This window comes from Rhineura floridana, chromosome 13 (assembly GCF_030035675.1).
Source record: "Rhineura floridana isolate rRhiFlo1 chromosome 13, rRhiFlo1.hap2, whole genome shotgun sequence".
NCBI lineage: Eukaryota > Metazoa > Chordata > Lepidosauria > Squamata > Rhineuridae > Rhineura > Rhineura floridana.
This window is the reverse complement of record NC_084492.1, coordinates 3,293,498-3,829,643: the sequence shown is the minus strand read 5'-3', so window position 1 is coordinate 3,829,643 and position 536,146 is coordinate 3,293,498. Positions and strand designations below refer to the sequence as shown.

At 43.5% G+C, this 536,146-nt stretch overlaps 7 protein-coding genes and 1 non-coding gene across 28 annotated transcripts; 2 read left to right on the top strand and 6 right to left on the bottom strand.

The window, feature by feature from the left end:
- Positions 1-56,645: 56,645 nt before the first annotated feature.
- Positions 56,646-111,463, bottom strand: GPI (glucose-6-phosphate isomerase). Its single transcript, XM_061594588.1, has 18 exons — positions 111,263-111,463; positions 102,135-102,225; positions 100,490-100,558; positions 93,776-93,895; positions 91,946-92,029; positions 91,721-91,867; positions 89,035-89,106; positions 76,444-76,488; positions 74,223-74,276; positions 71,121-71,181; positions 70,589-70,632; positions 63,148-63,300; positions 62,375-62,504; positions 61,861-61,937; positions 60,258-60,386; positions 58,109-58,184; positions 57,937-58,003; positions 56,646-57,181 (listed from the first exon to the last, which is right to left on the bottom strand). The coding sequence occupies exons 1-18, from the start codon at positions 111,379-111,381 to the stop codon at positions 57,058-57,060; spliced, it is 1,662 nt and encodes a 553-aa protein (XP_061450572.1). The 5' UTR covers positions 111,382-111,463; the 3' UTR covers positions 56,646-57,057.
- Positions 111,464-122,975: 11,512 nt separating this feature from the next.
- KATNB1 (katanin regulatory subunit B1) lies at positions 122,976-169,847 on the bottom strand. Of its 7 annotated transcripts, XM_061594383.1 has the most exons (21): positions 169,646-169,844; positions 166,145-166,416; positions 165,678-165,780; positions 164,535-164,665; positions 161,763-161,880; positions 148,842-148,942; positions 146,569-146,610; positions 141,998-142,081; positions 141,733-141,848; positions 140,430-140,501; positions 139,984-140,134; positions 138,719-138,906; positions 134,475-134,605; positions 133,631-133,681; positions 131,010-131,086; positions 130,144-130,266; positions 128,717-128,866; positions 127,194-127,270; positions 126,529-126,603; positions 125,380-125,496; positions 122,976-124,527 (listed from the first exon to the last, which is right to left on the bottom strand). In XM_061594383.1, the coding sequence occupies exons 4-21, from the start codon at positions 164,535-164,537 to the stop codon at positions 124,395-124,397; spliced, it is 1,809 nt and encodes a 602-aa protein (XP_061450367.1). In that variant the 5' UTR covers positions 164,538-164,665; positions 165,678-165,780; positions 166,145-166,416; positions 169,646-169,844; the 3' UTR covers positions 122,976-124,394. The 7 variants fall into 7 exon arrangements, with proteins under 7 accessions (XP_061450367.1, XP_061450365.1, XP_061450361.1 ...); XM_061594381.1 differs by lacking the exon at positions 165,678-165,780 and having other exon boundaries at positions 130,144-130,263; positions 169,646-169,845; XM_061594377.1 differs by lacking the exon at positions 165,678-165,780.
- On the top strand, positions 169,783-180,639 carry SS18L2 (SS18 like 2). Its single transcript, XM_061594400.1, has 3 exons — positions 169,783-171,093; positions 175,888-175,964; positions 176,806-180,639. The coding sequence occupies exons 1-3, from the start codon at positions 171,025-171,027 to the stop codon at positions 176,897-176,899; spliced, it is 240 nt and encodes a 79-aa protein (XP_061450384.1). The 5' UTR covers positions 169,783-171,024; the 3' UTR covers positions 176,900-180,639.
- GARRE1 (granule associated Rac and RHOG effector 1) lies at positions 180,576-336,640 on the bottom strand. Of its 3 annotated transcripts, none has more exons than XM_061594364.1 (15): positions 336,454-336,640; positions 335,883-336,028; positions 239,912-241,191; positions 214,201-214,407; positions 207,165-207,305; positions 206,742-206,837; positions 206,471-206,632; positions 203,950-204,108; positions 195,202-195,299; positions 194,946-195,071; positions 189,731-190,722; positions 187,114-187,279; positions 186,241-186,375; positions 183,189-183,267; positions 180,576-182,216 (listed from the first exon to the last, which is right to left on the bottom strand). In XM_061594364.1, exons 3-15 carry the CDS (start codon positions 240,392-240,394, stop codon positions 181,905-181,907), a joined length of 3,156 nt encoding a protein of 1,051 aa, XP_061450348.1. In that variant the 5' UTR covers positions 240,395-241,191; positions 335,883-336,028; positions 336,454-336,640; the 3' UTR covers positions 180,576-181,904. The 3 variants fall into 3 exon arrangements, with proteins under 3 accessions (XP_061450348.1, XP_061450349.1, XP_061450347.1); XM_061594365.1 differs by lacking the exon at positions 335,883-336,028 and adding an exon at positions 331,118-331,236; XM_061594363.1 differs by lacking the exon at positions 335,883-336,028.
- Positions 303,530-303,603, bottom strand: TRNAN-GUU (transfer RNA asparagine (anticodon GUU)). The gene has a single exon. It is a non-coding gene; the product is annotated as a tRNA-Asn (tRNA).
- LOC133369271 (uncharacterized) lies at positions 336,018-399,750 on the top strand. Of its 4 annotated transcripts, none has more exons than XR_009758854.1 (4): positions 336,018-336,255; positions 352,794-353,086; positions 378,462-378,559; positions 398,199-399,750. XR_009758854.1 is itself a non-coding variant. In XM_061594398.1 (2 exons), the coding sequence occupies exons 1-2, from the start codon at positions 336,046-336,048 to the stop codon at positions 352,854-352,856; spliced, it is 636 nt and encodes a 211-aa protein (XP_061450382.1). In that variant the 5' UTR covers positions 336,018-336,045; the 3' UTR covers positions 352,857-354,520. The 4 variants fall into 4 exon arrangements, 1 of the variants encoding a protein (XP_061450382.1); XR_009758853.1 differs by having other exon boundaries at positions 336,018-336,653; XR_009758855.1 differs by lacking the exon at positions 336,018-336,255 and adding an exon at positions 336,713-336,762.
- KIFC3 (kinesin family member C3) lies at positions 383,226-463,711 on the bottom strand. 10 transcript variants are annotated; one of them, XM_061594371.1, is made up of 20 exons: positions 461,366-463,711; positions 456,897-457,106; positions 416,930-417,086; positions 409,472-409,668; positions 408,476-408,541; positions 399,280-399,420; positions 398,935-399,174; positions 398,546-398,719; positions 397,218-397,365; positions 396,891-397,021; positions 396,097-396,208; positions 395,486-395,667; positions 395,103-395,207; positions 392,204-392,334; positions 391,346-391,469; positions 390,708-390,837; positions 389,298-389,527; positions 388,627-388,761; positions 386,700-386,796; positions 383,226-384,091 (listed from the first exon to the last, which is right to left on the bottom strand). In XM_061594371.1, the coding sequence occupies exons 3-20, from the start codon at positions 416,940-416,942 to the stop codon at positions 384,066-384,068; spliced, it is 2,382 nt and encodes a 793-aa protein (XP_061450355.1). In that variant the 5' UTR covers positions 416,943-417,086; positions 456,897-457,106; positions 461,366-463,711; the 3' UTR covers positions 383,226-384,065. The 10 variants fall into 10 exon arrangements, with proteins under 10 accessions (XP_061450355.1, XP_061450357.1, XP_061450360.1 ...); XM_061594373.1 differs by lacking the exon at positions 456,897-457,106 and adding an exon at positions 419,749-419,857; XM_061594376.1 differs by lacking the exon at positions 456,897-457,106 and adding an exon at positions 385,085-385,117.
- Positions 463,712-477,336: 13,625 nt separating this feature from the next.
- CNGB1 (cyclic nucleotide gated channel subunit beta 1) lies at positions 477,337-509,519 on the bottom strand. Its single transcript, XM_061594652.1, has 18 exons — positions 509,288-509,519; positions 507,954-508,107; positions 507,164-507,269; positions 506,232-506,397; positions 504,376-504,495; positions 499,384-499,592; positions 499,080-499,130; positions 497,217-497,303; positions 496,556-496,620; positions 490,212-490,334; positions 489,969-490,110; positions 489,040-489,199; positions 488,291-488,388; positions 488,121-488,204; positions 483,875-483,993; positions 482,443-482,589; positions 480,299-480,485; positions 477,337-478,385 (listed from the first exon to the last, which is right to left on the bottom strand). Exons 1-18 carry the CDS (start codon positions 509,517-509,519, stop codon positions 478,164-478,166), a joined length of 2,472 nt encoding a protein of 823 aa, XP_061450636.1. The 3' UTR covers positions 477,337-478,163.
- Positions 509,520-536,146: the final 26,627 nt, after the last annotated feature.

Below are 536,146 nucleotides of genomic sequence, written 5' to 3'. Positions count from 1 at the left end.
AATAGTTTCGGTTCAACAACACGCCTGATCCTTGGCTGGGATATTACAGACCAGAAGGGTGGGCAGAGCAATACCAAAGCTGGGAACAGTATCAATGGTGGCAGCGGGGAAGGGATAGTGTAACAGCAGCAGGTGTCCAAAGCAACCCAGGGCTGTAATCTTTGAAAGCAGAAAGATACAGGAGGGTTGTGGCCTGTAAGTGCACCCAGATACTACGTAGCAATCTGAGGAGGAGACTAAGGCACAGTCTCAGGGCAGTATGGCGTTACAGAGTGTCAGGTGGTGGCGCCTAGTAGTGGGATCGTGAGAGACCTGTGCTGGGGCCAGTGGGAGAGATCCGTTATGAGACCAGATGGCAGGTGGGGGTCTGACACCCCTCAAACTAATGGCCTAGGATTCTAGGGAAAGAATAAATAAAAGGGGGTCAGGGGACCCAAAATAATGATAGTCTGTTATATTCACTCTTGCCATATAGTTTAGAAAGAACTAACTGTATCTTCTCCCTCACCCAGAACCGTTTCAAAAGAGTCATCAGCTAGGCAGTCAAAGGTCTTGAAAGTGTCAAAAGTAAATAGGGCCAGAGGCTTACAATTTAGCTTTGCATGCCAAATTATATTTGAAAGCTGCTGGATGCAGTCAGAGATTTGTCTACCTGCCCAAACCCTTCAAGGATCCCACTAAGTTGGACTCATACAGGCCCATCTTGTTCTCAGTTTAGATTACAAACTTCACAGCTATTTTGGTTAACTATGTTAAAGTATCTTAAAGTAATGATTAATAAATCTATACACATAGACCAAGCCAGCTTTGTTCCCCACCACCAAATCTTGGATCCAATATGAAGACTTCTTAATATAATAAATTTATATTACCAAAAACCTCTAAGACACCCCTTGCAGTTACATCACTTGATATTTTTAAAGCCTTTGACTGGAATGGAATGGCCTTACCTCCTTCAGGTGCTCCACGTTATGAAATTCAACCCCAGATTTATAGCAGTTCTAAGTAAAATATATTGCAAGTCACAAGGATACAGTTAGAGTTAATAATCTGGACTCCAAATTAATTGATTTGTGCTGAGGAACAAAACTGTGTTGTCCTCTTTCCCCTTTATTATTTGTATTGGCCTTGGAACCCTTGGCATGTAGATTGCAGGCCCATCCAGAAATTGGGGGGTGAGATAAAGGGGGTTGGTCATCTGTTGGGAATGTATGCAGACGATATGGTGATAACCATGTCATAACCAATGGCATCCACTACTCATCTTAAACTTGAACTGGCTGCGTTTGAGAAGGTGGCAGGTCTTAAAGCTAATTTTAGCAAATCAGACTTCTTATGCTTCAACATCCTACCCCCCATTCAGATGCAGCTTTCCAGGGCAATGAAAATTCCAGTAAGTCATAATGGGTTTTAATACCTAGAAGTTCAAGTTACTAAGAATTTTAATAAATTGTATAAAATTAATTATGGAAAAATCTGGAGTAACGTCAGTAGGGATGTAAATAGGTGGGGGAAAGGAACATTAGCAAAATGATGGCTGTCCCAAAACTTCTGTTTTTATTCCAAACCTTACCAGTATGGATCCCAAAAACCCAGCTGTCACTTTTGCACAAACAACTAACTTACTCCATTTTTGGCATCAGGGTTCTTAGAGTTTGCTACACTTTGCTGTATGCCTCTCCTTTGTAAGTGGGGTGGAGAATACCTAAATAGAAGTTTTATTATGTAGCTAACCAACTCTGACATATAATCCCCTTCATGATCCTTTAAAGAGCTGAGTACTAAAGCTTGAGGAACAATCATATAGAAATTGTAGGGGGGTAAATCGCCTACTTGGGGTCCCTGAGCAATAGGAAGGGGGGAATGCCACATTTTTGGTTACTTGCCTTTGTCTGCCATTAAGACTTAATCTGGAACCCACACTGTTGGTTACTGACATTGAAAGAGTGCATAGGGTCCCTGGGTCATGACCTTGAGGAGACGATATACTGCTTGATATAGTAATTCTGTTTGAGCAGTATCGGGTGAAAGACTGTATCTTTAAAGCCCTGTGCAACTTTGGAGAGTTGAAGCATGGCATCAAGGGGTCGAAGTACTCCAAGTTATCTGCCCTGAAAGACTGCAGAGGTGACGGGTGTTTCATCCTTGTACCACAGCCTTAAGGGAAGGAGGGATCTCATGCAAATGGGGATTCTCCTTTAAATTGGTGGTGCAACACGAAAGCAAGTTCTTAAATGCAAGAGATGAAAGGCAGGCTGAAATCCTTTTGCAAGATCAAATTCCTACCCCTGCCAGCATGGAATTGCCAGAAGCAGAGGACCATGACAACCGTAAGTGCTGGTGCCAGGTGGGAGCGTCGGGTCACCCCTCAGTCTCAGCCATGATGTTTTCCCTGCTTCCCAAATGACTTTAGCTATGGGTGATTATGGATTATTAATCACCCTATATTTCTGCCTTCCTTATTTGAAATCCCATGGAAGGAGAGGGCATGGAGGCATCATTTGAACCCCTGCTATATATATATATATATATACACGAGCGCGCGCACACACACACACACCCTGAGTAGACAGAGGTGGATCTCCACTGCACCAGATGGTGGCTGGCTCTACTTCAGGACTGTTTGTCACTTTTGTGTGTGTTACTGTTCTCCTTTATATTCCAGAAACCCATTTTCAGAACACATTGCCCTCCTCACCTTGCTTGGGCCTCGCTATGTTATCATATTTTTCTCTGAGCGCCCCTTTTGAATATGACTATGACTAAGAGCACCTCAGAAGTAAAAGTTGTATCTCTCAGTGTTCATGGTCTTGGGCATGTGATTAAATGGGTGAGAACTGAGGGATTACTTAAGAGAGAAAGCCCAGATATACTTCTACAAGAAACTAAGCAGCATAACAATCCTAAATTCAAACTCCTGAAGGGCTCCTGTATTGGAGAGCAAGTGTACGCTCCAGGCTCCTCTAAATCGGGGAGTGGCCATATTGATAGAGGGGAAAGCCCATTCTCATTAGGGGACCACACTGCAGACCTTGAGAGTAGGTTCTTATTTGTTAAAGGTAAAGTACTGGTGCTGGGCAGCTTTTATTGACCCAACAAGGGACAATATGGGTTTCTCAAATAATTGCTTGCCTCTTTGCAGACTTTTAAGACTTGATGCAAAATTGGATAGGACTGGAAAGGTCAAATCTAGTGGCTCCCAAGGCAAAGGTTTGGCAGAACATTTCTCTGAACATGACCTGCTGAACTCTTGGAGAGAACAAAATCCCGCATCTCGGGAGTATACTTTTCTATTGGCTCAACTACATGTTTAGTGACTCTGGATCCAGGATATGGCTAGTAGAGGTGGGCACAATGTTGGTAACCAACCATGCCCCAGTCAAGTTGATTTGGTCACTGGACTCAGTCCTTCAAAGTACATTCAAAAGATAAATGCAAAGTTCTACACTTAAGAAAAAGAAACCAAATGCATAGTTATAAGATGGGGGATACTTGGCTCAGTAATACAACATGTGAGGAGGATCTTGGAATTGTCGTTGAGCACAAGGTGAATATGAGCCAACAGTGCAATGTTGCTGCATAAAAGGCAAACGCTATATTAGGCTGCATTAACAGAAGTACAGTTTCCAAATCGCATGAAATATTAGTTTCCCTCTATTCAGCACTGGTTAGACCTCATCTTGAATACTGCGTCCAGTTCTGGTCTCCGCACTTCAAGAAGGATGCAGACAAACAGACAGGTTCAGAGGAGGGCAACAAGGATGATCAGGGGACTGGAAACAAAGCCCTGTGAGGAGAGACTGAAAGAACCGGGCATGTTTAGCCTGGAGAAAAGAAGACTGAGGGGAGATATGGTAATACTCTTCAAGTACATGAAAGATTGTCACACAGAGGAGGGCCGGGATCTCTTCTCAATCATCCCAGAGTGCAGGCCACGGAATAATGGGCTCAAGTTGCAGGAAGCCAGATTTCTACTGGACATCAGGAAAAACTTCCTAACAGAGCCATATGACAATGGAATCAATTACCTAGAGAGGTAGTGGGCTCTCCAACACTGGAGGCCTTCAAGAGGCACCTGGACAGCCATCTGTTTGGAATGCTTTCATTTGGATTCCTGCATTGAACAGGGGGTTGGACTCGATGGCCCTTCCAACTCTACTATTCTATGATTCTACATACAGATGGTCATTCAGTGCTAATCTTAAGCTGATGAGGTGTCACTTAACAGCAAATAACTTCTCCTTCAAGGACAATGCCATTCCAGATATCAGTATCCAAACTCTATGGGACTTGATGAATTCCATGCTACGAGGCCAATGTATCAGCAAGATGAGCAGGAAGAACAAAGAGCGGGAGTGAGAAGAAAGGCCACTGCTGGCAGAAATTCACAGCTTGGACAGACACTTCAAAGAGACAGATGCTCTCAAAGCCCTTCAAGCGAAAAAAGTGGCGCTTCAAATGCTCATAATTGGGAGGGTATATACCACTCTCACCCATTGGAGGCCTTCAAGAGGCAGCTGCGCAGCCTTAGCCACCTGTTGCGTATGTTTTAATTTGGATTCCTGCATTGAGGTTGGACTCAATGGCCTTATAGGTCTCTTCCAGCTCTGCGCTTCTATGGTTTGAAAAGCAAGTATTCTGAATTTGGTAACAAAGCATCGCGATTACTAGCACTAGGAATACTATTAGGGGCACTGTGAACAATGGAGGGGGAATTCTCTGATCAGGCAATGGAACTATCAGCGTGTCTGATTGTACTCATCAGATAATCCTTCAGATACCGCCATCAATGCCAGTTTGGAAAGACTGCAGCTCCTTGTCCAGTGGGCACAGATTTTTTGAACAGCCCTATAATGAGGAAGTGGGGGATGCAGTGAAATAGCTTAAGCTTGGGAAATGGATGGATACTTTCTATAAGGCTTAAGTGAGAAAGCTGAAGCCATGGCTAACCAAACTGTTTAATAGCATTCTGGAGGGAGATTATATTGTTGGGACTTGGAGATCATCTAGGATAATACTTCTGCCAAACCCTGATAGAGACTTTGCACAGTTGGACTCCTATCGACCTATTAGCATTGATAAATATAGACACCAAACTGCTATCAGCAATTATGGTACAGAGGCTGAATGTATTCATTGGGCAGCACATATCCCTGGACTAGACTGTTTTTATACCGGCACATAATATTTTGGATTCCATAAGGCAGTTTCTCAATGTTATGCATGAAGCCGGCCAAAGGTCTGCTCCAGCCATATTGCTCTCTCTGGACACTTTTAAAGCTTTCAGCAGAGTCGAATGGAGCTTCCTAAAAAAATATTATTTACAAATTGGGCTTCGGTATCAAATTCTTAGGCTTGATTAACCAATTGTACTCCCCATCTCTGGCAATGCTTACAGTTAATGGATTTGACTCTCTGGGTATATGTTTGGGTAGAGGCACAAACTGGGTGTCTGCAACCCCTCTACTTGTGATAATGATAGAGGCACTTGCCACAGCAATTCGTTCAAATATGGACATCCAAGGCATTAAAGTCCAGGGCACTGAACATAAGATAAACCTAGTTGCAGAAGGTATGTTGCTAATTATTGAAAACCCTCATCAACCTACTGCTCTCTTGAAAGCTTTGTTGGAAGAGTTTGAAAGAGTGGCAGACTTAGAAATCAATTGCACTAAATCAGTTCTGTTGCTTATTAATATGCCATCTGATGAATATAAATGTTTATATACAGTTTATGGGTATTCTCTGCTATGGTGGATTTAAATACTTAGGGATCATCATTCCAAAAGACTTAAAGCAACTGCGCTTCAGGAATTTGGGGCAGATGCATTAAGCAATGCTATCTGAATTGCAGCACTGGGGCAAGTAAAATTTGAGCTGGCTGGGTAGGGTTGCAGCCATAAAAATGTCCATATTGCCTAGTTTTTTGTACCTTTTTTAATCCACATCACTGCTGAATGGTTTAAAAGATGGCAGAGCCTGTTAAATAAGTTTATTCACAAGGGGAAATGTTGCAGAACCACTCTTAAGACTCTATACAGACTTTGAATTAAGGGCATATTGGGAATGCCAAAACTTAAACTATACTATGAGGTCTTCCAATTAAAATCTTTCATTTGCATAATCAAGGGCTCCGCTGAGGTTCCCTGGGGGCAGTTGAAACGCCTCCCCCTCCACTCTGTCTATTCAAGCTCTTCCATTCTTAAGGCTGTCCTGGGCAGACTTGTGTGAGTTGGACAGTCCCTTTCTTAAAATGACATTGACGGTATGGAGGAGGTGGAAAGATAGCTTGGCCCTGGGAATCTCTCCTTTCACCCCAATTTTAGATCATCCAGACTTTTGCCATCCTGATGTATACCCAATTCAGGAACTGGAAATCTAAAGGCCTGTTCCAGATATGTGACATTCTGGTGAGGGGGCTTCCTATCTGCAACTGTGCTGCCAGAGAAACTGTCCAAAGGTCCAGCAATTTTGGAATCTTGTCACTGAAGAGATCTCAGCTATGACAAGGCAGATGTTGGTATGTCATCTAGCATCAGCACTGCTGTCATTAGAAAATGATTCCAACCCTTGTATAACCTCCAAAGAGCTGATCTCTCTATTCCTGGCAGTTGCATGCATGGATGTTGCAGGGCATTGGAAGGGGGAGGCCGGACCTTCTTCTCCACAGCACAACTGCCAGGGGCCCAAAAGAGAATCACCCAATCTATTTTCTGGAAGTAGGATCGGAACCACTGGAAAACAGTGCCTCCAATACCCATCTCACCAAGTCAGCCCAGAAGGATACCATGGTCAATGGTATGAAAAGCTGCCAATTTAACCCATTTAAGCCTTTGATTTTGATCCACATGGTGAAAACTGAGATCCAAAGCCTCCAACACAGACATTTCCATGTCTTTAAAATTAAAGATTACCTCTTTGGACTCTAAAATCGAGTTTAATCGAGTTTAAAAGGCTTGTGTGCCATTCCTCTGAGAAGTCTATTCTGTTGCAAAAAAAGGATGCTGCCATTTCCTGTTGTACAATGGTTGCTATATAAGGTGGCTCCAGGGTTGCCCCGTGAGCCTTCCTGGCTTAGTAGACTTAGTGGATATAATGGTGTTATCCCTCTGAAGGTTGTCTCCTCCTCCAGCAGCCAATTTAGGCCAGAAATCGGCCTTTCCACACAGCACGTAGTTAAACAGTGGAATTCACTCCCACAAGATGTAACATCACTACCCATCTCACCAAGTTTGCCCAGAATCTGCCTATCCTGAATATTCTGTCATTCAGCATCATGGGATGGCCCCTAGCTTCTAGTACTGTGAGAGAAGGAGAAAAACTTCTCCCTATCTACTTTCTCCACATCATAATTTTATTTACCCCATCATGCCCTCCATTGCGTGCTTCCCCCACCCCTTCCAAACTTAAAAAGTCTCAAATGTTTTAACTTTTCTTCATAGGGGAGTTGCTCCAACCCTTTGTTAATTTTTGGTTGCCCTTTTCTGTACCTTTTCCTAGTCTGGAACTTTTTTGCCCCAAAGTGCATCACTTTACACTTGCTTAACACTGAACTGCACTTGCCATTTCAATACTCATTCACATTTCAATACTCATTCATCCAGTTTGGAGAGATTCTTGTAATCCCTTTTACCAGCCTGATCAATTTGATGTCATCAGCAAACCTGGCTACCACCTGACTGCTCACCCATAACTCCAGATCATTTATGAACAAGTTAAAAAACAAGTTAATTAACAAGTCCTCCTTGGGGGACCCCACGTTGCATCCCTCCATTGTGAGAACTATCCATTTATTCCTACTCTCTGCTTCCTCTTCTTTAACCAGTTTCCGATCCATAAGGGAACTTGACCTCTTGTCCCATAACAGTTAAGCTTACTGAGAAGTCTTTGGTGAAGAACTGAAAATCTAGGCGAACAATGTCTACTGGATCACCCCATCCAAATATTTATTGACACTTTCAAAGTACTCTAAAAGGTTTCTGAGACAGGACTTACCGTTGCAGAAGCCATGCTAGTTCTTATTCAGTAAGATTTGTTCTTCTATGTGCTTGGTAATTTTATGTGTAGTAATGCTGTACCACTTTTCCTGGAATAGACATTACCTTTACTGGCCTGTAATTTCCCTGAGCTCCCTGGAACTCTTTTAACAAATAGTGTTACATTGGTCACTTTCCAGTCCTCCTGTATGGAAGCTGATCTTAGGGAGACGTCGTATATTTCTGTTAGAAGATCAGCAAGTTCACATTTTAAGAACTATCTGGTGGATGCCACATGGTCCCAGTTATACATATATATTCCTTTTAAATTTGTCAATAAGAATTTTATCTCGTCACCACAATTTGTTTCAGTTTCTCATCCTTTCCTGGGATGACTGAATCACATTTTCACTGCTGTCAAACATTTTGTGAAGGTGCAGAGAAAATGAGCTCACCAAAGAGACAAAATTGCAATGAGGCCAGCTTTTAAATTGTGCACCTAAGAAAAGTCTAGCAGGACTTTTTTCTTAATTTTCACATCATTTTAAAACCAGAATTCATTATCTGAATGCATTCAGACCATAACCGTCTATGCTAGTTCTACTGCCTTGACTTTCCTGCATACATCAAAGTCTTGGGGGTTGGACTCGATGGCGCTTCCAACTCTACAATTCTTATATGGAAAGTTGGGTATTTTTTTAAAAACTGGTGAAATGGAAATGGACTGCCTTCAATTCAATTCCAACTTATGGCTACCCTATGAATAGGGGTTTTATGGTAAGCGGCATTCAGAGGGGGTTTACCATTGCCTCCCTCTGAGGCTAGTCTTCTCTAGCTGGCTAGGGCCTGCTCAGCTTGCCACAGCTGCACAAGGCAGCCCCTTCCTTGTCTGCAACTGCTAGCTGGGGGGCGACTGGGCTCCTTGGGACTATGCAGCTTGCCCACGGCTACACAGGTGGCAGGACATGTAACCCCTGAGCCACTCACTGTGGGGGTGATCTTTAGCTGGCTCTTGACACCCAGGAGACAGCAGGGAGTTGAACTCACAGACTCTGGACTCCCAGCCAGGCTGTCCTCCCCACTGTGCTATACTTTTTGTCTTAAAAAAAAAGTCTGGTAGGCATGGATTAAAATCTACTAAAAGCAGTAGCTTATCTTTAAATCCTTCCTTTTATCTTTATTATCAAAGTGACACATCTCTGTGTGTGGTATTGTTTTGACCCACCTCTGCAAACGTTGGTGGAAGAGAAACAAGATCATGACCGGTCATGTAGAGGCGGTGAAGGAACAGTTTTATTTTGCTTTAGAAAAGACACCCTAACTCATTTTAAAAACTAATTCCAGTCCATAAAGATAATAACTACCATTCAGCAAGCATAATCTCTCTCACTTAACCACCTCCTGTCATGCCACCAACTAAGGGACACTCACCCAAGCAAACATTTTCCCCTGAGATGCAAAAAAAGTTAAAATACTGCAAATGCAGCACAGTAGCCAGAGAGGGTGGTGGAGGCCACTTTGTGTGCCAAGTGCAAACGCAGTACACACACACACACATGTTGTCATCTTTCACCTCCACAGTTCTTTATCTCCATTCTGCTGCTGCCTCCTTCTCCTCCTTTATCCATGTTCTTGTCCTCCAGCTCCTTTTCCCCTCCACTCCATTCTTCACCACCACCATCCATTTTTTAAACAATTGTTTTCTCCTCTCCACCTCCTCCCTCATCACCTCCTACCTACCCACAGAGCATGAGGGAAGATGCCCAGTTTGAGGCACATGATTTTCATCCACAAATCAGAGGAGCAGAAGACTTCCCCTACTCCCACCCCCCAAGTAACGCCCAAAAGTAATGCTGGAAACATTACAATTACTCCACAAAAGTAATAAAATTACTCCTAGTTCTATTACAATCAAAATGTAAAGGAATTACCCACTTGTTCCTCAACAAAGTAATGATTTACAAGTAATTCGTTACTTGTAACAAATTACTTCCAAGCTGTGGTTGCAATCTGCCCTGGAACCTTATCAAATAAAACAAGAATAAATCCTATGGTACAGAAGCCATCTTTACAGGCAGTTGATTCCTCCTTCAACAATCTCCTCCACCATACCTGAGGGCGTCAAGCTAGCTTAGGAGGTGCAGGGAAGTTCTCTAGCACCTTGGCACTGCTCACAGCTGCATGCGCACTGCCCACTTGAAGAAATGCTGCAGTGCCGCCATGGCAGCACCACCATGTGTCATGTGATCAGAGCAATACATGCCCATGCTCAATGGCTGCTGAAGTGCATGGCTTGGGCAACTCCCTTTCTTGTTGCTCAGTCAGGGGCCTTTCCCAAGTGGTGCTGTCTGTGAATGGTGGACTATAGAAAACTCAACAGCATGATTCAAAAAGTTATTTACCCATTACCTCAAATGGAATAAACATTTGCTTTACTTGCAGGAGCAACGTGGTTTCCATATTGGACCTCAAAAATGGATATTATTACATACCAGTCGAGCCAAGTGATTGCCCCTAAATGGCCTTCACCATTTTGGAAATTGGCAATTCCAGAGGATGCCCGAAGGGTTCACAAATGCTCCAGCTACCTTCCAGAGGATGATGGAACATGTCATGCATAACATGCATCTCACTGAGACAGTGGCATTTTTGGATGATTTGATTATTTTCTCAGCCACTCATGAGGAACATGAAGAGCATCTCTTAAAAGTTCTGAAATGACTACAAGCATATGGATTGAAGTTGAACTGTTTCAGACTTCTGTAAAATATTTGAGACATGTTATCTCTCAGGATGGAATTCACCCAAATAAAGAAAAAACAGATGCTGTTACAAGATGTCCAGTACCAACTACTATTAAAGAACTGCACAGATTTTTAGGATTTCTGGATACAACCAACGGTTATTGCAAGACCATTGAAATCTCTGGACTTCCCACTGGAAAAGGGAAGAAATGAGATGGAAAACAAATACTCGCTGATAGATAGGATGAAAATTGTTAAAATTCTTTTGAGATTTTAAAACTGACGCTCACTACTGCACTAGTTCTTGGATTTGCTGACTGGACACTTCCATATATTATTTATACTGATACAAGTATGGATTGGACTAGGAGCTGCCCTGTACCAGAAAACCTCATCACTTATGCTACTAGAGGACTGAGTTCTAGTGATGCAGTGATCCAATTCATAAATTAGAATTTCTTGCCTTAAAGTGGGCTATTTGTGATAAATTTAATTTTTTTTAATATGGTGCAGAATTTAGAGTGATGACCAAAAACAATCCCCTGCTGTATGTGCTAAAGACTGCAAGAGTGGATGCAGCTGGACATAGGTGGGTGGCAGCTTTGTCACTTTACAATTTTGATATTGTTTGTAAATCAGGAACAGCAAGTGTGGATGCAAATGCATTGCCCAGAAGACCACACAAAGCTCCCCTAGATGATAACGAAAATTTAAAGCAACAGGAGCATGTTGTTAGAATGCTTTCTTGAGCTCAGCCTACCTCTGAAGAGAAGAATATCTGGAACAATGAGGTCTGTAAAGAAATTATGCAAATTCATGATGTACACATAGCAGATAATTCTGAAGGGATACTAGTACCCTATATAGAAGCATAGGGTTAGTAGAGATGCTGCCAACATCATTTGAGAATCCAGACTCTTGGCCTGAAAGACTAGATTCCTCTGATTCTCACCCTTTAAACTGGAAGAAGTTACAGAGATGTGATTAATTTCTTGGAAACTGGATGTAAACCTACTTTAGAGGAAGCATATGAGACTATACTGGCCAAAACTTTCCCTCTCTGAGGGAGTCCTATACAGGAAAGCACAGTGGAGAGGAGAGGCCATTGACCAACTGGTAATTCCTTACATTCATTGCACTAGAGCATTAGATTGAATTCATGGGCCACTTGAAACTTGAAAAAAAACTATAGAAATGGCTTGGGACTGATTTTATTGGCCTACAATGACTAGAGCCGTAGAGGAGAAATGTCAGATTTGTGAGCACTGAATTAAAAGGAAAGGCAAAGTAGAACAAAGGAGCTCAGCTTATTCAAGCTTTTGCTCCATTAGTTTGCATAGATGTCTTAACTTTAGAGACAGAATCTGCAGGAGTAAGGAATTTTATCAGACATGCACAGGCTACCAAGATGAAACTGTGTTGTGGGACAACTTTATCAGTCATTATGGGTTCCCTAGAAGGATACATAGTGATCAAGGTGCTACTTTTCAATCTGAGTTTATCAAAGAATTGAGTCATATTGCTGATAGGCCTTTAGTTCATGCCTGTAACTGTACTAATACGTGAAGAGCTGGACACGACTGGAGAGGGCAGTCTCCATCTTTGTCTCTTCTCCAGTCACGCCAGCCCTTGGCGGAGGCCGCCCGTCAGCTACAGACTATCCAGCTGGCCAGATGAGGTGATGTAACAATCACAGGGGCCCTAAGCATCTGGAGCTCCCTGGGCCTCCTTGCGAGGTAGAACATTTCCAGGGGAAGGGTTTATGGTTACCCCGGTAACACATGGAACCTTCAGAGGAGCCGTTTGTGCTCTTTGCCTCTCCAGTTACCGCAGAAACCTTGAAGAGCAGCGACTGGGACAGCCACAGGAGCATCAGCCACGTGGAAGGGCTGGACTGCGGAGAGGATGTTTCGTATGGTGGCCCATCCAGGGCCTTCTTACTGAGCCTTAACTTTAAACATCATATCAGGTATTGTTGTTGTTGTTATGTGCCTCCAAGTCGACTACGACTTATGGCAACCCTATGAATCAGTGACCTCCAAGAGCATCTGTCATGAACCACCCTGTTCAGATCTTGTAAGTTCAGGTCTGTGCCTTCCTTTATGGAATCAATCCATCTCTTGTTTGGCCTTCCTCTTTTTCTACTTCCTTCTGTTTTTCCCAGCATTATTGTCTTTTCTAACGAATCATGTCTTCTCATGATGTCTCCAAAGTATGATAACCTCAGTCTCATCATTTTAGCTTCTAGTGACAGTTCTGGTTTAATTTGTTCTAACACCCAATTATTGGTCTTTTTTGCAGTCCATGGTATACGCAAAGCTCTTCTCCAACACCACATTTCAAACGAGATTATTTTTCTCTTACCAGCTTTTTTCACTGTCCAACTTTCACATCCATACAAAGAGATCAGAAATACCATGGTCTGAATGATCCTGACTTTGGTGTTCAGTGATACATCTTTACATTTGAGGACCTTTTCTAGTTCTCTCACAGCTGCCCTAACCAGTCCTAGCCTTCTTCTGATTTCTTGACTATTGTCTCCATTTTGGTTAATGATTGTGCCAAGGTATTGATAATCCTTGACAAGTTCAATATCCTCATTGTCAACTGTAAAGTTACATAAATCTTCTGTTGTCATTCCTTTAGTCTTTTTGACATTCAGCTGTAGTCCTGCTTTTGTGCTTTCTTCTTTAACTTTCATCAGCATTCGTTTGAAATCATTACTGGTTTCTGCTAGTAGTATGGTATCGTCTGCATATCTTAAATTATTGATATTTCTCCCTCCAATTCTCACACCTCCTTCATCTTGGTCCAATCCTGCTTTCCGTATGATATGAACCGCAGAGGCAATGCATGAAAATGTAGGGCCATTTGGAATATATTGGGCCACCCACATTTCTATTCTGGCTCTTCTGGAATGATTCTTTGTCCTCCAGACCCCCGCCCCAGCAACAACATTTACAACCTTCTGTCTCACCTTCCCCCCCATCTGTTCCAGGCTCAGGCAACTGAGGCGACACAGGCAAAAAAGAAATTCAAAGAAGAGATGAAGTCTTCATTTGTTCACATGACTTTTGAAGCTGTGCTAGAATATAAAACAGAGCTTAGCAAGGAGGTAAATTGTTAGTCTTGGGTTCTGACTTGCATTTATATGGCTTGAAGCATTTTCTCCATTGCTAAAAATCTGTTCTCTCTTTTCTCTCCTTGGTGTATCTTCTCTTCTCCTGAATCATGGACCCACTGGGATAACAATGGTCTTCACCATCAGGACCTCAAAGAGCATTTAAGTCTGATACTTTGGGGCCTCCTTTGCGAGGCCCCAACTCCCAGGACCCTCTGCCTGCTCACGAATGTAAGTGCATTGATGGCATCAGGGTTTGTTTCATCCAAGGAGAGCCTTGCAGGGTGAAGTCACTGCCTGACCTTTGTTTTGTCAGCAGAATCACCCAACCTTCACCGCTGGAGCCCTCCCCTTCTTGGCAGGCACATTTGTGGTGGTGACAGACAGGGATTCTGCATTGCAAAGGCCCTCATGGCGGAACAGCTGGGGGAGAGCCTCCAATGCAGACGTTAGATCTTGGGTTGGATAACCTGGAGGAACACAGTCCTTTAAGAACATTTGAGGACAACAAGCAAGGGATCTATGATCGTGGGATCAACCTCATGCTGGGTGGCGGTGGCCATCTTCCTCTGTGGTCCAAAGCAGCCTCCTGATTCTGAGGTACTGTTTCCTCCCACAGGATCTGAAATCTTATTTGATCAGCAGTAGCCAGAAGGAAAGAAAGCAGGTGGCCAACGGCTGCTGGCCTATGCCTCCTTTGCGAGGCCCCAACTCCCGGGACCCTCTGCCTGCTCACGAATGTAAGTGCATTGATGGCATCAGGGTTTGTTTCATCCAAGGAGAGCCTTGCAAGGTGAAACCACCACCTGACATTTGTCAGCAGAATCACCCAACCTGTACCCCTCAGCCCCCGCCCCCTGCTTGACAGGCAAGCTGGACACACGAAATAGCATCATCCCACACTGGTGGTGACAGACAAGGAACCTGAACTGCAGACACACACACACACACACACACACACCCAGTGGAGCAGCCAGAGGAGATGCAGACCTTAGTTTTGGGCTGTCCTTCTAGAACAGTTGAGGGCAATAAGCAAGGGATCTATGTTAGTGGGATATACTCCATGGTTTATCAAGGGAATATAGAGCTATCATTGATAACAGCCTTGGATAGACGTCTTCTCTGAGATGCAAGGTGCATGTCGAAGCAAGGTCCTAACAACACGAAGGGAAAACGAAGACAAGGAAATGTGGTCTGAGGAGGAGGAGCAGCACTCACCTACCCAACCAACAAGTGACCACAGAGTCAGTGAGAGGAAGAAAAGGATTACATCTCTTAGCTCCCACTGCTTCAGGTAAGTAAATCTTCTTGTCTCCCATTCCAACTCTTCCAGGCCCACTGGCCTCCTTGAACCCCCACCCAATGGGGGCTGCATCTCTTAATTCAAGGCCCACTGGCCTCCTGCACCACCACCAAGGGGGTCTCTTCTCCTCCTTCCAGGCCCACTGGCCTCCTGCACCCCCACCAAGGGGGTTTCTTCTCTTCCTTCCAGGCCCACTGGCCTCCTGCACCCCCACCAAGGGGGTTTCTTCTCTTCCAGGCCCACTGGCCTCCTGCACCCCCACTAAGGGGGTTTCTTCTCCTCCTTCCAGGCCCACTGGCCTCCTGCACCCCCACCAAGGGGGTCTCTTCTCTTCTTTCCAGGCCCACTGGCCTCCTGCACCCCCACTAAGGGGGTTTCTTCTCCTCCTTCCAGGCCCACTGGCCTCCTGCACCCCCACCAAGGGGGTTTCTTCTCTTCCTTCCAGGCCCACTGGCCTCCTGCACCCCCACCAAGGGGGCTTTATCTCTTCCTTCCAGGCCCACTGGCCTCCTGCACTCCCACCAAGGGGGTCTCTTCTCTTCATTCCAGGCCCACTGGCCTCCTGCACCCCCACCAAGGGGGTTTCTTCTCTTCCTTCCAGGCCCACTGGCCTCCTGCACCCCCACCAAGGGGGTCTCTTCCCTTCATTCCAGGCCCACTGGCCTCCTGCACCCCCACCAAGGGGGTCTCTTCTCTTCCTTCCAGGCCCACTGGCCTCCTGCACCCCCACCAAGGGGGTCTCTTCTCTTCCTTCCAGGCCCACTGGCCTCCTGCACCCCCACCAAGGGGGTTTCTTCTCTTCCTTCCAGGCCCACTGGCCTCCTGCACCCCCACCAAGGGGGTTTCTTCTCTTCCTTCCAGGCCCACTGGCCTCCTGCACCCCCACCAAGGGGGTTTCTTCTCTTCCTTCCAGGCCCACTGGCCTCCTGCACCCCCACCAAGGGGGGTTCTTCTCCTCCTTCCAGGCCCACTGGCCTCCTGCACCCCCACCAAGGGGGTTTCTTCTCTTCCTTCCAGGCCCACTGGCCTCCTGCACCCCCACCAAGGGGGTTTCTTCTCTTCCTTCCAGGCCCACTGGCCTCCTGCACCCCCACCAAGGGGGTTTCTTCTCTTCCTTCCAGGCCCACTGGCCTCCTGCACCCCCACCAAGGGGGTTTCTTCTCCTCCTTCCAGGCCCACTGGCCTCCTGCACCCCCACCAAGGGGGTTTCTTCTCTTCCTTCCAGGCCCACTGGCCTCCTGCACCCCCACCAAGGGGGTTTCTTCTCTTCCTTCCAGGCCCACTGGCCTCCTGCACCCCCACCAAGGGGGTTTCTTCTCTTCCTTCCAGGCCCACTGGCCTCCTGCACCCCCACTAAGGGGGTTTCTTCTCCTCCTTCCAGGCCCACTGGCCTCCTGCACCCCCACCAAGGGGGTTTCTTCTCTTCTCTTCTTTCCAGGCCCACTGGCCTCCTGCACCCCCACTAAGGGGGTTTCTTCTCCTCCTTCCAGGCCCACTGGCCTCCTGCACCCCCACCAAGGGGGTCTCTTCTCTTCCTTCCAGGCCCACTAGCCTCCTGCACTCCCACCAAGGGGGTCTCTTCTCTTCATTCCAGGCCCACTGGCCTCCTGCACCCCCACCAAGGGGGTTTCTTCTCTTCCTTCCAGGCCCACTGGCCTCCTGCACCCCCACCAAGGGGGTCTCTTCTCTTCCTTCCAGGCCCACTGGCCTCCTGCACCCCCACCAAGGGGGTCTCTTCTCTTCCTTCCAGGCCCACTGGCCTCCTGCACCCCCACCAAGGGGGCTCTTCTCTTCATTCCAGGCCCACTGGCCTCCTGCACCCCCACCAAGGGGGTTTCTTCTCTTCCTTTCAGGCCCACTGGCCTCCTGCACCCCCACCAAGGGGGTTTCTTCTCTTCCTTCCAGGCCCACTGGCCTCCTGCACCCTCACCAAGGGGGTTTCTTCTCTTCCTTCCAGGCCTACTGGCCTCCTGCACCCCCACCAAGGGGGTTTCTTCTCTTCCTTCCAGGCCCACTGGCCTCCTGCACCCCCACCAAGGGGGTTTCTTCTCTTCCTTCCAGGCCCACTGGCCTCCTGCACCCCCACCAAGGGGGTTTCTTCTCCTCCTTCCAGGCCCACTGGCCTCCTGCACCCCCACCAAGGGGGTTTCTTCTCCTCCTTCCAGGCCCACTGGCCTCCTGCACCCCCACCAAGGGGGTTTCTTCTCTTCCTTCCAGGCCCACTGGCCTCCTGCACCCCCACCAAGAGGGTTTCTTCTCTTCCTTCCAGGCCCACTGGCCTCCTGCACCCCCACCAAGGGGGTTTCTTCTCTTCATTCCAGGCCCACTGGCCTCCTGCACCCCCACCAAGGGGGTTTCTTCTCCTCCTTCCAGGCCCACTGGCCTCCTGCACCCCCACCAAGGGGGTTTCTTCTCTTCCTTCCAGGCCCACTGGCCTCCTGCACCCCCATCAAGGGGGTCTCTTCTCTTCCTTCCAGGCCCACTGGCCTCCTGCACCCCCACCAAGGGGGTCTCTTCTCTTCCTTCCAGGCCCACTGGCCTCCTGCACCCCCACCAAGGGGGTCTCTTCTCTTCTTTCCAGGCCCACTGGCCTCCTGCACCCCCACCAAGGGGGTTTCTTCTCCTCCTTCCAGGCCCACTGGCCTCCTGCACCCCCACCAAGGGGGTCTCTTCTCTTCCTTCCAGGCCCACTGGCCTCCTGCACCCCCACCAAGGGGGTCTCTTTTCCTCCTTCCAGGCCCACTGGCCTCCTGCACCCCCACCAAGGGGGTGTCTTTTCCTCCTTCCAGGCCTACTGCACCCTCACCAAGGGGGTTTCTTTTCCTCCTTCCAGGCCCACTGGTCTCCTGCACCCCCATCACAGGGGGTTCTTCTCTTCTTTCCAGGCCCACTGGCCTCCTGCACCCGCACCAAGGGGGTCTCTTCTCTTCCTTCCAGGCCCACTGGCCTCCTGCACCCCCACCAAGTTGTTTTTTCCCCTCTACCTTCCAAGTCCTCTGGCCGCCTTTCAATCCCAATCAAAGGGATTTCTTGTGTTACTGCAAGGCCCACTGGCCTCCTGCACTTCCAACAGGGGTGTGTGTTCTTCTCCTACTTTGAGGCCCACTGGCCACTTTCACCCCCTTCCGCTGTGTTGTTTCCTTTAGGCCCTTGCCCACGCGCCCAGGGTAGCGCTGATCGCCACTTTTGGGGTCGGGAAGGAATTTTCCTCTGGGGCAAATTGCACACAATCCCTGGAGGTTTTTTGCCTTCCTCTGGGCATCCGGCAGGGGCCACCTCTTAGGTCTAGTAGGTCTAACCCTTTTAACCATAGAAATCTATATTAACTCATATTGAGGAACTCTTGTCCCCTTGATCCATAATTACTATCTGTTATGAATGTGGGCCATGTTCCTTCTAGGTAATTAGTTTGAGTATAAGTCAAAACAGGGGTAGCTTTAAGTAACAGCTACTCCTTGTTAGGTCCCGAGGAGAAATGAATCCCAGACGGGACTTATTAAAATTTACAGCCATGGACTCTTGACTAAGTGTGAGAGAATGCCTGCAATCCTTATTATCATGATTCTTGATTCAAATCCTCACTTCAGGCAGAAATATCTGTAACGTTATTAAGAAACTCACCCTTTGGCAACTCTACACCTGCCCATTGGAATGCCCCTTAAGGATATCACAGAATTTTACATTAATTCATACTGAGTAGCCTTTAGTCTTTAGTCTTTAGTGCCTTTAGTCTATAATTATTATCCACGGTAACAAGTGGGAAACAGAGGGTCGTGTCAGGCCAACACCAGTTAGTAAGAGTGCATGTTTATGGCCTTTTCCCCACGTGCCCAGGGTAGCGCTGATCGCCACTTTTGGGGTCGGGAAGGAATTTTCCTCCGGGGCAGATTGGCCAAAGCCCCTCGAGGTTGTTTGCCTTCCCCTGGGCATCCGGCAGAGGTCACTTGCTAGGTTAGGTGTTAAGTTTCTATAAATGTGTTCTAATCATGCTGTAATCAGCATTCAATTGGCATAAACAAGATTCAATTGGCATAAACAATTGGCATAAACAAAATTCAATTGGCATAATACTGAAATAAATACTTTTGACCTTTGAGCTCTACTTTTTGCCTCCTTTGTCTTTTTCATTGTGTTATGAATAAAAAGTATCGGTTTACGTTCACCATTGGTATAAATGGACTGAATAGCCAGTTCTGCCTCCATAGGCAACTTTAGGAAGTGAAGTTTTGTGAGGGGGACTGGGAATCTCTAAGAGATCCCTTGATGGCATTTTCTCCCCATTCCTTTCTGTGGAATATTTTATTTTATTTATTTATTTATATCCCGCCCCTCCTCCCAGCAGGAGCCCAGGGTGGCAAACAGAAGCACTAAAAACACATCCAAACATCATAAAAACAGACCCTAAAATACACCAAAACAAAACAACTTTAAAAACATTTTTTTAAAAAAAGCTTTTAAAACATCTTTTAAAAAGGGTTAAAAAACATTGTTTTTTTTAAAAAAAAAGCATATTAAAAAGCAATTCCAACACAGATGCAGACTGGGATAGGTCTCAACTTAAAAGGCTTGTTGAAAGAGGAAAGTCTTCAAAAGGTACCAAAGAGATAACAAAGATGATGCCTGCCTAATATTTAAGGGGAGGGAATTCCACAGGGTAGGTGCTGCCACACTAACGGTCCATTTCCTATGTTGTGCAGAACGGACCTCCTGATAAGGTGGTATCTGGAGGAGCCCCTCACCTGCAGAGCGCAGTGATTGACTGGGTACATAAGGGGTAAGACGGTCTTTCAGGTATCCTGGTCCGAAGCTGTATAGCGATTTGTACACCAAAACCAGAACCTTGAACTTGGCCTGGTAGCAAATGGGCAGCCAGTGCAATTCTTTCAGTAGCGGGGTGACATGTTGGTGATACCTTGTCCCAGTGAGCTGTCTTTGCCGCCGCATTTTGCACCAGCTGCAGTTTCTGGACCAACCTCAAGGACAGCCCCACATAGAACGCATTTCAGTAATCCAACCTGGAGGTTACCAGTGTGTGGACAACAGTGGTCAGGTTATCCCGGTCCAGAAACGGCCGCAGCTGTCTTACCTGCTGAAACTGGTAAAAGGCACTGCTAGCCACGAAGGTCACCTGGGCCTCTAGTGACAAAGATGGATCCAGGAGCACCCCCAGACTACGAACCTGCTCTTTCAGAGGGAGTATGACCCTATCCAAAGCAGGCAACTGACCAATTATCTGGACTCGGGAACCACCAATCCACAGTGCCTCCATCTTGCTAGGATTCAGGCTTCATTTATTGGCCCTCATCCAGCCCACCACCGAGTCCAGGCAGCGGTGAAAGGCTTGCACGGCCTCTCCCGATCCAAATGTTACAAAGAAATAGAGCTGGGTATCATCAGCATACTGCTGACACCTTGCCCCAAATCTCCTGATGACAGCTCCCAAGGGCTTCATATAGATGTTAAACCACATGGGGGACAAGATGGTGCCCTGCGGGACCCCACAGCACAACTGCCAGGGGGCCGAAAGATAGTCACCCAATGCTATTATCTGAGAGCAATCCTGGAGATAGGATCAGAACCACTGTAAAACAGTGCCTCCAATACCCATCTCACCAAGTCGGCCTAGAAGGATACCATGATGAATGGTATCAAAAGCCACTCAGAGCTTGGAAGTAACTCGTTAGAAATAACGAGTTACTTGTAATTTGTTACTATTTTGCATAACGAGTGGGTAACTTCGTTACATTTTGTATGTAACAGAACGAGTGGTAATTTCATTACTTTTGAGCTGCAAATGTAACTTTTTTGCGTTACATTTGGACGTTACTGGGGGGGAAGCAGGGGAAATCATCTGCTGCTGTGATTGGTGGAATGGTGGAGGAAAGATATGTGCCTCAAACTGGGCTTCTGCGCTGTTTAGCTCTTCCTCGTGCTCTAAGGAGGCACGAGGGAGGAAGTGGAGAGACAGACAGAGCTGGAGGGCAATGAGGAGTAGAAGGCAGAAGCAGCAGAATGGAAGTGAAGAGCTGTGGAGGTGAGTGTATGTGTTACCCTTTCCAGCCTACTCTCCCTGCCCCCCCGCTCGACCTGCCTCCCTCAGCCTGCTCGCCCACCCCCTCTGCTCTTTCTGGCACACCCTGCTTGTCCTTGCATCCCCTCAGCTTGTCCTTGCACCCACTTTGCATTCCCTCTGCTTGTCCTTGCACTCTCTTTGCATCTCCTCTGCTTGTCCTTGCACTCTCTTTGCATCCCCTCAGCTTGTCCTTGCACCCTCTTTGCATCCCCTCCGCTTGTCCTTGCACTCTCTTTGCATCCCCTCCGCTTGTCCTTGCACTCTCTTTGCATCCCCTCCGCTTGTCCTTGCACTCTCTTTGCATCCCCTCAGCTTGTCCTTGCACCCTCTTTGCATCCCCTCTGCTTGTCCTTGCACTCTCTTTGCATCCTCTCTGCTTGTTGTTGCACCCTCTTTGCATCCCCTCTGCTTGTCCTTGCACTCTCTTTGCATCCCCTCTGCTTGTCCTTGCACTCTCTTTGCATCCCCTCAGCTTGTCCTTACACCCTCTTTGCATCCCCCTGCTTGTCCTTGCACCCTCTTTGCATCCCCTCCGCTTGTCCTTGCACCCCTCCAGAGAGGGTGAAAATTGGGAACTGGCAAGAGACTAGGAGGTAGGTGCAGTCTCATACTTCTGTTTGTGTGTTTTGCTTCAGTTATGTGCCTCTCATAGAGCGACTCTCACTAGGCAACAAGAGATGACTACCCCAAGCAACTAATTTGGGGCACCATGCAACAAATTATTAGCTATTTTAATTTTTGGTTGTTGTATATTTACTGTCAGGAAGAGGTACTTGTGAGATTTTCTGCCTCAAATGCCAACATAACTTTTCAAGCTATGGTACTATGACCTTGACTTGGGGGCAGGGCACCATTTGCTCTTCTGCTTCAAGTAGCAAAATGTCTTGGGCTGCACCTGCTTGCAGTCATTTCACATACTGGACAACTAACATGGCTTTTTGGTGAAGGGCAAGAGAGAATAAGACTGTTATCTCAAAAACAGTTGTGCTTGAGGAAAAGATGGCAAACATGTAGAACTGAACTTTTCTGCAATAATATAGACATTTGCATAGGGTATTTTTTTCTACTTATGGAATATTAAATCTTTAAGTCCTAAATCCTTTGTCATCCCCTCCTCCTTGTGCACACCCTTTACACTGTGTTTCTCCCTATGCATGTAGGTCAAAATGACAACTGGTGTAGTTTGGGAATTAACAGAATGAGAGCTGAATTACAACTCAAAAAAGAACTTTCCTGCTGGTGTCTGCTACTGATGTGGGGGGCATTTTGTTAGGGAGAAGTGATGAGAGGGAGTAATTTGCTGCTGAAACTTTTTATCTGCAACCCCTTCCCTGGCCACTTTTCCCTAGCTGATGGAGGTCAATAAGGAAAAACATGGGGCATTGCACTGGTAAAGTGGCAGGCATGGAAAACAGCCCCTTCCATCTATCTCCTGCTTCACCTACCCAAATGCACCCCAGCAAATGCTTTGCACATTGACAGCACACATTTAGTTGGTTTTCTGGTATTTGCTGCTGAAAGTGTAGTTCCATGCTGAGTGCAGCTGGGACGTTCTGAGTTCATATCTTACCACAACTATGAACTCACTGGATGACCTTCTGGCCACACCCACGCCAGACATTTATGCCACTTTAAACAGTCATGACTTCCCCAAAGAATCCTGGCAAGTGTAGTTTGTGACGGGTGCTGAGTGTTATTAGGAGACTCCTATTCTCCGGACAGAGCTCCAATGTCCAGAGTGGTTTAACAGTCAGCCCCTTTTCTCAGACAATTCTGTGACTGGAGTTCTGTGGGGGGAATTGGCCTGTCAGGTGTGCTTTAACCTGGATTCCTGCATTGAGCAGGGGTGCGGACTCGATGACCTTAAAGGTTCCTTCCAACTCTACTATTCTATAATTTTCTGTTAGCTGAGACATCTCTCTCTCACACACACACACACACACTCACTCACTCACACAGCCACTGAGCATTTCATAACAGAGCATGCTCAGTACTCATTTGGGCTGTTTTGGGAGTCATCCCCTTTCTGTTTTCTCTCTCACTTTTTTGTATACTGCAACACTTGGGGTTCCCTCTTGCCCACTAATACTCCTTATTATGTGTGGTATGGATGGTGATACCATGGCTACATAAGCAACAACACTTCCAGCCTGAGCTTCAGAAATAGAGGGAATGACACTCTGACCTGTTTAAGTGGTTAGTATTTAAATCTGATTGGAAACTGTTCAGTTTGATACAAGGTGGCTATTAAGCATGACCTAAAGGCTGCAATTCCAGGAATACTTACTTGGAAGTAATTCCCATAGCAGTAAATAGGATTTACTTCTGGGAGTATAGAATCAATTCGCAAGTCTCCCAGTAGACACCATACATGTAAGCACACGGCTTTTCCCCAAGAATCTTGGGGACTGTAGTTTACTCCTCACAGAGCTACAATTCCCAGCACCCATAACAAACTACAGTTCCCAGGATTCTTTTTTGGGGTGGTGGTGGAAATGTGCTTTAAATCTGTCATGTGTATGCAACTTTGGTGAGATAATAGCTGAAGGTAATCAGCCCAAAATGATAACAAATAATCAGTAGGCATTCCCAAAAGACATTCAAACAGTGGGTAAAAAAAAGTGAGAATTACAGAGGCAAACACAGAATGCAGTTAAGCAATAAAGTAATCCAAGAGAGAGGAGACACCTTTGTCTCTGCTCTCTCCCTCCTGAGCCAGGAGGGCAACTCCCAAACCTGAGTGTTGCGCCTCCAAGTTAGTTAGAACTAGGTATGCCTTTCCTATCTACTATGTATTTCTATAAATAAAATAGCTTTTCTTATTTTACTAAGTCTTAAGTCTCAGTGATCTCAGTGCAGGGTAAAAGCCTGCCACTTAGGTAAACGCACACATTGGCACACACACATCTCAGACTGTTGACAATCTCTGCTAATATCTATACAAATTTACATAACATGCATCACCTGAACTCACATGATCTAGAGTTACCTTAGATCTTGCAACGTTTGCAAATGAGAAGCAATAGGGTTTTATATTAGTTCTGATTGTCTGTTGGGCTATCATAGGTTATATGTTTTTTCATTTTCTATGGCAAAAACTCCAACTTCAGTGGAATTTATGTGATGCGTTCTAACCATTTGAATGTGGCTAATGAATGCTTTATTCTTTCATCAGAACTTTAGCAGTAGTACTAAAATATTAATAAAAAAGGGAAAGAGAAAAAATACTTTACATACATCATTCAGCTGTATTGTTAATTATAGATATAGATATAAAGGATAAATGGCATTTTGTCAAAAGTATTTTTGCCTACATTTTATACCTCCTCCTTGGTTTTCCAAGCTTGGCATGGAATGCTTGTCATACAGAATTAATTTGAAATGCTGCATTATCATAATCATCTTCTTCAAAATAAAAAAATAAATGTACTGCCTTCAAGTTGATTCTGACTTATGGTGACCCTATGAATAGGGTTTTCATGAGAGGCAGTGACTGGCCCAAGGTCACCCAGTGAGCTTCATGGCTATGTGGGGATTCGAACCCTTCTACTACCCCCTGTTTGTGTGTGTTTAGTTTTAATATTGTTTTAGGCTACTTAGATGTGAAGCAGCCAAGGCCAGCACCTTGTAGGCATTTTTTCTAAAAAGTAACTGACATGTAATTGTAGTGATTACTTTTGAGAAAAAGTAAAGTAATCAGTTACTTTCAGAGCAATTGTAATTGTAACTGTAATTACTACTTTTTTGCCAAGTAATTGTAACTGTAATTTATTACTTTTTAAAAGTAATCTTCCAAGCTCTGACTAGACATGACATAATTGGAGAGTCCCCATATTATTTGATGTTTGGCAGACAGCCTTTATTGCCTATTGATTTGTGTTTTGAAATTAAAGAAAAAAGATGGGGTGGAGTAATATATCATGTTAAGGGTTTAAGACATACACTGCCATATACCTATGATCTTGCTGCTAAAGAAGATGAAAAACATAAACTGGGTAATAAACAAAGGTGAGATGCCAAAGTGGTCACATCCATTCTGGAGCCTGGTGAACCACTGGTACGTATAATATTGGATAATATTGGAACATATTATAAGGGAGATCCACCTATTTACAAAGTATGTGAAGACTGGAGAGGGTCCCATAAGAACAGTTAATGGGGTTATATTGAGGCCCTGTGGCTTTATTACCGCTCATAACCCTTCAGAAAGTACACCTGTGGAATCCGCTCCAGTTGGCAGCGTAAACAGACACAGAGGATCTGATGAAGTACTGATTCAAACAGAGGAATAATCACAGACTGAATCTAGGTTTCAACTTAACTCTTTAGCAGGGAAGTTTGAGCCCAGGAGATTTTCACCTTCTTTGGAAAGACAACTGGAGAACAGATCAGATGATCTATTAAAGTACCCCAATGAAAGTAAAGAAACTTCATATACAGAAATACCAGAAATGCCTTTAGAATCTCATAGGACAGGAAGAATGTGAACCAAATATATTAAATTTAAAGATTATGTTTTAGACTTTGTGATTGTCCTGCAAGATCCAGATCCTGTCAGTATTGTTCTAAACTATTGACGGGGAGCACATTTGTGTAATCAGTTAAAAGTGATCATTTTTATCAACTGTAGGGATGTCAGTAGTTTAGCAGGGGAGAATGTAACCCACTGGTGTATATAACTTTAACAAGGTTGCACCTGCTCAGTGGGTAAGCTGAGGCAGGAAACTGCCACCATTATGGACAACTAGCTTATATTACCTCAAAGCTGTTAGGATGATGCCTGTTGTCTTCTTTCTGTAGGCCCTAAAACCTTAGGTTGGCAATGAAGTTTATTTTAAATATGTATTTATATTTAAACTGATTTGTGAAGTTCCTCAAAACTATAACTTTCTATAAGGGCTTGTAATTATTTTAATTTTGAAATATAAATACGTATTTAAAATAAACCTTATTGCCAGCCTGTTTCCAAGGGTTCAGAAAGGAGACAACAGGCATCATAGTAACTGTGCTGAGGTAATGTAAGCTAGCTGCTCATAATTGGTGGCTACTTCCTGCCTCAACTCTCCCAGTGTGCATGTGCAGCTTGTTAAAGTTATTTACACCAGTGGGTTACAGGCCCTCACAGCCAGCTCCAAAGCAATGTGGTTTCCTGGTGACAGAGATGGAAGTTCTCCATTAGCAACTCCTCTCCCACCCCATCCATGCAGCTTGTGCCGATGCTGTACTGAGTATCCAGGTGGGCAAAGCTGGGTCAGATCAGCTCCTCACAGCTCTCCCACCCAGGTCTCGGTAATACAAGCAGATTTGCAATCTCATGCATGATCAAATCATGGATAGTTGTGGTCTTTTTGTGTACTAATCTGGCATTAAACAACAGCACACACAAGACAGTGGACACAGCAGATGAACAACCAGGAACACAACCTTGGGTGTACGTGTGTAAGAGAGAGTGAGGAACAAGGCATCAACAGCCTTGCCCTCATCTTCCATAGTAATTTATCACATCCCCATGGCTATATCTCTGAATCTGAGGTAGCATTATTGGATTTAAATTTAGGCTTCACCTTTTATTTGTTTATTTGCATGTATGTTTCACCTTTGTTATATCATGGAACCCAAGGCAGCATGTAGTGTGGTTCCATCCAGACACTGACCAGACCCAGAATAGCTTCAAGAAGGGGGTGACCTCTTGCAGCTTCAGACCATACAATGAGATTTTAAAAAAAAAAACACTTACCAAGATAACTGGGAAAGAGACTTAAATTCCTTCTGTGAAGGAACTGGAAATGGATTTGAAACACAGTTTCGCAATTAATGCCACCCTGGGATCCTTCTGGAAGGAACAGCAGGATATAAATTTAATAAATAAACAATAACATTAACATTTGTGGAATGGCAAGGGCTATATTATAAGGAACAGATGGTGGTGGCAGCGAAGGCCGTTAAGTGCAAATATAAAAGAAAGCTTTTATAAACTGTTATTTTGAAGGCATCTTATGCTGCTAAGGCTGTCCTCAGGGCTGCTGGTACTTTTTGGAGATACAATGCGATCCAAGCAGACATGTCCAAAGATTTTAAAATTCTGGATGTTGATCCTCAAGCGTATACAGGCAGGTTATATTTTGCTATTGGGCCCTCTTCTGTCATTTCAGTATGTGGAATCAATAGTACCATTAGGAGACCAGGACAGCTGTGCCTTTACCTGTCCCATGCCTGACACCACAGGTAGGCGCGGCTTGGGAAAATAACCTTGTGGGACACCTGGCAGGCCTCATTACGCCGGTGGGCCAGAGGTTCTCCGCCTGTGATTTGATGCATAGTATTTTTCTTATGGTTCACATCTAGAAGCAGTTTCTGGTTCTTTTTGTGCTCTCTTTTCTTCCTTTTCTTTCTCTCTCTTAAGCAGTCCTTTTTTGTGTAAGTGGTTGGTGTAAGGCGATGGGTGAGATCCAATTTTAGTCATATTCAGGACTAAACCCCTTGAAACCAATGGACTTGTCCACTGATTTCAGTGCATCTAAAGTACAACTTAGATGAATCTTATGCTATTTTTCTTTCCAATAGCAAAAATAGAAAGAATATTAATGTATATTTAATTTGCTTTTGCAAGGCTTCTCCCCTCGCAGCTTCTGATGCCCGCCCTTCTGTGTTCCCACGCTGCCCACCATAGAAAGAGGCTGCCTAGACTTGCCTTCTGAAAGTGTCTCTTTTTCTTTATAACATTGACAGATTGTGTGATGAGACATCTATAACCCAACCCACATTCATCTTGTATGATGTTATTGTTCATAATTGACGTAATTATATGGTAGCTGCCTTTTTGCTTTAAACCCTGCTGCGGCAATCTGAGATTTCTTGGGAGAACCAGCTCCTGTCTTAAATGTAGGATTTCTGTCACCTTGGCTGTAGAGAAAAACATGAGTTCTGATGAATCAGTAAATCACATGGTTCTTGAGAATATGGTCACCAATCTTTTTGGACCCGGAGCACAGGAACTGTTGTCCATGCATCCATTAAGGTGCTTCTACTTCAAAAATCTCTTCGTGTGTTTAATGGGGCTTACTCCCAGGTAAGAGGTAACAGATAGCAGCCTAGGTTTTGGTTTCGGATTGGCATTGGGAAAAGCTGGGTTCTTGTGCCTTTAACTGCTGTTTCTCCAGAGTCAGGATCAGTCAGGATCAGACTTCCCATGGGAAACATGAGGTTTTCAGGTGGGTGGGAGAGGAGAGATATGATAATACTCTCTCTAATTGTCTGTTGCACCACACCCCCATGGACACCATTTTGTGATTGGTGCCCTCAGCACTCTCTTGAGATTCAAAATGTGCTCCCTGGTCCAAAAAGGTAGGAGACCCTTGTTCCAGGATATCAGTCCTATGCCAACATTATGTACAATCTCATATTCATTCCTCTGCCCACCTCAATAACAGGGAAGTGGTTCAGGCCAATGTTTAAGCTTGAAATATAGGGTTGTGTCATGAATGTGTGCACCATATGTTTTCGCTAGATCTTAGCTGACATGCTGCATATCTCAGTTAAGCCATTTCTTTTTTCCACCCCATCCCCGAGAATCCAGAGTAATCTCTTCCATCTTCCATAACACATATAAATGTAAGAATGTTGTCACGCTGCAGTTCACTTGGTCACAGACAGGTGGCACTATGAAGTGCAGCATGACGAGAACTGGTGAATGGCCAGTCTACGCAAGCCGCAGAGGGATAGGCTACAGCAGCAACTCAGTTCTGCTGGCTCCTCAAGATCCATATCCCCAGGCTGGCTAGAGTCACTACTGGCCACCTTCCTCCTCCCTGGTTGGCTTGGGGATCTGCTGCTTCTGCTCCTGCTCAACCTATTAGGATGAAAAGACAGTCCGGCAGGAGGAGCAGTGCAGGAAGGAGAAAGGGGCCAGATGCAGGGCTTGGCCAGTCTGGTGATCCACCACTGCAACCACCATCGCTAATCCCCTTCCTCCTTCCTGCTGCTCCTCCTTCCCAACTGATTCTTCATACCACCTGGCCAGGCAGGGTCTAAGGTCTACATTTTTTGCAATCCTCCCTGCCCTTCTCCTTTGGGGGGGGAAGGGAAAAGAGAAGGAGGAGATGTCATGAGCCCTGTACAGAACTCCTGGCAAGACTGGTATCAGGAGGAGGAAGCCTGGGAACCTGAGGAGGGTCTAGCAGAGTTGTCCCTAATGTGTTGGTGGTGGTGCAGGCACAAACAGACAGAGCCCATTAGCCATGTAGGAGTGCCTGCTGAGAGAAAAGCCCCACAACAGTAGTGTGCCCACCCCATCATTTATTAAGAGGATTCAGGGGGCATATGAAGAGTTGTGACAATGAAGTCTTGTGACGCTTGAGTAGCCATGCCACTTTGTGCCTTGTAGCATTTTAGACCTTGCAGCTTGGACCTGACCTATGTTCATTAAAGCTCTTGGCAATAACTATGCCAAGAGTCCCGAGTCAATTCTGTTGGGGAAAGGTAGGGTGGGGGGGAGGATCATAAAGTGCTTTTGGTGAGCTCTAAAGGGAGGTTCTGGTGAGGGGGTTATGGGGTGGGCAAGCAAAGCAGAGCGGAGCAAGCAAGGGCAGCAGTTCCTAGAAGCTAATATAACTATTGTAATGTAACAATTTGTCTTATCTTTTTCTGAAAGTGGAACAGTTTTTGACTCTTTAGAATAAATGTGTGTTATACCTTCCCTGCTCTGCTCTCAAAAGTAGATAGGCTCATTTTCAAATGTGCTGAATGTGCATACTATGTTTACTTCTGATATCTTAATGTTTAGAGCTGGGCTGGGACTATCACTAGGGCTGCAGTATTTGAAGTACAATCCCATGCACTCAGAACTAAGTCTCACTGCGCTTAGGATTGCACCCTTAGTTTATTACAAAACTTTTTATTGTTTGAAAAGGTGCCCCTGCTTAATGGGGGAGCTGATTATCTAAGATTGCCAACCTGGCACCCACAAATGCCATGGTACCTGCAAATGCCTTAGTTAGCACCCATGGGCAAGGACTCCAAAAAAGTCTCTAGGCTGAGAGTTGGGGAGACCTTGAGCGCACATCAACTCAACAACCCCCACCTACATGAAGCGGCAGCCTCAAGCTCCAGCCGGAGTGAATTGGGGCTGATTACAGAAGAGAGAGGCAGAGCGATGGCAGAGCATTTTCAGGCGCCCATCCCTATATCTTGAGGACCAGCAGCCAAGGCCAGTGGCTCGGTGACACGCCGAGTTGAGTGTTGCACTTGGGGCCCGTTCATATGGCAACTTACTGTGAGATTGGTGGTACTTGCATCCCCATTTAATTCGCAGGGTTCACATGACATTGCAGGCAAAGGAAAGGTATGTCACTGCATTCCCCTTTAAATCCGTATTAAACCAAGCTGCTGAAAATGTGAAAAGTGAAGGAAAAAACATCTCTGCTTCCCTCCTCACATGTAGGCGCTTTGCTCCAATTTTTTTGCTGGGCACTAGATCGTCACTTTCAGATGAGACTTCCCTTTCTCCACCCAGCAAACTCTCCATAAATTCCATTTGCTTCTGTTGGCTTAACCAACCACTTCTGGTCGCTCTAGCCTTCCTTTCCCCCCTTCCCCCCGTTAAGTTCCTTCCCTTGCTCCTTGAAACCAGCGATGCGCTCTGTTTCCACGTTATTTAATGATGCACTCCATTTCCACGGTATTTGTGGATGAACAGTCCCCTGCATAATGGTCAATGGAACCCCCCAACATCATTGTATTGCCCAATTACTGATGTGACAGAAGGCACACATGCACACACACACACACACATGCACAAACACACACTTGCACTAAAGACTGCATTTCATACATAATAAAAAAAGGAGTTTTGCTATAAATATGTCAGGAGCAAATGAAACTAAAAGAAAAAAGTGTTTTGTGTCAATTGCACCCCCACCTCTCCTGGCTTCAGCATGCAATTGACAAGAAACAATGACACATAAAACCCCTCCTCTTCTCCATTAGCAATGCTCCAGAGGGAGTAAACATGTAAATTTGGGGGCAGGGCCACAAGGACACAGCAATACTAAACCTTTCCATAGGAACACCAACTATGTGAATGGAAAACAGCGGGGTGGAAGGTAGTGTGAACTTGCAAATCTATCATGATGGCAAAAGCTGTGTCTTTAATCCAAAGTTCACCTCCCATGTGAATCAGCCCTTATCATCGCACTTGGCACCATGCAGGGGACCACCCAAAACAGGAGAATGCCAGCTGAGATACAAAAGCATTTCCCCCCTTTCTTTGGTTTCTGCCCCTTTCCTTGTTTGCCTCCTTAATAGACATAAGCTTCACCCAACGCTAACATGTTGCTTGTCAGTATATAGCAGATTTGCAATCTTCATCACCTTTTTGCTTTATATAAACTGATGTTTAAAAGGTTATACTGATGAACTTCGTTTAACAATTTGATTACCACCCCTGAATGAAAGGAACTTTACCTTGTCATAATGTTTATGTATCTGAAAATACAGTAGGGCCCCGCTTTTTGGCGTTCTGCGAATAAGACGACAGTTTTCAATTAGAGTAAGGCCCCACTCATACTGCGCTTGTTCCGCTTTTATGGCATTTTTTGGGCATCGGGCACCATTTTATTGATGGAGTTCCGCTTTTCGGTGGGTTTCGCTTTTAGGTGAGAGTCTGGAACGTAACCCACCATATGAGTGGGGCCCTAATTCTGACTGATTTACCCCCCCTTTAAGAGAAAACTAAGATTTTAAAAAAATAATTAACTTTAACTGTCATTGGATTGTCTCATTGAATTGACTCAAAAGTAACTAATTATATCTCTTTTCCTAGTTAAATTATTATTTGATTAAGTGAATTGAAGGAACTCATTTGATAATGAACTGATTGGAAATTAACCTTCTGATTTTTTATGAACATTAGGAGTTAACTGATATGTATAGATAGTATTTTTGTATTATCAAGGTATTTATTTTTGAGGTATAGTATTTACTTGTTTAGTCTTTTATGTTTTTGAAGGAATATGTTTAGTTAATGGAATTAAGATCTAAAGAAAAAATTACATTCTTCTTTAATATGGGGAGGAAAGATAAATTAAAGGACAAGGAGGAAAAAGAATCTTCTCCCTCAAGTCCCATAGCAGAAGAGTTTAAACTTTTTTTTAACTAAAGAATTTAAATCTTTTGAAGTAACAGTGTTAGAGAAGACAAGAGTAACAGAACAAAATATCTTAAAAGTGATTGAAGAAAAATTTAATTCTATGGAGGACAGGGATAAGTAAGTCTTGGAAAAAGTATCTGAACTGTCAGACTCTCTTAAGAAAATGGAAATGAGATTTATAGATTTTGATAAGAAATGTGAAACTCAGTTTAATGAAATTAAAAGTTTAAAAAAAGAACTGAAATGACAATAAGCTCAACTGCAAGAAATAACTACAGAGCAGAACGAACATAAATCTGATTTAGCAAAACTGACAACCAAAATTGAACAGTTTGACTATGAAGGACATAAATTTAATCTAAAACTAAGAGGAGTTCAAGAAGGCCTTGAAGTTCAGGACCTAACTGGGTTTTTAGAAAACCTTCTCAAAGAATATTTAGAGTTGGATTCAGAGTGTCAAGTGGGAACAGAGACCACCTATTGCATTAGATCAAAGTATGCCATTCGTAAAAAAACACTTGGAGATATATTTGTAAAATTTGTTAGCTTGAGGATTAGAGATGCCATATTGAGGAAAATATGGACAGGAACCCGTTTTAAGATTGAACATTTTGAAATTCAAGTGCATCCAGATATACCACCTGAGATCTTGAGGAAAAGGAGAGACATGCAATTTCTTACAAATCATCTACCGGAGAAGAAAATGTGTTATAGATGGGGAATGCCTTTTCAATTAAACATTGGACAGGAACATTGGTCACTGTTAAAACAGTAGAGGACTTTAGTAATCTAATGGAAATCATTAAGGTCACTTACAGAGGGGGTAAGTAACAACTCATCAAATGATGAAATATACCTTTACATTTGTGTAAGAAGGAAACACAGAAAGGGAATAAAAGTGCCTAAAAATGTCAAACAAGTCTAAAATTGTGTCAATTTCATATCAGTGGCTTTAAAGGATTAAATTCCCCCCTCTAAAGAAATAAATTTGAGAGACTTCTGAAAACACAAAAAGCATCATTAATTTTATTACAAGAAACTCAGTTTTAAAAGGTGATGAACATTTGTTGGAAAAATTAAAATTAGGAGAGACAGTTCAAGCATGTGCCAGGGGGAAAAAAGAGGGTTTGCCATAAAAATCAGCAGACTTTTTCCTATACATTTTTCAACATGGATCAAAGATTTCATGGATCAAAGTAGGTTTCTTTTTGGCATTGGTCAATTCAATGAAAAGAAATTGTACAGGATGTACGCAAAAAAACAAAAAGAATTTTATTAAAAAATAATCATTTCTCATCTAGACAATGATATTTTGATAGGTGGAGACTTCAACAGTCTTGAACCTGAAAATAGACAGATCATTTCTGACTGGAAGAAAAGTTTTTCCTCAAATATTTTTTTAAGAAATAATTTTAAGAAAAAAATCTTGGTAGATACATGGAGACATTTCTATTCAAGTAAAAGGGTTTACACTTTCTTTTCTATACCATAACTCCTATTCAAGGATAACCTCTAACCTCACCATCATTAATTAATGTTATATCCAATGAGATAGAGTCTCAAACATTTGCTGACTATGCTCCAATAACTATGGTATGGAGCTTTAAGGGATCCCTTGTAGGCCCCAAATTATGGCACCTTGGTAATATTTTATTACAAAATAGAAAAATAACCCAAGAACTGACCATTAAACTACTTCCTGTTTAATAACTCCTTCGACCTGTCTGGAATAACTGTTTGGGAGGAATCCAAGGCAGTTCTTAGGGGCAAATTGATTTCAAAGTTTTCATATTTAAAGAAAGAAAGCAGCAAGCTCACAGATGATTTGACAATTCAAATAAAGACCTTGGAGCAACAACATAAAAAAACTTCTCAAAAGTTATATATATATAAATTGGAATTATTCAGGAAAGAGATCTTTAACTGCGGAGTAGAGAAGAAGTTACTCATCCATGTGGGAACAAATAACACTGCCAAGTGCAGCTACAAAGAAATCACATCAAAGTTTAAAGCTCTGGAAAGGAAACTCAAGAACTTTGGGGTCCAGATAGTTTTCTCGTCCATCCTTCCAGTACTTAGAAAAGAAAGAAAAATACTCCGGGTGAATGGCTACAAAGGAAAGGGAAAGAAAAATACTCTGGGTGAATGGCTACAAAGGAAAGGGAAAGAAAAATACTCCGGGTGAATGGCTACAAAGGAAAGGGAAAGAAAAATACTCCGGGTGAATGGCTACAAAGGAAAGGGAAAGAAAAATACTCTGGGTGAATGGCTACAAAGGAAAGGGAAAGAAAAATACTCTGGGTGAATGGCTACAAAGGAAAGGGAAAGAAAAATACTCTGGGTGAATGGCTACAAAGGTGTCGCCAATGCAAGAGATTTGGATTCTGGGACCACAGGCTAGGCTTCCTGGAAGATGGACTGCTGGCAAATGATGGGTTGCACCTCACAAGGACTGGGCAGAATGTATTTGGCCACAGCATGGAGAAATTCATCATAAGAGCTTTAAACTGAATCCTAAGGGGCAGGGAGATGTAAACTTGGCAGTAACGAGGAACCAAGGGCACAGTAATAGTCTTCATAAAAATGTAGGAAAGAAGCCAGGCTGTAAATCATATGGTCTTTGATATTTGTATACTTAGGGCTCATTCACATGGGAGCTCAACTTCACAGTAAAAACACAGCTTTTGCCATTGCAATAGATTTGCAAGGTTCACACTTCCTACCTACAAATCCGCTGTTTTCCTTTCACACAAGTAGGAGTTCCTCTGGAAAAGTATTGCTGTTTCCTTGTGTCCCTGTCCCTGATTTTACATGTTTACTCCCTCTGGAGTATTGATATTGCTAATGGAGAAGGGGACAGTTTTTTTTGTCAGTTTCATTATTTCTTGTCAATTGCATGCCTCTCCTAGCTGAAACAGAGTGGGAGTGCAATTGACACAAAACTGTATGAAACTGAATAGAGGGGGGAGTGAGTGAAAGGCAAAGTAGGCAGCAGCTGCTGCAGCTTTTGCAAGCAGCAGAGAGAGAGGGAGCTGGTGATGGGGCATAGGAGAGCCCGTCTACTAAAAAAAATTGAGGCAAAGCACCTACACAGAGGAGCGCAGGGAAACTGAGACAGTTTTTTCTTTCCTTTTCACATTAGAATTGGATTGGGTTGATAAGGGAAAACTGTGATAGCTGCTGATTGCCTGCAACGTCATGTGAACCATGCAAATTAAAAAGGGATGCAAGTACCACCAATCTCACAGTAAGTCGTTGTGTGAATGAGCTCTAATTCCCAGAGTATGGGAAACAAACAGGACAAACTTGAACTCTTAATACAGGAAAGTAAATACGACTTGATAGATATAACCAAAACTTGGTGGGATGACTCACATGACTGGAATACAGCAATAAGGATATAACTTGTTCAAAAAGAACAGAAGGAATAGAAAGGGAGGCAGAGTAGCGCTAAATGTTAAAAATATATATCCCTGCACAGAAATAGAGGATGAGCTTGGTAGCTCCACCGAGAGTATCTGGATTAAAATTAATGGGGCAAGGGGGGAAAAACGAACATGGTAGTTGGACCACCTACCGACCACCTAATCAAGGAGATGAGGATAAACCTTTTGAAAAGCAAATTACTAATGTTTCAAGGAGGCATGATGTAGTAATAATGGGGGACTTCAATTACCCCGATATCTGTTGGGAGACAAATTGTGCCAAACACGGCCCCTCCAAGAAATTCCTGACTTCTGTTGGAGATAACTTTCTCCTATAGAAAGTGGAGGAAGCAACTAGAGGATCAGCTATCCTTGACTTGATGCTAACCAACAGAGATGACTTAAGTGGATGAAGTGGCAGTTACAGGAACTGGGGGAAAGTGACCACACTATACTAGATTCTTGATTTTAAAGGAAGCAAAAGAGTAGCCATAAGTGTACCCTGGACTTCAGTAATGTTGATTTTAATAAACTGAAAACAATGATAAGTAAGGTTCCATGGCAAGTGACCCTAATGAGAAAAGGAGAAAAGAGGAAATTCTAAAGGCACAATGGCAAACAATTCTGTTGAGGAAAAAAGGGGGAAGACAGCAGAAGAAGTCAATGTGGCTTCATAGAAAGCTTAGAGATGACCTGAAATCAAAAAAAGGACATACAGGAAGTGGCAGGAAGGCCAGACCACAAAGGAAAAGTATAGATAGGTAGCACGGAATTGCAGGGCTGGCATCAGGAAAGCTAAAGCTGAGAATGAGCTGAGGTTAGTGAGAGATGTCAAACGCAACAAAAAAAACTTTCTTCAAGTACATCCATCGTAAAAGACAGAAAAGAAATGGTGGTACAGCTACTCAGTGAGGATGGCAAAATAATAACAGATGACAATGAAAAGAAGTGCTCAATTCCTACTGTGGCTCACTCTTCTCCCAAAAGAGGGTCTATGACCCTCCTGAGAAATGTGAAGTTAAAGGGGCAGGATTGCAGCTTGAGACTGACAGATTGGTCAAGGAACACCTAATCACTTTGAATGAGCTCAAATCTGCAGGGCCCGGTGAACTGCAGCCTAGAGTATTGAAGGAACTGACTGAAGAACTCTTGGAACCACTCTCTATTATCTTTGCAAAATCATGGAGAACAGGTGAAGTGCCGGATAACTGTTGTTATGTGCCTTCAAGTCGATTATGAACACCCAATTAAATTTGTTCTAACACCCAATTATTTGTCTTTTTTGCAGTCCATGGTATGCGTAAAGCTCTCCTCCAACACATTTCAAATGAGTTGATTTTTCTCTTATCTGCTTTTTTCACTGTCCAACTTTCACACCCATACATAGAGATCAGGAATATCATGGTCTGAATGATCCTGACTTTACATGTTTGCATTTGAGGACCTTTTCTAGTTCTCTCACAGCTGCCCTCCCCAGTCCTAGCCTTCTTCTGATTTCTTGACTATTGTCTCCATTTTGGTTAATCACTGTGCCAAGGTATTGATAATCCTTGACAAGTTCAATGTCCTCATTGCCAACTTTAAAGTTACATAAATCTTCTGTTGTCATTACTTTAGTCTTTTTGACGTTCAGCTGTAGTCCTGCTTTTGTGCTTTAACTTTCATCAGCATTTGTTTCAAATCATTACTGGTTTCTGCTAGTAGCATGGTATCATCTGCAAATCTTAAATTATTGATATTTCTTCCTCTTATTTTCACACCTCCTTCATCTTGGTCCAATCCCACTTTCCGTATGATATGTTCTGCATATAGATTAAACAAATAGGGTGATAAAATACACACGTCTCATACACTTTCCGATTGGGACCCAGTCAGTTTCTCCATATTCTGTCCTTACAGTAGCCTCTTGTGCAGAGTATGGGTTGTGCATCAGGACAATTAGATGCTGTGGCACCCCCATTTCTTTTAAAGCATTCCACAGTTTTTCATGATCTAAACAAGCAAAGTCTTTGCTGTAATCTATAAAGCACAGGGTGATTTCCTTCTGAAATTCCTTAGTCCGATCCATTATCCAACGTATGTTTGCGATATGATCTCTGGTGCCTCTTCCCTTTCTAAATCCAGCTTGGACATCTGGCATTTCTCGCTCCATATATGGCAAGAGCCTTTGTTGTAGAATCTTGAGCATTACTTTACTTGCATGGGATATTAAGGCAATTGGTCCAAGGCTATGGTCTGAAGGCACATAAGGCCAGCTCCCTACTGAAGCTAAGCAGGATTAGGTCTGGTAGGTACCTGGATGGGAGACCGCCGGGGAACCATATGTAAGCTTCCTTGGGTTTCATGAAAAAAGAAAGGCGGAATATAAATGTAATAAATAAATACTAGTTTGATAATTATTGCATTCCCTGGGATCCCTTTTCTTTGGAATTATAATGATTCCAAAACCCCTCCTGCTATTCAAAATCAGGGACAGGCAAGCCAGAGGGTTTTTTTTAATATTATTCCTTATTTATCAGTATTACATTTATATCCACTCCACCTTTCCTCCAAGGAGCTCGAGGTGGCATTCATGGTTCATAGTTTCTCCATGCTATCTTCACAACATTCTTGTGTCCCACGGACCTACTGCCTACGACCATGACAGAATTATGTTCTGTGACAAGATCTGGAATACAAATATGTTGCACAAAATAGCCTTTACTATTTGGAACCAACATGGTATCTAAAGTAATTGACAGAGACATTGCCTATCTGATAATATGACAGCTTCAGCTGTCACCTGTTTTTTTAAAGCCTTTATCATAGAGTTTTGAGCAAGTGATTAATCTATTAAATCTTCATAAAATTGTATATGTATAAATTATCATTTAGAAGAAAAAACATTTAGAATCATAGAATAGTAGAGTTGGAAGGGGCCTATAAGGCCATCAAGTCCAACCCCCTGCTCAATGCAGGAATGCAAATCAAAGCATTCCCAACAGATGGCTGTCCAGCTGCCTCTTGAAGGCGTCCAGTGTTGGAGAGCCCACTACCTCTCTAAGTAATTGGTTCTATTGTCATATGGCTCTAACCGTTAGGAAGCTTTTCCTGATGTCCAGTTGAAATCTGGCTTCCTGCAACTTGAGCCCATTATTCCATGTTCTGCATTCTGGGATGATTGAGAAGAGATCCTTGCCCTCCTCTATGTGACAACCTTTCATGTACTTGAAGTGTGTTACCATATCTCCCCTCAGTCTTCTCTTCTCCAGGCTAAACATGCCCAGTTCTTTCCGTCTCTCCTCACAGGACATAAGAACATAAGAAGAGCCTGCTGGATCAGGCCAGTGGCCCATCTAGTCCAGCATCCTGTTCTCACAGTGGCCTACCAGGTGCCTGGGGGAAGCCCGCAAGCAGGACCCGAGTGCAAGAACACTCTCCCCTCCTGAGGCTTCCGGCAACTGGTTTTCAGAAGCATGCTGCCTCTGACTAGGGTGGCAGAGCACAGCCATCATGGCTAGTAGCCATTGATAGCCCTGTCCTCCATGAATTTGTCTAATCTTCTTTTAAAGCCGTCCAAGCTGGTGGCCATTACTGCATCTTGTGGGAGCAAATTCCATAGTTTAACTATGCGCTGAGTAAAGAAGTACTTCCTTTTGTCTGTCCTGAATCTTCCAACATTCAGCTTCTTTGAATGTCCACTAGTTCTAGTATTATGAGAGAGGGAGAAGAACTTTTCTCTATCCACTTTCTCAATGCCATGCATAATTTTATACACTTCTATCGTGTCTCCTCTGACCCGCCTTTTCTCTAAACTAAAAAGCCCCAAATGCTGCAACCTTTCCTCGTAAGGGAGTCGCTCCATCCCCTTGATCATTCTGGTTGCCCTCTTCTGAACCTTTTCCAACTCTATAATATCCTTTCTGAGATGAGGCGACCAGAACTGTACACAGTATTCCAAATGCGGCCGCACCATAGATTTATACAATGGCATTATGATATCGGCTGTTTTATTTTCAATACCTTTCCTAATTATTGCTAGCATGGAATTTGCCTTTTTCACAGCTGCCGCACACTGGGTCGACATTTTCATCGTGCTGTCCACCACAACCCCGAGGTCTCTCTCCTGGTCGGTCACCGCCAGTTCAGACCCCATGAGCGTATATGTGAAATTCAGATTTTTTGCTCCAATATGCATAATTTTACACTTGTTTATATTGAATTGCATTTGCCATTTTTCCGCCCATTCACTCAGTTTGGAGAGATCTTTTTGGAGCTCTTCGCAATCCCTTTTTGTTTTAACAACCCTGAACAATTTAGTGTCGTCAGCAAACTTGGCCACTTCACTGCTCACTCCTAATTCTAGGTCATTAATGAACAAGTTGAAAAGTTCAGGTCCCAATACCGATCCTTGAGGGACTCCACTTTCTACAGCCCTCCATTGGGAGAACTGTCCGTTTATTCCTACACTCTGCTTTCTGCTTCTTAACCAATTCCTTATCCACAAGAGGACCTCTCCTCTTATTCCATGACTGCTAAGCTTCCTCAGAAGCCTTTGGTGAGGTACCTTGTCAAACGCTTTTTGAAAGTCTAAGTACACTATGTCCACTGGATCACCTCTATCTATATGCTTGTTGACACTCTCAAAGAATTCTAATAGGTTACTGAGACAGGACTTTCCCTTGCAGAAGCCATGCTGGCTCTGCTTCAGCAAGGCTTGTTCTTCTATGTGCTTAGTTAATCTAGCTTTAATAATACTTTCTACCAGTTTTCCAGGGACAGAAGTTAAGCTAACTGGCCTGTAATTTCCGGGATCCCCTCTGGATCCCTTTTTGAAGATTGGCGTTACATTTGCCACTTTCCAGTCCTCAGGCACGGAGGAGGACCCGAGGGACAAGTTACATATTTTAGTTAGCAGATCAGCAATTTCACCTTTGAGTTCTTTGAGAACTCTCGGGTGGATGCCATCCGGGCCCGGTGATTTGTCAGTTTTTATATTCTCCATTAAGCTTAGAACTTCCTCTCTCGTTACCACTATTTGTCTTAGTTCCTCAGAATCCCTTCCTGCAAATGTTAGTTCAGGTTCAGGGATCTGCCCTATATCTTCCACTGTGAAGACAGATGCAAAGAATTCATTTAGCTTCTCTGCAATCTCCTTATCGTTCTTTAGTACACCTTTGACTCCCTTATCATCCAAGGGTCCAATTGTCTCCCTAGATGGTCTCCTGCTTTGAATGTATTTATATAATTTTTTGTTGTTGGTTTTTATGTTCTTAGCAATGTGCTCCTCAAATTCTTTTTTAGCATCCCTTATTGTCTTCTTGCATTTCTTTTGCCAGAGTTTGTGTTCTTTTGTTTCCAGTCCCCTGATCATCCTTGTTGCCCTCCTCTGAACCTGTCCCAGTTTGTCTGCATCCGTCTTGAAATGCGGAGACCAGAACTGGACACAGTACTCAAGATGAGGCCTGACCAGTGCTGAATAGAAGGGAACTAATATTTCATGTGATTTGGAAACTATACTTCTGTTAATGCAGCCTAATATAGCATTTGCCTTTTTTGCAGCCACATCGCACTGTTGACTCATATTCAGCTTGTGCTCAACAACAATTCCAAGATCCTTCTCACATGTCATATTACTGAGCCAAGTATCCCCCATCTTATAACTGGGCATTTGGTTTCTTTTTCCTAAGTGTTGAACTTTGCATTTATCCCTGTTGAATTGCATTCTGTTGTTTTCAGCCCAATGCTCCAGCCTATCAAGGTCCCTTTGAATTTTGTTTCTGTCTTTCACAGTATTAGCTGTACCCCCCAATTTTGTATCATCTGCAAATTTGATAACCATGCTCTGTACCTCCTCCTCCAAGTCGTTAATAAAAATGTTGAACAGCACTGGGCCCAGGACCGAGCCCTGTGATACCCCACTCGTTACTTCTGCCCAGTTTGAGAAGGAACCATTGATAAGCACTCTTTGAGTACGATTCTGGAGCCAACTGTGGATCCACCTGACAGTTGTTCCATCCAGCCCACATTTAGCTAGCTTGCTAATCAGAATATCATGGGGCACTTTGTCAAAAGCTTTGCTGAAGTCGAGGTATATTATGTCCACAGCATACCCACAGTCTACAAGGGTGGTTACCCGATCAAAATCAATTATTTCTTTGATTTTAAGAAAAAGCAGCCACAAGTCCTAGAAGGCAGATGAACCTAGGCCCTCCTGTATGAGTGAGATGGAAGAATTAGTGTTCTAAGCATGTATGAAGAGTATATGATACTCATCACTTTTTTTGGACCAGTGGGTATATTGGAGAGAGTGCTGTGGGCGCCAGTCACAAAATGCCTGCTATGGGACATGGCATAATACAAAATTAGAGAGAGCACTGCCAGGGTGAAGCTTTTCCCATAATTATGTTTCCATACTAAAAAAGGCTTAACATGTTGAATTTCTCCCTCCCATAAGACTGTTACAAGGCACAAGAACCCTGTTTTTTCCCTCAGTGTCACCCCTACACCAAAGTCTAGGCTGCCATTCTGCATTCACTAGTAGTAACCCTCATTAAATACAAAAAGCAGACATGCATACCACTGTAAGTGAATTCTTCATGAGTGCCTGGACATCTGTTCCTGCACAGTAGAAGACATTATTAAGCCTCTTTGGAAAATTTTCACTGTTAACTTTTAGGGGAAGGGGGGGATTTTTAACATCCACCCATACTTATTGTATAGTAGTGTTTGCAGAAAATAGCTACTAGGGAGTACCTGATATTTGCAGAAAGATGCATTCTGGTTGCTAGGGGGAAAGGAAGGGCAAACTACAGAGATCCAAAGGACTAGAAGATAAGACAGAGGCAGGAAAAGTGCAGGAAGAGGCAGGAAGGGATTCCCATTGCCTGGTGTACAAACAAGTCATTAATCAATCACAGCCTACTGACTTCACTCTTTGACTAAAAACATTGACAGGCGGGAGCAGGCTGTGACGCCCTTCCCTGGCTCTCCCTGTCAGGTTCCTACCTGCTCATGGTTACTGCCTATCACTAGGCACCACCAGGAACTCCAACAGTCCGGACTGTCCTTTTTTATGGTTCCTCTCCCTGCTCTAGCACAGATCTCAACAGATCCCCCTGCTAGGCAGCACCACCAGTCATGTCCTATAACCAGTATTCCCAGAGACTCTGCCTGAGTCTCTCTATCAGGTTACCTCTGTGACTGAGTGCTTAAGCTGTCCCACTCCCTTTGTATCAATGCAGATAATTCTGGTTTGTTCTGAATACTTGTGGTGTTATATTCTCCCCTTCACCGCTGCCACCATTTGTTTCCCTTCAGCCTTGGTATTTACCTTACCCTCCCTTCTGGTCTGTGAAACCCCAGCCAAGGATCAGGCCTTTGGTAAACCAAATATATTTATTAAATAACAGAGATAACAAGATTTCTTTATAAAGGCACTTAAGCATATGGTTTCATCTATTCCTGAGGTACTGGTCTTAGTATTAATCTGAACTCCACACTCTCCTCACATCCACCAACTCTCCACCCAATCTCCTCTCAAAAACCCACCAAAACAACCCACTCACGATCACCGTCCACCCAGATTCAACTGTCATCCTTCCATTTATACTCTCAGCCATTCTAAACACTCAGCCAATCATCCAGCATTCTACTGCCCATTCACTCCCCCCTCCTCTTTCATTCCACTTACCATGTATCTCCTATACAAACAGCACTTACCATATTTACACTAATACAGGATCATCACATTTCTCCCCCCCCTTAAAATAACAGCAGAGTATTATTCCTGTTCCAGGATTCATACGCCACGTTAACAAATAAAACAAGTCTCTCTGGGGAAAATGTCTTTCTTTGTTCCTCCATCTGGTCACGTCACTGCAGTCCCAGCCACCTGCCTTGACAGTCCATCGGCCAATACATTGTCCTTGCCTTTGATGAACTGGAAGTCCACTTGATAGTCTTGTAGGGCCCAGGACCACCTCTGCAGCATAGTATTATGGTTTTTCATAGTCTGTAACCATAACAAGGCCCGATGATCCATTGTTACCATGAATCTTCGTCCCCACACGTATGGGCGCAACTTATTCAGTCCCCACACGACCGCTAGGCACTCCTTTTGGACCGACAAATAGTTTTTCTCCCTCGGCGTCAGCTTGCGACTCAGATACGCCACTGGATGTCTGGTGCCTTCTCTCTCTTGCAGCAAGACGACTCCCAGCGCGAGGTCCGACGCATCTGTAGCCACAATGAATGGTTGCTCATAGTCTGGTGCTGTTAATATGGGTACTTGGCACAAGGCTTGCTTCAGTAGATCAAAAGTCTTCTGACATTCATCCGTCCATACCACACACTCAGAACACTTTTTCTTTGTCAATTCATGCAAGGGGGTTGCGATTTCCCCAAAATTTTTCACAAACTTCCTATAAAAACCAGCCACACCTAGAAATGCCCTAACTTGCTTTTTGGTTAAGGGGATAGGCCACGCTTGTATTGCCTCCACCTTGCTCCATAATGGGGTGATTTTCCCACTCCCCACCTTATGTCCTAAATAGACCACCTCCTTCAACCCAAACTGGCATTTCTTCGCTTTTATTGTGAGGCCTGCCTTTCTTAATGCCTCTAATACTGCTGTGATTACATACGTCACTGTGTCAAGCCTTTCTCTTATGGTATATGGTCCTTCCCAGTTATCCTGTAATTTGTCATGTTTCCTGGGTATGAATGCCATAACCATATCTCCCACATCATACACACGTTCCCTGGCTGTTCTGTCATACCAGTAACTTTGCTTCTGCTGAGCTTGACTCAAATTCTCTTTCACAACTTCCATCATTTGTTTCACTGGTTCACATTCATCCTTTCTCTCAGCAGGCATCCACAGTCTATATAAAATCCCATTCTCACACACAACTTGATGCCTCAGTTTGTCAGTGAAAGGAATCTGTTGTGTCAGGGCTTGTTCCTTTATTTGGTTCAAACTTATATCTTTATGCAGCTCTTCCCTGAACTGCTCTGTCTCTTTATTATTATTATTTTTTATCATTAATTTTTATTCAAATTTTCAAAGATGAAAAAACAAAACAAAACAAAAACAATTAAACAGTAAAATAAAATGTCGACTTCCGATTTGTTGCAGATCAGTTATAGGTCTAGAATATATAACAATCCTATCTCTAAAATTATATTATAAAATCACTTTCCTCCAGTAATTATCTTAATTAATCATCAAATCTCATAAACATTATTTTATTCTTTCCACAAAAAGTCAAAGAGAGGTTTCAATTTCTTGAAAGATATATCTTTCAATTTTTCTCCGAATAAACATATTGCTTAATCCATCTAATTCAAATCTGTTAGGCCCAATAATTTCAATAGCCATTCTTCCATTATCTATATTAACTCCGTCTTCCATCTTCAATAATCCTGTTAAGTCCAGTAATTTCAGTAGCCATTCTTCCGTTATCAATATCCCATAATATTCTTGTTGTCATAGCCATAGTCCAAGTAAACATATCAATTAATCCATCTCGTCAAATCTGTTAAGTCCAATAATTTCCATAACCATTCTTCCATTATCAATATTAATTCCATCTTCCATCTTCAATAATAGTCCTGTTAAATCCAGTGGTTTCAGTATCCATTCATCCATTATCAGTATCCCATGATGATCTTGCTGTCATAGCCATAGTCATATAACAAGAGTCTGATGGGAATTTCCCCCATCACAAATACGTCTTTGCCATCAATTCTGAATATGTTGTTGAAATATTGTTGTAAAGTCACATCTCTGTTCTGGGTGCATCTCTGCTCTGTCACATATTTGTAGTTAATTCCATAATTTTTTTCCATGTCAGGCCCCATCACATCATTCCAGTCAAGAATTCTGAATATGTTACTGAAGTATTGCTGCAAAGTCATATCTCTGTTCTTCTTTTTTACAAAATGCACTGGCTCATCTCTTAAGAGTTTCTCCACTGTCACATATCTGTAGCCAACTCCATAGATTTTTTCTATGTCAAACTCCATCACATCATTCCAGTCCAGAAAATTATCCAAGACATTGATAACTTTACCACCAATATCTTCATTAATTTCTTCAGAGACAACGTTGAATTCCAAACAGTCAACTTTATTTCTAACATCCATAAAATCCAAATCTTTTTCCAATTTCACATTTGTTCCAATCTCCAGGGCTTGTAGCTTCCCTATCCCATCAAACTCCTCTCTCACAGAATCCACTATTTCTTTAAGCTCCTGCGTCATTTTGTTAAGTTCAATTTTCATCTCCGGTCTACCCTGTCTCAGGGTTTGTTTCGTTATCTCAATCTCACCCATTATTTTCTGAAATATAATTTCTTCCATGGTCTTATTCACTTTCCTGGTTGTCATTCTTAAAACCACAGAGACAAAAATTATTTCAGCCACAATTGGGTTAATATTTCAGGCTTGCTTGTATCAGTGTAGACAATACAGCCTGCCTTATCTCTATGTGTTCAGGAATACAAAACAAACTTAGTTCCCAACATCAAAACAATTAGTGGTGTTGTGAACAAGCAGATTCGTCAAAATGAAATAGACCAAAAAGATTTTTTTTTCCCCCCTCCTCGAAATAGAAATCCCTCTTCCGTTGATATCTTTAGAATGCACCTCCAGGACAGCTTTTTGCGATAAAAACAAAGATAAGCTTTTTCAATTTCTTTCCTCCTTAATTTCGTTAGTGAAAGAGAAAAGCCAAAACTCACCTAAGAGTTCTTCACAGCTGATTCATTGACAAATCTCTTTTTTGCTGCACCAATTTAAGCCAAGTAAAAAAAGAAGATAGAAAGGATGCTTATCTGCCTGTTAGAGTCCATTTTCTTTAAAGAAAAGATAAACGTGTCGCTATAATCAGCTAGAGCTTGATGAAAGTCCGTCCAGCATTGCAGTTTGAACTTTCTCTCATAAATAAATGAAATCCAGTCCTCCCCACAAAAACAGGCTTTGGGGTTGATCTCTACGTTTCTCCCTGCCCGGGAGAAAATCTTTATCAGTCAAAAAGAACGTTGTGACTGATTTTAGAGCTGAAAAAGCTTCTTCTGAGATGAGAGCTCGCTCAGAGGCAACACAGGCAAAGCAACCCTTCCCGGAAGTCACCTGTCTCTTTATTATTAGAGACAACTTGATACAGTTTGTCTCCTTCAGCAGGCCTGCTAGTGGTTGCTATGGTGACCTTAGGCTCGATAACAGATTCCACCCTGTTTTTTTCAGCCTGTGTTAACATGGCTTCTGCTTCTTTGCCAAGTTGCTGTCTGGTCACCACATATATTTTCCCTTGTGCCCCCATAACGTCTCTTCCCAGTATCACTGGTTCTTGTTGTTAGGCATTAATACCGACTTTATATTTTCCCTCTTTATTTCTCCATTTCATTTTCACTAGGGCTATGGGTAAGCTTTCTGGTTCTCCCCTCACTCCTTGGATAGTCACTGTTTCCTGAGGTAATATTTCCTCAGATTTTATTAAATCTGGCCTCAGTAATGTCTGAGCGACACCAATATCAAGCAATGCCCAATAATTTGCCCCTTGTACACTCACTTCTTCTCTTAGACTCGAATCCAAGTCTTTTACTTCTGTCCAGTTTATCTGGCAGAACTGAACCTTTTTCGTTGTTAGATCTTTTGGTTCTGTTTTTACTGCCCTTGCCTGAGCAGGATTACTAATGGGGTTGGCAACCTCACATTGAAAACGTAGGTGCCCCGGTCTACCACATTTATAGCATAATTTCTCCTCTGTTTTAGGGTACACAGATCCACTCTGGGGTGTCCTGTGCCCTTCAGATTTTACTGGAGGACTCACTCGCTGTGGCACCACATCCTTTCTGCCGCCATTATATGGTCTGGGTTTAAAATCTCTTGATGTTTTCCCCACCCAGCCAGTTCTATTGGAGGCAAAGTGATCCGCCATCTCTGCGGCCTCCTGCACCGATGTAGGGGAACGGTCTTTGACAAGGAGCCTTATTTCTGGTGGTAACTGATGGAATAATTGATCCAGTATCATGAGGCTTTTCACCTCTTCCACTGACTGAGCTTTGGCACTACTCATCCACTTTCCAAATATATCCATCAGCTTTGCTCCCAGTTCAACAAAAGACCTCCCTGCTTGGATCTGACAGTTTCGGAATAACTTTCTAAAACGGTCAGGTCCCAGTCTGAATCTTTTGTAGACTGCCTCTTTAAACTCAGCATAGGTGACAGGCCTGTCTGAGGGGAAATATTGGTATACCTATGCCAATTCCCCTTTGATCAGGTTTGATAAATACTGCATGTATTTATCTTCAGGTAGCCCCCACAACTGAGCTGCCTTTTCAAAGGTTGTGAGATAAATTTGAGGATCTTGACCAGGCTCATAGACAGCAAAGTCCTTTGGAGTAATTTTTATTTTTGTTTCATTTCTGTCCTTTCTTGTTTCATCAGAATGAAACTTCTCTCTTTCAAATTTTAACTTTTCTACCTGTAATTCAGCATCCACTCTCATTCTCTCAAATTCCAACTCCCTCTGCTTTTCTTTCTCATCCGCCTCAATCCTCAATCTCTCAGTTTCCATCCTCAACTTCTCAGTTTCTAACTCTCGCTGCTTTTCTTTCTCATCAATTTCAAAGACCCTCTGCTTGTCTTTTTCCTCAGCCTCCCTCCTCAATCTCTCAGTTTCTAACTCTCGCTGTTTATCTTTTTCCTCAGCCTCCCATCTTAACTTCTCTCTCAAATACTCTATATAAGCGGGATTGGTTAAGTATCCTTCTGGGGTCTCTTCCCTGACAGGTTGTTTTTGCTGGACAGTAGCAAATCCTATAAGTGCTACCCTCAATTCATCTACCCCTTTACCCTCGTGAGGTAAATTGAATGTTATGCACTTCTCCACCAGCTCCTCTCTTTTCATTTTTATATATTCAGCCATGGTGTTTGAGTTCACTCACTCTTTGCCACACACTCTTTGCCAGTCACTCTCACAAGTAATCTTGTTTTGTTATTTCTGTTTGTCACACCACTGTTAGGGATTCTCTAGTATCCGTACCACCGCTACAGCCAACACCTGTGACGTAGTCTCCTTTGTTCGTATCCCACCGCTACTGCCACCACATGTGACGCCCTTCCCTGGCTCTCCCTGTCAGGTTCCTACCTGCTCATGGTTACTGCCTGTCACTAGGCACCACCAGGAACTCCAACAGTCCGGACTGTCCTTTTTTATGGTTTCTCTCCCTGCTCTAGCACAGATCTCAACAGATCCCCCTGCTAGGCAGCACCACCAGTCACATCCTATAACCAGTATTCCCAGAGACTCTGCCTGAGTCTCTCTATCAGGTTACCTCTGTGACTGAGTGCTTAAGCTGTCCCACTCCCTTTGTATCAATGCAGATAATTCTGGTTTGCTCTGAATACTTGTGGTGTTATATTATCCCCTTCACCGCTGCCACCATTTGTTACAGTTTCCCTTCAGCCTTGGTATTTACCTTACCCTCCCTTCTGGTCTGTGAAACCCCAGCCAAGGATCAGGCCTTTGGTAAACCAAATATATTTATTAAATAACAGAGATAACAAGATTTCTTTATAAAGGCACTTAAGCATATGGTTTCATCTATTCCTGAGGTACTGGTCTTAGTATTAATCTGAACTCCACACTCTCCTCACATCCACCAACTCTCCACCCAATCTCCTCTCAAAAACCCACCAAAACAACCCACTCACGATCACCGTCCACCCAGATTCAACTGTCATCCTTCCATTTATACTCTCAGCCATTCTAAACATTCAGCCAATCATCCAGCATTCTACTGCCCATTCACTCCCCCCTCCTCTTTCATTCCACTTACCATGTATCTCCTATACAAACAGCACTTACCATATTTACACTAATACAGGATCATCACACAGGCCCCCCACATTCTCTCTTTCAAACCTCCCGCGTAGAATAAGCCGGCAAGCGCTGCCTGTAAACACACTGCACAGCTGATGAGTGGGCGGCAGGCAGAACAAGGAAGCCACTCAGGCAGGGGATTCAAACCTCCCACCCAAAATTAGCTAGCTAAGCACCACATGCACACCTGCTTCACAGGTGATGAGCAGAGGGGAAAAACCACTTAGGCATGCAGCCAAAGTGCGGGAGATTCCCCAAGAGCGGGAAGTGGCTGGCGAGACTGCACAGCTGAAGAGAAAAAACTCTGCCGCAGCCCAGCTTCTCATCGCCAAGCAAGGGGCTCCACAAAGCGCGGGGGCCGGGGCAACTGCCCGCCTAGGGGCAGCTCTGGGGGGGAGCAGCCAGGCTGGTTCATTTCACAGAAATCACTTAGAAGGGTGTCTGCACATTGTGCTGCATGATTTTCTTTCCAGAGGCTAGAGATTAAAAAAAATTTTTTTTAATGTATTGAAAAAGAATAGCATTAGCAAGTGTGACATCACATAAAAAATAAAGCATTGCCTCAATCAAAATATCTGATTATAGAACTAAGAATATATAGTACTACACAGTTGATTATCAAGTTACTAACAGTCAAATTTAAAATTTAAAATTAAACTTATGTCTAATACGTAAATCAAAGATCTCCTAAGGTAGTATGAGGCAGATATCTTTTTTTGGAATTATATAAAATTTTGAGATCAATACTTGGTATTCCAAGCTGTGTCTCCAATCCTATCATGCGATTAGATGTAGGGCTAATTTCGATAGAGGCCCGGATATGGATGTGCAAAATAAAGTTCTGGCTAAAAATGATGTTCTCGCCGGTGGGTCTGGCTCCACTCACGTTAACCTTTGCTTTCCAGTCAAAATGGAAAAAAACCTTAAATATGAAATTACTAAGTTTAGGATTTTCTCCTACCACTATTCTAGCATTAGGTTACATTAAAGCAAAATGTGCATTTTCCAGGGAATTTGGGACATTGAACTCCAAAATCATTTAAGTTTGGCAGCATCCTACTCTGATTTTAGACATAACATAGGGGCATCTGTACCTGCTCATTATTTGGCTAATCTGACCATTGCCAAATTTAAAAAAGTGTTTACACTAGCTAAGTTTACCATCTTACCATCAGCACTTTTGGATGGCAGGTTGAAAAAAATCCCTTATAGCAAGCGACTATGCCCTTGTGATGCGGGGGAAGTAGAGACAGTGGGTTGCGTTCTACTTTATTGTGTCTTTTATTGTGACCTTCAATTCCCTCTCATTACCCCAATTTTACAAACAATTCCCGGTAGATATGCTGCATTTTATCTGGAGTATCTTCTGTCTGATCAGAATCCTCAGGTCACAGTTAAAGTGGCCAGTTTTTGTGCAGCAGCCATTATATGCTGAAGAGCCATGATAAATCAATAGCACACATAGGCTTTATAACTGGCTTTTTATCAGAATTTGTTTAGTTTTGTAGATGTTTGAATTTTTAATTATACCCTATTGTTTTAATGTTGTATATTATATGCTGGTCTTTGACCATAATAAATTTACTACTACTCATCAATCACAGCTCTGACTTCACCCATTTGTCTAAAACAGCCAAGGAACAACCAGGCTGGCTCCTCTCATAGTAACGACTTAAAACAGCAGTCACCAATTTTTTGTACCTAGGAGTACGTTTAGATATTTGAAAAAGTGCCACAGGCACTGTTCATGCAATGGCCACTGCAAGGTGTGGCCTAACACAAAATGGCTGCTGCAAAGTAAGTGTGTGTGCGTGCGTGCTCACGTCTCTCTCTGTCACTCATGAACTCATCCCCCCTCCTCTGCAAATTGACTGCACAGAAATGGGGCTTTACCATCACCAAACAGGATTTGAATGCAGCAGCCCTTAACCATGTCTACTCAGGAGACCTATTGTATCCAATGGGGCTTACTCCCAGGCAAGTGGGGTTAGGATTGCAATTTTATCTTTCAAAGTGCAACAGCATTTTCAATTGAGCAAGTCATCACCTTACAGTGCAATCCTAATCACGGCCCCTCAAAAGTATGCCCAGTGGTATTTCTTCCTATGTAAATGGAGTTAGGATTGCAGCCTTAGCAAGGGGAGCAACAAATGGGGGACTGCAGCAATGATCCACCACCATCTCTCAACTTTCTGAGAGCAATCTTGTGGACTTATCGAATGGAAAAGTGTGTGGGACATTAGGAGAGTGGCGGACTTAAGTGCATTAGAGGACTCCGCCCCCATTTTCCAAAAGCCTTTGGGAGCAACCCACTTGCAGGAGAGGAGAGCGGTGGAGGGTGGACATGTGGGGGGATTAGAAAACAACTCACCCACACCAGCTCCACCCCCATCCCAACAGTGCATCAAGGGTAGGGCCCAGATGACAGCCCACCGTTTCTCCTCCCAATTCTCCTGTAATATCCCTGTGATGTTCCTATATATTAGTGTATATATGGTAAGTGCTGGTTGTTTAGAGTATACATGGTAAGTAGTGAAAGAGGAGGGGGAGTGAATAGGCAATAGAATGCTTGATGATTGGCTGAATAAAATGGCTGACAGTATAAATGAAAGGATGACAGGTAAATCTGGGTGAATGTGAGGTGGTGAATTGTGGAATCTGGGGGGAGAAGAGAAAGAGTGGATTGCTTGGTGGGGTTTAGAGAGTTGTTTACCAGGAGGGAGGTGGAGTTTGGATTAGTATTGAGTAAAACCATATGCTTATGTGCCTTAAGAAGAAACCTTGTTAATCTTGTTCGCTTTGTTATCTGTAATAAATACTTAAATTTGGTTTACCAAAGGCCTGATCCTTGGCTGGGGTTTCACAGACCAGAAGGGAAGGTACGGTAATGACCAAGGCTGAAGGGGAACTGTAACAAATGGTGGCAGCGGTGCAGAGAATAATACCAGTATTCAGAGTCTCTGGGAATACTAGTATTGGGACGTTACTGGTGGTTGCCTAGCAGGGGGATCTGTTGAGATCTGTGCTAGAGCGGGGAGAGAAACCATAAGAGAGTGCGGTCCGGACTGGTGGAGTCCCTGGTGGTGCCTAGTGACAGGCAGTAACCACGAGCAAGTAGGAACCTGACAGGGAGAGCCAGGGAAGGACGCATCACAATCCCCCACACCATTCACAAAAATAAAGGCAAATAGTTTAAAAAGTAAAAAATAGATAAATATATAGAGACTCAGCCTGTCCACTGTTGGGCTCTCTCTAACAAGCATTAAAAACAAAACCCAAATGGCTGCTCAGCCATTCCCTTCTCCTGCCTGCCTACAAAGCGCCTGCTTCCAGCTGTTTAGAGGTGTGGCCTTGAAGGAAACAACTCTGAGCATGCAAAGAACAGCAAGAAAGGTAGACCGGTTAAATGTAGATATTGTGGCGAAAACAGAACAACCAGTTCATTTTTCTGCCTGGAGACAGATGGGTGGGATCTCCTGGCTGTAGTCTTGACTGAGATAGGCTGAGTGGTGCAGAGAGCTGATTGGCTAGAAAAGGGGAGATTGACAGAAAAGTATGCCAGACTCTGTGGAAGTGGATTATGGGAAAATGTGCTGGACAGAAGTGTGGCTTTGAGATTTTGGGGAAAACTTTTATAAAAAATTGCTGAGCATTTCACTTGGTCGAACTGAGCCGTGGTAGCTCCAAAAGGACCAATCTCCATTGGCTGTAGGTGTGTGATGGTAAGTACCTGTAGGCAGCTATCAGGAAAGGATTAGGCCCCTGTTACAAGCGTTTTGAAGGGGAAAGCTTTCATTTATTTTTATACATATCATGTACCCTTCACGTACAAACCCGTATTTGGAACATATAGTCAGAAGTGCTCTCAGTAACAGATGCAGTTTAGGAAATTAAATGTTTTATGTGCAGGTAAGCATGATTTTCATTAGAACTGAGAAGCTGTCTGATGATGAATGCTGTGTAACCTGAAAGCTTGCTTTCCCCAACACAAGGCAGCAGACACCTTGCCTCACGTTGGCTCTTGCAATGTTTGTGGTATCCAGACTCCCAGCTTTTGCCAAGGCCTCTGGGTGACACCTACTGGAACAATCTGTTAACCCACAGCCAATTCATTCTGCATTTGTAGCTATTTTCCTCTGCATTTACATTTCCTTTTTGGTATTTTCCACCTTGTGGCTGGTGGCTTTCTGTAGCCATCAAACCTCCAGTGCTCTTTCGGACTTGCCTCTACTCACTTTAATCCGGAAAACTTCCCTGGGTGTTTCCCCCAAATTCAGCCATCCGGCATGTATCCGTTTTGCCAATATCCCCCATCAATTGCAGGGGGGCAAACTACTTTCGTACATGTCCCCTGGACCACCACAGATCTCATGGTCCAATGGAACCAATTCCCTAGAGAGGTAGTCGGCTCTCTAACACTGGAGGCCTTCGAGAGGCAGCTGGACAGCCATCTGTCGGGAATGCTTTAATTTGCATTCCTGCATTGAGCAGGGGGTTGGACTTGATGGCCTTATAGGCCCCTTCCAACTCTACTATTCTATGATTCTATGATAGTTGCCTAGCATCCCTGGTGGCATCTGCCTGGAATGCTGCTGCTATGGCCATCTTGGCAAGACCGTTCTTCAGTGCTTTGGGAATGTTCTCTCTGCCAGCCATTTCCTGTGCCCACAGTATACTGGCCTGAGCCATGACAGAAGTTATGGTGGAAGCCCTGAACACAACTGCCTGCGCCTTCAAATCTCTGCACAGAGCTACCTCTACACGTTTGCCTCAGAGGTCCCTTGGACCCCCTTCCCCTTCTGATGGGATGGTGGCCGAAGATGACAAAGCTGCCATGGGAGAATCCACTGCTGGCGTTCTAAGCTGATCCATCACCCATTGGGGGGAAAGGTAGTGCTTATTGGCCAGTTTGTGTGCAGGGGGTGGCTCACTCCCCTTTCCATAACTCCCTGGAAGAGTCGGGGAAGGGAACAGCAGCCGCTTTTGGCTGGTCCTCTGGGAAGGCAGATTTAGCTCCTTAGAATGGGAGTCCTTGCCTTCCATGGCTGTACCTTGCTCTTCAGAGCTCCAATATTCTGGCCTTGGCCACCACGGCTGGAAAGAACTCAGACTGAAAAAGCCTTCGCTTACGGGGTGGAGCGTCCAGGTCTGAGATCTGTCCTTCCTCTCTCTCCTCCAGAGAATCTGGAAGCAGACCCAGAACTTCTGCCACCTTCCTGCAGTGCTGGCGCTTTCCCCAACAGGGGGTGTGCATCTAATAACCTTAGAAGAGCCATGGCCCTTGCTCCCGTGCTTATGTCCCCCACTCCTGCCCCTCCCATGAGTAGGAGATGACTGGGGGGAGGGGGAGGACGAAGTAGCAGAAGAGGCACATGGGAGGGGAGGTGGCTGACCCCAAGGGGGATGGAGACTTGGTGCACCGGCGTTTAGCCTGGCGTGGCCTGCTAATATGCTTCCGTTCCCCCCTCCTTTTCCTGGCAAGCCTCCTAGATTCCTGTTGGGAATTGCGTGTGCGAGAGTCCTTGGAAATGCCTGCCAAAGACTTGGCACCCTTCACCTCCTTTGCCACAATTTCCTAAATCCATGCCAGGAATTTCGGGAACTCCTCCTCCCCTGGGATACCAGTCGTGTGGGGACTACATGCACTCACCCCTTCCGTGCCTAGATCCTGCAGCTCTGCAGCTGATTTGACCCTGGAAGAACAGTTGAAGAGATCTTCCTGGTTGCTATGGGAGACACTCGCCTGGTCCTCTACAGGGCTAGTCGGCAGGGATCTATCAGCTCTGCTGCTCTCTACTGCGGTTTCCAAGTAAGCTCTCACCAATCCCAAGGTGGGGGTGGGAGAAGAGCCTCTCTGTGCTTCAGGGTGGAACAGTTGCCTACCTGCCCAAAATCACAGTTGCGCCTGCCTGGTGGACCCCGCTGGTGCTTTTGAGCCACTCCTGGCTGGCTCGTACTCCTGGAGTGTGGCTCTCTCTCCTCCTCCTCCATTGCCTAGGCTCCCTGGCCACTCCACAAATGTGGCCGCCTAATGCGCCCCTCCAACCCGCTCTAACTAAGGTAAGAGGGAAGGGTGGTGAAGGGAGGGGGAGAAGAGCAGGTTAGCAGAAAAGGTGAGGAAAAAATAAACTAAAGAACACTCAACAACAACAGAAGTGGCTGAGCTCTAAGAGGCCCTGCTAAACTCAGCCATTCCCAGTGAAAGGGAGGGCCGGTCTGGAGAGCAGGGATGGCCCCTCCCCTGGGTGAGGCGTTTAGAAGTGGGCCCTGCCTACACAGCCAGAGGGAGGATCCATCCCAAGAGTCAGGACTGCTCTCCAGGAACCTCCAGGGAATACTAGAACCTGGAGTGAAACTAACTGGCAATCAATTCAGGACAGAGAAAAGGCAGCCCTGTTGAACACAACATGCACCTCACTTAAATGGCTTAAAAAGGGAACTGGAGAAATTTACGGACAGGTTTACCAAAGGCAATTAACTATAGGAAGATGCAGTGCGTAGTATACGGGCAGCCCATTGGTCTATCTAGTCCAGTATTGTCAACACTGACTGGCAGCAGCTCTCTAAGACATCCCAGGCTGGCCTGGAGCTGCTTGGAATTGAAGCTGGGGTCTCCTGCAGATTTATTTATTTATTATTTGATTGATATCCCGCCCTTCCTCCCAGCAGGAGCCCACCTAAGGCAGACATGCCATTTCTGAACTTGGGAGCCTTTATGAGGAAAAGGCTGTTGTTCAGGGGTTGAGCATCAGTGTATACCAGGTGATAAAGAGCAACAGCAGAAGGCGGCTGTTTTCTTCACACCCCGCCTATGGACTCCTCCAAAGCAAAGCTTGATGTAGGACCCTCCGTCTGATGCAGCAGAATTGTTCTTAATTTTCTAATTTTTCATGGTGGGTCCAGAGCTCTCTTATTTCTCGTAACACTAGAAAACTGATTTCCCCATGATGTCCATCTCAGAAAATAAAGAGAAAGAAACACAAGCAGTTTGGTTAATTCTGGTATAATCTTGCACAAGTAAGGCTGGGGGTCTTACACTTGCACTGGCTTCACAAGACATAGTGTGGGAGAAAGGAGCTTTGCTGCCTCGTTATGCCATTTCCATCTAGGCATTACAATGTTTAGCTGGAGCCGAGAGGAAGAAGTGAGGGACACAGAACCCAACAGTTATAATTCAGCTGCCACAAACAGTCACTAAAACAACATTTCCAGGTCTCGCAAGATTAAAAAAAGGTTTCATTTGCAACAACACTTAAAATGCAAAACAAAGCTAACCATCAATAACTACCACGTGAAAAGAGGCCAGAACTGGTGAAAAGGTGCCATTTTGTTAACAAAGCAGAAACTACATCGATCTGGGTGTTGGCAGTTGGATTGTCAGGGTCTCCCCACTCTTGGATCAGGCTCGGTGTTTCTTGATGAAATTGATCAGACCGTTGGTGGAGGCATCATGCGATGTTACTGGCTCATCAGATTCCAGTTCTGGCTCAATTTTCTTTGCCAGTTGCTTTCCAAGCTCAACACTAGTTTTTAATAAAAGGAAAGGAAAAGAAAGAATTCAGGCTGGAGGCCAAACGCTGAGCCAAGTTGGGGAAGGCTGGCTTAGACAGGTGCTGCACTTATTCTGGCTTTGGTCGAAGGCGCTTAGGGCAGCTTGGATAAATCATCATGCATACAACCACCCAATGGAGGTAGACTAGGCTGAAAAACAACCTAAGGTCCACTAACAAGCTTTGTGGTTGAGCATGGTTTTGATCTCAGGCCTTCTCAGTCCAGATACATACTATCTATTGACCCACACTGGCAGGAGCTATTTAAACTGGCACAGAAGCGACCCAGTATCATTTACACAAATAATTTCCCAGAATGTGTGCATTCACTTAAATGGACATTAATAGAGATGGCCTGCAATTTCTTCCTTCGCTACAAGAGATGGGATCCAGTGTGTTATATGATGTTTCATGCCATGTATATAAAACAACAAAAAGTGTGAGCTTTTTCAGTGACTATAACAACAAGTGCCGCCAGGTTGTCTAAAGAAGAGTATGCCACACAATGGGTTCCACTGTTGACACACTTTGGTTGCAGTGAAGATCAGCCCAACCTTGTCAAGAGGTCAACCTTGTGAAGATACAAATAGCTTATTCTTCCATTTCAAAACAAGTTCACCCTACAGTTGTCTTGAGGAGCTCAGTGGGATTCTAACACCTAGGAGAGCATTTTACAAGGAACACCTAGCCTATATACACACAAACACCCACACACAAGACCAACTTACCCCCACTGGTCATAGCTGTTAATATCCCACACAACTCCTTGAACAAAGATCTTGTGTTCATACATGGCTGTGAACAGATTAAAGAGGGGAAATGAAGACAGGCAGCATTAATAGCAAGTCCATTAAGACAACGCATACTTTGAACACAAATACTCAAGAGGAAGAGATTTACCAATCAAGGCTCCAAGAATGAATGGGTTAAGTTTAGTAAACACAATGGAATTGGTTGGGCGGTTTCCTTCGAAGACCTTTAAAGAAAACACAGGAGAAATACATTTATTATTACACTCCAACCTTCAGACACCCATTAATAATTCACCTTACTGTTTCCAGAACAATACACCAATGCAAAACCAGAACACCTACATGGCGCACCACTTATTTAGATCCTTCCTTCATCAAGCTTGTGACTGAACACTTGCATCCCTTCCATTCGTAACACAAAGCTCAACCACACACACTCATCCCTTGTTTTGGGCCTGGCCCTCACTGAGAGCTTAGATTGGTAGTGTTCTTGAGGCAGGGACCTGGCTTCTCGTATGAGGCTCTACTGCGATACTACCTCAAAGCAGATGAAGTGTTCAGCTACTGAGTTTCATTTTTTAAAACAGTGAAAGCTTTCATTTATATGAATAACTATAGACCGGTGGCGATTGTCCCTTTTTGGGGCAAGGTTTTGGAGCGGGTGGTTGCCAGCCAACTCCAGGCGCTCTTGGATGAAACCGATTATCTAGATCCGTTTCAATCCGGTTTCAGGCCCGGTTTTGGCACCGAAACAGCCTTGGTCGCCCTGTATGATGACCTTTGTCGGGAGAGGGACAGGGGGAGTGTGACTCTGTTGATTCTCCTTGATCTCTCAGCGGCGTTTGATACCATCGACCATGGTATCCTTCTGGGGAGACTCGCGGAGTTGGGTGTCGGGGGCACTGCTTGGCAGTGGTTCCGCTCCTACTTCGCAGATCGTCACCAGAAGGTAGTGCTTGGGGAACATCACTCGACACCATGGACTCTCCATTGTGGAGTCCCCCAGGGATCGGTCTTGTCCCCCATGCTTTTCAACATCTACATGCAGCCGCTGGGTGCGGTCATCAGGAGTTTTGGAGTGCGTTGCCATCAGTACGCTGATGACACGCAGCTCTATTTCTCCTTTTCATCTTCCTCAGGTGAGTCTGTTGATGTGCTGAACCGTTGCCTGACCGCGATAATGGACTGGATGAGAGCTAATAAACTGAGACTCAATCCAGACAAGACCGAGACATTGTTGGTGAACGCCTTCCCTGCTCAGATGGTGGATGCTTACCCTGTTCTGGATGGGGTTACACTCCCCCTGAAAGAACAGGTACGTAGTTTGGGGGTTCTTCTCGACTCTTCCTTGTCTCTCGAGGCCCAAGTGGCCTCGGTGGCACGGAATGCGTTTTACCATCTTCGTCTGGTAGCCCAACTACGCCCCTATCTGGACAGGGACGACCTCGCCTCCGTTGTCCACGCTCTGGTAACTTCAAGATTGGATTACTGTAATGCGCTCTACATAGGGTTGCCCTTGAAGACAGTTCGGAAGCTTCAGCTGGTGCAGAACGCAGCTGCCAGATTGTTGACGAGGACCAGTCGGTCTTCGCATATAACACCTGTCCTGGCGCGTCTGCACTGGCTTCCTATTTGCTTCCGGGCGAGATTCAAGGTGCTGGTTTTGACCTATAAAGCCTTACACGGCGTGGGACCTCAATACCTTGTGGAACGCCTCTCTCGCTATGAACCTACCCGTTCACTTCGTTCAGAATCTAAGGCCCTCCTCCGGGTACCAACCCATCGGGAAGCCCGGAGGGTGGTTACGAGATCTAGGGCCTTTTCTGTGGTGGCCCCTGAGTTGTGGAACAGCCTCCCCGAAGAGGTACGCCTGGAGCCTACACTTCCATCTTTTTGACACCAGGTAAAGACCTTTTTATGCTCCCAGGCATTTTAATCTTCTTAACTTTTTTAATCTTTTAATCTGTATTTTAATTTTTGTAGTATTTATTTTGTTTTTGCTGTGCTTTTCGTTGTTTGTTTGTATATGTTTTTGTATTTTTATTATGATATATTGTATTTTATTTTGTTTGTTCACCGCCCTGAGAGCTATTTCGCTAAGGGCGGTATATAAATTGAAATAATAAATAAATAAATAAATAAAAAGGCAAAGTTAAGCTAGTCTTTGCCTGTCTGAGGCTCCAGGTTATTGGGTTACCCATCTTGCTCCAACCATAAGGATGTCCTGTGAGTACTTTGGGAACTGCATGTCCCAAATGACTCAAGGGACACTTAGAAGGATGCTGACACTAAGGTACCTTGTGTGGAAGAAGCTTCTCCAGAGCATCTCCAGTAAGCCCTGCAGCCTGCAGCTCCTTACGAGCTTCATCCGAGGTCTTCCCTTTCATCAAGGCTTCTGTCTGAGCAAGAAAATTGGCCAGAAGAATCTAATGGAAAGGAGAGGTATCTTGTTGAACTACACGAATGACTTGAGATTACCAAAAAACAATCGTATCCAAGTGTGGAGTGCTTTAATGTATGAAAGAAGTTTGGTCAGAAACTAGAAAAGAATTAGAAAATTATGGGAGTAAACGGCAGTTGCTAAACTAACAATAATGTTAAAGAAACAAGGAAATTACAAAGTAAGTTTGGAGAGTTGGAGGCTGGTCATGCAATATATGAAAAGAGAACTAAGTATGTAATCTACCCCAATTCCAGTAATGTAATACAAGTAATTTTCAGCACCATTTAATAATGTTGGTTTGCTTATGTCATATTTGAGCCAATTCCTAGTATTTCTAAGATTGTATATGAATAGAAGCTTAATCTTTCTAAACTTATAACATGTCTATATTATGCAATTATATATTTTTTTTTAAAAAAGGAGAGGGGTGTTAAGGATGGCATGTTCAATTGCTAGTCCACCTGCTTTAGTAATTGCCATCCAACTGCATAAGTACAGCAAACAAGTAAACAACCCCAAGAGTTTTGTGACACCTTAAAGACTAACAAATTTATCATGGTACAAACTTTTGTGGACTATAGTCCATTCCATCAGATGCATGAAGTGTTATCTGGAATTATAGGTACACATGTTATAGGGTATTTTGGGGGGGGGGGTTGTGAATACTGAGGTAAGAAGGAAATGAAATCCAGAAAGGTACAGATGGCTTATTAGCAGTGGCCATTTACAAAAAACTTGCTGATGACAGAGATCCTGGCTCTGGTAAGCCAGTTAACACATGTAGTGTGATAAAAGCACATGGTACCTCTTGTTGAAGGCCAAGGCCCTTAGCCACAACCACCTCCCTTTAAGAGAAATGTATCACCTATGACTCCACTGGGGCATAGACCAGCTCATGCTGAAATCTCAGAAGGCAAGAGCTGGGCTTCAGTCTTAAAATGTGCATCATGGAATAAGTCAAGCCAAGTTATGCAAAACACAGTAAAAAATGTTGAATTATGTCAAAGAAATAATGCAGTTTTGACCAATTTACTTATTTTATACAGGCTGCAGATTTTCCTGGTGAATTTTAAAGGTAGAATACACAGCTTTATTCAAAGCCTGAACCATCATGTTCAAAATAGGGAAACACAACTTCTCCATATTATTCCAAGTCAGCCTTCCTCAACCTGGTGCCCTCCAGATGCTTTGATCCCAGCCCACATTGCCAAAGGTTGTGTTGGCTGGAGCTGATGACAGTCATTGTCAAAAGCAGCTGGAGGGCACCAGACTGGGCTCTATGAACCTGTGATCTGACTTTGGTATAAAGGAACTTCTCTGTTTCATGTGAATTATATCCCCAAATAAAAATCTCTTGCTACACGGAAAGTGTAGGATTAGGCTTCTCCACAGTATGCAAGTCTCCCATGTGTAGGAAGCTGTTTTGAAAACATGCCATTGGTTACGAGTTATTTTACCTTGTGATGCAGGCCTTTTCTGATAGGGTGCTGCGTCTGGACCGGGATTAGGAAGTCACATGGGATCATACGTGTTCCTACAACAAAGATGGGAACCAAGTTTCACTTAAAGATTACTTTACAGAGATCACTGAGAAAACTTGATATTCTACAAGATTAACTATTTGAAACTATTTCCACTTTGTTGCTTTATTTTTAAGCAGGGAGGGGGAGAACTCTGTATGCCACCTTAAGCTTCTTGGAGGAAACATGGGATAAAAATCAATGAATAAGGTGGAATCTGCAGATTTCAGCAAAAAATTAGAAGAAACTGACAGTGGAACAGACTGCCTTGAGATGTGATGTGCTCTGTCCTTTATTTAAGCAGAGTCTAGACAGGCATCTGGCAGGGATGCTATAAGTACAGATCTTGTATTGAAGCTCCTGGGCTAGATGACCTCCAAAGTGCCTTCTAACTGTAGAGTAACTGGCTCTGCTAAAATTGCCAGAATATACAATTCACTTTTCACCATACCTTGATGAATCAGCTGATAGAAGGCATGCTGCCCATTGGTTCCAGGCTCACCCCACACAATTGGCCCAGTATTGTAGTCTACACGAGTGCCCTCCTTGGTGATGTATTTCCCATTAGATTCCATGTCTCCCTAAGCAACAGCAGAAAAATTACTATTCATTATTAGTGTGTATTCAATTTACCACTTTCCACAGAAGTCTCCAAGCAATTTACAAAAATTTAAGAGCACAAACTGTAACATAAAATGAGAAAAAGAATGTTACAATAAGAGCCATCCAATAACCTACAAAACAGACCCAATAAAACAGCAGCAAAAAAACAGATAGCCAAATCTTCATAATCCATCAAATCTCTGGGAGAAGATAAAGTTTTTACCTGGCGCCAAAAGGATGTAAATAATGGTGCCAGGCAGACCTTGCTGGGGAGAGCACAAGCAAAGTTGGTCTTTGCTCCAGGTTTTTTAAAAAACACCGCCTGGTCAGATACAGCTGGACTATATACTACTTAGAATCAACCATCATAAAGGAAAGATATCACTGATCTGTGCGCCACCAGGAGGGGTGCACATAGGACAGTCAATGAAGCAACCTGTGGCCCACTAAGCCACAACTGTCATTTGGTGGGATAACCCTCAGACTCAAACAGATACTTCCCTGAACCATGCTTATTTAAGAATTCTCATTCCACTCTGAGACTGTAAGCTTGGATCTAGGGTGCAGAAGCTGACCAACTAAGGAGGAATCAAGCTGACGATTCCAAGGATGGTACCTTACCTGCTGGAAGTAAGCTGCAAAACGGTGCATATACTGGTCATATGGCAGAAGTGCATGAGTTTCAGTCCCATAGCAGTTGACATACCAGATCCCCAGCATTGCCAGCAACACAGGCACATTTTTCTCCAGCGGAGTGGTGCGGAAGTGATTGTCCTTTTATGCAAAAGGTACAAAACACATGCATGTTATCAAACCAAAACCTACAGCATTTGGGCCCTCTTGGACCCAACATGAAACACTAATGGAACTCCAGGTTCTTTGGGGCAAATACAGAGTTGGCATAAGCACTAGAATAATGTGCTTTTTACTTAGTGAAAGCCAATGGAGCACTAGGTGGAGTAATGATTAGAATCCAGGCTCATCGGCTCACAGGGCGTCTCTTGCTATATGCTTTGGCAATCCCACCCAACAGATTGGGAGGGATAGTCTACTTCATTGGGTTGGTGGGAAATCCAGTATGCCGCTCATCTTTACCTAAATGAAATGTTATAACTGCTGTGCCCACCTGTTCAGTGCAGCTGTGGAGCTTCTGAACATACTGAAAAGCAAGAATCCATTCAACCAGCAACACTTCTACTAGCTTCTTAACTGTTGATGGGTGCTAGCTGTCATTGTGTAAAGCCAGTGCTTGCAATCTTCCACGCCAGAGAGATGCATAACTCCTAGCTAACAACCAGGTTCCAAAAGAGCATGCCTTGTAGCAAGGTAAGACTACTAGGGTACATCTAGCTTACTACTGCCTACACTGACTGGCAGTGGCTCTTGAGGATTTCCAGCCTGACCTGGAGATACTGGGGATTGAACCTGGGACCTTCTGCATGCAAGGCAGATGTTCTGCCACTGAGCTGCGGCCCTTCCCATGTGCTGCCGTCTTCAACTTTTGTTTCACAAGTTAATCTAAAAAGGCTTCCAGAGCCAAGTTCACACTAACATGCTTGCCACTCAATGAGAGTAGCATTAAACAATGGATTTCTGCATATGCCATGGCCGCCACAGAGTCCTTATGTCAGTTAGGGGTGGGCAGAAAATCAGGATCCACTGGGACACCTCCAAGTAATCTGCAGTAGATCTGCATGGCTTTCCGATTTCCAATTGTTATCAACTTAAAATTAGGTTTCTTTGGGGGAAACTGGAAGTAGATTTTTGCATAAAGAACTTGTGAGCTTGTTGCTAGAAGAACTGATCATTTATCTCTGGGCTAAGTATGTGCTTGGAAGCAGCCTGCTCTTTCATTTTTAGCTTATGTCCCCCTGCCTGAGCCACTAATTTGCATTATGGCTCCAGCTGGTAAACCTCTGGTTTCAAAAAGCCTGAAGGCTGCCCACTCCTGCTTAACATCACCTTAAAGCACAATACACACACACTCAGCTGAGAGACCGCAAATGGTCACTGGGGGATGAAGGGCTCAGAATGAGAAGTGTATCTGCCCCATAGCTGGACCTTCAAAACCAGGAACTGTCAAGCACACAACACTACCATATCCCAACTCCCACTGGGAAATCATCTGTGAAGGACGGACCATTGGTCTCACCTGAAGGGTTGTTTTCCCAGGTATCATACCATCAGGTGGGTAGTAGCACCGCCTAGTGTCCAAAGGCAGGAATGCACAAGAGTCAAGACATCAGCTGCTTCCTCCAGCTTGACCCTATTTCATTCCGGACGCACTGTACACCGAATCTGGATATCTCTCCTGAGACAGAAGACTCTCAGCCAAACATTAATATAAGGAGCCAGATAATAATATAGGGATCAGCAAATATAATAATACAGAGCTTGACTCCGAACAGTAAATATGCACAAACAGTAAACAACTAAGACCAATAAGACCAGCTTTAGCAGTACCTGCAATGTAATACAAACCACCTGTCTTAAATTGAAGAGTTATTAAACAATGGCAAAAATTATCTCTAGAGAAGCTAGGCAGCTCCTTCTCAACAAAGCCCTGATGGTATGAGACCTGGGGAAACCACCCAGGTGAGACCAATGGTCCATTTTCCCCAGGTAGCATACCATCAGGTGGGATGTACCAAAGCAGTTCCAATAGGGTGGGCCCAAAATGCCTAAGATTATGATAATACCTGTTGTAGAAGTTGCCTATCTGTCGAAGCGCAACAATCTACCTTCTAGTGTCTAATAAAGGAATTTATTAGCCACTATACAAATGTCTGCAACAGGTGCATCAGTTGTGAAGGCTGTAACGTTCTGAGGCACTGGTAGCTGCAGAGACTCATCGGCCATGGTGCAAGCCTGCAGCCAACGAGAGAGCGCTGAACTGGTGACCACCTTCCCCAGTGTCCTCAGATGAAACGAGAAAAAAAGAGCGTCAGATGCATTTCCCAGGTCCTGATCAGGGTGTCATGTACATCCCTGGAGCACCATGACTTCTCACCAGATGGATTGGCTGAGGGCAAAAGAAAGACAAGACTATAGCCTGACTACAGTGGACAGAAGAAGCGTTAGGTTGAAAGGCAGGACCTGAACACCACGTCACAGAGTCCTTATGGAAGATGCAGAGATGACGAGTAACGGAGAAAGCTGCTAGATCCAATACCCTCCTAAGAGGAGGACAGTACCTGCTGCAAACAGAAGCACAACCATTCACTTTATAATGCCCAATGAAAGAGCTCGGAGTAGACCAAGACCCAGCTCTATAGATATCTGTAATTGCAGCACTGGTTGCAAAGGCAGTCATAGAGGCTGCTGACCTAGCTGAATAAGCTGTGATGCTTAAGTGCACTGGAATATTAAGGAACTCATAAACTAGGGTGATGGGCCCAATGTCCTTGAAGGAAGGTTATGAGTAGAGATTCTGTCATGGAAACGTCTCTAGTCCTGGCTAGGCAGACCTTAAGGGCTCGACGAACATCTGAAGAATGCCAGGCTTTCTCAAGAATTTGGCTTGAATGAGGACAGAAGATGGGTAGGACCATGTTCTGACTATCATGGAAGGTGAAGGACACCTTAGGAGAAGAAGCCCGATCTGTACATAGTACAATGGAGTCCTGACAGGTGATCAAAAACTCTACGGACAGAGGAGACTGTCAGGAGGAAGAGCATCCTGAAGGAGAGCAAGTGCAACAGAACACACTGCAGTTTAGGTGGTTATCTATGCTAAGACTGGCCTTGTGGAAGAAACTTGATACAACGAGGCCCCGGTAACTGTTATGCCAGAGAGACAGATGGAGACTCAGACCAGTGAATGACCCGGGTATGGACGAGGTAACCTAGAGGGCCCCTCGAACAACTAACAAATGTTCAGCCATCTCCACAGGATGAGCCGGACAGGAATGAAATATATTGAGACCAAAGGCAGCCCCCTTAGTGAAAGTTGTCTTGGAGACAACACATAAGAGATACTGAAATCTCCCAATGCAGAGTGTAGGCTTCAGCCCCATATTCAAATCAGGAAGAATGTACCCCCTGAGAAGGACACCACTTGGAAGGCATGACCCATGAACTCTGGTGGATCTGGATCCTGGAGGACAGGATCATAGGGATGACTACCCTGAAAGAGAACCCCCAACTACTTGACTGCCAGACTCCGGGAGGTTGCCTGGGACAGAAGAGCTGGCCTTGTTGGCAACCCCCCTGACTCCATGATAGACATACTCAGGAGAACTGAACACCATGGTGAGGTCAGTACAAAATGGGAATTCAGTCAGAAGTAAAGGAGGCCAGGTGCAGAGCAGACCGCCAGAACAGCATTGACTGCATCTGCTTCCACCTTGGTACAACCAGCGAAAAAGCATGGAAAGCTGGACCTACAACTTCGTAAGGGAGTTGCACTCCCATGGCCCCACTTGTTACATGGTAACCTGGACTACTTCCACTCTGATGACGTTGGTGAGATGCTCTGCCCTGAAGGGGCGTAGGGACACCTAGGCCAGGGTTAGACTTGTTAACAGAGTCCTCCCCAAAGAGAGTCAATATCAATGTGTGGGGGTTGAATACTTAAGCAAGCAACATGTTTCAATTTTTTATGTGTCTTACAAACATTTCCAAACATAAAGCCAATGTCATCTTACAATTATTGGTTTTGCCTGACAAGCATGCAAGGAGGACCTTGAAAGCAGCACGGCCAGATGTCCTGGAGATGCCATGGTGGAGGAAACTCCAATGTATTGTTTCCAGCAAACATGGCCTACTGGCCATCTTAAAGACTACAGCCCTCCGAAATGAATCAGAATGCCTTATGCAGTTCCTGGCAGAAGAAGAAGACTGCAACTCCACGGAACCCACAGGGCCAAGGAGCTGCTGCATAACCTGTACCATTGTCTTGAGGTTACCATGTTATACACAGAGACAGCCAACAACGTGGGTATCCTTACTACTGTCATACAGATACAGTGCAGACATGCAGGGAAGGAGCTAGCAGTTTGGCTGGGTCCATGACGATAAAGCAAGCACATGGAAGGCAAAGCCAGCAGCAGTCGCCAAACATAATGGACATGCTCTGACTGCATAAACGGGAAGAAATGCTGCTGCACTCATGTCCCACTTCAGAGTGTCCTCTGGACATATGGGTCTGCTGGAGTGTCAGGCACAGGGAATAGATACTGGGGAATTAGGCACAGGAAGTAAATGCCCAGGAACATATTCTGACCAAGTACCTGTGCAGTAACCAGTGCAGAGGACCACCTTTTAAAACAAAAAGAGTAAAATCAAATTTGAAAGATTGGTAAATCCACGGTAAAGGTTAACTGCAGGTAGGAATATGCCAATGAGTGTATCCTTGAGCCAAGCTACACAAATTTGACTGTGAAGTAAGCCTTACCAAAGGCTAAATTGTGTTCAAAAAATTGAATACGGAATTTTAAACTATTGTAAGGTGTCCAGGAACCTGCTGGTGAAGGACAAGACTTAATCAAGCAACTAGCTTAATTACAATATCCTGCTAAATTACGCTTACACAGGAAGGTGAGTGTCAGACCCTTAGAACTGCCAAGGAAGTCCCTGGATAAAACCAAATATTTACTTAGAACTGTTCAGAGAAGCAAGCTGGAGCTTGCATTAACGCCCCAGAAGCAATAGGTCAGAGACTTTGAGTAAATGACAAAGCTGTAATCAGCTTAATAATTTACTTATCTTGCTTATTTACATTTTCCCATTGGGATGAGAGTAAAATCCTGCTCCAGAATTGTGTAAGTCACTGTATAAATCTCAAAATTTACATAGTTATGCACCTGTTCAGAGGAACAGATTGAAGCTTTGAGATGCAGCTTCTGAGGCAATACATATACCTTTACTACTGTTGGGTCCTTTAGAGGAGCCACTAAGTTATGAAGGGTTGCAAAATTTTGCAGACCACTATGAATGGCTGCACAAATGTACACAGACAGTTATAAAGGGCTGCCACTGTTCCGAGGAACAGACTGGAGCTTTGAGCTGAAGCTCATGAGACAATTCATATGCCTTCATCACAGTGAAGCCCCCTAGAGGAGCTACAACTTTATTGTACTATTGCCTCTGTAAACAGCCTGCTGCTGTTTGAAACTGGAACTCTGAGTTGAGGGTCAAGAGACAGTACCTAAGCCTTCACTACACTGAGGTCCCCTGGAAGAGCCATCAGGTTATTCTGCTGTTGCCTCTGCACATGGCCTGTTGCTGTTCAGGCCTTGGGAGAACTGCAGCTCTGAGTTAAGCTGATGAGGCAATCCTTATGCCTTCACTAGACTGAAGCCCCCTAAGCAGCCACCACGCTATAGACTGCCACTCCTGGAAACGTTCAGACCTAGGGACAAAGGAAATCAGGCCTCTTAGAAAGAAGGAATCCACTATTCTTAGGTTACTTATCTTAACTGATGGCTGCGAAGGAAGTAAAGTCTGTGGCTGTGATTCTGTTATTAATTCTCTAGGTGAAGGCAGTTCAGCCATAGTAAGCACGCACATGGTAGAGGGCAGCAGTACCTGGTAAGGTTGTCAGATGAAGGCGATCAATCACGTCACACACGCACAGACTGCAGGGTGCGGTGGGACAGCAATCAACACATGCACAGGTAAAGGGGTGCGGTGGATTGAGGGAGGCCAGTAGAACTTGCCCACAGTAGAGGGGAGTGGTATGACCTCAAAGCAGCCAACTTTTTCAAGCACAGGTAGAGGGGTGTGGTGGATTGAGGGAGGCCAGTAGGACACACCCACGGCAAAGGGAAGCAGTATGGCCTCGAAACAGCCAACTCCTTCCTTTTTCCATTTCCTTTCTCCTCTTATTTAGTTTATTGTTTTTCTACTGTGTTCATTTCCATGCTTGTCCCTTTACTTTCTCTGTTTGTCCCATGACTAAGGAGGGGAGTAAGCATGAGGTGGCCCAGAACAGATGGCCAGGGACAGATAGCAAGACCAGGCACAAACACGCACTGGGGACTGAGGAGAAGAAAAAAGGCATGAAACTGACCGCCAAAATGGCGACCAGAGAAAGAGCGGGAAAGACAGCACACAAAATGGCCGCCTATGAGGGTGAAGACAGGAGAAAAAATAATGGGAGCCACAAAAAGATGGTTCTATAGAGCCAGCAAAATCTGGCACGAGACAGTAGCCACGAGCTTCCAAAAGGTTCTTGGGGAAGAGAGAAGCTGCCGCTGGGCCTGCTGCCACTGGAGTGGAGCAGACTGCCGCAGTGACCTGCAGAAGGCAAGCAGGGCGCAGGAGAAGACAAGCAGGGCGCAGGAGAAGGCAAGGTGGCAGGCAGGCGCAGAAGCCGCCACTACAAGCTCCAACGCAGGTGGGAGCCACCGCCACTGTGCAAGGGCGGCAGGCAGGACAGGAGATGGGGCCGCAGCCACGGGCCCCAAGGGAGGCATGAGGCGGCGCTGCCACAAAAAGACAGCCGGCGGGAGGAAAAGGAGCTGCTGTTGCAGGCTCCAACACAGGAGATGGGGCTGCAGCCGTGAGCCCCAAGTGAAGTGGCAGCCGCCATCATGGAATGACAGCAGGCAGGAGATAGATCCCCTGTTGCCACCGCGGCAAAAGGGCCGCAGGAGGAGGCCAGCGACAGTTGGAGTCACAGAAAATGGGGGGGGGTTGGAGCTGTGATTGTGAGCTCCGGAAAGAGGGTGGATGAAGAGCAGTCGGGAGGAACGGGTGGGAATGGAAAGGCCAGGGTGGGAAGACATACTGGCTGTACAACAACCCAACCCAACCCAACCCAGGGAGAACCAACCCTCGAAAATGTCCTTAATCATTTTAATTTAATTTTTTTTAATGTAAAAGGTACAAACACAAAGGAAAAGGCAAACACTGATGAAAAGAATTAAGAACACCAAGGAACAAACTCACAGACAGAGCTACGGTTAAAGGATCCACCTTAGGACCAAGGCAAGAATGGGGTCACGCCGGAGGGAGCAGCCGATGTCCTGACTCTTGTGCAATCCTGCCTTTGGACACTAGGTGGCGCTACTACCCACCTGATGGTATGCTTACCTGGAGAAAACACCCAGATACTCACCATCCAGTGGGCTCCAGCAAGCAGTTTCTCAAAATTGTCAAAACCTAGACAGGATTTAAATCAAAAATGCATTTTATTAAGTGGAACCTCCTATCTCCCAAATACACATAGCCAAGACCAGACAACTGCAAATTGTATTCCCAGTTATGTTTTGTTTGAGCTTGATCTGTCCAACTCAAAAATAGTTTGTGGTTCAGATTTTGAGGATCCAACCCTTTGTATCCAACATGCCCGTACAATTTTACCTTCCTGAGTGTCAAGGGAGCATTCAACTTGGAAAGAAGGGCGGGGACAGTTTCAGAGATCTTGAAGGCTGCTCTCCCCTCGCCCTATTCCATTAGATTTCTATGCCAATTTCAAGAATCTGAAGCAACCCACAGCTGACAGCAAAGTTATGCGTTATTTAATTTTAAATAAACACATTTGCCTTTTCTAAGAAAGGTAGTGAAAATATTTTTTAAAAGGCTCCTAAAACCAAAGGCATCGACCCAACAAAGCCCCAGTAGAACATCTGGTGCTGTTAAGAACGTACCAATATGCAGTGCAATGGAGAGGCCAATGGCGGACCACAGTGAGTAACGGCCACCAACCCACTGCAAAGAGAAAACAGGGTAGGGGGAGAAGAAAGGCATTTGAGAGAACTGAGGACACCAAGATATTCGAGACATAAACCATCAGGAACTTCCCCTGTGTAAAGCGCTCAAACACAGAACCCCCACTTCATTTCATTCAGGGGCCTCTCCAGATGTTTTGGACTACAACTCCCTGTTATAGGCTCCCTTTGATTTTTCTTGTTTTTCTGGCCCCTTCAAGTGCTCCAAGGTTAAATGAGACTTGTATAAGTTGGGAGACAAGAGTTATTATACAGTGAAAAGTACAAGCTGCCTAGCTGCTGTAAAGGTAAAGTTTCTTTCAACTCTCCACTCCCCCCTCCCCTATCCAAAGAGTGGGCCTTGGGGAAGCCCCCACCATTTGTGAAGTCTTGAGCACTGCCTATAAAAAAGATGAAATGGAGCTGATTGTGGCCAGTCTTAGTGACTGTGCCAAAGCCTACAGAAGCAAGTCTGCTGAACAAAGCCTACAGAATGAAGACTACAGAAGCAAATCTGTTGAAGCGAAGGTTACTACAAATGGCTAGACATAAGCCTGACACTAACCAAAGGCTGTGTAGAAGCCCAGCAAATAGTGAAAGCATGCCTTTTCTGGAAGTGAAAAGTTTATATTCAATCTTCTTCTTGTTGTTGTTATGTGCCTTCAAGTCGATTACGACTTATGGCGACCCTATGAATCAGTGACCTCCAAGAGCATCTGTCATGAACCACCCTTTCCAGATCTGGTAAGTTCAGGTCTGTGGCTTCCTTTATGGAATCAATCCATCTCTTATTTGGCCTTCCTCTTTTTTTACTCCCTTCTGTTTTTCCCAGCATTATGGTCTTTTCTAGTGAATCATGTCTTCTCATTATGTGTCAAAATCTTAGCAGTTATTTAATACTGCAAAGAGTGCAAGAAATATGTATACCCCCGCAAGTGGTGGTTCAGTTTCAAACTCTTTAGTTTAGGCTAAAAAGAGAGTATTATAAAAATTTAAGATCCTTTAGCTGAGGCTAAAGACAGTATATTATGTCAAGTTTTAAGACCCTCTGGATGAGGCCAAAGAGAGTATTGTTTGTACAATCAATGTCTTAAGTTGTTATAAGGCTGTTATTAGATGCGATTTGCCAGCCACACTAAGACACTGTAATTGCCTCACTTTTTAAAGGAACTTGTTAAAGGCAGCTATGTGCCGCTTCACCCTGTATGTTACAAGATAAAGCCAGCTGTGTGCTTATCTACAAGCTAAGAGCCAGCGACATGCTTGTTTGGATTGTACATCCTGGCTACGTCTATTTAATTGTTAAGCTACTGGGCAAGGCCAGAAGCTTTCCATAATTACGTATGCACACTTTATGCACTGGCTAAGACCACATATACTCTATACTTTTGTATGCACAATTTCTGCAATGGCTGAGTCCAGCTACTTGTATTTCTAGTCTGAACTAGATCTTAATATAGAAATAAAGAAATGTATTTTGATTTTCTGCTGTGGAATCCTATTATTATATTTCCTGATATGTCCTCAACCTCAAGGGGAACCTGGGTAGGATTTCTTTTTTAGGGTTTACCTAGCCAGTTGTCCGCTGTCGATAACAGGACTCACTTAAGCAAGGACAATGTTTGGCATACAAGACTGTGGTCGAACATAAGTAGACACAGAACCTGCATCCCTGTGCATCCACTAGATAAGGGTCCTGGCAGTAACATTCCTTTAGTCCAGCCAGCACAGCTGATGGGACCACCCACTGGGCAAAGGCTGCTGTGGATTAAGCACCCAGCAGAAGCAGGCCTTGTAACTACATCACTATACAACCGAGGGGTGGGGAACTTTTTTCAGCCAAAAGGCTGCATTCTTTTATGGGCAACCTTCTGGGGGCCTTCAAGACCTGTGGGGAAGCACAATTAAAAATGGTGCTCCTGCCAAAAACATGGACAGCAACACAACCACAAATTGCTTCAAAATGGCGCTCCTGCCAAAAATTGTAATCGCATCTACCACATTAGAGCTGAGCACCTGCTGTTAAAATGGCGCTCGCATCCAAACAGGCTGTCGATCCAGGATCCTTAGCGGCAGAAAAGTAAAAGAATTAAACCAGACCTCCCCGCAACCTGGCATCCAGACGGCACCACCACCACCCCAAACTTGACCAAATTAAAGGGGTTAGGGTGAAGGAGGAAAAAAAGGCTTGGGAAAGCCAAGTGACTGGGAGGAGGCACACTCACTCACAATACAAACACAGGAGAGGAGGACTCAACAGGAAAACCAGCAGAGATGAGACAGACCAGAAAAAAGGCCACAGACCAAGCTAAAACCATGTTCTGTTAGCCCAACAGACAGGGTCAGTCTGGTGAGAGGGATGGCAGAAGACTGGACAGGACCCTGCCTGTCATTCCCAGGGGGAGGGTCATCATTCCTGTCAACAGTGTCTCCTCCTTTCCAGTCTGGCAAAAGACACATTGTTCATGAGCTTTGAATTCTTCACTGCAAGGCAGTTTCTGATAAGCTCAAAGACTGAAGTTCACTGGACTGAAGTTCAACTCCTGCGCTTTGCCTACATCACTGTCAAGATGTCAAGCAAGGCTGACATTTGACCTTTACTGCCCCAGAAAATATACAAGAGGCTCCCATTAGGCAAAATGTCACGGCTTATAATAACTTCTTGAGACCAAAGCTGGGAACAGTGAAGTATCTCCTATTACCCAGCAGCTGTCTAGACTGAAGGGCCCTACGACAAGCTCTTTAGCAGAAGAGCCAACAGGCAAAGGCTTTTTTGCAGGGCACTTATGGTGGCGACCCCCAAACCTGCCCTTAGCAAGGACTTCCTCAAAGCGAAAGCATTCGCAAGAGTGGCAGCATCTCTGTTTCTTCTGAGGAATGGAGCTACAGTGCCTTGCAAAGGTAATCAGACCCTTGACCAATGCTCATATTACTGAATTACAAACGGTTCATTGTAATTTTGTACTGTATGATATTTTATTTTGAAACACTGAAACTCAAAATCAGTTATTGTAAGGTGACATTACAGCATGTTGTACTTACATCCCAAAACTCGAACATGTTCTGAGTGTCAATTCCGAAGTCTTTAACTTTAGGCTAAAAGGGGGTGGGGCAGGGAGAAAGAGAGAGGGAAACAGAGACCACATTGGTACATGGTAGCAAAACATGACTAGGAAACACCACTGGACATCTCATTCATCACAACTGAAGCTTCTTCCTATCAAAGGTCAAGTTACAAGTAGCAGCATCAGCTTCTGAGGAGAGAAAACAGGCACTGGTGGAGCTCCGGCTTTGCAGGTTCAGCCTCTGGCCTTTCCACCTAGGGGGCCTCTGGGAACAAGGCTGGTGGGGCGGCAGAAGACCCTGCCCATGAACCTGCAGATCTGCTGCTATCCGTGGTCTGAATCAACATAAAACAGATTCATATGGAAGCCAAGTGTAGGCAGCCAAAGCGATTTCAAGTATTTTGAAAAGTTATATACAAAGGCTGAAAAACCAACAAGGATATCTATCAAAGTAGAGCTTTCTTGGGAAAGCCTGAAACAGCAATATTTAGATCCATAGGTATAGAGCAACCAAGGTATTCTTCAGTATGCATTTCCTACAGAGTGAAGGAAAAACAAGGCTCAGTTGGCTCCCTCTCTTATAGCAGTTTTGCCAAATGCCTTCCTCTTTAGGCAAGGTGTTTGGTCATGGTATAATGGTAGAGCATCTGCCTTGCGCACGGAAGGTCCCAAGTTCAATCCCCAGGTAAGGCAAGGCTGGGAACGTCCCCTGCCTGAAACCAGGAAAGCCTCTGCCAGTCAGTGTAGGCAATACTGAGCTTGATGGACCAAGAGCCTGACTCAGTATAAGGCAGCCTCTGATGCCTGTTTTAGCGACTGCAACTTGTCCAATTTTATCTTATTTTAATTTGTTTTAAAATTTTATTTTACAGTTGGTTTTGACTATTGTTAGCTGCACCTGAGTGAGACATAGGCACCAAAAGTACAGGATATAAATTCTTACCATCATCATCATCATGCAATTTATTTATGTACTGCATTTTTCACAAATACGTATGTGCTCAAAGCAGTCCACACAAGCAGTCCAAATGCTGTAGCACGTAATAAAAAGTATAATCGCTACAACACACACACCAAAGTATAAATGAGCATAAAGCTCAACAATAAAACAAAAGCAAAAATATTTAAAAACTAACCTCCAAGCTGATACAAAATTCTCTTCCATCCCCCTGACCCTTATAGCTCAACCCAAAGGGCCAGAAAGTCTGCTGAAAGAGGCTGCCTTTGAAGGCTTCCAGGGCTGGAGGGTGGGGCAAGGCAGGTGGAAGTAGCCCTCCCCTGATGACAGACAGAGTCTCTCTCTCTCCCTTCATCCCCTCTCTCCCCTTATTAAACTATTAAGGAATCTTGTTTATTCACTCTTATGATTAATGTGGCAAAAATTGAAGGACTTACTCTCCACGAAGCGTGCTTAAAATTACACCCAAGTTAATTCAATAACACACTAAACACCCACAGCACCACGGTTTTAGTTCACAGAGGACTCAAAACAGTACTACTGGCAATCTTGTTACACTTTCTCAGCTACTCAAGTGGGGTCTGCAACAAAGTCTGCAGCCTGAATTGCTCCCATTTGTTTTCCAGCCTGCCATGTCCTTTTTCAGACTACTCCATTGCATGCCACCACCACCACCACCCTGGTTTTCCTTCCCATCCCACAATTTTGGTGGCATTCTGTGGCCACCAAAAGCATGCTCAGTCCTCGTTGGGCTGTCTCCCACCTCCCACCCCCAACACCTTCTAGGTTTTCCTTTTTAAAAAACAACAAGAGATTTTTTGCAGATTTTGGTTTTCCACCTTGGAGCCTGTGGATACCTCCAACCACCACAAATGAGTGGATGGGGCCAATTAGGCAAGTAGAAGATCAGCACATGGAGAATGAATTCACTAGTAAATTATTCCTCTCTATTTCCATCCTATCTTTGTAGCTCTGATCTAAGACATGGCAGATTTAGGAATGGCAGGAGGAGGGTTAACCCTTTCCTTCCATCCATGCCATTTCCTCAAAGATGCTATTAGCTCTGCAGGAGAAAAGATAAAAATCATCAAACCCATCGATCTTCAAAGCGGCTACTACTTAGTAAAAAGCAAACAAACAGGAGATTTGGGATCAATGATCTCCTGCATCTCAATACTTTGATCCCAAAACTGTTATTAAACTATTCTAGGTGTGTAAAAAGCTACAGAAATAAACTCACCCCATTGGTAGACAAGGCAACAAAGTGCTTGGCCACAGCAGACGGCTTCAAAGAAAGGAAGAAAGGGAGTTGTTAGACAAAAACTATGCAAGGCATTCTGAACAGCAAGTTGACACTTATTTATGTGACAAGCTTCACATTATTCAGGTTCAATCAGTGTTGACACTCATAAGTTTCAACACTACAGTTAATACGTGGTCTTTGGCAGAATTCTGTCTTCTCCGCCCAAGCTCTTTGTGTTTGTTGTACCTCTACTGGGTACCCCTGTGAGTGCAATTTTAAATGTGCAAAATGTTTTAATCTGTATTGAATGTTTTAATTCTTCCCTTCATCAAGTTCATTTTTAAATCAGTAACAACAGCCATCCCCAACAGGGTGCCCTTCTAATGTTTTGGACTACAATTCCCATCAGCTGACCTGGTGCTGATGGGAGTTCTGTGTGTTATGAACAGCGGTCTATAAATATTTTTATAAACAATATTATTTGAAAGTGCCATCTACATGGAGGGTACTTAGATAGATCTTCCCCAATCTGGTGCCCTCCAAATGTTTCAGACCACAATTCCCAGACAGAGAGAAAGAGAGCGTAAAACTATGTAAAAATTTAAAATCAAAATCATGGACGAGCTATTGCAGAAAGGTATCTGGTCAGTTCAGGAAATGGAGTTTTAGATCCTTCGGAGGCCCACTGTGAATTGTTTGCAAGCCACTTTGAGGGTAAAGTTGCTCACCACCTTAGCAATCTTGATGCCCCATCCACATCAACTGTAATCCCCAGTGAGGTGTCCAGCGTTAATGTCTACTGAAACTTCTTGGGATCGGTTTCAGTTGATGTGGTCTGATGATGTGGACAAGGTGCTTGCGATGATGCGGCCCACAACGTGTCCTCTCAGCCCTTGCCCGTTTTGGCTTACGTTAAGGCTTGCTGAGGGGGTATGACCGAGTGGATCCAGGGTGTAGTCAATGTGTCTTTGTGGGAGGAAGTGGTCCCAGCTGCCCTGAAAGAGGCAATGATCTGACTTCTCCTAAAAAGCCCACCCTGGACCCACTGGTTTGTTGCAAATGCTCCCTTTTCACAGAAAGTGATCAAGAGGGTTGTGGCGCAGCAACTGCAAGTTCTCTTGGAAAAAACAGATTGTCTTGACCCATTCCAGTCTGGGTTCAGGCCTGGTTATGGGACTAAATTGGCCTTGGTTGACCTTTATCCGGAGGAGGACAGGAGAAATGTGACACTGTTGTTCTTACTTGATCTCTCGGCGACATTTGATGCCATTAACTATGGTATCCTTCTGAGTCGACTTTATGAGATGAGTATTGGAGGCACTGTTTTACTCCAGGGTTATTTTCAGAGAATAGCATTGGGCGATTGTCTTTTGGCTCCCAGGCAGTTGTGCTGTGGGGTACCACAGGGCACCATCTTGTCCCTAATGCTGTTTAACATCTATATGACGCTAACCAGTTCTATTTCTCTGTAACATCTGAATCAGGAGAGGCCATGCAAGCAGGGCTGTGGAGTCGGTACACCAAACCTTCAACTCCGACTCCGACTCCTCTATTTTTCTACTGTCTGACTCCGACTCCTCCCAAAATTGCATCTTGTCAATCAAAATTTATTTGGAAGTCGGAGTCGGTACATTGCTACCTACTCCGACTCCTCCCAAAATTGCTCCCGACTCCAACTCCACAGCCCTGCATGCAAGCCCTGGACTCGGTGGTGAGGCCCAATAAACTAAGTCTGAATCCTAGCAAGACGGAGGCACTGTGGGTTGGTGGTTCCCGAGTTTGGATAATTGGTCAATTGTCTGCATTGGATGGGATTGTACTCCCTCTGAAAGAGCATACACCAAGGGTACTCCTGGATCCATCTTTGTCACTAGAAGCCCAAGTGACTTCAGTGACTAGGAGTGCCTATTACCAGCTTTGGCTGGTAAGACAGCTGTGGCTATTTCTGGACCAGGATAGCCTGACCACTGTTGTTCACGCACTGGTAACCTTCCAAGCTGGATTACTGTAATGCACTCTATGTGGAGTTGCCCTTGAGATTGGTCCAGAAGGCACAGCTGGTGCAAAATGTGGTGGCGAGACTGCTCACTGGGACAGGGAATTGCCAACATGTTATCCCACTGCTGAAAGAATTGCACTAGTAGCCCATTAGCTACCGGGCGAAGTTCAAGGTTCTAGTTTTGGTGTACAAAGCCCTACGTGGCTTGGGACCAGGATAAGTGAAACATCATCTTACCCGTTATATATCCAGTCGATCGCTGCACTCTGCAGGTGAGGGGCTCCTGCAGATACCATCTTATCAAGGGGTCCATTCCGCACAACATAGGAAATGGACCTTTAGTGTGGTGGCACCTCCCCTTTGGAATTCCCTCCCCTTAAATATTAGAAAGGCGCCATATCTCTGTTATCTTTTTGGTGCCTATTGAAGACTTTTTTGTTTCAACAAGCCTTTTAAGTAGAGTCCTTCTCCCAGTTTGCGCCTGTGCTGGAATTGCTTTTAAAGATTATTTAAAAAAAATATGTTAAAGATGTTTTGTTTTAATATGTTTTAAAAGATTTTTGTTTCAATACATTTTAAATTCTTTTGTTTTAAAGTGCTGTTAGTGTTCTAGTTTACCACCCTGGGCTCCTTCTGGGAGGAAGGGCAGGATATAAATTAAACAAACAGCCTGTATAAGCCTGGCAGCATAGAAAAGTTTTCAGCAGACATTTAAAAATCAAAACAGGAGATGCCTGTTGAAAAGTGAGGGCTGAATGGCAAATATTTACAATTGCCACACCTGTTGGTGTCTGTCAATGGCCTGTCTGCTTTGGGCACTTCAGCATCCCCTACATTATTGAAAGGAACAATTGGATCTCCATAGAAAATCAAACCCATAAATAAATGTTTATAAATATTTACTGGAAGCATGTAAAGTTCAAGAACTTGGGAGGAATGGAGCAGGGAGTTAGAATATGCTATATATCCCAAACAATGGAAAATTGCCTTTATGCAAATTTGATTTTATGCAAAATGTTTGTATAGATTTAAAATTAAGATTGATTAGCAAAAATTGGTATTTCAAGTATACTGGATTCAACTTCTTTATAGGAAGACCCTGTCTAATTTAGATAGATGCTGAAGGTGCTGACAAAACTGACCTGGGGGAGGGACAGGGGGGAGGAGGAGGGCAGGAAGGGGAGGGGAGGAGATTGGGTGGGTGGGCACTGGGCAGAGGGGAAGCCCCTTTCCTTTCCAAAAGGAAAACATTGTGAACAGTATCATTGTTTTTCAGCATTTCCCCCACTTTTCTATTCTACAGCAGGCACATGTAGCCTCCCACTCAAATTTAAACCAAAGCTGTCCCTGGCCACATCCACAGCAGACCTTTATTTTACTTTAGACAGTCACAGCTTCTCTCAAAGAATCCTGGGAAGTGTAGTTAGTGAAGGGTGCTGAGAGTTGCTAGGAGATGTCCTGTTGCCCTCAGAGCTTCAATCAGAGCGGCTGACTGTTAAACCACTCTGGCCACTGGAGCTCTGTCAGGGGAATCCTCTCAGCACCCTTCACAAACTACACTTGCAAGGATTCTCTGGGGAAAGCCATGACTGTCTCACGTGAAATCAAAGTCTAGTGTGGCTGCGGCCCCTATTAGCCAAGCCCAGCAGGTGTGAGTCTGGCTTTTAGTACACTGGCAGTTGGTTCTTACTGAGCATGCCTGACATTATCACTTTCAAGCCAAAATTTCTTAGATTAATTAAAAATCATCCAGGCATTTTTTTAAACTTTTAAACTGCAGAAGACGAAGGTCAGAGTATGGGGCAAGGTTAGTATTAGGATTACAGGGACTCTGTGAACATGGCTGATTTTTAATTAATTTCAACAGATTATGAGACCTCTGACAGAAAAAAGTCCAAAAGGAGTTTGGTTTCTCTCTCTCTCTCTTTACACTTTGAACTCTTAATTCTCTCTGTTTTGTGTATCACCATGAAAATTTAGAGGGTAGTTAAGCAAGCATTTCTGAGTTCAAGACTATAAGTTTTGTAAGTTTTTGTTTTGAAATGAGCTTATGAGAAGGAATAGAATGGCATGGGGGTATTTTCAATTTAACATTGTAGAATGCAAAAAAATCCATGCTAACTATAGTATATGGCCACTCTCGTGGCTGTATAATTTTGGTACTGGAAGCATACCAGGACATATGTAATAACTTGAGACCCTTTTTAAAAACTGACACAAGTTTAAATGAATGAAGTACCTATGCTTTGATAAAGAGTGCAGAGTACTGAGAAGGAAACTGAGAAGACAGATATGAAGAATGCATGCCTCACCTGATCCTGAGGTACAGAACAGTAATTTGCAAATTATAAAAAATTAATCTCAGTCAAGAAATCAGTTTCAGAAATTTTTCTCTTGAACTGGCAGGAATGGGGTCAAATTCTGCCTACTTTTGGCACTTAAGTCTCTGGCAGACTCAGAGAAGTAAAATTTACATTTGATATTCCTATACCAGCCTCAACATGGGAAAATTTTAATTCAAATTTATTTAGAGAAGATGACGTAAGGACAGCCAGCAGATTGCTCTGGGCACTGGACATCAACTCCCTCCCTTTATGGTCACCTGTATCTGCACTTGAGATTAAATCCCTCACACAGGCACTGAAGAACAACAAGGCCCCAGGTAAGGATTTCCTGCCTCCTGAATGGTTTAAGATTGATGTTGACTGTTGGGCCTCATTATTGGCAGGTCTAGTCACCCATATAAATAATACAGGTGGCATCCCCAAAGGTTGGAATCTTAGCATAGTAGTTTCAATATTTAAGAAAGGTAATCTGCAGGAGTATAGAAATCGCAGACCAATTAGTCTGATTAACATCCCAGCCAAAATTTATGCCAAGTACATCACAAAAATTAGAGGAACGGGCAGAAGAAAATTCTATTCTAGCTGAAGAACAGGCTGGCTTTAGGAAAGGACAATCTACCATAGATAACTGCTATACGTTACTTCATCTGATAACTAAGTATTCCACAAAGGGTGGACAGTTTTATTGACTTCAGTGCAGTTTTTCATTCTATAAATAGACGGCTTTTTTGGGAAAAGTTGTCAAACACAAATACAGACCCGAGACTCTTACTTCTAATAAAAGTACTTCACTCAGAAACCTATCTGAAGGTTAGGTTCAAGTTTTGCCCTCACAGACATAATCCTAACATACAAAGGTGTATGCCAAGGTTGCATTTTAGCACCATTTCTTTTAATTTTTTTATTAATGATATATTTGCTTTTCTTCATAATCAGAAATATCATATGCCCAAAATCTTACCCGATCAAAAAACAAGATTAGTTTGGCAGGATTTGTTTTTCATAAATCCATGTTGGCTCCTAGAACATGGGAATCACCTACTCACAGAACTTCCACTTTCCCAGGATTCAAAGTCAGTTTATTGGCCCTCATCCAGGCTTGCATAGCCACTACTGACTCAGATGCTATGAGAAATAGAAGCTGCGTGTCATCAGGCTTCTGATGGCACTGTGCTCCAAAACTCCCTTGAAGATAGTCATATGCTTCTCATGTACCTGAAGATGGTCATAGGCACAATCCAAAATGGATTGTGATACTATTAAACAATGACATAGTAATATTATATATTAATCTAGAAAATAAGTTGAGATGTTGAAGTTACATGTACAAAAAGGTTTGGTGTGTTTTGCGTTCATATAAATTACTATATATATATATATATTAAGTGAGGCACTCCCAGTGTGGAAGCAAGTGGGTGCACACATGGGACTCTGGGGCTGCCTCCAGCCCTGGACTAGGGCTTCCAAGGACTGGCTTGCCTCCTGCAAGATATTCACCAGAGTGTTTCTGAATTGCTATTATGATGCTTCCAACCCAGATTAAAGCCATCAGGATTCCACCCTATTGCAGATACATTTGGGGAATCCAGTTTCTTCCTAGGGATGCTGTGACTTTTAGAACTAAAGAGTACTGGGGTGGGGAGAGAAGAGGCTGCATTTGGCAGGAGCAACACGTGTCAGCATGAAAATGCTATGTAACTGCCTCATACATGCAGCCATTAACAAACTCAACTCCAGCTTCTTCTGCAGCTTAACAACCGTGCTATGTCTTTAGACTCCCTTAACCAGGCAGTTTTGCACAGCAATCAGGGAGAGATAGGTCAGGATAAAGATAGAGCAGAATCAGAAGCAGCAGACATCCTTTAAGAGTTATTGGAGAATGCAGGGTTCCCTTGAAGGCAACCTATTCATAGTTCAGGCATCTGCCTTTGAAAAGGCCAACTTCTGTCTCAAGTACAACCTAGTTTGAGACTGCAAGAGAGTTGCCAAGTATCAAAGGGGCATTCACTAGCTTGCTTTTAATCTCTTATTTCCTTACAGCGTAACTGGCTCCAAAACATTGAGGCAGAAGTCTACCAAGACAGCTCGGCCTTGTGCAGATGTGACAGAGGCTCTCTCTGCAACCAAAGTTTGCAAGCTTGGAGCCTGCCTTAGGAACATGCACTTCCTTCCCATCACAAGCAAACTCGTCTGCCCTCTATTCCCTGCCCACATTCAATCATGTGCACCAACATTAACTAGGTGTACAACCTGTTCTGGGAGGGGATGCACTCCTAGGAGTGCTCCTGAGTTCCGCTTCTGTACCTAGGAGTGCTTATGCCCAGCTTAGGCTACAACAGTTTCCAGACGAGGACAGCCTATCCTCAGTTGTCCATGCTCTTGTGAACTCCCTTCTGGAGTACTGTAATGTGGGGCTGCCCTTGAGGATGGCCTAGAGGCTGCAGCCAGTGCTGCTAGGCTGTTCAGTGGGGCAGCCTGATGAGACTATGTGCCACAAGCTCTGAAAATGCTGCATTGGCTGCAGGTAATCTACTGGGCCCAATTCAAGGGCTTACTACTAGCATGTAAAGCCCTAAATGGCTTGGGACCCACGTACCTAAAAGAGCTCCTTTCACAATATTAACCATCTTGGACCCTATAACCAGCAGGTGAGGCCTTGTTGGTGATGCTGCCCACTGGAGGCTGCCTGGGTGGCGGTGACGCTTGTGATGTTACTGCTTATAGTGTAAATATGGTAAGTGCTGTTTATATAGAAGACATATGGTAAGTGGAGTGAAAGAGGAGGGGGGAGTACATGAGCAGTAGAATGCTGGATGATTGGCTGAGCGTTTGAATGGCTGGGAGTATAAATGGAAGAATGACAGTTGAATCTGGGTGGATGTTGGGAGTGTGGAGAAAGAGGTGTTTGAGGGTGGAGGTCAGGAGTGTGGAGAAAGAGGGAGTTGGAGTTCTGATTAATAATAAGTCAAGTACAAAACAGGAATAGATGAAACCATACTCTTGTGAAACATTCTAAAACTAATCTTGTTATTTCTGAAATTGAATAAATACTTATTTGGTTTACCAAAGGCCTGATCCTTGGCTGGGGGATATACATACCAGAAGGGAGGGCAAGGTAATTACCAAGGCTGAACAGAAACAGTATCTAATGGTGGCAGCGGTGAAGGGAGGAATAATAACAATTCAAGTATCCAGAGCAACCCAGAGTTGTATGCGTTATCTATAAAGATACAAGGGGGTTGGGAACAGCATAAGCACGCAGTCACAAAAGTAACCAGCTAGAGAGAGACTCAGGCAAAGTCTCTGGGAGTATTGGTTATAGGACGTGACTGGTGGTGCTGCCTAGCAGGGGGATCTAGTGAGATCTGTGCTAGAGCGGAGTGAGAAACCATATAAAGGACGGTCCGGACTGGTGGTATCCCTGGTGGTGCCTAGTGAAAGGCAGTAGCCACAAGCAGGTGGGAACCTGACAGGGAGAACCAGGGAAGGACGTCACATGTGGTGACTGTAGCGGTGGGATACGAACAATAGAGAGTCCCTAAAAGTGGTGTGGCTAAAAGAAATAACAAATAAAGATTACTTGTGAGAGTGACTGGCAAAGAGTGTGTGGCAAAGTGCGAGTGAACTCCTAAAAACATGGCTGAATATATAAAGATGAAAAGAGAGGAGCTGGTGGAGAAGTGCATAACATTCAATTTACCTCACGAGGGTAAAGGGGTAGATGAATTGCGAGCAGCATTGATAGCATTCGCATCTGTTCAACAAAAACAACCTGTCAGAGAAGAGAACCCAGAAGGGTACTCAAGCAATCCCGCTTATATAGAGTATTTGAGAGAGAAGTTAAAAGTTGGAAACTGAGAGATTGAGGATGGAAGGTGCAGAGAAGGAAAAACAGCGGAAGTTGGAAATTGAGAGAATGAGAATGGATACTGAAAGGATGAGAATGGGGTTTGAGGAGAGGGAGAAGCAACGAGCAACAGGTGGAAAAGTTAAAATTTGAAAGAGAGAAGTTTCATTCTGATGAAACAAGAAAGGACAGAAATGAAACCAAAATAAAGGTTACACCAAAAGATTTTACGGTGTTTGAACCTGGACAAGACCCACAGATTTACCTCAACACCTTCGAAAAGGCAGCTCAGATGTGGGGGCTACCGGAGGATAAATATATGCAATATTTATCAAATCTGATCAAAGAGGAATTGGCAGAAGTATACCAATATTTCCCCTCAGACAGGCCCGTCACATATGCCGAGTTTAAAGAGGCAGTGTACAAAAGATTCAGACTGGGACCTGACTACTTTAGGAAGTTATTTCGAAACTGTCAGATCCAAGCAGGGAGGTCTTTTGTTGAACGGGGAGCAAAATTGATGGACATATTTGGAAAGTGGATGGGAAGTGCCAAAGCTCAGTCAGTGGAAGAGGTGAAAAGCCTCATGATACTGGATCAATTATACCATCAGTTACCACCAGAAATAAGGCTCCTGGTCAAAGACCGTTCCCCTACATCAGTTCAAGAGGCCGCAGAGTTGGCAGATCACTTTGCCTCCAATAGAACTGGCTGGGTGGGGAAAACATCAAGAGAGTTTAAACCCAGACCATATAATGGTGGCAGAAAGGATGTGATACCACAGCGAGTGAGTCCTCCAATAAAGTCTGAAGGGCACAGGACACCCCAGAGTGGATCTGTGTACCCTAAAATGGAGGAGAAATTATGTTATAAATGTGGTAGACTGGGGCACCTACGTTTTCAATGTGAGGTTGCCAACCCCATTGGTAATCCTGCTCAGGGAAGGGCAGTGAAAACAGAACCAAGGGAGTTAGAAACGAAGAAGGTTCAGTTCTGCCAGATAAACTGGACAAATGTAAAAGACTTTGATTCGAGTCTGAGGGAAGAAGTGAGTGTGCAAGGGGCAAATTATTGGGCATTGCTTGATACTGGTGCCGCTCAGATGTTACTGAGGCCAGATTTGATAAAATCTGAGGAAATATTACCTCAGGAAACGGTGACAATCCAAGGAGTGAGGGGTGAACCAGAAAACATACCCATGGCCCTGATAAAATTAAAGTGGAGAGGAAAGGAGGAAATATGTAAAGTAGGTATTAATGCCCAACAACAAGAACCAGTGATACTGGGAAGAGATGTTATGGGGGCACAAGGAAAAATATATGTGGTGACCAGACAACAACTTGACAAAGCAACAGAAACCATTTTAACAGAGGCCGAAGAAAACAGGGTAGAACCTGTTATCGAGCCTAAGGTCGCCATAGCAACCCCTGGCAGGCCTGCTAAAAGAGACAAACTGTATCGAATGGTCTCTAGTGAAGAGGCAGAGCAGTTCAGGGAAGAGCTGGATAAGGATGCAAGTTTGAAGCAAATGAAGGACCAAGCCCTTACACAAAAGATTCCCTTTACTGACAATCTGAGGAATCAAATTGTGTGTGAGAATGGGATTTTATATAGACTGTGGATGCCTGCTGAGAGAGAGAATGAATGTGAACCAGTGAAACAATTGATGGAATTAGATGAGCAATCCAGAGCCAAAACTGCCTTCAGTACACCAGATGGGTTATATGAGTTTGTGACTTTACCCATGGGACTAAGGAACTCACCAAGTTCTTTTCAGAGACTAATTAATACTGTGTTGCGAGGCATGTCAGATTTTGCAGTGGCCTATATAGATGATGTGGCTATTTTCAGCAAGTCGGTGCCTGAGCATGTCCAACACCTGACAGCAGTATTAGAGGCATTTAAGAAAGCAGGGCTAACAATAAAAGCCAAGAAATGCCAGTTTGGGTTGAATGAAGTGATCTATTTAGGACATAAGGTGGGGAGTGGGAAAATAACCCCCTTATGGAGCAAAGTTGAGGCAATACAATCGTGGCCCATCCCCTTAACTAAGAAACTAATTAGGGCATTTTTAGGTGTGGCTGGTTTTTACTGTAAATTTGTAAAAGATTTTGGGGAAATCGCAACCCCCTTGCATGAGCTAATAAGGAAAAAGTGTGCTGAGCGTGTGGTGTGGACGGATGAATGTGAAAAGGCTTTTGACCTTCTGAAGCAAGCCTTGTGCCAAGGGCCTGTATTAATAGCACCAGATTACGAGCAACCATTCATCGTGGCTACGGATGCGTCGGACCTAGCGCTGGGAGTCGTCTTGCTACAAGAGAGAGGAGGCACCAGACATCCAGTGGCGAATCTTAGTCGCAAGCTGACATCGAGGGAGAAGAATTATTCGTCGGTCCAAAAGGATTGCCTAGCCGTCGTGTGGGGACTGAGCAAGTTGCGCCCATACGTGTGGGGGACGAAGATTTACAGTGACGACGGACCATCGAGCATTGTTATGGTTACAGACTATGAAAAATCATAACACTATGCTGCAGAGGTGGTCCTGGGCTCTACAAGATTACCAGGTGGACTTCAAGTTCATAAAAGGCAAGGACAATGTATTGGCCGATGGACTTTCAAGGCAGGTGGATGGGACTGCAGTGACGTGACCCAGACGTGGGTGCAAAAAAAGACATTTTCCCCAAAGAGACTTGTTTTTTTATTGTTAACGCGTCGTATGAATCCTAGAGCAGGAATAATACTTTGCTGTTATTTTAAGGGGGGGGGGGAATGTGATGTTCCTGCTTATAGTGTAAATATGGTAAGTGCTGTTTATATAGAAGACAAATGGTAAGTGGAGTGAAAGAGGAGGGGGAAGTACATGAGCAGTAGAATGCTGGATGATTGGCTGAGCGTTTGAATGGCTGGGAGTATAAATGGAAGAATGACAGTTGAATCTGGGTGGATGTTGGGAGTGTGGAGAAAGAGGTGTTTGAGGGTGGAGGTCAGGAGCGTGGAGAAAGAGGGAGTTGGAGTTCTGATTAATAATAAGTCAAGTACAAAACAGGAATAGATGAAACCATACATTTGTGAAACATTCTAAAATTAATCTTGTTATTTCTGATATTTAATAAAACTTATTTGGTTTACCAAAGGCCTGATCCTTGGCTGGGGGATATACATACCAGAAGGGAGGGCAAGGTAATTACCAAGGCTGAACAGAAACAGTATCTAATGGTGGCAGCGGTGAAGGGAGGAATAATAACAATTCAAGTATCCAGAGCAACCCAGAGTTGTATGCGTTATCTATAAAGATACAAGGGGGTTGGGAACAGCATAAGCACGCAGTCACAAAAGTAACCAGCTAGAGAGAGACTCAGGCAAAGTCTCTGGGAGTATTGGTTATAGGACGTGACTGGTGGTGCTGCCTAGCAGGGGGATCTAGTGAGATCTGTGCTAGAGCGGAGTGAGAAACCATATAAAGAACGGTCCGGACTGGTGGTATCCCTGGTGGTGCCTAGTGAAAGGCAGTAGCCACAAGAAGGTGGGAACCTGACAGGGAGAACCAGGGAAGGACGTCACAACGTTCAACAGGGCCTTTTTGTGGAATGCCCTCCTTAGTGGGGTGCATCTATCTTCATTATTGACTTTCAGAAGGAAGCTAAAAAGCATTCTTATTTAACCCAGGCATTTGATGGCTGAAAGACACTGTTCCTGGCAACCTGGAGATCACTGGTTGAATGTTTTAAAGTAAAGTACTTTTAAAGTGTTTTATTGTGATGTGTTTACTGCCCAGGGCTCCTTGGGGAGGAAGGGTGGGATATAACCTGAATAAATAAATGATAAGTAAGAATAACTTGGGTTCCCTCATAAACCAGATATTGAGGCAACGGTTCTAAGTGGGTTTGCAAGCCATGGCTATGGTACTGAGTAGCACAGTTAAATGCCAACATGGAAGAAAAGAAAAGAGGAGAGAATGCACATTCTGAAGACCGGCTCCCGGTTTGCAGGGAGCCAGCATTACCACCAAACCGAACCTTTTACAGAGAATTTCAGTTACAGAGCAAATGACCAATTCTGGGTGGAAACCAACGACAACAGAAACTGCTTGAACACACCTGGCACTCAAGAAAACCCAAGTGAAACATTTTTGAAGTTCTGGAGAACTTACAGCTGTGCTCCTACACAAAAAAAGGTTTCAGAGATGGAAGTTTGCCAGCATCCTCTCATCCGGTCACCTTTAGAGTAAAAATGGCTTCTGTGAGACTAGGCAGAAAGTGTTTACTGAAGTTAAATCCTGTCCCTTTCCCAGGTGTCTTTAAATCTACATTAGTCACTTGTAGATGATAGCTAGTTTTGCAGACTAATATATTTACAGTTGAGCACATACCAAATAACTTGAAAGCAAATTTACTTACATCTTTTGCAGCACTTAGAAACCATTCTTTAGCTGTTTCAGCATTAGTGATAGTTTCTTGGGTGGTAAAAGTCTGTGTGCCGAAAGAAAGAAAGAAAGAAAGAAAGAAAGAAAGAAAGAAAGAAAGAATGAAAGAAAGAGTTAAAAACCTAGTCAAGCCACCTATGCAATGTTTAAGGAACAGAAAACAAATGAGGGAACTATAGTGCTAAAGACCAAGCTGCTCCAACAAGCAGAGAAGGGAGGGGAACATACCAGTTTAAACTTGTTGAGTGAGTGAGTGAGTGAGTGAGTGAGTGAGTGAGTGAGTGAGTGAGTGAGTGAGTGAGTGAGTGAGTGAGTGAGTGAGTGAGTGAGTGAGTGAGTCAGACAGACAGACAGACAGACAGACAGACAGACAGACAGACAGACAGACAGACAGACAGACAGACAGACAGACAGACAGACCATTCATTGATTTGGAATATTCCATAAATTTCAAACTGTAATACAATATTTAAGAAAAAAACAATAAAAATATAATTAAAAATCATATAGCATTTAACGTGGTGCCTTATAGTTGCTATAACAGCCAGAAAAATAATAAAGTGATCCACCAGGAACCTCAACAATTTTCAAGTGTTCCATGGGGAAAAGGTTTGAGAACCACTGCTTTAAAGCATGCTCAACTCTACACTGAATTTCAGACACTGAATACTGAGTTCCACAGGCAGATTGCAGAAGTACACAATTTTGAAAGCCCTTGAAAGTCTACTAAATAATAAATGAAAGGATCAAATTATAGTTCAATAGCTAACCTGGATGGGTTGTTTCCACTTTGCACCCACACATTCTGCAGTAAGAAAAGGGAATTCTGAGCTCTGCATAAATTAGAACGCTTGAGGACATTCTGCATATTTTATCCTGCATTTTTGGTATTTTGCACAATTTATTTGGGTTGTGTCACCCATGGAAAAGGCAAGGACATCGGAACTCCAAATCACTAAAAATCTTTCAATCACATCTTTGGTGTTTATGATTTTAGTAGGCATTGCCCACAGACTTAAAGACTTCTCTTTGCAAGGTTCAAGTTCTTATGGACTTTAAAAAATATTTTTATTCTTTGTATTAATCTTTATTATCTTCTTTCTTCAATATTTTGAAAAATTGTTTTGTGTGTTCTCTGTGCATTCAGAACAAATCATGTATTGTAACCAAATCTGGCACAATAGTTCCTGAGATAGAGAAGCAGATTTCTGTCTAAGTTTGGATATAATTGGGTGCCATTTTGAATCCAGCTGGCAGACTAAACCTTTTTGGCTTCTCAGAATTCCTGAGCAATGTCTGTTATAGGCTGCTTGTACTGATATAAACCAACTTGTGGACTTTTGTTTTAATATTCTTCAGAAGCTGAATTCTGCTTCATCACACTCTACACTTTTTCTGTGAAATCGCAGCACACACAATTCTTGATTGCTACCTTTTCGAGAAAAGTAAAAATCAACGTCTCTCACACTATGGGTAAAAGCTGTCATGACTATGACCTGTACAAATCCCGTTCATTACAATGGGGGCATGCTCCAGTTAATATTCCAACTGACTGGGCCCTTCTTGCGATTGCTAGGTTTAAACTTCAGGAAGATTTGAGTTCATTCAAGCCAATGATTGCTCTGACTGATCTACTGCAGATCTAAACATGAGGCCCTTTGTTCCCCTGGATTTTCAGGCAGTCCCATTTGCTCATTAGCAAAAACAATCATAGCTTTCTTTATGAAATGCATCAAACATGATCAGTCATGCAATTCTGTCAAAATCACCCTGCTCTATTGAAGTTTATCCAACCATTAAAATGTAGCTTTAAGAACCAACATCATGTTCCCTCTCCTCTCCCACCCATCTCCAAAAATGGTTTCAACAAAGGTTAGTTTTAAAGCAAGCTTTAAAAAATGCCATTCACCTATTTCCCAACCTATCCAATTATCTGGAAGTCACCAGGCAAATGAGAGACATGTTAGCTTTCCCAATGGCTTTCAGGCAGGAAATGTGAATTCATTTATTTGTTTCTCAATAATTTTTATACCATACATTTATCCAAAAGTGAGTTTCAGGATGTGTACATAAAAATTTAAAATCCACAATACAAAATTAAAAGCACAAGTCATTAAACATAAATCATACAAATATACTTTTTGTTATTCACAAAAACAAAGCCAACCGTTTGAAGTTCCCTTCATACTTCAGCATCCTAACATTCCAGTCTATTGTCTCCTAGATGAAATCTTGAAGAACCTAACAAAGCACAGCTTGCATTTTACATCAACAGCAATCCAAGCTTTTTAAAAAAAAAATCAGTACATCTGTCACTGTCATACAAACAGAAGTCTTTTCCAACTAGTTCAGCTAAGTCCAAAGCCAGCAGGTTTTGCTAAAGCTGGTGGCTAATTAGGACCACTGCAATAAACTAAGAGGGGGGAAAAACCTGCTTAGTTACCAGTGCTGATATAAGCAAAGGCTCTTTACAGCAGCCTTCCCTAATCTGGTGCCTTTCAGATGTTTTGAACTACAATTCCCATCAGCCCCAGACAGCCTAGCCACACGATACTGATCTAAGACACAGGGCAGGCCCCAGAGGCTGGACAGGTTGGGCCCTAGCCGAGGCTACTGATGGATGGAAGAATTGTGACATTCCTTCCTAGACCAGGACTTACCTTGGATGCAACGATGAAGAGTGTTGTCTCAGGTTTTAGCTCAGCCAGAGTTTTGGCCATGTGGGTACCATCAATGTTAGATACAAACCAAACACGGGGACCACCTTTGGAATATGGCTTAAGAGCTTCAGTCACCATGAGGGGGCCCTAAAGAAAAAGGCTGTTAGTGCTGTTGAACGTTTAGACCATCTTTATGTGGAGAAGATACACAGCAGAACAGCTCACCAAGTCCGATCCACCAATGCCAACGTTGACCACATCAGTGATGGCTTTTCCTGTGTAGCCTTTCCAGTCACCACTACGAACTTTCTGCAAGGATGCAAACACAGTGCAGATTACCGTTATACAACGCTTCCAGTAATTTCCCCCTCATTTTCAAGAGAACATGTTTAGGAACTGGATGTTAGATTTCAATTGCTTGGGCAACTATTTTTTCAGTCTAGAGGGAACATTCACCCACAGGGCCATCTACCACCAGCTGCTCTGTGGGAAGGATCCAGAGGTCTTTTAAACATGTTAATATTGTTTAAAATGTAATTTAGTATCATTTGTTAGCTGCCTTAGAAAGATTTGTATCTTGGAAAGTAGGGTAGAAATAACTGAAATAAATAAAATTGCAGAGTATCCAATTCTATTTTAAAGGATTTCAAGAGACAGTTCTAGAACTTGAGTGACATGTAGCAGTTTATGAATTGCTAATAATGATTGTGTTTTTGTCCCTGAGTATGCAGTCCAATTACACAGAGTGTGACCTCAAACCACCTTCTTGGTTTAAGTCTATGAAGTTCTGTGTTTGTATGACCAAGGACTGCTACTTTACTACAAGAATCTCATAGAAATCTGTCTCTCAGTCCAAATGATGCTGGACAATCTACTACATTATTTATATTTAGCCTATAGAACTGGGCTCGTTAGGGCAGTTACCTTGGCATCCCTTTTGACTTAAGGGGGATACAGAACAATTGGCTCTGCCTTTTACATTCTTCCTGCTCTTGCATCTCCTTCTTGACTAGCCTCTCTGCCAAGACCACCAACAAAAATATCTAATTAGCCTCGGTTATGATCTTTAGAGTGCTGGGAAGTGATCTAATCCAATTTGTTTCACACTCCCAGGTGTCACTAGACAGTGACTCTCTTTGGTCCCCAACACTGCAGATCCTTTGCCCAAAAACTCTATGGGGAACCTGTGTCCCTGCCAATGTTGCTGGATTTCAACTCCCATCAACTCCAGCCAGTATGGCCAAAGGTCACAAATGATGCGAGTTGTAGTCCAACATCATCTGGAGGGACACAGGTTCCCCAAAGCTGCTCTAAGTGCATGGCCAGTCTACATAAGCTGCAAGCTCTTGCAGTAAAACTGTTCCTAATTTTTATCACTTCAGGCAGCAGGGAGTGGGGTGGATGTCTTCCTTCCCTATTTATAAAATTAACATGTCAAGAGAATGTTACCCTACAGCTCCTCTGTCTCACAAGGGATCACGGGTTCCAATCTATGCAAGTCCGAGTAACTGCTAGATTTTCAAAATATGGGGTAACAGCCATGGTTGTTCCTTGTTCCAGCAACCTTTGCACCCTGAAATAATTTTTCACCAAGTGGAGACCATTTTCCCCTAGTGGAGACAACCTAATTAATTACAACTGCTATCCATCAGCTTCAGACTGATACAAGTTAAAAGTCCCAAGCACCTGGAAGGCACTAGAATGGTGAAAACTGATGTATTGTACAGCATTGTTCTTCAGTCTTGGGTCCCTAAGATGTTGCCAGACTACAGCTCCCTTCACCCTCTGCCAGGTTATCCAATGGTCAGGGACCATGGCAGTTGTATTCCAACTGGGGACTCCAAAATTGAAGAATGCTGTTGTATAGTACAGTACGGCCTGAAAGCAGTATTTTTGCTATACAATAAAGATTAATTTGATTCATTAGAAATGTGTGCCCAGCAGAGGGGCTAGTGAGTTCAGCAAAGTTGCTACTCCACTTGTGAGCCTATATTAGATATGATGCCTCATACACTTTGGGGGGAGGAGGACACACACCCAGCAAATATGTTTTACCTGGCAGAAAGTCTTCATCTTCTCCAAAACTTTGTTCACTTCTGGGACTACATCTTTGCCTTCAACTAATATTGGAGTATTTGAGCGATTCCGCAAAGCAATATGGAGCACAGCTCGGTTCTGAAACAAGAAGAGTTACAGCAAGTGCCAATTATCCTCATGTATTTATATAGCACTATGGGACTGTACATTAAAAAAAATCAGGTCCCTGCCCCATAAGGCATACACTCTAAACAAAATAAAATGCAGACAAAAAAGGAAGAGGGGAACAAATAGAGGACTTCAAATGCACATACTCTAGATACCCAAATTTAAAAAATGAAAAACCTAAGCTGAAATTCCAAAAGCTTTGGGAAAAAGCCAAGTTTTTAAATAAGACTTAAAAATTAAAATGAGGGAGTTTGCAAGTACTCTGGGAGACAATTCCAGGAATAGAGCAACAAGAGAAAATGGACGAAGTTGAGCTAAAGAGTAAACAACCCTGAGAAGGGTTAGAAGCCCAGAGTTTGAGGAGAAGAGATTCCGAGCAGGGCTAGAATGAGAAACGAGAGATAAGGAGGAGCCAGATCCCGTAAAGCGTTAAAAATTAAAACAAGAAGCTTGTACCGACTCCTGAAATAAATAAGGAGCCAGTGCAGGGACTTCAAAAGTAAATGGTTAAAACGATGGGCCAGATAAATGACCTTGGCAGTGGAGTGTTGAATAGAAACCAAGGGTCTGATACGAGTTCGTGGAAGACCAGTCAAAAGAAGACCACAACAGTCAAGGTGAGAAATAACTAAAGCATGAACTAATGCCTTTGCAGAAGAGACAGACAAAAAAGGTCTGATTCTAGCAATGTTATAGAGGGAAAAACATCAGGGCTTTGGTACAGCCTTAATGTGGGCAACAAAAGAAAGAGAAAAGTCTGAAGTAAAACCAAGACTATGTGCTTCCTCCACGGGATACAGAGGGATGTTGTTAACAGTGATGGGAAATGTATACAGAAAAGAGAGCTTAGAAGGAAAGATGAGCAATTCTGTCTTCGCCATATTAAGTTTCAGGTGTCAATGAAGCATTGGCCAAGCAAATCACTCCTGCAAGAATTTCTTACTGTAAAGAATTCTCTCTGAGGGGTCAACTCCCAAGCCCAGGGCAATTGATTCTGGCCAGGCACAGCCCATGCCTCCCTTACCAGGGCTGAGTTAAACCAACACCAGCCCTGTAAGGGATTGCCACCACTCATTAAATCTGGTCACCCACTCTGGGCCAAGGGGAAACTCAAAGTGCCAGAAATAGACATGATGCCAAGGATTCCAAAAGACAGGAGCCAAAGATGCACTCCTCGTCTTGGAGCCTTAAGGCAAAATACCCAACTATACTGTAGCTAAATGGCCAAGGTGCCGGATTAAGGGCCAAATTCCCAATGAAATGAACACACACTGGTAAATGAGGTAGCTTTATTAAAATAAAATATAAGTGCAAAAAACGTAACTGCAAAATAATTCCTTAAACCAAACACCCCAAGGGTTAAGTAAAAATACAAAATGCAGAGAGTTCAAGTCACAAGTAAAACAACAAATCTGCCTAGCCTAATCTATACTCACACAATATAGGAAGACAAGCAGAGTAACTTCATGGTTCCACATCTTCCCAGGGATGTATAGCCTGGATAGCAGATGGAACCCCAACATCAGGTAGTACCAGGGAACATTGGGGAACAAAACCCAGAATGTACTTTATGGGAAAAAGCCAGCAACAGCCAAGAATTAATTAGCCAATCAGGGGGTTTGCTGATGATGGAACCTTTCCTAGCTTTTGCTCCTCACGGGCTTCTCCAACCTTCCCAGGCCTCTGGCCTTGAGGTACCAGTCTCAGGCTGATAAGCAGGTGTTCTTACTACCTAATTAACTGAGTTCAGCTGTGAGAACCGACAGTCTCACAGCCTTCTAGAGGCCCTAATTCAGGCAAGATGTTTCCCCCACAATTCCTTGCCACAGAACCACTTTAGTTAACAGCCTTAACAAACCAGGCGTTCTTGATACTTACAACAACAACAACAAAGAACTAAGCATAACTAGTTGTATTGCTCCTTCAAATCAATACCAAACTATTTTTTGTTATGGTTGCACTGGTTTTCCTTTATGATTTGGGAGACAATCCATCAGGAACCTCTTCCAGTACACCACAGTGGATGACAGCTCTGCAAGCAACACCCATTGTTCTAGGGCGTTGCAAAGGGCCGTTTCCACCCTAGCCAGTGCTCCAGGGATGTCACCACTACAGAAACCCTTTGGACTACATTCCAGTCCCACAGCGCCAATTCTCATTCCAAAGGGTCTCTTAGTAAGTACTGCTTGGTGCCATGCATGGACTGCATGCATCAGGGAGGGGATGCTCTGCATTGGGTTGGATTTTTAAAATTTAAATCAGATTTCAAATTTTTCTTACAACAACTAGTCAAGAAAGAGCTTAGGTCAAAGTATCATTATGAACATAATTGCACAACTTCTAATTATATTCTGTGAATATGTTAACAGCAATTTATGGAGATGGGAGATAATCTGATCAGTCCCATTCTGCAGATGGTGTACATGAAGTGTTCTCTCTCTCTCTCTGTTTCAGCCTTGCCTTTCTCTTAAGTGCAAAGATAGAGAAGGTCAATGAACAGAGAATTTGGGGAGACAGGAGATCTAAACAAGGAGGAGACAACTGAAGTGGTAATCCAGCTATTAACAGCAGTAGCCTCTTCTACAGGTATTTTTCTTCCTGTGGACAAATTCATTCTACACTGAGAAATAAGTTGGGAACTGAAAAAACAGGAAAGCTTGTATTCCTTTTCCAGAAAATGAACAAGGAAGACAAAGGTGAAGAAGAAGACTGAGTTAACGGTACCTCCCAATATTTTAAGTTTCTCATGTTGATTTGGTTGAAATTGCCTAAATTTTATTTTATCCAAAAACTGAAATAGTTGAAAAAGGAAGGAAGTGGATTGCCTTCAAGGCTCAGAGAGAGGCAATAGTAAACCACCTCTGAATACCGCTTACCATGAAAACCTTATTCACAGGGTCGCCATGTTTCCATGGTAAGTGGTATTCAGAGGGGGTTTACCATTGCCTTCCTCTGAGGCTGAGAGGCAGTGACTGGCCCAAGGTCACCCAGTGAGCTTCATGGCTGTGTGGGGATTCGAACTCTGGTCTCCCAGGTCGTAGTCCAACACCTTAACCACTACACCACACTGGCTCTCAAATCCATACGCATGTTTCGTTAATGTTGCTGTTTGTTAAAGAAGAAAACTAACCAGAAGAATAAGCAATCTTATTAGTACAATTTTAAAGCCTGTTTAGTGGTAGCGATTCTGGCACATCACGTCAAAGATATGATTAACTGAATAATTGGAGGTGGCTCATCTCCTAAATGACTTCACAAGCTCATTATTCTGCTTTAGTACTAGAATGACCAAATCATCCCCCCCCCTTTTTTTTTTACAGAAAATTAATCTGAAAACAATTCAGGATTGGTAAGTGTGTACCTACCTTCTAATGAAACCTACATCTTTGAATATGTATTAAGGTTATATTAAACAATGTATTTCTGCTAAAAAATGATTAAACAGAATCTTCCTCACTAGTGATTTAAATCACTAAAATTGAGTCCTCCAGAGAAGCTATTTAAATTATGATTTATATCAAATCAGCCTTTCAAAATGTACAAATACAATTAGGAATGGTGACAAATTCCACTTGAAGAATAAAATCAGGAAATGTGTGGAGGTAACATCAACAGGTAAACAACATATAAGACCATTACAGAATCATCACAGGCAACAAAATCAATCACATAATTTTTTGTTACTACAGTGGACTGCTACAGACCAGACCATCGTAACGGTCCAGCAAATCACATCCCTAAATACAACATATATAGACAATATAAATGATCAGCAAATAAAAATCAAAAAAGGTGTGAGGGGAATTAGATACTCAGGACTACAGTATACTAACAATCCTAAGCAGCCATAATCACTATTGGGTCAGATGCCCAAGACTTCTGTAAGGCTTTGCTAAGCAGAAGCTGTGGAACAGAAAGCTTTGAACAGTCAAGAACAAGGAGCAGGGCGTGGAAATAGAAAAGGTCAAAAAAGTAGATTTCCTAATTAGGATGGAGAAACTTGGATGTGTAATTTCTGCACTTCTTATGGCTTTTCAAAGTGTCTTGAGAGCCCTTTGGAAGGGGAAATGTGTGTTTCAGAGTATGAGAGCAACTTCCAGTAATGCATCTTTCAAACTAGATCTGTAGCTTGCCCAACACTTCAGCCAGGGGTTATTATTAGGTAACAATAATAACCTTAATTGTAATAATCCACACCCCAACTCGCTGCTGCGGTACTCCCAGAGTACTCACATGATAACCCTAGCCTCTCTTAAAGGCAACTGCAGCTGAAGAGAAATAAAGTTTATTTTTAAAAACCTCCTACTGTACTAAACATGCTTTTTTTTGGGGGGGGGGAGTACCGCCCAGCTTCCCCAACCAACCTCAGCCAGGAGAGGGATGAAATGACAGCAGCACCCTACCCAAAGGAGGGGACGTCCAAAGGGCCAAGGCTGGCCACTGCGAGACCAGGATGCGTGACTCGATGGGCCCCCTTGGCCTGGCCCAGCTGCCGCAGGGCCCTTCTTATGCTCAAGGGCCAGGGGAGGAAGAGTGCTGCTGAGGACACTCCTGGCCCAGTAGCAGAGGCACCCCAGCGACAGAGGTAGCCCCAATGTGTGGAGGGAACAGGGTTTATATTTGTAACCTGTACTCTCAGCCACAGAAGTCCTCATAACAGTTTATAAACATACAAAAAATAAATATATTTTTAAAAAACCAACCACATTACCACAATTCACCAAGGGAAAAAAAATCATTGCAGCAACAGCTTCAAAAAAACCTCCACAAAACCAGAAAGATCCAATAATATTGCAAAAAGCATGTCCAAACAGAACACCCTCCTGTTTCCGGCTGATGCCATTCCAAGGGAAGGGGGAAATAGCTGAACTCCTCTACTTAGCCTCTACTGGGCTAACCACTGACTAAGCGCCCACATCCCCTGTCTTTGCCTTCTGCCCAAGGGCTTTTGATGACTTTGGCACACAGCGAAGACCATTCTTCAGATGTCCCATGCGCTGGCACTTGCAGCCAATAACGGATGCCAGAGCCACAAAAGGGGAGCTTCAAGTGAGCTTCCGTTGCCATAAAGAGGAAGTAGCTTTTACACACTGACACAGCTCAAAGAAGTTCCTTAAAATTTACTTGAAGCAATGATAAATTCCAAGAACCTGGGTACATTTTTGCTTTGTAGAGGTAAAGAATTCTGTTGAGAATAATACCTAATACAAAAGGAACAATGCAAGTACTCAACCAGCTTCATGTTATGGGTCACTGTGTTATAATGAATGTAATACCGGGCTGATGCAAGCATTATTGAAACAATAATCCTTATACCAGCCCTTTATTATACTGTTTATTTCAGACCCTCCAGTAGGCAATGGTGGCTTGGTCAAGGGAAGATGGTCCTCCAAGGTCACCAGGGAAACTCCTGCTTCATATCACACATGGTTGACACAAAGACAGCTCTTCCTTGATTCTTAACAACTATAAGACTACCACAGAGGGGGAGGGAAGATCATAGTTTAAGATCATAGGGGAGACGTGCTCCCATATAGTTGCAATACACTTTTTGACAGAATGGGACCATATCCACATCTAGAGTAAAAAAGTAAACCTCCAAACAACAACAAAGTGTTTATTGAAAAAACGATGCAATTTCTTCCTGAATCTGGCAAATGAAAGCCAAGCCAATATTTAAATCCTGGGACCACACAGCAAAACATGGAGAGCACAGTGAGCAGATGCATCTCACCCCCTAACCCGCCCCCCTCCAAAATCTCTCAACATACACATGCAATATTCACCTTTATTTGAGATTAGCTATTTTTTTCTCTTATTAAGGCTGTCAAGGTTTTTTGTGTATAGTTTTATTAATTTTTTTTTTTATTCTAACACCAGTGTGGTATATTGAATTAAGACCAGGAAGACCCAGATTTGCCCATGAAGCTCATTAGGCGACCTGGGCTAATCACTCTCCCTCAGCCTAAAATACCTTGCAGGGTTGTTGCAAGGTTAAAAGCGTGGAGAAAAAACTTTGGATTTGCTAGCTGTTCTGAAGTATGGGGCAAATTTTTTTTGTTAAAGATAAATACCGCATGTATTTTAAGACAATTAGCTACAACTTCTACTCTTGACAAACAAGCTTGTTCAAACTACTTGATTATCAGGAGCAAAACAAGAAAGCAGAATCATGGCACATTATTAGCTTGAAGCCAGTAACATGGGGTGGAACATTTTTGAACAAAGTAAAATTTTTGGTGCTTAACTTTTTCATATAAAATTTCCCGTTTCATACCCTCATTAGTAACAATGAATGGATGTCAACTGCAAATACAATATTACGCAAGCTTGGCTGTTACAATTTTTAGCTTTAAAATAAACATGATAAATCAGATCATTCTAAGCTTCAGAAAATGTTCCACTACAAATGGAAAAATTTCCAGTTCAAAATTTTCCAGAAAACGCAGTTCCGTGCTCAAAGCACAAAGAAATACAAAGCCAGCCATACTGTGTGTTTGAACGCCCAACCCCATCCCCTGTTATTCAACAGGAACCGACAGATCAAACTAAAAGTAGGCATACCTCCGTGAAGTTGATCTTTTCTCCAGTGAACATTTGCTCCCTAGCTTTTTCAACGCCCCTCGATTTTGCCTGAAAGTGAAAGTTGACTGCTTAGTAAATAGAACAGCTTTCCACCCACACCAGTCACGTTAGAGATTACACTCCCTCTCTATCCCTTCCCTTCCAGTGTAGCTCAGTTTGGCCGAGTCTGCTATGCCAGTGGTCTCCCTTTGGGCAGATATCTTGGTGGGTGACAAGAGATACACAGGTTGTGCATCAGTCTTCTCTGCCCACCCTCGGAGCTCCTCTAAATCAGGGACGGGGAACCTCAGCCCCAGGGCTAAATGTGCCCCCCAGGCCTCTCTATAGGGCCCCCTGAACTCTGTCCAGGCTACACCACTTACTGGCCCTGCCTCCTTCCCAGAGTTCAAGGTTGGAATGTATCCTTGAATTCCAGTAATGCCTCCTGCTTACCTTGATGGAAGAGAGGGAGGTGTGTGAATGCTTGTAGAAACTAACCTACTGTAGAAACATGAAGTTCACACAAGTTGCTCTGCTCAGTTTTGCCTCTGGCCCTGCCCACCTCTGGCATGTGGCACCTAGAAAGTTGCTCAGAAGGAAATGCAGCCTTCAGGCTAAAAATGGTCCCCAATCTCTGCTCCAAATCACCTTTGCCAACCTGGTGCTCTCCAAATCTTTTTGAACTACTACTTCCATTGGTCCCAGCCACCATGGGGTAATAAGGAGTTGCAGTTCAAAACATCTGGAGGGCACCAGGTTGGCGAAGGCTGGGTTACATTTTGTCAAAAATCTTATCTAACTCCTTAACTCACTGGACGGCTGTATCTTGCATCTCTGATTAGGGCAGATTGGCTCCACGATTCTGTGTAGACAATCCTGGGTTTTATGAAACCAGAGCAGCTAAACTGTAACATGAACCTGGAAACTGCCCTCTGCAATCTGCTCCCAAACACTACACTGTACTGATTTACATTTTTGTGTAAGAGTTCATTTGTATTCTGTATTAAGATGGAGATTTGTTTTGCTTCATGTATTTGCTTCTGTAAAGCATCATATAAGAGCCTGCTGGATCAGCCCAATGGCCTTCTAGTCCAGCATCTGTCCTCAAAGTGGTCCACAAGATGCCCCAATGGGAAGCCCGCAAACACGACCCGGGTGCAACAGCAATTCTCCTTGTTTGTGATTCCTACCAACTGGGATTCAGAGGCACACTGCTCCCAACAGTGGAGGTGGAACGTAGCCAATCATGTTTAGTGGCCACTGACAGTCATCCAAGTTGGTGGCCATCACTGCCTCTCGTGGGAGTGAGTTCCACAGTTCCACTATGCGCCATCTGAAGAAGCACTTTCTTTGTCTGTCCAGAATCTTTCAACATACACTGAAAGTAGCATCCATATTCTTTAGCAAGCACCAACTGTAAGAAGCTTTTGCTGCTTATTGAAAACATATTTATTTGCCCAGATGTTGCCTGGCCATTTTTACCATTTCTAATTATCCCAGTTAGGGCAATTCTGATATTTTGTTTTTATCGTGTTTTATTATTATTGTTAGTTTTATTGCTGTAAACTGCTTTGGAATTTTTGTAATTAACAGCAGGATTAACGATGGTTCTCAATAAATATGATTCATATACATGATGAATTACCAATGCTATCAGCAACTTCATCACTTCTTCTGTCACAAGGTTCTTTGAATAGTCCACCAAGATGTCCCCATGTTCACTGTTCAAGGTCAAGCTGTCAAAAAAACCAGAGCCATTATATATAAACAACATTTTCAAAAACACTGCTCTGCATGGGTAGGCTTTTAAAAATGATTTATTGGAAATTATTACATAGATATTTTTTTCTATACACACACACCTGTTCTAAACATCAAGGCCAGCAGCAGCAAGCAGACTTTTTCTCGGCCTTTTGGAAAAGATCAAGTATAGTATTCAGCCTGCAAACTCCATCTTGGAACCAAGTCTGCAAATTGACCTTGTGTCTACAAGATCCAGCCTAACCTTTGCACTTTTTAATTTTTCCTCATCTCTACTTTCTGCTTTGGGTAACATTTTGTTTGAAGAGTCCTGGAGAACTCAAAAAAATGTTTACTATTTTGTGACCTTTCAGATGATCCTAATAAAGGCAGATTCTGGAGTTGAAAATGTGGTGTCTCCCAAAAAATCTAGAATATTTTAATAAATGCACTGGACTGCACAAGGTACAAGTAGTCAATGGAGAAAGAATTATTCACCTCTTCTGCCCATTTACATGCTAATCCTGTTTGGGAACTGTATAATCTAATCCTCAACTGTCCCAGTGAAACTCTCCAAAGTACATGGGCTTATTTGAACAGTTGACCCAAGCATGAGGGTAACACTGGAGACAAAGTTCAGTCAAATAATTTGACAGGCATCACTTCCCACAGTGTAAACTCATTTCCAGATTTACAGTATTCAAAGCCAGCAAGAGAAGTCAGGAAAACACCAACTGCAAAGTCTACAAGCCCACATTATAACATTAGCCTTGGATTGGTCCAATACATGGCAAGGAGATACTTAATTTTGCTAATTAAGACAACACAAAGGTAGACCTCAAGACAAAAGAGGCTGCAAATAATACACCAGCAGTTCTAAAACAGACATAGGGAGGTCAATGTTCCAGTTATATTTCCACAGCTGGTTTAGCAGAACCTCTAAGACGCTTTCCAAGTCCTCCCTTGACAAAGCACCTTCTCCTTGAGCACCCATCTTGCAATGCAGCATCCAAGAATATTGAGCTGCTGCTAAGGTGGAAAGAGACGTGTCAAGCAGGCCGCAGCCATGTTCGAGAGTGACCAAGTTCTCATGTCTGTTGTTTCCCCTGATTGGACCAGAATCCTTGTCTTCAGAATCTGAGGAAAAGCAAGAAATGTCTCCACAGTGCATGAGGCAGACTTCCCTATACAACCCCAGGACAGGTGAGAGATTCTGGTACCCCAGGTAAAGAATCCAAATGGCAGCTTTAACCCCCCTCCACACACAGAAACCACTCTGAGCAGTCTCCTGTTAATTCTCCTTCACAAGCCCCATTTCAGCTTCCCAATGGATGAGCCAAATCTGTCCTATCTCTCACGGCCACTGCCTTTGATATTTCCAAAATCATCTATCTAGCCAGCCCAATCTCAACTCTGCAAAACTTGCGCTGAAATGTGCGCAGCGGCAGAGGTTTCTAGAACCAGGCTGAATGGCAGGAACAGGAGTGGGCAGACGCCAGGCCTCTTGGATCTACTATAGAGTTCACTGGAGTCACAAGTTCTATCAAATATAATCAGAGGCAAAGACATACAGTCAGGATTAAATGAGTACATTCCGAGCCTAAGAATTTCTCTTCAGTACCAGAATGAAACTTGTGCAATCCTTTCACACAACAATCTTCTGGTTAGCTTTCTTCATTTCAGCAGTCTAATTTAGGCAAGAAATTTTTTTTGTGGCTGCTATTGTTAAACAACTGGGAGTGAGAAAGTCTTGCTGATATACTGAAAATCAGGCAGAGATCTACCAGTAGATCCTGATCTACCTCCTGCCTACCCCACCTAAGAAGGTACCATGCCATTCCAGGTGCTGCCACCCAGAGTCAACAGTACGAGGCTGGATGAACCATAAATCTGGCCCAGTATGCCCGAGTGGGTCTTTTCCCAGCTTTTACATGTTTCCACATGGCAGAGCATTAAAATGAGAATCCCAGATGCAGTCAAGAAGTGGTGCTGACCTTATATATGCAGACTGAGCAGTAAGATAAAACTCTCCAGAAGAGTCCCATATAAGAAGCCACAATCAACGGGAATCTAATCCAGAGGGTGGATTAGCTTCTGACATCTCTCAGCAGATACATTCATGGTAGCCGTCTGGAAAGGCCACATTAGACGGCAGGAAGAGTGAACCGCAATTGATTTTGCTTTGCTAGGGCTCCTCTGCTATACTGAGAAAGGGAAGCAGCACAGGACTAGAGTAGCACCGTCCTGGCCTAACTCCAACTAGCAAGTCCAAAACAGAAAGGAAAGAGACCCAACAAGAAACAAAGTTCAGTTTTTGAGCAAACGGGGTTTTAGGGGAGGGTGTTGGGGAGAATCATAATACACTCTGCACAGGTGTATCACGTACCTCTGGGAAACCCCTGCTCCAAAATCCTTCTTTATCTGAATTTAGACTAGCATAGCATCCACTAGGAGTAAGGCAGTTTCCCAAAGACAAGGATTTTAAGCAAGCAAAGCAAAGGAGGCCTTTGAGAGGGGAGACATTTACTGCTGCTTTTTAGATCTTTCGCTATTTGGATTTGATGGTGGTTGGCCTCTTTCTGCTTTTAATCCAATTAGGTCCCAATCATTTTGTTATAGTGATGTTACGAGGCGCCCTTGCATGCCTACACGGGAGAAAGAAGCGAACTATAGATAGAATCTAGACATGCTGTTTGTGCTCAGCAATCCATCAGCACCATTCTGAGAACAGTTCCAATTAATTGCTGAAAAAGCAACAGGCTGAAGGGACCAACACCTTGCAGGCACACAGGGTGTCCATCATATAAACCAGCCTTCCCCAACCTTGTGCCCTCCAGATGTTCTGGACTACAATCCCATCTGCCCCAGCGAGCAAGCTGGAATCCTAAACATCTGGGGTTCACCAGATTGGGGAAGGCTGACTTAAAACTACATTGGTGCTAATGAGGCACCAGACTGGACAGTACTTCAATTTGAGCTGAAAATTGCATCATCATTTTTATTTATTACAGATGACCATGGCATCCTTTCAAACATCTTCAGCTTCTTGGCAAGCTTATAGCCCAACTAGCCATCAATATCACTTTGGGAGCCCAACATCTTCGCCTTGCAGTCAGCAGCATTTTACTCATTCCCCAGCAGCAACACAGACCCTGGACGCAGCTGAGAAGAGTCCTAGGGATGGCCTGATCTCAGCCTTGCACAGTCTACTTTCACCATCATCTCCATGACGTCCTGATGCATTTTGACAATCACCAAGCAAGACTGCACACTCAAAACCTTTTTAACATAACAAACTTGTACTAAGTGATCCCAAGAATGCCCTCCTAGCTCAAGAACACAGATGCCTTTCTAGATAAGACCAACAAGCTTATTCTAAACTAGTTTTCTTTGCAATAATCCCACAACCAGTCAAGCACCACATGGTCTAAAGCAGTGATTCCCAAGCTTTATAAGCATGGAACCCCCTTTGTAAGCTCAAAATATTTCGTGACCCCTCCCATGCTAATTGTAATTTTAGTGTCTGTTAATTGAAAAAAAGGTACATGGCAAAATCACATCTCCAAATATCCCTTTCCAGATAGGGAGGTGTTACTTTCTTTTCTTAATGCAAAGGTCCAATCAAATTGGTATCTCCCTCCCACACACACACACACAAAGTCTGAAGATGTACAGTCCTGTCTCCCAACACCAGTGGGTCACAGTGTTGGACTAAGAACCAGGTTCAAATCCCCCCCAGCCATGAAGCCAACTGGGTGACCTTGGACCAGACACAGTCCCTCAGCCTGACCTATCTCACAGGGATGGTGTAAGGATAAAATGGAAAGGGGGAACCATGTACATCACTTTGAGCAACCTGGAGGAAAGATGGGATATAAATGCAACAAATAAATAAATACATATCTGCTGCAATACCAGGATCCCAGCCAACCAACCAGCTGAGCTTTTTTAAAAAATAACAACAATCAAGAACCAGCAATGTGGTAGTGATGGGGATACCAGATTGTGCACTGCAGACAACACGGTGGATAGATGGGGGAGTAGTGCTTTTATAGTCTTTGGGATGATACTCAGAACTGATGACTTGTGTAGCGTGCACTTGGGGAATGAGAGTGGAGCAGAAGACAGATCAGTGTATGCGCACACACAAGCACACCTGCCCCTCCTGCAAGCATGCATGCATTTGGGCACATGGGAGGGGGAAGCCCTCAACTGCCGCAGCATCTTGGAGAGGTTGGGGGGGGGCAGAATATAGGTGGAAGGACACTGTAGGCGGGGGGACACTGGCACACACACACAGCTTCAGAGACGGGGGGGGCGAGCAAGTCCTGAGCTTCCTCACTGCTCCTTGGCTCCATCTGGGTCAAAGGTGAGAACTGGGTGGCCTCGCAAATAAGAATTTTTAAAAGGAGGTGGCAGCAAAGCAGGGGTCAAGAAAGGCAGGCAGGCAGGCTGGCTGCCAGGAAGGAAGGGGGAAAGCAGCCTAGCCTTGCTTCTTTTTGCTTCACAAACAGCCCTCTCCTCTCATTCTGAGCAAGGGCATCAGCAGCAGTGGCAGCGTGAGGAGATGAGAGTGGGTGATAGTAATCCCCTCTTCCTGGCAACTCTGCCCTCAACCTCCTTCAGTATCTGCCACGTGTTTTATAGGCAGACTCCTGCCCTCGGTGTGCCTGAAAGATGCTCTACCGCTTCAGCAAACATCCTCCCCTCTCGTCTGAAGCAAAGGGGAGGTGTCCTCTGAGCAGCAGCAGTGGGAAGTAGACAGCATCCAGGTAGTGAAGACTTTTTAAATAATACTAATACTAATTCATTTCTTTACTGTTCGCGCCTCCCCCCGGTTGACTTTGTAGCCCCCAGGTTGGAACCACTGGTCTAAAGCAATAATGGACCGAAAGTATAACACAGACCACCCTACTGCTGAAGAACACCTGTTGGCACATGTAGAGGGGAAAACAAGGCCATATTACATATACTTTAAAATACAGGAAATGGCTGCTACTGAACCAGGCAAAACACTTCAGTAGTAACTAGCAGTGGGATCTTTCTGGGAAGAAGGGTGGGATATAAATTTAATTAATAATAATAATAATAGTTATTACCATTATTGCTACCTCTTTTTCCATGAAAAGGATGTCACATACAAGGCCTCATAATGTGCAAAAAAGAGGTGTCTCAATGTGAAGACTTTACACAACAGGACCACTACTCATCGACTCTTAAGTTTCAGACAAGTCTGAAGGTATCAAACAGTAATCTGATTCATCACTTGCAATTCACCACTCATCTGCCTGGGTGCAGTGAATAGCCATTGTCGCCTCACTCCCTGCAGAAAACAAGTGAAATGGAAACTTCCATCACCTACCCACTTGCAGCATTTCTGATAGCTGCACCCCTGGAACAACTGCTGGCTCTCTCAAGCAGCCTTCTCCAACAGGGCGCTGTGCCCTCCAGACGTTTTGGACTACAACTCCCTTCAGCACGGACGTAGGTCAAGGCTGATGAAATCCATAGTCCAAAATATGTGGCGGGCACCATGCTGTGGAAGGCTGGTCTAAAGCAAGTACTGGCAACCACTATAGTGCTATACTATGTCTCTCTAGCTAGTGATATGTAAAGTGATGCACGTTCACAGCACATAGGTTCTTAGTCTTAAAAAAATCTGTACCAGTATTAAAGCCAGCAGACATTGACTAAGACTGAGCTATGGAGGTGAGGGTGGATGGGAAAGGAAAAAAGAATTGTAAATTATATTATTTGAAATATGAAAGAATCTACAATGGAATTCTTTATGAAGTCTCCTTGTTTCATAAGCTTATCAGCTCATTCAAGGGCAGGGGTGGGGAACCTTTGGCCCATGAGCCAACCTTGGCTCAGCAGGTGGTCCAGTATGGCCGGCAAAGCTGTTTTCCCAAAACCACACCTGCCTGTCACTCAGTGATATCAACTGATGGGATGGGTACAGTTCTGCATTGACTGTGCAGGCCAGTTTCCCACAGGGGACTGGCACGCACAGGCAACACAGCCAAATTGACGCCCCATTCATCAAAGCCCCTCAATCAGAGAGGGGTGTGCAGCACTGAAATCCCTGATACAACTAAGATTTCCCCGCCTTTTGTTCTAGCAGGGCAAGGTACTGCTTTTGGGAAGGTGAGTTAACTGCGCAAGAGCGTCAAAACATTTTTAATTGCACAACTTGAATTTGGCAGTATGTGACTGAATCTCACCCAAAAAGAGCAAGTGCCCTAAGATAAGGGGGCAAGATTTCTAGATTAGAGAAAGATGTGACTCACACGTGCTCTCTGTCTGGGCAAAGACACAGGTGGCAGGAGTCTTGCTAATTGATTCCACTTTAAAGCACAACTCATCTAGACAGATCTTTTTCTTGGTACTTCAAATAACAGAATAATAGAAGGCAGAAATTCAACCTCAAGAAGAAGTAGAAATTCTATGAATTTAACTGTCCATAGTCATATGACTAAACTTTGGACAGATTCACAATGTGTGAAAAACCATCTAATGTTATATAACTGATACACAGGTAGATTTTACAATACCACAATCCTAAAAACATTTCCTGGCAAGCAAGTCCCAACAAATACAATAAGGCTTACTTCTGTGTAAGCATGCCTAGCATGTTAAAGCAGTACAGGATGAAACAAAATGGCCATGGACAGGAGTTTGCTGCCTGTTTTTAAAGGGCAAACACAGACAGAGAGTAGAAAGAACTCTAGATGCTTAGAAATTCTATTGGAATACCTGGGAATGGACTATGGTTTTCATAAGAACATAAGAAGAGCCTGCTGGATCAGGCCAGTGGCCCATCTAGTCCAGCATCCTGTTCTCACAGTGGCCAGCCAGGTGCCTGGGGGAAGCCCGCAAGCAGGACCCGAGTGCAAGAACACTCTCCCCTCCCGAGGCTTCCGGCAACTGGTTTTCAGAAGCATGCTGCCTCTGACTAGGGTGGCAGAGCACAGCCATCACAGCTAGTAGCCATTGATAGCCCTGTCCTCCATGAATTTGTCTAATCTTCTTTTAAAGCCATCCAAGCTGGTGGCCATTACTGCATCTTGTGGGAGCAAATTCCATAGTTTAACTATGCGCTGAGTAAAGAAGTACTTCCTTTTGTCTGTCCTGAATCTTCCAACATTCAGCTTCTTTGAATGTCCACGAGTTCTAGTATTATGAGAGAGGGAGAAGAACTTTTCTCTATCCACTTTCTCAATGCCATGCATAATTTTATACACTTCTATCATGTCTCCTCTGACCCGCCTCTTCTCCAAACTAAAAAGCCCCAAATGCTGCAACCTTTCCTCGTAAGGGAGTCGCTCCATCCCCTTGATCATTCTGGTTGCCCTCTTCTGAACCTTTTCCAACTCTAGAATATCCTTTTTGAGATGAGGCGATCAGAACTGTACACAGTATTCCAAATGCGGCCGCACCATAGATTTATACAACGGCATTATGATATTGGCTGTTTTATTTTCAATACCTTTCCTAATTATTGCTAGCATGGAATTTGCCTTTTTCACAGCTGCTGCACACTGGGTCGACATTTTCATCGTGCTGTCCACCACAACCCCGAGGTCTCTCTCCTGGTCGGTCACCGCCAGTTCAGACCCCATGGGCGTATATGTGAAATTCAGATTTTTTGCTCCAATATGCATAATTTCATCCCCCACCCCACCCCACCCCACCTGCCAGGTTTCCCTAGCAATATACTGATTTTGCACATCACAGAATTGGTCTCCTAAGTCAGGTTCCATTTGCGGAGAAAAGCGTGGCAACCTTGGTTGCGAGCCGGAACTGTTCTTTAGTTACACCAGCTACAGCTCAGTGCTGAAGCACACACTATGCACGCTGCAGGGCTTTAACTCCAGTCCCCAGCATTTCTGGTTAAATGCTCACTTCATAAGTAGGCCAGCCTTCCCCAACCAGGGCTCCCTCTCAGACGTTTGGACTACAACTCCCATCAGCCCCAATATCATATGGGGGGAGCCCCAGGTTCGGGAAGGCCCTTCTCTGCCAGAAACCCAGGAGAGCCACTTATAGGCAGAGTAGGCTAGGCAAACCAATACCTTGACTCCGTGTCGGGCAAAACTTCCTATATCCAGGAGTCAAACATTGCGAAGAATTCCAAATAACACCACGTGTAGTATCAATTAAGCCAATTAGTTTCTATTTTTTCAATGCCCACGTGGTAAGTCTGATATTGCAAGATCTTAAGCGATTACTGAACCGCCGCCAGGATTCTTCCAAGTCACTCCCAAATTTAAAAGATGATTGTGTTAAAGTCCCACAATTTGTCCCCGTTTGGAAGCAAAATTCTTAGTTGCATTTTATTACTGAGGACAGAACCAGGTAGGCGTTGCTCCAGACTTGATTTAAGGCAAAATTGCTTGCTTTGAAAGGCAATTCCCTTCCCCCAAGGAGGCACCCTGCACGCCAGGGCGAGGGACCCGCATCCGAGCTTCTGGCCCCTAGCCTCCGCCTCGGGGGCTGCAGCCGAGTTTTGACAGACCGCCTGGAACAGGTGAGCAAGACCACCAGCACCCGGGGCGGGGGGAGGAGAGGCGTTTGTTTTCCTCGGCGCGTCCAGTGTCGGCGCTGGCCGCGGGGGTGATGGGACCAGCCCCCCCCCCGCACTATAAGTGGGTTGCGGAGGAGCGGAGCGGAGGCGCCTCGCCGTGACTCAGCAAGGGGTGCGCCAAGCGGCGCGGCCCACAAGGCCGCTCTGTCCAGCAGCCGCGGCTGTGCCGGCCCGCACGTAGCGCGTTGCAAGGAGGAGTCAAGGGCAAGCAGGACCATTGCAGCAGCACCCCCACCTGCGCGGCCAGAGGAGCGAGCTGCAGCCGGGCCCGGGCGTGCGCCTCGCCCCTGCAAAGGCTGGCCACCAGCGGCTCCCTCCCTGGTTGCTGAGGCGCAGGGCAAACTCCGAAGCGCCGGCAACGGGGTCCCCGCGTAAGCGCCCAAGAGCGAGCGAGCGAGCGACCGAGCCCGCCCGCCTCCTGCCTTCGCTCGCCCGCGCGGACGGACCTGAACTTGTGGAAGCGCTCCTTGTCGGCCCCGAAGAGCTGCCGCAGGACCAGCGTGGCGCCGTGGGCCTTGTGCCACGCCAGCAGCTTCTGGAAAGCGGCGTCGCCGGAGAGAGCCATGCCGAGCCGAGCCGAGCCGGGGTGCACGCAGAGCACCTCGCCGCCTTCCGAGCCGGAGAAGAAAGGAAGAAGGCGAGGTGGGCGGAGCAGCCGCTTTTGAGGGGGAAGCACCGCCTCTCCGCCAGCCGAGGAAGGCGCCCGGCGAGTCTCTGCTTGAGTCCCCGCCCTCGCCTCTCGTGGGTGGGGCCGCGTCACCCGGCGACTTCTTTGCGTCTGCGGGGGAAATGGGGGTGCAGCGCAGGGCTCGCTGCAAACACACACCCTGCCCGCCCGCCTCCCCCCAACGGTCAATGGCTAGCAGTTGGGGGAGGCAGCAACAGGCAAACAGCTCCCCGGGGAGCATGCCAGGACTCAGCAGGGCTGACGCTGGCTGCCACAGCATCATTTCCGTCTGCTTGGAGAGTCTGGAGGGGGGCAGGCAAGAACATACGTGGTTAGGGATGCTCATTTTATTATTTTTACTTTGAATGTGTATTGTCCTTTTCTACAACAAAATCGTGCTTAGCCCCAAGTAAACGTGTTTAGCGTCAGGGCTGCAGAAGCAAGGCCCAATGTATCAGGAATGTAAAATCAGTTGTAAACTGGAATGGCGGGGGAGGGGGGGGAAGGCACACCTAACAATATGGGTGTTAAATCCAGGGTCTAAAACTACCTGGCTGCACCAGCCCCTTCCTCTCACAGCCCAGGTAGAGCAAGGCCCTAAGTACCTTCATCTAAGCATCTGATCACATGGCTGCTGCCTTGTCATGATCCCCCCCCCATCTGCTACCTGAAGCAGGATGGCTCCCCAGATTAACAGCAGGCACAGCCCTGCTCCCAAGCCAATGTGTACAAGATTGTTGACTGCACACCTGTCCAAAATAGGAACTTTTAGGAGGTAGGACAAGGGAGAGGAAATCTTCTGCACCTGTTGAAATTCCTTGTGGATGAACCTTCAGAATTTTTTTTATTATACAGCCACAGGAGTGGCTGTATACTATAGCCAGTATAGATTTTTCACATTCCCCAATGTTAAATTGAAAATACCCTTCATGCCATTCTGCTGCTTCCCATAAACTCATTTCAAAACAAACCCTTACAAAATTTGTAGTCCTGAACTGAGAAACGCTTGCTTAACAACCCTTTAAATTTTCATAGTGATACTCAAAACAGAGAGAATTGAGAGTTCAAAGTATAAAACGAGAAAAAAATTCCAGACCCATTGGACTTTTGTCTGTGTGTTCTCATAATTTGTTGAAATTAATTAAATCAGTCATGCTCATACTGACTATTACTGACCTTGCTTCATACTCTGACCTTCATCTTCTGCAGTTTAAAAAAAGCCTGGCTGATTAAAAAAATGCCTGGCTGATTTTAAATTAATTTAAGAAATTTAGGTTTCGAGTCAATGATAAACCTGAGGATGCTCAGTAAGAAACAAATATCAGTGTTCTAAAAACCAGACTCACAGCTGCTTGGCTAGGCTAATTCGGGCCACACCCAGGCCACGCCTTTATTTCCCTTGAGACAGTCATGGCTTCCCCCAAAGAATCCTGGGAAGTGTAGTTTGTGAAGGGTGCTGAGAGGTGTTAGGGGCCTCTTATTCCCGATAGAGCTCCAGTGGCCAGAGAGGTTGAACAGTCAGCCCCTGTTCTGGGGATTGTAGCTTTGTGAGGGGAATAGGGTGTCATCTTCTCCTAGTAACTCTGAAGAAATCCTACGTACATTTTTAACTTGAGGATGAAGCTTGTCCCTGGAAAGTTACACTCTCTCCAAGCAAGCCAACAAATTCCTGTCTACTCTACTTACTGAAATACCCATCTGAGCTAACCCAACCCCTAATCCTATCCTGCACCTAATCTTACATAACTACCTAAAACAAATATACAAAAATATAAATAAGACCTCAGAAATTTGAATAAAATAGAAAGAACAAAAAAAAATTCATCTCTCACACTGGACACCTCTGGTTGGTGACTTTTAAGACAGCAGCAAGAGAGGTCACAAAGGAGGGCAGGTCACTATTACCTTGACAACCCACCTACCTTGACCCTGGACATTGCTCAGCTGCTACAGAGAATGCCCTCTTGGATCACCACCTCCCAAACTTCTGAGGGCAGTGGAACTATCAAGAGAACCCCCTCTGCTGATCCTAAAACCCCAGAGTGCCTGGAAGGAAAGAAGCAGTCTGTCAGATATTTGGGATCCAAGTAATTTAATGCTTTAAACACTAGCCTGGAAACAAACTGCCTGGTTGATTTTAAATTAATTTAAGAAATTTAGCTTTCGAGTCAATGATGAACCTGAGCATGCTCACTTGTTGTTGTTGTTATGTGCCTCCAAGTCGACTACGACTTATGGCGACCCTATGAATCAGCGACCTCCAAGAGCATCTGTCATGAACCACCCTGTTCAGATCTCGTAAGTTCAGGTCTGTGGCTTCCTTGATGGAATCAATCCATCTCTTCTTTGGCCTTCCTCTTTTTCTATTTCCTTCTGTTTTTCCAAGCATCATTATCTTTTGTAATGAATCATGTCTTCTCATTATGTGTCCAAAGTATGATAACCTCAGTTTCATCATTTTAGCTTCTAGAGATAGTCCTGGTTTGATTTGTCCTAACACCTAATTATTTGTCTTTTTCGCAGTCCATGGTATGTGCAAAGCTCTCCTCCAACACCACATTTCAAATGAGTTGATTTTTCTCTTATCTGCTTTTTTCACTGTCCAACTTTCACATCCATACATAGAGATCGGGAATACCATGGTCTGCATGATCCTGACTTTAGTGTTCAGTAATACATCTTTACATTTGAGGACCTTTTCTAGTCCTCTCACAGCTGCCCTCCCCAGTCCTAGCCTTCTTCTGATTTAAGAACATAAGAACATAAGAACATAAGAAGAGCCTGCTGGATCAGGCCAGTGGCCCATCTAGTCCAGCATCCTGTTCTCACAGTGGCCAACCAGGTGCCTGGGGGAAGCCCGCAAGCAGGACCCGAGTGCAAGAACACTCTCCCCCTCCTGAGGCTTCCGGCAAAAGGTTTTCAGAAGCATGCTGCCTCTGACTAGGGTGGCAGAGCACAGCCATCATGGCTAGTAGCCATTGATAGCCCTGTCCTCCATGAACATGACTATTGTCTCCATTTTGGTTAATGATTGTGCCAAGATATTGATAATCCTTGACAAGTTCAATGTCCTCATTGTCAACTGTAAAGTTGCATAAATCTTCTGTTGTCATTACTTTAGCCTTCTTGATGTTCAGCTGTAGTCCTGCTTTTGTGCTTTCCTCTTTAACTTTCATCAGCATTCGTTTCAAATCATTACTGGTTTCTGCAAGTAGTATGGTATCTCTGCATATCTTCAATTATTGATATTTCTCCCTCCAATTTTCACACCTCCTTCTTCTTGGTCCAATCCTGCTTTCCATATGATATGTTCTGCGTATAGATTAAATAAATAGGGTGATAAAATACACCCCTGTCTTACACCCTTTCCGATGGGGAACCAGTCGGTTTCTCCATATTCTGTCCTTACAGTAGCCTCTTGTCCAGAGTATAGGTTGCGCATCAGGACAATCAGATGCTGTGGCACCCTCATTTCTTTTAAAGCATTCCATAGTTTTTCATGATCTACACAGTCAAAGGCTTTGCTATAAAACACAGGGTGATTTTCTTCTGAAATTCCTTGGTGCGTTCCATTATCCAACGTATGTTTGCGATATGATCTCTGGTACCTCTTCCCTTTCTAAATCCAGCTTGGACGTCTAGCATTTCTCGCTCCATATATGGTAAGAGCCTTTGTTGTAGAATCTTGAGCATTACTTTACTTGCATGGGATATTAAGGCAATAGTTCGATAATTACTGCATTCCCTGGGATCCCCTTTCTTTGGAATTGGGATGTATATGGAATGCTTCCAGTCTGTGGGCCATTGTTTAGTTTTCCATATTTCTTGACAGATTTTAGTCAAAATTTGGACTGATTCAGTTTCAGTAGCTTGTAGCAACTCTATTGGTATGCCGTCTATTCCTGGTGATTTGTTTCTTCCAAGTATTTTAAGAGCAGCTTTCACCTCACATTCTAAAATTTCTGGTTCTTCATCATATGGTTCCTTCGTGAATGAATCTGTCATCCTGGCATCTCTTTTATAGAGTTCTTCAGTGTATTGCTTCCATTCTTTTATTTCATCTCGGTCAGTCAGTGTGTTCCCCTGTTGATTATTCAACATCCCGAAATTTCCCTTTCATTTCTCTAATCTTTTGGAATAGGGCTCTTGTTCTACCCTTTTTGTTGTCCTCTTCTATTTCTATACAGTAACTATTGTAATAGTTCTCTTTGTCCCTACGTACTAGTCGCTGTATTGTTGCATTTAGTGTTTTTATCTCCTTTTGCTTTTGCTTTCCTTCTCTCTTTAACCATTTGAAGAGTTTCTTCAGTCATCCATTGGGGTCTTTCTCTCTTTTTAACTAGAGGTATTGACTTTTTGCATTCTTCTCTGATAATGTCTCTGACTTCATTCCATAGTTCTTCTGGTTCTCTGTCAACGAAGTTTAAAGCCTCAAACTGGTTCCTTACTTGATCTTTATATGCTTCTGGGATGTTATTTAAATTGTATTTTGGCGTTATGATTGCTTTGTTGGTCTTCTTTAGCTTTACTCTGATTTTCGATACGACCAGTTCATGATCTGTACCGCAGTCTGCTCCTGGTCTTGTTTTTGCAGAAAGTATGGAGCTTCTCCACCTTCTGCTACCAATTATATAATCAATTTGATTCCTATATTGACCATTTGGTGATGTCCACGTGTATGTCGTCTTTTCGGTTGTTCAAAAAATGTGTTCGCAAGAAACAAATTATTGGCTTCACAGAATTCAATAAGTCTTTCTCCTGCTTCATTTCTGTCTCCTAGGCCCCATTTCCCCACAATTCCTAATTCTTCCCTACTTTTGCATTCCAATCCCCCATGATTATCAGCACATCTTTTTTTGGTGTGTGATCAATTTCTTCCTGTACTTCTGCATAAAATCTCTCCAATTCCTCTTCTTCTGCATTTGCCGTTGGAGCATAGACTTGGATGATGGTTAGGTTGATAGGTTTCCCATTTAATCTCATAGATATCACCCGCTCAGACCTTGCATTGTAGCTCCTAATTGCTCTTGCTACATCACTTCTCACTTAAAGCAACCCCATTTCTTCTTAATTTCTCATTTCCTGAATAAAATATTTTGTAGTTGCCTGATTGGAAATGTCCCATTCCCGTCCATTTTAGTTCGCTCACACCAAGTATTGTAATGTTGATGCATTCCATTTCTTGCTTGACCATTTCTAACTTTCCCTGGTTCATGCTTCTTACATTCCATGTTCCTATTGTGTGCGTCGTACTACTCTGGACTCTCCTTTCGCGTCTGTGCGCATCAGCCTCTGGGCTTCCTTTCAGCTTTGACCCAGTTGCGTCATTAGTCACAGCGCTACTCGTCCTTTGTTCTCCCCCAGTAGCTCGGTGAGTGCCTTCTGACCTGGGAGTCTCATCTTCCAGCACTATCTCGTGTTGCATTTTGGATACTCATAGGGTTCATACTCATGATACTTGGATACTTTGGATACTCATGTTCATAGGGTTTTCGTGGTAAGAGATATTCAGAGGTGGTTTACCATTGAGTTTGGATGCATCTTAGTCTGGTGTTTCAGCTTTGACCATTCCGCCTTGGGTGCCCCTGCTAGGAGTCTAGCCTCTTGGTCTAGACTCCTGGCGGCATTGCTCTCAGCTTCTTCAACACACTCAAACCCCCTCACCACGTTAAGGTGTGCATCCAAAGAGGAGGAGCATGCTCAGTAAGAAACCAGTATCAGTGTTCTAAAAACCAGACTCACAGCTGCTTGGCTTGGCTAATCGGGGTCACACTCAGGCCAGACCTTTATTTCACCTGAGACAGTCATGGCTTCCCCCAAAGAATCCTGGGAATTGTAGTTTGTGAAGGGTGCTGAGAGGTGCCCACCAATGCAACTGCTTTAAGACAGGAGTTATCTGAGATCTGAAGGGAAGCTCTGACAGCAATCTGGCTGCTGCATTTTGGATCAGTTGATGTTTCAGAGTTGTCTAAAAGGGCAGCTCCAGAGTGCATTGCAGTAATTCCATCTGGAAATTAACAAGAGCATGGTGTGCCACATCCAGCTCATCTCTGCCCACCTTCTTGGAGTTTTTGTGTTCTATAATGCCTCCCTGAACTGATAATCCTTCTTGCTCGTCTGGATGGAGGATAGAGGAGTGTGTGTAGAAACTAGTCTACTATACAAAGGTAAAATTTACATTCATTGCTCTGCCCACTCTTGCATGTGGCATCCAAGAGGGCATGCGGTCCTGGGGCTGAAAAAGGTTTCCCACCTCTGAGTCAGAGGAACTGCCTTCTATGTACTTGAGTCACATGACTTGCCTACTTTTCCTGGCTATGGGGGCCTGGATCCAGTTGTACCATTTTCAGAAACAGTCAACCCTTTCCTATTTCTGCCCAGCAATGACCCCTTCCATTGTAGGGAAGGTAGCAAAACACGTAAGAGTCTGTCTTTTTCCCTGAATACACAAGGTTAAAGGAGAGGTAGCAGGGAAGCATAGTTTGGGGCCCTTGTCTAGCAATGAGTAGGAGCTTGGTAAGAGCACATGTACACACACTAACACTGGCAGACATCTGCTTCAAGGCTAGCAGATCAGGCCACGGCAGCAGCTACATGCAAGTAAAGGAATACAACTCCAGCTCAGCCTGCATCACAGGGAAATGGCATTCTGGACAGATGAATTTCCCTCCTTGTATAGCTTTGAATGCCTGCGTTGGGGGAAGGTGGACAAGAAGAGAGCAGAGGGCTTACATAGAATATAGAGGGTGCATTGTAGGAAGTTCTTTTACAAACAGGAGCTGGAGAAAGAAACACTTGGCATGTGTTTTCTGCATACATAGAGGAACTAAGTTTTGTGGTGGATTACTGTCTAAACCAAGGTGGGGGGGTGTGCGCTTCCCCCCCCCTTACTGGAAAGGTGCTTAGAAGGCCATGCCTTCTCAAGGAAGCCTGGCTGAGCAAATGTGTGAAACTAATCCAGGGGAACATTTAATTTTATGTCCAAGGCACTGAAAACATGAAGTTTCAACTCTGAGATTTTCTTGCAGCATATTGAACAAAGACATCCACGTCATTTCGAAGCACACACACCCCAGGCCTCAAACCCAACAGGTTCCATGTAGCACAGACACTGCTGCTCCCTTTAAGCATGGACATGTGACAACAGATTGCCATTTAGTTCTTTTGCTAGAGCAGGGGTAGAGGTTGTCTGCCATGGACTGGGGCCAGGCTACAAAGCCTTTTCTGGTGACCCACCACTCTCTTTGCCTTTGGAACCTTTTTACCTTTGAAAAGTGCCACTTCTCCCTCTGGAGCAGCACCATGGTCAGAGGATTTCAGGAGAGAGAGGAAACAGAAAGAATGACCTTTAAATCATTTTGTGTCTACCCTGACTCAGTGCTGGGTAGGAGGAAGTCTCTCACCCCAACACTACAACAGGGAGGAAAAACAATGCATTTTTTCTCCCCTTGTTAGTGCTAGGATAGGTGGCTTGTCTACCCCAGAACTGTAAAAAGGTAAAGGTGTCCCCACACTTGTAGTGCGAGTCGTTTCTGACTCTTAGGGTGACATCTTGCGGCGTTTACTAGGCAGACCGTATATATGGGGTGGGTTTGCCAGTTCCTTCCCCGGCCTTTCTTTACCCCCCAGCGTATGCCGGGTACTCATTTTACCGACCACGGATGGATGGAAGGCTGAGTGGACCTCGACCCCTTTTACTGGAGATTCAACTTCCTCCTTCCGTTGGAATCGAACTCCGGCCGTGAGCAGAGCTTCGGCTGCATTACCACCGCTTACCACTCTGCGCCATGGGAGCAAAAATGCTCACCACCCTACTCTGAGTCTGTGCTGCCTGCCTGTGTTTGATCACATATTCAAGAAGGCAGGCAAAAGCAGAGGGCAGAGGAGGGGAGACTCCAGTGTTTTTGTTCCCCGTCACAGTGCTGGGTTAGGAGGTTTTCCTGTGCTGTAACAAGTAGCAAAAACAAAACACTTCATGTTTCTCTTCCAAGACCGTCTAACAATGGCACCATGACAGAGGGAGAAGTATGCTTTTCAAAGGCAAAAAAGAGAGTGGGGGGCCACCAAAAATAGCTTTGTGGGTTAGGTCTGGCTGTTATCTTGTGACGTTTCATATGCATGATACTGGGAAAGCTTGGAACCCCATAATATGTTATTTGATGAGTCCTCTATATAAAAGGATATTAGATAAAATGCAAGTTTGGAGAAAGTTCATGAAAGAGCACTGAAACAGGATGATGAAATAGTTTAGCTGGCTAGAGCATAGCATAGGGACAGCTAGATCACAGAATCATAGAATAGTAGAGTTGGAAGGGGCCTATAAGGCCATTGAGTCCAACCCTCTGCTCTATGCAGGAATCAAACTGAAAGCATCCCTGACAGGTGCCTGTCCAGCTGCCTCTTGAATGCCTCCAGTATTGATGAGCCCACCACCTCCCTAGATCATTGGTTTCATTGTTGTGTCGCTCTAACAGTTAGGAAGTTCCCACTGATGTTCTGCTGAAATCTGGCTTCCTGTAATTTGAGCCCATTATTCCGTGCCCTGCACTCTGGGATGATCAAGAGGTCTCGGTCCTCGTCTGTATGACAGCCTTTAAGTACTTGAAGAGTACTATCATATCTCTCCCCTCAGTCATCTCTCAAGGCTAAACAAGCCCAGTACTTTCAGTGTCTCTTGGTCTTTGTTTCCAATCCCCTGATCATCCTTGTTGCCCTCCTCTGAACCTGTTCAAGTTTGTCTGCATCCTTCTTAAAGTGTGGTGTCCAGAACTAGACACAGTACTCAGGATGAAGCCTAACCAATGCCGGATAGAGGGGAAGTAGTACTTCACACCATTTGGAAAATGTAACTTCTGTTAACGCAGCCTAAAATAGCATTTGCCTTTTTTGCAGCCACATCGCACTGTTGGCTCATATTCAGCCTGTGATCAACAACAATCCCAAGATCCATCTTGCATGTAGCATTGCTGAGCCAACTATCCCCCACCTTATAACTGTGCATAACAGTTATAACAAACGAGGTGTGCCTGGCGCCAACACTGTTATCTTTTCAGTGCCAGGTCGACTTTCCTCTTCCCCAGGCATTTTAGCATGTGTGTTATACTGTTTAAATTGTGTTTTAAATTGTTTTTATAAGATCTGTTTTAAATTGTATTTGTTTTAATGTTTTTACTTACTGTAACCCGCCCAGAGAGCTTCGGCTATGGCTATGGGGCGGTATAAAAGTATAATAAAATAAAATAATAACAAGATCTCTTTGAAAAAATTTGTTTCTGTTTTCCAAGGTATGAGCTATCCCTCCCAATTTTGTATCATCTGCAAATTTGATAAGCATTTCCTGCACCTCCTTATCGGTCATTGATAAAAATGTTGAAGAGCACTGAGCCCAGGACTGAGCTCTGTGGTACCCCACTCGTTGCCTCTTTGAGAAGGAACCATTGATAAACACTCTTTGAGTATTATTCTGTAGCCAGCTGTGGATCCACCCGATAGTTGTTCCATCCAGCTAAGCTTGCTAATCAGAATATCATGGGGCACTTTGTCAAAAGCTTTGCTGAAGTCAAGATATGTCTGCAACATTCCCATGGTCTATCAGGGAGTTTACCTGATCAAAAAATGAGATGAGATTAGTCTGGCAGGATTTATTCTTGACAAATCCATGTTGGCTTCTAGTCAACAGTGTTGTTTTCAGGGTGCTTACACACTGCTTTCTAATCTGCCCCATTATTTTACTAAGGATTGATGTCAGACTGACTGGTCTGTAGTTCCCAGGTTCTTTTTTGCCCTTTTTGAAGACAGGGACAACAGTAGCCCTCCTTCAGACATCTGGCACTTCACCCATTCTCCATGATTTTGCAACAGTCATTCTGGGAGTTCTTCAGCCGATTCCTTCAACACTCTAGGATGCAGTTCATTGGACCCAAGAGATCTGAACTCATGCGAAGTGATTAGGTATTGTCTCAAGCTGCAAACCCGCCTCTTCCACTTCATGTTTCCCAGGAGGGTCATAGACCCTTTTGGGAGAAGACTGAGCCAAAGTAACAATTGAGCACTTCTGCCTTTTCTTTGTCATCTGTTATTTTGCCATCCTCATTGAGTAGCTGTACCTTTTTTTTTTTTTACTATGGACATACCTGAAGAAAGCTATTTTGTTGCTTTTAGCATCCCTCACTAACCTCAGCTCATTCTCAGCTTTAGCCTTCCTGACACAATCCCTGCACTTCTGTGCTACGCATCTGTCGTCTTTGCCTTCCTTCCACTTCCTATATGTATACTTTTATGTTTTCAGGTCTTTTCTAAGCTTTCTTGAAGCCACATTGGCTTCTTCTGCTGTCTTGCTCCTTTTTTCCTTGGTGAAATTGTTTGCAATTGTGCCTTTAGAATTTCATTTTTTTAAAAACTCCTACCCATCTTGGACTAGCACAGTGGGGAGGAGAGCCTGGCTGGGAGCCCAGAGTCCGTGAGTTCAAATCCCAGCTCATGTCTCCTGGGTGTCAAGGGCCAGCTAAAGATCACCCCCACAGTGAGTGGCTCAGGGGTTACGTGCATTGCCACCTGTGTAGCCGTGGGCAAGCTGCATAGTCCCAAGGAGCCCAGTTGCCCCCCAGCTGGCAGTTGCAGACAAGGAAGAGGCTGGCTTGTCCAGCTGTGGCAAGCTGAGCAGGCCCTAGCCAGCTGGGGAGGACTAGCCTCAGAGTGAGGCAATGGTAAACCCCCTCTGAATACCACTTCCCATGAAATCCCTACTCGTAGGGTAGCCATAAGTTGGGATCGACTTTGGTTCATTTCCTTTCACTTGCCATGGAACTTTACTTACCATTGTTCTGAGTTTATTAAAATCAGCTTTCCTGAAGTCCAGGGTACGCATATGGCTACTCTGAGCTTTTGCTTTTAATTTTAATCCATATGCTCTCGGTGGGGTTTTTGAGTTCATCTTCCTGTATTTCTGTGCAGGGATATGTATTTTTAACATATAATGCAACTCCACCTCCCTCTCTATTCCTTCTGTTCCTTTTGAACAAATTATATCCTTCAATTGCTGTATTCCAGTCATAGGATTAATCCCACCAAGTTTCAGTTATACCTGTCAAGTCATATTTACCCTCCTGTATTAAGAGTTCAAGTTTGTCCTGTTTGTTTCCCATACTTTGGGCATTAGTATATAGACATTGAAGACCATGTGATTTACAGCCTGGCTTCCTTCCTACATTTTTATGAAGACTATTACTGGGCCCCATTAGAGCCATTCCCTCTTACTGTGCACAAACCTCTGTTAGTCGTTACCACCAAGTTTATGTCTCCCTCCCCCTTAGGATTCAGTTTAAAGCCCTCCTGGTGAACTTCTGCACACTGTGGCCAAACACATTCTTCCCAGTCCTTGTGAGGTGCAACGCATCAGTTGCAAGCAGTCCATCTTCCAGGAAGTGTAGCCCATGGTCCCAGAATTCTAATCTCTTGCATTGGTACTACCTTTGTAGAAATACGATAAGGAATAAGGGGTAAACATGTTTATGAAGAAGTGTGGAATAACATGCAAAATTATCACAAGGTTACATATCAGACTAGGAAAAACAAATGAGGTCACTAGTTTTATAAGCCCTTACACGTTAGGTGGGAATAACCAAGGGGAATGCCTGGGGCAAAGTAGGTGGAACAAGCCATACAAGCAACCAGTGATAGTAATGGAAATGGAGAAAGACATGACCTCATACCCATCTGAAAGGAGCTGCATCGCGTCTAAATACAACAAGCCCCTTGGCTGGTAAGATTATTACCTGGCTAGCTGGACTGATCATCCTGTTGGAAGGTTAATGCTGTCTGCGTGGAATGGTAAACTGTTTGTTCAGGTATCAGGTCAATAGTTTTGTGTGTGGACTTACGTGCAAGCATGGAGTGTTGCTTATCAGAGTTGTAAAGTGTGAATAAAGCACTGAGACCTATCCTGTATCTATCTTCTATTGGGTGCACCAAAACAGAGTGCTACATGGAACGGGCAACTGTTAAAGATCCTTTTAGGCACACGTACTATATAAAACAATAAACTCATTGGCTGCAGGTCATTACTGCTGTTGTAAACATTTGGGTGAAAACACTTTCATTTTGATTGAGAGAAGGGAGGAACATATAAAGCAAACCATTTAAGACTTTCTTTATGGATAGGTTAAAATGAAAATATTAATCTTTAACCTCAACAAAATTATGAGCTGCAGAAGGGGAAAGACACAAAACTCTACAAAGTCTTCTAAAACAAAGTTTCAAATGTTTTAATGAAATTTGTTATAAGTTAGCCGTTTATGAACGGCAGGCTGCAGCGTGTTAACATGAGATGGAGGGGAAAGAGCAGCCCATGGTGCAGTACCGAGACATCCACCATGGAGAAAAGCAGGAGGGTCTGGGCAGACCCATCAAATGTCAGCAGAGGTTGGCTCAACTCCTCCAGCCCAAAAGACAAGTGCAAAGGACAGAGCAAAACTGCATTACAGGAATGAGGCGATCAGACAGATCCAGCCTCACCCACTCCTAGCTCAAGTCCCACAGCAGCGAGACTGGAAAGGAAGCAGTGCAGGGCTCACCATTAAATAAAGACTTGGTCCCAAGCACTGCTGGTTGCCCAGATGAAGGGATGCTGTCCATGGTTGGATTCTGCTACTGCATTCCCAGCCCCCTCCAAAAACGGGGGTGTATATGCCCAAAGGAGGTGGACTGTGCCAGAGCAGAATAGTCTGGTTTGCCAACTAGCCTGTAAGGCACTGAAGTTGGAGCAGCCAGTCCATCAGTGCCACACCCCCCCCCCACAAGAATGTGGAGAGATGGACACCAAACAAAACTACCCACAGCGGGCTGGAGTGAGAGGCCATGGAGGGAAGATGAGCCCCTGGTGGTATGTGTGTGGGCGGCAGACGCCATCACCGTCACTCAAGGACAGCCATCAGGAGATGCAGCTCACGGAAGGCACTGCCATGGCGGCCACTGAGTCCAGATTTGTTCTTGATTATGTTGCTGATGTTTTTAAGCTGCTTGTAACACAGACGGCATTTGTAGAGCCTACAGTGGGAAGACAGAGAGGGAGGGAGAGCCTCTGCAAATCACACCATCTGTGTAGTGTCACATTTGCTAATGGAGGAGACACACAGCTCAAAAAACTAGCCTGGCTGATCCCCAAAGGCCTCATACCCACCAATATTTTATTTTTCAAACAACTGTCTTGCTCTTCTCAAAAAGTGAAAAGGCATTTCACAATGAGAAAAACAAATACTGATCAATTAAATCCACAAGTAAAATATATGCTCCTGAAGCAGCAGTAGCTAAACAGTCAAAAAAGACAGAGCAGCAGGGCAGATAAACAAAAAGGTCCATGGAAAATAAAGAAGGCATGTGATCAGTTTGGCCCAATGGGAGTATGTTCCATAAGACCAGCACCACAACCCGACAGGCCCTGCTCCCAGTGGACACCTGCTGAATATTGGCTGGCCAAGGCACACAGAGCAAGGACTACATAAGGAGAAACACGAGGAGGAGCTTTGCCCTGGAGATACACAGTCCCCAAGTTTGGAAAAGGTAAGAACCACCAAGAGCTGAGGTGGGGTTGGGAGGAGAGCAAATTAAAGAGGAGGAATGATTCACACTGTGTGGGGTGGAATGGAGAGCAGTACCTCTGTCTGTCTGATGAAGCTCTCCGAATCAGCTTTATGGAGCTTTCCTTAAGTAACAGGCTGGGGTTGTCTGAGATTCTCTGATGCAAGTGTGATCGGGCAGGAGCCTGCCTGTGCCAGGCTAAATGGGGGCAGGGGAAAGAGTTCTGACTGGGGTTGCAACAGTGCAACTGCAGAGGCCCATCAGCTTCCCCAGAGCCCCGCAGGGACTGGGAAACAGTGGCCAGCACCCTGGATACATTACCTCTCCTCTCTGCTAATGTCTACCCCCACGGATGGCGGTGCAGCAAGGATGTCTGTGATGAGGGGCAGAAACCTCTGCAGGATCAACTTGAGAGACGTGCAGCCTGTTTGGACATAACTGTCAGAAGGACAAAGAGAATCAGAACAGGTCAAATATTTTCAAAGCCAAACCTTGCCTGATAAAATGCAAGAGGAGGAGCAGGTGAAGGAGGAAGGATAGAGCCACAGCAAAATCAGTTGTTCTCCCACTTTCTTCTGCCTGTGTCTATCCAGAAACTGGGAAGCAGGCACCTGTGAAAAGCCACCTGACTGATATTCTCATGAACTGCTTCTCACCCAAACTCCTTCTTCAAAATGTAGCCACACTGCTACAAGGTTTTCTGAAGCACTTCAGAATATTTACATATAGTTTTCCCACCTCACACCCAGGTCAGAATTTGCAAAAAAAACTGGATGGGGGTAGTAACAGGGTTACCCAAGTTGTAGATAAGCTTCATAACACAACATGATGCACACATAGATGCTGCAACTGCCCAGGTTTTGAAATGGGGCCAGAGGGGAAAGCTTCCCATAAACGACAGCTCAGTTTCACAGAAATTAAACAGGAAAATGAAATGTTAGACATTACTGGGAAACACTTTCCTGAAATGTGAACTTCTCTTACTAGATGGTGGGGCAGTCTGCTTTGGGACTGGCCCTTCTCAATGCTCAATTCTGCTGATGACATTTCCTCGTTTGCTCAGATCTACAGCTTTAAACATGCTTACCACAGGGGTGGGGAACCTTTCCCAATATAGAAGCAAAATGTCACCATAGCAACTGCTAAGTGGGTGACTCTTTCCTTCTGCTTAATATCTGCAGAGTGAAGACTCAGGCGGGAGAAGCCCAAAGCTTACATGTTCCCCTGCTGGTACCTCTAGGTCTGCCCTGGCTTAGGCAAGTTGAAACCCCCCACTTCCTCTGAAAAGAACAATCTACAGGAAGTTTGCTTGGCTTGAACAAACGCGCCTAGCAGCTGCTGCCATTTTGTCAGGACCATCATAAAATGCAAGTTGACAAGACTGTCAAAAGCAGGCAGCTCCAGCTGGCCAATATAGCACAGATTAGCCCCCCTTCTTTCTCAAGGACAGATGCTTGCCAGGTGACTCACCTTTCATATTTGCTTTGCAGAAGTTTCTCTATCTGAGGCAAGATGACTGTGCACAGATCCAGCTTCCAAAGAGACCTGGAAAGAGAGAACAGGCTTCAGAGAGATGCCCCAAACTTCACCTCCCAGAGCCCTGCAAGAACAAACTCCACAATAGGCCCCAGAGATCTTAGCTGGACCATGGGACACTGAAGAGCAGGTACTGGACTAAATAGACCTGACTCAGTCCAAGGCAACTTCATCTGCTCGTCCCAAGACAGAAAGTGGCCTAAGAATCAGACCGTGGGCAACTCTCCTCCAAGGAAACACTCATGAGAGATCTGAGCCTTACCATGGCTCCCAGCTCAGCACAGGGTCTAGCCAACACTCTGTGTCTGTGTGCGCACATGTGCCAAGTGGCACCGCCAAGTCCCACACAAGTTTCTGCCTCCTGGCAGCCAAGAAATAAGGCTTGGGATCCAGCAGGTAACTGTTGGTATAGAATGACTATTGTGCTCCACAGTGCACAATATGAACACCCTCGCCTACTGCAACATCCACTTCAAGCAAAAGGTCATGCTGAAGTGGACTTGTATGCCACCCAAGGAGGTAACAAGATCCTGATGCTCATGGCACAAAGGTGTGCATCCAACCCTTTGCTTCTAGCAGAAAAGCAGACTGGAACTCACGCCTTCTGGTTGACAACGTTCAGGAGGTCCACCACAACAGAAAGGTCATTGATGGCCACTGCCGAGTCCACAGATGTCTGAGAAAAGGCAACGAGCAGAGTAGAATTAGGGTGAGGCTCCTATATATGGACATTATGAATGCCTTTCACCAGAACACAAACAAAAGGCAATGAAGCAGAATGTTCCCCAAGGCTTTCAGTTATATCTACAGCCTTTGGCAGAGAGGATCAGACAAGCCAGTTTCAGCCCTTCCCTCAGACAAAAGTGGCTCAATTTTGTCAAGCAAAGAGGAACAGATTCGCTTACACATTGATGCTCTCTTAGACCTAGGGAAGATCTTGCCTCTGGGACTGGACAGCAGGGGGGCAAAGAGCCATTTCTCATGCCCAAGCTCTTCTCCACACTAAGGCAAGCATTGACTACAACCCTGTGAGAGCAACAGGCTGGAAAATGGATTAACTGCTGCTAAAATAAATATTTGTACTGCCAAAAGCAGCTGCCAGAACACTCCAAGGCCCAGGTGACAACCTGCAGCTCTCTTGAGATGGAGCACTCCTCAAAAGACTACTAAGGCACCTCAACAAGGCCACCAAAAATTTGCACGATTCTTTATGGGGCTTCAAGGCTAATGCATAATAATGCATAATTTAGCATTATTATCACTAAGCCATAGGGATAATGAGCCTGTGGAAATATTCCTTCTGAGTGAAGAGTAAGGAGACTGCCTCTTCTGGTAGGAATTTCACCCGCAAGAGGGAACATGAATTCCTATGAGGGGATTCTAGATCCAAGCCTTGGACTGCAGGATCATCTTGCAGGTCACAATCCCACCCACTCCCCACCTTGCTGCATAGCATGGCTCCAGGCTGCCTTCTTGCCCACGGTGGTGTCAGTTCACCAGGCAGATAAAGTCTGTGTGGAAGCCCTCTCCTTCCATGACGGGCAGGTGAGGTGCTGCCAATCACATCATAGTAACAAACCTGTAGAATATATTCTTATTGCACAAGTTGTATTTTCCCCAGAATTCCAAATACTTTGGCCAGAAGGAAGGGATGTGTGGGCTGCCCAAGGCCAGCAAGACGACAAAAGAACAGGAGTTTTCTTAAAAGGCACAAGGCCTGCGCCCAACATTTCTCCCAAAGCCCCTTTCTCCTGCTTTTGGAAAGTACTGTCCACGTGCTTTTATAGGTCTTCATAATGAGATCTAGATGGGTTACTGCTGTGCTGGAACAAATGATGCTCAGTCATTATATGTATCTCTGTTGGTCAACTGACAACAATGAATAATTTGCTGCCTTTTCTATGTCATGACAGAAGCAGGGTGTTTTTTTTAAATCATCATGGCATCAACCAGATGGGGAAAAGCACCAAAGACTTTCCCACAGATGGAATGCTAAAGCCTAAGGGGACCAGATGGAAACTTCAAGCTTTGTGTATCAAAGCTTACAGCAGTTGGAGGTTTGGAGTCAGGATCTGCACCGCCCCTTGCACTATGTTGTTCAACAAATGCACAGGCAGCTTGCCTTGATGTCTCCAGTGGTCCACACAGCCCTCACTGTATCCAAGTTCTTGTGGCGGCTTGTAAGCACCACACACATGGTCTCATGGCCCTTCCGGATTTGGGACATGGCCTCTTCATCCACAATCTCTGTCAGGTTTTGGTTCTTCACAGCCTGCAAGTACAGACAGAAAAGGGATATTAGCATAGTTTGTCTAATATACAATGTATACCACAATACATTATACATTTCTGTACCATTTATTCAAATCTTACTTGACAAAACCATGGAGGGGAAAACATCACTGTGAAATAATGGAACATACAATGTCCACTGCTACAATTGGAAAAATGGGAATGTTGGCCTATGAATTCTTTTCTACAGCCTCTTTGCTAGATTACCTTTGATTTGCCCAGAACGGCTGGCTGGTATTTAGCCCCAGGTGCTGCTCTGGTTGATTCGATCACACTATTTATCACCCAGCCAAACTATTAACCGTGCTTGACTAAATATTTCTACCCTTCTAAAGAAATTTTTAAAAGCTCACTAGATCAAAGTAACAGACTGACCTAGCTGAGAAATATCTAAAGTGTTTGGCCTTTCATGCTCTTGCTAAAGGCTGGTTTCCTATGTCCTTTTGTCCCCACAAGTGTGTGTGTGTATACATGTATACGTACGTATGTATGTGTGTGTAAGGCAACAAATCATTTTCATGCTGTATTTTGGCACCTGGATTCTGGATTCTGAAAAAAGGCTGTTTTCTCAACTGCACGCTGGTGGGACACATTTCAGATATTCACAGCAAGCGTTTTCCCTGAGGACCTCTGTGAATGAGCGTTTTACAACACAAGGTGCCAATTTCACCCCTTTCAATGCTCAAATTACTGTGGCAGGTGTCCCTTGTACTGTGGTCACAATTCTCTGATTCCAGGCAGTATTAAGCCTGCCTTCTGCAACTCTTCAGGAGGATGCAGTGCATTTAGCTTGGCAACACAAAGCAGTGAAGACTAAGTTTTCTTTTCCTGAAGCTATTGAACAGCTTGCCTTGGCAAAGATTAAATAAAAACACTAGGGAAAAGCATGGACCTTTAAATTTTTTGCTAGACCTATGTGCCAGGTACTCAGGCTGACCGTTAGCTCTTTACATATATCACTGCTCTTAGGAGCTTACCCAGAGGTATCTTGAAGGTATTATCTCCAACTTAATACTGCCCTCCTTCTCTTCAGAGACCTCCAATTCCCACCATTCTTGGTCTTCCCTTAGACTGGGTCTTTCTCCAATAACATTTTTTTCTTCAAAGGCTGTGTGGCTGGTGGTTTACTATTTAAAATCCAAAAGCAGAATCCACCTCAGCCAATGAACATGGCAGGCATTTGCTAGGCTTTCCTCCCTGCCCAGGTGGCAGCCAATTATCTTTTCCCAACATCTTTTCTGTAAAGAAGAAACATACCGGCAAGAAGTCAGAGGCCTTCAGCCCGATAGGCTCATTCCTGGCAGCAGGGATCACAGATGGCTCCACCTTGGTCTTGGGGGTTGAGGAAGCTATTGGTGGCCTCTGAATAGGGTCAAGCTGCTGTAGGGAGTGGAGATTGACTCAGGGCAGATACATCCTGGGCTATAAGCTGTGAGACCACATTTGCAACCTGAGCATAGCCACCCCGATCCCACATTGCCTGTTAACAAAGGACTTGAAGCAATTGCATTCATAGAATCATAGAATAGTAGAGAAGGAAGGGGCCTATAAGGCCATCAAGTCCAACCACCTGCTCAAGGCAGGAATACAAGTTCTTCCTTCCCTGTCCATCATGACCCACCAGGTATCAGTATTTTCTGAGTGGCCAGCTCCAAGGCACCCGGAGCACTTGAAACAAAGTTAATGATGGGTTAGCATCCTCTCAAGGCATCTCACTTTCCCCCTTTTCCCTTCTGCCACATTTGACAATAAGAAACAAGCCTAAGCGCTTGCACAGAATTCAACAATCAGAACCAAGATTTGCAGGGAAAGGCTATCAAACCACTTAGAGGTTTTGACAATTAAGTGGTATACAAATTTTATTAAATAAAATGAATAAATCCCCACCCCACCCGAGCCCAGCTTTTGCCAACCTGGAGCCAACTGATAGAAGTTGTAGTCCACAATATCTGAAGGGCACCAGATTGGTGACAGTTGGTCTAGACTGCTAGCCCTTGCTTAGAACACAGAGTGATGGGCTCTTGCCTCCATTTCATGATGCTAGAAGCACCATCACTACAGGGAAAGGGGGATGAGGAGGAAGAGGGAAGGAGAGAGGCTATTCATGGACGCAAGGCACTTACATTCTCTTGGCTTGGCGATGGAGTCTGAATATCCACCACTTGACTGGACTTTGAGGCTTCTTTGGCAAGCATGGGCTCTGGAGAGAAGGAAAACTAAGTTCTCTTAGTCTCAGGATTGCACCATGGGAGCCAGGTGAGAGCTCCTCCCTGGAAATCAAAGCCACCCTTCTATGAGAAAAAGGAAACCACAGACTTCCGGGAAGGGTGACTTAGCCTGTGCCTGCTTTTGAGACGGGCTCCTGCCTCAAAAGAAGCTTATTCAGATATATCAGTCAGATTTTTTTTTTTTTTTGACTGATTAAACTTCTCCCGGGTAGGGAGAAACGAAGAGATTAACCTCAAAGCCTATTTTTGTTGGGACGACCAGATCTCATTAATTTATGGGACGAGGTCCAGCCGACGAAGGTGGGACGGATTTTCAACAACAAGCTCTATCTGATAAAGCGAACGTTCATCTTATCTTCTAAGAGAGAACGCACTAACAGGCAAGCACCCTTCTTTCTATATTTTTCTTTTACTTGACTTAAATTGTTGCTGTTTAAAAGAGATTTGCCAGATTGATCGGTTTTTGACATCTCACTGGGGAGCCATAACTTCTCTCTGCTACTCACTAATTAATAGCTTATCTCTGTTTTTGTTGCAAAAAGCTGTCCTGGATTTGCATTCTAAAGATATACACAGAAGAGGGATTTCTATTCCAGATTTTTATTTTGAAGAATATTATATTGTCTGAGACTACTCTCTTTTTGGTCTATTTTATTTTGACGAATCTGTTTCCTGACGACCGCCATTAATTGTTTCGATCCTGGGAACTGCATTTTGTTTACTTAAGCATGGAGAGATAAGGCTGTCTGCTCTGTTTATACTGTGATGTCACCAAGTTTGGAGTATTAACCCAATTGTTGCTGAAATAAGAAGTGGTTTTCCTATATTTTTCTTTTAAAATGGCAATTAAGAAAGTGGCTGAGAATCTGGAAATAACTATGTTTCAGAAAATAATGGATGAGATTGAGATAACGAAACAAAACCTGCGACAGGGTTGTAAGGAGCTGAAAATTGAATTGAGTAAAATGAAGCAGGAGATTAAAGATATAGGGGTCCCTGTGAGAGAGGTGACCCTGGAAGGGGTCCCTGTGAGAGAGGAGACCCCGGAGATTGGAACAAACGTGGAACAGGAAAAAGATTTGGAGTCTATGGACTTTAGAAACAAAATCTATTGTTTGGAGACACAGGAGATTAAAGACATAGGGGTCCTTGTGAGAGAGGAGACCCTGGAGACTGGAACAGGGGTCCCTGTGAGAGAGGAGACCCTGGAGACTGGAACAGGGGTCCCTGTGAGAGAGGAGATCCCGGAGATTGGAACAAACGTGGAACAGGAACAAGATTTGGAGTCTATGGACTTTAGAAATAAAATTTATTGTTTGGAACTCAATGTTATCTCTGAAGAAATTAATGAAGATTCTAGAGATAAAGTTATCAATGGCATGGATAATCTTCTGGACTGGAATGATGTGATGGAGCCCAATATAGAGAAAATCTATGGAATTAACTGCAGCCATGTGACAATGGAAAAACTTTCAAGAGATGACCCAGTGTATTTTGAAAAAAAGAACAGAGATATGATTTTACAGCAGTATTTCAGTAACCTATTCAGAATGGATGGCAAGAAAATATTTGGGATAGAGGTAATTCCCATCAGACTCTTACTATATGACTATGGCTTTGACAGCAAGATTATTATGGAATACTGCTAATGGAAGATTGGATACTGAAATTACTGGACTTAACAAGACTACTGAAGATGGAAGATGGAAAATGGAACTAATAGGGATAATAGAACAATGGCTACTGAAATTACTGAACCTAACAGATTCTGATGTGATGGATTAATTGAAATGTTTATTTTGACTATGGTTATGACAATAAGATTATTATAATTAGTAATGAGATGGATTAATCGATATGCTTATCTGGAAAAAAAAATTGATAGATATATTTCTTAAAGAATTGAAACCTCTCTTTGACTTTTTGTGGAAAGAATAAAGTAATGTTTATGAGATTTGATGATTAAGTAAGATAACTACTGGAGGAAAGTGATTTTATAATATGACTTAAGAGACAGGATTGTTATATATTATAGACTTATAACTGATTTGATCTTTGACAAATGGGAAGTCAATATTTTACTCTTTATTTTTTATTTTTGTTTTTTTTTTTCTTTTTTTTTTTTTTTGTTTAACTATTTTTGATTTTGTTTTTTGTCTTTGAATGTTTTATGATTTCGTCTTGTATGTTTTATGAAAATCTGAATAAAAATTATTGAAAAAAAAAAAAAAAAGAAAAAGGAAACCACAGAAGACCCTTCTATGACCCAGGGCTGGCTGTTGGGTTGAAAGACTCGTGCCCCTTCCATCCAATGCAGTCCATTGCTCTTGGGTGGCAAGGAATCCAGGCCCCACATGCTAGTTTTAGGAGACAAAGCTAGAGGATCTGAAGTCAAGACAAAGACAGACTCCTAACTTCCTGCAGCAGTCTAGACATCGTAAGCATCCATGTGAAATCAGCAATACAAATGTATGAAGCTCTTTTCTGGCTCTCTTGCAATTTAAGACCCAACTCACCATCCTCTGGAGGAGCAGGAAAAGGCTCGCTCTTGTGGGGTGGAGTTCGAGCTGAAAAAGGCAAAAGAAAAACACCCAGCATTGGACTTCAGTTTTTTGCAAATGTTTTGCAGATCTAGCGATGCCACCTTTATGAATCTATAGCTTCTGCAACTAGGCAGTAACACGTCTGCATTACAGGTGGAAGGATGAACCAATATTTCTACTTCTGAGAAAGAAATGGGTGTACCCATGCCTCTTAACTCTTTCCCACATTCTTTTTCAAGATACAGGAGCAATCAATCTCTCACGCTAAAGATATATTCTGAGGATACTGAGTTGGGTTCAGACTAAGCTAGTTGAATTTGGGTCCCACTGAAATCAATGGACAAGTTAATAATGACTTCAATGGGAGTTATGGCTCAACTAATGAAGTCTGGCTCTAACTCGCTGTGTTTTGGTGGGGTTTTTTAAGTGTTTTAACAATTTATTCTATGGTAAATTCTCACTGTGGACCTCCTCCAGATGTATTTGTACAAAGGGTGGTATACAAACACCTTAATAAATAAATGTAATTAATGTTGTCAACTTATATGCTATTACTTGATCTCCAGATGACTGAACATGTCAGAATGTAAAATTCTGTAGTAACCTACAATACAAAGCTGCCTCTTGAAGTCTTTGGTGCCAACAGAAAAACAACAGGGGGAGGAGAGGAGAATTAAGTGTTAGTTCACAACTGCCACACAAAGACAATGTTAAAAATGGGGAAATCAGCACACATTGGTTTGCTTTGCCTTAAGTCAAGGCCTAGTCAGTCCAAGGATCCTTGAAGCACTACCCAGGTAACTTCTGCAGCACTCACTGATGGAATTCTTTGGCTGGAAAATCTCTTTGTAGTCTTCTGGGTTCTGGATCTCTGCAGTGGATTCCTTATCTTCCCTGTCATCCTCACTGCTTGGACTACGCCTCTCACTCTCTGAGTTGTGTTTCACCCTGTCATTAAACCACAGAAAGAATAATACCAGAAGAGTCCTGAAACTGGATCAGGCCAAAGGGGGCTCAGAAAGCCCAGCCAGATGCCCCAATGGGAACCCCACAAGAAGGATCTCCCCACTTATGATTCCCAGCAACTAGTATTCACAGGCGTACTGACTCTGATAGTGGAAGTGGGACATAGCCACCATGGCTAGGAGCAATTGATAGCCTTGTTTTCCATGGATTTGTCAAACCCTCTTTTAAAGCCACCCACAAAAACTAAACAAAAAACAAGCAGTTTTCCTTACTTTTAACAGTGCTTTGAGTGGTTACCTTATGTGGGTTCTGATTTACCTGGAGGTGAAGCAGGTGCATCCAGAACACTAGCCACACGTGGTGCCCTCCAGAACTCCTGGACTCTAGTTCCCATCAACTCTAAGCCAGCATAGCCAATGGTGAGGGGTGATAGGTGTCATGAAAGCCTGCATCTAAGATGGCTGTGGAGCAGGGAATTGTGGGGTTCCTTTTGACAGTGTGGGACCTTCACAGGTTAACATTTGTTTTTTGCTAACCGGCACGAGTTGGCAGTTTTATTGCCCAGCTGTGGGTAATCAAAGGCCCAGCCTAACACCTTCTTATCAGGAAAAGGCCTGGTTCCATCAAGACCGTACAGCCTGGGAAGTGTTAGGGAGGATGTGCCATTTGGCCAGTGATTAATGAACCCTTAGCTCATAAAGAAGTCCCTGATTGGATAATTGTCTCTGGCCTGTTGCTGGGGATTTTGCCATAAATAAGGGTAGAAAATTCTAAGTTTTGTTCCTCTTCTGGTCCCATCATGCCTACTTGATGTTGCCCTGTGAGGTTCCATTTTGCCATAGACTATCCTGACCGTTATCTCTCTGAGGAGAGGTGGCTAAACAACTGAAAGCCGTTTTGTAAGTATTAGGCTAGGCTAGTCAGTCTTTGTTGTTTTCGTTATTGTGATTGAACTCTATGTTTTACCTTGCCCCTCTTGGGTGTGGATATTAAGGAACCATTTTGCTGCTGTAACTGTGCACCTCTTTAATTCTTTAATAAACTTACTTCTATTTACCAGTGTATGTTCATTTCAGGAGAGGGTTGGTTCTAAATCTGGTACCTTGACCATTGACCATGACTACTGTGTAACTGGGTTTGCCTAAAGCTCCAGGACAAGGCTCTTGCCCTTTGGAATTTCTGGCAAGTTTTCTGGGCTATGAATTTCCCCTTGGCTCAGAGTGTTAACCAGTATAAGGGGTGGTGGCAGCTATCTACCCTGCAGGGCTGTCATGAGCGTGCACAGCCTTGGCAGAGAAGGATATCTTGCCAGGATCAATTGCCCTGGGCATGGAATTGGCTCCTGGGATGGTGAAGGGTGGGGGGAGGACCCCCATCGGTCATCACAGTAGGAACTGCAGTCCAACAACATGTGGTGGCACCATGTAGGCTGGTCAAGAAGCTACACAGCTCAAGACAGCCCGACTGAAGGAGACATTTGAGCCCAACCACAAGTTTGCCATGCTAAATTAACATAGCAGGCTGTGACCAGAGAGAAACATGTCACCGCTCCAGCACAGAAACTCCCCTGAAGAAACATGCGGATGATGCAATTGCCCTCATAGAGTGTGTGCACACTGAAAAGGAACTGAGAATCTGACCAGTTCATAGCAGAGCTAACCAATGAAAACCACTGGGGAAAAGAACATCACTGGGACTTTCATAGTAGATGCGTTTTAAAAAAAGTTTAAAAGGCCCTTTTAGACACCATGAGAAACAGTGGTAGCAGCGGCAGGATTTTCTGGGTCATCTTGCCCAGAATGTCTGAGAAGACCTATCCCCTGCCCCTTCCTTTTCTCAGAGCCCAGGGGAAGCAATAGACAGGGAGGTGGAAACAGGTGACCACCGCAAATGGGAACAGAGTTTGATTCCCAAATGGTGTTCACACATCTCCACCTGGGATCAGCAGTAATGCTTGCTGGGCCAGTGGGGGGCTCTTATGTGACCTGGGGCCCTTGGCCACTGCTTCACCCAGCCAATCATGGGCACCAGGCCTGAAAGCCAGCATCACTTCAGGAGGCCTCAAGACAACTGCTGTCACTGGGTGCAGCGCTCATTACGTTCTTAATGATGTAGCCAAGGAGATCTGCTGCAGTGGCAAATGGCCCCATCCCTGATGGAAATAAGAGTCATAGAGCAGAGGATCATCTCTTAGGGAGCGTGGCAATTGTCATTAATCCCAATGACAAGGAGGGGATTGGAAGCATCAGTATCAAGAGGTGTCTCTATGTTAAATTCCAACAAAGTTCAAGGTCGTAACAGTGGTAGTAATCTCTGAATGGCCAAAAACCTAGAGAGGATCTCCTGGATCCTAAGAGCATTGGAGGACTTAGCCTTTGGACCTGCAGCTGGAAGGGCTGCCTGCTCCCACAGAATGGCATGCAATCAAGGCAATCAATTATGGTGCACTGATCTGGTGAATCATAGACAATGTGGACAGGAAACAACAATTTCCTTTACCCAGACAGACAGACTCAAACTGTGTCCATCGGGGGGGGGGGAATGCAGCCAGGAATAGAAAAGTTGCAAAACAGTGCCTGCAGAGACTCAGGTTGCCTCCCTCACAAAGGAAATGAGAGTGTCCTGAGAAGAAAAAGGGCCAAAGGAAAACAAACTAAGAAATTAGAAAACAAGAGACAGTGAAAGTAAGAGTCGTAAGGGCTCTGAAGCAAAGGAGTGAAGCAAAAGTTCCTGGTGATGCCATTCCTGCAGTAGGCAAGAGGAAGTGAGTGGACAGGTGGGAGCCACAACTCCTTGAGCATGCACACGGGAAGTTGGGATGTGGAGAGGGGGCTTCTTGCCAAAATGTTTGCCTTGCTCTGGAAAGTTCCAGTCATAGCTCTGTGCAGGCACAGAACCCATATATGGGACCACGCAGACACCATGTGTCATGAACTTGTATATGTTCATGAATTATTAAAAATTACATGTAACATCTTGGTTCAGGCAAAGAACTCTGGGAGTGTCAACCCTTAGAAAAACAGGCCTCCGAAAGGGTAAAAATGTTAAGTTTTGGTTTCCAGCTGAATACGGTTAGAGCAGCCTAAACAAGGAGCACCTGCTATCTATGCTGATTAACAAGTGCCTGGCACTCAAGGCCATTCCTGGCCTGTGAAGTTTGAAACACCGTTGGGAGGGGGGCCTGGAAGGCGTGAAAAAGTGAGAAACATCTAGAAAGGGGTTACATCAGAAATCTCCTGATTGGCTAATGAATCTGGGACCGTCAGAACTTCTTTCCCTTAAGTATAGGGCTGGAGACCCATAGCCGTTGTTCCTTGCAGATCCCTCAGGAAGGTTCTGCATAGTTCCTTCGGAGTGTTGCCTATGGAGGGTAACCTATGGAAGGTTCCATTGCTTTGTGTTTAACATCCATCTCTCTTACGAGAGGTGCCACTGCAACCAACTACCTCATGTGTAAGTAGTTAGGTAAGCTAGGTTGTTATTTTCCTGTTGTGTGTATGAATACTCATGTATACCTAAACCCCTGTTTGGGTGTATGGTCTTAAAGGATTACTTGCTGCTACGTTTTGATGTGCACTTATATATTTTAATAAAGCTACTTCTATTTAACCTGGTGTGTTCATTGAGAGAAAGGGTGGTTCTGAATTCAGCACCTTGACCATCTCAGTCACACAACTACCAAAGAGGGAAAAAGAAGTTAAAAGCTTAATTCTACTTTGTGGGTTTTACCAGAGGTTTCCTGACAAGGAGTGTAAGATTTGGCTCTTGTCTTTTTGGACCTTGGTTTAACTAGTGTCTGGGCTCAGAGATCCCCTGACTCTGAGTGGTACCAGTAAAAGGGGTGGTGGCAGCCTACCTTTCTACCTTGCAGGGTTGGTGTTGGACACACAGCCTTGGCAAGGGTGAATTGGTATATTTTGGTTCCAGATCAATTGCCCTAAGGGTGGGAATTGGGTCTGACGCATGATCCTTGACGGCAGGGATTCATGACACCATGTACATCACTTAGTTTTCAGTTCAGTCTCTAACTTCCTTTGACCTAAAGAATCCGCCACTTCTCTCCCCCTGCCCCCACTTGAGAGGAGTCTTCCTTACCTTTGGGGTTTGCTGCATGTAGTTGATGGCCTATCATAGATGCGTCGAAGGGAAGAGCCCACAGGCATGGGCTGAGCAAGAGGCTTGTCATCCTTCATCAGTCCATGGAGGCCAGACCCATATTTTGTGACTCTGCTGAGGTCCACAACAAATGAAGAGACTGTACTTTGTGTGAAAGAAACACCAATCTATGAAGAACAGAAAAAGAACAGATTTTTTTTTAACTTTCACATCACCTTCAAGGATTCAACTTAAAAGAAACTACCAACTTACGTGCAAGCCAGCTTTACATCAGGTTTACAGCCAAAACACTTAGAATCAACAAGAATCCACTTTGGCAACAGTGTGTATTGTCAAATTATCTGGAGATATGTAGAATCCAGCAATTGGCCTTTAATGCCCTACTATAGCCTATTGTAGGGCCTGAAACTGCTTAATAATATGTTTTTATACAATGCAGGCATATATCACAGTAATAAGTAGAAGCTTACTGCTGTGTAAGAATGAATGATGAAAGGCAGTCTAATTAGAACAGACTCAGAGTGGCTAGATGCTCCAGGTCACAGAGAGGACAAGTAGAGCAATACAAAGGTGTGTCCACAGCAAGCCCAAATGGAGATGTGTGAGAATGAGCTGACTCATGCAGCAGCTGGTTGTCAGGATGGCATATTCATTGATCCTGATTGGCTGCACAGAGGGAGTAATCCCTGGGAAGTGGGGCTGCCCAATGATTACAACAGGAGCTGGTAGTCCATTATTTAAAGGTGAGCCTCCATGTACCAACACTGAGAGACTCCAAGAAGATTCCACATACCAGCGTTAAGGGACAGGGCAGGAAGAGTGTGTAACCCAGAAACAGCTACTGTTAAGATCTAGAGAAAGGAGTCTCCCTGTAACTGAGTGATGAAGTATGATTATTTGCTCGGTAGAATTAAGTCTATGTGGTGCTGCTGTTAGCGGAATAAAGCAACTTATTCAGTACAGCTAGTGTCAGTTTTCCATTGCTTACCTAGCTCTGATTAAAAGAACCTTTCCCCGCAACCCAGGCAAATGCAGAATACCATGAAAGGGAATAGGAAGCAAACTCTAGATGAAAACTACAAGAAAAGAAAAGACTCCAGGTACATTTGTAAGTGCCAGGGGTGCACAAGCAATGCTCCTGCCATATTGCTGCCAGCGCCAGGCAGACAACTTGTGACACATCCATTTGCTGTGCCCAGAGATAGAGCAGAAAACTTGTTACTTTCTGCACTCCAGTCACTCACCAATTGGTTGTTACAGATAGACAAATCAGCCACTTTGCCCCAGTTCACCAAGACCACATCAAAACAGCGCTCAGGCTCCCAGCCATACACTCTCAGGGAATCGTGGCAGCCAGCATACAAGCAGCAGCCATCAGGGTTAAACAGCACACACCTGAAGGGGAGAAGGAAAAAGTGAATGTGCAGTTCCTCCCAACAGTGATACAAAACAGGATGTGCCACTAAGTTCTAAGGGAGGCATTAAGTCAGGATGGTGATTATCACAATCTTTGCTAGCCCTTAACGCATGCATTCCTTGACTCAGCCACTTTGCTAAATCAGAGCGTGAACTGTGAACATTGCAAGAGCATTTCAGCTTTATGAGTCTGAGATTGCCACAGCAGTCACACAAAAAGCAAGAACATGCCTTTTTGCCTCCTTGCATAACCCACTGCCCAAGTCACATATACCTGACAGGAGTGGCATCTTCTTCAATGCAGCTCACTACCTGGAACTTCTCCAAGTCCCAGAACCTGACAGTTCTGCAAAAGAGAAAAACTGTGCATTTAAGAACATCTGTGGCCATCCTCACACAGTGAAGTTAGTCTGACATCATTATTCACTGATCTTTGTTTCTAGCAACAGGCTGTGATCCGAATTTGAATTAGGATGAAGCACAACAAAGAAAGCGATGAAGTTGTGTGTATGGAATTCTAGGCACAGAAGTGCAGAGAAACCAAGTGGGCTGCCAGAGGAAGCAAGCCCCCTTGTCTGCAGGCTGCTGGAAGAGGAACAGAACTCTCTGTCCCTCCACTACCAGACCCCAGCATGCTAGTAAAAAAATTGAAGGCTAATAACTGTCGTGAGCTTATTCACAAGGCTTCTGTAGCTGTTGCCGGCCAATGGATTTGTGACTATGATGGCAACCTCAGCAGAACCTCCTCAGATGTTCAAGGTGTTCAGAGGAAAACACAGGACTTTGAAGTGCCCAGAAACCAACCTGTAACTAGGACAGCTCTTTCAGGTCAGCCCTAGCTGCTGTATTCTAGACCAACTAGTTTCTGAGCCTCATAAAACACATTCCTGTAATGATGAAGGCCATATCTTTATCTTATACAGGAGGGTTCAGCAAACACATCAGGTGCAGCTGGAGAAAGGCACTCCTTGCTACAGATGCAGCAGCAGTGTCAGGTAAAAGAACACCCCTGAGGAGCGAACCAGCTTCCTTCAGAAGGGGGCAAGCCCATCCAGGCAGCTTTTACACCTACTCTCATCTCAAGAGGCCTACTAATCATCAACACCTTCATATGAACCTGCTGTAGTTTATCCAACCTATTTGGACACCATTTCAGAGAGACTACAGTCTCACCACAGTTCAAGAAAGAGGAGGAAACTAAGAGCCATTAGCATATACTAAATTCCAAAATGTGTCATGATGACATCTCCCAGAGGCTTTCTGTATATTTAAACAAAAAGGAAGACATCGTGAAATTCTGAGTGACACACAGGCTAATTCTCACAGGGAGAAGCAACCCCATGACTTTATTCTGCAAAGCTAGATTTCAGAAGTGGGTAAGGAAAGGCCCAGAAGAGGCTTCTGAGGCAGGGAGTTCCAAAGGTGAGCTGTTCCAATTATTACCAACCATTATTCAAATTCTGTAAAAGAAAAGTAGGAATATCTGCAGCATACCATAACCAACAACAGATGAGGCTTCTGTTGTTCACAAGTCTCATAACATGCCAGAGACCCCATATTTCCCAGAAAGAGTTTACCTGTCAGAGCTACCTGAGGCCAAAAGGTATTCATTGGGATGGAATTCTACAACGTTGACTGGCCCTGTGTGTCCCGTGAACTCGAACATGATCTTCCCAGCAGACAGGTCCCACAACTAGACCAAGAAGGAACCATAAAGCCTTGAGTGGGGACATATTGCCCAACCCCATTTCCAGCTATCCTGAAAGAGTGAGGTAAGCAGCCAAAACTGCCACACACAAAAAAAGGGGGGGGCAAAGGGACTTAGCAAAACCATATGAGTACCTTCACTGTGTGATCATCTGCAGATGATGCCAGCCATTTGCCATCAGGGCTGAATCGGAGACACCGAACTGCTTGTGTGTGACCCTGTAAAGGCAAAACAGGCTCCGTACATTCCTGGCAGCACTTGGCACTTTCAGACTGAAAGAATGAGAGCTGTGCAAGCGCAGATCAATGGGTCTCACACAGGAAATACAAAGACAGAATGTGCCTCACAATATCAGTCATACTGCATAAATAACTATGTAACATGACAAAAAAATCAATTTCCTTTACCAAACCTGGTGCCTCCAGATGTTCTGGACTCCAGCTGCCATCAGCCCCAACCAGCACACAGAGGGCACCGGGGGGGGGGGGGTGACCAGGTCAGTGAAGGCTTCACTTAGGCATAGCCCCTCAGCCCAAGACAGAGCTTTAAACCATTGTAAATCATCTCTTTCTAGCAAGGGCAGAATGTGAGATGGAAATAAGGATTTGCCTAGTACTTGGGCTCATTTAGGGGAGAGGGGACCGTACCACTACAAAAGCCAGTTGCCTTCAACAGAGAATTGTGAAGGGGAATGCTGGGAAAGCCTCTCTCTTGCTGCCAGCCTGACCAGAAATAAACATGGTTGACTCAGCACAGGACACGTTACAATTGTTTTCATCACATGAACTTTGCTTCATTGCTCTCCTCTCCAATTCACTGATTTGGTCTCAGAGAGTGAAAGAGAAGACCACTCTTCTTGCGCTGGTCTGCTAGATTGCTGCTCTTATCATATGCTGGACTGTGTCAATCCCCCACATTCCTCTCCATTCTTGGACCAGTCAAGGTGCTCAGTTGCAGCTGGAAACTACTAGTCTGCTTATGATTGCAGTCCTCAGAATCACTGGGACATACACTCCTGGGAGGGATACTGGCATCAACATTTTCTCCTTCCTTTCCATCAGGCCTCTCTGACACACTAGCGTAGTAACTATCAGACAAAATGGGAGTTGGACCACTATGACCTGGCCTTGTATGACCACCGCTGACAGGAATATTGGCCTCGATAATGACACTTTATTGTCTTCCTTGGGGATACACCATTGCCTCCAGTTCCTGGAGTCATCCATCCCACTTGACAGGTCTGTTTATCCTCAGCAGCACACGTCCATCTTCTCCTAGCTGTTTCAGCAACTTTCTGCACAGCTATAAATAAACCCCATCTTTGATCACCCAACCTCCTATATCACTATCTCCCTACCACCTGGCAGAACTGAGCCCTCTTGGCCGGTCACCATGACACCCTCCCTGCAATGGCATGGCAACTCAGAGATGTCCCTACCACAACCGCCTGGTGGGCCTTGGACCTCACCCTCAATACTAGTAGCAATTCCTGGCAGCCTCCTATCCTTGCTTTCAGCTTCCTCTTCCCTTCTGATGGGTCTTCATAAGTAGCAAACTTCCCTTGGAATACAGTCACTTTGAACCAAAGAACCTTTGGGATGCAGTGTGTTTATTAACTCTGTGGAAGAGTTACTAGATGAGCATAAAGACAGATATCAAGTTTAGTACCAAAGTTGCAGAAGTAGGGGAGAAAGAAGAGATTAAGTTGCAGGATTAATGACATCAGGGTAGAAGCAGAAGGCTCCTCGGACAGGGTTCTCATCCCCACAAAGTGGATCAAAGGTGGTTGAGCCTATACGGTAAACTTTGGGCAGTGAGCACAGGAATACACTTCCCCCCAAGCAAGAAAGACAGCAGTCACAATCCCTGTATCTCTGATAGTTTTTGAAGGAGGGTTGCTGCAGAAATGGGTCAGCAGACCAGAGACAACGAAAAACGCAGAATGTAGAGGCAGAAGCACTACAGAAAGAGAAAGAAAAAGGCCCTGGCCTGGCTTGCCAGGTTAGAACCAAGACAGCATTCCTCTTGAAAGTACTCCTGCTGTGGGTAAATGAGCCTGTGGGGTATTCTGCAACACTAAAAATTTATTCGCTAATAGGCAAAAAAAAAACCTTGTTATTTAAGAATGTACCTACAGCCAACAGATATTTCTATCAAACTTTAAAAAGCAAGGAAATTGGGCAGCTATAGTGAATGCACCAGGGGAGCAGGAGACCTGACCTCCTCTCTGAGATATTGGACTGCCCTACAAATCTGTAAAAATGCAAACACAATTTGGGTTGGTCTTTCATAGTCCAATCCACTTCCCGTGTAGCTTGGAAGAATGGTAACATGTACCTCTGGGGATCAGGTGGCAGGACTCAAAATTAACTATACTAAATTAAATATACTAAAACTGTTATGTTCTTTAATCTTTACCCCACACTCAACAGGATGACTGCAGGTCTCTGCAGCTGCGATTATGTAATAAAACATTTTAAATCTTGCTTTAATAATGTAATGGGCTGATATGAGCCCACCATATTCCCGTCCCTCTCTGGTTTAGGAAGTACAATAATGTAGGATGAGTACCATGTGTCTGGCATTTGACCTCCTGGCTATATTATATTAAATAATTGGGTTAATGTGGCACCAACTCCTTAATTTTTTTTATAAAAAGAGCTGTTAAATCCACCAGGCTCTGTTAGATCTCAGCCATTTTATAGCCTGCACAACATCCTCCAATATGGCCATATCCAAATGTCTCCACTAGTCCTCAGATAAAGGCTTCAGGCAAAAATGAGACAAGTAAGATTCAATATCAGGCGTCAGCAGGTGCTTGCATTATACAACTCCTTATAAAAGTCTACAAACAATGAATGAATATCTTCATATTATGTGTTAACATCAGCAGGTTTGGTCCACTGTTTCAAACTGCGGAGGTTGCCCCTGTGCCCACAGTTCTCCTGGTCATCTAGGTGATTTTGAAAAACCTTTTGACTTTTAACAATCAGTTTAATTGCATCCAAGTATTGAACTGTAATATCCAAGCCCCCCCCCGCTGTTTTGCCCACTTCATCAACCCTTCCATTAAAGGAGGTAAACTTTTCCTCAAATATTTTGAAGCCCTTGTGCCACTTTTTAATCAAGTCCACGTGTAAGGTAGTCAGCTGCAAAGCCAGAGCTTCCAATGTAAGTTCCTGGGATGCGGGCTGGTCTTTCTTGTTAGAGGCTTTAGATGCCATTTTAGGATTGTCTGTGTCTCCTGCCCTGTGAGGCATCGCATCACAAAGGGGCTCTAAAAATCAGTAATTACCTGTTCCTTTCCTCCTGAAACACCAAGGAGCAAAGCAAACAGTTAGGCAAAATGAAACTTGGTCTCAATTGGTTGCAAAAGCTGATTTTAACGGGTTTCAAAGACGGAGCTGCAGAGTTACCCTGCTCCCTTCTTGCTCGTGTACATTGCCCCTCTGAGCTTGGCTTTGATGATAAACAAGGAATCTCAGTTTTAGATTGCACCTGAAAAACAAACTTATCCATACTTCAAGTTTAGGGAAGGGCAAAAAGAAAATAAATACTTCAGGGTATGTTTTAACTCCTGGGTCCCTCCTTCTACTCTTTTCCCTGACCTTTAGATTTTCCTTCCTGTTGGATGATCAAGGGAAACCTTTTAACTGGTTGTTATATACAGGACTAACTAAGCGGCTGGAAATTAATTGTGGAAAGCAGTTGGAATTCTTTTGACTGGTTGGTTGGTTGGTTGATTTTTCTGCCCAGAAACCCTGAAAAGGCCTCATGTTGAACTGCATATATTGGGAAAAATCAGAAATTAGGCCTGAGCTATAGCCTAGGTGGCCACCAGCCAGCTAACTATAGTGTGCACAGCAGTGTTTCTGTTCCTCTAGGACTGTTTCCATCCATCCTTTGCCATCAAGTACTCAAGAAAAAAAGTCACTACAATTGTGAGTACTTTAAAATAGTAAAGGGTAACTTAGGGTAGATTTTTTTCAGATAAGTTTAAGTTATCTTTTTATTTCACCCTTTAGCAATAAGCACCCAATCCTGCTCTACTCATCACAATTACTGCAGAATAAATAAACTCTTACTTCTTGCTGTAGGCAAACATTATTCTTTATTGCTAGCTGGGTAGAGAACACAAATGAAACTGAAAAACAGAGCAAAGAGAAGTCCAAGCGTCTAACTATAGTTCATAATACAAAGTTCCAATATTTAACTCTTCAAGGGTCATACAGGCTGGGTTTATCCAGGATCACTTAAGTAATTATAGGGTGATTGTGATCATGAAAAATCCACCCTCAGTTGAGGAAACTCTTGAGTGGGCAGACTCTTGTGGGCTATTCCAATGAGGGCATTTTTGTGCAGGTCTCCCGTCTTCTACACTGGGTTTTTCAGAGGGTTCCATTCTCTAACCAGTCAAAAACTTAGGTCTTGGTCATATGAAAGAGACACTGGAAATTTTGTAAACTGCCCAGAACCTTTCCAGAAAAGGGAAATTGGCAGGCTCCCACTTTGCAGAATCTTTCGGTAATAACGCAGCTGAGAACTTTTGTGGCTGCATTGTTGGTACATTACAAGTACAGGCACCCTTGTCACAATGAGGCCTCCAAAATGAAGCACTGTACCAACTGTACATGCAAGAACAGCAAGTGGCAGAAGCAGATTTTAGGGGTGCCCTGTCGAGAGAGAAACATACTTTCTTTCTTACCTTGTACCTGAAGACGCAACCCTTTCTTCTCACATCCCAAAGCTGCATAAAGGAAACATACAAAGGTAATTAGCTTCATCTAATTTTGTGGGGTAAAAACCTACCCTCAGAGTAGTTTTCACATAAGTGGACCTACAGGGTAGTATTTCTAGCACAGTGTCACAAATTGTCACCCGTACAATGTCTCCAAATTTCAGACAGTTACAAATAACTATTTTCCTTCTGGAAACAAAAACAACAACAAAAAAATATCTGGGGCATAACATGTCCCAGAAATGCACTGAGTTTTGCCACAATGTTAGCAGATTGGGGTAGCAAAACACCCCATGGGTTTTTCATAGAAAAATGATCAGGGGCAGGTCAACAAAGGAGCATGGGAATAAATTTCCCCCCTCATCTTTGCAAGAGAAAACAAACTTGCAGTCACATGACAAAGCAGTAAAAAAAAAGGCAATTACCAAGGCCCCATTGTTGCAGAAGGACACATTTTTGGCTTTTGGGAGAAAAAACATTGCTTCTACAAAGAAAGCTTTATTTTACAAATAAGTAAGTGCCAGTAAAGTATTATGAACACCCCCTCCCACCCCATTTATGGCATTCAAAGGAGAGAAACCCCTTTCTTTGCCCAGACTATTCCCCCCCCCCATTTTCTGGGAGAAGCTGGGATGGGAAGGGAAGTTACTAATCTGCATCCATCCACAACTGATTCCAAGCATCCCTCATGAGTTGGGGGGATGTACTTGAAATGTGCAGGACATTCCCTCTGAAGGGAGACATTGACCATGGCAAATAGCCTGGAGGGCCATGGGAAGCCCAGCTTGGTTGCAATGTTGTTACCAAGCTGCTAGAGCTGTGACACAACAGTGGTAGGAATGTAGCTGGGGACAACCTATTCACCAGCACTGAGCTGGCTGAACATTTGCTTCAGAAATATCTTACTTATGTTGGCACCATTAGGAGGAATAAACCCTACATACCAATAGACCTGCTGCCAAATCTCCATAGGCAAGTTCACTCTTCAATCTTTTGCTTGATGGTGAAAACACACTTATATTGCACATCCCCCCAAAAAGGAAACTGGTGCTTCTACTGTCAACCATGCATTGTGACATGGTAGTGTGTGGTGAACAGCACAAACCAGATATCATCAGACATTACACGGCAACAAAAGGTGGGGTGGATACTCTGGACCACCTATGTAGATACTATACATGCAAGGGTAAAGTTAACAGGTGGCCAGTGGTACTTTCTTTCAATATGATCAATGTTGCTGCCACCAGTACCTATGTGCTATGGGCACACAACTATCCAGCACACAACTATCCAGACTGGAAGTCCAACAATGTCACAAGGGCCACAAGTTCCCTTCCCCACATGTGCTCTCATACAGAAAGCATTCCATCTCTGATCATCTGTAATTCTGTGAAATTCATCCTTTTCTGATCTCCTATGCATATGGCAGCATGACAAGCAAAAACAGCAGGGAATACCCGCCTCTCCAGCTTCTCTCCAGTTAGAACATCACCCATCATGTTCTTCAACAGCAGTCAGCACCAAATATAAGATAACCATGATGCCTCTCTCAGATCATCACTGTTTTGTGCCCAACCCACATCCTAATACAGAGACAAATCATATTATTCAAGAAGCTCCTTGCAACCTTCCTTCCACCTTGCATCAACAGTGTGTAGATCTGAGTGCTGTTGCCTGGATTCCAGAAAATGAGATACAGGGCATGTTGTTGGACTAATCCAGCCTTCACCAACCTGGCACCCTACGGATGTTTTTGACTACAACTCTCATTAGTCCCAGTCAGCACAGCTGTGATACCTGATGCTGAAGAATGTTGTAGTCTAAAACATCTGAACGGTGCAAGTTTGGTGAAGGCCAGACTAACCCAGATAAGAGTACCCTTTTCGTTTGTTCTCTATAACAATGAGCAAAAGATAGATGCAAAGGTGTTTCCTACATCCAGACCTCCAAGTAATGGAGGAAAGGACAGATCTCTGAGATAGTTCAGCTGCTCATATGAATTGTAATGGGACATGGGAAACTTGTGATAGATGGACACAATCAAGTTACCAACAGATCATCATGGGGTAAAAAGTAGCAAGGAATTTATTCCCAACTTTCTTCAAAAAAGTCAAGCAGAAGTATTCGGAGCCCCCATGAACCCTAACAAACATGCCAATGATGTCTTGGGAATATCCCTCAAAGGAGCTTGTTTTTCCAAAATACACATGTATAGAGTGAGAGAGGCACAGGAGTCTTACCTTAATGTTGGTGTCCATGGATCCTGAAGCTACAAAGCCTCCAAAAGGATGGAAATCTAGGCTGCAGATATTTGCTTTGTGGCCCATTAAGGTACGGAGAACTGGATGGGAAAGTGAGGGATGGAACAAATGGAGAAGCAAGCATGGTCTAAGAAGAGTTAGCAGTTCTGCCACTGACAGATGCACACTGGACAAGAGAGTTGACACAGGGTTTCAATTTAAATCGGACTTGTTACTTTAATGGTTCCGTTAAATCTGTCTTTAAAAAAAAACCCAGTGTAGAATGAAATCAGAATTTAATACAATTATGTTCAAGTCTACATTTATAATTTATTAAAACTGAACTTGCAACTCTCTATCAAACGTATCAAATTAAAATCTGTTTTTATGAAATAAAATCAGTCATGGCGGAAAGATATTTGACGAGGTTAAGCATTATAAACATGATAAAAGAGATGACATATTATTGGGCCAAATTATAAATATTTGAATGCCAACAAAACAACACTTATTGTTTAGTAGGTCTGGCACCTGATCAATAAAAAAACCCCACAAACCCAATGCCTTGGTCAATGAATTGGTGAAACATTGCCAAATTTAAAAATATTTTAAATATTAGAAGCCTTTTTTACAGCAGTAAAAAAGAACACAGAATTATACTAACTGCACAAACAACGGTCTTTTAGGAGAGACTAGCCTCAGCCTCTCTCTCCAGCAGCTTTACAGAATACTCTTGGGGCCTGATACAGAAATGCAGGACTCTGTGGTAGCCTGGACTGACTTCCTGTGTGCTTGTGACCCCTGACAACTTTCATTTATAAAATATGAAAATACTATGAGTATGTGCGAAGTTCTTCCACCACCCCAGGAGACAGTAGTTTTTTAAAAGAAGAACTTGAGGGTAACAGCTGCTTGCCCTCCTGAGCAGTAATTGTTGCTGGAACAATAGCATCATTAGACCAATCAGTGAAACCTGTAACATTTCAATATATAAATCAATAAATGGAGTTGTATCCCATTAAGACAGAAGTCCTGTGGGTGAGTAGCTCCAGTGCCTGAGAGAAGGATAAATGTCCATTCCAGATGGGGTCACACTTGGGGTGCTTTACTATAAACTGCAGCCACGGATTGGAATAGCCTGGCTGCTGTGCTTCAATGGCCTCAAAATTAAGATTACTGCAATGCACTCTCCGTGGGGCTTCCCTTGTGTTTGGTTCAGAAGCTGCATCTTATGCAGAATGCAGGAGCCTGACTGCTGAGGGGGGGCTTACCATCAACAGCATATAAAAACTCTGCTTAATGGTCTGCACCAGCTGCCTACATATCCTTCCTTAGACCCAGATGACCTGAACAACTATAGACCGGTGGCGAATGTCCCCTTTTGGGGCAAGGTTCTGGAGTGGGTGGTTGCCGGTCAGCTCCAGGTGCTCTTGGATGAGACCGATTATCTAGATCCGTTTCAATCTGGTTTTAGGCCTGGTTTTGGCACTGAAACAGCCTTGGTCGCCCTGTATGATGACCTCTGTCGGGAGAGGGACAGAGGGAGTGTGACTCTGTTGATTCTCCTTGATCTCTCAGCGGCGTTTGATACCATCAACCATGGTATCCTTCTGGGGAGACTCGCGGAGTTGGGAGTTGGAGGCACTGCTCGGCAGTGGTTCCGCTCCTACTTGGCGGATCGTCACCAGAAGGTAGTACTTGGGGAACTTTGCTCGACACCTTGGACTCTCCATTGTGGAGTCCCTCAGGGGTCGGTTTTGTCCCCCATGCTTTTTAACATCTACATGCAGCCTCTGGGTGCCATCATCAGGAGTTTTGGAGTGCGTTGCCACCAGTACGCTGATGACACGCAGCTCTATTTCTCCTTTTCATCCTCTACAGGTGAGTCTGTGGATGTGCTAAACCACTGCCTGACCACAATAATGGACTGGATGAGAGCTAATAAACTGAGACTCTATCCAGACAAGACCGAGACACTGTTGGTGAATGCCTTCCCTGTTCAGATGGTGGATGTTTACCCTGTTCTAGATGGGGTTACACTCCCCTTGAAGGAACAGGTTCGTAGTCTGGGGGTGCTTTTCGATCCTTCCTTGTCTCTTGAGGCACAAGTGGCCTCGGTGGCAAGGAATGCATTCTACCACCTTCTGCTGGTAGCCCAGCTACGCCCCTATCTTGACAGGGATGACCTCACCTCAGTTGTTCATGCTCTGGTAACTTCTAGGTTGGATTACTGTAATGCGCTCTACGTTGGGCTGCCCCTGAAGACAGTTCGGAAACTTCAGCTAGTGCAAAACGCAGCAGCCAGACTGCTGACAAGGACCAGCCGGTCAGCGCATATAACACCTGTTCTGGCCCATTTGCACTGGCTACCCATCTGTTTCCGAGCCAGATTCAAGGTGCTGGTCATGACCTATAAAGCCTTACACGGCGTGAGACCGCAATATCTTGTGGAACGCCTCTCCCGCTATGAACCTACCCGGTCACTTCGCTCAGCAGCTAAGGCCCTCCTCCGGGTACCAAACCATCGGGAAGCCCGGAGGACAGTTACACGATCTAGGGCCTTTTCTGTAGTGGCCCCTGAATTGTGGAATAGCCTCCCCGAAGAAATACGCCTGGCGCCGACGCTGCTATCTTTTTGGCGCTAGGTTAAGACCTGGCTATGCTCCCAGGCATTTTAATATGTTTATTTTTATATTTCTGTGGTTTCTGTTTGTGTTTATTATTGTTTGGCTGTTTTTATTATGATATTTTGTATTTTAATCCTTTTGTACACCGCCCAGAGAGCTATTCGCTATGGGCGGTTTAAAAATGAAACAAATAAATAAAATAAATAAATAAAATGACACCTGAGCAAATTCAAGGTCTGACCATTAGTATATGAACCCCTGAACAGAAAAGACAATACCTCTAGTTAAAAGGAGAGAAAGACCTCAACGGATGACTGAAGAAACTCTTAAAATGGTAGAAGAAAGAAGAAAGCAAAAGCAAAAGGACATAGAAACATGGTTACAACCCTAAATGCAATAATACAATGACTAGTATGTAGGGACAAAGAGAACTATTACAATAGTTATTGTATAGAAATAGAAGAGGACAACAAAAAGGGTAGAACAAGAGCCCTGTTCCAAAAGATCAGAGAAACGAAAGGGAAATTTAAACCAAGAGTAGGGATGCTGAATAATCAGCAGGGGAGCACACTGACTGACAGAGATAACATAAAAGGAAGATGGAAGCAATACACTGAAGAACTCTATAAAAGAGATGACAGGATGACAGATTCATTCACGGAGGAACTGTATGATGAAGAACCAGAAATTTTAGAATGTGAGGTGAAAGCTGCTCTTAAAATACTTGGTAGAAACAAATCACCAGGAGCAGATGGCACACAAACTGAGTTGCTACAAGTTACTGAGACTGAATCTGTCCAAATTTTGACAAAAACTTATCAACAAATATGGAAAACTAAACAATGGCAGACTGGAATTCCAAAGAAAGTGGATCCCAGGGAATGCAGTAATTATTGAACTATTGCCTTAATATCCCATGCAAGTAAAGTAATGATCAAGATTCTAAAACAAAGGCTCTTACCATATATGGAGCGAGAAATGCCAGATGTCCAAGTTGGATTTAGAAAAGGAAGAGGTACCAGAGATAATGTCACAAACACATGTTGGATAATGGAACAGAGCAAAGAATTTCAGAAGAAAATCACCCTGTGCTTTATAGATTACAGCAAAGCCTTTGACTGTGTAGATCATGAAAAACTATGGAATGCTTTAAAAGAAATGGGGGTGCCACAGCATCTGATTGTCCTGATGCGCAACCTATACTCTGGAAAAGAGGCTACTGTAAGGACAGAATATGGAGAAACCGATTGGTTCCCAATCAGAAAGGGTGTGAGACAAGGGTGTATTTTACCACTCTACTTGTTTAATCTGTACGCAGAACAGATCATACAGAAAGCCGGATTGGATCAAGATGAAGGAGGAGTGAAAATTGGGGGGAGAAATATCAATAATTTAAGATATGCAGACAATACCATACTACTAGCAGAAACCAGTAATGATTTGAAATGAATGCTGTTGAAAGTTAAAGAGGAAAGTACAAAAGCAGGACTACAGTTGAACATCAAGAAGACTAAAGTAATGACAATAGAAGATTTATGTAACTTTAAAGTTGACAATGAGGACATTGAACTTGTCAAGGATTATCAATACCTCGGCACAGTCATTAACCAAAATGGAGACAATAGTCAAGAAATTAGAAGAAGGCTAGGACTGGCGAGGGCAGCTATGAGAGAACTAGAAAAGATCCTCAAATGCAACTGAACACTAAAGTCAGGATCATTCAGACCATGGTATTCCCGATCTCTATGTATGGATGTGAAAGTTGGACAGTGAAAAAAGCAGATAAGAGAAAAATCAACTCATCTGAAATGTGGTGCTGGAAGAGAGCTTTGCAGATACCATGGACTGTGAAAAAGACAAATAATTGGGTGTTAGAACAAATTAAACCAGAACTATCATTAGAAATTAAAATAATGAAACTGAGGTTATCATACTTTGGACATATCATGAGAAGACATGATTCACTAGAAAAGACAATGCTGGGAAAAACCGAAGGGAGTAGAAAAAGAGGAAGGTTAAACAAGAGATGGATTGATTCCATACAGGAAGCCACAGACCATCTGAGCAGGGTGGTTCATAACAGATGCTCTTGGAGGTCACTGATTCATAGGGTCGCCATAAGTCATAATCAACTTGAAGGCACATAACAACAACATAGATGTTGCTTCTACAAGCCATTTAGTGTACCTGCACCTCAGTTGTGGAACTCAGCTGTCTATTACTATTAAGCAATACTTTCTTCCAAAAAGACTATCCTTTTTACACATGCCTTTCCTGATGTATAGCTCAAACATCAGTCATTGTGTATCACTGTGCAGATGCTGACTAAATATTTTAGCGCCATTTTATGGATGTGTTATATTCACCACAAAGACACTTTGTTTATAGTATAGTATTCAAGCCTATAACTAAGCAATCCTAATCATTATAGTAACAGTGAAACTTCAGAAACGCTATTCTTGGATCCTCTGCTCACAAAACAAACTGACTGTCCAACAATCTTGGCCTGCCAGGGAGCCCAATTCGGCCCTTGAGGCCATTTCCCCTAAACTACACCTACCTGTCAATCAGCTGACATCATTTGTGCCATCAGCTGATGGGCAGAGATCAATCCTGCGTTGGCTGTGTGCACCTGTTTCCTGCTGGGAACGGGCATGTGCAGCCAAAGCAAGGAGCTCTTTTTTCCCAAGCGACAGCTAGGAAAGGGAAAGTGGGGACTTCCCCCTCCCCAGCTGAGGGTCTGTTTGCTTTGCTGCACATGCCCGTTTCCAGGAGGAAACAGGTGCACACAGCCAACGCAGCAGGTTTTAACCCTGCCTGACAGTGGACGAGTTTGGCTGCAGATAAAATGCAGGCTTTTTTCTCCCCTCCCCCTCCCCAAGAGGGAGGGGAGAAAGAAACACTTTGCCAGCCCCTTGTGCTGCAGTTCCCAAGCACCCGACAGCCAGGGCGCTTGGAAAGCCGGCACAAGGGATTTTGATAGGTGGGCAAGACAACCCACCTGTCAATCATGACATTATAATAATGGCATGTGGTTAATAGATAGGTGGCCCCACCACCCTGTCAAATTTGGCCCACAAGGCCAATCCTGCTAAGACCCTGCTCATGGAACCAAAAAAGGTTCCCCATCCCTGATGTATGCCTTCAAACCCTTCTCATGTCATGCATATTCTACTGGGATTGAGGTAAAAATTGGGAAAAACTAGTTCCCTTGCAACCGGTTATAAACTAGCAGGAAACATCCGACTCCTCCTCTGACTCAAAAACAGAGACTGACTAGAGACCTAAACTGTGGGGGATGCTTAGCTCCTCCTTGACTGAAAAGGGGCCCAAGCCTCTGGGCAGTGTGATGGTGATCACGACCTTCTACATAGGTTTCCTTAAGCAGACTTAAAAGGGACCCAAGAGGTCTTCAGTGAAGCTCCATGACAGGAAGCGATGAAATGCAAAAGGACAGGACAGGAACACCAACCCTGCTTTGTGATTTTAGGCTGGTTTTTAATGCTCTATTTAAAGTTGTTGTAACACGCCCTGGGACCTTTGGATGGGCAGTTAATAAATGTTAATAATAATAATAATATGGAATGGGATTGGGAGGCACCGTCCTACAGTGGCTCCAGTCCTACCTGGCGGACAGGTCCCAGGAAGTAGTGCTGGAAGGCTACTGTTTGACCCCCTGGCCACTCTTTAACATCTATATGAAACCGCTGGGAGAGGCCATCCAGAGATCTGGAGAACAATGTCAGCAATATGCTGATGGCACACAATTCTCTCTTCCTTCCACCTGATTGCAGGGAGGGAGTGCTCATCCTAAACCGGTGCCTGGAAGCTGTGAAGGGCAGGATGTAGGCTAACAAACTGAAACTTAATCCAGACAAGACGGAAGTGCTGCTGGTCAAAGGAAAAGCTGTGCCAGGTATAGTGCTGCAGCCTGTTCTTGACGGGGTCACACTCCCCTTGAAGGAGCAGGTCCACAGTTTGGGAGTACTCCTGGATCCTGAAGCTTGAATATCAGGTGGCTGCAGTAGCCAGGAATGCTTTTGACCAACTAAGAGTAGTCTACCAGCTGCGCCCATTCCTGGAAGCTGTTGACTTGGCCACAGTGACACATGCATTGGTGATGTTGAGGCTTCATTACTGTAACACACTCTATGTTGGGCTGCCTTTGAAAATGGTTCAGAAATTGCAGTAGGTTCAAAATGCAGCAGCCAGAATGTTAACTGGATTGCTGCGTGGGGATTATATCACCCCTGTGCTTTATTGACTCCGCTGGCTCCCCCCAATTTGTTTCCAGGCCCAATTCAGAGTGCTGGTTTTGACCTTTAAAGCCCTAAAGGGCCTTGGACCAATGTACCTGAGGGACTGCTTATGGCCATATGTACCTGACTGTGATTTAAGATCAGCTGCCCCTAGTCTCCTCTGCATACCTGGAATGAAAGATGTCAGACTGGCAGGCACATGGGAGAGAGCCTTTTCATCTGTTGCTCCCAAGCTTTGCAATATTCTACTCCAAGAAGCCTGCTCTGCTCCCTCCCAGACTTTTGAAAATCATCCTGTTCCGGAGAGTCTTTGGGAGGGACTGAAGGCAGAGTCTGCAACTGATTTTATCCCCCCTCCCTTTTAGTTTTACCTCTTTAGTCCCCTTTTAATATCACTCCCTTAGATTTCTTAACTGTATTTTATGTATTTTTCTCTATTTTAATGTTTTTGTGTTTTTCACTGTGTATCATTTCACTGTGAGCCTCCCCAAGTGCCATATTTTAGGGTAGAAGGGCAGGACGGAGTTATTTTAAATAAATAAATAATAAGCACGGTTGCGAGTATCACAAAATAATGTTCTATTTCCACATGGTCATATAATCCTGTTTGCTGCTGTCTGGCAAGAGGAAAAAGTGATAAAAAGAACCGTCTCACAGCTTAGCCTTTAAATTCTAATTGGTGTTGCTCAACCTCCAGGTGATTAGCTGGATGCAAACCAGATCTAGATGGACACTGGGACCTAGAGGTTTCTGCACTGAAATGGAACAATGTCTTCCTTGAGAACTGAGCTTCATTCAATCAGTATGGAATGATCACATCTGTGTAGATGGACCTGAATTTCTCCCCACCATAAAACACTGGAGAAAATCTGACGTGGAGAGAATTCACAGAGAACACCAAGAGGCAGAATGTGCCTGTTACCTGCCACCTCTTCATTCTAGAACTGCAGAATATTCACTTCACCTTGATACTAATTATCAAGACAAAGAGATCACTTATTGGAGGGCTTCAAAACAAGATGCATGAGAATGCCTTCTTGCAAAGGTCTAGAATGGCACAACCAACAACTTGCACATCCAAGTTTGCTCACACATGTTTAACTAAGGCAGAAGTAGTAGAGCCACTGCTTGAAGGTCTTGCAACTTGGTGGTGCCACTGTGCATCTCCCCTCCCATGACTGACACACACACCTTGGTAGGAAAATTGGCTGTGACTGTGAGCATGTTTCCCTGAATCTACAGAAGAGTATTGGAAGGATCAGTTTTGCTGCCTTGTAGGTATACAACAGTCCTGGGCTACAAGCTCCAGACAATGAACACCCCAACCAGACATTACTTGTCATACTGTAATAACCTGGATCCTGCTTTGTTCCCTTGCTCTACTGCAGGGGTGGGGAACATGTGGCCCAAAAGCCAACATGGATTTGTCAAGAACAAATCCTGCCAGGCTAATGTTTATCTCATTTTTTGATCAGGTAACCTCCCTGGTAGACTGTGGGAATGCTGTGGACAGAATATATCTCGACTTCAGCAAAGCTTTTAACAAAGTGTCCCATGATATTCCAATTAGCAAGCTAGCTAAATGTGGGCTGGATGGAACAACGGTGGATCCAGTTGGCTACAGAATTGCACTCAAAGAGTGTTAATCCATGGTTCCTTATCAAAGTGCATATTGGGTGGGTATTGAGCGGGGTACTGCAGGGCTCAGTCCTGGGCCTAATGCACTTAATCTTTTTTTATTAATGGCTTTGATGAGGAGGTGCAGGAAATGCTTATCAAATCTGCAAATGATACAAAATTGGGATAGCTAATACCCTGGAAGTCAGAAACAAAATTCAAAGTGATCTTGATAGGCTGAAGAATTGGGCTGAAAACAGCAGAATGAAATTTAATAGGGATAAGCAGAATGAAATTTAATAGGGATGTGCTGGGACCATCAAGGGGCCAGCTTTTCCACCTGCCTTGCCCCCCACCCCTGCTCCTAGTGACATTCTTCTGGGGACTGCCCTTTACCAGGAAGATTAATGCTTTTGGTTTGCTGCTCCTGTTTGTTTAGAGATGTTAGGACTTTGTTAGTTTGATTTTTTTTTTTGTAAATTGTATTGTTTTTATTTGTATTTTGTATTTGTATTTTTATTTGTGTGTAAGTCGCCTTGGGGGCCTATTTGGCCAAGAGGCGGCCTAGAAATAAAATATTACATTACATTACATTACAAAGCTCTACACCTAGGAAAAAGAAACCAAATGCACAGTTATAAGATGGGGGATACTTGGCTCAGCAACACTACATGCGAGAAGAATCTTGGAATTGTTGGTTATGAGCTGAATATGAGCCAACAGTGCAATGCGACTGCAAAAAGGTAAATGCTGCATTAACAGAAGTGTAGTTTCCAAATGGCATGTAGTTCTCCTGTATTCAGCACTGCTTAGGCCTCATTCTCGACACTGCACTTCAAGAAGGATGTAGACAAACTGAAATGGGTTCAGAGGAGGGCAACAAGGATGATCAAGAGACTGGAAACAAAGTCCTATGAGGAGAGAATGAAAGAACTGGGCATGTTTAGCCTGGAGAAGAGAAGACTGAGGGGAGATATGATTGCACTCTTCAAGTACGTGAGAAGTTGTCACACAAAGGAGGGCCAGGATCTCTTCTCAATCATCCCAGAGTGCAGGACATGGAATAATGGGTTCAACTACAGAAAGCCAGATTTTGGCTGAACATCATGAAAAACTTCCTAACTGTTAGAGCGGTATGACGATGGAACCAATTACCTGGGGAGGTAATGGGCTCCCCAGCACTAGAGGCATTCAAGGGGCAGGTGGACAGCCATCTGTCGCATATGATTTAAGTTGGATTCCTGCACTGAGCAAGCAGTTGGACTCGACGACCTTGTAAAATGAATCTGTAAGGAGGGAGAAGCGGTTTCCATTCATATCTCTAAAGTGAATGGCGTAAGAGTTAACAATGATGAAATTTTGAGTACGCCTAATTGGACTAACAGCAGCTCTATACTAATCTACTACATAATGAATTTAGACACATAGCTGAAACCTTTTTGGGTAAGTCAGATTAGGTGTGTCAAGAACTTGTCAAAAGCTTGAATGTAACATAGCTCTCATGCAAAGAATTGTGGAATTTCATCTTGTTCAGAAATGAGGGCTCTCTCTCTCTGTGAGTGGAAAATTTTATTGTTTCATTCCTCAGCTGCAGCTAATTAGCAGGCCTGTTTCAAGACACCTGCTTATCTGTAAGGGCCTGGTACTCAAGGTCAGCTTGGCCTGGGAATGGAGGGGCGGACGTGCCTGTTAGGCGCAAAGACTTGAAGAAGAATTATCTCATGAGAAAGCCCCCAAATGGCTAATTAGTATAGTCTGTTACTAGGGACTTTTCCTTAAATATGGGGAGAAAATCTTTAGCCTTTGTTCCCCTGGGTTCCATCTTGCATAGGTGGTTACCTGTGTGGGTTCCACTGCCTTCACTACCCATGCTATGCCTCTCTGGGGAGAGGTGAGACTTTACAACAACTACCTCTTCAGTAAACATAGAATAGGTTAGTTAGTTTTGTTATTTTCTGTTTGTGATTGAACTCTCTCCCTGTTTGTACCCTTTTACCTGGCCCCTTTTTGGGTGTGGGTTTTAAGGAACCATTTTGCTGCTATAAATTGTGCACTTATATTTTATTGAATAAAGCTACTTCTTATTTACTTATGTGTGTTGATTGCTGGAGGAGAATTTTGGCTCTGAATCTAGTACCTTGGCCGCTGACCACAGACTACCGTGTTGTGGGTCTGCCTGGGCCTCCAGGATGAGGAGTGCCTGTTTGGCTCTTGTCTTGTGGAATCCCTGGCAGGATTGTTCCTGTGCTCTGGGTATCCCCTGACTCAGAGTGGGTAATCAGGCTAAGGGGTGGTGGCAGTCTACCTACCTTGCAGGGCTGGTGTCGGCAAGGGGAGATATTTTGCCAGGATCAATTGCCCTGGGTGGGAAATTGGGTCCTGGGTCTGCACTGAGCCCCTGGTTTGGAGCTAGCACATGACAAGGTGCACAGCAACTTCTTTTTTGATGCAACTGCTTGACATATTAAAGAAAAAATATTTCTGATTTCAAGTTGTAACTCTGCTCAAGTTATTTACATGTTGAAAAGTCCATATAGCTTACTTTGTTAGCAAGATCATTCAACTTGTAGCAAAATAAGGAATAAAAACAGAGAGGGCCTCTTTCAGTTTCTCATTTTCTGAACAGAGTCCATTACTTTTTTATTATTGACAAACTATGGAGCGTATACACCTAAGCTATAGTCAAAGTAAACCTATTGATATTAATAGATCTAAGATAGTCATGTCCATTAATTTCAATGGATCTGCTCTTGAGTATGACGGACATTGGATTCCACCCCATATATTCATCCGTATAATTGTTTAACGTGAACAAAAATGTTACTTTAGTGCAAGGCCATTTAGATTCATTCCCTAGCAATGTACATTACATCCTCCAGGAGTAATCATATAGTTCTTTCTAAATTTCTTATTTTTATTATACATTATTCTTGCTTAATTATTACTGGTCTCGTTAACAGTAAAATACTAAAACATGGTCATGCCTTAACAATAACTTATCTCAGGGGTTGCCAACCCATTGCCTGTGGGCACCACATGACACCTGCATGGGTCTTCAGTGGTACCCCAGGAAGTAGTACCAAATCTGAGCTTTCATTTTTCTAAAGAAGTCATGTCTCTAGCTCTCCTACACAGTTTATGGAGCAAAATGTTCCGGTACCCTCTAAGTAGTGATTTCTGTGACATAAATCAGCCGTTCCAGACTGCCAGGGTCAATAGCCAATGTGAATGATGTGAATTGTTTGGACACCAGGCAGTAAGAATCCCTGGGGTTCTAAGGAGCTGGTGCTTTGCCCTGCCTTGTAGTGCACTTTTCCTGCTTCTTCTCAGAGTCCTTGGAGTCCTTGTGGTTGCTTGGAGAAAAGGAAGGGCAAACTAATGCATCTTTGCTAGGTTTGTCTGAGATCACATAGTGCCTAGAAACTATTTTCTGCAAATTGTACTACATAATAAGTGTGGGTGAATGTTAAAGAATTCCCTCTCCCCTCCAAAAGGCACATGTTAGAACTTTGCCAAGAGGCTTATGCATGCCTCCTGCTTAGCAGGAGCTGAAGACCAGGCACTCATTAAGAATTTGCTGTATAGTTAACTTACAGTTCAATGGTAAGCATGTCTAATTAGAAGTAATTATCTTAGCATTTAATAGAATTTACTTCCAGGTAAGTGGGTAGAGGATGACAGCCTAGGCTATAGTTTAGGGTTGGTGTTGGGGAAAAACAGGGTTCTTGTGTCTTTAACAGCCGTCTGACAGGCAGAAATTCAACAGGTCAAGCCTTTTCTAGTATGGAAATATAATTATGGGAAAAGCTTCACCATGACTACTCGCCAATTTTGTGTTAAGCCACACCCCCATGACAGCCATTTTGTGACTGGTCCCCTCAGGATGCTCTCAAAATTTGAGATGTGCCCTCTGGTCCAAAAAGGTTGGCAACCCTTGACTTATCTGTTAACTGAAGAAAGTACTCATGCACCTGATATGTGGGATCTAATCCATGAAATCAGTACGCCCGGTTCTACATGGGTCTTCCATCCAAACGGCTGATCACATCTACACCCGCTTAGCTTAAATAATATTACAACACCTGGTGTTCCTGGGCCAGTATCTGGATCCCAGATGTTAGTCTTAAAGCACTTTGCTCTTTTCGTTCTCATATTTAAAAGATGGTGTCTAAAAAGCAGAATGGGCCCACTTTTCCCTTGTTAGAACATCTTAGGGCAAAATGTCAAGAAAACAAATGGCCCTAACACTGCAGTCCTCACAATTGCAGATCTACATTTGAAAACATGAACCAAGTGATGCCCTTGTAGCTTGCAAAGCTGAACATGTTGCCCTTCCTTGCTATCTCCGTTACTGACGAAACAGGGCAGCTGCAGGGCAACCTAAAAGGTGGAAGGTACAAAAACTGGTTTGAACCTACTTTTGGCAGCTTCCAGATCCCAGATCCGAATGGAGCCTGACTGGGACCCTGCAACAATCAGCTCCTCATTCGTATTAATCTTCACACTCTCCACCGGTGTTGTGTGACCCGTTAGACTCTGGACAAAATGAAAAAGCAGCAATGAGCCATCTGAAGAAGGCCCACTCCAAACGAGGGCCTGCAACAAGGACTACAAGGACTTTTAGACTGATTACACTACAGTTCCTATGACCACAAATAGTACAAGGACTAAGTGAACGTCAAGCACATAATGACAGGCAACACTGCTGTCCCAGAATGAGCAGAAACTCACTTCCTCCCTACATTCATCAGAGGTCCTCCTTCAAGTCCTTGGGGTGACTGGGGAAAGAGCTCTCTTTGTTGTGGCACCCTATTTATTTTATTTTTATTTATTTGTTTCATTTATAAACTGCCCATAGCGAGTAGCTCTCTGGGCGGTGTACAAAAAGTTAAAATACAAAATATCACAATAAAATCAGCCTACAAACAATGAACACAAGCAGCAATAAAAGAAAGTAGAAAATTTAAAATTATAACATTAAATGCTTAAAATGCCTGGGAGCATAGCCAGGTCTTAACCTGGCGCCGGAAAGATAGAAGCGTCGGCGCCAGGCGTACTTCTTCGGGGAGGCTGTTCCACAGTTCGGGGGCCACTACAGAAAAGGCCCTAGATCGTGTAACTGTCCTCCGGGCTTCCCGATGGATTGGTACCCGGAGGAGGGCCTTAGATGCTGAGCGAAGTGACCGGGTAGGTTCATAGCGGGAGAGGCGTTCCACAAGATATTGCGGTCTCACGCCGTGTAAGGCTTTATAGGTCAAAACCAGCACCTTGAATCTGGCTCGGAAACAGATGGGTAGCCAGTGCAAATGGGCCAGAACAGGTGTTATATGCGCTGACCGGCTGGTCCTCGTCAGCAGTCTGGCTGCTGCGTTTTGCACTAGCTGGAGCTTCCGAACTGTCTTCAAGGGCAGCCCTACATAGAGCGCATTACAGTAATCCAGCCTAGAAGTTACCAGAGCATGAACAACTGAGGCGAGGTCATCCCTGTCCAGATAGGGGCGTAGCTGGGCTACCAGCCGAAGGTGGTAGAACGCATTCCTTGCCACCGAGGCCACTTGCGCCTCAAGAGACAAGGAAGGATCGAAAAGAACCCCCAGACTACAAACCTGTTCCTTCAAGGGGAGTGTAACCCCATCTAGAACAGGGTAAACATCTACCATCTGGGCAGGGAAGGCATTCACCAACAGTGTCTCAGTCTTGTCTGGATTGAGTCTCAGTTTATTAGCTCTCATCCAGTCCATTATCGCGGTCAGGCAACGGTTCAGCACATCCACAGACTCACCTGCAGAAGATGAAAAGGAGAAATAGAGCTGCGTGTCATCAGCGTACTGGTGGCAACGCACTCCAAAACTCCTGATGACGGCACCCAGAGGCTGCATGTAGATGTTGAAAAGCATGGGGGACAAAACCGACCCCTGAGGGACTCCACAATGGAGAGTCCATAAGAACATAAGAAGAGCCTGCTGGATCAGGCCAGTGGCCCATCTAGTCCAGCATCCTGTTCTCACAGTGGCCTACCAGGTGCCTGGGGGAAGCCCGCAAGCAGGACCCGAGTGCAAGAACACTCTCCCCTCCTGAGGCTTCCGGCAACTGGTTTTCAGAAGCATGCTGCCTCTGACTAGGGTGGCAGAGCACAGCCATCATGGCTAGTAGCCATTGATAGCCCTGTCCTCCATGAATTTGTCTAATCTTCTTTTAAAGCCATCCAAGCTGGTGGCCATTACTGCATCTTGTGGGAGCAAATTCCATAGTTTAACTATGCGCTGAGTAAAGAAGTACTTCCTTTTGTCTGTCCTGAATCTTCCAACATTCCAAGGTGTCGAGCGATGTTCCCCAAGTACTACCTTCTGGCGACGATCCGCCAAGTAGGAGCGGAACCACTGCCAAGCAGTGCCTCCAACTCCCAACTCCGCGAGTCTCCCCAGAAGGATACCATGGTCGATGGTATCAAACGCCGCTGAGAGATCAAGGAGAATCAACAGAGTCACACTCCCTCTGTCCCTCTCCTGACAGAGGTCATCGTACAGGGCGACCAAGGCTGTTTCAGTGCCAAAACCAGGCCTAAAACCGGATTGAAACGGATCCAGATAATCGGTTTCATCCAAGAGCACCTGGAGCTGACCGGCAACCACCCACTCCAGAACCTTGCCCCAAAAGGGGACATTCGCCACCGGTCTATAATTGTTCAAGTTATCTGGGTCTAAGGAAGGTTTCTTTAAAAGAGGTCTCACTACTGCCTCCTTGAGGCTACTAGGGACTACTCCCTCACTCAAGGAGGCATTTATCACTTCCTTGGCCCAGCCGGTGGTACCAGTCCTGCTAGCCTTCACTAGCCAAGATGGACAAGGATCTAGAGCAGACGTGGTCGCCCGCACCATTCCAAGCACCTTGTCCACTTCCTCAAGCTGCACCAACTGAAACTCATCCAATAATGAAAGACAAGACCGTGTTCTGGACACTTCAATGGATTCATCTGTCATAACATCAGAGTCTAGGTCCCCTATAAGTCCAGCAGAATACACCCACTCAGAAGCACTTCTCACACAGAGCTTAGCTGCAACAGTGAGAAGCCCCGTGCCCCACTGCAGGAGGGTTGAAGCAAAGTATGAAGAAAGGAGGGTTGCTAAAGCAAATGCCAAAGATTGCTCTCCTACTCACTTTGCCCACAAAGAGCAATTACAAGTCCTTACCATAATGCAGTTTGGCTTGTTAAGGGACCAGATATTAACGCGGCAATCATCTCCACCAGTTGCCAACAGCCGGCCTGAACCTTTGCCCAGCACAAGGGAAGAAACATTGCTGCTGTGAGCAGTGATTTCCTCTGTGTGAAAAAGCAAATGCAGACATGAGCACATTCTATCAGAACCATGTCTCTCCTCCTATACACCCCCACAAAAATATATTTAAGCAGGCACTTACTGATAAGGCATACACGGGGCTATTTTAACTGCATATTTTACCTTTATTATAGCATTTTTAGATAATTAACCTATGCTCACTGACCTGAGAGTAAGCCCCACTGGCCATAGAAGGATTTCTGAATATATTTGCACAAGAAACCATGTCATCAGCTAAGCAGCCAGACTGGGTACCTGACTTCCAAGTCTGATGCTGGTAATCAGTGGACCACTGAATCTGAGGCTAGCAGGCAGGAGCCCACTGAACCAAAGCTTATAGAATTGGAGTCAGGATCCTTATGGGGACTTTTCCCCCTGGGCCCAAGGAAATGAGTGCCTCCTACAGTATCTTGCCACCCCAACGTTACAGGAAATGCAGAGTAGTGCTCATCTCCAGGTCAGACGATTGGCCCTTTTAAGAGATTCTAGATCTCCAAAAAAGAGATGGAGCCTTACAAGATGTAGAATTGGAAGAGGCTCAGTTCTCAGAGAAAGTTGCTCACTCAGAGCTCTCTGCAGTGCTGCAACAGATGCCCTGCCTTGCTCTGTGGGTTCTTCTACAGGGCACACTAGACATCCCCGAAGGTTAGAAGAGGGAGGTGCAGAGCCATATAGGCCACCAACTCAGCACTGAAGCACCTGCATATGCGGTATGGGCTCTGCCCTCTGAAAGGGCAAGAACCTATTTGTAAGATTGGCTTGGACTGCTACTAATTCATTCTTGGGAACTACAGCATCAAGCTAGAGTGGGAGATTTTGAGCAAACAATTCTTAACTTCCTTTCATATAATTGTTCTCCACCTTGATCACTATTTAGTGCACCATACTTTGGTATCACCCTTGGCCATTAGAAATCTAAAAGAAGGTAGAAATATCAATTAAATCCAGAGGCCAGACAATGTCAAGAGAAAGCAATCACACAATCATCGCACCCACCTAGCTCAGTATTGTCCACATTGTCCGGCAGTGCCTGTCCAGGACTGGGAAGGGTCCTTTTCCAGCCCTACCTGGAGATGCCAAGGATTGAATGTGGGACCCTCTGCAAACAAGTCAGGTGCATTACCACTTCACCACGTGCAACTGATTTGCCCTTGGCCCTTCCCTCTCCTCCTCATGTGCCAAACTGAGGGAGCCTGGGAAGCAAGGGGGGAATATAGCCAGCAACAGTAGGTTTAAAGCCCCACAAGCGAGCATCCCCACAAAAGCAGCACTGCATGAAGAATGGGAGGAAAGCGTAGGCTGATTTGTTGAATTATAGGAAGAAGAGAAAGTGGGGAGATGAAGCAGTAGCATAGGCCAGGACTGTTGGTGAAGATAAAAATGGAGATCAAGTGGACAGCAGCAGAACTGCAAACACTGAACAGATCTAGTCAATAATAAACACAGGAGTGGACTTCACTTACGCAGCTTCCAAGCTGTCTTGGTGGCAACTGCAGCTGCCATCGCAGGGCTTCTCACACAGCTACAGAGAAGCAGTCTTCTTTTCTCCCCCAAAGCTCTGTTTTCATCGGGGGGGCTCGACCCCCCAGATACCAGATTGTAAGCTTCTGTCCTGTCCCACAACTGTCAAGGTGATGAAATGTTTATTTTTTAAATATATAAATGTCTCCAACTATGCTCAGCAGCCTACTTCCAGAATGCAAGCAGAATCTGAGGAAGCAGCTCTTAGAGTAATCTAGGAGGAAAAGAAGCATTTAAATCAGTTCAGCTTAATAGCAGCATAACAATTAAACACCATTAAAGCAGATCTTAACAGATTTCCTCTTACACAGCTTTTTATTAGAATAGAGCAGCCAATTCCCAGAACTGTTGCTGTACAGAGAATGCGGTCAAGCACTCTGATTTCTCTGTATGTATACATCTTCCAACAATAAAAAGGGTACTTTTCTTAAACCATTGCATTTAGCCATTTTTCACTTCTGGCAGTACATGGCATAGAGCTTTCGAGGAAGAGGAAGCAGATGGGCCTTTGTCATTACACTTATGAGCAATGACCTACAGCAGCCTTCCCCAACCTGGTGCTATCCAGATGTTTTGGACTACAACTAGAGAACTGTAAGGGGCAGTGCAGTCAAGCAGTAGGGCACAGAACTGAACCTGAAAGCAGAACCCCAGAACTTACAGGAAGCCTTCAAGAAGACACCCTGTTCCCAACCCAGTTTGCTTAGGACATATGTTAAATCAATGAACCTGGTCATGAGGCCCAGAGAAAACTATGGTGTTTCTTTCACAGAAGTCTGGTATGGTTCCAGTGGGGCAGCCAACTGCCTGCCAATGCACAGTTCACTACCACTAAAGATTGCAGCAGTCATCGCTCAAGGGGTTTTGCAAGTCACAGGAGCAGAGTCAAGGAGCATTTCAATTTCTTTTATGCTGAAAGGAAAAGTGGACCTTACCAAGAAGTATCCTTCTGATCAGCAAAGTGGAACATACAGGCAAGAGTGAACTCTTTCCTGGAGGTGGGGCAAAACACTTTTTGAAAAATAAAATGTCAGTGGCCGGCCAGAAGGGGAGGCACCCTTCCTTTAACTTCCACTCCTTAACAAAATCCTACTGGTTGCCAGCCACAAAAGTCAACAAGAAAAACGCCACAGAAATATCACAATTTACAGAACAGGAGGTTGTCATGGGAAGCTCTCAAATGTAAAACATGTCAGAGGACCCCAACTGCCCTGTTTGACAGACAGGATGGGTATGCTTCACTCTCCACTGTCCTGGACACTTCATGGTACAGTCAACTTTTCATTCGTGGTCAGCAGAAGACTAGACAAGGGATGTACAGAAGCAGAAATCTCTCCATCCGAGTGTGGGAGGAGAACCTGGGTCAATACTTGTAGCATCCCTCTGCTGAAAGCAGCCTTGGCAGATTGGTACTTGCCCACCTTGTAGTGTTTGATGAAGGTGGATGGGCGTACCCAGGTGGCTGCCCTACAGATTTAACCCAGAGGAGTGCTTTTGTGCAATGTGCTATGGTAGCTGCCTCCTGGACCAAGTACACTGTGATGCCCAGTGGGAGCACCTAGACTTGCTCTGGTATGCCCTGGCAACATAATCTTTTACCCACCAGCTGACAGCGGGTCTGGAGGATTTTAGATTCAGAGTTCCTGTCTGAAAGCCATGAAGAGGCACTCAAACTTCCTGAAAGCCTTGGTGCCATCAAGGTACACCCTGATATTCTCCTCACATCTAGTTTGTGCCATTTCTGCTCCCTATGATGCAACAGGTTGGGACAGAAGCTTGGGAGAACAAGGTCTTAGTGTCTGTGGAGAAAGCTTGGATCCTGGGACCAATCCCAGCTACCTCCTTTGCTCTGTGGCTGAGGATGTTCCTCAGAGTTTGAAGAACTGGCTCCTTTCTTCAATGCTTAGTGTCTTCCTCCAGCTAAATGCTGATGGGAGGGAGCAGAGAGGAAGAAAAAAGTCCTCCAAAAATCATAAAAGAGAGGCCCTTATACTCCAGAGCAAAGACAGAGGAGCCAAGTTTTAACCCTGCTGCCTTGCTGGAGGTACAGTCAAGACTGGAAGTTAAAGGAAGGTGACCTCTGGAGTTTTTCAAGAAGTATTTTGACCATACTTCTAGGAGAGATTTAGCCCTAGCCTGTATGCTCCACTCTGTTGCTGACCAAGAAGGCTTTGAAACTGCAACCTAACCTATGGACAACAATCCTTTCCAGCACATATTAACGAGTACAGAAAACAAGTTTGAATGTAATCGATTCAAGCCACACGTACAATTTTTAGGCTAAGGTGGGCCTCAGCACTAGCTCAAAGGGGTGTAGTTGTCCAGGATCTCGGGGGTCTTAGACCCCTTACTTTCCCTATGTCTCCTGTGTCCTATGAGCCAATCAGCATGAAAGGGGAGTGTGTTGTCCACTGAAAAAAATATTCTAACATGCTTCTAATATGTCCTTGCCTGCTGATTGGAGCCAACCAGAGTGACAGGAGGTGGGTCAGCCACTGAGAAGACTCTTTTCAATAGCTAACACTCTCACGCTGATTGGGTTCCTAGGGAGATTGTGGGAGAAGGCATTAATGAGGATCTCATTCTCAACTCAGAAGCAAAAATGAGGGGCGTGGCTATCATGAAGGGACCCTGCATTTCTGAATTTGGCACTACAGTATGCTAGGCCATCATCACACAGGATGAGGCTGCTGCCAGACTTTCAGGGGTGGCATATCTGAGTGGATTTCAGCAGCTCCTCAGCTGTGGGCACATCAGAAGAGCCAGCTTCAGCCACAACTGGATCGGACCAAACGCGTAGGTAAGCCAGAAAGAATCCTGTTTCCTGCAGTGGCCAGACAGATACCCCAATTGGGGGGTCCCACGAGCAGGCCACGAGGGGAATGGCCCTCTCCCAGCCGCGGACCCCCAGCAGCTTGGCGTTCAGAGACACGCAGAGACTCCGATTCGAGGCAGCGTCACGCAGCCATCGTGACCACCGGCCACTGAGGCACGCGCGCCGCCGCCACTACCTCCCGTCTGTCCAAGCCCCTTATATTTACGGGTAGCCACAAATGCCACAATGCAGTCAAGACCGCCCCCTCCTCCTCTCTCTCCCCCTCCCCCCTGTGGAAATGCTCCCTCCAATACAGTGCGGGAGGCGCTCGCCTGAGACACACTCGGTGCCCCCCCGCCTGGAGGAAGGAGGAATGCAGACCGAGCGCAGCCACCGCGGGAATAAGCCCGGGCGAGAGTGGAAGTCTGAGGGCCGGCCGGGCCTCGCCGGGGAAGCCGCCCCAAAAATGCTCTGAGGGCTGGGGCGACCTGGGGCCCTGGGGCGACCTGGGGCTCCCAGCGGCCTACCCTCCGCCTCCGCACTGCCTGCTCCTGCCGAACGGCCCGCCTGGCCCCCACCCCCTACCCCGATTGGCAGCTGCTTGACAACCGAAGCCCTGGCAACTAACCTCGCGTCAGTCGTCGCCCACCTTTTCTGCCTCTGACCAATCACGCCCGCTCTTTGGGCCTCCCGGCTCGCTCGCCAATCAGGCCAAGGCCCAGCCTCCGTATTTCCGCTTCCGTCCCACTTCCTCCAGCCGGGGTAACCAATTGCTGCGTTTAGAGAGTGCGCGCGCGCGAGGCTCTGCTTTCGCCACGCGTAGACCTGGGAGGAAGTGGAGAGAGTCGCGAACACCGCATAACTCCCGGGTTGGCTTGTAAGGGTTTCTGCCGGGCGCTTCGCTTGGGGCAGGAGGCGGGGCTCCACTTTGATTGGGACCCAGGCCTCCTAAGCGGCTGCCCCGAGGCTCCGCCCCACCCGGTGACATGGGAGGAGCCTCGTGGGGGCAGCAAAAAGAGTCGCGAGAGCGGCCGAGCTGTTTCTTCGGCCCGCCCCCCTCCCCGACACAGGGCTGGCCAAAGCCACGAGGCCGCTGCCTGGGGCCGGCCTGCTAAGACGGGCTATCCCAAAGCCGCTGGGGAAGGAGGTGGGAGCGGAGGGGCTCCCTGTGGACCATTCTTCGGAAACCTTCCACTTCTGATCTGCTGTGGCCTCGAAAAGCCGCTCGTCGTCACCCGGCCGTGGGCAGCTCGAGTCATATCCGTGCCCCGCGGTCTCTCTGTCCCTGAAGACAAGCCGAGGGCGAGAGGCCGCCGGGGGACCAGCAGAGCCCTCTCTCTGGCGAGATGTTTGTGTGGACTCCGGGCGGGAGCCGGGGGTGCGGAGGGGGGAGATCTCTCGGGAGAAGGGGGGGAAATAATAACTCTTTGTATTTGTAAACGGAAGGCTTGCAGTGTTTTATTGTCTGCTTTTGCGATGTTGTCGGCGTTCAATTCATTTTGAGATACTGTTACTGTATATTTTAAGAGGGGCAGAAGTGGTACAAATGAGTAAATGGGAAAAGGAGGCGACCCGGGCGCAGAAAGCGAGCCTGAATCTGGCAGACCCCCCCCGCACCGATCCTCTGCCGTGCCTCCTTCGGTACTGTTGCCTGGCTGGAATGCGCCCCCGAAGTGCCGGAACGCCTCTTGCCGTGGATGGAACGATGGGGGGGGTGCATAGTAACCTGGTTTGGACGTGCGGAGGCTTAGGCCAGACAAGCAGTTCTCAACCACTTCTCTCAATGAAGCACGCGCATTCTCTCGCTATGATCTCACCCGTTGAATTTCCCGGATGCTAGCTCTGAAGTTTCCGAGCCAAGCAGCGGTAAGGGGTCGCTCTACTTTTTGTGATCTATGTTCCTGCGCGGGCGGCCTACGCTAAGTCCTTCCATTCCCAGAAACCTTTGCACTACAGCCCACTTTCCGCGGCTCTTTCGCGAAGTGATAGGAGTTAGTAGCTGCTACTATGTCGGTGGTTTTCGTGCCGGAGAAGCTTCGGGGCAAAGCGGAGGTGAACCAGGAGACGCTGCAGCGGGTGAGCGAAGGGGGCCGGGTCGCTGTTCCGAATCCCGTCAGGCCGCCGCCATATGAGGGGCTCTCTTCTGCATCTCTACGGTTGCCTGGCCTGGCCCTTTGTGTCGGCTGCTGAGCGGAACCGGAAGTGTCGCAGCAGTTTAGTCCTCACTGGACCGCTGTAGGGTGGGCGAGGCTTCTTGGGCGCTGGGGGGGGGGAGGTGAGAACGATGATGTCACCGGCCTTTGATCAAGGAGTGGAAGATCCGCCCTCCCGCTGCCTGGGGGCTGCCTGCTCTTGCTCATTAAGGAGGTGGCTGCACTCTGTGAATGCTCGTGGCTGTCCCAAATCACTCACCACAGAGTCGGCTCCTCCACGGTCTTCTGCGCAAAGATCGTACTTGACTAGCCCAGGACCATAATCGGCCATACAAACACGATAAAAAGTATTACGCTACTAGAAACAGGATTGAAACAAATTAATGGCATCATCTTCTGCAATATCCTGTATCTTTTACAGTAACAATAAGAACCCACTCTAATGCTGCAAAATACCCACACACACACACACACGGGGACTCTACCGATTTGCAACTCAGGTCATTCTAGCAGCAGTTGACATTCCTCTCCACCTTTCCCCCCACCCCCCAATAGTCTTCATCCCTCCCCTTGGTTATTCTAAATCGAGTTGTCAACATGGCGCCTGTGGGCGTAATGGTGCTCCTGAGGTCTTGAAGCCTCTGCACTTGCACACACACTCCTGGCTCTCTTTGTCGTGAGGTGGTGAGAATGGTCGTTTTTCTCTCTTGTAAAGTACATGGAGCTGAAGGAGGAAGTTGGAAGAGTGATGTTCTTTCCAACTTCCGGGCTCCACTTGGACTGGGGGAAGCGAAGCGACAGGAGGGAGGTGTGCTCATGGGTCTGTGTCCTGTCAAAGGCTTGCAATAAAAAAAAGAACCCTCTCCCCAATTACTATATTAAGGAGGGAAAGAAAGAGGGGCAGGAAGAATTTAAAGTTGGCAATGAGGACATTGAACTTGTCAAGGATTATCAATACCTTGGCACAGTCATTAATCAAAATGGAGACAACAGTCAAGAAATCAGAAGAGGCTAGGATTGGGGAGGGCAGCTGTGAGAGAACTAGAAAAGTTCCTCAAATGCAAAGATGTATCACTGAACACTAAAGTCAGGATCATTCAGACCATGGTATTCCCGATCTCTGTGTGTGGATGTGAAAGTTGGAAAGTGAAAAAGCGGATAAGAGAAAGATCAATTCATTTGAAATGTGGTGTTGGAGGAGAGCTTTGCGCATACCATGGACTGCAAAAAAGACAAATAATTGGGTGTTAGAACAAATTAAACCAGAACTATCACTAGAAGCTAAAATGATGAAACTGAGGTTATCCTATTTTGGACACGTAATGATAAGACATGGTTCACCAGAAAAGACAATCATGCTGGGAAAAACAGAAGAGAGATGGATTGATTCCATAAAGGAAGCCACAGACCTGAACTTACAAGATCAGAACAGGGTGGATCATGACAGATTCTTTTGGAGGTCACCGATTCATAGGGTCGCCATAAGTCGTAACCGACTTGAAGGCACATAACAACAACAAAGCTAGTGCAACACAAAATACACCTGGAGATCAATGGATTCTGTGCAGCTGACCTGGTGCGGGTGTATCTCCGTTCCACCCTTTATGCCTGCATTAACATTGCGATATGGGGGGGGGGGAGATACACCTTAAAAGGCTGGCTGAGGGGGCAGCACAGAGCTTAGGAGCTCCTCCTTCAGAGTCTTCTCATACTGGCCAACATCACATTCAACTGAATGCTTTGCACACTTAGAAGCAGGTCTCACGGAATTCAGTAAAACTTATTTCCAAGTAAGTGATGGGTTTTGATGTTTTTAATTGGTTGGAGGCTTTGTTTTGTACTACACTGGGTTTTTATCTTAATGTAAACTGCCTGGGGAACGCTATTGTTCTTATGATGCGGGATACAAACAAGCAAATGAGGGACTGCAGTCTTCAATGTAGCTCTGTGAAGTTTCCATTTGTGGGTATGTTTTAATTCCTCACAAGGTTTTGAGAGTTACTTTCTCATAGGGGTCACTCCTGTGTGCTGCTGATCTCAGTTCATTTTTCTGTGAGCTGCGAGCAGGGGGTTGGACTCGATGGCCTAGAAGGCCCCTTCCAACTCTATGATTCTATGATTCTCTGGCTGTGGTGAATGTATAGGACAAAAAGATGTTAGGCCAGATGAGAGTCTTTTTTTTTTTTTTCAATAATTTTTATTCAAATTTTCATAAAACATACAAGACAAAATCATAAAACATTCAAAGACAAAAAACAAAATCAAAAATAGTTAAACAAAAAGAAAAAAAGAAAAAAAAAAACAAAAATAAAAAATAAAGAGTAAAATATTGACTTCCCATTTGTCAAAGATCAAATCAGTTATAAGTCTATAATATATAGCAATCCTGTCTCTTAAGTCATATTATAAAATCACTTTCCTCCAGTAGTTATCTTACTTAATCATCAAATCTCATAAACATTACTTTATTCTTTCCACAAAAAGTCAAAGAGAGATTTCAATTCTTTAAGAAATATATCTATCAATTTTTTTTTTCCAGATAAGCATATCGATTAATCCATCTCATTACTAATTATGATAATCTTATTGTCATAACCATAGTCAAAATAAACATTTCAATTAATCCATCACATCAGAATCTGTTAGGTTCAGTAATTTCAGTAGCCATTGTTCTATTATCTCTATTAGTTCCATTTTCCATCTTCCATCTTCAGTAGTCTTGTTAAGTCCAGTAATTTCAATATCCAATCTTCCATTATCAGTATTCCATAATAATCTTGCTGTCAAAGCCATAGTCATATAGTAAGAGTCTGATGGGAATTACCTCTATCCCAAATATTTTCTTGCCATCCATTCTGAATAGGTTGCTGAAATACTGCTGTAAAATCATATCTCTGTTCTTTTTTTCAAAATACACTGGGTCATCTCTTAAAAGTTTTTCCATTGTCACATGGCTGCAGTTAATTCCATAGATTTTCTCTATATTGGGCTCCATCACATCATTCCAGTCCAGAAGATAATCCATGCCATTGATAACTTTATCTCTAGAATCTTCATTAATTTCTTCAGAGATAACATTGAGTTCCAAACAATAGATTTTATTTCTAAAGTCCATAGACTCCAAATCTTGTTCCTGTTCCACGTTTGTTCCAATCTCCGGGATCTCCTCTCTCACAGGGACCCCTATTCCAGTCTCCAGGGTCTCCTCTCTCACAGGGACCCCTGTTCCAATCTCCGGGGTCTCCTCTCTCACAGGGACCCCTTCCAGGGTCACCTCTCTCACAGGGACCCTTATATCTTTAATCTCCTGCTTCATTTTACTCAATTCAATTTTCGTTATCTCAATCTCATCCATTATTTTCTGAAACATAGTTATTTCCAGATTCTCAGCCACTTTCTTAATTGCCATTTTAAAAGAAAAATATAGGAAAACCACTTCTTATTTCAGCAACAATTGGGTTAATACTCCAAACTTGGTGACATCACAGTATAAACAGAGCAGACAGCCTTATCTCTCCAATAGTTAAGTAAACAAAATGCAGTTCCCAGGATCGAAACAATTAATGGCAATCGTCAAGAAACAGATTCGTCAAAATAAAATAGACCAAAAAGAGAGTAGTCTCAAAACAGTATAATATTTTTCAAAATAAAAATCTGGAATAGAAATCCCTCTTCTGTGTGTATCTTTAGAATGCAAATCCAGGACAGCTTTTTGCAACAAAAACAGAGATAAGCTATTAATTAGTGCGTAGCAGAGAGAAGTTACGGCTCCCCAGTGAGATGTCAAAAACCGATCAATCTGGCAAATCTCTTTTAAACAGCAACAATTTAAGTCAAGTAAAAGAAAAATATAGAAAGAAGGGTGCTTGCCTGTTAATGCGTTCTCTCTTAGAAGATAAGATGAACGTTCGCTTTAACAGATAGAGCTTGCTGTTGAAAATCCGTCCCACCTTCGTCGGCTGGACCTCGTCCCATAAATTAATGAGATCTGGTCGTCCCAACAAAAATAGGCTTTGAGGTTAATCTCTTCGTTTCTCCCTACCCGGGAGAAGTTTAATCAGTCAAAAAAAAAGAAAAAACTGACTGATATATCTGAATAAGCTTCTTTTGAGGCAGGAGCCCGTCTCAAAAGCAGGCACAGGCTAAGTCACCCTTCCCGGAAGTCAGGCCAGATGAGAGTCTTAAGCTCACCCTTCTAATGGGGGACCAGATTCAGAGGAAAGGGCCCCTGTACACTTGAGTTGTGTAGAAGGAATTTCAACAGTGACAGTTAATCTAACCACTTCATGACAATTTGTACCTCCTTAAGGAACTGTCTCCATTGCATCTGGCCACTCTTTAGAAATCCAAGGCTTCTGCCTCTTTTATTTGGTTTTCACATTTCTTACAACCTGGTGATTGTGCTAAATGCCTTTAATTGCATAGCGATGTTTCTGGCCCTAATCCCCCCAAGTTTTTGGTAGTCTTGCGAAATTAACTGGCAAAGAGAAGAACAGAAAGTGCTCAAGGGAGGCACATGTGCACTTGTGTCATCCAGTGCAGCCATATCACTAGAAAAAATTATTGTTGGTTAGATGTCCTGAGAGCTACAAGTAAAAACGTTGCAATGCTCAAGGTATAGTCTATAAACCATCCTCATAATTACTCCATGAAATTGTTATGTAGCTGTTCTTGAAGAGTTTCAGTAATATGTCGTTGATGCTCTCATGACTTTTAGCTGCTTGAAGAAAATGACCAGCTGATTCGGTGTATTGTGGAATATCAGAATAAAGGAAGAGCTGCAGAATGTGTGCAGTAAGTACATTTATTCTAAGAGTCACCTAATGCATTTTCAGTACCTCATTTTAGTATTTGCTTGATTAAAGCAACAATCATAATTGTTTTCAGACCATATGCGTTTCATTGCCAAACGTGGGTTTGAATAAATCTCATTGGCCCTGAGCAAGTCTACAGGGGAGGTGGAGCAGAACTGATGCATTGAAATCAGGCACACTATTAGCACCTCTGGCTAACACAACCAGCCTATGAGAGGAATGAAAATTGTGTTTGCTTCACTGAACTTAATGTAGGATGTAATAGTTCATTGAAAGGGGGGAGCAGGCTCTTATTTCACAAAGCATTTTTTTTTTAAAGAAGCTCAGAGAAAGCACATGCACACACCCCCCGGCAGGCCTAGACTTATGTAAAGGTATTATATCAATTTGAGTTTCTTTTCTAATCCTAATATAAAATTGCCCCTCTTGCTGCCACTGTACAAGCATGATGCGTTTCTGGAGCTGTGCACCACAACCCCAAGATGGAATGAAAACGGAGTGCCTTCAAGTCGATCATATGTAAAGTTAGAATGTTTTGCTCCAGTATGCATTATTGCCCATTCATCTATGCCCTTGTTACAATTAAGTGATCTTTAAATATTTATTTAGTATTTAAGTAAATTATATTTCCTAGAATTTAGAAATACAGTCGGTGGGGGAGGCAAAGAGGATTGACTTCCTTTCAAAAATATTATTGGTGTCATATTAACTCTTCCCTTTTCCCCTTTCTAAGTGTTGAGTGATAAAAAGGGAGACGTGGATTCTAAGGCTACTTATGTGCTGGCTGTAAGGAATCTTACTCTTTTGCTTCTCTCTTACAGGCATCAGCACACACTGCACAGAAACTTGATTTATTTGGCTACCATTGCGGATGCATCACCCTCTCCAAATGCAGGGAAGACTGTTGCAGACTGATGCTGTCTTCCTTGGCACATATGTGACTCTTTGAAGCAAGTGAGGGGTGAATCTGGAAGACCCAATAGTCCCCTGCTGTTTGAAGGAGAGCAAGAAGTCCAGTGGCTTTGATAGAAAACCAGCTAAACTGTGCTCCCTTCAGAGCATTTCTACCTTCCTTTTATCATCAGCTAGGACGTGCCATGTTCTTTACCCCTTCCTCTCATCCAGAAAGAAAGACGGCACAGCACATTACATGTTCCGTCAGCTACAGGGTCACTGCACTTTCTCTAAATTATGCCTAAAGGGTTACAGTTGAGGGGTGGTATTGTTAGCATTAGCCAGTTGCCTCATAACATCAGTTCTCTAGGTGACATTAAATTCTAGCCCAGAGATCCATAAAAAAGTTTGGAAGATGGGATACTCTACAGTGTTACATTAAAAACTTCCTCTGCATAGTGAAAGGAGCAAGAAATGGTGTATGAAATGACCTGTTAATGCTTGGACAAGACAGTTTTTATTGCAGCTAGTACAGGCCTGTAGGTATGGACAAAATACTTCCTTTCACTCATTATTCTCATTTTGTAGCATGGCATTATACACAATTATCTTATATGCACAGAGGGCACTTCTAAGCTTTGATTATGTTAAAGTATATTCCTTCCTCTAATAAGATCATGTTGATCCTAACACATCCATGCAGCTGAAACCTGGCAGTGCTCAAGTAACCCTGCTTCAATTGGCTGGTTTGCATTGCTTGGTTATTAGTATTTTCACATCAATTTGTGTCACCATAGTCCTCAGTGTACTTTTATGAATTAATATTTTTTTCAACTTCCCCACCCCAAATGAATATTCTCGCAGTGATTTTAAAAGTTACTTGCTAAGTACTTACTGAAAGGGCAGTGAACTTGTTTTTGTTAAAGGGCAGTGTTGGGTAGTTCCATAATAATGTGGGCCTTACAAAGTAAGCTTTGGTGCAGTTTTTGCCACCTGGGTGACACCCCCCCCGATGTTTTAGACAACTTCCATCAGTCCAGATGGTACAACTGCACTGAAACTGATGGGAGTTGAATTCTGAACTGTCTGAAGGGCACCAAGCAAAGGAAGATTGCCATAGTAATAACACTTTGTCATTTTCCAAACGAGTGATAGGAAACTACCACAGCTATTTGGAATGCAGAAGAGCTGGTGCATGGCTCCTTTTCACTCTTAAGAGGTGAAACACCCATACGTTTCTTGTTTAACTGCGGCATCTCCCCTGGCCAGTCAAACTAGCTGCTCCCAGAGCGTGTGCGTCTATAAAAATTTAAAACTCTGGAGGGGAGGATGTTCTTCCCTATTTTTTTTGTAGAAACAAACCCCAGCACAATAGAATATGAAAACAGCATTGTGAGTTGATGTGGGGTAGTAATAACAGCTTCTGTTAATGTAGTAACATTCTTCAGGGCCTCTCTCCTATTACAATTGCACTGCTGATGGAAGGGATCCTCCTCCCCCTGGGCCAGGAGTACTGTAAACTGAAGCTGTCCCCCAACCATACTTATTAAGCCAAAATTACTAAACTCTTGGTTGTGTCCAATGGTCATGACTAACTTAGGTTTGTTAATTTCAGTGGGTCTACCATGAGAACTTAAGTTGGCTAAAGCCCTACGTTTCCAATCTTAGATAACCAATTGAAACATATTTATGTAAAAGGGTTTCGAGTTAGAAATGGTATCTTCTTGTAACTTACGGTGAAGGCCACTACTAAACAGACTGGAGGCACAGGCAAAAGGGTAAAACATTAACTCAATCGGAGTTGAATGGCAGTAGTTTGCCACTGACTAGGAGACTGCACCCTGGCTGCTGTACTTTCTCTGCAGCACAGCCCTGGGATGCAAGCCATGATCCAGCTGCATCTGATGACTGACTACACCATCTTCAGTAATTCCCAGTATCCCACAGGTGCAGCAAACCCAGGTATTTGCAACAACACACACATTTTGAATGTTTTGAATGTTATTTCTGACTAGAAAAAAACTAGTACTACTGCTAGTACCAAAATTTGCCTCAAGATTGCATCTGATAATGTAGTGCGACACTACCTCAAGAAGTTTGCCTCAAGACTGCATCTGATAATTGACACTGCAAGATGCCAGTGATGATCAGGCCTGATCTAAACAGAATGTGTAGACAAGAGTGCATGTTTAGTTAAGGCAGTGGGATCAGAGAACATTCTACCATTTTATTTATTTATTAACATTTATACCCCGCCTTTCTTTTTTCATGAAACCCAAGGCGGCTTACATATGATTCCCAGGCAGTCTCCCACCCAGGCACTGACCAGACCTGACCCTGCTTAGCTTCAGCAGGGAGCTGGCCTTATGTGCCTTCAGACTATAGCCTGGGACCATTCATTGAACAATGAATAATAAAATTAAGACCATTTGTCTCAAGTTTGTTAAATTTGGATGTAAGACAAGGTACATGCAGACTAAGAGAGATTAGTTGACATCTACCATGTTTACTGCATACATGGCATGGAATTTAAGACTAAGTGGTACAGATGCCCACATAGTAAGCTAAACATCAGTACAAAGGATGCTACATGGGACAGGTTGGATAGGTATCAAGGCTATAGATTGTCCATACCAAGCCTTGAATGAGGCAGTGAGATTTTGGAATATCCACAGAAGGGGTTCTAAATACTCATGAATGCTGGCCAAAGTTTTCTATTCCTGAAGCAGAGACTAAATCTCCATCCCCACTCCAAGGCCAATACTTGAAAAAGTCTGCAGGTGAAGCAGACCCAGGTAATTCAGCTTAGAATACATGTTGTTTTCTATTCGAATGTTACTATTTTTGGGCCATCGAGATAAAGCTTCACTGAAATTAACCTGCAACTTGATAGCGCTCATTACTTCAACAGAAACCTTATTTTAACAAGATATAACCTACTATTAAAGGTATATCTTTAATAAAGCAAATAAGGTTATTTTTACTTACAGGCGCTTGAAAATTAAAATACAAAATGTACATTTCCAAAGCATTAGCTATTCACAGAGGTACTGCAATAAGGGTAAGTTAACTAAGCACCAAACCCCTTGCACTTGGCAGTGTGAAACATTGTATGGCAAGATTTGGTTGCCAAGTGCAAACAACTGGGGAAAATTACCAGTGTTCAGAATAATTGGAAGCAGAGGGTGATGTAGCACCTACTGGACAGAAACTAATGCATCTGCATTTCCACTATTTACTTGAATTTTAGAAACTGCCAATGCTTGCATTTACCACTCATTTGCAACAGCAGTTTAGATGCTCAGTAGGGAACACCAATGCAACAAATACCTGTGGCATACAATTGCAATAGATTTTAGGGTCCAATATAAGTTTTCAATAGTGTACTTGAGGAAAATCAAAAAAACACTTGTTAAATCCACCAAAGTTTTAGCAGAAGGTACAAAACATTAACAATTTACAGACAGAAGCCACACTGATTGTGTAGAGCACATGACTAAAGTTATGCACAGCAAACAACTCTGTAAACATGGTACAGCTGGGTTTTGAGGAAACATGGTGACAATATCATAAATACAGGCAACATTGGCATCTTCAACCAGCACAAATAGTAACATTCTGGGCCTGCCAAGACGACCCATTGCCACACAAGCAGAAGGCGGGTGGGCCTCAACTCTTTCCACCCCAACGTTTAGTGTTGTGTATTTATATATATATATATATATATATATATTTATATATAATTTGGTATCTTTAATATACACATGTACTTCGTTTGTAGAAAATGGGAACTTAAATGTGCTTTTATCTTCATCAAAAAACTATATGCATTTATAACTAATAACCCATTTTACTTGTCAATGTATTAGAATGATATGACTTAAGAAAATATAAAAATAATATTAATACTGTCAAAAACCTTTATACCAGAAAATATTGTGGTTTATAATTACTCTTTCAAAGATGAAATATGAAAATTTAAATAGGTTTTTATAAAGTCTTCTCTCACCTCAATTATACAATGGGGTAACTATACATATTTACCTCCTCTTCTTTTTTTCAATTTAAGCACCAGACATTTCCCCAGATCCACTTTGGTTGGAAGGTTATTTCCTAATTCCACAGGTTCATTATTTAATGGCACATATTGACTAAAAGTAGCTACTTTAATCCTTAGCACTACAAAAAAATAGTGTTTAAATTCTCTCTCTTCTGAGCCAGCTCATGTTTTTACACACTAAGTCTAGCATTGAAATAAGACTTTAAATATTTGCAAGTAGTCTTAGCTATTCTTTCACACATTTAAGGAGCACTGTATGGATAATGCCTTTGGCCAAATGTAAAACTATAAAACTGTGTATTCAAATGTAGTGTCAGTCACACATGAATACAACCCACCCAAAACTATTTTATGGATCTTAGCTCAAGTTACAGGTGGATTGTGTCCATTAAGTTAAGTCACAAGATATCTGGCTGGAATGGTTCCAGCTACTTAGCATGAATGAAATAACTGGAAATAACTGTTGCTGTTGTTTTTGCACCGCTGTTGCGACAGAGAGTTACACGGCACGTTAACAACTGATGTATTAAAAAAAGCTACAGCAGCCCATGTAATTGGAGTGAAGACCTATCTTGTCAATTAGAAATCTGAAGAAAATGACTGTTGAGCAAAACTGCTAGATTTGTTTAAAAATACTCAAATTTGTTTTAGCAAGAAATGGTTACTATAAATCTATATGAAAAAATAGCTATAAAATACAGTGTTTTTTGTGGTAATAATGTAGCAGTTTGTTAGCAGGGTAGTCCATATATACTTTGAAAGCATCACAGTTTAGGGCTGTCGTATGTACACCTAACACCTTGGCACCATTTGTTCAGCACTCTTGAGAGAGAGAATCACCACTAGAAGCTGTCACTCCACAGAACCACCAGAAGACAGCCACCACCGCACAACTGTAAAACAAAGCAAATGTTTGTCACATCAAAGACTTTGGTCCTTTGTGGCATCTCTCGCTAGAAAAGGCCATCAGTACTGATGCATGTAGGACGGTCTGCGTTCGTGCTTTACTGGAAAAGGTTTAAAGCCCTTGTTCATCGGTTTGTGCTGAGCTGGCGGTGGCGACTGCTGCTGCTGCTGCTGTTGCGCATAGGCAAAAGTGGATGAAATCACTGTTGATGGCGTGCAATCACTGGCTGTTGACCAAACGGGTGACTGCAGGATCTGCATGCTGTCATTCCACTGGCTGGCAGGGCTGTTCATCTGGTACAAAGACATGCTTTGACTTGGCAGCATGTGCTGCCAAGGAGCTTTGGGAGGCCAAGTTTTGGTTTTATTGTCCTATAAGAGACCAATGGTAACATATGAGCTTCCTTCATGCACATCTACTGCCAGGAACCATTTGCAGCCCTGCTGCAAATGTTCCCTAGCACACCACTTTCTCCCAAAGAGGTGAATTGCAGTCATGCAGACACATTATCAGGGCACATGATAAACCTGCCCCCCTGATGACCCCAGTGTCTGGGGTATCTCTAGCAATATTGCCCACTGCAGCAGTTTAACTCTGTCCCATGTAAATCAGCACACACAGCGGTCGATTCATAACATCCACATTGACTGCTTTCTCTTATTCATGATAGCCACAAATCCAGGAACTGTTGCTTATTATACATATAATACCCAGGCAACCATTTTTGAATTTTACTATTAGGATGGGGGACAGTGAAGAAGAATTGGACTCCATACATTAGATTGGTCCATCCTCTCCCACAGTTCCATTTCCTATCCTGCTAAACCTTGTACCATAATTGCAGATCGTTAGTACCACCCTCTTTGCCCTCTCTCAGCACTCCACAGGGTTGCCTGGGAAGGACAAAGAGCCACGTTGCCATGTTGCTTTGCTGTCTGTTGGGGTCAAGGTCCTCACCACACTCAGGAACATCCTCCACCCAGGACATTCTCCTGCCAGCCCATAAAACTAGCTTCCAGAGAAGAGGGGAAAATGTGTCTCCACTGGATCTAAGCCCCCCTAAGACTGAAGTAAAAGTGACGCCGGTTGGAGTCCCCAATCAATCTCATTCCTTTCACAACATGAAACAAAATATTCAAGGAATATTTTTTCCTTTTTTTTTTTTTATTAAAGGAGAGTGCAGCTTCATTGACCTTAAAAATGGCAGCATGATTAAATTTGCCTCTTAAGACTGGGCTGAAGTCAGGATTTTTTTCTGAGGGATCTTTTTTAACAATCCCATAAAAGAGACACTCTCCATACTTAGCCACCCAAAAAGATGCAATATTCAGCGTGATACTTGCCTGATTATGATCATCCACTGTAGAAAGGAGTGGTGGGGAAGAAAGTGTGCTTGGGTCTTGCTCCCCACTGCTATGTTTCCTATGGAAATATTTATCCAATAAGAGAAAATCACAGTGTCTTTGATGAGAAAATATTTAATTCTGGTAACACTTTATACTGTATTTCCACAGTTAAAATGGAGGAGAAAGGGTGTCATACTGAAGTCTGCTGGTTCTAAGAGCCGTTACATCTGAAGTGCTGACCTGCTACTTTCATGGCAACCAAAGGTTCATAGATTAAAGTGAGCTCTCAATCATAGCAAGAAGACAGGTATGCTGAAGTCTATAACACAGTGACAGCTAAACCGCATAGTAGCCAAAGAGAGCTGGGAATCAGTACTTCTGAGGTTGCATCAACAGCAAGGTTTTGTGCCTCTGCAATACCCGATATTTAATGTCTTATCCTGCTTAAAGAACTGTAGGATGGTCATAATTGCCATTCATTAGGAACCACAGGTTCCTCATTCCCTAAGAGCAGGTCACCTAATGCCTTGGGAAGCTTTCAAGCAGGGCACCAAGGCAACAGCCCTCCTGTTACTTATCAACAGCACCTGGCTTCAGAGGTATACTCCCTCTGAACATAGACTCATCAAGCATTCTAATTTCAAAAATGTAGGTGTGACATTGGCCTAGATGTGAAATTTTAGTCTGCTCCACTCAGCATCAGCTTTCTAACTGAACTAATTAACCTTGGAGGAGAGCTTTGCGCATACCATGGACTGCAAAAAAGGCAAATAATTGGGTCATAGAACAAATTAACCCAGAACTATCATTAAAAGCTAAAATGCTGAGGCTGAGGTTATCATACTTTGGACAGATATTGAGAAGACATGAATCACTAGAGAAGACAATAATGCTGGGGAAAACAGAAGGAAGTAGAAAACGAGGAAGACCAAACAAGAGATGGTTTGATTCCATAAAGGAAGCCACAGACCTGAACTTACTAGATCTGAACTGGGTAGTTTATAATAGATGCTACTGATTCATAGGGTCGCCACAAGTCGTAATCGACCTGAAGGCATTTAACAACAACAAAACTGGACTTTCAATTGTGGACCCTCTTTTCAGACACCAGTAATTTTATTAGCTTCATGGTGATTTCATAGCACTCGCCACTGGATTTGTGCAAGAGGGCGCCATAGCCAATCCGCACATGCATTTTCAAACACCTGTTTGTGGCACACTTGCTCTTCCTTCCTTTCCAATCACATCATGTTGCTTTCCTAACTTCCACTGGCACAGGCATATACTAACAACAGGAATAAATCCCACAAATACCACTTCAGAACAAACTAGTCAAAACATAGCCAGAAATGGAAGGTTAGAGTATATTCCTCTGGATTCTTTTCTTGCTTCTCTTAAAGTGCTGAAACAATCGCAAGCTCAGCACAAAGGAAAAAAAATGTTAGTAGCAAGACAGCTTAGATTTTTTTTAAAAAAAAAACTTTTTGATTTCTAAACCTAGCTCGCCTTCTGACTCACAATCAGCAAAGTTTTGAAACAGTCAGCATGACCCTTTCAAGTTATAGTGACAAAATCTTTACCCTCCAGTGAAACCAAAGATTCTACCCTCTGCTTTCCTAAGTATTTATTTATTTATTTTATTTTATTTATATACCGCCCTAAGCCCGAAGGCTCTCTGGGCGGTGTACATAAAAGATAAAACAAGCACAGTGTATAAGTACAATAAATACAATAAATCAAGAACCAAAAACAAACAAACAATAAAAGAACCAAACAACGTCCAAAATACAAGATAATAGTGAAATACTGTTAAAATACACTTTAAAATGCCTGGGAGTATAAAAAGGTTTTCACCTGGCGCCGAAAAGATAGTAGCGTTGGCGCCAGGCGGACCTCATCAGTGAAACTGTTCCACAGTTTGGGGGCCACCACTGAAAAGGCCCTAGTTCTAGTCACCACCCTCCGAGCTTCTCGATGGGATGGCACTCGGAGGAGGGCCTTAGATCTTGAGCGCAGTGTACGGGTAGGTTCATATTGGGAGAGGCGTTCCACCAGGTATTGCGGTCCCATGCCGTGTAGGGCTTTATAGGTCAAAACCAGCACTTTGAATCTAGCCCGGAAACAAATAGGAAGCCAGTGCAGACGGGCCAGAACAGGTGTTGTATGAGCGGACCTTCTGGTCCGCGTCAGCAATCTGGCCGCTGCATTCTGGACTAGCTGTAGTTTCCGAACAGTCTTCAAGGGCAGCCCAACGTAGAGCGCATTGCAGTAGTCCAATCTAGAAGTTACCAGAGCATGAACAACTGAGGCGAGGTCGTCACTGTCCAGATAGGGACATAGCTGAGCTACCAATCGAAGATGGTAAAAAGCATTCCGTGCCACCGAGGCCACCTGGGCCTCAAGAGACAAGGAAGGATCGAAAAGAACTCCCAAGCTACGAACCTGTTCCTTCAAGGGGAGTGTAACCCCATCAAGAACAGGATGAACATCCACCATCTGGGCAGAGAAGGCATTCACCAACAGCGTCTCAGTCTTGTCTGGATTGAGCTTCAGTCTGTTAGCTCCCATCCAGTCCATTATCGCGGCCAGGCAACAGTTTAGCACGTTAACAGCCTCACCTGAAAAGATGAAAAGGAGAAATAGAGCTGCGTGTCATCAGCGTACTGATGACAACGCACCCCAAAACTCCTGATGACCGCACCCAGCGGCTTCATGTAGATGTTAAAAAGCATGGGGGACAGTACCGATCCCTGCGGAACTCCACAATGGAGGGTCCAGGGTATCAAGCAATGTTCCCCAAGCACTACCTTCTGGTGGCGACCCACCAAGTAGAAGCGGAGCCACTGCCAAGCAGTACCCCCAACTCCGTGAGTCTTCCCAGAAGGATACCATGGTCGATGGTATCAAAAGCAGCTGAGAGATCAAGGAGAATCAACAGAGTCACACTCCCCCTGTCCCTCTCCCGACAAAGGTCATCATACAGGGCAACCAAGGCTGTTTCAGTGCCAAAACCGGGCCTAAAACCAGATTGAAATGTAATTCAACTCACCTTCTTTGCTTGACTGCAGCAACAATATCTGGCCCTGAAAACATGGAAAACAGGCTGTCTCCATTGGCTGAGGAGGTCTCATCACTGGAGCTGGCAGAGTCGCCCTGAGTAACTGACCAGCTGCTTGTCATCTCCCTGAGAACAGGAAAGCAATCAGAGAGAAACCCAATGGAGGTGAGAGTGGTGGGGGTGGGGTGGCCTCGCTTTTAAATGTTTCTGAACCTTCACAGGGCAACCAGAAAAATCTCCTTGAAGATTAAAAAAAGACTGAGAAATCCAGTGTTGTCTTATAGTATTTATCTCATGGCTTGTTCAGGCACTGCAGTTGGAATTCATATCCCCTCTAAGGACCATGAACACATTCACTTAGCAACCCTTTAAAACTGACATTGCAGCAAGCGTAGCCAAGGTGGTGCCCTCCAGATGTTGTAGACTCCAACTCCCATTAACCTAAGGAAGCATAGCTAACCGTCAGGGATTATGGGAGCTGTTATCCAACCACATCTGGAAAGCACTATGTTGCATTACAACCTCAGAACCAAAACAGAAAATATCCATAAGACGTCTGCACATGTGTTCTTTCTTACATTTATATCCCACCCTTTCCTTCAAACAGCTCAAGATAGCGTACATGGTTCTCCCCTACTCATTTAATCCTCACAACAACCCTGTGGGGTAGGTTAAGCTGCAAGACATGCCTGGCCCAAGGTCACCCAGTGAGATTCATGGCTATACTTGGAAGACATGCAGTATAAAGGTTTAAATAACATAATTATAATTAATCCACCCAAAATCCTGTTTTGGTTAACCCTAGTTTACTACATCTTATGATGGTTTGCAAAGCTGGATGTACTGTTACCAGTGACTCCTTACCCTTCAGTGAAATACTCTGGGAAAGGCCAAGTTCTGTGAGGATCATCAGGATGAGGCCAGTTGTTACGTGTGTTGCTGGGGCGACGGAAGTGCTGTGCTTGCCTTTTTTGTTGCATGACCTGGCTGACTCCAGCCACATAGCGAGCAAACTCTGGATCAGAGCCAACTGGATGTTAAAAAAAAAACCCAAGAAAGAAGCCTGATAGTCAATTGTTGACACATTTGGCTATTTCCATTGCAATGATCCCCTCATTTAATCCTTTCAGCTTAGCCATCTACTCTTCAGAGGGGGAGATCATGTGCGTACACGCACACATGTACGCACGCACCCACACCCACACATGATGGAAGCTAGTCAGCAGTTGGGAATGTTTGCTGAAGTGCGGAAAATTAAGTACTTCATCAGGGAAAGATTTACAGACAGGCAGGCAAAATATGCTGTGTAAAGGAATCCCCCTCACTGCAGCCACCAGCAGATTAGACAGGGGGTGATGGCATCATGCAAAATGGAAGCACAGAAATGTTTTCTCTGTGTGCCCAACTATATGTTTATTTAGAAGTTTATGTCTCATTTTTAAAACAAATCAAATAGAAAGGCAGATCAATACTGCTAAAATCCATTACATACACTAACACAAAGAGAAGGATAAAACAAAGGAAGCAGACAAGCAGGGGAAGCAACCCAAACCTAAAGCCAGGCAATGCCTCTGCTCCTCTGCCAGATCAGTCATGGGGTCCCTTCCTAAGCAGACTGCCTCAGGGTCTCTAACAGCCTGGAGCCAAGAAGCTGTTCCTATATATTCACAGGTATGTTGATAATCCCTCCATGAATCATACTGCTATAGAATTTGGCAGCCCAGCAGACCTGTGGGAAAACTAATTTCAAAAAGTCATTCCTATTGCCAAGAGAGATTACTCTGCATCATAACGATGGAACAGACTAAAGAATGTCTGAAGGAAGCAGGTCCAAGAAACCAAGAGGCACAAAAATCCTCCTGTTAAGATTACTTTGTCTAAAGGAATGCAGCCCCCCCCAGCTGCACTCAGGAATCTCAGCAGAGCAGATATGTTCAATCCTATTAAGTTAAGCAAAACTTCATCCTGGCAAGAACATACATACTGTACATGATTAGCAAGAATGTGCCTTGGGAACAGAGTGAAGAACCAAATTACAAAACAGCAAGCAGTAGTGAGGTGACTTGTGAGAGGCACACTTTCTCTTTCTGCCCATCCCCAAAACACACGTGTGTGTCAAGGAGCTGGTCCGGAGGGGAGGGTGGAAGCGTTAGCAGTGGGGGCAATGCCTGGTGACTCTTAACCATTTGAAGATTTGGACATGGGGCCCACCTATCCACCCACTGCTTAAGGTAAGAATATTTTTAAGAACTGCTACCCACTTGGGCTGGCTTCCTACAAAACAGGTATGCTTCAAACGTCCATTCCATGCTGGAGTTGTGGCAATACTTCCATTATTCAAACAATTTCTTTTAAAATTAGTATCAATTGTACAATCTTCACAACGTCAACAACAGCATTGAAAGCAAGCAGACTTCTACAAAAGACAAGCAAAGTAGCCCAAAATATCAACCATTAGCACTTTACTAACATATTCTTGACACTACATGTGAAATGAGAAAGGGGACGTTGAGGAGACATCTTTCTTCACCCAGGATTTGAAGTAATGCCAGCTGCTGTTTTTGTTCTTGTCAGCTTTGTTAGAAAATGCCTTTTATACATCTGTATTTATTCTGTGCAGATACAACGCAGGAATATACAGAAGATGCCATTACCATACCAGCTTTTTAAAGTGTATGGAATCACAAAGCCAGAAGGGAACAAGAAGCCAGAGAGTCCAGTCTGCTGCCACAAAGCAGGACCATTCACCCTACCCACACACCAGAATCCTTGTTGTCCAGATACTTGCTTTATATTTACCAAAACAAGTCAACATGTTCAAAATCTCTTCGGTTAATCTTGTTAAGTGACCCTGAGCATGCACTCTTGCTTTACAACACAAGAACTGGAAACAGGGCAGGGGCTAGCCAAAGCAATGCATGGGCAGATTGATCTGGATGAAGCAGCAGGTGGCAGCAGTGGCAGGTACTACAAGGGAAGAGGGAGATGCCTATGCTTCCGCAAGAATTCTAGACACCAGCTGACTCTAAGCGGCCCACAGCCTGCCTTGTGCCCATCCTCTCTTTAGAGGAAGCTCACCACAGTACAGAGAACAAACTAAGGACTAATTTCACCCTCACATGATTTGAGGATTTTTAATACATGCTTGTAAGGGGATGGCTCCATGGTGAAATCAGTGGGACTTCCGTTAAACAGACCTACTATAAACATGACTGATTCCAACCCAAAGAATAGTATTCATAAACAGAAGATCTATTAAAAACCCACACATGGGTTTTGCATTACATCTAGAGCCTTTTATTTCCTATTTCTTCTACCAGCAAGTCATTCTGGTTTGCATCCCACCCATCAACTGCAAAAGACACAAGTGATATACAGTATGTTTACCTTGCAGTCTACTGATGGACAGCATTCAACACATTCAAGCAAATCACCCAACAAACATGCAGTAGAACATTACATTTAGTATATATGCACACACCTGCAGGATCAAAAGGTAGAAACTCTCCCAACATCCCAAAGATTCCATCACTCTGGTCACCGTTTGGCCAAGTGTTATTTCTAGGTCCTTGCTGTTTCTGTCCCAGCATCTCTGACATCATGTTGTCCATGTAACTGTTCACAAGACCCAAGCTATACAAGTCAGAGCTCAGATCAGAAAAGGCATGACTGCTCCACTGAGGGATGTGAGCCAATCCTGGACCAACAGTTTGGGCTGATGGCTGGCTGGAATTGGTTGGCCACTTGCCAGGGGGACGCTGCTGCTGGGACCCAATGGGTTGAAGCAGATGCTGATAGTAATGCATTTGCTGCTGCGGCTTTTGAGGCTGCTGCAGTTGTGGCAACCCTTGCTGGAGATGGTGCAAAGGCGTGTGAGACGAAGACTGGGACTGTTGTTGCACAGCAGCAGGCTTCTGCTCTGCTGCAGCTGAAGACGATGCAACAGAGTTCCTTCTCCTCACCAGTGGAGAGCTCTGTTGGGACTTGCCCATACTGAAGCCAGAGAGGAAATCTATGACCTCCTGCATTTCTTGGTCAGTTGGTAAATTCATGCCTTTGGCATCCTTGATGTCATCTGCTTTGCCACCGTCGCGCCTGACAAGAAGGAACCCGTTGACAACCTGATTGCTTGAGCTCTGCGTTGTCTGGGGTGACTCAACAGCCCTGGGGAAGTTACCAATGTTCAGAATACTTTGAAGTCGGGCATCCATATTGTTGGGCATTTTTGCTTTATCCTCTGAGTTGTTAGCTATAAAAAGGGTTTTGGAAGGTGTATTAGGAATGGAATAACTTCCACTGTTGCTTGAACTTGAACAGGAAGTTTTCTTTGTAAACCGTGAAGTCAACTTTGAGAAGGTTCTTTGCAAGCCACCAGTTGATTTGCTTCCATTTCCAGATGGTAAGTCAATGTGACCCCCGAAGTCACAGATTTCACGCTGGAGCTGAATCTGAATGCAGGGCAAAGCTTGCTCTCTGTTTTAACAAAAAGAACCCCGTTTCAGGCAAAAAATTCATTCCCTTCAAAACAGACATCTTTACGAGAATCAGCACCAAGACATGCAATTTGGGTTTCTTAGGAACATATGATAATGAATAAAACAGGGATGGCTAACCATTTTTGGGCCAATCGACTCATCAATTCCCTCAGGTCCTCATGTCAAAGTGGGAGTGCTCAAAGTGGCAATTTTAAAAAAATCAGATTTGGGGGGCAACTTTGGGGGTCACAAAAACCTTTTAGTATCACAGAATCAAGTAGTGGACCTGCAGGAATGGTCAGTAATTTTTTAAACAAAAAATTTAAAAATCACAAATTTCAGCAAAGGCCTCCAAAAACCTTTTGGCATCACAGTGGGTTACCCATGGGAGCAGTCAATATAAAACAAGTATTTAAAAATATACTTGAAGTTTTTTTTAAAAAAACTGACAAATTGGGGGGGAGGGCTTTGAGGACCACAAAAAAATATTGGCACCATTGTATCAAAGCAGGGAGCCTATGGAAGCTGCCAGTATTTTTTAAGAAAACAAAGTTGTAAAAAGTATATTTAATTTTTAAAATAGGAAATTGGGTGGGCTTTGGGAGTACCCACAAAAAAACTTGGGGCATCATGTCATTACCATGTGGGACGCATAGCAGCAATCAATTTTTTAAAAAAGGCAAATATTTGAGGGAAGGGCACAATAAAACTCTAAGGGGGCCAGATATGGCCCGCAACCCACAGGTTAGCAAATATCATCTAGGGGAAAATGTAAGCACTTCAGAAAATCATGAGTTACACAGCCCAATATTTATTTATGTGCTATGTTATATATGTGTTATATATTTGTATACCCCATAACATAATTTTCTCATAACGAGTGTAAGATGTTGCCTCAAAAACAAACAACTATCATTCTGTCTAGGCAATGTTAAGCTTCTGAACACGAAGACACCATAGCACAGCTAAGAATACTGAAAAGAAAATGCATACCCAATACTCAACTTTCATCTATGCCAGAAGGATGCACTAGCTACCCAGCTTGGTCAACTTGCTGGATCTATGTTCATGTGAAGTAAAGTAAAGGAAGTAAGGCAGCTGCAGGGAATACAGATGGCTTCCCAGCTTGGGGGACTGTATAAAGTAGTGAGACTATGTTTTTGATTATTTCCCAAGCAAAGGTTGCTGCTTGGGGAGGGGAGGGTTCCTTCAGTTCTCTTATGTGGGGTGGTGTTGCTTGCTTTTGTTGAACAGTATGACAGGTGAAGGACAACAGAGTGTGGGGTGGAGATGTGGAGAAAATGTGTAGGCAAAGCTGGCTGTTGAGGATGTGGTGGTGGTTGAGGAAGTTTGACAGAAGCCTAAGAGAGGCTTCGCTCCACTGCCTCAGGCAATTTAAAAAGGTTGAACAAAATTTTCTCTGCTGCTGCTGAAGTTTATATTGGTAGTAAATAAAATGGCATTTGCTCCTTCTCATTTGACTTTCCTGTTTTACTGATACATGGCTGTTCTTGGGCCAGAGAGGTGGTAATCTCCAAAGGTGTGTTAGCTGAAATAAGTATCCCATGCCTAACATGTTCGGTGCCAAATGTTATTATACGGCGTTGAAGATCTGGGTACTCTGCTGGAATATCATGGAGAATGACCTGGCCATCAGGTTATCCTAAAAATTAGAAATGTCTCCCAGTTTCCCTAGATCTAAGGGGGGGGGGAAGCACTTCAGAAAACCGTGAGTTAAAACAGCCCAATATTTATTTACATGTTTTATTTATTATTTATTTATTTTATTTATTAAATTTATTAGCTGCCCATCTGGCTGGTTGTCCAGCCACTCTGGGCGACGTACAAGATAAAAAAACAATACATTAAAACGTTAAAATTTAAAACCATAACAGTAAAAACCTAACCCACCCCAAAAGCCTGCCTGAAGAGCCAGGTCTTCAAGGCCCGGCGGAAGCTCATCATAGAAGGGGCATGGTGGAGATCATTTGGGAGAGAGTTCCACAGGGTGGGGGCCACTATTGAAAAAGCCCTCTCTCTAGTCCTCACCAGTCTAGCTGTTTTAACCGGTGGGATCGAGAGAAGGTCTTCTGAGGCTGATCTTGTTGAGCGGCATCCCTGACGATGCTGGAGGCGCTCCTTCAGATAGACTGGGCTAAAACCGTGTAGGGTTTTAAAGGTCAAAACCAACACCTTGAATTGGGCCCGGTAAACAACCGGTAGCCAGTGCAACTCCTTCAGCACTGGAGTGATGTGATCTTGCTGGCGGCTGCCTTTAATCAGACGAGCCGCCGCATTCTGTACCAGTTGCAGCTTCCGGACCGTTTTCAAGGGTAACCCCACGTAGAGCGCATTACAGTAGTCTAGGTGAGAGGTGACCAGGGCATGTACCACCGGTGGGAGCACATGGTTGGGAAGGTAGGGGCGCAGCCTCCATATCAGATGGAGTTGATACAGCGCCGCCTGGCTCACAGCCGAGACTTGAGCCTCCATGGACAGCTGGGAGTCAAGAATGACCCCCAGGCTGCGGACCTGGTTTTTCAGGGGCACTCGTACCCCACTGAGCACCAGGTCCACATCCCCCAGCCTTCCCTTGTCTCCCACAAACAGTACCTCGGTTTTGTCAGGGTTCAGCTTCAGCTTATTCCTTCCCATCCAGCCACTCACCGACTCCAGGCACTTGGACAGGGTTTCTACAGCCAACCTCGGTGAAGATTTAAATGAGAGATAGAGCTGCGTGTCATCCGCATACTGATGACATTGCAGCCCAAATCTCTTGATGATTGCCCCCAGCAGCTTTATATAGATGTTGAACAGCATCGGGGAGAGGATGGAACCCTGTGGCACCCCACAAGTGAGAGGCCAAGGATCCGAGACCTCATCCTCCAATGCCACTCTTTGGTACCTACCAGAGAGGAAGGAATGGAACCACTGCAATACAGTGCCCCCCATGCCTAACCTCTTCAGGCGGTCCAGGAGGATAACATGGTCAACGGTATCGAAAGCCACTGAGAGATCAAGGAGGACAAGGAAGGTGCATTCGCCCCTATCCCACGCCCTCCTCATATCATCTACCAAGGCGACCAAGGCTGTTTCAGTCCCATGTCCAGGCCTGAAGCCCGACTGAAATGGATCCAGTTGTATGTGTTGGCTACCCTACTAACATAATATTCTCATAATGAGCGTAAGCTTCAGTATTTTATCTAAGTAACAATGATATTTAGCATTGCCTCTTTATAGTTCATTACTGCATGCTGCTTTTCCATCAAAGTTGTGTATCCAGCCTCACCAAATTCTTTTGTAGGCCATATTTCTGAATTACATACAGAGTTAGGACAAAATTTACTGAAGGCACTATGTGTTTATGGTCAAGGTACCCACAAATCAAACCAGCCACCTTAAGGTAGTTTAGCACAGATCTGATCTTAGACATATCTTGGTATGATCACCTTCATTTTCCTCCACAAAAATTATTATAAATTTGTTAATCTGACCCAACCTATTTCCAGGTACTGATCAGCCTAACTTTTTCAATTTCCTGATGTTCCTTCCTTTCTTTAAAGAAGGAGAGGTAATACATGAGGGAATTTTTTTAAAAATTATCCTTTAAAAAAGGATCCCCCCTCTCAGTCTGATAATAAAGCAAGTATCTCAGGTATTTGCAGGTTTTGGGTTCAGGCTGCAGACACTTTTTGTGTGTGCACGCTAACTAGGAAGAAGCATTTCACTATTACAAGCTTTTGAAGCAACTTAGCTCTGTATTCACAGGCAAGGTTGCTGTCCCTGGTGAAGTACCCCCATTCCCCCCTCCCCTCCCAGTCTGGCACAGCCTCCCCCCCCCCCCACACACACACACCTTGAAGGCTTACGACTGGTGGCAGGCAGCAGCCATGTAATTTGCTTCTATTTTTCTGTCCCCACAATCCCCAACATAGTGCTGCTCTGGGAAATTATGGTGATATCACAATGGCCGCTTCTTACGCACCCACCAGGTGAGTGGACTCCGCTTAGTCCCTCGGGCGCTTGGGCTTGAGCAGCCGCTCGGCCACACCAGGCACTGTCACCTGCACAGTCTCCCTGCGCAGCCCTCAGCGGAGCCTATCCTAGGTGAGACTTCTCATTGCCACCTTCTCCTGCCACATGTGACCAAGTGCTGCTGAATGACGCTTCATCGGTGCTTAACCCCTGCGTGTGGAAGGCTGCAGCACAAGCGGTACCTACCTTCCCTCCTTCCACCGATTCAGGTCAAACACGGCAGTATAAAGCACATCTACCAGTCCCAAAGTCTTCTCTGGATCCAGGCTTCTCTGCAGCAGAGACATGGTTGCAGGATCTTCTTTCAGGCACCTAAGGAAACAGTTTTTAATAACAAGTCCCCTGTAGATATCACTCACTCACTCACTTTCATACAAAAAAGTTAATACTCAATTTTCTTAAAAGCTTGCCTGGATATTCTGAAGGAGTAAGTCATAATTACCAAGTTGATGGAACTTGAACAACAACTCTGGAACCTTCTAAACTGATTTGTGGTGCATATGCTTCTTTGTTTTCAATCTGTGCTGTATCCACAACCACCTATTTACAAAGAAAAAGCAGTAAGCATCTTGCGCCTTGAAACAGGTATTTTTTTTTCTAATAGAGTAGAATGTAATTCCCTAAAACTAACAAAAGCACCATCCCACTGCTACAGGAGCTGAACATTAGTCTACTACAGGCATAAGGGACCTTTGGCCCTCCAGATGCTGCTGAACTACAGTTTCTATCATCCCTGGCCATTGGCCATGCTTGCTGGGGCTTATGGGAGTGGTAGTTCAGCAACATCTGGAGGGACAACAATTCTTATCTAGTTTACTGCATTCAGCCATTAGGCAAGCAAGGGGTGCATGTACAGGAATTTTAAATGGGGGGATGAGATGAAGAATTGCTTCTCATTTGCCAATCCTGTGGCATAACATCTGAAAAGGACACAGTCAACTCAAAAGAGGAAGGCTTTAAAAAAACAGCTGCAGATAATCTGGGCCTTTCCATTTGTCCTGCTTTGGAGAGGATGCATCTACTTGATCTCTAGTAAGCCATTTTAGTTGCCCTCACAATTTGCCACATAAAATGATAAAACAAGTTTTCACAATAAGATTATCCTGCATTCAATCTAGACAGTTAAGGTGCTGCAAAATTTGGAATGTTATAAAAAGGAAAACCTTTCTTGCTATGAGGACAGGATATGACAGGAAAGAGATGCTGAGGGTTCAAAGAACAAGAGACCAATGCTGAGTTCAGAAGCCCCGTTTTGTGATCCAGTGGAAACTGTCTGCACTGCCCACACATGTTTTAAGGCTTTCCTCTGTACTTATGAAGCCTTGAGAGCTTCAAGTTCAATTGTGGAAATGTGAACTTTAATGGTATTTAATTATTTCAGGTATTTTCATGCATTTATATACCAATTAATATTCAGAATTTTTAAGCGGTGTTGCGGTATATGCCAGTAGCATTTTGGTGGATGCAGAAGCAATTCCTCATGTTCCATTTATCTGAACAAGCTAATCTCAAAATACAGCCATTTCTCATAACCAGCCTGGGAAATGACTCCTGACTCGCATTGTTCTTGTTTTGCAGATGTTTCCTCCATCACCCCCACCCAGAGAACCATCTAAACAATGGAAGAGAATGTCTCATCAATTAGTACACCTAACTGGAAGAATTCAAACATGTAGACGTAACTGTTTCTATCGGCACATAAGAACTACCCATGGCAGTTTCTGCCCAAATAGTAAAAGTCCCTGTTCTACCCCCATTACAACACTACTTGGGCAATATCAACATCACATATCCAAAAAGTGAAGAAAACTGAGGGCAAGGGCACATTTCTTAGGAGTCTGCATAAGCATCTTGCTTTTAATGGACAATTCCGGTTTGGAAGAAGGCTTAATTGTTGAACAGTATAAGACCACAAAAAAGTAGCACCACCGCTGCTTTGGCGACCAATTCCTCAATCTCTGCAGCTGAAGAAGCACACTCCTTCTTGTGCCTCAGTGTTCCGAAAAGCAAATCACTAATTATCCCCTACTGAAACCTAACTCACACTTGCACTTATTCCCAACTTATCAGGTATCAGGCCACACCTGTTTTAGGGGATATTACTGATCCATTCCTTCTTATGCAATCAAGCCCTGCTTCTTAACCTTTTCTTCTACCAAGGGCAACAAAGGTGCTCATTTCAAATATAATTCACTAGCAGGCAAAAAACCTTGTGGTTTAAGAATGTACCTATAGCCAACAGATATTTCTATCAAACTTTCAAAAGCAGGGAAATTGGGCAGCTATAGTTAATGCACCTTGGGAGCAGGAGACCTAACCTCGCTGAGATATTGTACTGCCCTACAAATTTGTAAAAATGCAAAGACAATTTGGATTGGTCTTTCACAGTCCAATCCACTTCCTGTGTATCTTGGAAGAATTTGGCAACATGTCCCTATGAGGATATGGTGAGTGGTGGCAACACCTGCAGGTAGCCCGAATAACAGAAACAAAACGTGTTGTGCTGATCTTGTTTTAGCAGGGAAGAAGCAACAATATTAAAACAGTTGATATTGTTCAGATAGTCACTTTAAATGTTTGATTTACTTTGGCACAGATTTCTATGATGACGAACGAAAGAAATATAATTTGCTAGATAGGGCTGGAGGACATTCCTGGTTAGGGATGACTCCTCCTACTGCAGCATCTTGACAAATCTGTACAATATCTCAGCGATGAGGTCAGGTCTCCTGCTCCCCTGATGCATTCACTATAGCTGCCCAATTTCCCTGCTTTTTAAAGTTTGATAGAAAAATCTGTTGGCTATAGGGACATTCTTAAACTGCAAGGTTTTTTGCCTATTAGTGAATTTCCCTGCTTTTTAGTCTGGGAGGTAAGAAATGAGATCCTGTGCTGAGAATGGATTGATCATCTGCACGCTTATTGAGTTTAGTGGGATTTACTCCCCTGCAATCATGTTTAGGATAGGTGAAAGTGACCACAGAGGATGGGGAGGGGAGCAGGGGGGGAGGGGAGGTTTGATCATTTGCATGTTTATCGAGTTCAGTGGGATTTACTCCCATGCAATCATGCTTAGGATAGGTAAAACTGACCATAGGGAGGGAAGCCTGGAGTGGGCAGGTGAGGAGGAAGAAGGAGGAGGGGAGGGGAAGAAGAGGGGAAGGAAGGGAAAGGCAGGTCTGATCATTTGCATGCTTATTGAGTTCAGTGGGATATACTCCTGTGCAATCATGGCTAGGATAGGTAAAACTGACCATGGGGGAAGAGGAGGAGGAGAGTAGAGGGAAGGGGGGAGAGGGGAGCAGAAGGAGGGGGAGGGGAAGGAGTGGATTGGAAGGGGAGGGAAGAGGGGTGAAGGAAGGAGGAGGGAAGGGGCAAAAGGAAGGTGATGGGAGGGAGGAGGATGGGAGAGCAGGTTTGATCATTTGCATGCTTACTGAGTTCAATGGGATTTACTCCCATGCAATCATGCTTGAAAATGAAATGGACTGCCTTCAAGTTGATTCTGACTTATGGCAAACCTATGAATAGGGTTTTCATGGTAAGCGGTATTTAGTGGTGGTTTACCATTGCCTTCCTCTGAGGCTGAGAGGCAGAGACTGGCCCAAGATCACCCAGTGAGCTTCATAGCTGTGTGGGGATTTGAACCCTGGTTTCCTAGGTCATAGTCCTAGGATAGGCAAAACTGACCATGGGGGAGGGAGAGGGCAGAGGGGAAAGAGAGGAGGAGAAGGGGGAAGAAGGGGATTGGAAGATGATGGGGAGGGCAATGGAGGGAGAGGGAAGGGGCAAGAGGGAGGGGATAGGAGGGGAGGGCAGGTTTGATCACTTGCATGCTTTTTGAGTTCAGTGGGATTTACTCCTATAAAATCATGCTTACGATAGGTGACACTAACCTGGGGGAGGGGAGGAGATTGGGTGGGTGGGAGAGCACTGGGCAGAGGGGAAGGCCCTTTCCTTTCCACAAGGAAAACACTGGGAACAGTATCATTCTTTTTCAGGGTTTCCTCCACCATTTTCTTGTTCTACAGCAGGCACATGTAGCCTCCCACCCACATTTAAACCAAAGCTGTTCCTGGCCGCATCCACACCAGACCTTTATTTCACTTTAGGCACTCATGGCTTCTCTCAAAGAATCCTGGGAAGTGTAGTTAGTGAAGGGTGCTGAGATTTGCTAGGAGATGTCCTGTTCCCCTCACAGAGCTTCAGAGCAGCTGGCTGTGAAACCACTCTGGCCACTGGACCTCTGCCAAGGGAATAGGAGTCTCCCCTCAGCCCCCTTCACAAACTACACTTCCCAGGATATTTGGGGGAAGCCATGACTGTCTAAAGTGAAATAAAGGTCTGGCATGGGTGTGGCCCCCTGATTAGGCAAGCCCAGCAGCTGTGAGTCTGGCTTTTAGAACACTGACAGTTGGTTCTAACTGAGGATGCTCGACATTATCATTCAGTTCAAGCCAAAATTTCTTAAATTAATTAAAAATCAGCCAGGCATTTTTTTAACTTTTAAACTGCAGAAGATGAAGGTCAGAATATGGGGCAAGGTCAGTAATAGGATTACAGGTATTCTGTGAACACGGCTGATTTTTAATGAATTTCAACAGATTATGAGAACTCTGACACAAAATAGCCCAAAAAGGGTTTGGTTTTTCTCTCTCTCTTTTTACACTTTGAACTCTTGAGTCTCTGTTTTGTGTATCACCATGGAAATTTAGTGGGCTGTTAAGCAAGCGTTTCTAAGTTCAGGACTATAAGTTTTGTAAGGTTTTGTTTTGAAATGAGCTTATGGAAGGAATCAGAATGGCATGGGGGTATTTTTAGTTTAACATTGCGGAATGTGAAAACTCCACGCTGGCTGTATAATTATTTCAATTATAATTATTACTGATGTCATAACTTCCTCCAATGAGCTCAGACTGGCATTTTAGGCTAACAATTTTGTGAGAGGTGGATTAGGCCAAGAAATACTAAGCATCATAGAATTGTGACGTTGGAAGGGGCCTATAAGGCCATAAACCCCCTGCTCAATGCAAGTATACAAATTAAAGCATACCTGACAGGTGCCTGTCCAGCTGTGTGTTGAAGGCCTCCAATGTTGGAGAGCCCATCACCTCCCTAGCTCACTGGTTTCATTGTCATACCACTCTAACAGTTCAGAACTTTTTCTTGATATTCAGTCAAAATTTGTCTTCCTGTAACTTGAGTCCATTATTCCGTGTCCTGCACTCTGGGATGATTGAGAAGAGATCCCGGCCCTCCTCTGTGTGACAACCTTTCAAGTCCTTGAAGAGTGCTATCATATCTCCCCTCAGTCTCCTCTTCTCAAGGTTAAACACACCCAGTTCTTTCAGTGTCTCCTCATAAGGTTTTGTTTCTAGCCCCCTGATCATCCTAGTTACCCTCCTCTGAACCTGTTCCAGTTTGTCTGCATTCTTCTTAAAGTGCGGTGTCCAGAAGATTAGGCTTAACCAGTGCCGAGTAGAGGTGAACTAGTACGTTACACAATTTGGAAACTATTATCCTATTAAAGCAGCTAAAAGGAGCATTTGCCTTTTTTGTAGCCGCATGGCACTGTTGGCTCATATTCAGCTTGTGATCAAAAATCCCAAGATCCTTCTCGCATGTAGTATTGTTGAGCCAAGTATCCCCCATCTTATAACTATACACTTGCTTTCTTTTTTCCTAGATGCAGAACTTTGCACTTAGCCCTGTTAAATTTCATTCTGTTGTTTTTTCAGCGCACTGCTCCAGCGCCTCAAGGTCCCTTTGAATTTTGTTTTTGTTCTCCATGGTATTAGATATCCCTCCCAATTTTGTATCATCTGAAAATTTGATAGCATTCCCTGCACCACCTCATTCAAGAAAAATGTTGAAGAGCACTGGGCCCAGGACCAAGTACTGAGGTATCCCACTTGCTACCTCCCTCCACTTGGAGAAGGAACCATTGATAAGCACTCTTTGAGTATGATTCTGGAGCCAACTGTGGATCCATCTGATAGCTGTTCCATCCAACCCATATTTAGCTAGCTTGCTAATCAGAATGACATGGGGTGTTTGCCAAAAGCTTTGCTGAAGTCAATATATATTATGTCTACAGTATTCCCACAGTCTACCAGGGAGGATACGCGATCAAAAAATGAGGTAAGATTAGTCTGGCAGGATCTGTTCTGGATAAATCCATGTCAGCTTTTAATAATCAATTATTTTTAAGGTGCTTACAGATCAACCACTTTATAATCCACTCCAGATTTTTCCTATGGATCGAGGTCAGGCTGACTTGGCCTGTAGTTCCCAGGTTTCTCTTGTTTGCCCTTTTTGAAGATAGGGACAACATTAGCCCTCCTCCCCAGTCATCTGGCACTTCACCCATCCTCCACAATTTCGCAAAGATAATATTGGTTCCGTGAGTTTCAGCCAGATCCTTCAATATTCTAGAATTCAGTTCATCGGGCCTCGCAGATTTGAAGTCACTCAGAGTGATTAGGTATTTCTTGGCCATTTGTCTATCAAACTGCAATCCTGCCCCTTCCACTTCACATTTCTCAGGAGGGTCATAGACCTCTTTTGGGAGAAGACTGAGCCGAAGTAGGAATTGAGCAATTCTGCCTTTTCTTTGTCATCTGTTATCATTTTGCCATCCTCACTGAGTAGCTCCACCACCGTTTCTTTTCTCCGTCTTTTACGATGGATGTACCTGAAGAAAGCTTTTTTGTTGCTTTTGGAATCGCTCGCTAACCTCAGCTCATTCTCAGCTTTAGCCTTCCTGACGCCATCCCTGCAATTCCATGCTACCTGTCTGAACTCTTCCTTTGTGGCCTTGCCTTCCTTCCACTTCCTGTATGTGTCCTTTTTTGTTTTCAGATCATCTCTAATTTTTCTGTGAAGTCATATTGGCTTCTTCTGCTGCCTTCCCCCCTTTTTCTTTGACGCAATTGTTTGCCATTGTGCCTTTACAATGTCCTCTTTTAGAAACTCCCACGCATCTTGGACTCCTTTTCTCACGACACGCAGCTCTATTTCTCCTTTTCATCTTCTTCAGGTGAGGCTGTTAATGTGCTGAACCGGTGCCTGGCTGCAACAATGGACTGGATGAGGGCTAATAAACTGAGGCTCAATCCAGACAAGACTGAGATGCTGCTGGTGGTTCTTGGTGGATGTCCAACCTGTCCTGGATGGGGTTGCATTCCCCCTGAAGGAGCAGGTTCGTAGCTTGGGGGTTCTCTTAGAACCATCTCTGTCACTTGAGGCTCAAGTAGCCTCGGTGGCATCGAGTGCCTTCTACCAACTTCGGTTGATGGCCCAGCTGCACCCCTATCTGGACAGGGATAACCTGGCTTCAGTTGTCCATGCTCTGGTAACCTCCAAGTTAGATTACTGCAATGCGCTCTACGTGGGGCTGCCTTTGAAGACGGTTTAGAAACTGCAGCTTGTGCAAAATGCAGCAGCCAGATTGGTAACAGGGACCAGACGGTTTGAACACATAAAACCGATTCTGGCCCGCTTGCATTGGCTGCCTGTGTTTCCGAGCTCGATTCAAGGTGCTGCTTTTAAGGTATAAAGCCTTACACGGCTTAGGACCACAATACCTGATGGAACGCCTCTCCCGACAAGAACCCATCAGTACACTACACTCAACATCAAAGCCCTCCTCCGGGTGCCTAATCCAAAGGAAGCTCAGTCTGGCAACAAGGGAGATGGCCTTCTCAGTGGTGGCCCCCAAATTATGGAATAATCTCCCTGACGAGGTGAGCTTGGCGCCAACATTGTTATCTTTTCCATGCCAGGTCAAGACTTTCCTCTTCTCCTCCTTCCCTACAGACCCTCTCCATGATAAGATCTGCAGAGGAGGCCTTCTTGGTAGTTCTGCCACCCTCAGAAGTTTGGGGGATGGTGGTCTGGGAAAGGGCCTTCTCTGTAGCAGCCCTTAAGTTGTGGAATTCCCTCCTCACAGATACTGCGCCTGGCACCTTCACTTTACAGTTTTCAGCGAATGCTAAAGATGCACCTCTTTAACCCTGGCCTTTGGCACCTGAAATGTATGTTTTCAGGACCCACTCTACTCCTGTGATTATAATCTGTTTTCATTGTTTTTAATACTAAATTTTAAACTGTTGAAACCCGCCCTAGAACCTGCTGATAAGAGGCGGGTAATAAATATATTGTCATCATTACTCTGCAATGTCTCTTATTCTTGGGATAAAAGAATCTTGTGCAATAAGGTAGATGCATCTAGTGAATAAATTATACAAGCAATGAACTTTAGGTTGAAAACATTTTACTCTGTGGTTATGTAAATTCCCTAAAAACAACATGGATTACAGAGAAAATGGTTGATTAATAAGGTCATCATATATGCTAATAATGAACTCATTTTTTTTAGTGTGGATCTTTATGTGGCCAACACTACACCATCTGTGCACAAGAGGGTGAATCAGAAGGCTGGGGGAAACCCCAAGGTTTATAGAAATATGTAAACCTACAGGAATAATATAAAACACCGAATGAGGGCTCAAGGTGCTCAGTGGGCTATGGGATGCGGACTGTTAGGGGGAGGAGGAAAATGGATGGGGAGGGAGCGGGGAAGGAATGGGATGTCATAGAACATGTTTGAGTTGCTGGCGGCCAACCTAAGAACACTCCACACTGCAACATTTTGGTGAAGTTTCCATGTGTTGAGGATAACCCTCACATTTTTCAAAACCTTTGCTGCATATGTCTATCTTCCTTTTATTTCTACCCTCTTCAAATAGAGCTCAGCCTGACTCCCTCACCTCAAAGTACCTCCTGCCTGGCAACTGCCAGCAAAGACATACAGTTTCCATCAGGAGCTGAGTGAGCTCCAGCTGTTCAGCCTCACTCTCTCGTTCCAGAGGTCCTCAGTAGAAGCTGCTGCCTGGCATCTGCCTGCTGCCAGTAAGGGAGACTTGCCTCTGTCATGGGCTTAGTGAGCTCCAGATGCTGCGACCATTCCCTGGCCTTAGAGCTTCTCAGCAGGCTCACTACCTGGCAGCAGAAGAGAATACCAAGAATAATCCTGTCATCAAATGGAGAAACACTTTAATGCAGTTGTGTTGGGCAAATCTTTTGTAAACTGCTTTGACATATCTGATATTTTTGAGATAAAGTGCTCTGCAGTAAAGAAGGACTTAAACATTCTAAAATAATTACTTGCCCATTCATGGCTACTTACCAGCCCAGCTTGGCCAAACAACAACTGTACAGCTGTTTTACAGGCTCCCCTCCACGTGGAAGGGCAAACTTGGTTTAGTACTTCAGTCACAGGAGAGTCATCCCTTGGGGTCACTCCGTTATGGCAGCCAGCTTCTTTAATTAGTTGCATCATAGTGTGCTACAAAAACAAACAGAGGAAGATCTCTATGCATGAAGCAAGCAGGTAATAATACACTTCCCTCCCTCCCTTATGCTGCCTGTGTCAAAATGGACAAGTTGGCAACTCTCTATGATTGTATGCTTTTTAGCATTTTTATGTACACCACTTAGAGATTTTGGTATTTATTTCTGAACTATTATAAATACCTTAAATAAAGACTGATGGTTGTTATTACTTAAACCAGTATTGCTCAAATTAAGATGGTCCAAGCCCACCACCTACATGCACCTGCTTCCTCCAGCGGTCACCAGCACCCAAGTTCCAACTGTGACGTTTCTGTTAAATATTGTATGTGTGCACATGCACAGCATTCATGAGAAAACATAGCAACCAGGGCTAAAGAGTGTGTGGAAAAGGGGGGATTATCAGATCTAATATAGAAATAGTGTTTTGGCACTCTAAAGATTTAACACATTTCATGGAGTACAGTCCACTTCCTCAGATGCATGAATGGTCTAATATATATAATATGTACCACATACTGGGGAACAGAGGCATAAAGTTTCACAAAGTGTTAAAATATGTATGTGTATTTTTTTAAAAAAACTTCAAATGCTAACCAAAACAAATCTTTACCCAACTGTCAGCTTGCTCAGGGACTTTAGAGTTGAAGGCAACACACTCTAGCCTCTGCTATTGTCCAGAGAGTCAAGGCCATTGGTAGGCTGTTTCCCCCTGACTACCAGGAGTAGAAGAACCAGGCCCCTTGCTTATACCCCCCTGCCAATTGCCCTGGGACTGCAGAAGCAAAAGGAAAGGACACTCTAGCCCAATCATCGTGGCCAAAGGAACAAGAGCCACCAACTGCTATTCAACCTGGCTCCAAATGGATATAAACGCTTCTTATAGCTCACCACTTACTTCTGACCTCAAAGACCTGGTCTCACTCCTCTACCCTTTCCCCCCACTCCCCTTGCATTGTGTGTGTTTGTAAGACTGACCAGAGTGCCTGGCTCTTTTTTTAAAAAACTAATGTAAACCACCTTGGGAAACAGCTGTCTGGAAAGAGGGATAAAAATATAGTAAAATAAAATTACTCAGACTACAAGCTGTAGTCTGTGATGCAAAGGATACAAAGTAAGACGGGAGTGGGGAATCTCTGGCCTTCAGGCCAGTCTTGGTCCACCAGAGGGTCCAGGTTAGCACACAAAGCAAAATCCAGCCCACCTGCCAATCAGCTAGCATCACTTTGTGGGAGGGCAGGGATCAATTCTGCATTGGCTGCACATGCCTGTTCTCAGCCAACAAAGCAGGATTTAACCCATGCTTGACAGCTGATGAGCAGGCATTAAATCCTGCTCAGTTTGGCTGTGCCCACCTATTCCCAAAAGAGAACAGGCACCCACACCCAATGAAAGCCTGTAATATGCAGGCTTCTTTTCTTTCTCTTCCTCATCTCCCCAGGTGAGGGAAGAAAGAAGTGCTTTGCCAATTCTATGCTCGGTGCTTCCCAAAGTGCTGAGCATAGGACTAGCAACACCCATTCTGCTGTGGTTCCCAAGTACCTGACAGCCACTTAACTGCTGGGTGGTTGTGATCCCCACACAAGGAACTTTGAAAGGTGGGCAGCCCAACCACAAGTTTGATCCTGGCCCTTTGAGTCAAAAAGGTGCCTCACCCCTGATAAGACAACAACGCAAAGAATACAAAATAAGAAAACCCTGTTTGAAAAGTGTCAATTTCCTGCTTATGAAACAAATCGCCATACTGAAAGCCCAAAAGGTATATTTGCAGGAATACCTTCATCATCATAATCCAAAACCTCTACTGGAAAAAGGTAACTGATTCACAAGCCACTGAGTAGTGGCTAATTCCTTTCAATACTAAGGCAGGCCCATCACCATCAGCAGCTTGCAGCTTTGCAAGGAGAAACTCTGCTCTTATCTGCAGCCATAGGTGAAGGTCTGTTTCCTGTCTCTCTCCATCCCTTCAGAAGTGAGGAGGCATCCCATGACGAGGAGAGTAAGCATGTGCACACAAAGCGATTCAGCTTTTGAAGAGGAGGTTTGAAGAGGAGGTTTGAAGAGGAGGAGCAATTAAAAGAATTGCATCTAACTTTTGGAGAATGCCACCAGCAAGCTTTAAGAAAACAGAAGCCCCTGCAGTCATAGGCTGAATGTGACAATTAGCTTTTGAACCACAGTTTTGCTTGCAATCCAGTACCTTTTAACTACCAAACAACTTTTTGTTTTTTTCTTGAATGCACTTGCTAAAGTGACAAAACATTTAGAGTTTTTGCTTTGCACATTATCAACACAGAACTTTTTACTTGTGGAAAAACAGTACTGGGTTTGATACAGTTAAGGTTTAGCTTCCTTACCATTTTGAGTTTCAGGTTATCAGCTGCAGACTCATTAAAGGATATTCCTTTCAGGAAGTGGGCACCTATCTGAACAGGAACTGTTGGGAGCTCACACTGAATTGGCTGAGAAGGGGTCTGTCTCCGCCCAGTTTGTTGGGCTTCAGCATCACTGCAACAGCCCTTTAGAGACAGAACACCAAAGCAACATATAAGGAAGAAATACACCTGCAACAATCCAGCCTTATCTTCAGTAAAGAGACATCTCTGCTGGAAAAAAAGGGGGACTTACATGCAAACTTGCTTCAATGGCTTTTGGGCTCAAGTGAAAGCCAGCCTTCATTGCATATTCACAGTGACCCAAACTTTCCAGTGCAACTTTATATGCCTGAAATAAACAACAACAAATCAAAGTACATTACATACCAGAATTTTAAAAGCCAAACCAAAATATTTTTCTCAGTTCACAAAACCTTGGTAGTCTTAAAAAATGAGCAAGTACACCTTCCCCATGATCAATCATTACCCTACCTTCGTCTGAGGGGACAATGACAATCTCTGTCATTGGAACATAAACTCTAGCTAGAGGGATTCCCTTCACCATTCTCACTTAAGGCATCAGACACTTTTAGGAGACTACCTTACATATTTTATCTAGTCCCTGCTCAATCAGTTTAATTAGATTAAAAATAATCACCACATCAAAGTAACTAACCTGCAAAGCACTGTCTATTTTCAAGTTCAGTTCTTTTAGCTGGTGCTCAGGAATTGCCACATTCTGGGAACAGAAGAGTTGTTGGACCTCAATTCCAGCCAAACAGCCATCACAACCCCTCTCTCGTAGCCGTGATGTGGCCTTCAAAGAGAATGCACAAAATATGGGTAAAACAAACAGCAGTGGCTCAAATAAACCTTTGATAAATAAACTCAAAATAAGCTTTACAGCACCATAGTATGGTGAAAGCAAGCAGGAAGGGATGTGGATGTTTTGCTCCACAATTTAGTTAGACTTTTCAATTTACATATTAGATTTGTATGAGATTAATTTCTTACGGTAGGAAAGCTACAATCTTTCAGGAAAACACGTTAAGAGCTACCCCTCGCTGTGGCAGCCAAGATTAACATCTGCATCAATGTAATTTTTAATTATTGTAAAGGTGGAAAGGGAAGCTTGGTGTGAGAGACCTCCCTATAGCATTAAATAAATAAATTTATATTTCTTATATAAATGTATCATAATTATTACAGGTGCGTGCGCGCATGCACACGCACACACACACACAGAGAGTATTTACCTTAAATATTGTAGGAACAGAGACGGGGAACCTGTTGTTGGACTCTAACTCCCATTAGCCCCAAGCCAGCATGGCCAATGGCCAAAGATTATGAGAGCTGAAGTCCAGTAACATATGACGGGCCGCTGGTTCCTCAACCTTGTTGTAGAGATAAAACCCCTATTTTAAATTCAAGACTCTTAATGCTGTCATATGATCAAATTTCATTAGCATTAATAAAATCCCTAAGCCTATAAATCTCATTTTTCTTCCAATATTCATATTTTAGATATTTTGAGAAGAGATTTAGATGCATATATTTTGATGTTAAATTTATCCCAAATTCTGAGGAGATTAAAGACTTATCTTTTACTACTGATGATCTGAAATGATCACTACCCTACCATAAAACTGTGGCAAGAAAAAGTCTGTAAACCCTAATAATGATAATTATGGAAATTCCACTATTTTGCCATGATAGCCTTTGCAAATAAAAACCAGCCCTTTTCCAAATATCCCATAGGATTTATCTTAACCTATCCCTTGTCGTGTGAAGTAAAACAATGTGTAAATTAGGCAAATAAGTACATTAAGAGTTAGGGTAGGTGCAAACATAAGTGAACCCCTGGCTGCATCAGCTCAATTAAAGAGAGTAATTAGAATCAGGTGCTTAAGTAGAAAAGCAGGTATTGCTGCTCATCAGTCTAGAAAGGGTTATAAAATCAAAGGATTTGGGGCTCCACCAATCCACCGTCAGATAGATAAATCTACAAATGGAGAAGGTTCAAGACCACAGTCACTCTACCCAGGAGCAGTCGTACTATCAAAATCTCTCCAAGAAGAAATTGGTGCATCCAGTTACAGGAAGCCAGATTTCAACTGAACATCAGGAAAAGCTTCCTGTTGGGACTTCCGGGAAGGGTGGCTTAGCCTGTGCTGCCTCTGAGTCGAGCTCTCGTCTCAGAAGAAGCTTTTTCAGTTTTAAAATCAGTCAGAACGTTCTTTTTGACTGGTAAAGATTTTCTCCCGGGCAGGGAGAAACGTAGAGATTAACCACAAAGCCTGTTTTTGTTGGGAGGACTGGATTTCATTAATTTATGAGAGAAAGTTCAGCCAGCAATGCGGACGGACTTCCATCAAGCTCTTTCTGATTAAGCGACACGTTTATCTTTTCTTCAAAGAAAAACGGAACTTAACAGGCAAGCATCCTTTCTATTTTTTTTTATTTGGTTTAAATTGTTGCAGCAAAAAAGAGATTTGTCAATGAATCAGCTATAAAGAACATCTGGTGAGTTATAACTCTTCTCTTTTACTCACGAAATTAAGGAGGAAAGAAACCGAAAAAAGCTTATCTTTGTTTTTATTGCAAAAAGCTGGCCTGGAGGTGCATTCTAAAGATACTAATGGAAGAGGGATTTCTATTTCGAGGAGGGGAAAAAATAAATAAATCTGATTTATGAATTTTGGAGTATTATATGTCTGGGACTATTTTTTTTTTTGGTCTATTTCATTTTGACGAATCTGCTTGTTCACGACGCCACTAACTGTTTGAAGCTGGGAACTAAATTTGTTTTGTTTTCCTGATAAGAGATAAGGCAGGCTGTACTGTCTACACTGATGTCAGCAAGCCTGGAATATTAACCCAGCTATGGCTGAAATAATTTTTTGTTTTTGTGGTTCTAAGAATGGCAACCAGGGAAGTGACTGAGACCATGGAAGAAATTATGTTTCAGAAAATAATGAGTGAGATTGAGATAACGAAACAAACCCTGAGACAGGGTAGACAGGAGATGAAAATTGAATTTAGCAAAATGATGCAGGAGTTTAAAGAAATAGGGGATTCTGTGAGAGAGGAGTTTGATGGGATTAGAGATGAGAAAGGAAAAATTAAAGGGAAGATACAAGCCCTGGAGACTGGAACAAATATGGAACTGGAAAAAGATCTGGAGTTTACGGATGTTAGAAATAAAGTTTACTGTTTGGAATTCAACGTTGTCTCCGAAGAAATTAATGAAGATATTAGTGATAAAGTTATCAATGTCTTGGATAATTTTCTTGACTGGAATGATGTGATGGGGCTTGACATAGAAAAAATCTATGGAATTAACTACAAATATGTGACAATGGAAAAACTCTTAAGAGATGAGCCAGTGCATTTTGTAAAAAAGAAGAGCAGAGATGTGACTTTACAACAACATTTTAGCAACATAATCAGAATTGATGGCAAGGACATATTTGTGATGGGGGAAATTCCCATCAGACTCTTGTTATATGACTATGGCTATGACAGCAAGATCATCATGGGATACTGATAATGGATGAATGGATACTGAAACCACTGGATTTAACAGGACTATTGGAGATGGAAGATGGAATTAATATTGATAATGGAAGAATGGTTATGGAAATTATTGGACCTAACAGATTTGATGAGATGGATTAATTGATATGTTTATTTGGACTATGGCTATGACAACAAGATTATTATGGGATACTGATAATGGAAGAATGGCTACTGAAATTACTGGACTTAACAGGATTATTGAAGATGGAAGATGGAATTAATATAGATAATGGAAGAATGGCTATTGAAATTATTGGACCTAACAGATTTGAATCAAATGGATTAAGCGACATGTTTATTTGGAGAAAAATTGAAAGATATATCTCTCAAGGAATTGAAACCTCTTTTTGACTTTTTGTGGAAAGAATAAAGTAATGTTTATGAGATTTGATGATTAATTAAGATAACTACTGGAGGAAAGTGATTTTATAATATAATTTTAGAGACAGGATTGTTATATATTGTAGACCTATAACTGATCTGCGACAAATCGGAAGTCAACATTTTATTTTATTGTTTAATTGTTTTGTTGTTTTTTGTCTTTGAAAATTTGAATAAAAATTAATGATAAAAAAAAGGAAAAGCTTCCTGTTAGAGTGGTACAACAATGGAACCAACCTAGGGAGGTGGTGGGCTCTTCAAGAGGCAGCTGGACAGCCACCTGTAGGGTATGCTTTAATATGGATTCCTACATTGAGCAGGGGGTTGGACTTGATGGCCTTATTCCAACTCTATGATTCTATGATTCATTCAAGAAGCCACAAAGAACCCCAGAGTAACATCCAAGGATCTGCCACTCTTGTCTTAGCTAATGCGAGTGTTCATGACTCGATCAGGAAAAGGCTGAATGAGAATGATGTTCATGGGAGGATATCCAGAAGGAAGCCACTGACCTCTAAAAAGAGCATTGCTGCATGTCTGAAGCTCACTAAAGATCACATACAGTAGATGACCTCAAGACTTCCAGAACAATGCTCTCATGGCAGATGAGTAAAAAGTAGAACTTCTTGGCCCCAATGAGAAATGTTGTTTGGCAAAAACAAACACTGAGTTCGAACAGAACAGCCTTATCCCAACTGTCAAGCATGGTGGTGGGAATGTGATGGTTTGGGCCTGCTGTGCTGCTCAGGACCTGGATGACTTGCCATCATCGGCACAAACATGAATTCTGCAGTGTATCAGTAGATTCTAGAGGAGGATGTCAGACCATCCATCCAAGAGCTGAAGCTGAATCAAAAGTGAGTCATGTAACATAACAACGATCCTAAACATACAAGTACATCTTCCAAAGAATAGCTGCGGAAGAAGAAATTCTGTGTTTTAGAATGACCTAGAAAAAGTCTGGTCCTAAACCCTATCAAAATGTTGTGGCAGGACCTGAACTGAGCTGTTAGTGCAATGAAGCCCTCAAATATCACTTGAGTTGGAGCAGTTCTGTAAGGAAGAATGGACCAAAATTCTTCGTAACTGATGTGAGAGACTGACCAACAGTTGCAGGAAATGCTTACTTGAAGTCATTGCTGCTCAAGGGGGTGCCACCAGGTACTGAATCTAAAGGTTCACATACTTTTCCACACATGGATATTGACTGTTGAATCAGTTGTGGATACATAAATATTGAAAATGCATCCTGTTTGTGTGTCATTTGTCTAATCAGGTTATCTATTGTTCTTTATCTAGAATTATGGGATTAGATAAGATCTATTAACATTTTAGGCTGGAAATATGTGACAACCCTAAGGGGTTCACAAACTTTTTCTCGCCACTGTATATAGAGTTTTTTTAATCCAATCTATTAACCAATTGTATGGAATTTGTGTAATATGTATAATGTATGTTTCATTTTGCATTCCCCAGTACCCCCCACCCAAAAGCACCTCTCCACTAGTGTGGGATGAGTTGCACAGTGCTGTAGTAGGAGAGAATTGCCCAAAATTGGGCAGAAAAATCCTGTGCCAGCAAAGCATAAGAATCCTCTGTCCAATTTTGGGAGATTCCATCCTCTTACTGCAGCTCTGTGAACTCAGCCCACAATTTTTGGCAAATTCCCCCCAACCTTCTGTAGAGACTTCTCGGGGGAGGAAAAGGTTCAATGGGGAGGAAAATCTTTACTGTGTAAGCCTTGCCCATTGTTTTCATACTAGAGACATAAGCACATAATAAGAGCCTGCGGGAACAGACTGAAGAAGGCCTATCTAATCCATCATCTTGTTATCACAGTGGCCAACCAGATGCTTACAGGAAGCCTGCCAGAAGAAACTGTGCATAATAGCACTTTGCCCTCCTGTGATTCCCAGCGTACTACCTCCAACAGCTGAGGTAGAACATAGCCATTGTGGCTAGTAACCACTATCTTCCTCTAAGTTTTCTTCCTTCATCTCATCTTGTAAAGCAATTGATTTTACTCTGGATTTCTTGTTTTTCCAAATCAATTTCATGTACAAATTTTGCTACTTTTCATTAAAAAGTTTAATTGGGCTAAACATTAAGAGATTTAACTTTGGTAACCATATTCATAGCTGACACTCTGCCCATTAACAATGTATTTATCAAACGATCTCTTACTGTAAAATATTTATACAGAGGGTTGTAACTATTCTTACAATCTATATGTTAATCTGTAATCTTTTGTTATATTTGTAACATAGGCTTCCAAGTCAAGTGACTTCTGTGGCTCAGAGTGCTTATGCTCAGCTTAGTCTGGTTTGCCAGCTACAGCCATTCTGGACTGGGATAGCCTGGTCTCAGTTGTCCATGCTCTAGTGACCCCCCGCCCTTGCCCTTGAAGACAGTCTGGAGCCTGCAATTAGTGCAGAATGCAGCTGCTGGGCTGGTAAGTGGGGCAGCCCGATGGGACCATGTGTCACCGGTCCTGAAAGTTCTGCATTGGCTTCCAGTGAGCTATCGAGCCCTATTCATGCTATTAGGGCTAGTGCATAAAGCCCTAAATGGCTTGGGACTTAAGTACTTGAAGAAGTGACTCTCCCAATATCAACCATCTTGATCAGCACAGGAGGACCTGTTGGCGGTGCTGCCTCTGGCTTCTGCCCAGTTGTCACTGATTAGTGAGAGAGCCTTCTCAGTGGTGGTTCCCTATTTGTGGAATGCCCTCCCTGCTGAGGTGTATCTGTCTAGCTCATTATAGATTTTCAAGAGAATTTAAAAACATTCCTGTTAACCCAGGCATTTGGCGGCTGAGAGGCACTAGCCATGACAACCATAAAATTAATTGCTGTTAAGGGTATGCAGTTGCTTTTAAATATTTTTAGATTCTAAATATGTTTTCATTTGATTTTAAATTGTACTGTTTTAACATTTTGATGTTTGCCATCTTGGACTCCTTTGGGAAGAAGTGTGGGAAATGAATTTAATAAATGAATGAAACAATAACCCCATAGGCCAGCATAGAGCATCTCTCATTTCCCAGTGGTAGGTGCCCTTCAGTCCCTGGCTACAGCACCAACACATCCCCAATTTGTTTTTGGCCCCTCACTGGCAGTGGTGCATTGGGCCAGAGGCAAAAGTGGGCATAACAACAGATGTGACTTTGTACAATAGGCTGGAACAGTCACATGGTCTGGGCACACACACCATCCAGGCAATTAAGAGGCATTATTACTGTCCGATGACACATTCCAGCCAGACAAAAGCACTCAAGGAGGGTGCAGAGCAGGACCAGTGGCCTGGGAAAGGGTGTGGCCTATGGATAATCCAAAGAGAACAGAGAGCCCCAAGATAGACAGGCCTGGAAGTCTGAATCCCAGGCTTGAGGCTCCCCAGTCCTGTCTTAAATGCTAGTTTCAATTCTGGATTCCATCTTCAAAATCTCACAACAGCTAAAGATACCACTTGACTTTACTGAATATATTTCCAAGATCAGAGAAGCTTGCTGGAACCCATAGCTTGTCATTCTATGAACACATGCATTTTCTGCAGGATTCTTCAAACTTCTGTTAGAATTCAAGAGGCTGCAAATTACTACCATCATGAAAAGCAAAGCTACTTCACCAGAACTAAATGCATGCTACCATTTTCGAGTCCTGCCTGTGAGCTTCTGAACAAGCCCGAGTGGAGATAAATCCAACTTTCTAATATTATTGGCCACTCCAGCAACATAGCAAATACATCCTTACCTCAGCCGCTCCTCTCCATGACCGCACAGCTTCTTCTAGCTCAACTGTGGGGCTTGCACTGGAAGTCTCAGCCATATTGCAACTCTTTCTTTCCTGAGCTACAGCTTCGGTAAAACATGAATGAGCCACTGGTTGGACCTTCTGCAGAGCTTGGGATAAAAACTGAAAATGAACCTGCACCACTGTCAAGAAACATCGTCCAAGTACCTACAAGATGGAAAAACAAAACTATAGGTCAAGAATACGGGATTCTCCCATTCAGTTATTTGGATGAGTGTTCTGGTGTTTGAACTAAATCTTCACACATGCGAAAGCATTTGATTACCACCCTACATCTAACTTTGGAATTAATAAAAGCACAAAATGATGCTTTATTTACTTACAGTGAACGTCCCATCTTGTGTGGCATGTGGAGGCTGTGGGCGGTATATAAATCGAATAAAATAAATAAATAAATAGTGACTCCTCCCACTTAATCCCAAAACAGGAAGCATGTGACTTTAATCTTTCTGCTGGCCTCTATCCTCTCTGTCTCTGGTTCCTCTCCAGTTCCATTTCATGGCCCAGCTAGTAAGAGAGTAACACTTGAAGGAGCTAATGGTATTAAGAGAAAGGAAGGAGCAAGGACCCTGAGACGCAGCTTGGCACAAGTGGAGGGAGTCATGAAGATGCTAGTCAGAGTGTTGAAATGGCTAGAAATGTGTGAGTATAGGCAGCCATGAAGTTTAGGGTGTGGCTCTCTATGCCTCCATATTTGAGACAAGACTGAACCTTCATGGTAAGTAACCAATGCTGCATTCTGCTGCTTGCCATGAGAAGCATCCAAGTCGGATGTACAAGAGCTATACCTATCTTGGGAGGGTTATATGGATGCTGAATCATGTGGAAGGGCATGCTGAAGAACCCTTTGTCCAAATATACCTTCTGCAGATTAATAGTACCTTGAGAATATCCTTGCTGAGGCCCATGTGGCCACATGGCATACTTCTAATATAGGAAAATTGGTGGACAAGGCTGTGGATGTAGCATCTGCCTTTGTGAATGAACTACGATGGGTACCAAAGTGGGAAAGTACTATGTTCCATAGCCAAGACCTCAGTGGTACGGTATCTGCTTTGTATGCAGAAGGTTCCAGGTTCAATCCCCAGCATCTCCAGGTGGGGGTGAGAGAGACTCCTGCCTGAAACCCTGAAGAAACCACTACCAGTCAGTGTAGACAATACTGAGCTAGCTGGACCAATGGTTTGACTCAAAAAATAACTTTTTATGTTCCTATGGCAAACTTTGACCCTCTCATCAGCGTATAATGTGAGACTTTCCCATTGTGGTGGAGTGGAAAGGTACACATAAGCATTCCATTCGTCTGAAAGGTTCAGTACAGTAGATATATATCCTAAGTGCCCTTCTGACTTCTAGCTTGTGCCAGGCCCTCTGTGGGTTGTGAGGGTTCAAGGCAGAAATATTATGGGATGACTTCCTGGGATCTATGCAAAATCAAACTAACAGAGGTAGGAATGCAAGAGGGTTGGTTCTGAGAGTCACTCACAGAAAGAGGGAGTAGTGAGTTGGCTGATGGCCAGCATGTATCACTCTAACACTCTCATTGCTGAAGTGACAGCAATTAGAAAAACCACCTTGAAATATAGCAGACATAGAAAAGTTAATCTTAGTGGCTTTAAGGGAAGATTTAAGAGGGCCTGGAGAAGGATGCAAAGATCCCAGCAGGGGAACTTGTGGATGAGTGGAGAGCTGAGCAGGGATATTTGAACAGAGGGTGGGATCCCAGAGGACAGGAATTATGTCTGGACAAAACTGAAGACAACAGTGAAACTTGGAGTCTCAAAGTATTTGATTGAAGATCCAGCTTCAGGCTTGCTTAGAGGAAGTCTAGGAGCTTTCCGATAACCACCTTGTTGTGGTCTTTTCCCTGCACAGCAGGAAAGCCTTTCAGGAGATCTCAGATTTGAATTGTAGGCATTCCTTGGGAAGCCAAGAGGCTAGCAACAACTTCTGCTGATGTCATGAGCCCCATGGAGAACTCTTGGCAGGACTGATCTGAAGTGGTGGTGGTCTAGGAACAAGGGGAGGGGCCCAGTGGACTGAGAACTGTGGCTGAGGATGTTGAGGAGGGGCTGATGGGGATTAAGGGATTGAACCGTCAGTCTGCCCTACTACACTGCCTTCAGCAGCTGATGCACTGCTGGGCATCCCAGGAGAGAATGCCGGAGGTGGAGCTGGGGGAAGATCTGCCGGAGGTGGAGCTGGGGGAAGATCTGCCGCAGGTGGAGCTGGGGGAAGATCTGCCGCAGGTGGAGCTGGGGGAAGATCTGCCGCAGGTGGAGCTGGGGGAAGATCTGCCGCAGGTGGAGCTGGGGGAAGATCTGCCGCAGGTGGAGGAAGATCTGCCTGAATCGTCCTCACCTCTATTACAAATGATGCCTCCTCAGCTGTATACGCATGAAGAGACATTAACCAGCCTACCCACAGGAGTGCCCACTTGCTAGCCCAGTCCCAAACGGACGGAAAAGCCCCATGCAAGTAGTCATGTCTGCTCCATCCTTTATTAAGGGGATTCAGGGGTGAGTCAAGTGTTGCCACATCTTTGCTTGAGTAGCCAAGCCAACTAGTGCTTTGTACTGACCCTAATGCTGTATGAGCTGTAACCTGATCTATGTTCTAGTCCTGTACAAACGTATGGCTTAAAAGCCATTGGCAATAATCAAGCAGAGTCTGAATCTGCTGTGGGAAGCCAGGACAGATGGGTTTCCTGCTTTTAGGGAGTGTTTGTTGCTCAACCTCGAGGCAGCTAACTGAAGCCATGCCAGATCTGGGTGACTGGTGGGGCCTTGTGGGGACAGGTTTTATTTGACAGGTAGGAACAGAGGATTGCTGGATAGGGAACTTCTGAAACCAGCCATATTTAGGCCAATGTGGTGCCACTAGGATGATACTTTCTTGAGGCAGACCTCCTGTAGGACCATGGAGATCATCAGGGTCAAGGGGGAAAAGTAAAGGTCAGGATGTCATGAGAAAATCTGTGGCCTCTGCCTCTCCTGTCAGGTACTTCATGGAAAACCCCTTGGATTTTGTGGTTGGCAGCTAAGGTGAAGAGGTTTAACTGTGGGATGACCAAAGCATTTATGAATCACTGCAAACATTGAACAGCCTAGATTCTCCTGGGTGGAACATAGGAAGCTGCCTTATACAGAGTCAGACTATCTAGTTCAGTATTGGCTACACTAACTGGCAGCAGCTCTCTAGGACTTTAGACAGGGGATTTTCCCAACGCTGTCTGGAAATTCCAGGAATGGAACCTGGACCCTCTGCATTACTTTGTTTCTTGTAAACTGTTTAGAGGCTTTTTTTAATAATCAAGTGGTATATAAATTTTGTTGAATAGATTTATTTTTTATACTGATATCCCACCTTTCCTCCAAGGAGCTCAAGGTGGTGTACTTGGTTCTCCTGTCCCTATTTTATCCTCACAACAGCCATGGTGAAGTAGGTTACGGTGAGATAGACAGACTGACCCTTCCAAGTCTACTATTCTATACAGTGGAATCATATCATATGCACATTTAACTTACGCAAATTCAACTACTATACATGCTTGGCAAAAAAAAAGTGTGGGCGATTCCGCCCGCCATTTCACTCAGTGAGTGTGTGCCCCAGAGTGAGCATGAGGTAGGAAACATGAACCTGCAGTTTCCTCAGTCGATCACAGTTCCTGTGTGCCTCTCATAGTGTGAGCACCTTGCCATTTCACTGGTGATCACTCTTGGCCGAGTAAGAATGTCTTCCAGGGTAAGGTCTTTAACAGTGGGTCTGTAAGTGACTGTGGAGACCAATTCTGGATCCACACAGCCTCCCACAGTGAGGTTTCCAGATGGAAGATGGTCACGATGAGGATTTGCTTGACGTGCCTTCCACTTAGCTCTTTTGTCCCTTTTGCCCTGTACTCGTGCTTTTTCAAAGTCCATAGCACCTTTGATAATGGCCGGCCTGCAATTGGGACGCTCATGGGCCAGGACTTCCCAGTTCTTGATCCTTACATTACATTTTTTTAGATTAGCTTTGAAAACATATTTAAACCTCTTTTGCTGTCCAACAATATTCCATTTTCCATCCTTAAGTTGGGAGTAAAGGAGCTGCTTTGGAAGATGGTGATCAGGCATTCGAACAACATGGCCGGTCCAGCGAAGTTGATGTTGGAGGATCATTGTTTCAACACTGGTGGTCTTTGCTTCTTCCAATACTCTAACATTAGTCTGTCTATCTTCCCAAGTAATTTGCAGAATTTTCCAGAGGCAGAGTTGGTGGAATCTTTCAAGAAGTTGGGAGGGGCGTTTATAGATGGTCCATGTTTCACAGACATACAGTAAGGTCGGTAGTACAATGGCTTTGTAAATAAGCATTTTGGTCTCCCTGCAAATATCCTGATCCTCGAACACTCTACGCTTCATTTGGGAGGATGCGGCACTCGCAGAGCTCAGAGGATGCTGAATTTCAGCATCGATGTCAGCTTTTATAGAGAGATGGCTGCCAAGATAAGAAAAGTGATCGGCATTCTCCAGTGTCGCACCTTTAAGCTGGATTGATGGCACTACAGAGGGATTGGTTCGCACTCGCTGATGAAGCACTTTAGTTTTTTTTATGTTAAGCGAGAGGCCAAGCTTTTCATATGCTTCTGCAAAGACATTTAGGATAGTTTGAAGATCTTCCTCTGAATGTGCAGAGACTACATTATCATCGGCACATTGAAGTTCTATGACAGAGGTTGTAATTACCTTACTTTTTGCTTTCAGCCTATTGAGATTAAAAAACTTTCCATCTGTTCGATATGTGATTTCCACACCAGTGGGAAGATTCCCCTCAACAAGGTGTAGAATCGTGGCGAGCCACTGTTACCCAAAATTGTTGCCGTCAGGTTGTCATGGAGGAGTCGCAAAATATTCACAAATTTATCAAGGCATCCAATTTTCAGAAGGATGGTCCAGAGAGCAGTTCGATTTACAGTATCAAAGGCCTTAGTCAGATCAATAAATGCCATATACAGAGGTCGGTTTTGCTCCCTGCATTTTTCTTAAAGCTGTCGTGCAGTGAAGAATGGCGGAAACCATTTCGGGATTCAGGGAGGATGTCTTCTGAGATAGATAGGAAGCGATTTGCGAGAATCCTTGCCAGGATTTTACCTCCGGTAGCTAGAAGACAGATGCCTTGGTAGTTCCTACAATCTGTTCTATCATCCTTCTTGAAAAGAGTGATAATTATGGCATCCATAAAGTCTTCCGGGATCTCCTCCCTCATCCAGATTTTTTCGATGAGCTTATGAAGTTGTTGTGTAAGTTCAGGCCCACCTTCTTTAAAGATTTCAGCAGGAATCCCATCAGGTCCACTAGCTTTGTTATTCTTCATTTGATTAATGGCTTTACTGACTTCATCCAAATTAGGGGATACTGCAAGCTCATCTCTAATTTGTTGTTGCGGGATTTGCGAGAAGACCTCATCAGCCACAATAGAGTTACGATTAAGGAGGTCGTGGTAATGCTCTTTCCAGTGCAGTGCAATAGACTCTTTGTCCTTTAGAAGTTTGGTACCATCTATAGAACATAAGGGATTTGTATCGTAATTTGTTGGTCCATAGATGGCCTTTGTGGCACTAAAAAAGCTCTGTGCATCATGAGCATCTGCAAAATGCTGCATTTCTTGAGCTTTCTTTATCCACCAGGCATTCTTAAGTTCTCTAGTTCTTCTTTGGACCTCAGCCTTTGCACTGGCATATATTTTTTTCTTAGCAGTACAGTTAATGTCTTTTTGCCATATCTGGAAGGCTTTCCTTTTCTTGTCAATGATATGATCAATCTCACTATCATTCTCATCAAACCAGTCCTGATGTTTTTTAGTTTGGTATCCAGTAGTTTGTTCACATGCTGCAACAATGGAAGTCTTCCGTTTAATCCAGTGTTCCTCAACATTTTCAGGGAGTTCCGTAGGTAGATGTTTCTTGAGAATTGTTTGAAAGCAAGCTCGCTTAATAGGATCTTGAAGGAGTGGATGTTCATTTTACGCCTTGGTTTTCTTCCTTGGAGCCTACGGTGAGGAACAATATTAATGGCCATAGTGGATCGAATTAATCGGTGATCTGTCCAGCAGTCATCGGCACTCGTCATGGCCCTGGTGAGAAGTACATCACGACGATTTCTGGCACGTACAATTACATAATCCAGGAGATGCCAGTGCTTTGACTGAGCTTCCATGATGTTTTAAATTTATCTTTCTGGTGAAAGAGTGTGTTTGTAACAAGATTATGCTCTGCACATTTAGTCAGAAGTAGAATGCCATTCAGGTTGCAATTGCCAACACCTTTCCCAATGGTTTCTAGCCATAAATCAAAATCACACCCAACTCTTGCATTGAAATTGCCCAGGAGGATCCTTAGGTATCTCTGATAAGATGGTGTCCAGCTTCTTTGATGTCTTCATCAGCATCTAATGTTGGTGCATAAGCACTTAGAATAGTTGCCTGCTGGTTTTTGGTGAGTTTTAATCAGAGAGTTGAGAGTCGTTCATTAATGCCAGTAGGAACTTCTGACAAGAGCTTCACAAGATCATTTTTAATAGCAAAGCCTACTCCACGTATTCATTGTTTTTGTTCAGGCAGTCCTTTCCATAAGAAGGTGTAACCTCCTTTTTCTTCCTTCAGTTGTCCCTCTCCTGCTCTTCCAGTTTCTTGGAGTGCTGCTATGTCAATATTAAAACGTCTCAACTCCCTCGCAATGATGGCAGTCTTGCGTTCAGGACGTTCACTATCTGTATTGTCCAGCAATGTCCATATATTCCACGTTCCAAAGTTTTTTTTCCCGACCGCTAACTGGACATGGTGATCCAGTCAGGGAGAGAGATGAGGCAGACTATGCTTAGGGCACCTTTTCTAGCCCCCTCCCCATATGGGGCAAGCAGAGTGGATCCTGAATAGGGCTGCTCAGTCGTGGATGCAGCTGCCAAACTACTCAACTGCCTCGGTCCTTGAGCCAGGATGACTGAGTCTGTATCCACTGCCCATGTGCCAGTCCATGACTAGGGGCTTCCGGATTTCACAGTCCTGCCCCCGTTGCCATTCGCCATGGGACTTTTGGTTTGGTTTGGTTGGAAGATGCCTGTGTGTGAATTTGTTTTATGTGGGGAGATCGGTGCATGACGATCAACACACAATCATGACAGAAAAAGGCTTTGTTCCAATGGCATGGATACCACAACGATTGGAAGTCTTTTATCTGCTGCAGCCTTCATCCGCCTTCACAGCCGTTGTAACATACACATTGTTATCCTCCACCTGTTCTGCCGTTGAGGACTTTCTTGGATCATTCTTTGTCAGTCAGTCAGTCATAAACTTTATTGCCAAGCCACAGGCCTTTACAATTTACAGTATACACTAATAGGAAAAACAACTGTGGTCGTTAAAACAAAGTCATAGGCATACTATATTAAAACATGACATAAAATGGTAGAAAAATGTTAGTACTGCCTCCTAGGGTTCAAATGGTAAGTCTGTGCCCTACTTCACCCTAAGCTTTTGCGCACCTAGCGCAAAGAGGGCTACCCTATGCGTGACTAAAGGGTCCTGGTCCGATAAAAGACAGACAATAATTTCTTGCAAAGGTCCCTGGGGGATCGACAGGCCATTGAGAAATTAGATCTAGGGTGGGAATATAATGGACATTTCAGTATATAGTGGGGTAAATCTTCAACCACTTCCATACCACAGATACATAGGCGTTGAGCCCATGGGACTTGGGTATAGCGACCTGACAAGACCATAGATGGCATTGTTTGGAATCTTAATGCGGTAAATGCTTGTCTAAGGTTTGGTGAAAAGGAATGTCAGGTGTCTTGCTCTCTAGTGAACTGTCTTAATTACCTGGAACTAGGTTGAGAATTTGGAGTTGCTAATTGCCAATCGATCGATCTAGGAACAATATTGGAAAATTGCCTCTTTCAACTTGGGTCGGTTCGGGACATTTAGCGATGGTGTTACATGGTACGAGTGATATAGGCTGGATATTCTAGAGCTCCAGAAACTGTCCCTAATGGCCAGATCGTAACATAATTTTGATAGTTTGGTGGGAGCATTTTTTAAAGATTCCCAAAAGTTAAACAGAGCATAATGAGCACAAGCACTAATTAGGGGGAGGCCTAGCTCTGCTCGAAGAAATGCCGCTGGTGTGCTTGGGGGTAGGCGCAAAAGTTTTCTTAGGAAACTATTTTGGATTGCCTCGATGGTGGACAGGGTGGACCTTTCCCAACCCCAAATAGGAGCTCCATATAGAATCTGAAGGACTTTATTTACAAAAAATTTTAAAGCGGGGAGGACAAGATTACCTCCAGCAGTCCTATGGAAGCTCAGTATAGTACCACAAGATCTTACAGCTACAGATTTAGTGTAGTTTATGTGTTTTTTCCAGGAGAGATTATCCTGGAAAAAGATTCCTAAATACTTAAAAGCACAACATTACTCAATTGGATGTCTGTCTATCGACCATGTATAGTTTCGGTGCCTCTTACCAAAAACCATAACTTTGGTTTTGGAATAGTTAATCCGGAGGTTTTCTTTAGCACAATATGCGCTACATTTATTAAGCAGTCTCCTTAGACCCACACGTGTTATGGACAATAGGATCATGTTGTCAGCGTACAATAATATCGACACTTTCCTATTACCGAGGGTGGGAGGAAAAAATTCTGGGCCCATCAGATCCATAATTATTCCATTAAGATACAAGTTAAAGAAAATTGGGGCTAGTAAACATCCCTGCTTAACTCCCCTTTGGATAGAAATGGGGTCTGTAAGCGTGCCTGTAGCACCCACCCTAACTCTGGCACTATTGTCAGAGTATAGCTCTCTGATGAGGAAGAGAAGACGCTTATCTATGTTGGTATTGGCTAGTTTGTTCCACAGTCTTACTCTATCTATAGAGTCAAAAGCCACCGCTAAATCCACAAAGGCAGCATATAAATGTTTCGCAGGGCCATGCATGCTTTTCCTTGCAAGATAGTATAAAATTAAACAATGGTCCATGGTGCTTTGGCCTTTACGAAAACCAGCTTGTTTTGGGGAAATAACATTATTTATAGCTTCTCACTCCTCGATCTTAGTTAACAGGTATTTAGAATACAATTTAACACCTATGTCGAGCAGGCTGATAGGGCGATAGTTGTTAGGGTCAAGCCTCTCCCCTTTCTTATAGATGGGTACAACAATACTTTGCTTCCACCCTGCCGGAAAAGTACCGGTATTGTTAATTTGTGTAAACAGTTTGGCCAGGATAGGAGCCCACCAATTCAAGAAGTATTTAAAAATCTCAGGGGGGAGCATATCCTCACCAGGGGCTTTACCAGATCTCAGAGTAGACATAAACAATCTAATTTGAGTGGTCGTTACAGGAGGCCAGGCAGGCAGGCCAGGTGGTGTAAAGCTTGAGCGGCTTTGTCAGATAACGCATAGAGCTTATTGAAGTGTGTATGCCAATCAGCAGCCGATATCTGGGAGGGGCTTAGAGAGCCTAGTGTACACATCCCTTTAGCCACCAGATCCCAGAACAAATGCTGATCTTTTTTTGCCACCGCCTGCTCTTGCAATTGGCACTGGGATCTAGCACACAGTGACTTATATGCAGCATGTAAATAGATAAGGTATGTGCGCTCAAACTTTTCTGGTGTTCTCGTTGCGCGGCGGGCGTAATTAGTCAGCTGGCGTTTGGCAAATTTACATTCGTGGTCAAACCACCTATTATTTGAGAACGTCCGGGCCGTCGCTTGTTTATTCGAAGTCAACAAAGGTCTCATAAGTGACACAAATAACTGGTATAGAGACAAAGTATCTGAATCGGGAGCGAATATAGCTAGTCTGGTGGGAAGGTTGTTATATAGAAATTCCGAGACAGAAGAACACAGGGAAATCGACCACCGAACTTTCCGTTCCGAGAGTTGAAAACCTTCCAGATGTGTAGGGGGAGAGATTGGGTGTGAAAGCTTCATTTTCATTAATAGGGGAAAGTGATCACTTTCTACCCTATTAATTACATCAAAGCTTATTACGTCCGTAAGTAAGTTATTAGACACAAATATGTGGTCTATTGCACTCGCTCCTCTACTGGTTAGATAGGTAAAAGCACCTTTAGGCACATCAAAAGAGGAACCATGGAGGCATTCCAAACAGTGAAGCATCAAAAGATCTTGCAGTCTGTAGCCTTGCTTATTGCATAGATGATCTTGGGAAACTCTATCCCATAGTGGGAAATAAGAATTAGGGTCATAGTTCGAGGACATTCCGAGATCTGACTCAGTGTTCCCTAGCCTAGCTTTAAAATCCCCATATAAGAGCAACCTTGCATCAGGAAATTGGTGCTGTAGCTGGGACAGAGTATCTGAGAGAGAATCCCAGATGCTATGGGGAACCAGTATCATAGCTATGCTCGGGGGAAAATAAACATTAATAATGATAAGGAGCCCTATGGGGTGCCCTCGTAGCCTCAGTGTCTGAACGTACTGCCCACTATTCAGAGTCAGGGGGGAAATCTCTACGGGAATATCCACAGAAATTAAAATACTAAGGCCACCACTAGCGCGACCTTTGGGATTGGTCTTAAGGGCGGGTATGGAAAAAACTCTAAATCCATCAAGAGATGAAGTTAGTGTGAATCATCCAGGTTTCCTGTAGGCATACTATTGAAAATTCAGACAGGAAAGAATACAAGTCCGCATCTTGATGTTTGTTGGCCCAACCCATTATATTCCAAGACAGAAACGATATTTGTCAGGCTGGGCCAATCAGGTCTAATTCCTTTGCATTGCTGACACAACAGTTTGTTACAGAATATATGGTAGAAGACGCGGAGGGGGTAGAGCCTTCCCTTATCAATTTTGTAATATGCTCTTGGTTGGGGACTTCATCGCTCACCTCAGCAGCAATTAGTACATTTTTTGTATTCTGAGGACCAATAGTCTTAATCTCCAGGGGCACTGGAGGAGCAGCTGGGCAGGAATCTATAAAATTATGGGTAGGTATGGGGGGAGCAGTCTCAAACTCCTGACAAGGCAAATTTTTGTATGCGGAATTTGAGGTAGTATTGTTGGCTATTCTTTCTCTAGTAACACGTGTTTGGGGGGAGTCACTTAGCACAGAGATGGATGGATTAGATGTAACCTTTTTAATCCCGTGCGATACAGATGATTGGCCCTTCTTTGTGATCGTCAGTCCTAGCTCTTCTTCCCCCCCTTGTATATCTTAATGAGACTCAGGGGAGAATCCAGCAGAAGCCCTTTCATGCATATTTAAAAGTTGGACTTTTAACAGGTCAAATCTGTGTAATATTTCAAACCTTCCGCGCAGGGCTAACGCTCCAAAAGAGTCAAGCAGAGTTCGCTCGTCTTTGTCCAGTGGGCCATTTGGCCAGCCATCGGGGAATGGTCTTGAGCACTGCGAAGCGATCGTCTTCCCTTGGAGGATTGATGATCCTGCAGTTCCGCTTCTATGGTGCCCCTCTGGTTCCTCCAAATCAATGAGCAATCCGTGATACTCTCCTGTAATATCCTGGGTAGGGTATGTCCCAGTCTACTGCAGGGACATAGGTCCTGAGGCATGGCCCTGTTCAAAAAACCGTACGGGCACAATACTTCATTTGGACAATAGGTTCTTCAGAGCCAATATATGATGCACTATTTTAGTTGAAGAAGTGGTGATCACCGCCCTTGCTCTGATGCCATCATAATATAGATATTCCACTGAGACGATGTCCTGTATTTTTATATTTGGGAAGGACAAGCCCTTTAGAATTTGGACTAGATGTCGTTTCCGTTCAGACTGGTGTATTATACCCTTGGGTTTAGGAAAGTTAACAAGCACTAATTGCATTGATTTAGTACAAGATTCTAACTTCGCGTATTGAGCGGATGTAGCTGAGGTTTCTTGTTTTGCTCCTTGCTTAAAACTCCCTGCCAAGCATCTTGGTAGGGGGCAATGCAATCCTGCGTTCCATGGGGTGACAGAGAGCCAGCAATCAAAGGGGGAATGAGGAGGCAGGGATTAAGGTGAGACTCTTTTGGAACTATCGCATCACTTGTGCTATTAGATTTAGAAGATGGTACGGTCTCTTTCTCCTTAATCCTCATTGGGGCTTTTCCCAATAAGTTGAACAATTTCTTGAAGTTCATTTTGCAGCCTCTTGGCAATTTTTGATTCTTAAGGTTTTTACTCTTCTTTGTATTGATGATTCGTTTCCTTTTTTTTTTGTCCGGCGGTACCTTACACTCGAAGGGCCAGGCTTGATCTCAATGGAGAGGGGTGGCACCGTTTGTTTTAAAGACAAAGATGTAACATCATGAGCTGAGTGGGGATGCAGTTTAACTAGGGTTGTTAAAAGTTGGTTACTTTCGGTCAGGAAGTCTTTCACCTTCTCTAACTCCATCGTCAGCATAAGTAGCCAGCCCGATAGGGGAGGCCCCAATCCAAACAGATCAACTTGGTCTATTCGGCAGTAAGGGTCGACAGGAGTATTAGATTTGCACTTGTTTAGGGCCTTTTCAGAGGGAAGATTCACCGGTGATGATTTATCCAGAATGGATTCTTCCTCGGATGAGGAAAGACAGGGTACAACTACATTAGACAGGGGGACATCTGTCAGCGCTTTAGGTGCACCCTGAAGCTCTTCACGTAGGGCAAGCTTTGAAGTTGTAAAGCGTCCTGTCTCTTTAAGCCCACCATTCTCCGCCAGCTCGATTTCATCAGGTAAGCTTAAGGCAGTAGATTCCTCCCTATTTCATTGTATGTTCTCCTTACATGAGAAAGACCAATCGTGGGGGGAGAGATGGTCATAAGTGGGAACTCCCTCAGGACACTTCTGCATACGAGTAGTGAAGAAGTGTGTGATTTTTAGCTGACCCTCGGAGGTCTTGTAAGAATTAGTCCGCATTTGGGGAGGAGGGGTTATAGCCATCTTTCCCTTCCTTTCCATTCTCTTCCCCTTAAGGGGGAGACTTTCAAAAAGAGTTCCTAGAGCTTTCCGTGCATTCCTCGTCAACACCATTGATACCCTATTATATCGGGGAGGCCTAGGTTAACTGCGTTAAAACATCCACGATGATCCGTTAGGGGCTTGGGCGTCTCAAGGAAATTTACTCAAGTTCAATACTTTTAAAAAGAATGGAAAGAATGGAATTCCAGAGAACGCTCTCCATCCGCTTCTTCAAAGGGGCTGTTAATTACACCGCTACCGGCAGCTTCTTTGCCTAGAGATATATTCGGCACTATAAGGAAGGGAAGTCGCCCCCACTAATAGTCCTGCGGGATACAGCAGTCAAGAAATATACTCTAAAAACCTAATCAGGGAGGATAGTGAGCGAGAGACTCACCCGACGCCCTTTCGCAGCTCACCTTATTCTTTGTCTGGTTCCTCTCCCTTGACCTTACCGCCATGGGTGACCCTGCTAGGAGTACAACTCCCGATGACATCGCTCACAGGGTTCATTGGAACACGCAAGCCCACTCACCACTGCAAGGTGATGATCCAGCAAGGCAGAGTGTGATTCTGTGTTTAAAGATATGTATACTTTATGGGACAGCCAGTGTGGTGTAGTGGTTAAGGTGCTGGACTACGACCTGGGAGACCAGGGTTCGAATCCCCATACAGCCATGAAGCTCACTGGGTGACCTTGAGCCAGTCACTGCCTCTCAGCCTCAGAGGAAGGCAATGGTAAAACCACCTCTGAATACCACTTACCATGAAAACCCTATTCATAGGGTTGCCTTAAGTCGGAATCGACTTGAAGGCAGTCCATTTTTTTCATACTTTATGGACAGTTTAAGGAATTTTCAAGGGTAATTTTGACTATATGCAATTTTTGTCTTATGCGCTGACTTTAGAACCTAACCCCAGCGTAAGATGCGACTCCACTGTACTTGGATTTCTGCAATGAGCAGGGAGTTGGACTTAGTGGCCTTATAGGTCCCTTCCAACTCTACTATTCTATTCTATGATTCTATGGCCCACAGTCACCTTGACAGCTGAGTGAGTACATGCTCTATCACGAAGCCACAGACCTTCTCCTAAGGAAGAAATCTTAAACACTGTGCTGTTCAGGATTCCTTGTTATGTGGTCTGATATTATTAAGAGTTGGTGTGTTTCCTCCCAAGACAAGATTACTGCTTTTTTATGTAGCCACCTATACCACCTCAATCCTGAAATGCACTTTGGCTTTTGTGTCGTTGGTTCAAACTAGAATTTGGGCCCATTTGATTACAGGCAAGAAAGCCAAGAGCGAGTTGGAACATGTGCATCTCCAACCACTTTATGCTGTGGGATGATTCCTGCTTAGTCTGTGTGCCTTTGATCATTTGACAGTGCATGTGCCACTCTTCAGGCTGGCATCTGTGGTGATCATGATGTGGCTTGGATTATTTCTGGGGATAGCGATAGGAAGCTGATTCATATGTTGATGACAGCCCCAAGATACTAAATCTTATGAGATGGGTGAAGTTGCCTCTTGGACTGGTTGATCAGGAACCTGTTGTCTTTGAAGCAGGTAAGAATGACCTATATGTCCTGTTGGACTTTCATGAAAGATGGAGACCACACCTGAGGATGTTGTCCATGTACAGGGAAATATATATTCTCTGAAGTCTGAGGTGTATCACCATAATGACCATGAATTTGGTGATGGTGTGGGGGGTCGAAATCAGCCCAAAGGGAAGTGGTGTGTTTTGAAAATGTTGCTCATTGATAGCAAACAAGAAAAACCGTGGTGTTCTGGAAGGAATGGGATGTGGAGGTAGGCTTCCATGAGGTCTACAGAAACTAGGAAATTGTGCTGGTGGAAAACATTATGTATAGTAGCCAGAGACTCCATCCTGATTTCTGGTACCTGAGAAATTTGTTGAGATAATTCAGGTCCAATATGGCATGCCAACTCCCATCTTTCTTTGGACTCACAAAGATCAAGTAAATGCCCAAGCACTTCTTAGAGGCTTCTATAGCTAATGGTTTATGATTCTTTGCTTCTCTGGGAAGCAGGAGATCCGGGATAGCTGAACTCAGTCCTGGGATGCAAGGTCTATAACTGTAACTGTGTTTGATGGTTTAAAGAGTCCACTGCTCCAGTTTTGAGGCTTCTTCCTTTGGGATAGGGCTGGCATCAAAAGTGTTTTTGCATTCCTCCTCTGGTCTGGGCAGTCCCAGACTTGGAAGAGGAAAAGTTCTGGTGTTTGTTGGGGAATCTTTGTCTGTTCCAGGAAGATCTGAAGGAAAATCTTCAGGGATAAAAGGAATGCAATGTTTGCTTTGGTTGTTGTTACATCTGGGTGCTGAGGGCATAGCCTTATGCTCGTCCTTGCTTTCCACCAAGTTGTCTTAAAGTGCCTCCTCATCAAAAAGTCTGAAACCCTTTTTCTGGTTATTTCTGGATGCAGCATTTACACTCCAGTGTTTTAATCAAAAGGAGGGCCTAGACAAATTTGCTATAATGTTAGAATATTGCACTGAAATGTCTGCTAAAAAGCTGATACCTTAGAAACCTTTGAGTAAATAGCTGGCTGGGGGCTGCCATTAAATCCTCCAAATGCAGTAAGGAGGTTTGTTTAAAAATGGAGATAAAGGACACTGCTCAGAGGTCAAAGGCAAAAGCTTGCTTTAATGCTGGGACCAAGCATCCTTCTCCAGAATCTTAGTTTTTTGGCACAATGGTACAAGACAGTAGTATGGCTACTGGTGCATCTACAAAAGGTACTTTTAGGTCCCCAATAAGCTTGTTGCTCTAAGGAATAAAATTTCTGGGCATCACTGTTGAGATTGTTTTTTGGTTTTGTTTCACTGTGCAGAGACGTAGCCCATTCTGCCTTGATGTTACTAAAAGGAGCCAGAAAGGGTAATGCCCTCTGAGAGGATTTAAACTCAAACATTGAAGTTCCCCAAAGATGCTGTAGGAGCAGGACGTTGTTCAGTTGAACACAAACTTAGAAAAGACACTGCCTTAGACAGCAAGGGTAGAAAATCATAATGTGAATCTGAAGTTTTGAAATGGCAATTTTGGAGCCTTCTGATAGTTCCTCTTCCTCAAGGTCTGAGAGGAGGATGAGATCATCGAATCATAGAATAGTTGAGTTGGAAAGGGCCTACAAGGCTATCAAGTCCAACTCCCTGCCCAATGCAGGAATACAAATCAAAGCATTCCTGACATACGGCTGTCCAGCTGCCCCTTGAATGCCTCCAGTGTCGGAGAGCCCATGACCTCTCTAGGTAATTGGTTCCATTGTCGTATGGCTCTAACAGTTAGGAAGTTTTTCCTGATGTCCAGTCGAAATCTGGCTTCCTATAACTTGAGCCCATTATTCCGTGTCCTGCACTCTGGGATGATCGAGAAGAGAAGGCCCTCCTCTATGTGACAACCTTTCATGTACTTGAAGAGTGCTATCATATCTCCCTTCAGTCTTCTCTTCTCCAGGCTAAACATGTCCAGTTCTTTCAGTCTCTCCTCATAGGGCTTGGTTTCCAGTCCCCTCATCATCTTTGTTGCCCTCCTCTGAACCCGTTCCAGTTTGCCTGCATCCTTCTTGAAGTGCGGAGACCAGAATTGGATGCAGTACTCAAGATGAGGCCTAACCAGCGCTGAATAAAAGGGAACTAGTACTTCACACAATTTGGAAACTATACTAGATTCACAGCCTCGTCTGTGGACCTCATACCTGTTCTCGTGGAGTAGTGTGCGCATGTTTGTGTGTGTGAAGAAGACAGGTCACAAAAAGCCTCTACCTAATCCCAACAGATTTGCTGATCCAGTTGCTTCAACATTTTCCTCAGAAGTTTCCTCAACAGATGGAGGGCTATAAGGGCTAGGACTGTGTACTTGCTCCCTCTGGTGTCTGCCCTTTTGAGTGGTTTCAATTTAGCTTGGAGACAATGGTACCACTTTTTCTAAATATGGAGGGATTGGGCAGGAGCCATAAACATTGGTTACAGACTGAGAGGTACAGCCTCTGTCATCTTAAGTGAAAGGGAGTTTGGCCAGGTGACTAACAGATCCCTGACCACAGCTATTACTGGGATTAAAAGGTCCACCTCTGTGCACTCTGAACACTGATCTGTTTTCTGAGCTTAGAAGGTGCCTGCAGAAGCTTTGTTCAGTTTGGACTGAAGTAACAGAGGGGTTCTTGACCACCCTGATGCATTTTACCTTATTTGCAAGCTTTGGAAACAAGCATTTCCATGAGGCAGCCATCTAGAAGAAAATGATGAACATGAACAGAAAAAAAGAAAAAATAGATTTTCTTTAAGAAAAACAATAAATGCAGGAGAACAAGGGGCAGATGAAAGATGAAGGGGAAAAATTAGAGGCTGCGTGAAGAAGAGAAGGAGCAAAAATACAGGTCTGAGCTTTAGCAGAGATATGCTGGAGGACAGGAAACTTGTTTCTCCTCTGAGGGAAGACAGGAAGCCAACTGAAGGGGAGCCAGCAGGGGGAGAGGTCCATAGAAAAAATTAAAGTCACATGTTTCCTGCCTTGTGAGCAAGGAAGAGAAGTTATAACTCACTTGGATGCCTCCCAACCAAACAGAAGAACATGCAACTCCATAAATAAGCACTATTAAATGACAAAGACCAATAATGGTAACATTAAAATTTCATTTTGAACCAGACTAAGACTGCAATTCTATACCCACTTACATGGGAGCAAGCCCCACTAAATTCAAAAGGGATTTATTTTTTAATAGAAATGTAGAAGATTGTGCTGTAAATTTAAATTTTTAAACTTAAAGTAGATGGTTACTGAAACCTTACTCTTTCCTTGTGGGGACACACACACACACACAATGCCCAAGGCCTATTTAAATATGTGAGAAGTTCTTAAGTGCATGTCTCCCATCCATTTCAATGTGGTCCAACCTCAACAAGTGCCTTTATAAAGATGTGCAATTTGCAATAGATGCTTTTTAAAAAAGCAAAACAATAAACTGCAGTTACACTTTTAACCACCTGAGCGAATATGTCTCAAACAGACATGTCAGTTGCCAATACCTTGCATCAAGGACATAGTTTCTCAAACATCACCAGAGGAGGTTGCACTTTGCTACCTATCCAACAGTAAGCTACACTAAATTGTATGGAATACAATACATGAATTTTATTTTTAATAAAATTTAAAATACTTTAATTTTAAAGTTACGGGTTTTACTTTCATTAGCACTTATGCCATGAACTTAAAATCTTGCAGCCAGAAAGGCTAAAGGACACTTGGAATCTCATTTTTGTACAACCTATTGCTGTGAACACAATCTGCACAAGGGTTTGCTCAGGAATTAATTGTGTCATTTATTACCAACAAGCAGTGGGTTGTATCCAAATTACTGACTATTGTGGTCTATTAATTTCAATGTGTCTATTCTGAGTAGAACTTAGTTGGATGCAATCCAGTATTTTGAGGATTCTGTGGTAAAATGGGCTACATGCAATAATTACAAAGTATATGTGCTTGCCTCATTTTAGGAATACAGAGAGTATGAACAAGCAGCTATTCTTTCAGGCGCTAGGAGAGAGAGACATGGGCCTGCCTGGCTCCTCCACTGGTTCTACTAAAAGACTAGCAAACCACTCTGTAACTATGAACTAATTACCTCAGCCAGCTTCCCCATCTCCCACCCAATCCCTTTTCCTTTTGTGTCATGTCTTCTGGATTGCAAGGCTGAAGGTACGAACTGTCTTATCACTGATAATTGTAAATTGGTTTAGGAGCCTGTTTCAGTTAAAGAGGGAGACAAAAATGCTTTAAATAAATGTAATTAAGTACTACAATGCACAAGGATTAATGCTTCTTTTAAGAATATATTTTCCCTTCCAATAGATTTATTTACTGGCAAGAGTTTGTCAAAACACGAACAGCTAAATCTACTTAAGCAGAGCTGCCAGGGACTCCCTCTCCCTGCCCATTCCATCTAGTCTCCCTTCGACATTCCATTATGATTCAATCATTTCCCCTCTTTGTACAAAGTTTAAACTGAACAGTTTAGGTATGCCAACTGGCCTGCTCAAGTGCAGTATTTAGGCCACTTCTCCTTTTGGATGCTGCCAAAAGTATACAGGCCACTTACAAGGGATATAAGATACATACACCTTCACCAAAAGTGTCTGGAAAATGGGGGAGGGGCAGCATACATTACCTAGAGATTTCCCCTCCTTTAAGGTTACAAGACTAGCTAGTTACAACACTGAAATAATGATTCAGCAACAGTCATGACCACTGGAAACATATGTTAAGCGGGTGCACTGTACAACGTTCACTAACAAAAACCACCCTGGGGTTGAAAAAATTGTATGTAAATTTAGTTAAGCCAGTCAGAATGCCCCTGCATATGACTACTTATGCATGTCCAGGACAGATGACAAAGCACAACATGTGATACAAGCAACTGCAACTATGCAACAAAAACAAACTGACACCTGTCTTTTTGACTCACTACAGGAATGCCTATAGGCAGGCTGATGTGACAGGCACACAAACTAAAGAACTGAAGATGTAGCTAACAATGCCAATCCTACAAGAGCATTCAGCCAAGCTTACATTCTTAAAAACGCATCAGTTAAAGCACTTGCAGGCCAATAGAGGAGAAAGTGTTCTTTAAGATACCTAGGTCCCAAGATGTTTGTGGATTTAAAACTAAATAACAGCACTCTAAATTGGACTTAGAAGAGAACATGTAGCAAGTGATACTCTTTTAAAACTGCTGAGATGTTATTTGAACAAGCTGTCCCAATTAAAATCTTAATAGCTGTATTCTGCACTAATTATTGCTTCCAGGCATTCTTCAAATCTGGTACCTTGCTATTTCAAGGGGAATGCAACTCTACCCAGAACTGGCTGAATTCACCCCCCAAACCAGAAAATCATCTACCTGCAGCACCTCTGTCCTTGTTGGGACTAAGGCTCCATCTCCACTGTACATTTGAAAGTATCATACCACTTTAAACAGTCATGATTTCCTCAAAGAATCCTGGGAACTTTAGTTTGTAAAGGGTGCTGAGAGTTATTACAAGAACCCTATTCCCATCACAGTGCTACAGTTCTCAGAGTGGTTTAACAGCCAATCCCTCTTCCCAGGGAATTCAGGGGATTGTAGCTTTGTATGGGAAATAGGGATCTCTTAACAACTCTCAGCACCCTTAAATTACAATTCCCAGGATTCTTGGAGGGAGCCATGACTGTTTAAAAGTGCATGATACTGCTTTAAACGTACAGTGCAGATGGGGCCTGAGCTTCAATTTATTAGGCCTCATCCAGCCTATTACGAATTCTAGACACCAGTTCAGCACTTCCACTACCGCACCGTGACAAGGAGAAATAGAATTGAGTGTCATCAGCATACTGAAAGCACTTTACTCCAAATTCCCATTGACTCCCCCCCTCCAATGGCTTCATGTAGATATCAAAAAGACAAGAAAGAGGGGATCCCGCAGGACACTATGCAGAAGTTGCCCATCACAACCATCTGGAACCAATTCTGTAAAACATATCACCATGCCTCCAAATGACAAAGGCAGCCATAGTACCACCCAGAAACTCCCCAAGGGTATTCACAAATCCATTGGATTACATAGGCCTCCAGAGATAGGTCATGTTTCTGAATCCCCATCTTTTAAAAGCATCCAAAACAGGGACTCATGGACTCACAGCAAGATCAAATGCGCCTCATCTCTCAAGAGGCAATGTCCATGAGTTCTACTTCAGATATTAGAAGCAATGGGTTTATTTATTATTTGATTTACATCCCACACTTCCATCCAGTAGGAGCCCAGGGTGGCAAACAAAAGCACTAAAAACACTTTAACACATCAGAAAAACACCCTTTAAAATATATTAAAACATAACATCTTTAAAAACATTTTTAAAAAGCTTTAAAAGCATCTTTAAACAAAGCTTTAAAAACCTATTTTTTAAACAAAATTTACAAACATATTAAAAAGTAATTCCAACAGACGCAAACTGGGATAAGGTCTCAACTTAAAGGGCTTGCTGAAAGAGGAAGGTCTTCAGCAGGCACCGAAAAGATAACAGAGATGCATGCCTGTCTAATATTTGAGAGGGAATTCCAAAGGGTAGATGCCACCACACTAAATGTATTGGCGGCATTGTATTGGCCAATTGATTGGATCCAATGCTAGTCTTCCTCAGAGTTGCTGCTGTTGTTATGTGCCTTCAAGTCGATTATGACTTATGGCGACCCTATGAATCAGCAGCTTCCAATAGCATGTCTTGAGCCACCTTGTTCAGATCTTGTACGTTCACGTCTGTGGCTTCCTTTATGGAATCAATCTATCTCAAGTTTGGCCTTCCTCTTTTTCTACTCCCTACGGTTTTCCCCAGCATTATGGTCTTTTCTAGTGAATCATGTCTTCTCATTATGTGTCCAAAGTATAACCTCAGTGTCATCATTTTAGTTTCTAGTGATAGTTCTGGTTTAATGTGTTCTAACACCCAATTATTTGTCTTTTTCGCAGTCCATGGCATGCGTAAAGCTCTCCTCCAACACCACATTTCAAATGAGTTGATTTTTCTTTATCCAATTTTTCACTGTCAAACTTTCACATCCATACATAGAGATCAGGAATACCATGGTCTGAATGATCCTTACTTTGGTGTTCAGTGATACATTTTTGCATTTGATAACCTTTTCTAGTTCTCTCATAGCTGCCCTCCCCAGTCCTAGCCTTCTTCTGATCTCTTGACCATTGTCTCCATTTTGGTTAATGACTGTGCCAAGGTATTGATAATCCTTGACAAGTTCAATGTTGTTGTCAACTTTAAAATTACATAACTCTTCTGTTGTCATTACTTTAGTCTTCTTGACGTTCAGCTGTAGTCCTGCTTTTGTGCTTTCCTCCATCAGCATTCATTTCAAATCATTACTGGTTTCTGCTAGTGATTTGTTTCTTCCAAGTATTTTAAGAGCAGGTTTTACCTCATTTCACAGTCTAAAATTATTGGTTCTTCTTCCATGAATTAATCTGTTATCCTTGCATCTCTTTTATAGAGTTCTTCAGTGTATTGCTTCCATCTTCCTTTTTTCATCATCCCTACCCTTGGTTTAAATTTCCCTTTAATTTCTCTAATCTTTTGGAATAGGGCTCTTATTCTACCTTTTTTGTTGTCCTCTTCTATTTCTATACAGAAACTATTGTAATAGTTCTCTTTGTCCCTACGCACTAGTCGCTGTATTGTTGCATTTAGGGTTCTAACCGTGTTTGTATCTCCTTTTGCTTTCCTTCTCTCTTTAACCTTTTTAAGAGTTTCTTCAGACATCCATTGTGGTCTTTCTCTCTTTATAACTAGAGGTATTGTCTGTTTGTATTCTTCCCTGATAATGTCTCTGACTTCACTCCATAGTTCTTCTGGTTCTGTATCAACTAAGTTTAAAGCCTCAAATCTGTTCCTTATTTGGTCTTTATATTATTTGGGGATATTATTTAAATCGTATTTTGGCATTATGATTGTTTTGTTGTTCTTTAGCTTTACTCTGATTTTTTATATGACCAGTTCATGATCTGTACTGTAGTCTGCTCCTGGTCCTGTTTTCACAGAAAGTATGGAACTTCTCCATCTTCTGCTACCAATTATATAATCAATTTGATCCCTACATTGACCATTTCATGATGTCCATGTGTACAGTCATCTTTTCGGTTGCTCAAAAAAGGTGTTTGCAAGAAACAAATTATTGGCTTCACAGAATTCAGTAAGTTTTCTCCTGCTTCATTTCTATCTCCTAAGCCTCATTTCCCCACAATTCCTAGTTTTTCTCTGTTCCCTACTTCTGCATTCCAGTCTCCCATGATTATCAGCACATCTTGTTTTGGTGTGTGATCAATTTCTTCCTGTACTTCTGCATAAAATCTCTGCAAATCCTCTTCTATGTTTGCCGTTGGAGCGCAGACTTGGATGATGGTTATGTTGTTTCCCGTTAGATCTCATTGGTATCACTCGCTCAGACCTTGCGTTATAGCTCCAAATTGCTTTTGCTACATCACTTCTCACTATTAAAGCAACCCCGTTTCCTCTTGATTTCTCATTTCCTGCATAAAATATTTTGTAGTTGCCCGACTGAAAATTTCCTATTCCCATCCATTTTAATTCACTCACACCAAGTATTGTTATGTTGATGCGTTCCATTTCTTGGTTGACAATTTCTAACTTTCCCTGGTTCATGCTTCTCACATTCCATGTTCCTATTGTGTGCGTCATACAACTCCGGACTCTCCTTTTGCGTCTGTGTGCATCAGCCTCTGGGCTTCCTTTCAGCTTTGACCCAGCTACCTCATTAGTCACAGAGCTACTCATACTTGTCCTTTGTTCTTCCCCAGTAGCTCGGTGAGTGCCTTCTGATATGGGGGTCTCATCTTCCAGCACTCTCTTATGTTGCATGCTGGATACTCTGTTCATAGGGTTTTCACGGTAAGAGGTACTCAGAGGTGGTTTACCATTGCCTTTGGATGCATCTTAGTCTGGTGTCTCAGCTTTGACCATTCCGCCTTGAGTGCCCCTGCTAGGAGTCTACCCTCTTAGTCTATACTCCTGACAGCATTGCTCTCAGCTTCTCTGACAATCTCAAACGCGCTCACAATGTTAAAATGTGCACCCTAGAGGGCTTACTCAGATCTTACTTTGAGTAGATACCTTGAAATTAATGAACATGACTGAAGGCCCATTAATATCAATAGGTCTACTTCAAGTAAAACTTAGTTGGATACAACCTATTATATTAGAAAATACTATATGCTGATGTTTCTAACGTCACTGCTCCTTTGAATGCCTAAACTCTCCACTAAGTGAATAGACTATGTAATACCTTAGCTACATTTAGCCATACTCACTAACCACTGCACAGTTCGTCACAGCTTGTTGTTGTTATGTGCCTTCAAGTCGATTATGGTTTATGGCGACCCTATGAATCAGTGACCTCCAAAAGCATCTGTCATGAACCACCAACAGATTTTTATACCATCCTTCAACAAAAGCTTTCCAATCAGAACACAAGAATTAACAATGGTTTGTGAACTGTCACTGTGCTTATTTTATGCACATTTAAACTGTAATTTAATTCTCACAGACCATATTTTATTTCTCTCTGACCGCACTGTTTACATTTCTCATCTATATCCATATCCATATGTATATGTACTTGCCATCTGAAAATCACTCTTTGTTCAACTGATTACGTGAACTCTATTTCTCAAAGATTATGCACAATATACTGTATTTTTAGTGTCTTAAGATTCCACAAGACATGGTTTGAAATGGTTAAATATGTAATGTGAGGAATTTTTCTTGGCCTGTTATGTAAGATATTGAGATATGCCATATAGATTTATTTTTTGTTTTAAGCAATATAAAGGTGTTGCTCCCATTTAAAATATCAGATAGACTAGGGGTTGCCAACCTAGCACCTGCAGGTGCCATGGTATCCATGAAGGCCTTCTTTGGTCTCCCAGGAAGGGATCCCAGACTCTGAGCTTTCATTTTTAAAAAGGTACGCCTCTAGTCCTCCCAGAAAGAAAGTTATAAAGCAAAATGTGCAGGTACCCTTCCAAGCGATTCCTGTAAAATGAGCCAGGCTGGCTGCTCCTGCCTGTCAGTGTTTTGAGCCAATGAGTGAGGTCAGAACTGTGACTGCTAATTGAGTTGGTTAGAACAGTAGCATCCCCAGGATCCTAAAGAGCAGCTGTTTCCCTGAACTTTTCCTCCTTCTGTCTTATTTTCTAGCTGTCTTTGGAATCTCTGTAGTTTGCCCTTCCTTTTTATCTAAGCAAACAGGATGCATCTTTCCTGTGGCAGGTTCATCTGACACCACGTACTCCCTAGAAGTTATTTTCTGCAAATACTACCAAACAGTAAGTGTGGGTGGATATTAAAGAATCCCCAACCCCCAAATGCAAGATGTGAAAACTGTGCAAAGATTTGTCTTCTGTTGTGCAGGAGCAGCTGCCCAGGCACTCATTAAGAATTTACTGTACAGTTAACTTACAGTTCATTGGTATGCATGTCTACTTCAGAAGCCACTTTGTGTTTAATGGGGCTTACTCCCTGGTAAATGGATACAGAATGGCAGCCTTAGCTTTGGTTTAAGATTGGGAAAAACAGGATTCTTGACCCTTTAACACCTGTACCTCAACAATCAGGGCCAACAGGACATAGCTGAACTCCCACGGTAAACATGAGATTGTCCAGGATCATGAGGAAGAGAAGCAGTAATTACTGTATTCTCTCTAATTTTATAATATTACATGCCCGTGGTAGCCATTTTGTGATTAGTGACCTCAGCACACTCCCCACATTCAAAATGTGCCTCCTGGTCCAAAAAGTATGGCAACCCTTGAGGCAGACAGCAAGTCAGATGCAGATATGTGGGTAATTAATACCTCTTCTACCAATACCTCTTCTATTCTGACTGAAACATTGAAGCAGCACAAAACAGGAATGGGGCCCTCCAGATTTTGCTGGACTACTACTGTGATCATCCTTGTCCACGTATAGGATCGTCCCTGCCCACTGATGGGAGTCCAACATCTGGAGGGCCACAGGTTCCCCATCTCTGAGTTAAACCTTCTCTACAGATCACGCAGATACTGGGCCATTTAAGGAGATGGACAAAAAGTAATAAATGGGATCAATGTTAACTCACCTCAATGTCCTGTAGGCTGAACTCCTTTTGATCTTTAAAGTTTGCTGCTCCAGCACTCAGTTCCATGAGCATTTTTGCGATTTCTGGTTTTATTGCTGCTGTGAGTCGACTTGCTGCTTCCATGACATGTTCCTGCACGTCTTTCAATTGCATAGCTGCCTTAGAATAGTGCGAGTTCCGAAATACACTGCTGAAAAGATCTGTAAGGAAAGCACTCGCACGACAAAATACATTGAGTGCATCCAGATATTTGGAGATTCCCTGCTGGATGTCTGCAATTGGAGTAGCATGGTTGCAGCCGCCAGCAGCAGCCGAGGAAACCAGAGACGATGCTGTGACTGGAGATGTTAAAGGTGCGCTCAGAGTCTTGCCTAGTTCTGGCACTTGATACTGCTGGTGTTGCTGCACCTTTTGCTTGGACCCGCCAAGCAAGAAGCGCCGTTTATAGTCCATTTTACTTTCTTGTGCACTGCAGCAATACATAAGGAAGTACTTGACCAAAGATTTCTTGAATTAACAACCCCTTTTCTTGAGTTGCTCCCTCGGAAAAATGCCTATGTGTAGCAGTAGTAGAGTATGCACATAATTTTCATAGGAGGCATTTCAAAAATAAAAAGGTAGATAATTTGTATCAGCAGTGAGAAAGGCAGGTTTGCTGTCTTTGTACTATTCAGTGTTCAAATGCAGCACTGCTGCTATTACAAATTATAATAAAAAGCGAGCTATGATAGTTTTTTAAAAAAATATTATTTCCTGCTTAGCATTCTACAGTGAGCACTCAAGATACCATTTCAAAGCTATCTGCTGCAGTTTTCCCATTAATGCATTTTTGATACCTGAAGTTCACATTAATTTACACTGAAAGACTTTTTTTAAAGTAATACAGTTATAAACTTCTTCAGTTAGTATTAGGAGAGGATGACAAAAATCACTGCTCAACAGTGATTGTTAACATAGAGCAGGTATTTCTTTGAAGAACCACTGAGCCTTCAGGTCAGCAGATCAAATATCATCTTAGTTTGACAGAGCCTGTCAGTCAAATCCGTTTTGAGTTTCCCATCTTAAGACTGAAAAAAAATGCAAATTGGTTTCCTAGAGACTTTGCAAGTACACATCATTCAGAAAAAGTGTTTTGTTTTTATTGCAAGCCTTTCCACCTTTTCTTCTTGAGCTGAGGTAGTTTCCTTTTAACATTAACAAGTGGCGCTTTCAGAATATGCTTCTCTTGATTGTAGAGTCTGAAGAATGCAGAAACGTATTTAAGGCCTCTAGGTCATTTCCTAGCAGAGAAAAGAAAAACAAAAGATTATACCTAAGTGTGCTGTTTTGTTTAAATTTTAAGTCCCAACTCTTTGGCAATAATTCTTCAGTAGTAAACTACTATCAACATATAAAACATGAAAAAAAGAGTTGCAACATTATAATTATCCATGTTTTCATTGAGTCTTTCTCACTTACAACCCAATCAATAGTTCACTTATTTGACAGTTCACCTACTTAAAATATATTTAGGAAGACTGAAAGCAATGAGATTTCGTTAGTGGATGTTAAAACATATAGCTGTATATTATGCTGGTAAGTACTAAACTGCCTAACTAAATGACTAGGATTAGATTAAAGATGCAAGCAAGGGTGAAGACACCAATGAAGACTAATATTTGGCCATTCCATGATCCACCAACATGCTTTAAAGACAGTTTAAACAGCCATACACTAACAAAATATGTTGGTCCTGCAGTTCATTTAAAGAAACAGGAGATAAAGGAAGACTAAATTATTCAAAGTGTGGCAAAAGATATGTTCCTCTCTGCTTCTACTAGAGCTTTTTTTTTTAAAGGGGACTTCATCAATGAAATATGAAGACAGCTAAAAGCCTACAGAAAAAGCTTTTTTGTTGGTCATAACATTAACAAAAAATAGTCAAAAGACTTTCTTCTAAAACAAAAAAATGGAAATGGACTGCCTTCAAGTCGATCCCGACTTATGGCAACCCTATGAAGAGGGCTTTCATGGTAAGCGGTATTCAGAGGGGATTTACCATTGCCTCCCTCTGAGGCTAGTCCTCCCCAGCTGGCTAGGGCCTGCTCAACTTGCCACAGCTGCACAAGCCAGCCTCTTCCTTGTCCGCAACTACCAGCTGGGGGGCAACTGGGCTCTTTGGGACTATGAAGCTTGCCCACAGCTGCACAAGTGGCAGGGCACATAACCCCTGAGCCACTCATTGTGGGGGTGATCTTTTGCTGGCTCTTGACACCCAGGAGATACAAGCAGGGATTTGAATTCACAGACCCTGGACTCCCAGCCAGGCTCTCCTGCCCACTGTGCTATACAAAAGGCTGCTATTTTGTGAAGATATTTCTACAGCACCACAGGAATTTGTCATTCCAAATTCTCTATCTTTTAGACCACATCAATAGAAAGGCATCTTAGATCTCTCCTTTGCCATCTATAAAATACCTTGCACCCCAACTTCAATTTAATTTAATAGATGTATACTCTACTTTGAGGAAATTCTCTACAAAGTGGATTACAATATTTCAAAATACAAATCCATTTCATAAAATCTTTTAACATAGTTACTAATGAATATTAAAATAATCAGAATCAGCACAGAATAACAACTTTGTCCTGGCTCCCACCCAAAACATGACAGAGACTTTGATATGGAAGTAAAAAGGAGAACTTTACTGAAGCAAAGTAACCATACAGACTCAGCAACAGGCAGAGTAATAGCAACCCCAAATATTAGGAGACTGGATGGCAAGACCAGCAAGGCTGAAAACAGGAAGCAAAGTTCAAGAGTTCAGAAAGAAAGCAAGACGTTCAAAACTGCACAGGAGCTACAGGATTGTCTCAACAAAGTCTCATGCACAGTTGGAGAGCGGTTGGTTTTGGTTGTTGGTTCTGGGTTTTGGAGGGATGGATTTGTGTTTAGGTGGGTAGTGAGGCAGATTTTAGGACCAAGATATATAAAGAGAAAACTATTATATGTAACCACACGCACGTTGACTGAACTTAATCTTGTTTATTCCTTGTGTTAATAAATAAATAGTTTTGGTTTAACAACACGCCTGATCCTTGGCTGGGATATTACAGACCAGAAGGGTGGGCAGAGCAATACCAAAGCTGGGAACAGTATCAATGGTGGCAGCGGGGAAGGGATAGCGTAACAGCAGCAGGTGTCCAAAGCAACCCAGGGCTGTAATCTTTGAAAGCAGAAAGATACAGGAGGGTTGTGGCCTGTAAGTGCACCCAGACACTACGTAGCAATCTGAGGAGGAGACTAAGGCACAGTCTCAGGGCAGTATGGCGTTACAGAGTGTCAGGTGGTGGGGCCTAGTAGTGGGATCGTGAGAGACCTGTGCTGGGGCCAGTGGGAGAGATCCATTACGAGACCAGACCCTGAGTAGGGGTCTGACAGTAACTACCCCAACCATTCATACCCACATCAAAAGCTTTTAAAGCCTATTTAAAAATATAGGCTTTTTTAAAATGTGAGAGATGGAGCCTGCTGCATCTCTACAGGAATTGTGTCCCATAATGCAGAGGCACACTGAGAAGACTATTACGCATCCTCCCTAGTCTAATGGCCTTTACTGGTGAGCACTGAAGCCGACAAGCCCTGCTAGATCCTAAGGGACGGGCAGAACTATACAGGATTATAATGCCTCAACATTTTTCTGCAATACACACATCATTTTAGAAACAAATGATATAATTTCTCTTATTTTTTTCCAGGCAGTCACATCACTACACATATCCATGTTTTTAGTTCAAAATATTGGTTGTGATTGATCAGTCTACCTGGGGATTTTCATGCCCAGTTAGCCAGCACCATTTACCTTCTGTTTGGCCAATAGGTGAAACAAGATGGCATTTGGAATGCAGCACCATCAATATGTTGCCACCTAACTTCCCTCCACTCTCTGCCTTTCCCCTCAATTTAATCCAATCTACAGTCACTGTGTTTGCTCAGTGTCTAACCTTGTGGGGGACCAAATAAGAGAACAGGAACACCCATCGCCATTAAGGTTTAGCCTCCTCTGGCCAATCAAGGTTCATAGTCCTTTGGTGCACCTATCTGTAATATTATAAGAGAAGTTACACCAGGTAGAATCATCCACATCTGTGCAACTTTTACAGCAAGGTGCCCTCCAGATGTTTTGAACTACACGTCATATTAGTCCCAACCAACATGGCTAATGGGATGGGATGGTGGGAGTTGCATTCCAAAACATCTGGAAAAAAACAGGTTGGGGAAGGCTGTTTTACAAATATAGGCTCCCCGCTCAGATCGGCCTACAGTTCGCAGCTGCTGGACCACCTTTTTCTGGCTCTTCTATAACATGCTTCATTTCTTCAACTGAAGCTTTGCCCATCATTTTACCTTTGTCCAGGCCAAGTCTCTGGAAGGGTCTCCCTTGCCCACCTACTTCTTTCCTACCATGAAGGAGGAAAACCCTCTGTCCCCAAAGTCTTATTACAGGATTTGCCTAAGCCTCACTGCCCTCTTGGTCACTCCCTTCTTCATTTGTTCCTCCACTAACTACCACTTCCCCATATCCCTGCTTTACTGTGCAGTGTCTTTAATCTTGTTTCTTTTAGCTCTCCTTTTCCAGCCAGCCTGCTATCTATCTCCAGCCCACTTCCTACCAACAGCACATGCTGTATTGACCCTGGCCCTGGCCAAGATTTTCCACAACAATGCTTTATCTGCCTGTCTCCTCTGTCCTCATTTTCCTCCCACACACAACCTAGCCTTCCCACAGGTACTCATCTCCCAGTATACATAAGCCGGCTGGCTGAGGTGGCCTGGGAGACCCAGGCCCTGCAGGAGAAAGAAAGCATCGCCCCAAGGGAAGGAGAGGCTGCTGCTGCTGTGCTGCTGCTGCTGCTGTGCTGCTGCTACTGTGGGACCACCATCTCCACCACCCTTCCCTGAGGGACTTCTGCCTGGCAGGACCAGGCCCCAGGTACACAGCCAGCCAGGACTGATTCTTACCACCTGTCCCTCTTTGGAGGGATACATAAGCCGGCTGGCTGAGGTGGCCTGGGAGACCCAGGCCCTGCAGGAGAAAGAAAGCATCGCCCCAAGGGAAGGAGAGGCTGCTGCTCTTGCTGCTCCTTTCTTTTTCTTTTTTCTTTTTTCTTTTTTACTTTTTTGTTGGTGTGTTGATGCAATTTGAGATGAATGGGTGCCTGATTATATGAATGTATGTCTGAGTGAGTGTGTATGTTTATATGCTGTATATATGGCTGTATATATAGCTGTTTTTATACGTTTAATTGTTGTATATTTTAGTTGTATTATGTGCTTCGGAGAGAGTTTTATCCATCAGGCGGGGAGACTTGAGGGGGCCCCAATTGCCGTAGTGACGGGCAAAGGAAGGTATGGCGCTGTGAGAAGGACGTGCCAGGTAAGGGGAACGCGGTCCAGACATGTTGTGGCTGTGCCTTGTTCCAGTCCTTCCCACACCCGCAAGGTCGTTGGTAGTCCTATCAGCCAACTCTCAGATCTCCAGTTGCTGTTATTAAATGCCAGATCGGTATATAATAAAACCTCCCTCGTCCACGATTTGATTGTGGATGAGGCAGCCGATCTGGCATGTATAACCGAGACCTGGGTGGGTGAGCAGGGAGGAGTTGGTCTCTCTCAGCTCTGCCCACCGGGGTACTTGGTTCAGCATCATGGTAGATCTGAGGGTCGGGGAGGTGGGGTTGCTGTCATCTATAAGAGTTCCATCTCACTCACCAAGCACCATGTTCATTCAGTTACTGGCCTGGAGTGTTTGCACCTTGTGTTGGGCCAGAGGGACAGGCTGGGAATCCTTTTGGTGTACCGCCCACCTTGCTGCCCAATGGCTTCCCTAACTGAGCTGGCGGAAGTGGTCTCGGATATATTGTTGAGGTCCCCCAGACTAATAGTACTGGGGGATTTCAACATTCATGCCGAGACCACTTTGTCTGGCGCGGCTCAGGACTTCATGGCTTCCATGACGGCCATGGGGCTGTCTCAATATGTTAGTGGTCCAACACATGCATCGGGGCACACTCTAGACCTTGTTTTTGCTACTGAGCATGGGGAAAGTGATCTGGATGTGGGGAGTTTTACAACACTCCCTTTGTCATGGACAGACCACTGCTTGCTGAAGTTTAGACTTTCAGTAACCTCTTCCCTCTGCAAGGGTGGGGGACTTATTAAAATGGTCCGCCCCCGGAGACTAATGGATCCTGAAGGTTTTCAAAGGGCTCTGGGGGATTTTCCGGCTGATAGGACTGGCGCTCCTGCTGAAGCCCTGGTTGCTCTGTGGAATACGGAGATGACCCGGGCTGTAAACACGATCGCTCCTGCACGCCCTCTCCTGTGTAGAGCTCATACAGCTCCATGGTATACTCCGGAGCTGAGAGCGATGAAGCAAGATAGGAGGAGGCTTGAGCGGAAATGGAGACGAACTCCCGACGGATACAATTATGCGCTGGTTAGTGTTTCGACTAAGCTCTATGTAGGAGCAGTGAAGGCAGCTAAAAAACATCATTTTGCTGCCACTATTAAATCATCTCTTTGTCGCCCAGCGGAGCTCTTTCGAGTTGTCCGGGGGCTTCTCCATTCAAACCCTCCAGACACGGTGGAATCATCGGAGGCCCGCTGTAATCAGTTTGCCGATCACTTCCAGAATAAGATCTCATGTATCCGCCAGGACCTAGACTCTCAAATTATAGCAGTAGATCCAGCCAACAATGCCGGATGGACTTTCTAACAAGCTCTATCTGCTTAAGCGATACATTTATCTTTTCTTCAAAGAGAGAACGGACTAACAGGCAAGCACCCTTCTTTCTATTATTTTTTTTACTTGGTTTAAATTGTTGCAGCAAAAGGAGATTTGTCAGATTGATCGGCTTTGGACAACTTCTGGGTGAGATATAGCTCTTCTCTGTTATTCACGAAATTAACAGCTTATCTCTGTTTCTGTCGCAAAAAGCTGTCCTGGAAGTGCATTCTAAAGATAATAAACAGAAGAGAGATTTCTATTCCTGATTTCTATTCCGAGGAATATTATATTGTCTGGGACTATTCTCTTTTTGGTCTATTTTATTTTGACGAATCTGCTTCTTCACAACGCCACTAACTGTTTTGATGCTGGGAACTAAATTTGTTTTGCATTCTTGCACAAGAGAGATAAGGCAGGTTGCTCTGTTTATACTGTGATGTCATCAAGCCTGGAATATTAACCCAATTGTTGCTGAAATAAGAAGTGGTTCTTCTTTATTTTTGTTTTGCTTTGTTTTCGTGGTTTTAAAAATGGCAATCAAGAAAGTGGCTGAGAATCTGGAAGTAATTATGTTTCAGAAAATAATGGATGAGATTGAGATAACGAAACAAACCCTGCGACAGGGTAGTAAGGAGCTGAAAATTGAACTGAGCAAAATGACGCAGGAGCTTAAAGAAATAGGGGACCCTGTGAGAGAGGAGAATGAGATCAGAGATGAGAAAAGAAAAAATAAAGGGAAGATACAAGCCCTGGAGATTGGAACAAATGTGGAATTGGAAAAAGATCTGGAGTTTATGGATTTTAGAAATAAAATCTACTGTTTGGAATTTAACGTTATCTCTGAAGAAATTAATGAAGATATTAGAGATAAAGTTATCAATGGCTTGGATAATCTTCTGGACTGGAATGATGTGATGGAGCTTGATATAGAGAAAATCTATGGAATTAACTGCAGCCATGTGACAATGGAAAAACTCTTAAGAGATGAGCCAGTGCATTTTGTAAAAAAGAAGAACACAGATATGACTTTACAACAGTATTTCAGCAACTTATTCAGAATGGATGGCAAGAAAATATTTGGGATAGAGGAAATTCCCATCAGACTCTTATTATATGACTATGGCTACAACAGCAAGATTATTATGGAATACTGATAATGGAAGATTGGACACTGACATTACTGGACTTAACAGGACTATTGAAGATGGAAGATGGAACTAATAGGGATAATGGAATAATGGCTATTGAAATTATTGGACCTAACAGATTCTGATGAGATGGATTAATCGAAATGTTTATTTGGACTATGGTTATGACAATAAGATTATTATAATTATTAACGAGATGGATTAATTGACATGTTTATTTGGAGAAAAATTGATAGATATATTTCTTAAAGAATTGAAACCTCTCTTTGACTTTTTGTGGAAAGAATAAAGTAATGTTTATGAGATTTGATGATTAATTAAGATAACTACTGGAGGAAAGTGATTTTATAATATGATTTAAGAGACAGGATTGTTATATATTGTAGACCTATAACTGATTTGATATGTGACAAATGGGAAGTCAACATTTTATTTTATTTTTTTGTTTAATCATTTTTGTTTTGTTTTGTTTTTTGTCTTTGAATGTTTTATGATTTTGTTTTCTATGTTTTATGAAAATCTGAATAAAAATTATTGTAAAAAAAAAAAAGTTATAGCAGTAGATCCTAGTGAGATGTCCGGAGCACAGTCTTGTCCTGTTTTGTTGGATGAGCTTCAGTTGGTTCAACTCGAGGACGTGGACAAGGTGCTTGGACAGGTACGTGCAACCACTTCGGTACTGGATCCTTGCCCCTCCTGGCTGATAAAAACTAGTAGGAATGGAACATGTAGCTGGGCCAAGGAAGTGATAAATGCCTCTTTACGAGAGGGAGTGGTCCCGGGCTGTCTGAAAGAGGCAGTGGTGAGACCACTCCTGAAAAAGCCTTCCTTGGACCCAGACAATTTTAACAGCTAAAGGCCAGTGGCGAATGTTCCATTCCTGGGCAAGGTCTTGGAACGGGTGGTTGCTGGCCAGCTCCAGGCGCTATTGGATGAAACTGATTATCTAGATCCATTTCAATCGGGTTTTAGGCCCGGTTTTGGCACTGAGACAGCCTTGGTCGCCCTGTACGATGACCTATGTCGGGAAAGAGACAGAGGGAGTGTAACTCTGTTGATTCTCCTTGATCTCTCAGCGGCTTTTGATACCATCGACCATGGTATCCTTCTGGAGAGGCTCGCGGAGTTGGGAGTTGGAGGTACTGCTTGGCAGTGGTTCCGCTCCTACTTGGCGGGTCGTCTCCAGAAGGTAGTGCTTGGGGAACATTGCTCGACACCGCGGGCTCTCCAATATGGGGTCCCGCAGGGTTCAGTTTTGTCCCCCCTGCTTTTTAATATCTACATGAAGCCGTTGGGAGAGGTCATCAGGAGTTTTGGAGTGCGTTGTCATCAGTATGCTGATGACACGCAGCTCTACTTCTCCTTTTCATCTTCTTCAGGTGAGGCTGTCGATTTGCTGAACCGTTGCCTGGCCTCGACAATGGACTGGATGAGAGTTAACAAACTGAAGCTCAATCCAGACAAGACTGAGATGCTGTTGGTGGACGGGTTCTCTGATCGGATGGTGGATATATACCCTGTCCTGGACGGGGTTACACTCCCCCTAAAGGACCGGGTTCATAGTCTGGGAGTCTTTTTAGACTCTTCCCTCTCACTTGAGGCTCAAGTAGCCTCGGTGGTTAGGAATGCGTTTTACCAACTTCGGTTGGTAGCCCAGCTACGTCCCTATTTGAGTAAAGAGGACCTTACATCAGTGGTACATGCTCTGGTAACCTCACGTTTGGATTACTGTAATGCGCTTTACGTAGGGCTACCTTTGAAGACAGTTCGGAAGCTACAACTAGTGCAAAATGCGGCGGCCAGATTGCTGACAAGGACCAAGCGGTCCGAGCATATAACACCTGTTCTGGCCAGCTTGCACTGGTTGCCAATATGTTTCCGGGCTAGATTCAAAGTGTTGGTATTAACCTATAAAGCCTTATACGGTGCGGGACCACGATACCTTGCGGAACGCCTCTTCCGATATGAACCGGCCCGTGCACTACGTTCTGCTACGAAGGCCCTCCTCCGGGTTCCAACTCACAGGGAGGCCCGGAGGGTGATGACAAGATCTAGGGCCTTCTCAGTGGTGGCCCCCGAACTATGGAACAGTCTCCCTGAGGAAGTACGCCTGGCGCCGCCTCTGCTCTCCTTCCGGCGCCAGGTCAAAACCTTCCTATTCTCTGAAGCATTTTAAGTTACACTGATTTAATTTTAAAAATGTTTATTGTGTTGGATTGTTGCTTGTATTTTAGTATTGTTTTGTTATTTATTGTATTTTTATGCTGTTTTATGTTCACCGCCCAGAGAGCTATTGCTAGTCGGGCGGTATATAAATTTAATAAATAAATAAATAAATAAATAAATATACTTGCTGTGCTCCCTTTCCTTCAAACACCTTTTTTCTGGGATCACTTCCCCTTTGCTTCCCTTTCTGCTGCAGAATACTCCCACCAAGCTGTCCAGTTCTGAGCCTTCCACTCACCTTTGCTCATATAGATCCTCCTGCTCCTATGTGAAGGTTTCTCACCATTCTGCACCTCAGAAACTAGGATGCCACAAGCATTCTAAGGCTGCAAAATTCCTTCAGCAAATAGCATATTCATGAACATATCATCTCAGCCAGTCAGTCTACAGACTTCATTGCTACTGTTTGCATGTTAAAAATGGGAGTTTCCCTTTCATGTAATTCTTCAGCCCACATATATGCTAAATATTTCAATGTTCCATATTTACAATAGTTCACATTTTATACCAAGTTGAATTCCTGTTATTATGTTGATGCAAATGGGTTGGTCTATTATTGTACTTTGTGTTCCAAGTGTACATATCTTGGAACAATTTGGGAAAAACAAACAAGAACAAAAATCATGAAAATTTAGAATGTGTCAAACAATGCTTATTAACTGCTGCTTTACTAAACAGCCAAGAAGTTGGGACAGGACTTGCATGCATGTGGGTGAAATCTGTGAGAAATATTTAAAGAGCTATGCCAACATCAAATGCATCATTACAAAATAGAAAGGAAGATATTTACTGTCAAAGATTGCCCCCTGAGGTCCTTTCACCTCAGCAACCCCAAGGGGGTGTCTTTGCTTCTGAGAACAGTCCAAATTTCCTGGGCCACTGCTTCCCAGGCAAACACTCACTTTCCCAGGGTTAGTTTATACCTAATACCAACCCTAGAAGGCAGACTGCCACCATCCCTTTACTAGCCCACACTCTGAGTAAGGGGAACTCAGAGCACTAATTTAAATCCTAGAGTAGATCTGTTGATAAACTCCTTGCTCTGGAGCAGTAACCAAAAGTAATCAACAGTAGTCAGTACAGTGTGGTCAAGGACTGCATTTAGAGCCAAAGCCCCAAGCAATACACACCAATAAGAAAAGGTAGTTTATTTAAAAGAAAAGGTACATATAAAAAAGAGAGTGGCATTACTTTCCTTTAAAGCCAATTACCCTCAACAGGGCTGAGTAAGAGATACATTTGCTGTGAGAGATTTAAACACACAAAGAAAATAAGAAAGCTCATCTATTCTAACTAATACTCACTTGGTAGTCTGATAGCCTGGTTACCAAAGGCTTTTTCTGAAATCCATAGACGAATGGGGATGGATGAAGTGGGGGAACAAGTAACTGAAGGATCACCCTTCGTTTTATAGGGTTTAGCTGGCAACAGGGAGGGGACCAATTTGCCATCCAAACCCCCCTTCCATGATCACCTTCTTTGAAGGTAAGGAGGGCTAGACAGTTCACACCAAGCGGTCCCGGATCTGCAATATCCAAACTCCTGACTTTGATCTCAGGAAGCAGATAAGAGATAACAGATAGGACTCTGCTGCATCTTCTTGACATTAGCAAATTGCGGCTATCTGGCACTAAAATACTTGGGTTTCCCCAGTACAGAGTATCCCAGAGGTCATTCAACAAATCCCCCAGAATTCCCTCTAGTTGAGCCATTTTAGCTGGACCAAACTTCATAGAATCATAGAATAGTAGAGTTGGAAGGGGCCTAAAAGGCTATCAAGTCCAACACCCTGCTCAATGTAGGAATCCAAATCAAAGCATTCCCAACAGATGGCTGTCCAGCTGCCTTTTGAATGCCTCCAGTGTCGGAGAGCCCACGACCTCTCTAGGTAATTGATTCCATTGTCATATGGCTCTAACAGGAAGTTTCTCCTGATGTCCAGTCAAAATCTGGCTTCCTGCAACTTGAGCCCACTATTCCGTGTCCTGCACTCTGGGATGATTGAGAAGAGATCCCGGCCCTCCTCTGTGTGACAACCTTTCATGTACTTGAAGAGTGCATTCATATCTCCCCTCAGTCTTCTCTTCTCCAGGCTAAACATGCCCAGTTCTTTCAGTCTCTCCTCATAGGGCTTGGTTTCCAGTCCCCTGATCATCCTTGTTGCCCTCCTCTGAACCTGTTCCAGTTTGTCTGCATCCTTCTTGAAGTGTGGACACCAGAACTGGATGCAGTATTCAAGATGAGGCCTAACCAGTGCTGAATAGAAGGGAACTAATACTTTATATGATCTGGAAACTATACTTCTGTTAATGCAGCCTAATATAGCATTTGCCTTTTTTGCAGCCATATCACACTGTTGGCTCATATTCAGCTTGTGATCAGCGACAATTCCAAGATCCTTCTCACGTCGTACTGCTGAGCCAAGTATTCCACATCTTATAACAGCATTTGGTTTCTTTTTCCTAAGTGTAGAACTCTGCATTTATCCCTGTTGAATTTCATTCTGTTATCAGCCAAATGCTCCAGCCTATCAAGGCCCCTTTGAATTTTGTTTCTATCTTCCATTGTATTAGCTATGGCCCCCAATTTTGTATCATCTGTAAATTTGATAAGCATTCCCTACACCTCCTCATCCAAGTCGTTAATAAAAATGTTGAAGAGCACTGGGCCCAGGACAGAACCCTGTGGTACCCCACTCGTTACTTCCGCCCAGTTTGAGAAGGAACCATTGATAAGCACTCTTTGAGTACGATTCTAGATCCAACTATGGATCCACCTGATAGTTGTTCCATCCAGCCCACATTTAGCTAGCTTGCTAATCAGAATATCATGGGGCACTTTGTCAAAAGCTTTGCTGAAGTTGAGATATATTATGTCCACAGCATTCCCATAGTCTACAAGGGAGGTTACCCGGTCAAAAAATGAGATAAGATTAGTTTGGCAGGATTTGTTGTTCATAAATCCATGTTGGCTCCTAGTAATCACTGCATTGTTTTCAAGGTGCTTACAGATTGACTGCTTTATAATCCGCTCCAGAGTTCTTCAAGGGATTGATGTTAGGCTGACTGGTCTATAGTTCTCCGGTTCCTCCTTTTTGTCTTTTTTGAACATAGGGACAACATTAGCTCTCCTCCAGTCATCTGGCACTTCACCGGTCCTCCATGATTTCGCAAAGATAATAGAGAGTGGTTCTGAGAGTTGTTCAGCCAGTTCCTTCAATACTCTAGGATGCAGTTTATCGGGCCCTACCGATTTGAACTCGTTCAAAGTGATTAGGTATTCCTGGACCATTTGTCTATCAATCTCAAGCTCCAATCCTGCCCCTTCTACTTCATGTTTCCCGGGAGGGTCACAGATCCTTTTTTGGGAGAAGACTGAGCCAAAGTAGGAATTGAGCACTTCTGCCTTTTCTTTGTCATCTGTTATCATTTTGCCATCCTCATTGAGGAGCTGTGCCACCATTTCTTTTCTCTGTCTTTTACTATGGACATACCTGAAGAAAGCCTTTTTGTTGCTTTCAGCATCTCTCGCTAACCTCAGCTCATTCTCAGCTTTAACCTTCCTGACACCATTCCGGCAATTCTGTGATACCTGCCTGTACTCTTCCTTTGTGGCCTGGTCTTCTTGCAACTTCCTGTATGTCTCTTTTGTTTTCAGGTCATCTCTAAGCTTTTTGTGAAGCCACATTGGCTTCTACTGTTGTTTCCCCCTTTTTTTTCTTGTTGGAATTGCTTGCCATTGCGCTTTTAAAATTTCATTTTTTAGAAACTCCCACCCATCTTGGACTCCTTTTCTCATTAGGGTGGCTTGCCATGGAATGGTACTTACAATTGTTCTGAGTTTATTAAAATCAGCTTTCCTGAAGTCCAGGGTGCACGTATGGCTACTCTCAGCTTTAGCTTCTGTAAAAATCAAGAATTCAAGTATGGTGTGGTCACTTTCCCCAAGAGTTCCCGTAACTGCCACTTCATCCTCCAAATCATCTCTATTGGTTAGAATCAAGTCCAGGATAGCTGATCCTCTGGTTGCTTCCTCCACCTTCTGTAGGAGAAAGTTATCTCCAACACAAGTCAGAAATTTCTTGGCAGAATTTGTCTCCCAACAGATATCAGGATAATTGAAATCCCCCATTACTACTACATCATGCCTCCTCGAAACATTGGCAATTTGCTTTTCAAAAGTTACATTCTCGTCTTCTCCTTGATTGGGTGGTCAGTAATAGACTGCAACCACCACATTCCTTGTATTACTTGCCCCATTAATTTTAATCCAGATACTCTCGGTGGAACTACCAAGCTCATCATCCTGTATTTCTGTGCAGGGATATATATTTTTAACATATAGTGCGACTCCACCTCCCTTTTTATTCCTTCTGTTCTTCTTGAACAAGTTATATCCTTCAATTGCTATATTCCAGTCAAGGGAGTCATCCCACCAAGTTTCCGTTATACCTATCAAGTCGTAATTGCCCTCCTGTATTAAGTCTTTCAAGTTCATCCTGCTTGTTTCCCCTGATCTGAGCATTAGTATACAGGCATCGAAGACCATGTGATTTATGGCTTGGCTTCCTTACTACATTTTTCCGAGGACTGTCACTGGTCCCTATTACAGCCAATCTCTCTGTTCCCGTTACTGTGCACAAGCCTTCATCAGTTGTTACCACCAAGTTTACATCTCCCTCCCCCTTAGGATTCAGTTTAAGGCCCTCCTGATGAACTTCTCCATGATGTGGCCAAACACATTCTTCCCTGTCCTTGTGAGATGCAACCCATCACTTGCCAGCAATCCATCTTCACTAGCTATTCTTGACATTTACAGCAAAATGTGACAAAGAATGTCAATCTATTTTTTGTAAACTGCCCTGGGATCTTGTTAGAAGGACTGGATTAGAAATCTCTGCAACAAGCACATAATTACAATTGACCTTCTCCTCTTAAATATCTATCAGACCCATCAGATTATTCATTTCAGCTACCATCAAAACCCTCCTCAATCATTCTGACATATAAAGTGGGCCTTTAGATGTTCACTGTTTGGCATTAATCATTTTTGCTGCTAATAATTATCAATAAGTGCCTTCTGTTTTGCCAAAATGGATTATCAAACTATTTTAAAAGGCTGCTTCTAAGAACCAGTTTCAGGTTTTACTAAATTTATTTGTATGCATGTGCAGCCACAGCATGCCCAACCCATCATTCCTATTCTATGTTTATGGAAGATTATGATCTGGATAGTCAGAGACCCTGGTCTTTTGTTATTATATACAAGACTCCTCAATACAGATTGTACTTAAGCACACAAGTTGGACTAAATAATAATAATAATAATAATAATAATAATAATAATAATTTAATTTATAAGCCACCTATCTGGCCGATGGCCACTCTAGGCGACGTACAATTTAGTTGCAATAAATGCATCATAATAAAATACACATAAAATACATATAACAGTAGAACTATAAATAAAGAACAATAGCAGTTCAGAGTAATAGGCGATTAGTCCTAAAAAATTAACCCTCCCCGGAAGTCCCAAAGGCCTGTCTGAAGAGCCAGGTCTTCAAGGCTTTGCGGAATACATTCAGGGAAGGGGCATGCCGAAGATCATACGGGAGGGAGTTCCAGAGAGTGGGGGCCACCACTGAAAATGCCCTCTCCGTAGTCCCCACCAACCTAGCTGTTTTAGTTGGTGGGACTGAGAGAAGGCCCTGAGTGGCTGATCTTGTCGGGCGGCATAATTGGTGGCGCTGGAGGCGCTCCATCAGGTAAACTGGGCCGAAACCGTGCAGGGATTTAAAGGTTAATACCAACACCTTGAATTGAGCCCGGAAAACAACAGGAAGCCAGTGAAGAGCGAACAACACTGGGGTGATATGTTCCCGGCGGCGACAATTTGTGAGTAGTCGAGCCGCAGCATTTTGTATCAGTTGTAATTTCCGGACCGTTTTCAAGGGTAACCCCACGTAGAGCGCATTACAGTAGTCTAAACGAGAGGTGACCAGGGCATGTACTACCAGTGGGAGCTGATGAACAGGGAGGTAGGGTTGCAGCCTACGAATGAGGTGTAATTGATACCAAGCTGCCCGGCTCACTGCCGAAATCTGAGCCTCCATGGACAGCTTGGAATCCAGAACAACCCCAAGGCTGCAGACCTGGTCCTTTAGGGGCAGTCTCACCCCGTTGAACATCAGGTCAACATTTCCCAACCTTCCCCTGTCTCCCACAAGCAACACCTCAGTCTTAGCGGGATTTAACTTCAACCTGTTCCTTCCCATCCATCCACTCACGGATTCCAGACACTTGGACATGGTCTCCACAGCCAACTCTGGCGAAGATTTAAACGAGAGATAGAGCTGAGCGCCGTCCGCATATTGGTGACACTGCAGCCCAAATCTCCTAATGATTGTCCCCAGCGGCTTCATATCGATATTAAATAGCATGGGAGAGAGGATAGAGCCCTGTGGCACACCACAATCGAGAGGCCAAGGGTCTGAAACCTCCTCCCCCAATGCTACCTGTTGATGCCTATCGGAGAGAAAGGAATGGAACCACTGCAATACAGAGCCTCCTATTCCCCATCCCTCCAGGCGATGTAGAAGGATACTGTGGTCAACAGTATCAAAAGCTGCTGAGAGATCGAGGAGGACAAGAAAGGTGAATTCTCCCCTATCTAATGCCCTCCTCATATCATCAACCAGAGCGACCAAGGCTGTTTCAGTTCCATGTCCAGTCCTGAAACCCGATTGGTATGGATCCAAATAATCCGTTTCATCCAAGTGTGTCGACAACTGATTAGCCACCACTCGCTCAATGACCTTGCCCAAGAATGGTAAATTCGAAATTGGGCAAAAGTTATTCAAAACCTGGGGATCCAAGGAGGACTTCTTTAAGATGGGCTTTACAATTGCCTCCTTGAGGGCTAATGGCATTACACCCTCCTTCAAGGATGCATTGACCACCGCCTTGATCCCCTTGCCCAGTTTCTCTTTGCAGCTCACGAGGAGCCACGATGGACAAGGATCATTTAGACAGGTGGTAGGCTTCACAGTCGAGAGCACCTTGTCCACATCCTCAGAAGGGAGAGGCTGAAATCGATCCCATCTGACTGGCTTGCAACTGGCCAACTCTGATTCATTCACTGCATCCATGGCGTACGGGATCAAGCTCCGTAAATGTTCGATTTTGTCAGCAAAGTGCTTTGCTAATTTGTCACAGGAGGCCTTGGACTGTTCCAAGGGTTCCTGAGCAACTGGACCGACCAGGCTTCGGACCACTTGGAACAACCTCCTGGGACAGCACTCTGCTGACGCAATAGAGGCAGCAAAGAACCTCTTCTTTTCTGCCTTTATTGCCACTTGGTAGGCAGTTACTGCTGCTCTAACCTGTGTCCGGACATCTTCGGAACGGGATTTCCGCCACCGGCGTTCTAGTCGTCTCACCACCTGTCTCAGATTTCGCAACCGTGGTGTGTACCATGGTGCTGAGTTCTGTTCAGGGGGAGAGGACGTTTCGGTGCCACCCGGTCCAGAGCCCTGGTGATCCCTTCATTCCACTCCAACACCAGGGTACACTTCAGGTCCAAGTCATGATTCAACTCCGCTATATTTCTGCTTGGTAAAATCTCCCATTAAAGGCTTCTGTTTAACAAGCTTCAGCTGAAGAAATGCACGTGCTACAGACTACGTTAACTATTTTTCTCTCATTCTCTGCTACCACAAAGGGTTCTCAAACACACAGTAAAAGCAAAGCTCAGTTGCCCAGGTCCAGAAGACAGCAGACTCACAGAGGACATATCTCTATGAAGTTAAGATCCCACAAAGCCAGGGATGCCAGGCCACAGCATTGGAGTTGAATTGAAGCAAATAAGGTCACTGGTATTATTTTTTAAAAAAATATTGTTATTATAAAACAATACAAAATGGAACAATACAATTCAGGCAATCATGAGTACAAATGGGGGGAGGTCTAAAAAGAATGGTATGAGTCCAGTAAAGGCATGGCCGAGTGTCCAAACATTTCTCTCCACAGATGAACATGTGTGTTTGCCAGGCAAACATTCCAATCCATGTGTGCTGATACGTCTAATAAAAGCAAATTATAGAATTTTGTCAATTTTTGTATATCTTTGTGCTTTCTTTATTTGAACGGTTAATTTTTCAGCTAGGGCCACAGTCCAAAGCCTGTTGTACCAAGAATTACTGCAAATCCCTCTAGAGTTTACCACTCATGTACTATTTCCAAGCATGTAGCTACCAGAAGTGATATTAGGTCCTTAATCAAAACACCTTGGTTAGTGTCTTCAAATAAGTTTAATAATGCCAGTGCTGGTGATATAGTGAAGGACTGGCCAGTTATCAAAGTTATTTCAGCAAACACCATTGTCCAGAAGGCCTGTAGCCTAGGGCAGAGTCACCACAGAATGGTAGAGTTGGAAGGAAAGATATCCGACAGGTGGCTGTACAGCTGCCTCTTGAATGCCTCCAATGCTGGAGAGCATACCACACCCTAGGTCACTGGTTCCATTGTCGTACCGCTCTAACAGTTAGGAAGGTTTTCCTGGTGTTCAGCTGAAATCTGGCTTCCTGTAACTTGAGCCCATTGTTCCATGTTCTGCACTCTGGGATGATTGAGAAGAGATCAATTAGGCAATAATTTTGAAGAGTGCTATCATATATCAAGACTAAATGTGCCCAGTTCTTTCAATCTCTCCTCTCAGGGCTTTGTTTCCAGTCCCCTGATCATCCTTTTTGTTCTTCTCTGAACCTGTTCCACTTTGTCTGCATCCTTCTTAAAGTGCTTGTGTTGATAACTGGACTCAGTGCTCAAGATGAAGCCTAACCAGTGCCGAATAAAGGGGAACTAGTACTTCACATGATTTGGAAACTATACTTCTGTTAATGCAACCTAAAATAGGATTTGCCTTCTCAAGTGTGAATAGGATAGAAAGGAGGACCTTTGCGGACAATATCAATGGTGAGGCAGGTTCCTGTTGGGAGTAGGTGCTTATATGTATTAAACATGAGTATTAAACAAGATCACTTGCTTGAAAACTTGAGTGGCTGGAACTTTCAAGAAGAAAGCGCTGACATTATGACAAAACAGTGATTTTCCACAACAAACATCTATGCTGTCTGGTTACTAGAGTCTAAATGTGCATTATCTGTCCTGGGCTCCATCAGGCGAAAGGGCGAGATATAAAACAATAAATACATAATCTATTGTGTCAAATTTATATAATGTTGGATAAAATTCTTATTTTTGCCGACGGTTCTTTCTTGCACATAAAAAGCAGGTTTTAACTAATGTGTTTGAGACAGAGGGTCACAAACTTAGTTCTAAGAGACTGAATGTAGAGTTTAATATGCTTATATGATTACATAAATACTTTAGGAATTATTTAATATAATGAGCCATGTCTGTAGTTATGACTGGGCTGGAAAGCAGATTTTGAAGGAATTGCACTAGGAGCAATCATCATAAAGAGGACATGCCGACCAGCTATGGCATCTCTACTTTGTATTCCAATATAATATATAAATTAAATAAACAAATATCACCCCCCTCCTCTTATGCAGCCAATTTTTGTTTTTAAGAGAAGGTGGAGATTTCCCCTACAGATTAAACTGCAGTTGACAGCAATCTGACATTGCCAAGAATAGTCACAAAACAGAAAATAATATGCTCTACCAATTTTATATCCTTCATAAGATTACGGTCCATTAAAAACTCAAGGGAAGATTAGCTGCATCTAGCCTGAGAATCTACATTGTACCAATTTTAAGGGGAAAGGGGAAAAAAGAGGTAGAAAAGCAGAGTTTCCAAACTTATCCAGCCAAAGTGTACCATGAGAGATGTCCCTCTTCCTGAGAGCTTCTTAGACAGCTAGAAGCAATATCAGCAGTGCAGGAGAGGTCTCAAAAGCTCCACAAAGGAAGAAAAGAGCTTCTCCCACTCAAGTGTTATGAGGCGGAAAAAACCCCTGACCAAGCAACACATAGGCAACCCTGCCTTGGACCTCCAGACACAACAAAGAACAGCATGGAAAATGAAGGCTTGGCAAACACAATAACGAGCCATTTTCTTTTCACCAAAATAAATGGTAACTGCGCAAGAGTAGAAGTATGCTCTCATAAGGTTCCTTTGAGGCATTACCTTGGGCTGGATCCAAATTTGTCTGATCAGGAAACCCCCCTCAGTCAATATTATCTGAGCCATGGGACTGGGTTTTAAATGAGAAGATCTCAGAGTCAAAGCACTTTAGATCCTATCTAACCAGGTACTTCATTTATAGGTTTCCCAAGTAATGGAGCTGGGCAGGGCAAGCCTCAGCTCTTGCCATTTAATTCTTGTGTACTGTTGACACAAAGGCAGAGGTAGTTAAGGAAAGGCGCAGCTGCTCATTTAAGAGGTATTCCAGCCAGATATTCTAGTCGATTTACGCCTGATTAGGACCAGAGAATGAAGTCAGCATTTCCATGCAAACTTACAAAATATATAAAGGCCTTTGCTGACACAAACAGTTCCTATGAACTCAATCCTCCAACAGCTCTGCCCTGACTTTCCTTGTCACCCTATCTCCAAGCAGACCTCAAAGGAGGATCCTACACTGGTGCTGCTATAATATGCTGCCCAGAAACAAGCTTTTGATTTTTCTTGAAGTCCCAGTACCCTGTCAGCCTTGCTGCCTGGGCCTCAGCAGCTCCAGCACCACCAGAATCAAGATCATTAGACGCACTAACATTTACAGCCCACCTTTACACCAATATCCCCCACCGCAAGCTTTCAAACACCACTGCATTCAGGGGATTTCAAACCTTTTTATGAAGAATTAATGCCTGAATTTACTTATTTTCGTGTTCCATCCTCAACCCTTCTTACTTTTATATTGTACCTATTAGATTGTAAGCCTGCTGGAATGGACTGTGTCTTTAAAAAAAGTCTTTGTACAGCATCTATAAAACATTAGGTGTTTAAACAATCACCACCACCAAGCACTTCCCCACAAGATGGGGAACCTGTTGCCGTCCACATGTTGCTAGACTCCAACTCCCATCATCCCTGACTATTGGCCATGCTGCCTGATGCTGATGAGAACTGGGAGTCCAACCATGTCTGGAGGGCCACAGGTTCCCCATGTCTGCCATAAACATTTCAGTAAATAGTAATACTATGTCATTTGTGTTATACATTTCAAGAGGCCAAAGAGCTTCATAGCCTTTTAGCTATCCTTGCAACAGCTGTGCAAAGTAAACCACTATTATCTTTTCCACTATGTGTTTTGTAGGAGTGGGGAAGAAGAGACCACATCAGCCTGAAATAACAGTTGACTTCCTGAAAGCCATTCAGAAAGCTCAGGCTTTGAACAGCTCTTTTAAAGCAATCAATCAGATAAACCTAACCTAGCATTTCCCCCCCTCAAGCATCCCTGAATGATTCAGTACATCAAAAGCAAGATTTTTGTACAAATTATCATACTGGTACTCAACTTCCACCATGGACCTTTCCACACATTCAAAACCTGATCGATTTTCGACTTCCCGGAAGTGAGTGCTCAGCTGGTGACTGTCTCTGAGAGATCTCTGCCTCAGAGGAAGCTTTTTTCAGTTTAAAAGCCAGCCAAGAGGAAACTTTGACTGGCTTAAATGTTCTCCAAGGTATAGGAGAACCGATCAGATTTTCCACAGGACTTTGTTGAGCTGTTGGCTGCTGGAATTGATCAGGAAATCCCTGAGATAAGAAGGCATGCCAATCGGCTGAAGATGGAGTCAGGACTTCCAGCAAGCTGTACTGGAAAAAAGCGAAGCGTTTTTTTTTCTTCTTAAAAAAACGTCCTTAACCAGCGAGCCTACTTCTGTCTAAATCTTATCATTTGGCTTAAATTACTACAATAAAAGGGATTTGTTTACGAATCAGCAACAGAGAAATCTGGGTGAGTCATACTTTTTCTCTTTTAAATATAATTAAGGAAGAAAGAAAATGTAAACAACTTATATTTTTTACGACAAAAAGCTGGCCTGAATTTGGAGTTTTAAAGTTTAAAAACGGATGAGAGATAATTATTATTTGATGGAAATATATTTTGGACTATTTTTCTCCTTGGACTATTTCTTTCTGGACGAATCTGCTGTTCGTATATGTTACTAATCGCTTGGTGTTGTGAACCAGAATTGTTTTGCATTCCTGGACGTAGATAAGAACTGTGCTGTGCTGGCCGGACTATAATAACAGGCCTGGAATATTAACTCTTTTGTTGGTGGGGGGAAAAAAAAAGGAAATAGACTGCCTCTAGGTTTTGGAACAGTGGTTAATATCAGAAATTAAAGGCTTCTTTCGAGAATGACAACTAAAAAAGCAACTAAGGCCCAGGAGCGAAGAGGTTCAATTGACCCACAGGAAGGGGCTATACCCCCCGATATGTTTCAAAAAATAATGGAAGGGATTAATGATATAAAACAGGAAATGAAAACTGAATTGATAGATATAAAAGACTATATTAAAACACAAGTGGATGAGATTAAAGGGACAATTGGGCAAATAAAGGAGGATGCAAAAAATACTAAAGAAAAGGTACAAATCTTGGAGAATAGAACAGATATATTAAATCTGGAATTAGAAAAAAACTTGGACTATATGGCTGTGACTGAAATGAGAAATAAAGAACATTGTTTGAGATTCCGTGCAATCCCTGAGGAAACAGGTGAAGACATCAGAGATAAAATTGTTTTGTTTTTTTACAATAATTTTTATTCAAATTTTCATAAAACATAGAAAACAAAATCATAAAACATTCAAAGACAAAAAACAAAACAAAACAAAAATGATTAAACAAAAAAATAAAATAAAATAAAATGTTGACTTCCCATTTGTCACATATCAAATCAGTTATAGGTCTACAATATATAACAATCCTGTCTCTTAAATCATATTATAAAATCACTTTCCTCCAGTAGTTATCTTAATTAATCATCAAATCTCATAAACATTACTTTATTCTTTCCACAAAAAGTCAAAGAGAGGTTTCAATTCTTTAAGAAATATATCTATCAATTTTTCTCCAAATAAACATGTCAATTAATCCATCTCGTTAATAATTATAATAATCTTATTGTCATAACCATAGTCCAAATAAACATTTCGATTAATCCATCTCATCAGAATCTGTTAGGTCCAATAATTTCAATAGCCATTATTCCATTATCCCTATTAGTTCCATCTTCCATCTTCAATAGTCCTGTTAAGTCCAGTAATGTCAGTGTCCAATCTTCCATTATCAGTATTCCATAATAATCTTGCTGTTGTAGCCATAGTCATATAATAAGAGTCTGATGGGAATTTCCTCTATCCCAAATATTTTCTTGCCATCCATTCTGAATAAGTTGCTGAAATACTGTTGTAAAGTCATATCTGTGTTCTTCTTTTTTACAAAATGCACTGGCTCATCTCTTAAGAGTTTTTCCATTGTCACATGGCTGCAGTTAATTCCATAGATTTTCTCTATATCAAGCTCCATCACATCATTCCAGTCCAGAAGATTATCCAAGCCATTGATAACTTTATCTCTAATATCTTCATTAATTTCTTCAGAGATAACGTTAAATTCCAAACAGTAGATTTTATTTCTAAAATCCATAAACTCCAGATCTTTTTCCAATTCCACATTTGTTCCAATCTCCAGGGCTTGTATCTTCCCTTTATTTTTTCTTTTCTCATCTCTGATCTCATTCTCCTCTCTCACAGGGTCCCCTATTTCTTTAAGCTCCTGCGTCATTTTGCTCAGTTCAATTTTCAGCTCCTTACTACCCTGTCGCAGGGTTTGTTTCGTTATCTCAATCTCATCCATTATTTTCTGAAACATAATTACTTCCAGATTCTCAGCCACTTTCTTGATTGCCATTTTTAAAACCACGAAAACAAAGCAAAACAAAAATAAAGAAGAACCACTTCTTATTTCAGCAACAATTGGGTTAATATTCCAGGCTTGATGACATCACAGTATAAACAGAGCAACCTGCCTTATCTCTCTTGTGCAAGAATGCAAAACAAATTTAGTTCCCAGCATCAAAATAGTTAGTGGCGTCGTGAAGAAGCAGATTCGTCAAAATAAAATAGACCAAAAAGAGAATAGTCCCAGACAATATAATATTCCTCGGAATAGAAATCAGGAATAGAAATCCCTCTTCTGTTTATTATCTTTAGAATGCACTTCCAGGACAGCTTTTTGCGACAGAAACAGAGATAAGCTGTTAATTTCGTGAATAACAGAGAAGAGCTATATCTCACCCAGAAGTTGTCCAAAGCCGATCAATCTGACAAATCTCCTTTTGCTGCAACAATTTAAACCAAGTAAAAAAAATAATAGAAAGAAGGGTGCTTGCCTGTTAGTCCGTTCTCTCTTTGAAGAAAAGATAAACGTATCGCTTAAGCAGATAGAGCTTGTTAGAAAGTCCATCCGGCATTGTTGGCTGGACCTTATCTCATAAATTAATGAAATCCAGTCCTCCCAACAAAAACAGGCTTTGAGGTTGATCTCTACGTTTCTCCCTGCCCGGGAGAAATTTCATCAGTCAAAAAAAAAAAATGTTCTGACTGATTTATATCTGAATAAGCTTCTTTTGAGGCGGGAGCCCGTCCCAAAAGCAGGCACAAGCGAAGTCACCCTTCCCGGAAGTCCAGAGATAAAATTGTTAATGCTTTAGTAAAATTTCTGGATCTGAATGAAGATCGGATGAAATTTGAAATAGACAAAGTTTATAGAATTAATTCCAGATATGCAACAATGAAAAAAATTCCAAGAGATGTGCTTGTTCACTTTATAAAGAAGACGACCAGAGATATGGTATTACAGCAACACTTTAAAAATACCTTTAAAATTGATGGTAAGGAAATACTGGTGATGAAAGAAATTCCTATTAGACTTTTACGTAAGAGAAAAGAATATGCTTTCTTTACAGAAAAACTTAAGCAATGCAAAATTCAATTTAGATGGGATGTTCCAGAAGGAGTGATCTTTACATTCAGACAACAGAAATATAGATTGAATACTGTTCAAAAAGCAAGGGACTTCTTGAGAAAAGCTTCAAAAGACATGGAAGAAGATAAACTCAAAGATATGGATATAATTCCTGGGAAACAAAGTCAACAAGAACATGCAGAGGAGGAGAAGGAAGATGATGGATTAAAAGGAGCATCAGGCACATTTTAAAATACACGCTTAAAGATGGATTACAAATATCTAACTTGGAATATAAATGGAGCCAACACGGCGCAGAAGAGAAAGAAAGTGTTTCATTATTTGAAAAAATTAAAATTGTATATAATTTGTTTACAAGGAACTCATATTAAGAAGAAAGATTCCAAATATTTGATTTGTAAAAATTTGGGTGAAGAATTTATTTCGGCTGGACCAAAAAAAAAAAAAGGAGTTGTTCTTTACATTAACCCACAATTGCTTCCTAAATTGGTATTACTGGATGATAGTGGTAGATTTGTGGGGGCTGAAATTACTTTACAGGGTACAAACATTTTGATAGTGGGTATTTATGCCCCCAATGAAGATAAAACAAGGTTTTACACAGGACTTATGGAAAAATTGTCAGAGTTTTCATATGATCATTGGTGCGTCATGGGTGATTGGAATGGGGTAATCTCACCAAAAATTGATAGACTTTCTGGAAAAAATATTAAAGAGACACAGGGTAAATTACCGAAGATTTGCTTTGAACTGATGGAACATTTAGAATTGGTGGATACCTGGAGATATATAAATGATAACGCAAAGGAATTCACTTATTTTTCAGAAAGACACAAAACATTCTTGAGGATTGATATGATTTGGATGTCTAAAATTCTAGCGAAGGATATTTTTAAAATGGATATATTACCAAAAACTTTTTCGGACCACAATCCTGTGATATTAACTTTAAAAAAAAAAATCTTGGATTTAGATGGAGACTAAATGAATCTTTATTACAGAATGACAAAGTAGTACAAGAATGTAAGAAGAAATTAAAAGAGTTTTTTGAACATAATTTACATAAAGGAACAAATGAAAATATCATTTGGGATACAAGTAAGGCATTTATGAGGGGATATTTTATTAAATGTAACTCTGAATTAAAAAAAAAGAAACAACAGAAAATGCAATTAATTTTGGAAGAAATAAAACAAAAAGAGGAAGAATTGAAAAAGAATCCAACTAAAGTTTCTATTGTAAATCAAATTAAAATGTTACAGAAGCAAGTATCAATGCTGACAGAGAAATTGAAAGGAAACTAAATTTTGCTAAACAAAGGACTTTTGAATTTGCAAATAAACCAGGGAAATGGTTAGCATATAAATTAAGAAAAGAACGTCAAAAAAATATTATTTTAAAGATACAAGAAGGAGATGAGACGCTGACAGATAATGTAAAAATCAAAAAGATTTTTCATCAATATTATTCAACATTGTACAAGTGTCAGGAAATTCCATCTGAAAAAATAAAGAGTATATATCTAAACAGAATTTGCCTAAAATTACAGACTTTCAGAGACAAGCTATTAATGGCCCTATTACGTCAAGAGAGATATCTGAAGCTATAAACAAAATTAAATTAGGAAAGGCGCCAGGACCAGATGGGTTATCTGCAATGTATTATAAATGTTTGGAGGAAGAACTCTTGCTACCTTTACAGTCTACAATGAATTTTATTCTGCAAGAGGGAAAGATACCGGATAGTTGGAAAAATGCTAATATAACATTAATACCTAAAGAGGAGCAAGATTTAACTAAAACAAAAAATTATCGGCCAATATTTCTATTGAATAATGACTATAAAATTTTTACAATGATCTTGGCAGAAAGATTGAAAATAATATTGCAACAATTTATCCAGGAAGATCAATCAGGGTTTTTACCTAAAAGACAATTACGTGACAACGTCAGGAATGTCTTGAATGTCTTGGAATATTTAGAACAACGAAATGATAAACAAGCAGCTTTGATTTTTTTAGATGCTGAAAAAGCATTTGATAATTTGAATTGGAAATTTATGTTTCAGGTTTTGGAGCAAATGGATTTTGGAGACGGCTCAGATAATTGTTAACGGAGATTTAACGGATTCATGTGAAATACAAAAGGGTACAAGACAGGGATGTCCATTATCTCCCCTTTTATTTATTCTGGTCTTAGAAGTGCTGCTTAGAGATATAAGGCAAGATAAAAGGATTTCGGGATTAAAGATAAAAAAAGAAGAATATAAATTGAGAGCATTTGCTGATGATTTGATAATTGTACTAGAAAACCCTTTGGAAGGAATTAATGTATTGATGGACAAATTAAAAGAATTTGGACCGTTAGCAGGATTTAAGATCAACAATCAAAAAACAAAGATGTTGGTGAAAAATTTAACTTTAAGGGAACAGAAAGAGTTAATGGACAAGACAGATTTTACAATAGAGAAAAAGTTGAAATATTTAGGTATCATTATGACAAATAAAAATTCAAAGTTGTTTCATAATAATTATGAAAAATTATGGACAGAGATTAAGAAAGATTTGCTAAGATGGGATAAACTACAATTGTCATTAATGGGTAGAATATCTGTGATAAAAATGAATGTATTACCGAGAATGATGTTTTTGTTTCAAACAATACCTGTAATATCCTCTGATTTACCTTTTAAACAATGGCAAAAAGATATCTCTAAATTTGTATGGCAAGGAAAAAAACCAAGAGTTAAATTTAAACTACTACAAGATGCCAAAGAAAGAGGAGGACTGGGATTACCAAATCTGAGACTTTATTTTGCTGCCTGCTGTCTAGTCTGGATAAAGGAATGGATCTTATTGAGGAATAAAAGACTATTGGATTTGGAGGGCCATAATTTGAAGTGGGGATGGCATGGATATCTATGGTATGACAAAGTAAAAGTAAATGTAGACTTTAACAATCATTTTATAAGACGTTCTCTGTTGAAAATATGGAATAGATATAAACCAAGGTTTTATTCGAAAATACCATTATGTGTCTCAAGTCAAGAAGCGTTTTACAGAAGAGAAATGGCTGGAAAAGAGAAATGGTTAACTTATCAAGAACTATTAGAAAATGTACATGGAGAATATATAATGAAAGAGAGAGAACAACTGACAAAGGAAGGATATAGTTTTCAATGGTTTGCCTATTTACAATTGTTAGAAAGATATAAAATGGACAAGAAAATGTATGGGTTTGAAATAAGTAAATCTGGTTTTGAAATAGGATTGTGTACAAATGATGAAAATATAATTGCGAAAATGTATAAACTCTTACTGAAAATGGATATGGAGGAAGAACAAGTAAAAGAGTGTATGGTAAAGTGGGCAAAAAATTTTGGTTATAACATACAAATGGATCAATGGGAAAATATGTGGAAAAAAGGCTTGAGATTTACACTATGCTATAATCTTAAAGAAAATTTCTATAAAATGATGTACCGTTGGTACATGACTCCAGAAAAGTTGTCAAAAATGTATAGTAATGTTTCTAATGTTTGTTGGAAATGTAAACAACAAGAAGGATCATTTTATCATATGTGGTGGCTGTGTAAAAAGGCAAAATCATTTTGGGCACAGATAGGTAGGAAGATGCAAAAAATTCTAAAGGTAAATATTCAGTCAAAACCAGAATTTTTTTTATTGGGTTTTATGGATAAACAAATAGAAAAGAAATATGGAAGAATAATATTATATATGATTACGGCAGCAAGATTATTATATGCACAAAAGTGGAAAATGGAATCAACACCAACAACGGAAGAATGGCTATTGAAATTAATGGACTTAGTAGAAATGGATAAATTGACATGTCTACTTAGAGAAAAATCGACAGATACATTTCTTAAGGAATGGAAGCCTCTCTTAGACTTTTTGTTGAAAGATCAAAATAAAATGATGATATTGGGATTTGACGATTAACTAAGACAGCCTATGGAGAAAAGTGATCCTGTATGTATACATTAAGGGACAGGTTTGATGTATATTATATACTTATAGCTGATCTGCGACAAATCGGAAGTCAACTATTTTATTTTTATTTTTTTGTTGTACTGTTATGTTTTTTGACTTTGTTTTGTTTGTCTTTTGAAAAATTTGAATAAAAATTATTTAAAAAAAAAAAACCTGATCGATTTTCCTCTTTAGCAGAATGCTCTCCCTATCCCCATATAGTTTGAATGTGCTTTCCTCATGTGGATAACAAGAGCTTTGCTATGACAGTGGGGAGTGTAACAAATCTTTTAGTCCCATCCTTCCACAACAGTCATGCCAGAGGCTATCAAGCAGGCTAGCACCACACCCCTTATGGTCCCTCTAACCCCAGACAGATGGGCTTTCTGGAGATCTAAGGCAAATACTTGCAAGGGGAAATGGAGATAGCATCCAGCTTCTTATCTGCCCTTCTCCAGAGACCAAGGTAACATACTTTTTTCTATCAAACCCCACACATGTAACATGAACCAAGCGAGTAGGCACATGAGAAGGAATAACTTGGACAGTTTCGCCACAAATGCACCAAAAACCTCAATAGCCGAATGTTATGAAATTTATTAAGAATAAAAAGAAAGTGGACAAATTGAAGTATAATGTTGCTTCAAGAAAATAACAAAAGAAGCTTTTAGTTCAAGTTTTTCTATCCTATTATAGCTACTTACAAACACTCTGAGGGACAGTTTAGAAACACTCATCTTTTAAAGAGTTTTTTGTCCCAGGTAAGTCTTGATTGACAGGCAGCTGTGTCCAGCCAATTGCATCTGTCAGGGAGATGGTTTGACACCTTTTGAAAGTTGGGAGATGGGCTATTGCAATGTTAACTACTGCCAGATTTCTCTGTCACCCTGCTAGACAGAACCTATTCTATACTTCATGTATTCAAAGGGAGCTGTGATCTCTCAGCTAAGGCTGAATGGAGACCTAAGAGATTCTGGGAGATTTTCAGGTTCCCTTGTTAAAAAAATTTGGGGGAGCTATCCACTGCACCACTGGAGACAGAGAAATCTTTTTGGGGGGTGGAAATGGTTTGTGCTCCAGAAAAAGAGGTTAGCTTTATTGTTTGTGATCTTGAGACCCAGTGCCTGCAGGAGGAAGGGGACCATAGCTGTCCAGGGAAGGAGAGCCTGCTGCTGCTGCCTGCCTGCCTGCCTGCCGCTGGGCTACCACCACCACCACCCTCTCCCTGCTGGACTTCTGCTCGGCAGGTGTCACACTTTGCAGGACCAGGCCCCAGGTACTCAGCCAGCTGTCGGTGATTTCTTCCACCTGTCCCTTCTCTGGAGGGAATACATAAGTTGGCTGGCTGAGGTGCCTCCTGCTTTGTCTGCCTTTTTGTGGGTCTTGAGTCATGTGCCTGGGAGGCAGGATTCAGAGCCAAGTGGGGAGACCTGAGGGTGCCCCAATTAGTGTAGTGATGGGTCGAGGGAGATATGGCATTGTGAGGAGGACTTGTCAGGTAGGGGAAACGCGGCTCAGGCACTTAACAACTGTGCCTTGTTCCGGTCCTCCCCACACCTGCAGGTTTGTTGGTTGCCTTATCAGTCTGCTCTCAGGTCTCCGGATGCTGCTCCTAAATGCCAGATTGGTGCATAATCAGTTATCCCTCATTCATGATTTCATAGAGGATGAGGCAGGCGATCTGGCATGTATAACCGAGACCTGGGTGGGTGAGCAGGGGGGAGTCAGTCTCCCAGCTATGCCCGCCAGGGTACCTAGTTCAGCATCAGAGTAGACCTGAGGGTCGGGGAGGGGGAATTGCTGTGGTCTATAGGAGCTCCATCTCCCTCTGCAAGCACCCTGTTCGTGTGACTACTGGTCTGGAGTGTTTACACCTTATGTTGGGTCAGTGGGACAGACTGGAGATTCTGTTGGTGTACCACCCACCCCGCTGCCCAACAGACTCCCTAGCTGAGCTGACGGAGGTGGTCTCAGGTGTACTGTTGAGATCCCCCAGACTGTTGGTTCTGGGGGATGTCAACATCCATGTCGAGGCCACCTTATCCGGGGCGGCTCAGGATTTCATGGTCTCCATGACAACGATGGGACTGTCCCAATATGCCATTGGCCCAACACATGTAGCAGGGCATACTCTAGATTTGGTTTTTGCAACTAGACATGGAACTGGTGATCTGAATGTGGGAGGCCTTGCATCAGTGCCTCTGTCATGGACAGATCACTGCTTGCTGAAGTTTAGACTTACAGTGGCTTTTCCCCTCTGCAAGGGTGGGGGACCTATTCAGTTGGTCCGCCCCCAGAGACTAATGGATCCGGGTGGTTTCCAAAGGGTTCGGGGGAGTTTTCTGGCTGATAGGGCTGGTGCGCCTGTCGAAACCCTGGTTGAACTGTGGAATGTAGAAATGACCTGGGCGGTTGACATGATTGCTCCTGAGCACCCTCTCCTGTGTAGAGCTCATATGGCTCCATGGTATACCCCAGAACTGAGAGCGATGAAACAATATAGGAGGCGGCTTGAGTGCAGATGGAGACAAACTCCTGGTGGATGTGCCTATGGCAAGTGCCTATGGTAAGCTGTATTTAGGGGCAATGAGGGCAACGAAAAAACAATATTTTGCTGCCACTATCAAATCATCACTGTGCCGCCCAGCGGAGCTCTTCAGAATTGTCCAGCGGCTATTACACTCTAGCCACAGGGACATGGTAGAACCATCTGAGGCCCGCTGTAATGAATTTGCTAGGCACTTCCAGGAAAAAATCTTTAGCATCCGCCAGGACTTAAGACTCCAGTGTTATAGCAGGTGAATCAAGCGAGGCATCCAGAGCACAGACTTGCCCGATTTCTTCGATGAGTTTCAGTTGGTACAGCTTGAGGATGTTGACAAGGTGCTTGGACAGGTTTGTGCAGCCACTTCTGTGCTGGATCGTTGCCCTTCTTGGCTAATAAAAGCTAGCAGGTATGGAACAGCCGGCTGGGCCACGGAAGTGATTAACGCCTCTCTGCGAGAGGGGGTGGTCCTTGGCTGCCTGAAAGAGGCAGTAGTGAAACCACTCCCAAAGAGACCCTCCCTGGACCCAGAAAATTTTAATAACTATAGGTCGGTAGCAACTGTTCCATTCCTCAGCAAGGTCCTTGAACGAGTGGTGGCAGGCCAGCTCCAGACACTCTTGGATGAGACCAATTATTTGGATCCATTTCAGTCGGGTTTCAGTACTGGTTTTGGCACGGAAACAGCCTTGGTCACTCTGTATGATGACCTTTGTTGGGAGAGAGACAGGGGGAGTGTGACTCTGTTGATTCTTCTTGATCTCTCAGCGGCTTTTGATACCATCGACCATGGTATCCTTCTGGGAAGACTGGCTGAGTTGGGAGTGGGAGAGACTGCATTGCAGTGGTTCCACTCCTACTTGGCAGGTCGCCTCCAGAAGGTGGTTCTTGGGAAACATTGCTCGGCCCCCTGGACTCTCCAGTATGGGGTTCCACAGGGGTCAGTTCTGTCCCCCATGCTGTTCAACATCTACATGAAACCATTGGGTTCGGTCATCCAGAGCTTTGGAGTGCGTTGCCATCTGTATGCTGATGACATGCAGCTCTATTTCTCCTTTTCATCCTCTTCAGGTGAGGCTGTTAATGTGCTGAACTGGTGTCTGGCTGTGACAATGGACTGGATGAGGGCTAATAAACTGAGGCTCAATCCAGACAAGACTGAGATGCTGCTAGTGGGTAGTTCTTCTGACCGGATGGTGGATGTCCAACCTGTCCTGGATGGGGTTGCACTCCCCCTAAAGGAACAGGTTCGTAGCTTAGGGGTCCTCCTAGAACCATCTCTGTCACTTGAGGCTCAGGTAGCCTCGGTGGCACGGAGTGCCTTCTACCAACTTTGGTTGGTAGCCCAGCTGCACCCCTATCTGGACAGGGATAGCCTGGCTTCGGTTGTCCATGCTCCAGTAACCTCCAAATTAGATTACTGCAATGCACTCTATGTGGGGCTGCCTTTGAAGACAGTTCGGAAACTGCAGCTTGTGCAAAATGCAGCGGCCAGATTGGTGACAGCAACCAGACGGTCCGAACATATAAAGCCAATTCTGGCCCACTTGCATTGGCTGCCTGTATGTTTCTGAGGTCGATTCAAGGTGCTGGTTTTAACCTATAAAGCCTTACACGGCTTGGGACCACAATACCTGATGGAACACCTCTCCTGATACGAACCCACCCATACACTACACTCAACATCTAAGGCCCTCCTCCGGGTGCCTACTCTGAGAGAAGCTCGGAGGGTGGCAACAAGGGAGAGGGTCTTCTCAGTGGTGGCCTCCAAATTATGGAATGGCCTTGCTGATAAGGTGCACTTGTCGCCATCACTGTTATCGTTTCGGCACCAGGTCAAGACTTTCCTCTTCTCCCAGGCATTTTAGCATGTGTTTTTAAATTGTTTTAATTTTTTAAATTGTGTTTTAAATTGTTTTTAGAAGATGTGTTTTAAATTTGTATATTTGTTTTTAATGTTTTTAGTTACTGTAAACCGCCCAAAGAGCTTCGGCTATGGGACAGTATATAAATACAATAAATAAATAAATAAATGATAAATGAATGAATGAACAGGATATATAAGCACTCCTGTACCTGAACAGTACAATACAAAGACACTCAGCCTCTACATAGTTTTTTTTTTAAAAAAGCTGAAAAATATTCAAATAAATAAAAATGGATGCTGGGTCTCCACTATCAAGTGTCTTCTGAATTCTTTGAACCATATTTATTTTGTGTATATAGAGTCATACGTGAGGAACACAGCCTCAGTTGTTCAGTTCTTCTGGATGTTCACAAAATGGAAAAAAGCAAGTAACAGAAATGTGATTCATTGTCTGCCTGACATCCCCAGTGTATATATATCCAGAAAAAATAGATATTTCATTTTATTTGCAAAAATGGGAATTTGAAATAAGTATAGGTGAGCATGTTAGCCTACTAGGACTGACATTTCACTATTAAAAGGCCAAGCAATGTTCTGAACAGATCATGAGGCTCTCTCAAAGCACTCAATTATACTCTCAGTTGTGGGGAATTTGGAGAGCATATCAAGATCCTGGTAACACAAGTCAAAGTTGTAAAATGTCTTTGAAGGCATACTTTTTAATGACATTTGGGCCTCTCTATCCTATTATAGCTACTTATAAAACACTTTGAGGGATAGTCATCTTTTAAAGAGTTTATGACTGACAGGTGGCTGTCTCCAGCCAGTCAAGTCTGTCACTCTGAGTCAGTGTGAAATTTCAACACTCACAAACTCAAAATACACCTTGGAAGAAAACTCCTGTGAGAATCAGGACTTAATAAAGGGAAAATGTGAGAAAGGTTTGTTGCAAGACCTAGGAAGCATCAGCATACTACGGTATATCAACAGAACAAGGAAGAACTGGACAAACAGTGATAAAGAAAAGTAACAAAAAGGTGTTTAAGATTTCAGAAGTATTCCAACTTGTACAGTAACACTCCAAATCTAAAGTCTGCCAGTTTCAACAGCTTAACATTATGAATGAGATTTGAAGGCAGGGAGGAAGAGTGGGAAGGCAGAAAAATGCCACTTGTGTCTGGGTCCTTCAACAGACTGCAACCACAGCCTAATCAAACTTCAAGTAGTCTGTATCCAGGACTCAAGACTATTCTGAACTCATATCAAGAAGACACATTCATCAAGCACAACTTGACAGCCACCAGTTTGGGACGACTTCACAAAACAATTTTCTTACGTGGAAAGGATGCCAGAACTAACTGTCTTTTGCAAAGCAGCCCTTATTGGGCAACCATTTAATGCATTTCCAGGGTCACTATCCCTCATGGCCCAGGGGCTCAATCTGGGTTTCAGAGGCTAACCACACACCTTAACTAGTTTCTCCTGTGTGAACTGGAAACACAGACAGAAGGCTTATGAACTGCAGCTGCTCAGTCTATGGGGCGAGACATATGATCAGCACACTCATGTGATGTTATCTGTTGTTTAACTGTACTGCTGCAGAGGCAGGAATTGAATCTCTGAAATCAAATAAAGAAAACTCCTCGCACATTCTAAACTAGCACATTGGGGGAAAGGCTAGCTGAACCCTTCTGTCCGATATTAGGTTTGCATATTCACTAGCTTAGTCTTGAGAGTTTTGTTTGCCTTTGTGTTTTTAACATGAGGGGCGTTCAGTCCTCATCCTTCAATCTGAAGCTGTATAGTCCAGTAACTGATACATAACAAGGGGTTGCTAATCACGTGCTTTGCCTCTCAGAGCAAGGCAGCTGAAGTGCATAATAAGAAGGGGAGGGCTCTGCCAAAATCACTGGGCAGGGCATGGGAAAGAGATCCCTGCCCATATTTCAACAGCTGTATGCACAACAAGGGAAGGGCTCTGTCAAAGCCTCTGTTCTTCATATTGGGGGGTTGAAGAGCCCTTTGCCTGCTTCTCAGACTGTGCAGCAAGTGTCAGTGTGCAGAGAATGTTGTCAGCTGTTGTCCAATTCAAAAATACAGCTCCTTTCTAAAATTAGTTGCCAACCAAGGATGTACAGACACTGAGCCTGGAGGCTTCAATTACATGGATGCACTTTAGTCAAGGCTGATGTCTATTCTGCATTTCCCTACCCTTCCAAATTCTGCATCAAAACAATCAAAATTCTACAATCATATTCAATTATTTTATTTCACATATTTACTGTGCTTACATGATCCAGACATAATTTATAATTTTTATAAACAAAAACTGGCATAGAGTGAGGGAATGATAGAAGGAAAAAATTTGGTTAGTAGGGCAGGAGGGTCTCAGAATAATAGCCACTGCTAAGCAAAGCAATGAAGTCTCAACCAGTGAATTGCTAGGAATCCCAGTCCATTCTAGCTTCCTGTTTTTCTTTTCATCAGACTCTGCCAGGCCTCCTTAAGCTTCTCTACAACTATAAAAGCTAGTACCTGCTTTGCAAATAAGCTTATATCAAGATTTTACGCTTACTCAACACTCCACCAACTTATGGAAACCACAAGGCACCAAAACTAGTACATTTTCAACCAATGGAAATAAGAATTGCTTGGATTCTATAGCTAGGACTTACTATAAGACATTCCATTCCTGTGACTCAGGGCCAAATTTGATTATATGGGACAGTAAGATTTGTAGTTCATGTGATGCCATATACATGTTTAGAGATTTGGAGAGTAGGTCCACTTTTTATACCAAAAGGTCTGAACTGGCTGGCTCTTTTGTAATAAAAGTTCTGAGCCATTAAAAAAGTGGAATCCTGCTATAAATACATCTACCTGGCTATCTGGACTGACACCTCAACATGGATTCATTTTACACTCTATCTAAACAAGGAGGCCAGCTTTTACTGGTCTCAAAATCCCTGAAATATGCCTTGTCTCCAAGATAACCCAAGATGCTCTCCAACCAGCTTTTCTGCAAGGAACTCTGCACACATTTTGAAACCCAAGATTACTCAAACAGCTCAAATGTATCTAATCAAGCTAGAGTTTTTTTTTAATTTGCAAGTATAATTTGTTGCCTTCCCACACACCTTTTCCAAATAAATGTACATATGCTTTGGCATTCTACTCTATTGGTTAAAAAAACCCATTTCTCTAGAATTTCTCAGTTAAGCTATTCCTTGTGTTCGAAGGGTCATTCACAAGGGTCTGCAAGACTGTATAGTCTCTTGGCTTTAGAAAAGTAAATATAAAGCTCCTTATCTATCTATTTAAAGCAGGAGATCTTGTCAGCAGATCTTACAAAACTCCCCAACAGTTGGACAGCTTGTGTTTGTCAAGCAAAGCTCAGCCTCAATGATAGCAGGCTATCGGGATTATTTTGTGAAAACCCATACAAAAAGTGGGTCACATCCCTGGATATAAGCTATATCGGAAGGACGCACTGGATGTAGTGTTGCTCTATATGTGAAAGAGGGCATCAATCCAGCAAGTGAGAAACCCCCAGAGAGGCAGACTCTTCCACAGAATCGTTGTGGGTATTGATACGGGGCCCCAAGAGTAATTTAGTACTGGGGACATTCTATAGTCTTCCCTCCCCTGCTCAGGGAGATCTTAAGATGAAAAATGAAATCGAGGAAGCATCCAAACTATGAAATGTTGTAGTAATGGGTGACACCAACTACCTTGACATAGACTGGCTACATATGTGTTCCAGTCACAACAAAAGTAAAACTTCCAGATACCCTAAATGACTGTGCCCTAGAACAATTGGTCATGGAACTGACCAGAGGGGCAATGACCCCAGACTTAATCTTAACTTGCGCCCAGGACCTGGTGCGAGACATAAGTGTAGCTGTGAACTGATTGGGAGCAGTGACCATAGTGCTATTAAATTAGACATACATGTAAACAGCCAATTATATAAATGTAATAAATAAATTGCCAAGAAAATCCAACATTATCACATTTGATTTCAAAGCAGGAACTTCCAAAAAATATTGGGACTGGTAAAAAGAAAGTTGAAAGACAAAGTCAAAATGGTCAAATCACTCCGAAATGCTTGGGAGTTGTTTAAAAATACAATATTAGAAGCTCAATTGTAGTGCATACCGCAGATCAGGAAAGGTACCACCAGGGCCAAGAGAATGACAGTGTGGTTAATGAGCAGAGTCAAATAAGGTACTAGAGGCAAGAAGTCTTCCTTCAAAAAACTGAAGTCTTGTCTGAATGAGAAAAATTAAAAGGAACACAAACTCTGGCAAATGAAATGCAAGAAGACAATAAGGGATACTAAAAAGAATTTGCTAAAAAAAAAAAAATCTTTCAATACATTCAGGGCAGAAGACCATCTAGGGAGGCATGTACACACATCATGGGAATTGGCCACATTTGCACATGGTAAGCCAAGAGCCTTGTCTCAAAAAAACTATACTATGCATGAAATGCATGCTAGTGCACACAGACAAATCATTCCCACTTTGCTCCACCCCTGACATGAACGGGTAAACAAACCAGGAAGGGAATAGTTTGAGTTTGTTTTGCCCCAACAAGCCAGAAATTGTAAGCCAACAACATACCAAGTTTTAAGATTGGCTAGTAATCCATGAATTCATTTTGGATGCAACATTAGCATTTCTAGTTTGTTTACCAACTCACACAGGGGAAGAGCAAAGCAGCATTCAGGCTGTATGAATCAGCAAGGTTCTTGGCTTTCTGTTATATGCGAATACAGCTAAAGTCTCTCTAGCGCCACTTTCATCTCTTTAAAGACTATTCTGTCTCATATCAGAACTGAAGTGACCTGGGGGGGGGGGAAACCACACAGGAAAATTAGAGACTCTGGACTCACCCTTTCCTATCTCCCCATCTGATCAACAAAAATAGGTTTCCCTCCAGACACACAGTGACCTCCGAAAGACAAGGGACGGTTAGGATTTAGCTGAAACAAACTAGACACCCCCCTCCCTGGTCTATGCAGCAGTTTTCAAGATGGCATCTGAAAATGAAACAGCAGAAAACAGGGGTTTTCCACCTATGCATTCTTCTGGCACTAACTTGGTGGGAGGATCCTATTGCAGCAGCCTATCTGAGGCACTCAATGTTCCTTCATTACTGAGGACAGGGGTCAGAGTCACACTGACTCTGGGCCTTCTTTGGCAAGACAAAAGGTATCCAGAGAAACAAGAAAACCCCAAGACAAGGTGCTCCTTGATTGGAGTATTCAGGGAGAAAATGCAAGGACAGGAAAGGGGGGGAAATTCAGAGGGTATCTTTGAATCTACAGACTGCCCTGTCCCAAGAATGTATTGTATCAAGACCACTACAATTGTCAATGAGTTCATGAATTGATCACTGCAATTCCATTCCAGTTGAAAAGCCCAGTACAAAAAAAACTCTTACTATACAATGTGTCACAAGACACTTTCCCTTGTTGTGCCATAAGCAAGCTTCTTCTTCTTTTTTAACTATATGACTTTGCATTGCTTACTGAAATTAACTTGCATCTGTTCTCATGTACACTGGTTTATGTGCTATTCCTAAATTCCTTAAAGATGCTGGATAGTTGATAGAGTTTGCACTGTTTAAGTTTCATGTCTATTCAAGTTCTTATTTTTTAGATTTATATCCTGCCCTTCCTCCCAGTAGGAGACTTATTCTTGAATAAGTCTATTAAAAATCTAATCTAGTGGTGATATTCTTGCTCATCATTACTTGATCAATCATATTGTTTTGGATGATTTCTATTAAGTTGCATAGGAGAAAAGCACTTATAAAGCAAAAGGGACTGTTTTGAAGTCAGGTTTGGTAAGCATGGTTAAATTATTATTAATCTACAAAGGTTATGATAAATTCTTGTATCCTGCCCCTTTTCCACTTTAGTTAATGTCTTTTCAATTAAATTCAAGTTTGTATTTTCAAAAAGAAATTAAAAAGCAAAAATAAAGCAAAAAGCATAGATATTGAAGCAAGCTCAGACCAGACATTCCCTTAAAAGAGAGAGAAAAGAGGGGTGCCTATTAAAATGGTGTTTGCAACCTACATGTTTGTAAGTATTTGAATGAGTTTTTAAAATTCTGTTATCTAATTAACTGAGTGTACTTTTTTAGTATCTTATGTTTTTCTTAGTTGGTTAGATTAAACATTACCACTCATATAGGAATTCTCTTTTTTCTTTGAGGAGCTTGTTTTTTTCAAATTCATGCAGTTCTGGTCTTTTACAGGAAGGACCAGAACAGAATACAAGCTGGGGGGGAAAGCGGGTGGAAGAGGCTGCTCATGGTTTAATGCAGAAAAGCCAGTCAGTTTTTGCCTAGTGCCCTAGCCTCAAAGATATAAATGAGTTGGTGAATTGACAAAGAGCAGGGCACACCAAGGCAACACCAGCAGACAAGGTTTATTTTATAGAAAACATTAACTTCTAGTGTTCAGCAGGCGGCTTCTGAAAACATGTATGGACACACACAAAACATAGAAGAAACCTTAAAGAGCAAAACCTAGTATTTTAATTTGTTTGTAAAAAGGAAACCAAAAAGTAACACCATCAACATGCATAGTGCTTTAGTGAGAAATAAAATACAACCCTACAATATAACTGCTTCTGTTCCAGCTCAGAGACTAGCAACTTAAGGATTTACTTCACATATTTTAGTCTACAACATTTCACCAAATAAAGTCAAAAACTAGTATCCAGGAATAATCTACTATAGGACAGAAAGTGACGGAACAGGACTAGACACCCACAGGACCCAACTAAAATCACTTGTGTCAATGATCTATGTGTCAATGATCCTGACATTTCCCACTCACAGAGCTTGGTTGGTATGTCTGTCCTTGTTTATAGAGAGCTCCCTAATTGGGGGGAAGGGAATTTGTGTGTTTTCTGTCTGCTTGTGTGTACATGCAAAAAAGTGTGAGATGGAAACATGAGGACGGAGGATCTAAGAAAAGGTGTCTTCTAAAAATGTCTGTCCCACCACGGACAGAGAGGCAGCAATGAATTAACATTTCAGGATCCTGAGTACGGTGTGAATTTTGGTCTTTATTATATAGGTTTACTGACAAAAAATGAAATGGACTGCTTTCAAGTTGATTCCGACTTACGGCGACCCTATGAATAGGGTTTTCATGGTAAGTGGTATTCAGAGGGGGTTTACCATTGCCTTCCTCTGAGGCTGAGAGGCTGTGACTGGCCCAAGGTCACCCAGTGAGTTTCATGGCTGTGTGGGGATTTGAACCCTGGTCTCCCAGGTTGTAGTCCAACACCTTAAGCACTACACCACACTGTACTAACAGAGAGTTGCTATTCGAGCTGAAAGGACTAAAAAAAAAGTTCTGTCAATGGTATAGTAACCCCCCATCTTCGGCATAAAAGAGAAAGACAGTCTAAAAACAGCAACTGGGGTACAGTAGGGCCCCACTTTACGGCGTTCTGCATTACGGCGTTCCGCTGATGCGGCGGCTTTCAAGCAGGGGGAATTCCCCATTTTAAAGCCGATCTTGCCGTTTTGCAACGTTTTGGCATCATTTTTTCACGACGCGGCCCATTATAGTCTATGGGGCCCCCCATTACAGCGATTTCCGCTTTACGGCGGGGGCCTGGTCCCTAACCCGCCGTATTAGCGGGGCCCTACTGTAGTAGGAGATGGAAGAATTAAAGAAATAAGATCCCTTCATTTGTCACATATCTGAATAATATCCGGCTATATACCTATAGACAAGCAAACCAGAAAGAACATGATATGTCTAACATTCCAGACGAACATTGGTCTAAGGGTAACTATAGAAGGACTAATGATGAGCATTCTGAAAAATTTAATTCCAACTAACTACATACAAAACACAAAGAGTTGAATATAATTTCCTGGAATTTGGCGGGACGGCAAAATAAAATGGCAGATAAGGAACTTATTGAAATGTTCCAACAATATGATATAGTTTGCCTGCACGAGACCTGGACTTACTAATCTAATTCCCCACACTTGCAGGGTTATAAAACATTTAGCCAGCCAGCTATAAAGAAATTTACGAAGGGATGAGGAAGTGGAGGCCTGGTGTCTTTCATCTCTTTAGAATTAGCAGGGGAATCCCAGATGGTGGACTTTGGATTACAAAACAACTATCTTTTGTCATTACAATTTAAAACAGAGGCAGGAAATTTCCTTTTCTGTATAAATATCTATTTTCCACCTACTAACTGTCCGCTAATGGCTCCTAAGATATGGAAAGATCTATTACTTTTGCTGGAGCAGATAAATCAGAAGTTCCCACAAGTATATATTTTTATATGTGGAGACTTCAATGCCTGAATTGGAGCAGACTCTGAAGGTCTCTTTTTTAACATCCCATACCTCAATGGATAGTAAATATAATCAGCAGGGATTAAAATTCTTAGAATTTGTATACATCAGAATTTATACACCTTGCATGGGAGCTCAGTGGACAAATCCAGAGGCTATTTCACCTACTTGAGCAAATGTTGTGTTAGTGCTATCAACCATATCATGGTTTCCTCCTCATTATTCCCTTTAGTAAACACTTTTGAAATTCTTGAACAAACTGAAAGCGATCATTGTCCCATATTAGTGTCCTTAAGTCCTTTGCTTGAACGTGTATCATCAACTGAAACAGTAAATATGATTGGTGAAATGTTGGGTGAAAGGAGACTGAAATGGTCCTGCAGACTGAGTAGTACTATCCAGGAGAAACTACAAAGTAATTATTTGGTGAGTAAGCGACAATTATTTTGGGATAAATCCTTGAATCATATAGCTATCTTCCAGCAAATTGTTACAGAACTTAGGCCTTGCCTCTTAACACCTATAGATAAAAATACACAGATAACATGCTGAATGTAAAGTGGCCAAGAAAAAAACTAGCCAAAAAAAAATAAGGAAATCTCGCAGGAAATCATCTGAGGAAACAACTGAAAATTTAATTAAATGCAGGTTAGAATACAAAAGATTGCTTAAAAATAAGGAAGATGTGGCAGGAACTGGGCCAGGCAGTAACAGAACGGAATGAAGATAAATTCTGGGATCTTGTCACCCAGGGTCTAAAAGAGACAAGGTCTACTCTGGAGGCTTCAGTCCCTGGCTCCACATGGATCAATCACTTTTCTAACATATAACAAATGTTCATTTAGATATTTGGGCATCATCTTCAGCGAGCCCCTCTCATGGAAGTGGCACAGAGAGGCGACAAAGCTGAAAGCAGAGAAAACGATAGGGGCACTGATGAAGTTCTATTATAACAAGGGACAGCCTAGCAATGGGGTAGAGACAGAGGTACATAAAGATCTCGTTAACCTACCTGAGTGACAGCCAGTTACCAGCTGTGAGGTAAAGACCCTTATCTCATCTTTGAAACTAAAGAAATCCCCAGGAGAAGATATGCTTCCTCCAGAGCTTTTCAAAGAAAATACAGATTGGTGGATACCTATTTTTGCCGGATTATTCACCACGATAAACAGCACTGGACACATGCCTCTCAGGTGGAAAAAAAGTATAATACAATTTACAATAAAGGTGATAGGAATGACCCACAAAATTACTGGCCAATCACCTTGTTAGATATTCCTTCAAAGCTTTATGCTTGATATCTGCTTCAAAAATTAATGGACTGGCTGCAAGAAAAGAAAATCATACACAAAGAACAAGCAGGATTTAGGAGATAATATAGTACTATAGATCAATGCTTTACATTAAATTTCATCATAAGGAAATATACTAAGAATAAAAAGCATCTCTATGCCGCCTTTATTGACCTTTCTGCTGCTTTTGATTCTATCAACAGAACCAGGTTATGGGATAAATTACAAAGTTCTAACTGACCGCAGACTCCTGAAGCTGATTCAAGATCTATACAGCAACACAGAAATGAGGGTTAGAGTTGGTTTAAATGGCACTCTGACAGGAGCCTTTAAAACAACGCGAGGTGTGAAATAATGATGCCTTTTGGCTCCCACCCTTTTTAATATTTATGTTAACGATTTGGTGTTTTGGCTAGCTCGAGTAGATTCCCCTTCCCCGGTAATTAGGAATAGAAAGATCTTTATCCTGATGCATGTGGACGATTTGGTGCTCATCTCGTTTGGGCCTTAAAAATCTTTTGGATACATTTAGCGCCTGGTGTAAACTTGAACATCTAGCAATAAATTACTCTAAGACTAAAACTATGGTCTTTGGTAGACACAGTCAGCCCAAGGTAAAAATGGACTTTAGATCAACAGATCATAGAACAAGTCTGTTCATTTAGATATTTGGGCATCATCTTCAGCAAGTCCCTCTCATGGAAGTGGCACAGAGAGGCGACAAAGCTGAAAGCAGAGAAAACGATAGGGGCACTGATGAAGTTCTATTATAACAAGGGAGGACAATTGATTGAACCTGCCTTAATTTTCTGTAGCAAAGTGATTACACAAATGCTTTACGGTGCAGAAATTTGGGGGTTTGATATTGATACCATTAAAGCCCTGGAAACTGTACAGAATAAATTTGGTCATTTTGGTTGTCTTAGCTTTTTGGGGGCCCTCTAGGATGCACACCTTAACATGGCGACGGGGCTTGGGAGTGTTGAAGAAGCTAAGAGCAATGCCATCAGGAGTCTAGACCAAGAGACTAGACTCCTAGCAGGGGCACTCAAGGCGGAATGGTCAAAGCTGAGACACCAGACTAAGATGCATCCAAACTCAGAGGAAGGCAATGGTAAACCACCTCTGGATATCTCTTACCATGAAAACCCTATGAACAGAGTATACAAAATGCAACACGAGATAGTGCTGGAAGATGAGACTCCCAGGTCAGAAGGCACTCACCGAGCTACTTGGGAAGAACAAAGGACAAGTACAAGTAGTGCTGTGACTAATGACGCAGCTGGATCAAAGCCGAAATGAAGCCCAGAGGCTGATGCGCACAGATGCGAAAGGAGAGTCTGGAGTTGTACGACGCACACAATAGGAACGTGGAATGTGAGAAGCATGAACCACGGAAAGTTAGAAATTGTCAACCAAGAAATGGAACGTATCAACATTACAATACTTGGTGTGAGTGAATTAAAATGGACAGGAATGGGACATTTTCAATCGGGCAACTACAAAATATTTTATGCAGGAAATGAAAAATCAAGAAGAAACGGGGTTGCTTTAATAGCGAGAAGTGATGTAGCAAAAGCAATTAGGAGCTACAACGCAAGGTCTGAGTGAGTTATATCAATGAGATTAAATGGGAAGCCTGTTAACATAACCATCATCCAAGTCTGCGCTTCAACGTCAAACGCAGAAGAAGAATTGGAGAGATTTTACGCAGACGTACGTACAGGAGGAAATTGATCACACACCAAACCAAGATATGCTGATAGTCATGGGGGACTGGAATGCAAAAGCAGGGAACAGAGAAGAACTAGGAATTGTGGGGAAATGGGGCTTAGGAGACAAAAATGAAGCAGGAGAAAGACTTGTTGAATTCTGTGAAGCCAGTAATTTGTTTCTTGCCAACACTTTTTTTGAGCAACCAAAAATATGACTGTACACATGGACATAACCAGATGGTCAATATAGGAATCAAATTGATTATATAATTGGAAACAGAAGATGGAGAAGTTCCATACTTTGTGCAAAAACAAGACCAGGAGCAGACTGCGGTACAGATCATGAACTGGACTTATCGAAAATCAGAGTAAAGCTAAAGAAGAAGAACAAAGCAATTATAATGCCAAAATACAATTTAAATAACATCCCAGAAGAATTTAAACTTAGTTGACAGAGAACCAGAAGAAGTATGGAGTGAAGCCAGAGACATTATTAGGGAAGAATGCAAAAAGACAATACCTCTAGTTAAAAAGAGAGAAAGACCTCAATGGATGACTGAAGAAACTCTTAAAATGGTTAAAGAGAGAGAAGGAAAGCAAAACCAAAAGGAGATAGAAACACGGTTAGAACCCTAAATGCAACTATACAATGACTAGTACATAGGGACAAAGAAAACTATTACAACAGTTATTGTATAGAAATAAAAGAGGACAACAAAAAGGGAAGAACAAGAGTCCTATTCCAAAAGATTAGAGAAATAAATGGGAAATTTAAACCAAGAGTAGGGATGCTGAATAATCAACAGGGAAACAAGATTAAATAACCAAGATTAATGACCAAGATTAAATAAAAGGAAGATGGAAGCAATACACTGATTCATGGAGGAATCATATGATGAAGAACCAGAAATTTTAGAATGTGAGGTGAAAGCTGCTCTTAAAATACTTGGAAGAAACAAATCACCAGGAATAGATGGCATACCAATAGAGTGGCTACAAGCTACTGAGACTGAATCTGTCCAGATTTTGACAAAAAATTGTAAAGAAATATGGAAAACTAAACAATGGCCCACAGACGGGAAGCATTCAATATATATTCCAATTCCAAACAAAGGAGATCCCAGGGAATGCAGTAATTATCGAGCTATTTCCTTAATATCCCATGCAAGTAAAGTAATGCTCAAGATTCTACAACAAAGGCTCTTACCATATATGGAGTGAGAAATGCCAGACGTCCAAGCTGGATTTAGAAAGGGAAGAGGCACCAGAGATCATATCGTAATCAAACGTTGGATAATGGAACAGAGCAAGGAATTTCAGAAGAAAATCACCCTGTGCTTTATAGATTAAAGCAAAGCCTTTGACTGTGTAGATCATGAAAAACTATGGAATGCTTTAAAAGAAATGAAGGTGCCACAGCATCTGATTGTCCCGATGCACAACCCATACTCTGCACAAGAGGCTACTGTAAGGACAGAATATGGAGAAACCGATTGGTTCCCAATCAGAAAGGGTGTGAGACAAGGGTGTATTTTACCACTCTACTTGTTTAATCTGTACGCAGAACAGATCATACAGAAAGCCGGATTGGATCAAGATGAAGGAGGAGTGAAAATTGGGGGGAGAAATATCAATAATTTAAGATATGCAGACAATACTATACTACTAGCAGAAACCAGTAATGATTTGAAATGAATGCTGTTGAAAGTTAAAGAGGAAAGTACAAAAGCAGGACTACTGCTGAACATCAAGAAGGCTAAAGTAATGACAACAGAAGATTTATGCAACTTTAAAGTTGACAATGAGGACATTGAACTTGTCAAGGATTATCAATACCTCGGCACAGTCATTAACCAAAATGGAGACAATAGTCAAGAAATTAGAAGAAGACTAGGACTGGCAAGGGCAGCTATGAGAGAACTAGAAAAGATCCTCAAATGCAACTGAACACTAAAGTCAGGATCATTCAGACCATGGTATTCCCGATCTCTATGTATGGATGTGAAAGTTGGACAGTGAAAAAAGCAGATAAGAGAAAAATCAACTCATCTGAAATGTGGTGCTGGAAGAGAGCTTTGCAGATACCATGGACTGTGAAAAAGACAAATAATTGGGTGTTAGAACAAATTAAACCAGAACTATCATTAGAAATTAAAATAATGAAACTGAGGTTATCATACTTTGGACATATCATGAGAAGACATGATTCACTAGAAAAGACAATGCTGGGAAAAACCGAAGGGAGTAGAAAAAGAGGAAGGTTAAACAAGAGATGGATTGATTCCATACAGGAAGCCACAGACCATCTGAGCAGGGTGGTTCATAACAGATGCTCTTGGAGGTCACTGATTCATAGGGTCGCCATAAGTCGTAATCAACTTGAAGGCACATAACAACAACATAGATGTTGCTTCTACAAGCCATTTAGTGTACCTGCACCTCAGTTGTGGAACTCAGCTGTCTATTACTATTAAGCAATACTTTCTTCCAAAAAGACTATCCTTTTTACACATGCCTTTCCTGATGTATAGCTCAAACATCAGTCATTGTGTATCACTGTGCAGATGCTGACTAAAGCGGGATTGGACCAAGATGAAAGAGGTGTGAAAATTGGAGGGAGAAATATCAATAATTGAAGATATGCAGACGATACCATACTACTAGCAGAAACCATTGATGATTTGAAACGAATGCTGATAAAAGTTAGAGAAAAGCACAAAAGCAGGACTACAGCTGAACGTCAAAAAGACTAAAGTAATAACAGAAGATTTATGTAACTTTAAAGATGACAATGAGGACTCTGAACTTGTCAAGGATTATCAATACCATGGCACAGTCATTAACCAAAATGGAGACAATAGTCAAGAAATCGGAAGAACGCTAGGACTGGGGACGGCAGCTATGAGAGAACTAGAAAAGGTCCTCAAATGCAAAGATGTATTACTGAACACTAAAGTCAGGATCATTCAGACCATAGCATTCCTGATCTCTATGTATGGATGTGAGAGTTGGACAGTGAAAAAAGCGGATAAGAGAAAAATCAACTCATTTGAAATGTGGTGTTGGAGGAGAGCTTTGCACATACCATGGACTGCGAAAAAGACAAATAATTAGGTGTTAGGACAAATCAAACCAGAACTGTCACTAGAAGCTAAAATGATGAAACTGAGGCTATCATACTTTGGACACACAATGAGAAGACATGATTCACTAGAAAAGACAATAATGCTGGGAAAAACAGAAGGGAGTAGAAAAAGAGGAAGGCCAAACAAGAGATGGATTGATTCCATAAAGGAAGCCACAGACCTGAACTTACAAGATCTGAACAGGGTGGTTCACGACAGATGCTCTTGGAGGTCACTGATTCATAGGGTCGCCATAAGTCGTAATCGACTTGAAGGGACATAACAACAGTGCAGATAATTTAGTGGAGGCGTTACAAGCTGTCAGCTGACTATCCCTATCAGCAATCTAGCTAATAATCTAGCATCCTTCAGCCAATCTAGCCAGCAATGTAGCATTCTGCACCAGCTGGAGTTTCTGTACCAGGCCCAAGGCAGCCCTACAATCAGCACATTACAGTAATCTAGTCTTGAGGTTACCAACGCATGGACTACATTGGCCAAGTTACCCCAATCCAGATACCACCGCAACTAGCATACCAGATGAAGCTGGTAAAATGCACTCCTAGCCACAGAGATTACTTGGGCCTCTAATGACAGATGTATCCAGCAGTACCCCAAGCGATGTACTTGCAACCTCATCCGTAACAGGCAACTGGCCTATCTTCCAGACACAGGAACCACCTACCCACAGAGCCTCTGTCTTCTCAGAATTGAAGCTCAGTTTAGTGGGCCTTGTTCAGTCCACCATCAAATGCAGTTTCCAACCTTTCTCCAAAGACAGCCTCACATGTAGCACATTGCTGTAGTCTAACCTAGAGGTTACCAAAGTGTATAGAACAGAAGTTAGGCTATCCCTGTCCAGACAGGGGCACAGCTGGTCCACCACCTGAAGCTGATGGAAGCCACTCTACTCCACTGCAGCCACTTGAACCTTAAGTGACAGTAATAGATCCAGGAATACCCCCAAGCTACATACCTGCTCCTTCAGAGGGAGTGTGACCCCATCCAGAGCAGGACACATCCCATCCATCTGGTCTAGGAACCATCCGCTAAGTGTGCCTCAGCCTTGTCTGGATTAAGTTTTAGATTAGTGGCTCTCATCCAGTCCAACACTGAGGCAAGACACTTATCTAGCAAACCCATTGCCACACCTGCAGATGTGAAGGAGAATTACAGCTAAGCATCATCAGCGTATTGCTGACAATGCACTCCAAAACTCAGGATGACCCACTTAGCGGATTCATGTAGATAGTAAATAGCATTGGGGATAAGAGCAAACCCTGCAGAACCCCACACTGAAGCTGAAAAACATTCCCCAAGCATCACCCTGTGAAGATGACCATCCAAGTAGAACTGGAACCACTGAAAAACAGTACTGCCTACCCACAACTCAGACAGCAGCTCCAGCATAACACCATGGTCAATTATATCAAAAGCCGCTGAGAGATCAAGGAGAATTAACAGGGACACACTCCCCCTGTCTCTCTCTTAACACAGGTCATCACATGAGGTGACCAGGACAGTTTCCATGCTGAAATCTGTGATTCAATCTGTGCTTGATTGAAATGGGATCTAGAAAATCAGTTTAATCCAAGGGAACCTATACCTGCTCCACAAACCTTGCCCAAAAAGGGGAGATTAGCAACTGGTCAATAATTACTTAGATTATCTGAATCCAGGGAGGGTTTTTTAAGGAGTGCTCTTACCACTGCTTCATTTAAACAGGCAGGGACCACCCCCTCTTTCAAGGAAGCATTAATCACCTCCCTGACCCAGCTGGCTGTCCTCCTTTTGCTAGTTTTTATCAGCCATGAGGGGCAAGAGCACAAGTGGTTGCCCAGACAGAACCAAGCACCATGTCTATGTCTGCAAGCCTTACTATCTGAAACTCATCCAACACAACAGGACAAGACAGTGTTCCGGACACCCCTTGAGACTAATCTACTACATCTGTGGAGTCAAGGTCCTGTCGGATGCAAGCAATATTACCCTCAAAATGTTTGGCAAACAGGTCACAGTGAGCCACCATTAGTTCTACCATCTCCTTTAAAAGGCCCCAAACAATCCAAAAAGCTCTGCTAGGTGTCATAAGTAATGGAGGCAACAAAGTATTACTTCTTTACTGCCTTCAACATCACTGAGTAGGCTCAATAACGAGCACTCACCAGTTAAATAGCATTGGAGACAAAATAATGCCCTACAGAACCCCATGGCACAGGTACTAGGGAGTCAAAGAGCACACTCCCAATGCTAGTCTCTGGACTAGACCATGCAGATAGCAACTGAACCATTGTAATGTAATACAGAGCCCCGATTCCCATCCCACACAGTCAATCCAGGAGGATAATATGGTCAATGATATCAAGAGCCACTGAAAGACTGAGTGACAGGGTAACACTCCCCTTGTCCCTCTCCCAAAACAGGTCATCTATCAGGGGAACCAAGGCTGATTCAGTTCCAAAATCAGTTCTAAACTCAGATTGAAGTGGATCCCAATAATCAGTGTCATCCAGGGACACTTGCTCCACCACCACCTCTCCACCTTGCCCAAAAACGGGGTATTAGCAACTGGCTGGTAGTTGTTACCATTGGATCCAGGGTGGGCTTTTTAAGGAGAGGCTTGATCACCTCCACTTTTAAAGGCGGCTGGCACCTCCCCATCTCACAATGATGTGTTCACAACATCCTGCCACACGGCCACCCATTATAGCTAGCTTTAACCAGCAAGGAAGGTTACCGATTATCTGGATCCATTTCAATCCGGTTTTAGGTCCGGTTTTGGCACTGAAACAGCCTTGGTCGCCCTGTATGATGACCTTTGTCGGGAGAGGGACAGGGGGAGTGTGACCCTGTTGATTCTCCTTGATCTCTCAGCGGCGTTTGATACCATCGACCATGGTATCCTTCTGGGGAGGCTCGCGGAGCTGGGAGTTGGGGGCACTGCTTGGCAGTGGCTCTGCTCCTACTTGGCGGATCGTCGCCAGAAGGTAGTGCTTGGGGAACACTGCTCGACACCCTGGACTCTCCATTGTGGAGTCCCTCAGGGGTCGGTTCTGTCCCCCATGCTTTTTAACATTTACATGCAGCCTCTGGGTGCGGTCATCAGGAGTTTTGGAGTGCGTTGTCATCAGTACGCTGATGACACGCAGCTCTACTTCTCCTTTTCACCTTCTTCAGGTGAGGCTGTTGATGTGCTGAACCGTTGCTTGACCGCGATAATGGACTGGATGAGAGCTAATAAACTGAAACTCAATCCAGACAAGACCGAGGCACTGTTGGTGAGCCCTTTACCTGCCCAGATGGTGGATGTTCATCCTGTTCTAGATGGGGTTACACTCCCCTTGAAGGAACAGGTTCATAGTTTGGGGGGGGGGTTTTGACCCTTCCTTGTCGCTTGAGGCTCAGGTGGCCTTGGTGGCACGGAATGCATTTTACCATCTTCGTCTAGTAGCCCAACTACGCCCCTATCTGGACAGTGACGATCTCGCCTCAGTTGTTCACGCTCTGGTAACTTCTAGATTGGACTACTGTAATGCGCTCTACATAGGGCTGCCCTTGAAGACTGTTCGGAAACTCCAGCTAGTGCAAAATGCGGCAGCCAGGCTGTTGACGAGGACCCATCGGTCTGCGCATATAACACCTGTCCTGGCCCGCCTGCACTGGCTACCCATCTGTTTCCGAGCTAGATTCCAGGTGCTGGTTTTGACCTATAAAGCCTTATACGGTGTGGGACCGCAATACCTTGTGGAACGCCTCTCCCGCTATGAACCTACCCGTCCACTTCGTTCAGTATCTAAGGCCCTCCTCCGGGTACCAACTCATCAGGAAGCCCGGAGGATTGTTGTTAGATCTAGGGCCTTTTCTGTGGTGGCCCCCGAATTCTGGAACAGCTTACCTGAGGAGATACGTCTGGCGCCTACGGTACTTTCTTTTAGGCGCCAGGTTAAGACCTGGCTATACTCCCAGGCATTTTAATGTTTAATGTTTAATGTTTTCATGTTTAACGTTGTTAGTTAATTTGCTGTTATGTGTTATTGATTTTATTATACTATTGTATTTTAATCCTGTTTGTAAACCGCCCAGAGAGCTATTAGCTATGGGCGGTCTAAAAATGAAACGAAATAAATAAATAAATAAATAAGGAAGGGGAGAGGTCCAGAGGGCAAGTGGTCATATGTATAGCTACTAGTATCCTGGCCACATCAATTGAAAATGGTTCCGTAACACTGGGCCAGATGTTGCACTGGACACCTCAACTGGACTCATTGCAATAGCTGTAGCAACATTACTATGATGTCAAGCAACTTTGTCCTGAAAATGTCTTGCAAGCTACACACAGCTAGTCATCATGAGTTCTAGAGGCCTGCCTCCCCCCAAATCCAGGTAACCCAGCACTGGACCACACAGGACAACTCTGCTGGCCAACTCCTCCAGGATGCAACAGATGCAAGGAAGTACTTCTTTGCTGCCTTTACCACTGCACTATTGGCATGTATATGTATCCCAACGCATTATCAGTTAGTCTCTGAACAAGATTTCTGCTACTTGCTCTCCAGTCATCCAGCCATCAACTATCGCTTCTTGGAATACTAAGGAGCAATGTGATTTCTGAAACAGCAGTTGAGAACCATCATGTCAATGATACAAGAGTCTCAACAGGATCACTTGCTCTATCCACTAGAAAATCCCCCAGAGCTATCAAAAATCCATCAGGATCCATCAGCTTCACGAGGGCAGACTATCCAAACTGGGGCCCCATCCCTGAAGACAGAAGTAGTTGCAGCAAACTTCACCAGGAAGTGATCAGATCTGACAACAGAGCAATATCCATCCCACCTACTTCGTGACCACGCCCCTCCCCACTTAGACCAAAGGCCAAATTGAGGGGATGTCCTGCGCTGTGAGCTGGGTAAATGACCATTTGAGACAATCCCATTGTCCCCATGGATGGCATGAAATCTCAAGCTGGACCCAAAGCGTTCTCAACATGAGAAGTCACCCAGGATCACAGTCCTGGACTCCTCCAGCACCATGTCAGAGACCACCTCTGTCAGCCTGGCCAGGAAGGCTATGGGGCATCATCCCTAGCAAGTCTCTTTGGCCCAGCACAAGATGCATGCCCTCCAGATGCTGTCCAAGGAGGAGGATTCCTGCTGTTGGAGGATGTACTCCGTGGACAACAGCAACTTCCCATCACTCCAGCTTGGCTTTGTACTGCATTGAATACGCTGGCAGGCAGAGCTGGGTTAGGTCTCACCCACCCTGTTCCCCACCCAGGTTTCAGTAAAGGACGCCACCAGGCAAGTCACTCTGGGTACAACATTCCACAGATTGGGGGGAGCTACAGAAAAGACCAATTATCTTAGAAACAGAATAGTAGAGTTGCAAGGGGCCTAAAAGGCCATCGGGTCCAACCCCCTGCTCAATGCAGGAATCCAAATTAAAGCATACCCAACAGGTGGCTGTCCAGCTGCCTCTTGAAAGCCGCCAGTGTTGGAGCCCACCACTTCCCTAGGTCATTGGTTACATTGTCATACCACTCTAACACGAAGCTTTTCCTGATGTTCAGTTGAAATCTAGCTGCCTGTAACCTGAACCCATTCTTCCATGTCCTGCCCTCTGGGATGACCGAGAAGAGATCCCGGCCCTCCTCTGTGTAACAACCTTTCAAGTACTATCATATCTCCCCCCTCAGTCTTCCCTTCTCAAAGCTAAACATGCCCAGTTCTTTCAGTCTCTCTTCACAGGAGCTTTGTTTCCAATCCCCTAATCATCCTCTGAACCTGTTCCAATTTGTCTGCGTTCTTCTTAAAGTGTGGTGTCCAGAATTGGACGCAGTACTCAAGATGAGGCTTAACCAGTGCCAAGTAGAGGGGAACTAATATTTCATGTGATTTGGAAACTATTCTTCTGTTAAAGCAGCAAAAAATAGCATTTGCCTTTTTTGTAGCCACATCACACTGTTGGCTCATATTAAGCTTGTGATCAACAATTCCAATACAGTAGGGCCCCACTCATACGGCAGGTTACGTTCCAGACCACCGCTGAAAAGCAAAAACCGCCGAAAAGCGGAACTCATTGAATAGAATGGTGTGTGATGCCTGAAAACCGCCATAAAAATGGAACAAGCACCGTATGAGTGGGGCTTTAGTCTAACTGCGTCTAATTGGGACCGCTGCATTAGCGAAGTGCTGTAAAGTGAAGAGCCGTAAAGCGGGGTCCTACTGTATCCTTCTGGTATGTAGCACTGTTGAGCCAAGTATCCCCCATCTTATAACTATACACTTGGTTTCTTTTTTCCTAGATGAAGAACTTTGCACTTAGCCCTTATATTCCATTCTGTTGTTTTCAGCCCAATGCTCCAGCCTATAAGATCCCTTTGAATTTTGTTTTGTTTCTCCGGGGTATTACCTATCCCTCCCAATTTTGTGTCATCTGCAAGATAAGCATTCCCTGCACCACCTCATTCAAATCATTAATAAAAATGAAGAGCACTGGGCCCAGGATAGTGCCCTGTGGTACGCCACTTGTTACCTCCCCCCACTTGGAGAAGGAACCATTGATAAGCTTTGAGTATGATTCTGGAGCCAACTGTGGATCCATCTGATAGGTTCCATCCAGCACACATTTAGCTAGCGAGCACTTTGTTAAAAGCTTTGCTGAAGTCAAGATATATTATGTCCACAGCATTCCCACAGTCTATCAGGGAGGTTACCTGATCAAAAAATGAGATAGGGTTAGTCTGGCAGGATTATTATTGACAAATCTATGTTGGCTTCTAGTAAATCACTATATTGATTTCAAGGTGCTTACAGATTGACCACTTTATAATCTGCTCCAGGATGTTCCCAGGGATTGATGTCAGGCAGACCAACTAGTCTGTAGTTCCCAGGTTCCTCCTTTTTGCCCTTTCTGAAGACAGGGACAACATTAGCCTTCTTCCAGTCATCCAGCACTTCACCCATTCTCCATGATTTTGCAAAGATAATAGACAGTGGTTCTGAGAGTTCTTCAGCCACTTCCTTTGTTACTCTAGAATGCAGTTCATCGGGCCCTGGAGATTTGAACTTGTTCAAAGTAATTAGGCATTCCTTGATCGTTTGCCTATCAATCTCAAGCTGCAATCCTGTTCCTTCAACTTATACTTCACATTTGCCAGGAGGTTCATAGACTCTCTTTTGGGAGAAGATTGAGCCAAAGTAGGAAATGAGCACTTTTGCTTTTTCTTTGTCATCTGTTATCACTTTGCCATCCTCATGGAGTAGCTGAACCACCATTACTTCTCTCTGTCTTTTCTATACATATACCTGTAGAAAGCTTTTTTTTAAGCATCCCTCGCTAACCTCAGCTCATTCTCAGCTTTAGCCTTCCTGACACCATCCCTGCAATTCTGTGCTGCCTGTCTGTACTCTTTGCCGTCCTCCCACTTCCTGAATGTGTCCTTCTTTGTTTTCAGGTCATCTCCAAGCTTTTTGTGAAGCCACATGGGCTACTTTTGCTGTCTTCCCCCTTTTTTCCCCCTTGTTGGAATTGTTTGCAATTGTCAAAAATTATCAGCCCCCATTTATGAAAGAAATATAAAAGCGTTAGTGGCATTATAGCATCCTTCCTAAACAGCTGACTTATCAAAGAGACACTTAGTATTGAGTATGTAATGTGTAAATTCAAGGTGCTGGTTTTGACCTATAAAGTCTTACACAGCTTGGGACCACAATACCTGATGGAACACCTCTCCCAATACAAATCCACCCATACAATACGTTCAAGGTCAAAGGACCTCCTCCGGGTGCCTACTCCAAGGGAAGCTCAGAGGATGGCCTTCTCAGTGGTGGCCCCCAAATTATGGAATGACGTTTCTGACAAGGTGCGCCTGGCGCCAACACTGTTATCTTTTCGGCGCCAGGTCAAGACTTTCCTCTTCTCCCAGGCATTTTAGCATGTGTTTTATACTGTTTAAATTTTTAAATTGTGTTTTAAATTGTTTTTATAAGATCTGTTTTAAATTGTATTTGTTTTAATGTTTTTAGTTACTGTAAACCGCCCAGAGAGCTTCAGCTATGGGGCGGTATACAAGTATAATAAAATAAATAAATAAAATAAATAAATATGTTTTTTATTTTGCCCTCCATAGTGTACTCTTATCAATGTACTCAAGGACACTGAGGAAGATATCTGTCAAAACGTGTTTAGCTGTATTTTGTATTTTATTATGTATGGGTATTGATTTGAAGTTGTAGGTAGAAGTTTACTAGTGAGTTCATACTGGTTTTATACAATAGTCACATTATGTTCTATTTTTAATTCAGTATTCAATCTGCACACAGCAAGCTAAAGTCTCACCCTGTGCTCGTCAAGAGGAAGAAAGGAAGCAATGGTGGCGGCAGCACCATCAGCTGCACATAAAAGAAGCACACTCTCTACATTCACTGAGCCAAGCAAAGGAGAAGGGACATCGGTTGAGTAGCAGCTACTCACACAGCTGCTCCTTGACTCTATTCTAGCAAGTTCAGTGATTGCACCTGGTACTGCACTGTGTATGCCTTCCAGTCACCAACCTGCATTTGGCGGCACAAGGAAATAAGGCAGCAGCTGATAAGCTGCTCACCTATCTGTTTCCACACAACTAAGGCAGCTCTTGCTGTAGCATACCACCCAACCAACCACCCCTCATGCCATACACACAAAGTAGTGAGGCAGCGTGCCAGGCCACCCTCAAGCTGCGCAAGCAAGACAGTGAAGAAGTGGTTTCAATCACCCACTGAAGTGGTTTCAACCACCCACTGAAGTGTACCTCTTCTCAAACAAGGTGGCAGCAACACAGACTGTACCCAACCAACCAGTGAGTTGAATGCCCGCATGACAGGAATAGGAGGAGACATCAGCCATGCACTCTTCATGCTGTGTGGTCAGGAACATGCCTCAGTAGGTGGCTGCCTGCCCATGAAGCCAGCCACATACTGAGGCATGCCTCTGACCAAGGAAGAAGTGGAAGCTGCACCCACCTACCTGTGCATCCACCGAGTTGTTTGCCCAACCAAGGAGAGAGGGATGGCATCAGCAGGATACCAAACACAAGTAATCCGCTAGTAGAATCACTAATGCATATTTTTAAAATGCAGCATTTCCCACCCCTTGGATCTCCATTATTATTATTATTATTATTATTATTAGCATTAGCATTAGCATTAGCATTAGCATTTATATACCGCCCCAGAGCCGAAGCTCTCTGGGCAGTTTACAACAATTAAAACATTCAAAACGAATACACCAATTTTAAAAACACATTTTTAAAAAGCAATTTAAAAACACATGCTAAAATGCCTGGGAGAAGAGGAAAGTCTTGACCTCATGCCGAAAAGATAAGAGTGTTGGCACCAGGCACACCTTGTCAAAAAGATAATTCCATAATTTGGGGGTCACCACTGAGAAGGTCCTGTCCCTTGTTGCCATCCTCCGAGCTTCCCTCGGAGTAGCACCCAGAGGAGGGCCTTTGATGTTGATGTAAAATCTTACTATACAGTAACACTAGCAGCCTCGCATCTGACATTGCTCAGGAATTCTGAGAAACCAGAATAATCAGTGTAATTTTGAAATCAGCAGTTAAAATCAGTGCAGTTTTGAAAAGTTCAGCCCACTATTTTATATGAAATGGCATCCAACTGTACCCAAACAGACAAAAATCTGCTCCTTGAGCTCAGAAACCATCATGCAAAACTCGATACGAAGAGGTGTCCAAATATAAAACAACACTGCTGGATCCTTCCTGGTGAATGCTAAGAGTGCAACTCTATACATGTCTACTCAAAAGTTAGTCCCAGTGAGTTCAAAGGGACTTACTGAGGCAAGTGTGTATGGGATTACAACCTAAACTATCAATAAGAAAGAAAAGTGAAACTAGATTAAAGAATGCTATATTTCTGTCATCTTTGTCATGTCTTCCCCTTTAAAGAGTGAAGGGAACAAAGGGCTCACTGATATCCAAAGGGCCCATAAAATCTGGAGCCAGCCCTGTATGCTTGAGGAAGGAACATAATTCAGGAACTTAACTGAAAGTAAGTGTTTTTCTTTGCTCAGTTCTCAAAGAAAAAACACTGTGCATTCCTCCAAAGCTTTCCATGAGTTAACTCTATCATACCAATCCTTCACCACAAGAATGTAACATTCTTTTAACAAAAAAGCAGCAACATGAATTAGTGGCTTGACTAGATTACATATCCAGCAACATCTGCAAAGCAGAAGGTTTCACTTAACAGATCAAAATCTTTTTTAAAACCACAAAACCAATCATTAGTTTAATTACAAAACAGCAGAGGCCAAATATGTTATCTTCCCACACAGTTAAGGCAAACATGATGAATCACATATCACCATACCTAATTGTGTAGGCTTACCATGTACAAAAAGAGAAATTGAGATTTTATTCTCTTATCTTCAAGTCTAGTCAGGAACAGGAAAAAAGCCTGAACTACTGCAATGGAATATCAAGATGCAGGAACGAGATGACAACTTCCTCCTTGCTTACTTACAAATTATGAATTAAAATTACCAAGTCTGGATTGTATCTATTCAAGTAAAGAACTCAAATGTGAAATATCTTCTCTAGCTTCTCCCTCTGAAGGAACTTTGGAGAGTGACAAAGGAGACGGCCTTTTCAGTTGTGGCTTCCCTTCTGTAGAATACTCTCCTAAACAAGGTCCACCTGCCACCTTCACTGACATCTTTTTGGCACCAGGTAAAGGTGTATTTTTTCCCAGGTATTTGATAAGACTGGGATGATTATGTTTTCTTATTAGAGCGCTGTCAAACTTTCTGTGCTGTTATGAGTGTTTTGTTTCTATGGTATTTTTACGGTGTTGTGCGGTATTTTTAATGTGTTGTAAGTCACTTGGAGACCTTCAGATAACAAGCAATCAACAAGGCATCATCTTTTCCTTACGACTGGCCTCTGAATAACACAATTTGAAAAAATGATTGGGGGCGTTAAGACAGACCAGTTAATTTAATATTAATTCTGGGTAAATGAGCAGAAAGCATTATGGAAGATAAAACTATCAAGCATATAGAAGAACATCTTTCTGAAGAACATTGTTTCTGCAGAGGTAAATTCTGTCGCACTATATACCTTTAGCTTTCTTCAAAAGTGTCAACAAGCATATGGTCTGGAGTGAGCCAACAGACACTGAAGTCTTGGACTTCCCAAAACCTTTTGTCAAAGTAAACATAAAAGCCTTCTGAGTAAACATAGCAGCCATGGTTATGGATTATTATCTGGTTAAAGAAGAAAAGGTAGAGTATAGGAATACATGAACACAAAATTCTCACAGGGAAGTGATTTAAGTGTCCTCAAGACTTTCCCTTAGGACAAGTGTTTTAAACTTGTTCATAAATGACCTAGTGTCAGGGACGACAGTGACAGAATAAAGTTTACTGATACAAAATTGAGGGTGGTGAAAACAAAAACAGGTTGAAAACAAGTCCAAGAAACTTGGATCTCTCCAAGCTACGTGAGTGGGCAATAAAATAGCAAATGAGATTCAATGAAAGCAAGTGTTAAAAGTGATGCATATTGGAGCACAATATTCTAACTTGTCTTTACACTGATGGGGTATGAGCAGCAGTGACTGACCAGGAAAGAGATCCTGTGTCAGGGTGGATAACTCAATGAAAAGGTCAACCCAGGAGGCAGCAATCATAAAAAAAAGCAAATTCAGTGCTAGGGATCATTGGGCCAGTCACTGCCTCTCAGCCTCAGAGGAGGGCAATGGTAAACCACTTCTGAATACTGCTTCCCATGAAAACTGCTCAAGGATGAGACTGGAGGACAGCCTGTGGTGGAAGAATTACAGGAGACCCCGTGCAACAACGAGCAAGAGGCTGAAGCTCAGTCAAACAGGGGCAATGAAACCACACCCCACAACAAGAAGAGAAGAGTACTAGTAGTGGGAGACTCCCTACTGCATGGGATCGAAACCAAAGTATGCCGAGAAGATTCGTGGCCTCGCCAGGCATGTTGTCTACCAGGAGGACGGATTAGAGATGCGACGGAAGGGTTGCCATCACTCATCTACAGGGCACAGTAAAAGCAAAAAGCAAAACGAACTCAAGATTCAATCAACCCCCCAAATTATAGCATTGGTTAACAGCCCAATAATGATCAAGACTCTAAGAGAATTATTATGGTGCAAAGTCATACTATTAAACTCTCATCTCTAATATACATTATTTGAAACTGATGTTTCTGCATTACATACAATCTGTTAAAAAATCTGTAGTTACATACACTTCTCAAAGAGATGTAAACCACATATATTCAACAATGACATAAAGCCAAAATGCAGGTCCATATCATGAATATGTCAAAGCAGTTTCTTTTTCAGAACAGGGATCAGTTCCCTTAACAGAGATGAACATGTCTAACAAGCAAAAGCAACTATATATATATATGCACACTTTCAGATGCTTAAAACATATGTTCACCCTGGCAGCTCCCAACGGAAGGAGCAAGGAAACTGTCCCAACAACTGCAGATCTGCTTTTATGCTGTAAACCACCCAGAGCTTCGGCTATGGGGTGGTATATGGAAATGGATTGCCTTCAAGTCGATCCCGACTTACGGCGACCCTATAAATAGGGTTTTCATGGTAAGCAGCATTCAGAGGAGGTTTACCATTGCCTCCCTCTGAGGCTAGTCCTCCCCAGCTGGCTAGGGCCTGCTCCGCTTGCCACAGCTGCACAAGGCAGCCCCTTCCTTGTCCGCAACTGTCAGCTGGGGGGCAACTGGGCTTCTTGGGACTATGCAGCTTGCCCACGGCTGCACAGGTGGCAGGGCACGTAACCCCTGAGCCACTCACTGTGGGGGTGATCTTTAGCTGGCCCTTGACACCCAGGAGACACGAGCGGGGATAAATAAATTAAAATAATATAAATAAATCCTGTCAGATCCGTTCTAAACTCATAATGGAAAATCCACTATATTTCTACTCCAGGGGATCAGTGTTGAACTGGCAGAGAACATTGTCACAATCCTTCTAATGATTCACTGGACAAAACTAGTTGTCAACTATATCCAAGTAGTTTATGTTTCAAGAAATCATCTCCAGCTTAAATCCTATACCCAATTACCTGGAATGTAAGCCCCAGAGAACTTAACAGGACTTACTTCTAAGTAGATGTCCATAGGATTTCACTGTAAGTTTCCATTCAGTTAATGCCGAAAACAAATCAGACTCCCATGGTCTTAAAGAGGACCACCATACAAGTACTTCTAATTATGCAAAAGGACAGTAGACATGCCAGAGTTCTTTGTAATCTTGTAAACAGGAGTTCAGGGGAAGGTTCTCCTGCTCTGTTCACCTCTTCCTTTTCCCACCAATCTGCCCCTCCAACCCTCACCACTCCTCTTGTTATAACTACTGCACGCTACCATACCAAAGAACTGAATTTTCCCAACTGGACTGCATTATAGGAGTTGCCAGCCTTAACACATTCTCTTCTGCCCTTGAGCCTCTTGTCAATAGGATGTATCATCAGCTTTTCCTTTGATCAGGCAAAAGGGCACAAGCAGCAGCTACAGCATGCATTTGCATTTAGTAGCTAGGGATGCAGAAAGCTTAGACAGGACCTGAAAACAAAAAAAGACACATACAGGAAGTGGAAAGAAGGCCAGGACACAAAGAAAGAGTACAGGCAGGTATCACGGAACTGCAGGGATGGTGTCAGGAAGGCTAAAGCTGAGAATGAGCTGAGGTTAGCGAGGGATGCTAAAAGCAACAAAAAAGCTTTCTTCAGGTATGTCCATAGTAAAAGACAGAGAAAGAAAATGGTGGTGCAGCTACTCAATGAGGATGGCAAAATGTTAACAGACGACAAAGAAAAGGCAGAAATGCTCAATTCACACTTTGGCTCAGTCTTCTCCCAAAAAAGGGTCTATGACCCTCCCGGGAAACACGAAGTAGAAGGGGCAGGATTGGAGCTTGAGATTGACAGACAAATGGTCAAGGAATACCTAATCACTTTGAATGAGTTCAAATCAGCAGGGCCCAATAAACTGCATCCTGGAGTATTGAAAGAACTGGCTGAAGAACTCTCAGAACCCGTCTATTATCTTTGCGAAATCGTGGAGGACTGGTGAAGTGCCGGATGACTGGAGGAGAGCTAATTTTGTGCCTATGTTCAAAAAGGGCAAAAAGGAGGAGCCGGGAAACTACAGACCAGTCAGCCTAACATCAATCCCTGGAAAAACTCTGGAGCAGATTATAAAGCAGTCAATCTGTAAGCACCTTGAAAACAATGCAGTGATTACTAGGAGCCAACACAGATTTATGAACACCAAATTCTGCCAAACTAATCTTATCTCATTTTTTGATCGGGTAACCTCCCTTGTAGACTGCGGGAATGCTGCGGACATAATGTATTTTGACTTCAGCAAAGCTTTTGACAAAGGGCTCATCCAGACGACTGCAACATGTGATACACGACCGCTTTGTGTTCTCATTATTTTTAGGTCGTTCATATGACATCACTTGCTGTTGCGTTTTTTTACGGGTTAAATCCGTTCCTGGCAATACCGCAAAAAATGCGATTTGCCTTTTAAAATCGGGAATCATCCGCTGTGCCTTCAGGAGCTAGGACGCAATACGGCAGACTTTACACCTGATGGGCTGTTCTTGGGCATTTCCCAGGGCCCCTTCTCCTCATTCCAGCCAATCATGTGTCTGCACTTTTGCGCATGTGCGCGAATATCGGGGGGGGGAAGCCCAGGGAAATTGAACCAATCATCACAATGGTGGGGTGTTGGGGGGCTCTACAACTACTGCGCAGATGCAAAATTCCAAGTTTATTTTTAGCCAGCCTGCGAACTGGGCGGCCGCTCTGGGTGAGATCTGCAATTGTGGTTGTGTGTAAAGCCCCCCTTTTCCTGGCTGGACTCACTGAAGTGTGCCTGGTTGGTGCAGGGAGACGCTCTTGGATCGGGCAGGGAACGCAGGCAAACAGCCGCGCTGTACTGAAGCCCACCCTGGAGATGCCGTAGACTGAATTTGGGACCGTTTGCATGCGAGGCAGATCCTCTTAATATGTATAAAGGTAGAAAAGCAGGGAGCAGAAACCCCCCTTTGGGGGGCCCTCCTTGAGGAGCTGCTTTTGGAAGGCAGCCAGGCTTTCCGGTGTTCCGTCTAATAAAAGAAACGACAATGAAAGGGCAGGGAGCAGGAACCCCTCGAGCCGTGTAGTCCCTTCCTGTATTTTTGTTAGCTTGCATTTGCGGTATAGCGCAAAAGTGGCTGTATGCTTTTCTACCGTTATACATATTAACGTTTCTGGAGATACACAGGGCTGACAATTCCACTTATTTCTCCAGAAACGCAGGTAAATGGAAGGGAGGGGTGGTAGTGGTTGTGACAAGGCGTTCTCAAAAATGGAAGGGCAGGGAGCAAGGACCCCCCTTGGGGGGGCCCTCCTGGAGGAGCTGCTTTTGGAAGGCAGCAGAGTCCCGGCTTTCCAGCGCAAAAAGAAGGGAGCCAGCAGTTTTGTCCCTTCACGTTCCCTCTCCTGCTCCCCGATTGGTTCTAACCCAGATAAAATGAATTATAATTGTGATGGGTAATAACAGAAGAAAACATGAATTGTCCCTGGGTGGGCTTGAACCACCAACCTTTCGGTTAACAGCTGAAGACGCTAACCGATTGTGCCACAGAGACCTGCAAATAACAACTGGCAAGGAACTCCTTTACAGCCACAGGAATATTCAAACTTTTGCGCTCTAACGTTCAAGCTCAGAAGCAAATTTCCACTCTATTACTCTCCAGACATTTTGCAGGGGGTTGCAGCCTCGTTGCCCCATGAAGTTCGATGGGCTCTAGTTCTACGGACAAAAACTCATCCCGCAACCAATCTGTTGTGGGATATCCGTCCCACTGACTTGTAGAGCTTGCTTACCCACGTCTTCCTCCCCCCCCCGGGAAACTGCCTGACACCGAGTCAGACTATCAGTCTATCGAGCGCAATACAGGATACCCTGTCTAGCAGTGGCTTATAAGCCCCAAGATTTCAGACAGGAGTCTTTCACAGCCCATCCTGGAGATGCCGGAGACTGAATTTGGGACCGTTTGCATGCGAGGCAGATGCTCTTAATATGTATAAAGGTAGAAAAGCAGGGGGCAGGAACCCCCCTTTGGGGGTCCCTCCTCGAAGAGCTGCTTTTGGGAAGGCAGCCAAAAGAAGGGAGCCAGCAGTTTTGTCCCTTCACATCCCCTCTCCTGCTCCCGGATTGGTTCTAACCCAGATAAAATGAGTTATAATTGTGATGGGTAATAACAGAAGAAAACATGAATTGTCCTTGTGTGGGCTCAAACTTTTGTGCTCTAACGTTCAAGCGCATGCGCAATATTGTGCTTTGCAAAGAGGGGGAGGAGCATGCGTCATTTTTCTGTGAACCAATCAGCTGATGGGGTGGTTTTACAGGCGGGGCTTGGAAAAAGCAAAAAGGATGTGCGGATCTTCCCGCTGCATGTGCGGGCGCAAAAAACACGTATTTTTTAAATCGGAAAAAGTGGGGGGGAAAGACAGTGAGGACTGTCAGATGGCAAACCAGATAAAAACATGGATTATCCCACTCCGTTTGGATGAGCCCAAAGTGCCCCATGATATTCTGATTAGCAAGCTAGCTAAATGTGGGCTGGATAGAACAGCTATCAGGTGGATCCACAGCTGGCTCCAGAATCGTACTCAAAGAGTGCTTATCAATGGGTCCTTCTCAAACTGGGCAGAAGTAACAAGTGGGGTACCACAGGACTCGGTGCTCTTCAACATTTTTATTAATGACTTGGATGAGGCGGTACAGAGCATGCTTATCAAATTTACAGATGATACAAAATTGGGGGGCACAGCTAATACTGTGGAAGACAGAAACAAAATTCAAAGGGACCTTGATAGGCTGGAGCATTGGGCTGAAAACAACAGAATGAAATTCAACAGGGATAAATGCAAAGTTCTACACTTAGGAAAAAGAAACCAAGTGCCTTATAGGGCCCTTCCTACTATTCTATGATTTTATGATTCAAAGATGGCACATGGTTCTCTCATCTTCTGGATTTAAAGACAAGATGGATTGCACAGCATTCATGCTTTTACTTCCTGGGTCTAAAAATTACAAACAGATTAGCACTGAAGCAAGTTAAGATATTCTTCAGGTTTGCTTATCATGTAAAAAACATTTTAAAGCACCAAATTCCTAAAAGCCGCTGACTTAACACTGCATGTCTGAACACGATTTGCAACCCTGAACTAAGCAGATGCCCACATAATATTGCTTCAGTAGTTGAGAACAGCAAATCAGCCTGTTTCACAACCAACCAATACAAATGTCACTTCACAAATCATTATTCATTAAAATTATCCTGCCTCCATGTGGTTTCACATTTACATCTCTTCTATGGGCCAAATCATATTTAACTACATTTAACAATCTGGTAAAACATTCATATAATTTACATACAAAACTGAGTTAAAAGCTCTGGATGCTCCCTCAATATGAGTGAGATCCAACATAACGTTGAGGGTTGATGTTAGTGCACAATTTTTTGTGACAATAATAATATTGCACAAATAATTTTGCAAGCACAGGACACTCAGTGTAGTACAACAGCTGAATCCAATAAGAACAAGGCTGCCACTAGCAGAATGGCTGTTGTACAAGTGGGCTGTCACGGGTATCACCCAGTAAATTCCTCTTCCAAAATAACGCAATTATAAAAGAAACAGAAATATAAACATTTCAGATAATCAATGAACATCTGTGTGTTAATCTAAACAAAATATCTACAAGAACTTGTATTATTGGGGTACGATAATGCAAAAAAAAGCTGACAAAATATGTCCTGAAGTTAGCAGTACAGTAGGGCCCCGCTTTTTGGCGTTCTGCTAATACGGCACTAGCCGGGCGATCAGCTGTAGCACGGGGAGCTCCAGCTGCCACACTATGACAGCACTTGGCCCCTGAAGCTCCCTGATCAGCTGTAGCACGGGGAGCTTGAGGGGCCAAGCGCTGTCAGCTGGAGCTCCCCATGCTACAACTGATGGCGCGCTACAGCTGATCAGCTGTAGTGTGGGAAGCTCAAGCCGCCGCACTCCAGCTGACAGCAATCAGCTATAGCGTGCAATCAGCTGTACTGTACAGCTGATTACGCACTATGTCCCACTTTCTGACGATTTTTGCTTTTCGGCAGGGGTCTGGAACGTAACCCGCCGTATGAGTGGGGCCCTACTGTATTTGTTGGAAATGTGGGGGAAATGATGCTGATCTCATTCATACATGGTGGGCCTACTAACCTTCATACCTACTAACCTTCTGAACATTTTACTTGGCTGTCTTGAAGGAGTTATAAGAAGGGAGCACTTGGAATTAGAAGGCAGCCTTTCAACAGCAGCATAGTTATAGTTACCAAATCAAGGCTCTCCAGCATTCCAGCATTAAAGGAATGAATAAATAAAATGGGGTATATAGCCTCAAGGATAACATAATTTGTTCATTTACATGAAGGTGGAAAAAGGCCCATACCTTTGAACACCTATGGATGCCATTTATTATATGAAATATATTTCTATTAATAGGAATAGATCATTTCCCCTTACTAGTATCATCTGTTTGCTAAGACATCAGATGAAAGTCATCTTGTATACACTATTTTTTTTAAATGGCTGCGTATGCACATCACATTAAACTACAGATTTTGTTTAACTATGATTTAATGCCAACCAGCAGCATACTACTGCATGCTACTCAAAAGTCCTCACTTCACTCTCCCCCACCTGCTCCCAACTGCATGAGGAACAAACTACAAGTCTTGGCTTGTTATGCCATCTGAACAAAAGTTCGTGGTTTATTCTGCCCCTGCTACAAACCATGAGTGGTAAAGCCAAGAACAAACCACTGTCTGCTAACTGTGGCTTGCAGCTAAATGTAATCCATGGAGTAAAATGCTGTAAGACTGGCTGTAAGAACAGCTCCTACCAGTATTTTTATATCTATTTTATTTATTTATTATTTGGTTTATATCCACCCTTCCTCCTGGCAGTAGCCCAGGGCAGCAGGAGCCCAGCTCTAGTTAATAGAGGAATCATGGATTCATGTTGCAGCTTTATTGAACTTTATTGTAGTAACCTTTACCTGTTGTTTTAGTTTTATTGCTGTTTTGATGTTGTGATACTTATATATTATGACTTTGTACATCGCTCAGAGTGGCTCGGTTTCCAGCCAGATGGGCGATAAATAAATCGCAGAAATAAAAATAAAATAAATAATATATTTACACTGGAAGAAATAAAAGGTCACAATGGATCCTGCTATATGCATCTCTATTCTCACTACGTGAGGGGGAGGGAAAAATACATCACCTGGACAATTTATGACATTAATATTTGGACCTCAGAGACAGTATTACATTAGCACTTCCACACTGCAACCTTCATTTGTGTTTTCATGTAGAAATACATGATTGCTTTTAAAAGTCTGTGAACTCCAACAGTTTAATAACAGAATGCAGTGCATAGGTAATAAAGCATTTCCAAGAGTTACATTGGAATGACCCTTTGCATCCTACAATACAACACATGGTAACATTAAAGTCGTTCAATGTGATCTAATGGAAAAACTAAAAAAATACATTCTCCTTCTGAATATCTTATAAATATCTTAAAATGAGATTTCTTCTATCAGAAGAAATTCTGATAGCCAATGTGGTGTAGTGGTTAGAGCACTGCAACCTAACGTTCAACAACATAGATAATAAGTTGCAAAACAGCATCCAAAAATATTGGCATCTGATACAACACATTCCTGGTTGTTCTGACAAACCTATGGTCTCCTTTAAAAGGACCAAAAACTTCCAGGATGTACTAGTAAGGAGTACCTTCAGAGACAATACTCATTTACCCAGGTCATGTTTGAGCTCACGAGGACCCATCGGACACAATCCATGCGGATGCTGTGTGTATTGCAAACACACTTCTAAAAAGATTCAATTTATCAACCCTTATGATCAACAACAACATTTCCTCACACATTTTACAACGTGCAATACTTCACATGTAGTCTATATTATACAATGTAGTTGTCCTAAAATATATGTTGGCCAAACCAGCAGGCCCCTTAAAATCAGAATTGGAGAACACTTAAGTAACGTCAAATGTAAAAGGAGAACCGCGCCTCTAGTAAACCACTTTATAGACCATGACCATACCCACAAGGATTTTGTATTTTTGGGGTTTACAAAAAACACGTGGCCCCAATTCCAACACACTCATGAGAAGAGAAATAGCATGGATCTTCAAACTGAATACCCTTTCCCCAAATGGACTGAATGAGGACCTGGATTTTCTTCCCTTATTGTAAAGATACACACTTGACACAAGATCCCTAGACTGCAATTACATCATGCATTTTATCCCAGCTGAATGTACTTTGCAACCGACTATATTGTACTCCACAACCTACAACGGACACACTCACCAGATTTGCCCTGAAGAATGTGTTGCTGATTCTCAACAATCCTGTGGAAAGAATCTGATCCATTACAGCTTTGATTTAAGAAAAGATTATAGACAGGCATGTGAGTAAGGAATGACACGTACTCCCACCCCATTGTTTTTTAAAATAAAACTGTATGATGATAGTTTGCAAAAAATGTAAAGCCACTTCTGTATATATTTATTTCTTACAGGCCCTGATGAAGGCTACATAACACTAGCCGAAACGCGTTGGGCTTTTTTGTAAACCATTTTTATCCTTGAAACTGGAATAAAAACTGTGATTTTTCATTTATATTTTTCACTTACATTTTCTCATCGTCCTGCTCCCCCCCCTTTTTTTACCTACCTGACTTGGTATAAGGCAGCACATGTCTGGTTTCTGATATTTGAGAAGATTACAGGTGTTGCCAGAACTCACCATATGCTCAGAGGCAAATATTACCAAATTCTTCTAAGCTACATGGGAAGTGCATTGGACTGTGAAAGACAATCAACTGTCTTTATATTGTTGCTTCATCCCTGCTAAAACGAAACCAGCAAAGCACATGTCTTGTTTCTGTTATTTGGGGTCACTGCAGGTGATGCAAGCGCTTACGATGTGCTCACAGGCACGTTACCAAATTCTTCAAAGCTACGCAGGAAATACATTGGACTGTAGGAGACCAACCCAAACTGAGTTTGCATTTTCACAAATTTGTAGGCCAGTACAATATCTCAGAGAGGAGGCATGGCCTCCCACACCCCTAGTGCATTCACTATAGTTGCCCAATTTCTTTGCTTTTGGAGAGTGATAGGAAGATATGTGTGCCTACAGCACCATTCTTAAACTGGAGATTGTTTGATAATAGAATCTGCCTGCTTTTTCAAATGGAAAGAACACTTTTATACTTTGCAGAGTTCAATGGGATTTATTGCCATGCAGTCATACTTAAAACATGGCTGTGCATAGACCCCGCAAGACAATTTATGGCCTCATTCAGCAATACTACAAGAGGTTCCCCACACCCAGTTTATACCAAGGATGGAGAACCCGTGGCCCTCCAGAAGTTGTTGGAGTGCTACTCCCATCACTCCTGACCATTACCCATGTTGGCTGGAGGTGATAGGAGTTGTAGTTCAGCAACTTCTTGACAGCCACAAGTTCCCCATCTCTGGTTTATATTATGAACCGTTCTTTTTTTAAAAAAGCCTTTACCTCAGTGCAGAGGGTCTGGCTTATCACATTCTGATGTAAAAAAAATCACCACCCAAGAGAAATGGGAAGTGTTATCCCCATAAGACTACAGTACTAAGTCCAGAGCCTCAAATTACCGAACTGCACCACTGAGTATCTCATCCCACCAACAAACCAAGGAGCAAATCAGCATCCCTTGCCTGACTGCTAAGCCTCCTTCCCTGATGTGTTCTTCAAAACAAGAAAACAAAAATCCCTGCAGACAGAAAAGTAGCCTATAGGGAGAAAGGACAGTATAGAATTCATTTATAACTGCAGTTACCCTCCCCCGCCCTTCTGGGGGTTCACATAAGCGCAATTCACAAGGAACCTTTCAAAAGGCATACTATTCAACTCACAAATCCTTTGTTTACAAGCCTGCCAATTTTAATGGAGTTATTCAAAACACTGAGAGACAATACATAGATTCAGAAATTGCATTTTCTCTCTCTTTTTAGAACTGCAATCCCCCACCCCCACCATTCTGGTAGTCTGCATAAACACAATTCACAAGGAAACCTTTCAAAAACTGTATGGTTAAACTCAGAATAGCTTCCTTCCTAAGCCTTTACTAATAAACGAATTACTTTAGTGTTGCTTTCGATGAGATATTTAAAACTTTCAGCTTGCTGTGGCTTTACACTGACATTATTACAGTGTACTAGAGACACTCCAGGCAAATTGAGAGGGTTCCCCATCCTCTCTTTTTCCCAATATAAGGTTATTTTTTAAAAAAAAAAATCCAATCAACAAATGGACTAATATCCTCTTCCTTCCTTCTGCAAAAATATGAAATTTGATCAAATTAATTAAGAATAAATAAAAATTCTAACTGGCAGCACCGGTATTTGAACCCATGCATTTGAAGAGACTGGAATCTAAATCTAGTGTTGCTTTAGACCACTGAGCTAATTTGTTCCTTAACCAGAAGTGTGATGAATTAGCCTGAAAAAGGATTCCGCCCCATCCCCTTAGTCAATCAATTTGCATTTTCTCTCTCCTTTTAGAACCGCAATTACCCATAACAGCATAAAATTACCCAAAACATCATAAAACTGTAAAGACAAAAGTGACCAACAATGAATCAGATTAAACTTGTGATCACCATCACCTTGCTCCTCTTCAAACTCAAGAAGGGTAAGGGTTTTGCCTTTTATGTCACAGTGAGCTTCATACAATCCCTTGCCTCACTACCCAGCTCCACACTTGGGAGGACAGGGCTCCTATGTCATGCTGTGCTTCAGAGGCACAGTGCAAGGTCAGAGACAATCCCTGGCTCTCCACCTTAGCTCCAAGCTCAGAGAAGAGCCGAGGCTCACCAGAGCTAGGGAATTTGTTGACACCTGCATGATAGTGAAAACAGTAATGAACTAGATGGAGCACTAGGCTGACTTGCCATAAGACACTCTTTAAAACCTTGAATTAATTAACAGAAACAGAAACACTTTTTTATTTAATTCAATTCATTCTTGGCATCTGGGCATCTATGACTGCGAACACTGGAATGGCACCTGCCACTGCTGCTGACCAAATATTCTCCCATTATTTAATATTCCTTGTAAGAGAGCAAGCAGTAGATTAAAGAATGGCTGGAAGTAAATTCCAAGCAGTCAGCATTACATTAAGTCCATGTACAATTCCTCCCAAATGAACTCAGAGAATGCCTCTGCAAAGAAAGTAAAGGAGGTGGATCTTAAGCCTGTGAAATGAAAACAAGGTAACCACATGGCAGCACCTGACCTCATTATACCTAGATTTCAGTCACAAGAGCCACCTGTTTCAGCAGGACTCCACCCAGCCGATGCATTCTCACCTAACAGGCTAGAATCCATTCCTGCAACAATCTCTAAAGAGGAAAGACTTCCGTCTGGAATCATGCCAGAAGCAACAAGAGGACCACAGCAACAACAGTTGTGAACTAATAAGCCCATGAATTGTTTCCCAATATACCCACTGCGTGCAGGATTAATGAAAACCTTAATAAATATCACTGTGTGTAGCTGTTAACTAAAACACCTCCATCATACACTTATTATTTATTGGATTTATTAGTTGCTTGTTACCCAAATATCTCCAAGCGACTTACAACGCTAATAAAAACAAAAACAAACATGTCATACTATAAAAACAAGAGTAAACAAAACAATAAAGCAACACGCCCATACAGCCACAGAATGCTTTGGCAGTATACTAACAGACATTATCATCTCAGTCTATCAAATGTCAGGGGGGGGGGATTGAGTTTTTACCTGACACCAAAAAGATGTCAAGGAAGGCACCAGGTCGACCTAACTGGGGAGCATATTCCACAAATAGGGAGCCACAACTGAAAAGGTCCTATCCCTTGTCACCACACTCCAAGCCTCCCTCACAGAGGGGATCAGGAGAAGGGCCTCAGAAGAAGATGTAAGAGTCTGTGTAGGTTCATATCAGGAGAGATGTTCCAAAAGATATTGGGGTCCTGAGCCATGAAGAGCTTTATAGGTCAAAACCAGCACTTTGAATTGGGCTCAGAAGTGTACAGGTAGCCATAACTGGAATAGGATTAGAGTTTTAAGATCTAAACCCTATCAACGATGCCGTCCAGAGTCATGTACTCCCAAGCAGGCGGTAAGGACAAGGGAGAGGAACCAGACAAAGAACAATCCAAGAATGTCCTCAACAGCAGAACAGGCAGAGGATAACAATGTGTATGTTACAACAGCTGTGAAGGTGAATGAAGGCTGCAGCAGATAAAAGACTTCCAATCATCATCGTATCCATGCCATTGGATCAAAGCCTTTTTCTGTCAAGTTTTTGTGTTGATCGTGCGCCGATCTCATCATATAAAACAAATTCATGCACAGGTGTCTTCCAACCAAACCAAACGAAACAAAGTCCCTTGGTGATAGGTGAATGGCAACGGGGGCAGGACTGTGAAATCCGGAAGCCCCTAGTCATGGACCGGCACATGGGTCTCAGTCATCAGGGCTCAAGGACCGAGGCAGTTGAGTAGTTCGGCAGCTTTATCCATGACAGAGTAGTCCTATTCAGGATCCACTCTGCTCACTTCATATGGGAGGGTGCTAGAAAAGGTGCCCTAAACATAGTCTGCCTCATCTCTCTCCCTGACTGGATTACTCCATCCAGTGGGGTCACCACTTAGCGGTCGCAAAAGACAATTGAATTTTTGAACATGGAATATACGGACATTGCTGGACAATACAGATAGTGAACATCCTGAATGCAGGCCTGCCATCATCGTGAGGGAGTTGAGACATTTTAATATTGACACAGCAGCACTCCAAGAAACCCAAAAAGCAGGAGAGGGACAACTGAAGGAAGAAAAAGGAGGTTACACCTTCTTCTGGAAAGGACTGCCTGAACAAGAATGACGAATACATGGAGTAGGCTTTGCTATTAAAAATAATCTTGTGAAGCTCTTATGAGAAGTTCATACCGGCATTAATGAATGACTCTCAACTCTCCAGTTAAAACTTGCCAAAAACCAGCAGGCAACTGTTCTAAGTGCTTACGTACCAACATTAGATGCTGGTGAAGACTTCAAGGAAAAATGTTATACCCAGCTGGACACCATCTTATCAGAGATACTTAAGGAGGATAAAATTATGCTCCTGGGCAATTTCAACGCAAGAGTTAGGCATGATTTCGATTTATGACCAGAAACCATTGGGAAAGGAGTTGGCAACTGCAACCTGAATGGCATTCTACTTCTGACTAAATGTGCAGAGCATAATCTTGTTATTACAAACACACTATTTCACCAGAAAAATAAATTTAAAACATCATGGAAGTATCCTCAGTCGAAACACTGGCATCTCCTGGATTACGTAATTGTCCGTGCCAGAGATCATTATGATGTACTCCTCACTAGGGCCATGACGAGTGCTGATGACTTCTGGACAGATCACCAATTAATTCAATCCACTATGGCCATTAATATTGCTCCTCACCGTAGGCTCCAAGGAAGAAAAAACCAAGGCATAAAATGAACATCCACACCTTCAAGATCCTATTAAGTGAGCTTGCTTTCAAACAACTCAAGAAACACCTACCTACGGAACTTCCTGAAAACGTCGAGGAACACTGGGTTAAACTGAAGACTTCCATTATTGCAGCATGTGAACGAACTATTGGATACCAAACTAAGAAACATCAGGATTGGTTTGATGAAAATGGTAGTGAGATTGAACATATCATCGACAAGAAAAGGAAAGCCTTCCAGATATGGCAAAGACATTAACTGTACTGCTGAGAAAAACATCTATGCCAGTGCAAAGCTGAGGCCCAAAGAAGAACTAGAGAACTTAAGAATGCCTGGTGGATAAAGAAAGCTCAAGAAATCCAGCATTTTCCAGATACTCATGATGCACGGCAGGGCTATGTAGTTGGAGTCGGAAGCAATATTGGGTGGCGTCAGAGTCTGTAGAAATGTACCGACTCCGGCTTCAAAATAAATTTTGATAGACAATTTTTTAAAAATATATATTCACAATGTCAAAGAAGCTTTCCATGAAGTCACCTGTATTTCAGCATTTCACCATAACTCAAGATGAGAAACATTTTGTGTGTCAGTGTATGATACAGGACCCAGATGAAGACAATTGCTGTGATGTCAAGATCAGCGCATATTCAGGCAGTGATAAAAATGCTCCTACGACAGCTTCCAATTTAAAATACATTTACAGCGCTTTCCAGGGCTGTGGAGTCAAAAGTCGTGGAGTCGAAAGCAATTTTGGGTGGAGTCGGACAGTAGAAAAATAGAGGAGTTGGAGTCTAAGGTTTGGCGTACTGAATCCACAGGCCTGATGCACGGGGCTTTTTTAATGCCACAAAGGCCATCTATGGACCAACAAATTATGGTACAAATCCCTTACGTTCAATGGATGGTACCAAACTTCTTGATAAACAGTTACGTTGGAAAGAGCTTTACCACAACTTCCTTAATCGTAACTCTACTGTGGCTAGTGAGGTCTTCTCGCAAAGTACATAGCAACAAACTAGAGATGAGCTTGCAGTATCCCCTAATTTGGATGAAGTCAGTAAAGCCATCAATCAAATGAAGAACAAAGCTAGTGGACCTGATGGGATTCCTGCTGAAGTCTTTAAAGAAGGTGGGCCTGAATTTACACAACAACTTCATAAGCTCATTGAAAAAAATCTGGATGAGGGAGGAGATCCTAGAAGACTTTATGGATGCCATAATTATCCCCCTTTTTAAGAAGGGTGATAGAATAGATTGTGGGAACTATTGAGGCATCTCTTTTCTTGCTACCGCAGGTAAAATCCTTGCAAGGATCCTTGCAAATCGCTTCCTACCTATCTCAGAAGATGTCCTTCCCAAATCCCAAAAGGATTTCCGCCCTTCCAGGGAGACAGTGGACATGATCTTCACTGCACGACAGCTTCAAGAAAAATGCCAGGAGCAGAACTGACCTTTTTATATGGCGTTTATTGATCTGACTAAGGCCTTTGATACTGTGAATCGAACCGCTCTCTGGACCATCGTTCTGAAAACTGGATGCCCTGATAAATTTGTGAATATTTTACGACTCCTTCATGACCACATGACAGCGACAATTTTGGATAACAATGGCTTTCAGAGCAATCCATTCAGAGTCAGATCAGGCGTAAAACAGGGATATGTCATTGCTCCTACCTTATTTGCTATCTTCATTGCTATGATTCTACACCTGATTGAGGGGAAACTTCCTACTGGTATTGAAATCATATACTGAACAGATGGAAAGCTTTTAAATCTCAATAGGCTGAAAGCAAAAAGTAAGATAATGTCAACCTCTGTCATAGAACCCCAATATGCCGATGATAATGTAGTCTCCACACATTTAGAGAAAGATCTTCAAACTGTCCTAAATGTCTTTGCAAAAGCATGTGGAAAGCTTGGGCTCTCACTTAATATAAAACACACAAACTGATTCATCAACAGGTGCAAACTACAGTAGGGCCCCACTCATATGGTGGGTTACGTTCCGGACCCCCTACGAAAAGCGAAAACTGCTGTAAAGTGGAACTCATGGAATAGAATGGCATGTGATGCCCGAAAACTGCCGTAAAAGCGGAACAAGCGCCATACAAATGGGGCTTTAGTCTAATTGCATCTAATTGAGACCGCCGCATTAGCGAAGTGCCATTAAGCGAAGCTCCGTAAAGCGGGTCCCTTACTGTAGTCCCTCTGTACCACCATCAATCCACCTTAATGGTGTGATGCTGGAGAACATTGATCACTTCCCCTATCTTGGCAGCCATCTCTTCGTAAAAGCTAACATCGATGCTGAAATTCAACATCGTCTGAGCTCTGCAAGTGCCGCATTCTCCCAAATGAAGCGTAGAGTGCCCGAGGATCGGGATATTCGCAGGGAAACCAAAATGCTTATTTACAAAGCCATTGTACTACCAACCTTACTGTACGCCTGTGAAACATGGACCATCTATAAATGCCACTCCCAACTTCTTGAATGATTCCACCAACGCTGCCTCCAGAAAATTCTGCAAATTACTTGGGAAGACAGACGGACTAATGTTAGTGTTCTGGAAGAAGCAAAGACTACCAGTGTTAAAACAATTATCTTTAAACATCAACTTCGCTGGACTGGTAATGTTGTTCGAATGCCTGATCACCGTCTTCCAAAGCAGCTACTTTACTCCCAACTTAAGGATGGAAAATGGAATATCAGTGGACAGGAAAAAAAGGTTTAAATATGTTCTTAAAGCATGTTGTTGTTGTTATATGCCTTCAAGTCAATTACGACTTATGGCGACCCTATGAATCAGTGACCTCCAAGAGCATCTGTCATGAACTACCCTGTTCAGATCTTGTAAGTTCAGGTCTGTGGCTTCCTTTATGGAATCAATCCATCTCTTCTTTGGCCTTCCTCTTTTTCTACTCCCTTCTGTTCTTCCCAGCATTATTGTCTTTTCTAGTGAATCATGTCTTCTCATTATGTGTTCAAAGTATGATTAACTCAGTGTCATCATTTTAGCTTCTAGTGACAGTTCTGGTTTTAAAAATGTAACATGAGCATTGAGAGCTGGGAAGCTTTGGCCCACGAGCGTCCCAATTGGAGGTCGGCTATTATCAAAAGTACCATGGACTCTGAAGAAGCACAAGTACAGGGCAAAAGGGACAAACGAGCTAAGTGGAAGGCATGTCAAGGAAATCCTCATTGCAATTGTCTTCCATCTGGAAACCTATGTCCTCACTGTGGGAGGCTGTATGGATCTATAATTAGTCTCCACAGTCACTTACGGACCTACCATTAAAGACCTTATCTTGGAATACAATCTTACTCAGTCACGAGTGATTGCCAATGTTCACCTTGAACCCATCAACAATTGGGCAGCCACATTCTACACTAATTGAATATTCTGAACTGTTCTCAAAGACAGCCTCACATAAAGCACATTGCAGTAATCCAACCTTGAGGTTACCAGAGCAAAGACTGCTTTGACAGGTTACCCCTATCCAGACAGGTTACCCCTATCCAGATAGGGTTGCAGTTGGGCCACCAGCCTAAGCTGATTAAAGGTGCTCCATGCCAAAGAGGCCAACTGAGCCTCAAGCAACAGCACAGGATCCAGGACAGCCTCCAAACTACGAACCCACACCTTCAGAGGGAGTGGGACCCCATCTAGAGCAGGCTGCACACCACTTAGCCAGGCAGAGGAACCACCCACCAACGCACCTCAGTCTTGTCTAGATCATGTTGATTTGATTTAAATCAAATTGATCTAAATAACTTCTCAGAAGGATGCAGTTTTAATGATTTAATTCACAGTTTAAATCACTAGTGAGGAAGAGTCTATTTAATCGTCTATTTAAGCACAATGAACTTGTGAAGTCATTCAGGAGATGAACCACCTCCAACTGTTCAATTAATCATGATTTTTATGTTTACTGTTGGTAGGTTGATTTTATTGTGATATTCTGTATTTTAATCTTTTGTACACCGCCCAGAGAGCCACTCGCTATGGGCGGTTTAAAAATGAAACAAATAAAATAAATAAATAAATATTTTTTTTTGTCATGATGTGCCAGAATCACCACCACCAAATAAGCTTTTAAATTATTCTAATAAGATGGCTTATGCTTGAGTTGAGTTTTCTTCTTCAACAACATTAACAAAACACACACAGCTATTTGAATGGTTAACTATTTCAGTTGTTAGATAAATGTAAAGTTCTTTACACTTAGATAAATGTACAGGAACAGATTTGAGGCTTTAAACCTAGCTGATAGAGAACCAGAAGAACTAAGGAGTGAAGTTAGAGACATTATCAGGGAAGAATGCAAACAGACAATACCTCTAGTTAAAAAGAGAGAAAGACCTCGATAACTGAAGAAACTCTTAAAATGGTTAAAGAGAGAAGGAAAGCACCCTCTCCCTGCCCTTCCTTACCTGAGACCACTGGAATTGGGCTCCCCCCTGCTACCCAAGAACAGTTCAAAATTCAGTCTCCAAGCACATGGTGGACCATAATAGCAACTTCTGGCTGCCAAAGCAAGCACAATTCCTCACCCACCCTCCAGCAGATTAAAAAAATAAAAATAAACGCAAACATAAACACCACCTTCCCCAGCCCAAGGTCAGTTGTTATCCTGAAATTCCCCACCACTTCCCAACCATAAGTCTTGGCCTCAAAGCCAGCTGCTGCAAATCAGTGGAGAAATGGGTCTTTCTCCAGGGATGGACTAACAGCTCTCCTGCCCAGGTAGGGCAGTAGCAAATGCAGAGCAGTAGATGACAAGAAAGTTTACCTGTTCTGCCGATTTTCCAGCTACTGCACCTCTCCTGTCACTGCTGGGGGTACTTAGCACACAGCTTTGATGAGATGCATGTCTCATAGTGCAATGGGGTACACTGGACACCCCATAGCTGCCCTTCCAGGGGTAACATTCCCTCTCCCCCCAAACACACACACCCTCAACACCCTTCCTATAGAGGAGGAACGGATAGGGTATATGAGTCAAAATCTACTAGACTTTGAACATACATCTCCTCAACACAACTATCTTGACTACTGACCAATCTTTTACATCAAGTTGGTATTTCTTTCTTTGACCTCACTCTTTGTCTAGCAGCGAGTTTGCCTATTTATTCTAATAGTCATTACCATTCCACTGCAAGAGACAGATTTCATTTTATAATTATGGGTTTGATGTTGCTAATATATTTTGACATATTCATTGTCAGCATGTGGTTGGACTGGGTCAAGATCTGAACTAACATCTATCAGCTTCTAACAACTCTGTAACAACATCAAAATAAAAGAGGCAGTTTGTTTTTTAGGGGGGTGGGGAGAAGGCTGCTTTTTCCTATCCGCAACTATCATTAGCTGTGATGTAACACGCTGGATTGAGTACTGAAATGTTGTTGCTTGCTGAGTGGTGCTTTTGCTGTGATGCTGTTAGAGTAATTGTCTCAGAGCAACACCATGACAGGAGAAGTGAAGTATAACTGGCTATAGACTTGACTGAGTTGGTGTGCTGCTAATTCTTCTAGGGGGAAAAGCCCACACACTCTCACAGATATAAAGTGTTAATCTCCCCCCAAAATTTTCCTGACAGAAGTCATATATACTTAACTCACTGCCTCTGCCAAATCTTTGTGAACATACACAAAGCTTTCTAGTTACATACAGCCAATTTTTGTCATGAGAAGACATACTGAATGTTTACCTGTAAAAACCATCATGCTTAAAATGGAATGATTAGATATAAATGCAAAGGAACAGTTTACTAGGTCTTGTAACAAAAAAAGTAAACAGTGGTCGATCATCTCATTTTTATGAAACAGAGTGGTGCTACTCTTTATCTACCACAATTGGCAAGATGCTTTTTCAAGCAGAAAGCATGATAAACATACATCAAGATATAAGAGTAGGGCCACTGACACAATCACTCTCAACAGTCTTCTTCAGTGCTGTGGAGATCACATTGCTCCTTGGTATTCCAAGGAACTGCAGTTGATGAAGTGGGCTGCACAAAGACCAGAGTTCAAGTGGTGGAAATCTCACTCCAAAGCTGACAGAACACATTAGGACACAATCTTGCTTGCCATGTGGCAGTGAGAGCGGCAGAGTAGTATTACATCACTGCATCCATCACATCCTCAAGGAGTTGGCTGGCAGAGGCTGGTTCCCAAGATCGGGGGGGGGGACCCTGGAACATACAGTGACTACCTGCACACAGTTTGCAAGATAGATAAAGATAAATTTGCTTAACTTCATAGTGACTTGGATGCTGCTATGATTATACTTGCTGTTATATTTATATCCCACCCTTCCTCATGGAAGGAGTCCAGGGCGGCAAACAAAAACACTAAGAACATCTTCAAAACCAACCATCTTTAAAAATAATTCTTAAAAACATCTTTTAAAAAACTCTAAAAACAGTTCAAACACAGATGCAGACTGGGAGGTCTCTTCATATGGCAAACCCAGCTGAGGTGTCCAGTGCTACAACTGGCCCAGTGTTATGGGACAATTTCTAGCTGACGCTACCTGATGTGAACAGCAATGTATCCAGCCACGTGCCCTCTGGATCCCTGCCCTTCCTGGCTGGTCAAACCCAGAGTGGGTTGGACAGGGGGGGTCCACTGCATAATGGGGTGGTGCCAGCCACCTATAAAGAGGCACTGATGCAGCCGCTCCTTAAAAAGCCCATCCTGGACCCAATGAGATATAATAACTACCAGCCAGTCACCAATACCTCATCTTTGGGAAAGGTGATAAAGAGAGAGGTGGTGGAGCAGCTTCAAGCATCCTTAGATAACACAGATTATCTGAATCCACTCTCATCAGGGTTTAGGCCTGGTTTCAGGACTGAATCAGCCTTGGTTGCCTTGATGGATGACCTTTATCAAGACAGTAATGGGGTGAGTGTGACCCTGCAACTCTTACTTAATATCCAAGTGGTCTTTGATACCATTGACCATGGTATCTTCCTTGATCAACTGTGTGGGGTGAGTATCAGCAGCACTATTACAGTGGTTTCACTGGTCAAGTCCAGATAGTAACATTGGAGAAGCATTCTTTGTCCCCTTGGCACTTGTGCAGTGGAATTCCACAGGTCACCATTTTGTCCCCAATGGTATTTAACATCTATATGAAGCTGTTGGGAGTGGTCATTAAGAGTTTTGGAGCACAGTGCCATCAGTAGGCTGATGAGACATAGCTGTATTTCTTCTTAATATCTAAATCAGGTAAAGCTGTGCAAGTCCTGGTGCCTTAATGCTCTCTTAGTTGTCCCCCATGTTACAAGGGCCTGACTGGCCTCACCTAGAAGCCAGGCACTTAATATTACCAGTCCTGTGCTGTGGAAGACTCTTCCAACATAGATTTACAGACATCTTCACTTTTGACTTTATGCCTACATACCTATGCAGCTGTTTAAAGCTTTTGATTAGCCAGTCATCTTTGTGATTATTTTGTACCGTTTCTAATCATGTTTTATGTTTCACTGTATACATTTTGCTGTACACCAGCCTGATCATTTATGAGATGACAGCATATGAATACTTTAATAAATAAATTAGGAATCACTTGCAATTCTGGACAAACCCAATGCTGAAAAAATCTTGCAGAAAATACCAGGTTCACCTCATTCTCTGGATCCTAACTATACTAGGTCAGATCTTAAGCGTTGTCAAACCTAACCAGGTAAACTGCCTTATGAACTAACCACAGCATATATTTTTTAAGTGAACCACTTGCCCTACAATATGCCATACAACAATCGAGGGGGGCTGACATCACTCAACAAAGATGGTGTCTTAGGTCTGCTCTCCACTACTCTCGGGACAAATTCTCAAGCTTTTAAACCACCCAAGCCTTCAACCGAATTTCACAAAGAGGTGTTTTGCCTTTCTGATGATTGAGAGCATACAGTGTAATAAAAATTTGGAACCTCAAGCAAACCCTCACCAGGATCTAGCAGGAGGCCTGAAACGCCGGAGAGAAGACGATATAAACGCTGCCATGTCTCCAAAGGCCCCTAGGAGCGGTAAGGTAGACGTTATTCTCATGTCTGATATTCTGGAAAAATCTAGAGAGGACATGTTTTCTGAATGAGAGAAAACTATAAGTCCTCTACAGCAAGAAGTTAAAGAATTAGCAACTTAAGTAAAAGAAATTGCACAAGTAACAACGGAGGTGAAGGAGCAGAGAATGAAGCACAAGGCGGCCATTAAAGCCCTGTCACTAGAGCACAATAATATAAATAAGCAGATTGCTGACCTGGAGGATCGCTCTGCCGCCATAATCTGAGAGTGAGAGGGGCCATTGAACAAGAGGGAGAAACAAAAGAATCCTTACTAAAGGACTTGGTAATGTGGCTGAATTATCAATTTCCTGAGGTGAAACTGACAGAAGATATTGAAAGAGCTCACAGAGCTTTATACTGGAAGCCAAAAGGGAGGGAATGCCCTAGAGATATCCTAATACATTCAACAACTATGCCCTGAAGGAAACGATTTCTCAGAAGATTAGAGCCCTGGAATCTTTAGAATGGAAAGGCTCCCTGTCTCTGTCTTTCAGGATATGACCCAAGATACACTTCAAAGATGGAGAGATTTCAAACCATACACAGATTTGTTCCGCAAAGCAGGCGTACAGTACAAGTGGGGATTTCCCTTCAAACTACTTCTAAAAGCAGATGGGACCACGCACATTATCAGCTCAACCAAAGAAGCTAGTGACTCTTATGGGTCTAAAACCAAGCATAAATGAAAACAGGGAAGCCATTTCTGACAGCTCAAGCGAGGAAGAAGACAGCTTAAAATGGCGGGAAATGAGAAAAGGCGGCAAAAGAGGACGGCGCTTTAACTCAAAATCGTAACTTATTTCGCTAAGGGCTTTAAGTCTTTACACTCTGCTTAAAATGGTTCATAAGGAAAATCAAGAGCTCCTAATTATAAAAACAATGTACAAATATAGCATCAAAGATAATACTTATTACATTAGGCTTGTTGGCAATGTTACCGCTTGGGTCGGTTACCAGGGGGAATTACAAATTATTACTTTCACAACTAATTTTTAAGATTAAACTGCATTGTCCCGGGGGGGCACTTAATTAGTTCACCTCCACAGTTTCATACAGAAGTGAAGAGATTTTGTCTCTTTAATTCTGGGCTCCTCTCTGAGGACTCCAGCGATATAAAACAGGGTAATTATGTTTTCATGTTTACTGGGGTGTTGGGGTGGGTGGGAAAGGTTTGCTATGGGGGAGGGTACTTGTTATTGAGAGAAAATTAAATATGAAAATGGTAATGCTTAAAGGGATTATACTTTTACTGTCTTTCTCCTTAAATACTAATGCCTGATTTATCAATTATGTCCTGGAATGTTAATGGGCTGGGGACGGTGATCAAAAGGAAGAGAGTTGCTAAGTTTCTATACAATATTATACATCTCCAGGAGTCTCATGAACAAAAAGGATCCAAAACTCCAGTACTTCCCCCTAGAGAAGGACCTTGGTTCTCTTCCCCAGGTTCCTCCAAAGCCAGAGGAGTGGCATTATGGTTAGCTAATAGGATTGGCTGCGTAGTAGACAAAGTGCTCACAGACTCCCAAGGCCAATACGTGTTAGTCAAGGGTACAATTAGTCAAGGCGTAAAATATACACTGGGCTCTGTCTATGCCCCAAACACAGCACAGTTATCCTTCTTGTCAGATTTCTTTGCCCAACTAGAATTGTTCCAAGAAGGTAAACTAATATTAGGAGACTTAAACCTAGCACTAGACCCGCTCCCAGACAGAAAGTCTGAGTGTTCTAATACCACACACAAGACAGTCTCAGGACTATCCGCCCTGTTGAACTCACACAAGCTGGTAGATTCTTGGAGATTTCTGCACCCCCTAGACAAAGATTTCAGCTTCTATTCATACCGCCATCATGCATATACAAGGATAGATTACATCCTACTTACAGATGACCTTCTCTCTGCCCTCAAATCAGCCACGAATGACCCAATAACTATTTTGGACCATGCCCCAGTCTCTATCAAACTAAGTTTTACCCCACAGCAACACAGACCTTATTCATGGCACTTGCCCCAAACCTTCTTCAGAATGTTTTGGCTTCTGATAAAATTAATCAAGACATTAAAGAATTTCTTCAGAATAACAACAATGAATCTCACAGTCCAGCAGTTATTTGGTAAATCGAGGCACAATGATAAGTGAGCAGAGCAAAATACATAAAGAGAGAGAATTGGCAAGGTTCACATTACTTAGTCAAATAAAATATTTGGAACACCATCATAAACTAACAGAAGATCCAACCATCTTTACTGAGTTGACCAGGAAAAAATCAGAACTGAGATCCCTGGAGGTGGCTAAAATCTCAACAGCATTGCAATTTGTAAATCAATCCTTTTATGAATTTGGAGGCAAAAATACAAAACTGTTTGCAAATAAATTGAGAAAGAAACAAACCAGGAATAAAATAATAGCATTAAAATCATTTGACAACAAAAAAATTTTTAACACAGAGGAAATTCTGGATACATTTTGTAGCTACTACTCAACATTACATGAATCTGATAATCCAGAAACCCAGTCAATATATGAGTATCTTGTGAAGCATGGTACTCATCAGTTGAGCCAGGAACATATAGACTACTTAGCAGGGCTGTGGAGTCGGAGTCAAGAGCAATTTTGGGTGGAGTTGGAGTCAGGAGCAATTTGGGGAGGAGTCGGAGTCAGTAGAAATGTACCGACTCCGACTTCCAAATAAATTTTGATTGACAAGAAGCAATTTTGGGTGGAGTCGGACAGTAGAAAAATAGAGGAGTTGGGAGTTGAAGGTTTGGCGTACAAACTCCACAGCCCTGATACTTAGGCAGGGAAATATCAGTTTTGGAAATCTCAAACGCCATTAACAAACTTAAACCAAATAAAACACCAGATCTAGATGGTTATAGTGGTGCTTTCTATAAAAAATACAAAGATTTATTAACCCTTCTCTTACAGAAACTCTTTACAGATATTCAAAGGGGTGGCCAAATCCCGAATTCTTGGAAAGTCACATGTATTATTGTTCTGCCTAAACCAAGCAAAGATGAGGAGTCAGTCGAGTGTTATAGACCAATATTTCATACAACTATCGAGGGTACAGCCCAATGGTAAACTTCGTGGCAGCTTTCCTGATTAGCATAAAGTTCAAACTTTTATTTGACTTACCTAAAATTATCCCAACAAGCATAAATATGTCACTCTCTTCCTGCACTAAACTATAGTGTAGAATTTGTGCATGGTTTTTCATTCTCAAATATTTGCATTGTGACACCACTTCATATATCATTTGTTTCCCGCACAGAGGGTGAACCCTCTGTTAATTCTGCATTAAAAAAAGCAATTACATCATTATACGTGATATGGTTTTCTCCCATTACATGCATGGTACAACTTCAAATTTTTACTACAGTAGGGCCTTGGTCGTCGGAGCCCCACTTTTCAGCGTTCTGCTAATATGGCAGTGCCAGCAGTGCGATCAGGTGTAGCGCAGGGAGCTCCAGCCGCCACACTCCAGCTGACAGCGATCAGCTGGAGTATGCGAGCTCCCCACACTCCAGCTGATCGTGCGCTCCAGCTGATCAGCTATAGCATGCAATCAGCTGTAGCGTGGAGAGTTCGTGCACTACAGCTGATCCCTGTCAGCTGTAGCGCAGGGAGCTCCCATGCTCCAGCTGATCGCTGTCAGCTGGAGCGCGGCGGCTGGAGCTCCCTGCGCCCCAGCTGGAGTACGATCAGCTGTAGGGCAGGGAGCTCCCATGCTCCAGCTGATCTCTGTCAGTTGGAGCGTGGGGAGCTCCCGCGCTCCAGCTGAGTAGGGCCCCACTTTCCGGCGGTTTATGCTTTTCAGCGAGGGCCTGGAACAGAACCTGCCGTATGAGTAGGGCCCTACTGTACTTGTACACAGTTCTTCATGGACTAGAGGCCCAATTCTTGTAATTTATGATAAAAGTACTCCAGTTTGCTCTTAATACATTAGAATACATATGGTTTTGCACACAGGAACGCAGACAAGCACATATAAAGGCAATCGGTATGAAATTCAGTCAAACTGTGCATTTCTATAAAGCTAGGGCAACTTGAGATCTTCAGTATATAGGCTCAAGAGGTCCGCTACACATATTTGCTTTTTCAATGAGGCTTCCTTGTAACCTGTAGTACTTAACAGCCTCTCACAGCTCCCCTTGTCCCATGCTCCTGGGCTCCTGATGGAAGGAAGGGCAGGATATAAATCAATAACAACAACAACAAAAACAACACTCCTGGTATGGGAATATCACCATTAATACTCATTACCTTCAAAATACTGATTTCCCCCCCTTAACTTGCTGGAAAAGAAAAAGAAAGCAATGCCTGTTTTTCTTCCCTTTCCCCTCCATCTCAGCTGTGAGGGAGGAAGAGCAGGGAGAAGTAGTATCGTGTGCAACCCATCCCAGTGCTCATTTACTCAAAAGTACGACCCAAGACTTACAGGACTTACTTCCAACTACATAGTCTGCAGCTCTAAAGACACAAACACACATGATGTCTCATTTAAAACCTAATGTATGAACCAAACCCTATTACAGACAGAAGTGTTTGGTTCCTTGGAACACCCATTTGCTTTACTGCCATTATAGCCTCTCCAACTGCTCCCATCTGATTGTTTAAACTGCTCCAAGAATGTACTTTATCTGCCAAACAAGTATATACTGACATCTACACATCTTGAAATTAGCATTATTCAGTTGCATAATACTTTGATTATTGTAAGCTGCATTGTGGAGGCCATTTTTGTCTGGAAAAGCAGAATATAAATAAACAAAAGGTAACCAGAAACCAATGAACCCTGTTCTAAGCAATATTCCCAATGCCACTTTTAGTTTTTTATACTCATTACCTCTGAAGCACTACAAAATGATCAGGTGAAGCAAAGCTACAACCCTGCCCCAATGGGATTTTGTATTATAGCCAACATTTTAATGAAACTGCATTAGCACAAAGAAATTAAAGCCTCTCATGGCTTTGGGAGAGAAAAAAGAGTACGTAGTAATTTGCTCTATATACCAGCTGTAAAAACGGACCTAATGTATATTTCAATACTTTTTTCAAAAAAGTGAGATTTCATATTCTACTGCTATGGAGTGTACCATTCAGAAGTCTACAGTCTACAGTCGACTCCCGGGAAGGGTGACTTAGCCTGTGCCTGCTTTTGAGACGGGCTCCTGCCTCAAAAGAAGCTTATTCAGATATATCAGTCAGTTTTTTCTTTTTTTTTTGACTGATTAAACTTCTCCCGGGTAGGGAGAAACGAAGAGATTAACCTCAAAGCCTATTTTTGTTGGGACGACCAGATCTCATTAATTTATGGGACGAGGTCCAGCCGACGAAGGTGGGACGGATTTTCAACAGCAAGCTCTATCTGTTAAAGCGAACGTTCATCTTATCTTCTAAGAGAGAACGCACTAACAGGCAAGCACCCTTCTTTCTATATTTTTCTTTTACTTGACTTAAATTGTTGCTGTTTAAAAGAGATTTGCCAGATTGATCGGTTTTTGACATCTCACTGGGGAGCCGTAACTTCTCTCTGCTACGCACTAATTAATAGCTTATCTCTGTTTTTGTTGCAAAAAGCTGTCCTGGATTTGCATTCTAAAGATATACACAGAAGAGGGATTTCTATTCCAGATTTTTATTTTGAAAAATATTATACTGTTTTGAGACTACTCTCTTTTTGGTCTATTTTATTTTGACGAATCTGTTTCTTGACGATTGCCATTAATTGTTTCGATCCTGGGAACTGCATTTTGTTTACTTAACTATTGGAGAGATAAGGCTGTCTGCTCTGTTTATACTGTGATGTCACCAAGTTTGGAGTATTAACCCAATTGTTGCTGAAATAAGAAGTGGTTTTCCTATATTTTTCTTTTAAAATGGCAATTAAGAAAGTGGCTGAGAATCTGGAAATAACTATGTTTCAGAAAATAATGGATGAGATTGAGATAATGAAAATTGAATTGAGTAAAATGAAGCAGGAGATTAAAGATATAAGGGTCCCTGTGAGAGAGGTGACCCTGGAAGGGGTCCCTGTGAGAGGGGAGACCCCGGAGATTGGAACAGGGGTCCCTGTGAGAGAGGAGACCCTGGAGACTGGAATAGGGGTCCCTGTGAGAGAGGAGATCCCGGAGATTGGAACAAACGTGGAACAGGAACAAGATTTGGAGTCTATGGACTTTAGAAATAAAATCTATTGTTTGGAACTCAATGTTATCTCTGAAGAAATTAATGAAGATTCTAGAGATAAAGTTATCAATGGCATGGTCTATCTTCTGGACTGGAATGATGTGATGGAGCCCAATATAGAGAAAATCTATGGAATTAACTGCAGCCATGTGACAATGGAAAAACTTTTAAGAGATGACCCAGTGTATTTTGAAAAAAAGAACAGAGATATGATTTTACAGCAGTATTTCAGCAACCTATTCAGAATGGATGGCAAGAAAATATTTGGGATAGAGGTAATTCCCATCAGACTCTTACTATATGACTATGGCTTTGACAGCAAGATTATTATGGAATACTGATAATGGAAGATTGGATATTGAAATTACTGGACTTAATAAGACTACTGAAGATGGAAGATGGAAAATGGAATTACTAGAGATAATAGAACAATGGCTATTGAAATTACTGAACCTAACAGATTCTGATGTGATGGATTAATTGAAATGTTTATTTTGACTATGGTTATGACAATAAGATTATCATAATTAGTAATGAGATGGATTAATCGATATGCTTATCTGGAAAAAAAAATTGATAGATATATTTCTTAAAGAATTGAAACCTCTCTTTGACTTTTTGTGGAAAGAATAAAGTAATGTTTATGAGATTTGATGATTAAGTAAGATAACTACTGGAGGAAAGTGATTTTATAATATGACTTAAGAGACAGGATTGTTATATATTATAGACTTATAACTGATTTGATCTTTGACAAATGGGAAGTCAATATTTTACTCTTTATTTTTTATTTTTTTTTTCTTTTTTTCTTTTTGTTTAACTATTTTTGATTTTGTTTTTTGTCTTTGAATGTTTTATGATTTTGTCTTGTATGTTTTATGAAAATCTGAATAAAAATTATTGAAAAAAAAAAAAAAAAGAAGTCTACAGTCATAGCCTTCTAATTTAATGTAAGAATTACCATGTTGAGAGACTAACTAATGTCCAAGATCAGAGATTCGCTAAAAGATGTTTGAACTATGGCTTGCTTGTACTGTGGAAGGAAATACACAGCAGAGATATCTCAAGAACATTCAACCACACTCTACCCTAAAAGCTCCTAAACCAAGAGAACTAAACTTCTTCAAAGCATCCAAACATATTCTAACTCTTAAAATACAACAATCCTGCTGTTACTGATTTGATTCAATGAAAGAATTTCATTAGCCAGTATCTTTGTGATTAGGTAAGAGGATATCTTACCATTTCAACAAAACGCATACTGCACCCTTACATCTCAAACAATAGATCATTCATCAAGGGTATTGTATTAGAATGGGAACATCATTGCACAAGAAAGTTTACAGGGCACTGATAAGACACAACAGAAAACCGTCAGATAGCACAGGAACCACACTTCCAAAAATGGTGAATTAGTACCAAATGAGCTGAATAAGGCTCAACGTCATTTTTTGCAAGATTTATACCTCAGGAGTTAGAAAATAGGTGGCAACCTTGCGTGTTTTTATGAAGCTGAATTTGGTGCCCGGTTCTTTTCTAACTAATTGCTGCATGTATAGCGTAGGTAGTTTATCTGGCACTACACCACAAAATATGAGTTAAGATATCTCATATCACACATCTCCATGACCGGGAAATGTGTATGCATGAAAAATGGGTTCACATGCACTGATATATGCAAACTCTCCTACTTCAATAAGCAGGAATTTTGAATACAGAGGATGGTGAACATCAATTTGAGGAGGAAATGGATAATGATGACAAATTTGAAAATAAACAAGTTTGACCATATATGCCCAGGAGAAACTAAATAAACATTTAAGTTAGCATGTGAAATTGTGCAGGTTTGTGCAAAGTTCCTATAGCTGACAGTCCCTTGAGCAAGAAGAAAGCAGTGGGCCAGACTCAACTGCATGGAAGGACATAGGGAATGTTCCCCTGATGGTATGGAAGTGTCATCTGGGGTGGCCCAATGCTTATTTTGGGGTGCACAGCTACAGTTCTGTTATTCATAACTGCAGTAATTGCACACTGATGTGCTTTGCACAAAAACACCATCTTTAGCCCGGAGCTTGGAAGTAACTCGTTACAAATAACGAGTTACTTGTAATTTATTACTTTTTTGAGTAATGAATGGGCAACTTCATTACATTCTGCTGGTACAGAATGAATAGTAACTTCATTACTTTGGAGCTGTAACTGTAACGTTTCCAGAGTTACTTTTGGGGGTTACTTGGGGAGCAGCAGGGGAAGTCTTCTGCTCCTGATTTGTGGATAAAAATCATGTGCTTCAAATTGGGCTTCTGTGCAGCATCACTCTTCCCTTGTGCTCTATGGGTGCTTAGGAGGCGACGAGGGAGGCGGCGGAGAGCGAGACAGAGTGGAGAAAACAATTGTTTAGAAATGGACAGGAGTAAAGGGAGAAAAGAGCCGGAGGGCAAGAAGGCAGCAGAAAAATGGGCATGAAAAACTGGTTGTGGAGATGAGAGATGATGACGTGGGGGGGCACAAAGCTCAAGGTGGCTTCTGCCTCCCTCCCCACCTTTCCTCTCTTACCAGCAGAGAGAGATGCAAGCCAAAAGCCATGGCTTCAGGGTGAGCAGGGGGCAGGCAGAAATTGCAGCAGCAAGCAGCCAGGGTCCTAAAGAGCTGCTGCTTCCAGTTTTCTTTCCTGCCCTTCCTTTCTTGTGAGGAAGATATTCCCTGGAAACTCTTTTGTGCAAATCCTCCTCCCCATGGCAAATGCAAAGTGTTTCAAACTGGCACTTGTTAACAATGATTGTATAGCTGACTTACAGTACAATATATACAAGTCTACTCAGAAGTAAGTCTCTTAATGTTTAATGGAGTTTAGTCCCATTTGCAGGGGGGAGAGAAAAAATATGACCCTTTATAGTACAAAGATGCATCAATCTGGTTAAGGCAAGTAAAATTTGATACATGTAATACAAGGACTAACCTGCAATCCAGTACTTGTCTACACAGAATTAAGTCCCATTGGGTTTAATGGGACTTACTCCCAGGCAAGCTTACTTCTGAGTAGACATGTATTGGATTGCAGCCTTAGTTTCCTCCCCCCCACATTTTAATTCTACCTTCTGTATCTTCACAACAGCCCTGTGAGGTAGGTTAGGCTGAGAATTAGGGACTGCCCCAAGGCAATAAACAAACAAAAACAATGATGAGTAAAAATTTAAAAATTTTCTGTACACACTTACCTGGGAGTAAGTCCCATTGAACCCAATAAAGCTTACTTCTGAGCAGACATGTATTGCATTGCAGCCTTAGTTTCCTTCTTTCTCATTTTAATTCTACCTTCTGTATCTTCACAACAGCCCTGTGAGGTAGGTTAGGCTGAGAGTTAGGGACTGCCCCAAGGCAATAAATAAGCAAAAACAATGAGTAAAAATTTAAAATGTGAAAATGCTCATGCTCAGAGCACTTTTGTCACTGTTTGTCAAGGCTTTGTGTGTGGGTTTTTATGTCTACTGTCTCATAACTTTTTTGCCTGAGAATGTCGTATTTCATACTGTTACGGATGTTCTTTAAAAACAAACAGCCCAAATTCTGTGGTTGTGGTTGTTTTTTTACTTGAGTTCTTTGCATGGTTTAGAGGTGGCATTGCAGGAGATCAGGCTCTTATGGACAGCTGTGGGGCAGGTAGAAATTAAATGGAGTAACCCTTTTTTGTATGGAAATACAACAGGGAAAGCTTCACCTGTTAACATTCTATCTGTCAGACATCCTATTACTTGTGTGCGCCCCCCACCCCAGATTTACTTTTGATTTGTGAATGCCATCCCCCCCCGGTTTATCTTTGCAACAACCCTGTGAGGTAGCTTAGGCTGAGACATTAGATGTACATAAGCAGCAGTTGGTAGTTGTAGTCGGTACAGCATTAATAATGTATAGCCCCTACAATGCTGAAATGTATTCTGGTGGAGTCCAGTCCTATATATTACTCCAAATTAAGCCTCATTGAGTTAAATGGATAAGTATACAGGATTGCAGATTTTTACCTCTGAAAGGAACGCACTGTCAGACATAGAATTTAAGAGACATACTTTTCTGGATGTGTTTGAAACAGATGAGTAGGTAGGAAGGGAGTTGTGCTAATCTAATTGGGTCTTCAACACAGTGCCCTCCAGATGTTGTTGGACTACAACTCCCATCAGTCTCAGATAACATAACGATGCTGAAGTTGGTTCCTAGTTCCCAGTTCCTTATTTGCTTGAAAGTTCAAAACACTAAAAAAAGACAAGTTCACAGCCACAATAACTCCAAACCAAATTTAACATGTGTCCAAACCCTAAAATATATGTTGGGGTACTCCATATTGCTGTGATCTGCGGACTCTCCCTGTCAAGAATAACAACAATTCTTTTCAATCAAAATTATCAGGCTTCTGAAATGCTCATAAATGCATAATGATGTCATAAAATCATAAAAAATAAGTAACTGGGTGTGCCCACACCATAATCTGTTCTGAGCCAGGACAAATCATACACCCCAGGAAAAGGTGTCCTCTACAAGATGCCAGTGTGTCGCACCTGGCGCAGAGCTTTTACTGGGTGCAGGGCAGGGATAAAGGCATCTATGCACAACCTAAAGTGACAAAAATATGCAGAAAATAGGAAACTAGGGGTGCTCACCCAAAAATCTGCACTGTGCCACGCAGTAGTGTAGTGCAAATTCAGAAGTGCAGGGTCCCTTCATGACAGTCTCAGCCACAGTCAGACCCCCCTCCCCCCTTAATTTGCTCCTGGGTTGAGAATGAGGTCCTTGTCAATGCCTTCTCCCACAACAACTGATGTCCCTAGGACACGATCAGTATGAAAGGGGAGAGTATTAGCTACTGAAAAGAGTCTTCTCAGTGTGTGACTCACCTCCTTTCACTCTGATTGGCTCCAATCAGCAGGAAAGAAGCATATTAGAAGATTCTTCTCAGTGGCTAACACACTCCTCTTTCATGCCGATCAGCTCATATGATGCTGGAGACATAGGGACCCTGCTCCCAAAAAAGTAAGAGGTCTAGAACACCCCGAGTCCCTGGACAACTACACCCCTGCTGCCAGGACAAATCATACATCCCAGGAAGGGGGAGGGTGGCCTCTACAAGGTGCCAGTACTTCCCACCTGGCCTATAGTTTCTGCTGGGCTCAGGGCACTCAGAACTAAAATAATCAAGAGTAGAGAAATGCAGAACTAAAATAATCAAGAGTAAGTGGAGAAAAATACATAATTTGGGGTGACCACTCCAAAATCTGCTGTGGGCCATGAAACATCATTCACCTGAGGAAAGGGGAGAGTGTCCTCAATGAGATGTCACTGCATCCTGCCCGGAATGGATTTTCTAGTGGACACACAAAACAGGTATGTGCATCTATGCACAACAAGCAATGTAGAATGTATATAAGGAACTGCGGGTTCCCACCCCCAAACATGCTTTGGGCACTACAAGTCATACATCCATGCATGCAGGAGAGGGTTCCCACCCAGTTCAGAGCTTCTTTTGTATGTATGGTACAGACAAGGGCATATATGTATTAGAAAAATAGCAAATATGTAGAGAAAAGAAAGTAAGAAACTGGAGTGTTCATCCTAAAAGCTGATTTGGGGCACCACATATCATACTTCCATGCATCTGGGAGAGTGTGTTCTATGAGATGCCATCCATGCATACTTTAGAGTGTCATCTATGAAGTTACATTTTCAATAAATCATAGTTCGTTGACCCCGCCACAAGTCCTTCTGTCACCAACATCAATGGCTTTTAAAAATAATACCTGAGCTATAACAAAGTAACAGGGAAGACCAATACAATTTTTTTAAAAATCCACATAGATCATAAGTACTGGTTGTAAGCATTGGCATAGCATAGAGGACACCCTATGATTTTCCGGGTGTCTGATTTGTCTTGGCCCAGAGAAGATTAAGTGGCGAACACCCCCGGATATTTTATTCGCTTTTTGTCTCTTTTGGTCATGCACAGATGCCCTTATACATGCCCTGAATCCAACAGAAACTCTGGGCCAGGTGGGACACACTGGCATCTTGTAGAGGACACCCTCCCTTTCCTGGGGTGTATGATTTGTCCTGGCTCAGAACAGATTATGGGGTGGGCACACCCAGTTACTTATTTTTTATGATTTTATGACATCGTTATGCATTTATGAGCATTTCAGAAGCCTGATAATTTTGACTGAATAAATTTGTTATTGCCAGGGAGAGTCCGCAGATCACAGCAATATACGATATGGAGTACCCCAACATATATTTTAGGGTTCAGAGACATGTTAACTTTCCGTTGGAGTTGCTGTAGCTGTGAACTTTTCTTGTTTTTTAGTGTTTTGCAAATAAGGAACTGGGAACTAGGAACGAACTTCAGCGTCGTGACAACATAACATAATTATCAGGGATGATGGAAATTGCAGTCCTACAACTTACTGAGGGCACCATGTTGGCTATCCCTGATATGTAAGGCCCCACAACTGACTTTTGTTGTTTGTTGCAATACATACAAGAACATAAGAGGAGCCTGCTGGATCCAACCAATGGCCCATCTAGCCTAGCATCTTGTTCTCAGAGTGGCCAATCAGATGCCCTAAAGGGAAGCCCCTAAGCAGGACCTGAGTGCACAAGCAGCACTCTCTTCACTTGTATTCCCAGCAACTGATATTCAGAAGCAGACTGTCTCTGACACTGTAAGTAGAACATAGCCATCATTGCTAGGTGCCTCTGATAGATTTATCCTCCATGAATTTGTCTCATCTTCTTTTAAAGCCATCCAAGTTGGTGCCCATCACTATTTCTTGTAGTAGTAAATTCCATAGTTTCACTATATGCTGGGCGAAAACACATTTTTAATTGCAGGAGAAGGGATAACGTTTATGCTGGTGGATTACTTTTGATATGTACATTTTCTGTTTACCTACATTATGTCTCTTAAGTTCTGCTTCTGACAGTTCAATTCTGCATACATGTCCACCCAATGAGTTCAATGGGACTTACTCCCTGGTAAGTATGTACAGGATTAAGTTACCTCTAAGTTATACTGTTGACAAAAAAAATTACAAAGGCAACTAGTAAAGTACTAAAGTTTGCATTTTTCTTTAATGATAGGGGATTGCCATACTGATCAAAATGTGTTTTAGTTGAAAGGGGTGCTGCACTGTTTTTTGCAGCACAACACAAGCATGCCTTCAAGGGCCACAGTAGAGCGCTTGTTCAGTACTGGTGGCAACATAATCTGTAAAAAGGCATTCCTTATCTGATGATCATCCTGTTCTTTTGAGACTTGTATTGTAAAAGCAGCATTTCAAGTGTAAAATTTGATTTCAAGTGAATTATATGTGTGTTGGGGTATCATCATTGCTGGGGGTGGGGTGGGGGGATGTGAGATTCTGTTATGCCATTCTGTTAATCTTACAGATAAAAAAAATATTCTACTACCCTCTATATATATGTTCTTATTTTAAATGTTGCTTTAGGCTACTCAGACGTGCAGCAGCCAAGGCCAGCACCTTGTAGGCAATTTTTTTAAAGTAACTAAAATGTAATTGTAAATGTAACTAAAATGTAATTGTAGTGATTACTTTTGAGTAAAAGTAAAATAATCAGCAGTTCAAAATGCATGTCAACTTTGAAGGAGTGGGGTTGGGGGCCTTCTGCCAAGCATGAAAAAAAAGGGGGTTGCAGGCTAAAATTCAGAGAAGCCACCCACAGGCCCTACCTTTCCAAAATTCTATCGCAAGGGGGAACGAGGAAGCGCGAGGGAGAAAGAGACCAGGCTGTGAGGCAAAGGGCGCCCTCACCCAAGCCAGGAATCCCGTTATCCTTTCTCTGGCCTGTATCATGTTTTGCTTTGGAAGTCTGTCTCCAGGGAGTGAGATACTAGAGCGGGCCTTCCCCTCTCTCCAGGGGCCTGGCACCGGGGCCACCCAATACTCCCTCTCTCACACTTAAACTCACACACTCACTCACACGCGCGCGCGCGCGCGAGAACACTAGCTGGCTTTCTCACAGAGACGCGCGGCTGCCCCCGGAGCATTTGCAGGGTTGGGTCACTTATTCCACAGGAAGATGCATTGGAATTCACGCAGGCGCAGTCCCGCTAGGAATTTGCCCACCTAAAAACAATAAATAAATGAAAGGAGGGCAGGGACCGCGCCGGAGGGGGGGTTGCGAAGGGGGCCGCTCCAGAAACCCTTCGACCCACCACCACCACCCCGCGCGCCCGCCCGTCTTCCTACTGAGGAGTTTTCCTCTCTGCAGGGGAGAAAGGGAGTTCGGGTCCAGGTTCGCACAGCACCCGCCCCAACCGGCGGTCTCGCCCCCCGAGCTGCCTGCGGAGAAGGTAAAGGGGGTCCTCCTCCTGCAATCGCCCCCTCCCTCAGGAACGGCCACCTCAGACTTAAGGGCCGCTGCCACCACCGCCTGTTTGCCGCGCGAGCCTCCCGTCTTTCCCTCACTGCACCCGCCCGGCCTCCCTGAGGCAGCTCCAGGCCCTCCCGCCCGGACGACGACGGAGATGACGCTGGCGTCTCCGACTCACCTGCCCGACGCGGCTGACAAGCCTCCCCCAGGCCGAGTGAGAGCCGGCCGCGCAAAGCGGGCCCCTTTGCTCGGAGAGCGGCGTCGACCACGGCAGGCGGGCGGAGGCGGCACCACACCGGAAACGCCGACAGCAGGAACGGCGGCGGCGCAGCGGCGGCGGCAGGTCCTTAGACGCGCGCCGAGGGGGGAGGAGCTTGGGTGAGTGGGAGGAGCTTGGGCGGGGAAATGGCGGGTGGGGCGGGGCCGCGATGGGGTATGGGCGGGGCCAAGAACAGGAATGTGGTGGCGGCGCCGGGGAGTCATAATGGTAACAATCATGTTGTTTTATCTCGGAGATGGTATAGCTCCGTTAGTCTCTTGCAGCAAAGGCGAGGAGTCTTGTGGCACCTTGAAAGACTGCCACTACGCTCCTAGCCGTCTCCACTCAGAAGCAAGGCTTATTTACTCCACTTCAGTGGGGTTGGGAGGCCTCACGCCTTTCTTTAGGCTTTTATGGACAACAGCTCACCTGAGCACATGCAGAAAGGGTTGCAAAAAGAGTTGCAGGCGCATATGTGAAGGGGGCGGCTCTAGGGCGGGAATGTGATCGGGGAGCTCAGAAAGAAATGAAAGGCAGAGAAGCGCAGGCCATAATAATCACGTTGTTAAGAGCGGCCACTGACACAAACAACAGTTCTTGTTAATAACACAGGCATCCTTTGGCATTGGTAAGCCAATTAACCCAGATAGTGTGTATATATAAAAAAAGCATTGTGTTAATTCAGTCCACAAGTGATAGCACCACAACAGTTTAAAGTTGCAATCTCTTTGACTTTCCCAAGGATGTCTTGTCTTAAATTCAGTTACTTTACATAGTGACCTGGGAGGATGAAATGTTTCCTCGCTGGCTTGTCTATATCATGATTTTTTACTGTCCGATTTGCATCCCTTTATTCTTTTGCATAGAAACATAACAGCAATGGCATTGTCACCCAATTAAAATAATCTTGGATGTATTTTTATCAATTAAATACAGTAATAAAAAAATCATTTTTAAAATTGTTTTGGGGGGAATGAGCTCATTCATTGATAGTGTACTTACTCTTTACATGCAGACGATCCCCCAAGTTTTGACTGGGGTGCTGAAATTTTATGGTGCTGTATTATCTTTGGTTACATATTGTGATTTTAGGAACATAGGAAGCTGACTTATACCAAGTCAGATCATTGGTTCATCTAGCTCAGTACTGACTACACTGACTGCCATGGTTTATTTATTTATTATTATTATTGTTTTGTTCAATTTATATACCGCCCACAGCCTGAAGGCTCTCAGGGCGGTGTACAGCATAGGATAAAATACAATAATCTCTGAACCCTACCTGGAGATACCAATGCTGGACCTGGGACCTTCTGCATGCAAACCAGATGGTCTTCCATTAAGCCATGACCCTTCCCTGATTTTTATGGTTTTACTTGGCTGAGTGCTGTTTCATAGTTATTTAGTGTGCTGCCTGTTAATTTTAATTGCTACTGCTTGTTTTTAGTTTTAAATTATGATGCAATATATATCTCCACTTCCATAAAAAATAGAAATGTAAGAATGTCATCAGGCTGCAGTTTTCTTGGTCAAAAATAGGTGGCACTGCAAACTACAGCATGGCAAGAAGTGGTAGATGGGTGGCCCAAGCCACCGAGGGACAGCCAGGACAGGCTGCAGCAGCATCCCAGCTCCATTTGGTCCCCAGCCTGCCAGCCTGATGCCACTGCCTCTGGGATCCAGTTTCCCAAGCTGGCACCACTACTGGTCACCTTCTTCCTAACTGGCTGGCTTTGGGATCCTCTGCGTCTGCCACTCCCACCTCTGCCACCTGGATGATTAGGACAAAGAGATGGCCTAGCAGGAGGAGCAGCATGGAAAGGAGGGAGGCAGCCAGAAGCAGCAGCCATCCAGCCTGGTAATTTGCTGCTGCAGCTGCCACCAATCCCTAGGCCGGCCATTGCTTCTGGCCGCAATCCTCCTTCCTGCACTGCTCCTTCTGCCAGACTGACTCTTCATCCTAATTGCCTGGGACATAAGAACATAAGAAGAGCCTGCTGGATCAGGCCAGTGGCCCATCTAGCCCAGCATCCTGTTCTCACAGTGGCCAACCAGGTGCCCGGGGGAAGCCCACAAGCAGGACCCGAGTGCAAGAACACTCTAAGCCTTTTGCGGCCCTCCTTGGCCTTCTCCTTAACCCCCTGACATGGGGGGGAGGAGAAGAGGGGAGACTTTAAAAGCATTTTGGCAAGTTCTAAGGGGATGGGGGTGGCAAGTCGGTGGATGTGCATAGCAAGCAGAGGCAGCAGCACCTAGGTGTTATGTATTTGCTTAATGTATACATATGGTTGTGTGCTGCCTTGTATAAATGCCCAATGTCTCTGGTTAAAAGAGTCAGGTAGTAGCAGGTGATGGGAAATACCTTGCTCTGCCTGAAGCAATGCTGAGCTAGATGCCCCAATAATCTGACTGCGTTCCTAGCTGTATAAAGGAACATCTGAAAGCAATACTACTAAAGCCAAGGAGGAGGGACATATTTCCCTTGTCTTTAGATTATACATACACAGTTCACAGTGCGGATGCTGGTCATCAAGGGATGAACTAGCAAATGTGAATCAACCCTTATTTATTTATGGTCACTGTAGTTAGGGTTGCAGTATTTAGATCAATAAATTGGTTTAGAGGAAACGGGGGCTGATTACAGGGACCATACAACTCCCCTGTTAAAAAAAGCTCCACTGGCTGCCAGTTTGTTTCCAGACACAATTCAAAGTGCTGGTGCTGACCTTTAAAGCCCTATACGGCTTGGGTCCAGGCTATTTGTCAGATCGCATCACCCTCTATGTGCCTGCCCGGACCCTGAGATCTTCAGGAGAGGCCCTTCTTTCAATACCTACATCCACACAAGTACAACTACTGGGAATACAAGATAGGGCCTTCTCGGTGGTGGCCCCTAGGCTTTGGAATTCCCTTCCTAGGGAGATAAGAATGACCCCTTCCCTGCAGTCCTTTCGCCGACAGTTAAAAACTTTCTTATTTCAGCAAGCCTTTGATTCCGAAGGCAGCCAAGGATAGGCCCAAAAGGATGTTATATTGTTCTTGCCAGTTTATTTTTTAATTATTCTGATTTTATGATTATGGTTTTTAATTATTAGAAACAGTTTAATGCTATTTTAAACTAGAGTTCATTTTTAATTATATTTGTTTATACTTATTCATTTATGTATTATATGCTTTTATTTTTGATAGGTTTTTTATTGTATGTGTCCTTTATCCGGAAGCCGCCGTGAGTTCCAATTTGGAAAAACGGCAGGGTATAAATAAAGTTAATAAAATAAACAAATAAATAAAAAATAAAATCAGTTCAATACCTTTTAATCAATTGAAAAGTGCCCTGGTTCATAAAAATAGTGTCTCTAGAGCAGAGATGGCTAATCTGTGGCCCTCCAGATATTGTTGGACAACAAATCCAGTCATAGAATCTCGCAACAACGCTGGCACTGCAGTAAACATAAGGGTACATATGTCCTCTTACAGCGGGAGTATGGCAGCTTTTTGGAATATGGTGTTCTTGGAAACTAATTTAATAGAATCATGGAATGGTGGGGTTGGAAGGGGCCTCAAGTCCAACCCCCTGCTCAGTGCAGGAATCCAAATTAAAACATACCCAACAGGTGGCTGTCCAGTTGTTTCATGAACGTCTCCAGTGCTGGAGAGCCCACCACCTTCCTAGGTCAGTGGTTCCATTGTTGTACTTCTCTAACAGGAAGTTTTTTCTGATGTTCAGTTGAAATCTGGCTTGCTGTAACTTGAGCCCATTATTCTGTCCTGCATGGTTGAGGCTCCGCACTAAGGGCAGGTGGGGCACTGCCCACCCTAAAGCCCCAAAACCTATAGCCCAATCCTATCTCTGTTCCTTACATTCCTATTCTGTACAGTACCTCACGTTTAGAGACACTCTGGCCTTTTTTCTGTCCATTTTTTGTTCTGGCCAATCAACTTTGGATAGCACAGCCAATCACAGTCGTTGCTATTGTCCCAGAGAGAGGAGGAGGATGGCAATGGTGTGGAGTAGGTCCTGACCCTAATGGGCTTTTTGCTGACTGTTGGAGGGGGAGGGGGAGGATGGCAGTGGGGACGGTAGGCCCAGGCCCAAATGGGACATTTGCTGACTGTTGAAGGGAGAGGAGGCGGAGGCGGGGGGGGTACTATACAGGCCTTGGCCCTGGCCCTGATAGGCCTTATGCTGACTGTTGGAGGGGGAGGGGAATGCAGAACCCAAATGGATAGCTGTGTGTGGGGGTAGGGTTATCAGATATCTGGTTTTTGACCAGATATTCTGGCTTTGGGGGGGTCCTTTCTGGGTGAGTCAGCTTAATCTCTGGACTCTCAGCTTTCATTCTAAAAAAAATTAAGTTTCTAGGTGGTCTGGTTCTCGAGATATACACCAAAACATTATCCGCTGCCCCCACCCCGCAATTTCCATGAAATGATCTCTTAGCTAACTGCTCTAACCCCACCCTTTCAGGTTTGTAGCCAATAAGTGAAGTCAGGATTGTGATTGGCAAGGGATTTCTGGGTCTCCAGGCAGTCCTTAGTCTCCATTGCAAAGGTAGAAAACGATTTTTTCCTGTTTATCTGAAAATCTCATAAACTGAGTAAGTATATCGCTTTCACCAGTACCAAAAGTCTTCTTTTCTCTTGTGTTCAGGAGTCAAACAACTTTAAATTTTCCTGGGCTGTTGAAGATGGCAGTGTTTTGAAAACCTTCCCAATATGAAGCTTTAATCCCGTACTTGCTTTTCTAGGAATAAAGCTGCAATACTAATCCCACATACCTGGAGTAAACCCCATTGAATTCAATAGGTCTTACTTTTGAGTAGACATGGTTAGGATTGTGCTGTAAATTAATGGGACTTTTGAATGAACATAGTAAAGAACTGTGTGTTGTAAATCTTTCTCTCGTCTCCAATTATATTTTTTAAAGCAGTTAGGCAGGGCTTACATAGATATCACTGTTTTTATTATGTAGAAAACTAATACTGATTTTATTTAAAAAAATGTTCTGCAATGACCAACTGATTTGGACAACAAACTATTATATGGGGTCTATGTATTTTTACATCTCCAGTGGGTGTGGGTGGCTGGGTGGGTGGAGTCTTCCCAACAGCCCTGTGTGGTAGGATTGCCGACTAGAAACCAAGGCAGCTCACAAGAAGTAAATCCCTTTAAAATCCATTACCATAGAAAGTATAAACAGTTGCAAAACAGCTTAAAGTGGCATATTCTGAATTTTGGGTTGGGTGAGTGTTTCTTATCACTTGAGGCTGCCATTCTGTGCACGCTTCCCTGTTTGAGTAAGCCCCATTGAATACATTGGGATTTCCTTCTGAGTAAACAAACATAGGATTGCACTACAAATATCTTTTCAGGTTGTGTAAATAATAAACATCTTTGACAGTCATGCTTATATAAATATTTCTTCATTTAAAGCACATGACTTCCCTTAAAGAATCCTGGGAAGTGTAGTTTCCCCTTCACAGTTATAGTTCCCACCACCCTTAACAAACGACAGTTCCCCTGATTCTGTGGTGGGATTCATGTGCTTTAAATGTGTGTGTTGATTGTGCTTTAAATGAATGGTGTGGATCTGCCCTAGGTATGATATGCATTCATTAGTGAATTGAAAAGAACAATTTTAAAATATACTTTTTTATACAGGGGAAGGGCTGTAGTTCAGTGGTAGGGCATATGCTTTGCATGCAAAGGTCCAAAATTCAATTTCTGGAAAAGACTATTGCCTGGAATCCTGGAGAGCCAATGGTAGTCCATGTCATCAGTACTGAGCTAGACGGTATCAAATGGCCTGAGTCGGTATAAGGTAGATTCCTTTGTTAAAAGTGGAAAGAGACCCAAAAAGTGACTCCAAAATTTATGTATTATATTTCCAACATTTATATACCGCTTTATTGTAAAAAACCTAAAAGGGGTTTACAGAAGGAATTAAAACAATAAAATTATTGGCAAAAACAGTTAAAGACAGGTATTTAAAAGCATTCAAAATAATAAAACCAACAATGAGTTACAAACAGATAAAAAACACAATAGCTTCTACATGCCTGGATAGGTTTGCCTAATGTTTTTAGCAGGTGCTGAAAACAATACAATGAAAGTGTCTGCCTAATGTCAATAGGCAGGGAGTTCCAAAGCGTAGGTGCTGCCACACTAAAGGACTGATTTCTTACAAGAGCAGAACAAGTACTATTGGCACCCGTAGCATGGAAAGCACATCTTGAACTTGGCCTGGTAGCAAATTGGCGACCAGTGCAGATTTCGGAGCAGAGGTATTATGTGCTGATAGGGTCTCACTCTTTTCAGCAATCATGTCACAGCATTCTGCCCTAACTTCAGCCCCTGGGTCAGGTTGTGCTGCATGGGGTTGCTGTGACCTTGGCTGACAGGCTGACAGGATTTTTTTAGTTTTGGTTTGTGGTTAGGAATCCTGACTGGTTGTGGGATGCTGAATTTTCTGCTGTGCTCATAGGAATCCTGTTGTTGGTATGGTATTGCATTTAGGAAATCATCACTGTCTTTTATTTTTATTTTTCTGTTTGCATTTCATTTACCTTTAACCGTAGTCCCTTACATCTACAGAAGCAACAACAGTGGTTTTATGTGCTCAGCTCAACCCCTTTAAACCCACTGATGATGCACCTTGTTGGTTGCATGACAGTTTGTTTCTTGCCCAATAGTGGCAAAAGAGAATTCACATACTGGGAAGTGTGGCTGCAGTTGTTGTTGTTCCCAAGCTGCTCTCTGTGAAGGTAGATCAAACCATGTGTGTTTTCTCGCTGTCAATTATTACTCACTGGAATTGGATTGGCTGTCAAAGTGAGTTTACAGCAGCCCACAAGATAGACAGAAAAGGGTAGAGAATCTTCTTACTCTTATTTATTTCTCAGACCTCTTTCGGAAGTGAATGGTCAAATCTGTAAAGAAGTTTGGAGCAGCCATGATGAAAGGTTTGGGCATGGCATTGCAGGCAGTGGGTTGCCAACCCTACCTGGATATGGATATCTTTGCAGAGAATCCCTAGTCAAGCTTTACCAACAGCACAATCCAAAACATATCTACTGAGAAGTAAGTCCTATTGAGTTCTATGGGGCTTAGTATGTGTGTTTAGAATTGCAGCCGTCAGGGGCATCCATCTTTACACCTGAGTGCTTCTATCTAACATCTCCACAACACTAGGCTCCTTTCTTCCTACAGTGGCCTTCTGGTGACTGGGCTGGCCTGAGGGCACTTAAATCCTTGCCGGAATCAAATAGGCTAGGTTAAATGTTCCCTACCCAGGCTCTATCTTTAAGCTAAGATTTCTATCTTAATTTCCAATCAGAGAAATGTTTTTGTTTGAGTGGTATGCTCCAAGCAACTGTGGTTGATGCCTAATGTATCATGCTTAATGACGTCACATGGGCCTGCCCCTGTTACATCACTACAGCCCATCCCCATGACATCACTATGACTTGCCCCCATGACATCACTTGGGCCCACCCTTGAAATCTCAGGCTCTGGTATGCTTCTGACCTGGCAACCCTAGTGGAGGAGGGTGATTGATATTTTGCACCTAACCAGATGTAGCTTGAAAGAAAAAAAAATGGCCACTGTGTTGTCTCTCTCTGTGTGTAGGCAGGCAGGAGAGAGACGTTTAACAGTTTCTAGTGTTGTTCATGGCTGAGTGGGGCCTTCCAGATCCTAGTCCAATGCACTAACCATTGCGTTTATACATATATAAATGCTCATTTTGTTTTATCGACAGACCCCTTCTAAACCAAAGTGCATCACTTTTCAGTTTCTTTAGGTTTTATTTGTAAAATAGACCACTGTTGTCCATGCACTGGTAACCTCCAGGTTGGATTACTGTAATGCGCTCTATGTGAGGCTGCCCTTGAGGTTGGTCCGGAAGCTGCAGCTGGTGCAAAATGTGGCGGCGAGACTGCTCACTGGGACAGGAATCACCAACATGTCCCTCCGTTACTGAAAGAATTGCACTGGCTGCCCATTTCCTACCAGGCCAAGTTCAAAGTTCTAGTTTTGGTGTACAAAGCCCTATACAGCTTGGGACCAGGATACCTGAAAGACCGTCTTAGCCCTTATATATCCAATTGATCACTGCGCTCTGCAGGTGAGGGTGTCCTGCAGATACCATCTTATCAGAAGGTCCATTCCGCACAAGATAGGAAATGGACCTTTAGTGTGGCAGCACCTACCCTGTGGAATTCCCTCCCCTTAAATATTAGGCAGGCGTCATCTCTGTTATCTTTTCGGTGCCTATTGAAGATCTTCCTCTTTCAACAAGCCTTTTAAGTTGAGACCTGTCCCAGTCTGCGTCTGTGTTGGAATTGCTTTTTAATATGTTTTTTAAAAAACAATATGTTTTTTAACCCTTTTTAAAAGATGTTTTAAAAGCTTTTTTAAAAAAAAGTTTTAAAAGTTGTTTTGTTTTGCTGACTTCCGGGAAGGGTGACTTCGCTTGTGCCTGCATTTGAGACGGGCTCCCGCCGCAGAAGAAGCTTATTCAGATATAAATCAGTCAGAACATTTTTTTTTTGACTGATGAAATTTCTCCCGGGCAGGGAGAAACGTAGAGATCAACCTCAAAAGCCTGTTTTTGTTGGGAGGACTGGATTTCATTAATTTATGAGAAAAGGTCCAGCCAGCAGTGCCGGACGGACTTCCGAACAAGCTCTATCTGATTAATGCGATACGTTTATCTTTTCTTCAAAGAGAAAACGGACTAACAGGCAAGCACCCTTCTTTCTATTATTTTTTTTACTTGGTTTAAATTGTTGCAGCAAAAAGAGATTTGTCAAATGAATCAGCTTTAAAGAACTTCTGGGTGAGCTATAACTCTTCTCTGTTATTCACGAAATTAACAGCTTATCTCTGTTTCTATTGCAAAAAGCTGTCCTGGAAGTGCATTCTAAAGATATAAACAGAAGAGGGATTTCTATTCCGAGGAACATTATATTGTCTGGGACTATTCTCTTTTTGGTCTATTTTATTTTGACGAATCTGCTTCTTCACGACGCCACTAACTGTTTTGATGCTGGGAACTAAATTTGTTTTGTATTCTTGAACATAGAGAGATAAGGCAGGCTGCTCTGTTGATACTGTGATGTCATCAAGCCTGAAATATTAACCCAATTGTTGCTGAAATAAGAAGTGGTTCTTCTTTATTTTTGTTTCGTTTTGTTTTCGTGGTTTTAAAAATGGCAATCAAGAAAGTGGCTGAGAATCTGGAAGTAATTATGTTTCAGAAAATAATGGATGAGATTGAGATAACGAAACAAACCCTGCGACAGGGCAGTAAGGAGCTGAAAATGGAACTGAGCAAAATGACGCAGGAGCTTAAAGAAATAGGGGATCCTGTGAGAGAGGAGAATGAGATCAGAGATGAGAAAAGAAAAAATAAAGGGAAGATACAAGCCCTGGAGATTGGAACAAATGTGGAATTGGAAAAAGATCTGGAGTTTATGGATATTAGAAATAAAATCTACTGTTTGGAATTTAATGTTATCTCTGAAGAAATTGATGAAGATATTAGAGATAAAGTTATCAATGGCTTGGATAATCTTCTGGACTGGAATGATGTAATGGAGCTTGATATAGAGAAAATCTATGGAATTAACTGCAGCCATGTGACAATGGAAAAACTCTCAAGAGATGAGCCAGTGCATTCTGTAAAAAAGAAGAACAGAGATATGACTTTACAACAATATTTCAGCAACTTATTCAGAATTGATGGCAAGAAAATATTTGGGATAGAGGAAATTCCCATCAGACTCTTATTATATGACTATGGCTATGACAGCAAGATTATTATGGAATACTGATAATGGAAGATTGGACACTGAAATTACTGGACTTAACAGGACTATTGAAGATGGAAGATGGAATTAATATGGATAATGGAATAATGGCTATTGAAATTATTGGACCTAACAGATTTTGATGAGATGGATTAATCGATATGTTTATTTGGACTATGGTTATGACAATAAGATTATTATTATTATTAACGAGATGGATTAATCGACATGTTTATTTGGAGAAAAATTGATAGATATATTTCTTAAAGAATTGAAACCTCTCTTTGACTTTTTGTGGAAAGAATAAAGTAATGTTTATGAGATTTGATGATTAATTAAGACAACTACTGGAGGAAAGTGATTTTATAATATAATTTAAGAGACAGGATTGTTATATATTGTAGACCTATAACTGATCTGTGACAAATGGGAAGTCAACATTTTATTTTTTTGTTTAATCATTTTTGTTTTGTTTTGTTTTTTGTCTTTGAATGTTTTATGATTTTGTTTTGTATGTTTTATGAAAATTTGAATAAAAATTATTGTAAAAAAAAAAAGTTGTTTTGTTTTGGTGTATTTTAGGGTCTGTTTTTATGATGTTTTGATTTTTTTTAGCGCTTCTGTTTGCCGCCCTGGGATCCTGCTGTGCGGAAGGGCAGGATATAAATCAAATAAATAAATAAATAAATAAATAAATAAAACTGCAATGTTTAAGCATCCACAGAATCTTTCAGTGCAGGAGGATGGGAAGAAACCAGAGCTGAGGTGGCTTGGGAGACCCAGTGCCTGCAGGAAGAAGGGGACTACCCAGGGAAGAGGGAGAGCCATCTGCTGCGGCTGTCTGCCTGCTGGCTTGCTGGCTTATTGGCTTGCTGCTGCTGCTCGGTTACCACCACCTCCTTCTCCTTGTTGGACTTCTGTGCTGCAGGTTGTCATGCCTTGCAGGACCAGGCCCCCAGGTACTCAGCCAGCTGTTGCTGATTTCGTCCACCTGTCCCTTCCCTGGAGAGGATACATAAGCTGGCTGGCTGAGGTGGCTCCCTGGCTTTTTGTGGGACTTGCAGGTCTTGAGTCATGTGCCTGGGAGACAGGACTGAGAGCCAAGTGGGGAGACTTGAGGGGGCCTCAATCAGTGTAGTGATGGGTAGAGGGAGATATGGTGAGGAGGACTTGCCAGGTAAGGGGAACGCGTCCCAGGCAGTTAACAGCTGTGCCTTGTTCCGATCCTCCCCACGCCCACAGGTTTGTTGGTTGCCCTATCAGCCAGCTCTCAGACCTCCGGACGCTGCTCCTAAATGCCAGATCGGTACATAATAAGATCTCCCTCATTCATGATTTAATTGTGGATGTGGCAGCTGATCTGGCATGTATAACCAAGACCTGGGTGGGTGAGCAGGGGAGTCAGTCTCTCCCAGCTATGCCCACCAGGGTACCTGGTTCAGCATCAGGATAGACCTGAGAGTCGGGGAGGGGGGTTGCTGTGGTCTATAGGAGCTCCATCTCCCTCTGAAAACACCCCGTCCATGTGACTGCTGGTCTGGAGTGTTTGCACCTTGTGTTGGGTCAGTGGGACAGACTGGGGATTCTGTTGGTGTACCGCCCACCATGCTGCCCAACATGCTGCCCATCCCTAGCTAAGCTGATGGAGGTGGTCTCGGGTGTACTGTTGAGATCTATTGGGAATGCTTTGATTTGGATTCCTGCGTTGAGCAGGGGATTGGACTTGATGGCCGTATAGGCCCCTTCCAACTCTACTATTCTATGATTCTATATGATTCTGGGGGATGTCAACATCCATGCCGAGGCCACCTTATCCGGGGCAGCTCAGGATTTCATGGTTTTCATGACAACCATGGGACTGTCCCAATATGCCATTGGCCCAACGCATGTAGCAGGGCATATTCTAGACTTGGTTTTTGGAACTGGACATGGAGATGGTGATCTGAATGTGGGGGCCTTACATCAGTCCCTCTGTCATGGACAGATCACTGCTTGCTGAAGTTTAGACTTACAGTGGCTTTTCCCCTCTGCAAGGGTGGGGGACCTATTCAGTTGGTCTGCTCCCAGAGACTAATGGATCCGGATGGTTTCCAAAGGGCTCGGGGGAGTTTTCCGGCTGATAGGGCTGGTGCTCCTGTTGAAACCCTGGTTGAACTGTGGAATACAGAAATGACCCGGGCGGTTGACATGATTGCTCCTGAGCACCCTCTCCTGTGTAGACCTCGTATGGCTCCATGGTATACCCCAGAGCTGAGAGCAATGAAACAATATAGGAGACGGCTTGAGTGCAGATGGAGACAAACTCCTGGTGGATGCAGTTATACACTGGTAAGTGCCTATGGTAAGCTATATTTAGAGGCAGTGAGGCAGCAAAAAAATATTTTGCTGCCACTATCAAATAATCAATCTGCCGCTCAGCAGAGCTCTTCAGAATTGTCCGGGGGCTATTACAGTCTGCCCCAGGGACATGGTAGAACCATCTGAGGCCCGCTGTAATGAATGTGCTAGGCACTTCGAGGAAAAAATCTCTAGCATCCACCAGGACTCCAGTGAATCCAGCAGGTGAATCAAGCACAGTCTTGTCCCAATTTCTTGGATGAGTTTCAGTTGGTACAGCTTGAGGACGTTGACAAGGTGCTTGGACAGGTTCATGCAACCACTTCTGTGCTGGATCCTTGCCCTTCTTGGCTAATAAAAGCTAGCAGGGATGGAACAGCCGGCTGGGCCAGGGAAGTGATTAATGCCTCTCTGCGAGAGGGGGTGGTCCCTGACTACCTAAAAGAGGCAGTAGTGAGACCACTCCCAAAGAGACCCTCCCTGGACCCAGAAAATCTTAATAACTATAGGTCGGTAGCAAATGTTCCATTCCTCGGCAAGGTCCTTGAACGAGTGGTGGCAGGCCAGCTCCAGACACTCTTGGATGAGACCAATTATTTGGATCCATTTCAGTCGGGTTTCAGTACTGGTTTTGGCACGGAAACAGCCTTGGTCACCCTGTATGATGACCTTTGTCGGGAGAGAGACGGGGAGTGTGACTCTGTTGATTCTTCTTGATCTCTCAGCGGCTTTCGATTCCATCGACCATGGTATCCTTCTGGGAAGACTGGCTGAGTTGGGAGGTACTGCATTGCAGTGGTTCCGCTCCTACTTGGCAGGTCACCTCCAGAAGGTGGTGCTTGGGGAACATTGCTCAGCACCCTGGACTCTCCAGTATGGGGTTCCACAGGGGTCAGTTCTGTCTCCCATGCTGTTCAACATCTACATGAAACCGTTGGGTGCGGTCATCCAGAGCTTTGGAGTGCGTTGCCATCAGTATGCTGATGACACGCAGCTCTATTTCTCCTTTTCATCCTCTTCAGGTGAGGCTGTCAATGTGCTGAACTGGCGCCTGGCCATGACAATGGACTGGATGAGGACTAATAAACTGAGGCTCAATCCAGACAAGACAGATGTTGCTGGTGGGTGGTTCTTCTGACCAGATGGTAGATGTCCAACCTGTCCTGGATGGGGTTGCACTCCCCCTGAAGGAGCAGGTTTATAGCTTGGGGATTCTCCTAGAACCATCTCTGTCACTTGAGGCTCAAGTAGCCTCGGTGGCATGGAGTGTCTTCTACCAACTTCGGTTGGTGGCCCAGCTACGCCCCTATCTGGACAGGGATAACCTGGCTTCAGTTGCCCATGCTCTGGTAATAGACAGTGGTTCTGAGAGTTCTTCAGCCAGTTCCTTCATTATGCTAGGATGCAGTTCATCGGGAGATTTGATCTTGTTCAAAGTAATTTGGTATTCCTTGACCATTTGTCTATCAAACTCAAGCTGCAATCCTGTTCCTTCAATTTATACTTCACATTTGCCAGGAGGTTCATAGACCCTTTTTTGGGAGAAGACTGAGCCAAAGTAGCAACTGAGTACTTTGCCTTTTCTTTGTCATCTGTTATCATTTTGCCATCCTCAGTGAGTAGCTGAACCACCATTTATTTTCTCTGTCTTTTCTATACATATCCCTGTAGAAATCTTTTTTTTTAGCATCCCTCACTAACCTCAGTTCATTCTCAGCTTTAGCCTTCCTGACACCATCCCTGCTATTCCGTGCTACCTGTCTGTTCTCTTCCTTTGTGGCCTGGCCTTACTTCCACTTCCTATATGTGTCCTTTTTTTGTTTTCTGGTCATCTCTAAGCTTTTTGTGAAGCCACATTGGCTTCTACTGTCATGGCAACCATGGGAGGGAGAACAGTGGACAGGGACATGAGCCATCATCCCAAGTGGGTTGGAGCAGGGACCACCAGAGGGCATCCAGCAGCTTCCTGGATTGGACAGAGGGGCCTCCTCATGGCCCAAAGCTCCATGATGGATGGAGAGCACTCAGTGTGGTGTTCCAGCCCCTCCCCCACTCCCCCAGTGCTGCCTTGCTACCTACCCAGGAGCCAGCCTCACCCAGGGGACCACGCCTCCAGCATGTCCAGCAGTGGGGAAGCCTCCAGGAACTGGGCATCCTGCCCGTTCCCTGCCACGGCGGCGTTCACATACAAGAACATGTCCTGAGCATAACAGACAGTCGGCATGCTGACAGAATGGTGGTGGTACCTGTTCTAGTACAGTTGTGGGGGTCTTGAAAGTGCAAGAATCAGGACAAATGTGACATCCAGGAATGCCACAGTGGCAGGGAAGCCTGCCAGGGCAAAGATGTCCCTGAGTCTTGCAAGCGCCACCTCTCATCTGTAGGGAGTGGATGAATTCCTGTACGTGGAGGACTGGGAGACAGAGTGAGTCCCCCAGCCCATGTTCCGCTGGAGGTCCTCATGGCCAAGTGGTGCAAGCCCAATAACACCTTCTGGAGCACAATGATGTTCCTGCAGGCACAAAGCTGGGCTTGCATCAGGTGGAGCTCTGCAATGGCCTCCCTGTTCAGTTGAAAAAATTAGCAGCACGAGGTTATTCAGGGCATGCTCATGGAGGCGGGTGAGCACATTGCCATGCCTATGTGCCATACCTGTTGGACTGCGTGTAAGCCTGGAGAACGGGCACGTAAGGTCAAACAGGTGAGGCAAGGTAGCACAGGGGTTGCAGGTACAGTCAAGGAGTGAGCTGCTCACCAGTGGCATGCACAACTGTGCGGAGGAGGACCATGAGTCATGGGCACAAACTCTCACCCTTTCTCCAGTCCCTGCCAGCCCAGGCATGGCCCAGGTATCGTCCTATTGAACAGCTCCCTGCCTTGGCATGTCCCTAGGGAGCTGAGAGGATGCCTTGCACAGCTACAGGTGCTATAAATTTAATAAATAATAACACTCCCCACAGGGTGCACCCTCCTTTGCTTTGGCAGCATCAAAAATCCACTAACAATTTGTCACTGATAATGCCGTCGCCTGTTTGGGGGATGCCTTGATTTAATGTTTTTGCTAAATGCTCTGATTTTAGAGTATAACCTGTTTTATTGTTTATAAATGATCAGATTCCCTGTTAATTTTATTTAAGTGTTTAGATTTTTCATTTTATATGTTATATCTGTTGTAAATAGCTCTATGTTTTAATTCGACTGATCCTTTTGTTTGTATCTGCAATGGCATTTGGCCCAAGCAGTAAGAAACTGAACCTATAAATTTAACAAATAATAGTAACAATCCCCTCCTGCCCCTGCCACCCTCCCCATGCCTCTTGTCTTTCTCCTTCTGGCCAGACATACCATAAGGGAGGTGTGCTGGTCACCTGGGGGAATCTCTTGCTCAGCTGGTTGGCAGAGGCGAGTCACAGTCCTCATCACTCCTTATCAGCCATGGCTAAGCCATTTGGCCTTGAGCTCTATGATCTGTGGGGCCCTGCAGGTGAGAGACACAGGATGGGGCTGGACAGTTGCTTCCCAAGGTCAGCAGGGGGCTGATGGGGAAGAGGACCAGGGCCACTTTGGGGTTGGTTTCTTTTGCCAACACATCCCACTGGACTTTTCCTGGCTGCCATGGCTGACCCTGGGAAGGCATCTCTGGGTACATCACTCCCACTGACCACCATAAGCAGTGGGACCCAAACTCGTGTCCCAACAAGTCCTTCCTCTACCAGCTGGTCATGGTTGATGTCAGAACTGCTGTATAGTCACTGCGGATGAGCATTACAACTGGCTCGCCATCACCATTGCAAAGATCAGTGCTGTCAGTAGGGTGCCATGCTCGGCCAACTCTAACCACAAGCACTGAAATGACATTACAGGAACATCCACAAGCATGCCAGGGAACTCGTCAGGAGTGGAGTGCCCATCTAGGAGATGGTCCTCAGTCCGACCCTGCCAACTGAAGCCGTCTGGAGGACGAGTGGATTCTCCAGGGGAGTACACCTGTGGGGAGGGTTGCTGTGGGGATGGGGAGAGGGGAGCTGAGCCTCTGAGTGGCTTGTGGATGTGTGGTATTCTCCTTCCTGCTGATTGGCCTCGCCTTCCTCTTTCCTTCACTTTCTGCAGTTCACCTCCAGCAGACCCCCACTGAGAGCAGTGATGATAGCCAGAGAACCAGCAAGGACCTGAAGGAGACCTCAGTGGAAGCAGCTCCCCCACCTCACCAGCCTACGGCGGCAGTTGCACAGTCACACTGGTGCTCATACTAGAGGAACCCATGGAGCTGCTCCTGCCAGAGATGCCGGCTCAGCCTGTGCAAGGTCTGATGGTGCCACCATCCCCAGTAGCAGAGTCCTTTGAGGATGCCCATCCAGCCTGCCCTGTGATTACGTGTCTGGAGTTCTCACAGGGCCCAAGAGGTGGGTGCTTCCTGGAAGAGAGTGCCCCACAAGCTCCTCCTCAGCCCCATCGGTGGGTGGTGTGGATGTGGCTGGGGGCTAGACGGGCACTTTGCTGGCACCATGTGGGCAGCATGGTGATGCTCTCCCTCCTGTTTCCCCCTTTCCTCTCCCCTTGCAGGCTCCCTGTGCTGTAGGGGCCTCTCTTAATTGTGCTGATGATGCATGACATGCCAGTGGATCAGCTGTTATGGGGTGCTTGGGGTACTGTAGTCGGCAGCTCCCCTCCCTGTTCCCGCACAAACATCCCCCCTAAAGTGCCTGCTGCCACCATTGCCGCTGCCTGCCTTTCCATGCCTCCCCTTGAGCCTTCGCCGCAGCTCCCTGTTCTGCCCTCGATCCTGCAGGAGTCTCCTGTGACTCTCTAGGACTAGGACATCCCAGTGGAGCAGGAGAAGAAGGTTGTCAACCTGGTGCTGGTCCTCCTTGACCCCTCCCCTCCCCGCTGCCTCTGTTGTATCCCCTGCCTTGCCCAGCCCCCTCCTGCTGGGCCCTCTGTAGGCGATGCCCCCCAATAATGGTGTCAGCAGGCACAGCAGCAGCGAGAGCAGCAGCAGTGGGGGTGGTGGGGGTGGCTGATCGGGACAGAGAGGGTGAGGCCGATCTGGATGACGGGAAGCTCCTCCACACCTGGGCTCCACCCTGCTCAGCCCCTCCCTTGGATGGGGGCATCGCTATGGGCTCAAGTAGAGGATGGGCACTGTGAAGCTGGGCATCTGTACCAAGAGGCTGCCACTACATCAGTATGGCGCTGCACACCCTCCATGATGGCACTGGGGAGATGGCAGTGACACTGTGGGGGTTGGTGACATCTGTGCAGGATATTCAGGGTGAAGCGGATTGAGGCACCGCTGCCACCACCCACGGCCAGTCTGAGGCCTTCCACTGGAGCATCCTCCAGATCTGTCAGGACATGGCTGCGGGGATTCAGGAGGTCCTCCCCCCCCCGGCAATCCGAACCAGGTGCAGGCGCTGGCAGTGTGTCTAAACCAGAGATCACTCACACTCCCGCTGCTGCCACTACTGCCACAGAGATGGAGTAGGAGGTGCTCCCTGCCTGTGGCAGGGCTCATTCCCCCCCCCCGCCCCTGAAAGCCTGTTCTGTTTTTTTCGGAGTGGGGTGCGTGTGCTTTTCCTGTGCGCTTGCTGTCTGTGCTGCACCTTTAGGTGTGTGCATCTCGTAGAATGCTTTCAACAAACTCTCCTTTGGCATCTCCCTGTGTGTGTTGCCCGTTCTTTGGGGGGGGGTGCGGCTGGCTGAGGCAGTCTGTGAGAATGTCTGGGGTGCTTGTGGGGTGCTAGCCTCATGACTCCATAATGGGCACATGTATGTCTGTACTCAGAATGGCTTTATTTTCCAGGAATAATAAACTGTAAGATCCTTTATTCTTTCAACCATGTCTTACCAGGCTACTCATTTCTGTACTCCACTGCTATATATACCAAACACCAATAATATTAATATGTATTGACAGAATAAGTTTAGAGGATGATATATGGAAAATATACGCGCTCTGACTTCAACATAACTCCTTTCTCTTGTCATGACGAGGAGTTATGCTGGCATAAAGGGCTTAGTAGCAATCCTATTTTACCAGTACAACTAAAGTGCCCTAGTCTGGTGCCTTAGTAAAGAGAAGTCAAATTGCCAAGTGAGTGGCTGGCGTGTAACTCGCCTACCCCACAAAAGCTAGACCCCATCTTTAGATAGCAAAAGTCTTTTCCCTGGGTCAGGATGCAATGGTTTCAATTAGAGAGTTAAGAATATGTTCCAGGCTGCAGTCTTCTGCAAACTTATCTGTGATAAGCCTCATTAAACTCAAGTAGATATGCATAGGCTTGGGCTATACTTTCTCATGCTGAAATCTATGAATGCCAAAAGTGCTTCACTTTGGCCTTTGAAGTTGGACTTGGCAATGCCTTTCCAGAAATCAAAAGGGCATTTTCTTAATGTCCTGATGTGTGGAATGGGATGAGGCTCAGGTTGTGAATTTGTAGTGAGTCCAGGAAGTACTTCTTGGGTCCTGCGCAGAAGATGTTCCCAATGGACTGTGCCACAAATGTACACAGATACATTATATTGAAAGAGAAAAACAAACGTGTCAGTGATTAGATGGCACAACGTAGTGCTGAGACAGTACTTACAAAGGGGGTGTGACGTAGTTAAGCTTATTATAGTTTCATGGACTCATCTCTCTAGTACAGTATTTCCCAAACTTCTGATAGCAAACAGCAGAACCACCCATTTCTGAGGTGTGGCAGAATCGCCCACCACCGATATGAGCCTGGAGCAGTAAAATCATGCAGAGAGGCGCCAGACAGGAGGCTTCCTGCTTTGGGATTCATTTGTATCTTGCAACTCTCAGTTTGGGAGTTTTGGATCTAGTGAACAGAAGCCTAACTTGCTATTCCTGAACAATGCTACTTGATGTTGGTGCATGCTAACAGACCAACTGGTCTGTTACAAATGTCACCAAAAACTTTTTCCAGTCATCAGGGCAGGAAATACCCCATTGTTCTGCTCTCCTGGCCAGCTAACCTTCCACTTCGGATAAGTAGTTTTAAGTTATCTGCTGCTAGACAAACCGGCTGACCCATACTTGTGTCCCCGGGGGTATGAATAACTGTAAGGGGATGTCTGAGGAGGCAGTGATGGCTGGAAAGCTAGAAGCCCACATCTCTCCCCAAACAGGCCTGCTAGCCAGTCCCATGGTCATAGGCAGGCACCTCTCCCTACATCCATACACTCTTATCTCTGGAATGGCGGGGGGGGGGCTGGATTTGGCCCTGGGCACTGGTTGTTCTTCCATAATATATAGTCTGAGGTTCCACAGAGAAATGGTTGCATCTTACATCCTTTTCACTAAACAGCAGAATAAATATCTGGTTTATAGAACTGAAAGGCACCAACAACTCGTTTTGTGGATCATTCTCCTGAGTATGTTCTCCTCTTAAAGATCCCACGCTCTGAGACAAAACATCCTCTACTTAAAAGCATCCCTCAAAAATATTTGTCCAGCCTCTTACTGAAAGCCTCAACTTTAGGAGAATCCTCCACGTGTTCCAGGGCTGAACCACTCTCAACGGCAGGAAGCACTTCCTGACATTCCACTTAAATCTAACTTCCTCCACTTATTAACTACACTTCTTGCCTCATATACTGTAGGTGACCTTTCCCCCCTACCTATTATTTGAAAACAGTCAGCGTATATCAAACCTTAATCTTATTTCTCTTATCTGAACATACCCAGAAGTACACCCTTCCTGGTGTAGTTTGCTTTTTATCTCAGCCTTTGTGAGAGAAGGGGGAGCCAGATGTGGCCCCAGGACCCTGCCCTCTGCAGGATAGCACCCCGCCCATCTTCTCCGGAGCCATCCCCTCTCGCCTTTAGAGATGGACTGACAAAGAAATGAGGTGTCCATTGTCTGAGAAGCTTGCAATGTGACAGGAAATGCAGGACAGGAAACGAGAACTTTCCTATGGCTCACAAATGCAGTCAACAGGTTTTCAACCCCCAGGGATACAAATGGGAACAAACCATTTTTCTTTCCAGAGGCACAATTTGATAACCAGGATAAGAGCTATACCAATCACTAAGCTGCCAGTTTATTTATCTGTGTGTATGCATTCAAGCAAAAATAACTATTCCCTTCCCCCCTACAACTAATTAAATTCTTACAAAGCTCAAGAGATAAGCTGGAACAATTGTATTGGTCCAGAGCAGATGTGATGCTGATTCTCTTGCAGCTCAGGAGCTTCCCTCCAGATCATGCCCTCCCTCCTTCCTGTTTGTGTACAGATAGGGCAAACAATGTCATAGTCATGGTTGTTGCACCGATTTTATTCCTGATTTGCAGACTGCACTGGCCTGAGTTAGTGTAATATTGCGAAGAGGACCAGATGGATGCAGTAAGTGAAAACGATCCTGACGCTGATGTTGAGGGTTACCTGTATCACTGAAACCAATGATGTTGCTTGTTGAAGAGTATGCACAAGGTCTGAGGCAGGAGTGAGGAACCTTTTCTTTCTGTTGTTCTTGGCAAGGGTAATCTGTAGGGGACCATCTGCCAATGGTGGGCAAGGCCAAACCCGAAAGTAGGCAAGGCTTGAGCCAAAATTGGGTGGGGCCACCCTTTTTCTCACCCCCCCCATCCCAGAGGGTTGTTGGAGGAGGGACAGAATTCTGAACTGATTGAAGAGGCCTTACTAACCCCCCCCATTGTTCCATACATCAATGCTTCCTGGCTCTTTCTTTCTGGGTTCCTCTACCTGCATAGAATTAGGTGAAGCTGCAGGTTCTCCACATTTTGTCTGAAAACGCCAGACAAAGTCCCTGATTTTGTTGGGGCTTCTTATGGAAGAATTTATACTATCAACCACCATATTCAAAGGCTCTAGCCTGGGAGCAGCTAACCTTTTTCACCACAAGGGCTGACTTGACCATAAGCCACATCTCTAAGGACTGCATGCACACAAATCCATACATACTGCACGCACACCACACATGCAGGCACACAATCACTCTCTCACCCTCACACACAAAGATTCACTCTCTCTCACGCACAAATGCAGGCACATAGCACTCTTTCTTTCTCTCTCCTTACACCTGTAAGGAGGAAAAGAAATAATGTCTCACCCGCTGCTGCTCAGTCGCAGTACTTCAATAGGATATATACCTTCCAAACACATCTCTAGTCAAAGATAATAGTGTAATTCAACACAATCACACTGCTCCGATACAATCTCTGTGCCTGTGGTAATGAAACGTATTATGTTCAGGTCTGTTCTTTGATTCTGGTGGATTGCACCAAAGTGAATTCCTTCTATGATTCCCTCCCACATTAACCAGATCAGGGTGCAGACATGGAATGTCCCCAGCTAAGTATTTATGTATGCAGTGAAGGCTGGTTCACCAGGGCTACAGGCTCGACAAATATTTTATAATTTCTTGACTTTAGTAGTGTGCTTTAATAGTTGCAACGAGTGGGAGGAGAACAATGCAGGAGGTTACCAGGTGCCCAGCTCCTGCTTGCGGGCTTCCCCCAGACACCTGGTAGGCCACTGTGAGAACAGGATGCTGGACTAGATGGGGATGGGGATGGGGGTGACGGTGAAAATGGATGCAATGTGTTGCTGCAGAAAAGAAGAGAGAAGTTGGGAAGGTGAAAAGAGAGCTTAGCAGTTGTATGGGTGGGAAAGGGAAGCTCCAGGGGACTATCATGGTGGGAAAATTGAAACCTAGTATCAGGGAATTAGGTTTTACCAATGAACCCAAAGCCGCTCCTGGGTGATCAAGCCAGGAGATAGCAGGAACAAGCAGGAGGAGTGTTGGGACTACAACAAGATGAGAATTATTGAAAGATGTCCAATTGACAGAGCCAGGTGTTTTTGTGAAGTGTCCATTGCAGGAATGGTAAAATGCAAATTTAGATATGCCTAATAGTCCTGATCCTTCAGGCTCACACACTCATGCAAGTAGCTGGTGGCTGACCAGTACTGTAGAAAGGAAGAAGAGACTTGCTCACATTGTCTCAGGTGGTAGGCTGTGGTAGAAAACTTCTCAAATCTTCTGATGAAACTGAGGTGTCTTTATAATCAGATAATGTTTTAATGTTCTTTTGATATTTTCACTGAGCCCCAGTATTTCACCCATCAGCTGGCACATGTAGTGACGTCAGTCTCTTGGGCACTTCTGTGTTCTCGGGACTGCGTCTCCTCTTTCTGATACCAGGTTGGTGCCTATAAAGGGTGCTGGTCATGAGGTCTCTTATAGGATACTTAATTCTAATGTAAGAATTATAGAATTTGTTTATATTTGATGTATTCCAGACACCCCCAACTGTTGTCATCTTAATAACCTTCAGCGCCTCCAAACCTCTAGTTTCAAACATAAGCCCTAGAAAGAGAAAATCATTCACACTTCACACCACACATCCACTACATGTTATCATAACACAAACTATTCTGTTATTGGTGGCCTTAGGCAACTAGCTGGTTCAGCAGGGCATACAGGCAATGTAACAGATAGTGCACTTTGTTTGACAAACAGTGTGGAGAAGGTTATAAACATTCCTGGCTTTATCTGAAACACTATTTCTGTCAGTTTCAATACGCAGACCATTTCTTATATATATTTTAAAGATACAATTATAAATGTGAATGATAGAATAAAATTTACAGTAAATGCACAGCAGTGCGTATTTATATAGAAATATTCCAATAGTATCAATAATGGCATGAATGAAGGACATAGAGGTGTTTCTCCATTGATACATATAGGAAGGAGGAAATATGCAGCAAATATACTTTAATTTGTATCAAAGTTAGATATGTATTTGTATTACTAGAAAACAATGTCTTGAGCATGTGTATTGTTACTTTATAAATCCCGGTGATTCAAATGTCTTGAGTCCTGTTTCCATTACGAAACCATTAACAAAAGGCAGCCTCTTGCAAAACCACAAAAATGCAGTTTCCAACCTGGCAAAGTACTTCGCATGACTTTTGAACTACTGGAGGAGTCTGTGCATTCTGAGTGCTTTGTTTTGGTGACTAAGGCATGGGTATGTTTTATTAAACTCCAGTAGTGGTCTCAATGCTGTTTAGAATGTGACAAGAACATGAATATTTGTGGCCACTCTCGGTAAACATACACAGTTTTTTCAGCTGTCAATGTTATTGCCATTCTGTAATATGTTTGGTCCGAAATGTGCAGTTGCTTCTTGAGAGAGACTATGGATTCTGCAAAAGACAATGCTTACTAGGCCCCATTGCCCCACCTCACGTTGCTGCATCACAATGATGTTCTCAGTGAGCCTCTGTTTATCACTCCTGCCTGTGTCCTTCCTAAGTGAAAGAAGCCCTTTCATCCCCATTTTCCTAGGCCAGAGAGAGGAAGGGCACTGTTGGGAGATCAGGGCCCTGGACATGTTAGGCCCAAGAAGTCCATGCTGTTTCCTTGCCCTCTCATTGGTTCTTCTTGATTGTCACTTTGAGGAAGGACCATAGCTTAGTGGTAGAGCACCGTCTGTACATGCAGAAGGTCCCAGTTTCGATCCCTGGCATCTCCAAGTAAGGCTAGGAAAGATTTCCTACCTGAAGCCCTGGAGAGCCAGCACCAGGCAGCGTAGATGACACTGAGCTAGGTGGACCAATGGTCTGACTTGGCAGAAGGCAGCTTCCGATGTTCTTGTCTGGGGTTGTTTAGCCTTGTAAGTTGGGAGCAGTCTTCCCCAAGCTGGTACCCTCCAGATGTTTGGGGCTACAACTCTCATCAGCCCCAGCCTCCATGGGCAATGTGTTTTTCTGTATGCAATTGCCCTTTGGGTCCTGATCCCCAGTAAGCTTACTATTAGATTGCTAGTCACAGTACTGATGAGTCTGCCAACACCTCCACTTCCTTCTGCTTATATTACGAACTGTTTGGGACCAGGTTATTTGAAGGATCATCTTCACTCATATGATCCTGCCCATATTTTGAACTTCAGATGTCCTTCTCATATACATGCCCATAAGATCAATTAGGTTGATAGGCAGAAGAGGTCCTTTTCAATGGTAGCTCCACATTTATAGAACACTTTACCTACTGAGATATGATTGGTCCATTCAGTTCAGGCCCATACAAAACAGTTATTAAACGGCCATTTATTCCAGCTTGCTTTTTCTTGATGGCCTCCAGGTTTCTTGTCCCCTTTGCCATCCGCATACTGACTCTGTGAAGGTAACTGAAACAACAGGCAGATTCTGATCCATGCTGGGAAGGGTACAACAAGCCATGGTGCTTCCAAGCTCTGGTGCAGTACAATAATGCCAATGCATGTACCCCAGACTGAGATATCTCAAATCCATTAAGCACAAACACACAGAGCCCATGAACTTCTGTAGATCTTGTTCCAATAATACAAAAAGACTAAATGTGGAGTTATAACCAGAAATTAGGAAAATGAATACTGTTACATATTTATTCATTGGTGTGCTGGAAGCTTTACAGAACATAAAATTAAATTCTTATTCAGATGGCTTACATCACTCTGCATTAGACAGACAAAACTGGGATATGCAGAGAACTTAGGAACTGACAAAACATAAATTGTAGGTTAGAGGTTTATCTAGGTACCAGTTCTGTACTGACATCTGCTGGCTGAAAGGGAATATTGCATGGACCAAATTCTGCTCCTGTAATCCTAGGACTGGATCATGAAATTTTGCTGCCCTGGTGTCACATAGATAAAATGGTTTTTGTTTTTTTTCAAATCATAGGAAAAAATATTATACATTGTGTGTGGACTGTAACATGCAACATGCTTCTTTACCCTCTTTACCCCTGGCCTTTGACACTTGAGGGCCCATCCTAGTCTTGTGACTGTAATTTGTTTTAAACTCTTTTTAATACTGTATTTTAAATTGTTGTGATCAGTGAAGAGTGGGTAATAAACTGAAATAATATAACATGACTAGGGGCTGTGCTCATGCTCACTTCACTCACCAACTCCACCTACCCTCATCCCTTCACCAAACCCACCCACCCACCCCCAAACTGTATCTCAGGCCTAATTTCTGATTTTCCTAATATATGTGCAGGTCAGCATGAGGCCTTTTCAAGGTTCCTGGACAGAAAAATCAACCCACCAACCAAGGTGTAGAACATTGCACTTATCCCTGTTAAATTTCATTATGTTGTTTTCAGTCCAATGCTCTAGGCTATCAAAAACACTTTGAATTTTGTTTCTGTCTTCCAATGTATTAGCTATCCCTTCCCAATTTTGTATCCTCTGCAGATTTTATAAACATTCCCTGCACCTCCTCACCCAAGTAATTGATAAAAATGTTGAAGAGCACTGGGCCCAGGACCGATCCCTGTGGTACCCCGCTCGTTACCTCCCCCCAGTTTGAGAAGGAACCATTGATAAGCACTCTTTGGGTAAGGCGTAAAATGAACATCCATGCCCTTCAAGATCCTATTAAGTGAGCCTGCTTTCAAACAACTCTCAAGAAACATCTACCGACGGAACTCCCTGAAAATGTCGAGGAACACTGGATTAAAGTGAAGACTTCCATTATTGCAACATGTGAACAAACTATTGGATAGCAAACTAAGAAACATTAGGATTGGTTTGATGAGAATGATAGTGAGATTGAACATATCATCGACAAGAAAAGGAAAACCTTCCAGATATGACAGAAAGACATTAACTGTGCTGCTAAGAAGAAAACTATGCCAGTGCAAAGGCTGAGGTCCAAAGAAGAACTAGAGAATAAGAACACCTAGTGGATAAAGAAAGCTCAAGAAGTCCAGCACTTTGCAGATGCTCACAATGCACGGGGCTTTTTTAATGCCATAAGGGCCCTCTATGGACCAACCAATTATGGTACAAATCCCTTACGTTCAATGGATGGTACCAAACTTCTTAAGCATAAAGAGTCTATTGCACTGCGCTGGAAAGAGCATTACCACGACCTCCTTAATCGTAACTCTTATGTGGCTGATAAGGTCTTCTCGCAAATTCCACAGCAACAAACTAGAAACGAGCTTGCAATATCCCCTAATGTGGATGAAGTCAATAAAGCCATCAATCAAATGAAGAACAACAAATCTAGTGGACCTGATGGGATTCCTGCTGAAGTCTTTAAAGAAGGTGGGCCTGAATTTACACAACAACTTCATAAGCACATTGAAAAAAATCTGGATGCGGGAAGAGATCCTGGTAAACTTTAGGGACGCCATAATTATCACCCTTTTAAAGAAGGGTGATAGAACAGATTGTGGGAACTATTGAGGTACATTTCTTCTTGCTATCGCAGGTAAAAGTGTAGAGTGTTCGAGGATCGGGATATTCACAGGGAGACCAAAATGCTTATTTACAAAGCCATTGTACTACCGACCTTACTATACACCTGTGAAATATGGACCATTTATAAACGCCGCTCCCAACTTCTTGAAAGATTCCACCAATGCTGCCTCCGGAAAATTCTGCAAATTACTTGGGAAGACAGATGGACTAATGTTAGCATTTTGGAAGAAGCAAAGACTACCAGTGTTGAAACAATGATCCTTCAACATCAACTTCGCTGGACTGGTCATGTTGTTCGAATGCCTGATCACTGTCTTCCAAAGCAGCTATTTTACTCCCAACTTAAGGATGGAAAACGGAATATTGGTGGACAGCAAAAGAGGTTTAAAGATGTTCTTAAAGCGAATCTAAAAAAAGTAACATGAGCATCGAGAACTGGGAAGTCTTGGCCCATGAACGTCCCAAATGGAGGTTGGCTATTATCAAAGGTGCTATCGACTTCGAAGAAGGACGAATACAGGGTGAATGGGACAAACAAGCTAAGCGGAGGCACGTCAAATAAATCCTCATCATGACCATCTTCCATCTGGAAACCTATGTCCTCACTCTGGGAGGCTGTGTGGATCCAGAATTGGCCTCCACAGTCACTTACAGACCCACTGTTAAAGACCTTATCTTGGAAGACAATCTTACTTAAACAATCTTAAACAAGAACAAAGCGGTCTGAGCATATAACACCTGTTCTGGCCCGCTTGCACTGGCTGCCAATATGTTTCCGGGCTAGATTCAAAGTGTTGGTATTAACCTATAAAGCCTTATACGGTGCAGGACCACGTTACCTTGTAGAACGCCTCTTCCGATATGAACCCGCCCGTACACTACGTTCTACTACGAAGGCCCTCCTCCGGGTTCCAACTCATAGGGATGCCCGGAGGGTGATGACAAGATCTAGGGCCTTCTCAGTGGTGGCCCCCGAACTATGGAACAGTCTCCCCGAGGAAGTGCGCCTGGCGCCGACGCTGCTTTCCTTTCGGCGCCAGGTTAAAACCTTCTTATTCTCTGAAGCATTTTAATCTAAATTGATTTAAATTTAAAATGTCACTGCATTGATTTAGATTCTGTTCTTTTGTATCATATTGTGTTATTTATTGTATCTTTTATGCTTTGTATTTCTATGTTCACCGCCCAGAGAGCTATTGCTAGTCGGGCGGTATATAAATTTAATAAATAAATAAATAAATAAATTACTCGGCCACAAGTGATCGCCAGTGAATGACCAGATAATTGTTCCATCCAGCCCACATTTAGTTAGCTTGCTAATCAGAATATCATGGGGCACTTTGTCAAAAGCTTTGCTGAAATTGAGATATGTTATGTCCACAGCATTCCCACAGCCTACCAGGAAGGTTACCCGATCAAAAAATGAGACAAGATTAGTCTGGCAGGGTTTGTTCTTTTTCTTAATAATTTTATAAAAATTACAAAAACAAGAAATGAACACAACAAAGGAGGAAAGAGACAAATGCTTATAAATTTATACAGGTTTAATCAAGTCCAAGTTCAGAATGATTGATTTATAATTCAATCTCAGTTTAAATTCCATTGTCCCTTTAAAGTAACTAGCCAGTCCTTTTGTGTGGGTGTGCTAGTTTTCCTACATAAAATCCCTACTGCACTTGCTATGTCAGGTCTAGTGTTGGTGGTTAAGTACAGAAGCTTATTGCTGTTCTGTATTTGTTATTTGGTAAAGGTTCACCTACATCATTGTCTTTTAGAAAGGCTGTCGCCATGGGCATTGTTACAGGATAGGCATCTTTGAGTTCCAGAGTCTCTAAAAGATCAACAATCTTTTGCCTTTGGCTGAGAAGGTAGGAGCCAACTCTTTCCCTTTCAATCTGGATGCCTAGGTAGTATGTTGCAGTGCCTAATTCTTTAATCTCAACTGCCTTGTTTAAATGATGTACAATTTCTGTGTAGTCTTGATCTCATTGAGTTGCTACAATCAAGTCATCAACATAAATCAAAGTATAAGTCAAATGTCCATCTTTGCTTCTGGTGTACAGGCATTGGTCTACCTCACCTTGCTCCTTCAGCATTTTATCCAGTTTCTCATTCCAGACTCTTGCAGCTTGTTTGAGTCCATACAAGCCCTTTTTAAGTTTACATACAAGGTGTGCTTGCTTCTGGTTCATGAAACCTGGGGGTTGCTGCATATACCATTCCTCTGTTATTTCTCCATGCAGAAAAGCAGTCTTGACATCGAGGTGCCTGATGTGCATCTGTTTGGAGGCTGCCACACTTAGTAGCATTCTTATTGAGCTGTGTTTGACAACAGGAGCAAAAATAGCATCATAGTCCTCTCTGTATTTCTGCAGGAAACCTTTGGCAATTAGTCTTGCCTTGTAGTTTCAATTTCTCCTCCTGCATCTTGCTCCACCTTGAATTACCCATCTACACCCTATGGCTTTCTTGCCTGGTGGAAGCTCTGTCAGGGTCCACATTTTATTTTTGTATAGTGCATCCATCTCCTCCTAAGCAGCTTTTCTCCACTGAGCGGCCTCGGATGCTGACATCTGCTTAATCTCCCAAGTTGATGGTTCTCTAGGTAGCACCGACTTTGTGAGGTAGGACAGGTGTGGAGGGGTACACCCTTGTTGGTTCGCGATGAGCATCTAGGAGCCTGTTCTGGGATCTGGTCTGGTTCTGCAGCATCTTCCAGCCCAGTCATTTTGACATCCGCATCTGCATCTGTACCGCTCTCAGCCTCAGCCTCATTTTCTGCAGTCTCTGCCTCTTCATTCTGCTCAAGGCTTGGGTCAGGTTGTGGTGTCATTGGTGTCCCATATGTGGGTACTGGCATATCTATGAGGGATTGGACATGGTGCCTTGCTCTTCTGAGAAATCTAGCACAGTCCCTCTCTTGTCAGCTCTCCGTTGCTCATCAAAGTAGACGTGTCTCATGCTGACTTCACTGGTTCTCAGGTTCATAACTCTGTAGCCTTTGCTACAAGGAGCACAGCCGATTAAAATAGTCTGTTCTGTCCTGGCATCTAGCTTCTGCCTCTTGTTTTGCTACCAACTATGGAATATGTCCCAGGTTTGGAATTCTGCCATGCCATAACTGAAATGGTGTATGTGTGGTGCCCTTGGTTGGCAATCTGTTCTGGATACACGTTCCAGCGACTATTGCATCACCCCATAGTCTGCTGGGTAGATCAGCATCACCCAGCATGCATTTAGTCATTTTCAGAAGAGATCTAAAGTTCCTTTCAGAAATTCCATTCTGCTTTGGAATACGACTGACAGTCCTCCTGGGCAAAATGCCTTGTTCCTCCAGGAAATTCTATGTTTGGTGCGATATAAACTCACCACCATTATGTTTGTAGAGCTTTTAGTTTTCTTTCAAACTTCGTGCTCACCATCAAGATGTATTTCTTAAGCATCTCATGTGTTTCGCTCTTCTCCTCTAGTAGGTAGGTGACACAGTACCTTGAAAAATCATCCACAACATTTATAATATATCTATTCTTCCCAAGTGAGGGTACATTAAATGGTCCACAGAGGTCACTGTGTATGAGATCCAGCACCATGGTGCTTCCTTTTCTGTTCTTGGTGAAAATGAGGGCCTAACTGCCTTTTCTTCAATACAGTTTATGCACCTGTTTGTGCTGTCATGGTACTCTTGGTTTACCTTGATATCTGTTGCAAGGTTCTGTTTTTGTAGTTGCAGGATTGCCTTTCGATCGTGATGTCCCAGCCACTGATGCCACAGCTCCAAGCTGGTCTCATCCTTATCTACTATGGCTGCATTTGCTTGTTCAGCTGACTTAGTTCATAAACACCATCATTTTCAACAGCTTGTGCAAACAAAATATTATTGTACACTTTCCATCTTGGAAATGTATTGCAAATTCTTTCTTATCTAATGCAGACACGCTTAGCATGTTGCAACTCAATTCAGGAATAACAAAACATGATCTGCTCTGTTTTCCATGGTTTCATGAGGTAATTTGCATTTTAGAACAAGACTGCCAGCTCCATGAATCTTCATGTGTTGGCCATTAGCAGTCTGAGTTTTTTCTTGAATATTTCTGTTTATTTCATGAAATAAAGCTTCATTAAATGAAGAATGATTTGTACATCCACTGTCCAAAATCCAATTGTTTGATTTTTGTTTATAATTATTTGCCATTAGACCTTATGCACTAAAAGGAAATTGCTTTCTTTGAGTCCTGCTCTCTCAGGTCTTTTGGTATTCTCAGGAAAAAAATGCTCTTTGTCCTCTCTGTTTGAAATTTGGAGAGCTGCTATTGGCTGATGAGCCCTTGGATGAGACACAGTGCTTAGCTAGGTGACCACGCCTCCCACAGGTAAAACAGCATTGTGATTGGTTCTTGGGAGGGGCTTTCCCCTTCCGTTTCTCCTTCCCACTGGCCAGATAATTTAAGCCACTTGTAGGAGAACTCTGATCAATACATTCCTCTCTTAGCCTTGCTATGGCTTGTTCAAACTTAATCTCATGTTTGTCGTTTAAAAGAGAAATAAATGGTTCAAATCTCTCTCCTAATGTGCCCATAAGGAAACCCAAATTCTGTTGGTCATTAAACTCAAGTCCAGTTAACTTCAATTTGCTAAATATAGTAATCAAAGAATGTATGTGCTCAGGGCCGGTTCTAAAGGGCGGCCAGGTTGGGCACTGGCCTGAGGGCCCCGGAGCTACAGGAGCCCCTGAGGGGCCCTCCGCTCCCCTTCCACGATCCACACCCCACACTTACCTGTTAGCCGGCTCAAGGAAATTAAAACATCCTGGTTTCAACTTCGCCAAATTCACCATTACATCACTATGCCAATTAACAAACAGCAAGTGGCAAGACCTCTGACTCTTTGAATCTTTCCTTGCTCAACCTTGGGAAAGTGGAAAGGGGACACTGTCAAAGATATATGGCATATTATTAGAGATAACAGTAGGTTCCTCTACAAACCATAAAGCTCCTTGGGACAAAGACCTTTGTCAAAACATTAGTGAATCAGACTGGAATGGTAAATGGAGTAGAGTCCCTTTCAAATCTGTTTCTTCTAGGATGCATGAAAATGCACTGAAGCTGATTCTCAGATGGTACCTCACTCCCCACACCCTACATAGAACTAATAACAAACTCTCCCCCTTGTGTTGGAGGGGGTGTGGGGAGTGAGGTACATTTGACCATATGTGGTGGTCCTGCGCTTTCATTGTTCCCTTTTGGCAGGAAGAGTTTAACAAAATCCACAAGCTTACCAATCAGTCCCTTCACCTTGAGCCATCATTGGCTTTGCTACTTGTCTTTAATGAAGTCGGTAATAAAGTCATACACAAAACCCTGACAAGCTTTCTTCTTATAGCAGCATGACTGGTGATAGCTGCTTGATCCATATATGATCCACAAATGGTATCAGGCAATATGGAAATTAGCACTTATGGAAAAACTAACATAGTTTAAAACCAATCAGGCAAGGAACAGAAGCAGATAAGTTCTATGAACAATGGTACAGCTTTATTGTATTTGTTCATCAAAGTGATGGGGCTTGCAAGCCTCCAGCCTCGCATGGCCAGATCTGGCGATCCAAATTGGGATAACCTCTGAAAAATAATACAGGACAACAACTAATTTAATTCATACTCACTTCCCTAGAGTGTTATATGTATAACTACTCTTATAGATAACTGAACTATTTTCTCTCACTGTTGTATAAGTTATATCTGTTTTGTATTCTGTTCTATAAAACCAAAGAAAATATTATTTAAAAAAAGATATTAAGGCCTACAAACAGTGAGGTCAATGTTTAAGGCATCTGTGTTTGAATTTGGACTGGTTGATATTTGGTGCATATTGTACAGATTATTACTATACTTTATTATCATCAGTACACCATTCTGCTTCCTGAATTCTTACTAGTGATAGGCTCCGTTTCTGCAATAATTGGATTTGGCATCTAATTATTATTATTTCTGATTTTCTCTCTCTCTGCAGAATTTTGAAGTAGCAACTCTCTGCCTGACTTCCGATTCATTCTTCTTCTTTTCCTATTTGTTTTTTTAAATTCACTTTGAAATCATTGATTGTGTGAGTGATACTTCTATCGATCTACTTTCTTTGTGAGCTTTCCAAATTCCCTTTCACTGATGTCAATGAGCTGGTTTACAAGTGATCCAAATGAGCCACCTCTCAGAGAGTGAGTGAACACAGCGAGCCAAAAGGGGGGGAGGCTGTCTGTTCTGAGTTAATGTGTGCTCAGCTGGGCAGGTAGAAAGGCTGAAGGGTTCTATAGCAGCTTGAGTGGAAGGACTGTGTCCTCATAGTGGTTGACTGAAGAGGCGTGGCCTGATAACTGCTGAGTGCAATTATCAGCACCTGTGTGCTGGGAGTCTGTTTCCTGACTCCTATCTGAGCAGAGCAAAGGAAGCTGCCTCAGCTGGTCTTCGAGTGATACAAGTGAGCCACCTGTCAGAAAGCGGGCAAACAGGGAGAGCTAACAAGAGTTTGGCAGCAGAGTTCGCAAGGGGAGGTCCCAAACAAAAATTGTCTTGTAGCATGCATCATGTATCAGTGGGACTTTCCTATTAACCTTCAAGGAGAACAGGACAAAGCAGGCCATTCCAATATAAGTACAAAGATAGCAACAAAAGGTAAAATGATCACAGATGACAAAGAAAAAGCAGCTCAGTTCCTACTTTGGCTCAGTCTTCTCTCAAAAGAGGGCCTATGCCCCTCCTGGAAAACATGAAGTACATGTTGAAGGGGCAGGATTGCAGCTTGAGTTTGATAGACAAATGGTCAAGGAATACCTAATTACTTTGAATGAGTTCAATCTCCAGGACCAGATGAACTGCATCCTAGAGTACTGAAGGAACTGGCTCAAGAACTCTCAGAACAGCTGTCTATTATCTTTGCAAAATTGTGGTGGGTGGATGAAGTGCCAGATGACTAGAGGAGGGCTAATGTTGTCCCTATCTTCAAAAAGGAGGAACCTGGGAACTGTAGACCAGTCAGTCTGATATCAAACCCTGGGAAAATTCTGGAGCAGATTGTAAAGCGGTCAGTTTGTAAGCACCTTGAAAACAATGCAGTGATTTACCAACATGGCTTTGTCAAGAACAAATCCTGACAGACTAATCTTATCTCATGTTTTGAGCAGGTAACCTCCCTGGTAGACTGTGGGAATGCTGTGGACATAATATATCTCGACTTCAACAAAGCTTTGGACAAAGTGCCCCATGTTATTTTGATTAGCAAGCTAGCTATATGTGGGCTGGATGGAACAACTATCAAGTGATCTTGATAGGCTGGAGCACTGGGCTGAAAACAACTGGATTAAATTTAACAGGAATAGGTGCAAAGTTCTCCACCCAGGAAAAAGAAACCAAATGCTCAGCTATAAGCTGGAGGGATACTTGGTTTAGCAATACTACATGTGAGAAGGATCTTGGAATTTTGTTGATCACAAGCTGAATATGAGCTAACAGTGTGATGTGGCTGCAAAAAAGACAAATGTGATTTTAGGCTGCATTAACAGAAGAATAGTTTCCAAGTCGTGAAGTACCAGTTCCTCTGTATTTGGCACTGGTTAGGCCTCACCTTGAGTACATCACTCAGATCTCGACACTGCACTTTCAGAAGGATGCATACAAACTGGAATGGGTTCAGAGGAGGGCAACAAGGATGATCAGAGGACTTGAAACAAAGCCCTGTTGAGGAGAGACTGAAAGAACTGGTCATGTTTAACCATGAGAAGAGAAGACTGAGGGGAGATATGATACTACTCATCAATTACTTGAGAGGTTGTCACACAGAGAAGGGCCAGTATCTCTACTTGCTGTATCTGCCCTGCCCGCCCTGAGGCTCTAATGAGAAGGTGGCAGAATACACTGAGGATATGGAAGATGACATTTCCTTTGTCTGAGTGCTCTAATTAAAGGCTCTAATACTTCCTGGTGCCTCTAACCTGGCCTTCAATACTTTCTGGTGATTGTAACCTGCTGGTCAGGACCTGTGAATTGGCATGGGGCAGGTAGGCAAATACTACTTTTAGAAGGAGCTGGGAGAGTGGCAAAGAATTTGGGGGGAACTCTGGAGACATCAAGGCTTTTGTATCCCTGTGAGAGAGGCAGCAAGAAGATTATACTTGAATTGTACAGAGTACAACAAAGATTGTATGTTGCTTTATGGAATGTACTAGACTTAGAGAAAGCAACTGCATTCAACACGGTGTTTGTTCTTTTTGCTCCATTGGTGGTTATACTAGTTTTCTATATCTTTTTCATGTAATACTTTCCCCACCGTAAGTCACAATCAACTTGAAGGTACATCACACACACACACACACACACTTTCCCCCTAGAACTCATTTTTGTCTTGGTAAACTTTTTGTCTTGTTTAATTAAACCTGTGGACTTTCAGGCCTGGTTTCGGCACTGAGACGGCCTTGGTCGCCCTGTTTGATGACCTATGTCGGGAGAGAGACAGAAGGAGTGTAACTCTGCTGATTCTCCTTGATCTCTCAGCGGCTTTTGATACCATCGACCATGGTATCCTTCTGGAGAGGCTTGCGGAGTTGGGAGTCGGAGGCACTGCTTGGCAGTGGTTCCGCTCCTACTTGGCGGGTCGTCTCCAGAAGATAGTGCTTGGGGAACATTGCTTGACACCATGGGTTCTCCAATGTGGGGTCCCGCAGGGTTCAGTTTTGTCTCCCATGCTTTTTAACATCTATATGAAGCCGCTGGGTGCGGTCATCAGGAGTTTTGGAGTGCGTTGTCATCAGTACGCTGATGACACGCAGCTCTACTTCTCCTTTTCATCTTCCTCCGGTGAGGCGGTCGATGTGCTGAACCGTTGCCTGGCCGCGACAATGGACTGGATGGGAACTAACAAACTGAGACTCAATCCTGATAAGACTGAGATGCTGTTGGTGGATGGTTTCTCTGATCGGATGGTGGATATATACCCTGTCCTGGATGGGGTTACACTCCCCCTAAAGGAGCAGGTTCGTAGTCTGGGAGTCGTTTTAGACTCTTCCCTCTCACTCGAGGCTCATGTAGCCTCGGTGGCCCGGAATGCGTTCTACCAACTTCGGTTGGTAGCCCAACTACGTCCCTATCTGAGTAAAGAAGACCTCTCATCAGTGGTACATGCTCTGGTAACCTCGCGTCTGGACTACTGCAACGTGCTTTACGTAGGGCTACCTTTGAAGACGGTTCGGAAGCTACAGCTAGTGCAAAATGCGGCGGCCAGACTGCTAACAAGAACCAAGCGGTCTGAGCATATAACACCTGTGCTAGCCCGTTTGCACTGGCTTCCAATATGCTTCCGGGCCAGATTCAAAGTGTTGGTACTTACCTATAAAGCCTTATACGGCGCGGGACCATGATATCTGTCGGAACGCCTCTCCCGATATGAACCCGCCCGTTCACTATGGTCTACTACGAAGGCCCTCCTCCAGGTCCCGACCCATAGGGAGGCCTGGAGGGTGGTGACAAGATCTAGGGCCTTCTCAGTGGTGGCCCTCGAACTATGGAATAGTCTCCTCGAGGAGGTGCGCTTGGCGCCGACACTATCATCTTTTCGGCGCCAAGTTAAAACCTTCCTCTTCTCTGAGGCATTTTAATTTAAGTTAATTTAATTTTAAATTGTTGTAATCTGATTTCAGTTTGTACAGTTTTATATACTTCGTTTTATGAGATTGCGTAATTTTATTGTATTTTTTGATGTTCACCGCCCAGAGAGCTATTGCTAGTCGGGCGGTATATAAGTTTAATTAATAATAAATAAATAAATAAATAAATAAATAAATAATTTTGTTATTCACTACTCACATTTGAAGCCAAATCACAAACTACTTTGAGGTGTTTTTGGGGAGACATAGGAAGGGGGGATTATTAGGTTGATTTATAAAAGGGCCACCTTGTAAAAAAATCCCGCCTTTATCTGGTGGCAGCAAGTTCTTGATAAGAGAAAGATGGGCTGAACAGAGGGATACACTCTGTGATAGCCAGGAACTCCCTTCCCTCAGACAGCACAGGACCCAGAGTGGCTAGGGTGCCACACAGGACTGTTAACAAGGGACCCCATACATTTCCAGACCTGTGGGAAAAGATTATTCCCCTCCCCCAGCTTATTCACTTCTCCCCCCCCCCAATGTGGAATAAGGTAGCGGGATATGAAATGGACTAGGACTTGGGAAACCAGGGTTAAAATCACCTGTGAAGTTGTCCTGGTTCCCAACCAGTAAAGCAGGCTCAAGGTTTGAAGGCTGGTTTTTTTAATGAGCTTTATTCAAGAAGTCAGTATAGGAATAGTGGCATGATTCAGGATACAGAACACTAACAGATTAGGCATATCTAATGTTGCCACCCTGGGCTCCTGCTTGGAAGAAGGGCGGGATATAAATAAAATAATCAATCAATTAATTAATATTTCTGAAAGAGGCTAGGCATCTCTCCTGATACAAACTAGGCAAATAGAAGCAACAGCTTGCTGCATATCTCAGGATACAAACCACTTAATTTCATCCATCATTTTAAGTTGAGACCTATCCCAGTCTGCATCTGTGTTAGAATTGCTTTTAGTATGTCTTTTAATGTCTTTAACTATTTTTTAAAAGATGTTTTTAAAGTTCTTTTAAAATGTTTTTAACATTTTGTTTTAATGTATTTTAAAGTCTTTTTATGATGTTTTAAAGTGTTTTTAGTGTTTCTGTTTGCCGCCCTGGGCTCCTGCTGGAAGGAAGGGCGGGGTATAAATAAAATAATAAATAAAAATAAATCCACCCATAATAAATATGAGAGGTGGGTGGGCAATTACTTATCTGTGCATTCTCTAGTACTGTCTAGTACTGAAGCTGTCTTTTTTTCTAATCTCCATTACCTTGGTGAAAGACAGATTGCGTTCACATTCCTCTCTCTCTGGAAGACTCCAGGTTGTTCATTAAGTGTAATCTGTTCAACAGCTAGGTCTGGGCTGGGTGCCAGTGGGAATTCCTTTCTTCCTGTCAAAGATGCAGGGTCCGATTAACTCATCAGAGCTGCCAGAGGCTTCTGGAAGTGCTTCACCCAAGATTTCCCTAGCCCCTTCTGCAACATCTGACCCACTCTCACTCCTCCCAATCTTGCCAAAGGTTCTCCTTGGGCCCATGACATCAACTCACTATCTGTCAGCCCAGGGCCAGTACCAGGCATGCCAGAGCCCTTGGGCACCCGCCTACATGCCTCACCTACCTTTCCCTTGAAGTGCATGCTGGCTGTGCTGTGCACGCATGCCTACCATCAACCAAGATTCCCTTAGGGAAGCCTCAGCCGGCATCTTGGTTGATGGCAGGCATGTGGCTGCAGTGTGGCCAGCATTTACTTCAAGGGAAAAGTAGGTGGGGCATGCAGGTAGGCATCACTGGCCTGCACAGTAGTAAGGGGTGCCTGGGAGCTCCCTCTCTGCGGTCTGTGGCAGGGTTGGAAGTTAACACTGCCACGGATTGTAGAAGGGAGTGCTAGCCACCCACCCCAAGGAGGGGCACTTCAGGGGCTTCTTAGGCCCCAAGGGCTCTTGGCCAGAGCCCAACCTGGCCACCCTCTGGTGCTAGCCCTGTGTCAGCTTAATATTTGAGTCAAATATATATAGTCTAGGTCACCACAGCGTTGTTGCAAGAATAACTTTGGAGAAAGGAGACCAATAAATGCCACCTTCAGCTCCACCTTGAGGAAAAATGGAATGAATATAAATACAATACTGATAAATAAGGAATAATCAAAATTAAAAGTCTGTCTCCAACCTGTCTGATTTTGACTTGGGAGAGGGAGGGCAGGCTTGGAATCATGAAAAAGCCCAACCTAAAAATAAAAGGAAAAAGAATCTGGGACACAACCAGGATGTTCAGGCCTACAAACACTGGACTGTGCACGTAGGTCTTTGGTCAATCCAATGTCTGTCTTCCTACTGGGATAGACTTGCTTGGGTGAGGTGTGCAGGCAGGGTGTGCAGGTATGTTCCCATGCTACATATGGGCTCTGCACACTGAATTCTCATCTGCACCATCCAGCTTTGTGCGTCTTTGGTTGGCCAAAGTGTTTTATAGTCTTTTTATTGCCACAACAATCCTCTAAAGTAGATCCTAGTGTAATTTTAGCAAAACAACAAAAAGAATAGTACAAGCACCTTTAAGACTAACAAATTTATTATAGCACATGCTTTCTTGAGTCCACATAATCAGATGAACCATTCTTGGTAATCCATGTAAGGTTATGCAACCTTCAGAAACCCATTATGAATTGTTTGCAGGGCACTTCAAGAGTAAAGTTGGTAACTTTCGAAGCAATCTTGACATGACATCCACATCTTAGGATCTATTTCAGTTGATGTGGTCTGATGACATGAACTGAGTCTTTGTGACAATGTGGCCAGCAAAGTGTCCCCTCGACCCTTGCCCTTCTTGGCTTATTAAAGCTTGCCAAGGGGGTATGACTGAATGGATCTAGGGTGTGGTTATCACATCCTTGTGGGAGTGATTCCAGTTGCCCTAAAAGAGGCTGTGATCTGACCACTCTTGAAAAGGCCCATTTATTTGTTTGTGACAACTCTGGGCCAGGTTCAAATACTCTCCTTTTAACAAAGATGCTAAAGAGGTTTGTGGTGCAACAATTGTAAGTACTCTTGGATGAAACAGATTATCTTCATGCATTTCAATCTGGGTTCAGGCCTGGTTATGGGACTGAATCAGCCTTGGTCACCCTGATGGATGAGAACAGGGGAAGTGTGAATCTGTTGTTCTTACTTGATCTGTCAGCAGCTTTTGATACCATTGACCTTCTGAGCTAACTTGGTGAGATGAGTATCGGAAGCACAGTGTTACAGTTGTTCCAATCCTATCTCCAGGGTCCGATTCAGCGTATAGCATTAGGTGATTGTCTTTGGCCCCATGGCAGTTGTGCTGTGGGATGCCTCAGGTTGCCATCTTGTCCTCAGTACTGTTTATATGAATCTTAGTCACCAGAACAAAGCATTTCCATTAGCGACACCTAGAGGGGAAATAGGTTGATGAGCCAATCAGTTGTGAAATCTCTTGGAAGCTGAATTTAAAAAAAAATACTCAAGTTGCTCCAACCAGATTTTACAGTTAAAAGAGGCAGGGCTTGACTAGGGTTGTGTGCCCCCATTTTCAGAAGAGAGAGGTGGAAACATGCTGGAACATTCAGAACAGTCAGTGTGTTTCTACCCATAGACTCAGAATAGTTGGACAGGGCCTATAAGGCCATTGAGTCCAACCTCCTGCTCAAGGCAGGAATCCAAGTTAAAGCATAGTCGACAGGTTGCTGTCCAGCTGCCTCTTGAATACCTCCAGTGTTGGAGAGCCCACCGCCTCACTAGGTCATTGGGTCCATTATCGTACCATTCTAACAGGAAGTTTTTCCTGATGTTCACTTGAAATCTGGCTTCCTGCAACTTGAACCTATTATTCCATGTCCTGAACTCTGGGATGACCGAGAAGAGATCCTGGCCCTCTTCTGTGTGACAACTCCACTCAGTCATCTGAAGGCTAAACTTGCTCAGTTCTTTCAGTCTCTCCTCATAAGGACTTTGCTTCCAGTCCTTTGATCATCCTTGTTGCCCTCCTCTGAACCCATTCCACTTTGCCTACATCCTTCTTAAAGTGCGGTGTCCAGAACTAGATACAGTACTCAAGATGAGACCTAACCAGTGCCATAGAGAAGGGAACTAATACTTCACGTGATTTGGAAACTATACTTCTGTTAATGCAGCCTAAAATAGTGTTTTGCCTTTTTTGCAGCCACATCACTGTTAGCTTATATTCAGCTTCTGATAAACAATTCCAAGATCTTTCTCACATGTAGTATTGCTGAGCCAACTATCCCCTATCATATAACTGCATTTGGTTTCTTTTTCCTAGGTGTAGAACTTTGCACTTACCCTGTTAAATTGCATTCAATTTTTTTCATCCCATTAGCCTATCAAGATCCTTTTGAATTTTGTTTCTGTCTTCCACAGTATTAGCTATTCCTCCCAATTTTGTTTCATCTGCAAATTTGATAAGCATTCCCTGCACCTCCTCATCCAAGTCATTAATAAAAATGTTGAAGAGCACTGGGCCCTACAGCACCCCACTCATTATCTCCCCCCCATTTGAAAAGGAACCGTTGATAAGCACTCTTTGAGTACAATTCTGGAGCCAATTGTGGACCCACTGGATAGCTGTTCCATCCAGTCCACATTTAGCTAGTTTGCTAATCAGAATATCATGTGGCATTTTGTTAAAAGCTTTGCTGAAGTTGAGATATATTATCTGCACAGCATTCCCACAAGTCTACCAGGGAGGTTACCTGATCAAAAACTGAGGTAAGATTAGTCTGGCAGGATTTGTTCTTGATAAATCCATGTTGACTTCTAATAATTACTGCATTTTCATGGTGTTTTCAGATTGACCGTTTTTTAATCTGCTCCAGAATTTCCCAGGGATTGATGTCAGGCTTACTGGTCTGTAATTCCCAGGTTCCTCCCTTTTGCCCTTTATGACGATAGGGACAACATATCTTTCCCAGTCATCCGGCACTTCACCCTTCCTACACAATTTTGCAAAGTAAGATAATAGATAGTGGTTCCAAGAGTTCTTCAGCCAGTACCTTCAATATTCTAAGATGCAGTTCATCAGGCCCTGCACAATTGAACTTGTTCACAGTGATTAGGTATGAACTGAAGAACAATCTGTAACCATATGCTTGAAAAACTGAGTTAAAAGTATTCTTGGTTTATTCATAACTTCTGTTAAAGAAATATGTTGGTTTTAAAAGACACACCTGGTTCTTGGCCAGCTAGCACAAAACACACAAGTGTTAGCAAAACATAAACCAAGATGGAAACAGTTATCAAATGGTGGTAGCGGAATTAACTCTAGAGCAGTGGTTCTCAAACGGTGCGCCCAGGCACACTGGTGTGCCCTAAGAGGTGGCTAGCTGTGCCTCAAATATTATGAAAGTATATTTTAAAAATGAGAAGAAACCCATTTGTATAGGGTAAGTAATAGGTTGCTATAGTTTAGATTATTTTTATTCATAGTTTAAAATATATTAATATATTTTTAATTTTGTACATGAAGTGTGCCAGAAAATTTTTATATGTTTTACAGTGCACCGCAAACCAAAAAAGTTTGAGAACCACTGCTCTAGAAAGTAACTGTAATAGGTTACAGGGGATCGACCCAGGGCTGTGACCTTTTAGAGATTATAGAGATACACAGGGAGGCTTGAGGCTTGGCTATACCTAGATGTTTGTTAGCAAAGGCTGGGGTGTGGGGTGGGGAATGAAGCAAAGACCCTAATAGCAGCATTGTTATAGAGTGTGTGGCGGATAAAAGTGCCTCCATTTGTTAACGGCAGAGTGATAGCAGGTGACAGCGCGTCACCCACACTAAAATTTGTGACAGTGGGCATCTCTTCTGAAGAAAGCTGAAGTTGCTAAGGTGCTGAGCATCAATAAAACTGCAAAGTGTCCACTGTTTCTTTGCCAAGGAGGAAGATGGGCAGAGAACCAGAACAGGTGGAGGCCACACAACTTTCATCCCAACAGAGAAGCTACTGTGACAGCAGGGACGCCTTCTGAACCCAAAGTAAGACACTTTTCAGTTTAATTAGGTGCTAAGCATTGCAATTTACAAATAGTTAAGTATCCACGGTATTTTTGCAAGGGAGGATGGTGGGGAGAAACCCAGAATGTGGTCATGCCCCCATGACCTCCTAGCAGCCCCATCAGGTCCAGCTACATTTTTATAGAACTCCCTCTCTTGTACACACTCTCACATGCACACTCATGCACACTCATATATACTCTCAAACACAAACACACTTTTGCATTTCCAGCCCTCCCCACTCTAACACTGGAAATAAAGAAGCTAACTGGGCTCCTACTGGGAGGAAGGGCGGGATATAAATCTAATAAATAAATAAATAATAAAACTAGTACTATTAACTAGTACAATAGCCCTTAGAACTATTTGTCTGTAATTTGGCAGGTCTCTTCCCCAGGAGCACCTGTTATGTCTGTGGTTTTTCAGATCTACAGCACACAAAATACTAGGGTAGGTTAAGTGATCCTCAAGTTTGCCCTTGTGGGAAAACTGCTACAGCTGTCATTCTAAATTTCATCCCTCTCAGGAGGGGGACCATGCCTGCAGTTGCATCCAATCACTGCTATTTATAATAAACAATGGGAGGAAATAGCTTTTTAAGAAATGATTTGGACCCAAATAAGTTGAATCAGATAGGATGATGAAATAGAAATGGACTGCCTTCAAGTCGATTCCGACTTATGGTGACCCTATGAATAGGGTTTTCATGGTAAGCGGTATTCAGAGGGGATTTACCATTGCCTTCCTCTGAGGCTGAGGCATTGACTGGCCCAAGGTCACCCAGGGAGCTTCATGGCTGTGTGGGGATTGGAACCCTGGTCTCCCAGGTCATAGTCCAACACCTTAACCACTACACCACACTGGCTCTCTTTTAGATAGGATGGTATTCAGTACTAATCATACTCAAGAGTAAACTCACTGAAGTTAATAGACATGACCTGGATTCACTAATTTCAATGGGTCTACTCCGAGTAGGACTACAACTTGCTGATTAACAGATACAGATATGAAAAGGGATGGACAGTGCAAACCTCTAGTAAATGTCTCTTTACAACTCACCATATTATTCTGATCTCCCTCCACTCCCCTTCCCTTGTGTGTTTTGTCTTTTTATTTTTACAACCCTGATAACATGTCTATATCTCATCTTAATTTTGAATGGTGCCTACCACTAGTATGGTATTGAACTGTTGACTGGTGTGAGCTGCTGCTGGAGAAAGTTTTTTGTTTGAGAAATGGGATAAAATGATGAAATTTTAAAAGGGGTAGGCCTAGAAGTAGGCATTGTGAGAGCAGGGGCACAGGATATAAATTCAGAAGAGCAAAATTACCACAGGCCTAACCACAAGTGCCAAAGACACTTGAAGAGAGACACTGCTTACAAGTGCCTGTACGCTAATGCTAGGAGCCTCCGAACCAAGATGGGAGAACTGGAGTGCTTGGTCTTAGAGAAGAGCATTGATATAGTGAGCATAACCGAGACCTGGTGGAATGGAGAAAACCAGTGGGATACGGTTATCCCTGGATATAAACTATATCGGAAGGACAGGGAAGGATGTATTGGTGGCGGAGTCGCTCTATACGTGAAAGAAGGCATTGAATCCAGCAAGCTCGAAACCCCAAAAGAGGCAGACTCCTCCACAGAATCGTTGTGGGTGGTGATACCGTGCCCCAGGAGGGACTTAATACTGGGAACGATCTATCGTCCCCCTGATCAAAATGCTCAGGGAGACCTTGAGATATGAAATTGAGGAAGCATCCAAACTAGGAAATGTGGTAGTAATGGGTGACTTCAACTACCCGGACATAGACTGGCTGCATATGTGTTCCAGTCATGACAAAGAAGCAAAGTTTCTAGATATTCTAAATGACTATTCCCTAGATCAGTTGGTCATGGAACCGACCAGAGGGACGGCAACCCTGGACTTAATCCTCAGTGGGGACCGGGACCTGGTGCGAGATGTAAGTGTTGTTGAACCGATTGGGAGCAGTGACCACAGTGCTATTAAATTAAACATACATGTAACTGGCCAATTGCCAAGAAAATCCAACACGGTCACATTTGACTTCAAAAGAGGAAACTTCACAAAAATGAGGGGATTGGTAAAAAGAAAGCTGAAGAACGAAGTCCAGAGGGTCACATCACTCGAAAATGCTTGGAAGTTGTTTAAAAACACTATATTAGAAGCTCAACTGGAGTGCATACCGCAGATCAGAAAAGGTACCGCCAGGGCCAAGAAGATGCCAGCATGGTTAACGAGCAAAGTCAAGGAAGCTCTTAGAGGCAAAAAGTCTTCCTTCAGAAAATGGAAGTCTTGTCCGAATGAAGAAAATAAAAAAGAACACAAACTCTGGCAAAAGAAATGCAAGAAGACAATAAGGAATGCTAAAAAAGAATTTGAGGAGCACATTGCTAAGAACATAAAAACCAACAACAAAAAATTCTATAAATACATTCAAAGCAGGAGACCATCTAGGGAGACGATTGGACCCTTGGATGATAAGGGAGTCAAAGGTGTACTAAAGAATGATGAGATTGCAGAGAAGCTAAATGAATTCTTTGCATCTGTCTTCACAGTGGAAGATATAGGGCAGATCCCTGAACCTGAACTAACATTTGCAGGAAGGGATTCTGAGGAACTGAGACAAATAGTGGTAACGAGAGAGGAAGTTCTAGGCTTAATGGACAATATAAAAACTGACAAATCACCGGGCCCGGATGGCATCCACCCAAGAGTTCTCAAAGAACTCAAAGGTGAAATTGCTGATCTGCTAACTAAAATATGTAACTTGTCCCTCGGGTCCTCCTCCGTGCCTGAGGACTGGAAAGTGGCAAATGTAACGCCAAACTTCAAAAAGGGATCCAGAGGGGATCCCGGAAATTACAGGCCAGTTAGCTTAACTTCTGTCCCTGGAAAACTGGTAGAAAGTATTATTAAAGCTAGATTAACTAAGCACATAGAAGAACAAGCCTTGCTGAAGCAGAGCCAGCATGGCTTCTGCAAGGGAAAGTCCTGTCTCAGTAACCTATTAGAATTCTTTGAGAGTGTCAACAAGCATATAGATAGAGGTGATCCAGTGGACATAGTGTACTTAGACTTTCAAAAAGCGTTTGACAAGGTACCTCACCAAAGGCTTCTGAGGAAGCTTAGCAGTCATGGAATAAGAGGAGAGGTCCTCTTGTGGATAAGGAATTGGTTAAGAAGCAGAAAGCAGAGAGTAGGAATAAACGGACAGTTCTCCCAATGGAGGGCTGTAGAAAGTGGAGTCCCTCAAGGATCGGTATTGGGACCTGTACTTTTCAACTTGTTCATTAATGACCTAGAATTAGGAGTGAGCAGTGAAGTGGCCAAGTTTGCTGACGACACGAAATTGTTCAGGGTTGTTAAAACAAAAAGGGATTGCAAAGAGCTCCAAAAAGATCTCTCCAAACTGAGTGAATGGGCGGAAAAATGGCAAATGCAATTCAATATAAACAAGTGTAAAATTATGCATATTGGAGCAAAAAATCTTAATTTCACATATACGCTCATGGGGTCTGAACTGGCGGTGACCGACCAGGAGAGAGACCTCGGGGTTGTGGTGGACAGCACGATGAAAATGTCGACCCAGTGTGCGGCAGCTGTGAAAAAGGCAAATTCCATGCTAGCAATAATTAGGAAAGGTATTGAAAATAAAACAGCCGATATCATAATGCCGTTGTATAAATCTATGGTGCGGCTGCATTTGGAATACTGTGTACAGTTCTGGTCGTCTCATCTCAGAAAGGATATTATAGAGTTGGAAAAGGTTCAGAAGAGGGCAACCAGAATGATCAAGGGGATGGAGCGACTCCCTTACGAGGAAAGGTTGCAGCATTTGGGGCTTTTTAGTTTAGAGAAAAGGCGGGTCAGAGGAGACATGATAGAAGTGTATAAAATTATGCATGGCATTGAGAAAGTGGATAGAGAAAAGTTCTTCTCCCTCTCTCATAATACTAGAACTCGTGGACATTCAAAGAAGCTGAATGTTGGAAGATTCAGGACAGACAAAAGGAAGTACTTCTTTACTCAGCGCATAGTTAAACTATGGAATTTGCTCCCACAAGATGCAGTAATGGCCACCAGCTTGGATGGCTTTAAAAGAAGATTAGACAAATTCATGGAGGACAGGGCTATCAATGGCTACTAGCCATGATGGCTGTGCTCTGCCACCCTAGTCAGAGGCAGCATGCTTCTGAAAACCAGTTGCCGGAAACCTCAGGAGGGGAGAGTGTTCTTGCACTCGGGTCCTGCTTGCGGGCTTCCCCCAGGCACCTGGTAGGCCACTGTGAGAACAGGATGCTGGACTAGATGGGCCACTGGCCTGATCCAGCAGGCTCTTCTTATGTTCTTATGTTCTTAAAATATAATTAGAGATACTCAAGGAATTTGATGTGGGCATATTCCAAAGTGAATTTACCTGGTACACATCTCGGAATGCAGTTATCTTTTCGGATTTGGCACTGCTCCAAATTTTACAAGGTTATCCAAGGTCTGCCATTTAAAAAATCCAGTCTTGTTTTACAGGTAATAGCTGCTCCATGCCACTAGAAAGTCCAAGACTAGTAAGTTTTTTGAAAAAAGGCAGACCATAGATCACCTCATAAATGATGGATGTATTCCTCTGCAAAGTTATGGAGACTTTTATTTTTTTAGTTACATATTTGTACGGAAATCAGACAAAACAAAAGAAAGGAACACATGCAAAAATGACATGGACTGGAAATAGACTGATCCATCCCTAAATATAATAATAAAAATAGGGGCAAATAACTAATTCTGTATTTTACAGTGGCATCAACAAGTATAAGAATCCTTCTGCAGTGTTCACTCTGAGGATTTCTAAAGAATTGTATGAAGCGGGAAAGATGAAAATTTGGAGGAAATGTCCCTAGTCCCTGCCAAAACATGTCAAGTAGTAAATGTGTGAAGTGAGCAGGAGTTACTTTGCAGGTTCAGCTCAAACCTAGCCCAAACTGAATTTGGCTTTCACTATTGTCTTCCTGTAACAAGGGAGACTGGTGAGTTTTTTGTTTTTGAAAAAGCAGAAACATGGTGCAAAGAGTTTATTAAATTTAAAAATCAAAGCAAAGGGCCAAAAGGATGGGAATGTGTCTAGAATCTCCATTCTTCCTTTTAAAATATAATTAAAATTCACCCCGTTAGGTGAATGAACCATCTCCTGAAGTCCAATTGTATTCAAGCCCAAGTATATCCACTGCCAGCAATGGATGAGGTGCAACAAAGGGTTGGCAAGTCATCCTTGTTCAGGATGGGTGTGTCTGATGGAGAGACCTTTGCTCTTCAGGAGACGGTAGATGGCACCACCCTTTCCTTTTCTGCAGCTGCACTTGCAAGAAACGTCTTTGTGTCTCCCAAATCAGTGTCCATCAGCCTTGGAGGGCATGAAGAATTGTCTCTTAAAAGCATTCATGGTTTCCCCAACTCCTTCTTGAAAAAGCTGTCTTTCACACAGGGATTGGCCTCAGCTTCCCTAAAAACAAAAACACAGAAGGGAGAAGATGAGGGCTCAAGGCAGAGCTCTGCTTTCCATTCCTGCATCCGCAGCCAAAACCAACTGCCATTGCTTTGTCACATGCATAACAGGTCTCCCAAGAGCAGTAGCTAGCAGGGTTCCAGCCAAAACCTTCTCTGCGCAGAATGTCATGCCAATGTAAATTAAGTCTAAATTATGCAAATGTAATGCCATTTAAAATGTTTACATGCAAACAGCCAAAAATAATAGAATTTATTAAGTGTGCTCTATAGCCTAGTGACAAATCTAACTCTTCAGGTATGATTATTGCATGGTACAGCATGAGTGAGTCTTGCGCAGGAAGAATTTCAGAATACAAACCAGTTTCTAAAAGCACAGAAAGGAGAAGCCAGTAAGTCGGGGGCAGAAGGATACCTCTGGTGATATGCATGAGAATTTCATCCTGCATGGAAGCATCTCTGGGTTGGGATCTGGAGCAGAAAATATCTACCGAAAAACCTACATTCTGCTGCAACTCTACTTTTGCATTCAGATTTTAACAACTATGACATGCAAAGGCATTTATTGTGTGCAAGAGTGTTTTCATTCTACATATTTTATTCTCAGCCTGTTTTGGAATTTTTTTTGCAAGTTTGTTGTTGCTTGCTTGCAAGTGGTGTGCTAGCAGGCAGTTATGCAGCACTTTACACATAGAGTTATATCACACAGTCATCATACAGTGCCTAGATGCTCCATCCCTAGAATGCTGGAGCGTTGGGTATGCCCCTCCATAATTATAAACAAAATAAACATGAAAACTGATTCAGTGCTGGTTCCCAGATTCTGCAGACATGGAAATGCCACAAACTACCCCGACCAAGAAAGAAAGCGCTTGCAGGAGAGGTTGCACCCATTCGCCTTTTGCCTTTTTCCCTGGCCAAAGCAGAACGCTTCACCTTGCTAATCAACTTCAGTTAATCTCCAGAACTGTCTGCACCTGCCCACACTCACCTGGAGCAGAAAGAGCATCTCTTTAATTCCAGGCTGAAATCAAATAGGACAACAGGTTTGTTTTGCATCCCTCCACTTTTTAAATTTATTTATTATTATAAATTAAAAGAAACAGCAGCCTAGGATGAGTTACATTAATGAAAAGAGTTTCTAGTGATGGCTGTCACCATCATGTCCTGTTGATGAGTTTCCCGACAGCATCTGGCTGGCCACCATGACTGGATGGATCTTTGATCTCTGACCCAAGAACAATTCTAATTCTTGATTTTCTCAGAAAAGTTTGTGAACATGAAGCCTGCCTGGTCTCATGGCAAATGATGGTTTTGAATCAGAATGACTGAGGCTGTACTTTCTCTGTTCTAACTATTAACTTGGGATAGCGGCCAATCTCAGCGAGGGTGTGGAGATCAATGAAACAAGGATGAAATTAGTACTGATTGATGTCTAGAGCAGTGGTTCCCAACCTTTATGAGCACGGGACCCCCTTTATAAGCTGAAAATTTTTTGTGACCCCCCTCCCCCCAGGAAGGCAGGCTGGCTGCCAGGAAGGAAGGGGGAAAGCAGCCTTTCTTTGCAGCCTTGCTTCTTTTTGCTTCACGAAAACCCCTCTCCTCTCATTCTAAGTAAGGGTGTTGCCAGTAGCGGCAGTGCAAAGAGACAGGAGTCAATGATAGCAATCCCCTCTTCTTCCTGGTAGCCCCCCCCCCAGCCTCCTTTGGCATCTGCCATGTATTTTATAGGCTGATGCCTGCCCTTAGTGCGCCTGACAGATGCTCTGGCGCTTCAGCAAAAGGCCTCCCCTCTCTTTTGGAGCAAGGGGGAGGTGTCATCTGCAGCGGCAGTGGAAAGCAGACAGTGTAGAAGGAGTGAAGACTTTTTAAAAAATAATAATAAACAATTCATTTCTTTACTGTTCACGGCCCCCTCTGGATTACTTTGCGGCCCCCCTGTGGGTCCCGGCCCCCAGGTTGGGAACCACTGGTCTAGAGGCTTCTCTATGCCTTGTGCCCCTCATGGAGTAAGCTCAACATTCTACGTGCCATCCCTCCTCTGCAATTGTGACCAGAGGGCCTGATATGCACTGGGAAGGGACAAAGTGACCATGACAGTTAGCCACCCCTCACAAATGGGAGCAGCCTGAAGATACCCCAAATACCCAGCATCCATCCTGGTCCAAATCGAGCCCTCTGCTGCCACTCCTACGCCGGGTGGCTAGACCAGCCGGAGTGTCTGAACTGCTGTGGGGTTGTCTCAAGGGCCGTCTGTGCATTCAGTGACACCATCAGGCATACAAGGCCTCTGCCTAAGCCTCCTTGTCTATTGCACCCTTCTGGTATCTGTATCCTTCCTCCCCCCCCCCTTGGATGATCCCATAGTGGAGGTGAGGAGAGGGCATGCCCTGCTGCATATTCCACTAACATCTCAAAGCTCTTAGTGGCATTATCGAGCCAGATGGACTCCAACATAGGTCTGAAAGAGACAGACACACACACACACACACAGCATCAGTTGTGCATGAAAACCTGGGGAGCAACACCGTGTCAAAACAATATTTGGAAGAGTCAAGAGTGCCCTGAGCAGCTAAAGAGCAAGCTGGCCTCTTTGCAACTCTTACCTGAAGTCTGGAGCCGTGCCCGGAGTGAACTTGCTCGCCGCGTCCGAGGAGAAGACTGTGTCCGGATGCAAGGTTGTGCTGTGACTGATGATTCCACCTAGGGGAAGACAGCCATGGGAGTTTAGGGCTGAGGCAAAAAGCAGCTGCCACTGGAAAACATCATGAGCTGGGGGGAGGGGAAGGCCAAAGCAGCTCAGCCAAGGCCGCCAAAGGAGCCCCAAAGCTGCCACTGCTACGGATCTCTCTGAGCTTGGTGAGGGCAGACACACAGTCAGGTGCAGCTGCGACTTCAACATTCCAAACAGGCATTTCCACATCCTGATAGACTAGAACGTGATAGATCCAGGAAGGAGGGACAAGGCTAAGTGGAAGAAAGCAAAAGCCGCAGGTGCAATCGAAAACTGCCCCATGGAGAAGCCTGTAGCATTTCACTTGAAACTGGATCTTACAAGTCTCTCCCCCTCTTCCATGGTGAATTTTACATCTGAAGCACCTCAGGACAGGGACCTATCACCTTGTACTCTAGGAAGATCTATTCACAAATAAATAATAAAATCAGTGGGAGATGGACAAAAATGCAAAGGAGCAAAAAGTTCCAGAGCTCAGGCAACCTTTCAAGAAACTTATAAAAAAATTACATTTTGCATTTATATAGTGCATTTCAGTGTACTTCAGGTACATTATTCCAGTCATCATTAAAATAGCCCTATATGGCAGACCAGTATTATCAACTGTATTTTTACAGGTCAAGCAAAATATGAAGCTATGACTTTCTACTTTACACTCTTCACTGTTAGCTCTCCTGATGTCTCAGAGAGAGGGAAGTATCAGAGCACTGACACCAGCCAGAGGCACAGAGAACTGCCAGTTTTCATTCATTATCAAGCCTTCACAATGGTTGGGCTGTCTGGGATCCCACTGAGACACACTTAGGACCTGACTCCAGTGCTCTCCCAATGACACTTCCTCACTGGGTTAAGAAGGGTTGCTCCCTATCATGAGCTGGGAATGTTACTTATTTGTTAGGTCAGCTAACAGAAGAAACAAGAAGCAAATGCCACAGCACTACCGCTCTTTTTAATGAGGAAAAAAGCAGACAAGGCAACAAACGGCCCTTCAGAGGTACAGCTGCAATCACACCGCAGCTGTGGCATTCGTGGTCCATTCGGCAGAACTCCATCAACACCCTGACCCTTGGAGGCAGGCAGGGCTGGAACTTGGAGAGCGTCTCTTCCATGCAGGAGGGCAAGATACAAGTCCCACCCACATAGCCCCACCCACTGAAGCAAGTAGGAGGACCAACCCATTCAAGAATACCTTGCAGAAAAGATCTAGTTTTGCTGGGCTTTGCTCACTTGGCATAAGGTTTAAAGCAGCACTGTTTAGAGCCTGAGAGAAGGATGTCAAAAGGAGAAACAAGTTCTTAAGAAGTACCAACTATTACGATTTATTCTGGTTCAATGCATTTCGGAACACAAGTTCCTTTCTGAGGAGCAATTTTAAACTCTCAAGTTCTATCGAGTGTCTGAAGTGGCTTGCCCAAATGCTGCTGCCTCTCTGGCACTATCAGGAATACAAGCACTTCCCAAACACAAACACTACTGATTTCAGCAAGAAAGAGGACCGTCAACACAGAATACAACTGCAAGTTAAACACATTTGCAACATTTAGGTTAACTTAGTGGAGGGCTGGTCTGGCTCATTTCTCCACATCTCTCTACTGGCATTATTCCTGTTCACATGAGGAACGTGAAATCTGTATTGGTAAAGCCCTTCTGGGTCTTTCTGTATACTGGCTCACCCAAGGACACACACACACTGGTGTACAAATCATGCCCAAAGCACTCCTGTATCAGCAAAAATGAAAGCCCTCAGAAGCCCAGAGGAGCAGCACAAAACCAGCAAGCGGAACACAAGGGCCGATTACCTCCAAGTGCTCCTGACTGGTCCAGGAGCCTAATTCTGCTCTCCGCGAGCCAGGGCCCAGTTCTACCGAACGAACCCTCTCAGCAAACTTGAGGGAACAGAGGGTCTCGCTTGTGTTCTTCTCAACTGGAGAGACCTGGGGGGGAGGGGGAAAGGGAACATTCATGATGATCAGTGCCCGAAGCTGGAAGAATTGAGTGAGAAGTTGTGAGGTGGTTCTGCGGATACCTCCCGTGCCATCTCTTTGAAGAACAAAATTTGCTTTTGGCATACAGGATATCCTGTCCCCATGTGGAGAAGATTCATGCTATTTGCCCCCTTTTCCTACAGGTGTGTAAGATGGAAAGCAGGGGGAGAAGAAGCAGGGGTAGCCTTGCTGCCCTTTGCAAGTTTGGCTGGGGTTTTTTGTTTGCTTGTTGAAATGGCTCCAGGGCTGGGGTGACACAGGTCAGCACATACAAACATTGCTTAGATCGCCAAACAGTACAAGCAGGGGACTCGCGTCAACTGCACTCAATGTGGCAGTCAAAAGAGGAATGGCCTGGCTGCTGGGGAGAAGCGGAAGCATCGCTCTGCATCAGATACAAAATGCTGCCCTTGCAGTTAACGCTGTGTTTCTTGAAAGCGCCGCCCCTCCCGTCCCAAGTCCCTATTGCTCATGGAAGCACCCACCTGGACCATCATGAGGGTCTTGCTTTCGCCACTGAGAGAGTCTTGAAGGAGGTAAGTCAGCTTGGAGTTGCGGAACGGCACATGACCCTGGCGGGAGCGCAGGGCATAAATCACGTCTCCCAAAGCCGAGAGCGATTTGTTGATGTACTGTGCCTCACGCAGCCTGCTCCCCTCTGCACCAGACCTCCCCACACGCTCAGAGCCCGCCAGATCTACCAAATTCAGCTTCCCTAGAAGGAAAGAAGTCAGACACACTTGGGTTGCAATCCTAAGCATTATTAATTAATACATTAATACTTATTAATACATTTATGACCTTTTTGACAGGATGACAAGCTAGTTTTCTGCTGTTTATATATATATATTCTCTTACAACTTACTCTGTTCAATTAAATATAAATAATGTGTTAATTTAAAATTAAAAGAGTCCCAACAACTCAGCTATTTTTCCAGCCTCAAGAACTTCCAATAAGTTTTGTTTTATATCTACAACAGTAACAGATAGAGATTCATGGCATCTTGCATTCTTTCATTTCTATAAGATACAAATAACTCTTTCATGGAAAACTCTTTCATCTTTCTTTGTCTACCTTTTCTGACCCTAATAATATGTTTTATAATCTGCTCTATATCCCAGCCTTTATTTAGCCACATTTCCAATTCAGGTGGTTCTGATTTTTTCCACACTTGACATAAGGTCATGCAGGCTGCTCCCAAAAAATGAACAATCACTCCTTGAGATAACCAAGTTTCTGCCATCTTGAATGTCAGAAGTCCAGTCTGGGTTTGCACTCAACTATGCTAGTATATCTCCCTTGATGTGCCATACACCCTGAGCATTCCATTTCCAAGTTATATCTAACAGCCATTCTAAGGCACTACGTAAAACAACCCTTGTTTTGACAGCTACTGAGCATATCCACAGAGAACTATTAACAGGCAACCTGCCCAAATATACAAGCAGCTGTTGTATGAAATGAAAGTTGGGTGGTGCCATTTCTCCACATTTCCTCACCATGGCAAGTTCAGGATGTCTGAAGAAGCCAGTGTTCCTACTGTCTTGTTAATTCATCTGCTACCCAAAGGTTAAAGAAATGCACTCTGGGAATGGAGACCCCCATAGGGGGCTGGCTTGCAAATTGTGTCTTGTCGGACCATGTCCATTTGGTCCAGCAATCATTCTCCAACGGTCTTGCCAGTGGCCATTGGAGACTCCTGGCATGGCCCACTCCTGGTGCTTGTTCCCAGGTTCTGCTGGCCTCAGCTACAATGTCATTTGTCTATCATCTACACCAGTTATTCATTCATTTTCTCCAAGAATTTGTTTCACAAGTAATTCACTCATGACCCAGGTTAGGAGACCAAGGTTCCTTCATGGTTGACAACAATTATGGGTAGATTCCCTCCAACCTGTGGTTCGTATTCCTGTGCTGTAATCAAGTCCCCTCACAGTGACAATTAGGAGGGCATGAGACCGAGAGCTGTGCTCATTCAGATAGGTGCTTTCAGTCGCTCGGTGGATATGACCAAATTCAAAGACCTGGAATAAAGGCACAGAGAGAGACCGCCAACGTCAAGTCACACTTGCCTTTAACAGCCAATTCTCTCCTCCCTATGTGACCATCATTTCAGGCACTTGGCATCCATTCAGAATGCAATGGGAGGGCTGAGCAGCAGGAAAAGCCTTTGCAGAGTTTCCCTAGCCCAACATCATCAGTGAAGGTCCTTAAAATTTGCTACACATGAAAATAGCTGAACACTACAACCCCAAGAAATGTGAAAATCCATGCAGGCTGCACAGTAAACTCAGCCAGTTTCGCAGTGAAAAATGCACAATGCATCCCATGTCACATTTTCATATAATCACATACACGGAAGCAGTTTCTGATACTTGCGTCATAAAATGTCCATTAAATTCTTAATTTATGCTTTCTGCAGGATAACCCGAAAGCTCACTAACAGTTCTCAGCCGGGGTGCACATCCCTCACAAGAACCCAAACTGGGTGCTGATTTGCTCTCCAGAGTGAAGTCCCCTCTACTTTCTGACCTGATTGATGTCTTCTACACAATGGACAGGGAACTCCGTTAGGCCTGGCACATAGAGCTGCCCACTGCCATCTGGGCACAGTTTGATGTCCAGCTTCTCCTGAGGCTCCTTTCCAAGCAAGTCTCTGAAACAGAGGCAAGAAGGATCTTTGCAAGGGATTGCTCTCTAAGAAGACAGGTTTTCCAACACAGAAGGATGGAACAGAGACGTAAAAAGCCGTAAGAATAGACACCCTATAGGTGATTACCAACACAAAACTCCCACACTGGTTCTGTTGCAGTAGTGTCAGAGAAAGGAGGTGCAATTTCAGCCTTCTTAAGTTACAAACTGCAAGAGGACAGTGTCCCTCAACCTGAAAGTCCCCAGTGCCAAACACAATTCAAGTGCACTGAAAGGAGAGAGGGAGCAGCTAACCGAAGGAGGGGGAACCAGAGATCAAGTATTCGTCAGTCAAAGGATTTTTAAAAATCTAAACAAATTCTAACTAGTCACAATGAAGTGCCTAAGGGTACAGCTACCCAAGCAGAACTTGGTCCTGAAAACTGGCAAACAGAGTTGCCACTGTGAGAGCTTGTCTGTTCCAGGGCTCAGCTCTGGAACTTGTTTCAACATCAGAGCTAATTTCCAGAGCATCTGAATTCACATGTTAAGATTGCCTGCAACGTATGCATCACTTGCCACCACTGGAGTGAGAGGGCTGGGCTTCAGAAGGTAAGCCTAGTATTCCCTTGTTCTGGGAAGCTGGGAGAGCTCCCATTGTGGGAAACGCAAACAGTGCCGTCACCAACAACATTGTTTTTTGGGAGATTCTAGAGTTTTGCATCTAAAGCCTCAGAAGTCTTTGGCATCCTGCCATACCTGAGGGCTTCATTGTAGATCTCTGCCACACTGACGGTGATCTTGTAGTTCCAGTCTGAGGCTTTCACTTGCACTTCTGAGAAGAGAAGCTGGAGTGCCCGCTGGTTGATTCCCGGGTTTTCAGGAGTTCCCTGGTGAGGAAGATGGAAGGAAGGATATTGTGTTCCTTCAATGCATTAACATGGCATAAAGAGAAAGGAACACCAGAAAGTGCAGGGGGAATACTCTTGTGGGGCAACCCAGCAGAGACTGTGATGTGGATTTACCAACTGCCCTTCCCTCTGCCCATCTGCCCCCACCCCAGTGGTGAGGGCCACAGGCATGAGAGCTCTGCTGCATCAGACCAAGGTCCAAAAGGAATCCTCTGAGAAGTTGGAGGATATGGATTATCTGGATCCAATCAGGGTTCAGGCCTGTTTTGAAATTTGTTAAGGGAGAAGGAGGGAGGCAGGGACGGAGTGCAACCATATCACTCTTGTTTGATCTCTCCGAGTTTTTTGATTCCATACACCACAGTATCCTCCTGGTCTGACCACTGTCTTGCGGTGGTTCAGTTCCTGTTTGCGAGACTGGTATCAGAAGAGAATGGGGTGACTGCATCCCAGCCCCCGAGGTGCCACAGGAAAGTACTTCCTCCAATGCTATTTAAGATCTATATAAAGATGCTGAGAACGGTCAGTATCAGATTTAGAACATAATGTCAGCAATAAGCTGATGATACCCAGCTCTATTTCTCTGTTGCATCTGAATTGGATGAAGCCATGCAAGTTCTGAACAAGTGTGTTTGGATGCAGTAATGGGCTGAATGATGGCCAATAAACAGAAACTGAATCCTGGTAAGTTGGAGGAATTATGAGTCCAGAAATTGGCTGATGTGCTTGTTCTGGATGGGGTTGTACTCCCCCTGAAGGTACACAGTTTGGGCATGCTCCTTGATTAATCTTTCTCCCTGGAGGCTCAAGTGTCTACAGTCGCTAGGAGTGCCTTCTACCAGGTTTAACTGCTACACCTAGTCCTGGATTCGGATAGCCTGGCCATTTTGACCTACACACTGGTAACCTCTAGACTGGATTACATCCCTTGAGGATAGTTGGGAAGCTGGTGCACAATGCCGCAGCAAGGTTACTCAGTGGAGTGTTCAAGTGGGTACATATTACATTGCTCCAACAGGAGCTGCATTGGCTGCCAATACACTTCCAAGCCAAGTTAAAGGGTTTGGCTTTAACCTATATAGCCCAGAACAACATGGGACCAGAATACCCACAGGAATCCCTCTTCTCCTACCCCCCTTCCTAAGCATTGCTCTCAGCTGCAGAGGCCCTCTTGGTTGTGCCACAATCTTGGTCGGCAGCAACCAGTGTGGAGGAAAGGCCTTTTCTGTGGCGTCCCCCTCCTATGGAATTGTTTCCCTTCAGAGCTCTGACAAGCGCCAACACTGCTGGTATTTTAGCGCTTGCTAAAAACATACCTGTGCACTCAAATCTTTCTGATGTTTAACGTTAGGAATCAATGAATGGTGCCTTTGGATTATCAGCTGCATTTTTTAAATTGCAATTTTACTGTTTTGTCATTTTAACTTGTATGCCACTTTGAGACAGATTGTAAGTGTATATAAAATCAATAAATCAACCCATCACCACATCTCATGGTAGCAGGACCATGACAGTGCTCAAGGGGCCCCATTTTACAAAATAAAGCCAGCACTGTGGCTCTGTAACTGTTCTTAAGTAGCCAAGAAGCAGCAGCAGAAAGTTGTGTGTCTGATCAGTGCTTCTGGCTGTTTGCAAAGGAACTATGGGATACTTCATGGCAACTGGCAATCCCCAAGAGCATATTTTTCACTTGGAAGTGCTGGCAGGCCAACCGTCTGTGTTAACTGGTACCTCCGTGGGGACGGGGGTGGGGACGCAGCATCAGTTCTCCTAGTCGGTGATGATGAGTAGGACATAAATGTCCATCTGCCCTTGTTTTAAAAGTTTTATATACCATTTTTCTATTTAAAAATGCAAACCAATAAAACCTGTGATAAACATTAGAACAACATAAAAAAGATATTAGAATTCAAGAGTTGTCACCAACTAGCTCCTACTCGGCTTAGACCCATTGAAATTAATGGAACCAAGTTAGTCATGGCCATTCATTTCAATGGATATACTCGGAGTAGAACTAACTTTGGATACCACCCCAAAATGCTACCACAAAGCCCCCTCAGAAAGCATGAACACAATATATAACAGTCTGCCCAATACTGCAGCCGGAAAGCCCAAACAGCAACTGAAACACTGGAAAGAAAGCCTAGCCACTTTTGCTCCTTGAGGTGTGGCACGCAAGAGCCAAGGATCAACCCTACTCTCCCAGTGAAGGATGAGCCAAGAGCGTTGGGAAGGTTCCTTCCTTTTCCAGTTGGCCACAGGCAACCAGCTTTATTTCCCCCTAGTTGTGACCCTGCCTTCCAGAAGAAAAGGCAACTCTTTCCTGTATGTTCCACTCCTCCGCTGACTGAGAACAAGCAGGAGAACTGTTTGCTTATGCAGCCTAAAACTACACAAAGATGCAGCCTGTAAAACTTACGGAGGAAGAGTGTATGACAGCTTCAGTACATTGTTTTAGGGCCATCCCATGGGGCAAGGCCTCCTGGGGTGACATGAATAACTAGGGAGGCTCATTAGAAAGAAGGTGCTCCCCAGGATATGCGGGTGCCAGACCATGTTTGCCACCATCTCGAATTGAACATACAGGCAGAGGTGTAATGTGGGCCCTTATGTCCAGACCCTATCAATAGGCTGAAACCGCCCCACCCCACCTCCAGCAGGCAGTGTGAACATGGACTCCAGAAACAGTGTAGTATAAGCAAATTAAAGAAAGGAGAGGAGACAGAAGGAAATGAAAAGCTGCTCACCTCCATCGTGTATGTCTTGCCGGCACCTGTCTGCCCATAGGCAAAAATACAAACATTGTAACCGTCAATGCAGGATGTGATCAGGGATTGCACTTCCCGGAAGACCTTGAGAAAACAAAGCTTGCTTAAGGTATCTGCAAAGTAATTTCCTCCGCTGCCAATCAGGCTCCATATCTATGACTGTCAGACTTCTTACATAGAGAGTGAAGAAGGAAGAAGAGGTGCTGCCGCAGCAACTTATCTGATTTGCCTACTGGTAAATAAATTCCTAACTAATTAAAGAATTCAGCAAATGAGATGTTTCCTTCGAGCGACATTCCTGTTTCTCTCACACAGCAGACATTCTTGCTAACTTAGCAGTAGAACACTGTGGCTTTACTTACATCTTCCTGTGTTGCTTCTGGAGGAAAAACCTTGTCAAGTTCAAATGATACCAGCTTCCCTTTATGCATCAGATGCAAGACGGCATCATCATCAGAGTCAAATGTCACAGCATTGGCAGCTTCTGGCCCAACACCATCCTCTTTACATACTGGCCTAACGCGACCAAACACACGGATATTGCCTGCAAAATAAATTATGCAGCTTTATATATCTGAGAATAGCTGGCTTCCTGGCTCCTGAGCTACTCCACCGAGGGTGATAGCTATTTCACCCGCTAGGCTATCCCCAAAGAGCCATCTTTCCAAATGGCATTTAGGGGAAGGCTATAGTTCAAAACTTTGCTTTCAGTAATGTGGAAAGTGTACAAATCCACCCGTTGTCTACCAAAGAACCAACCAACAGCAAAGCCACCTGAACCAATGTGGTGTGTGTGTTCCTTGCACAAGGGATGGGAAGATGTTTACATCCTAAGGCCTCCCCCAACTCTCAAGCTGGGCATCCCAGAAACAACCACCTTGGGGTTCAGCTTCATATTAATCAGACTCAGAGCTCTTGACTGGCATCTCTGCCCTGCCCTGCCCCCAAGAAACATGCACAGAGACACACAGACCTTTTAACCGCACAAGTTCATTGTGGCATTTTTTCCGGAGCTGCAGTTCTCGACGATATTTTCTTAGAAGCTCCTGATTTGTATTGTTCACCTCTTCAATGGCCTGCCCAATCTTCAAGAGAGAACAAAAGGAGGGTAACATCATTGTGAGCGGTGAAGAATCTCACCTATCCTCAATCCCATCCGAATCTCCCCATCTCAATTAGCCATTCCTAACAAGGGCTCATCTACATGATGGTTTAGTGTGTGTTCGGCACTACTCACATCCCCTTTTAATCTGCATGGTTCACGTGATGGTACCGGCAAACAGAAGCTATCACACAGTTTCCCGCCTGTAAATCAGTACTAACCCAACCCTCTGATAATACAAAAAGGGAAGGAAAAAACATCTCAGCTGTGCTGTCCTTGCAGGCACTTTGCTCTGATGTCTTTAGGTGAGTGTGTCGACCATTCCCCTATCCATGCTCACTCACTCCTCCCTTTGTTCATTTTGTTTCCTGAGGGGTGAGAAGCAACTTCTGGCTGCTCTGCAGCAATCAGCTCCTACCTAACATGATTGATCCCAGTGACAACAGAAACAGCATGTTTACAGCTGGAATTGAACCCTTACTGTGGATGGTGCAAATTGAAAACGGAGGTTTAAAAAGTGTCTTTTATACGAACCAGTGCTCCCGTGTGGATAAGCCCTAAAAAGGAACTTCACAACAGAAAGGAAAGGGGCAGTCCCACATGGTTGAGAGTGTGGGATTCAGTCCTGAGATTTGAAAGAGGAACAATCCTGCTGTTGGACTGACCTCAGCCTTGGCACTCTGTAGAGCTTCTTGGAGAAGAACAGGAAATTCTCTGACCTGTTGCTTCAGGCTATTGTAATCATTGGTAAGCGTTCGAAGAGCTGGTTGGAGTGTCAAGAGATTTGTCCTCACTCCTACAGAGAAGTATAAATGCACACTGAGGAGACATTACAGACTCAATACATTTTCCCATTTTCATTGCCACAAACCATTTTCCTTCCGTAAACAAAACCACAATAAAGTAAATATAGGTTCCAAGTATCTCTAAAATGACAGACAACTTCTTCAAAAGCCTAATGAGGCCCTAGAAAGAAACATGTTGATGTTCACCTGCCAAGTTCTCGTGAACAGCTTTCATTTCCACTTGTGCTCGAGCAAATGCTTCTTCAATGGCTCGATTCTTGTCCTCCTCCATGTTCTGCATCTCTTCCAGCATCTGCTCATTGGCCCGTTCTAGCTCAGACTCATACATTGTAACCTAGAAAATGAACCAAATCACCTGGTCAGGCTGAAGGGGCCGGGTGGCTTCTTTTCCTCTCCCACAGGGATGGGCAAAAGTGGCAATTTCAGTTCCTCCCAGGTTCTTGTTTTCCAATCTTAAATTCAGTTCCCCACATTTCTACATCAGTCTGCAGCCATTGTTTTAAGAAGTCCTCATGAAAATTCATCAGCATTTTAGTGTGAATTTCTCCTAATAACTTTTTTCTACACATTTTCTCCTTATATATGAAAAGCAATAATCCATAATAAAATGCATTTTTATATGTTATTTTCATGAACACAAATGGCCCCTGGAGTTTCCCAAGGAGTGCCTGTGTGTGATGGGGGTGGGGGTGGAGATGGGCTTTTACCTGCAGACCTTCATTAATTTTTCTGCTTATGTTTTTTATGGAATGTATTTGTATTTTATTGTACGTCGCCCAGACTGGCAGGATAACCCCTGCCAGATGGGCGTCTAACAAATTTAATAAATAAATAAATAAAATATGCATAGGGCCATTCACTGCCTCTCAGCCTCAGAGGAAGGCGATGGTAAACCCCCTCTGAATACCGCTTACCATGAAAATCCTATTCACAGGGTCACCATAAGTCGGGATCAACTTGAAGGCAGCCCATTTCCATTTTCCATTATCCTAGTATATGCTTTTTCGTACACATTACTTGATTAGAGAACTGCACTAAAAATTCAGAGAATTGTGAATTTCGAAGGACAGCTGAGTCTTGGTTAACGTATTGATTCAGAAAGTGTGAATGTGGTAGGTTTGCCTTTAAGTGCAAACTTAATTGAGTTTCTCTCCCATCTGCCTCTAGCAACACAGAGGAGAGCTCTTTCTGCTGCTGACATTAGGACCCAGACCATCACCTCTGGGCACTTCTTCCAGACCAATGAGGCTTCAGAGGGAACCTGGAGAGGAAGAGACTTCTGCAGAAATCTAGAGGACAAAAGTACAGCAAGGGGAACCCAGAAGCGAAAGGAGCCTGAAGTCTCTTGCAAGGGACCATGAGAAGAGGAGAAAACACCAGTGCACCAGCCCAAGAGTCCTCAACTCCCAGCCAATAAACACACATCCTCAAAGTGTTTCCTGTTCTTTCCACATGCATCATTTTGAACAAATTGTCTTAACTCCTGTTTCTCTCTTTTCCCTCACTCTGCTTACCTGAGCTCTGAGCTGAGCTGCTGCCTTCTGAGAGTTCTGCAGCTGCTGCTCCATCTCTTTCAGCACCTGCCTCTGCATTCCAACTTGGTCCTGTAAGTACTGGTTCCGGGACTGGGCTTCACAAAGGGCCTGCTTGGTCTTTGACGACTCAACTTCCATAGTTCTGATGACATACTGGAGGAAACGAAAGCAGGAATACATCTGCTGAAGTGAAGCACTCAGCATCCCAACAGAAAGATGTCACGGTTAATCACAGGGGACTTCTACCTGACAAAGATCTCTGACTGAAGTTCTGAAAACTGGAGGACTCTGCATCAACCACATCCTTCAAGGAGCTTCACTTTGAGAAAACTTAAGGAACAGAGCATTTGCAAGCTATTTTCTCTCACCTTAATCTGCTGAGGCTGGGTTCTGAGGCTGGCGATCATCTCCTGACTGTCCCTCAGTCTCCGGCTGAGCCGCTCCTCCTCCTCTGCCTTCTCTGCTAGACAGTCCTTTAGCCGTAGCTCCACTTCTGCCAGGCGATTGGTTTTCTGCTCCACTTCTAGGTCCAGTTCAGACAGGCGCCCTTTCACTTCTTCCGCTTCTTGCTTTAGCTGGGCCAGCTTTTCCTGCAACTTCACATTCTCCTGAGCAGCAAGCAGGGAGGGAGAAATACTGCACATAAGGAACACTGCTGAGATTGAACAGCCTGCAGGCCAGCCCCCCAGGAGGAAGAAGAAACAATTCTTTACCTTGCTATGCTCACAGTTCACACATCTCACAGGCTGCTTCTTGAGCTCCTGCAGCTGTGCCTCACACATCTTCATCTCTTGCTTTAGACGCACATTTTCTGCAACCAGCAGGTCTCGGTGCTTCTCCAGGTCTGTGCCACCCTGAGAAGAGTATAGGAGGTAATCAGGGGGTTAGAGGAACATAGGCATTGTGAGCAATTTTGCTCCTTTAACTACCAAGTCATCTACTGGACCCCAGAGAAATCACACTAAGAGCTAGAAAATTTTCCACTGAGAAATATAACAGTGGAAAGTTTTCAATTTCAGAAATGCTTCCAGCCAACCTGAGATCAACTAAAACTCACAAGGATATCTATAATCGAAAACATGCTATTTATTTAAGCAGAACAGGCAAAATGTACAAGTTATGGACTCATCCTCTAAGGCAGCCTTTCCCAACCAGTGTGCCTCCAGATGTTATTGGACCACAATTCCCATCTTTCCTGACCATTGGCAATGCTGGCTGAGGCTGATGGGAGTTGTGGTCCAACAACATCTGGAGGCACACTGGTTGGGAAAGGCTGCTCTAAGGAGTTACTAGCTATGGAAGCACTATCATCTGTACTTAATTAAAATCAATAAATTCTAAAACTCCTTTTCACTGACAAAGTGCAAGTAAGAATGCTCACAATGAGATCTGATTGGATGTGGAGATAGCATACCTAAGTGTGTTACCTAAGTTAATTATGGCATTATGAGAGCACTATGCTCAATAAAAAGGTTTCCTAGACTATTAGATATAATCACACTGTCTTTTGAAGACGTCAGGAGACCTCAACAGGGTTCCAGGCCAGCTTGGGAAAGGATGAGGCTCAGTGACAGAGCACATGTTTTATCTGGGGAGAGCCACTGCCAGTGTGAAGAGCTGCTGCCTGTTTTCTGTCGAAAGAGTCAAGCTCCAGCGAGATCCACATACCTTGCTGTGAATGTTTCATCATTAAAAGTGTGCAACGTATACGGGCTGCGTCATGATACGACATCAAATTTAGTATTCCTAGTCCTCCCAATTTTGTTGATTTATAGAAAACATTATTCCTAAGTCTTGCTCTCTTGTTTTGATGGATGAAATTATTTATTAATTTTTGCCATTTAAAAAATATTTCTATGTCAATTTGAATTGGAAGGATCTGGAATAGGAAATTGAAATGGGGTAATACTTACATTTTTACAGTGGCTATCCTGCCTAACCAAGAAAGCTGAAGATTGTTCCATTTTTTCATGTCTAGTTTAACAGATCTTACCAAGACATCAAAATTCATTTTCTTCAGCATTTTCCAGTTTTTAGTAATAAGTACACCAAGGTACTTTATGTGTTTAGGACATAATTTAATTTTAGATAATTTGTGTAAATGTAATTGATCAGGTGGTGATACATTAATATTCAGCATCTCAGATTTTTTGTAGTTAATTTCCATTCCTGATACACCACCATAATCTGTGATTTCTTTAAGTACTGCTGGTAAAGAAGACAATGGGTTTTCTAACATTAAAGCAAAATCATCTGCAAAGAGATTTATTTGTTTTGCTGTATCATATTGTGATTTTATTGTATTCTCTGTGTTCACCGCCCAGAGAGCTATTGCTAGTCGGGCGGTATAAAAGCCTAATAAATAAATAAAATAAACACTGGGCTAGATGGACCAATGGTTTGGTTTTGTATGAGACAGCTCCTTGCGTTCCATGGAGAATGACTTACCAACTACACTTAACATAGACTGTTTGTAAACTCTCTCAATTCATTACCTGAATTGATCTAGCAGTACAAACTGAGTGTGTAGGTTGGTTAATTACCATTTTCTTTCACACCTGCCCCAGTGCTGGTAACACCCTTATAATTGGTGTGACTGGCTTTTTGCATTGTATGGAATATTGTTTTCATTATGCCATTATTAGCATATCTGTAATATATATTAAATATTCATTCTGTTTCCTGTACATGTTTTTCAATCCAGGTTGCATTTGGGTTCCTGCTGTTTATGGGCAATTCCATGTCAATTCTTTTTCCCTTCAGAAGAGGAGATACCAGGCAGGGTCTCTAAGCTTACATTGTTCCATTATCTGTTTCCAAATGAAGTTACCCTGCACTTCCCCTCAGCAACAGGAAGGAACTCTGATCAGGCAGAGAGAAATGCACACAGAGAAACAAGTCTTGTCTTTTTTGTGGGGAAAATATCACTACTGTAAAAGAGTGTCTATTCTTCTACTAACATAGACCAATTAATAGCTGACAACTCCTCAGAGAGGCATTAAGGGGGAAAAACCAATGAGAAAAGAGTAAAGCCTGAATGATGGACACTATGGGACCATCTGCAGAATAACAGGATTAATATTTCAAATGGGAAGGGGGGATTTCAACAAAGTACCTTGAGAGAGCCAGAATCCACAACACTTTCTGCCTAGGCCAAATCAATAAACTAAGTATGATTAAGTATGAGCAGAAAAGGAAGGGGAACTTCTACAAATACCAGCAAACAGGCTGCTTAGAGTGCTTTCCTTGGGAGACCTCAGGAAAAAAATGGAGGCCAGTATGGCTCAAGTTCATCACATCGACTTGCAAAACTTGTAAACTGGTGCTGTGTGTCACAAATAAATGCAAAGGTCAGTTTGCTCATTCAGAACAATTTTAGCTGCCCCCCACTTAGGATAAAGAAATCCAAAGCTGTTTATTTACATAAACAGAGCTTCACTAACCCCTCACCCCCTACACACACAGGACAGTCCTCACTAAAGGAGGATTTCCACAATGATTCTTTTTTTTTTTTTTCAATAATTTTTATTCAAATTTTCATAAAACATACAAGACGAAATCATAAAACATTCAAAGACAAAAAACAAAATCAAAAATAGTTAAACAAAAAAAAAATAAAAATAAAAATAAAAATAAAAAATAAAAAATAAAAAATAAAGAGTAAAATATTGACTTCCCATTTGTCAAAGATCAGATCAGTTATAAGTCTATAATATATAACAATCCTGTCTCTTAAGTCATATTATAAAATCACTTTCCTCCAATAGTTATCTTACTTAATCATCAAATCTCATAAACATTACTTTATTCTTTCCACAAAAAGTCAAAGAGAGGTTTCAATTCTTTAAGAAATATATCTATCAATTTTTTTTTTCCAGATAAGCATATCGATTAATCCATCTCATTACTAATTATGATAATCTTATTGTCATAACCATAGTAAAAATAAACATTTCAATTAATCCATCACATCAGAATCTGTTAGGTTCAGTAATTTCAGTAGCCATTATTCTATTATCCCTATTAGTTCCATTTTCCATCTTCCATCTTCAGTAGTCTTGTTAAGTCCAGTAATTTCGGTATCCAATCTTCCATTATCAGTATTCCATAATAATCTTGCTGTCAAAGCCATAGTCATATAGTAAGAGTCTGATGGGAATTACCTCTATCCCAAATATTTTCTTGCCATCCATTCTGAATAGGTTGCTGAAATACTGCTGTAAAATCATATCTCTGTTCTTTTTTTCAAAATACACTGGGTCATCTCTTGAAAGTTTTTCCATTGTCACATGGCTGCAGTTAATTCCATAGATTTTCTCTATATTGGGCTCCATCACATCATTCCAGTCTAGAAGATTATCCATGCCATTGATAACTTTATCTCTAGAATCTTCATTAATTTCTTCAGAGATAACATTGAGTTCCAAACAATAGATTTTATTTCTAAAGTCCATAGACTCCAAATCTTTTTCCTGTTCCACGTTTGTTCCAATCTCCGGGGTCTCCTCTCTCACAGGGACCCCTGTTCCAGTCTCCAGGGTCTCCTCTCTCACAGGGACCCCTGTTCCAGTCTCCAGGGTCTCCTCTCTCACAAGGACCCCTATGTCTTTAATCTCCTGTGTCTCCAAACAATAGATTTTATTTCTAAAGTCCATAGACTCCAAATCTTTTTCCTGTTCCACGTTTGTTCCAATCTCCGGGGTCTCCTCTCTCACAGGGACCCCTTCCAGGGTCACCTCTCTCACAGGGACCCCTATATCTTTAATCTCCTGCGTCATTTTACTCAATTCAATTTTCAGCTCCTTACAACCCTGTCGCAGGTTTTGTTTCGTTATCTCAATCTCATCCATTATTTTCTGAAACATAGTTATTTCCATATTCTCAGCCACTTTCTTAATTGCCATTTTAAAAGAAAAATATAGGAAAACCACTTCTTATTTCAGCAACAATTGGGTTAATACTCCAAACTTGGTGACATCACAGTATAAACAGAGCAGACAGCCTTATCTCTCCATAGTTAAGTAAACAAAATGCAGTTCCCAGGATCGAAACAATTAATGGCAGTCGTCAGGAAACAGATTCGTCAAAAAAAAATAGACCAAAAAGAGAGTAGTCTCAGACACTATAATATTCTTCAAAATAAAAATCTGGAATAGAAATCCCTCTTCTGTGTATATCTTTAGAATGCAAATCCAGGACAGCTTTTTGCAACAAAAACAGAGATAAGCTATTAATTAGTGCGTAGCAGAGAGAAGTTATGGCTCCCCAGTGAGATGTCAAAAACCGATCAATCTGGCAAATCTCTTTTAAACAGCAACAATTTAAGTCAAATAAAAGAAAAATATAGAAAGAAGGGTGCTTGCCTGTTAGTGCGTTCTCTCTTAGAAGATAAGGTGAACGTTCGCTTTATCAGATAGAGCTTGCTGTTGAAAATCCGTCCCACCTTCGTCGGCTGGACCTCGTCCCATAAATTAATGAGATCTGGTCGTCCCAACAAAAATAGGCTTAGAGGTTAATCTCTTCGTTTCTCCCTACCCGGGAGAAGTTTAATCAGTCAAAAAAAAAGAAAAAACTGACTGATATATCTGAATAAGCTTCTTTTGAGGCAGGAGCCCGTCTCAAAAGCAGGCACAGGCTAAGTCACCCTTCCCGGAAGTCTGATTTCCACAATGATTCTTGTGCCCCAACCTTAAACATTCCTACTCAGAAACTAGTCCCACTGAGTTCAACAGCAGTTACTTCCTCTGTTTATGGTTACAACAGCCTACACATTAATGAAACCAGCTAAAGGGTTGTTTTCATTCTGTCTCATCAGCTTTCTCCAACTACCATGAGTGGGAGAGGAGTGGGGGGGCTTTTTCAACTCCTCCCTTTAGCTTGTAGCAGCCTTCATTGGTTGAGGAGGTGACCTTTGTGATGTTCCTATATTAATGTATATATGGTAAGTGTTGGTTGTTTAGAAGATACATGGTAAGTGGAGTGAAAGAGGGGGAGTGAATGGGCAGTAGAATGCGAGATGATTGGCTGAGTGTTTAAAATGGCTGAATGTATAAAAGGAAGAGTGAGAGTGGAATAGGGGGGAGAAGAGAAAGAGTGGGTTGCTTGGTGGGGTTTAGAGAGTTGTTTGACAGGAGAGAATGGAGAAGGAGGGAGGTGGAGTTCGGATTAGTATTGAGTAAAACCATATGCTTATGTGCCTTAAGAAGAAATCTTGTTAATCTTGTTAGCTTTGTTATCTTTAATAAATACTTAATTTGGTTTACCAAAGGCCTGATCCTTGGCTGGGGTTTCACAGACCAGAAGGGAGGGTAAGGTAATGACCAAGGCTGAAGGGGAACTGTAACAAATGGTGGCAGCGGTGAAGAGAATAACAATACCAGTATTCAGAGTCTCTGGGAATACTAGTATTGGGACGTTACTGGTGGTTGCCTAGCAGGGGGATCTGTTGAGATCTGTGCTAGAGCGGGGACAGAAACCATAAGAGAGAGCGGTCCGGACTGGTGGAGTCCCTGGTGGTGCCTAGTGACAGGCAGTAACCACGAGCAGGTAGGAACCTGACAGGGAAAGCCAGGGAAGGACGCCTCACAACCTTCTATCTGCAGCCAAATCTGGCCCACAATTCAGCAGCAGCCCCAGAGGCAAGCCTGAAAAACCTTGCTTCAATTACTGCTCCTGGGAGCTGGTTAAGGCCTACCGCTGTCTTGTGGTGGGCCGACTCCAAAGGGGTGACATCAAGAGGTTGCATTCCTTTGGGGTCGGTCTGACAGTGCCACCCTTCTTTGCTTTTTGTTTTTCCCTGGAATGTTTGTTGGATATTTGTGTCCTATTTATGGCAATAATTTTTTGCCAGGGTGAGAGCTGGCAGGACTAAGCCACCTGACCCACCCAGGGTGAGAGCCTGTGGTAGGGAATGAAATACGTCTTCCTAGGTAAAAGACAGAGGGCAGTATTTGTAATACCCCAGGGGAGAGGTGGGGTTACTTCTGGCTGGAATGGTTGCATCTCTCTTTTTTTGCCTGCATTGTGTCATTGTGATTAGAGGTGGGTTAAGGGAATTATATATCTGGCCCAGGGGGAGGAGGGGAGTGGGACTGTATCCCTGTGATAGTAGATAGGGGTGGTACAGAGGTGGGCAAAGATATGCCCCCTCTCCTCTGCCTACTGTATCTCAGAATGTAGGGATGCCGGTCTGCCACACACACCCTGGACTGGTAGTGCTGCTGTTAAATGCCAGCTATGTCCAAAATAAAACATCTATCATCCATGATGAGGGGGCCGGCCTGGCACATATAACCAAGACCTAGTTGGATGGGCTGGGAGGCCCTTTGCTAACTCAGCTATGACTGCCTGCGTATTTGATGCAGCACCAGTCTAAGTCAGGGGAGCAGGGCGATTGCTATCATCCATAAAAATTCAACCTCCCTCACCAGACCAATCCACACTTTGTTTGGGTTTGAGGGTTTGTTTGTGGTGTTGAGTCAAGAGAGACAGAACGGGGATGTAGTTAATGTACCATTCATTCTGCTGCACTACACCCTTCCTAACCAACCTGGCAGAGGTAGTCTCATATGTGGTGTTGGAGAACCCCTTCGTGGTAGTGTTGAATATTCACACTGAGGCTGCCTCAAATGGGCTTGCTTGGGACTCCATGGCCTGTATGACAACTATGGGGCTGTCTCAGTACATCACTGGTCTGACACACATGGCTGGACGTACCTTTGACCTGGTCTTTGCACAGAATGGATTGGTGATATTCCATTGATTGGCTTGTTATCATGGGCGGATCATTCCCTGGCAAGGTTTGGCTTGAGTGCTTCACACTGCAGGGGTGAGGGACTATTGAGATGGTCCACCTTCAGAGACATATGGAATCTAATGGATTCCTGAATGCTCTGGGGGATTTTCTGGCTGACATGGCTGGCACCCCATTAAGGCTCTTGTCACACTATGAAATAGTGATATGCACAGCACAATCAACATGGTCACTCCTGAGTGCCCTCGTCATCACTGTGGGGGATGTAGGTCACCTTGGTATTCTAGTGGCCTGTGTACGATGAAACAGGAGGGTGGACAGCTAGAATGCAGGTGGCGTGAATCTTGGTCTGAACATGACTGAGCATATGTAAGGTTTGGGGGCAAAATCACTCAGATTCAGGGCAAGTTGGATGCCACCATCAGAGCAAGTCCAATGGAAGCATCCAGTACACTGTATGCTCCATCAGTACTGGGTCAGTTTTTCATTAATGCAGCCTAAGGATGTGGACAGGCCGCTTGAAGATGTGTGGCCAACCACCTGCCCCCTTGACCCTTATCCATCTGGGCTTCTTAGAGCTGGCTGTGGCCAGTTGACTGGGTGGAAGCAGAGAATGATTAATGCTTTACTGGAGGAGGGTCAAGTAGTGACAAGTAGTACCCACAAGCAGTGGTGCATTCCCTCAAGAGGACCTCCTTGGACCCAGAAGTGTTAAACAACTATCATCCAGTGGCAAATATCCCCTTTTTGGGCAAGGTGCTTGAGAAGGTGGTGGTGGCCTAGCTTCAGGCATGCTTGCAGGAGACCAAATATCTGGATCCATTTCCATCTGGCTTTAGGCCCAGTCAAGACCCTAAAACTGCCTTGCTTGCCCTGGCTGATGACATTTGTCGGGAGAGAGATGGGATGAGTGCAACCCTGCTCAGTCTTTTTGATCTCTCTGTGACTTTTGATACCATTAACCATGGTATCCTTCTGGAGCAGCTCAGGGAGGTGGCGGCTGGGGGCGCTGTACTTGAGTGGTTCTGCTCCTACCTTCAGAGACATTTCCAGAAAGTAGTTATGGGAGGCTACTGTTTGATGCAATGGGAGCTTTCCTGATGTGTTCCGCAGAGTTCCATCCTGCCTCCCCATGCTATTAAACATCTACATGAAGCTGCTGTACTTTTGGAGTGAAGTGGCACCAATACGTGGATGACACCCAGCTCTACCTCTCTGTTCCATCTAAATCAAGAGAGGTGGTTGAAGTGTTAGACAATTGTTTGGAGGCAGTGATGGGCTGGATGCAGGCAAGCAAACTGTAACAGAATTCTGAAAATACTGAGCTGTTATGTGTTCCAAGTTCCTGAGTCCAGGAGGTAGGAAGAGAGCCTATTCTGGATGGGGTTGCATTCCCCTGGAAGGAGCAGGTTCATAGCCGGGGGGACCCTTGGATCCAACGTTGTCATTGAGGTTTAGGTGGCCTCAGTGGCTAGGAGTGCCCATTTCCAGCTACGGCTGGATCACCATCTGTTGCCCTTCTGGACACAAACGGCTTGGTCATGGTGCTCCATGCTCTGGTAATTCCAGACTGGATTATTGCAATGCACTCTATGTAGGACTGCCCTTGAAGACAACTTGGGAAACTTCAACTGGTCCAAAATGCAGCAACCAGATTACTGGCTGGTGTTGCTTTTAGAACTGTTTGAAAACAGTTGCATCAGAAATGAAAAAGTTCATTTGTGGACCCAATGTAAGGTGCTCATGCTACTATTTAAAGCCCTACACAACTTAGGCCACAAATATCTGAGAGACCGCCTCCTTCCCTACAGACCCTTTCTGGTGTTAAGATCAGCAGAGGGGGACCTTCTCGATAGTCCCACTGTGCAGGGAATGGTGGCCCAAGAGAGGGCATTCTCTGTGGCAACCCATAAGTTGTATAATTTCCTCCCCATGTAGCTGCATCGTCACTGCAGTTTTTGGCCTTCAACACTTGAAGTGCATGTTTTCAGGACCCAGCCTATTCCTATGACAGTAATCTGTTTTAACTGTTTTTTAACACTGAATTTTAATCTGTTGTAACCTGCCCTGGGACCTGCTGGTGAAGGGTGGGTGGTTAATAATAATTTCTTGTGGAAGTAAGATGATGTTAGTAAAGCAAAGCATATGCAGCTCACCAACACAGAATGGAGCCTGTTCATTTCCTGTGCTTGCACCAGGAGTTTGTCCTTCAGACTTTCTGTCTGTCAACACAGAAAAATAGATTTAAATAGACATCATTTCTACATTAGAAGACAAATGGAGATGTGTTTGAGAGCTTATTTTATTAAATATATAAGACTGATGATCAATAAAATTCTCTAGGTGGCTTACAAAATAAAAACAAACATTCTACCACATTTAAAAATACAAAATAGAACAATTAAAAATAAATACAACAATGTCTTTTCTGTAGAGACAGAACAAAACTATTTGCAGTGCAGCTTAAAACTCACACTAAAAGAGGCAAACAGACAGAGAGCAGACACAGGAGTTTATTTAAAATCACATTAAAACAGCGAAGGCAAGACCTTTTTTGAAACACAAGTACAAAAGAGCTTCTCAGAGGTGGTTACCCAACTGCAGAATGCTCTTCCCAGGGAAGCTCACCTGGTGCCAATGCTGTCAGCTTTTAGGCACCAGGCAAAAGCATTCCTGGCTCTTGGATCATAATTTAATCATAATGAGGTGTGATTCTGGTCTGTTTCGGTGTTTACCTTTTAATGGTATGGGGGGGAATCCATCATTTTTATTCTTGTTCTAGAGCTATGAGGTAGACAAATTTCTGAATGGCATCAATTTATTCTGGATGGTAACAGAATCCTTAAAGACTGGGAATACCTCTAAAACAGCCTCACTAGGCTATGGAGACTCCAGAAAGTACAATGCACATACACAGTAATGCTTGTGGGGACTAAAGAATCGCAAGTACACACCATGGTCTCTCCAGGCATTTAGTAATGATGGGGGGGGGAGGTCTATAATGATGCACTGAGTTTCCTGTGACAAAATCTGGATGAGGACCACTACTCTGGAATGTCATCCAGGATGAAGCAAAGATTCTACAAGCTGTTTCTAAAAAAATGCTAGCAGAGACAAATGTTCCATTACAAGGAGGCTGACTGCCAAAATACCTGGTTCTGCAGCTGTACAGCCTGACTGAGTTGGCTGTTCTCTTGCACAGAAAGTTTTTCCTGGAGCAACAGCAACTCTTGCTGCAGCTGCAACTTTTCCTCTTGCAGCTGGGCCAGAGAGTCCACCAACTTCTGAACCATAGGAAGCTGACGTGCCCCTGGCAAGCTGGGCCGTTGCCCACTGAAGAATCTCCCCCCTGCAACAAAGCAGGAAATTAAGATCAAGCAGACAAGATGTCAGGCAGGCATGCCTGTGGATGTGATGAGGGGAAGAGCAGCGTGTGATGAAATGGCAGTGCTACACCATGAATGGCCGTGAAGACCACAGACTACAAAACAAGGTCTTTTGATGCAAGATGAAATGCACCAGTCAAGCTCTACTACAGGAAGGATTCCTGGTGTGTGTGTGTCCAAGCAAGGAATGCTGTGATGCTGAAGTCAAAGAAAAATTACCTTGCCGTCAGCGGCTGCCAAGAGGTGGATCTGAATTACAGTTGGCATTTATATTTTCAAAAGGCGAATTGTTCTTTCTTCTCTGTCCCAGCAGCCTGTGGTGCAACTTGAAAGCTGCTTTTCACCTGGTAGGAGCTAACCCTATGTATGTCTACTCAAAAGGAAGCCCTACTAAGAGCTTATTCCTAGATAAGGAAGGTTAGGATTGTAGCCTAAACTCCTGAACTTTCTATTGACCAAGAAGAGTTCTGGAGAACTCAAAAGCTTGCTTACCGCTTTGTGACATTTTATCTGGATTGAACAAAAGTTGATCCACTACTGTTACCGTTTTGGAATTGTTTCACTAGACCAGCATGGCTACCTTCAGTTTTTACCTACAAAAATAAGTACTGTATGTTTGAGTGAAGTCTGGGTTGTTCCACATTTTAAGAATGCATTATTTATTTGTACAAGGAAATAAGGGACTCTGATCTTACAGAACGCACAGAGAAGCGCCTTTCCAAGCACAGCAATGTACATATCTCAGAAAGATGGCAAAGTAAGACAGAAAAGCCACATCACCACTTACTGTTGCCCAAAACTCCGTGAAGGAGTTTGGCAAGTGGGATGCAAACGATCACACAAGCATGGAGAGTAGATAAATACCATGCTGCTGCCTCTGTGCCCCAAATGGAGAAGCTCTTCACCCACAGCAGTCTGAATTCCTGTCACCATAAGCAAGAAAGAACATACAGACAGAACCCATGATTTTGTGAAGAAAAAAACTAAGATGTGCTAGGGGGCAACCGGAAATAAATAATACCTCCCTCACCATAGCTAGTTTGTGAAAGGAGCAGAGAATGGAGAATAAAAAGGGTCCAACTGTATATGAAAACTTGATAGCCAATGGCAATGAACAGATATCTAAGGCACTTAAAGTAGCATCAGTGGACCACCTATAATTGACACCAGCTGTTCAAAGTAAGTTGATACTGCAGGTAAAAATGACTTCAAAGCCTCTGTTGCTACCCAGCCCAGATACTACTAGTTGTTTGGCCAGGATCATGACTCTGGAAAGAGCTCCTTTAACCCACTACAGGACAGCAATGCTACTCCAGAAGGGGGATCAGCTCCAAGAACCACAACAACAGGTGCCAGAGGGCAAAAACCAGCTGTACTGGGCAGCTGGCCTTACATGTTATGGGTTATTTCCTTAGTCTGCCTTATATAACCTCCTCCATTACACCTGCAGCCATAACAAGGGCAAGGTTGAAGATGAAAGATTTGGGTCAGCCTCCTCTTGTAACTTGGTAGACAATGGCGAAAAAAAGAAAGCCTCAAACTTGTCCTTGACTGTTTGAAGTGACACACGCATAGCACTCTTCCACTCCCAAGTTTCTATTGGCAGTACTGTTGCAAGAGGAGAAAAATCAACTTTGGAGTGTGTGTGTGTGTGTGTGGGCATGCACACACAAGGCTGTTCCTTTGTTTCCTGGGAGAGGTGCCAAGCCTTTAACAGCTGCATGACAAGCAGAGACAGGTGATTTTTTTACAACTCTAAATCTTTATGCTGGGGAAGTTGAATTTTTGTTTTCTGTTTTTAAATTCAACATTTTGTCTCAATGCAGCCAGTCAAAATGTCATTCAGTCCCAACTCACTAACACATACCATCATACTTCTTTCAAGGAGCAAATTTGGATGGTCAAGTGCCTATCACTTTGTAGGCAAAACAGGGCAATCCAAAAATGGCATTTACTTCTACATCTAGAGGTATGCAAATTAAAAGATTTTAAACAACAACAACCAGCCCTGTGAGCTTCAGAATATTACGAAAGTACTTTATTTATTATTTGATTTACATCCCACCCTTCCTCCCAGTAGGTTAGAAAAAAACAGCAGAGCAACTCATCTCATTGCCTGGAGGGGGAACTTCTGGGTTCACAATAAACACTAAACAAGTGCTGAGGGTACACTGCAATGTTTGGGCACAGGTCCCACTTGTATATATTTATTTCTGACATTTCTAACCTGCCTTTCTATATAAAATACTGCCAAGGTGGACACACACACATATAAGTAACAAAATGCTGAAAGTAATCATCTTTTCTTTTACTGGAAAAGAAACAGAAGTGGAACATTCATACGAATGGATATTAAACTATTATGGAGTGCTCAGATTACTAATTTGTAATTATTTTTGTTGATTTAATCACATAATTATGTATGACTGTTCTCTGTCAATATGTACTTTTATACGCCTCTATAATTAAAAAATAAGCAGTCAAGGGCAAGGCCTTTACCTCTGTAAAGCATGCAATACATTTGTAGGCCCGTCATTAACAACCATCACATCCAATCTTAAATGGCTAGGAAAGATCCCTGTATGAAACCATGGAGAGTCACTGCCAGTCTGCTGGATAATACTGAGCTAGGTAGATCCATGGATCTGATTCAGTATAAGGCAGCTTACTTGAGAGATTGCTACATACCTAGTAGGTCACTGCATTCTGCAGGAGAGTCTCTCCTTGAAGCCCTTACAATATTAAAACCCTACTCTGAACAGGCTGTCAGTGCGGCTGCCCTGTTCTGTGGAACAGCATCCCTGCTGAGATACCACAAGCATACACTATTTGTAGTTTCTGGAAACAACTGAAGACATTTTTGTTTCAACATGCTTTTCCAGATGCATGGATGCAGTGAGGGGTTTTTTAGGGTCTGCCTTGGATGTTTTATTGGTATTGTTTTAAAACCTGTTTGGTTGTTCTTATCCTATGATTGTAAATTGCCATAAGACATGTGAAAATAATATTATTAATAATAAATATTAATAATAATGCAGTTAACATGTAGTCAAAGATCAAGATAAAGTCATGGCAATTAAAAAAAACAGTCAAAACAGTCATCATAGCAAATTAAACGTTACTCTAAGTTGCTTTCCCAGCACATGGCCCATGCAGATGATGTACACAGAGCTTCCCACACACTTCCTCATGGTTTCCCAAACAAAGTATGTTGAGTCTACAAGGTGCACCTGAGGAAAACCTTGGGGGCAGAACAAATATCTGGGAGGAAACAGATGCATGTTGTACCATCCTGAATTAACACTGAGATAACTCTAAAGCCCATTTCAGACCCCTGTAGATAAAAATGTAGGGCTGTATTGAACAATGTCCTACTCAGAGTAGACCAAATGAAATTCACAAACCTAAGTTAAACATAAGAACATAAGAAGAGCCTGCTGGATCAGGCCAGTGGCCCATCTAGTCCAGCATCCTGTTCTCACAGTGGCCAGCCAGGTGCCTGGGGGAAGCCCACAAGCAGGACCCGAGTGCAAGAACACTCTCCCCTCCTGAGGCTTCCAGCAACTGGTTTTCAGAAGCATGCTGCCTCTGACTAGGGTGGCAGAGCACAGCCATCATGGCTAGTAGCCATTGATAGCCCTGTCCTCCATGAATTTGTCTAATCTTCTTTTAAAGTCATCCAAGCTGGTGGCATTACTGCCATCTTGTGGGAGCAAATTCCATAGTTTAACTATGCGCTGAGTAAAGAAGTATTTCCTTTTGTCTGTCCTGAATCTTCCAACATTCAGCTTCTTTGAATGTCCACGAGTTCTAGTATTAGTAGTGTCTATTACTTTAATGGGTCTACTCTGAGTAGGACCCAGCATTGGACGTCACCCATTATGTCTAGGGATGGAGGAGAATTTTGGGTTCTGACCTTTGTGTAAAAAAGCATGAAGGTCAAAATCCTGTTGGTCACCATTCCGCATAAACCAACTGTATGTCATGTACCTAACTCCTTTTATTGAAAGGGGAAAGGTGAGCACTCCAGTCACACTGTGTGGCAAATATCAAGCAGCAGGTGTAGCTTCCTTGTTAAAACCTTTGTCTTTTGCCATAAGATTTTTAGGCCAATGTCTGCAGAAGTAGGAACTATTTCAATATTTCCAGTTGCTCATCCAACAAACTCTTTTGGATGCTTATACACAATTTATTCTACTTTTCCATTTCTACTCTGCCTTTCCCCTCACAGCCATCCTACAGGCTACAGTGAGAGAAAGCAGCTGGTCCAAAGTCACTCAGAAAGCAACATGTATAATAGTTGGGGATTTGAATTAAGACCTCTCATGCCCACATTTGGCATTTTAATTATTATTCTGCTGCCTGTCTCTCAAACGGAGGCCATCTAATAAGAGGAAAGGCAAGTAGTCCCCATCAAAGACCTCAGGTATGGCAAATGAGATCTGAAGACACCGTCCAGTTCCACGGGATAATCTTCTGCACTGCGCTCCATTTGTGCTTGTAAAGAATGTGTGCACTGATCTGCCTTCTACTGTTTGCTTATTGGCTTACTCCCTCATCCCCTTCCCCTCTCACTATTTCTACTTGTAGCAGTTCCCTCCTCTCCTAGTCATCGTCCTGTTTCCATCTTCTTTTAATAGTCTCTTCTGTGCATACTACTCTCTCATACTCTTTCACTGAAGCATTTCAGGCATCAGAAAAGATAGAAATGTGACTCAATGCAACCTCCAAACCAGAACAAACTAGGGAGCACCTCCTCATTCTGATATGCCTGAGCAAGCTTAGACAATTAGACTCTGAAAACTGGAGAAAGGAAGTCACAGGAACCAAACTGTAACTCTCCTTGCATGGCTTCCTCCTTTTGGATAAAAGCCAATAAGCCACAAGCTCAGCATCAACCGCAAAATGAAGAGCAGAAATGGGAATGAAATAGGCGGAGGGAGACAATGACCTAATTCACACGTCTTGGTAAACCATGGTTAATGGTTGACTATTAACGCACCAAGATGAGCTGTTTTGCTCTTCCCTGTTTGGGCTAGGGGGAAACAAGCTACAATCCCTGGTTTAGCATTACATCCAAACCAGGGATTCTGGCTGGTTTCACTCCAAGAAATCAATCAGTAAGCCAAGAACTAACCTTGGGCTACAGACCATAGTTTCTTGGAAGCAAAACAAGCCGCAATTCCTGGCTCAAACAAAATGTTATCCCAGAGACCACGGTTTCTTTCCTCCCAGTGCAAGCTGAGAGGAGCAGGGCAAAGCAGAGTGAAGGGGGAGCAGTTTGCTCATGCACAGCAAGCCACAGCTTTAGGTTTGTCATGATGTGTGAACAAGGTTAGTGCTGCCTTGGATGCAGAAGGTCCCAGGTTCAATCCCCAGCATCTCCAGGTAGGGCTGGGAATGTCCCCGCCTGAAATCCTGGTGAGGCACTGCCAACCAGCATAGACAATATTGAGCTAATAATCCAGCTCTGTATAAGGCACCTCCCTTCCTATTACTTGAACTGAGAGAAGGGACTCAAAGTGTGTACACACACACACACACACACACACACACACACACACACACACACACACACACCATATCTTGAATCCCTCCAGCAAAGGGCAAACTGCTTGTTGAACTCACAAAAGCTAGATTTTTTTTTAAGATAGCAAATGGTGACATTGTTAGGCATTCAAGTTTCCATTGCAAACTTCACATGGAATGTACTTTGCATTTTGCACTTGGGCTTTTCTGAAGAGCAAACAGCTGCATATCAAGTGCAGTACACTGAACTTCAACAGAACTCATGGGGGGCAATTGCCTCCTAGTTTGTGAAGGCCCGGATGAGGCAGGGTGAAAAAAGCTAGTTTCTCTGTTGCCCCAAATATTTTACTTAGGAAAATGTGGAAGCTTGGGGATTTAAAAAACTAACCCAACTCTCATTCAAATAGTCCCTCTTTCAGAATTATAAGAGGAATACATTTTAATGTAGTATCTTAAAGTATTATTACAGCCAATTATGCTGCTGCAAAACACCTATTTCCAAAATTCAAAGACATTAACAATAGTGGTATTAGCATTCCTACTGCCTTTGTCTGGATTGATATTTTTGTTATTGTTGTCACTACGACGACTACGACTATTAATAGCAGCAGCAGCAGCAACTGCCCACCCAGAGGTCCCAGGGTAGGTTACAACAACCTTAAAAAAACAATTAAAAATAACCGGAATAACAAAACACGGTGGCTCCTAAAACTATACGCCTCATGTGTCAAAGGCCAGGAAAAAGAGGTGCAAGCAATACTCTTAGGACCAAGCATATTGTTCCTGCAAAAGGGTGGTGGAACCTTCTTGCTAAATAGCCTCCCAGCCTCTTGCCTCCTAATCAACACAATAATCACTCATCAAATGAACATAAAAGCAAAAGCTCGGGGGGGGGGGGAGTACCAATGAGGATTCACAGCACAGGGAGGAACAGATTGCGTCAACTCGACACTAAAGGCTAATGCTGCAGTAAGTCAGCATTAAAAGCAGCATGAAGACATCCCCTTGCTTGCATCCTATCCCATCAGCAGCAGGTTTTTTAAATGATCAGCGAGGGAGGAGAGAGAGAGGCACGCAGGCACAGACATCACTACACATCAGCCCATCTTGGTTCAGCTAGATTGTCCTCTTCCACACAAACATCCCCCCAAACAGAGGAGCCACATAAGAACAACTGCCCTGCAGGGCAGAACCATGAGGCAGGCAGGCAGACACCATCATAGCCTTGCACTTTTATCTTGGTTTCTGTGTTTTGCTTTCTCAGTTAACTATTTTAAAATTCTGTTTCCAATATCTTTCCTCATGGATCCATTTTTTCCATGGTTTTAATTTTTAAAGCAATTGTCGTTTTTTATGACTGCTGATTTAGGGACTCCAGTCAAAAAGTGAGTACAAGTTAAATACCAGACATACTTATTTAGCTAACACATTGAGATCCACCCTCCCTCCCTCCCGGAGCTTGGGTAGCACATGTGGCAGCTATCCCATTCTATTCTGTCAGGGAGGTTAGGCTGAAAGATCCTGACTTGCCCAACAGTCCGAAGTGAGCTTCATGGTCACACAGGGATCTGACCCTGGGCCTCCCCAGCCCAAATCCAGCACTCTAGTCACTATGCTTTAATGGCTTTCTTATGCTACCCAAACCAGGGACCTCTCAACACTGAGATGGGTGCAGGTTTTGTGCACTTGCTGTACCTGAGTTCTCCATATGTGTGTTGTCAGCTTCTTGCTCCAGGATGTCGCAGCTGCAAGCAGCTGCCAGCCTCGGTTTTGTGCCCAGCTTGATGATTATGCCAAACCTTCCTTTGATCTTCAGCTGACAGCCAGCCTTGCACACCTCCGCTTGTAGAGCCTGTTGGCAAGATAGAAATCTTTCTATGGCATACTAATAAGACCAACAGTATTAGGACACTCCCAAACCAATAAGGAACAATTTAAACATAAGAACATAAGAACATAAGAAGAGCCTGCTGGATCAGGCCAGTGGCCCATCTAGTCCAGCATCCTGTTCTCACAGTGGCCAACCAGGTGCCTGGGGGAAGCCCGCAAGCAGGACCCGAGTGCAAGAACACTCTCCCCTCCTGAGGCTTCCGGCAACTGGTTTTCAGAAGCATGCTGCCTCTGACTAGGGTGGCAGAGCACAGCCATCATGGCTAGTAGCCATTGATAGCCCTGTCCTCCATGAATTTGTCTAATCTTCTTTTAAAGCCATCCAAGCTGGTGGCCATTACTGCATCTTGTGGGAGCAAATTCCATAGTTTAACTATGCGCTGAGTAAAGAAGTACTTCCTTTTGTCTGTCCTGAATCTTCCAACATTCAGCTTCTTTGAATGTCCACAAGTTCTAGTATTATGAGAGAGGGAGAAGAACTTTTCTCTATCCACTTTCTCAATGCCATGCATAATTTTATACACTTCTATCATGTCTTCTCTGACCCGCCTTTTCTCTAAACTAAAAAGCCCCAAATGCTGCAACCTTTCCTCGTAAGGGAGTCGCTCCATCCCCTTGATCATTCTGGTTGCCCTCTTCTGAACCTTTTCCAACTCTATAATATCCTTTTTGAGATGAGGCGACCAGAACTGTACACAGTATTCCAAATGCGGCCGCACCATAGATTTATACAACGGCATTATGATATCGGCTGTTTTATTTTCAATACCTTTCCTAATGATCGCTAGCATGGAATTTGCCTTTTTCACAGCTGCCGCACACTGGGTCGACATTTTCATTGTGCTGTCCACTACAACCCCGAGGTCTCTCTCCTGGTCGGTCTCCGCCAGTTCAGACCCCATGAGCGTATATGTGAAATTAAGATTTTTTGCTCCAATATGCATAATTTTACACTTGTTTATATTGAATTGCATTTGCCATTTTTCCGCCCATTCACTCAGTTTGGAGAGGTCTTTTTGGAGCTCTTCGCAATCCCTTTTTGTTTTAACAACCCTGAACAATTTCGTGTCGTCAGCAAACTTGGCCACTTCACTGCTCACTCCTAATTCTAGGTCATTAATGAACAAGTTGAAAAGTACAGGTCCCAATACCGATCCTTGAGGGACTCCACTTTCTACAGCCCTCCATTGGGAGAACTGTCCGTTGATTCCTACTCTCTGCTTTCTGCTTCTTAACCAATTCCTTATCCACAAGAGGACCTCTCCTCTTATTCCATGACTGCTAAGCTTCCTCAGAAGCCTTTGGTGAGGTACCTTGTCAAACGCTTTTTGAAAGTCTAAGTACACTATGTCCACTGGATCACCTCTGTCTATATGCTTGTTGACACTCTCAAAGAATTCTAATAGGTTACTGAGACAGGACTTTCCCTTGCAGAAGCCATGCTGGCTCTGCTTCAGCAAGGCTTGTTCTTCTATGTGCTTGGTTAATCTAGCTTTAATAATACTTTCTACCAGTTTTCCAGGGACAGAAGTTAAGCTAACTGGCCTGTAATTTCCGGGATCCCCTCTGGATCCCTTTTTGAAGATTGGCGTTACATTTGCCACTTTCCAGTCCTCAGGCACGGAGGAGGACCCGAGGGACAAGTTACATATTTTAGTTAGCAGATCAGCAATTTCACCTTTGAGTTCTTTGAGAACTCTAGGGTGGATGCCATCCGGGCCCGGTGATTTGTCAGTTTTTATATTGTCCATTGTCCATTTGGAAAAATGATTCAAGTGCCTGGGGAAATTATCATCAATTAAAGTTGTTGATGATGCCTTATGTCTTCCTCTGCCTGACAAATATGACAATACTGATTGCTTTCTTCTATATTAAATTCACAAGAAGAAACAATATATTGTTAGTTCAGGTGTCACGGCACTACAGTTGTCAGGTCCTTTCTTAGGTCTGGAGTTTTATTTGATTAATGGAAAATAAAAATAAAGGGTTGTATTGAAATTAAATGAACAGGGTGGTTTATAACAGATGCTATTGGAGATTGCTGATTCATAGGGCTGCCATAAGTCATAATCGACTTGAAGGCACATAACAACAATTGAAATGAATGGACCTAAGTTAATTATGTCTGTTATTTTCAAAGGATCTACTCAGAATAGGACTAACACTAGATGCAACCCGGGGGGGGGGGGAGAGAGAAGAGAAAAAAGAAGCCTTTACAGAAGAGACGAACTCTCTCAACTTGCCATTTTATCGTAGCCAACAGGAACAAACTGGCCAGTCCAATTCTGCCACACACACTGTGGCAAGCACTCCCTTCCTTTTGGAGCCTTAAGCTGTTCAGGGATGTGCCTGCTGACTAATGAGAGCAATCTGAATTTGTGTAGCTACAAATTCCTCTGTAAGGCCCGTGTGCAGCATTGCACCTTGGGACTGGCTGTCTCGGGTGATAGAAGGAGCAGCAGGTGGGCATAAGCACCTGATGAATAATGGGGAAAGGACTGCCTTTGTCCATTGTCTTTGGCTTTGCCCTCTACAATCTGGAAACCCAACAAGCAAGCAGATCTGTAGTTACAAAGATACACACTATATAAAGATGTTATTGCAGCTTTCTCGAAAAAGCTCACTTTGAAAAAGCCTTGAATCTACCACCACTTTTAAGAACCAGAACCATTTTCCCCTGGATTAGGGGGACTCCAGATGTGTTGATCATATCACTCCCTTTGCTATTATTGCCTAGGGAAAGTGGAATACAGAATAATTATAATAAATAATAATAATAATAAATTTAATTTATGCGTCACCTATCTGACCAATGGCCACTCTAGGCGACTTACATGTGAAAAATTAAAGCACAATACAATAATACAAAATACAAAATAGAACAGTGCGACAGCAAAAGCAATAAGAATACAGGGCATGAGGCATTTAATAATAGCATTTAGCCCTCCCCGGAAATCCCAAAGGCCTGTTGAAAGAGCCAGGTCTTTAAGGCTTTTCGGAAGACATTTAGGGAAGAGGCGTGCCGGAGATCTTGTGGGAGGGAGTTTGAGGGTGGGGGCCGCCACTGAGAAAGCCCTCTCTCTAGTTCCCGCCAATCTAGCTGTTTTTGTTGGCGGGATTGAGAGATGGCCCTGTGTGGCTGATCGAGTCGGGCGGCATAATTGGTGGCGTATCTATGCAATGTACTAGAATAACTTGATTGACTGACTTACGGAAAACCAACTTAACTCCATTGTCAGGAAACATGCCCCAACTTCAGTTTCCATACTGCTTTTCATTCCTCCCCAATTTTCCTGCTGCAACTCCACTTTCTTAAGTTACACGCTGACAGGCATATCCATAAATATTATTTGCAACCTCTTCAATAAACTAAGGCCCAAAACGTGATGCACCAATCTAGACACACAGGCCCAGTTAACTGAAGTGGTGTTTGTGATGCCCCTGTATTTCTAATGCTGTAAATATGGGAAGTGCAGGTTTATTAGAGTATATATGGTAAGTACACTGAGTGAGAGGGGGGAGTCCATGGGCTGGAATGCTGGAGAATGTTGTATTATGATTGGCTGAGTGTTTGAGTGTCTGAAGGTATAAATGAGAGGATGACAGAGAGGAGGGCTGTTGATTGAGAGGGTTGGTTGATGATTAGTGGGTTGTGGGTTAGTTTGAATTAGACGGGTAGTGAGGCAGGTTATTGACGGCTAGAAACATAAAGAGTAACGCAACTTATGAAACCACACGCTTGTTGACAATACCTTTAAGTAATCTTGTTATTCCCTGTGTATATAAATAAATATTTCTTGGTTTACCAGAACGCCTGATCCTTGGCTGGGTTACACAGACCAGAAGGGTAGGCAGGGCTTATACCAAGGTGGGGAAACAGTATCAATGGTGGCAGCGGTGAAGAGATAGTGTAACATCAAGTATCCTATCCAGAGCAGCCTTTCCCAACCAGTGTGCCTCCAGATGTTGTTGGACCACAACTCCCATCAGTCTCAGCCAGCATTGCCAATGGTCAGGAAAGATGGGAATTGTGGTCCAACAATATCTGGAGGCACACTGGTTGGGAAAGGCTGGTCCAGATCAACCCAGAGCTGTAGAGCTGTATTCTTTATAGGCACAAAGATACAGGGGGGTTGTGGCCTGCAAGTGTACCAAGACACAAAGTAGCAATAAGCCAAGAGGAGACTAAGGCACAGTCTCAAGGCCATATTGTTTTACAGGAAGGTCTGGTGGTGCTGCCTAGCAGTGGGATCTTGAGAGATCTTTGCTAGAGCCGGTGAGAGAACCATTTTGAGAGCAGAACCCTGAGGTGGGACTGTGACAAGGCGGTAGCCACAGGCGGGATCCTAGCAGGTGGTGGCCTGAGGTGGGATCCTGACGGGTAGGGGCTGACAAAGTGGTGAAAGCAGGTGCAAGCCTGACAGTGTTGCTCTTCACAAACATACCCTCCTTGCCTGCCAAACCCCATGCCAATGAAGTGAGCAGCTACACAAGGATGCCAGATTATGTTGCTTCACTTTTTTTTGGGGGGGGGATGATCATGATAAGAGGCCAGGTAATGGTATAGAACACTAGCTTCATACAAAAGAAGAGAATACCTATTCCTCCACTACATGAAGAGAAGTACCACTTCATCAGCTAACATATGGCCTGGGGCACACTCTCATTGCTATCTGGATGTTTCTCCTGTCAGAAAGTTTCTTCAGTCACTGTCCCGAATGCAAACTCCTCTCCCTGTTATCTGCAGGCAACTGAGCTACCATCAAAACATTCCCAATCTACCAATGACTAGGGGAAAACACGTGCAGCCTTTTTCCTATGTGCGGTATATTTTTCCTTCCTGAATGCACAGTGCATCACTCAGAATGGCACAGGAAAAAAATATAAGCAATGTTTCCACTGACTCTTTCGGCGTTTCCAAATGGAACAAAATCACCACTAGTTTCTGCAGTGCTTCCATATATGCTAGCCCAAGCCCAGCAAGAGACAGGAATCCTCCACACACACACACACACCCAAAGTAAGGGGAATCTTGCTGGATTTGATTTGGTTTCAAGACTGAGCTGAGCAGCTACTAAGCACTCAGATTTTTTTTTAAAAAAATCACGATGAAGTAGGGGGAAGACTGGCTGGCATTGCTTGCCCCAGTGAAATGAAACTCTAGCGCTACCTGCTATACTGGCACAACCATTATCCACACAGCACACAGAAATCAACAGTTGTACTTTTGGGAGCGAAACAGTCACACTGGGACCAAGAAATTACCTGGAGCATCTGATGCTGCAGCACTGTTAAAGTTAAATTGCTCTTTTGCTCAGTCCCTTGAATGTGACACTACTGGACCCCTCATATAAGGGTAGGATATAAATGCAATTATTGTTTCGTTTTTTTTAAAAAAATCACATTTTGCTAGCATTCAAACAGCAGTTTTACATTGCTGAGAAAATGCAGTTTCCCTGGGGAAAGAGAAAAGGTCGCAACATCCGCACCATACATTTTAAAGCACTCTTAATACTAGGAATTAAGTCATAGGAACTGTAGTTTGTTCATGGTGCTGAGCATTGTAGAGTTGTCTGGAGATCCCTCAGGGCTACAATTCCCAGCACTCTTAACAAACTACTACAGTTCCTGGAATGCTGTGGGGGAAGCCATGACTGTTAACATAGTATTAAGAGTATTTTAAATTTATGGTGTGGGTGTGACCAAAGTGCAGAACAGCAAGTTAAATTGAGAGAGTATGGCTGATATTTAAAAAAATCTAAGGATAAATTTGACTTGTTTTTCTTGGACAATTTACATGACATTTCTGTTTTATGTTGTTTGTTCAATAACACTGTTGATTTTTTAAAAAAAGATCTAAAGATAAAGGGATGCATTGAATAGGCTCTGTTAAAAGCTGTTGCCATGGTTTGCTCTTCCTTTCTTTCCTGCAGAAATATATGATGGGAATAGCAATTTTAAAGCTTGGTTTACTTCATGGACACAAACCAGGAGGACCTTCTCACACAGAGGAGCCAGCCAAGCACATAGGAAGCTCAGAAGGAAACATTTCAGTTGGTACTAGGGCATTTTGCACCCACCATCAACTTCCAATTGGAAATGTCAAGATCTTTTTTTAAAAAAAGCTAGCTTCCAGTCTTCAGAGATGCAAAAACATTTTTTTTATTTAAAACGTGTGCTGCTCTTGGAAAATAAAGTAGCTAAAGCCACGGCTCTAGAGGCCCACTCCATCATGATCAGCAAGTCAGAAAAAATGTTATTTGTCGAGTATTAACTATACCCTTGCCTTGAATGCTTATAGCAACTGTGGTGGTCCCAGGATTTTGGAATTGTTGTTGATCACAAGCTGAATATGAGCCAACAGTGTGATGTGGCTGCAAGAAAGGCAAATGCCATTTTAGGCTGCATTAACAGAAGTATAGTTTCCAAATTGCGTGAAGTATTGGTTCCCCTCTATTCTGCACTGGTTAGGCTTCATCTTGAGCACTGCGTCCTGTTCTGAACACCACACTTTTAAGAAGGATGCAGACAAACTGGAAGAGATTCAGAGGAGGGCAACAAGGATGATCAGGGGACTGGAAACAAAGCCCAACAAGGAGAGACTGAAAGAACTGGGCATGTTTAGCCTCGAGAAGAGAAGACTGAAGGGAGATACAATGGCACTCTTCAAGTACTTGAAAGGGTGTCACACAAAGGGGGCCCAGGATCTGTTCTAGATCATCCCAGACTACAGGAATAATGGGCTCAAGTTACAGGAACCCAGATTTTGACTGAACATCAGGAAAAATGTCCTAACTGTTAGAGCGGTTTAACAATGGAACCAATTATCTAGACAGATGGTCAGCTCTCCAGTGCTGGAGGCATTCAAGAGGCAGCTGGACAGGCACCTCTTGGATATGTTTTAAATTGGATTCCTGCACCTGAGCAGCAGGTTGGACTCAATGGCCTTATAGAACCCTTCCAACTCTACTGTTCTATGAATCTATGATGCAGTTCCATTCATATAAACATATCAAGATGACTTAAGAGGAGTTGACCAGTAGACCAGCATTGTCTATTCTAACGTGAAGCGGTTCTACAAAGTCTCCAGCAGGAGTCTTGCTTGGCTCTGGATGCCAGAGACTGAATCTGGGACCTTCTACAACTGAGGTACCGCTTCTCCTCAAAGGAGCAATTCAGCTAGTAATGAGAAGTGGGCAGCATCTAGTTCAGCAGAACACTTTTGGCTACACTTCCTCCTAAACAACAAGGTCAAGTCTGGGTTTACTGGAAGCTATTTCAGGAGCTAGTGCTTGCTCACACAGAGGAAAATGAACACCCTGCTATATTTTTAGGAACATAAGATAAGTTTGGTCTTTCACCTATGTTTTTGAAGCCCTTCAAGTTCATCAAGTTCAGTCAGGCTTCTAAACCGACCTGGTCTACACAGAAGATGGATAAACGAACAGCAGCCTTAGAAAACATCTTTCTACAGTCACTGATGAGCAAATCCTGTCTGTTCTTTAACAACAGATTTTATTTAAAAACAAAGCTCAGGCACAGACACAGATCGTCCCAACACTGTGGATAAAACTTAAATGCCTTCAGGAACTGTATGGCTCTAGTTTATTGTAGCTCTGTTTCCCTGGATAACTTCCTTAATCTGTCTAATTTGTTTTTTGGTGACAGGTCTGCAATGAAAATTATATGGGCTGGTTTAAATACAGTTGATTTTATTGCAATTTGAATTGTAAAATTCCAGAAGATAAAGGGTAAACAATGTAGATTTAAGTAGTAACTATGAATATTTGCTTAAAGTTTTAAAAATCACTCTATTGTTCATTGGAGGGGGGGAAGGGCAGAAGGTTCATCCTCAACGTCTCTTCTTTGCTCCAGGTGGGCGCTTAATAGTACCACTGACAGACCTCATTCATGCAGTGGGGTCTGTGGGCAAAGATGGGTAGTTAATGTTTTACATTTGATTAATGTTGTTGGGTAGGGAGAGGAGAAGAGGGGAGGGGAAGAGACGGAAGAGACATGGAATGCTAGAGATGGAATCCTCATATGATGCTGCACAGAGGTTTTACTCACTGGGGGGGGAAAGAGATGGTGGTGTTTTTAAATATTCTGTTTTTAGCAACTTTCTGTGATGTCTGATCTTATTATTCTGACATGGAACACTAATGGGTTAGGGTCTGTAATTAAGTGAAGAAGAGTTCATAGTTTGTTAAAGAGAAATAATCTAGACATGCTTTATCTACAAGAAATACACCAGGTACTTCGAATTCCAGAGGGTGGCAGTCTGGATTGCAGGAAGATTAGGTTTTTAATTTAAGGATATATTACAATATGTTAATGGAAGATTTCGTTTTCTAAAACGTTTAATCAATGGGGCACTGTATACTTGGGGTTCTATATATGTTCCCAACTGCAATTTTTACATAATATCTTTGACAAATTGTCTATATTTACTGAAGGAAAAATAGTTATAGGAGATTTATATTTGATAATGACAGTTCAATTAGATAAGAAAAAAGGAAATGATAGTACTAGGTCTAATCTGAATGCGGATTCAAGTCTTCCGAATTTATTGCAAAAAAAGGATTAATTGACTCTTGGAGATCTATCTATCTATCTATCTATCTATCTATCTATCTATCTATCTATCTATCTATCTATCTATCTATCTATCTATCTATCTATCTATCTATCTATCTATCTATCTATTTAATGTATTAGTCGCCCATCTGGCTGGCTGTCCAGCCACTCCAGGCAACGTACAAAATAAAAACATACAAATACATTAAAACATTAAAAATCTCAACAATAATAAAACCTAACCCACCCCAAACGCCTGCCTGAAGAGCCCTAACAAATTGGTTCACATTTAATTCATTTATCAAACTTATTAAAATATTGATCATATTTTATTAAATGATGAATTACTTCCTGCCATCCAGTCAACTGATACAATCACAATATCTGATCATGCCCCAGTTTTATTAAAATTAATTTTACAAATGAGTGTTAGATGCCCATTTATATGGAAATTGAATTCCATTCTATATTAAATACTTTGGAAACTAAAAAAACATTAAAGCAGAAATAACAGAATTTTTATTATGTAATGATACTGATGCTCATACTCCAGTGGTTTTTTATGAAGGTTTGCATACTTCACAATCTCTGCCATAAATGATACACAAAGGCTGCAATCCAATACATCTCTACTCAAAAGTAAGCTCCATTGGGTTCAATGGGACTTACTCCCAGGTAACCATGTACTGGATTGCAGCCAAAATTATATTAATTTAGTTGGTGTTAAAAAAATATCTTCAACACATAATTATTATTTTGAAAGGCCTATTACGACAGAAAGTATCATTCTATAAAAAGCTTAAACTTAAGCCAGGGATGGATGGCTCTACTGGAGCTTTACAAAAGAAATATCAAGAACTTCTACAACCTTTTTCTTCTTAAACTGTTTAATGCTATTATGCAAGGTGGTCAAATACCTGATTCACGGAAAACAGTTAGAATTATAGTAAATCCAATAAAGATACAAAACAAGTAGAATTATATCGGCCCATTTCATTAATCAATGTGGATGCTAAATTATTTACAAATAATATAGCTGAATGCTTTTCCAATAATTAAATCAAACAGGTTTTATTAAATTGAGATCAACTATAGACCCCATACATTAAATTTGTAATGCTATCATTCATTCATTGGCGATCACTCGTGGCCAAGTAAGATTGTCTTCCAAGAGAAGGTCTTCAACAGTGGGCCTGTAAGTGGCTGTGGAGGCCAATTCTGGATCCATACAGCTCCCACTTTGAGGACATAGGTTTCCAGATAGAAGATGGTCGCGATGAGGATTTGCTTGACGTGCTGCTTAGCTGGTTTGTCCCGTTCACCCTGTATTCGTCCTTCTTCAAAGTCCATAGCACCTTTGATAATAGCCAACCTCCATTTGGGACGTTCATGGGCCAAGACTTCCCAGTTCTCAATGTTCATGTTACTTTTTTTAGATTTGTTTTAAGAACATCTTTAAACCTCTTTTGCTGTCCACCAAGATTCCATTTTCCATCCTTAAGTTGGGAGTAAAGTAGCTGCTTTGGAAGACGGTGATTAGGCATTCGAACAACATGGCCAGTCCAGTGAAGTTGATGTTGAAGGATCATTGCTTCAACACTGGTAGTCTTTGCTTCTTCCAAAACACTAACATTAGTCCATCTGTCTTCCCAAGTAATTTGCAGAATTTTCCAGAGGCAGCCTTCATGGAATCTTTCAAGAAGTTGGGAGCGGCATTTATAAATGGTTCATGTTTCACAGGCGTACAGTAAGGTTGGTAGTACAATGGCTTTGTAAATAAGCATTTTGGTCTCCCTGTGAATATCCCAATCCCCGAACACTCTACATTTCATTCGGGAGAATGCAGCACTCGCAGAGCTCAGATGATGTTGAATTTCAGCATCAATGTCAGCTTTTACAGAGAGATGGCTGCCAAGATAGGAAAAGTGATCAACGTTCTCCAGCATCACACCATTAAGCTGGATTGATGGTGCTACAGACGGACTAGTTCACACCTGTTGATGAAGCACTTTGGTTTTTTTAATATTAAGGGAGAGCCCAAGCTTTCCATATACTTCTGCAAAGACATTTAGGATAGTTTGAAGATCTTTCTCTTAATGTGCAGATACTACATTATCATTGGCATATTGAAGTTCTACGACAAAGGTTGACATTACCTTACTTTTTGCTTTCAGCCTACTGAGATTAAAAAGTTTTCCATCTGTTTGATATATGATTTCCACACCAGTAGGTTTCCCCTCAATAAGGTGTAGAATCATAGCAATGAAGAGAGCAAATAAGGTAGGAGCAATGACACATCCCTTTTTTACGACTGATCTGACTCTGAATGGATCGCTCTGAAAGCCACTGTTATCCAAAATTGTCACTGTTATGTTGTCATGAAAGAGTCGCAAAATATTCACAAATTTATCAGGGCATCCAGTTTTCAGAAGGATGATGCAGAGAGCGGTTCGATTCACAGTATCAAAGGCCTTTGTCAGATCAATAAATGCCATATATAAAGGTCAATTCTGCTCCTGGCATTTTTCTTAAAGCTGTTGTGCAGTGAAGATCATGTCCACTGTCCCCCTGGAAGGGTGGAAACCATTTTGAGATTCGGGGAGGACATCCTCTGAGATTGGTAGGAGGCGATTTGCGAGGATCCTTGCAAGGATTTTACCTGTGGTAGCAAGAAGGGAGATACCTCGATAGTTCCCACAGTCTGTTCTATCACCCTTCTTTAAAAGGGTGATAATTATGGCATCCCTAAAGTCTTCCGGGATCTCCTCCCTCATCCAGATTTTTTCGATGAGCTTATGTTGTTGTGTAAATTCAGGCCCACCTTCTTTAAAGACTTCAGTAGGAATCCCATCAGGTCCATTAGCTTTATGATGATCCAGCGAGGGGTGTAATGCTATATACCATACTAAGCACTATAAAATTCAATTGGCCTTGGTTTCATTGGATGCAACCAAGGCCTTTGACAAATTAGAGTGGGATTTTCTTTTTAATAAATATAGATGAAACATTTATCCAGGTACTTAAAAATGTATATAGTGGTGGGAGGGCATTTGTGTTAGTTACATAGATTCAGACACCTTTGCTATCCGTAGAGGTGTTAGAAGTGTTCCCTATCTCCTATACTACTTGCACTGGCTATGGAACATAATGTGATATGTGCTGCATCTATTATTAAAGGGATATGTATTGATGGCGATACTCATTTACTAAATCTTTTCACTGATGACATTGCTTTAATGATAACTAATCCTTTACAAGCTAAGACTCCCTTAATGCATATTTTTGAGGACTATGGAACCGTAGCTGGATTCCATATACATTTTTCAAAATCTGAGATGCTTTATTTTAACATTTCCCCAGGTCAACAAAATGAAATACATCAACCAACAAACTTAAAAATCATTTAAATATTTGGGGGGTTGCATCCCAACAAACTGAATCATACTGAAAAACAACTTTAGACCTCACACTATATATATATTAAAAGAATATTAAGGAGTCCGGGCCTGGCAACCAAGAGGTCTTCTGTATCTTTAAAAGTTGTGCAGGGGGAAGGGAGAATTCCACCTTGTGGTTTTTCTCATTACAATGTTGCAAGAACACCTGCACTTGGCTGACTTTCTCTTCTTCTAAAGATACAGGATTAGTCTCAGGCCTTGAACATGGCAACCCTAATACCAACCTGGGAGTAAGCACAACTGAATACAATTGGGACTTATGCATGCATCTAAACTCACAATAATCATGCCAGATTGACCGAAGCCTGGAGGTATAGGAGGTAGAGAAAAAACATATCCCTTCCTTTATAAAGATGCATCATTTTGGTTAAAGGAAGCAACATTTGATGCTTATGATACAAGCACTAAGGCTGCAATACAATACATGTCTCTTCTCCCAGGCATTTTAGCATTTTAGTATTTTAATACTTAGTATTTTAATATGTGCTTTCGTCTGTCTTAAAATGTTTACAATTTTGAAATTTGGATGTAGTTTTAAAATTGTTTAAATATGTGTTTTAATTGTAGATGGAAGTTTTAGTTTGTGCACCACCCAGAGAGCTTCGGCTATGGGGCGGTATAGAAATTTAATAAAATAAATAAATAAAATAAATGTCTACTCAGAAGTAAGCAGTACTGGGTTCAATGGGATTTACTCCCAGGTAAGTATGTATTGGATTGCAGCCTAAGTCCCCCTTTGCAGCCATTTTACACCTCCTTATTTATCTTCACAATAAGCCTGTGAGGTAGGTTTGGCCCAAGGGCATCAAATAACCTTCATGGCTGAGTGGGGATTTCAAATCCCTTTTGCTCAAAAATGAAAAAGAAAAATGCTGCAGTTATTATGAAGTATTAATAAATAACCAGAAAAATTAATCAGTGCTTCATTTTTAACTATTTAAATCTTTAATTTATCCCAGCATGAGCATCTGAACAGAATTGCTATAAATCTTAAATAACTTTCAGCCCCCTCCATCTGAAATACAATCCCTGATTGTGCACTGAATGTAGCATTACCAGCCTAAGATCAGCAGGTGAAAAATCTACAGTGACATAACTCCACTTCTCTGACAGAAAAATCCAGACTCACCCCCAGCTATATACGGATCTGCGTGCGCACACACACGCACACACACACACCTTCCCCAACTTATTTTCTCTCTCTTTCCCTCCCTAAATCCTGGCTTTGGGCAGGAACTAAACCACATTTCCCTGCTTCCAGCTTTTAAAAAAAGAGAGACAGAGAAAGTTAGCAATACACTTTCTCTCTTTCTGCTCCAAAAGAATACGGTATCAGTCTGAGGTTTCTAGTTACCGCTTTAGAGGGGAGCTCCCCCCCAAATCAGTCACATGGGCATTTTCAGAGTTTTCTGATGATCTTCCTACAGTTGTTATCGAGTTACACACTTACCTGGTAGTAAGCCCCACTGAATGCAGTGGGACTTACTTCTGAGTAAGCATGCATAGGAATGGGATGTAAGATCCAAGGCACATTTACTTACAAGTAAGTCTCCATTGAACAAAAGCTCTCTCGCTCTCTCTCGCTCTCTCTCTCTCACACACACACACACAGAGGATGGGGAGAATAGCTAAATCAGACTTGGTACCGGATTCCAATGGAATTCAACAGCCATCTATCTTTTCGGACCAGCACTGATTTCTTGCGGCAGGCTGTGGCTGTAAGCAGCATGGATTTAAAAAAAAATAAAATTCCCCAGTTTTACATAATTATCTTCATAATTTCCTCTACGTTGATGCATTTGTAACAGCGTATAGGTGTGATAAATAGGAAAAATAAATCACATGGAACACTTTGATAATTTACATAGGCCTTCATGTTAAAAATTATGATTCTTTTTTTCACAACCAAAAAGCCCCTGCATTCGGGATGGAATGACAGACTATCAGAATACACGTAGATCAGAACTAGGCAGCGAACCCCATCCCTAGTACACACACACTTTACTTCAACAACCCCCCCCCCCCGAAAACTCCTCCTTGGGGCAAAGGAAACGAAGCACTCGCTGGCAGACAACAGCATCTTCAGCATGCGGGGACCCATCCACTGCTCCATACTTCCCTTCATAACTTTTTTTAAAAGCAAGCCCCAATCACCTGAGTTTGCAGTCATCATAAGAAAGTAAGTTCCTGTGCTTGGTTGTCCACCTTCCTCTCTATGTAAACCTCTATCTTTCAGGTCCTCGTGACTCTTCCCCACAACAACAAACAGTAGGAGAGTGACTGCTTGCCTCCCTGGATTCAATGCCTATCTGTGGGTCTTTGGCTCGGTACTTGGGAACAGCACAACTTGTTTGGCTGTAGAGACAGAGCGACTCTAGGAGGGGGCCGCGAGGGGGCCGCCTGTAAAAAAGTAACGGTACACACCTAGACACATGAAAAAAATGCATTGAGAAGCACAATACAAATTTCTCTCCCAGAATAAACTGTGTATTGAATAATTTTGGAAACAGTTCCAAAATCCACAGGTCTCCTTTCTAAAATTACTAATAATTTCTCTAGAGTTTTCTACTTAGAAAGAAGCCTCTCACATGTTCCTAATTCCATATGACTAGGAAAGTCAGGCTGGATGCGAGCTGTCCAAAGCTACCAAAGGGTGAGGTTCCCCTTGGTCCATGGCCAATACATCAACCTCTAGAGATACTTCTCAAGACTATTTATGGATGCATCTCTGGTTCCATTTTCATCTATCTTCATATACAGGATATTTTACCAGACACAAGTGAAAAGGTTATTCTCATATAGAAAACTATAACACAAGAAAGGAGCTGCATCTCCCCAACCCACTCCCCAGCACAGAAAACAGCCAGCCAAATGACAAAAGTTCAGAGACAGTGTATCACAGTGCCACATTATAGATTTGGGAGAAGCTCATGTCCAAACAGATCCTTCAGAAGCTATGAAAATGTGATTAAGGGTGCAATCCACCTCCTACGTTGCTGGGCTGAGGGGCTGCTGGATGCGGTGTAGCTGTGGAGGAGGAGGAAAGGTTTCGGCACCACCAGGCTCTGCTGGCAGAAGAAGTTCCCCCCTTGAGTGCAGCCACAGCACTACCAGGGAACTCCGCCACCACCTGGGCCCAGCCAGCTCAGCCAAGACTGGCACAAGTGGAGACTGCAAAAGGCCCCCAAAAGGGGCATTCAAGGGGCATTTGGGGGTGGAAACGAAGGAAGGGGGACTTATGCCGCAACTTGAGCACGTTTGGCTTTGTCCTGCAGCCCTGCGTCCTAGCAGCCAATATGCCAGGAACAGGGGTGGCAGAAAGAAACATGCGTTTTGTTTCCTTCAGCTGTGCCCTGCTGGTACAGCCAGCGTCCTCCCTCCAAGCAGCTCCTGAAGGGCAGTTGGATGTGGCCCCTTCTGCCAGCTCCACTTCTGCCAGCCTCTTGAGTTGCATCGCTATGTAAGTTATAAAAAAAACCTGGGAACAAGAATTAGAAATCAGAAAACGTATTATTTTTTCCCATCTGGGCAATTCTTTCATGTCCCCATAGATCTATTTCACAGTTACATAGCACCAATCTGTGAAAGAGATACTAGTTCAACTGCCACCCTGGGCTCCTTCTAGGAGAAAGAGCAGGATATAAATATAATAACAAATAAATAAGCTTTATTTTTTACCCTACAGAATCAGAACAAGGAAGCTCAGTCTGGAGACAGAAGAGCCCCCACATTTCCCCTCCAATGTAAGGAATGACCCCTTAAAATGAAATTATTTAGGTTATAACCATGATGGGACTTGAAATCCAGTCACAGTGCTGTTTAAAATGTGGAGCATGCATATGAATCATTTTATATTTTAAAAACTGGATTATATTCCCATTTTAATGGAAGCCAATTTCAGATCCCCAATTCTTCATATAAACAACAGATGGAAAATCTGGCGGGATATAAATCTAATAAATAAATAAATATGATTACCTCCCTCTTCAACTTGATTCTAGGTTAATTGGAATGCTATTACTATGTAGATTCACTAATAGGCAAAAAACCTTGAGGTTTAAGAATGTACCTATAGCCCACAGATATCCAACTTTAAAAAGCAGGGAAATTGGGCAGCTATAGTGCACCAGGGGTGCAGGAGACCTGACCTCCTCTCTGAGATATTGGACTGCCCTACAAATTTGTCAAAATGCAAACACCATTTGGGTTGGTCTTTCACAGTCCAATCCACTTCCTGTGTAGCTTGGAAGAATTTGGTAACATGTGCCTCTGAGCATATGGTGAGTGGTGGCAACACCTGCCATCTCCAAAGATGGAGAACTACATTTTTGTACATTTGTTGGTGTTCTTGCTTTGCTTCTTTCCTGTGTTACTAGTATTTCTACAGAGAATCTAATCTAGAAAATTTTATTTCCCTCATTATTCATCCTAGAAATCTATGTCAAATTTAATTTTATTAATTTCAAAGCCTTTTTATTGGTCAATGTCATAGGATGGTGAAGACAGCCTTTTGTGTTTCAAATGGGAGGTTATGTTCTATTTTATTTTGGGTGCATTAACAGTTGAATCTGAAACTGCAGTTTAACGTAAAATTAGATGGATTACAATATGTTGCTACTTCAGCAATGACTGTAGCTGTTGGAAAAAAGAGGACGCATGTTTTCAGCCTGCTATGTTTAAACCACTTCATTTAAGGCAAGGTGGGCACGGTCAATTAAAAACATAGAGCACACCTAGAATTTTGCTAGCATATATTTCACCTCCCACCGTTTTATCTTGTGCAAACTGAAGCACCCCTCATGTCCATTGGAAAGTATTCTGCAGAATAGTCAGTGCCATTATTCCACAATTGTTTTTGGAGCTTATTTTTAGTGTTGCAAAGTCACTTATTCACAGAAACAGAAGCAAAAGAGAATGATTTACTATAGGAAACTTCAATAAAATTGCAAAGTTAATCAGACATATTTAAAATGACTATCTGAACTATATCAACTGTCTTAATAATGTTGCTTCCTTCCTGCTAAAACAAGATCAAGTGTCTTCTTTCTATTATTCGGGCTGATGGCAGGTGTTGCCACCACTCACCATATGCTCAGAGGCACATGTTACCAAATTCTTCCAAGCTACACAGCAAGTGGATTGGACTGTGAAAGACCAACCTAAATTGTCTTTGCATTTTTACAAATTTGTGGGGCAGTCCAATATCTCAGAGAGGAGGTCAGATCTCCTGCTCCCTGCTTTTTAAAGTTGGATAGAAATATCTGTGGGCTATAGGTACGTTCTTAAACTGCAAGGTTTTTTTGCCTATAAGTGAATTTCTCTGCTTTTTAATCCGGGAGGTAAGAAATGGGATCCTGTGCAAGTTTGCTGATAATTGATTGATCATTTGCATGCTTACTGAGTTCAGTGGGATTTACTCCCCTGCAATCATGCTTAGGATAGGTGAAACTGACCACAGGGGATGAGGAGGGGAGGAGGGAGGGAGGGGAGGAAGGGCAGAGGGGAGAAGGGGGAGGGGAGCAGGCAGGAGGGGGAGGGGAGGACAGGTTTGCATGTTTATTGAGTTCAGTGGGATTTACTCCTGTGCAGTCATGCTTAGGATAGGTAAAACTGATCAGAGGGGAAGGAGGAAGGGCTAGAGTGGGCAGGGGAGGAGGAAGAGGGGAGGGGAGGAGGAAGGGAGAGGAGAAAGGAAGGTGGGAAAAGCATGCAATCATGGTTAGAATAGGTAAAACTGACCATGGGGGAGGAGGAGGGAGAAGGAGTGGATTGGAGGCAAAGGAAGGGGGAGGGGAGGGCAGGTCTGATCATTTGCGTGCTTATAGAGTTCAATGGTATTTACTCCCGTGCACTCATGCTTAAGATAGGTAAAACTGACCATGGGGAGGAAGAAGGGGAGGGGGAAGGAGGGGATTGGAAGGGGATGGGGATGGGGAGGGAGGGACAAAGGAAGGGGGAGGGAAGGGGCAAGAGGGAGGGGATAGAAGGGAAGGGAGGGTGGGTTTGATCATTTGCATATTTTTTGAGTTCAGTGGGATTTATTTCTATGCAATCATGTTTGAAAATGGAAATGGACTGTGTTCAAGTCGATCCCAACTTATGACAACCCTATGAATAGGGCTTTCATGGTAAACAGTATTCAGAGGTTTACCATTGCCTTCCTCTGAGGCTGAAAGGCAGTGACTGGCCCAAGGTCACCCAGTGAGCTTCATGGCTGTGTGAGGATTTGAACTCTGGTCTCCCAGGTCATAATCCAACACTGACCTGGGGGAGAGGCAGGGAGGGGAGGAGATTGGGTGGGTGGGCACTGGGCAGAGGGGAAGCCCCTTTCCTTTCCAAAAGGAAAACATTGTGAACAGTATCATTGCTTTTCAGCCTTTCCCCCATCTTTTTATTCTACAGCAGGCACATGTAGCCTCCCACCCAAATTTAAACCAAAGCTGTCCCTGTCCACTTCCATACCAGGCCTTTATTTCTCTTTAGACAGTCACGGCTTTTCTCAAAGAATCCTGGGAAGTATAGTCAGTGAAGGGTGCTGAGAGTTGATAGGAGATGCCATGTTTCCCTCACAGACCTTCCATTCGAGTGGTTGACTGTGAAACCACTCTGGCCACTGGAGCTCTGTCAGTGGAATAGGAGTCTCCTCTCAGCACCCTTCAGAAACTACACTTCCCAGGATTATTTGGGGGAAGCCATGACTATCTCAAGTGAAATAAAAGTCTGGTGTGGGTGTGGCCCCGATTAGCCAAGCAAAGTAGCTGTGAGTCTGGCTTTTAGAACACTGGCAGCTGGTTCTTACTGAGCATGCCCGACATTATCATTGAGTTCCAACCAAAATTTCTTAAATTAATTAAAAATCAGCCAGGCATTTTTTTAACTTTTAAACTGCAGAAGATGAAGGTCAGAGCATGGGGCAAGGTCAGTAATAGGATTACAGGTACTCTGTGAACACGGCTGATTTTTAATGAATTTCAACAGATTATGAGAACTCTAACAGGAAAACGTTCAAATGGGCTCTGGGTTTCTTTGCTCTGTTTTTAGACTTTGAACTTTCTATTCTCTCTGACTGTTTTGTGTATTGCCATGAAAATTTAGAGGGTTGTTAAGCAAGCATTTCTGAGTTCAAGACTGTAAGTGTTGTAAGGTTTTGTTTTGAAATGAGCTTATGAGAAGCATTAGAATGGCATGGGGGTATTTTCAATTTAACATTGCGGAATGTGAAAAATCCACGCTGACTATGGCATACAGCCACTGTCGTGGCTGTAAAATTTCCCAAAGTGATCTTATTTTCAGTGTAAAACCCAGAGTACGATCATGATATATACAAGCCTTTGACCATTTTAATTTAATCCTTGACTAAGATATGCAATTATGTTAATCTTTCAATAGCTTTATCACCCAACTGGTAGAAATCTTTTTCAAACTGCATGTTAGGCAGCTAGTAAAAATGACAGCTTTAATTAGAAGCCACTGGAAGAATTAGGGAAGCAACCAGGGCTAGGAACAAGTCCACATTTCCATCACAATATTTATTTCTTTTCCAACCAGTTCTGTGTTCCTAACGTGACTGACAAAAATAAAACTCCATTAAAAAACATTAAAAATAGAAAAATGTAAAAACCCAAATGCACCTAATACAGATGAAACTTAAAAACAAAACTTAATCCTAAATGGTTTGGGGACGGAAAAAAAATTCACTTGCTCCATCTTGGACCAAAATTTGCAAGCTATCTTCAAGGCAGTCCCACACAGAACACATTACAACAGACTGAGGCATTAATGACAGTAGAGAGTGACACAATCATAAGCTGTACACGCTGCCAGCCTGTGGCTTTCTGATCCTTTGCCAAATTCAGCATCTGGCTTCCCATACCCACCAAAGCTTCAACAACTGACCTGACCCTGTGCCCCCTCCTTCTGCCTCAACTACTAAAGCCCAGTGGGTAGTTGCCCCCAGGAGACTAATTTAAGGCATGGGTGTCAAATAGCAGCAAATGGAACTGGCTGTTGTCATTCTTTAAATATGCCTATGAAGATTTTCCATTAAGATTTGAGCAAAACTTAACAATTTAGTATTAATTTACAGGGAATATTTTATATGCATTAGGTTGCATTTTTTATTGGAGGCAAAGCAGGTTTAAAATTTCTGAATAAAGCAATAGGTTGCAGCAAATCAAATGTAAAACTAGGTAAGGAAAAGAGAATCTCTTTGAAGAGCTTTACTCTCTGTAGTGTCTGATCTCAAGAATGCTGTCAAGACAGGTTGCTGCAGACAAGAGTCATCTTGACCCAAGAGTCAGAAGAAATATTGGCAACAGAAGAAGTCCAACCAGTCTAGAGGAGGGAGGGATTGTGTAAAGCACATGTGTCAGATCCCCAATCACTAAAGAAAGCAGCACAACAGGCAGGAGAGTGGGACAGGCCCAAGATTTGAAAGAAGGGACCCATCATTGTAAGGCTGATAAGGCTCTGGCTGGCACCCAGAGGAATGGAAAGGCCTCACACCAGCCCCATCACTTCTAGTGTTTGGTCAGCCTGGCAGTCTGTGTCTACTACCACCAAGGTATACAACATATTCTCAATCATGGCTCAAGACAAGCCCGGAGACTGAGCATTTGCACTAATTCCCCCGGCTTGGGATGAGAACAACCACTGACCCTAGAAAAGCAAGCAGGAGATCCTCCACTATGTCCACAAAAAGCCTGATTAGCGAGTCAGCTGGGCTGGCAGAGGTGGGGTGGGAGGTACAGAGACAAAAGGGGGGAAACCATTCTGGCATTCAGGGTTATATAAGCCCCCTTGGACTGGTCATACAATCCTTCCCTTTCATCACACTAATCTTAAAGCTTTATACTTTTTCCATTTTTTACAAAAAATATTTTTATTTATTTTATAAAAAAACATTTAATTCAATAACATGTAAGAAATAACAAAATAGAGAGAACAAATACAACTGAATGAAAATGAAAATTAAACATACAAAGAAAAAAAGAGGTACAAATTGGGATTGTTTCATTCACAATCCCTGGGAAGAATTGTTCATATTGAAGGGAAATAACATATATTTCCCCCTCCTCCTTTTGTTTCTAAGTATTGTCCTCAAAGTCTTGTGGTAGTAACTCCACTGGAGGCATTTGAACATGGTTGTCATAATTTATATACTAGATAATTTTTTGCCACATGGTTTAAAACAGGCCTTTGCTTGACCATATTTTTTAGTTAATTTTTCAGCAATAGCTATGGATCAAATTTGACTGTGCCACAAATCCTTATTTAACCCCTCCAAATGGTTCCATTTTCTTACAATAAACATCCTGGTAGCTAACTATAAATATCAAGTTAATTCTTTATCCAATCCGCCTTCTTTTGATCCATCCCATATCCCCAGTAACACTAGTGAAAAGATTGGTATCAGTACTTGTTTTGCTATTAAATTAGTTTCCGAGAACACCATATTCCAAAAAGCTGACAAACTCCCACCATATGTGGAAATATGTACCCTTATGTTTACTGCAATGCCAGCATTGTGGGGAGAGATTGAGGTTTATATAGGATAAGTTCACAAGTGTATAGTGCCATCTAAAAATTATCTTAAGAGTGAATTCTTGAGTCCTTGATGAAATTGATTTCATAGGGACCTTGTTCCATAATCTTTCCCATTTTTTGTGATCAGCATCATAGCCCAAATCCCTTAGCCAAAGGTTTTGTAATCCTATCACCTCTGAGTAATTTTGCTTATATTTTATATATGCAGATGATCTGCCCTTTGGCATTAAAATTCTGTGCCAGAATCAGGTCTTAAAAGGGCATTAGTTCTCTTTATACTTGCTGTTTAATAATACTGACTTGATTAAGTTCAAACCAAGAGTGCTCTTGTTCATTTAAAATTTCTCAGATTTCTTGTTCTGCAATAATGGGCAACCAAAAACAGAACTTCCTAATCATGTAAAATTCCTTTGTCATCCTTTAAAAAAAAAATCTGAATTCTGTTCCTGTTATAAAAAAGTAGATGATAAAAGAAAGGGGTAAGTGGAGACTGAATAAGAATCAGTTGCTTTAGATTTAGATTTAGATTTGAACATTGTAATTGTAGTCTTTAAGAAGGGAGTTTGTATCCATCCAATGTTCTTGAGATTTTTATGAAGGGAAAAGAGTATGGCTATTGTCAGCAATGTCCACACTACCCATACTTTTAAAATTTTTCTTTCTTCACTAATGGCAAAATTTGTCTTGATCTGCTTCATAGTATGGGCGAATAGTGAGGATATCCTACCCCTCTTTGCGTTTTGGCTTCTATGAAGTTTTGCCAAGACTGTACTGAAATACTGGACATATTTCAATTGCAATTTTCCTTAAAATGATTGAGTATTTGCCACCTTTTAAAAATCTTCATTTTTTTAGATATAAAATTTGTTTAAATTTTGAGATATACTGGCTCCTTAAATACCAAAACTGTTTTGAACTACTGGGTATTTTTAATCCCTTTTTTATAGTGTTTTGTATTTTAAGGGGGTGTTATAAGCTAACGTATTAGATTTATTATAATTAATTTGTAAACCTGCCTCTTTTTGATACTTATCCAGTTCTTGTTTTAAGCAGGGAGGTGCAACTAAGGGGCAGACTGCATAATAACCTAAATAATTAGGTGTTCTTTCCCCTTTATTATAAGTCCTTTAGTATTGGCATTAGCTCTTCCCACTGCTGCTAGAGGTTCCAAAGTGAGGACAAATAATAAAGAGGTGGGGGGCATCCCTACCTAGTACCTATCAAACGGGGTTCCCCAGCTGTGGTCTGCAGTTTACCTGCGGATTTGCGGTTGAAGATGGGATTGCATTAAATATTCAAATTGATTTTTAATTTTATTTGTAATCGCTTCTTTTAATTCTTGTATTGTATTACAATATAAATCCTGTGCAGTACAATAAAATGCAATATATAAGGAATAGAGGAAGCAATAAAAATACAATTAAATCATGCGGCATCTAGTACAGCGCATTACAATTGCTACAAGCAGCAGAAAAATCATTAAATGGTCCACCAAGACCCTCAACAACTTTCAAGTGGTCCATCAGGGGACAACTGAGAAATTCTAAAAAAAAAAAATCTAAAAAATGTTATGAAGTTGGAATCATAGGCATTTATCCTAATCTTGGCTGTAGAGGGCTGGAAAATTAGTTTAATGGCATGAGTTATTTTTGGTCCTAGATTCGTATTTGAAATTATTTGCAAGAGAAACCTATTTTCTATACAACCCAAGGCTTTAAAGGCATCAAAAGCTACCTTCTTCATTATTGAGGAAATAAAGTTGTTCATGCTTCTAAAGCACAGCACAGTAAACTTAAATTGTTTTAATAGTCAGGCGAGGACAATAGATAATTCTCTACATTCTCTCCAAACTACAATGCCCCACATTCATTGAGGGAAGTCAATGCAGCTAAAATTATATAAAACCAATACATGTTTGTAATATAGACAGGACCCAAATACAACTCATACCCATTTTAGGAGCAGAGAGAGAGAGAAAGATCAAAAAGAAAAGGAGGCAAATAACAAATTATGCAAGGACATAGAACTTTAGCAAAATGTGTCTTTGCAGGTTCCTAGTTCACATGCACACACACCGGCCAGGAAGTCACTGAGATGATTGTTGTAGTAGGGAATGGAAAGAGAAGGGCCTTAACTGGACCAGTTGCTCCAGATTTCTGCCTATGTGGGGATTGTTAATTGACGAAAGTTGAGTGAGAAATTGAAGTAGTACATAAATAAATAATTTTTAATTGCCCTTTTCATCATCTTTCCAGCTCTAGAATATGATTTCAGAGATGCAGAAACCAGAATTGTACATATTATTTGTAGTGTAGCTGCACCATAGAGTTTTTTTTTTTTATCCAATCTCACATCACATAGATTTGAATAAAGACATTTAGGATATTTGGCAGTTTTTTAATTAACGAACCCTAATATGGAATTTGCTTTTTCACAGTTGCTGCACAATAGGTCAATGTTTTATTTGAGCTACCCACTATAATCCCAACATCCTTTGTTTGTTCACTCACCACCAGGTCAGACCCCATCAGTGCATATATGAAGTTATGCACTTCACATTATGTGGGTTTGCTCCAATAACAGAGCTGGGGTGAAAGTGGATAGAACTTTTTCTCCCTCTCTCATTATACTAGAATCCAAGCTGAACAGTAGAAGGTTCAAGATAGGCAAAAGGAAGTACTTTTCATGCAATGCATAGTTGAACCTTGGCATTCGCTACCTGGTAATAATTCTATGAAAATGTGAACCTACAGAATCATTTCTCATGGTCATGTATAGTTAACATGTTCTATATCATTTTTAGGATAATTTTCTAAAGTGGCATTATCTATTAACTATTTCCAATAATATAATCTATTAACTATTTCCAATAGCTTTTCAAAATAGCATTTTACACATGAGTAAAACAACCAGAAACATGGCATGCAAGTTGACTCAGAAATTCTTTTTTTAAAATCTTCAGTCAAAGACCTCTCCAAGAAAACAGACAATAGGTTAATGACCCTTTATTAAGAACATAAGAACATAAGAAGAGCCTGCTGGATCAGGCCAGTGGCCCATCTAGTCCAGCATCCTGTTCTCACAGTGGCCTACCAGGTGCCTGGGGGAAGCCCGCAAGCAGGACCCGAGTGCAAGAACACTCTCCCCTCCTGAGGCTTCCGGCAACTGGTTTTCAGAAGCATGCTGCCTCTGACTAGGGTGGCAGAGCACAGCCATCACGGCTAGTAGCCATTGATAGCCCTGTCCTCCACGAACTTGTCTAATCTTCTTTTAAAGCCATCCAAGCTGGTGGCCATTACTGCATCTTGTGGGAGCAAATTCCATAGTTTAACTATGCGCTGAGTAAAGAAGTACTTCCTTTTGTCTGTCCTGAATCTTCCAACATTCAGCTTCTTTGAATGTCCACGAGTTCTAGTATTATGAGAGAGGGAGAAGAACTTTTCTCTATCCACTTTCTCAATGCCATGCATAATTTTATACACTTCTATCATGTCTCCTCTGACCTGCCTTTTCTCTAAACTAAAAAGCCACAAATGCTGCAACCTTTCCTCGTAAGGGAGTCGCTCCATCCCCTTGATCATTCTGGTTGCCCTCTTCTGAACCTTTTCCAACTCTATAATATCCTTTTTGAGATGAGGCGACCAGAACTGTACACAGTATTCCAAATGCGGCCGCACCATAGATTTATACAACGGCATGATGATATCGGCTGTTTTATTTTCAATACCTTTCCTAATTATCACTAGCATGGAATTTGCCTTTTTCACAGCTGCCGCACACTGGGTCGACATTTTCATCGTGCTGTCCACTACAACCCCGAGGTCTCTCTCCTGGTCGGTCACCGCCAGTTCAGACCCCATGAGCGTATATGTGAAATTAAGATTTTTTGCTCCAATATGCATAATTTTACACTTGTTTATATTGAATTGCATTTGCCATTTTTCTGCCCATTCACTCAGTTTGGAGAGGTCTTTTTGGAGCTCTTCGCAATCCCTTTTTGTTTTAACAACCCTGAACAATTTAGTGTCATCAGCAAACTTGGCCACTTCACTGCTCACTCCTAATTCTAGGTCATTAATGAACAAGTTGAAAAGTACAGGTCCCAATACCGATCCTTGAGGGACTCCACTTTCTACAGCCCTCCATTGGGAGAACTGTCCGTTTATTCCTACTCTCTGCTTTCTGCTTCTTAACCAATTCCTTATCCACAAGAGGACCTCTCCTCTTATTCCATGACTGCTAAGCTTCCTCAGAAGCCTTTGGTGAGGTACCTTGTCAAACGCTTTTTGAAAGTCTAAGTACACTATGTCCACTGGATCACCTCTATCTATATGCTTGTTGACACTCTCAAAGAATTCTAATAGGTTACTGAGACAGGACTTTCCCTTGCAGAAGCCATGCTGGCTCTGCTTCAGCAAGGCTTGTTCTTCTATGTGCTTAGTTAATCTAGCTTTAATAATACTTTCTACCAGTTTTCCAGGGACACAAGTTAAGCTAACTGGCCTGTAATTTCCGGGATCCCCTCTGGATCCCTTTTTGAAGATTGGCGTTACATTTGCCACTTTCCAGTCCTCAGGCACGGAGGAGGACCCGAGGGACAAGTTACATATTTTAGTTAGCAGATCAGCAATTTCACCTTTGAGTTCTTTGAGAACTCTCGGGTGGATGCCATCCGGGCCCGGTGATTTGTCAGTTTTTATATTGTCCATTAAGCTTAGAACTTCCTCTCTCGTTACCACTATTTGTCTCAGTTCCTCAGAATCCCTTCCTGCAAATGTTAGGTCAGGTTCAGGGATCTGCCCTATATCTTCCACTGTGAAGACAGATGCAAAGAATTCATTTAGCTTCTCTGCAATCTCCTTATCGTTCTTTAGTACACCTTTGGCTCCCTTATCATCCAAGGGTCCAATCGTCTCCCTAGATGGTCTCCTGCTTTGAATGTATTTATAGAATTTTTTGTTGTTGGTTTTTATGTTCTTAGCAATGTGCTCCTCAAATTCTTTTTTAGCATCCCTTATTGTCTTCTTGCATTTCTTTTGCCAGAGTTTGTGTTCTTTTTTATTTTCTTCATTCGGACAAGACTTCCATTTTTTGAAGGAAGACTTTTTGCCTCTAAGAGCTTCCTTGACTTTGCTCGTTAACCATGCTGGCATCTTCTTGGCCCTGGCGGTACCTTTTCTGATCTGCGGTATGCACTCCAGTTGAGCTTCTAATATAGTGTTTTTAAACTTATTGTACTGATAGCTGTGATTTCTCGATTGAGAAGAAGTTTTATGTTAGGAACAAAATTGGCGGAGCTTAGGACAATAAAACTGATATTGATTGGTTGGTTACAAAAACACATATGCTTTTCCTCCCATGGCAAATGAAAAGAAAAATCTTTACATTTTAATTTTATTATCTTATTTGAGTATGTTAGAATTAAGAAAATGTGGAAAGAATTTACCTGAAATGTGTATTACATGTAACAGTTCTTGTGACCAACATAACACCACAATGTGCAACTTACACAGCATAAATGTGTTGTCATGTATGGCATTTAAATCCCTTTTTAGGACTGTCGTATCTCTTTCCCTGAGAATTTAATAATTATGAGGTCTATTATTTGTACCCTACCATCAATGTCGGGCATCTCACAGAGTTTTAAAAAGAGAACAGGCCCATGCCCTAAAGAAACTTAAATCTGAAAGCCAAGTTAGACAAGGGGACATAAGTTACTGCTTTTATAAAAAAGGACAATATAAATATATTTTAATATATTTTGTAATTAGATAACTTTTAAGGTTAATTAGTAGTAAACAACCTGGCTGTGGTTTTAAAAAACTATAGTATTTCTCTATTAAACTCTCACCCTCTTTCTTGAACCATGGAGAAGCTTCTACCAGCTTCCCCTCAGATGTATCAAGGAGGCAGGCCCAACCAGATTGGTTCTCCCTAGGTAGGCTGGATAGGTGGACTCATCCAGAGATACAAAAATTCACCTCAAGAGGTCAAGGTCTTGCCTCATGGAACAGTATAACCCTAAAAGGTTGAAGGCAGTCTTGAACACAAATGAATTGCTCACCTAATTTAAAACAAACACAGGGAACGATGCCCCTAAGGAAAATGTGGTTATCCTGAAAGAAAGCAGCAACTTTGTTTTAGTTGTGTCTGAGACAGAGACAGAGAAATTGAAAAGAAAATGTGTTGTGAGAACAAAATGTGAAAATTTGTTCAATTATCATTAATATGAAATCCTGCTCTTAAAAAAGGGGGACTTCCGTGATATTTACTTTCTCTGCAAATAATAAATGTTGGCTTGAAAAGAAGCAAATCATGAGGGAGTTACCACAGCCAAATGTAAATTCCCATGGGCATTGCAACTTCCCACACAGACGAGATGCTGACCTACAATTTATGAATGCACAGTAATACCCCATTTCCCACAGGTTTGATTAAAACAAGTGACTTCCTTCAAGATCCCCCAATGTTACTTTCGCTGAGTTTTGATTAACTTAGATACATTACATTACCTAGTAACATGGAACATTGTTGGCAGTCATTAATGTCTGCCTTGCCCTCAAGAAAAGGTGCAGTGGCTTGCTCCAGACTCCTGTCCCAATACTGTATATTTCAGGGTCTCTTGGAAGCTGGGGTTTGGTTTATTGATGTGATTCTTAGGGTTTGCGGTAATTTAATTGAACAAAGCTGGCAACTCTGCTGATATATTACATGGTTGCAAAAAGGGGAAGACAAAAGGCTTTGCCTGCCTTTTTGTGGGTCTTGAGTCATGTGCCTGGGAGACAGGACTCAGAGCCAAGTGGGGAGACTTGAGGGCCCCCCAATCAGTGTAGTGATGGGTAGAGGGAGATATGGTGAGGAGGACTTGCCAGGTAAGGGGAACGTGGCCCAGGCAGTTAACGGCTGTGCCTTGTTTATTTATTTATTTATTTATTTATTTGTTAAATTTTTATACCGCCCCACTAGCATAGTTCTCTGGGTGGTGTACAACAACAAATACAGATACATACAATAAGATCCCATAATGTAATACAACAAGAACATATATAACAGAATGAAAAATCTAAAATCAGTTACAGCAAATTTGAAAACTAAATTAAAATTAGATTAAAATGCCTTAGAAAAGAGGAAGGTTTTAACTTGGCGCCGAAAAGATGACAATGTCGGCGCCAAGCACACCTCATCGGGCAGACTATTCCACAGTTCGGGAGCCACCACTGAGAAGGCCCTAGTTCTTGTTACCGCCCTCCGAGCTTCTCTATAAGTCGGAACTCGGAGGAGGGCCTTCGATGTAGAACGCAGTGTACAGGCAGGTTCATAACGGGAGAGGCGTTCCAGCAGGTATTGTGGTCCTCCCCACGCCCACAGGTTTGTTGGTTGCCCTATCAGCCAGCTCTCAGACCTCCGGATGCTGCTCCTAAATGCCAGATCAGTACATAATAAGATCTCCCTCATTCATGATTTAATTGTGGATGCGGCAGCTGATCTGGCATGTATAACCAAGACCTGGGTGGGTGAGCAGGGAAGAGTCAGTCTCTCCCAGCTATGCCCGCCAGGGTATCTGGTTCAGCATCAGGATAGACCTGAGAGTCGGGGAGGGGGGTTGCTGTGGTCTATAGGAGCTCCATCTCCCTCTGAAAACACCCAGTCCATGTGACTGCTGGTCTGGAGTGTTTGCACCTTGTGTTGGGTCAGTGGGACAGACTGGGGATTCTGTTGGTATACCGCCCACCCCGCTGCTCAACAGACTCCCTAGCTGAGCTGACGGAGGTGGTCTCGGGTGTACTGTTGAGATCCCCCAGACTGTTGGTTCTGGGGGATGTCAGCATCCATGTCGAGGCCACCTTATCCGGGGCGGCTCAGGATTTCATGGTCTCCATGACAACCATGGGACTGTCCCAATATGCCATTGGCCCAACACATGTAGCAAGACATACTCTAGACTTGGTTTTTGCAACTGGACATGGAGATGGTGATCTGAATGTGAGGGGCCTTACATCAGTGCCTCTGTCATGGACAGATCACTGCTTGCTGAAGTTTAGACTTACAGCGGCTTTGCCCCTCCTGCAAGGGTGGGGGATCTATTCAGTTGGTCCGCCCCCAGAGACTAATGGATCCGGGTGGTTTCCAAAGGGTTCGGGGGAGTTTTCTGGCTGATAAGACTGGCGCTCCTGTCGAAACCCTGGTTGAACTGTGGAATGTAGAAATGACCCGGGCGGTTGACATGATTGCTCCTGAGCACCCTCTCCTGTGTAGACCTCGTATGGCTCCATGGTATACCCCAGAGCTGAGAGCGATGAAACAATATAGGAGACGGCTTGAGTGCAGATGGAGACAAACTCCTGGTGGATGCAATTACACACTGGTAAGTGCCTATGGTAAGCTGTATTTAGAGGCAGTGAGGCAGCAAAAAAACAATATTTTGCTGCCACTATCAAATCATCACTGTGCCGCTGTCAGGCCCAGGATGTGACTCAGGAACCAGACCAACGATTGTAGTTAATTCGTGTTTTATTAGGGTAATGTCCAAACAAAGACTGCGTTTTCTCATGAATCAATACAGGGATACAGGTCCTGCGGCATTGGGAGAAAGTTGACAGAGCAAGGGACTTCTTCCCGCCTGTTCTTTAAGAAGGGGCCAAACGGGCGCGCAATCTTTCGCTCCTCCTTAACTGCCCCTCAGGTACTGCCCCCCTTCCCCCCCTTCTCTCCTGTCTTTTCAGCTGTCTGCGTGTGCGCAGTGAGGGGGGAAGCATCACCCCCTCCTCTTCTGAAGTTTCCGATTCCAGGATGGGGGATAGGGGAGAGGCTGATGGTAAACTGCCTCCCCGCTTTTCGGCTGTGAGCAGCCCTCCCTCTTCCCCCTCTTGCTCTGAGCCTGAAAGAGGGGGAGGCGTGAGAATGTCCAGGGAGGGCTCAGGCTCCCCGTTGCTAAGCGACCTTATCACTGGCAGTTCCTCTGTTTCGTCTTCGCTCCAAAGGGGGGAAGTTCCTCCCCCTTCCCTCTGCCATCCATCCGAATACTCTTCTCCCAACTCTCCGGGATCCAGCTCCCCGGGATTGGGACCCCAGCTCTGCCTTCCGACACCATCCCCCCTCCCAGGCTGTGCCCCCCTCCCGTTGTCTGGCTTGGGACGGTGGGGAAAACGTTGATGGAAAAGTTTTACCAATTCTGGAGCATGCACATCAGCTGCATCTTCCCATGATCTGTCAGCCACCCCATAGCCTTTCCAGTGAATCAAGTACTGCAGCTTGTGGCGTCTGATCCTGGAATCTAAGATCTCCTCAACTTCAAACTCAAGCTGCTCATTTACCAGGAGTGGAGCTCCGGGAGGTTCCTCCGGCCGTAACTCACTGGGAGGGGTAGCTTTCATTAAGAGGGATCGATGGAACATAGGATGTATTTTAAACGTGTCAGGCAGCTTCAGTCGGTACGCCACGGGATTGATTTGAGTTTCTATTTCGAAAGGACCCACCCTCTTGTCTTGTAATTTTCTACATTTGCCCGGCATCTGGAGGAAGCGGGTGGACAGCCATACCTGGTCTCCCGGTTGAAGGGGGGGGCCCTCCTTCCTGTGCAGGTCAGCAACTCGCTTGTACTCCGTTTTGGCTTCGTTTAACTGCTGTTTCAGTGTTTGTTGCGCCGCTTGCAATTCCTTAAGGAAGTTCTCAGCTGCCGGTACCAGCATTCCTTCTGAGCTGCTTGGAAAGACTTTAGGATGGAATCCATAATTAGCGAAGAACGGGGTTTGTTGAGTGCTGGAGTGCAGAGAATTGTTGTAGGCGAACTCTGCAAAATGCAAATATGATACCCAGTCAGTCTGTTGATAGGACACATAACTTCGTAAATATCTTTCCAAAACGGCGTTCAAGCGTTCCGTCTGCCCATCTGTCTGGGGGTGATGGGCGGAGGAGAGTTTTAATTCCGTCTGCAACTGTTTCCACATTGCTCTCCAAAATTTGGCTGTGAACTGAGTTCCTCGGTCTGAGACTACGCTGTTTGGCAATCCATGCAGCCGGTAGACTTCTTTTATGAATAACTTGGCCGTTTCTTTAGCCTCTAAGGCCCCTGCACAAGGAAGAAAGTGTGCCATTTTGGTAAGTAGATCCACCACTACTAAGATGGCTGTCATTCCTTGGGACTTGGGTAGATCAGTTATAAAATCCATGGAGAGGTCCTTCCAGGGTTCGTGTGGGACAGGCAACGGTTGTAACAGTCCTGCTGGTGTCCCTGTTTGTGTTTTTGTCCGCAGACAGACAGAGCAGGACTTTACATAACTCTCAATATCCCGACGCATTTTAGGCCACCAGAAGTCCTTGGCCACGTTCTGAATGGTCTTGTAAATCCCAAAGTGTCCCGCTGTGATGGAATCATGACACTGGCGTAGGATTCTGAGCCTTAATTCCCCTTCTGGCACATATCTGGCGGTTTTGAACCATAACAGTCCATTTCTCCAGTGAAAGGTTACTTCTGAGTCTTGACCTTGTCCCGTCTCCTGCTGATATTTTAGCATGTCTGCATCTTCTTGTTGTGCCTTTTTGAGTTCCTCTTCCCATGAAGGCTCGCATACTCCCAACGTTAATTTCTCTGGCGGGATTACGTACTGAGGCTGGTCCTCGGATTCACTTTCTTTGTATTGTGGCTGTCTGGATAAGGCATCCGCTCTCTGGTTTTTGGCTTGGGCATGGTAAGTAATCTGGAAGTTAAACCTAGTGAAGAACTGAGACCATCTTATCTGTCTCTGGTTCAGCTTTCTGGCGGTTTGGAGGCTTTCAAGATTCTTGTGGTCGGAGCGCACTTCAATTCGATGAGAGGTCCCCTCTAGGTATTGTCTCCAGTTTTCAAAAGAGTCCTTGATGGCCAGCAGCTCCTTCTCCCAAACTGTGTAGTTCTTCTCTGCAGGCTTTAACTTCCGAGAGAAGTACGCACAGGGGTGCAGCTCCTTCCCTTCTTGTTCTAATTGTAGCAGGACCCCCCCGATGGCAAAATCTGAAGCATCTGCTTCCACTACGAAAGGGCGGTTCGGATCAGCAAAGCGCAGAATGGGCTCAGTAGCAAACCTTCTCTTCAGCTCCTCAAAGGCCTCGGTGGCGTTCTCTGTCCATTGAAACTTCTTCTTCCCCCTTAAACAGTCAGTCAGAGGAGCTGTTAATTTGGAAAACCCTGGAATGAACTTTCTGTAATAATTGGCAAACCCCAAAAACCGTTGTACATCCTTTTTGGTGACAGGTTGGCCCCAGTCCAATATGCAGCTTACTTTCCCTGGGTCCATCTCCACGCCTTCCGCTGAGATTCGATATCCAAGGAAGTCTAGAGACTTGAGGTCAAATCCACATTTCTCTAATTTAGCATACAGGTGATTTTCTCTCAGTCTCTTCAACACCGTCTTCACATGCTGGTCGTGGTCTTCCTGGTTCTTTGAGAACACCAGGATATCATCTAAGTAACAGATTACATACGTGTCCAACAAGTCTCTAAACACGTCGTTCATGAATTTTTGAAAAACTCCTGGACTTCCACAAAGCACGAACGGCATGACCAGGTATTCATACTGTCCGTAAGCGGTCAAGAATCCTGTTTTCCATTCATCTCCCTCCTTCATTCTGATCAGATTGTACGCTCCTCTCAAATCCAACTTCGTGAAGATTTTTGCAAAGTGCAGTCGGTCCAGCAACTCTGAGATCAGGGGCAGCGGGTAGCTGTTGGGGATGGTGATCTGGTTCAATGCGCGATAGTCGTTACAGGGTCTGAGTTCCCCCCCCTTCTTTTTCACAAACAATAGTGGCGCTCCAGCAGGGGATTGTGAGGGGCGTATGAATCCTCGCCTCAGGTTTTTATCCAGGAATTCCTTCAGGGCCTCCCTCTCATTCTCTGTGAGAGAGTAGATTCTCCCTGATGGGATGCTGGCTCCTGGCACTAGATCAATCGCACAGTCGTAAGGGCGGTGGGGGGTAAAGTCTCTGCCTCTTTTTCATCAAACACATCTTTGAATTCTTCATACTTTGGCGGCAGGGTCACTTGCTCGATCTCTTGCACTGCCCCCGCTAAGGTGTTCTTGATTCCTTCAGGTTGACAGTTCTCCTGGCAATACTGTGAGGTGAACCACACCACCGCCTCCTTCCAACTTATTTTGGGTTCATGCTTTGCTAGCCAGGGCATTCCCAGAATCACCTCAAAGTTCGAGAGATCTGACACGTATAGCGAAATGAACTCTTCGTGCCCAGGGATTTGAAGTTTCACTTCCTCCGTGGCTTGTGTCACCCCTCCTGACTTCAGGGGTCTCCCATCGATAGTCTCCACAGCTAGGGGAGCGTCCAGTTTCCACCGGGAAATTCCATGACGCTTGACTAACTTTGCATCAATAAAATTTGTGGAGGCTCCACTGTCAATTAAGGCAGTGGAATTAAACACCACTCCTCTGGAAGTTGTAATCCGAATAGGCAAGACCAACACCCCCTTTGAGGGAGGTTGGATCGTTGGGGGGCCTTTATACAACGCTGCCCCCAGTCCACCGGCCTGCACGTGGACTGGGTGTTCTAGTTTCCCGACGGCTCGGCTTTCCCCCCTTTCAGTCCACAGTCTCTGGCCACATGGCTTGGCTTTGAACAATAAAAGCATAAACGTTCCCGGCGTCGTCTTTCCTTTTCTTCTTCCGACAGTCTTGGCCTAGCCCCTCCCTGTCCCTCAGTTGCATTACCTGCCATCCCTGTAGTGGGAAGGGTCTTGTTGCGGGATGCCGAGGCTGAGTATCTCGGGACCTCCTGCTTCCTTTCCAGGCGCCTTCCTTCCATCCGGTGATCTATCTGTAGGCATAGCCGGATGAGCCCTGGTAGGTCAGCGGGGGGGGAGGTCCTGGCCAACTCATCCAGGATTTCAGCATTTAATCCACTCCGGTACATAAACATCAGGGCGGCGTCATTGTAACCAGTTTCCTGGGACATAATTTTAAAAGCGTTAGTGTACTCGGAAACAGTCCCTTTAGCTTGCTTCAGAGCGCCTAGTTGCCGCGCTACTGTTTCAGCCCTTTGCGGGTCTTGAAACATCTCGGTCATCTCCTGTATAAATCCTCTGTACCTTCCTAAGACAGTATCCTTTCTCACGAGATACGGAGTCACCCATTTTGCAGCTTCTCCCTCCAGGAGGCTAATCACGAAAGCTACTTTAGCCCCATCGTCTGGAAATTCCGTGTGCCTGACATCCAGATATAACTCACATTGAGCCACGAAGGTTGCCAACTGATCACTTTGTCCCGCGTATTTTGGGGGCAATCCAATGGGAACCTTTACTACGGCAGCTGGAGGGGCTGTTCACATCTGGTCTATTGTGGCCTTCAAGGTTTGATTATCCGTCTTCAGCGCCTTGACTGCTGCTAGCAGGGCTTGAACATCCGTCTGCAAATCAGCTACCTTAGTCCTCAGGAGTTCCACTTCTTCAGACTCAGAACTGGGGTTCGTCCCCCCCGCTGCTCCCTTTGACATCTTGTCCCAGTCAAGTGAAGAGAGCGTGGAGGGTGATTTAGGTGGTTCTGTCAAGCTGTCAGGCCCAGGATGTGACTCAGGAACCAGACCAACGATTGTAGTTAATTCGTGTTTTATTAGGGTAATGTCCAAACAAAGACTGTATTTTCTCATGAATCAATACAGGGATACAGGTCCTGCGGCATTGGGAGAAAGTTGACAGAGCAAGGGACTTCTTCCCGCCTGTTCTTTAAGAAGGGGCCAAACGGGCGCGCAATCTTTCGCTCCTCCTTTACTGCCCCTCAGGTACTGCCCCCCTTCCCCCCCTTCTCTCCTGTCTTTTCAGCTGTCTGCGTGTGCGCGGTGAGGGGGGAAGCATCACCCCCTCCTCTTCTGAAGTTTCCGATTCCAGGATGGGGGATAGGGGAGAGGCTGATGGTAAACTGCCTCCCCGCTTTTCGGCTGTGAGCAGCCCTCCCTCTTCCCCCTCTTGCTCTGAGCCTGAAAGAGGGGGAGGCGTGAGAATGTCCAGAGAGGGCTCAGGCTCCCCGTTGCTAAGCGACCTTATCACTGGCAGTTCCTCTGTTTCGTCTTCGCTCCAAAGGGGGGAAGTTCCTCCCCCTTCCCTCTGCCATCCATCCGAATACTCTTCTCCCAACTCTCCGGGATCCAGCTCCCCGGGATTGGGACCCCAGCTCTGCCTTCCGACAGCCGCCCAGCAGAGCTCTTCAGAATTGTCCGGGGACTATTACACGCTGGCCCCAAGGACATAGTAGATCCATCTCAGGCCCGCTGTAATGAATTTGCTAGGCACTTCCAGGATAAAATCTTTAGCATCCGCCAGGACTTAGACTCCAGTGTTATAGCAGGTAAATCAAGCGAGGTATCCAGAGCACAGCCTTGTCCTGATTTCTTGGATGAGTTTCAGTTGGTACAGCTTGAGGACGTTGACAAGGTGCTTGGACAGGTTCGTGCAACCTGTGCTGGATCCTTGCCCTTCTTGGCTAATAAGAGCTAGTGGGGATGGAACAGTCGGATGGGCCAGGGAAGTGATTAAAATGCCTCTCTGCGAGAGGGGGTGGTCCCTGGCTGCCTGAAAGAGGTGGTAGTGAGACCACTCCTGAAGAGACCCTCCCTGGACCCAGAAAATCTTAATAACTATAGGCTGGTGGCAAATGTTCCATTCCTGGGCAAGGTCCTTGAACGAGTGGTTGTGGGCCAGCTCCAGACATTCTTGGATGAGACCAATTATCTGGATCCATTTCAGTCAGGTTTCAGGACTGGTTTTGGCACGGAAACAGCCTTGGTCACCCTGTATGATGACCTTTGTCGGGAGAGAGACAGGGGGAGTGTGACTCTGTTGATTCTCCTTGATCTCTCAGCGGCTTTCGATACCATCGACCATGGTATCCTTCTGGGGAGACTGGCTGAGTTGGGAGTGGGAGGGACTGCATTGCAGTGGTTCCGCTCCTACTTGGCAGGTCGCCTCCAGAAGGTGGTGCTTGGGGAACATTGCTCGGCACCCTGGACTCTCCAGTATGGGGTTCCGCAGGGGTCAGTTCTGTCCCCCATGCTGTTCAACATCTACATGAAACCGCTGGATGTGGTCATCCAGAGCTTTGGAGTGTGTTGCCATCAGTATGCTGATGACACGCAGCTCTATTTCTCCTTTTCATCTTCTTCAGGTGAGGCTGTCAATGTGCTGAACCGGTGCCTGGCTGCGACAATGGACTGGATGAGGGCTAATAAACTGAGGCTCAGTCCAGACAAGACTGAGATGCTGCTAGTGGGTGGTTCTTCTGACCGGATGGTGGATGTCCAACCTGTCCTGGATGGGGTTGCACTCCCCCTGAAGGAGCAGGTTCGTAGTTTGGGGATTCTCCTAGAACCATCTCTGTCACTTGAGGCTCAGGTAGCCTCAGTGGCATGGAGTGCTTTCTACCAACTTCAGTTGGTGGCCCCGCTACGCCCTATCTGGACAGGGATAACCTGGCTTCAGTTGTCCATGCTCTGGTAACCTCGAAGTTAGATTACTGCAATGCACTCTATGTGGGGATGCCTTTGAAGACAGTACAGAAGGTGCAGCTTGTGCAAAATGCAGTGGCCAGATTGTTAACAGGGACCAGACCATCCAAACCTATAAAACTGATTCTGGCCTGCTTGCATTGGCTGCCTGTATGTTTCCGAGATCGATTCAAGGTGCTGGTTTTAACCTATAAAGCCTTACACAGCTTGGGACCACCATACCTGATGGAACGCCTCTCCCGACAAGAACCCACCCGTACACTACACTCAACATCAAAGGCCCTCCTTCGGGTGCCCCCTCTGAGGGAAGCTGGGAGTCTGGCAACAAGCGAGAGTGCCTTCTCAGTGGTGGCCCCCAAATTATGGAATGATCTTTCTGATGAGGTGTGCCTGGCGCCCACACTGTTATCTTTTCAGCACCAGGTCAAGACTTTCCTCTTCTCCCAGGCATTTTAGCATGTGTTTTAAATTGTTTTTAAAAGATGTGTTTTTAAATTTGTATATTTGTTTTTAATGTTTTTAGTTATTGTAAACTGCCCAGAGAGCTTCAGCTATGAGGCGGTATATAAATACAATAAATAAATAAATAAAAGCTACAATGAACTATGCCTCTTTGATTGGGATGGCTTTTCTATCCTATGTAGGTGTTTTTCAATAAGTAGCTTATGGCAGTGTTTCTCTTATGGATTACTGGAACATGCACACAGACAGTAATTTCATTATACACAGTAACAATAGTAGATATTCATTCCAGTTTGGCTTCCCACCTTTCCCAAACAAGCAAAATCTTATTGGCTGCAGATGGGGGGGGTGTTCAGTAGTTTTCTCAGTGTATGAAAAATGCAGAATATCAGACCTTGGAAGTAACTCGTTACAAATAACGAATTGCTTGTAATTTATTACTTTTTTGAGTGAGTGGGTAATTTCATCACATTTTGCTTGTAATAAAACGAGGAGGAGTTTGATTACTTTTGAGCTGTACCTTTAACATTTCCAGCATTACTTTTGGGCATTACTTGGGGGGGAGCAGGGGAAGTCTTCTGCTCCTCTGATTTGTGGATAAAAATCATGTGCTTCAAATTGGGCTTCTGTGCAGCGTCGCTCTTCCCTCGTGCTCTATGAGGGTTTAGGAGGCAACGAGGGAGGCGGCAGAGAGTGAGATGAGATGGAGTGGAGAAAACAATTGTTTAAAAATGGATGGGAGTGGAGGGAGAAAAGAGCTGGAGGGCAAAGAGGCAGCGGCAAAATGGACATGAAGAACTGGCTGAGGAGGTGAGAGACGGCGATGTGTGTGTTTGGCGCACACTCGAGCAGTGCCTTCTGCCTCCCTCTCTTACCAGAGGCGAACCCATGGCTTCAGGGTGAGCAAGGGGCAGGCAGAAGTTGCAGCAGCAAGCAGCCAGTGTCCTAAAGAGATGCTCCTTCCAGTTTTCTTCCTGCCCTTCTAACAAGAAGGATGCATCTTCACCTTGCGAGGAAGATATTCCCTGGAAGCTCTTTTGTGCAAATCCTCCTCCCCATGTCAAATGCAGAGTTCCAAAAAGGCACTTGTTAAAAATGATTGTATAGCTGACTTACACTACAATACAAGTCTACTCAGAAGTAAGTCTTCTTATGTTTAATGCAGCTTACTCCCAGGTAAATCAAATTGGGTATAAGATTGCACTAATTAGGCAGCATAAGGACTGGTTGAAGCCTTGAAGCTGTACCAATTTGCGGGGGAGGGGGAGAGAAAAAATATGACCCTTTATAGTACAAAGATGCATCAATCTGGTTAAGGCAAATAAAATTTGATACACGTAATACAAGGACTAACCTGCAATCCAGTACTTGTCTACACAGATGTAAGTCCCATTGGGTTTAATGGGACTTACTCCCAGGCAAGCTTACTTCCGATTAGACATGTATTGCATTGCAGACTTAGTTTCCTTCTTTCTCATTTTAATTCTACCTTCTGTATCTTCACAACAGCCCTGTGAGGTAGGTTAGGCTGAGAGTTAGGGACTGCCCCAAGGCAATAAATAAGCAAAAACAATGATGAGTAAATATTTAAAATGTGAAAATGCTCATGTTCAGAGCACTTTTGTCACTGTTTGTCAAGGCTTTGTGTGTGGGTTTTTATGTCTACTGTCTCGTAACTTTTTTGCCTGAGAATGTCGTATTTCATACTGTTACGGATGTTCTTTAAAAACAAACAGCCCAAATTCTGTGGTTGTGGTTGTTTTTTTACTTGAGTTCTTTGCATGGTTTAGAGGTGGCATTGCAGGAGATCAGGCTCTTATGGACAGCTGTGGGGCAGGTAGAAATTAAATGGAGTAACCCTTTTTTGTATGGAAATACAATGGGGGAAAGCTTCACCTGTTAACATTCTATCTGTCAGACATCTTATTACTTGTGTGTGCCGCCCTCCCCAGATTTACTTTTGATTTGTGAATGCCATCCCCCCCCCCCCGGTTTATCTTTGCAACAACCCTGTGAGGTAGCTTAGGCTGAGACATTAGATGTACATAAGCAGCAGTTGGTAGTTGTAGTCGGTACAGCATTAATAACGTATAGCCCCTACAATGCTGAAATGTATTCTGGTGGACTCCAGTCCTATATATTACTCCAAATTAAGCCTCATTGAGTTAAATGGATAAGTATATAGGATTGCGGATTTTTACCTCTGAAAGGAACGCACTGTCAGACATAGAATTTAAGAGACATACCTTTCTGGATGTGTTTGATACAGATGGGTAGGTGGGAAGGGAGTTGTGCTAATCTAATTGGGTCTTCAACACAGTGCCCTCCAGATGTTGTTGGACTACAATTCCCTCCAGATGTTGTTGTACTACAACTCCCATCAGTCTCAGATAACATAACGATGCTGAAGTTGGTTCCTAGTTCCCAGTTCCTTATTTGCTTGAAAGTTCAAAACACTAAAAAAAGACAAGTTCACACCTACAGCAACCCCAAGCCAAAGTTAACATGTCTCTGAACCCCAAAATATATGTTGGGGTACACCATATCATATATCTCCATGATCTGGAGACTCTCCCCGTCATGAATAACAATAAATTTATTGTATCACAATTATCAGGCTTCTGAAATGCTCATAAATGCATAATGACGTCATAAAATTCTGTTTGGGTAAAAATTTAATTCTGCTGGTAGTTTTTTATTTTGCTGTTATTGGGATTATGCTTTTGTATTTTATTGTTGGATCTTATTAGGAATTATAAGGGTGTATCAATTTATTGTATGTTTCTTAAGATGTTTTTGTTAACTTACTATTTTAATTTATTCACTAACAGTGAATTGTGTAACTTCTTTCCAACGTTGTGAGCCACCTTGAGCATAGATTGCTATGGAAAGGCTGCATACAAATAAACAGCGATGATGATGATGATGATAAAATTATAAAAAATAAGTAACTGGATGTGCCCACCCCATAATCTGTTCTGGGCCAGGACAACTCAGTCACCCCGGGGAAGGGGAGGGTGTCCTCTATAAGATGCCAGTGCATCCCACCTGGCCCAGAGCTTTTGCTGGGTGCAGGGCAAGGACAAGGGCATCTATGCACAACCCAAAGTAACAAAAATATGCAGAAAACAATAAGAAACTGGGGGTGCTCACCCCAAAATCTGCACTGTGCCAAGCAGTAGTATAGTGGCAAATTCAGAAGTGCAGGGTCCCTTCATGATAGTCTCAGCCACAGCCAGACCACCTTCCCCCCTTATTTTGCTCCTGGGTTGAGAATGAGGTCCTTGTTAATGATTTCACCCACAACAACGGATGTCTAGGAGTCGATCAATATGAAAGGGGAGAGTATTAGCTACTGAAAAGAGTCTTCTCAGTGGAAGACTCACCTCCTTTCACTCTGATTGGCTCCAATCAGCAGGAAAGAAGCATATTAGAAGACTCTTCTCAGTGGCTAATACACTCCCCTTTCATGCCAAAGCTCATATGATGCTGAAGACATAGGGACCCTGCTGGGACCCTGCTCCAAAAAACATAAGGGGCCTAGGACTCCCTGAGCCCCTGGACAACTACACCCCTGCTGCCAGAACAAATCATACATCCCAAGAAAGGAGAGGGTGGCCTCTACAAGATGCCAGTACTTCCCACCTGGCCCATAGTTTCTGCAGGGCGCAGGGCACTCATAAAGCCGTCTATGCAGAACTAAAATAATCAAGAGTAAGTGGAGAAAAATACATAATTTGGGGTGACCACTCCAAAATCTGCTGCGGGCCATGAAACATCATTCACCTGAGCAAAGAGAAGAGTGTCCTCAACGAGATGCCACTGCATCCTGCCCGGAATGGATTTTCTTGTGGACACACAAAATGTGCATCTACGCACAACAAGCAATGTAGAACATATATAAGGAACTGTGGGTTCCCACCCCAAAACATGCTTTGGGCACTACAAGTCATACATCCATGCATGCAGGAGAGGGTTCCCACCCAGTTCAGAGCTTCTTTTGTATGTATGGTACAGACAAGGGCATATATGTATTAGAAAAATAGCAAATATGTAGAGAAAAGAAAGTAAGAAACTGCAGTGTCCCTCCTAAGAGATGATTTGGGGCACCACATATCATATTTCCAAGCATCTGGGAGAGTGTGTTCTGTGAGATGCCATCCATGCATACTTTAGAGCAGTGGTTCCCAACCTTTATGAGCACAGGACCCCCTTTATAAGCTGAAATTTTTTTGTGACCCCCTCCCCCCAAAGGAGGCAGGCTGGCTGCCAGGAAGGATGGGGGAGCAGCCTTTCTTTGCAGCCTTGCTTCTTTTTGCTTCACAAAAACCCCTCTCCTCTCATTCTAAGTAAGGGTGTTGCCAGTAGCGGCAGTGCAAAGAGACGGGAGTCAATGATAGCAATCCCCTCTTCTTCCTGGTAGCCCCACCCTCAGCCTCCTTTGGCATCTGCCATGTATTTTATAGGCAGATGCCTGCCCTTAGTGTGCCTGAAAGACGCTCTGGTGCTTCAGCAAAAGGCCTCCTCTCTCGTTTGGAGCAAGGGGGAGGTGTCATCTGCAGCGGCAATGGGGAGCAGACAGTGTAGAAGGAGTGAAGACTTTTTTAAAAAAATTAATAAATAATTCATTTCTTTACTGTTCACGGCCCCCTCTGGATTACTTTGTGGCCCCCCTGGGGGTCCCAGTCCCCAGGTTGGGAACCATTGCTTTAGAGTGTCATCTATGAAGTTACATCTTCTTCAATAAATCATTGTTTGTTGACCCTGCCACAAGTCCTTCTGTCACCAACATCAATGGCTTTTAAAAATAATAATTGAGCTATAACAAAGGAGCTGTAACAGGGAAGACCAATACAAAATTTTTTTAAATCCACATAGATCACAAGTACTGGTTGTAAGCACTGGCATAGCATAGAGGACACCCTATGATTTTCCGGGTGTCTGATTTGTCTTGGCCCAGAGAAGATTTTGTGGTGAACACCCCCGGATATTTTATTCGCTTTTTGTCTCTTTTGGTTGTGCATAGATGCCCTTATACACGCCCTGAATCCAACAGAAACTATAGGCCAGGTGGGGGAAGCATTGGCATCTTGGGTGTATGATTTGTCCTGGCCCAGATCAGTTACTTTTTTTTATGATTTTATGACATCATTACACATTTATTATGAGCATTTCAGAAGCCTGATAATTTTGATTGATTAAATTTGTTGTCATACTTGATGGAGAGAGTCCCCAGATCATAGCAATATATGATACTGGGTACCCATACCCCAACATATATTTTAGGGTTCAGAGACATGTTAACTTTCTGTTGGAGTTGCTGTAGCTGTGAACTTTTCTTGTTTTTTAGTGTTTTGAACTTTCAAGCAAATAAGGAACTGGGAACTAGGAACCAACTTCAGCGTCGTGACAACATAACCAATTATCGAGGATGATGGAAACTGTAGTCCTACAACATCTGGAGGGCACCACTTTGGCTATCCCTGATCTGTAAGGCCCCACAACTGACTTTTGTTGTTTGTTGCAATACATACAAGAACATAAGAGGAGCCTGCTGGATCCAACCAGTGGCCCATCTAGCCTAGCATCCTGTTCTCAGAGTGGCCAATCAGATGCCCTAAAGGGAAGCTTTTTTAATGTTGTTTTAGGCTACTTAGATGTGCAGCAGCCAAGGCCAGCACCTTGTAGGCATTTTTTTTAAAAAAAGTAACTAAAATGTAATTGGAATTGGAATTCCCCCTCTCCTGGCAAGGAATTTTGACAGGTGGACAGGATTTAGTTTAGTTTAGTTGCTTGAAACATGCTTGAAACTGAACACAGAGACCTACTTTCGCTCTCCATGAAAGACATAGATGTGATCCCACAAATCAATCCCAAATCTGTAATGGGGATAGCAGATGTAGCACTCAATTCTTAAGCCTGCCTGAAAGGCGGTTTCCAACCTGGAAGGTCTTTCCCCAGTTCCAAATGTTCAGAGCCAAACTGTTTTCACTCCTTAGTAAAAACTAAGAGGCCTCTGTGTACAGTTGGAAGCACTCTTCCCTTTCTTATAGCTTTATATATTTCAGGACAGAGTCCTGGCACTGAAACTTGGTGTGCTCTGGCAAACTCTGGTTTAAACTCTGCACAGAATTAGGATGGAAAAGATACAGATATATGGAACTGTACGGCTCAAGGGCAGTCCCATTTTTTCCTCCAATCCAGTTGTACGCTTTTCTTTCCCACATTTTCAGACACGTCATGGCATGCCCAGATTGCCATCCTTGCTGCGTAGCATACGTTTCTAATGCTCAAGAGAAGATGTGAAGAGAATCTGAAACAAGCGCTAGAGTTCCCAATATGCACAAGAAAATTCTAGACAACCTACTGGCTGCTTATTTTCCTCTCAACTGAGCTGAACATCAAGCCCTAGAACAGCCTTCCCCAACCTGATGCACTCCAAATGTTTTGGACTACAAATCTCACAGCCCCAGCCATGCTGGAGTAGACAATAGTCATGCTTGCTGAGGCAGATGTGAATTATATTCCAAAACATCCTGAGAGCACCAGGCTGGGAAAGGTCACCCCAGAGTAACCATGACACTGGAGAGTAACCTGGAAAAGGAGGATGCTCTGAACAAGCTAAGCAGAGCGCCAGCTAAACAACCACTATCCACCTTTGCTCTTGTTTAAGGCACCAGTCCCTTTAAAAAAATATCAAATCAAAGTCACTTACCCAGCTTTATCTGCAGCCCATAGAAAAGAAAATCTCCAAGGACAAAGATACACCACGTGTTTTTCTTCAGTGTAAGTCAATAACTTGTCTTTTCAATCCTGTTAAAATTTAACTTTTCTCCTGAGGAAAGTAGGGGCAAAAGTCTCTGCCCTCCAACTTGGCAGCAGCACCTTTGTCTGCCAAGCCCTGGAGTTGCCTAATTGTTGGTGTCTGTTTCAGTCTCTCTTCCTCCGAAACCCTCCACTCATCTTTGGCATCTGGAATGGAATGCTAGAAATGCCGTCGTGCTGGTTACTGAGCCGCTCCTGGCAGCAGCACGAGGAAGGGTGGAGGCGGCATTAAGGATGAGCTGAGAGACAACACACACTGCATTTGGTGGGAGGTGCCTTGCCCACAAGTTTCTCACTTAGGCAGGTCCCAGATCATGACACAGAACTCTAAGAGGCATCTGCAAGAAAACAGAGGAAGTCTTTCAACAGGAGGCAGAGTTCCAACATTTCAGAAGGTGAACACATGATGCAACACAAGTCCTTGCTGCTCCAGCATTAAGTGCTACTTTTTAAAATATGTCACAGAAGGATGTATTTAGCAAGCAACTACTGCCCACCACTGAGCACTTTATACTTGCAAATGAGTCACCTTCCTCCCTACTTGAGAAAAGTAGCAAGCCAAGTTTCAGGGTGGGGATGCTGGTTGTAGTCTTCACCCCCAGTGTCCAACTGCAAAGATGCTAGTAAAAATAGTGGCTGAATAGGGCACTTTTAAAATGCCTCTCACTTAGCAGAATGGGAGCTCTCTGCTTCCTGTGCCTGTTCTCCCAATCTATCCAGAGTAGCAGCAGTCAGAAAGGGCACCACAAGTTCAGTTTAGAATGCTAATCACTCAGAGGATTCAGCAACTGTTCTTTCCCATTGCGTTTCATAGGCAGCCCCAAGATGACTGATTCTCTCCTCCACAGCGTGACCCCTTGCTGAATGCTCTCTGTGGGCGTTCAGGCCCTGGCCTCCAGCTGTGCACATTCACCATAACCAGCTCAAGAGCCTGAGGAGCTCCTGCCGCAATGTGCCCCATTCAGTAGTGTAGTGGCAAATTCAGAAGTGCGGGGCCCATGATAGTCATAGCCACACCCCCTTCCATCTTTTTTTTCTGCTGGGTTCAAAATGAAATCCTTGTTAACGCCTTCTCCCACAACAACAAATGCCCCTATGAGCCAATAAGCATGAAAGGGGAGAGTGTTAGCTACTGTGAAGAGCCTTCTCAGTGGCAGACTCTCCTCCTTTCATTGTGATTTGCTCCAATCAGCAGGAAAGGACAAGGAAGCAGCTAGAAGACTCTTCTTGGTGGCTAACACTCGCCCCTTTCTTACTGATTGGCTCATAGGAGGCTGCAGACATAAGGGGGACTCTGCTCCCAAAAAAGTAAAAGGTCTAAGACACCACCACCCAGGCGACTACACCCCTGGCCCCGTCTCACTCTCTTCACTTACAGACTTTTTCGGCCGGCTACTAGGCCTAAAGGGCAGGAAAGGCTATTCTGCAAGCCTCCCTCCCAGACATCTGCAGACTAGATAGAGACCCACAAAGGCACCGGCCGAGGCAACACGCCCGAGGACCTCAAAAGTTGCCCTGTTCAAGCACAGCTCGGGCCCTCAGGGCTTAAGCGACTTCGGCCACGGCATCCAGACGAAAGCCAACCCGCGCCCCCCCCCGGCCCGGCTTCCCTCCCGCCAGGCCCGCGGGCGGCTTCTCAAAGCGCCGTCCTGAGCGCAGGCGGCTCTCGGGACTCGGCGACGGGGTGTGTGGGTAGATGTCGTCCAGAGGCCTGGCGAGGCGCTCCTCCCAGGCGCTCCTCGCAATCCCTTTCAAACTGCCCACGGCGCTAGTCCCTGGCGTCCGGCACCTAGGAAGGAAAGAGAAGCGCTGCGAAGGAGTCTCGATCTCGCCGAGAAGCAAAGCAGAATTCCCGCCTCTCCAGTCTCGGCCGGAGCCCCCAAACCAGCCGAGGCAGGAGTGACTGGGGCTGACTTGCGCCTGCCGCGTCTGCCCTCGTGAGGTTTCCTCGCATACGTGGTGGTGGTCCCCTCCCCCCCGTTGGAGCCTGTCAGCCGGCCGAGGAGCTCCGACAAGCGGCCTCCGTCCTCGGCCCACCTTTGCCGTATCTGTCTGGCTGAGGAAGAAGCGGGCCAGGCGCCTCACGGAGCGGGAGCGAGCGAGCGCTCTTTAGCTGCGACCCAGGCGGGCCCCGCCGCGCTCCAGGCCCCCAAACGAATGCCTACGCCGCCGGTTGCCGTGGCAACCGCGCCGGCTCCGGGCCTTCGCGAGGAGGCGCTTGGCCCGGGCTGCTGTTCCGAGCAGAGCGTCGCGAAGGATGACCCGGTTTGGGGAAGAAACCTGCAATTTCGCCCAGGGAGCGGGGTGGGGCGTCGTCGTCTTCAACAGTCCTTTGCTCCCCCGCGCCCCGATGAAATGAAGGCCTGAAGGGGGGCACTCAGTTGGGAGCTCCCTGCTCTCCTCCCTCGCCCCGCTATTCCGGGATCAGCCCTGGCTTGTGCTTTCGTAGCCAAGCGCGGGGCTCTGTTGGTCACCCTGGTGCGCGATGGAATGTTGGGACTGGCATATCAAGGGCCCTAATTGCAGCAGCAGCATTTTATTTCTTGCGCCCCCGTTCTTCTCATGCGAGTCCACAACAGCTAACAAAAATACAGCATACAAAAAAGTAGAACCAGATGCCATGTCCTCCTAGCTTGCAGCCAGCTAAGTTTTACTTAACAGTAGACCTATTTAAATTAATGGATCTATTTTAGTCATATTCATTAATTTCCAGATGGAGCTTTGGAACCATTTTAACGGGAAGCCCATGGCAGAGCACACTGCAGTAATGCATTTACAAGTTGATCAGAGCATGGAGCATTGCAGGCAACTTATTCCCGTGCAAGAACAGCTGTAGCTGGCAAATCTCATTGCATATGGTCAGCTGTTGTTGCAGCAAAGGATTTTTTAAAGGTGTTGCCACAAGACTCTATGTTGCTTATTCTTACTGGTTAGAAACATAGAAAGCTGCCAAGTCAGACCATTGATCTATTTAGCCTAGTATTTTTCTACACAAACTGGCAAGGCTTTCAGTTGGGGTTCTCTCCCATTCCTATCTGCAAAAGCGAGGGATTTAAGCTGGAACCTTGCGTATGCAAAAGAAAAAGGTTCACCTTTCCAAGGGGAATGAGTTTTCCTGAAGGTTAAGATCAGCCCTCGGCAAACAGCATCTTCATAACTTCCCTTATCATTAGTTTGCCTGATTCAAAGCCAGAGCAAATTGTCAGATCTAACGTCTCCTGTCTGCCTGCGTTTAGGACCAGTTCCTATTTGAAACAGACTATAGTTGACAATGTATGTATTTAGTTAATTGTATCCCAACTTTCATATGAATCCCAGCATGGGTACATCTAAGAAGCCCAAGAAAACAATCGGCTCTAAGGACAGATAATCCCCTTTTAGCCATTGTATACTAATTGCATCAGCAACTAGTTACTCATAATGCCCAAGTAAACAGGTGGGTCTTGCTCTGGCTCCAGAATGTCAATAAAGATTATGGCAGCCACACCTCTTGGGAGAGGACATTCCAAAACTGGGGGACCACCATACAGAAGGCTTATTGAAGCCACACACAGTCTATAACCATGATGAGCATGGATAGAAATTCCTCAGAACAAAACTCTGGATGTCCTCAATACCACGTCAGATGCTAGCTCCTCAAGTATGGCCATGGAATCTCCAATGCAGTGAATGGCGCACTGACAGAATCCCCATGTGAAATGTGAGTGTTAGATGTCTTATGTAAGCCATACTGCCCTGCAGATAATACTCTCTTTCTCTCTCTGAATCCTTATTACAGCCTTATTACAGCCTTCACCAGCCTGGCTGGCTGGGGCTGATGGGAGTTCTGGTACAAAATACCTGAAGGCCAAAAGGTTGGCAAAGGCTGCATCCAGCTGAGGCTATTTGAATAAAGATCAGTGCAGCCACTTCATCTAGTTGAATCTAAAAGCAGATACGGTTATCCCTGGATATAAACTATATCGGAAGGACAGGGAAGGACGTATTGGTGGCGGAGTCGCTCTATACGTGAAAGAAGGCATTGAATCCAGCAAGCTCGAAACCCCAAAAGAGGCAGACTCCTCCACAGAATCGTTGTGGGTGGTGATACCGTGCCCCAGGAGGGACTTAATACTGGGAACGATCTATCGTCCCCCTGATCAAAATGCTCAGGGAGACCTTGAGATGAGATATGAAATTCAGGAAGCATCCAAACTAGGAAATGTGGTAGTAATGGGTGACTTCAACTACCCGGACATAGACTGGCCGCATATGTGTTCCAGTCATGACAAAGAAGCAAAGTTTCTAGATATTCTAAATGACTATTCCCTAGACCAGTTGGTCATGGAACCGACCAGAGGGACGGCAACCCTGGACTTAATCCTCAGTGGGGACCGGGACCTGGTGCGAGATGTAACTGTTGTTGAACCGATTGGGAGCAGTGACCACAGTGCTATTAAATTAAACATACATGTAACTGGCCAATTGCCAAGAAAATCCAACATGGTCACATTTGACTTCAAAAGAGGAAACTTCACAAAAATGAGGGGATTGGTAAAAAGAAAGCTGAAAAACAAAGTCCAGAGGGTCACATCACTCGAAAATGCTTGGAAGTTGTTTAAAAACACTATATTAGAAGCTCAACTGGAGTGCATACCGCAGATCAGAAAAGGTACCGCCAGGGCCAAGAAGATGCCAGCATGGTTAACGAGCAAAGTCAAGGAAGCTCTCAGAGGCAAAAAGTCTTCCTTCAGAAAATGGAAGTCTTGTCCGAATGAAGAAAATAAAAAGGAACACAAACTCTGGCAAAAGAAATGCAAGAAGACAATAAGGAATGCTAAAAAAGAATTTGAGGAGCACATTGCTAAGAACATAAAAACCAACAACAAAAAATTCTATAAATACATTCAAAGCAGGAGACCATCTAGGGAGACGATTGGACCCTTGGATGATAAGGGAGTCAAAGGTGTACTAAAGAATAATAAGGAGATTGCAGAGAAGCTAAATGAATTCTTTGCATCTGTCTTCACAGTGGAAGATATAGGGCAGATCCCTGAACCTGAACTAACATTTGCAGGAAGGGATTCTGAGGAACTGAGACAAATAGTGGTAACGAGAGAGGAAGTTCTAAGCTTAATGGACAATATAAAAACTGACAAATCACCGGGCCCGGATGGCATCCACCCGAGAGTTCTCAAAGAACTCAAAGGTGAAATTGCTGATCTGCTAACTAAAATATGTAACTTGTCCCTCGGGTCCTCCTCCGTGCCTGACGACTGGAAAGTGGCAAATGTAACGCCAATCTTCAAAAAGGGATCCAGAGGGGATCCCGGAAATTACAGGCCAGTTAGCTTAACTTCTGTCCCTGGAAAACTGGTAGAAAGTATTATTAAAGCTAGATTAACCAAGCACATAGAAGAACAAGCCTTGCTGAAGCAGAGCCAGCATGGCTTCTGCAAGGGAAAGTCCTGTCTCAGTAACCTATTAGAATTCTTTGAGAGTGTCAACAAGCATATTGATAGAGGTGATCCAGTGGACATAGTGTACTTAGACTTTCAAAAAGCGTTTGACAAGGTACCTCACCAAAGGCTTCTGAGGAAGCTTAGCAGTCATGGAATAAGAGGAGAGGTCCTCTTGTGGATAAGGAATTGGTTAAGAAGCAGAAAGCAGAGAGTAGGAATCAACGGACAGTTCTCCCAATGGAGGGCTGTAGAAAGTGGAGTCCCTCAAGGATCGGTATTGGGACCTGTACTTTTCAACTTGTTCATTAATGACCTAGAATTAGGAGTGAGCAGTGAAGTGGCCAAGTTTGCTGACGACACGAAATTGTTCAGGGTTGTTAAAACAAAAAGGGATTGCGAAGAGCTCCAAAAAGCCCTCTCCAAACTGAGTGAATGGGTGGAAAAATGGCAAATGCAATTCAATATAAACAAGTGTAAAATTATGCATATTGGAGCAAAAAATCTTAATTTCACATATACGCCCATGGGGTCTGAACTGGCGGTGACTGACCAGGAGAGAGACCTCGGGGTTGTAGTGGACAGCACGATGAAAATGTCGACCCAGTGTGCGGCAGCTGTGAAAAAGGCAAATTCCATGCTAGCATAATTAGGAAAGGTATTGAAAATAAAACAGCCGATATCATAATGCCGTTGTATAAATCTATGGTGCGGCCGCATTTGGAATACTGTGTACAGTTCTGGTCGCCTCATCTCAAAAAGGATATTATAGAGTTGGAAAAGGTTCAGAAGAGGGCAACCAGAATGATCAAGGGGATGGAGCGACTCCCTTACGAGGAAAGGTTGCAGCATTTGGGGCTTTTTAGTTTAGAGAAAAGGCGGGTCAGAGGAGACATGATAGAAGTGTATAAAATTATGCATGGCATTGAGAAAGTGGATAGAGAAAAGTTCTTCTCCCTCTCTCAATACTAGAACTCGTGGACATTCAAAGAAGCTGAATGTTGGAAGATTCAGGACAGACAAAAGGAAGTACTTCTTTACTCAGCGCATAGTTAAACTATGGAATTTGCTCCCACAAGATGCAGTAATGGCCACCAGCTTGGATGGCTTTAAAAGAAGATTAGACAAATTCATGGAGGACAGGGCTATCAATGGCTACTAGCTGTGATGGCTGTGCTCTGCCACCCTAGTCAGAGGCAGCATGCTTCTGAAAACCAGTTGCCGGAAGCCTCAGGAGGGGAGAGTGTTCTTGCACTCGGGTCCTGCTTGCGGGCTTCCCCCAGGCACCTGGTTGGCCACTGTGAGAACAGGATGCTGGACTAGATGGGCCACTGGCCTGATCCAGCAGGCTCTTCTTATGTTCTTATGTTCTTATGTTCTTATGTTTAATTCTAGGTATTATTATAGATAACTGATACTCTCCTAACCACTGTCTTTGCAGTCAACAGTGCCAGATCAGAAACACCATTTCCTTGAGGTTTGACTGTCTGACAAGGGTAGGAGGGCAGCATGAGATGCATAGACAGCCTGATCTTGTACATTCCTCCAGGTCAGATTTCCCCTCCATCTTCCCACAACATTATCTGCCCCCAACTTTCTTCCTCAGTTGGCCTGTCCCTTGCTGCCCTGGGCTTCTGTTGGGAGGAAGGGCAGCATATAAATCAAATAATAAATAAATAAATAAATGGCTGAGCCCTGAAGCTGACCAAAACCTCAGGCTGCAGAGGGCAGCCCAATCTGACACTCTTAAAAGTGGTATATGCTATGCAAAGGGGTGTGCAGAAAGTAGATCAGACTGTATTAGCAGTACTCTTACGTGATTTACAGTAGATCACCAAGGATTGCTGATTTCAAGTTGTTTAACGATAGCAACTTTAACCCCCAAATTAGGCTGTGAAATGAAGAAAGTTTGGGGGAAAACAGGAATGAATTTTTGTGTGAAAGGACAGATTAGTTCTGGTACTAAAAACAAATTCTTGGGCTGAGGAGCTCTGTTCCTTAATTATAAGCACATGTCCACCACTCCTATTTTGTAATATGTTTTTATGTTTGGAATTGTAACAAATAACAAACAAATCAAAAATAATATCCACCCCCACCCCCCAATAGCTGACATATACAATTTTGAACCACTACAAGTACGGCTAAGGAAAGTAAGGTAAGTACTCCCTGCTCTTTGCAGGACCGTGACCAAGGCCCTGACTTAGGACCAAGATCTAGGTCCTGACTCAGCAGTTTTTATTACCAACCCAACTGAACTGCCTGGCCTATCTAGGCCATAAAAACAGGATTCTTGCGGGCCTGCTACCGAAGGGAGCGATGCCAAAGGGGGGTTACCCACGGGGGGGAGTGAATTCAGGGGTGCTCAAGGGCGTGGCTTTTTCTTTGTAAGCCAGTGGGTTTCTATTTGTTTATATTGGCCTGTTGGCAGTGTGTTTGTTTTTTAAGAGCAAGTCTTTGTCTGCCTATAGCAGAAGGATGTGTTTTCAACATAAGAGGGTAGGGAGGGGGATCCAGGGGGCTGCCATTAGTGTCATAGAGGGCAGAGGGAGATACGGAATGGGGAGGCAGTTATGTTATCAGGGGAGATGGGAATGCAACAGGGTGCTGGTTGCCCCCAAACTGTCTCCCCCTGCAAATAGCCTGGATAGCCTTGGTGACAATCCCCCTGGGTTGAAATTGCTGCTCATGAATGCCAGGTCGGTGAATGGTAAAACAGCGGCCATTCAGGACTTGATCCTAGATGAGCATGCCGACGTGGCTTGTATTACTGAGACCTGGTTGGATGAGGCTGAGGGGGTTAATCTCTCTCTCAGCTGTGCCCACCAGGTTTCTCTGTGCAGCAGCAGGCAAGACCTGGGGGGCGGGGAGGTGGAGTTGCAGTGGTCTATCGTGATACTATCTCCCTGTCCAATTGCCCTATCCCACAGTGTCCAGGGTGTGAGTGTATGTATTTGAAGCTGGGTGGCCGGGACAGAATAGGGATTCTGTTGGTGTACCGCCCACCCCGCTGCTCAACAGTCTCCCTTCCTGAGCTAGCCGGGGTGGTCTCGGGGTTGATGTTGCAGTCCCCTCGGCTTGTGGTGCTAGGGGACTTCAGCATCCATGCCAAGGCCGCCCTGTCTGGAGTGGCTCAGGACTTTTTGGCCTCCATGACAGCCATGGGTCTGTCTCAAGTAATATCTGGCCCCACTCATGTCGCTGGCCACACCCTCGACCTTGTTTTCTATGTGGAGGGAGATTATGGTGATCTTGGTGTGGAGGAACTTTCTGTAGTTCTGTTGTCATGGACAGACCACTACCTGGTTGGGTTTAGACTCACTGGGACTCAGAACCTCTGCAGGGGTGGGGGACCAATTAGGATCGTCCACCCCAGAAGGCTGATGGATCCGGATGGTTTCCTGATGGCTCTTGGGGATTTTCCTGTCACCTCGGCAGGTGATTCTGTCGAAGCTCTGGTTGACCTCTGGAATGGGGAAATGGCCAGGGCGGTGGACACGATCGCTCCTGAGCGTCCCCTCTCACGAAGTGGAGCCAGCCCAGTCCCCTGGTTTACCAAGGAGCTGGCGGTGATGAAACGAATGAGACGGAGACTAGAGCAACCTTGGCGGAAGACTCGGAGTGAGTCTGATCGAACACGGGCTAGAGCCTATTTGAAGACCTACTCTGTGGCAGTACAGGCAGCAAAGAAAGCATTCTTTTTTGCCACTATTGTGTCTGCGGGGAGCCGCCCAGCGGAGCTGTTTCGAGTGGTCAGAGGTCTTTTACATCTTGGCCCCCGTAGGGATAATATAGACCATTCAACAGACCGCTGCCAAGAACTTGCACGGCACTTTGCACATAAAATCACTCAGATTCGTTCCGACTTGGATGCTATAGTTGATACAGTCTCAGTGGATGTAACTTTGGCTCCTGCCTGTCCAATAATAATGGATTCTTTTCAATTTGTACAGCCCGAGGATGTGGACAGGATCCTTGGAGAGGTGAGAGCCACCACATGTCTTCTAGACCCCTGCCCTTCCTGGCTCATTAGAAGTGCCAGAGAGGGACTGGCTGAGTGGGTGAAGGGAGTGATCAATGCCTCCTTACAACAAGGCAGAGTTCCAGTGTGCCTAAAGGAGGCAGTTGTAAGGCCTTTGTTGAAAAAGCCCTCCCTGGATCCCTCCATAATGGATAATTATCAGCCAGTGTCCAATCTCCCATTTTTGGGCAAGGTAATAGAGCGTGTGGTGGCCTCCCAGCTCCAGGGATTCCTGGATGAAACGGAGTATCTAGATCCATTTCAGTCTGGTTTCAGGCCTGCTTGTGGAATGGAGACGGCTTTGGTTGCCTTGGTGGATGACCTACGCAGAGAACTGGACAGGGGGAGTGTGTCCCTGTTGGTTCTGCTGGACCTCTCAGCGGCTTTTGATACCATTGACTATGGTATCCTTCTGGGCCGCCTTGCTGGGATGGGACTTGGGGGCACTGTTTTACAGTGGCTCTGTTCCTTCCTGGAGTGACGAACCCAGAAAGTGGTGCTGGGGGATTCCTGTTCGACTCCTTGGCCGTTGGCCTGTGGGGTCCCTCAGGGCTCAGTTTTGTCCCCCATGCTATTTAACATCTACATGAAGCCACTGGGAGAGGTAGTCCGGGGGTTTGGGTTTTGGTGCCATCAGTATGCTGATGACACCCAACTCTAATTCTCCTTTCCACCTAACTCCAAGGAAGCTGTCTTGGTTTTAAACTGGTGTCTGTCATCAGTGGTGGACTGGATGAGGGTGAACAAATTGAAGCTTAATCCAGACAAGACAGAGGTGCTCCTGGTCAGTCGAAAGGCAAATCAGGGAATAGGGATTCAGCCTGTGCTGGATGGGGTTACACTCCCCCTGAAGACGCAGGTTTGCAGTTTGGGTGTCCTCGTGGACTCAGCTTTAAATTTGGAGGCCCAGGTTTCTGTGGTGGCCAGGAGTGCTTTTGCACAATTAAGATTAGTGCGCCAACTGCGCCCGTTCCTTGAGCCGTCTGATCTGGCCACGGTGACACATGCCTTAGTTACATCCCGTTTAGATTACTGTAACGCGCTCTACGTGGGGCTGCCTCTGAAGACTGTTCGGAAACTTCAGTGGGTGCAACGTGCTGCAGCCAGAATGTTAACTGGGGCTGGTTACAGGGACCATACGACAAAAGCTCCACTGGTTGCCACTCTGTTTCCGGACACAATTCAAAGTGCTGGTGATGACCTATAAAGCCCTATATGGCTTAGGTCCAGGCTATCTGTCAGACCGTATCTCCCTATATTAGCCTGCCCAGGCCCTGAGATCCTCAGTAGAGGCCCTTCTCTCAATACCTACGTCCTCACAAGCATGACTAGTGGGGACCCGAGATAGGGCTTTTTCGGTGGCTGCCCCGAGGCTTTGGAACTCCCTTCCTAGGGAAGCAATAATGGCCCCCTCCTTGCAGTCCTTCTGTCAGCAAGCAAAGACTTTTTTATTTCAACAAGCCTTTGGAACTGAAAGCTGTTAAGGACAGGTCTTGAAGGGTGCTGCATTGCTGTTGCCTAACTGTATTATTTTAAACTGAGTTTGAATTATTTTAACTGTATGTATGAATGGTTTTAATACTGTAAATAGTTTAATTCGATTTTAATCTAGACTTTTGTATGTTTTTAATTATATGTGTGCTTTTATCTGGAAGCCGCCGTGAGTTCCAGTTTTGGAAAAAGGGCGGGGTAAAAATAATGATAATAAATAAATAAACAAACAAACTTCCCACCCTTATTCCCCACCCCAGGTTCAATGTTAATGCATTTATGTGAAATCTACAGAGTATCTTACATCAAAATATTCAAAATTAAAAGAGTTAACATGTCCAACTACAGAGGAAAAATGAAAGTTTATCCCATAGCCAAAAAAAAGCTTGAGACATTTCCAAGGATTGACTGTGTAATGTAACAAAGTCCATAAATGCATGCCAAGCAGCAGAGAAAGCCTTTCCTTAGCCTTAGCCTTTCCTTTCACTAGCTTTAATACAAAAGTCCGTTTTTCTGAAATGGTGATACACCACAGCTTGCTTGTCCATGCCTCATATGTTAGACTATCTGCAAATTTCCATCCTCTGGCTATCTCCATCCTTGCTTCTAAAAGCATGAAAGAAATAAAAGACTTACATGTTAAGTCTTCACTCCCTCCCTCCCATATACTAAGAAGAGCCAATTGCGGAGTAGATGCTACATTCTGATTTGTAATTGTGTAAAAACCAATGACCAAAACAATGCAATTTTGGGACAATCCTACCACATATGAATATATGAACCTCTACTCCCACAGCCCTTCCAGCAATTGTATCCCATAGAACCAGTAATATGTGCCAGACACTAAGTTGTCAGATACCATCTATGAATCCATTTTAGACTTTTCTCTAACCGTTATGTTGTTGTTATGTGCCTTCAAGTCGATCACGACTTATGGCGACCCTATGAATCAGTGACCTCCAAGAGCATCTGTCATGAACCACCCTGTTCAGATCTTGTAAGTTCAGGTCTGTGGCTTCCTTTATGGAATTAATCCATCTCTTGTTTCACCTTCCTCTTTTTCTACTCCCTTCTGTTTTTCCAAGCATTACTGTCTTTTCTAGTGAATCATGTCTTCTCATGATGTGTCCAAAGTATGATAACCTCCGTTTTGGCTTCTAGTGACAGTTCTGGTTTAATTTGTTCTAACACCCAATTACTTGTCTTTTTCACAGTCCATGGTATCCACAAAGATCTCCTCCAATACCACATTTCAAATGAGTTTATTTTTCTCTTACCCGCTATTTTCACTGTCCAACTTTCACATCCATACATAGAGACTGGGAATACCATGGTCTGAATGATCCTGACTTTAGTGTTCAGTGATACATCTTTGCATTTGAGGACCTTTTCTAGTTTTCTCATAGCTGCCATCCCCAGTCCTAGCCTTCTTCTGATTTCTTCACTATTCTCTCCATTTTGGCTAATGACTGTGCCGAGGTACTGATAATCCTTTACAAGTTCAATGTCCTCATTGTCAACTTTAAAGTTACATAAATCTTCTGTTGTCATTACTTTATTTATTATTTATTTATTTATTACATTTATACCCCACCTTTCTTTTCATCATAGAAACCCAAGGTGGCTTACATATGGTTCCCAAGTGGTTTCCCATCCAGGCAGTGATCAGATGTGACCCTGGTTAGCTTCAGAAGGGTGCTGGCCTCATGTGCCTTCAGACACAGCCTAGGACCCACCCCTCAGATGTACTCTGCTTTCGGGGACTTTAATGATCTCTCTACCCAAGCCAATAGTCTTGATGCTTTTTGATGGAGAACCTGCAATCTTGTTCCTCCTTGATGACTGCTGAACACCTTCACCAAATTGTTGTCTGTTCTCAACATCACCTGCTCGAGGAGAAATAGCGAAAGGAAATGTTACAGTGTCAGTTGCCCTCAATTCCAATAAGTTGCTTTGTTTTGCTTAAGGTTATGCTGAAAATTATTTATGTATTTTATTAACATTTATATACAGTAGGGTCCCGCTTACCGGCGCGTCACATTCCGGTGTTCCGCTAATGCAGCGGTGGGAAATTCCCCCTTTTAAAGCCGATTTTGCGGCATTTTGCAATATTTTCACGTTGTTTTCGCGCGACGGCCCCATTATAGTCTATTTACGGCGATTTCTGCTTTACGGTGGGGGCCTCGTCCCTAACCCGCTGTATAAGCGGGGCCCTACTGTACCTCTTTGTTGTAAAAGAACTCAAAATGGTTTACAGAAGGAATTAAAACAATAAAATTATTGGTAAAAAAGACAGGTATTTAAAAATTTTAAAATATTAAAACCAACAATGAGAAAAATAGATAAAAGTATAAATTCTATGTGTCTGGGTAAACTTGCCTAAACAAAAATGTTTTTAGTAGGTGCCAAAAAGAGTACAATGAAGGCATCTGCTTAATGTCAATAGGCAGGGAGTTCCAAAGCGTAGGTGCTGCCACACGAAAGGACTGATTTCTTATAAGAGCGGAACAAGTACTGTGTGGCACCCGTAACATGGAAAGCACACCTTGAACAGTGCAGATTTCAGAGCAGAGGTATTATGTGCTGATAGGGTCTCACATGTCAGCAGTCATGACACAGCATTTCGTACTAATTGCATCCCCTGGGTCAGGGTATGCTGCATGGGGATTTCTGTGATTTCTTTCTCAGCAACGTGTACATTTTTTACATTTTTTCCTTTTGTCACTTCTGACACAATGGGGAGGGGGTGTGGGAGACCAAACACCCCTGCTTTACACACCATTCTTGGACCTGGCATCATTTCTTGTGTGCATTCTGCAGGCCAGGTGCTGAGCTCATTGCCTCAACCCCTTCGGTATCCCTGGTTATCATGGTGTTTGTCCCTCCCACCTAAAGACTGCAAATGGAAGGAATTAACTCTGCATGGGGTTGGGGAAAGAAAGGGCCATTTTTCAGAGGCCATGTCACCCAGAGAGCCCTGCTTCATTCTGGCTCTAAAAATTACAAGCCTACGTGTTTTCTCAACAAATTCTCTCTTTTTTTCTAGGCTAGCAAAATCCTGTTCAGCATGTTGCTTGTTCCTAACTCTGTTTCTGATTGGCTCTAGCAAATCTCTCATAATTTAAACCGAGTGACACTTTTTAACTCCAGCTTTGAGGTGGCTATAGACAAAATATCTTCTGGAGGCCTTTCTTCTCTTACAGTGGACCCTGGTGGTCTTACCTTGTCACAGAAAAGCAGTGCAGGGTATCTGAGTCTAACTGCCATTTTGTTTTCCTACAATGTCCTGGAGCAGCACTATGTCGGGGGCATCATTGGAAATTAAGACAGCGGCTAGTTCCACCTGCTGGTGCCACTCAGAACATTAGCAAGTGACTGCCCAAGGGTTGGGTGATGATGCAAACCCTGCATGGTTCCATGGAACCCCTGAGTTCTGCAAACTCCCGTGAGGAAAAACAGAAAGGTTTTACTTTGGTGTTTAACTTTACCTGAGGGAAGGGCAGGGACAGGGGGAGGTAAGATTCCACAACATGTGAGAGTGGAGTTCTCCAGACAATTGATGTGCACAAAACTGCATTTCCTTTATTAGCGAAAATAACATACAAACATGCATTTTATCGGGAAATTGCTTTCCAAAAGTGTGTACATTAGGCAAAAATGCATTAAAAATGTGTATATTAGGAGAACTTCCCACTAAAACACTGGCAATTTTTTACGATTTCTTCTTTTAAAAAGAAGTGGAAATTTGGATAATTGAATTTAAGAGTGGAAACAGTAGAAAAGGAAGAACCTGAAATTGACCCTAGGTGGACTATTCTTTTTGTTCCTTTGGTAGCCAATGGTGTTAACCTGGTTCGAGGTAACAGATAGGATGATCCCACCTTTGATCAAATGGCCACTCAATGTGTTATTTTTGTGCCTGCAAGCCTGGGCATCCTAAAACTTACGGTTTTCATTTTAAGAGAGTCTTTGGCAATTGCCATCGCAGTGCAAAGAATGAGGGAGAAATTTGGTTCAGTTCACATTTTAATGCAAACATACTTACTTTGCACTTTCTGAACCAATACATGAACTGAAAGTCTTTGCTATTCTTTGATCTGCACACTTCTCCAGATGACTTCCCTTCACACATGGATAAGCTTACTTTGCTCTGGGAAGTCAATGGAATGCTTTTCAGGCAAATAGCTGTGGGAAGAGGATTCAGTTGGTATTTTGCTTGTTATGGCATTTGTCTATACAGGAAATCCTTCTGCAGTAGTCAAAGGCCACAGCTTTCCCATACTACATTCCTGTCCGTTTCATGTGTCCCGCGGTACCTCCTTCCTACTGGAGATGCCAGGGCATGTGCTTGGGACTTATGCATGCTCAATGGATGGTTTTCTTTTATGGTATATAGGCTCTTCCTGTCACCTACTGGATGGAACAGGCAATAGGCACCCAGGCAATCAATCTATTAAGGGGGACTGAAAGGAAGCAGCAGAGAAGACCCTTTAAAACAAAGCTTAATGCCAAATGCCTCTCTTTTCAACCGCCTGTCCACTTGCTCACTTTCCAGTTCCCCCTCTTTTGGCATTGCTCTTGTGATTCTTAATGCAAGACAATAGTGTTTACGGCTTACATGGGAAAGATGTTAACAAGGGAGGCCTCTTGACTGACAATTTCAACATGTTTGGGTGCATGAATGAATTTGCAAAAGTTTAAATCCTCTCAGATTAAAAAAAATGGTAGTTTTTACCTTTTTTGCTTACTCGGGCATTTGGAATGTAATTAACCTTCTTGCTGAAACTCTTTGTGTACATTGTTACAAGATTGTTAACATTGTTTTTATTGTTGTGCTGCATTGTTAGCCCCTCTGTGCTCCCACTGCAAGGGCAAAAGAAAAGTACAAGGAAATGCATGAATTCCCCCAAAACACAAGAACTCCAAGTCATTCGGGCTAACAGAAATAAGAGAAAATAATGCCAGTTTAGTAGGACAAGGCTAAACCCCTATTACTGCTGGGGACAGACCAAGCAAATAATGTGTAGATTTTCCTGGGACTGCAATGAATCAGTTCGATACAGAAATCCAGCCGTCTACCAAATAAATACAGATTTCAGCATTAAACTTACCACATTTTCTTCTTTTCATGTTTGACAAAAAGATCAGCCAGAGTCAGGAGTACCATTTTTGCCACATCCCTCAAACCTAGCACAAAAGGCAATGACTTCTGAACCTCAGCAAAGTAGATTGGCATTATTAACCCCCTATCTGCACTTGAACAAATTACCTAATAATGTTGGGGGGCGCCTTCCTATGGGAGGCTAACTTTCAAACCTATTCTTCTTGATCACCTCTTTTTATTGATTTCTGACCCCCTTGTTAAAATGGGGAAGACATTAGAAATGGAAAAAACTACATGGATATTTTATGCAAACAAATATTCACTGAACATTTAGAACCTTTGCAAATCCAGTATTATTTCATGTAAGCCAATGCTGATTATTGCAAGGCTTCCTTACTGTAAGGCTGAATATTCCCTGTGATTTTAGCTGCAATTCTTCTTATGCTCAGTAAAACTGAATGCAAAAGATTCTAGGCTATTGTAAAAAGAGATTAATTTGCAGCTATCTTTTGTTCTAATTGTACAACACTGGAGGCTACATTGTGAATGGCTGAAGCCTATTTGCTCCTGCAGTGAACCATAGTCACAGAAGTGCCTTCCTCAGGCTATAGTTTATGACAGCGTCCTCAGGTGATTAGTTAGATGGAGTTTTCTTCATAGTTTCATCCTTGTCTAGAATCTCTACAGAGGGAATCTGTTCATTATCTTTAGGTGTTGGACTCATGCAAACCATAACAGAGTCATCTGAACACTTTCGAACAATCTTCTCCATTCTGCAGTAATCCAATTTCTGGGAACCAGCTGATGAGGTATGACTGCCTGATGATTTAGGTAGAACTGGAGTGGAACTGACAGCCTGAAAGAGAAAGGTATTATGCTAATGGCCACCTGAATGTGGAGTATGCTTATTTCTGACTCAAGCCTATATGGAAACAACACATACAGATCTAAAAATTTATCCCTCTAGTTCCTGATGTGCAGGGACCCTTGGTAGTTTTCAGATAAAAAAGTCATACCTGCAAAAAAACTTGCAACATATCTTTGCCCCACAGACTGAACGCTCCTGTTCAGGTGCCAGCCTTGGATACAGCCAGGACACTAGAAACTGTAGAGGGCACAAACAGGCCAATTCACTCCACCACCACCCCCAATTCTTATTTTCCATCTGACAGGCACCCTTCAGCACAATGGTTCGATACAATTCTGCACTCCTGGCTGTTCTAGAGTTGCCCTTTTTTGTGTTTTTAGAGATTTTGTTTGTATTTCTGCAAGACAACAATCTATATTTATAGTTGACCGACCACAAATACAAAAACATGGTATTAAATATGAAAGATAAAAAGATAAAAATGCTTGAAATCAGAAACTAAAGCAGACAAAAAAACAATCCAATTGAGTTAGTTGCCATTTACAATCTTACAGGGTCTGATTAAAATGGCCAGGTTCAGAAATTTTGCCACATGCACGGTAATTGCCTTGTCAGAACCCTCAAGTAGAGCAATCAGAAGAGACTCAAGGGGGCGGCCAGGGAAGGACTGCATAATTGGGTATATTAGATCTTTTCTGGGCCCTGCATAATATCTACAGTTGAACAAAACATGTAAGATAGACTCCACTTCGATGTTATCGCAGGGACAGCATCTATTGTTGCTTGGGATTTTTATTGTATTTGCCCTCCAAGAGTTTAGATGGTAGGGCATTAAATTAAAATGCCCTCCTATACTTGGGAACAGATAACCAGCTAAGATAGGGCATTCCATCTTTACAAGGAAGTCCTGATCGGTCCAATGTCAGGGGGGAGCAGGGGCCCTGGGCAGCTGCCGAGAGCTCTTGGGTGTAAATATCCGCTAGCCTCTGTTTAACTATCACCTTGGCACTTCCAAGCTCCATAGAGAGCAAATCAGAGGGAGAGAGACCTACTGAGATAACTTTTTTGGCTACCTCCTTTGCCCAGTTTGTATTTCTGCAAACTGTAGGGGATTGCGTGAGCAAACCAGTACTCAATTTCCTTCCATTTCTGTCAGCCTTGTTGTCAGAGGGAGTGGCATGTTCTGCACCTCCTTTTTTCATACGCTCTGGTTTCAGCCCCAGCCTTGAAAACAGATGCCAGATGTTTTGTTTTGTTTGAAAATGAAATGGACTGCCTTCAAGTCGATCCTGACTTATGACAACCCTATGTGTTTTCATGGTAAGCGGTATTCAGAGGGGGGTTACCATTGCCTTCCTCTGAAGCTGAGAGGCAGTGACTGGCCCAAGGTCACCCAGTGAGCTTCATGGCTGTGTGGGGATTCGAACCCTGGTCTCCCAGGCAGAGCTTCGCAAAGTTACTTTTTTGAACTACAACTCCCATCAGCCCCAGCCAGCATGGCCACTGGATAGGGCTGATGGGAGATGTAGTTCAAAAAAGTAACTTTTCCAAGCTCTGTTCCCAGGTCCTAGTCCAACACTCTAACGAAAAGAGCATGGGAAGTAAGGCAAATCATTTCTTAACCACAAAGGTGGGTAAGAAAGCTCCAGCATCTCTATAAATAAAAAGCTTTCTGGTGGTGTGCACTTCTGAGATGGAGAAGGGGGCAGAGGGGGCATGTTTAACCATTTCCCTGCTGCTTGTCTTCTTTTTCAACTAAAAAGCAACCCTCCTCCATCTGCTTTTCCTCTGCCAGGTGCATTTTTAAAACACTTGTGGATTTTCCTAGCTAATTAGGCTTTTCCATCCCATTTTCAGAGAGCTCTTACTGTTCACATTTACAGCATGCACTTTGCGTTTACCTGCATTGCCTTCAGCTCTTTCAGTTTCCATCTGATATGAGCCAACCGTCCTTTGCCTCCCATCCTTCCTGCAGCAAATAGGGCAGCATGGAAGAGCTTAGGCGTCCCAGCTCTTGGGGGAATAACGAGAATGTCCTTTGCTCTGCCTTTTTCATCCTTTGGCTTGCTGTTGTTTTTCAACATTCTCCTAGAACAGAAAGAGAAGTCAGACACACACAAGCACATCAGAAGAGTCCTGTAGCTGGGTCAGGCTAAAGAGGCCCCTCTAGTCCAGCATCCTCTTCTCACAGTGGCCAACAGTATGCCCCAGTGGGAAGCCCACAAGCAGGACCTGAGGGCAAAGAGCACTTCCCCTCCTGCGGTCTCCAGGAACTGGTATTTGGAAGCAGACTGCCTGCGACTATGGAGGCAGCCCTCATGGCTAGTAAATTTGTCCAATCCTTTTTTAAATCCATCCACGTTGATGGTCATCACTGCCTTTTGTGGGAGCAAATTCTATAGTTTAACTGTGCACTGTGTGAAGAAGTCTTTTTCTTTTGTCTATCCTGAATCATCCAACATGTTTGTGTTAAGTATCCACGAGGTGCTGAGCCTAAATTTTAACATAGAGTTGTGAAGCTTTGGACTCTAAAGAACAGCCTTGTACACATTGCAGTCATGTTTTTCATACTGTCCGCACAATTGACGTTAGATGCTGCCGGGGGGGGGTGACCTTGAAAGTGACTCAGACCCTTCTATAAAAGTTGCTGCAGGGGACAAGAGGGGTAGTACCAAACAAGCAATCGAGCAATCTGGAATTCCTGTCAAGCCAGAGATAGGCAGCAAGAAAACCCCTGGGGAACCTGGGTGACTGGGGAGCTGCAGGCCTTGTACGAGGAAAGGAACAATCCTCCCTGAGGGGAGGAAGCAGATTTCATGCAATGGACCCCTTTACTTTGAAATGGAAGAGACGAGCCTTCTGCAGAAAAAGGCTGCCAGGAAAGAAACGGCCTTGCTTGAACAAAGTAAGGACTGCACGTACTGTGGACGGGGCTCACTGGCACAGACGGGGGTATTTAGAATGTGCTGTAACACCTAATGCCTAGTAAAAGCTGTTGGGTCAAGCATTTCCTTTGACTGTATTCATTTGTATAAGAAAGAGGAGGGCAGTCGGAATTAAAGCAGGTCCTTTGCTGTGCCGCTGCCCAGGGATGCCCAAAACATGGAGAACTGTCCACAAGGGTCACAATTGATGTACCAGCCTAAATTGGTAGAAAGCGCTTTGTTCCACCAACTGGGTGTCCAAAGGAAGAGCACATGGTCCACCTACCAACAGCACTTCCATCTAGCCTGGATTAAGCTCAGTTAATTAACAGCCAGCCCATTGTCCATTTGAGGAACAATGTTAGCATGTCCTAGCAGAGCAGTTTCCTGTAGATGTTAAAAAGTATGGGGAAATAGCACCATCTTCTGGAAATGTGAGCTAAGAGGAGAACCACTGGATAGCTAATGTACTGAACTATATTCCAACAACAGGTTCAGTACCTCACCCAGAGCAGATTCCACTGCCCTAATTATGTGGAGTCACTAGCCACTGATGCCTTATTCTCCTCCTGAGCGTATTGTCCATCAGGGTGACCAAAGAGTTTCAGTGTCAAACTGTGTCTGAAGTTGAACTGAAATATATCCACACAATTTGTATTAACTAAGAGCATCTCAAGTTGTCCACCCAACTAACCGCTCGAGCAGCTTGGATCCAGTCCTATTCACACTCTTTATGGAAAAGTGCTTCCTTACTTCCGTGGCACCCTATAGGAGCTGTGCTCAGCATATTTACTTGCTAATAATTTTGCAAAAAAAGTGGTCATAAAATAGTTTATGCACACTTGCATATGCATAGTATCTCCAACTCAGCAGAAAAACAGAAGAAAGTTCACCAGCAACTTGCACTGTAAAAATGATATTTTTCCCTAGAACATACATGGTATCCCATGGAAAGTTGTCCAGCCAAATGTCGTCACTGCTGTATAAAGACATATGCTTTTCCTACCAGATACAGGCTGGAGGCTAGTAGAAGTTGGACTCCAACATGTAGAGGCCAAAGATATTCCCCACTCTTGTCCCACACCAAGCATATATCAATACCTGGTCATGCTGCAACTCACCTGGCCTTCTTCCTTAGGAGCTTCTGAGACTCAGGATAATGCACTAAAATTTCATTCAAATCTTTTTTGTCCAAAATGAAAAGGTTTGTAAATCCATGAGCGACAACATTGGCTGTGCGCCGATTTCCACCTCCCACAGCTAGTAAGCTAATGAACAGATAAATAAATAAAATAAAAAGCCATCAGCTAGGGACCAAATCTGGTTTCCCTGACTCAACATCTGGTATTTGACAGATTTGGGTGGCAAAGTTTGGCTCACGTGCTTTCTCCTGGGGTCATCCAAGGACACCAATCAGTGAAAAATCCAGCAATCCATATGTTCTGTTATTCATTAGTAGGAAAAACTGGGTTGTACAGAACTAATTTTTACTCATAGAAGACCCATCAAAATTAACTGACTATCCATTCATTTCAATGGGACTGTTCGGAGTAGAACTAACATTGGATACAACCCATTTTATTTTTTAAATTTTTTTGTAAGTTGCAACCATTAAACCATTACACAAAAGCCTCCACAATTGCAACATGGCAAATCAATTGCACAAGCTGCTGAACAAGGGGAACCATGCAAGCAGCCTGGCTGGTTTAAATCTCTTGTTACTCACAAGACAAATTGCTCTCCTGTGTTTCCATGCTGAGTGTACTACAAGGAGGCGCAGGGAATTAGTGCAAATTACTGCTAAGGCAGATATTTTCACAGATGCTATTTTCAGGGCATCATTGTTTGCTTCCTGGATTTCCCACTGTGCATTCTGTATTCCCTATTAGGTGGTGGAAGTCATCAATGCTTTGAAAACCCGTCACAGGTTTTATAGCTGTCTTCTTTTATCTGTGCAAACTATAAATCATGTATCCTTGGATAAATATAGTCTCTTTCTTGCAGATTTGTATTTCTCCATATATATCAAACAAGTACTTCATTTGCCTTCTTAAATTCACTTGGAAATAATTTTCCCATCACCTTCCTCCCTTTTTATAAGATGACATACCTAAATTAAGGTTCATTGAAATCTATTATTCAGCCATTTACACAAATATTTTGGGGGGAAACACTTTGTACAATCCTGATTGATTAGAATTAAGAGGGATTGAAATGATAGCCAAAGTATATTTTGCCCGTTCTAGAGTTCCTAGTAAACTCAGATGGCACCCATGTATCTCGATTTCTAGTCATTCTTCAATTTCATTTTTAGAGTGCTTAGTCGGAATCTTAACCAATACCTATATTTCTTTGTGATCAGGACCTCTCAGCATCAGGGAAATCTTTGTTAGTTGAAGGAAAAAATTACCTGAAAATGTGCAGATCTCATTTTGGATGATATGTAAGCAAGACTGTGCATGACCTACACTTTATTTCTCTGAATCCCTTTCTTCTCCTCCCTGATGCCAAGCCCAGTTTTCTCCCCACATTGCCATTTTTAATCTTTCTGACCTTATTTCTCCAAAGACAGATCCTGCTTTCAACATCACAAGCACCGTCTTCCCATCAGGTCCTCCAAGCACCTGGACTTGCCCAGCTTGAATGATGTACATCTCTCGGCCAATTTCCCCCTGAAGTAACAAAGTTGTGACCATGTAACATTATGTATCATTTGCTTTTCAAATTTCAGAATTACTATCCAAGTTTGTTTCATTTTTCTTATCCACTGTTGCTTTGATATCATACAGAATACAAAAACAGTTTCCCCCAAACTTCAAACTTTTCTCTTGAGCATTGTAAGCATCCCATAACTTCTTTACTCCCAGTTGAGCACAGGTAAGGTTTAGGTGTGAGGTTTGAGTCAAAATAATTTGCTCGGTATAGCCTTTCAAAATGCAGGAGAGAACATAAAAGTCTTATCCTGATGCTGAAAATATTAATACTAGCTGAGCCTCTCTGAGGATAGCATTCCATTGAACAAGGGGCCGCAACCAAAAGTGCCCTCTGTCTTGATGTCACCCTTCAAACCTCTCTCAAAGTGGGAACCCAGAGTAGGACCTCAAGTGAAAATCTTAAGGTCAGGGCATGTTCATGTTGGAAGAGATGTTGCATATGATTAAAACCAGCACTTTGACTTGGGCCTGGAAACATACAGGCAGTTGTGCCAAACCACTACAAGCCGTAATAGCTGCAGTGTCCAGTCAGTCTTCAAAATTGCCCCATGCATCATGCTTTATAGTAAGTGAACCCAGATCACAAATGCCAAGTTACCCCTGTCCAGAGTGCAGCATGTCTGAGCCACCATCTTCATAGACGGCAACCTGACATAATTGTAAAAGATCTATGAGAACGCCCTCCCCCCCCCCAAGCTATGAGCCTGCTCCTTCAGGGACTATGTGGTCTTAGGCTCTGGCAACATTAATCAAATAATACTATCACACAGATGTTGATGTGTTTTAATCTTTTGGGGCTATTGCTGTATTAAAGTGCTCTTAATGAGTGCTTAAGTGCTTTTGACTGTTTTTATTTATAATTTTAATAATTTTTGTAAACCACCTAGTGAGTTTCTTCAATCGATATATAAATCTTGTCAATTAACTAGAAAATAAATCAAAAGATGCTGACCAATAAAATGCACACCATGCAAGAAATGCACATTTGTAGATTACCATCCTTATAGAACAAAGTGCTGCATTTGTTTAGTGATGCACCAAATTTATGACATACAATTTTCAAACCAAAACAAACTGTGCATCAAAGGGAAATGAGTTCCTGCAAAGAAAGAAACCTCCTTCTACTTTTCACACACACATATATATATATATACACATGACACTGTGAGGGAGGGAGGGAACTAGCTAGTGAATATGATGCTAGTAGAGGAAGAGGAAGGGGAGGCTGGGAGGGAGGCACAGACAAGGCAGACAGGTGAGAGGAGCACAATGGTTGGATGGATGGATGGATGGATGGATGGATGGATGGATGGATGGATGGATGGGCAGACGGCATAGTGGGGAATGGGGGGGGCACTGAAAGCTGCTTTCCTCTTCACCTTTCCAGAAGGAAAACAACTGGTCTGTGCTTGCTAACATGAAAACTGGCCAACCTCAGTCACAGAGGAGGAGGAGAAAGAGGTAACACCACTTTCCTTTAAGAAGGTTAATAGAATCATAGAATAGTAGAGTTGGAAGGGGCCTACAAGGCCATCAAGTCCAACCCCCTGCACAATGCAGGAATCCCAATCAAAGCATTCCCGACAGATGGCTGTCCAGCTGCCTCTTGAATGCCTCCAGTGTCAGAGAGCCCACTACCTCTCTAGGTCATTGGTTCCATTGTCATATGGCTCTAACAGTTAGGAAGTTTTTCCTGATGTCCAGTCGAAATCTGGCTTCCTGCAACTTGAGACCATTATTCCGTGTCCTGCACTCTGGGACAACCGAGAAGAGATTCCGGCCCTCTTCTATGTGACAACCTTCCATGTACTTGAAGAGTGTATTCATATCTCCCCTCAGTCTTCTCCAGGCTAAACATGCCCAGTTCTCTCCTCATAGGGCTTTGTTTCCAGTCCCCTGATCATCCTTGTTGCCCTCCTCTGAACCTGTCCAGTTTGTCTGCATCCTTCTTGAAGTGTGGAGACCAGAACTGGATGCAGTATTCAAGATGAGGCCTAACCAGTGCTGAATAGAGGGGAACTAATACTTCACGCGATTTGGAAACTATACTTCTGTTAATGCAGCCTAATATAGCATTTGCCTTTTTTGCAGCCATATCACACTGTTGGCTCATATTCAGCTTGTGATCAACGACAATTCCAAGATCCTTCTCACATGTCGTATTGCTGAGCCAAGTATCCCCCATCTTATAACTGTGTATTCGGTTTCTTTTTCCTAAGTGTAGAACTTTGCATTGATCCCTGTTGAATTGCATTGTGTTGTTTTCAGCCCAATGCTCCAGACTATCAAGGTCCCTTTGAATTTTGTTTCTGTCTTCCACAGTATTAGCTATGGCCCCCAGTTTTGTAGCATCTGCAAATTTGATAAGCATGCTCTGTACCTCCTCATCCAAGTTGTTAATAAAAATGTTGAAGAGCACTGGGCCCAGGACCAAGCCCTGTGGTACCCCACTCATTACTTCTGCCCAGTTTGAGAAGGAACCACTGATAAGCACTCTTTGAGTACGATTCTGGAGCCAACTGTGGATCCACCTGATAGTTGTTCCATCCAGCCCACATTTAGCTAGCTTGCTAATCAGAATATCATGGGGCACTTTGTCAAAAGCTTTGCTGAAGTCGAGGTATATTATGTCCACAGCATTCCCACAGTCTATAAGGGAGGTTACACGATCAAAAAATGAGATAAGATTAGTTTGGCAGGATTTGTTGTTCATAAATCCATGTTGGCTCCTAGTAATCACTGCATTGTTTTCAAGGTGCTTACAGATTGACTGCTTTATAATCTGCTCCAGAGTTTTTCCAGGGATAGATGTTAGGCTGACTGGTCTGTAGTTCTCCGGTTCCTCCTTTTTGCCTTTTTTGAAGATAGGGACATTAGCTCTCCTCCAGTCATCCGGCACTTCACCAGTCCTCCATGATTTCGCAAAGATAATAGAGAGTGGTTCTGAGAGTTCCTCAGCCAGTTCCTTCAATACTCTAGGATGCAGTTTATCGGGCCCTGCCGATTTGAACTCGTTCAAAGTGATTAGGTATTCCTTGACCATTTGTCTCTCAATCTCAAGCTCCAATCCTGCCCCTTCTACTTCGTGTTTCCCAGGAGGGTCACAGATCGTTTTTTGGGAGAAGACTGAGCCAAAGTAGGAATTGAGCACTTCTGCCTTTTCTTTGTCATCTGTTATCAATTTGCCATCCTCATTGAGGAGCTGTGCCACCATTTTTTTTTGTCTGTCTTTTACTATGGATGTACCTGAAGAAAGCTTTTTTGTTGCTTTTAGCATCCCTCGCTAACCTCAGCTCATTCTCAGCTTTAGCCTTCCTGACATCATCCCTGCAATTCCGTGATACCTCCTTGTACTCTTTCTTTGTGTCCTGGCCTTCTTTCCACTTCCTGTATGTGTCCTTTTTTGTTTTCACGTCATCTCTAAGCTTTTTGTGAAGCCACATTAGCTTCTTCTGTTGTTTCCCCCCTTTTTTCCTTGTTGGAATTGCTTGCCATTGCGCTTTTAGAATTTCCTTTTTTAGAAACTCCCACCCATCTTGGACTCCTTTTCTCATTAGGGTGGCTTGCCATGGAACCATACTTACAATTGTTCTGAGTTTATTGAAATCAGCTTTCCTGAAGTCCAGGCTGTGCGTATGGCTACTCTCAGCTTTTGCTTCTGTTAAAATCAAGAATTCAAGTATGGTGTGATCACTTTCCCCCAGAAATATTTCTTTTCAAAATATTGATATTAATATTGGTATTTTTGGGGAGGAAAAAAATCAGACTGGTAAAAAGCAACAGATAGCAAATAAAGAAAAACCTCAAACTGATACCACCTGAAGTCAACGGAACGCTTTTGAAGTGGCACTGGCCATCGAATTCCATCTCTATTCCCAGGATTCTTTGTGGGAAGCCATTATTGTTAAAGTGGTATTCAGTGATTTTAATGTAGGGTGTGGATGTGACCCCCATCCCAAACCCCCTATAAACCATTCTCATACTCTGAAGTCCAAAGTCACAGAAAAGGGGGTGCTCAAAATGTTAAGTCTCATTCTCCAATTCAGCTCAACACTCCTTTTCACTACTTAGACCTGACGAGTTACCTTCTTGCACACATAGTCATTAGGCAAATACACCACCGATCTAAGCCTCTTCAGCATGTCAAAAATCATTTGCCGATCGCAGCCCTGAATGGAAAGAAAGGAAGACTCAGATGGCTTGTACAGGTATGTCTGCCTGTAAGTAAGTGAAGCCCTGAGGAGGCAGACTGTACCTGAAACAGTGGCACCTTGCTAACAATGTCATAGTTCACATCAACAGCAATGTCCAACTTCATCTTGTCTGGTAACTGCATCAGCAGCTCTGATTCATCTGCAGAAAAGGGAGCATAAGAAAGAATTTTTCTTTCCTGAATCCATGGAGAGAAGAGAGCAGGGGCAGGGAATCATCAGCAGGCAAGCAGAATGTCGCCTTCCACACTTCTGTCTGGATCTTGGGCCTCTCCTAGACCATGCCTCACCCAGCCCTGCTCCATCTCCTCTGACTTCTGCATAGTTAGGATGCAGCCTGCTGTACAAACGTACTGGGAGGAAGGGCAGGATATACATTTAACAACAACAACAATAATAATAACAGTTGTCACATACCTTGCTCCATCCTTTTATTGCCTCTGGCCCCACCCACCGCTGGCACAGATTGACAGAAAAGGAACCACAGCAGGGAAGGAAAAAGTTGCCCTCCTTTCCCCGTTGTTGTATTTATCAGCCTCTTCCCACCCCACACACACCAGTGGCTACTATTGGTATTATCCAATTCACACTCAGTGTAAAGATACATTTTACACCCTGTCTCATTCAGCCCTATAAGCCAGGGGCAGCCACTCTGGTGCCCTCCAGGTGATGTTGGACTCCCAGCAGGCCCAGCAGCCAACATGGCCAATGGGCAGGGATGATGTCCAGCAACATCTGGACTCCAGCTCCCATAGCCAGAGCTATAACTTAGGAAGCCAATGTTCAGCCTTACCCAGCATGCCTTGAGAGTGCCAGGTGTATTCATACCACGTTTTGACTCTATTCTGAACAGAACGGGGGATTTTGTACAAAGTCATATATTTTGCCGTGTTGTCCATACAGCTCCGATAGTATGTTTGCCCAGCAGTGGCAGCCCCAACAACATCTCTCATCTGTGTGAGATAAAAAAACACATTGAGGGCTTTTTATTCATCACTGAGCTACCTGGGCCTTCCTCAGCCTGGCACCTTGGAACTGCAACTCCCATCAACTCCCAGTAATAACACCAGCTTTCTAATGCACCAACTAATGAACTATTGAACTAATTAAACAAATGGCTATGCTCATAGCCACAATTGTCTTTAGTACTGAACTAAAACCCAGAAGTCATGTTTATGAGAGTGGGGTTTCTTTGTTTTTTGACATCTGGACATGGCTTCTGAATGGTGAGTTTGTAGAGCTGAGAACCTGGGAGTGCCTTGGTAATGTTTACCTCTGAATCAGCTGGAAAAAGGCCCAGTTTCCACAAAACATAACCCAGCACTTTCTAAAAGTCTATTTAAATTCTTCTCCAGCATTAATTTAATGGAATTTAAACATCTTAATAATAAACTCACACCAGCCAGGGTAGGAGATGGAGATGGGAAACTGCCAATTTTCATTTTGCCAGGTCCAGGCTGGTGTAGCAGAGCAGTCTCGACTGGGCCAACCACCAGCAGCTGGACCCTTCCTCATCACCCAAATGCCCTGTTTCAGGGGTTTGTTTCTCTCGTACTTTTGGTGGACACAGTGGGGATCTCATCAGTGATGGAGGCTCCCTGTCAATGGAGTTCACTGAAACCTTCACTGCACCTTGATCCCCTCCAGTGGGATGAGTGGGGGATGGAGTGGGGGGGGTAAGGATTGCTCTGGCCAAGTATGAGGACGGCATGAATTTCTTACCTGGCCAATCATAACGGAGAAAGCAAAGACGCCTGTGAAGTAATTGAGCAGCTGAAAGATGATCTCAAAGAGGGTGTGTGGGTCTGGGAGTCCTCCAATTGTTATTAAAGTCTTGACAGCCCAGTAATAACAGCGGATATAACTTAAAAACAGACAAGTAAGACACCCACAATAAGATGCCCTTGAAACCCAAATACCCTTACTTTTATCCTATAACAATGCCTTACACCAGCCTGTCAGTACCTGTTTCCTTTTCCGTTGTAGGCCCATGCAGTAGACCCCAGTCCTTGGGAAGAGGATGCCCAGTAATATAAACAGGCATTCACATGTAAGCTGAATAGCAAGTAGGCTGTGATCCTTATCACTCTACAGAAAAGGGGAAGAAAAATGACAGTATTAACAAAATCATACATGCGAGGCTATAAAAAGAGAACACGATGCAGAGGGTGAGGAGAGATGAAGGGTCAGCGATGGTTGCAGGAGACCTCCACAAAATAATGACCTGGAACATTTGCCCCCAATTTTGGTGATAAGAATGAAGCCCCCAAGCCTTGGGACAGTGGCTGCTTATGTGCCCTGGCCTCTGGTGACAAATCCATAGCAAACCATGGAGCAATGCACAGGTTTCCAAGGTGGGTGGCTAAATAGCCTGTCCTCACTTTCCTTTCATTCATATATTTATTTATTACTTTGATAACCTGCTCTTCCACCCAAAAAGAGCCCAGAATAGTTCAGGGATAGTTAGCCACATGGCTACCACCAAGATTCCACCACCAATTTTGGCAGCATGGCAAAAAGAAAAAAAAGGGGGGGAACACTTTAAAGTTGTCTTTAAATAGGCACCTGGACAGCTACCTGTCAGGGATGCTTTACGTTGGGTTCCTGCATTCAAGGGTTTGGACAATGGCCTTTTAGGCCTGTTGCAACGCTATGATTCTAGTGTTTGTTTCTGCTGGAAAGTTTAAGCTCTCCACCCAGCTCACAGCCTGATAGGGATGCAAAACTGCCTCCACAGTCATAAAATGCATCACTTGATGAGTGGGCAGGGATCAGATATTCTCTCTTTCAGCTGATCTGCACAGGAGGGGAAGCTGTGTGCCTGTGTGTGCAGCTTCCGATACGTGCCTTTGTGCAATGTTTGTCCTGTGTGTGTATATGCATATGTGCAAGATGTGTATGACATGACATAATCTAAAGACAGCCTCCTCTGATGACCCAAAGATCAAAAAGGAGTGGCAACAAGCTCACCCTCACCCTTTGACTGAATTCTTTGTGAGCACAGAGAGACAGGGTCCACCCAGAGCACACGTTGCTGGGTGAGGAACCTACAGAGCAAAGGAGAACAAGAAAAGACCATTTCTCTGCATTACCTCCTCCCTTGACAAGTTTCTCACAGTTCTCCACTTGAAGAGGTAATGCAGAGAAAGGCCTTGAAACAGCCCACATTTACTATCTGCCTTTTTTTGTACCATGGATTCAAATATACCAAGTATAACCATGTCTCCTTGAGTAACATAGACAGTGCTTCCAAGAGTTCTTCAGCCAGTTCCTTTAACAGGATGCAGTTTATCGGGCCCTGGAGATCTGAACTTGTTCAAAGTAATTTGTCAGTCATTACTACCAAGTTTACACCTCCCTCATAGCATTCAGTATAAAGCCCTCCTGATGATGTTTTCCATGCTGTGGCCAAACACATTGTTCCCAGACCGTGTAAGATGGAACCCATAATATGCCAGCAGGAATATCTTCTGGCACTTCTTCAAGAAAGTGTAGCCCATGATCCCAGAATCCATCTCTTTTATGTCGGCACCATTTTCGTAGTCAGTCATTCACTTGGAGTATTTTTCTTTCCCTTTCTACTCCTCTTCTAAGTACTGGAAGGATGGATAAGACTATCTGGGCCCCAAAGTCCTTGAGTTTCCTTCCCAGAGCTTCAAAGTCTGATGTTATTTCTTTGTGGCTCCGATTGGCAGTATCATTACTTCCCACATGAATAAGAAGAATGGGACATCAATGGGTTTTTTGACTGATGGCAATGCTTCTGTGACACTAATCCATCCTCCAGGGAGACTGCATACCTTGCAAGTCCATGGGTCTTGGCAAACTTGGGTTTCAATCCCACACAGTACTGAGTCTCCCACCACTATTGCTCTTCTTTTCTTGTCATGGGGGTGTGGTTTAATTGCCTCTGCTTGACTTGAGCTTCAGCATCTCAGTAGTTGTGTCGCACGGGGTCTCCTGTAACTCTTCCCCTGCAGCCTGTCTAATCTTATTCTCAAGTGCTTGGAAGCGGTTCTGTAGTTCCACCAGTGAAGGGTGTCTTCCAGCTCTTCTGTTCCTGTCACCCTTTTCCAAGCAGTTTCCTCCACTTCATTGTTGCTCTCCACAACAGGCTCCTCTTCTGCTTCTTGCTGTTATTCTTCCACTGCCTGTAGTTCTCTTTGCTGTTTTTGTTTTTACACTCTTGAGTGTGGCAACCTGCTGCTCCAAGCCTTTCACTTTTCTTCCAACAGTGCCACCAGCTTGCACTTGTCTCATGCGTACAACATGATGTTCTCAGGCAAGAAAACAAACACAAACACATTGACCACATCTTGCAGGTCACCACTGTTTGACTGTCCTTTTGGTCCATAAGTGCTACTACCTTTTGTGTTTCCTCCCCCCCCTCTACTTATTCTGGAATGGCCTTGCCTGTCCTCCTTGAAGGTTAAAAGGAGAGTCCCATTGGTATGTGCTGCACACTACAAGATTTTTTGTTGTTAGAGACCTCCACCACCAAACTCCTGTTAGGTCTCCCTGTTCGCTCGCTCTCTGAGAGCTGTCTTGCTTGTATCTCCTCTGGACCAGGTGACACAGCTCCCTCTGCTCTGCTCAGTTAGGTAACACGATGAAACTCCTGGCACAGCTGCTATTTGCACTCTGCAGATCAGCCCATGCCCCTTCAGCCAGCAGCTATCAGGCCATGCCCCTTCCACTCAAGCTTCCACCTACGCAGCTAAGCACACAGTAAGGGCCTCCTGGGGTTACTCCAGCTCATTCTTCTCTTTGTCATTGGGCTTATCCACGCGGGAGCCTAACTTCATACTAAAGAAGCTGCTTTTACCATCGCATTTTAAGGTCCAAATGTCTTGCTCAATGGTAGCTTCCAATCCACTGTCTTCCTTTCATACAAGTAGACGTTCCTCTGGAATGGTTTAGCATTGCTGTTCCCACCACCACCACCACAATTTTATGTTTACTTCCTCTGGAGTACCAACATTCCTAATGAAGAAAGGGAGGGTTTTTTTCCAGTTTCATTCTTTCTTGTCTATTGCACACCTGTCTGGCTTCAGGAGCATTGGGGTATACTTGACATGAAACTATATGAAACTGATTAGAGAAGGGAGGGAGTGAAAGGCAAAGTAGGCAGTGGCTGCGGCAGCTTTTGCGGGCAGCAAAGAAAGAGGGAGTGGGTGATGGGGCATAAGGGAGCCCGCCCACTAAAAAAAGATAGCAGCAAAACACCTACATAGAGGAGCGCAGCGAAGCTGAGATGGTTTATCCTTTCCTTTTCGTATTATGATTGGCTTGGGTTGATACAGATTTCAAGGGGGGAACTGCGTTATAGCTTCTGCTTGCTTGCAATGTCATGTGACCCATGCGAACGCAAGGGATGCAAGTAGCACCAGACACACACTAAATCACCGTGTGGATGAGCCCTCAGTCTCTTCCTCCCTACGCCTCCACTGCCAAACTCCTGTCTGTTTCTTTATTTATTACATTTATATCCTGCCCTTCCTCCTAGGAGGAGCCCAGGAGGTAGTTCTCCCTGTTTGCTCACTCTCTGAAATGCTAGAAATAAAAAATAAAAAGTATGCCGAGAAAGAAAACACACAAAATTTTGATAAACAGCAACAAAAACAATGTGAGCATGTGCAGTTTCACATTTTAAAATTTACTTTCATTGTTTTTCTCACTTACTGCCTTGGGCCAGCCACTAACACTCAGCCCACCCTACCTCACATGGGGGTTCTGAAGATATCAAAATGGCTGGAGAAGGCAACAGTCCTTGTTCTGTGCGCATCAAATGTTACTTCCTTTAACAAGTGATGCATATTTGCTCCATGATTTCTGCCACTCCCCACACCAAATTCGTACAGCTTTAAGGCTTCAAGCAATCTTAATTTGGCTGGATTAGTGCAATCCTACACCCTTATAACTTCTCTGAGAGTAAGCCCCTTTAAATATAAAGAGACTTACTTTTGACTTGGGATGGAGGAAAAATTCGATTCCATTCGCATTTAAAGCTGAATCTATTTACTTTGCACTTATGGAAATAATGTGATAAACAGCCATCCTTAAAAATTCACACTTGTCCAAATTGTAAGGCAGTTCTTTAACCAAACAATGTTTACAAAATCGCATATATTAGGGAAAAGTGTGAATAAAAATGAATGTATTCATGAAAATAACATGGATCCCGGAAACTTTGCTCCTTATTTAGATTTCTTTACAGTACCCAAATTCAGATTAGCTTTTACTAAGGCCAGATTTAATTCCCTACATTCCGCACTGCTGAGTGGAAGGTTTTCTAGCCTGCCCGCTGAACAATGCCTCTGTCCCTGTGGTACGGGTTCCATTGAAACCCTTCAGCATTTGTTTTTAAACTGCCCCCTATACTCACTGTTAAGGGGAAAATTTCTCTCCCCTCTTCTGATAAGGTACCTATACAAGCCTCCAGAATCTGCAATATCTTTCCTACTGGCTGGTTCTGATAGGAAAATCTCCCTTCAAGTAGCTGTTTATCCATGCCTCCCAACAAATATGGATATCCTTGCCTTCTGGAGTGTAAGTTCCTGTTTTGATGCAATTTTATCTTGTATTCTGTTTTAATGTTTTAGTACTGTGGGTCTTTGACCGCAATAAACTCAAACTAAAGAAAATAACATAGAAAAACCATAGAAAACATTAGGAGAAATTATAACAAAATGTGTTAATTAGTCAATGTCATACAAAAATGTGTTTATTAGGATAAATTTGCAATAAAATGCTGAAGAATATCCATTACTATTTTTTTAATTGCAAATTGATGCAGAACTGACTGTAAAATCTGAACAATTAGAAACAGCAAGAACCAACATTGATAGATCCTTCCATCCGATATCGGAGAGAGCCAGTGTGGTTGGACTATGACCTCGGAGACCAGGGTTTGAATCCCCACGCAGCCACGGAGCTCACTGGGTGACCATGGACAAAGCCTCAGCAACCGTCCTTGTCTCCTGCCCCTTCCCACCTCTTTGCCTTCTGCTATTGAGGCTGGGGGTGGGGGTGGGCAGGAACAGCAGAGCAGGATAGTTCCTCTGAGGCTTGCCCAGACTACCTCCTCTTCCCACTTTGCTTGCTCGCCCACAGATCTGCCATCCTTGCTTGCTTCACACCCACCGTCCACCCCCGTGGAATGCTTCAGATTGTGTGATGGCTTGTGAAGATATTATAGACAGAAATATATTATCAAGTTGCCCAAATTTTGTTTTTTTTTACCCTTAACAAATTCTTTGCATGGTTTAGGATTAACACTAGGGGAGAGCAGCTGCGTGGTAGGCAGCAAATCAGCAGGGTAAGCCTTTTCTAGTATGAAATACAATTATGGGGCAAGCGTCATCTGTTCACATTCTGTCTGCCAGACATCTTATAACTTTGCGTACCCCCTGATTTATTTTTGGGACCACACACACCTGCAAAAGAGGATACTTTGCAACACCTCTGAGGCTGAGTTACAAAAGCAGCAGTTAGTGGCTGTAGTTGTAGTTGAAACCTTATTGTTTCAGACCCCTGGCCTGAGAGATATTCTGGTAGAGTGCAATCCTGTACATGCCTGCTTAGAATTGTCTCACTGAGTTAGTTGGGTAAGTGTAAACGTCTGCAGATTATATATTCTATCTCTGACAGGAATACATTGTCAGACATAGAACATAAGAGAAACAATGGAGCTGGTGAATGAGATGTGTTAATCTAACTGGATAGTCTTTAAGGTTCCACATGTAGTTGTTTCAACACATAGAAACAAGACTACGTTTCTAATTGCAGAAGGGATAACATATATTCTGGTGATGTCTGAAATATGCAATTTCCATTTACCTTTTAAGTTATATATCTCTTAAAGTTCCACCTCTGACAGCGCAAGTCTAATTAATGTCTACTTGGCCTCAACAATAGCAGATTAAGTTACCTCTTAAATTATACTGTTGACAAAAAAATTAAGAAGGCAACCACTAAAATACTAAATTTTTTGTTTTTCTTTAACAATAGAGAGTTCCCATACTGTTCAAAATGTATTTTAAAGAGGTGTGGCCAAGTAGTAGGGGATGGCTTGAAGAGGAAAGACCTTTACCAGCAGAAAGCCTGCCACCATAGCTAACAGCCACTGATAGCATTGATGAATTTGTCTAGTCTAACTGCCCCCCCCAATTATAACAGATTTTGTTTTTAGAGTGCCAAGAGATTCTTTTGCCTGAATTAACATTTGGGGAAACAATTATGAAAGGCAGTAAAATACTGCATTGCTTTTCCTTTCCCTATACTAGCTGCATCAAAGAAGCATGCCTCACCTGTAAACATATGCCTTGCTCAGAATAGATTCAAGCCGATTGTTAAACTCAAAGAAGGCCATGTACTGTGGGAGAGAATGAAAAGTACTAATGAGTAGCAGTAATTCGGGAAGAAATGGTCCAAAAAATCACAAGAAATTTATTGGGGAAGCTCCCAGCACTTCTCTTTAATCACTTAAAGGGTCTTCAGCAGAACTTGAATCAAATCACTTCAAAGTGATTTTATAGTATTGGAAGGGAAGATACCTCAACGTTCTTCTAGACCAACCCCCTCCTGATCCAGGATATCCACTGCTACAAAATCCCTGGCAGATGGCCCTCCAGCTTCTGCTTCAAAACTTCTACCAAAGACGAGTCTGTCACCTCCCAAAGCCGTATAGGCCACTATCAAATGGCATGTGTGGTCAGGATTTTCCTTTCTTGGACCAATTGTTTTGAGACTCATCCTCTGGAGCAACAACAAATTTGCCCCATTATCTTCATGACAGCCCTTCAAATATCTGAATAGACAGAGCATCTTCTACTTTCCACAAGCCCAGCAAATGGAGAAATGTTCTCTCGCCCCTATTCCACCGTATTCTGTGGTATTCTACTATGAACATATGCAAAATCAGAGGAAAAAGTTTTGGAAATAGGTTATATGCAACTCATCCTGACTTACCTTTAAACAGCGAGGCAAACGCAAGAGAGAATGCACACCAACTTTGAAGTAAAGGAAATCCAGTGGAAGAAGGCAGATTACATCCATCTATAAAAGTACACACACAAACAAAATCACACAGAGAAAGAGCAATTAAGCTACCCGATATGCCACCACTATTGCGGCATACAATTTTATGGCACTCTTAAATGGCTTTACAATAATTTGTTTGTTGCAACATCCTGCTGGCATTTGGGGAGCTGACGCTCGGAGACGGTGACATGCCCTTGACCACCTACTGGCGTGAGGGGATACTGATGGGTGGGAATTACCTCATGTCGGAAAGACACAGATGGTGCCCAGTGAGTGGCCATTTAAAGCTCAGTACGTGGAAGTGTCTGAGCCAGGTCTTGGTGGGGAGCAGGAAGGGGACAGGAGCAACCGAGGAGGAATGCAGAAGAAGGCATGATGGTTTGGAGGGTGAGGAAAGAAGATGGAGGAGGGAGGGGGGGAAGCAGTTTATCCATGGAATTTCTGCTACCTGATTGAGGACAATGAGGATGGGAAAAGAGGACAAGGCAATGGATGAAAGGGTCTTTGGCCGTTAAACCCACTGGTGAGCCAAAAAGAGGGAAGTGGGAGAGGAAACTGTCCAAGGGAGGAAAGGCTGGGGGGGGGGAGAAGAACCACACAACAGAAAATATTATTGTCTGTGAAAGAAATCAAACAGTGGCATTCTGTGATGAGTGGGGACAGTTGAGCTGCTTGAGTCTCTCTGGGCTCATCTGCATGGGAGCATTTCTTCATAGGAAATACACTTCTTTTACCTTCACTTTCCATTTTCATTGTCCGCAGTTCCTGCTCAATGTTAGCTGCCAATCGCTTTTTCCCATTCACACAAGCAAGCATTCCTCTGGGGATGATTAGTATTGGTTTTTCCTTGTGGCCCTGCCCTCTAATTATACATTTCCACTCCCTCTGGTTGCTAAGATGACCAAGTCTGTTCTACCAGCTGCAGTAGGTCCTTTTAAAAAAACCAAGAAGTGCAAATATCTGTGTTTTCCCTGGTAGGATATGGCTGAAATACAAATAATTGTTTGGGCAGTGTTATGCACAAGTTAGGAGAAAAAGAAAGTAAAGGCACCTTTAAAAAGCCAGCAGAATGGAGGAGAGCAACTGGAAGTTGCTTGTCAGTCTACAGGAAATAAAAGGAACAAAGAGAGGAGGAAGACGTGGATGTGAAGAGGGACTGATTGACACACCCACCTAAAAGCATCAGAGCAAAGCATCTACAAGCACTAGAGATATGGAGTGAAGACTTTTTTTTCTTCCCTTTTTGTATTGTCAGTGGATTGGGTTAGTACGGATTTACAGGGGGCCAATTGTGTGATAGCTTCTATTTGCCAGTAATGTCATATGAACCACGCACATTTAAAGGAGATGGGAGTAACACCAAATACACACATTAAACCACCATGTAAATGAGCCGTCTGAGAGAAAGAGACTACATGAGGTCCTGAGCTCTCCTAGAGCCAGAGGCAGGGATATTCCTGACAAAAGTTTTGATCTGGAGACAGGAGTAAAAACATCCACATGTGGACTGCGACATTTTAACAAACTTTTCTCAAATGCATATAGCAATCTGCATTTTACCTTTCCATCAGGAGATTCCTAGGATTTGTCAGGTTCAGTCCTGTCCAAACCTCAAACCTGAGGTCTCCTCAATGGAGAAACAAGGGGAGTAGGACCTCAAACATACACACACACACACACACACACAGACATGGACACAGACAAGCACATTCAATGACTCCAAAGAGCCATCATATCTAGCTGCCTCACACTAGCTGTCTGGGTTCTTGGATGGCTCTCAGAACTACGGACCTTGAAACGGCGTGACTTCAGGTACTTCTTTCTCATGGCCTTTTTATCAGTCTAGAAGAAGAAGCAAAAGGGGAGGACATCAGCTGTTTCAGAAAGGAAGGTGAAGCACAACCACCTGCAATTTTGCTATGTCGGGTCTTGGGACCCAAGATTCCAACAACATCTGGAAGGTCACAAGTTCCCCATCCTTGCTCTATGGAAAATGCGTTTGTGATCACTACCTGCACAGGGTTTTCTCAAACACTCCTTGACCCACAAATGTCAGTGGCTAAGCAACAGAACAAGGTTTTCCTCTGTCACTTACTATGATATCTCCTCTTTGGACAAACTGCAGGCGGACTTGAAAGATGGTGATGTCCAGAAGGTAGATGAGGTCACACAGGTAGTCCACAGTCATCCAGTAATAAACATTTCCAGGTGTTTGATATGGGAAAGCCCAGCGGACTGGAATCAGCCAGCAGTTCCAATTCCATGCCATAACCACAATGAAGAGCCAGAAGACGTACATCAGATCTAAGTTGGGGGTGGGGAAAAGACAGAACAGACTGCAGTGGAAATGAGCACAGCAGCATGAGGTTCCAAAGTTACAAGGGAATAGCTCTCAAAAAAGCACCCAGACTGTAGGATCAGAGAATGAGATCTTTGGGCAAGAAATTAGCAGTTCTCAGGCATAAATGTGCTCCATGAAGGTACTCCTAGTAAATGTATTTTACTAAAAAGTTGGCTAAAAATTGGAGGCACCTCAGCATCTACCTCTCAGATATGCACTGGGTGACCTTAGAGTCTGAGACCCTCTCAGCCTTGGCTAAATGTAAATGTACTGCCTTCATGTAGAATAGGGTTCCAGCTGTAAATTCAAGGATGAGACCATACAGGTAGGGATGGGGGGAGAAAGTTGATCAGTTAGTACAGCAGTGGAGAACTTTATACTTTGGTGGTTTTCAAATATGATGTGTATGATTTGTGTGATTCCTGTTCATGTACAGGCACTGGTAATTCTGGTTTTAAACTGCCCTGGCCTTACATGTGAAAATGCCCTTTTAGCCACAATAGCCTTTTTAACTCTTACAGAGTTACATGCAAATCATATGAATGACATGCAAGATAGCACATTAATTGGGTGAGAAACCTCAGGGTCAGGGTCCAAATGCATCTGGGACTATCCCAGGTAATGCCCTGCTCTGCACCCCTTTCCAGTGCTTCTGGCTGACTCTTGCTTCCCTGGATGGAGGCTGAAGAGATAATAATAATAATAATAATAATAATAATAATAAAATTTTATTTTTAGGCCGCCTATCTGGCTGAATAAACAGCCACTCTAGGCGGTGTACATAATTAAAATTTAAAATACACATATAAATACAATCATAACATGTTCAATTTACCCACATCTATACACTGTAGAATTAAAATTAACTAGGGATTCTATATGCCCGCTGAAACAGCCATGTTTTTAGTCCTTGGCGGAAACCTGCCAAGGAGGGGACATGGCGTAGGTCGTATGGCAGAGAGTTCCAGAGGGCGGGGGCCACAACCGAAAATGCCCTCTCTCTGGTCTGCACCAGTCTAGCTGTTCTAACTGGTGGGACCGAGAGAAGGTCTTCAGAGGCTGATCTCGTCAGGTGGCATACTTGGTGATGCTGGAGGCGCTCCTTCAGATACCCTGGACCGAAACCGTGTAGGGCTTTTAAGGTTAACACCAACACCTTGAATTGGGCTCGGTAAACAACTGGTAACCAATGCAGATCTTCAAGCACTGGGGTGATGTGATCCCTCCGGCGGCTATTCTTAATCAACCGTGCCGCCTCATTCTGCACCAGCTGTAATTTCCGGACCATCTTCAAGGGTAGTCCCACGTAGAGCGCATTACAGTAGTCTAGGCGAGAGGAGACCAGGGCATGCACTACCCGCGGGAGCAGATGAACCGGAAGATAGGGTCACAGCCTCTGTATCAGATGTAATTGATACCAAGCTGTCCGGCTCACTGCTGATACCTGAGCCTCCATGGACAGCTGGGAGTCAAGAATGACCCCGAGGCTGCGAACCTGGTCCTTCAGGGGCAAACTAACCCCATTCAGCACCAGGTCAATATCTCCTAATCTTCTCTTGTCTCCCACCAGCAGTACCTCGGTCTTGTCAGGGTTCAGTTTCAGCCTGATACCTCCCATCCATTCATTTATGGACTCCAGGCAGTTGGAGATAGTCTCCACAGCCAACTCTGGTGAGGACTTAAATGAGAGATAGAGCTGAGTGTCATCCGCACATTGGTGGCACTGCAGCCCAAATCTCCTGATGATGGTCCCCAGCAGCTTTACATAGATATTAAATAGCATGGGAGAGAGGATAGAACCCTGTGGGACACCACAATTAAGAGGCCAAGGGTCTGAAACCTCCTTCCCCAATGCTACTCGTTGGTGCCTGCCAGAGAGATAGGATCGGAAGCACTTTAACACAGTGCCCCCGATTCCCATTCCCTCCAGGCGATCCAACAGGATACCATGGTAAATGGTATCGAAAGCCGCTGAGAGATCCAGGAGGACGAGGAATGAGTATTCACCCCTATCCAACGCCCTCCTCAAATCATCCACTAGAGTGACCAAGGCTGTTTCAGTTCCATATCCAGTCCTGAAGCCTGATTGTGTGTCTGTAACTGTTTGGCCACCATGCGTTCGATCACCTTGCCCAAAAATGGTAAATTGGAGACTGGGCAGAAGTTATTCAAATCTTGGGGATCCAAGGAGGGCTTTTTTAAGATGGGCTTTATTACCGCCTCCTTGAGGGCAGATGGTAGTGCCCCCTCTTCCAAGGAGGCATTTACCACCGCCTTGATCCCTTCGCTCAGTCTCTCTCTACAGCTCACGATGAGCCATGTGGGGCAAGGATCAAACAAACAGGTGGTCAGTCTCACAGTAGAGAGCACCTTGTCCACTTCCTCAGAGGGAAGAGGCTGAAACCGATCCCACCGGACCAGATCGCAACTGGCCGTCTCTGGCCCACTTCCTGTGTCCACGGCGTGCGGGATTGAACTCTTCAGACAATCGATTTTATCAGCAAAATGTTTCGCAAATGCATCACAGGAGGCTTTAGAATGCTCCAGGGGTTCCTGCGCAACTGGACCAACCAGGCTTCGGACCACCTGGAACAAGCTCCTGGGAGATGCAATAGAGGCAGCAAAGAAACCTCTCTTTGCTGCCTTTGTTGCCACTTGGTAGGCCGCTATTGCTGCTCTAACCCGTGTCCGATCGTCTTCGGAGTGAGATTTCCGCCACCGGCGTTCTAGTCGTCTCACCTCAAGTCTCAAACCCTGCAACCGTGGTATATACCATGGCGCGGTTTGATCTCTATTCAGGGGGAGAGGATGTTTCGGGGCCACCCGGTCTATTGCCCCGGTGATCTCCCTATTCCACTCTGTCACCAGGGTTTCGACCGGGCGGTCTTCGGTCAGCTCCAAATCTCCCAGCGCATTCAGGAATCCTATTGGTTCCATCAGGTGTCTGGGGCGGACCATCCTAATAGGTCCTTGTCCCCTGCGGAGGGTGTGTGGCAATAGGAGCTCCATTTTCACCAGATAGTGATCTGACCATGACACGGGGTCTGAAGAAATAATCCCCATTTTCAGAGCACTACCTCCCCCTCCCGAGGCAAATACAAGGTCGAGAGCATGACCGGCTACATGGGTAGGCCCAGAATTACTAAGGTGCAGTTCCCAGGAAGTCATGGTTTCCATGAAATCCTGAGGGGCTCCTGTGAGAGCCACCTCGGCATGCAGGTTAAAATCCCCCAAAACCAAAAGGTTGGGGGAAAGAACCCGTACAGCCGAGACGACTTCCAGCACCTCAGTCAGGGAGTCAGCTGTGCAGCGGGGTGGGCGGTACACAAGGAGAATCCCTAAACTGCCCTTTGGGCCCAGCCTCCAGTACATGCAATCAACAAACTTGGTCTCGTGGAGGGGGGGTCTGGCAAAAATCAAGGAGCTCCGATAAATAACCGCCACTCCCCCTCCCCGCCTACCAATCCTCGGCTGCTGCGCGTACTGGAAACTGGCTGGACACATGGCCCCAAGCACAGGAGCTGAGGCCTCATCCAGCCAGGTCTCCGTAATGCACATCAGGTCTGCGTTCTCATCCATGATCATGTCATGGATGACAGATGTTTTCTGTACCGCAGACCTGGCATTACACAGCAGCAGTCGAAGATTGGTTGGAGCTGCGCCTCCCCCAGTTATCTTCTGGTGATGAGCAGGCCCGGAACATGGAATGGATACTAAACATCTATCCCTCGTTCCCCGAAATTGGCCTGTCCTGCCCCTAGCACCTTTCCAGCAACTGCCGCCTAGCCTCTTAATGTCGTGGCCTCCCACCCTCCCCACCGAAGCCTTCTCCGCCAAGCACATGTCCCTCTCTTACCTGGGCTCAACAGAATCCCCCTCCCCCTTACGGGTTAACAAGCCATTATTCTCCTCCTCTTTGCAAACTTCTATTTCCCAAGCGGACTTCTCCTTTCCTTTATGTACACCGCAAGGGAACCAGTGGGCAACATATAACACAAGGTCGCCCCACAGCTCTACCACTCCCCACAGCGCCCCCCCCACCGTCGCCAAGCCGACTCTCCTTTGTCGATTTGTCGGTGGGTGTAAAAGTTTGGCTTTTGCATGGCAAAAATGGCAATTAACTGCAGTAAAATTATCCTATAACTCAAAGCCTGCCTCCTCTCTTTGCAGCACAGAGAAAGGCTCTTTCACCCATATGTGGCGGACCTGCATTGAAGTTAGGAAGTTCTGGGACTTAGTGTTTTCAGAAATGGAAAAGAATATAAATAAAAAAAATATACAGAACTCCCAAACTGGCTCTACTAAATTTGTTTCTAAATGAAAAGTTGACCTTAAAGAATAAGCAGTTAATTAGTTTTATGTTGGTGGCAGCGTGGTTTCTTATTGCTCGATTTTGGAAGGACTTATCTTAATGTGCACATTTCTAAAATATACATTTTTATTCATTTTGGTAGTTTTTTTTTTTTTTTAGCTGAGTGATATCATACAGTTTGAAACAATGTGGAACCGAAGGATAATTCAGGCAGTCTGAGGTGAGCTCACTTAAGAATGAAGCTCACCCTGTCACCCTTATTCAGGGCATGTTTCCAAAAGAGATTGTTAGTACCAAACTGCCAGTCCCTGGCCATTATCCCTGGGCTCCTGCTGGGCAGAAGGGTGGGTATAAATCAAATAATAAAGAAAGAAAGAATCCTCTCTCTCTGTCACAGGAGCCTCCTTTGTCAAAAGACCATTCCAGGTACTTACTGGTAAGAGGGTCAATGCTGCTGGGGAAGTCCATTTTTTTCACACAGAAGGGACGAGGCACTTTCTCATCTTTCTTAACTTCTTCCCTTTTTACCTCTGCAGGTTTTTCTTTAGAAGGTGCTATGGGAGAAACCAAATAAATTAAACCAAAGCAAATGTTGGAATCTAAGCATTGATTTTAGCCAGGCTTTGGTAACTTTTGAGAGCCAGTGTGGCGTAGTGGTTAAGGTGTTGGACTACGGCCTGGGAGACCAGGGTTCGAATCCCCACACCGCCATGAAGCTCCCTGGGTGACCTTGGGCCACTCACTGCCTCTCAGCCTCAGAGGGAGGCAATGGTAAACCCTCTCTGAATACTGCTTACCATGAAAACCCTATTCATAGGGTTGCCATAAGTCGGGATCGACTTGAAGGCAGTACATTTACATTTTTTGGTGACTTTAATTAATTCCTGATGTATGGAGGCTAATGTTATTCAGTGATACAACAGGCAGGAAAGCACTCTTCACAGACACTCTGTCAGCCTCCCCCAACCTCCAGATGTTTGGGACTATCACTCACATCAGCTAAAAAGCCATAGTCAAAAAACATCCACAGGGCACCTGTCTGTTCATATAACATTTTTGTAAGCTGTCACGCCATCAAGTCATCACACAACATGATGGCATAATAACTTGGGGGCGGGGAGGGGGTGTGTATGGCAGGTGAGGATGGCAGACCAGAGGGTGGGCGAGCGAGGAGAGCATCAGGAGAGCGAGCAAGGCAGGTGGGAAAGCGCGCTGGTCAGGGCAAGCCTGGCAGGAACAGTCAGGACAGCCAGGGGTAGCTCCCCATCAGCCATCCTGATCTGCTATTGCTGCCCCCCCCCCGACAGCCTCAATGGCAGAAGGCAAGTGGCAGGAGAGGAGAGGAGAGGTGCTGAGGTGGTGCACTGTCCCTGTGCCACTCCCCTCAGCCAGATGCCTCCCTCCTTATTCTGCAAGGGTGCAGAATAAGCTGACACACAATTATGCACAGACAAGGATGGCAGGCAGGGGAGCAATGGCAGGCAGGCAGTGGGCAAGCGGGTAGTGGCAGGGGCTGGCGAGCAAGTGCCTGGGGGGCCATTTTGTTCATTGCCTGGGGGTGAGGGTGGGGGTGGGCTTTGGGGGATTGTGTGTGTGTGTCTAGGAGTCACTAGCCGGTGAGCGGAGGGTTGGTGAGTGAAGCTGGGGGTCATAGCCTCCCTAGTAATGTGCGTGTGTGGGTAGGGTGCTTTACATTCTCTACTTTGGTGGTCCACAGGCCTGTGCTCAACTTGCACAACCTCTGGCACTGGTTGTCCCCCCCCAGAGTCACTTTTACATGCAACCTATGCATTTCTGGTTCCCTAGAACATAGTCAGGATGTCTGGAATGCTGCTTCCCTGTTCAGCATGCTGTTTCTTAGAACTTTGACACAGCAGCCACCTTGATGAAAAACTTATGCTGCCCATCTTAATTAACTTTATTTATTTATTTATTGAATTTCTTAGTTGCCCATTCTGGGCGACGTACAAAATAAGCATACAGATACAATAAACATTAAAAATCTGGACACAAAGATAATAAAAACTAGCCCACCCCAAACTTGTAAAGAAGCTGAACTCTCACAAAGAACTAATTTTGCAATGTTTATTTCTGCCTCAGTTATGGCTTCGGAAACCTCAAGAGTCATACTGCACTGACCACTTAGTAAGCCTTAAGAGGGAAACTCATTAGAAGATACAAGGGACACAGAGAGAAGATTCAGAAACAGACTGAAAGTAATTTACCCCTAGCAGACCTAGAAGCAGTGGAGCCTTCCAGTTTGCTTGTTTACAGTGCTAGCATCACTTACATGCCACTGGGCTTTCCTCATCAGAGGAAGCATCTGGGTCAATCAGTTTCTCTTTCACTTTCTCTGTTCGGTCCTTGAAGAGTCGCACCAGTTCTTGCAGACGGTCATTGATAACTGCACTGTTTTGGCTTGCTGTTGAGCTGCTGCGTTCTGGCAAACTATGGGGGCAAGCCTAGATATTATTGGTGAAAACCATTTTAATTGACCAGTGCTATATTCACCAAACATGATTAATTTGGGACCTAATTTAAGCAGGTTGTAGGTAAGGAGGAACCAATCTGTCAATATTAGTTTTAGTGTCTCATTTTCCCTGTTCACCACTTTTCTACCATTTTGCAATTTCCCCCAAAGTCTTCATGAGCATGTTAGTATGCATTTCTCCTAACATTAACATTTTTGCAAGCAATTTTCCCGAATAGAATACATTTTGTATGATATTTTTGGTAATATATGCATTTTAATGATACATAATATGCACATTTTTGCATGCATTTTTTTGTGGGAGAACTGTATTGCAAAATTCAGATATGTGAATTTTGAAAGTTTACTGTGTTTTCTTTAGTGTATTGTTTGGGAAAGAGTGAATTAGGTAAGTTATTAAATTTTGAACTGAACCTAATTCCCCCCCCATCCCTAGGTCAGCCTGGTGCCCTCCAGATATTTTAGACAACCTCCCATCAGACATAGCCGACTGTACTCCCATGAGCCCCAGCAATACATGGCTAGGGCTGATGGAAGGTGTAGTCCAAAACACCTGGATGGCACCAGGTTGGAATTGGGTCTAGGGGTTTGCTTACTGGTTGGCTTTTTAGTGTGTTCTGATGTTTGTTCACTAAACTCTTAACTTTGCAACCTGGAGACGCAGGGTACATTAAAACAGCTACGAATGCCATACAAAAAGGAAATGTTTTTGTGTCGTACCAAATCCACTCTTCTCTCTGTGGACTGAACTGGTTTGGCCAAGCTTTGACTGGGGACTGGATTGGAGATGGCGCTCTCAGCTCCTTCACATTGTCCTCTTGGGAGAAACATTTCCTCCTAAAATGGGGAAAAAGAAAGTGGTCAGATTTTTTTAAACACACAATGAAAATACTCACTCTATTTTAAGAAGTGAATGCTAAAATTACTCAATTAAAATGTATCAGAACATCCTCAGAGACTTGTTGCTGCTGCCTGATTCAGCAGCTTCCATCTTAACTATTGTATTGTGGGTTTGGCTGTGATCACTAACTATCCAGGAGAAACAAAATTAAGATCTGGGGAACTAATGATGTAGCAAACAAACTGAAAATATTGCTTATAAAAGGTACCCCAAATCCCAGAGCCTGGTCTCAGAGAGCAGTAGATAGATCCAGGACAGCTGATGGAAGAATAAAACAATTTCCCAACAGGCAAAAGATTAGACGACTGGCAATAGCATAATCTAGCCTTCACCAACCTGATGTCCTCCAGGGATAATGAAACATAATAAAAGTCGTAGTTCAGAACAGCTGGAGGATACCAGGTTGGCAAAGGCTGGGACAATCTCTATGAAAAAGAAGGTCCGAGAAGATATTAGGTGAGCTCTGAAACATCTAATTTAGACCCATTTATGCATTTACAACAGTGTTCCCCAAGTTATATCAGATGTGTATCTCAGCTACAAGTCTATGCTACCTAATAAAGCACAGGCACTAAATGACAGGCTTTAGAATTTCAGCTCTAAAATATTAGAGTTCATACCTCTTGGCAGCCATGGCTATGACAGGCACTGCAAGGCTTTGGGATTTCCTTGGAGGCAAGGTTTGAGCATACCGGGCAAGTACTGGCAACCCTGAAGAGCAATTCTTAGAATCCATGTTGATGTTCACAGTGGGATAGCTCCCTGATGGTCGTCCTTCGGCAAGAAAATGTATTTATTGAGCCAGTAATTAACTGAGCCAGAAAAAGAGAAGCCAGATAAAACCAGTGGGCTCATTACTAGAGAGGCTGTTTATGTCAAAATATTCAAGAAGATTGTGCTCTACTATAGTGCAAAAGTCTCCTAGAATGGCAACTTCCTCCTTCCCAGTGATTTTTTTTAGACACTTCTGTGGTTCAGCACTTTCTTCTGTAGAAATCCTCTTAAATGTCATGTTCAATTTCTATACAATTTCTTTTATATATAGTTCAAAACAGACACACACACACACACACACACATATAGTTCATGGCCAAAATGTGTAGGAGACTTTGTTTTTAAAAATAGTGAAATACTGTGTGATATTTTTATGGCCCAGTTTAGACTAAATTTCTACTAACATTTGTAGTATAAATTCTAGCTATATCCTGAGAAAATCCGTTTTTGCATCATGCTGCTTTATCGTTCTCTGAAACGGTCACTGATTCACACTGAGGCCCATATGTATTTAAGTAAATATTTTGTGGACCTGACTAATTGTATTTGATGAAATTTATTTCAATCACTGCAAGCCAAGGTATGCCAGAGAGCAATTGTGACAATCCCTGCATCTTTGGCATTAGCAGAGAATAGTAAACAGCGAGCAGAGGAAAATGGAATGCAAAAACCTGCAGCCCTTGACACTTACGTTGAAGCTTAAATGAAGGTGACAATTCACATAATGCTCATTTACAACAGCAGTAATGGATAATGTCATTTTAGCACAGCTCAGAAAACACTTGTTAACAAAAACATTCACAATCACAACCTCTGTCGCTGGTTGTCCCCTCAGAGTTCATCACACAGAGCTCTCTCTTTCGCCCTCACCCCACCTGCCTTCTGGCCCTCCTTACATTTGCTCACCCCCACTCTGGGGTTTCTTTATACGATAAGCTTAGAGGCAGTCGTTTCACTTTTATCAGACAAGCTGTATGCAACGTTTGGGGGCACAAGTCCACAAACACTTCTGCCGTCCATAATACATTAGTTCCATCTGTAAGGTCATACAAGACTTTGCCTTTGGTGCATCACAGCTACACTTGTACAAAATTTGAAATAACTCACAAGATACAAAGACAAAGCAAAGAGAAGCTGACACAAAGCTGCATGCACAAAGCCATGGGAAGTACCACATTACCCCGTGTGTGAGAGAGGGAGGCATCTTCCTTCAGAAAACTGGAGTTTATCACCCCAGCCTTTTGCTTTCTGGCGACAAGGACAGGTATGCGGGAGGCAGCAGTGATGTAGTAGCTGGGGACGTTGGGCAGCTGCTCAGCTGTGCCTTGGTGTGAGGGGGAGCAGTTCAGATGACTAAATGGCTTGTCATGCACCAGGTGAGCTAACGGAACGTCATGATTTTGCTTGGACATGGCTGCACTGGGTAGCTAGATGCTTCAAGCAAAGGCTGTGGGAATCTGAAGCTGCAACAAGAAAAGACACATTTTTTGGTGAGAAAAATGGTGATGCTCAGTTTCAAGTCAGCCATTTCTTGTTGGGGCCGGCAGTACATGATCATCATTAATTGTTGAAGGGGAACTTTGGTCACTTTGGTGTCAATTTTAATGAGGCAGATTCACATATGTCGACTTTCCTAAAGAGCTTGTGCAGCTTCAAGCATTTTCACAAACTCCATTCCCTAAATGTTATTCATCTCTGTGACCAGCTTTGAAACATCTGGAAAGGCAACGACCATATAACCTTTTCTATTTAGTAACATTTAACATTCATTTCTGCCCATGCATATTCTGAATACTTGCATAAAGTGCCCAAGACCAGGTTTGCCAATCTAGGGCACCCTCAGATATTTTGGAGTACAGTTTCCGTAATCAACCATTAGCCATACTGGCTTGGATTGACAGGAGCTGTAATCATAAACATCTGGAGGGCATCAGGTTGGTGAAGAATGCCTTATGCTCTCTGTATGCTTACAGGGCACCTCCTGCCAGTTCAAAGCTATGTGTCCACATTGTTTCCCTGCATACACAATCCCGTTCTTTGTGATGTACAGTACCTTGAGGTGTAATTAAGACTGCTTCAGGTTCTTCCTCTTCTTCCTTCATTTAAAAAACAAGAAAGAACATTTCCAACAAAACATCCCATTCTTTTTCTCACATAAAACCAGGAATGCTGATTTTCAAAATGTGCTGTAAGAACCACATCATAATTAATTTGGTCGTCAATTAATTTAGACAAATTTATTAAGTATTCTGCTTTTAATTGGTACAACAATTTACCAGGCATTTACATACGTCTAAAGCTTTATATTACAATCTTGCAACTTTTTATAATTTGTGATTCATTTAATCTCCCCCCAATTTTTATGAGAAACTCAAGTGTGCCAAGGTGCCCTACCTGCCACATGGTAGACAACTAGGTCTGTGGGGTTTAGTGCCAGGCATCTTTAATGTTTTATCCCCACCCATCCATGCAATTTGCAGATATGTTGGACCCTTACAAGTGAATGAATCCTGCCAGATTTCAGAAGGTTGGTTTCAGTGGTTTTCCTGCAAGGGCAACCTTTAACAGCTTTGGGTAAAATGCAAAGTTTTGGGATGAATTACAAGCTTAATGTGTCATTCACAATGGAGCTCTCTTCCCATCCTGCCATATGCTCTACCTCACCTCCCTTATATTAGAGGAATTAGTTTCACTTTTAGCAGACAAAGTGTATGCAATTTTTTTGGTGGCCAACGTGCCAAGGTACCATGATGTGTGTCAAGGAGTGATTCCTTCTCCACGATTATACGTCTTCACAATGTGGGTGTTTTCTTTATTTGTCCAACCAGCTAGTAAAGTGCCATGTTAGAACAGCTTTCCCCAACGTGGTGCCCTCCAGAGGTTTTGGATGGCCCAGCCAGCATGGAGCTGATGGGAATTAGTCTAAAATATCTGTGGCAGCAGGTGGGGAACACTGTACTGTAATGTGGCTCTTGGTTTTTCCTGTGGAACTACAAAAATTAAGCAGTTGGAACATGGCTAGTTGGACATGGTGGTGGAAGATTAACATGACAAATCTATGGAACATGGTCTACAGCAAGTATTATCCAGTAAAGCTCTTTTTAGCCTACAAGGAATGGAGGAGGAACTAGAGTTGGACTCTAGTTTCAGAACAGGATCTTGAGATGTGCCTCATAGCCTCTGCTTGCCCTGTTTTGAATAATAGGTTTGTGTTTGAGCCTGAGGATGGCTTGGACGACCAACTACTCAGAGATTTACGGCAGACCGTGTGCTTTCTTGACCCTTGTCCAGGTTGATTAAGGTTCCAGAGGTGAATTAACCAGCTGGGATGATTCCGTGAGGAAGAGTAAAGCGTAATTTGCATTAAAGGAAGCAGTTTTGAACCACTGTTAAAGAAACTGATACCATCCAACACAATTGAGACATGACAGAGGTAGGAAAGCTCATCCAAGACTAAGTGCATTCTGAAAAGGGTTGCAGTCCCCTTGAAGCACCATGTTTGTAGCATAAGCATACTCTTGGATTCAACCTGCCTCCTGGATGGTCAGGAAGCTGCTCTGCCTAGCGGTACCTTTGCATACCATACCATTACCCTGGTGCCGGAGAACTAGATCTCCGGGGAAAGATCTCACCCCAAATCCTCAAATAACTGCATACAGTGGCTTCATGTAGATACTTAAAAAAACCCAACCTGGATGGGACAGCTCATCCCATGAGTCCAGTATAGACAGTTTGTTACCTCTGTGATTTAGAGTGTTGTGGATGTGAGCCATTTTATCCTCAAAAGTCTTGCTCATGCCCACAAGCCCGCTTGTCCTCTTGTTAGCCCACTCACTTCCCTCACTCCTTTCTTGCTTGCCAGCTGTCCTGCCTCTGCTGTGCTGGCTTAAACTTACTATATATTATAAAGTTATATTATATATTATAAGAATACTTCCTCCAATACCCTTCTTTCTAACTAGCAACGGAGATCTATCTTCAAAATAGGGAATAGGGAATACCCCTTTCTGGACTAATGTAGCTTTCATTTCCACAACTGAATCATTTTAAAGTAAGAATTGTTGTCAAATATCCGCTTAACTCATTAAAAAAATTGCCCAACAATGGTTCCAGCAATAATCTCAGACGTGGTTTAGGCCAGAAAATAAGTCATCCCCTGTAAGGATACAGCTAATTCCAATATCACCTGGTTTCAATATTAACAAACCCCCTTAGTTTTTGAGTGGGTCCACATTTTCTTTTGGGGTCTATTTGTTTTTGTTTGTTTAGAGAACATATTACTATTTTCTCTTTCCTTCTTATTGTGTTTTTGTAGTGTTTTTTGTTGTTTGTTTGTATATGTTTTTATGATTTTTATTATGATATATTGTATTTTATCTTGTTTGTTCACCGCCCTGAGAGCTATTCTGCTAAGGGCGGTATATAAATTGAAATAATAAATAAATAAATAAATTACACCCTTGGTGTACCTGTTCATCTTGACAGAGATGGTCAAAGTGCCACTGGGATTGTAAAGACTACAGGTCCACAATGGTACCAGAAAAATATTGATCTAATTTAGTTGTTTGATATTCGGTAAATCCAATTTTTTTAAGTCTCCTCATCTTACTGGTATACAACTCCTCCTCTCTCTGTGTAGTACCATGTCACAAACATCTACTCTTCCAAGCTAGTTAATGGCTTGCCCAATGGTTTCTGGCTCATGCTAATGACACACAGCTCTACTTCTCCTTTTCATCTTCTTCAGGTGAGGCTGTGGATGCCCTGAACCGATGCCTGGCCGCAACAATGGACTGGATGAGGGTTAACAAGCTGAAGCTCAATCCAGACAAGACTGAGATGCTGTTGGTGGATGGTTTCTCTGATCGGATGGTGGATATATACCCTGTCCTGGATGGGCTTACACTCCCCCCAAAGGAGCGGGTTCGTAGTCTGGGAGTCCTTTTTGACTCTTCCCTCTCACTTGAGGCTCAAGTAGCCTCGCTGGCAAGGAATGCGTTCTACCAACTTCGGTTGGTAGCCCAGCTACGCCCCTATTTGAGTAAAGAGGACCTTACATCAGTGGTACATGCTCCTCACGCTTAGACTACTGCAATGCGCTCTACGTAGGGCTACCTTTGAAGACTGTTCGGAAGCTACAGCTAGTGCAAAATGCGGCAGCCAGACTGCTAACAAGGACCAAGCGGTCCGAGCACATAACACCTGTCTGGCTCGCTTGCACTGGCTGCCAATAAGCTTCCGGGCTAGATTCAAAGTGTTGGTATTAACCTATAAAGCCTTATACGGCACAGGGCCATGATACCTGTTGGAACGCCTCTCCCGATATGAACCGGCCAGTACACTACGTTCCACAACGAAGGCCCTCCTCCGGGCCCCGACTCATAGGGAGGCCCGGAGGGTGGTGACAAGATCTAGGGCCTTCTCGGTGGTGGCCCCCGAATTGTGGAACAGTCTCCCCGTGGAGGTGCGCTTGGCGCCGACGCTGTTTTCTTTTCGGTGCCAAGTGAAAACCTTTCTTTTCACCGAAGCATTTTAATTTAGTTTAACTTAAATTTATACAAATTGTTGTAATTGATTTTTGATTGTTTTTATGTCCTGTGGTATTGTATTATGATTTTACTGTACTTTGTTCACCGCCCAGAGAGCTATTGCTAGTCGGGCGGTTTATAAGCTTAATTAATAAAAAAATAAAATAATGCTAATGTCTCTGCTCATCTGTGGGGTGAGCAGAGAGCACATTTTATCTGCCACCTGTTCCCCTATCCCATGTATCTTTTCTTAATTTATGGAGTCTGACAAATTCAAAATAAGCAAGCAACCATTGTGTGTCAAAATAATGCCAGAAATTGCTAAGAACTTTCTAACCTACAATTACGCTGAAACATTAGCAAGAAAAGGTTAATTCAGACTTGCTTTTTTCATAATATGTCTTAGCAAACTGCCAAAGTGCAGCATGACATAATGTGAAGTCCAAAGGGGAGACCCAGAAGTTCACAGTTTTGTGGTGATCTTTCTCATCTCTAGCAGAGTGCTAGAAAAATACATTAGCCCAAAACTGGTTTCTGTAGCCGCAGATACCATTGTTCATATTTTAAACCACAAAACCAATATATCTTGATATTCTATATTCAAGCTGGAACTCATATTACTCCTACCCCAGTATTGTTTGGTTGTTGTTTTGTAGATTACTTGCACCAATAGTTTACTGCAGCCTTCCCAGGTCTTGTCCCCCTCCCCCTTAGCGTAGCTACAGTGTTAATTGCACAAAAACAGAATACTTGATTAGACTAGACACAGTTACAGCTGCATTCTTAACACAGCATCCTTCACTGTGTTATAGCCAACTAAATTCTAGTTAGAGTAGACGTATTAACATTATGGAAGTTAGTCATGTCCATTATTCTGCGTAGGACTAATAGACAAAATCTACTATTTACAGTTCCCATCTCAACATCCAGGTATTTTTGAGTGCTTGAAATTCAAGATAATATGCATCTGAAGAAATGAACTGAAGCCATCAAAGCTTATCCTCTGATAATTTAGATAGTCTTTAAGAGTCCTATAATAGAAATGCAGCTAAGAAATCTTAAAGCTCCATCATTTTGGCTCTCCCTCAGAAATATTCTACAAAAGAAATCAAGTTGAAAACTCACCCATTAGTACCATATTTCCTCTGATGGTATCAGACATCAATCTATGCTTATATTCAGTCCTGTGATTCTCATGTTAATCTTGAAACCATATTCTCAATTAATCTCTTTTTTTAGATAATTGACAGCTGCTTCAAGATCAAGACTTCTGAGATTCCTGTTATTGCGATGTCTTTAGATTCAAATCCTTTTTCCAGTTAAGCTGATTGATTGAGCTGTTTTATACCATTCCTTAAGATAGTCTCCCTCACTTAATCAGAGAAACGTTTAGGGACCAAAGGGATGCTGTTGCTAGGAGAAGCAGAACAGTTGCTAGGAAGGAAAGCAGGTCACGAAGACTGGTTACTAGGTAGCACACATAATTGGCCCTTGAATATGATATGCTCCTTCTGAGACTGCAGAAAGATAAGCCTTGTGAGTTTGTTGCAGACCTATTGCCTCTTAATAAAGACTAATTTATTTAAAAAACATAATTCTTGGTGGTATTTTAATCCAAATCCCATTCTTTTCAGATCAACTCTTCTATTTATAAATGTTCCCAATTATCAAGGCTCATGATTATAGAATAGAATTTACCACTTATACCTCTAGTACATTCTGAAACTAATCTTTTCAAATTGGGTTGAGAGAGAAAGTGATGCTATGTACTGTAGGCTCTCCAAGGCAATGGGGAAAAGAGCAGGAAAGAAAGTGGTAGGAAGCCAGAGAAGGAGGATTATGAGGAAGAATAACTGTTGGTGTAACAAGGTAACTGAATAGGAACTGGCACAAAAGCAAGGACTTGGAGGACCCCCAAAACCAATCTAGGAAAGTGAATTTCAGATATGCTTCCTGTGTTAGGGTCTCCTGACCAGAGCTTGGCAAAGTTACCTTTTTAAACTACAACTCCCATCAGCCCTAGCCTGCATGGCCACTGGATTGGGCTGATGGGAGTTGTAGTTCAAAAAAGTAACTTTGCCAAGCTCTGCTCCTGACAATGCTGCCCTGCTGCTTCAGACACCACAGTGCAGCATTGTCAAGAGACTCTATAAGTTCTATTGTAAGCTACAAATGGAATTGCAATTGAGTTTCTACACTATCGAGAATATTGCATTTTTCTGTTATGTTTCCATTATAATCTGTCCACATCAATGAGTAGGACACAGATGCTTGGTTGGGGCAAGGTCCTGTTCTTCAGAAGGGTCATCCTTCGCAATTCGCACATCCAAATTTTGCTGTGCAGTTGTCCAAGTTGTATGCAAAAATGCAAGCATTGGGGGAAAGTGTACATAAATATGAATAAATGAAAATAACTTATAAAAATGTATTATATTTGGAGAAAATGCTTGCAAAAATATGTATATTCATCAAAACACATACAAATATGTTTACTAAATTAGCCCTAAAATGTTGAGAGTTGAAAAAGTTCTTTAAAAAATTGCAAATTCCTGCAGAAATGTGGGGAACTGGAAAATTAGAAATGGAGAGAACTGAAATGTCCAGATCCATTGTTACTATTTTTGCCCATAATACAAGCATAAAACCGCTTGCAGTTTCTCCTGCATATTAACTATCTCCACTTTGGGGAAAGTGGTGACTGGAAAAACCATCACAGCTCAAACAGGTTCTGGAGACCTCTGAAGGCCTCCCTATGGAAGGCTTGCCCCATCCGTTAAGTAAAGAGAAGAAAACTTAGTGGTGGAGTAACAAGCTGAGGCAAGCTTTCCTTTCTGAGTCCTTTTAATAGCAATTCAGAACAAGGAAATAGTGTACAGTACATGTATAAAATAAGAGAGTCAAAGGATGGCAGGTACCTTTCTCTTGTTGATAGAGCATCATTAGTTCTAACATCTTCTGTGTTGTACCCTAAATGGAAGAAAAGCAAGGTTTTAAGCTAAAATTATCCATAGGTGATACCTGGTCTCCTAAAGGGTCAGGGTTGTCCTGCAACTTTTCATTCTCTTCTACAGCTCTCTAGGGGTGAGATCCACTGGCCAGTGCCTGTTCAAAAGCATTCCATTGACTTAACAGTCTGGCAGAGATTCAGGTTCGTTCTGGTAACTCCTAGCCACTGCTTTTACTGATCCATGTTTTTTTCCGCTCAGAACAAATATAAATATTAATATTTATTGATAGTTTTATATTAATATTTTGAAGGAAATATCAATACTTTAAAAGGAAATATCGATAAATTTTATTCTTACAATCAATGTTTTAGAGATTTTTTTAAAAATCCATTTTCAGAAAAAGCCGTGGAAATTCACTGCATTAAAACTCGATCCTCAGCAAAGAAGACGGTAATTGCCCTAAGAACTATGTGCCCCCTGACTAACGTTTGCCTCCTGCTCTCAAAGCCTCTGGAATCAGAGTCAAGCAGCCTAGATAGACCTCCCAAGTGGAGAAGACAGTAGGAGGGACACAGGAAGCTGCCTTATACTTAGTCCATCTATTGGTCTAGCTAGTTCCGTATTGTCTACACTGAATGGCAGGTATGGCCGGTCCTCTCAATTGTGATGCTGCAAGGAGCATTTGAGGTCAACTCCACAGTAGCAGTACTTGGCAAGAGCAAGTCAAAAGCTTACCAGAAAGTTAGATTTGTACAATTACTGCTCTGCTGACCCTAACAAATAAAAAACAAATATTGTGGTTTGGAAAGTGATAGGGAAAGTAATAATATATGAGCCAAGCCACCAAAAACGGTACTGTGTGCTGAATAAATTTGAATGTGATCTTTTTTTTTGTAAGAGCTCAATAGTTGGAAGATAGGTGGTGACCTTAAAGTTATCACTGCCATGTATTTTTATCATGAATTTGTTGCCCTATTCCTTTTTCAACAAATTGCTGTTTGTGACAGACACCACAAAATCTGAGTTATGATACACAATATAACACATCTCCAGCAAGAGTACTGTAGTTGGACACCTAAAATAAAAGCATTGAACCACTCCAAATGGCATGTCCACACCACCACGGGACTACATCATGCTAAATAGTCCAGCCCACTGCTTTCTTTTTGGGGAAGGCACTGTTATCTATAGCATCTTCACAAGAAAATGCACAATTCACATTAAATGTTTATTTAGTTTCTCACGGGCATATATGCTCTAACGTTTATTTTAAGATTAGTCATCAACACCTTTTTTATTTATCTTTATTGTTACAGTCAGTGACCAGCATGAGGTAATCAGATAAAATTGTTAAAACACAGTACTGTAAAGTAGAGTTGTCAAAGACATAGTTATAAGATCCCAACAAAAGACAGGAGTTACAAGGTGGCTAGAGTCAGATCGTGGTGAATTTTCGTCGCTGCAGCACAGAATTTGGCAACACTGAAGGTAATGGAAGTATTTTGATCAGAAAGGAGTAAAAGGACATAATATGCATCTGATCGTCCTAGGGTTTTTGATAGGAGAGGTTCAATTAGAGAATACATCAACACCCTTTCTTTGCAATTCCTGGTTACCACAGGGAATTTGCATATATCATAGAGTTGAAGAGGCCTTTACGGCCATCAAGTCTGACCTCATGCTCAATGCAGGAATCCAAATTAAAGCATCCCTGACAGGTGGTCGTCCAGCTGCTTCTTGAAGGCCTCCAGTGTTAGAGAGCCCACGAACTCCCTAGGCCATTGGTTCCATTGTCGAACTGCTCTAACAGGAATTTTTTACTGATATTTAGTCAAAACTGGCTTCCTGCAACTTGAGCCCATTATTCCGTGTCCTGCACTCTGGGATGATCAAGAAGAGATCCTGTCCGTCCTCTGTGTGACAACCTTTCACGTACATGAGGAGTGCTATCATATCTCCCCTCAGTCTTCTCTCCTCAATGCTAAACATCCTCAGTTCTTTTGGTTTCTCATAGGACTTTGTTTCTAGTCCCCTGAACCTGTCCCAGTTTCTTCTAGTCTCTGAACCTGTCCCAGTTTGTCCAGAACTGTATGCAGCAACAAGAGTTCCATGATCCATTGGATATGTAGCATTGCTGAGCCAAGTATCCCCATCTTATAACTGTGCATTTGCTTGTTTCCTGTGTAGAACTTGCACATCCTACTTAAATTTCATTCTGTTGTTTTCAACATAATGTTTCAGCTTTTCAAGATCTCTTTGAATTTTCTTTGTCTTCCAAGGTATTAGCTATCCCTCCCAATTTTGTATCATCTGCAAATTTGATAAGCATTCCCTGCACTTCTTAATTCAAGTCATTAATAAATTATTGAAGAGCACTTGGCCCCCCACTTGTTACCTCCCCCCAGTTTCAGAAGGAGCCATTGATAAGCACTCTTTGAGTGTAATTCTGTAGACAACCATGGCTCCATCCAGCATTTAGGCAGCTTCCTAATCAGAATCATGGGTAACTTTGTCAAAAGCTTTGCTGAAGTCAAGATATGTCCAAGGCATTCCCACAGTCTACCAGGAAGGTTACCCAATCAAATAAATGAGATAAGATTAGTCTGGCAGGATTTGTTCTTGAAAAATCAGTGTTGGCTTCTAGTAATCACTGCACTATTTTCAAGGTGCTTACAGACTGACCGCTTTATAATCTGCTCTAGAATTTTCTCAGGGATTGATGTCAGACTGATTTGTCTGTAGTTCCCATGTTCCTCCTTTTTAAAAAGAATAGGGACAACATTAATCATCCAGTCACCTGGCGCATCATTTATTCACCACAATTTCACAAAGGTAATAATAGACAGTGGTTCTGAGAATTCTTCAGCCAGTTCCCTTAACTAAGGATTTAGTTCATCTGGCTTTTTTCTTGCATTTGGCATCTCTTTCTGTTCTCAGCTCATTCTCAGTTTTAGCATTCCTGACACCATCCCTGCAATTCCATGCTGCCTGTTTGTACTGTTCTTTTGTGGCCTGGCTTGCCTTCTACTTCTTCTATGTGTCCTTTTTTGTTTTCAGGTCATCTCTAACCTTTCTGTGAAGCCACATTGGGTTCTCCCTTTCGTCCTTGGAAATTGGAAATTTTGAATGGTTTGCAATTGGTCTTTTAGAACTTCCACCCATCTTGGACTGCATTTCTCATTAGGGTCACTTGCCATGGAACCTTACTTACCATGGTTCTGAGTTTATTGAAATCAGTTTTCCTGAAGTCCAGGCTGCTCTCAGCTTTTGCTTCCTTTAAAATCAAGAACTCAAATATTGCGTGGTCACTTTCTCCCCTGAGTTCCCAAAACTGCCGCTTCATCACTATTGGTTAGAATCAAGTTAAGTATAGCTGATTCTCTAGTTGCTTCCTCCCCTTTCTTTAGGAGAAAGTTATCTCCAATGTCAGGGATTTCTTAGAAGGGCCATGTTTGCCAGGATTTGTCTCCCAACAGATATATGGGTGATTGAAGTCCCCCATTACTACAACATCATGCTTCCTTGAAACATTGGCAATTTGCTTTGCAAAAGTTTCGTCCTTTCTTCTCCTTGAGTGGGTGATCGGTAGTAGACTCCAACCACCATGTTTGTTTTGCCCCATTTATTTTAATCTGGATACTGTCAGTGGACCTACCAAGCTCATCCTCCTGTATTTCTGTGCAGGGATATATATTTTTAACATATAGCATGACTCTACCTTCTCTTCTATTCCTTGTTTCTTTTGAACCAGTTATATCCTTCCTGTATTCCAGTCATGAGAGTCATCCCACCAAGTTTCAGTTATACCTGTCAAGTCGTATGTACTCTCCGGTATTAAGAGTTCACGTTTGTGCTGTTTGTTTCCCATACTCTGAGCATTAGTATATAGACATTGAAGACCATGTGATTTACGGCTTTGTTTCCTTCCTACATTTTTATGAAGACAATTACTAGGCCCCATTAGAGCCTTTCCCTCAGTTCCTCTTACTGTGCACAAGCCTTTGTTAGTCGTTACTGCCAAGTTTACATCTCCCTTCCCCTTATTTATTTATTTATTTAAATTTATTTATTTAAAATATTTCTATCCCGCCCTTCTACCCTATATATCTAGGGAGTGGTACTAAAGGGGACTACAAGGGTAAAATTTAATGTAGAAGACATAAAATCAGTGTCAGGCTCTACCTTCAGTCCCTCCCAAAGGCTCTCTGGAACAAGATCATTTTCAGAAGTCTCTGGAAAACCATCAGGGAGGGAGCAGAGCAGACTTCTTGGGGTAGGGTGTTCCAAAGCATGGGAGCCACAGCTGAAAAAGCTCTCTCCTGCTTGCCTTTCAGTCTAATGTCTTTCACTCCAGACATGCAGAGGAGACCAAAGGCAGATGATCATAAATCCCAGGCAGGTACATATGGGCGTAAGCGGTCCCTCAGGTACATTGGTCCAAGGCTGTTTAGGGTTTTAAAGGTCAGAACCAGCACTTTGAATTGGGCAGAGCTTGGAAGTAACTCGTTATTTTTAACGAGTTACTTGTAATTCGTTACAATTTTAAATAACGAGTGGGTAATTCCATTACATTTGGCAAGTAACGGAACGACTAGTAATTTCCCTACTTTTCAGCTGCGACTTTAACGTTTCCACGTTAGGTTGGACATTACTTAGGGGCGGGAACAAGGGGAAGTCAGCTCCTGGCTGTGATTGGTGAACACAAGACATGTGCCTCACACTGATTGGACCTCTGCGCAGACTCTCTCTTCCCTCGTGAAGAGGTGAATAGGCAGGGCCTGCTAGCGTCTGAGAGGAAAAAATGGACGCTGGAGGAAAAAGCCAGAGCAAGGACAACGGAGGAGAAGGCAGCAGCAGAATGGCGAAGAGCTGTGGAGGTGAGTGACGATGATTTGTGTGTGTGTGTGTGTGTGTGTGTGTGCCTCTCCTTACCTCGCTGCTGCCTCTGCGGCACCTTCTTCCCCCCCATGGCCTACTTCTCTTCCTTCCCCCCCTTTTTGAACTCTCCCCCTTGTTCCCATGCATACCTGTGTGCTGTATTTATCCAGACAGAGCACTCCTGCCTTTTAAAATGCCGGCTAGCTTTTTACTGTATATTTATTTGAACTCCATCTTTCTTTTTATTTGTATTTTTGTCCTGTTTAATCACAAGACTGAATTGTATGTGGGACAAAAACTGTCTCAGTAATAATAATAATAATAATAAAAATAAAAAATCATTAGGCGTATAATAAATGGCTTAAGGCTGATTTTTTTGTTCTTGGCAGAGATGAGGTGAGAAGTAGGGTCCTTGCAGCTCCTCCTCTCAGTCCCCCAGCTCTCAAACTCATGTTCTGTGAGAAAGAGAGAGATTCCCAGTCCCAGAGAGAGACAACTCCTGTAAACCCCATTCTCTCCAACAGCATCCCCAGGTGGGGTACCTGTGAAGATCACCTCTTGTTGAAAAAAATCAATTTATTGCAGCTGAATATCTGGGCAATGTAAAATTAAAATGTTTAACTGATTAATCCTCTCCCTTTCAATAAACTGATCAATTACATTTCAATTGATTTGCTTATCACCAAGACTTCAAATCTATGAGAATTTCCAGAATATAATAATTAAAAGGAGTGCAAGACAATGAAGAATTCAATACAGAAGCTCTAGGGCACACAGTTAAAAAAAATCAAGGCTGATTTTTGTTATTGTTTCATGCATTCACTGGTACAGTAACAGACAAAATTACTCTAAAAACAATAAACAAGTGTCTCATATTAAAACTCATTCTTACCAATAAAAATGGGCCCCACTGATTAATCAACTCTCCTTTTAGTTAATTAATCTGCTGAAAATTAAAGCTTGTAGCCCTAGAGTTGGTTTTTTTTTTAAAAAAAAAAATCATTTGACCAGGAAGACAAGTACCGTTCAGTTCGCATACAGTGAATTTCAGAGTTGAGATTAATCTGTTCTCATCACAGCCCAGGCTTGTGTATTTATGTGCAAGCCCTTTCTTGATGACATTGCCATGTGGTGACCAAAGCAAGGAGGAGAGAAGTCTCAGGCTGTGTGGTGCAGTCGCTGCAACACAATTGCTGCCTAGAAAAGAATGTGCAGGTGCAAAAAGCAGAAGCTCAAGTAAGCTTCAATAAGATGAACAGTGCCAAAGCTGCACAGGCTGCAATAGGCAATGTTGAGGGGTTTCATCATTACTGCTTTTTAGGAAGTGAAGGTCAACCACTGTCAGTGCCGCCCTGGGCTCCTACTGTGAGGAAGGGCGGGATATATATAAATATAAATAAATATATATATATACAGAAAGAAAGAAAGGAGAGATGTAAAGGGGAGTATTTCTTTAGATGTCACCCTACTTTCCATTTTTGCTTTCTATTTGCTTCTAGCCCTATTCTGTCACTCTCCAGTACACATGAAGAAGGGGCAGTGAGGGCAACTCCCAAACCTGGGTGTTGCGCCTCCAAATTAGTTACTTAGAACTAGGTATGCCTTTCCTATCTATGATGTATTTCTATAAATAAAATAGCTTTTCTTATTTTACTAAGTCTTAAGTCTCAGTGATCTCAGTGCAGGGTAAAAGCCTGCCACAAACGCACACATTGGCACACACAAGCATCATAGACTGTTGACAATCTCTGCTAATATCTATACAAATGTACATAACATGCATCACCTGAACTCACATGATCTAGAGTTACCTTAGATCTTGCAAGATTTGCAAATGAGAAGCAATAGGGTTTTATATTAGTTCTGATTGTCTATTGGGCTATCATAGGTTATATGTTTTTTCATTTTCTATGGCAAAAACTCCAACTTCAGTGGAATTTATGTGATGTGTTCTAATCATTTGAATTTGGCTAATGAATGCTTTATTCTTTCATCAGAACTTTAGCAGTAGTACTAAAATATTAATAAAAAAGAAAAGGGAAAGAAAAAATACTTTACATACATCATTCAGCTGTATTGCTAATTATAGATATAGATATAAAAGATAAACGGCATTTTGTCAAAAGTATTTTTGTCTACATTTTATACCTCATCCTTGGTTTTCCAAGCTTGGCATGGAATGCTTCTAATACAGAATTAATTTGAAATGCTGCATATTTATTATCATAATCATCATATTCAAAATAAAACATATATGTACCGCCTTCAAGTTGATTCCAACTTATGGTGACCCTATGAATAGGGTTTTCATGAGGCTGAGAGGCAGTGACTAGCCCAAGGACACCCAGTGAGCTTCATGGCTATGTGGGGATTTGAACCCTAGTCTCATTTTGTTCTCACAACAACCCTTTGAGATAGTAGGTTAGACTGGCCCAGGCAGGGTTATTCAGTGAGCAAAAATGATGCAAATAGGATCTCTTTTAATTGTGCTATCGACCTGCTTACTTCCACTCTGACTGGGGCATCTTGCAGCATGGGGAAGAGATGGGGGCACATCACAGCTGAAGTTCACCCATATAGGAGCATTATCTCTTGTTTATTACAGAGACGCCTGTTGCAGGTTTTGCTGCTGAGAGCAGCAGTCAGTTAGTGCGGCCACTTGAGTCACAGCTTGTTGATCCTGAGGAGGCAAAACTAGAAAGTGAGGTTCAGAAAGGAGGCCCTGTGCATGAGGAGGAGGAGGGCATGAAGCAGTGCCAGTTGCCCACAGCCACATCTGCAGAACTTCATCCAATGTGAAGAAACATTTTGAGGTAAGCCTTTGTCATGCTGGTCCTCAAAGAGTGTCCATTGTCTATTTATGTTTAAATTGTGAAGTTCCTCTTCCATTTTTTCTTGGATTCATGTTTTGTTCTTCTTCCTCAGAGGGCACACCCTGAGAAGTTGAGAGCAATTGAAGAAGCAATAAAGGCAAGGAGACGTGGCCTTCCTGAACCAATGCATGACACCCCTCCTCCCAAAATGCTGAAGCAGCAGCAGACAACCCTTGAGAGGTGGGGATCTGGCAGGGAGTCTGTCACCCAGAGCAATCTCGACAGGAGAATCATTGATTTCATTGTAGAGGAGACATTACCACTTCAGACTGTGGACAAACCATCATTCATTCATCTGGTTCGCATTGGTCTCCCCAAAGATCTCACCATCATATGTGCCAAGACTCTGAGAGACAGAATTGAGAAGAGAGCATGCCACATGAGAGAAACTCTTGCAAACCGAATGGGTGCTGTGGCATATATAGCAACCACTGCAGATTGTTGGACCAATGGCAAGAAGAGTTACTTTGGGGTAACAGCCCACTGGATCAACCCAACTACCCTGAAACGTGAGGTCGGGGCCTTGGCTTGTAAGCGTCTGAAGGGGCGCCATACATACAATGTCCTTTCAAAAGCACTGCATGATGTACATGTGCAGTACAGGATCCACAACAAAGTTATGTGCACTACTACAGACAATGGCTCCAACTTTGTGAAAGCGTTCAGAGTTTTCATGGCCAAAGAACCAGTGGAAGCTGCAGGCACCAGTGACAATGATGGTGATAACCAGGAGGAGGAGGAGGCTGAGGTGGAGTTTGTGCCTATCTGTGAGATCCTGGACACAGGACCTGAGGCAGAGGAAGAAGCTGCAGACTCAGGAGAGGATTTTGTTTTACCACCACACCAGAGATGTGCTAGCCACACCCTCAACCTTGTGGCAACACAAGACATAGAGACCATGCTTTCTGACTCCTCCAAAAGTAGTCTTCTTGGTCCTTTCAAGAAACAGTTTCGTTCCTTGATGGGAAAGTGCAGCAAGTTGTGGTCCAAGCAGAACCAGTCAGCACAGATTGCTGAGTATATCCGTGCGCAATGTGGTGTGTATCTGAAGGTACCGAATAAGACCAGGTGGAATTCCACCTTTGATGCGTTGAAGCAACTACATGAGCTCCTGTCAACTGTGCCACTAAAAATGCATGCCATAATGGACCGCTGCTCCTTGTCCAGGATCACAGCTGCTGAGATTGAAGTGGTACAGGAATACACAGAGATTATGGAGCCACTAGCCCAGTCCCTAGATATCCTGCAACGGGAGAACGGCATGTTCATGGGGTATTTGCTACCAACGCTCTGCAATCTGGACCGCAAGTTAGAAGGACTGGAAAACAAACCTGAGAGGTACACATACTGTTTTCAGCTGCTGAGAGGTGTGCACGAAACCCTAAGAAAGCGGTTTGAAGCTATCTGGGAGGACAAGAGGCTTCTTCTGGCAGCCTGCCTACACCCTCGCTTCAAACTAGATTGGCTGAAATCGTGTCAGGCCGCCACCCATACCAACAAGTAAGAACATTAGGGAAGCCCTTTGGGTGGATTACTCCAAGGGAAATGTTGTCTCAAGGGAGGCATCAGAGGGCTTAAGGTGGTAGGCAGGGGCTGGTCCTTTTCTTCCTGGGGCTCCTCATCACAACCTTGGGTTGCTGCAGGTAATCCTTAAGGGTCTGCTGTGCTGCCCCATGAGTGTGGTGACTTGGTCACCTTCCTACCTTCCATGTCATCATCCACAGGCTCAGGCTGGACCCTGAACCAGGGGACATGACAAGCATCAGGAAATGAAGAGCAGATGATGGTTTCCTAACATATATGTGTTAACATATCCTCTCTCTTTCTTAGATACACAATGGAAGCCTTGTTGAAAGCTGAAATAAAGATGGGTGTACTTAATGAGGACAGTGATCAGTCTTCAGATAAAGACCAGGAAGGAGATGACTTAGAAGATGACTTCTTTAACTTTCTGCCCCAGGGCAAGAAGTCAGCAGTGGACACTGCTGAGGAGGAACTGGTGAGGTACCTGAGGTCTCCCAGCAGGGAAGTGTCATCACTCCATGGCTTTCCACGTGTGCTGCGGTGTTTTTTGCAGCACAACACAGGCATGCCTTCAAGCGCCGCAGTAGAACGCCTGTTCAGTACTGGTGGCAACGTAATGACTGTAAAAAGACATTCCTTGTCTGACATGCTCTTTGAGCATCTTGTTCTTTTGAGACATAACAGAAACATATTATAAAAGCATTTCAAGTGTAAAATTTGATTTCAAGAGTTGGGGTATCTTCATTGCTTGGGGGGATGTGAGATTCTGTTATGCCGTTATGTTAATCTTACAGATAATTTTTTTTATTCTACTACCCCCTGTGTGTGTGTGTTTATTTTTAATATTGTTTTAGGCTTCTTAGATGTGCAGCAGCCAAGGCCAGCACCTTGTAGGAGTTTTTAAAAAAAAGTAACTGAAATGTAATTGTAGTGATTACTTTTGAGAAAAAGTAAAGTAATCAGTTACTTTCAGAGCAATTGTGACTGTAACGGTAATTACTACTTTTTTGGGCCAAGTAATTGTAACTGTAATTTATTACTTTTTAAAAGTAATCTTCCAAGCTCTGGAATTGTGCCCAGAAGCAATTTGGGAGCCAATGGAGTCCATAAAGCACAGGCGTGATATGCTCCCTGCGCCATGCTCCAGTTAACATTCTGGCTGCTGCATTTTGAACCAACTGTAATTTCCAAACCGTTTTCAAAGGCAGCCCCACATAGAGTGTGTTACAGTAATCAAGCCTCAATGTCACCAATGCATGTATCACTGTGGCCAAGTCAACTGCCTCCAGGAATGGATGCAACTGGTAGACCAATTTGAGTTGGCCAAAAGCACTCCTGGCTACCACAGCCACCTGATATTCAAGCAGCAGGGCAGGATCCAGGAGGACTCCCAAACTGCGGACCTGTGCCTTCAAGGGAGTGCAACCCATCCAGAACAAGTTGCAACCCTGTCCCTGGTGCAGTTTTCCCTTGACCAGCAGTAGTTCTGTCTTGTCTGGATTAAGTTTCAGTTTGTTAGCCCACATCCAGCCCTTCACAGCCTCCAGGCACCGGTTTAGGATGAGCACTCCCTCCCTGCAATCAGGTGGTAGGGAGAGACAGAGCTGAGTGTCATTCATGCATGTTTGAATCGTAAAACACTGTGCACAAATTGAGGCACATCTGCTTGATCAAAAAACCAGCAAAGGCATCCCATACATTAAAAAAGAAACCAAAAAACCTAGTAAAAACATAGATCAATGATGTCATCAGCTTTTGAAGTCTGGGAACATAGAAAAGAAATCTTTTTATCTGGATTATCCCCATTGACTCCAGTAAGCAAACTTCCTGACTTCTACAGATCAGATAGGCCAGTAGATGATTCTGTGTTCATAGAGCTGAATATGTTCAGACTAAAAGATTTTTACAATGGCCCTAACCCACTTCCCAGAGACACTAAGAGAAATATACAGTAAAAAGGATCCCCCTGGTTACTTTGGTATCAGCTCATTTATACATAAGCCCAATATAAAAACACAAGGAACTCAGGAATTAACTCTCGGCTGTTACAGCCATATGTGCTGGGAATGTGAGAATGCAAGATTGATAATGAACATGGAAAGCAATGATAGAAGCTTAGTCTCCAAAATTTACTCCTTTTTGTTATATGGGAGGCAACTTAGCCCTAAAAAAATACTGGGAGGACGATCTGAAAACACAAATAGATGAAGAATACTGGGATACCATATGTGACAAGTTTCCATATTCATCAGTGTCCATTTCAATAAGGGAAATAGAAGTTAAAATCATACATAGATAGTATGTGACCCCAATTAAAATAGCACAAATTTCAGGATCATCATCTAGACTGGATGTGCTGGACAGGTTGCGGTGCTCTTGGATATTACAGCCATATGTGCTGGGAATGTGAGAATGTTCAGAATTTTGGAGGGTGTTACAAAAAGAGGTAAGCAAAATAACTAGACAAGCAATACAACTCACACAAGAACTTGCTTTATTAGATCTTTTTATTAACCAAAACTCAGATTTAAGCATAAAAGTTAATACAATTTATGCTGATAGCTGCCAGTCATTCGATTGCCCGGTCCTGGAAAAACATAGATGGACTATCACTGGACCGATGGTATAAAAAATTATGGGAATTCATTTTGCTGGAGAAACTTTACCAGACTGTGGTTGGCTTGATGAACTCTTATGTTTGACTTCAACGCTGTAATAGCTCCCTCACAGAACGAAACAGGGTTGCCAGGGAGGGGAAATATGTTATAGTTCCTTTTCTGTACTATTTCAACATGAAAAATAAAACTAAAGAAAACAATTACTAGCTCCCAGATTGTTGCAAACATGATTTCACTGCTGCCGAACAGGATTTCACCTACACCTTGAACCATCTATCCTATTCCAAGGGAAGCCCTCTGATGCTCTGCAGTCATGCAACCCTTTCACTGCAGCATTATTTTAAAGCACATCCGTATTATTTTTAAAATAAATACAATAAAGATAAATAACGAGTACATCACTGAGGAATAAATATGACAAAAGGAAAGCAATAATATACATTAATGCTCTTTAAGTAGATTAGGGAAAACATCCACAGAGGCAAAGAGCTTGACTGGCATATGGCAGCATTCTTGAGGTTCAACGTCTTGTGCCCCCTGGAGTCTGTGTATCCTTATTCACCCACTTCTGCTATTCGCACAGCAATGGTTTTAAAAGAAAACGGGCACCAAATTCAGCATAATAAAAAACACATGACAGTGATAACTGCAAGGTCAACACCTCTTTTCCAGCTACTCAGGTATAGACAGGGCCTCCATAGATACATCTTGCAAAAAAAGGGAAAAAATCACATCCAACCTTTTTCAGCCCACAGTACCAATTTTAGTCCTCATGTACTATTGTAAACAAAGCTCATGTCCAGTCTTTATTCTGCTTTGTGTAAGCAGATCAGGATAAGTGCGTAATAAACAGGTCACCTGGAGGAGCCCTATGAATTTGTAATACAAATCCCTGTCAACAGCACTTTTACACATATGCTCTCCCTCCTCAACTCTTGCTTTCTGCTGGACCACTAGAACTTGCTTCTGGTAGCTTTACAAGAGAAGGAAACAAACCATCAGGGCAATGGATGTAATGTGCTGAGCTAGATGCTCCATTACTTTTAATTATATCTTTATTGCTTATCTTGTATTTTATTTGGACTAGAACTAAAAGTCTTCACACGCAATCTATTGTCAGTGTGTTGCAAAAGAGGAGGACTGTCCTGAAGGCTATGGTGGTGGTTGGGGGATTCACTTCTACTAGATGGAGTCCAGGAGCCAAGCAGATGTCCCAGTTGGAAACCTGCAAACTAGACCTAAGAGTACTACCTGGTGTTCTGCAAGGCTCTCCACAACTCACCGAGGAGATCATAGGGCAACATCTACACCAGGGGTGGGCAGGATTGTGATTCTACACATGAAAAGGAGGTGGGGATGAAGACTCTTCTTTCTAGGGTCTCAGGACCTTGTATCCCAGGGGACTCAAAGCAGCTGGCTAAATCCCAGGAACATGGCAGAGGCGGGCTGATGAAACAGCCACTCCGCACTGAAGCCTTCCCTTGTAACAGAGATCTTGCTTCGATGGGAGGAAGGTTAGCCCAGTAAAAGAATAGAAAACTGACTTGCAAATACAAAAACAGATTCTCCACTCCCAACTCCATGTGAATAACTAAACCATCAGAAACAAGAGAAAGAAAACTTAATCCCAGTTCCATAGCAAAAAAGGAAAGTATTCTTGTGGCCTCACAGAAAAAGTTGTATTTGCACAAGAAGAACATATCCCATTGGAGAAAAATCATAAAGCAAGATATTTTAACAAGGAAGCTCATGTGAAAAGCATTCCTCCTAAAGGTTTGCTAGAGTTAAGGCAGTCAGCTAGTTGTAACAGTTTTGATGAAAGACGATGTATACTGGAAAAGAAACAGTAACAGGCTGGGCCAGACATCAGTGGATTTTACATCAAAAAAGATGAGGAAAATCAACTCATTTGAAATGTGGTGCTGGAGGAAAGTTTTGTGCATACCATGACAAATAATACCAAAGACAAATAATTGGGTGTTAAAACAAATTAAACCAGAACTATCACTAGAAGCTAAAATGGTGAAACTGAGGTTATTTTACTTTGGTCACATAATGAGAAGACAGGATTCACTAGAAAAGACCATAATGCTGGGAAAAAGAGAAGGGAGTAGAAAAAGAGGAAGGCCAAGAGATGGATTGATTCCATAAAGGAAGCCACAGACCTGAACTTACAAAATCTGTAATTACAACAGATGCTGTTGGAGGTTGCTGATTCATAGGGTTGCCATAAGTCAAATTGACTTGGAGGCACATAACAACAGTGTGGACTGGATTGCCTTGCATTGGAGGGTTGCCAGCTGGCCAGAAACACTCTGCCCGACAAGTTGCCAGAATGTGCATAAACAATAGAAACAAACCTCTAATATTTCATTCATATTTAAATGACTATTTGTTTTTATTATACCAAGTTTATTTTTGTTTTCATTTATTACAATGTAGGCCAGTCGGAAAACAACTCATCAGCGAATCATTGCAGAATTTCTATAGTACTAGGGGCTCTACCCCTGCATGCTTCATGTGCTAACCCCACAGGTTGCAATGGCATCTTCCTAATCCCCTTCCCACAGCTCACCAAGGCACCTCCCCCGGACCAAGGTACCTCCCCCCAGGTGAACCACACAGGAAAGCTGCTGTGGGCTGTTGTGCCTCAGGTCACCAGGTTGCTGCCAGCCAATTGTTCTCCTGGTCTCTGCCTGGCCTCGCCCCCCTCCTGATTCAATTGCTGGCCTCAGGCACTCCCACTGTCTGTTCGGTCTTGCTTCCCCACCCACCTGCCTATCTGCCCCCGCCCTCCTCTCTCACTTGGTTACTGGCTCAGACTCAGTGGCGACAGCAAAACACTATTCATTCTCTTGCTCTCTGCCCACCTGCCTGCTTGCCCTCCTTCCTCCCTTCCTGCTGCCTGCTGCTGTCCACTTGCCCTCGCCCTCTCGCTGGCCTCGCCTCCCTTCCCTCTCTCCCTCCTTCCCCGCTCAGTCACCAGCGTCGGCTGCCACTGCCACATCCCTGCAGTTAGAATGCTGACACATGACCACAGTGTGATGTCTTACAAAAATATTATATAGCAGGACAGGTCAGCAGGGTTATTTCCATGTAATGCACCTATTCAACATAAACTATTAACTATTGAACTGAGCCCCACGGCTGCCTGCTTCAGCTGTAGGGTGTTTGTGTGGCAGAGGAAAAGATGTGATGTAGCAATAGCAGTGATAAGGCTTGCTTGCCTGGCTTTCCTGTGGGATCCCTGACCCATTTTCTAACCTTGAACCATTTGCAAAATTAAAAGTTGGCGACTCAAAGGTGCTGATACATTAATAGCTGTGTTCTCCAAAACAGAGGTACCATACAGAGTGTGTACAGGCACTTCTGTACTATTCCTATGCTAATAACCTGATGGGAGTTGTAGTCCAAACCAGCTGGAGGGTACCAGTTTGGCAAAGGCTGCTCTATGCAGATTACATCCTCAGGCAACCTCCAGTCACCTTCCCTTCCTCTCCTGTCTATACTCTGTTGTATTTTTTTCCTGTGTTTAGTCAGAACCCAGCCTGAATCCTGTGCAAATATTATACACTGTATGTTGGGGTGGGCAGTTTGGGTTGGTGTATCTCAGGGCTCCATCCATCAAGCCTGAAGTCAAGCTCTCTGTCTCGTCTCCCAAACAAAGCACTTCTTATTTTATCAACAGTCTCAGTAACAATTGCTTCAGGTCAAATGTCAGCCTGCAGTGATTAAACACTTTGAGCATACAGCACACTCAGTAGGCTACCAAGCCTTATTGCAAATACTGTCCTTGCTCTCTAGTGCAATAGGAGCAGTTGCCTTATACGAAATCAGAGTACGGGTACATCTATTTTATTGTCGACACTTGGCTGACTGTGTCTTTCCAAGATTTCAAGCAGGATTTTTCCCCAGCCCTATCTTGGGATTCCAGGGATTCAACTTGGAAACTTTTAGTTACTAAGCAGGTTTGCATCTTTTATGAACTACTTGAAACAACTCAAATCCAGCCTATGGAAAATGAAACTTACCCACAGCAAGGCTCTTATGTCAGGGGGTGGTTTTTTGAGGGCAGGTAGGGAGAGCAGGGAGAGCTGCAAGCTTCTCAATGAACTGTCATTGACTGTAGCTATTCCTTAGAACAAAGTCCTTGGCTGTCCTGCAAGCCTCTTAGAAGCTGGGAAAGGGATTACCTGATACAAATTGGATGAAGGAGACAGAGATCTTTTAAACACCAGAAGAAAGCTGCCCAACTCAAGGCACCTCCGGTGAGTGGTGAATGAAGATCAAGGAACACAGGGAGCTGCCTTATACTGAGAGCCTCGTGGTCCATCTAATGCAGCATTGTCTACACTGACTGGCAGCAGCTCTCCAGCATTTCAGGCCAGGATCTCTCCTAGCCCTACTACTTGGAGATGCCACGAGGGATTGAGCCTGGGACCTTCTGCAGGCAAAGCAGGTGTCCTAACCACCAATCTGTGTCCCTGCCCCAAACATCTGCCCCCAAACAGGAAGGGCTGAGCAGACCACAGCAAGAGAATCACACTTTTCCCGGCAAAGATGACATACATGCATTTAAAAAAAGAGTATTCTGAGCGTTTATATGCTTCTGAAAGCAGTTAGCAACGGTGTCTCCGTCTTCAGGAATAATCTGTTGGAGCTGGAGGCCAACAGAGTTAATTGTGCCGATGCAGATACTGTAAATGAAAGGACAAGCCCTTTCCCGCTGACTCTGTGCTGCTAACAGGGTTGTCCATTGCCCCAACATTTCTTGGGAGACTCCTGGTCCATCCCAGGCTTGCTCACATAAGGAAGGTTGATGGAGATGACATTGTCCACAGTAGTAAGTCTCTCACTGGATCATTCAGTGCCCTTTCCCCAGGTAACCCTTTGGTTGCTAGGAAACTGTCTCAATTCATCAGCAAGTTGCTTCCACAGTGCACTCCTGCTTGCCCATCAGGGATGCAACTCACTACAACTGTGTGGGGTTTGAATATAAATATTCAAACCAAAAATGTAATTTGGAGGACAGTCTAATTTTTTACTGGCAAGCATAGAATTCATAAACTCTTAAAATACTGTAAAAAAACTGTTACCCAGTTAAAATAATAACTTTAGTTATCTACAAACATGCTAGACATGTAGATACAAGCAGATACAACCTTGTCTTAATTGCTTTTGGTTACAGTTTATATTTTGAATTGAATTAACAATATTAATGCACTTACAAGTGTAGGATGTAGGCCAAGAGTGACATACCAGTATCATGCCTATCATGCCACGCTGCTAGCAGGTGTTGGTGGCAGCAGCAGCAGCAGGCAAGCACGCAGCAGTGGAAGTGTCCACCCAAATGGAGCAGGCAGGCGAGGCAACCTGAGCAGACTGCAGCATGAATGCTTGGTGTCCTATTTGGGGTGGGTGGGTGTATGCTTGTAAACCTGGGAAAAGAGGGGGGGAGGAGGTGCCCTGGCAACACACAGCTTAGAGGCAATTGTGATTAAACAGTATACGAACTGTCTAAATAATTTTTTTTAAGGTTCTGAAGCTGGATCACAAATCACAATATTTGTGACAAAGGGCAGGGGCAACTTTAATGGAAATTCACAACTTATCCAGCTAAATTTGTATTTTCCACAGTCCAAACTCTAGATGATTCATTTGAACTGGATGGTCTTTGCTAGTATGCCTGTACACCAGCCTACACATCAGATTATTCCTCTAGTACACACTGCAATGCAGAGTCAGGGTGATGTGAAGGTTCATCCTGGTCATCAAGATTTTGTGTTGATCATGAAATTGCTTTCTGAATTAATACCTTTGCACCTGGCTCAGTAGCAAATCAACAACCAGTACAGTTCTCTGTTGCCAGTAACCTGCTTCTGTGAGCAGTCTGGCTGTTGCATTCTGCACTAGTTGAAACTTCCAGACCAGATACAAGGGCAACCCCACATAAAGCATGTTACAGTAATCAGTATCTTGAGGTTACCAGTTCATGGATCACTGTGGCCAGCTATTGTAGAATCATAGAACAGTAGAGTTGGAAGGGGCCTACAAGGCCATCGAGCCCAACCCCATGCTCAATGCAGGAATCCATCTTGAAACATACTTGACAGGTGGCTGTCCAGCAGTTTCTTGAAGGCCTTCAGTGTTGGAGAAACACCCCCCAAGTAATTCCATTGTCCATTGTTCTTCTGTCGTACTGCTTTAACAGGAATTTTTTTCTGGTGTTCAGTCAAAATCTGGCTTCTTGTAACTTGAGCCCATTATTCCGTGTCCTGCACTCTGGGATGATCGAGAAGAGATCCCGGCCCTCCTGTGTGTGACAACCTTTCAAGTACTAGGAGAGTGCTATCATATCTCCCCTCAATCTTCTCTTTTCAAGCCTAAACATGCCCAGTTCTTTCAGTTTCTTCTCACAGGACTTTGTTTCCAACCCCTGATCATCCTCATTGCCATCCCCTGAACCTGTTCCAGTTTCTCTGCATCGTTCTTAAAGTGTGGCGTCCAGAACAGGACGCAGTACTTGCTGAATGAATTTTATTATACGGTCACAGACCTGTCGTACAAAAAATTCAACAGAATACATAAAAAATAAAAGCATAGTATATTAATATAACAGTATAATCCTATAAAAACACAGTTTAAAAGGAAGAATTCTTTCGTCTTAACTGGATTAAGTTTAAGAATTTGGTAACCATTTCTGTCCATAGCTTATCAGCATCAGATAAGAGGAGTTGGACATACCAGTTATTTGATCTTCCAGGAAAGCGATTAATTATGGGAGAAATAAATCTAAGCTGTTCAGCATGATAAAGGTTGCAAAAAAGAAAAGTGTGAACCAATTATTTGACTTCAGAGTTTGAGCATGGGCAGATGCGATTTGCATAGGGAATGCCTTTAAAACGGCCGTCTAAAATCACGGGGGGGAAACAGTTGAATCTCGCTCTTGAAAAGAGTATACGATATTTCGGAATAGATAGATTTATCAAATAGGATGCATGGGCAGGAAATGAGAATTGGAGATCAAAAAACATAGGGGAGCAAGTATTGCGAGCCCTAGATCTGGAATATTGAGCATCAATATCATTAATACGTTGCACAATAATGCAATTTGCTGAACTGGAGTCTAGTGAGGACACTAAGGCTATTGAAAGGCCAAGCAGCTTTAGTTTGTCCTGGAAACTCTTTGACCATGAGCTAATATATGAGTCTTTCCATAGTAGATGTAAGTAGCCCATGTCAGGATTGGCATAGGCCACTTTAAGCCAGAATCTAAAGGCTAGTAGCCAAGCGGTGCATTCAATTGAGCAAAGCCCAGCCTCCAAATGGAGGCCTGCAGCGGATGCACAGCGAGGCATGCCAAAGATTGTTCTGAGGAAAGAAGAAAGAACAGATTCAACCTTCGCGTTAATGCTCGGGGCCCATAATGGGACCCCATAGAGAAGTTGGGAAAGAGTTTTGAGTTTAAACATTTGAATTGCGGCAGGTACGTATTGCCCGCCCTTAGTAAAGAAAAAATGGATTATTGCCTTAACTGAATTGAGAGCAGATTGGATCACAGAGCAAGTGTGAGAGGACCAAGAAAGAGTTGACTGGAATAACACCCCCAAATATCTAAACTGCTTGACTTGTTCGATTGTCTGACCCTTAATCTTCCATGGATGAACAGA

Bases quoted from the DNA above. Each gene is read 5' to 3' on its own strand.
- GPI (XM_061594588.1), bottom strand. From the start codon at position 111,381: ATGGCTCTCTCCGGCGACGCCGCTTTCCAGAAGCTGCTGGCGTGGCAC. The intron at 74,277-76,443 runs GTGAGTTTATTT...ACCCCCTTTTAG, and splicing joins TTGCCTTGTCTACCAATGGG to CCTAAAGTTAAAGACTTCGG. The intron at 71,182-74,222 runs GTAAGTACAACA...TTCTCTTTGCAG, and splicing joins ACATGTTCGAGTTTTGGGAT to TGGGTTGGTGGCCGTTACTC.
- KATNB1 (XM_061594377.1), bottom strand. From the start codon at position 166,184: ATGGCAGCTGCAGTTGCCACCAAGACAGCTTGGAAGCTGC. The intron at 161,881-164,534 runs GTAAGGACTTGT...CATTTTGTCCAG, and splicing joins ACAAGCCAAACTGCATTATG to AGTCTAACGGGTCACACAAC. The intron at 131,087-133,630 runs GTGAGTTGGGTC...CCTTCTCTCCAG, and splicing joins TCCTGCTCCTCCAGAGGATG to AGCCCATGCTTGCCAAAGAA.
- SS18L2 (XM_061594400.1), top strand. From the start codon at position 171,025: ATGTCGGTGGTTTTCGTGCCGGAGAAGCTTCGGGGCAAAGCGGAGGTG. The intron at 171,094-175,887 runs GTGAGCGAAGGG...CATGACTTTTAG, and splicing joins ACCAGGAGACGCTGCAGCGG to CTGCTTGAAGAAAATGACCA. The intron at 175,965-176,805 runs GTAAGTACATTT...TCTCTCTTACAG, and splicing joins AGAGCTGCAGAATGTGTGCA to GCATCAGCACACACTGCACA.
- GARRE1 (XM_061594364.1), bottom strand. From the start codon at position 240,394: ATGTATTGCTGCAGTGCACAAGAAAGTAAAATGGACTATAAACGGCGC. The intron at 195,300-203,949 runs GTAAGTAGCCAT...CTTTGTAAATAG, and splicing joins TGTTTGGCCAAGCTGGGCTG to GTGGTTGTGGATACAGCACA. The intron at 186,376-187,113 runs GTAAGGAGTCAC...TCCTGTTCTCAG, and splicing joins CCAGAGTATTTCACTGAAGG to GGAGATGACAAGCAGCTGGT.
- LOC133369271 (XM_061594398.1), top strand. From the start codon at position 336,046: ATGAAAGGAGGGCAGGGACCGCGCCGGAGGGGGGGTTGCGAAGGGGGC. The intron at 336,619-352,793 runs GTCCTTAGACGC...CACTTTCTGCAG, and splicing joins CGGCGCAGCGGCGGCGGCAG to TTCACCTCCAGCAGACCCCC.
- KIFC3 (XM_061594371.1), bottom strand. The intron at 397,366-398,545 runs GTAAGCAGAGTG...TTCATTTTCTAG, and splicing joins CAGCTCAGCTCAGAGCTCAG to GTTACAATGTATGAGTCTGA. The intron at 388,762-389,297 runs GTGGGTGCTTCC...CCTCCCCCCCAG, and splicing joins AGACCCTCATGATGGTCCAG to GTCTCTCCAGTTGAGAAGAA.
- CNGB1 (XM_061594652.1), bottom strand. From the start codon at position 509,519: ATGTCCAAGCAAAATCATGACGTTCCGTTAGCTCACCTGGTGCATGAC. The intron at 496,621-497,216 runs GTAAGTCAGGAT...TCTCTCCCACAG, and splicing joins GTTTGCCTCGCTGTTTAAAG to TACATGGCCTTCTTTGAGTT. The intron at 489,200-489,968 runs GTAAGAAATTCA...TATCTCACACAG, and splicing joins TCTCCGTTATGATTGGCCAG to ATGAGAGATGTTGTTGGGGC.